Source organism: Thermobia domestica, chromosome 5 (assembly GCF_964235325.1).
Source record: "Thermobia domestica chromosome 5, izTheDome1.hap1.1, whole genome shotgun sequence".
NCBI lineage: Eukaryota > Metazoa > Arthropoda > Insecta > Zygentoma > Lepismatidae > Thermobia > Thermobia domestica.
The window spans coordinates 225523893-225980832 of NC_137458.1; the positions used below are offsets into that span (position 1 = coordinate 225523893).

The window sequence follows — 456940 nt, forward strand, 5'->3', positions numbered from 1 at the left end:
ATAAAAACCATAGAAGATTGCAGTAAATCTTAACATTATATCGCCTGTCATTTATGTTAACCCGCCCTGCTTCGCTGCGGTCACCCCGGAAGTTTTCGCTTTCAAGTGATATGATAAAAACCATAGTAGATTGCAGTAAATGTTAACATTATATCGCCTGTCATTTATGTTAACCCGCCGAGTGACACGGTCATGCGGGTTGCATATAAATACGTTTATTTTTACCTATGATGAATAACTAACAAAGGATTTGTACGATATGGACACTTGAATGGTCAATTATCTCAAGACACTGGTAATTAAAAATTAAAGTGATATGATAAAAACCATCTATTGTCCAAATCCTAATAACCCCCCAAAAATAAAAGAAATTGGTTCAGTCGTATTAGCGTGATGAGGGAACAAAGGATTTTGTACGTTCTCTTTTATATATAAGACTAGCAGCGTTCACCCCGCTTCGCTGCGGTCACCCCGGAACGCAATAAACTTTGTTACTTAGATAATTTTTACTTTTTCGCTTTCAAGTGATATGATAAAAACCATAGAAGATTGCAGTAAATGTTAACATTATATCGCCTGTCATTTATGTTAACCCGCCCCGCTTCGCTGCGGTCACCCCGGAAGTTTTCGCTTTCAAGTGATATGATAAAAACCATAGTAGATTGCAGTAAATGTTAACATTATATCGCCTGTCATTTATGTTAACCCGCCGAGTGACACGGTCATGCGGGTTGCATATAAATACGTTTATTTTTACCTATGATGAACTAACAAAGGATTTGTACGTTATGGACACTTGAATGGTCAATTATCTCAAGACACTGGTAATTAAAAATTAAAGTGATATGATAAAAACCATCTAGGGTCCAAATCCTAATAACCCCCCAAAAATAAAAGAAATTGGTTCAGCCGTATTAGCGTGATGAGGTAACAAAGGATTTGTGCGTTCTCTTTTATATATATAGATTACATTTCTGATATTTAGAACATTAATCTGCACTTTTCTTCTTGGAGGACGATATATCACTGAATGAAGTAGAACGGAATGTGGAACACCTTGTTGTTGGTGACTTCACAACATTCAATTTCGTATCTGATTGATCAAAAAAACTTCAACTGCTTCTCCGTATTTTCCATGGTTGTTGCCAAATCAGTCGCCGCTTTGAAGCAGTCTTACCTTCCGTATTAAAATCTGTCTGGATATTCAAAATGAAATGAAATAAAATCTTTCAGTTTTACGACCCACTGTTATGCCGGTTAGGCTAAAGGAGACGGTGATTATGAGAAATGAATGAAATGGTGGAATGAAGAAAGTGGGAGGAAACGGGAGAACCCCGAGACAACCCACGCACGCGGAGTTTGTCCACCACAAAGTTCACTTGGCGGGGGCTAGGATCGAACCCGGGACCTCAAGCACCAGAGGTAAACGCTCTACCACTGAGCCACCGCGGCCCCTGTCGCCACCACACCGAAGATGAATTGATCCCTCAGATTAAGGTCTAAGCAACACGAGTAATTTCAAAAGAATACCTGCATCATGAATATCCTTGTAAGGATTATGTTTGAATATATAAGAGTTCATAACTTATGGAACCATATTGTGTTTTATGCTGTTTGTATGTTGGTTCATTTATAAGTGCATTGAGATGTTGACACCATGAGCGGCGATTAGGGGGGGCAAGAGGGGGCAGTTGCCCAACACTTTTTTTGAAGTGATGCCCTAATTTATATAATTTCATTTGGAAATGTAATCAGGGTGTGCATACAATTTGGAAAAAAAAGATCTCTGACTTTTCCCTGACTTTCCATGACGAAAGTTCCAGATTTCCCTAACCCCTGAATAACTTAAAAATATAGAAAAAAGAAAGAAACCCCAGCCTCTACACTCCCCATAATTGGTCTTGTTCTCTTCTGCTTCTGTTTCTTCCTTTTTTCAATTTTCTTTCCAAAGGAATGTAAATTTACAAATATGTGCATTAGGCCGATATTGATTAGGCTTACATATTACACAAAATGTAAAGTTACAAACGAAAGTGTGTAGTATACAGAGTACTTAAGATATGAAAAAAATTATACATTATATGCTTACACATTATAATACCAATTACACAGCATTATAATATTGCCTATAGTAATAAACAGTTTTTACATGATTTTACTGATTATTAAACACACACACACACACACATTATGTAACACATACTTTTGCTGGTGTAGTTGTTAAATGCAACCCATTTAAAAATTTGTTTGCATACTTTCTCGCATAGTTTTCTTCTCATTAATCTGAATATTCTTCTTGTCTTCGCAGTTTAATTTTCTTCTCTTCTTCCTCCTGCACCTTTAGTTGTTGCTGAATCTTCCGTTTCTCTCTCGTCTTTTCGTTAGGGATGCGCACGAGACAAGATTTGAGACTGTCTCGTCGAAAATGTGCTGTAAAAGTGAGGTATCGACTCGAAAAATGAATATTTTTCTATTAAAAGAGCTGTGTCTCGACTCGTCTCGTGCGCATCCCTACTTCTCGTCTCCAGCATTTATTTCTCTTTACTTTTCCAAATACACCTGATATTGGGAGATATCAATAAAACGGAGAAGTTACTCATTACGCCCAATTTTGAAGTAGTTACTCGCATTGGTATCAATAAAAAGAGAACTGAGCACTAGTCGTCTCGGCTGACCTCGAAGAAGCCCCGCCCTTTTGAAGTAACCACACCTCTATTCTCGTGCCGAGTAACTACTCCGCGTTTGATATCAATAAAAATCAAAGACTCTTCTGTGATGCTAGTAACTTCTCCAAATTTGTGGAGCAAGCTAAATAGGTGACTCCGTGCGAAATATGGCAGAGTATATGATTGTTTTGCTATGTAGCAAAATTTATAAATTGCACAGAAATGTTGCAAATGGTGATTACAAAAAACATAGGTTCATGAAAGAAAATGTAGAGTAGTTAGCACAACATTTTTTAGGAGAATCAACGGAAATTTGGGGTGATGCACTACGTAATGATGAAAAGATGCGGGTTTTCTTGCTTTACGTGAGTGATCCGGGATTCCAGGTCTGAATGTCAGGGGATTCTGTTGTGGCTTAAAGTACTGTGTCTATGACTACTACAAGTGTAATGTATGCGATTATTGCGAAATATGAAAATTGATTGTTTCCGGAGGTGTGTAATATTCAAACAGCAAAGGCAGAGTGGCAAGAACAATATACATTTCCGGGTGCTATCGGAGCATTGACTATAAACACGTGGCAATAAAGAAACCTAGTATTTTGGAGACGAATACGCTAATAGGAAGAGCTCCTTCGTGGCTAAGCGGATAGCGTACATGCCTTTGGCATGAGAGACCCGCGTTCGATTCCCGGCGGGAGCTCATATGGTTCGGATTCCAAGTTAATCAGTGGGTCCCGTCTCATATAGCCTCGCTACTGAAAAGGACATTAAACTCAAAATCAATTCAACTCAACGCTGATAGGAAGGGTGTATACATGAGAATGTATTTTTTTATGCCAAGGTGAAAGGGGGCACGTATGGTGTGGAAAACGCAATCAGATGGACGTGCTTTACGACGTGACTGGCTGGACTATTTAAAAAAGGAAACAAAGGGACCAAGTGTCTGATTTCGTTCTTAAAGCCAAACAATCTACAAAGACCTTGGACAACACGTGATATGCACTTGTCGTGCTAATCTTCATATTGCTGGATTCCAATCAACATCCATCAGTTCCAAGAGGTTCGTTCCCGTGGTTTCAGTATTACTTTCTTGTTTCCCATTTTCTTTTTCAAATTATTATTATTTTTTTTTTTAATGCTCGGTCGGATATTAAAGATTCTCTTTTGGATTTGTGTCTCAGTCGTAGATGTATTTGATATTTCCTTGCATACTGTAATTGCCTTCAAAGCTTCGGCTTTCCTTTGTTTACTTTCTGGTAATTGTGACTTTCAAAGTACTACTGGAAACTCTTTTTTAATATCCACAAATGCACTTTGATTGAAACTGTCGTTGCTACTTGCCCGTGGTACTTGCCGAAATGACCGCGCGAGGGATGGGAGAAATGAGTAACTACTTCTTTTATTGATACGACTCAGTGCTACGTGCAGAGGAAGCGCGAGTAAACGTTCATAAATCTGGAGCAGACTAGACCTGAGTAGTGGCTTGTTTTATTGATACGAAATTGAGGGAAGAGATTACTTCAGGTGTAGTTACTCCGATTCTCGAGCAGGACTTCTCAGGAGTAGTTACTTATTTTTATTGATATCACCCATTGTCTCATTGAACTTCTCACTGAATTTATCATACCTCTGGTAATTATTAATCCTGATGATCCACTTATTCTTATCATAGAACCATATATGATCCGTTGAGCCACCAGAGATTCTTTTTGTAAGTTGTTAACAATGAGAACTTTATTTATTGAGAAACCAGTTTCAAAAAATGCGTTTCCATGAAAGAAGGAAAAACACAATTTCATAACTGACCATAAGTCAAAGAAGTTCTTCCCATTTCCCAAGACTAAGTAAAAAAAAACTCATCAAGTTCAATACCATCTCTATCATTGGCTATGAATTCATTCGAATGTTCCTCCGTGCTGGTGGGTCTTCTCAGGGTTCTCCCGTTTCCTTCTATTTTCTTCATTCCACTGTTTCATTCATTTCTCATCATCACCGACTCCTTTAGCCTAACCGGCATAAAGCGTGGGACGTAAAACTGACAAATTTCATTTCATTCGAGTGTTTCTTAAATTCTTCAGTCTGAGCTTTCACTGTGAGCTGGAGATAATATTTCTTCGCGTTCTCAGCCACTTGTGCATATATCCTATTGGCACCACGCAATTCTTCTAGAACAGCGTCTACCCTTTTGAGCAAATATTCCAGGATGCAGTTAGATGCGTTTTTCGCAGAAAATTAGTTTCAACAACTATATCACAGAACACTGACTCCCTCAATACCATCATTGAGAACACCATATTTTGCATCCAGTAATAGTAAAGAAATCAACCCTATTTCATAAATTCAGTAATTGTACAATGGACCTAAATCGATTTTTCCCTTTGACCAATCTTCCATTTCCCTGACTTCACCTGATACATTTTTATTTCTCTGACCTTTCCCTTACTTTTATTTATTTTCCAGAATGTGGACACCCTGGTAAAGGTTTTGTATGTATTACTCTTTCATAGAAAAAAATGGTACTTTGCCGTTGCGTGAGTACGTATTGGTTATTTGTCTTACCATGGAGTTAAGAAAGCTACAGAAATTGCGTTTTAATTGCAATTCAAAGCAATTAATATTGCAATTGCATATTTCTTTAAGTGTCATAGCATATGCTTGCAGTACTTACTGTATTTCATTTTCTAAGAGTAAAAACATTCATTTAATGCAATATGTGGAATAAAAAGTATAAGTTGTTCATTAATTCCCAGTTTCAATATAACTTCTGCAAAACAAGCGTCATTATTCATTACCATGATTAATATTATTCCTTCTATTTATTTGATTTGCAAATTTATTAAATAATCTGATCACACAATTTTCCGGACAGAATTTTAAGATGTTCATGAGCAAGAACTCAAATATCTTCTTCACTTTCGTTGTTTAAAAGTATAAAGGTCTAGTACCTACCTGTATTGCTCTTATAAATTTACTTAATAAAATACAAATACGATATACGGCATGCTAAGTGAAAAACTATAGTATCCTATTAGTTATACAACCTTTCATCAAACCGTGTTAGAAACTACCACGAAATCTAACATTGATTTACAATTGTTCAGATCATGACTCCCCCACTTCTAATGTCCAACCGCCGCCACTGGTTGACACTTTATCTTCTCTGCAATTTTGCTGCAATGCACAAATGTTGGAAACATTCTAAGGAAGATTGTATGTCATTACTAAGTGTAAGTAGTAAAAGACAAACAATTCCACAGGTACCGTTATGTTCTATAATTAATTTAGAAACTCCGTGTCCTCCTTTAATGGGTGTGTTGGGAGACGGTCAGTTAGGTCATTAGTGGTTAATGACATGTCGTGTCCTCTTTTTCCAGGTTCTATACTTTTTTTAGTTGTGATTACATGTGTGTATTGTTGGAAAGGTCGTGTCCTCTTTTTCGAGTCTATATACGTGTTTGTACAGACTCTATACTGGATATTTTTAAAATAATAATGGAAATTTAAGTTTGAATTTTAATTGGTTCGATTTGAATTAAATCTGTTGATATGATGAAACGCTATTCTGTATCACTTACTTCCAGATTAAATTAATAATAATATTGAATGTATTTACATTATTGACAATGAGATGAAGACCTAGTTCGAATCTTGTATTATACAAATGGGTTTGACTAATAGAAACTCACATTGAGAAATATATATAATTTGGAAAAATGAAATATTTGAGTTCCACCATTATGCCTGTTAGGCTAAAGGAGATGGTGATTATTTTATTTGTTCGTTTCTTATTTTATATTCTCCTAATAAATTAGTCGGAGCAACTTATTTTACGGATCGATTTCTATGAAATCTCATAAAGAGAAACTTGTTTCGAAAATATTTTAAAAATTGCGAACTTGCAAAATAAATCGTTTGCTGTGCAAACTCGTTGTTAAAAATAAGAAGCTCAGAACACTTACAGTGTGTAAAGGTTTATGTGGTACGTACTGAGAATGAACCTGGGACCCTTAGCACCAGGACTCCAAGCTCCGAAGGTGAACGCTGTATAATGGGAGGGAAATATTTATTCATGCGGGACTTTTTAATTTGACGGATCGTGTGCATAGCATACTCGGTGAGCGTGGTAAAAGCTCGTGTGCGGAATACGTATACTACGGTACGATACACTATGCTGGTACATATACAGAGCGTGGTTTCCGTACGTCGTTTGCTGGTGAACTTAAGACATGAACTGAACTTTTTGCGCTTTTTGGAAATCCGGTTGGGTAGGAGTGATGATGTGTGCTTGCAGGACGTTGTAAAACTTGAATTCCAATACAAAGGAAGACCGTTGACACGTTTGGTAAACATCACAGAATACCGCCAGACTAATAGAAATAACTTTGGTGCCGCGGTAGGTGAACAAAAGAAAGATTGCGGACGTGTAAGATAAACATCACAAATTGGGGACAGACTAATAGAAATAACTTTGGTGCCGCGGTAGATGAACAAAGGCATTGTCGGTGAAAAACACAAAAGAAAGAAAGAATGGGGACGTGGAAGATAAACATCACAGGTTGGAGACAAAAACTAATAGAAATAACTTTGGTTCCGCGGTAGGTGAACAAAAGAAAGATTGCGGACGCGGAAAATAAACATCACAAATTGGGGATAGACTAATAGAAATAACTTTGGCTAGGTGAACAAAAGACATTATCGGCGAAAACATAAAAGAAAGATTGGGGACGCGGAAGACAAACATTAGAGAATATTAATTTCTAATAAAAAACAAGTTTTATTATAGTTTGTTAACAATGAATACAAAGAAAGTTTTACATTACGAATGGTAGAACATATGAGGTCATTGAACGCGAATGCAAAAGAACATTCACCTATTGAATGATGATCGTGTTGAAACATGAAGGGATGTTAAATACGATTGCAATAGAAGATTGTTATATTAATGTAATAATGATTGAATGAATGCAAATACAACGATAGTTTGTGGCATGACTGATTCCGTTATTTTACATGGACGATATGTTGCTGTGTGTATGGTAGATGTCTTGTTTACATGAATAATAATACAAGTTGTAAATAACAGATTTTATTTTAAAAGCATGTAAACTATTTATTTACACGTGATTTATCTAGATCTATTCTCTGCACATAGATGATTAAATAGTACGCCTTATGAACAACGTTAATGAGGGAATACCGTTTTAAAATGGGGAATGATTTTACCAAAGTGAAAATACCAAATATTGATATTTTAAAATATTATATGAGAACATGTTTTGCTATTTCTATATTTATAAAAATTCTATAGAGAATTGGAAAAGTACATGCGAAAATATTTTAATTGACGTGGTAGGACTGTTTGAAAAATGTTTAAAGTATCACGTGATATGATGTTACCGGTAAAGTTTTCCTTATATATTGGGTATGAAGAGAAGACTGGTACAGTATCATCATGAAGTCGAATCAGAGTCAAGTACGGCGAGAAATTGACTTGTGCGAAGAATTAGATTGGGATTCTTCGTTTGAGTTTGTTGAATCTCTCAACAAAAAGTTCAAATCCAATAGAGAATCTCCGGACTTGTTTATCGATGAAGAAACTTGCTATTTTTCTCCGGATTCTCCAGATGTTATTATAGAGGAAGAAACGTGTTATTTTTCTCCGACTTCCCCAGATGTTATTATAGAGGAAGAAATCATTGATTTAAGAGAAGACCCAACAATAATTCCAACATCGCCTGTTGGATCAATAACAACTTCACCAGTACCAGTAGCAGGAACACCAGAGCAGAAGTTTCAAGTTCCATCGATAAAGTGGACACTTGTTGAAGAAGAAGAAGAAGAAGAAGAAACACCAATATCTCCCGATTTATTTAATGAGGAAGAGGAGGAAGAAATTTGTAAGTTATTGAGTGAGATAAAAGAGTGCAAACCCAACACACCATCACCAAGTGTTTCACCGTTGGACTTTCCATTTTCACCCCAAAAGGCCCCACTGGATTTGCGTGTGCAAAGTGTAGTAATGCCAGTGCAAGAAACAGTGCCAGTGCAAGTGTAGTAATGACTTTATAAGTGAAACATATGTTAAAGATAGTATTTTAAAGTGGGAACCAAATACAGTTTTACTTTGCCTGGGTTGCACCCTAAATTATTTCAATCAGTTTGGGCACCGGTGCCTTCTTGCGGATATATTAAATCTTGAAGCAGAAGCATGGAAGATTATGAGCAACAAAAGTGTGCGAGGCAAAGTGTATGAAAATTATGTGAAATCACATCCTGCTAACAAAAGAAATGAACATTTGTTTAATGAAAATTATGACAACGTATTAAAGAACTCAAATTATATTGAAGGACTAGTGAACATCTTATTAAAAAAGATAGAAACGCTGCAAAGTGATGTCTTTTTGTATATAATATAATCAGTATATATATTATTTTCATAGTTGTGTGTGTGTTATTGTATTTGTACATATGTATTATTTTCTATGCTTGTTTGTTTATATATATCCAAATAAATATATATGAATTTCATTTCTTGATTTTTATTTAATAAAAAAATCTTTCCTAAATAAAAGGTATCATTGACATTTTACAAGGTGAAACTCATTTATGCTTTCTATCGTTTACTTTTTGGAAACTCGTTTAAAATTAGTATTTGATTGTTTTATATTTTTTCTTGATTTTCACTAATACTTTGAAGTATTTAAAAGTTTGATGAGTATTTTACATTGAATTATTTACAAGTTTTCGATTTTTGAAAACATAGTTCCTCAAAGTTTCTGTAACAAACATACCTTGAATAAGAAGAGGTTATGTAACGAAAGAGCCACATAAATAAATAAGAACGAATTGTGCAACAATTATTTGATGAATCACACTCTATTTTTAACATCGAACTTTTTAATATTTTCACAATCTACAATTGTTCAGAGTATGTATAGCATACGATTCGTAAAAATAGCAAACGATCCAATACATAAGCAGAGTTTCTGCCAGAATTTTTATTATTATATTCACAATCATAGATTGTTCACTGTTCCACATGAAACTTTTTGATATATTCGCAATAAAAAATTAACACCGACTTTTGCAATGAGAAAAGGATTTTTTAAGTTCACACTTAAGTGTATGCTTAGTATTTTACATAGTAATAATTTAACAGTACATAACTATGTTGATGTAAGAGTATTACGGTAAGTAAAACGAAATAAAAAAATAAGATTGTTCATCGCATTCTTAATACGTTCACACAAAGTGTTCGAGTAAATAATTACGAGATATTAAATAATACAAGGGAATAAAATATTGACAACAACAACAAAAATAACACCGACTTTGCAATGGCAAAGGAGAATATATATAAAAAGACAGAAACTAATGTAATAATGAATTTAAAAACTCAGTAATATTATAGTATGATTTATATACTTAGAAAATGCAAAAAGTTTTCACATACATGTAATATAAAATGCAGAAACTGTTTATACAAACGCGAATCATAACATGCAAAAAGTTTTCACAGGCATGCAATATAACATGTAGAAAGTGTTTTACATACAAGTATCATAACATGCAGAAAGTGTTTTACATACAAGCATCATAACATGCAGAAAGTGTTTTACATACAAGCATCATAACATGCAGAAAGTTTTCAGAGGCATGCAATATAACATGCAGAAAGTGTTTTTACAAACGCGAATCATAACATGCAGAAAATCTTTTACATACATGTGATATAAATGTCGAAAAGTGTTTTCAAAAACAAATAATTAACACGGAACTTCTATTGAAGTGATTGAACAAAATTAATAGGGAAAATGCAACTTTCAAAACTAAGAAATGCAAGTTGTCAAATTAAAAATGCAAGTTGTCAAACGAAAAATTGCAAGTTGATAAAATAAAAATGTAACTTACGAAAATGAATATGTAATTTTCAAAATGAAAAATGCAACTTTCAAAATTAAGAAAATGCAAGTTGTCAAATTAAAAATGCAAGTTGTCAAACGAGGAAATGCAACTTGATAAAATAAAAATGTAACTTACGAAAATGAAAATGTAATTTTCAAAATCAAAATGCAAGTTGAAAATTAAAAATGCAACTTGTCAAACGAAAAGCTGCAAGTTACGAAAATGAAAATGTAATTTTCAAAATTAAGAAAATGCAAGTTGTATAATTAAAAATGTAACTTTTCAAAATTAAAAAATGCAAGTTACGAAAATATAATTTTCAAAATTAAAAATGCAAGTTGTCAAAATGAAAATGCAACTTGTCAAAATGCAGAACGTAAACTAAAAAAATGTGAAAAGTTTTTTCACATGCATGCAATATAAAATGTACAAACAAACAAATTTTATGCAGGGGAATCATAACATAAGGATTTTTTTGTTATATGCACATGTTAAAGTTTCATATGCACATGTTAGTTTCTTTAGTTGCATGAAAAAAAATTTTTAAAGAATCTTTTTTTCCCTACGTATAAATTGTAAAGCATATTTGAAACATAGTTTACCTTTACACTGTAAGTGTTTTGAAATTTTTCGCGGTGAAGTAAAATATATAAGATGTGTAAGTAAATAAATAAAACATGTAATATAAAATGAGAAAAAAAATTATTTACAAATTTCAATAATATATATATATATATATATATATATATATATATATATAGTTTACATACAGATACATTTGTGATTTTAACATTCCTTGATATATTATTTAATACAATCTATATTTATAGAATTATTATTATTATATGTACATTTACATATTGGCCAGTTTATTGCTGACAGTCTTTTATCACTTGTTTTTGTTAATTTATACATATTGTTTTTATTACTTTGTAATTGATTAACAGCAGAGTTTTTATTTTCCAATATTACTATTTCTTATACATATTATAATGTAAATCTTTTTGTAAGAATAACTCTGTAATTAACTGAATGTTATATTTGTTAAATGTTATATAATGTCCATGTAAATTCTCAATCAATTTCAGTATCACAATGCACTGTTGCAAATTCTTCATATAAGTCATCAAAAGTTTGTGCGCTTACCATTGTTCGCCATGTATTATAGCATAACATATTATAGTCCGAAGTAATACAATCGTTTTCTTCTATTTTGCTTATGTTTTGAAAACACCGGTAACACAAAAGTTCTCGCGGTGGTTTCCAACGGTTAATACACATAAATACACATTGTTCTTTTATAGAAAAAGAAGAACAGTGATATTCGCAATTGTCGTATGTATTTAGGAAACGACACTGGTACTCACAGTATGGATTGTTGATACACATTTTTATCGTGTTCAAGATATGCTTCTCTTAAATCAGAAATATGATAATCATTAAACGTGATTTCTTTATATGAATAATTAAATTTGTTTATAAGATGCGGAATAATGTTTACGTCTACATATTTCACATGAATCTTTAGATATTGTTTTAATATTTGATCACGTGTTGATTTCTTGATTAGGAAATTCCACACAATAGTATTTAATTCTTCATCACTTTCACTCACACATTTATGCTCAGTTTCTTTCTCACTACGATTCGCACAGCCTTCACAAAGTAGTGGTTCAGAAAGTTTATATTTTTCTAGTAACTGTTTTACACAAACTTCATTTACTTCATTAGGAGTACAACCACACTTCACAGCATTGAATATCAGAATATCATTAGAAATTGTATTTTGATTTACTACTACAACTTCCTCTTTAAAGGGTATTTCATTTGGGTATCTGAAATTTCGTCTATACACAGCATCGTCTATGGTAATTTCTTGTGTTGGATAAATTATCTTATATCTTTCAGCGTCTTCTTCACGAATGTCAGGATCATTTGGATGTACAAGAATAATTTTCTTTTGTTTTTCAAGTTGAAAACGTTTTTCACGTGGTGAAATGTATTTAGATTTTACACATTCACTTTGCAATAAAGAAAGATTGGTTTCATTTCACCTTTTCCTTTCTTATTATGAGGTGAAGAACCAGAATTTCTTTTTTGCTTTTTACCTGCGGAAACAGATTGCTTTTGACTGTACATTGTAACAGCGTATCACTCCCCTTTATATGATTTACTACAGCTATACGCATGCGTCCTTTTATATCATATTATGACATGCGCGAAAACCAAGTACAAGTATACACATACGCATCTGACATGCGCGAAGACCAAGTACAAGTATACACACGCATCTGACATGCGCGAAAAATCTAGTACGAATATGCGCACGCATAGAATTTATATTGTCATGTTTAAATACATCGTGAAAAGAAAAAGGTGTGATTATATAAAGTTTTTTTCATTGTATTATTATATCATTAGATCATTTATATGTAATAATAATAATAGACATGTACGTGATTTGTTAGGGATGAAATTAATATTAACAATTGTATACTTTGTAATTCATTTACTATCACTTAGTGTTTGCTAAAGCAATGTTGGAACAAACGATATATATTGAAAAATAAATAAATTGTGATATCAGAGAAAACAAGAGTTGATTTTAATTCATGTGCTTACAAACTTAGTAATTCGAAAAGTTTATTTCACAACTATGGGATTTTATTCCTTCAAATGTAGCACGAAACTTATGATTTTTCTTGCTTGGTGCAAAACTAAAGAAGACGAAAATAAATACATTAAGGAGTATCATGCCCATGAAGGCATACAGTTAAATGAACCCGAGTATGAGGTGTATTGCTAAAATATTCCTCAATTCATTTTATGGAAAAAATGACGAACAAAAAACGAACTTGTTGCAATCCGTAATTGTTGACACTCCGGAAAGACTTTTGACGTACTTGCTGTCAGCGCAGTACGAGGTACAAATTTTAACACCCACTGTTGATAAACATGATTTTCACATACATGGACATCAAGAAAAAATAAAGTGATAAGTTGGAAAGGAAATGGTAAAGACAACAATAATAAAGCTTTATATCCTATTGACAATACTAGGACTTTTGCAATATTAGAAGCAGAACAATGTATGCATATTTGTGCAAACATCATACTAATAATCGTGTTTTAGATAGTGGAAATACTAAAGTTCTAATATTTTATTATTATTATTATTTCATTAGAAGAATATATTATTTCTATTACAGATGACTTCTACAAGTGCAAACGAGCTAACTCAATTGTTAGTCACGGCAAAACGTTTTTAATATGAGGCATCAGAAGTTGTTTACTACACATGGAAAATGATAGTAGATAAATTTCATAGCAATGGGTGCATGTACGTAGTCTTGAGTAGAAACGATTTTTGGAAGCGTTTGGTGGATACCGTAGTTATCATTCTAAGGGTGTGCGTGTACACAATGAAAATATTATCAAATGTTAACAGAGTTATTAAAACATTTTAAAGAAAGGCAGGATGTTATTTTGGCAACCTGTGAAACCGCTGCTATTTCTGATTTATATCAGTAAGGATTTTTTTCGTGAGGATGGTATAAAAAATCAGGCTTGTGAAAAGTTCAACCAGCTGATATTAACAGGTAAAACAACTGACTTATTTGTTAAGGACAATGCTAAACTACTAGGTAAGCTTACCAGGACCAAGTTCTGCTAGTTCTGGGGAAGCTAAGAACTTAACTGAGTTTTCAAGAAGTACCTAAGACAATGGATGGTATGGGTGCATCAGAATTTGAAATAGTAAAGAGTATATCACGAACATATGTTTACTTTGGGTTCAACCATTAAGTGTATGGGTTCAAATGGAATCAATGATCCGGAAAAATATATACAAAATCTGTTTGATTTTGTAATGACCCATACATTAAAGGATGTTGACAAGAACACCTTTGTAGGAATAACTTTCGACAGCACTACCTCAAAGTTAAAACGATGTGCATAACATGGTGCAGAAAATCTGAATTGAGCCCTGAGGCTGTCTTTTTCCATAGTGGAAAATACCCTCAATAGTAATGAGAAAATTCTAATTGAAGCTGCATAGAGTGCATCTCCAAAAAGGGACGAGGTAACTCTTAAACATTGGATAACTTCTTTAAAAAAATTACTTCCTATGGAAAAGGATGTGTACTGCCTCCCAAAGAGTGTAATTCTGGGGATGGCAAGTGTATAAATTGAAAAAAAAACAATCCAAAACGCTTGTTGAAACAAGCCAAGGATTTGTGTGATGGTGGTGATGTTACCATTGAACATCAAAATGGATTTACTATTGATGATGTGAAAAATTTTAACAATACCCGGCACCCAAGTACCAGATCATTGTATATGAAAGAAATCAAATGACATGTGATATATCCGGGAATAAAGGGTCGTAAGCAAATATATTTGTTGTGCAAAGATAATCACTACGAAGTGGTAACTAGTGTCCGTAAACTTTTGGGAGCCGAAGGCTTTTGCGATTATTGTTTGCAAAAAGTACAAAGAAAATCTCCGATTTATTATTATTATTAGTAGTAGTATAAAGTCTTCATTTATTCAGCAATATGAAACATCTTTCATTAGTTTATATTGGTTTTTACACGATTTTTTTGAAATTTGTATTGTGGTAATTAGTTTTTTGTTTTGCTACATTTTCAACTCATTCACATAAATATCTGAAGAATGTTTAGTATGATAACACTGCACTGCACTGCACTACACAGTAACTATTTTTTCTTAGATATTTACTTGAGTAAGATTTAGTTGTAACTTTCACAAAAAAAATCATGGCAAAGCGAACCTTTTTTACAGTTTGTACATGTAATATAGCTACAAAAGAGTAACATTTTCATCCATACGTCTATTATTTCTTCATATTTTCAATCACAAACACTATCACTATCACTTTCGTTTTTATTCCAAATTAAGAATTTCTCAAAATCTTTCTGCAAGAATATTTCTGTCAGTTGATTAATAAATGTATCATTATAAATGGCATCATCATATATATGAAAAAACTGTTCTAATTTATTAAAAGTATTGTCGTGCATTTTTTGAAACGTATACCAAATTTCATCCATGTCCGTAACAACACTTAGTACTTTTGCTTTCAATATATTTTTATGTAACAGAATACAGTCATGGTTTATCGCGTGTTTTAATCCACGTGCACATCCACTGCAAAGAAGCATACTTCTTTTAGATTCCCACATTTGAAAAGCATTTATTAAGCACTGATTGGTTATGTGAATATTATCGCAGAAACAGACCCATACGTTTTCAGAATTAGACATTTTTCAGTTCGACAAAGTAAACGAATTATTTAATAGTTCAGAGCGTAGCTGCTTTTAGGAGTATGCTCTGGCATATAAACCAATAAAAAATAAGAAGCGATCCGTAAAATAAAAAACACTAGGCACAAATATCTTCATTGACCACCATACGAAGAAGAAGAAATCTTTTCATCGACTACAACCAGCACAAGATTATTCTTATGTACCTTTCTTAACCGCGGTATTTATACTTTTCGCCGTGTGATGTAATGGCATGTTTGAATTAACCAATGAAAACAGGTTTGGACAAGTTTAAGGTACAATTGAAACTCATAGTTTCCACCCCTATTAGTTTTAGGTACTTTTCTTTTATGATTATGAAGTGATTCTTATATCCAAATTAACTTGAATATTTCATCTTTGCAACAGTTTTTACAACCGACAAAGTCAACCATGCCGTTTACTACGCTTGCTTGAATTTCTATATACTGACACTGAAAGCAATAATTAGAAATCACGATACCTTAAACCTAATAACTCCTTTGTATTTGCTTGTTTCTAATTAGACTGTTGGATTCCAACGTATCGTGGCAATTTGACTTGATCGATAAATAATGCTTTTAAATCCTTTTAAATATACTTTTGGCTATTTTACATTTAAGACATGGTGGATTACTTACTTTTCTGACAACTTTTAGCAACGAGTGGGACTATTTTATCTACAGAATACTCCACGCTTGAAAAATTTATTACAGTTGTTATCATGACACAATAGTTATTGAACTTTCGCTAAAATATGTTTACAGATAAAGTATCGCGTACAATAGGCAGGAACAAATGCTATCGAAAACCACCAAGTGTTAAGGATCATATTATTCTTGTAGACAATCCATGTAGTAAGTTGTGAATATATGTTAAAACTGAAGCCTACATCATGTATTTGATCAGTGCTAGAAATTCCTGTGAATTTTCATTAGGTAGGCTATATGCTAAAAGCTTAGGAAAGAAAAAAACTAACACCGACTTTGCAATGGCAAACGAAAATATATATAAATAAACTGTTTCACAAACTTCTTTTTGTCTGAAGTTTCATGAAAGTAAAATTTATTTGTACAAGTATCCCTGATTTATTTCCTATTTATCTGTATTCCTTTTTTCATGTCTATATGACATATTCAAAGATCATTTACTTATTCAAACAGGTTTTTTATGTCGATACATTAGGATATACATCTCTATTGTATTGAATTAGATTCAATCTCCCACATGACCCTCCTCCTCCTCCTCTTTGCTAAGCGGATAGCGTACATGCTATCAGGGTGGCAGACCATGGTCCTGTAGATCATCATCTTATTTACACTTTTCTTCACGAACAATAACTTTGTGAGATTATATAAAATACCCCATCGCTGTTAAAAGGGGAGGTCAACTAAACTTAATCTACCACCTTTTCTATCCTTTCATTTAACCACTTGTTTTAAAAAGAAGACTTCTAGAAACAATTTTCAGTTCAAGTTCTTGAAAACAACCATCTCTTAGTACGTATTAATCTTACTTATTTCACCCACAGCTGTTCGTTAATTTTACTTATGTACTGTTCAAACAGAAAAGATTTGTTCAAAGTTTTTCAAAGATTTGACGATAAATCTATAAGTACGTTAGCCATAATTCACTATTGTTTTCTTATCGAGACCAATTTTTTATTCTTTCATAACAGGTCAGTAACATGATTCACATTCAATTTTAACACTTTTGAAATACAATTTCCTTGAGCATCCAATAAAATAAAATTATAAGGATTACTATGCTGACAAAGTTTCAATGTTTAGTTTTTTCGGTGCTAGTTGGTTCCTACAGTTAGACTTTTCTTCATTAGGTATTCATTTGTCATTATAGGATCATAATGGCTCAATGATAAAGCATTCATTTCCACTGCTTATGGTCCCTGGTTCGATTACCGCTTGCACCAATTATTTCATTTGTCATAGCGGGGCCATAAGAGCTCAGTGGTAAAGCGTTCCTGGTTCGATTACCGTTTGCATCAATTATTTCAACATTTTTATGACAAACATTAAGTTGGATTTATTTCTTATAAATTGTGCTGGACAAACACCGTGTGCGTGAGTTTTCTCGGAATTCTCCCGCTTCCTCTCACTTTCTTCATTCCACCATTTCATTCATTTCTCATCATTACTGTCTCCTTTAGCCTAGCCGGCATAAGCGTGGGACTCACAGATTTCATTTATTATTCAAAATAATTGCATAGTTAAACGTACACAGATACCATAGTAAGTAAGTAAGTAAGTAAGTAATTTTTATTTCTAAGAGACAATTTGCTATTTAATCTTTACATTATTCAGAATTTGATTTCTTGCTACACTAAGTAAAAATTCTGATGGCAGCATTAAGTATCTAAACTGAACTGAACTGAACTGAAGTTCTTCTTCTTCTTCTTCTTCTTCTTTGGGGATTGCTGTGGCTTAGTGGTAAAGCGCTCACCTTTGGTGCTTGGGGTTACTGATTCGATCCTAGGATACTCCAATTATTTGAACATTTTCATGACAAGTATCAAGTTTTGAATTATGTAATGGGTAAAAACTGTGTATCTGTGTTTCTCAGGGTCGCTTTTTATAAAGTTTCTAAGAGCTTTTATACAACAAATCATCGTAGCCTAATTGTAGAGGGACTCCATTTCATTTTTCTTTAATCCAAGTGGATAATGGTATGCCAATTAACATACATGTTATACTTTGTCATTCTACACTGAATCCCTTTATCCATATTTACCTTAGATAGCTGGATATTATCGTGTTTTTGCACAAATTTTTATATAAAATGCCGTGGCTCGCAAATCCACAGCTTCAAACCTAAAAGAAATACTTAGTTAATTATTCAAGGAATAAAAAAACTGATTTCAATGTATGTTCCCTGCTACCAAGTACCTTTTAGTGTTCACAGAAGAAAAAGTATTCAAATTCTCTAACTTGTTTGCATAAAATTTCTCAAAATTTGCCTGTTTTTTCCCACTCTCATCATATACTTTTTCAAGAGCTTTTATAAAACGAAACAACATAAATTAATTCACTCATTTTAAACGGAATTAATCAAAAAGTAAAATACAGACTTTTCTTTCAGTATACTATCATTTAATAGCAACAACTAATTAGTAAACGAAAATGTTGTTTTAATTCTTATTTATCAAATATGGACACCAGCAAATATCTCATTAAGCTTGTTTCACCCTACAACTATGTATATTGGTTAAAAATAAAAGGAAAACAAACTAATTATCCTGAAAACTCATGTACAATTTGATACTAGAGGGAAATCAAATTAGTTATGATAGACACGACAACATAATTAAAATCTTTTCAATTGAAACTGTTTACAAAATAGTGCAGCGTACTGAAAAACAAAGATTTTTTTCTGTTTTTTTAAAAACTCTTCAATGGTACCTGTTAACTGAATACTGCAGCGTACTGAAAAGCATAAAGATTTTTTTCATGCTTTTTAAAAATTCTAACAATTCTTATTCTGAAAATATCTTTTCTATGCTTCGAAACGTTACTGTTAATAAAAGTTATCTATATGTTTCATTATACAATATTCAGCAATATAAGTTCAATATGGCCCGGAAAAAAAGTTAGACATTTTATGACCTTTGTTAGGCAGGTTTAAAAATTGAAAGCAAAGGAAACTCAAAATTTACCCTTCACCCACAAAATCACATTTATTTTCACTTTTTTACATTTTTATTTTAAATATTTTTCTTTCAGTTTTTTATTTTTTCGAGTCTTTCATATTTAGTATATACATGTATTAAAATATCGTCCTCCCCATCATATAATACCAATAAGTCATCATCATTATCATCATTTCCACCCTCCCCTACTGGTGCCAGTACTGCTAGTTCCATTGGCGATGTTGCTACTGCCGGTTCCATTGGCGGTGTTGCTACTGCCGGTTTCATCGTTGATATTACTAGTACCGGCTCCATTGCTATTGCCTTTTCCATTAGCGGTGCTGCTACTACCGGTTCCATTGACGGTGCTGCTATCTGTTCCATTGGCGGTGCTGCTATCTGTTCCATTGGCGGTGCTGCTATCTGCCCTACTGGTATCACTTCTTCTACCACTATTACTTCTTTGTCCACTTGTTCTTCCACCACTGGGTTGTATCTTTTTTGCTTGGTTTACTTAGCTTATTTCTCCCCTCTTCCTCTCTTCTTCTTTTCCTGCCTTCGGCCAAATCCAATAATTCTTCCATCTTATTAAACCACTGTATGCGGCGGTATGAAGAGGAGGAGGGGGAGGCGCCGGAAGTACTTGGTTTTGGTTCCATTTTCTTCTGGAAAATAAAGAAAAGTATTATTAGTACAAATTATCTTTGTTTTCTTAAATATACCAAATCTAAGGGATGCTACTTTTATTCTATCTGAATTCTTTGTACTTGTATCAAATGAGAAAAAAAGATTTCTTCATATGTCTAAGCTATACGCTCATAAAGTTAAACTTTATGTAGGTACACGTCTCATATACCCATACTACTGAACGCCTTGGTTAACTGAAATTAAGCTACTATTAATAAATCTTACAGTATGTTCGTATATTTCAATAATCGGTGCTAACGAACCCGAGTTCAATTTCCGGTTATATGCTAAAGTTCCACGTTAAGGCTGGCGAATTTTGGTAAAAGTGAATCAATTTAATTTCCAATGGTTCGACATGTTCTAACCCCTAATGCTTCTGCATTTGGTGCAAACAAAACCATGGTACCACATAAAGTATTTACTAAAGCTATCATCTTTACTGCAAACATATTTGCCATCTCAACTACAAATGTTGCTACCTTTCGTGCTAAGGCGTACAATTTTAATTCCCGGGCGGGTCTACCCGCATAAACAAAGTCACCTTAACACCGGGATGCGAATTTAATTCCCGCGTGAACCTAACACTGTCGTGCAGATTCAAATCCCGGGCGAGCCTACGCGTATAAACAAAGTAACCTTAACACCGAAATGCGGATTTAATTCCCGCGTGAACCTAACACTGGTGTGCGGGTTCAAATCCCGGGATGCGCTTACGCGTATAAACAAACTCACCTTAACAGCGGCGTGCGGGTTCAAATCCCGGGTGCGCTTACGCGTATAAGCAAAGTTACCTTAACAGCGGCGTGCGTGTTCAAATCCCGGGTGCGCTTACGCGTATAAGCAAACCAACCTTAAATGCTCTACACCAACAACGCTGCAAAGGCTCGGAAATTAATTTTCAATGATAAGCATTATATTTAATCTCGGGTTTCATTCAATGTCAGTCCAATCCAGTTAGCTATAAAATATTTAAGTAAAAATTTTCGACACATTCAAATGTACTCTGTAATATTTGAATATATCTTTCACGCCATTTCCCAAAAAAGTATACTCAGTCCTCAAAATGTGACGGACTAAACAAATTAAGTTATTTTTTCAGTGTATATAAATCAAATTTCCACCCGGACAAACTCAAACAAAGTGATTTATTAAAAATAAAATATATGATTAAGTTCGCTTTATATGAGTAGTGTCTTTAGTTCAAACCTAGAATCGGTCATAAATGAACAAACGAAATGTATATCAGTTTTCTTATGCACCTCTATATCAATTTTAAACTTATAAATATTCTTTCAGCAATAAACAAAAATAAGATTGTGTATGTGTTTTCAATAACCAAATTACAACAGTAAAATTACATTTCTTCTATACTTATTTTTTTCTTTCTTTCTTCGAATAACCTCGTACTAATTATTATATAATTCTCTTCAATCATTTGTTTTCATTACTTTAATACAAAATCAACTATAATAGGAATTGTGTTTCTATGACATCTGTCGGAGAAATTTTAAATTAACCTTAGTTTAGTTTAGCCTGTGCGCCATGTTGACGTATTTCGTCGATGGTCTCGAATATATATCTATATTTTAAAGGTAAAGTATGATATATATTTCTTTTTTATCCGTTAAATAAGTACCATGAACCCTTCTCGTAATTTTGTTCTGTTAATAAAACAGTTTGTGAGGGCATAGCTGCTTCTATCAGTAAACCACCAAACGTTCATTATGTTACAAATCCCTAAGGGGACCCACCAACACATAGGGCCCTTCAGTTAAACATAATTATCATCATGTTATTACCTATTTAGAAAAACCCGCAATTATAGGGACTCTAACTAATGGGAAACACGCCCTCAGTTGGAAACTTTAACGCACGCCAACGTATATAGTAGAAATAGTCGTACATAATTTCCTTTTGCTATAATATAATACTGTTAAAATCTATGGGTGTCTATCTGGCAGGCAAAAGCTCCCGTCAGTTATAGGAGCATATTAGGAATAGCCATACATAATTTCAATTCGCTTCATTGTAATACAATACTGTTAAAATCTATGGGGGTCTATCTGACAGGCAAAAGCCACTAAGTTGGAGGGACATGCTACGCATAGGAATACATAATTTCATTTTTTTAATACTGCTAAAATCTACGGGTCTATCTAGTGGTCAAAAGCCGCACAATTGTAAAAACATGCTACGGATAACCGTACATAATTTCCTTTTGCTATAACATAACTGTTAAAATCTATGGGGGTGTATCTGGCAAGCAAGAGCCCCTCATTTGAGGGACATGGTACAAATAGGAGTACATAATTTCAATTCGCTTCATTGTAATACAATACTGTTAAAATCTAGGCAATCTATCTGGCATGCAAGAGACAGTTAATTGGAGAGACATGGTACAAATAGTAGTACATAATTCTCTTTTGCTTCGAGAATACACAACAAGTTTTGAAAATCAAAAGACAGTGTTCAATAACCAATGTATTTAGGGTCCCGTAAAATTTTCATCCTTTCTCTTTCTTAACATTAAAGCTAATGTTTGCGCTATGTGGCTACCACCCCCGCAAATAACTAACATTCAGTAATATTTACTATTAAAACACGAAAATTTAAAAAAAGGACTAGGCATCCACATATAACTTACAAAACTCTAGGCCAAAGCGCTACCTTCCCAAACTGAAACTTTTTTCTTTCTTTCTTTCTGCAAATACTAGTCCTAGTCCATATATAAATGTGTTCAAACATTTGCGATCCTAAAAGATTATCAGCTATGGTACCAAGGCGTACTTGTATGACATCTATAGGCAGAATTCTAAATTACATCCTACTTCAGTTCAACCCCCATCTGTACAGCGTACATATATATCAGGTATAAATGATTTTAAAGTGATCATGTTTCAGTACACAATCGGTGTAACAGTTAAAAATCGTAACAAATGAATCAACATATTGTAATAAATCATACTATAACTAAGCAAATAAAACTCTACAAGTAAATGGTTCGTCTTTAGCCCTTGGTAAAATCACAGTAGCGGTTCTTAAGGGAAAAATGCCCGTATATTCATTTTTACGTGTATGCTCTCCCTCCCCCAAAATATGTAGTCGTACAATAATAATAATAATAATAATAATAATAATAATAATAATAAATTTAATAATAATAATAATAATAATAAATTTAATAATGATAATAATAATAATAATAATAATAATAATAATAATAATAATAATAATAATAATAATAATAATAATAATAATAATAACTTTACTAATAGAAAATCGCAATTACATTTCAACTGTTCGCAGTCTGTCACAAATCTTATCCCTCTTGTCCTGATTACAAATGGTCGTAGGTTTATTTCCCGACAATGTAATTAGTCCCAAGTTCAATTTCTCAAAAGCAACTCGTGTAGTTTACCAATAATTTTTCTAAAAAACTTCCATTATAATTAAGTGAATAATACATGTAAGTTAACATTTTAAAAAATGTTAAATGATTCTCACCTTAAAAATCACACTTCCTTCTGTTAGAATCAACGACCAAAAACTTTTTTCAATATGCACTATTACAGTATGTAAATAACAATAATAATAAACTTTATTTCGTTAGTATTTATAAGGGGTTTCAATGTGTCCCTCCCCCAACCATCATCTTTTCATCAAGTTTTCAAAAACCGTTTTTTTCCTTAATTATAAATAAAGTCATCATGTCCGCTAACATCGTTCATCATGTTTAAAATTCGATAGCATCAAATTATTCATTGCTCCACCAGGAAATCTAAAAATTTCTGATTTCCAAGTTCATCAACCGCTGTAGGAATCTTAACAGTAAATTACCTTTCAAGGAAAAGCTGCCATTGTTTCCTCATTCCCGACAAGGTATCGACATTGGATCCTGTAGCGATGTACGGTTCTAAAATATATACGCACTTTCTCAATTAACTAAGGAAATGGTTACAAGTAAAACTTTCACATTACCAAAATCAGATATTGCCACAAAAATACATTTATGTGTTTGTCCATAACATCTTGTAAAAGGGAAGAAACATTAAATTTCTATCTGTCATCATCACTGCAGATAACTATCGCAGTGACAATCATAGTTAATGGAGGATATTTCAGTATGTCGCCACTCAGGCTTCTAATGGGTAAGGGGAAACCGTCTAAGGATATTTCAGTACATATTGACAAGCGGAAATAAAATTAAAAAGTACATTAACACTCTATGTGTGTCACCACTCAGACTTCTAACGGAAGCAAAGGAACCATCTATAGGTCACTGACCCGGAAGTTAAGCCATTTACAAAAATAAAACTACCTGTAAGTGTTCATTCTAAGATAGCCTTCTGTGAGAGACGGAAGAACAATTCAGTCTGCGTATTTCAAACTTACAAACATGGAGTTAACTATAAGCCATGAACAAATCAATAAAACGATGAATATTAACAAAATATATAAATAAACTATTCAAATCATACACATTCCCTATCTCAAACATGTTTTTTTTCTCCAATTTACAAGTGAGGACAATAATTCTCTCATACATCGTTCACCTCTGGTGCTAAGGGTTCCAGGTCCATTCTCAGTACCAACCACATAAACTTTTACACACTGTAAGTATTCTGAGCTTCTTATTTTTAACAACGAGTTTGCACAGCAAACGATTTATTTTGCAAGTTCGCAATTTTTAAAATATTTTCGAAACAAGTTTTTCTTTATGAGATTTCATAGAAATCGATCCGTAAAATAAGTTGCTCCGACTAATTTATTAGGAGAATATCTTTTATTCTCTCACATATTGTTCGAACATCTTATTTTTAACAACGAGTTTGCACAGCAAACAATTTATTTTGCAAGTTCGCAAATACAATTTGCTCCGACTAATTTATTAGGAGAATATAAAAATAAGAAACGAACAAATAAAATAATCACCATCTTCTTTAGCCTAACAGGCATAATGGTGGGACTCAAATATTTCCTTTTTTCAAATTATATATATTTCTCAATGTGAGTTTCTATTAGTCAAACCCATTTGTATAATACAAGATTCGAACTAGGTCTTCATCTCATTGTCAATAATGTAAATACATTCAATATTATTATTAATTTAATCTGGAAGTAAGTTATACAGAATAGCGTTTCATCATATCAACAGATTTAATTCAAATCGAACCAATTAAAATTCAAATTTAAATTTCCATTATTATTTTTAAAAATATCCAGTATACAGTCTGTACAGACACGTATACAGACTCGAAAAAAAGGACACGACCTTTCCAACAACACACACATGTAATCACAGCTAAAAAAAAGTATACAGCCTCGAAAAAGAGGACACGACATGTCATCAACCACTAATGACCTAACTGACCGTCTCCCAACACACCCATTAAAGGAGGACACGGAGTTTCTAAATTAATTATAGAACATAACGGTATCTGTGGAATTGTTTGTCTTTTACTACTAGTGTACACTCAATTAATGTTGTTCTATATACAGTTGCCAAACAACTTTTTTTAAAACAACTTTTTTTCCTCTTTAATGGACATGTCTTTTCCATGGAATACTTCAGTGTGGCATAATTTTTTATAAGTGGTTACTAGGAACGAAGCGTAGTCGGCGACAAAGAGACAAATGTACATACAAAAAACAATTACAAAACTTTTACTCACGTAAATGTCGGAAAATTCACCCGCTCACAAAACTATTTTCGTGAAAAATTACAGGAAATATAATACGATGTTCGTTACTTGGCATAAATGTCAAAAAAATATCGCATAAAGCTATGCTGAAAGCAAAAAAATAAAAACTAATTCTCAATGCCACTTACGAGATATTTATGTTATTCTTGGAAGTCATTGTGCATGTTTAAAATTATAGTATAGGTGTATTTATCTAATATACAGGATTTTCAGATGGCTTTGATACTTTTGTTAAACGATTGTTCTTATGAATAATACAGTAAAAATAACATTAGTATCTCACCGTTCTGCTGATCCCATTCCGATTTTCGTTATTCATTCACCTTTTTCTGTAACACCGCTGAGGTGTTATTCTTACACCCCACAGCAGTATCTGTGTTAACCACAACACCGGACCCTTTGTGTTGAAATAACACGCTAAAGTGGTAGTAACAATTTCTCTACGTTAATATTGAGATGCTTTAACATTATCAGTTTTTGCTCTGCAAGTACTACTCTTGTAAACCTTCCTTTTCATCCTAAAATCAGGAGTATCAGTGAAATTCCGTATATAAAGTTCGTATATAAATAAAAAATAATCTGATTTTTCCTTTTGTACATCATATAAGAGATGTAACTAATAAAAATGATAACAGTGATAGCAATTTTACATGCATTAATCATCCCGATTATTAGGGATTACAATACTGCTGTATTTCTCATGACAACAATAATGGAGATATTCTAATATTGTTTTTGTCGAGACATTTATCGAGCCGTATTATATGTCCGTGCTGTTACTACGTGTACCGTTATTGCATAAAACGCGAACTCGATGTTTGTTTGCGCCGACTCATTTAATTTAAAGGATTATGAAGTAATATCCGAAATTAAATGATCCGGGGACCAACAAACCGTCACAACAAATTAAAATTCACACCTTGTCGGCCAAGGTATCGAGCAGCAGGAATGCGAGTCCTCGTAACTCACTTAAAAACGCAGATAAACCACATGCAAGAAAAGTTAACAACTAATGGCATGCGACTATAAACTAAGTAGATGGTTCAAACAACTGAAATAAACCACAGTATTTATTAAGCTGAGGGCCCACTTATACAATTTTGTAAAGTATATTACAGTATAAAAATGGCTTGAGTAAATATTCGTCCACTGTTTTTACAAATAATGATACTTATGATTATCAAGCAGTGAAATACAATTTCCCCTCTTTCATCTGTGAGATCTCACTAGTTGCAGCTTGCGTCATTCTTCAGTGGGAACTCACTACTTGCTGCATCCAGCGCCGAGTTCAAAATGGACGAGTCTCTCTTGTTGCTCATGGAATATAGCCGCTTCATAGACTCGCCGAATGAATAGCAGCGTTCCCAGCCTGTAGGGTGACGACACCTTAGTGGTGTGCCGCGAATGGACCGCTGGTGTGCCGCGAGGAAATCGAAATAAAATTATTAATTTTATAGCAACGAAATTCCATGACATAGGGAAAAAAATATATTTTTGTATTTCACATTACTAAGAATTTCTAACATGGAAAAAATTACTGTAATTGCAATATATTATTCTACATCTATTACTGTATATCAGACAGTATTTCGGCTCATACACATTTCCACGGTTAGCTGCTATGTTACGCTTCAATTGAGAGTCATACTAACACCGAGAAATGGAAGCACTTGTACAGTACGCGTCAAGTGAACATTCGTAGAACACCCATTCACACGAGAATGACAGAACAACAATTTCTTCAACAGCTGTGTTTTGACTTCGACGCATCGCAAGCTGTGTGATTGCAATAATATGCACCCGTTTTGGTTAAAACAGCAAAGTTAAAAGTACAAGACATTTGTTTGTTCGTTCGTTATTTAGTGATCTTCGTTCACAGTTTTCGAAAAAAAAAACTTTTTAAAAATTTTGAGTCCTATATTTCATTGCAATTGTTTTCTATATTAAAATTAAAATAAAAAATAAGCATAATGAATTAGCATAGGGGAAAACCAGTGATCGAGCTTTCATCTCTGTTAGAAGATGATCAGTAATCACAGAGAAAAAATTACCATGGTATTTTATATTAGCAAATAATAATAATAATAACAATAATAATAATAATAATAATAATAATAATAATAAGTGTGCCGCGAGAATTCAAGATACACCCATAGTGTGCCGCAAGTTGAAAAAGGTTGGGAAACGCTGCCTTAGTGTCTCTCCACTCACCTGGAGAGTTCTGTGGGTGTTACTACCACAGTTTAATTTAAAAATATAATTTTTAATATGTTAGAACTCTTATTTGTTTCCTTTCGTGAATACTCTATTCCCAAATGCTTCGGGAAATTTTTCTGAAAACAATTTACTTTTAACGTTGTTTATCTGTATGAATGCTTGCTTTATTTGTTTAGTACAGGGCTGTAATGGTGTGTATATGGAAGTATATGGTGTATACCCACGTAATTGTATAATCCACAATATACTTCCCTTAAATTTACAAAAGAACGAGGATTTTGTATACGCTACGCTGTACGAAACGGTCGATATCTACTAATAATTTTAGCATTGCATTACTGGTTTGGTGTAAGATATGTTTTATCGACATTGATGTAATTTATTCGTAAACTTTTATGTACAATCCATGTATTGGTTTCTAGACCTTCATACAATTTATAATACTGAGATAAGAAAGTATCATGTTATGCAGCCGGACCAAGAAAGTTTTCTATGTATTACATTCCTTGTGTCAAGATTCATGTATTATTGTAAATAAAGTACTTTCAGGATATATTCTTGAATTTCATTACATAGTTAACTTGATATAGCATAGTTATGACCCCTTTGGCTTTTTATTTTTACATTTATTATATATGATTATCGCTATAACGGATAGTCATTTGTTGCGAAAACTGGAGTTGATCATAAACATTGTAAGTTACCGTTCTCGATGTCGTAAGTACAGTGAGGTAAGTGAAGCAAGTGAAAGAGAACATCTACCACACAACTGTGCTTGCATTGTGTACACTTCTATCCATCTGCTATCTGTCTATTCCACAAAGCTGAGTGGCTCGGGCGAACATAACGTTTTGTCACATTTTATTACTTTCAAATAAACTCGAAAGAAGGCTAAATCAATTTTCCAGAAAGTAGCGGTTATTGTTATGCTCATCCGAGTCGCATAGCTCTCGTAATTTTTATCCGATTTTATGAAACTCCGCGTATGTATGTTTGTGACATAGTAAATAAACGCATTTGGGATTGAAATTCGCGAATAATTAGGGTAAAAAAGAGAACAAAATCCACCTGAATTTAAAATTTTGTCCATATACGTAGTGGGATAATAAAGCACTACTCCAGTATAATTTTAGAAGGAATTACTGTTGATTTTAATGCAAAGACTGAAATCGGTCAAGAATTAAAAGGGTAAGTTCAATCTCAACTTGAAACACTGAAGCATAATGGGATACGTAAACATTTTTTTCTTGACAATGTTCGTAAAATATTACCTACTTTGATGTAATAATACGTAAGTTTTCTTCAGCATTTTCCAATCATCAGATTACTTGGAGTTGAAATCAATCAAAATTAAGGGGTTAATTTAAATCATCTTCAAATACATGTTCCACCACACATTTCGTGAACATTCTCCCCTTTAAAACCAAATAGCTGACGTTTAACTTAAAACAGACGTTATCACTATTGCTTGAAGCTGAAATTAGTCAGCAGTGTAAAGGAAATAGAAAACTTTTCAAGGTAGCTTACTTTTAAAAAGACTTACATCATGTTCTAACAAACGCTTTGTTACAATATTTCCTTTTAGGCTTTCATTCCTACCCTTTTTCTTTATTCCTTTTCTTTCCACTGAAATTGTATTACAAATTTTTAATCTAATGAAAACTTTGCGCTAAAGCCCCCTTTCCATATTTAGTCTTCTCATTCCGTATCTTTATTTTAATTATTAAATGTGGAAATTGTCACTGTAATAAAACTAAAGAAAATATCTCTTACAATATAGAAGAACAAGAAAATTAAATAATGAACAAAACGTTCTGCTGTGTTTAAAAAAAGCAGAGAAGTTTACCAATCACAGACGACAGGTGCATAAATCTCTAAATTTTTCTGGAATCTTCAGGTAGGAACACTTGGATAAATAAAATTTCAGTCAAGTGTTCCGAACTACGCTGTGATTGGTTATAGAAAAAGAAAAGCTTAGTGGAGTGACACGAAAAGAATCATACTTTATTTTGGACCAGCCAACAATATAGATGTACCACCTAAAATGTGAGTTTGGAAATTTCTTATTGCTGGATCTACAATGAATGAAAGTAAGTTAATACACTAAGCGGCGTGAGGCAATAATTAATTTGGTCTAAAACCTACAAGATTAAATGTAAAAAGATCCAGGATAAGGATGGCGAGACTTACATCTAGGCTCTTTGGCGTAAGCCATTTTGAATACATTTTTGAAGTAATATTGCAGTGCAAATGTCCACATCTCTCCTAATACAAATTGCCTGAATTATCACTATCTCATTTTTCTAAGAATTTTAAAATATGTCTTGTCTATTTCTTCATTGTGACATTCAAGTTAATATGATTAATTATTGGTAAATTTTGTGTAGTGGCCTACTCTAGCGGGATGGATGTGACACATTGGCGGATTGAACCAAACGTCTTGGAAAAGGCTCTTTGTTGTGGAGTGGGATATGTTCCCCGAAATTACCCCCACCCAAAAAAGAAAGGTAAAATGGATTCAGGAAAAGAGGATAAAAGATATGACTGCTACGGAATTTTCACTACAATTCCCCCTCTCCGAAAAGATATTCTGTCTACAGGCCTGGTCGTGGGTATGCTTTACTAAATGTTTCGCAGAAAAACTATCAGGTTAAACATTTGTTACAGCGCAAAACACGCTTTCGGCGAATACCACCCAAGGTGTATCTGTCGATATAATATTGTCGCGATCTACAACAATGTCCCTATGACATTCAAAAGTGCTCGTCCATTCAGCCGCTTTTCGCCGGAACGAGATCGCAACCAGTCGGCGCAATGTGGATTAAGATCGTTCTGCAATGGCCACGCTTGAATTCAGGGTTAAAAGTATGGTCAGCGGTTTTCGAATAGTCACGTGAAGATCTTCATCGCTGGTGGCCAAGGCCTCCAGCGCAGTCCGTAATAGAGTTCCACCTTCTTCTTTAATTCTCTTCCATTTAGAAGTGCAGATTGCAAATTCAGAACTAAGGAGGGAAAAAAGCATTTTTTATTCAGTTCCGATAGTTTTGTCAGTTGTGTGTGTTGGCAATAGAATGTTGAGTCCGTATACATTAAAAGCTTCCGGCGCAAGACGCGTTTTGAGGTTTTCTACAACCGACTCTATCAACGGAATCTAGACAGTCTTTCAGTAGTAATATGTCGTATCATCTGCCTTGAAGTTTGTACGATGTGTTTGTTTTTGGGTGAGATTAGTTCGAATCTGCAAGTCGACACTGGCAGCCATTCTGGATATTGCTTCGAAAATTGCCTTGAACTCTTCTGTTTGAAGGCTTCTTGTTTAATGTTGCGATAGTGTCCTGAATGGCATCTGACGCTGCGTACATGTCTAAATCTATCTTCTGCAAAAGTCGATTGAGAGGAGGGTTATCGTGAGAACATCCTCAAGACACGTAAAGTTACGATAAACTCGCTGTCGTGGATGGCAGAAGAAAGTGCCCATGCGTTTTCTGTTGTATCTAACTCGGACCACTTGGAACACACTGTAGAGCCTCACTAACTTCTTGAAATTTCATTTGAAATTGTAACAATCAATCCAAAGCCATGAAACATTCTTCGTCCGAAAAATGTTTTGCAATGCCTTTTATGGTATTCAATAGAGAATTATGTGTTCTACAAAATTTGTTTAGATCCTTTTACGCTGATACACTATTTGTTCTATTCAGGTCATTAAAATGGAGTGTCAAATCGACAAGAAAAAGCATTTTCGACACACTTCTATGTAAGTTCTATGAGGAGAGACTGACTCAGCTTATTTACAACGATCAGCGAGAAAGGATTAGGGAATTGGCAGCGTTAATTAAATGCTCCCACAGCACCATAGAGTGTCAACTTCACTCGGTGGGAAAGGCTCAAAAGTTGAGCGCATGGGTCTACCATCAGGAAGATGTATTGCACCGCCTCTAATATATGTGTTATCATTGGTGCCATAGTTACCAAGAGTGATTAAGTGATCTGTGCTGATGGAATTCTGCTTCAAAATGTCACTCTACCATCTGCAATAATAATGGCTGTGCCATTGTACGTAGCAACATACCAAAGATAACGCGAGTTGATACCTTCTTCCGAATCGTTGTTTTGAGTAGGTAACTGGTTGTTACAAACATCTTCGTTCTTACCAAAGGTTTGGATTCTGTGTATCCAAGCAGTTAGCTTTCCATTGTGCGTGTTTTCCCAGCAATTGGCTAATTTTGTGATCAACTTGGCCAATTGTCATTTTCCTTTCCGAAATCGGATCCGCTAAAATTATTCTCTCAACGACGTAAACTTCCAAATTCTTCTCATACATGCATTTGTCTACATTAGCAAGGAGAGATATCGAGAACTGTATTTTTTGCTGCAGTTTTAAAATTATTTACTTTTATGTGTAAGGTGGTCTTTTACCCATGTTCCGAACGAATGATTTTGAAAGTTTCTGAACTGTATCTTGATTATTTATAACTTTACTGATGATGACTCACTAATTGTTGGAATAAATGCCTTTTCTTAAACGTCTTTGATTTTAGAAGAAACTTCTTTCAACTATTGTTTTTCTTTGTCCATTAGGTTTGAGTCTCTCATTCTATAACCTCTCCACAGCAGCATGTGACAGAAGATTCGAACCGTTAATGTCAGCCGGAATGCAAAACATACAATTCCCTGTCTCTCTCTTACTTTGCATCTTTGAGCTCGTTATGTAATAGCATTCTTCCATTATTATTGATGCATGAACTTACCACTGTCACACAGAACAGCTAGAATATAGCGCAAGAGCCCTGTTGCATTTTGCATTTTGCAGTTGCTACTGCATAGCTGCTCGAGATAATACCGGAGGTGAGGTGGAGGGGAAAACAAGACCAGCTCAGAAGTTGGTTGTGATTTGAACATTTCCTGTCGGCATCGCAACATTTAAAATATAAGATCTATGCAAAGATTACGAAGTTCTATTTAAAAAATCTCCAAAATTGGAAAATTCCAAGGGCGTTGTCCAACATGAAGACACAGCCTATTTTATATAAGGTAACTAAGAAAATTCTGTAGCTTTTTCAGCCACCACCTTCAAACATCAATATGTCACCTAAGACGTACCTGGAAAATCAAAAATAATCCCCATCAGCATCGACAACCTTCTGCCAACATTTTGGAAGACCGCGGATTCTAACGAGGTAGAACTTGGTGGGCCGTGAAGCGAAGAAGATATTAAGTGCATTTTTGCATCTCTATTAGGGATATGAACTGGCGTCCTCTAAGGCGATTATCCAAGGAATGGAACAGGTTATAATCGGACGTTGCAACATCCAAGGAGTTGGCGGATGCAATAGTGTTTCTCATTCAAGGTGTAGAACAACTGGAGAAAAAAAATCAGAGTTTTGTATAAATTGGAACGTAATGTGGATCACATGGCCTTTCAGAGAAAACAAACTAGAGCAATGCCCTTTAATTATATATACAAATATCAACAAAAGCCAACATGCTGTCGTGCATGTGGCAGGCCACATGATTTGGATCAATGTCTGGCGAAAAGTGTCCAATATCATTTCTGTAAAAAGTATAATCACTTTGCCCACTATTTGAAGCTGCAGCCTAACCACATACGATCGTGCATGCACTGCGTAGATGGAGTGGTCTTACTTGACAATGCAACGAAAAAATCTTTATGAGTTTTACGTCCCACGGTTATGCCGGTTAGGCTAAAGGAGACGGTGATTATGAGATATGAGTGAAATGGAGGCATGAAGAAAGTGGGAGGAAACGGGAGAACCCCGGAAAAACCCACAAGCACGGTGTTTGACAATGCAACGAGTCGACTGCTAAGTCCTAAGAACTCACCTAATGAATTTGAACAGGCTCCAGCTAATTTAGCCTTATTGAATCTAGAGCAGGAGAACTCACCTAATAAATTTGAACAGGCTCCAGATAATTTAGCCTTACTGAATGTAGAGCAGCAATATATCCTATCAATGAGTTTCACATGAGTAGTGTGCTGGAAGTTGAATTAGATGAAAAATTGAGGAAGAAACAATTGATATCGGGGACTATCAGACTAGATTTAACAAAGAAGTCGAAGTTGAGGAAGTATTAGAAATAGTCACGCGTAATAATATTGAGTTATCTTTTTTTAACGGATGCGGGAGCGAATTACTCAGTGAATTCAACTTTAACTTACGATAAATATCTGAATAATTGTACCCTTGTACCAGTCGTGAAGACTGAAGATTGTTTCTTGTCTTTGTTTGATAAAACTACGGTCACATGTCCGTTAACGGAAAAGAATACCAGGTTGATATGCGAATTTATGAAGAGCACCTAGATTACAACATAATAGGTTACAATTGGTTGCAATTCTTTGGATCAAAAGAAATATTTCCAGAAATTTATCAGTCAATAGAAATTATAGAGTGTGACTACAAGTAATTGTAGACTTCAGTTGCAACGAGAAAAATTCAGTAGAAACTGCGAGCCATGACTATAGAGGAATGATAGAGAGGACAACAACTAAACAGAAGTCATTTGAAAAGAAAGTAGTAAAACAAACTCATACATGGAATGAATGGAGAGTGAAGTCGGTACTAGCAGATGAAGATGAAAGAAAACAAAAAGATACAGGACAGACCGTTGGTAAAAGAAGAAACAGTCACATAATTGAGATTAAGGAACTTCTGCCCAGAGTTGAACTTAGTGACATATTTGATGAATCTGAAGAAAAGAAAGCTAGAAATATACGGAAATAAAAAAGACTGAAAGTTCGCTATTAACTCAAGAATGGAATCGATACAAAGAGACAAGCTGAAGAGAAAGGAATTACAAAAGAAAATAAGGGGATGCTCCAAGAATCATAAGAATATATATTTCAAGAGGGGTGCCAGTTACATTTTGCGGAGAATTCTAGGTTGGACTATGAATCGTAACTTCTCAGGCATCGTAAAAGAGGCAAAACAAAGAAGATTATTAATACGAAAAAGAGAAGCGGTTAAGTTCTTTTAAAAAATAATAAGAAGTGGAAAATGTTGTAGTGATGAGGGTAGTAAGAATTTCAGGAAAAATGTATATACTGCACAGAACAAGAAAAAGAAATGTAGAATTGAAGTTACTTTTGTTGCTGTTTCCGTTGTTAATTAATGTATGTGAAGTTGTTTAAAAAGGAATTCAGGAATTTAATTAGACACTGACATAGGGTCAGATGAAAACTCTCGATATGGGGTGATTATATAGTAAGGAAGTGAAGTGAAAAGGAATACTATATAAAAATAAAAATAATTAAGATTACACTCAAATGTTGATGTTAGGTACCTGATTCACCGGTGTGGGCAGTTGAGCGGTAAAAAAAAAATAGGACGCAGTCGTAAGATTTTTAAGTTTAACACTACCTATGTGATTGCCCATCATCACAACAAGTTTCATCCGAAGTTCAGGAAACACTATATACTGCAAGCTCAGGAATGTTTAATTAAAACATTATCAACGTTTGTCACCTGTAGATTTGTAAGCCCCAGTGAGTAGGCGAATAGTAAAACCCGTTAAATCCAGATATTAAAATTTGTGACAAACCGAGAAAAACTGTTTAAACACTTCATAATTGTAAAATAAGATTAGAAACTATTTTGGAAAAGAAAGAATAATGTGAGTCTTGGTCTGTCAAAAGCTGTATAATTACACTAGTCTCTGAATTGAGTTGTTGAAGAAAATAGTTTGGATTTAACAAGTTTAGTGTATGTAAATGGAAATAACAGCTTTTGCATCTGGACGAGCGGCCATTTTTGTTGAGGCTCAAGATACAAAACCTGTTAAAAAGAAAGGGAATCAGAGTGAGAAATCAGTATTATGCCTACTAAAATATTGAGAAAAAATGTATTATCAATCATACATTGCACAGATTGCCACAAATGAATATTGATACATAAATGCTATATTAATTTTGTTCTGAATTGAAAATAACGGATAGAAATCAGCTTGAGTTTAATAAGCTCCTCTCCATCATCTTCTACTGAATAGAAATCCATATCGTCGTCGTCTTCGTCTGGTTGAGCGCCATTTTCTGAAAAAACCTCTTTGTAAAACGTAAGCTTTAAGCTGCATTCAAAGCTTACACCCTTCGTAACTATATACATCAGTAGTTCATTACGCCTATCCATATACATTTATAAACTGAATGACTATATTTTGAAAGAGTTTATTTAGTACCTTTAATAGACTAAATAAGAGTGAATATTAATTTGCCTACCTAGGTATTATCCCAATATATGAATTTGAAATATAGCAAAACACAATGTGCAAATCTTTAGTTTGAGCAAAACAGTGGCAGAAAGAGAATCAGAAATAGTAAATAAGTGGCAAAAGTTTTTAACATGTTGTACCAGATTCATGTTATAATTACGAATGCTAATTAACAAGAGCTTTTTTAAGGAGGTGGTTCTGCTCAAGGTGAAGAGACTGGTTAGAGAAGAACTTCATCCAACAATGTTCTGCTCAAAGTAAAGAGTTACCCTGAAAAGTAAAATAAAGACTTCAAACCATAGGATAGTCCACCCACCTTGTTTTTTGGGTATACTTCGTTTCCAGTTTTCCGTGTGTTGTGCTCGTTTTCTAAACATTTTCGGTGTTGTCTAAAGAACAAAATTATGATCATCGCTGTCTAGAGTATCGTTTTCTTCCGATTTTAAGTGTGTTTGTCTAGTAATTATAAAGAAAAGCCAATAATCACGAAACGTGTCACAAATAGTTAGGTTAAGACGTATAGTATCTCAATTTTCAGTCCAAAAGTAAAAAATAACGAAAACGCCAAATAAAATTTCGAATAATTTACCAAGAGTTGCAATAAATATTCAGGCTACTAAACTAATCCTATACACTACGAAAACTCAAATTTTTTTAAATGTGGAACTAACCGTGCTTGATTCTGCTTTTCTCATTAAGTTATTTGCAGGTTTGGAATTTAACACTTTATGAAACTGAACGGAAGATGGATTTAACTGATTTGGTATTTGTAGACATGATGGATTTAACAAGTTTTGGAAATTGGCAAATATTTCAATGTCAATTTTCAACTTTTTTCTACTGAATACTATTTGGAAGTAATAGCTTTCCAACTAAGGTTTCCAGAGCAACCACTATCTCATTTTTTTTTAAAAAAAAAGGTGGATTTAACGGGTTTTGCCATTGTCTTACTCAAGTGCACGAGCGAAAATCCAGATGTTCAAAATGACATATTTTTCCATCCTCGTATAGAGATAACCTATGTTTCTGTGAATTGAGTAGAGTACCTTACCCGTTATTTTCGAATATGATCATACTCTGATATGTTCCCCTTTTTATGTTTTAGGTAATTATCTACTGCATATTTCAGGAAATTTAGCAATTACGGATATAATTGTTTCATGCATTTAGAAGTTCCTTGTCATTATTGGGAAAGTTTTCTCCTTCCCCAAAGTTCACTGTCATTATTACTTTTGGCTTACATGTAGCGTGCTTTCTTCCGTACATTTCATATCCCATGTCGTATACGAGCACTACGGATTGCAGTACATTCCATGCACTCTTTAGTACGTGTGTCACCTACAGACAACTCTCTAGGTTCGCTGCGTAGTGTTTCGCACAGTTGTCATATTGGCCTGGAAGTTACCAGATTAACATACGGGATCATCAGATTGCAGGGCACTTTTTCTCTCAAAGTATTTTTTTCTAGCACATAGTGTGATATAATCTGAAAATTTCTTAAGCAATACACTATCTAATTAGTCATAGTTAAATAACTGTGACTTAGTAGATAGTACCACATATTGATAATTAAGTTAAACAATTACATATAAAGAGTATTAAATAACTACTTACCAGGTGACTTTGTGCATAATATTTTGGAAGTTTCCATAAATTAATATTTCACATAAAATTAGTTAAAAATTCATACGATGTTACTAACACCATTATGCTACTACACATCATAGTTAAGGAAGTTGTTTTTCAGAGCACAATTCTATATTATATCCGCTGAAATCAGAAATAGTTCTGCAGTCCAGTAGTTAGGCCTTAGACTGAAATTTTGATCTGCATCATAAATGATACATTGAAGTTGAAAAATACAAGAAAATTAATATCATTTCTCATTTCAGGTTTTTCCCTATATTCTCAGATTATTTATTTACAGTTATATTGGTTTGAACAATAAAAAAAATTATGAAATGAGTTTAAAATATTTTATTATATACTTTATGTTAAAATACACATATTGACTAAATTTAACATTACACAATAAAGTGTTGTTTATCCATATCATTTCACCTTGTTTAGACAATAATATTTTAATAAGTACTAGGTATTTACTTATTACAAGACATTGGAAATTCATTTTAAATAGATAAATATACAAAATTTCACCTTTGTACTATAAATACTTAAGAGAACATTAAAATATTTCTACAATTCTTATTGTCAAGTTCTTCTCATGAACATCGTTACTACCACACTTGGTAGGCAATATGTAGGCTTAGACCATATGATCAATAGATCGTTGACCGGGCTTTGGAAATTGCAAATTAAAGTTAGCAAATGCATTGACCCAAAGTAATTTAAAGTGCATAACAAGCATGCGCAATTTCGAAGTATATGAGCATTTTATGTTTTGATATGTAGTATCAATTAAAAAACTATTGAATACTAAGAAATCACATCTTGTTCACCAGATTTTATTGATCCATTCTAAGATGATAAATACATTCATGTATTGTGCTTTTAAGAAATTTAGTAATTTTGCCTTAACCTTTATTTGGCACTGTTGCTCTTAAGCAACATCGCATTCTATTGCGTTATCCGCACGAATTATAACTTCAGTGATTATTTCATTGGCATTATTGATATCATACAATATTCATATACATGATTTGCGTTTCACTTGTTTAGATATTTCTAATATTCGTCAACAGGAGACAGTCAAATTTAGTATTGTAGAAGCCCTATCTCCTACGTTCCGCGAAAGTTCTTTCTTATTTTTTTTTTTTTTATTTGTGGTTTCTTGCTCTGTAGGAAAATATTTCAACGAAACTGGTGCTAATTACTGAGAGTATTCTTATGATATTTGACCACAATAGGGCTCAGTAGCTACACATAAGACCTATTTTATAGCAATGTTGCTTTGAAATAAACATCCTGCATTTTGTAACAAAAGTACAAAAATACTTTAAAAATTACGAAAATAATGATCAGGAAGTCATGGTTCAATCATAAGAGCAAACTCAATATTTTAATGTTAATGCTATAAATGCTTGCCAATTAAAGGGTAAAAGTTCAGAATACAATTGTTCGCTATTTCTCAATTGTCTTCCCTAATTTCTCATCATTACCTTTTTGTTATTGGTTTTGCAAAAAGTTATGTTTTATGTATATGTATAATGTAGATAATAATGAATTTATTACTATATGAACACTTTGCCATTTTCTACCTCATACGTTTGTATTACTTAATAATTGAACATGACGTTTATCTTGTCATTCACATAATCTAACATAAAACAACGGATAACTACACAAGAAGAAATTATTTGTCAATAATAAGCTTCATACAATAAAAATTGAACACTAGAACACAAAAGATAATTTTAATGAGATAAACAGGACAAGCTTAATAAAAACAGTAGCTAGCCTATATGAGAGATCAAGTGAGAAATGAACAAATGACCATCTTCCTCACTATTCCCTTGTGACAGTCTCATAGAATTTTCAAATGTCATAACTGTAAATGGACCTACATGTAAGATCTACATTGTAAATCTAAGAACTCAAGCACCTCGCCGTACAACGATACAACGATATATTTTACTTATTTCGAAAAAAATAAGAAACACTTGTAGTATTTCAGGAGTACAATAGAACAGAGCAAAAAAAGGTGCAAGCACCGTGGCCAAGGGGGCCACTGAACGACCAACGAACGGCCTCCAGATAACACATAAGATAAACATTCCTTCATATGGTAGAATACCTATTATATATTATCAGTAATGACAAGTGTTTGCATAAACTTTTACAAATTTGAATTATTTCATTTTATTGGGTACTACGAAATTGGAGATGATGCAAAATTATACATACATGCCGTCTAATAATGGATAATGGTCGATTAACAATTTGCCGTCATTTATTCAATAGTTTCAACCTCGTACGTCCAACCGCAAGTTTACTTCTTTTGTGTGTGTTACATTGACTATTGAGTTCTTAACTAATGGTTGACAAAGCTGTCAATCACAACGTAGGGTCTGTGCTGATAGGTTAATTACATTGAGAAAAATAATTCCAGATTTACGTCAGGATGCTTTCTGATTGGAATACCATGAAAGAATGGCGTTTTGATATTCTCTACTTAATGATGTCGATCGTACTACCAGTGAAACACTCGTATTTAATATGAGGCACGTCAGCAGATGTAAGCAGCAGTTACTTGTCGATTGGAATATGCATCTTTCTTACTCTCTATTATGCAATAGTGCTAATTTTGATATGAATAAGGCTCTTTTATCGTACACTACTAAGATAAGATTCGCAGACGTTACTGTTACCCAGGAGAAGACCCTATTTCGTCTTTTATCCGAAAGAAAATTCCACATTATAATAATGGACCTATCAACACATTTTCACAATTCTGCAGTGTAAATACCCATCCTATATAAATCCGTTCGTCATTTGATTTTCAGTTTTTAAAAAAAGTAATCACGAAGGATACTACATATTGTTGCAATCGATGGAATCCAAACTGATCCGTCTGATCTTTACCAAACTTGGCTAGTGATAGAATTTAACACGTTTAGTATGCATATGAACTAATACGGTGTTAAAGCCATTGATTCTCGAGTTATGGGCCAAAAAGTTTGAGGTTTGGAATTAGTCAAACTTTTTCAATAACATTTCTAATTGCTGTTTAGAACAAAAAATACATTAATCAGACCTGTTGTTGAACATTAATTTGAGACACAGGAAAATAAATTATGAAACAGTTGGGTAGTGTTATTGTAAAAATGTAATGTCTACTTATAATAAGAAATTGGTAAAGTCAATGAAAACAGACTTTCTTCTGCAATAGGGAACTTACTAGTTCCATAGCATTTCCATTCAAGTGGAGGCAGCAGACACTCTCATTACAAATGAATATTTACTTAATTTATTAGAAGAATGAATTTACTGTTATCATTCAGAACTTGCCAGATACTTCGTACAAGATACTTATGTGAGAAATTGAGTATTTACTTATCTGCCAGACTGTTTCATTTTAATCGCATTCTTTTTTTCAATATTTAACTGTTTTTATCATTCTTTTTCCTACGCCAGCATAACGATATTACTAAAAGTTTAAAATTATCTAGCCACGGTTGGCAACACAAATTAAATAACTTTGCCACGCTAACATCAAAATTTTACTCAACTTTGATAATATTTCAATTTCTAGTATAACATCTATATATACAAAGTTTCCTTCTCAGAAGACTTCTGGGCATTTTCATGAAGACTACATGAAATTTCAAAATTGTGTATCGCTGTACAAAATAAAATTTAAGTGTCCGAGTCATTTTGATTCGATCTTGTGATCCGATGATTTGAAAAAATAATTCTAAGAAATAGAGTTCGTACTGAAACTCCACCCTGAGTACGTGAAAAAATCTGGTAAATTTACCAGGGGCATCATTTGGGGAAGACAAGGAGCAATTTCTCCTGAGTTTGAAAAATATATACGTATTTTTACTCAGTTGTATACTAATAAACAATTAGGAAACTTGGAACTTTTATTTAGGGGAAGAATCTCTCCCAGATAAAGTCAGTATATTGACGCTGCTGAAAATTAAACTAAGTCACAATTGAAACAATTATCAAACAACATTGTGTGGTTTATTCTGCAGCATTTACAGAATCCAAACAAATTACTTTCATTCTGTATTGACCATAAAACTATTAATTTGTAAAATATTTAAATTTCTTTTTCATACTCATTATACTCGAATGTGAAAGAAAACAATTTTAAATAACAATATAGATTTTCAATAGCGACCAGCGTGGCATATAGTGAAATTACTCGAAAACACTTCATAACTTAAACTATTTTGCGTAAAACTTTTATTTTTAATCTCAAGTTAAATCTATGCATTTCGTATATTCTTTAAGAAACATATAGTATATTATCATTGTTATTCATCTAGCCTGTGTTAAGGTTATGCTACACTGTGTTTTATTTAGGATATGTTAGATTAGATTAGCTTACGAAATATGTGGTTCTTTTTAGTATATTGTTTATTATATGCTGTATATTTATATTTATTATACAATAATATTTCAAAGACTATAAACTGAACAACAGTATAAATATTTGTCTATAATACAATTTATAATATTTCAAATAATACGTTTAACTTTTAACATAAAATACGAAAGATTAAGCTTGACTAAAATTATACGATACATGTTTGCTTTTCGTCTCTGTCAATCATATAGCTTAGAAATTACTTCCATGCAGAATTGTCCTGATTTAAACACCCTACAAATATAAATCTATCTGTACGGAATATAAGACATTGATTCTTTTTCCGTCATATTTGTACGATATTAACCCAAAAATAAGCTGCACCAATTTTTAATGAAATTCCAACACGGAAAAACTAATGCTCGATTTAAATTTATGACCTTACAAAACTTGGTTTTAAAGCCATTTTGTTACATTGTATGTTGTTAAAACGATGCTGATTTATCATTTTGTATCTTCTCCTTACGTTTACCGTTTAGATCTTGTAAGCCCCAGTTTACAATTGAAAATTAAAACATATTTGTAAGACATTTTAAAAGAAATGGTACATTTTTCTTGTCTCAGTTTTAATGAGCAAAAATTGATATTTTATTGGACTGAAAAGAAATACCTATTCAAAAGCTCCCATCCATTTCCAACATTTATTTTTCATGTAAGTAAAGAAAACATTTAAAATTACAACTACAAAACCAGTGTCCAAAGGATCCGAAAGTTCGATAAAAAATGCAGAATTGCTACAAAAAATATTTCCAGATAATCACACACTGCACAATAAATAAATAAATAAATAAATAAATAATAAAATAAGTCTCTAACTTGCATTTGTCAGTTATCTTTTTCTTATTTTTTATTTAAATTCTAAAGCTGTAGTTTATTTTCGAGTATGGTTTATTTTTGGACAAATCTGGTCTCTATTTTTCTTCTCGTATGGAAGTATGAAGTATTCGTGTGATATAAGTTGTCCGAAAGGTCTATAAGCATTGCACACACTTAAATATTTGAAATAATTTTCCTTTCTCATTTTGAAATATTTCTTCTTCATGTTTGTTCAGCGAACTTCGTAGAATTTATACATATGTCAGAAATCCCTTGCATAACTATTAATGATTCTAAAGTGAAACAATAAAATGAAATATATACAGAGTTTATTAGTGCGCATTACGTAATTCTGGTTTCTTGAAATCATTTTAATGTTGCATTAAAATGATTAAATATAGTTCACCAGGTAGGTCAACATGTGACATGGAAATATGCTTTTCTTTTGTTATGTGATAAGTACCACTCGAATGATTCTACATTAGTGCAGGCGAATGTGAAAGGTGAAGTTCAATCGCATTTTTATTCAAAAGTATTACTGACAATATTAGTGCTATCGAACAATGTTTTACCTCGTTTGTTTGAAATAGTGTTAGGTGAAAATTAAGCGTGTTTTATATTAGAACAATTGCGTCAATTGTTTTGTGTATAGAACTCGGTAATGTACCGTTTCGCATTTTAGTTTGGTAGAATCTTTTATATAATATGTGATGAAATATATAATCATGTGTATTCGGCTTAGAGTTATACTAACTCTAGCAGGAGCTAATCTCAACATTTGCGAAGTAGTATATGAGTGAACTAAGAAATTATCACAGGAGATATTGAAGTGTAATCCAGGAGGAAATAATGACAGAAATTCCAGGATGAAGTGAAATTTCCTCGCTAGTCCGGGAAGTAGTCCGTATGGTACCATTGAAGAGCAAAAAGGCTATCTTTACAGTACTTGTTAAGATAAGAAGACATTTAAAAAATAAAATCCATACATAAATATAATTTTTTTATTATAATAAAACCTAAAGTTGGAATTAAGATTTAATACATCTTTATTGGGTAAGATTGACAACACAAATAGTAAGTACACAAATATTACTACTTTTTCTTGCCTAAAGCCCTAATTTAAAAAGCAGACTAATAAATTAAAAATTAATTTACACGTTTTAGTAGTTATCAATAAACTTCAATGACAAGGAAATGCAAAGAAATATTGCTAATGTACGATTCTGGCTAGTATAAAAGGCGTTTCATGTCTATTTTAAAAATCTATTGGATCTATCACTTTTTATAACAAACATAGTTGACTGATAAAACTTTTTTTAGGGGTGTTGCGAAGTTTTCAACGAACTAAGCTTGACTGATTTCTCTTTGAAAGAAAAAGTTCCCACTTAGACGAAAGTATAGATTTGTTGAAATTACAGTCGCTTTCAGTGTATTGAAATTTTGTGCTCTTTTGATCGTATGTGGATAGATTTTGATTAAATATTGTACGTAACTTTATTTAAAAATATGCCTGTAAAGCACCCTACTGCATTGGAAATGTTGGAGTTTTCAGCATCATACAAAGGAAGTATTTCAACGTAATGGTATAATGCAAAAAAAAAAAAAAAAAGTGCAATCCCACTTCCTTCAAATCCTGAAACGAAGAGCCTGTTGAAACTACATATATTTTTAAATATAATGAAATATATTTTTGTTCCCGAAAACAATTTTTTTCCTTCGCGCTTTCACGTAGAGAAATATTTTCACTGAAAAATAAAATACGCCACAATTGCGGATATAAACCTAAGTATTCTAAAAACAATTTTCCTAGTTCACACAGATAAATTGATTGAACACAGATTAAACATAATGGCTCAATGCAATTTTTTCATCGTAAGTGCTTTAAATTGTAACAGAAATTTCGTACGTTTATATACTATTTATAATTATACACATACAGATCTATAGACAAATTCATATACAAGACGATATAATCAAATTTACAAAAAGAATTTGTACTTTTTTAAAAATATACAACGAAACTATTTTACTCTTCTGACTATTAATTCACAATAAATTGTACTACAAAATTTCACCTATTTCTACATAAAAATACAAGAATTTTATCAACCACAATCGTTAGTATCATGAAGAATTTTCCAGTCGTATATCATCTGAATGATGTAAGTCTTCAACTTTGTCTCTCACCCAGAAAGTCTGCATTTCTCCTTTTCCCTTAAAAAAGTAATGTAAATTATATCAATAAAATATAATATACTACGTATATCAGAATAATCTAAAAGTATGTAGGCTTTAAAAGGAAACTTTATTAGGAAACGGATTTATATTCAAATGTGCGTCTACATTTCAAGCTATATGCATTTTATATGTTTTATGTTTTCATCTATTATCATGTGTACTCTCAAAATATGCATAATCCTGGAAGGAAGCCCTGTAAGCTTAAGTTGATTAGCAGGTAATTTTAATTTGGAGGATGTGAGACCACTACATTGCAAGTATAACTATGGTTCGTTGTTTTGTTGCCCGTAGTTTAGTTCTTCCATCATTTAAATTACCTGCTAATTGTTCTTAAGACGAATTGGAAACGCAGTACTGCACTATCATTTAGTTCTTCACATTGATCATCACCTATTGTAAGTAGTGGCTAGATAATGTACTACTTGGCTTTGGAAATTTTACGAGGATAGGTAGATCAGTCCGGCTAGAATGTTAGCTCAAAATTGCATATACATCATAATTTACTGTTCTTTCTCATGTTATATTTTAAGCATTTTATTTAATTATTTTCACATATACAGGCATACCTCAATTATCGAAGTTTATAATATTGTTCCAAAATTCAAATCATTATGGTCCAAACTTGATTATCGCAGCCGAAAGATGTAGCCTATTATGTAATCAGAAACACATGTAATTTGATTACACATTTAGTATGAGCAGCAACACGAGTGAAATTATTGGAATTTCGTATATAGATAAAAATTAAAGAATAATTATGTTTTACCTGATACAAAAATGTAATTTATAAATATGATAAATCCTTGGTAATGATAACTCATTTTACAAGAATGATTTATCCCGATTATTGCAAATTTAATTGTTACAGTATTTTTCATTGCAACAATAACAGCAATGATGTTCTGATTCCCTTATTTCGAGACATTTGTCGATACGTTTTACATATTTGTACTGTTACTAGTACTACATACTGGTATTACCTAAAACGCAAAATTAGTTAATCTCGAGTACTTAGTTTAACATTAGAATTCCAATCAATGTTCAAATTCTTTATTTCATTTATTTTTCTGCCTGCTCTGTTTCCAAATGCTTTGGAAAATTATCCTCTAAACAATTTAGTTCTAGCGTTGTTTATCTATGTAACATATTGGACGCTTGTATTATTTGTTCACAGTAAAATCTGCACAAACTGGTAATATTTATCTATAACCAGTGAATTGATTTATAGATTTTAATCTAGTATATAATATTGAAATGAATAGGTGAAGCCAGACGAAGAGAAGTTTTTATGTATACCACAGGGAAGAAAGACCTTTTTTTCTGATAAAATTGAATTTTAAACTTTGAAAGCGTAGTCTGCTAAATATGAACCGGGAAAAAAGTTACTACAACAACGATAGAATGTTTATCTTCCATTTTACAGTAACGCATTGGATTCTCCTCCTCAAGGCGTACACACAGGTATTCGTAACTCAATTTCGACCAAAATATTATATTTTGCCTTTTTTCCCTGGGCTATTCATTTGTACTGAATAAAGATTGCAATTTATTATTGTAAATAAAGTATTTTCTGGAGATATTCTTGAATTTACCTAGGTAATTGTTGACTTTATGCACCACAGTTATGACCCTCAAGCCATTTAACCACGCATAGATTTCTCTGCATTACTATTCTCCGTACAATTGACACTCATTTTTTACGGACACTAAACTAGATAACATATACTGCACTTAGTATATGTTACTGAGCTAATAAGATTCCATGTTCCCCGTCTGCCATAAACACAGTCACCCAATTGAAGCAGGTGTAAACAAATTCTACCATTCGATTGAACACTCATTGTGTGTCCTTCGTTTGTCTATTTCACAATAACTTCGTATATTTTATTTAATGAAAAAGAGGACCAAATTCAGAAGGGTGAGATGAAATAAAGATAATAAAAATGTGTCCATAACCCTATACGTAGTACAATAGGTAAACACTCCACTATAACTTTAGAAAGAATTACTATTAATTTTAATGCAATGTAACATATTTTCTTTACGGTTTCCCAATAATAGGTCAATAATTCAAAGGATCTTGGCCACACGCGCTAGAATCAACTTGGGAGTATAATGTGATATATAAACAGATTTCCTTGATAACTTTCATATAAGCTATTTAGTCTCATAAGTCGTAATTTTCGTCGAAGTTTCACAATCATCCCATTTTTCGTAGTTGAAATCGATCAAGATTAAGGTGTGAACTTAGCTCATCGTATATGTTGCAGTAAAACTTACGTGAAAATTCCCTGTTTTTAAGTAAAATCATTTGTTTTGACAGAGGAATTGCTCCTATTACTTGATGCTGATATTAGTCAGGAATAACCGAAAATGAAAAATTTCTGGGTAACTCTCATTTGAAAATAGTCATATTTTTATATAACATGTACTTTATTTAAAAAAGCTTAGGAATGATTTCAAAAGTGGAATTTCTTATCTTATATTGATTTCAATTCAAGTAATAAGCCGCATTGAGAGTCTATGTTTTATGGATATTTGACTTTTTTTTTTTTTTTTTTTTTTAGGAAAATAATCGACAAACATGATTTCGCACTTTGTGTCCAAGTTTAGTCTTAAGTAACAGGAATAATTCTTAAAAACAAACTACTATGATGCATGGTAATTGGAAAGTTTTAACAAAACTTGTCATAAAACGTTTTTTTATAGCGGGCTAAATTCATCTTCACCGTTATTTCTGACTGGTTTTAATCCTAAACTTCTTAATCCTCAAGGAAAATACCTCATTTCTTAATCCAAGAAAATACCTGCAAGGTTTCTTTAAAATCGACAAATTTTACGAAAGTTATTAGTATCTTGGAAAAGACAGACGAACAGACAGAAAGACACACAAATACATGTTAAATCGAATTATAACAGCGAGATTAGTATATAAGCATAACAGACGATAACATAATCATATTGCCTTATGATAGTCAGAAGAAAAGACAGATTGTAAGCTTACCTTAACTTTTATTATTCCTCTTGATTCAGTCACATATTCTCCAGTTCCAAGCAACTTCATAGTTACGTCAGAAACATGAATTTGTCCAGGCTATTGAACATTAATAAAATTAGTAGTTATTTTATACTTAGTTAAATTTAAGACACACTTACTAAAATTAGTTATATCAATGTGGAAATTATATTTCTGAAACATTTTACAACCTAGATTCTTTCCACGATTTATAAATTTTCTCTTCGAACCCAGTAGTGGTAAATTTTCAGAGGAATACTAAGTTACTGTTGACTCAGAAGATATAAACTATAAGGATTATAGAATTCTTTGCATACATGTGTTCTGGCAGGGTTGGTAAGTTTTGTTGGTTCAATTAATAGCTTACATTTATATACCGAAGTGCTTTAATTACCATACGATTGAGTCTTAAAAAGAACTCTAACAGACGCTACAACTTTCTTTGAACCATCGTTTTGCTTTTCTGAAAAGTTCAGCCCTTGACTTGAGGTTTTTGAACCTAACAACTGTAAACTACAAAACTTTTATTTATTTTAAATGGATAAATGGCGCATATATATATATATATATATATATATATATATATATATATATATATATATATATATATATATATATATATATATATATATATATATATATATATATATATATATATATACAGAGTGAATCAAAAGTCTGGACACGGTGGAATAAATCGAGAACTTAACTTCGAATCGAAAAACCAAAAAACACGTGTTTAGTAATATTAAAAAAAACTATCTGATGAAACCAAACTCGACCCTCTAGACCCACCCCCTGGGAGCTGGGGTGGGGTCAACTTTGAAATTGAATGGAAACCCCAATTTTTGATTGCAGATTTGGATTCTACGGTCCAAACTATGTAAGGTTTCATCAACACTTTTCCGTCGATGCATTATATGGCGCCATAATCGGCGAAAGTAAGTTAACTGTTTGGGGTGAAAAAGAAAGACATTTTGCTGTTAGACCGAGAATCGTTACCAAAAGATCCGTCACCGTTAACGACCTGCCACTTATAAACGAATCGCTCAGGTGAACGTTGCTTTAACATGTGAATGAGCGAACGAGCAATGCCTTCCCAACGTTGCCATCCCATGTCACGTGCCACTAAACGTGTTATAATTCACACATCCATACGTTGCATGTGAGAAGAGAAAACAATAATGAAACGAATAACACACACACACACACACACACACAGGTATCACTTCTTGTACAAATGCTCCACTATAATGCCCAAATTACAGGTTACGCCTATAACCCACCCAACACAAGTACATACTGATCATGTGTAAAGAATGTTCCTCGAGGTACATTGGAATGTACATGATAGGTACGTGAATAGAGCAATCATGTGAAATACACATGTAAGGAATAAGGTTACTTCCGCCCAAAAGTACGTGCATGGCACATACCGAGGAATGTATCTATTATGTGTATATCACGTACCGTGTATGTACTTGACACATTTACTTGGCATTGGCATGTGCCAGGAATGTACTAGGCATGTCAGTAATGTTCCTTAGGGCAGTGCTATGCAACTGGGGGTGCGAGTACTTAAATACTAAAACCTTAACGCTTCATTTTTACGTTCGAATTTAGAAGCTTGTACTTTTAAAAAAAGCCAAGCAACTAACTCTGAAAATATATGCCGTCCTCCGGCATCTGTATGGCAATTTAACTATCTATTAAAATACTACAGTAACATTTACGAGCGACCGAGCTCTAACCTATAATCTTAGCATTCAAACCTTTGATTTACGGTTATTTGTGATTTCACGTTTATAACAAAGACAAATATTTTTAAAAGAGTGTAGTTTAAATAAATTACTGAAATAAATATTTTTCACAAAGTTTATCCTTTTAAATTATTGTTCAAAGGCCTTTGCCTTTAGTAAGCCTTCTCCGAAATACATGCAAGTGAATTGTGCTGCCATCTTTGGAGCTCTTTTAAAATACACATATATGTTTCTCGACAATGAGATCTCAGAAACTACAGGCTCTAGAAAGATGACGTTTTCACTGATCGATTGCAAATTTCATGTAGATTGTCCAGTTCTAATTGAATATTTAAAAAACATGGGCACTATTTCTTTAGTACATTTTTACGGGTACATTGGAAGTGTTGAACTTTCACAAAAATAAAATAAAACATCACATCCTAATCATTACACATTCCAACACCACACTGTTGTATATAGCGGTTGTATATGTCTCCGGCATTTGTTTCATAGCCAAATAATAATGGAAAAGGAAGGATAACCATTTCCTGAAGGATGTCTATATTATCAGGCTGAATTTCTTTAAGGCGTTAGTTTATACTTAAACTTACGTCTTCCCGAAAATTTTATTTAACGTCTAGTTTTAACGTACAGGTTTTGAACTAATTCTCTGCTGTGTAACGTCACAATATAACCATCAATGCTAATTTTATGAGGACAATTCTGCCAGTGGGGTTTAGAATGTTACAACCTAGAGAACGCATCAAACGTCAGAAAATTGCAAAATGACACACACAATATATTACAATGTGGCTAAACTCAGAAAGTGGCTATAGAAGTGAAAAGCATATGGCTAAAAAGCCACTATTGGCTCTTTGGAAATTATGTGACTAACGACGTTCTCAAAATGGCCAGATCTCGTCACAAAGTGGTTAAATTGGCAACCCTAGTCGCAATACGAAGCAACTTACGCACAACCATGCCATGGTACATGGGGTATGTGCCATTCACATTCCTCACATTCCAGTGAAGCATGTAAAAGTACCTTTCAAGTGTCAGAAATTCCTCGAAAGGCACGTACCTAGCGACACGTGCTATGCATATGAAATGTACATTTTTCAAGTACCAGGTACGTAAACGGTACATATGGAACTTAAATGGCACGTTCCTAGAATGTACCTGGTTGGGTGGGAACCTTCGTCATGTCTATCCCGAACGAAAGTTCGATCAACGTACTTAAGAGGACTCCATGCCACGAAAATGAAATGAAATTTTTGAAATGAAAATGAAATCTTTGAGTTTTACGTCCCACGTTTATGCCGGTTAGGCTAAAGAAGACGGTGATGATGACAGATGAGTGAAATGGTGGAATGAAGAAAGTGGGAGGAAACGGGAGAACCCCAAGAAAACCCACGAGTACGGTGTTTGTCCACCATAAAGTTCACTTGGCGGGGGCTGGGATCGAACCCGGGACCCCAAGCACCAGAGATGAACGCTCTACCACTGAGCCACCGTGGCCCCATCCATGCCACGAAATTAAGGTGGTACCGTACATATGTATTGAAATGTGCACTCTGTTCACACAATGGTCTTTACTGGTAACTCCTTTAGTTTTGAAATTATATTGGAACGACAGAATCTAATCTTGTCTAGGGTCCGATGTGATCAATTTATTGATGACACATTAATAATGTCGTTTTTACGATTTTGTTTCGGGAGGGGCTTTGCTAACTTTCGGGGGGACTTTTCCTGGAAATGTGAAAATTTTGCAAGATATTTCATTTACTTTACTATACTAAGTAAGATTTCGGGGGCCTTAAGCCCGGAAGCCACCCCCTAAATACGCCACTGCACATTATAGACATTTAAAAATTTAAGGGTGAAAGGATTAAAATTAAAAATAAAACATACTACTACAGACTACTACCCTTTACAGACTACTACTACTATCACTACTACTACTACTACTATAACTACTAGCAGATAATAATATAATATACTATAATAATAATAATAATAAGGAGAAGAAGAAGTAAAGAATTAATAAAAATTCACCCATCTAAAACTATGCGAGACTGCGAGCAGTCTCGTGAGTCGCAGTCCGACTATTCGCACAAATCAGACGAAATGATGGCGAAAATCATGATGCCGTCGCTTCGGGGGACGACGTCGTGCCACTGCTGGGCCAAGACAACTGTCTGTCTCATAGCTGCCGTTCCTGAACAGCGGCGGGGCCGTCACGATGTTCGCTGCCAAGCCGACAAATAGGCCTAGGCAGCCGCCTTTGAACCAGCACTAGCACACCCTTTTCGCTGCGAGCTCCCTCGTGGCTAAGCGGTTAGCGTACGCGCCTTTGGCGTGGGAGACCCGGGTTCGATTCCCGGCGGGAGCTCATGTGGTTCGGATTCCACGTTAATCAGTAGGTCCACGTCTCATATAGCCTCGCTGCTGAAAGGGACGCTAAACTAAAATCAACTCAACTCAACCCTTTTCGCTGCTGTCACCCAATAATCGACGACGGTCGGACAAACTTCGTCGGCAATTGTTCATGGGAAACGTCTCGGTTCCAAAACCTAATAGAGGTTCGGATCTCACTTTCAACTGTAGGTCCCGTCTCTCTCGTCCGACTGCGAAAAAGGAACGATAAACACCCTAACAAACCCAATAGTCACGCATTTTCTTTTGTTTTTTGATCACATGTATACTTCTTTCATCACGTCTACAGCATTGAAGCTAATTAAAGTTCATATAGGAAGTTCTCCTGATTTCGCCATTACAGCGCCACGTCACACAGCGACAACAATGTTTCGACTAAATCTTATACAGGTTTGTGCGCAGAATCCGACTCTGCAATAAGAAATAAAAGCTTCCATTTCAAATCTTTCAGCTAACCCCACCTAGAGGTAGGGTGCGGTATCGTGTTTAGTACCATTGAATAACTTTGTTGCTCCGACGCGTATTTCTCAAAATACTGCACCTTGTACAGACGGTCGGAGCTAATATCAAGCTCATGAAACGAAGAGGGGAGCATCTAATTTCGCCGATTACAGCATGATATCACACATCGACGAAAAAGTTTTGATTATACCTTACATTATTTGGGATGCAGTCTCCGAATCTTCAATAAAACATTGGAGTTCCCATTTGAAAAATCAATGCTTCCCCCACTCCTTTTCAAAAGGTGGGGGCGGAGTGTTGCGTTTGATATCATCGGATAGCTTCTTGAAACATATTAAATACGGTTTTTGCGCTTTTATGATCAGAAGTGTTTCTCTCCAGTTACTCTACCGTGGCCAAACTTTTGGTTCAACCGTTATTTCAAACATAAATTAGCTTGACAGTTACAGGCTATTTCTTATAATTTCACACCATTCTAACATTTGCACGTTATAAGGCCAATTCTACACTATCCTGATATATTTTAATCGTCAGATAAGATAACACTGGTAGCAGTGGTCATGTGTTATTTTCTGTAAGATGAGATCTACTACCGCGACAAGGTTGGATCATTCCGATAATTTATCTTTATCAGAGAATGGTACAATCGACCCTAATGAATGTCATATTTTAGCGATTAGAAAACAGTTATATCAATACATTTTCATCTTAGACACAGAAGTCAAAAAAAGAAAAAAAAACATAGTGCAATAAGCAGATACTTCAATAGCTATACTTTTCTTCAATTTTCCTTTTACTTTTAATTGTTTTATTTTTTGTCCTCTACTCGCCGCTTTTGAATTTTCTGGTTTGCAACACTGATACTGCCCGAAGCCCGAATGAAGAAGGTGTGCCTTTCTCTGTGTCTTCTTATTGTGTGTAGTGTGCTTTTATCTAGTGACGAGAAGGAACAGAGAAGTGAACCAGTGACACTGAACGAGAACAGAGGTCGGAAATACTACCAAGCTCATGAACGAAATGGGAGTATTTAGGGGCCATTTATTTTCCCCGATTACTGCGCCATGTTATGCATCGACGGAAAAGTGTTGATGAAACCTTACATAGTTTGGGCCGTAGAATCCAAATCTGCAATCAAAAATTGGGGTTTCCATTAGAAATTTCAAAATTGACCCCACTCCAACCCCCAGGGGGTGGGTCTAAAGGGTCAAGTTTGTTTTCATCAGATAGATTTTTTAATATTACTAAACACGTGTTTTTTGATTTTTCGATCCGAAGTTAAGTTCTCGATTTATTCCACCGTGTCCAGACTTTTGATTCACTCTGTATATATATATATATATATATATATATATATATATATATATATATATATATATATATGAATTATAGCTAAATACGCATAACAAACTATCAAATAACAAAATTTGAAAGGCAATAACTAGAAAACATTCATTCTCAATGTCAATAGAATGTTATGTTAGTTTGTAACTTACTTCAATTTCAGTGTCACAGAGATCAAGTAATTGCTATTGAGTTATAGAAACACATAGATGGAATGGCACCTTTAACTACGTTTACGAACTATGTATGAGAGAACGTCCCGGAAATATCCTACCTTGAGTCAAAAAGTTTGGTTTAATATTGAATATTTATTTTAATCCTATTCCTCAAGTTTTCTTACATTGGATTATCTTAAAGCAGCATTCTGCATTAAGAATAACAGTCATATCGACTTCAAAACAAACAAATAATTTTTCATAGGGCATCTGTGATGGAAGTGGCAACCATTTGCATTCAACAACACTGATTCTGGCCCATCAAGTTCTTGAACGTCATTGCCGGTACATCCGTTGTCACTTCCTGATATTTTTTGTTGTTGTTATGTTTTTTTCATAGCGAATATGTTTCGCGGGTTGTTTGCTTTAATTACAAATTTCCAATAATCCCATAAAAGATAATTAGTCAGCTTCATATCGGGTCACCACGATGGCTAAAGATTCTTTGAAATGATGTTTTCACCTAAAAGGGACTGATGTTCGGCCACGTTGGTGCATGATGTATGATATGTCGCTCTATTTTGCTGTAAATATTCAATCGAGACTTCCTCGCCGTTCAGCTGATTTACGAATATGTTAAAAGGTTGTATATGTGATGGCTATATCTCTAGAATTTTTCTTTCACGTATGCTAACATAAAACTACGCCTTGTCCGAGAACAAAGCGTAGTGTGCTACTTTTTTTCACTTGGTCAGGATTCTTTAATTCTTAAACTACAGAGATGTACTCTTGAAGTTTCACATTTCGCGCAGTATAATGTCATATAATCTGGATAATTCTGATCTGTGAAACTGAGTGTTGTGACTTCTTGGTAAGTTTGGATAGTTAGGGTACACTAGAGGCACGGTTCATTTTCCACACCACGAACGTACGCCTGTTCAAATATTGTTGACGTGTCTCTCTAGAATTAAAATTATTAATAAAATGTAGTATAGTTCCGAATCCGATTCATTAATATTATGGATCATCTTCCTGAAGATTGCTTTGTATTATTACCTGGATCAGTCGACAACGGCTGATATTATAGTTGACTGTTACTGTGCAATGGCGAACACGGGTTTTCCTTCAAAAGGTAACACATTTTGAACACCGAGCTGTAGTTAAATGTTTGGTGAAAAGAGGATTGAAGACAACAAAATTCAAAATGACGTGAAAAATACTCTGGAGGACCTATCTCTGTCATTTTCAAGTGTTGTTGCCATTTGGACAAAGTTTAACATGATCGTAAAATAATGGGAAATAACGTGCGAAGTGGATGACCAAACTATATCACTGCACCAGATTATAGAAAAGTGTATGATCATATTCTGAAATCCTCCGATTAAAGGCAGGTGATATTGCAGAAGCACCAGATATTTTACCTAAACAAGTATTTGACATTTTGAGTGAAGAATTGCTCATGAAGAAACTCTGAAATATGGATGCCGCGACTGCTGACACTTCACCAAAAACGAATCAGAATGCAAATCTTTAAGGACAATCTTGCCTGTTTTAGAAAAAATTGACTGATTTTATGCATAGATGCATAATCGTCAATGAAATGTGGTTATAACACTGAACTTCAGAAAATAGTAGGAGTGAAAGCAATGGAAATATCCTGAATCTCCATTTGAAAAGAAAGCCATATGTAAGAAGTCTGTCGGAAAGACCATAACTTCAGCTCTTTAAGATGTACACGGATCCTCCTTATTGACTATATTCCACCTAGTAAAACACTGCCACTTATTACTATGCAATGCTTTTGGGCTGACTAAAAGAAAATAATGAGAAAGACTGAGTTTATGAAAAAAACTCCACACACCACTACAGTGCTTTACCCATAAAGATGTCTTGCAATGGCCAAAACCAATGAGTTGGGAAGCGATATGCTGCCACATTCGGCTTATTCATTAGATTTGGATTCAGCGAAAAGAAGAAGTTTTACTAGACACTGGACTTTAAATTCTAACATACAGAACATTATCTTTTATATATCACCTTGAGGAAACCTGGAAGAAAATTGTTCATGACAGGGTAACTATACACACCATGCTTAGTACCTGCAAGATTATGTAAACCTTTTTAATACAGAGTAACACCTTTAAAGTCAATTACGTGATTATGTAAATATTTAAATAAAATGATTATTCATATATTGTATGATTGTTTAAATCTTTCATTAGTTTTAGGTAAATTAAAATTCGTCAGCTTAGATCTGAACATTAAGTTACAAGACTACTCATCAAAAAATAGTATAATTTTCAAATTTTTTTCACACACTCGTGTATTGTTTGTATTATACAAATAATGCTTACGTCTCTCTTAGAAAAACTTACCAAACTCGTAGTTTGCATTCGAGCTGCAGTATTTACTGTATCCCCGAAAAAGCAGTAATGAGGAACCTTCAATCCAACAACACCAGCCACTACTGGTCCTGAATGAATGCCTAGAAATAATGAAATTAGAACATCAATATTATACTGTACTAATAGAAATATATAGCAATATTATCTCAACACAAATTTTAAATTGTGAGTAATATATTCTATAACATTAGTAGATTGGCAGGAATTACAGAGTCCTCTCTTTTCAGGCTCTTACCTAAACTCGCTCACACATTTTTGAACTTTAGTTAATAACTTAAAGATAATGAAGATTATAAAAATGTAGGGAATGAGCCAAATATTAACTAAAAATATTACTAAGTGAACTAATAATGGTTCCCAAATCTTTTCTTATACACCAGAAATTTGATTGTGTGGTTCATGATGTCATAATTTTAGATACTCAAATTGAAATACTATATGGAGGGTCTTGCAAACAATTATTATTATGATTTCATATATCGTTTTGTAAATTAGTATCTGGCTCACTTTCTATATTGCAATGCTCTGTAGGTAGAGTCTAAATAATGACACGGGAATTTAATCCTTCACCTTTTTATTAAAAATGTATATTTCTTTTTAATTTTTGTTTCTTTAAGTGTTTCCAGTGTATAACAAGAGAGAAGCCGCTCGGAACACAATGTGGCCTCGGGAAATAAGGATATTTGTCTTATGTTAGCCCAGAGCGGCCTCATCCTCGGGAGACGGTCTTAAAGGATTTTACTCCGTAGCTATAGCAGCCTAGGGAGTAGTATTAAAGGAAATCTCCGTAGCCCATAGGGCCTTGGGAGAAGGTTTTAGGAAGTTAATGATCAGACCACAAATTTTAGAAGGTCTAGTACCACAGATTAGAATATACAGATCGTAAACTCCGCTAAAAACTGGAAATAAGGGGAACCGTAGCGCCGCTAACATGCGACGACGGAATTAACCAATCGATCGAACTAACCAACAGGTGTGCATTGCCACCGCGTGCTTTTAACATAATTTTTGATAAGGATGTACAAAAATGTCAACAAAGCAATCCAGGCACAATACAAGAAGATGCTTTTATAAAAGGTATCCAAAAAAATATGATAGTTAATTAGTGCGGATAATTGGTAATCTGATCTTCTTGCACTGCATCTCACGTTGACATGCAAAGCTGATTGAAAGAATGCGCTGGTTACAAGGACAATTCATGACGTAACGCTCGAAAACCGATGGCAGCACTAACTCACTTAGGACGAAACATCGTTCTCCACCAAACGTTGATTGGCTCTTTCGCCGTGCAGACGATACGAACTAATTTCAATAGCGCTTTTAGGGAGTCGACCGTCTGTTCATTCTAGTCTGTGACTGATAACTTCTTGGCTCCATCGCCCTCTTTTATAGCCATCCTCTTGGAGGGACGATGTGTGCAAGAGTTATCGGCTTTCTTCGTTGTTCTCTGAATCCTCTCCTTCTGTCCTCTGCCACGGTTTGTTTATAGTAGTAAAAACACATGTTTGTAGTGAAAACATGTGGTTTGCAATATATATGGGTATATAGATCCTTGCATATTCTTGATATTTTTCATTGTCTTTTAAGTTATTCACTCAAAAGTAAACAAAAAGAAGTGTGCTTAGCAAAGAACTTTAAGCATATGAAATAACAATCAATAATAATATTTTTGGAAACCGAGCTTTCAGTTCTTCGTATTTGCTGCTGATATGCGATGTCAAACAGGGCAGGCTCTATCATACGTGTAACACGTGCACTTGCACGGGGCCGCAAATTCTGTCATAATTAGGCTATGTTATTTAAAATAAATATTTCTTGTTGGAAACAGACTTCATTATGATGGTAGTGAAATTTACTAAGATGGCCTTCTATTTGAATCCTACATTCATAAATCATGTTTAGGTCGCATTAGTTTAAGGTCACATGGACAGTGCTAAAGGAAATTATCAAACAAATCTGAGCATGAATTGCTTGATTGTTGTCAAATACAACAACTCAATTCTCGAACAGTAGCGAAAACCTGTTGTTTGTAGTTAGTTATCACAGTTTTTTATATGAAAACTAGTCTTGTCTTTATCACAAACAAGTTCCTTATGATTGAGGGTGAAAACAAGTTTAATTTTTTTAAACAGAAGTAGAAGGAAAATCAAGAAACAAAGATAAAAGAGCCAGTTGCACTGGAATTGCAAACTGCAAATTGAGATATTGAATTGCATATTGAGACTGAAGTTTGATATTTAATTCTATAGAAAAGGATTACCCTCTACATGTGTGGTTGCTTTACCTTTCACTAACATAATATATTATTTAAAGAAAAAACAGATAATACGAGATTGTATTTGTAGTGTAGAGGCCTTTCTGAGTGCGAATGCTCTTTCCTCCCCTTAATTGTTCATGATGGGGTAGCACACTTAAAACCATGGATTTTAAGATTTGTTCTTTCTGAAGAAAGAGGGCGTCAATTTGGCTATGACCACAGCTGTTTATAAATACATTTTTTGTTATTGCACTTCGTATACTACACGTTTTCCTCAAGAATAATATTGATAAGCTTAGTAATGTAATGGGCCTGATTTTATATCGCACTTCTGGTGGTCGAGAAACCACCATGAGAATAATAATTAAGGAGTTCTATGTAGTAGGGGCCCATACCGCCATAAGCCCTTTTTAGGGAGACTGCATTTTTGAATTCTTTGGTATTTATACTATAAACCTGCAAAATTTCATTCCGAGATCGCAAGTCTTGATGTTGCTACAGTGAGTGAAGGATAGAGGTCTTCGTGAGACGAAAGCGAGTATCTGCTGGTGGAGTACTTGTTTGAACAGCGTTAAACATGTCGCAGTGTACTAGCACGAGTTGGAATATAGTTCAAAGAAACAGAAGAGAGAGTCAAAAGAGCGATCGTAATGCAAAGGAGAAGAAAAAGAACTCCGGTTAGATATAACAAGTAGTGGCAAAGATATTCCTGAAAAGCAATTTGCATTAGTAGACAGGTGCTGTAAAGGTAAATGCTGCAAGAACTTAAATGATAAGGAACAAGAAGAGCTCTTTGCTCAATTTTCCGGAATGGTTCAAAGGAACGACAAGATGCCCTGCTGTTAGGCCAACTACTGAATAGACGTATTCAGCCAAAGAACGAGATGTACGGAGTTTGCTCCGTTTTCTGGACCCAGATGCTGTTGCTTGGTACGAGGAACTGTTCCGTCAGGCCCAAACCACGGGGATGCAGATGATCCTCATGAGTATGTTTTACCAGCCCTACACAATGGATAGACTGTTTTCAGTGCCCAAGTCTGTTACAGGTCCAGTTTCTAGATAATGCATGGGTTAGTTTAATGTATTATTGTTACACATCTGTTTGGTTTATACTTTCTTGCTTACTTTGCAATTACCTTTCTTAATTCATTTTCACAAAGTGTATCACACGAATGCTGCGATACATATACGTGAGAATCCTACTAAATCGTTCTCTGTAAAAGGGCCTATGTAAGCTTTTCTTAAAAACATTCATATTTGTGTTATAGTGAAACAAACTGTTAGTTCCTTTGAATTTTATAGAAGAAAAAGAATAAATCCATGTTTCTCTTGTAAGGTTCACATGTACAAACGTTAAATAAAAAATATATTTATTTTTGAAATATTTACACGCAATTTTCTCAAAACATGGTTTCCCTTTATGGGCCCTTATTACATAGAACTCCTCAATTATGAACTAAATTTCTCCATAAGGTTTGTTTTTCCAAGGAAGTAGAAACATGAGCAGTATTAAAGAGCAATAAAATCAACTGGGAGTATTCGAAATATAACTTTAGAGAAGGATGGGAAAACATAATTGGATAAAGTACAATATCAATAAGGAAGTGTTTGCGAAGGTTGGAAAAAGAAAACAATTCTGAGAATATTGATTGAGATTAATAGTAAAGTGGTTAACATTTAATTTAGAGGTTGTTTTATTAAATATGTAATGAAAGGTATGGTAGAAGATAAAAGAGGGAAGGAAGAATATTATGATTGACGAAGTGTATTATAAAGGGTAATCCTATGAAAAAACGATTATATTAGCAGATCATGGTGATGAAAGCTCCTAATTTGCACTAACTAGCATTGAGCAAGCAACAAGTTGAGCTAATTTTCTCAGCTTCTTCGTTATTTATGTATATAAAATTTGAAAGGAATTTACTTGTAAATAACTTTTACCATCTACAATATGGTTGAGTCCTTATCCTCAGAACAGACAATGAATTTCACCTCTGTCAATTCTAATCAAGGATGCGGAAACCTTTAAAATAATTTAAGTTGCTAGTCAAAACCTGGACTAAGGAACGGTGGTTCAGGGTAAAGTGCTCCCCTCTGGCGCATGGGGTCTCTGGCGCGATCCCAGATTCCATCAAATGGTTTTTGTGGTGCACAAACACCTTGTGTACAGGTTGTCTCGTGATTCTCCCGTTTTCTCCCACTTTCATCATTTCACCATTATTATCCAGCTTATCATCACCGTCTCCATTATCCTCGGTACACACTCGTGGGACAAAGCTAGCCTAAGTAATGCGAAAAACATTAATATGTAAAAATATACTGTAAATATGTGGAATTTGGAACATTACATACAAATTTATACCGGTATAATTCACAACCAAGGGCGTAGATTGAAAATAGGCATAATGGTGTGTTAATAAAAGGGATAATAAAACGAACTTCCATTTTTTAAAATTTTCATTCATTTTTTTAAAAAATAACATTAATTTGTTATTCTACTATTGCTATTACATCATGTTGGCAATTGAAAGTGAAAGAAGAGTCAGTGATGAGGTCCTATAATTCAATTGTATTGGAGGTAAGAAAGTTTGGTGAGGAATGACCAATAGTATGAGGTTTTATCTTGTATGATGATTTATGCACCCGCCAATTGTAGCACATTGAAGCCACATTGGCGACTCGAAGCCTATGTTAATCGTAGGTTATCTCCTTCACACTTTCCGTGGTAGGATAAGGACACAAAACATAAAAAAGCTCAAGTCCAAAGTCAAAGGCCAGAAATATAGCAAATAAATGATGACTACAAATCTCTATCCTGAAGTTTACATTGAATAAAATAACATTTATTAAAGTCTTTATTAATGATTCTTGTTTTATTTCATTTTATTAGATTTTTCAAAAGATAAATCTCCTCAACCTTCCTAGGAATTGGTTGGTTGGTAAGAGTTAGCATTCTTTTAAGTGCCAGTGGTCGAAGTGAGTAAGGCCAGTGGTCGAAGCAGGCCCGTATCCAGGGGGGTCTAGGGGGCCGGGTCCCCCCTAAAATTTTGTTGTCCCTCTAAAATTTTTACGGTAGGCTTGCAAATGAAATATAATATGGTGATGAACTATAATATTGTTGGATCGGCTTACCCTAATTTCAGCCGGGTCCCCCCTAAATTTTTGGGCTGGCCACCGGCCTGGGTCGAAGTGAGACGGTATGCGGTGGTATGCCATTCCGCCTCTGATTTTTCAGTGATGAAGGCATACCGCCTCTGGATTTTTAGTGATCAAAACATACCGTCAGTGGAAAGTGAATGATACTATACCTTTAATAAATCGATTTTATACACATTAATTGATGAATAGCTTTGTCCAAAAAAGATTTCATAACCACTAGCGTGCGCAGGACATTGGGAATGTGAGTGTCAGATCTAAAGTGCCACCATATGGAATGTCGTCCTTCCCCCCTCCTTTCCCGTAAGAAAAGATAGCGTCATTGCACCCGACGCTGCGTTGGCGACGCATGACACACATGCAGACGGGAAATAATTTACACGTAATCTCTTCTCAGTTTGTAATAATTCTACATAAAAAAAAAGTTTATCTAATGGGGGTGCCAAGGCACCCATGGAACCCACGTTGCGCACGCCTATGTTCATAACTTACGTAGAAATAATTTCTAAGTTGACAGCACCGACATTTTTGCTATATTTTTCTTACCTTTTGTTTTCAAAATGAGGTGTCTTCAAAGAAGTTCACATAGTTTATATTTTGATGTGCCACATTGAATTCTTTCTCACGAATATATGCTGTCTTCTTGTCTTAATTCATATATAAATGTCGTGTTTTGAGTATGAGAGGATTTAGGGGTTACCTGCTGTGATGGCGATTCTTCCTGGAGTTTGGAATGCCTCAGTCGAGTGGGGGGCCCAGGAGCTTTCCCATAGAAAATTGTTAATACAAAAATTCAGTTTTTGAGCATTTTCATGTATAATTCTCTATATTTCATCATAAAGGGATATATTTTTTCAGAAAGTTTTTGGCGAGGGATCAAAGTCTCTCCATTTTTCCCCAATCCGTAACTAAAGAGAAGCTCTCCAGTGGTTTTCAGTCATTATGTAAATAGAAATGCAATATTTCAGGCAACACACCCTCACTGTATATCAGCATTTAGATAGCCGGGTTGTCGAGTTAAAATCATAATAAAACATACCACCTCTACCTTTTTTCCACTTCGAACACTGACCAAGGCTATATAGCTCGCTTGAATGCAAAGTAACCTAAGTTCAAAAAAAAAAAAAAAATGAAAGACATGGACTTCATTCACTTCTATACATAGGTAACTTTCTAAACAAGAATTTTGTAAATAATAAGCTATAAGACTGTAAACTGTATAGTTGTTTTTTGGTTGCAAGTATAACAGAAATACGAATTGTTCATAATATGTTCAGTTTTCAATTTTCGATTTAAACCGTTTGGCATCCAAACAGCCCATATAAGACCTACAGCTACAGTTTAAAGTGAAATCCAAACCACCGTAATCCGTTCAAATTTCAAGGCTCTCCAACCAAAAAGCTGTGCATCAAAGGTGTGAGCACTGGTCACTAAAACCAGCAGGAAGGAGACGTTTCTAGACCCTAGCGAACACTGAGACATTGTAATAGTAGTTAAAAGTGAGGAAACAGAAGCAAATACATCTATGGACATATTAGGAATTCAATTAGGTCTACAGATTGAATGAACAACTTACCAACTCGAATTTGAATCTTAATTCCGGATGGAAGTTCTAGTTGCTTTACTTGTCTCAACAAGCACAGCGCCACATCCGCAACGTTCTGCGCATGTCGAGGTGTGTACTCAGGAGCTCCACTTACAGCCATGTAAACATGTCCAACTGTTTCTACCTTTACAGAAAAAAAAAATATTTAATCTAAGAATTTTGAAAGTCTTGAAAGACTATGTTATCTCCAAACACTGCCAGCACATAACCCAGTCAATATTATTGTTTCATTGAGGTAATCAGATAATATATTTTATTTTATTCCAGGTTAACTGAATTTCCAATTAAAAAACTCCAAGACGTTTATAATAGAGTGACATTTATAGGTCTACATAAAAAGTATTTGTGTTAACATAGAGAACTTCTATTCAGAGCTGGATTAACCTATCTGGAGGCCTGGGGCTAGAAAAAATATGTGGCCCCTGCTGACTTTACTTCATACATTTCTGTGAAAGTACAGGAGAAAAGTTAATGGAATATGTTTCATATTTTTGGTCATATTTTATTTTATGTTAATGATTGTATCTTCATGATTCTTTTTAGATAGCCAGTTGAGATTTTGATCAGAGTGGAGGCAACTGTCTACTTGGAGGCTCGGGACTTACCTCACAAAAAGCCCCTCCTTTAATTCGGCCCTGTTCTATGTAATATTACTTTTAGAACAATCTACAAGCTACTTATATGTTATATTATTATATGTCGACATAATTATCGAAGTAGTAGTATTCTCAATAGTATTCTTTAAATTTAAAGCATAAAACTTCCAAAGTTTCTATAAAATATACTTTCTAACGTTAAATATTTCAAGTTTTGATATTGCAATGGTATACAAATACACTAGCCGTACATATCATATTATATACCTATATTGCTATGCAAGAATAAGTTAATCAGTTAGTTACAATTTTACGTAATTAAATCTTACTCTTTAATTGCAACAACTGATATGGTAGGAATACCTAAACATCATCTAGATATTTTGTATCTAAATTAATTATATTACTTCATCAAATTGTAACATTTATATTAGGGCACCATATACTTAAATTCAATTATGTATATTCGTAACATATTATTCTGAAATAAACGTATTCTTGTGTGGGAATGTTCGCACGAAATAGTGTCACATGAAAATGTTGTTACACTTAGATATTTCAGAAAAATACACCCAACATAGACTTTTGGTATATTGAACTATAATGATATTAACTTTCAGTGTCTATGAATTTGGGTTTAAATTCAATATTAAGCTTAAAGATTATCAAAATATTTAAATTCTCGAACCACTATTGCGCGGATACGATTAATCTTATAACTAAAATCGAATTCTGATAACGAATTTCATTGTATATGTTGAGCTTAAATAGTTTGGATAAACTTTATTGTGTGTTCCATATCCATATTTTTCTCCAATAGTTTGTGTTATTGCTAAATTAAAGTTGACATCGACAGCTTTTATCAACACGCTTTTATCCTCACTGTCAACACATACATATATTTATTTATAAAATAAAGTAACAGTATTGCTAGATACCCTTCCATTTTTAGAAAGCAGTGTTGGGCAAAATCAACTGAAATCAATTGCAATTGATCAATCAATTGAAAGTAATTGCTCTGAAAATTAATTGCAATTGATTTCAATTTGTAATTGACAATTAATTTCAATTGCAATTGAACTCAATCATAAAATTTGCAATTAAATTTTCGTCAATTGTTAATTGTTAATTGCTCACCAGACAATTGAAATTTTTAATTGTTAATTGTCAATTGCAAAGGGTGCAATTGAAACATTTAATTGTTAACTGCAATTGAAATCAGCAACTAAAACTGAAGATAACAAGATGTGTATATATTGTGTTGTCCACTTGTTACTGTTTTACATATTTCAAATAAGGTACTTATAAGAAATGCTGGATAACTACCATCCCTTCGCCCCCTGGGAAGAAAGCCGTGAAACTAAGTATTTTTTAAATATATTATGTTTATGGTTCTATCCCCCTCGAAAGAACTCTATATGCCCGTCATGCATGCAATAAGGATGGGCACGAGCGAGTTCGAGGGAGTTTTCTTTAAAACTCGACTCGACTCGAAGCAGACATCTTTGAGCTCGACTCGAGAACTCGGCTCAAAAAATTTCCCCCAATTCGACTCGAATTCGGATCGAGTTTCCAGTCGAGTCGAGCCAAAATGAGCCAATTCAAGTTAAATCTTTTGTGTAGTTCCAAGTACTACTCTCTTCAAGTATCCTACATAGACAATATAATTATCAATGATACTACTACTACTACTATAACTAATTATTATTATAACACCGTGTATAAACATGAAATATAGGCGGTTTGTATCTGAATACTAAAAATTAGTTGACTGTCGATCTCGCTCGTTATAAAATCTTCAGAAGGCAAGGACATTGGTCACGAGATTCTAGGTTTGAGTTCAGGAGGAGCAAGTATTCGGCTTGAGCCAAAAATTAAAAAAAAAATTATAGGACTCCAGCCAAACTTGTTCAAAACTACTCGACCCGGGTTTAGGGTTGTTAACGACTCAAGCGTTTCGCTCACAGCTCATTCACTTATCGAGCCGAACCGAGCCAACAGCTCAATCAACCGAGCCAGCTCGAGGCGATGGCTCACAGGAACCGAACCGAACCGAGCTGATTGATTACCCCAACCGAGCCGGTTCGAGCCATCGGTTCAGTTGACTCGAACCCAGCCTGTTGACTCGTTTCAACGGAGCTGGTTCGAGTCATTTGCTCCAATCGATGACTCTTCACTACCAAGCCGGCTCAAGCCATCGGCTCAATTGAGCCCAGTCGATGGGTCATCCCAACCAAGCCAGCTCAAGCTGTTCGCTCAGTTGAACCGAGCCAAGCCGGTTGACATCACTATCACGGTTGGGCTTCTACTTTGGCTAAAAAATTGGACCGTGCAGTTCTCAGCCTTGAAGGTAAGAAGTATAATACATACTTATATTGATGCTCACGGCGTCATTAACTTGTTCCGCCATCAACGAATTTCGAGGTACTTTGTTTTGCAAATTTTGTGCGTGTTTTGTGTCTCTTTATGCGTCTATTCCCACATTTTGTGCGTCACCAGAAGAGGGTCAAAATGGGCCTACAAATATGGCGGAACAAGTTATTGCTATTCTACCACCAATGAATTTTGAGGTCCTTCACATCGTTTTGTGCTGTTTTGTGCCGTTTTGTGCGACTACTTCCACAGTTTGTGCGTCATGGGAAGTGGGTTAAAATGAGTCCCTAAGGTGGGACGAAAATGAATCACTGTTCCGTCACCAAGAAATTTCGAGGTCGCTTCTTTCGCATCGTTTAGTGCCAGTCTCTTGCCGTTTTGAGCGCGTATTTTCACGTTTTGTGTGTCACCGGAAATGGGTCGAAATGTTCTTCCAAGATGGACGAAAATGACCAAGAGTTCCGCCACGAAGGGCGCCGATTTCTCTGTAACTTGGGGGGGCCCATTCGGATGCAAGAGGCATATATGAAGATTTTAAGACAAATTGAATTCCAATTATGCCAGATATTGTATATACACAAATAAAATGCGGAGGCCCACATGAGCTTTGGGGGGGGGCCCTCGGCTCCACAGAATCGGCGCCCTTGTCCGACACTATCGAATTTCGAGATGGTTAATTTAACACCGCGTACCCTTTTGTGCGTCACTGGAAGACGGTCAAAATGGGCCTCGAAGGTGGGACGAAAATGATCCACTGCTCCGCCACTACCGAATTTTGAGGTCCTTCCTTTCGCATCGACTAGTGAATGTTTAGTGCCGTTTCGTGCCCTATTTCCACGTTTTGTGCTTCACCAGAAGTGTGTCAAAATGGGCCTCCAAAGTGTGACGAAAATGACCCACTGTTCCGCCACTATAGAATTTCTAGGTCGTTTCTTTCGCATCGTTTAGTGCCTATTTTTTAAAAAGTTTTCTGTGCTTACTTCCTCGTCTTGTGCGTCACCCGAGGTGATTTAAACAGGCCTTTAAAGTGAGAGTTAAATCGCTCACTGTTCCGCCACTATCGAATTTCGGGGTCGTTTTTTCCGCATCGTTTAGTGCCTGTTTTGTACGTTTTGTGCGTAACCGGAAGTTGGTCAAAATGGGCCTACGAATATAACGAAACAAGGTTAATGCTGTTCTGCCACCAACGAATTTGGAGGACGTTTCCTTCACATCGTTTAGTGTATATTTTGTACCGTTCTGTTCGCCTACTTCCACGTTTTGAGCATCACCAGAAATGCGTGAGGAAAAAGAGCCATTGTTCCGCCACTATTGAATTTGGAGGTCGTTTCTTTCGCATCGTATAGTGCCTGTTTTGTACCGTTTTGTGCTCCTATTTCCGTTTTAGTGCGACAACGAAAATGGGTCAAAATGGCCTACAAGTATAGCGGAATAAGTTGTTCCGTCACCATCGAATGTCGAAGTCGTTTCCTTCACATTTTTTATGCATGATTTGTGTCGCTTTGTGCATCAGTCGAAATGGGTCAAAATGGGCCTTAAAAATAGGATGAATGTGTCTTTTTCTGCCATATTTGTAGGTCCTCTTTGACCCACTTTCGGTGGCGCACAAAACGTGAAAATATACGCAGAAACGGTACAAAACATGCACTAAACAATGCGAAAAAAGCGACCTCGAAATTCGATACTGGTGGAAGAATGAGTCATTTTTCTTCCCACATTAAATGCCCATTTTGACCCATTACCATTGATTCACAAAACGTGGATATACGCTTACAAAACGGTAGAAAACACATACAAGACGATGTGAAGGAAACGACCTCGAAATCGTTCCTGACGGAACTTGTTCCACCATATTTGTAGGATAACATTGACCCATTTCCGGTGACGCACAAAACGTGGAAACCAGGCGCACAAAAAGACACAAAATTGGAAATTTAGCTTAATTACATGATAATTTTAAGTTTGTACGATACGCTTAATTATATGGAAAATTTTATACATTTTTTCTTTACGTTGGTCTACTTTACGTTGATTTGGAACTTTCAAATTTTATTCTTTTTTGCACTGAAAAGTATCTATAATTCAACAAGGAAATAATTATCAATGATAATTATAATAATTATCTATATAATTGAATTCATTGTAATTTGGTCCATGACAAATACTTTACCATTTCGTACTAGCTGTTATGCCCGTTCTTCGCACGGCACAGATAAAATATCAATGTAAACCAACTGAACAAGGGAGAACAATTAAGAAACATTTCTAAAATTGGATATATTTTGTGTGAATATATCCAACCACCAGTATCCAACAACTTACATGTGTTTTCATTGGGAAGGCCGATGGGGGCCGAAATTGAACGTAAACACTATCGGGGATGTCACTATACATCTGAGCAACCCAAATAAATATGGATTCGACACAAATATTGGTCATTTTCTACTACTTTTACATGTCTCGGTGAACGCCTCCTCAGACCCCCTTGGTTCGAATTGTGAGAAAAATCTCTGGCCCCCAGCCGATACCGCGAAAACTATGAATGTGACATTAACATCTGCCATTTTCTACTGTTTTTTACATATCCCGGTAAAAGCCCCTATAATCCTCTGGTTCCAATTTTTGAAAAACAACGCCTCTGGTCCGCAGCCGATGGGGGCTCTATTTGGAAGTCAACGCCTATGGAAGTATCACCATTGATCTCAGCGACAGCGAAAACTATGGATTTGACACTAATATTGGTCATTTTCCAATATTTGTCTCGCAATTCCCCACCCCCGGTGACTCCCGGCCCGCATACAATGGTGGCTAAATTTGAAAATCATCGCTAATGAAAGTATCACCATTGATCTCAGCGACCGCGAAAACTACGGATTTGACACTAATATCGGTCATTTTGGATTATTTTTACATGTCTCGTGATCCTCTTTATAATGCCACCGTTCCTTAGCTGATGGGAGCTAAATATGAAAGTAAACGCGGTCTTGAGTTTCACCATTGAGCCCAGCGACCCCGAAAACTATGGATTTGACACTCATATCGGTCATTTCGGATTACTTTTACGTTTCGGTATCCCCCACCCTCGTTGACCCCCCGGCCCGCAGCCGAATAGGGTGAATTTGGAAGTTAATGCGATCGGAGTTTCACCATTGATCTCAGCGACCGCAAAAAATATGAAATCGACATTAATGTCGGTCATTTTCTACTGCTCTTACATGTCCCGGTAAACGCCCTGCTGAGACCCCCTGGTTCGAATTTTGTCAAAAACGCTTCGCCTTGGTCTGGGACCTGAACCAAGGTACCCGTGACCAAAATTTGGTTACTCTCGATCAACTTGTCTGGTCCCCACGGTAAACGTCAACCTGAGACCCCCCCTAGTTCGAAATTTGAAAAGAAAACTCTTCGTCTTGATCTGGGGCATAGACCAAGCTACCTGTGACCAAATTTTGAAAACTTTCGGTCCACTCGTCTGGTCCACAGGCCGCACAAAGATAGACAGACAGACAAAACCAAACTCTTTATTTTATTTGTATTAGAAAGGTCAGATCCGCCGTTATAGTAATATAGCGGTGCTTGAGCGATTGATCGTAGAAATTGAAACTCCGATGAGTGATAATTTCATCGGCTTGTTTTATTACAAGTTTAAACTCGTTAGTCAGTAGAGAAGAGGGCGTGAATCATTGGTCAGAGTTGATGACAATGGGTTTGGGTGGGTCTGTGGGTCATAGTGGGTGAGATTGGTTCATGGTGGGTCGTCGGTCACGATGGATGGTGAGTCAATTGGTCGTGGCTAAAGTTTTCATTGCCCCACGCCCTCTCTGAACTACAATGTTGAAAATTAATCAGTGAAAATCAATTGCAATTGATCAATCAATTGAAAGTAATTGCTGTGGAAATCAATTGCAATTGAATTAATTGCCAATTAATTTCAATTGCAATTGAACGGCTGAATTCAATTGCAATTACTTCCAATCAATTGATTAATTGCAATTGATTTTCCATTATTAATGGCCAATAGCAATTAACAATTAACCATTACTTACTTCAATTGTTAATTGCAATTAACAATTAAATTTACATATTAATTGTTAATTGTTAATTCAATTGAAATATGCCCAACACTGCTAGAAAGAGATACTTACTGTCTTTGACTTGATACCGTGAACTAGTAGTTGATAAATTTATACAATGTATTAAGGAATGATCGGTAAACGTAAGTAATGTTAAAAAATTATTCTATTATTAGACTTCCAAATTATGCTATGCATAAGTTTTGGAAGTCTTATAGAGCAGCCTTCTACGTCCATCGGTTTGGCGACAGGTATCAGACCATAACCAGCAAGCGATATCGAGATGTAGTTTTTTTTTTCTTTTTTTGCAATCGTTTCAACGTCCCAAGAAAAGATTCTATCTCCTCCATTGTCTCTATTCAAACCAGAAATGGTTCAAATTAGTCATTTCCGCTTTCAACGTGTATCGCTATTGAAAGAAAAAGGTAATAGAGAGCTAGAAATGATTTTCTGCAAACGATTCAGCGTCTCAAGACCACGTACCATGATTATCCTGAATACTTTACCAAAACCGGAAGTGGTCCAAATTTGCTACTACTTCCAGTTTTAATGCTGATTTTTATAAAACAAAAATGGTAAGAGGTTTTTCCATAACCAGCAAACAAGGAAGTCGTGTCGCAACCCCACAATGCATGGAAAAATTGAGAGGAAAGATGATCAGATTTCTTAGATTTTCGAAGGTGCCCAGTCTGACAAAGAAGATAAAAACGGCTGGTTTTCATGGCTAAAAAATTCGTCGAGATCAGAACCTTGCTGCTGATACCCGATATATAATTTTGAAAAGAGGCAAGCATCATTTCTTGCACTTTTCATCAGCAATTAAAATATCCTCTTGGTTGAAGTTTTTGTTTTAAACAACTTCACTTGATTGAGTTTAATTGGTTTCTCCATTTTGAGAAACAATGCCTTTATTATGCACATGACTTTATTATGCAAGTCGTGGCTGCTGTCTTCAAATGAATTTCCTAAATTTTCAATAGTGCTTTTCAAAGTCTTTAAAAGTCTTTGAAAACTGAAGGCTGGGATTTCGATGAGCATTCGTGGTGTTCCTTTGAGGCTGTGTTAGGCATTTTAAACCCTTCAAATTTTTCTATCAATCTTGCTACTTCAGGACCAGCTACCATCCATCGCCTCAAAGCATCTGGGTTTTCTGTTTATCCCATGCACCTTCATACCCCATAACATAAGCATTGCACTGTTCATGTACCTGGTCCAATGTCACTGCAGAAAATAATCTCCCACTAATGTTGGCAGTAAATTTCCCGACTAAAAACTCCTCATGAATTTTCGGGTGCACATCTAGCAGATTTTTCATATCACGCAAATGCACTGGAAGCCATCTGGCATAGTTTTGGTGGTTAAATGAAAAGAACAAAGAAGCCAATCTTGTCAGAGAGTTCACATAGGGCTCAAAGTTGGAGCTTCAGATTGATGTCAAAAATTCCATCTGCATCTGCCCATATTGAACAATATGTAAAGTTGAAAATTCGGGATGCACCACCTACTTTCTGATATCCATTGCTTGTAATTCATGTAAAACATATTACTCGCACTTTTTAAGGATTTTAGTGTTTTATATTCAACTCACAGTATCACTGTTGATCTACGATGAAATAGTTTTTAAATAAAAATTTCGAAAAATATTGCAAATGATCAGATTCCTTAACTTTTCGTAGGTGTTCACACTCTGACAAATTAAGTGGAAATGGGTGTTTTCGATGCTGCACGTTGTATGAATGTGTTCCACAAACACAACAGAGTGGGTTTCTCTGTCCCCTCGACAGTCGGATTAACGAATTTGGGTGACTAAAAAGGATTTTAAAAAAGAACGGTTTATATCTTCCGATTGCCCATGTGCTCTGAAGTTTGCCGAATTGGGAAAAATTCATATTTCTACGATACTTTTTATCTTACTTAACTTATCAATGTTTAAATATAATAGCTCTAGTCGAATCTTACTTGAATCGACGATAATGATCTAGAAAAAAGAATTGTTCAAATCGGTTGAGGTATACGCTCGCGCAACAGCTATCAATTCTAAGAAATTCAAGAATTCAAGCTTGATCCCAGAATTGACAGCTTACGTGAGTGAGATACCTTGTCCAATTTGAACAATCTCTTTTCTAAATCATTATTGGTTCAAGTAAGATTCGTCTAGATTTATTATATTTAAATATTGATAAGTTAAGTAAGATAAAAATATCCTAGATATATGAATTTTTAAGAATTCGACAAACTTTATAGCACATGCGTGACCACGATTTCATTTCATTCTTTTCTTTTCTTTTCTTTTCTTTCTTTCTTTCTTTTTTACTCCTTTTTGAGTCTTCTCAATTAGCAACTTTTTCGCGGTATTACGACTTAAAAAAACAATTTTGCATTTTTTTTCTCCCCACCCGAATATACATTGTAATCTTAAAAACACTGGACCGAAATTGCAGCACTACATTATCAAAGAAGATGCATTTCTAAACCTCATTTTTAAAATTGTTCAATGAATCTAGTAAGATATTAGAAGGCTTAGATCAGGGGAACATGTGAATATGCTTACCTGTTAGGAGTTAAGTATAGCTACGTTAGGTGAATGAGTTAGAATCTGCATAAGGAAAAAAAACATTTCAGACACAGAGATACAATTCTTACTTTTACATTTGCATAACTGCAGAAAGAATTTTGAAAATATGTGATTACATAAAGAAGACTGTTGATTTACCTTGTAAACATTGAATCTGTCCATGAGTGCATCGAAACAACTAAAAACGGCATTCATACATGTTACGGTGTCCATGGCATCTTGTAGCGTGGTTGAGTTAAATTCAACTAGTTCACAAAACATTACGGACACGGCATCAAACGCCTAAAATGAATAAAGGTAGAACTTACGTTTGTCAGTCATTGTGAACTTAAAAGTTATAAAAATCAGTTTAAATTTTGAAGTATTGAATAAACCTGCATTAAACAACTTTAAATTCGCTGAATATACGAGGTATGTTAAAAAAGTGTCGAACCTTTTGTTGACAAAAAAAAAAGCATTTGTTGATTTGGAAATCCAGAACACCAATACCCTTCAAAGTAGTCTCCTTGGTAATGTACTCACTTCTCCCAGCGCTTCCAACATTGTTGGAAACACGTCTGGAACGCAGTTTTTGGAACGGTTTGCCACCATGCCGTTGCATTCCGCGTGATGTGTTCTCTTGAATCAAATCGGGTCCCTTTTAAGTGACATTTTCAGCTTGGGGAATAACCAAAAGTCACACGGAGAAATGTGGGGTGAGTAGGGAGCATGACGACACACAGCAGTATTGTGTTTAACGATGAAAACTTGAATCAAATTTCGCGGACACTCTTCTCATGCCCAAATTCTCGTTCAAAATTGAATCTATCGATCCGATTGAATGGTTTCCGCTTCGATATCTTCAAGTTTGGGATAAATTTTGATGGAATATCGCTGCTGCAGTTTCCCTGTTATTTTTTAAACAACTGAAATCCGATGACAGCTCACTACACGTCTTCACTTGTTGACCGACTATCAGCGACTTTCTGCGGACGGGAAATATTCACGACTGCGTATGAGTGTCAGCTCCACATCTGCATTGAAGAAAGTTTCCTGCGCTTCATTGATTTACGCAGGAAAAAACGAGGTTCGATAGTTTTCGAACACATCTCGTACTACATTTTTTAAACTTACATTTGTCACATAAAAATATTATTCTCTACTTCTCTTGTCGTCTACTTTAAAAAGGTATTTGTTTATAAAGGTATTTTAACTAATAAACTGCATAGACGGAATTTTAATGTAATTTATCTACCTTAATTACTAAAACAATCAACACATTATTTTTTTTAAGAAAAGTGAAATCCCACTTGAATTTCTATAATACAAAATCGATTTTAAACATCAAAAATTCATACATGATAATAATTCCTTGATTTGAATTTTGTAAATCTACTTGTTTTACCTATTTCATATCTAGAAGTAACAATTTTAACTTTTAAATTATTTTAACTACAAAAAAACATGAAATGCTACTAACTGCTGACATAGTAACTAATAAGTAACAATATGAACATTTGATATAAAAAAAAATTACAGAATTTTATTCTTTCTAATTCAACAATATAGGAATATACTATAGTAGTATTACTCTCTTGTAAGCTTTAATCATACAGTATGCTTCAAACAGATGGTCACAATAAGAGTATTTTATATAGTACATTGATAGTCGTTCATTTGTAAGAATAAACATATGTATAGTGGTGATTGCTTTTTACTCTAATACTTAAAATAAAGGGAAATAATATAGTGAGAAAATAGTTTTGAGAAATACAGTAACACACATGAAACTAAAATTTCTAATCGTTTTACATCATAAATATACTTTTACTCTGATCGGACTGCTTACTGCAAGTGTATGTGGCAATATCTCATCACAGCGTTATTGGTCATCTGAATCCAGGCAGTGTTAAGTGAGACGTGCTTGCGTGGTGTGTTGTGTGATCCGTGTGTGATGAAACGTAAAATAGTGTACGCTATTAAAAGAAACGGCGGATCTGTGCTAAGTTTATTTAACTTGAAGAAACCTACTACAGAAATGTAGTAAATGCTGCAAGGAACATTCGGTGAAGCATTAATGACTTGTGCAACTACCGTTCAATAGTTAACACGTTTCCAAGCTGGAAGAATGTCTGTGAAGGATTATCCCTGTCCTGGTCGGCTGCCTGTGAGTCGGAATATGAGGAGAAAATTGCTCAAGTCATTTGTGTTTACGTCAAATGGGATCCCGAGCCCCGGAAGATCTTTTGCTCCCCTTCGTCTGTTATCGTCACTGGGGGGAAATGCCCAGTCGGAGGATATGTCCACCCCTATGGATCTCGCACACGACGTAAGACCTGGAAACGATGAAGCCTCCAAGTGAAGCGTCTGCAGTGTGAGAAACGATGTATACTGAGATAGTGGTTGCTGCCCGTATCGGAAGCCAATTATCGTGGATTATTTGTGGTAAGTTGACAAAATTTGCTTGAAACTTTTTTAGTAGTTTCAAAATATTGAAAAATGACAAATACAAGATAGGAATAAGAAGATATAATAATTTTATCCATAATGACAGAAGCCTGTAAAATGTATTTTGGCATGTGCAATTCCTCAAGGCATGTGCACAGGGATGGAAGTTTAACTTTTTTACACTTCAGAGACAAGTTGGGGGTAATAAGGCGATCATGTGAGGTGGTATTCTATGTATTATATGCCCATGGGCATTTCACCCCAGGATTTTTTTTGAAGACATCTTTCTTCTTTATGAGTTTCATATTGATATTCGTATTGATTTGTTGTGTGTCTGTACTCTGTACTATTAGTTCCAGTGAGTGTATGTTAAAATTGCATCTGAATTAAACATTTCCATTGGCCCATATCACCGTTCTTAAACGAATACCTAAGAATGCGGCAAATACCGGTGAAATTTGTGCTAAGATTTCTTTCTCAGGATCAGGGAGCTTGTGTCACGGTCAGCGGGAAAAATTGAAAGTGCTATCTTCTTTTTTTTTAACATGTTTTGGATCGTGCATCACGAACTTGTTCTACGTGACAAAACTGTCAATAAGTAGGTCTACAAAGCGGTGTTATAATGGTTTCATGGTTCCATTTGTCGTAAATGCCCGGACAATTAGACATTTGGGCAGTGTCGTTTCTACCATGACAATGCTTCGTGTTATACTTCAGAAATGTTGTTCAACTTCTTGACCATAAACAACATCCCCATCATACACCATTACCCCTAGTAATGTGACTTTTTCCTCTCCCTTACACTGAAATCGGCCTTAAAAAGGAAATGATTTCGCGCCTTCCACCACATTCAAGAGTAACATCATAAGTGAACTCTAGCGCATTTCGTAACAAGCGTTCGAAGACTACTTTCAACGATTGTGACAACTTATGAATCTGTTAGTAGAGATAGCGTGGAATTACTTTAAAGGAAAAAAGCACAAATATGTGGTAAGTCGTCGCTATGATTTATATAGCGTCTGTCCTGGAATTAAATGAACAGCCCTTGTGTGTGTGTGAGAGGTATATATTAAGTTCACTGACAACTTACCAATAATAATATATTACACTGCTAGTTTGTCCTCATACATATAACATAAATAGATATGATAGTTCTTAGTATGTATTATCAACTAATGTCCATAACATCAACAACCATGGACATAAAAGGGATGCTATTCTTGGATGTCCACGGATTATATTCTTTAGGCAAAGCAGATGGATGATAAATGAAAGTGGAATTGATTTTTCCATGCTCTATCGTCGAGAAGCGAACACAGGACACATGCTAGACACTAGGGCAGCCGAGAGAATTAATGTGTAAAAAAAATTCAAAATAGAAGCTATTAATTTAATTTATAAACAACAGATAGGATCAAACTGGCCGTTAATGAACAATTAACAAACCTGGCAGGTGCTAACTGGACTTTCGCCGTTCCTGAGTCGATCAGCTACAGATCTAGGAATCATGGAGTACAGGAGTTCATCTCCTCTCCGCTTCCAACAATCCAGCAGGGAATAGCTTTTTTCCAGTTCCAAAGCATGTTGCTCAGCCCTCTCAAACATCATTTCCAGTCTGAAATATCGCAATTACAAAATGCATAACTATTAAATTCAAAATCTAACGATATATTGTATTTTATTATGTATGCATCTTGTATCAATATTTCTTTTAGCAGACACTGCCTATGAGTCTTGCCCTGAGGTGATTGTATTCTTTCAATCTTCTATAATTGAAGCGCTTGGAGGATAAAGGTGCTATGTAACAAATTGAATATGATGGGAAAATTGGCTTTCACAACTTTGTGCGTTAACATACCACCTTCATCGTTTCTAAATATCTGCACTAGGACGAGGACTCACCAAATAATGTGTTAGGTAGCATGAGTAGCATATAACACGTGCATGAACAGCCAGAATGCAACATTTCGTAAAATGTAACATAATACCTTTATCCTCCAAGCGCTTCAATTAACAAATGAGGCGTTGGATGGAAAGTGACGTAACTTTTTTTTCTTTTCAAAAATGAAATTAAGTAATTTCCGTGAACTTAAAACCATAACCTGTTCAACGGCAAAGTTGCGTATCTCAAAGTTAAAAATAAGCCAAGAGATTATAGCACAAAGAACGTCGTAAATTCGAATTCACGATAACGCTGCACTACAAAGTGGCATAAGTCAGACAACATTAGACAAGAACCATTTTACAAAGGGCCTCGAGTCATCTACAAGCTAAGCAAGCTAAAGAAGAAGGACATTGACTTGGTGCCATTTATACCACATATCCATCATCACTACTTGTCTTTAAGGGACCGTGACCAGCATAGAGATGACGATCATGATAACGTGTACTGTGACAGTAATGATTATGCATAATGTTCTAGTATGTCTTCCTTATTCATGTTTCTGTTTATATTGATGTTGCCACTTTGTCTTCTATGACTTATTTTCAGGTTCATTTACTGCTGCGCATTGTCTTTGTCAACATACTGTTCTGTTACACAAGTGGCTGGTAAAGTGGCGTAGGTCAATATTACTCGTCATTTTAGATACTGATCTGTTTATTAGATTAGATACAGATAATTCTACAAACTTATGAACTTATACCTACATAACGAGTTCGTAGATAAAAACGTCTAGTTATATAGGAATGAAAGTCTATAATACTTGTAGAATTTCCTGTATTTATTTTAATATGTATTTCATATCTAGAAATGACCAGCACCATTTTCCTTCCGGCCCTTCAATTATGCGCTATTTCACTGAAAATACAAGAACTCTGTGTGTATATATTCTTAAACTCTGCACTTTCCGAGTTGGCGACATTTCTTAACAACATAAAGAATTCTCAACAGCATTTTGTACTTTTTGTCCGATTTTTCTATATCGATTCTAATAAAAGCATCAACATCTCAAAATGTGTCAAAAGTTACTTACGCCACTTTGCCATCCAACGCCTCAAATAAAATCTTAAAAAATAATAACATGCTTTCTTTTTGGAAAACATGTTAACATACAAAATAAAGCAAATTCTACTAAAAATTTTTAAAAAATACTGTTTTCAAAAAAGTTACTTTTAAAAATCAATCGATACATGACTTTAAAAAGTATTGGGAACGCCCCGAACATAAAATCACTTTATCTGACTTAATAGTATAATGTTACTATTATAATATAACGTTTTTTGTTTACTATTGGTACAAATTAAGATATACTTACATAAAATAGTACATGAGAATAATAAATTAATTGTACATGAAAGCTCTCTCCATGCATTTGTTTTTATCATGCATACATTGAATTTTTTTAAAAGTAAATTTTCTTGAAACCGAAATTATTTTTTTAAAAAAATATAAATACAATTTGTTTTGTTTTGTTTGTTACATTTTTAAAAAAGAAAGCGTGTTACTGAATTTTTATTTTATTTTATTAATTTTTAGTCATAATTAAATTTAATCTTAGAGCAGTTTTTTAAACCATTAATTTTATTATTTTTTAAGGTTGTTATTTTATACTTTTTTTGTAGTATGATGTTTTCAGGTACAATCAGTTCTTGAAGTCTGTTTTACTTTCACTAATCTGAAATGTAATTTACAAAGAGCTTCTGAATGTTATACTACACATGGCAACTCCATAACATCTTAGATTGCATATTGAAATTTAGTTAGCAGAGATCAATATTAATAATCAACAAAATTAAATAAATATCGAAATGTCAATGGAATATTACATTGTCGCCCGACTTATGTAGCTATATAATTTTTTAATCATTGTATGAGGTTGGGAAATGAGTAAGTAAAGCTTATAAGATTTGAAGGCATGATTGAACCATTGTAAGTTACAGGAAAGGATATGAATTACGTGGTTCTAGACGATGTCATATACACTTTCCTCTGGTTCTCTTATATTACATGAAGACATCATCATCATATCCGACTGAACACTAACAATCGACCGCTTTCATCACCATTTGCAATTCTTTTCAATAAACTGTCTCATGAGAAAGACAAGTCATGCTTCAATGTCCCCTATAATCATCTATATAAACTTAGATTGCAGTGAATTAAGATCATTCGAACTACATCAATATCTGTTTCTTTCCATCTAACAGAGGAATCGACATTTCACGAAAACCTAGGAAAGACCAAATAGCATAGTTGGAAAAAATAAAAATGAATTAATATCAAACATTATTCGAAAACGATTTATTGAGACTCTGATATGGAGCGTGGCGCTTTAAGGATTAGAGACGTGGACATTGAGAAAAGCTGAAATATCCAAGCTAGATGCATTTGAAATGTGGTGTTGGCGCAGAATGCTGCGTATATCATGGATCGAAAGAAAAAAGAATGAAGACATACTAAATGAAGCTAATGAAGGAAGACAGATCATGAAGGTAATAAGAAAAAGAAGAAACAGCATACTTGGCCATCTTATTCGGCACTCTGATGGGATCACCGTGCTGATAGAGGGAAAGGCAGAAGGAAAGCCAGGAAGAGGAAGACCAAAAATAGAATACCTAGATGCAGTTACGAAGAAAAGACCTTATCAAAATATAAAATAGCTCTCCCAAGGGAGAGAAAAGTTTTAAAATTTCCATGTTGCCCAACAACCTATAGTTGAGGTGAGAAAGAAGAAGATCAAACGTTAAACTTATGATAATATAATTGATTAAGTTAAGAATTAATTTCATGGAAAAATAATAGCTAATAGCAAAAATTAAAATTAACTTGAAAATTAATTGATTGCAGTTCAAATTTATAAAAATTACTATTCTCACTACTACACAACGAGAATTGTACTGGGTTCTGAAAGTTAACGTAAAATTTAATGTATAAAGTTAAGAGCATTGGAAAATTAGTCTACTATTATGAGAATTTACTGTTTTCTAACAAGACTGGTAATTAACAACAGTAAAATTAAATAATAGTAATATTCATTTCACATGTTTTTGAGAAAAGAAATTAACGGTTAATTTTTAATCGTTATGAATTCTCTAACGATTATCAATTAAAAATTAACTACTCCTTAACATTTAAATTCATTAAATTAAAAATTAATGAAATTTTTAACTAAATTTTAATTGTTAATATTTTAACAGACTAATTACAAACCTACCAACTAGCAGTATGTGTTCATGCTTAAATGTATCAATTATATAAGCATATGATCATACAGTGACCACTAAGCCACGGACCCTATACTCAATATTTTTGAAAAGACACAAGTGAATGTACTATTTTTACAAGTAAGTATTTTATCTAAAACGGGATATAGGGCTGACCTGACGGATCTAACTATACACCGTTGTCTTTCATGTACAAAAGCACTCATTGTGTTCACACAGTTATTTTTTCTTACTCCAGGTTTCATGTTCTCTAAAATGAATTGGTTCGCTCTTACTTCTGCACCTAGTTTTACTATTTGAACAAGTTATAAGTTGCTATTCTTTGGGTTTCTGACAACTAGGGATGTAATGGGGTGTGCACGGGGGTATGAAGGCTAGTATACGCCTTTTTTTAATGATCGAGCTATATCTAGCAAAAAATTACAGCATCACATCATTGATGACAATCTATTGGGATTTGGCTAATGTGGCACAGTTTGGCCTGTGTTTCATATTAGATACTTAGTCACTTTGAGTGATTTACACTCCTTTGTTATACTTGCTACGCTGTGGCATATTACAATATTTAGATACATTTTTTGTAACTGTTCTTAACAGTATTAAGTAAATAATATGTGCATGTCAAATATATTTTTCAATAACAAATGTATGTAGCTTTTCGTGTTTAGATAAAATATAAAATATGATAAGGTATTTATATATAATATTAAATATATAGCATCATTTTTTAAAAAAGAGAATTCTTGTAGTTTTGTCTATACTGTAGTTGGCGTAAACTTTTTGGTATAATAAAACATTTTAGTAAGTTTATAACTCAGCTGGACAGACTTGAAAAGTCAAATATTATGCTAGTATTGTACAATTCTAAACGGCGTAACAAACATCTTGGCATTTGAAGGCGCGCTCCAAGTTCCCTTTAAATGCTGCTAGCAAATGAGAGGCCAGCGGTATTGCCACGTTTATTTTGTACACATCCACGTCTATTCCCAGTCACCTGATCGCGCTGTAGTTTCTCTGCTTAGCCAAACCCCTTTAACCACTTGGCAAGGTCGCGCCAGAGCTTGCGTTTTATTTGTTTAGCTGAAATGCCATGAAGTTTGTCACAGGCTTTAAAATGCTTAAGAATTCAACATTTTACAATTTTCTAATTTTACCCTTTTTACTTGTTAGAAGATATGTGCATAGTTTTCACATACCTTGAACAATGCTGCCATCCAGCAAGCACCATTTCCCTGCTTAAACCATGAAGACTTAAGTCGTTCAAATAAAGTCCCATGTTTTGCATTTCATGAAGGTTGTTGATCCTAAAGTAACAGAGAATTAACTAGGATTTAATTTTAAAAAATCTTCCAACAATGTATTTTCCCTTTTAAGGGTCTTTACTACAGCGAAATTAAACTACCGCTAATTTTAGAGGTTTTTTCTGTAATGTCTTCAAAACAAATAAAAATATTCAAAAAACAGAAACGTAGTGAACTAGACAATACGATTTTGCATGTGATATCGTTATCACAACTCATCTATCTGCTTTCGATTTAGTAGATAATTTACTGTAGATAATTTACCATTTTTTGCGGGTTCCGTAAAAAGCTGCATACCAAAAGCAGATACGTAAATTGTGGTAAAGGTATCACATGCAAAATCGTATTGTCTAGTTGGCTACATTTCTGTTTTTCGATATTTTTATTTGTTTTGAATATATTACAGAAAAACTCTAAAATTAGCGATAGTTAAATTTCGCTGTAGTGAAGACCCTTAATTACATATGGATATAAATTACAAGAAACAGTAAAGTTCTCCATACAAATAATGAACTCTTTTTACCATCTTTCTAAAAAAAGTCACTATCATTATTAAGATTAGTACAGTACATATGTGCCTATAGCCCTATTAAAAAGAATAGCTAAATCTCTACGTATTAAAGTTACCCTTTTACCAGTGAAGCTCTACGATATTTCATCTTTTAATTTGTTTCCTGTTGCTAACAGTTTTCTTTCCTCATGAGTTAACATTTAGAGGATTTCAATCATAAGTTTTCCATACTACATCATTAAATTTTATTTTTTTAAAAATCTACAAACTGACTTCAGTGCTTATAAATAAAATGAAATATTAAATCTTCGGTCAAAATTATTTTGTAATAATGACTGAAAATAGTAAAGATTACAGTAATATTTTATGTTTACAGATTAGGTAATCAATACTTTATTTCCTTGCGTTTTTCGTAAAATCATGTACCTGTTGTATAATACACGTACACATATTGGGAACTATATAATATCGGTTACCCTAGTCTTACATTTGTTAACGTCGAGAATAAAATGAAATAACTCTCAAACAAACTGTTTGCATGTATGTTCCCAAAAGTAATTTGCATACTGATGAGGTTAGTAGTCACATAAAGGGCCACTGAGATTAGTCCGGCCACAAGCAATATTTCTTTTCCCTTTTGAAATCATTATTTAATATAGTTGACAGTTCTATTCATTGCAATTATTCCTTACAGTACATAAGCATGTGCTAAACTTGAGCTAATATATATATATAAAACTTAGCTATTATGAGCTAATATATAGCTTATTAATCTATTGCAACCAGTAATTATAAATGTACTAAATGTACTATAATTATAAATGTTTGAATGTTGAATACTCATACTTTGGAAGTCTTCCGCAGTTTTACACTGTGAAACGAAACTCAATTCTTTATCAATACTGGTATTTTTCAAAGTAATAGATGCAACAAAGTAATAAAATAAAGCTTGGGATTTAAATGAAATGAAATCTTTCAGTTTTACGGCCCGCATGTCGAAGGAGCCGGTGAGGATGAGGATCAATAAGACAGTAGAATAAAGAAAGTGGAAGGAAACGAAAGGATTCCGAAACAACTTACAGATACGGGGTTTCTCCAGCACAAAGTCACTTGGCAGGAACTAGAATCAACTTAGGAACCCGACACACCAGAGGTGAACTTTCTATCATTGCGCCACCGCGACTTTATATATATTATTCAGGATAATTCGCGATACATGCGCATGATATAATTCCCGATATAATTTACTAAGTATGAGTCTAAGTTAGTTGGTACGAGCAAGAGCTTCCTAAGTATTTATTATTGTTATTATTATTATTATTATTATTATTATTATTATTATTATTATTATTATTATTATTATTATTATTATTATTATTATTATTAGCTTCTTTAACTAACCTCATCTTCGACTCGGTAGCCCTTGCTAATTTATCACAGAAATTGGGGGAAGCCTTTGTGCGTCGCCTATGGGGTACAAGATTGTATAAAATATAAAAGAAGATTATTTTGTTGTTAGTTGGAATCAATTTTACTACTTTGTCCTCAGGATATTGATTTCAGACTGTTTGAGGCAGGGTCTTTTTGACTTGGAGTCAATTAGGAGCGGTTGGCCTCTTCTGAGGCTCGATATTTTTATGCGGTGTTCGCCTGAATGGAGCCTACACCGGGTTGTTTATCACAAGGCTCTTTTAAGTCGGGCCCTTTTTTACATAGATTTTTTTGGCCCTGGCCCTTTTCATTCGGAACCTTAAGACGTGGGACCTCTAGCGCAAATTTAATATTTAGATCTAAACATGTCCAAACATGTTTACGGTTTTTTGGGCCTCATTCCTTACCATCCTTCGCAAAGTTTGAGAGCCCCAACACAATGCAAAATATGACAAATGCAATAATACACTGTACAGTATAATTGCTGTACGTTGTTGTAAACTAAATTGAAATTTTGCATTGCGTTGACGCCTTTGACGCTTATTTAGGTTCTACAACAGGTATTTAAGCCGGCTTTTTCTATTAGTCAAGTCAAGGATAGACCATAGAAGACCACAGATGCGTTTTGGAACCGGGTGTTCAAATTTGCGGCGCCAAGTGGGACGGAGGGGCGTGGCTTTTTTTATTTTTTCCTAAGGCAAATTTCAAAACTTTTTCACGCCTTTAGTTTTCACGATATCAGATTGGAACTTACCATACAGATTGTGCGTACCATTGGGTTTTTCTAAAAAATTTTTGAGATCTCTACGTGAAACTGGGACCGGGGTCAAGGGGCGCAAGTGTTTCGAGAGGGTGATTTTTTCAGAAAAAAATCCGGTTTTTCCCAATTTTTCCAGTTTAGGTATATGATACGAACATACGAGTGGTGCCGTTGGAAAGGGCTTGTTATACTAAAGAAAATAACGTTTGAATCATGACTCTAGGCCAAATAGTATTGACGCAGTAAAATTTTATGATATATACAGGGTGCGGCAGAACCAACTAAGCAGTTTTAAGGAGTAATAAAAAGTAAATCAGGATATATTTTTTTAAATTAGTACAATATATCATTTTACATTCATTTAGTTTTGAAAATAATGTCCTCAAGATGGCGCCCGTTAGCATCAATACATTGTTGTAGACGATCCCTGAAGTTTCGAGCAGCTCTTGCACACATATCGCGGGGTGTGGCATTCACTTCGTCAATAATCCCTCTTTTAACTCTGGTAGGGTGTGAGGGCGGCTTTTGAAAACCTTTTCCTTCAGATGTCCCCAAAGAAAGTAGTCATAAATGCTCAAATCTGCTGACCGCGCAGGCCACCCGACAAAGAGACGAGGCGTCCCGGAAACATTTCTCTCGAAACATCAAGTAAAATTCGAGCTGTGTGAGCAGTAGCTCCATCCTGTTGGAACCACAAGCCCCCAGTCCATGTTCTTCAACAATCTCGTCCATTCTGGGTTGCAGAAAATGTTTCAACATTGAAACATAACGTGTGGAATTCACTGTCACGGACACTCCTTCCTCAAAAAAGCTCGTTATGTAGCGATCACAGATCTGTTGTTTTCATAATAAGCGCAAACGGCAAAACCACGATGTGCACCGGTCCAGACCATATTGGCTACTGAAATGGGGTCAACGACTGAACAAAGGCAGACCACGTGCAACTGCCTACCCCACCACAGCTCCTGCGATAATCGATAGAAACTGCTTAGTCGGTTCTGCCGCACCCTATATATACAGTATATATATTTTTGACGTAGTACATATATATAGTAATATCCCACGTGGTACTGTGTACAAACAATACTTTACGCTTATGTTTATAAACACCACCACATGGTTTTACGTGAAGATACTATGCACCACATGGAACCACTACAACCAGCAGACGACGAACTTCTGGCCCCTCCCACGAAGCAGACGACGACATCGGAGCAGCAGCGCCTCTGCCGATTGGGGATCTATAAATTCGGCAGCCGCCAGCGGACCAGTACCAGTTCTCTGGTGTCCCTCGTACTGTTTGCTTCGGAACATTAGGAGTAACCTAACCCCAAGCCTCTAGTCTGCTTCGGGACTCCTGGCTTTTCCTTTCTCCTAGCTTGGGCTGCTTCGGGGCTCTGTTGGGAATCCTATACCCAGTCGCTTAGCCTACTACGGGGCTCTGATATCACTAACCTCCTCACTGCTTGCCACGGAGCATTGGGGAACCCTTCGCCGCTCTGCCTAGCCTGCTACGGGGCTTTGTGGAGACCCTGTCTGCGATCTCTCGATCAAGAACTACCTGTCTCTAACCTCACAAGTATAGAGAAGAATAACTTTGTAGTATTTCTGTAAAATACTGCTATTTAGTGAAATTTCGCAATAAAAGCCGGTAGTGGAAGTCGATTCCGGACACTCATTTTATTACCTCGCTCAACCTACATCCTATATGGGACAGGTTTACAATATACATACTATATGAAAAAATGGGTCACCTTCATACTTTCAAAAATTTCTCCCGACCTCAATTTTCAAGATACAAGAATGAAATTTTGCACACGTATTATGTATATAACAACATACTATTTTTTAAAAAAAATATCAGATCCCTACGTAAACCCAGGCCCGGGCCAGAGGGGAACAAAAGTTTCGAAAAAAATCGAAAAATCTCCTGTTTTTATTCGATTTTCCCGTTTCTGGTGTATAATACGGACAAGCGAGTGGTGCCGTTGGAAAATATGATCTATTTTGAAAAGCACGAGGTATGAACCATGATCCTACGATAAATAGTAAGGAAGCAGTAGCTGTTTGAGTTAAAATCTAAAATTTACCTCAAAAAGTGGAAATCCTAAAACGGTTAAAATTCCGTTTTCGCCATTGTTACATGATCATATTGAAGCAATGCAGCTAAAGTTGCAATTAAATCGTTAGTACTGTATAGTGTGTAACAGTTTCATTAAATAGAAAAAAAAGGAAAAAATGATAGTCGGTTAAAATGGTAAACAGCGCCATTGAATTTATAACGGGAATAACGAGTACTAGAATCTGAAAGTTGTACGCGGGTATAGAGTAGGCTCATAATTACGACAACGATCGAGAACTGGACACAGTCAAATACTCGTAAATTCAAGTGCTATAGAAATGGAGCTTAGTGGAAAGTTCTTAAGATATATATGCAGTTTAGAGTGACAATGTGAAACAAAAAATATTCTTAAATTGATATAAGCTGTAACAAGTATATTCTGAAAGTTGAAAAGAAATAGTTTATCGATCGATAAGTTAAAGTGTTTGGTTCCCGGAATTAGAACAAAGATTATAAAGAAGAATATTTTGGCTACTTCATTCAAATTTATTTACGTTATGGGAACGACTACCTTTACTTTTACGAGTGTGTGTTACATTTTGTGAATGGCTTAATGATATTTGTCTCATTGAAGTTTCGAGTGGTAAAATTATACTCAAATTTTCACATTTATAGTGGATACGGTAAAGTTCAAGAAATTTAGTCCCATTCGAGTGTGTTTAGCAACCCAATTAATAGCCCTTGAAGTGGGTCTAGTGCTCCATAATTACTTTTTGGAATGATAACGTTAAATGCATTGTACAAGAATTAAAAGTCGCTATGGAAGTAATAATTTCTAGAGCCAGCAATTTTGGTAAGTGTTGAATTTCATGTTCAAAATACTTAGTCTCATGATTATTCCAGAAATTAGTCGTTTTGATGTAAAACCTAATATTTTGTTATTTTGTTCATTAAAAAATCAGTCAATTTAAATTCCTTGATTTTCATTACTAATTTTGAAATTACATTATTTCATATTTGGAGTATAGTGACTCAGATTTAAATGTTTTATTCATCATATTTAAAATCAATTATGTGTATGTACTCAAACAGTACATGTCCAATGGCGTTAGTCTTTGTGAGGAAAACTTAACTTCACTCAGACTACGTTACAAGTGATACAAATAATAATGCTCAAATCTAAATATAGGTACACCCTTGTCCTATTTTGAAATACTATAATTAAATTGAACCCATGTATCAGTTTTTAATCAATTAAATCACCATAATAGTTTAAAGTCTACAAATAGTATACACGTTAGCTCCATGTATTGACATCAGGCAAGCAGTGCACGTAACGGAGCATCGAGTATTAATTGTTAAGAATTCGCGTTACAAATTGAGACAATCTCATATCATAATGTTTATATTTTAAAAATGCATTTGGTATGTATGACTCGAAAGTAAATTTATCCTATATTTATTGTCGCATTTCGACGAAACTTGGCACATGTATAACTAAGAAATATAATGTTTTTCAAGATATCTTTCGTACATGTGCCTGAAGCTGATACCTCGATAGGGATGCCCAAATGTAAACAAAGAAAAACAAGTATATTTTCGAACAGTTTTTTTAAAAAATGTTTCCAGAATTTATAAACCCATGACATGTATATAGTATCAGTCGAAAGTGTGTTTTGTTTTAAGGACAGTCACGTACGAGCCATGTATATAAGGTAGTTAGGGTAGAAAAGCAAGAATTTCTTAAGTAATGTTTTCTTCCCTTCATATTCATGTACATGGTTCAAAAATACTGTTTATTCTCCAGACCAACAAACCGTACTTCACTGAAACTAGGCAAATATATATCATAAGACACGTACTATTTTTATGTGCCTTTTGTTCAGTTATTTGCCAAGTACTTCAGTAAGGGCGTCGATTTTTTTTTTTTAATACACTGAATCTTAGGATTTAAAAATAATACATTCTCCTGACTCGATCGATCATGACACATGCGAAAGATGTCATTTGAGATCCTGCTTCATTTTAAAGTTAATTTTAAGCTTAAGTCGAAGTCTACAATTTCCTTTAGAAAGAAAGAATAAAATGGAAAACGTGATTTTAAAAGAGTTTACGCTGAGAATCACCATACTTGCACTTAAGAAAATCCTGACTACATGTTTGCACAATTGTATATTGTTATAGCTACTTTATGGGGGAAATAATATGTCAATAAAAAATTCTCTCAGATAGGTAATCAAAAAAATGACTTATTATCTTCTTAAATTGGTAGCTCACAGTTTAAAGAGTGTATTTTCAAATAAGTGTCTAAAGATTTTTTTGACTCACATGGGACTGCAGAGGAATATAATAGCCTTAAGATCCTCGTTATATCTCATTTGTCCTTTCAGGAGGACGCTCCTGAGTCCCTGGCTTCCTCTTCTGTCTTGTTTCAACAATTTCTCCCGCGTTTCTTCATTCTCCAATGAACTCGTGTCTTTCTCCTGCTTTTCTAATGGCTTAAAAGTGTCTATCACCTCCAATTCAAATAGAACAGACTGTAAGTAATACACCTGCAATGCATAAATACAAGGATTAGTCACGGTCACGTTTAGAGGGCAGTAACCCAATTGTAAATGGGTGTAGTGGAAGATAAAAAGTATATCCCAACACGTAAACTTAACTTTCCTTTCATTTTCGTCCCTCTTCCTGTCAAAAGTATTCATGATATTCGATAATGAATATTTACACTTTCTCTCTCATTCTTCTATTTTAGGTGTTCTAGATTTCCATATTTACGAAACAATCAGGCAAACTTCGTTCTGGAAAGTACATTTACAAATTACACTAGCTAATGCCTTCGAGAGCTCCCTCACAACTAAACGATCAGCGTTCGCGACTTTGGTTTGGAAAATCCGTGTTTGATTCCCAACGGGAGCTCATTTGGTTCGAATCCAAATTAAGTTGTAAGTCAATGCCTCATATAATCTCGCTGCTGAAAGAGATGCTAATTCAAACTCAAATCAAATCAAAATCTAATTCTATCGAGATGTTAACAAACAATAAGGCCAAAGTTCTCAAAGATTAGCTTGTAAATTCTGGAGCTTCGTCCTTGAGCAATATTTTATTTTTATATCCCCCTCCCTTCTTCCTCTGGGATGATAGTTCATTGAATATTGGTACTTGATACATTTTGTGAATCTTTGTTCTGTTCTGTATTCTGCTTCTTGTTTCATGTGACTAGGCGAATGAAGGCCTGAGCTATGAACATTTGAAAGGGCATATATGAAATTTATATTGTTACAAAAAAAGCTACATTAATTTGCAGAATGGACTTGGTAACCAGAAGATTAAAGAAAATGTTTTCACAGGTCAAAGTTATGTATTGACTCAGGTATATTAATTATGATGGCCAGCTACACTCTTCCTGTTACGAAAGAAATTGAAAGAGGGAACCATTTATACATATTTTAATATTTATTGGCAGGCTGGATGAAAGGTATTTGAGCCAGTGAGCCGCCATTTGGCCATCACAAATGTAAACAACATGTTAGTTTCTAGAAATGGAAAAGAGTTCGTTTCTTAAGTGCTGCGTTTTGTATTAATGCAATTTTGATTCTAGAGTCTACTGAATCATTATTTACAGTTCACTATGGGGATATATCAACATACAAGCATTTATCAATGTGCTTATGATTTGCTTCATTACAGTGAGACACCAAGGATTCTGCTTTGGGGTGAAACAAGTAAAATTCCGTTCAAAAGTAACTGGAAAAATCTACTTTTCTAATACATAAAGTTTATTATAAATTGTATCATAATGGACTCGGGATCGTATTAAGAAACTGGTTTAACTACGAAATTCGTTTAGAAAACTGGAAATGATAGTTGAAACTTGATGAGTTTACTCCAGATCGATGAGTCATTCATTCATTACACATCCGGATACTTCTCTATAATGTCGCCTCTATCACCTCCTTCCACCTATTTCTTCCTCCTGCGATGACAACAAATTAATAATAAATGTATCTAAGTGTAAATCCCTTTCTTTTATGAGAAAAAGAAATCCCATCACCTTTGACTATACACTGAAAGAAACCAAGCTGTCTAGGCCAGTACTGTTAAATATTTAGGTGTTATTTTTGATCCTGAATTAAATTTCAATCAGCACAAAAAACATGATAACCAGGGCCCGGATTTTGTTGACCTAAAATTTTCTAAAAAGTGACCTATAAAATGACACTAAAATTATTGTAAAATGACCCTAAAATTCACAAAAGTTGACCTTAAAACTTGTAGTTTTTTAAATGTTTATTTCATTAAAACACTGACATTTTTTGAATATCTATTGGATTTTAATTACCGTTTGCACTCATTTTCAAAAGTTTTGTTTCAGTTAGTTGCAGTCAATTGATTATTTGTTTCTTTGGTTTAAAAAAAGCAATAACATTAAAACTAAACTTTGACCAATTTAGTAAATAGCTAAGCATTTCATATTTGAATTACAGATATATATAGGCCTATATCCAGTTAAACAACATATAAACATTTTATAAGCTGTGATACATACAACAAACTAACTCAGGAACTTTGCAATCGTCAGAAAATTTAGCTCATACTTTATTCAGCATTGCAGTAGATAACTGTAAACATTGTTACGATTTTATTGAATTAGCAGCCTTAATTATACACGGAGCAGCATCTGATACAAAAACAACATGGTCATGCTGGACACCTTCAGGCCAAAGTAGGGATATCGATTTATCGAAAAGTCTACATATTGTAAAATGATTGACAGATTCCAACACTACCAGTTAGCAAAAATATTTTGCTAGGTTCGTCGCCTTTCATTGCCCCGACAATAATATTGACTATATAGTTCCTTCACATCACTAGTCTGTCTATAGAAACAAAAATGTTCTGAGTCGAAAGTTCCTCTCTTATTTTTTTTATTGTGTCCTCGTTACACTTTGACATGTAATTTTTCCTAAGATTCGTTTCGTCTGGAATGGAACGACCTGTATGACGCTCCAGGAAATCCCACAATTTCCATTACTGAGTTTCCAAAGAGGAATATTTGAAGGAACAAAAACTTCACACAACTCTTTTGAAAACTGAGGATTTGCCTTTACTATTCGAAGCACTCTCCACAAGTAACAATTGTGAACACTTGGTTCTATATTTGTTTTCAACTGCGCGTAAATGTTTTTCCCTTCTGATATGCTTTAGCACAGTGTATCTTTTCTCTGCTGCCACTTTTACTTCACATACCTTGCAAAGTAATATTGTACTGTCAGTACTAAACACATCCTCACCAAATTCAGAAATAATCTGTCTTAAACGAGAAGTTGTAGATGGTTTAGGCCTCGGCATTCTACATACTGAAAGCATCAATTCACTCTCAAGTTAAAACTAGGAAGCACACTTAAAGAATAAAAGTTCGCGAGTGTAGATTGTATACACCAGGATAATAGATAAAAACCTTGTTTAAAATCTTTGTACGTCTTCTAATGTATTTTTAGTTATTCACGTAGTCATATCCTTTGTGGTAAATAACCTACAACCATTTGCTTTGGCCACTTACGAACCCCCAGCCTTCGTCAACCAGCTACATTAACTTGTTAGGAATGCAGTTTTTCCACCCCAATAATCAGGAAGCAGGAAAAAAGATCATTTAACTTCGTGTTTTTAAATCCGTAAACAGTTTTCATTTTAAGATTTCCTTATGTAGAAGAAAAAGAATAAAAAGACCATAAGTGACCTAAAAGTTACCTTAAAATATTAAAAATTGACCTGAAACTTCAAAACGGCAAAAAGTGACCAAAAGTTGACCCTAAAAAAATATATTTTTAAAACTAAGAGTTGATGGATAATGTTTTTATTTGAACTTGCCTTGTGCTATGCGTAACAGAAAAAAATTGACTTGTCAACAAGATCCGGGCCCTGATGATAACAAACAGCGCATACAGAAACTTACGTTTAATGTACAGAATAGGGCAAGACTTTTTCAGTGGTACAACGCTAGCAACACTTTATTTTACATATGTTAGATCAAAATTAGAATATTGTTCTACTATATGGACTCCCAATAATAAAAAATACTCTCAAGAAATAGAAAACATCCAAATGAAATTCTTGAAAATGTTTACATACAAAAAAAAACTAATTATTATCCCAAATATTTTTCCTACAATAACCTAGTAAAGAGCTATAATTTTCAAACTCTAGAAAAAAGAAGATGGATGTTAGACTTGTTATTCTTATACAAGTTATTAAATAATAAGATTGATTGTATGGAGTTGGTCTCGAAAATATAATTGTGGATTCCCACTTGCAAAACCAGAGTAGAGAATACAGGTACATTTTATTGTGCTAAAGCCAAAAGCAATATATTATTTAAATCCCCTATGTGGAGGCTGTGTACGTTATATAATGACATTGTAAATAAGCTTGATAAAGTGGATGTATTTAAAACAGGTTCCGATCATATGTAAAACAAGTAATTTTCTATAGAAATAATTAAGAATTTTATGCATGTAACATTTACTGTATGTACACAACACTATAATTGGGCACTAAGCCTGTTGTGTTATATATTAAATAAATAAATTGTGATACCCTTCTCCAGGAAATCCAGCATCACTGGTCCAAAAAAAAACTGTGAGCATGACCTTGCTCACTGAGGGTTGGACATGACATTCTTTGCACTTGGTGAGTAGGTATGCTTCCATTGCTTCGATTGGCCCTTACTTAATCTCTGGTACATAATGGTGGACCCACTTTTCATCACGAGTTATTAATATATCAAGAAAGTCCTCTTGGGCTTCGTGGTAAAGAATCAAATGTTCCTGGCAGAAAGTGAATGTTCTTGTATGTGAAAAGGGATCAGTAGCCGGAGACCATATTGGTCAGACACCTTGAGCATGCGCAAATCCTCATGAATCATTTTTCTTCAACAGATCTCACACTTATCTTGACATGTATCTAGTACAACTAGTTGGTGAATAATTATGCGGCGTCCATTCAAATGGCGGTTTTCACTTGCCCTATGGTGGCTTTTACTGGAGTCTCCATAGAATAGGGGCTGTTTCTATGGAAATCCTACTACCCTTGAACTGACGATCCCTGTGCTTCACAAAATCACAAGATGAGGTTTCCTCTCAATATATCTCTTTCAGATGTTTCCTTTGGTGTGTAACCTCTTAAGTACTAAAACTTGTTCACCGCTCGGGATTCAAATGGATCAATTTACACTTTCGTTCAGTTTAGTGCTTGTAATACGGCAAATATGAGGAGTTAAAATATTAATTTTACCTCTTAACTCATAATATGTATCAATACACATTTAAAATGTCAATATTCTACACCATGAGCATAAAGTTCTGCCTTGATTATAAAAATTTATTACGGAATAACCGTTGGACAGAATAATGTAAATTCTGGTCCGTTACATAGGTTAGTATTACAATTTTTTAAAGACCAATAGATGGCACTAGTGCTACCCAAGAGTGACGCAGTACGTTACTTGGCGCGCGCGGGTTAGTTGGCGAAATGGCATCGAAGCAGGAGAAAGCGCAATGCGTGCTGTGGTGTCACGCTCTCCCCACCACAGACACTACTCCACTAGACTTTTTTATGGGGTTATATCAAGGACAGAGTCTATGCCACATCTGTTGCTGACGTCGAGGAATTGAAGGGTACGATACAAGCAGTAGTGGGTACTATGACAGAAGACATGTTACAAAGCACCTGGCGGGAACTGGAATACCGCTTAGACATTCTCCGAGCTACCAACGGGACACACGTTGAAGTGGTCTTTAAAAAAAAAAAAAAAAAAAACTTGTAATACTAACCTATGTAACTGACCAGTATTTACATTATTATGTCAAACGGTTCTTCTGTAATAAATTTTTGCTATCAGGACGAGACTTTATGCTCACCCTGTACTATAAATACAACTAGGTTAGTGGAAATGTTTAATCAACGTCCCTCGTGTTTGTGTTTGATTATTATTGATTTCCTTATCTAAGTGGAAGAAGTTCCCTTCTCTTATCTACACATAGAAGACGATTATGTAGCTGCTTCAAATTGCAGAAACGTTTCTTATATTAACTGATTTCACAACACCTAATTCATATTTTGCTTACCTCCCTAATTTAACACAGAAAGTTCTAAAAGAAAGAAAAAGAAAGAAAGAAAACTTACGTTTTTCCATGTGAAAGCTACTTTCGGCCTCCTTAACCTAAAATGTTCTGAAACTAGATCTCCAACAATGACTCTGTCTTCCCACAACTCTTGTAGCTTAGCACCCACTGCAACAATTTTCATATCTCGTCCCAAAACAATGCAAAATGGAAATAACCGAAGTAGAAGTGAGCACGTGACTGGAGCCAAGGACAGATTTTCAAAATTTGACTTTTTCTGTGCCATCCGAGTCATGTAAGCTCTATTGTCGAAGTTCAGTCGAAATTTCACCATAAAATTCTGTGCGTCAGGCGCCGCTGTTACCTCCTCTAATACAATGATCTCAAGGTTGATGTTATAATGTTCTTTGGCAATCTGGTACAATTGACCTATTGAAGAAGAAAATAAAATTAAATGTCTGCGCAACAAACACTTGGTTTTACAGCATACTATGCAGATTCTTATTTATGATTTAGAGATATGGAGGAAAGTTCTTAAACAAAATTTGTTGTCAGTCCTCAAATTTCGAAAATGTGACATCTAGAATTAGACCTACATATCCAGGAACAGATTCGTGTTCTCCACAATTTGTTATTCATATTTGAAGGATTGAAATATTTGCAGGAGGACCATACTTTACGAATTAGAAACCTTACTGCACCATGTACATGGATTTGCGGTGGATAAGTAATGATATTATGTTGGTGTGAACGAAATGTCTGTTTTGTCATCTGCTGGAAAACTCACCTCAGCAACACAACACGAGTTGGATTAAGGTCACACACCTAACCTTCCTAATTTATTTTATTTATTTATTGAACAAATTCCCAGATATAGCATAACTTTGCCATTTTACACAGGGACATGCTAACAAAAGAAAAAACAACAACAACAACAACAACATAGAAAAAAAGAGTGTAAGAGTAAAACTATTCCGTCAAAGCTCGTTTAATTGCTCTTTCAAACACTGGGTAGCTCGAAAAAATGTCTACATCAGTTGTTACTTGATTATAACAGTTTGGTATTCTATAAAAAAAGAGACCTCTGTATAACAGCCAACCTAGGACGGGCAAGATGGAATAGGTGGGTATTCCGGGTGATGCGGGAAGGGACACGTAAGGATAGTTCCTGAAGTAATATTTCCGATCTTAAGCTTCCATTAACTATTTTATGTAGATATTTCAGGTCAGAGATAATTCTGCGTATTTCAGGAGTCTGAATATTAAGATGTCGCAAGAGCTCCTTCTTAGATAATATTCGAAGTGCAGGAACACGAAAACGGACTATAGCGATGAAGAAATTGAGAACAGAATCAAGTCTGGAGAGATGTGTAGGTGCTGCCATGGTCCATATGGGAGAGCAGTATTCGATCTTGGGCGCTATTAAAGTCTTATAAAAAGTTGCTAATGAAGAAACAGTGCGTAGTTCGGTGAATCGATAAAGAAGTCCCAACATGCGCATTGAATTCTTTAGTATTGAGGAGATGTGGTCAGAGAAGGTGAGTTTTGAATCAAAGATGACACCAAGATCGTTATGACTAGCAGAATGTGTGATAGGGGAATCGTTGATATGGTATGTGGAGGGAACAGGAGACTTTTTCAAAGTAATAGTAATACTGTCACATTTCTTACTGTTGAGTTTTAAGTGCCACATTTCACACCAACCTGTAAGGTAATTTATGTCTTCCTGTAGAGCAATTGTGTCATGGAGACACGATATTTCTCTGTATAACTTACAATCGTCAGCAAAAAGCAGAAGGCCACTAGGTTGAGCAGATAAGTGCGTGTAGAGATCATCCATATACAGGACAAACAGCAGAGGCCCAAGCACACTCCCCTGAGGCACCCCTGAGATCACGGGTTGGGGGTTAGAAGTCGCCCCTGAAAGAACAACTCTCTGTTTACGGTCCTTCAAGTAGCTTGTGATTAGAGAGAGAAATTTGCCATGTACATTAAATCTACTGGAGAGTTTATGAAGAAGATGAATGTGACTGACAGAATCAAAGGCCTTCGAGAGATCAAAGTAGATAACATCTAATTGAGTATTGTTATTCATACATTTGATTGCACAGGAAAGAAGAGTACTTAAGTTTGAGAGACTTGAGCTTTTCGGTAGAAAGCCGTGCTGAGAACTATGGATGTAAGGTGAGGTGAATTTAAGTAGCCTGTCTTTGATTATTTTTTCGCAGATAATTGATATTACAGAAAGAAGAGATATTGGCCTATAGGAGGATACATGATCTTTAAGTCCTGATTTATATATTGGGGTCACGTGAGCTAGTTTCCAACTGGTGGGATAATACCCTTCCTTGAAGCATCTATTGAATAAGATAGATAAAGGAACCGCAATAACTGAAGCAGTTTAGTTGAGAAAGAGAGGACTAATTTTATCAGGTCCAAGTGATCTATGTGGAAATAACGATAGCAAGAGAGATAGAACTTCGCCCGGGGTGGTAGAGAGAATGGATAAGGTGTCCGAACAGATGGGGTGGAGAGGGGGGAGATGGGTTGTAGAGGGAAGGGAAGTAAATGTTTGTAAATTTAATACACATCTACCAAACAGGCTGATGTATACAGATAATCAAGAGGCAGTAAGTTGTTGAACAGGTTCATATGAAATTGCACCATCGCGAGAACACGCAATCGCGAATGATTTTTTCTTTATGAAAAAATTAACACCACACCTGGGCCATGAATAGCAAATGAATGTACTCCCATGCGCAAAAAAAAATTGCGCGTATACTGTAACTCAAGATTTTTCGCATTTATTCCATTTTCCTTACGTTTATGGGTAAAATTCAGTTATTAGTATGTGGAGATAATAGAAAGCAATTCATCTAAGGAGATATTTCCAAAAAATATAATAAAATAATAAAAATATAAGCAAAAAACAAAATTATGCTCGGTTTTGTGTATACTGGCAACGATGATTTCTAGGGATTTTTTCAGTAGCAGATCACAATTGCGGAGGGAATTCAGTAGGGGAATCGAGAAGTTGGATCAAGAAATGGATAGTGGACTAAAATGTTGCATTTATTGGTTAAAACCTAGTGTGTAGATTGCCTGCCAAATATAAATTAGCTTCTGTAACTAAGATGTCGTACGAAAATATAGAATTAAACAGAAAAACTCTTATCTTAAGGTTCGAAGCGATACGGACCATGGTTATGAAGATTATTTCTTTAAAAAAAGGAACTAACACCATGTAGCCTCTGTGGTTCGGTGGGTAGAGTGGCGGACTCGTAGTTATTTTATAATTTTGACACCACATCGAATCCCATCCCATCCCATCCCATTTCTTTTTCTTTTCTTTCTTTTTTCTTTTCTTTTTTTTTTTTACAAAACATTATAATTTTTATGTTAATAAGAACCGAAGCAATATAATAAGGACAACTTACTGATATTTTGCTGTAATGACGTATTTATCGAGGATTAGAGAACTATTGTTAATAGCTATTGTTTTCTGTTCATGCTGTTGTATAGTTTCTCTCATCCTGGTTTCTTGGGGAAAAAACAATTTTGTCTCCAGCGAAGTGTGAAGGATATATATGGACAGAAAAAGACATCTGAGTACCAAACGTGATTTATCGTGATGAAGTGGACTAATTTGCCATTATTTAAAAAAAAAATGAAGTTGGCTTTTCTTTAGGATTTAGCTTAAAAAAAATATGTTTTTCTTTATAAGACTATACTTTATGAGGCAAGGTGTGTGATCATACCCACAAATTTAGCTAGGGAGTGAAAGATAATTGTTTATACAAACATTTTACAGGTTTAGGTGCGTGAAACACCAATACACCATGGTCTCGCTTATCCGACCATCCTTTGTTCCACATACCATATGATCCGATATATCATTGCAAATAGCACCAATCGGCAAGAAGATCTGCAAGTTGTGGTCTTAATCTATTTTTCCTGCTGTGGAGTCTATCGCCTAGCGCGCCCGTCTACACCTTGACTCATACGTCTATCATTCAGTGCAGACACGTATCCAGGTTTTCTATTCGGAGGGGACCCAACACGAATCCTCGTAAGCAAGTAATTCTAATGTTTTTAAATATCAATAATAATAATAATAATAATAATAATAATAATAATAATAATAATAATAATAATAATAATAATGCAACAGTTCTGTACCTCTCTTAAACTTTTTCCTACTTTTCATTTATAAACCGGTTTATTTTGGAAACTGCATTATAGCACAAACAAAATGAAACATATTTGCGAGAGAAATGTAACTAAAGAAAACTGTCTGCTACGTATATCACATAACAAAAATAGCAAGAAGACATGGAGTGTATCGTTCTAATATATTAAAGTTAAAAACAGAACGGAAACGAAATGTTAATCCTATTTAAAACTGTTCTTTAATTCCACCTGGTCAGTGGCGTATTTACGATTTTGTTTCGGGAGGTGCTTTGCTAACTTTCGGGGGGGGGCTTTGCCTGGAAATGTGAAAATTCTGCAAGATTTCATTTACTTTACTATACTAAGTAAGATTTCGTGGGGGGCTTAAGCCCGGAAGCCATCCCCCTAAATACGCCACTGCACCTGGTATAATGGCATTATGGTATGTTCTTAGAATTATAACAAGACAACAGTACATTGCCCAAAGTTTGGACACTGACTACTAGTAAACTGATATAAAAGAACCTCAAAAGGGTAAAGGCAAGTTTATTAAAAAGTGCTTGAGTTTCGGAGAGAGACAGCTGTTAGGCCCTCACGCTGGATACGTCCCTGATTCAGTGCAGTGCAGTTATTTGTTATAAAACATTATTATTAGATGCGTAATATGTAAAATTATATCATAAGTTTTACTTTTAATAGGTCTTTTCTTAACACATCCATATTATCCAGCGTTCTGCCTGCCTGTTTATGTCGGATAAGCGAAACTCTACTGTATTTCCAAAGCTAGCATATACATGAACTAGAATTGTATCGTCCTAGAACAGACAATAGTCTAAAATGCTTATATTAAAAGGCTGAATAAAAAAAAGCATAAGTACTGATTTGGAAGCGTGAGAACAAATTAAAAACAATTCAATATATTTCCTAGGTATCAGATTATCATCTTATTATGTCGATGTGTATTCTTTTTTAAACATAGTTTTAAAAGTTATACCATTCGCAATATTCCTGAGGAAATCGAAAGAAAAACTCCTTGTGCCTCTTATGGCAAAGAGGCTTAAGTGCATGGTCCGAAACCGATTCCCACGTTAAGGTATAGATAAAGTTCCCGTACTTCAAAAATGCAAATCCGGGACGCTACTAAATTACGAGAATCTTTGAAATGCTTAAAACTGAAAGAAGTGTTGAATACTAATTTACTTCTCCATTAGATAGAGTTGTTCAAGTATTACGTTATCACATTTTTATTCATTTCACTAGATCTTCCAAGGACGCCAATTTCTCTTTAAATTTGGAGGGGGGGGCATTCAAACTCAGAAGATATATATATGAGGATTTTAAGACAAATTGCACTCAAATAATACCAAATATTGTATATTCATAAATACAAAGGAGGCCTACATGAGCTTTGAGCGGGCTCGGCCCCGCAGGATCGGCGCCCTTGCCTTCTTCCTAGTTAAGCAAACGTAAGCAGATGATTTACTCCCTCCCCCTGGTAAGCAAAATTGTTTTTTTTTTTTTTTTCCTCAAGATCTGTTGTGTTTCGTGAAATAACAGCAGGAATTTCCTGATTACTTAACCATCTAAATGAATGTTTTCACTTAGAGCCATCCCGTCGATTCGCGTTGCCTAGGACTAAAATAAATTAAGGGTCAATAATGAAGATGAGACTTCCATATCAAACATGAAGAGACATGTGGATCGGAGATCTTTCTTTGCTCCAACTTTGATTTTTTTCAAATCCATGATGGGAAATTATATTATGAGTACAATTTTCGAAATTAATAGTATACAATCGTAAAAATATCTTACAAAACGATGGTTTATTGCAAAATACTTTGACTCAAAGAATAAATTACAAGTAATAAACTTGTTACTTTTCCTGAAGAGTCTAAGTCGTGAATGAGACGGAAGCTGTCGAGCGTAGTGCTTGGAACGATTGCCTCACTTGTTCTACCTTGTCGTGGCGCAGCCTTGATTCGACTTGATCCTAAACGAATTGTTCAGAAGTCGAAGTCGGAAGATGTTTCCCATTTTTCCAAAACACTCTTGGTCGATTACAATCTGCCTCACTCGTGAGGGGACAATCCCATGCCGATGAAAATTATACCACCACCGGCAGAGAAGCGACGGAACGCCAACGAACCACAAAATTATTCCCCTAAAATACGTTAAATCGCCTATATGCGTAATTTCTTTGCATCAAGATGAATCTAAAAACATTTTTTTAAAAAATAAAACGAAAGTGCCCTGAGCTGGGCGTGAACCATCAACCTTAGGGTTACTAATTGCGTGTTCTTCCGAATTCGTCACGGAGGCGATTATGAAGACACAGCTTGTAGAGTGATAAATCGTTGAAGTCTTTTTAATATTTCTAATCAGAGTGCTTCTTTAACCGTGTATATTTGAAGACAACTGTTCGGAATCAAATCAAATGCACTCGTCATGTAATTTTATAACAAAATGGCAAGCGTCTATTTACTTTTTTCATAGTTCTCCCATATTCACTTGCTAGTGATCGGCGATAGTTGCCAACTAAATTCATACAATTATACGCATCCACCTCAAGATTTTTCACTTCATGATGTAAAGGCAGGAGTTACTCTTGACCCCCGGAGCTCAAATATTGTCCTTACAATAACAATTCGTCAGGGAAAAATAATATATAATAATAACCGCATGCACATGACTGGCGATAGTTCATGTTGGTCCCTTTACGATTCTCCGTGACAAATCAAACGAGCGCGGACCAAAATGAAGTCCTCGTTCTTACGTTGTGGTAACTTCAATACCCCCGATTCTAGATATCTGCTTCGACTCGACGAATCCCTGCCACTAGTGGCACGTTAGCGGCAATCCTTCGACGCGTCGCTATATCGACGATCGCTATTTACCGGCAAGTGAGCCACTAGGAGTTGGCGACGTTTACGGCATGGGGAAGCTAATAAATAAACAAAATAATAATAATAATAATAATAATAATAATAATAATAATAATAATAATAATAATAATAATAATAATAATAATAATAAATCTAAAGCCTTATAAAAAAGTTTTCTGAAAAGTTACATCTAGCACAATCATTTGTTGGTATTCCAGAACTGTGAATTCACCTTTATTCATAATTTACTTCTATCGTAGTTTTGATATGAGAATGATATGTCTGAAACTAACACAGGTTACTAATACTTTTTTTTTTTTTTTTTTTTTTTTGCTTTACTCAGATTTAGCAGTTTTACTTAATAGTCAGTCAATTTGGATCTGTGATATCAGAGTTTTAGAGATTTCCTTAATTTTTTCATTTCTAAAAAAGTTTGCAACTAACAAACACCATTAACGTATCTCTTTCGATATTTCCATATGTAATGGCTTGGTCACTCCTAGTATATTTCAAACAATAAAATATTTACGGTGTCTTACTCCATTAATCCGAACTACATTTTATATCCAGCAACTCTGTGCATTTTCCCTTAAATCTGCAAACTTTCTACTAGGTTAAAACTCAGTATTTTCTATTTTCTTCCTTTCTTGCTAAAACGAAAGTGTTCTTTAGACAACCTGGAATGATGACTCTATACTACATTATGTTGCATAGGGCATTTTATGTAGCATATCATTTGACAGTTGGACACTTTCTTTTTATATTGAAAGCAACAGGGATTAAGTCCTTCTACACTTATATGATAAGTAAACACATTCTTTTTGATTCGTGGAATTGTGCCAATGCACTAAGTCCAGAGAGTTTTTAATTTAAGATGATGATGATAATAATAATAATAATAATAATAATAATAATAATAACTATTATTATTATTATTATTATTATTATTATTATTAATATTATTATTTTATTGACTTAGGTTTTCCTGAATATTAAGCAATATTTCACAAAAAGCTGGTATTTTTAAACAAATGTGTTCGATATCAAGTTTTCATAAAAGTAGTCACTCTCTCCTATAAATAATTTCAGAGGGGCCGCGGTGGCTCAGTGATAAAGCGTTCACCTTTGGTGCATGGGATCCTTGGTTCGACCCCAGCTCGCACCAAATGAATTTTGTGGTGGAGAAACACCATGTGCATGGGTTTTCTCGGGGTTCTTCCGTTTTCTCCCACTTTTTTCATTCCACCATTGCATTCATTTCTCATCATCACCGTGTCCTTTAGCCTAGCCGGTATAACCGTGGGTCGTAAAACTTAAAGATTTGATTTCAAATAATTCCAACCCAAACAGTTGCAGGAAGTATGTCATTTCGAATAAAACAAACCACTCTATAAAATTCTGAGTACTATTATTTTTATATATACAATTCTAGCGGACCTTATTTCTAAATCGAAGGGTAAGAAGACTAAATTCACTCTCTTATTATTATAAATCCATTTCAATTGAAGCAGTTAAAATAGTTGGGAAAAATTAGAAAGCCATACCCTATATTCCAGTGTGCCACAACCGGATAACGTGGCACACTGACGTGCCCAGCAAAATGAACAGTGTGACGCAAACTTTTACCTATTATTTACAAGAATATTTGTCAAGTTTATTTTATTTATTATTATGAACAATTTTTCCACGGATCAGCTCTCTGTATACAATTAAACAAACAAGTATCACATTGAGGGAATGAGTGTAATTATTTACTTTAATAGTAATAGAAATGTATATATATATTTTTTGTATTTTCTACCGGGAATAACTGCATCCGGTCTAGAAAGCTGGGACTAACAACAAAGGAACCCGATGTGCTAAACACACACCACCTACGCACTTCAATACACCAACGAAGGTGCAGACTATTCATGAATTAAAGTCTCTCACCCAATGTATTCTCCTAACATGTCTCCCAGCGATTACAACATTTTTTGGTATCTCAATCACTTCCTAGTAGGATAGGTTTACCTAGAGACCACTGATTAACCTGGTAGAAAAAATATTGGATGTTTCACTTTCTTACCTTTGGAGTTGACAGTCATCGGTTGGACAATCTCACACGCAAATATCTAATATTAACAACGTTTCTTCTATAATTTCGTAATATTGTATTATTTCTTTGTATTATTTATTAGGTTGGTTAGGCTTGCTTCAACACTTTTCTCTTTGCACCTACTTATTACCTATACCTTAACGTTGGATAAAAATACACTAGCCCTCACCGGGAATCAAATCCAAAAGCAATGGACTTGAACCATTTGGCAACTACAAGGCACATTTAAATAGAAGTTTCGATTTTGTTAGGAAAATTCTGATTAGGTGTAACATTTAAAAATATATTTAAGAATGGGTACGGATGAAACGCACTGAATTTTCTCGCTCGAATTTCTTAAACTGACTCGTGTTAGGCTGCAGCTATTACTGAAACATTTATTTGGGAAATGCGAATAAAATAATGTGTTTTGGAAAACTTTGTTCGAAGCAACTTATGTCCAAAAGTGAAGTACCCATTGGTCATATTTCTGTTAGAAATAACTTATGCCATATATTAGAATTATTAAGGAGATAATTGCATGTGAACTATGAGCAAAAGCGTCTGAGTACTTTCTGAGAAATCGTCAAAAAAGTCATCCCCAAGAATAAAATATCCCTTGTGTATCTTTTCAGGACAAACGAGTTATGCTATTTATGAAATACGAACAAAATTGCCTGAGTCGTTCTCCACAAAATCGTAGGGTAAATCTTACTCCGAAAAGTATTATACCACTTCTAGCTTTTTAGGATGATGGAATTATGCCGTATCGTTAGGTTATTTATGTGACATTTATTTATGAAATATGAACAAAATTGGGTCAGGCACTAATGGGAAAATCGTCGAAGAGTAGGCTAAACTACCCTTCTGAATGTTTACAGGACGAACGAGTTGTGTCATATTGTTAGGTTATTAATGATACATTTATTTATAAAATGTGATTGAGAAAATTGTTCGAAAAAACGCATCCCATACAGTAAATTACACCTTACGTATTTTTTTCAGAGCAATGATTCAAACTATATTTGTAAAAAAAAAAAAATAAGCAAAATCTTTACAGCTATTTTTGAAACAACTTAATTATTTTAAATTTTCATCCTTCAGGAAACTACCCTTATTTTTATGTGTCGGAGAATATAGAATTCGAAACGATAAAGTGTTATAAAAACTTCATGTCTAGACTTAGGTCCAGATACGTCGAACAGTATGGCCTCTATTTGAATGCATGTAAAAGCGTGACGAACCAACAAACGAACAGATGGACAGACATCAAAATAACTTTTTCGATATGTGGGGGCGTGAAACTTGAATTCATTGAAATCTCGAATTCGATTTTTATCACTATTACTACAATTTCTTCTTTCGTCGCTTGAACGTGAAAAAGAATAGGAATACAACGACACGTAAGGTGATAATTTGTAATTCCCAAAATTTAATGAGTTACGTTTAATGTGTTGCCATGCTAGAAAAAAAAAAGCTTATGCCTGTTTGTTATATTATTTTAATATCAGTTTTTCACGCTACTATATAATGTAGAAATATGGTATGATTATCGTTCATATTCATTCTATATTTAGAAATATTCGTGTTCCGTATACATAGATCTGTATAATTTAGTTACGTTTAACGAAAGCATTCTTGCACTTGTGGATATGAAAAAAAAAGAGACAGAGAGAAAGTCAATACTCTAAAAAGCAAAAAACAAGCACACACACACACACACACACATAAACGATCATTTAACATCAGGTCGATGTAACAAGGGGTAAGACGGCAGACTGTCAAGGTCGCGTATGTTCTTCCTGACACACAAACCCGAAGTGAGTTGTCTGCTGTTCAAGAACGGGAAGTAACATGCAAGACTATAAACTGAAAACAATAACTGTTTCCAATAGTACACGTATTCTAATACTGAATAAATACGTCGATTAAAGGATACTACCAATAAATTATTTCCTTATTATATTGTTTCGGTTCTTATTAACATCAAAATTAAACACTTTCTATAATGTTTTGTAAAAAAAAAGGGATGGGATGGGATTCGATGTGGTGTCAAAATTATAAAATAACTATGACTCCGCCACTCTATCCACCTAACCACGGAGGCTACGTTGTGTTGGCTCTTTTTTTAAAGAAATTATCTTCATAACCATGGTGCGTATTTCTTCGAACCTTAAGATAAGAGTTTTTCTGTTTAATTCTATATTTTCGTACGACATCTTAGTTACAGAAGCTAATTTATATTTGGCAGGCAATCTACACACTAGGTTTTAACCAATAAATGCAACATTTTAGTCCACTATCCATTTCTTGATCCAACTTCTCGATTCCCCTACTGAATTCCCTCCGCAATTGTGATCTGCTACTGAAAAAATCCCTAGAAATCATCGTTGCCAGTATACACAAAACCGAGCATAATTTTGTTTTTTGCTTATATTTTTATTATTTTATTATATTTTTTGGAAATATCTCCTTAGATGAATTGCTTTCTATTATCTCCACATACTAATAACTGAATTTTACCCATAAACGTAAGGAAAATGGAATAAATGCGAAAAATCTTGAGTTACAGTATACGCGCAATTTTTTTGCGCATGGGAGTACCATTCGATGTTGGTTTGTCAAATTTTGTTCCTGTGACACAGTATTGCAAACTGAGCCCCGTAAGTACCAATCAACTTCATATTGAAATTAGCTATAAGGAATACTGTTGAAGCGGACTATCTAAAATGAAAAAAATTTTTAAAAAAAGTGTCCATGAATTGAAGACAAGCTAGATATACACCATATCATTGTCGTTCGGCAGATTTATGCAATCGGTAAGTTTAAGAAATTGGGCTCATGTTGCATGAGTAGACACCATCCAACAAGAATCGAAGTTTGGAGATGTGCAGTTCACTGAATATAAGGTATAACGGGAAAGTTTCACGCACCGTATTGTCGCTTGAGATGCAAAATGAAACCGCTCTACAATTGTAAATGATCAGGACAGTATTTTGATCTTGACCAAAGTCCAGGACAATTTCCTGAAAATCCCTACAAGATATTGTTGCGTATGGCGTATATAATGAGGTTGATCCACTGTGACTTTCCAAGCCGAAATGAAATTATCGCCGCAAACTGTTACTGTGATCAAATGCATGAAATGCATCACTATTTTATCCACAAACATCCAGAAATATTCAAACGACATGATGTAATCATGTTGCAAGACAATGTATGTATAAATGGTGTTCAAAGGAATTTGAAGACCCTCCATGAGCTGCTGTTTGAAGCCTTTGGAAATGACAGATATATATTTCAATAAGACGAACATTTTATTCTCATAAATCTAGTAATATATAGTACAGTTTTTTTTGTTTGTTTTTTTTTTCGAAACTAACTCAATTAAGTTTCAGGTATTTTGCTTTAGATTTACCAATTACTTTTTCTTCAAAGTGTAGTAGATTTTCATAGGTTTTCTTATAATATTTAACAATCAGCTCTTCAACAAGAGAAAAAAAAACAAATTTTTAACATGAGCTTTAACTATTTGTATTTGCACCAACGGATCTTTTCCATAGAACATAACACTTGAAACATGAATATTAAACATTATTCATTTAGACGGTGATATCATTTATTCGTTACTTTACATTGTTCTCTTCAAATTTTTGAATTAAAATCTAATTATTAAGTTTCCAAATTGCGGAAAAAATCATCCCTTATTGATACTTTTTTTTTTCAAACCTTTATTAAAGATTCATTTTAATTCATTCATATTGAAACTGGTTACTTTTCATTAACTATTATCTTTCATTAACCAAATAATGGTTCCAACAGTGGAAGAATAAAGAACAGATGAGTTAAGTATTTATTTTCAAAAGTGTTTGAAGTTGAACCTAAAATACTTTCAGTATTTCATCTTTGATCAACTACAGATTTTATTTTCCTCTAAAATTTAAAACCAATATTAACCTATCACCGCATAGAATTCTAACCGATGAAAACCTCGTAAATATGTGTTACGATGTATAATGGTGTTTTGTAAAGAGTAGCGAATGACAAAAAAAAAATATAAACTTTTTCAAATACAAGAAATAGGTGATAGATGCCCGGATATCGAAAAATTAATAGTATATATTGGAAGATGAAAAGTATCTATATCATGGATATGGATAATGAATTGTATGCATATGATAGATATCGTACAAGAGACACAGGACAGCACACTTTGGGTAATGTTTGTGAGATGCATACATAAAGAAAAGCAGGTAAAAGGATACCCACACCGCTAGGAGGAAGCCGATGTAAACCACGCGCAGCGTAAAGTAATGTAATAATGGAATAGGATGGGGAACACACAGTCCAGACCATATGCGTTTTCTGTCGGCACTATCTTGCTGTCCAAGCTGATTTTCTAACCTATCTATAGCATATTCCTATATGACAATAAACGTTTTAGATTACAAGATGGTGTGAAGGTTGAACTTGTAAAGTGTGTGTGACTTTTTTAGTACTTTTATATGTTTTTTGATAATTTTTCTCTTCTAATTTTAACAGAAATAATCACATTAACGTTCAATGTTAAGATAATTAATTAAAACATTAACAATTATCTAGTACAGTCAAAACACAAGAAAGAGCTCCTTCGTGGCTACACGCCTTTGCCATGAGAGTCCCGGGTTCTATTCCCGGCGGGAGCTCATGTGGTTCGGATTCCACGTTAATCAGTAGATCCCGTCTCATATAGCCTCGATGCTGAAAAGGGGGTTAAACACAAACAACACAACTCAAAACACAAGAAAACTTATTACCAAGAAAAAAGAAACTTCCAGAAAACTAAGGAACCAACTTCAAAATGCTAAAACAATAACTATGAAAATAACATTATTCACTTATAACAATTATAACCTGAAAAAAATAATCATATTTCAACAGACGTATATTAATACTTTAATAACTTTAAGCATTGAATATGAAACCAAAAACATCTAGAAATATTATTCACAAATTGTGGCTCGAGACACATGTATTTTGTGACACTTTATGAAACATTGAACATTTTGTGTGAACTATGAAACATTAAGTTTTTGTGAAGAATAATATATTAAGAATCATATCTTTCGAAAAAATTAATATAATAACACTCTGACAGATGAATTGAAATTACTTCTGCGTATTAAAAAATGTTATTGTATTTGCGTAAAACGTAAAAACATTGGAAAATATTGTGTGCTACCCTGGTCTACTAATGTTTTGATTATCAAGTTGATAAATAAATATTATTTTCATTTCAAATGTATATTGTTCCCTCTTTTATACAACTTCATAACAACAAATCAAATAAACATATGTAACAGGTGTACATGTTAAAAGTGAACCAATCAAATTTGTTCTTTCAACTTCCAAGAAGATTATTTGCTTGAATAACGTGACAAAATCATAATAATCCGGTTTAATTTGCTAGATGATTAACACCAGTATTTGCGTACCTTGCGCGGTATAGAAAGTTTCCCCGCTATCTAAGATTTACCTTGATGTAATTCCCAACTTGGCACATGCAAGTGAAATCGTCAGCCATGATCTAGCTCCCTTCATCAGTCAAACTTCTCCAACTATTCATTTTACAGAAGGTGTGGAAAACTCAGAACAGCATTTTGGAAAGGGCACAGTAGAATGAGAGGATAAATTCCGTTCCTACTGGCAACTAATTAGAAGTCTTATCCTATAAGTCTTACCAACTACACTGTCGCGGTTCTTTAATAACGGACATTAGTTTTAGTCTCACGTGGTTGTTCCCTGGTGGTTAGCGGAGCTTGAGAAAAATGGCCCTCGTATTTGTTAACCACAATTATTCATCACACACTTACTTATTATCAATCGTTAGATATTCATTATCCGGAATTTATTTGCCATTCAAATATAAATTAACTCGACATATCCATTATACGATATGCATGTGTTATTCAGAAGGTATCCTTTTATCCAATATATAATTTCAGGATATTACCTGACGCATGACTTTTTTATCCATATTATTGGTCACTTCCTAACCTGATACGGGATAATTTGTAATTCATCATTCGGATATTTTAGTTATTTTAAATTATAGATACTTACCCATTAGGTACTGCGTAAATCCAGTGCGAGTACTTCTATAATTAAGAATCACTCCTTCAGTGTCTACGTGGGTAATGTACATGGACGGGCTCTTCATTTTAGGATACGTGAACCTCATTTGTAAATGAAGATTGTCCACGCACCGAATAAAATCACAAAAGCTTCGACCTGTGGCCTTGATCAGTCGATCGTAACCAAAGTGGCTGAAAAATCGAACAAAACATCGTCCAAAGAATCTCATAAACTGATCTTTGGAAGCTCTTTTGCCAGTGACTTCAGCACATGCAGCTGCTAAACTGGGAATTAGATGATCTGGGTAAATTTGATGAGTGTTAAACACTGCATATTTCAATCCAACACGCTCTAGAACTTGCAACCAGATCTCCTCGCCATACTCCAGCTGAAAAGAACAAAATAAATAAACTTATAAATATAGAGGCAATAACTTTTCGTCTTCAGCCAATGAACAAAATGCGCACTAAAATTATTTCTTAAACAACACAGAAATGCTTGAAAATGCTGCTATTCTGTGATCTAAGTTCTATAAAAAGGGGTAAGAATGACAAACATTAAAGTCAGAATCAGAGAGCATGTTTCAATAAATTAACATATTTCGACCTACATTTCAGCTTTTATTGCTATTAGAATCTGACTTTAGATTTTATCTATCATAACTTCCTCGCACGAATGTTAAGTTAATTTGTCATGATGGAATTAAAATGAACAAAGCTTTGGTCCTTACAACCTGCACCCTTTTTCTCCGCCACTTCTCTTGACTTCATACAAACTCCTCTAGTTTTTCGGACATTTTTATACTTGGTATGTATCATATCGTACCAGGTATAAAAATATTCTAAAGGTACGTATCGTATCTTGAGGATACGTTGTATTTAGAATTAACGAATATACATTAATCTGCTGGTAGAATTACCGAATGTATGGTAATCTGCTGATAGAATTACCAAATGTATAGTAATCTGCTGATAGAATTACCGAATATGTAGTAATCTGCTGATAGAATTACCGAATGTAGACTATAATCTGCTGAAACATCAGTTTTATTTCGAAATTGGATCAACACTGATTACAATATTAATAAGCTTAGTGGCACAATTTCTATACAGGATCCAGGAAGTACAGTCTTGTATCAAATAATAAGAGCCGTGATCTAAGATCACAGAATATTCAAATAATAATACGAAAACTGTTTCATGTAACTTCTAGATTTAAAAAATATTTATCCATCTGACTTCAATAAATAAATAAATATAATTAACTAAGAATAAATATGATCTCCATCTCATACAGTGACAACACATATGACAATAATATGTCATGTGATTCACACGGCTACATTTTTAATGTGTAGTGCATTCTATTATATGCAACGGAGGTGCTTCATTTTATTGGTTTTGCATTTACAAATTTCACTTAGAAGTTTTTACTAGTATGAGTGGTCCGAAGTTGAAAACGTATTCCATTCTCAAGGTTCATATTTAATAAATATGTTATATTATAACATGTCATCTACTTTCATGTTTTAGATTATGAATTATAAGTAATGCACATTAAATATGTTCTATGGGATGTTCAGAACACAAGAGAATCAAGTCCAATTTTCCAAAGATATCAGAAAAAAGAACATAATGTTTGACCGTGCGCATAGATACATGGAAAAGTTAACCATTTTTTGTCTTATTTATAAAGTCTGGACATGAATATTTTAAGATCTGAAAGAAGCCTTGAAAGAGATCTTAAAGACGTAATATGTAGGAAATGATCAATAGAGAATTGATTTCCTTATACACTGAAAGCGCCATGTGATGTTATTTTGAAAACAGTTCCAAAAGTAGCAGATTTTTTATATATATATAGAAAACTAGAGAAAGTTAAATCAGTTTACATTTAATTTTCAAACTGTACCACATAAAGCATGACAAATCAGGCCCTAACCACTTTAAACCAAAACAGAGCCATAATCATTGTTTTTTGTTAAAGGCCCGGGCAATAACACACAGCCATTTGGAATCAGAGTTAATTATCTAGCAATCATGTGTTGTTGCTTCTGCACAGTGGCGGAGCCAAGGGAGGGCCAGGGGGTCCAGGCCCCCTTGATCAAATTCTTGGCCCCCCCTACGCAGAGAGATATTGCTATAAGGGGACAAATGGTGAGTTGGTAGTGGCTACAAGTGAAACTACTACCGAAACATCTCTCGACAACAGAGTTACCAACTACAGAATACCGTATTTTGCAATAGTCTGCGTTCCAAGTCAAATAGCTCCAGGCTTATTTTTGTTTGTAGTATAGCAAGATCTTATTCATCGAAATCTGTAAGGTGCATGCATTGACCTCACTACTTGAATGTTCCTTTTAATCTCTGTCCCTTATCTGGTTATCTCCAGTGGCCATATGTAGCGCAGTCACTAACGCTCTCGTCTTCGGTGCGAGCGGTCCCGGGTTCGATTCCCAGGGGGGCACTCTAAATCCTAAATCCTGATTGTTTCCTTTGTCTCCGCCAAAGAACCAGAAAGAAAAAACTTCTCAACATTCTCATTCGCTTGAATGTTAAAAGCAAGGATGCAAATAAGCAACAAAATTTTACTCGCCCAAGAAGCAAGCTACTAGTCCACATCCCACAATAGAAATCATTTACTTACCTTCGGTATGATATTAAATACTCGCCCGCACCGATGAATCACTCGTTCCGGGCGAGTACTTATTTGTATCCCTGGTTAAAAGTCATACTAAAATATGAGATGCTTATTTACAAATAGCATACACTACAGTAAAACATTACACGTGCGTTGGACGAAAGAAGTCTTCGTACACTACTTATTATAATTCGTACACTAAGTAATTAATTTTCAATAATTATGGCGACATAGAAGAAATGCATAGCGTCCATTAAATAATTTGGTATTATTATTATTATTATTATTATTATTATTATTATTATTATTATTATTATTATTATTATTATTATTATTATTATTATTATTATTATCAAAGAATCTAAATATCGAGTAGTCTTGGTTTAATATACAGTAAAAGAAGAGAGCAAAAGTTTTTATTATTTTTGAAATAATCATTCTCTCTGTTATTCGTATCCCGATTGTTTACCAACATCTACTATTTGCTACTGATACTGGTTCTCCCTTTCGACTACCTTCTGGTCTTTTCTCTAGTTCGTTTAGTTTCCTAACGCTCTTGGGCGTTGCCAACTCTGTATAAAAACCTTTTGCTACGATGTTAACAAGTGATACTAGCGATCTCCAAGGAAAACGGAGTCAGCGTTTGGTGGACCTATACTACTAACTAAAGCCTGGAGAAATGAGGCTAACAAAAATCAGTGATTCTTTATAAATAAATCGTTCAGAAGTATTTTCTTTTAAATGATTTTTACTGCAGCTTAATCCCAAAAATGCTATTACGTAGAGAAATTCCGAAGTTTATCACAGAGCCAGTATTACGATCTCCTGGTAATCATCAGGTACGATACCAAGATAATACAACTTGGTAGCGCCAGTAATGTTATTTTGTGTAAAAAGTGGTAGTTATTACAGTGACCAGGCTGTGTCATCCCGTTGTCTGATGTTTAGTAATCAGAGTTTGTGGGACTGGACCACTGATATTTCATTCAGTGAGTTCAGTCAGTGAATACCCAGTTTTGTCGCAGATTTACATTTCTTTTCCGTCAGAATATGCATTTCTGAGAAAATTACGTTGTAGGAATTAAGCAGAACAGTAAATCAATGGTGACATGAATTTTCAACAAGATATAGGCCTACTTATTAATGTCCCTCCTTCAAATCTAATCTCAAAATTAACAATAGTAATTTAGCATCGACTACAGGATAGTAGCGTTAAGTTACTTCAACTACATTTGAATTTATTTTAAGACTGTAACATCCGAGTCTCAGAGGATAGAAATGAGGAAAATGAGTCGATTTGGCCATAAAAATTTCCTAGTATACAGAGGAAGAATCTTGGTGAACTTCTAACTCGAAATTTTTACCCACGAGGGATCGATCACACCATCTTCCGAATCTGAAGTCGATGTTCTACACCTGAGCTTTTGCCATTTGGCGTGGATGTGAAGATTTTGTGTATTTGAATTCACGTCAAATTCTAAAAACTGGAGAAGGTATCAAACGAAAGAAAGGAAGAAAAAGGCTATGTATACTTCTTGTGCTGTAAGGAGTCCCGATTGAAATGTCTATTCTAACACTGTTTCATATTAGGAAAAGAAAAACATATTTCCTGTCTTTGCTTCAAAGAGTGTTCACTTTATCATTTAATGAAGTAACGGCAAATTCATTATTCAGTTTTAGAGCTCAACGGTGAAAGTAACAAAAACTAATTGAACTACGGCCAATTTGAAACAAGAGAATGATCTGTACAGTGTAATATGTACAAGAGGAAATGTCTTCGGGTTGCTAAAATTTGAGATGACTGCTGCCATACTCTGCTTTCGATTTCGAGCCATTTTGAAAATCGGCATTTATTTTCGCGTTTCTAAACACCTGAAAACGGAAAATGGAATCTTTGAGTTTTACGTCCCACGGTTATGCCAGTTAGGCTAAAGGAGACGGTGATGATGAGTAATGAATGAAATGGTGGAATGAAGAAAGTGAGAGGAAACGGGAGAACCCCGAGAAAACCCACGCACTCGGTAATCGTCCACCACAAAGTTCACGTGGCGGGGGCTGGGATCGAACCCGGGACTCCATGCACCAGAGGTGAACGCTCTACCACTGAGCCACCGCGACCCACCTGAAAACGGAAAGCCACTAGGTGACTTGTGATAACGGTACCTCACGCAAAATAATATTGTCTAGGGCGCTCTTGTTCCATATTTCAATTATCTTTTATCTATTTGAAGATATCACATAATTACTGTAAAATTAGCGGTATTTTAATTTCGCCAGGATGAAGACTTAATGCATCCTAGTTGTTTAAGCTAGTAAATTTTCACAGTTTTTTAAAAGAGTGGATTATGAACAACAAAGATGAAAACATTCACACACACACACACACACACACATATATATATATATATATATATATATATATATATATATATATATATATATATATATATATATATTAGGGATGGCCAAAATTTTCCGGAATCCGGATTCCGGAAATTTTCTTTTCCGGAATCGGAAAATTTACTTTCCGGAATTCGGAAAAAATCCGGAATTCGGAAAAATTCCGGAATTCAGAAAAATTCCGGATTTCGGAAAAATTCCGGAATTCGGAAAAATTCCGGATTTCGGAAAAAATCCGACATTCGGAAAAAATCCGGAATTTAGAAAAATTCCGGAATTCGGAAAAATTCCGGATTTCGGAAAAATTCCGGATTCCGGAAAGTAAAAATTGTGGAATTGGCCATACTTAGCTAGTAGTTGTTAAAAGAGAAACACAATAATGAATAGGCTATATATATTGTATTAATTTCTTGTAGTTGGATATGTCTTTATCATTTACGTAGACAATTGCTACTGCAGTTATTTACTACTTTATGAGAAAGATCTTATTTTCACACACAAAAAAGTCGCCGGTATGTCTCAAATATTATCGCGTTCCCACCTGCAGCTGCTCCAAAGCACTGCAAACTACTTTTTAATCAGGCGAAAGGCAGTGAAGGAAAATAAATCTCAACAAATATTCTAATAACATTCGCTTATTGTCAACACACCTACAGTGAGCGCAGAAAGTGTTCGTACACTGCCTACTTTATATTGAAAACAGCTAGCATGAGAACGGGAGGTGGAAAATATATATATAACCAGAATTAAGACTACACATTCATACATTTTATTTCTATATACAAGAGAAAGGCCAAACAAACACAATCACTGCTTTGTTCAGAAGAAAAGAGAGAATTCCTTTTTTGTAAACGCAAAAAGTCACCGTACACTTATGCTTGAATTAATGCTTATAAAGTATATTACTTTATTTAATATTTTGTGGGATTACCCTGTGCGTTAATGATTGTCTGTAGTGTTCGTGGCATTGATTTCACCTGTAGTAGTTCGTAGTTCTGTAGCTTCGGGACTGATTATGTCCCATTCTTCTTGAATAGCTTTTCTTAGGCCTTCTTTAGTAGACAAGCTGTGCCTTCTGATTCTTGTCTCCAGAACAGATCATAGATGTTCTATGGGGTTCATGTCTGGGGATTGGGGAGGTGTGCGAAGCTGTTTCAAGGTATTATAGAGTCAGGGGCGGGTCCAGAGGGGGGCGATCGCCCCCCCCCCCCACAAGAGGAAACTCTTATTTTATATATAAATAAACCCATCCATAACAAGTTTGGAGCTCTTAAAAGTAGCAGTATTACCGACGACCGCCCGCCCCCCCCCCCAGAAGTCCGTCCTGGATCCGCCCCTGGCAAACCTTGCAGACAGGCCTTGTTCAACAGTACAAACAATAATTGCGATGTATAATGTTTCTATCACTGTGCGAAACCATAAAAAAAATAATAAAATAATAATAATAAAAAAAAAGAACTGGAAGACCAAGAATGTTGAGTGAACAAGTTAAACGTTACATTATTAGGGAAAGAAAAAAGGTTCCAAAAAGTAGTGCTGTGCAATTGGCAACGGATCTGGAAACACGCGGTGTTAAAGTATCAGCCAGTACAGTGCGGAATATTTGCAGGGTATCATGGTCGGATAGCCAGGAAAATGTTCTGGGTGAACAAGACAAATCGTATAAAGAGACTAAAGTTTGAAAAAGAGTATAAAGATAAGGGATCAGGCTTCTTTCTGGAATAGGGTCATATTTTCGGACGAAAATAAATTTAATTTTACCGAGTCCAATGGGAGGCGTATGGTATGGCGCAAGGTGAATACAGAGATGAATCCTCAAAATCTCGTCTCTAAAGTAAGACACGGAGGAGGGTCCGTGCTCGTCTGGGGTTGTATGAGTGCCTCAGGAGTGGGTCGTCTCCACCTTATCGATGGAGTGATGATCCACAAAGTGTATATTAACATATTAAAGGAATATCTCCATACTACTGCGCAGAAGATGGTTCTTGAAAACAATTTATTGTTCAGCAAGACAACGACTCCAAACATACAGCGGAAAATACTCGATTGTGGCTACTCTATACAGGGGCGGATCCAGGACGGACTTCTGGGGAAAGGGGCGGTCGGCAGTAATACTGCTACTTTTAAGAGCTCCAAACTTGTTATGGATGGGTTTATTTATATATAAAATAAGAAAGTTTCCTCATGTGGGGGGGGGGGCGATGGCCCCGATCGCCCCCCTCTGGATCTGCCCCTGAGGTTTGCTATCTTTCTCAAAGACTTACCCTTCTTATGCACTTTAATAATTACTTTTCTTGTCTCCTCATTTGTTTCTGTTCGGTTGCTTCCCATTTCGACAGCCCACCGTGCAGTTTTTTCACTCCTATTCACAACTAAACTCATTCTGTTACTCGTCATGCTATACAGAGGTGTATACTCAGGTGAATACTAGTGAACCCTAGTTGTGGTATCTTTGTTTCGTATTCGTACGTCAGGTGTACGATCACTTTTTGCGTCTACCCTATATATTTTCTACGGAATTTATTTACTTTCTGACCATTAAACTTGTCTTTGTGGTTCTTTATTGATATATTCATAAAGCTTAGTTTTCATTATTCATATTGTGTGTGTTATTACACTTCTTAAATTTTCTGTTTCTTTTTCGCAGGCATTCTCGTTTCAATAGCATAGGTGTACGAACACTTTCTGCGCTCACTGTATGTACAGTAAATACAAATTTATAATTTTTGACTTTACGAAGTATACAATGTAATTGTTCAATAATTAACATAAGCAGGCATTCATTAATTTATATTAATATAATAGTTAACAAAACTAATAAGCGGGTGATTGATGACTCAGTGGTAGAGTTTTCATCTATGGTATTCTAACCCAGGACATGTGGGTTTTCGATGGCTAATTTTGTGTTCGAAAATTTTTCCGGTGGTAGGCCTACTCTTGGTTCCCTTTCTTATATTTGTTCCATCATCACTCATTAACGAATTTAGTTTATCAAAACTCTATAGCCATATATTCATTCTGTCCGTCAGTGAAACAAACAGTCTCAAGAACTATCTGATGGATTACCAATCAATTTTGGCCATGATGTACAGAGTCAATAGTTAAGAATCGAGTTCCCTGATGAATGTAATATTCAAACCGGAAGCGGTACAAATCAACCATTTCCGGTTTTAACGTTAATCATTATATAGTAAATATGGTAATAGATAGCGAGAAGCGGTTTCCAGTAATCGACATATATAACATTCATGTAGATAGAATGTTACCCAGTTTGTGCATCTGCTGAAAATAATGAGCTTAGGTATTTAGAGAGCATTTTCCGCTTTAGAAAATGTGTGCTTGGTAAAGAATGTAGAGAATTAGCTGAGTCAGGCACGTAGCTAGAATATGGTAATAGGAAGGGGGGGGGATCTGTCACGAAATACTGTGGTTATTTACCAGGGGCTCAATCATTCTAAACTATTTTATTGGCAACATATATTGGTTCGTTTAGCCAAGATTTCTAATGGGAGCATGATATGAAATACTGTGGTTACACACCAGAGGCTCGATTAATCTAAATATTTTACTGATAACATACCCATATTGATTGGTTAGGACAATAAAATGAGGATATATTAGTAAGTATTTTAATAAGAAGCTATGAAGAAATCTCGAGTAAAAGAATATAAAAAAAGTATTGAAAAAGATATCGTCTTCCGAGGTCATTCGAACGGTGTCGAGAATTTTGCGTCTGGGAAATTTGCGACCTACTTCAAGAACAGGGAAAATTGCGCCTGCGATGTGCCTCCACCGGGAAGTTTGAGCCCTGCGAAATAAAAGAACCTATTGGAGCTTACGCATTTCCTCGGAGGGGCTGACATTACAGCATAAACAATCCTCCCCCCACAACCATGCCATTTGTGATTTATTTTCATTGTGGCTATATAAGGGGAGAATAAACTTCAATATAAGCCAAAAGAACACAACGGATCAACGCAATCACTGCTTCTTCCAGAGATGATTTTGGGGGAACACTGGCCTCCCCAGAGCTCTCAGAGTGCCCCCTCGGAGGAGACCAAAATAATACGTCTATAATATAATAATAAATGGAATAGTACCAGCAGTGACCCCCCTCCGGAATACTAAATGTGCCCCCCGGAACATTTTTCCTGAAAGAACGACTGAACGCAATTGTGTGTTTGAAGTGTAATTCCAGCAAGTAAACACACTGTACATAGTTTTCTTGATAATATTACTGCACTGATTTTACATTCACTTTACATTTTCTTTTCTATATTTTGTGTCCTGAAAAGCCAAACAACTCTCAAGGATTGTGAACAGAGATATCTGGGTAGAGCCAAACAGCCTTTTGTAGATTAAATTGTACTCTTTGATTATATTAATTTATAATTATATATCAGTCATTTATACGTTTATTGTAAATTTTGTAGTATAATGAAAAATTGTATTTGTATGGATTGCCCTTTAGTGAACTAAAATTGTATTTTTTTTTTCATTTGTTCGGAATATTATAACGGATAGAGTAACTCACTGAGACGATGAGAGGCAAGCCTAGGTCAAGTGCGAGTGGAAGTTACTTTACACAATACAATAATAAGTTGAATTGTAGGGCGCTGACATCCCAGTGCAAATATATAGCCGGCGCATTTTCCCCTCTTTTTGGGGTAGGGCGCAAACATTCCAGTGCAAATATATTGCGAGCGCATTTTTTCCTATTTTTGTGATAGGGCGCAAAATTCTCGCATTCAAGGAAAATATAATGTCAGTGAAGTTGACAAGCCACTTATGTCAGACTCCAATTTCGACTTTAAACGTCGCTAGTGCTACGTTAGTGTTCGATAGTGACGCAAATCGTTAGTACTCCAACTGCATGCCAACACGCCCACTTCTAAGAATCATCTCAAAAATGAGGTTAACCGTTAGAGCAAGTAAGTGCTCATTGGTGCCATTAACATTAACGTTAATGCCTCCATCGTACGGCCCTTTGAGTAATAATAACACCACGTTTTTTGCTAGTCTCAATGCGTCCCTATATTCTCGCGAACATTCTGACGTGCCCAAGTTAGTTACTTTTTTTTTTTTTTGGACTATTGTTTATCTGTTATTGTTTATTGTTTATTGCTAATCTGCAGAGTAGTCCTTACATTAATATGCCATTGTCCTTGATAATCATTGCGTATTTACAAGCAATTTGTTATTACTGTTAGAAGATAACAAAAAACAACAGATAAAATCTACTACTTAACGGTTCATATTTTTCTTTTACAGTACATAAACGATTAATAATAATAATAATAATAATAATAATAATAATAATAATAATAATAATAATAATAATAATAATAATAAGACTATTCCAGCATAAAAGTTATCAATTGCATCACACTGGCAACAAGCGACGCATATTTTAACTTCATAAAAAATCGTTTCTCACGATTTTCTGGAAAACTACGTATGATAACATCTTCATTATGTCAAGTTGTTTATCTCAGTGTGATATATGTCTTACCTCTGGACAATATCACAGTAAAACAAAAATTAAATATTAGGAGTACATCGTACTTTTGGACTACATCTCATTAACCATGGGAAGATTGAGTAGTGTATACTTTAGGATGTAAGTTTCAGCTTAACTTGCATCATACATTCTTAGGATTACATAAAGGAAATTTGTTCGTTTGCATTTGAACAAAATTCTTAGGATTACAAAAAGAAAAAATAATTTTTCCGAATTCCGGAATTTTTCCGAAATCCGGAATTTTTCCGAAATCCGGAATTTTCCGAATTCCGGAATTTTTCTGAATTCCGGATTTTTTCCGAAATCCGGAATTTTTTGAATTCCGGATTTTTTCCGAATTCCGGAATTTTTCTGAATTCCGGATTTTTTCCGAAATCCGGAATTTTTCCGAACTCCGGATTTTTTCTGAAATCCGGATTTTTCTGAATTCCGGATTTTTTCCGAAATCCGGAATTTTTTCGAATTGCGGAATTTTTCCGAATTCCGGAATTTTTCCGAAATCCGGAATTTTTCCGAATTCCGGAATTTTCCGATTTTACTTTCCGGATTCCGGAAAGTAAAAATTCCGGAATTGGCCATCCCTAATATATATATATATATATATATATATATATATATATATATATATATATATATATATATTGTGAGAAATTTTTTTCATTAATTGGACATGGCCCCCTCAAAATTTTCTTGGGCCCTTCATTGGTCCCCTGAAAAAATATTCTAGCTACGCTACTGCTTCTGCAGCTAGCTACATAACTTTTGACTTAAGGGAAATTATCTCCAATTAGTTCGAAAAACCAACAATTTGTGTATGTGTTCTCCTTTTTTGTACAATTAAATTATATCTATGAAGAAGTAAACAATGAAGTTACAGTTTTTCTTAACTTGTAAACTTAAATGTTTAGGCTACGTCAAACGTTAGTCTAAACAAGTGCATTGTTCAAAAATTATTTAGAGCTCTGTAGATTTCCATAAAATTGGGAGAACTAGGTTGAACGGACTTCTTGCGGACGAGCCTTTCAATGTAATGAAAACTATGTTTGTTTTACATGGAAAATGTGCAATATATTTTATTGGGTGTTTGAAAATATATTTTATGTTTTTTGTGAGTAGTATGTATGGTTATAAGATATACGGTCACGATTTCAACAGGATTTAAAGATGAAAGAACGAAAATACTTTTTTAAAAAGTACTTGAAAAATCTGTCATGAATAGCAACAGGGTCTAAACAACTTGAAGTCAAGCAATCGAGATGAGAATTAAGTTATAAATGTAACTGACAAGAACTACACAATAACATAGTCTTGTTTATATGCATATATTGTATGCTCTATACACATAGGCCAGAATCGTAGGCCCTCATCACACGATTGCACCCGACCCCTTCCGAATTAAAAGGTTTGAAGGTTGATTCCTGTTAAAATTCGCTTTGTCTGTAGAGATTGTTGATTCCGCACTTTCCCTTGTTTTGTCCCTTGACCTTGCTCTCTTATTCAACCACGTATCCATCCGTCAATTTAGCTATGCATAAAGTATCGTTTGTGCTATTTTCCCCCATGTGTTTTTGTGTGGTTGTTCGAAAATGAATAACTTAAAGTAAGGTGTTCAAAGAACCATTTTGAACGTTTTGCTTAAATGATAAACTCCAGCTGAAAGACCTAGGTCCTTATCGACCCAAAATTTCTATTACATAGCAAGGTGGAACAAAAGTTAGAAACTTTTAGTACAATTGGTATGCAACAGTGGCGGCTTTAGCGGGTTGCCACAGGCCTACCCAAAAATTTTGAAAAATATATAAACGCTAAAAGATACAATAAAGAGTAAATATATTTTCCACTATTTATATTAATGGTAGATAATTATTTAACAAATATTCTAAAAGTATCAACCACTATTCTAAAAGTATTTTCCTACTGTCATTAATGAACCAAATGTGTATATGTATCCTGGTATGAAATTTGTTGACGACCGCCAATGAAAAACGTAGAAGACTATTTTGTTTTTACTGTTTATTTTTTGGTGGGGAAATAGTGTGACCAAAAACGTGATTTTTTTTATTTGAAACCTATCAGAAAAATTAAGAAACACGAGTGTAGCGTTGTCCATATAAACAATTCTCCAGCCTTAAGCATAGAAGAGTGGAGCATATGTACAGATAATTAGGTGAGTAGCATTTATTACAGAAAATATTTTATGTTATGTCGTTGCTTTATGATTATACTTAATGTGTTAGTATGATAAGTTTTTCTGACTGCAATTTCGACTTTTTTAAGTAATTCATTCAATAGTCAAATAATAACAATAATAATATCTTAGTAGTAATAGTAGTAGTAGTAGTAGTAATAGTAACGATAAAGTATTTGTCTTGAGGCTTGACCCATCCTACCTTTTATTCCACGAGCCGCCACTGGTAAATTTAAAGAACGAATCAGCAAAATAACATCATTAAAATTCCAGTTCACTTCGAAGAAAATAGAAGAAATATTCCCCAGACACAGTAACTCAATGAACTAAGGAATAGATCTCAACACGGGTCAGCAACGGCCTATTCAGTGGCTTTTACAGGAAATGAAAGAAATTTACCTTAGATCTAGCATCCACATAACTTTTAAGAATAACGCTATCCATGAATTTCTTGAGAATTCAGAATGCATACAGTATCCATCGTCACTACTACCTATGTTCAGTGTCTTACTCCTCTCGAAAGACGAGGGGCGGAAAGCTGCTATTTTCGTGTCTTACCTTCAACTGGGGTGACAGCCCAGTGTTCATCTTAAAAGTTCTTTTATTATATAATTAAGCAAAATAAAATAATAAAAATATCATATCCAGGGAAAATGATTTATTATTTTCATATTATTTATATGATATCCTTTCTTAACAGTCGAAATGTGGGCGGACAAAGTTCTTTCAATTAGTTGTGATTGTACCAATCTCTGATTTTCAATGGGAACAAACACTAAACTTATTAGCTTGCAATGTATACCTACTATATAGAGAAATGAGCAAGTTGTTATTATTATTATTATTATTATTATTATTATTATTATTATTATTATTATTATTATTATTATTATTATTATTATTTGTGCAAATCTGAAAATAAATAAATAAATAAAACTTTCTTGAATCTTGGTAAAAAGCTTTGCTAATCATAAGATAAATTTTCTTACTAGATATACGATATGAACATGAAATTATAAATGAAAAATCAAACAAGTTCACTACATTACATAAACAAAACAGCACACAAAAGATAAATAAAATAAGTCGTGGGCTCATTTGAGTAAAATAATGTCTACTATTGGGTGTCCTAGAAATAATATTTATTTGTATAGCTTTGAGGCTTGTCAATATTGTCCCCTTAATTAAATTGTCATGTATGGAATGGAGCCAGGGGCGTACTAACGGCCCAGCAGACCTTGCGGTGCGGGAGTACCCTCAGGCTCCGGAGGGGCCATAAAGTGTAAGATAAAGATAGAAAGAGGGGGCCCAAGAATTAGAAAAACAACTTTTTAGGGGGCCCAAATACGCGTATTAATGATTGCCCCCCCCCCCCGAAAAAATCTAAGTATCTCTGTGTGATACTGATTGATAAAATTGGATTTGAAGATAGAATTGCATTCCTTTTCTATCAAGTAGTGTGTAAGAAAATTGAATGTTAGAAGGGTGTAGAATCTGAAGGGAATTATAAACAACTAAAATTACAAGGCTAGGCCTATCTGCTTATTAAAAGAAAAAAGAAAAGAAAAGGCGAATTTCAGCTTTCTAAGTTGGGTTGCTAGTGAAATACTCTTTTTTTTTTCTTGGTATAGTGTCATAATCAAAGTAATATGATAACAATCTCAATTGGCATTGAGGTCTAATACAAACCTAAAATCTTTTCATTCTGCTTTGCCGTTTGGCCATACAGAAAATTGTATTACACACACTATTAAGTTATTTAATTAAAGATACTGTTATATATATCTACATAAAGTGACTTGTGCCATTCACTTCCCACTTGTTCCACGAATAGAGGCAACCGTAACCTTGTTGTACGAGACTATATGCACATGTTTTTAATCTTTTCTGACAGAAAAGTGCACTTTTTGCTACTGGCTACACTGGTTTGACGCGTCTGACGTATTTCCGTTTTATATTCTTCATAAGGTGAAACAGTATAATCTAATTTAATATTACTATTCTTTTAATGGCTTACCAAGACGACGTGAATTTGACTACCATCAAATCAGTTTCACGAGTGTATATAAATGTATACACATACACACACACGCATACCAAATATCAACACTTCAAGACTATTTTACAAGTGGTAGACTGCGCTGTATCAAGCAGTGTTATCTTCAAACAAAACTTCTTCATTTTCCCATTAACGTCTCATATAGTCTCGCTGCTGAACGGGACGTTAAACTCAAAATCAACTCAACTTATTTTCCCATTTGCTGAGCTGAGCTGATTATGAGTTTAACATCCCATTCAGCAGCGAGGCTATACGAGACATGGACCTACTGACTAACCTGAAATCCGAACCACATGAGCTCCCGCCAGAAATCGAACCCGGGTCTCCTACACCAAAGGCTCTTACGCTAACCGCTTAACCACGAAGGAGCTCAATCATCTTCCCATTTGTCTGCATTATTTAATTCACTCACAGATTTGTCACATATATTTGCACTTATCATTGGTTTTAGCATTTTCGTGGAGGGTTCGACTAGTCAGAACCTGTAAGCTGAACACATTCAGAAACTAAAAGAATTACGTTCATTGTGACTGATAAAGAACTTCGTACTTGAAACAAGCGTTTCATTTTTCTCTGAACATCTTTCTTCAGCAAAAGAGTCGGTTCTCTGTATTGGAAAGAGGGAAGGGCGAATTTATATTTTATGCATGGATAACATTTTAAGAACTATATACAAAACATGCCGCTTCCGACATAGCCCTGAAGCATTTTTTTAACGGTGTATTACTGACTGTTCCCTGACGCTCATCCTCCTACCCTCTCAAGTTGTAAATTGAAAAGGGGCAGAAACATTCCAGATAACCACACATTCAGACTTCAGTTGACAGTAATAAAACTATAGCGCGAAATAGACGCACGCACTTGCATGACCAACATGTATGAAAGGTTTCTTTCATCATGCATCTTGAAAGAATTTTTTGCCCCCACCCGTACCAACATGCTGTCAAACTTACTAGATACTAGACGTAGTTTGAGAAATGTGGAGGACGGAGACCGTGAAGAGTCGAATGGTAAGACAATATGATTGCTACCAACTATAGAGCGTCCCACTCTTAGATTGCAGTACAGAGTAAATGGAGCGCGCTGTTGCCACATTTCTTCCGCCGTGTGTTTTCTTTCGAAAGAACAAGAAAGACAGAAAGAGTGATGAGTCTGTAAATAAATCCTTCTTAAATTCATATATTTTCAACTCTTTTGTCATTCCAATCGCGCAAATTCATTTAGAACGGCGAATTGGAGGGTACGAAATAACAGTCTAACAATTGTGTGTTAGAAGTTTTTTTTTTTTTTTAATGATAGTTTATAAATCGTTGCAATAAAATTTTGATGGAAGCAATACGAAATCGAGAGAACATATGAAACGAATAGAAAACATATGATTGAAATAAATGGCAGGCTAAACAGTTCCACACATAAATTTCCTGTACCGATTATGCGGCAAACTAAGGAATAGCAATGGGTAAGATACTGCTACTGAAGTTGGATAAGAGTGAAAACTGGAGTAAGGTGATAGTGATAAGTGACGAGAAAATGTGACGTACGAGGGCGCTCATTCGTCTGTGTACGCAAAATATCCGCTAATCCATTTCCGTTTGTCAAACAAGTTACATCATAAAGTATATTGTGAAGGCGGCTTCTTCCCACTTCCGATGTTTAAGACTGTATCATGAAGGACGTGCTAGAGTATATGGTGGCAGGAAAAAGAGGGAGGGGATGAAAAGAGACCACACTTACTGGACCATATCAAAATAGAAGAATCATACGTGAAGACGAAGAGGTAACTGAAGACTGTGGATCATGGAAGCTTCTGAGTTGCAGCAAGTGGCCTGTCAATAAAATATGATGATGATGATGATGATGATAAATGCAATGGTGAATAGAAACTGAACCTCCCTAGTTTCTATACTCACTTCTGACACCTCAGACATACAATATCAGTCTGGAAACAGAAGAAGAATGAAAAGAAACCCCATTATATCAGTTCTAAACAAACGCGCAAGTTGCGACTTTAAGTCTCGTATAGTGACAGCCAACAAGATACAGATCGTTGGGCGAGGAAACAAAACCAAACAGAATTATCAAACCCTGCTTCTTAAAGAAGCATGGGGGGGAGTATAAAGAGGCCATTCATTCTGCTTTGTGAGGTAATAAAGTTATTTGTTATTTACGCTTTTGTCATTTTCATCTGTGTATTCAAAGTAAATAAGAGAAGTGTAATTACAAACGAAACCAACTTTTATTGTCAAAATTGTCAGCATCTGAAACAGCATTAACTACTACATGCGAACTATAAATGAATCAATTACAAAACTAATAACTTTTTATCTTCAGGAATGAGGAGATTTATTATTAATAGATATTTGTCATATGATATATATATATATATATATATATATATATATATATATATATAATGTCTCTGTGTGTGTGTGTGCAACTCAAGGAAAACGAGTGAAGTAAGTAGTGGAACGTAAGATTGAGCGGAGTTGACGCAATGTTTATCGTAGGTGAGATCCAGGATTCGATTTTGCGAATATGCTTCCGTTAAGCAGTAGATTCGTGCTCGCTTAGCATCAACAGTAAACACTCATCGGTATAGCATACTCTACATCAGTAACTTTAAAACAAACATTATAAGGAAAATATCATCGGCTAGATTTATCACTGCTTTTCTTCTGGTCAGATGCGCGCGCTTTGGAAAGTTAATGCTTAACACTAAAAGTCATAAAACCTAAATAAAGAAAGATATTGACCTGCGAATTGTTTTAAAAATAATTTCAATCTTTTCCCAATATTTTTCTCGCTTTGCACCCCTGTCTAAGGTGAAAAATAAAAAAGTTTCTCCCTAGTCAACTTTTTAGATATTCCATTGCAATAGTATATGCACTTTCTCTTACATTTTATTTTTTATTTTAAAATTCAAGAAGTTTTTTTTGAATGCAAACTTTTTCAACATTGGCACCAAATATGATGTTAATAGCTGTATAAGTTTCAACGTTATATCTCTTAGAGTTCCGAACTTATTACGTGATATATTTAACGCGACGTTAGAATTTGCCATTAGCAAGATTTCACTCTTTCAATTTATTTCAATGCTTGAAAATTCTTCTTGATATGAGAAAAACAGATTATTTGATAGAGAATACAATGTTCTACAATAAATTATTCATACCTAGTAAAAGAAACTATTTCTAAAATTCAGGCTAAGTTTGGCAACAATGGGCATAAGGAAAAGCATTGCCATTTACTCCTGTACTGCAATCTAAGGGTGGGATGCTCTATAGTAGTAACCATCGAGGTTTCTTAATTCTACATGTCAGTACACAGGAATAAGTGTGAAAATAAAACTAGTTGCAATAATATTTTATTTTAATTACCTGTGGAGATGACTCATCAGGCTCTTCATCACTGCTGTGTTCATCTAGGTTGCTTTTGCTTACACGTGTTTCTTCCTGATCCAATAAATATTAAAGTTAATCGTAATACACAGGGGTGTAGCCATGGGGAGGAGGCCGTCGGGGCCAGTTTCCTCCAAATGGTTTCCTGGACCCCTAAACGACCAGCTTTTAAAACATGATCGTAACATTATATCGCTCCACTCATTTACATATAATAAAGTTCACATATAATTAATAACTTACGTTAAATTATTTACCGATTGAAAAATAATATGGTATCTCTTCTGTGTAAGGAATGACAAAATGCACAGGTTGCTACCACATCTGCTACAATTGATTGATCTAGTGCTCCTGTGCGGATCATTTCCAAATTGGTTGAGTTGATTTTGAGTTCAACGCCCCGTTCAGCAGCGAGGCTATATGAGACGTGGATCTACTGATTAACGTGGAATCCGAACCACATTAGTTCCCGCTGGGAATCTCGCACGCCAACATATCCAAATTGGATGGAAATGGTTTAGATAATGGAACTATATTATTCTACACCATCTATAATATTTTGTGTAATTTTTCTTTAGATTTGTGTCAATATAAACTCATAACAAACAAATGGACTTCGATATATATATATATATATATATATATATATATATATATATATATATATATATATATATATATATAGTAGTGGCCCCCGTTCGCCCGAATGACTCATCCTCACTCTCTTTTACGACCGGTATTTTTGAAATTCGTTCCCTTTTACGGCTAAGATGAGTGCTTTGGTACCTCGATTCTGATTGGCTGAGAGAGGTCACGTGACGTTAGGCCCCGCCCACGCGGGAAATTCAAATTTTCAGGTCACGTGGTATGACGTCATGAGTCACCCCGCGGTGAAATCCCTAATTCTCTTTTATGACCAAGATTTTTGAAATTTGTTCCCTTTTACGGGTAAGATGAGTACATTGATATCTCATTCTGATTGGTTGACAGCTGTCACGTGATCTTAGACCCTGGGATATTTGAAAATTCGTTCCCTTTTACGGGTAAGATGAATGCTTTGGTACCACGATGCTGATTGGTTGATAGAGGTCACGTGATCTTAAGCCCTGGGACTTTTGAAATTTGTTTCCTTTTTTACGGTTAAGATGAGTGATTTGGTACCTCGATTCTGATTGGTTGATAGAGGTCACGTGATCTTAGGCTCTGGGATTTTTAAAAATTCGTTCCCTTTTACGGATAAGATGAGTGCTTTGATACCTGAGGTCACATGATCTTAGACCCTGGAATTTTTGAAATTCAGGTATCCTCTTTGATGTATACTTTGGTACCTCGATTCTGATTGGCTGATAGAGGTCACATGATTTTAGACCTACCACACGGTGAACAGATTACATGGTATAACATGGGGAAATCCCTCACGCATTTGTTTCCGTTTACAGGTAAGATGTGTGCTTTGGTACCTCGATTTTGATTGATGAATAGAAGTTACATGATCTTAGCCCCCCCCCCCAGCCCATGAAGAAAATTCAATTTTTGTTTAGGTTACGTGATATGACGTCACGATATCAGTCGATCCATCCTAGACCGGGATTTTAGAATTTTGTTTCCTTTTTGGTACTTTAAAGTTCCCATGGAGGGTTCAACCCCCTCCTTAAATAACCCTTTTCTTTTTTTGGTATCATGATATTGTACTGAAGTTTACATTAAATATTATTGTTCTCTTTGACGTATAAGATGATTACCAGCTTTCTTACCTTGATGGAGAGACCTTGTATGTTTACGTATGGAGATCCTGTACTTGAATTAGTAGTCTATGTCTCTGAAAGGAACAATAGTGAAAGAGGGGTCCATCCTTGTCACTTGTAGATTTCTTATAATGCATTGTTGTGAGTTTAAGCGATTTTTTTTAAACGCTCAGCGTTTTATTGCTCAGTAAGCGCTTCATTAATGGAAACAATGTTGCCAGATTTTTCTTACCTAAACTGCTCCGATTCTTTTCGAAACCGTTCCGCAGAGTGCAAGAAATTTTAAACTAAATTTTTTTCGAACTAAAAATTTTCAAAACTAAAAATTTTTCGAACTAAAAAAAATTGTAACTAAAAATTTTTCGAACCAAAAAAAATTGAAACAAAAAGTTTCAAACAAAACATTTTCGAACTAAAAATTTTGAAACAAAAATTTCAAAAAAAATTTCGAACTAAAAAATTTAAACAAAAAAATTTCGAACAAAAAATTTTAAACTAAAAACTTTCGAACTAAATTTTCAAATCAAATTTTTCGAACTAAAAAATTGAAAAAAAAAATAAAATTTAAACAAAAATTTTTTGAACGAAAAAAATATTTTAAACTAAAAACTTTCGAACTAAATTTTCAAGGAGGCGTATTTAAAATTATTTCCTTAAATTTGATAAGTACTTTGTGATCCACTTTGTTCCGTTTCAGGGGTGAACATGGATACCTTGCAATCGTACCGAGTTCGATTCTTGGTGCTAGTTTAGGAAATGTTGAATTTAACGTCCCCAGCGAAAACGATGGTGATGAGAAATGATAGGACGAAACAGGAGAAAACATCTTCCCTTTTAGAGGTACAAAATTGCCAAAATATAAACGTAAGCAATACGTTGTACCACGTGTTTGGTCTTTTGGCCCAATTTATCCTCTTGGATGAGGCCCTATTACCTTATATAGTTATATGGACGTATACAGGGGTTCATTACCTTTCATAAGATATGGATATATTTGTGCACCCCTTTGAAATTTGGGTGGAGTACTTTGGCCCAACCCCTTCAATTTTGGAAATTGCCCAATTTAAACATTTGGTATAATAGTATAGGACCCTAATATATATTATTATATCCCTTTTAGGGCACAAAATTACCAAATTTTATTACAACCACGTATTTGGTATTTTGGCTCATTTTATCACCTTGGATGAGGTCCTATTACCTTATATAGTTATATGGACGTATACAGATGTCCATTTCCTATTATAAGACATAGGTACATTTGTGCAACCCTTTAAAATTTTGGGAGGAGTACCATGGCCAATCTTTTTAAATTTTGAAAATTTTCCAGCTTAAGCATATACTACTGGACTCTAATATGTATCATGATAAATTTGGGTGGTTCACTTCGTTCCCTTTTAGGGTACAAAATTGCCAAAATATAAGCATAAGCAATATGTTGTACCACGTGTTTGGTTTTTTTTATCCAATTTATCCTCTTGGATGAGGACCTATTACCTTATATGGTTATATGGTCATGTATAGGGGTCTATTCCCTATCATAAGACATAGGTACATTTGTGCACCCCTTGAAATTTTTGGGAATGGTACCTTGGCCCACCCCTTAAGTTTTAGAAATTACCCAATTTAAACATTTGGTATAATAGTACTGGACCCTAATATATATTACTATAAATTTGGGTGGTCCACCTCGTTCCCTTTTAGGGGTCATTTTGTTAACGTACATGTGGTGCAATCGTCCCGAGTTCGATTCTTGGTGCTAGTTTCAGGAAATGTTGAATTTATCGTCTCCGCAAAACGATGATGATAGGACGAAACATGAGAAAAACATGAACTTACTTGATTGAGGATTGAAGCAGGGACCTCACACATTAGTGACAAACGCGGCTGGGATGGTGTGATTTTGGACCTAATTAGTAACTCTCGTTTCCGTTCATGGATTAAATAAAAATATGACTCTTTGCTTAAATCTGATTAGTTCATTGTTCGAGCGATTTTTAAACGCCCAGCGTTTGTTGATCAGTAAGCGCTTCATTGATGGAAACAATGTTGCCAGATTTTGAAAATCTAAACTGCTCCGATTCTTTTTCGAAACGGTTCCGCTGAGTGCAAGAATTTTCAGAACTAAAAACTTTTCAAAAAAAATTTTCGAACTAAAAATTTTCAAATAAAAAATTTAAACAAAAATTGTCAAACAAAAATTTTCAAACTGAAAGATTTCAAATAAAATTTTGAAACAAATTTTGAAAATCTAAAATTTTTAAAACTTTCTGGAATGAATTTTTTTAAAACTTAAAATTTTCGAACTCGAACCGAATTTGAAAACTAAAAAACTTTTCGAACCAAATTTTCAAACAATTTTTTTTTCGAACTCAGAAAGTTTTAAACTTAAAACTTGCAAATCAAAATTTCAAACTAAAAAGTTTTCGATCTAAAATTTTGAACTAAAAAAAATTCGAACTCAAAGTTCTCACTAAAAATTTTCGAACTCAGAAAGTTTTAAAATCAAAATTTGAAACTCAAGTTTCGAATTAAAAATATTTTCGAACTACAATTATCAAACTCAAACTTTTCGAAAATCTTAACAGAGATTGAAAGTGATCACTCGTTTCGCGAGTCGTAAGCCGTAACTTTTAGTAATGTAACATAGTTTACAGTTTAAGATTTATATTGTCTTGAGAACGATTGAGTTCGTTTATGTAATGAACCCGTTGGCCAGCCATAGCCTGATTTCACATCGTAGCTCATGAAAGCAATCTGGTTGTAGTTGTGTAGCCGTGACCATTTTTTTTTTCTGGACACAGCCTGTACGATCACCAGGAATGAAATACTACTTAGTTTAGCGACCATTAAGACGTGAAATAAGATGAAATCTGAACCATCAAATGTTGACATCCTGTTATAGAACAAACGAAAATGTGTGTTTCCTTACCTGGAGTCGAACCCCTGATCGATTAGAACTTCAAGAAAAGGACATATTTCGTTTAGCACAGCGATTCATATCTTATGAGCTGGGAACTCGGACCTCAAAATCGACGTCTGCTTAGTTGTTAAAAGCAATGAACCAATTTTCCATTTACATTGCCAAACACTTTAAAATATTAAGTCAGCTTCTGTCATATTGAAATTGCATTGAAAAAAATCACATGCGAAGGCGAAGATGACGAAAGAGAGGAGCGGCTTCTTGCGCAAGTTTCGTAACGAAATGAATTTCATTACTTCAGTATCATAGTTTCTTTGTCATAGATGAAGAATGCAGAATTTGCAGTTTTTCTTTATAACATCATTCAGCTCTGTCATATTGCATTCTCTCTCTTTAAATTGTGTTACTGTTGCTTAGTTACTAAGATATCAGTCCTGTGTTTGTAACATTGAACTTGTCATTTACTGCAATAGTGATTACCGTGTTACCTAGTGATGCTATAATGTTGCATTGAATTCAATTTTTCTGGTGCAAGAGGTTTTCAGTTCGATTCCTTTAGAGTGCTTCCCGTCGTTCTTATAGGATTATCATGTTACTTATTTCATGAAAGATCGTGCCAGTAGTGAATGATGCTACATTGAATTCAATTTACTATGGTGGAAGAGCTTCCCTCATAAGATTGTAAATGAAGAAAGAAAAAAAACTGTTACGGCTTTCCTTGTGTAAAAGAAATGAACGATTTATCGTTTTGATCTCATATTGTTTTGTACCATGGTGCTGTAATACGAGTGATTTGTATTAAATAACATTCACAAGAAGATCGATTCCGGCTGGAAAACAATTTCATAAAAGTGAACAAGTGCATCTAATGCGAAAAGGATTCTAGTTTGATCCTGCTGACGTTCACTATTTTAAGTGAAGTTTTTATACGATAAAAGTACTGCACGAACAGTCTGTGCCTACTGCTAAAACTTAATTACATTTTCATTGAAATCAACATAAGTAATATATTTGTATTTAAAAATGTAATCAGTATGTACTGTAATAAACAACATTGTGTGTTTGTGTGTGTGTCCTGTGTGTGTGCGTGTGTGTGTGTGCGTGATGTTAGTCTAAACAACAGTCTTTTTCATGAATGGTTTTTAAATTATTGTTGTGGTATTTGCTCCTCGAGAAAAAGCTGAGGCCTGCAAAATGATCTTCCTTAACTCAGTGACCTTGCTTGTTTCATGTTAAGTGTATCATTATCTGTTTTACGTCGTGATGACTCAATGACAGAGGTGTGTAAGGTCGCTGGTTCGATCTTAGCTAACGTCAAGTTGCTTTGTAGTGAACAAAAAAAGCCGTGTGCGTGAGTTTTCTCAGGGGTCTCCCCACTATATTTAATCCATCATTACATTTATTTCTCATCATCATCGCCTTCTTTAGCCTAGTTAACATAACCGTAAGAGGTAAAAACTCAAAGATTTAATTTCATTTCTCTGAATTACCACGAGTGTTTTTTTGTTCTCTTGACAGTACCGAGGACGTAAATCTTGTGTTCCTAGACTGCATAAGACGTGAACGATAAAATCTGAACCACCGTAAATGATTTATGTTGACTTAACAATATCGAGGCTGTATAGGACGTGGACCTACAATTCAAAGTGAAATTCGAATCATCATAAATGTAGCTATAAACACCAAATATTTGTTTCTATTTTACTTATAAGATGGAAAGCGTTTATGACCTTAGGCTGTATAAGACTTGAACGTACTTCTGTGGGTTGTGTACCTAAACCCGTACTAATAACGCCAAAAATCGAACCTGGACTTAGCCACTGAAATCTCAAATGGACTTAAGGAAAGATTTTTTTTATTGTAATACATTCAACCTGGAAATGCTGATTAGCACCTTGACCTTCAAGTGAGAGGAGTGAGAGGTAAGGAAATACTTCCGTGCTTGACGTCACATGAATGAAATTCTGTCCATCTTAGCATTTTGTTCGTTCTGTGTTTTGATCAGTAAGCTGTTATTCGTTTCATACAAGTTCAAGTGTTAATGTGGCTAATATTTATTAAATCACGTCTTAATGGTCGCTAAACTAAGTAGTATTTCATTCCTGGTGATCGTACAGGCTGTGTCCAGAAAAAAAATGGTCACGGCTACACAACTACAACCAGATTGCTTTCATGAGCTACGATGTGAAATCAGGCTATGGCTGGCCAACGGGTTCATTAAATAAACGAACTCAATCGTTCTCAAGACAATATAAATCTTAAACTGTAAACTATGTTACATTACTAAAAGTTACGGCTTACGGCTCGCGAAACGAGTGATCACTTTCAATCTCTGTTAAGATTTTCGAAAAGTTTGAGTTTGATAATTGTAGTTCGAAAATATTTTTAATTCGAAACTTGAGTTTCAAATTTTGATTTTAAAACTTTCTGAGTTCGAAAATTTTTAGTGAGAACTTTGAGTTCGAATTTTTTTTAGTTCAAAATTTTAGATCGAAAACTTTTTAGTTTGAAATTTTGATTTGCAAGTTTTAAGTTTGAAACTTTCTGAGTTCGAAAAAAAATTGTTTGAAAATTTGGTTCGAAAAGTTTTTTAGTTTTCAAATTCGGTTCGAGTTCGAAAATTTTAAGTTTAAAAAAAATTCATTCCAGAAAGTTTGATTTTATTTTTTAGTTTTAAAAATTTTAGATTTTCAAAATTTGTTTCAAAATTTTATTTGAAATCTTTCAGTTTGAAAATTTTTGTTTGACAATTTTTGTTTAAATTTTTTATTTGAAATTTTTTAGTTCGAAAATTTTTTTTGAAAAGTTTTTAGTTCTGAAAATTCTTGCACTCAGCGGAACCGTTTCGAAAAAGAATCGGAGCAGTTTAGATTTTCAAAATCTGGCAACATTGTTTCCATCAATGAAGCGCTTACTGATCAACAAACGCTGGGCGTTTAAAAATCGCTCGAACAATGAACTAATCAGATTTAAGCAAAGAGTCATATTTTTATTTAATCCATGAACGGAAACGAGAGTTACTAATTAGGTCCAAAATCACACCATCCCAGCCGCGTTTGTCACTAATGTGTGAGGTCCCTGCTTCAATCCTCAATCAAGTAAGTTCATGTTTTTCTCATGTTTCGTCCTATCATCATCGTTTTGCGGAGACGATAAATTCAACATTTCCTGAAACTAGCACCAAGAATCGAACTCGGGACGATTGCACCACATGTACGGTATCCATGTTCACCCCTAAAGCAGAACAAAATGACCCCTAAAAGGGAACGAGGTGGACCACCCAAATTTATAGTAATATATATTAGGGTCCAGTACTATTATACCAAATGTTTAAATTGGGTAATTTCTAAAACTTAAGGGGTGGGCCAAGGTACCATTCCCAAAAATTTCAAGGGGTGCACAAATGTACCTATGTCTTATGATAGGGAATAGACCCCTATACATGACCATATAACCATATAAGGTAATAGGTCCTCATCCAAGAGGATAAATTGGATCAAAAAAACCAAACACGTGGTACAACATATTGCTTATGCTTATATTTTGGCAATTTTGTACCCTAAAAGGGAACGAAGTGAACCACCCAAATTTATCATGATACATATTAGAGTCCAGTAGTATATGCTTAAACTGGAAAATTTTCAAAATTTAAAAAGATTGGCCATGGTACTCCTCCCAAAATTTTAAAGGGTTGCACAAATGTACCTATGTCTTATAATAGGAAATGGACATCTGTATACGTCCATATAACTATATAAGGTAATAGGACCTCATCCAAGGTGATAAAATGAGCCAAAATACCAAATACGTGGTTGTAATAAAATTTGGTAATTTTGTGCCCTAAAAGGGATATAATAATATATATTAGGGTCCTATACTATTATACCAAATGTTTAAATTGGGCAATTTCCAAAATTGAAGGGTTGGGCCAAAGTACTCCACCCAAATTTCAAAGGGGTGCACAAATATATCCATATCTTATGAAAGGTAATGAACCCTGTATACGTCCATATAACTATATAAGGTAATAGGGCCTCATCCAAGAGGATAAATTGGGCCAAAAGACCAAACACGTGGTACAACGTATTGCTTACGTTTATATTTTGGCAATTTTGTACCTCTAAAAGGGAAGATGTTTTCTCCTGTTTCGTCCTATCATTTCTCATCACCATCGTTTTCGCTGGGGACGTTAAATTCAACATTTCCTAAACTAGCACCAAGAATCGAACTCGGTACGATTGCAAGGTATCCATGTTCACCCCTGAAACGGAACAAAGTGGATCACAAAGTACTTATCAAATTTAAGGAAATAATTTTAAATACGCCTCCTTGAAAATTTAGTTCGAAAGTTTTTAGTTTAAAATATTTTTTTCGTTCAAAAAATTTTTGTTTAAATTTTAATTTTTTTCAATTTTTTAGTTCGAAAAATTTGATTTGAAAATTTAGTTCGAAAGTTTTTAGTTTAAAATTTTTTGTTCGAAATTTTTTTGTTTAAATTTTTTAGTTCGAAATTTTTTTTGAAATTTTTGTTTCAAAATTTTTAGTTCGAAAATGTTTTGTTTGAAACTTTTTGTTTCAATTTTTTTTGGTTCGAAAAATTTTTAGTTACAATTTTTTTTAGTTCGAAAAATTTTTAGTTTTGAAAATTTTTAGTTCGAAAAAAAATTAGTTTAAAATTTCTTGCACTCTGCGGAACGGTTTCGAAAAGAATCGGAGCAGTTTAGGTAAGAAAAATCTGGCAACATTGTTTCCATTAATGAAGCGCTTACTGAGCAATAAAACGCTGAGCGTTTAAAAAAATCGCTTAAACTGACAACAATGCATTATAAGAAATCTACAAGTGACAAGGATGGACCCCTCTTTCACTATTGTTCCTTTCAGAGACATAGACTACTAATTCAAGTACAGGATCTCCATACGTAAACATACAAGGTCTCTCCATCAAGGTAAGAAAGCTGGTAATCATCTTATACGTCAAAGAGAACAATAATATTTAATGTAAACTTCAGTACAATATCATGATACCAAAAAAAGAAAAGGGTTATTTAAGGAGGGGGTTGAACCCTCCATGGGAACTTTAAGGTACCAAAAAAGGAAACAAAATTCTAAAATCCCGGTCTAGGATGGATCGACTGATATCGTGACGTCATATCACGTAACCTAAACAAAAATTGAATTTTCTTCATGGGCTGGGGGGGGGGGGCTAAGATCATGTAACTTCTATTCATCAATCAAAATCGAGGTACCAAAGCACACATCTTACCTGTAAACGGAAACAAATGCGTGAGGGATTTCCCCATGTTATACCATGTAATCTGTTCACCGTGTGGTAGGTCTAAAATCATGTGACCTCTATCAGCCAATCAGAATCGAGGTACCAAAGTATACATCAAAGAGGATACCTGAATTTCAAAAATTCCAGGGTCTAAGATCATGTGACCTCAGGTATCAAAGCACTCATCTTATCCGTAAAAGGGAACGAATTTTTAAAAATCCCAGAGCCTAAGATCACGTGACCTCTATCAACCAATCAGAATCGAGGTACCAAATCACTCATTTTAACCGTAAAAAAGGAAACAAATTTCAAAAGTCCCAGGGCTTAAGATCACGTGACCTCTATCAACCAATCAGCATCGTGGTACCAAAGCATTCATCTTACCCGTAAAAGGGAACGAATTTTCAAATATCCCAGGGTCTAAGATCACGTGACAGCTGTCAACCAATCAGAATGAGATATCAATGTACTCATCTTACCCGTAAAAGGGAACAAATTTCAAAAATCTTGGTCATAAAAGAGAATTAGGGATTTCACCGCGGGGTGACTCATGACGTCATACCACGTGACCTGAAAATTTGAATTTCCCGCGTGGGCGGGGCCTAACGTCACGTGACCTCTCTCAGCCAATCAGAATCGAGGTACCAAAGCACTCATCTTAGCCGTAAAAGGGAACGAATTTCAAAAATACCGGTCGTAAAAGAGAGTGAGGATGAGTCATTCGGGCGAACGGGGGCCACTACTACTTATATATATATATATATATATATATATATATATATATATATATATATATATATATATATATACTTATTTGTAACAGCAGATTACACAATTTACTGTGATTTTATATCAGAGGCGAATCCAGAGGGGGCGATAGCCCCCCAGAAGATGAAGATTTCTTATTTTATATATAAATAAAACCCATCCCAGAGTTTGGAACTCTTAAAGGTAGCTCTAAGTAGTAGTATTATAACCCACCAACCCCTAGAAGTCCGTCCTGGATCCGCCCCTGTTTTATATTTGACAGTTTGAAGACAAACGTTTCAACAAGGTACTATAAATACTGCTACAAAACTATCGCACTAAACTGAGTGTTTTAAAAAACACATTTTTTATCAGATGGAAAATATGGTGAAAAACAACGTTTTAATTCAGTTTTTCAGTTTGAATTTTATTCGCTTTTTTTCCACTTGTTGTAAAACAGGAAGTGATAGGCTATATAGCTGTTAAAAAATTAATTATAATGTTTTTTTAGTTACGAATAATAAATAAATATTTTTATCAGGAAATTTTAAAGAAATTAAATGATTTTTTTAAAAAAATCAGTCTTATGTAGATAGGTTGATGTGCTCTCTTCCGTAGTTGGAGCGCAACGTATTTATCCTCCTTTTAACACCCATCAAGTATTTAGTGAGGTTGGAATTCTCTCAGGTTTTCTAGTTTTTCATATGCAGAATTCTTTACGTCATTCCCCACACAGTAGTTTTTTTTTATTATTATTATTTTACCTTCCAAAAACATGGTAGTTCTTTGTATACCTGAATAAATTCATGCACAGAATCCCTTGTCATGTAACGCATCTCTCTCTCTCTCTCTCTCTCTCTCTCTCTGTTTTGATGCTCCAGGAATAACGAAGATCACCCATCTTCAACGACCTTCCCATGCGATGGAGGAGAGAGTCACGTGATTTCTTCCGCTGTCGTGATTGGCGGACCTAAATATAAAACAGCCACCTTGCATGAACGAGCCCATACACGGTAAACATGCATGCAGAACGGCAAAAACATCAAGCATGTTTTCAGAAGATTTTGGAAACTTTCAACATGAATGAACGAGGCCATACACGATCAACTTGCCTGTGGTTTTATCATTTTTCATGCAAGTCGGGCTGTTTCTTCAGGAATGTGTTTACGTGTATGGGCCCCATATGGGTAAGTAGTAAATTGTCTTTTGTAGAATCACGTTCTGCTTAGTTTTGAACATTTCTGTGAATTCAACAATACAACAGCGGAAATACTGACAAGTTTTATTGCTCCAATCATCGCTTCAACTACAAAGGATAATTCCCGACGGTCGTTCAACTATCTAAATTTTCGTTTGTTTTTCTTTTTTCTGTTCTCCAGAAGGAAGAATCAAGATGTTATTTTTAAAAATTATTTTTGTTGATTTTTATTTAGATCATTTTTTTATTCATTTAAACCAAATCTTTCTCCTCCTATACTACAAGTCGCGAACTGAAGAAAAAACATTAGGAATTAGTATTAAATGTTAATTATGCCATTTAAGTGAAAGTATTGGAGTTGAATTTTGAATTAATCCCCAATCGTTAACCTATTTCAATCCCAGACAATGTTTCTTAAGCATTATGGAAAAAGCATAGCAACGTTTATCAACATTGCATTTTTTTTCACAAAAGTTACTGATATCTGGGAACAAACAGACATGCACATAAAAGAATTTTCGTCTTAAATTCGAATAGTGATTTCCCCGTTGGAATAGTTTACGATTTACAAACACTATGTTACGAAGAGAAGAAAGCAGGGTTGCCTTGTTACCCGTTCAAAACGGGATTTTCCCTAATCATCCTCTGCATAACACTCGTTTTCATACTGTACTGTACATACTTCCATAATTGAAATTATTATCCTCCATAATTGAAATAACAGAACAGAAACGGGATTTTACTTATTTTCTCTTCAAATTAATCTATTTCGGAGTTTGATTTTAATAATCACTTCATTATTTAAAAAATCAAGTGATTTAAATCAGAATGATTTATCAGAATTAATCCAATGCTTCAGATATAGCACTTGACTAACTTCTTACTAAGTCCAATAAATTATTATAGACTACCAACTGCTTACTTAGACAATTTATGAAGTTCACTTTAACGCACCAGTTTTATACAAATTAGATATCTGGATAGATATTAAGTATTGTTAGCATATTTAAAGTACTATCAAATATCATGACATATAATTATTAGTTTTAATTAACTGAAATGAGAAGAAAATCAAAGCCCGCTGGCGAAACGTTAACTATTAATTTTAAAAATACCTGTACCTTTTCAAAGTAATAAATGCTGGTACCGTACGGTATTGGTTTCAAAGCAAATAGCTATTTCTGTGTGATTAGTTACTTCGAAATAATTTTTAAAAATAAGCAAAGATTTTCGAGACATTCGAGTCGAATCAAGATTTTTACGAGCAGTCTCGACTCGAATTCGAGACATGTCTCGACTCGTGCGCATCCCTACTTCTCGGTTCGGCTCCATAGTGAATGAGCTGTGAGCAGAGCCGCTCGAGCCGTTGACAACCCTAAACCCGGGCTGAGTAGTTTTGAACATGTTTGGCCGGCGCCCTATAACTTTTAACAAATTTTGGCTCGAGCCCGAATACTTGCTCCTCCGGAATTCAAATTCCAACCTCATGAACAACGTTATTACCTCCTAGACTTCACGACTTCCTAGGTCGCAGCCAACTAGTTCTTAGTATTCAGATACATATACAGCCTATCTTTCATGTTTGTACACGGTGTTATAATAATAATAATAATAATAATAATAATAATAATAATAATAATAATAATAATAATAATAATAATAATAATAATAATAATAATAATGATAATAATAATAATATTATTATTATTATTATAAATAATTTGTAGTAGAAGTAGTAACATTGATAATTATATTGTCTATGTGGAATAATTCAAGAGAGTACTTGAAACTACATACAGGATTTAGCTCGATTTGGCTCGTTTTGGCTAGACTCGACTCGAAACTCGAGCAAAATGCGAGTCGAGTTTCGAGTCGAGTTGAAGGAATTTTTTCGAGCCGAGTTCTCGAGTCGAGCTACCCGAGTCTCGAGTCTCGAGTTACGCGTCAGGGGTACGTGCTCCGCTTGCTTCTCCCTAGTTGTGGCCCTGCTGGAATAGATTAAGTTTGTATTCCAATGTACTGTACCACTGTATCTTTAACATTGTCCTTTCCTACATTCTCCTATAGTTCCTCATTAGTTTTTAGTTATACATTTTTCTCTACACCCTATTTTAAAATCCTTTTGTCGTTTCTCCTAGTGTTTGTGCAACGTCTATATTTCTTTCTTATAGACTCAACACAATACAAGCCCGTAGCCAGCCCAGAAATGTAGAGGGGGCCCGGTAGAAGTTAGGGGGGGCCGAGCCAACCATATTATAGTTCATCAAATAGTAACAATAGCAATTCATCATTTCTGCTATTGAATGTTTAAGTATTTTGCTTCTACTTAATTCTATTATCCCCCCTCTACACACATACACATTAACATTCTGTAATATACATAAAAAAAAGTGAATTTTATTAAATGGATATTACTAATTACATGAATTAGAATTAAAATACAAATGTTGTAATAGTCCCACATGCGTACTAGCATTAAGATCAAGAACGAGAGATGATCTACTGTGAAATAAGGAAATTCAACTTTACTTAGGCTCTTGTTTAGGGTTAACTTGCGAAGTTGCCCTTCCGTTTTTATCAAAATTTTGAAAATTTACCTAAAAGAAATTGATAATTTGATTGCTTGTGTGCTTGATAACATGTAAGTGAAGCGTAATTTATGTGTAATATCTTTTGATAAGCGGTTATAAAGACGGGACTAATTCGTAAGTAGAGGGAACTACTTATCTTTAGGTTCACGACGTTTGGATTGTGGATAATATTCGAGTAAACACGCCTGCAAGTGTACAGGGTCTTTGCAGTGGATGTGTATTGACAGTACTAACATTTGTAAAACATGATGTTGATAATGAAGTTAATCTTTTGAATATTCATGGCTTAATGAATGAAAGAACAGAGACCACCAACAATCGTTCACGAGTTTCTGCTTGAGATAGGAGAGCTCAACAAACCTAAGTACGTACTAAGGTAAGTGCGAATTAGACCTAACCTAACCTAAAACCTTGTAGTGCGTTATCCCACCTTACTTCGGCTTCTCGCTTCGCTCGGTCTTCCCTCTCAACTCCGCATTGCCCCATGAACTCTCCACAACCTTGCTCCGCGCGGCCCACCAGTCTCCCCTTTAGGTTAATAATGGATTTCCATATGTAATTGTGGTTCCTCCCCCGTACTCACACCCTCGAGATAACGTAACAGAGTATAAAATGAGTAAACTTTAAGTAGAAATTGATGATAGTAGCTTTTATTATGGTTTTCGTTGAAAATTAGGTGGACGGGGGGAAACTTTGAAGTAATTCCCTTGTTTACAATTACAGTTGTATTTTTTTTTATATTTATACTAAGTTCTTGTTTAAAATCTTAAATTAAATTCGTTTTATATAAATGAACCACCTGCACACTATACCAAGAAGACACATACCAAAACAGCTAAAAAAAAAAATACTAAAATGTTATTCAAAGATACACTGAGAAAAAAATGTATGCGGCATACATAATATCGTACATTACATTTGTAAATCCTGTAGTTTTTGGACTTAACGTACAGCAAGCGTATAACTGAAAACGCATGTTTTATAATACTTTCTATATAAGTGGTCCATCTATACATACTTTCCGTATGAAACAATATAGGCGATCAGGATCTCACATACAAATGGACGTATATAACATATAGCTGACGAACGTAACATACATATATGTATAATATAAGGAAGACTGTTAGACATAAGACATCCTGCAATGGCATGATGTAACACTTAAGGGCAGTGCCTATGTAACATACGGATAACGTATGTTCCGTTTTGCTTTTGTAGTAAGCAAAAGAATTCCTTATATTTGCACAATATACCACTGTCCGGAGAATGGATTTTTCTCAATGTAAGTAAAACGTTAAACCCATCTAGTATCGAGTTGAGCTGATTTTGAGTTTAACGTCCCGTTCAGCAGCAAGGCTATATGAGACGTGGACCTAGTGATTAACGTGGAATCCCAACCCCATGAGCTCCCGCCGGGCCATCTAGTATCGAGTAAAAGGACCACTGCTTCTTTCATGTTGAATTGCAACATTATTACGCGTACGCGACTAAGAAATAGTTCCAATTTACAACGTTTTTATATGAAAACCTGCTACCTCAACGGGATCCCCCACCCCAAGTACAATACAAAACATTTTGCTACTTAATTTCTCCTTAAATCTTGCAAATTTTTACTAGTCCTGGCTCCACAACCCGGAATTTAATCCTTAACTTTAATGTTAAATATGTTCACTTGCACAGTTACTCATCTAATTAAGGTAATTTAGCTTAACTTTATTCTTCTACGAGAACAAACATATGAAAGTTTTTGCAACCATTACTCTTTCGGTGAATGTTCCACCACAGTTCTTGTTTTACATATCACACCACAATAATTTGGACCCTACTAGAATCAATCGCCTTTAACGGAACTCGGAGCTCTTAATTCAATTCACAACTAATTGTTCCAACTAATTGTTCCACAGTTAATCTAAGGTTTGCTGTTGACGAGGATTTTGCAATGCATGTATGTACTACAACTACACAATAGAATAACAATAACAAACCGTCGTTACTGCAATCCACAAAAGATAAACGCTTTGTTCCTGTTTTTATGATTTGGCTTGCAACAAGCGCTTCACACTTCGTCTCCTACCTCCCAGATCGCTACAACTGTGGCATGAAGTATTATGAACGTATTCCTTCTTTTCGTAAAAACTTGCTTCAATATGTATTGTATCATTTCATATCTAACTTCGAGAAGACTGATAAACTTTAACTCCTTTAAAATATGTTTAGAAGTGTTCGTCAAATAGTTAAAATGGAAAAATTCTTGGAATAATCTCTTTTATATTGCATTTTATTCTTAATGTTTACACATATAATTAATCGAGACTATTTTGCAAGCCTTCCATGAAAATTTAAGGGGGGGCAAGAAAAATTAAGGGGGGCGGCCCCCTCTTCCCCCCCCCCGTGGATACGGGCCTGATACAATACTCCAGAGGACATTTCATCATTCTTTGTCCTACTTTCCAACAATGTTTCTTTCAGGAAAAATGTTCCGGGAGGGCACACTTAGTGTTCGGAGGGGCAATGTGGTACTATTCCATTTATTATTACTATATTATAGGCATATTATTTTGGTTTCCTTCGGGCGGCACTTTCAGAGCTCGGAGGGGGGCAGTAATCCCAAAAAAACATGCCTGGAAGAAACTCTGCTTTCCAAAAGGTTCTATCGCATATCTATTCTTACTTATATGTACTTATAGATTAATAACGTACAGTAAACAAAGCGCCTGTCCCGTCCTCTGTCTTCATCCCTCCTACTGTAGTGCTGTTCAAATTTTATTACATTTGGGCTTTCGGATTTTTTAAAAAATCGACTTTTCAAAATACCAAAAATATCATAAAAATCGAAACCGAAAGTCATTTTTTTAAAATTAACCTTTCCAAAAATTGATTTTCGTTTTACTGAAAATTCGATTTGGTCAGCACTAGTTAATACATGAAGTGCTTCTTTCAATTATTTTTGCCTTCGTCTTCACAACGCTTATTTAATTCCACGTTTTTTTTTTTTTTTTTTTTTTTTACAACTTTTCTTCAAGTTTGTAACATTCTGCTGATTTTTGGTTTCAATTCCACAAAAGAAGCCCTCTGTAGGCCTTTCTTTCAAATAAATACTAAATAACTTTGTTGAGACATCATCTTAACTCATCATTCAATTGCCCTTCCCTGTCCTTATTTACATATTAGTTCATATATAAGTTTCTTGTGAGATTTCCATCCTTCCATTCAACTTAAATTTCTTCAGAGTATCTAAATTAGATGTCAAAAGTAATAGGGCTTAAATTTAGATCAAAAAGTGTTTTTCTGTAAATGTAGAATTATTAGTAATTTTTAAAAAGTCAACAAAGAAACTTAAATTCATTCTTGCACTGGCTCTTGGTAACAGAACTAAAATTAATCCAAATTGTTTTATTGTCGTCATATCTTTGATGGTAGCGCCTGAAGAAAGGGAAAAATTAAACATCTAAAAGGTAAGATTCTACGATTCAACTAATAATTTTATAGTAAGATCTTTTTTTTTTCAAGACATTTGTTTTCAGCATCCAATCTGTGTAAAATTTTACTTAATATTCACACATGGCAAGTCATCATCATTTATCTGTATGTCTATCTACAGCTATCTATATAAGTTTCCTTGGGCTAATAATGCCATACTAAGCTTCCTTGATTTTTTTTAATTCTTTATAAAAGAACGTTTGACACTTGAAAAACTTGATACTTGAATAGAGTGTCTTTCCCTGCAACAGAAAAAATAATATTTCGTTATTTCAAATACGAGAGTCATTTCAAAAGTTTTGCACACTGATAGATATTATTTAACTAAATAATTTATTGTACAAAATACCTTTACAGTCCTTTAATATAATCTCCATTCTTGCTTATGACAGCTTCCCAACGTTTTGGTAAAAGATGTATTCCGGATAAGGCACCTTCATTGTTGAGCTTTCTGATCACTCGGGTCATCTCATTGGAAGTCCAATTGTATCGAATCGTTTTTCATGGAGTAGTTCCTTCAATTTGGGAAACAAATCAACGTCTGGTGCGTTCAAATCAGAACTATATGGTGGGTGTGGAAATACCTCCCATCCATAGTTGTCGAGTGTTTCCCTCACTAGTAGGGCAGTATGCGATCTTGAATTATCGTGCAAAATGACGATACTAGCTGCAAGCATATCAGGCTTTCTTTTACAAATTTTCTGACGCAAAACATTTTGCAGAGGCAGTTTGTAGTATGCGCCTCTTACAGACGTCCCCTGTGGCACTCTATATTTGTAGCTATCACTCCATATCATACGCGGAAATCATCATGAATTTAACCATTGATTATTGGCGGCAGAACTTCTTCGGGCGTGGAGAGCCAGAATTTTTCCATTGTGAAGACCGAGACTTCAGTTCTGGTTCAAAATCTCGTATCCATGTTTCATCAATTGCAACAATCCTTCGTAGAAACTGATCTTTTGTTCGGCAACGTTGAAGCAATTCTTCTGTGACATGCTTTCTGCTCTTCATTCAGATCATGCAGAACCCATCTAGCAGTGATTTTTCTCATCTCTAACTTTTTAGTAATGATTCTATAAACTGAAGTGACAGACATTCTGGCCTCATATGCAAATTCCTCCAGGCCTGGACTGGCCCAGGTGGCTACGCGGCAACCGCCGCCCAGACAGGGGCCAAATCGAAAGGGGGCCAATTGAAAATTTTAATAAAGAAAGAAGGTCAGGAGAAAGAGGAAAAATGTGGGAAAAGAATGTGATAACTAATATTCTTTCGAAGTCACGGCGTCAATCTGCATACAATAAGCTCTTCGAGCGTTTCATTAAAATTTTATTGCGACTCACATTCCCTTAAAGTAAGAATGGGCAATGCCAGCTTCAGAGTCACGTCGGTGCAAGAAAAAACAATAGTAAAAAAAATAGCCTCCTATCGCGGAATATAAAAGAGAGCTGAAAGTATAGTGGCCTGATAATACGATTATTGAAAGTTTAGTTTTTTGGCCAAGGAAAAATAACAATTTGAAATCCAGCAGAAAGAGATCTGACACGTGAGATTCGTTTCATGATTTATGATATGACGGCGTCTTGCAGTCACCTCTCTAACAAGATCCTGTAGTTTTGGCATTGTTGAGTCATTCATGATGGTTTGCTTTCATATTTCAGAAGTTGTCAATTTTTTTTTCAGCCAAGAAATCGAGCCGCGGTCAGATATTCAGAGTCATACTGTGAGGTAGTGTAATGTCCTTGTTGTGTCGTTTAGAAAATTACATTGGGAACAGAGATTACTGCTATTGTAACGAGTGGATTATAAATTCGGACTTCTTGAATCTATAGCATTCATAAGTGAAAAATTAGTAAATTCTTTGTACGTCGGTTTTTATTTTAAATAAAACTGTGGCTGCTGTTAAATCCGACTTCACGGTTGTCGTTGTGTATTCATATATTACAATTGCTATTACAATAAGAACTGATTAAAAAAAATACATTTGGCGTAACGGACCATTTTGTGAGCCTGTGGCGCTCCACGCCATCTATTAGCAACTATTGGAACTACGTCTAACCTCGCGACGAACGCGTGATCAGTGCGCCGCGTCTTCCTATCGCTAACCGGTATATCGGGAGCTTTCTAGACCTAATAGCCGTCACGTCTTTTATTCATGTAACTTCCCAGTTCGCCTCACGACGCTGGGTGGACACCGAAAATTGGGGAAGCGCCGGTCGGGAATCGAACGCGGGACCACATGGACATGAATCCAACACTCTAACTACTAAACTACAGTGTTGTAAGAACTGGATATACAGATAAATTTGAAATAAAATTACATAAATCGAAATTAATTTTCATTACATCAATTTCTGGTAGCAATATTAAGATTTACTATTGATATTTTTTTCCTGATCTTTTAACAAGTCGCAACTATAGTAGCTAATTTCATTACGACCACCCTGTAGGCAGGCCCGTGCTGGGTCACTAATGAGGGCGGTGGACAAGTCTACCAAAAGGGCGCCCATACAAACGTGAATATATATATATATATATATATATATATATATATATATATATATATATATATATATATATATGTTGTGTAACTTAATTAATATACTAAACATCGCTAGGTGATTCCTGACACCAAAGATAAAACGAAAAGTATAGACCAACCTGGGTGTAGAAATGCCTCTGAGCTATGATCACCCGAAAATTTTCGAGAAAATGCAACAGCGGCCATACTCGAGAACAAAATGTCGGATCGAAATCGTGCAAAAGGGAATGTCCATTATTTTTAGTCGTAGATTCCATTAGTGTACAATCGGATGTAGTACAGTGGCGGTGCTAGGGTGACTCCCAAAGAAACGAGTATTCCTTGGAGTATTTTATCAAACATATGTGTACACGAAACAGCTGTGAAGAATGACAGTTCACAGTCTGATATTGTCAACCGTTGACCGCATTTTAAAGATGACATTGACGAAGCAAATTTTTCCGCGTGCGGTCAAACACACCTGAAATTTCGGAGGTGAATGCCGCAGCTATGTTAACTCGAGCAACAAATTCTTCGGCTGTCGTAGCTAGTGCTGAATACAAAAGGCGTTTCATAACGCCCCAAATAAGAAATCAAGGGGCGTGAGGTAGGGTGAAAAAGGTGGTCATAACACAGGTCAATCTCTTCCAATCCAACTATCTGGGAATGTTTCATTTAAGTAGGTCTGCATATACATGTAAAAATGTGCTGGTGCACTGTCATGCTGGAATCACATCTACTGTCTTATGTTCAAGGGCACATGTTCTAACAATTTTAGGAGAACGTTACGTAAAAATAAATTATACGTAGTCCCACACAGGCAGGCCGGTAATAAATAAGGTCTTACCACAAAATTATCCACCATACTGCACCGCGCGCTCACTCTAAATCTCTCTGCTGATCGTTCACTAGAGTTGCATGTGGACTTTTATGCCCTGTACATGGCTACTGCTAGTTTCAGGATGATCTTTGATCATTTCCAGTACGCTGTGTTCAAATTCAACTGTCCACATGGTGCAATTTCTTCCTATTTCATGTAGGAGAAATTGAAGAGACCCTATCTCCCGAAGGCGAATATGGAGGCGTGGAAAAAATACAGGGAAAGTTACTCTCCTATGAGGGCAACGGTTACTATATAAACGCATTGCCTCTGGGATATTTCCCCTTATCTTTCCATAAATGAGGTGCAAATATCTGCCAGCCTGTGGACAGGGTAATCTGTCATTGCGCAGGGACAGACGGATTAACAAAATAATTCTACTTAAACACCAACGTCTACAGTTTTACACGACGTGAATACCTAGACACTACACTCTACTGTCATGCGCAACACTTCCTATCCTGTTATACAGCAATTCCACATGTAACATCAGAGCATCGGACACTGTATATCACTCATAAGTTGCGTCAGATGCCTACTATAACACAGCCACGCTAATTTATGCCATCCACATCAAAACTGCAATACAGCCTTCTGCGAGCCACTTTCAAGTGGCATACAAGGGACGATAATTCCATAAGTGCTGCTACGTCTAAGCAAAAGTGCCACATTCTCTTTCCTCCATGTTGGTATTTCATCCACCTCCAAAGTACATAGAGAACATCGAAAGAATATTTTCCAATATTTGTTGCATGTATTTTCTTCTAAAAACAATTTTCTTCTAAAAAATTGTTCCACCAGTGACAAAATCAAAATATAAGTGGGCTAAACTACGACACTATTTTGGTATATTCATAATAGGAATGTAGTTTTTCGTAGGTCATGATTAAGGGACGTTTTTCCAACTCCAAGAGAGGGGAAAAAGTCCTCGAAAGTATCCCTGGAAGAAGATTTACCTAACGGATAAATTAAGTATACTGTTCCTGGGCATTTCCTTGTATCATTATGCAACGTGTACATCTCGTGTTTCAACGATTTTTGCTGCTTCTGTGCACAGAAATACCATATTCCACGGAATTACATATTACGAGGAGGCAATTCTTTAATGTAGCTTACTTTCGCCCAATGTGTATCTGGAAAATCCCTTGTACACTCGTTGATCGCATATGATCTTTGCATTTTTGAATACTACATGTTATGGTTCTTTACATACCGCCTGACTATCCTATGCACGATCTTTTTGAAACTGATCTGGATCAAAGTTCTTTTCCCCATTTTCACACACTCGTAACTTGGACAGAAAGCCGTTCATTTATCATCCGTTATCAATAGCCTAGAAGATATAACTGTGATACGTTAAAGAATTCTTTTCGTTTATATTATTCTCCCGAGAGTTAATTCTGTGCTGAGACAAAATAGATCAATCACACTTGTGTATATCTCTTTCTTTCGAATTCTAAGTGTTCTAATTTGAAAGATGTACTATTAGATCTACTTTTGATTGTTGAAATCTTGTACTTGATTGTTGTTCATTGCCCTCATTCAACGTTTGATAAAATAGTTGACGGAATACTCCAGTTTCTTTGGAAGGCCACTTTGCGTCGCAACTGTACACTAATGGGATCTACGACTAAAAATAATGGACATTCTCTTTTACCCGACTTCGATCCGATGTTTTATTCTTGAGTTATGGCTGTTCTTACATTTTTCCGACAAATTTTCGTGTGATCAAGGCGCCAAAAGGAGGCATTTTTGTACCCAGGTTGGTGCATACTTTTCGTTTTATATCCGTGTCAGGAGTCACCTCCTGAAGTTTATGTTAATTAAGTTACACCCTGTATATATACGGGTGCCATTTTATGTATTAAAACCCAAAGTTTGTTTAATAACGTAAATAGCTAAACTATGAAAACTTCTTTACTGGAGAAACCTTTTTTATGTCTTGTAAGATTTTTTTATCAAACAAAATGAAGCAAAATATATACTAATAAATCAAAATAGCTATATTTTAGAAATACAATAGGCACTGATTATTCCGATACTGCTCTAAAACACACAGGAATAATCACATGACAAGGGCGCCTTACGTAAAGGGCGCACTGTACCCTTCACGGGTTCTTCTTGAACAGTACAGAATATATTGTACAGAATTGTGTCATACAGAAAAATAAAACCGTTTATCTTTGATGTGTTTTCGCAAGGGCGTCTTATGTAAAGATCGCACTGTACTTATCATGGATTCTTTACCAATAATAATCGTAAGAATTTATTATTAAAAATTTACCTTTATATATAATGTGATGTTTCGGAGGGCGCACCGGGACATGTCCCGGTGTCCCGGTGGGCCAGCACGGGCCTGCCTGTAGGTAACGTCACAAACTGTCGTATCTCAGTTTTCTCAGCTTTTCAGGAGAGCGATTTTTAGGTTTTCACACAACTTTGAACAGCCATAACTCAAAATCTATTTTACCGAAAGGACAGAAAATTTACCAAGTTATAACTTAAATCATAAGAAATCAGTGTAGAAAGTTTTATGGAATTTGCCTGTAAAACCTTGTGGAAAATTTTGGATAGTTAGCAGTTTGGATAGTCTTTGTTCACTTTCACTTCGCGCATTTCCGTCCAATTGATTGGATCTCCATTTTCGTCATGTCTAACTGACAGAATACAAAGACATTGGGACAGAGATCTAATCTCATACATCGCTTCTGTCAATACAATGAACGATATATGGGTTCTTTTTCTTGCTAGTTTAACAATCGGTTCAAGTTGCAAGGGTACAAAATTATTGCCACAGTGCTTAATAGATGCTTATAGCATTGTGGACTGAATTTTTCCTCATTTTGTCCATGCCTAGATTCAAAGAATCGGAGAGAAATTTCTCTGATGTTCTTACGTGTTTGCACCGCATCCCTATCATAGCAACCAACCTGAACTCCTACTAGGTCCATCCTGTCTTTCTCTAATTCATTCGTTACAGATTTTAACGCGCCTCCCTATAAAGAGTTCTAATATTCCATGTTCCAAATCTCATGTCCATTTTCTTTTGCTGGTGTCGTGCCAAGTTATCAGTCTTGGTGCGAGGCTTCTGTGATTGTTTCTGAAAAAGTGTCTTTTTTTTACTATTACAGGATGAGTTTGTTAGGCTCACCCAAACCCCCAAGCTGGAGGCCCACTCCTTGTCTGCCCGTGACTGCTTATTCAGTATCTTCGCAGCTAACCTCTATATCTAAAGGCCTTCTTCTCGATCCGCAACCTGGGGCCGCGGTGGCTCAGTGGTAGAGCGTTCACCTTTGGTTCATGGGGTCGCGGGTTCCAACCCTGCTCCCGCCAAGTGAATTTTGTGGTGAACAAACAGCGTGTGCGTGGGTTTCCTCGGGGCTCTTCCGTTTCCTCCCACTTTCTTCATTCCATCATTTCATTCATTTCTCATAATCACCGTCTCCTTTTAGCCTAACCGGCATAACCGTGGGACGTAAAACTCAAAAATGTTATGTCATGCCGATCCGCAACCTGAGGACGCCCCATGCCGTGTAAATATATATGTATATAGCCCCGCATCGATTAAGTATAACATTCTAGCTTATAAGTTTATTTGCTTCTTCTGTTCCGAGCTTAAGATATACAGTGAGTCCAGAAAGTATTCGTACACTTCGAAATTTTGTAAATATTGCGCCAATGCAGTGCTAATTCGCATGGAAACCATGAAGAAGATAACGCTTTTGCTGCAGTATGGCACAGGTCTTTTATCCAATGCAAAAAATCCACAACAAAAATAAAATTTCTGGTAGAAAAAATAACAAAACAAAAATAAATCAGTTTTAAGATCACAAACAAGTATTCGTACAGTCATAGTCATAGCTGTTGAAATACATAACTTTTGCCTAGTCCTAGTTTTGCAGCACTAGCATCCAAATTTTGTTTCAATATGTCTATATACATTATGTCTTCCATGATTCCATCAATCAAGTGTAGGTTTCCAACCCCAGCGGCACTCATGCACCCCCACACAAGCACCCTACCACCACCATACTTCACTGTTGGCAACAGATTGCGAGGTTCAAGTTCTGCATTTATTTTTGGCGCCACACTTTCTGGCTACGATCTGATCCAAAAATGTTAAATTTACTTTCATCCGAGAAGATAACGCGCTCCCACTGCTCCGGGGTGTCTGCCAAGTGTTCCTTCGCGAAAGCTAGGAATTTCTTCCGGTTCTTCTCGTTCACCCAAAACTTCCTACGGGGAGTCCGTCCATTGTATCCCGCGGCCCGTAGCTGTTTGCGGACTGTTTCGTTGCACACCTTAGTACCGAGTCGCTCTAGCTGTGCAGCAATTTTAGGGACACTAGTTCGGGGTTTTTTCTTGATCGCGCGGACTATGACACGCTTGTCTTGCTCACTGAGAGATGGGGGTTGTCCAGTTCTCCTCCTATTGCGCAGAGATTTTGTCACACAGAAACGGTCTATCACACTTTGTACCGTTGACCGTGGCCTATCGACTAGCTCCGATATCTCCCGCAGCGATTTGCACTTGTTGTGGAGGCATAGAATGAGCTTCCACTCCTCCAGTGACGTTTTCTTTCCTTTGCGGCCCATGTTAACAGAGTTGACTGTAGTACTTGCTCAGCAGTTCAGTGAATGCACCAAAACCGTTGTGGCCGAAGTGACGAGACATCTATCATCACTCACACCTACCCTTTCCTTCCCCACGTAGCCAGCGAACCGAGATTTGTCCAAAAACAAGCACACTTCCAAGGAAATGCTGGGTGTACGAATACTTGTTTGGGACCTTAAAATTGTTTATTGTTGTTTTATATTTTTTCCTTGCAAATGTTATACTTTTGTTGTGGATTTTTTGTATGGAATAAATTGCCTGGGCCATACTGCAGCAACAGTGTTATTTTCTTTAGGCATTCCATATGAAATAGCGCTTCACTGGCGCGATTTTTACAAAATTACGAGGTGTACGAATACTTTATGGACTCACTGTAAGTAAAAATACATTAGGAACAAATGATGAAGAAACTAAGTCTACCTGATGAATAACAATAAGAAATGATATAAAAAACAATGAGTTTATCAGTACGGGACTATATACCTACTTTTGGGCCACTTTGTATATATAAACAAATTGCTTTGAATATAGGCGTATCTGTCCAGTTGCGAAAGATCTGTTGCTCACAAACTGTCGTAACTCAAGATACGGCTGTTTGTAAAAATGGTTTATATGCTTCATCTTAAGATACGACACAGTGACGTCATCACCACCGTCAAAACAACGCACATTATAGGTGTGTCGTTTTGGGAAATTGAAGAAGTCAGTGTATGCAACTACATAGTACAATATCTCAATTTTCGATTTTCTTGAGATACGACACTTTGTGACGCTGTCGACGATATGTGCACACGACTTGAATAAATACACCTAATCTGGTTAGTGACAAAGTTCGTGGACCACAAGTGCTTACTGACATTCATGTCCCTACGAGAAGATTTTGTAATGCTTGTTCCGGAGTTTATATCCCCCGAAAAATATTTCGGGCTACGCACAGGGGGGTGGCTGTTTTTCAGCTTATCGTATTCTTTGTTCACAAATACTGAAACCGCCAGTGCTGGCATTAAATTAATTTATCCGTAGTTCTTTATCAACAAACTACAAATCTCAGCCATCCCAAGGGGAGATGAAAAAATAGATGCTAATGATTACCGTTTGTGTTGTTCTCATAAATATTGTTACATAACATATACCCTGATTCTATATTATGATCTTTATGGTATAATGTACGGTGTAATACGGTAAAGAAATGTGTGTTTTACCTAAGATAATAGTGTGCTTTTATCGTGGGAAAATAGTGGGCAATTGGAGTAGTGGTGGTTGGGAGAGATTGAGAATTTGGGGCCAACAGAATATATCAGCCTCCAGCACCAGCTAGTAGCCAGTCCGGCCCTGATTTACTCACATGTTTTTCGTCGATCCTCTCTCAAAATGCCAAAAAAGGGCCGCGATGGCTCAGAGGTAGAGCGTTCACCTCTGGTGTTTGGGGTAACTGGTTCAATCCCAGCTCACGCCAAGTCAACTTTGTGGTTGACTAACACCGACTAACACCGTGTACATGGGTTTTTTCGGGGTTCTCCCGTTTCCTCCCACTTTCTTCATTCGACCATTTCATTCATTATTTCATCATCCCCGTCTCCTTTAGCCTAGCCGGCATATCCGTGGGACGTAAAACTCAAAGATTTCATTTCTCTCAAAATGTCATTCACAGTGATCTCAGGGGGTGTACTCTGTTGCAATTGATGATCTTTCACTTGTTGGGCTATCTGCAATGTTTACACGATCTTCGCGGAAACGAACTGACCACGATGTTAACAGTGCTACGATCCACTACTTGTTTCCACAAACCTCTTGCAAAGCATTGTAAATTTCAGTTGGATTCTTTCCACGCAAAATTTCCATTTTGAAATAGGAACGCTGGTCACTATGTGTAATCCGACATGAGTCAGGTTTACCTTCCATTTTAACACTGAATTTCTCACAGCATAACCACGCGAACCAGCAAACACAGACACAACTGTGAAGATATATGAATTTGTGTACATTATAAGCGATCTTATTTCGAAAATTGGGACATTTTATTTTTAAATTAAACTCAATGAATATCATCATCGTCTGATCAATGTTAAAATTGCATTTCAATTTTTTTAAGTTCGAATACTCTACAAACAAGGAAGTTTTCTTGCTGTCTGTTGTCTTATTCTTTCATGTGTAATTCTTTAATCAGTAAAACAACAGATTGATTCCCTGTTCGCATTCCTATCATCACCTCACCATAGTTAATCTATGTAGTTTGTACTTTTCCACGTCATAGAGGAAACTGTTAATAAACTAGGAAATAACACAGAAGGGACGTTAAACAAAACGGTTGGGAGAATTTTGGAAGGGGTAGTTGAAGTTGGATTTCACGCCAGTTAAGATGTAACAGCGCGAGCAATAATTTCGAGTTTTACAAAAGTCATGCCTTTCACTGGCACATATGCACGTTCAAATTCTGTAGTTAACTACCTCTTGTTAATGAAGTACAAGTGTTTCCTCGGAGCGAAATATGTTTTGAGAAAATCTTAAGGGAATTCATATTTCATAACCTCCGCTACCTTTCGACAAACTGTCAGGCGCCAATAGTTGGCAATTGACATGGTTGGTTTTAACCTTAAGAATTTTTCGGAATTACTAAAGCTCCCCAAGCTGATATAGCTAATGGTTTTACTAAAACGGACAGGGTAAACAAATACGTAGAACCATTTCCTGAATTCCTGTATTTACGTGCTTTTTCTTATTCACATCTTCTTTCACCACCCCTTTATCAGGATAGTCTTCTGGCCATTGACCTCCAAGAGCAAATCGTGGGAATCCATGCTTCTTTGTGTCCAGTCACAAATACAGAACATCTGCATCTCATATGGGATACGAAAGAGTTAAGAAAAATAACAAAACGGTATTTTGCGTAGCCAAGATACGCAGGTAACTTTATCTTTATCATCATAGGGTAAACATTACTTGAATGTGGCCAACTTCCAAGATAGAATGGTGGTCAACATACAGAGTAATAAGAAACGAATGTCTTATGGGAAAATGCAGGTTCAAGAAGAAACCAAGCCAAGATAAGCAGGTGGCCAACTTAGAGAGGTGGCCAAGTTCACAGGTTTTACTGTATACTGATCGGTTTGTATCTAGGAAAATAGGCAAGCCATTCCACGAAAATTTCACATCATGCTTTATTTTATGAGTTATAGCTGCAGTGTTTCCAGGAGGCAAAATACTCAACCATTCACCTTTCATTCTTGCACCTTTGAATATTATCATTGGATGGAATGAAGTGTTCAAGCGCGTTTCCACAAGCCCAACCGATACTTTTTCACCATGTTCTTGCCCTACCGAACGTACAACTTTTGACACTATTCTTACACATACGTTTGGCTGTTTATGCGAACATAAACGGTACCATTGATATTATAAATTGATTCTGGATTATTCATTACATCCTTCTCAAGTTTCTGAAAATAATCCACGACAACACTAGAGAGCTCAATTTCAAAGCCCTTGCTGGATTTAACTTGTGGCATTTACGTCGTGCGATATCTGGATGGCAAGATAAGAACAGCTTCAACAAGCCATATCCGGCAGTTTTTCTTGACTGAACCTGTGTTTAACTTCGTTGTTCACAGAAAATATACACACAACTTCTAATCACTTTTAATGTCAATGGACAGCCAACATTACATAACCTTATTATTCTTTCACATAATGCATCCTCAAGTTCAGGAGATTAAATACACTTTCTTCCTTCTTTTTTGATGTCATATCCTTTCTCTTGTCTCTCTGACGTCGTTCAATATAATTTCTTAATATTCTTGGTGAATTGAAACGATTTGCTGCACCGCACCACTCACAAAGCTTTTGCTTTCACGTATGGATTTGATTGTTGCTTCAAGTATATCTTTGGACCATTGTGTACGTAGATTTCATTGATTGTAGTTATGGGATCTCAAACACAAATCGGAAGCAAAACAGTAGGTCTACGTGCCACTGTAGAAAATATCTTCTTTTTAATGAAAAGCAACACATAAAACTTGACATTGTTACTCGAAATTGAAGTAGGTACTATTACCTTTAATAACTACGCTTCTCTTTTGGAATGTTTCTTTCTTAAGTTCGAAACAAAGAGAAAACACAAAATGCCTAGTAAACTACATCTAACATACATAATAAACTTTAGCATACTAAAAACTTACTCCTTAAATTTAGTTCGGAACTTCTGTATAAACATTTTCAAGATTTACAGCACAATGACACAAACAAAAATAACACGTATCCAATGTGAATCCGTCACGTGGATTAGTTGCTAGTAATTGCAATATCCCCTTATGCGTGCTTCAGTACAAACACCAGCACGCACCAAACGGTTGCCGTCACTGATGGAACACGAAGAGATACGAAGAGGACCCATTCAACCCCTCCACATTTCCGCCTCCAAAGACGGATACCTCGCGGCAGAAGGTATCAGTTGTTAACTGATTATATCCTGCCTATCTCTCCAAGTTGCATCGGGCGAACGAGACTCCTCTACCCTATCCCTGAGCTGCAACGAGCAAGAGGTATACTCACCTATCTCCATGCTGCAAAGGGTAAGAGATATTACCCTACCTTTAAGCTGCAACGAGCAAGATGACACATATTCATCTCCGTGCCGCAACGGGTAGGAGATACTAACCCTACCTCTGAGTTGCTATGGGCAAGAGGTTCCTTTAGATCCAGCTGCAACGAGTAGGATCATTCTTAATCTTAGAACGTACAACGTCCTTCCGGCAGGACGTAACGTCCTAAAAGTCCTATTATGATTATCTATAAATTAGAGTACTTTCCATATGTCCGGCAAGACAGAAATTCTGCTAGTGGAAAGAGCATTAACTCCAGTTTTAGCACAAAAAAGAGTTATGTAGGTAATACTCTGGTTGGTTCAATAATGGCGAGATGTTTTCGAAAGGTTATTGTTTGTACGTTTACGCTCCTTTTTTTATTTTTTTATTTTTTTTATTTTTTATTTAATTATTTATTTTTTTTTGTTGTTGATCCACCAAACACCAATCATGTATAGAGTAGAGTGAATTTCGGTGATAACAGGGAAACACTAAACCTACTCTTATATTATTTATTGTATATTTTAAAATGCGTACTGCTGGAAGGTTTACATCTTTCCAGAAGTACAAACTCACATTGTTACTATGAGGAGATGCGTCCTGCCGGCAGAACGGTGCCTCGTGTACAGAAGTCCTTCCGGAAGAGCCTTCCAGTAGGACAGAGGCTTGTACTTTCTATCATTAACCAACGAACCTTAAACCTCCGAGCTGCTACGCGCAGGAGGTAAATTTATGGAGGAAAAAACTATTAGACAATTAATTATTTGTAATCTTGTATATAAACTGTGCAACGTTTTTATAATAAAACAAGTGAGGGGAAAACAGGTGTACTATTACTATACCGAATATTACAAAATGCATATAGGACATAGTTTTATGCCACCTACCAAATTCATTTGAAACTTTCTGACAAATTGCTAATTCGCGTTATTTCCTCGATTAGCGTCATTCTCCCAAATATGTTATAAGTGCTTTTATTATTTGTTTGTTAACTTCTGTACATTTGAGGATGTTGCGTTTACCGTTGGTGCACGTGGTATCGGGTTCAATTCCCGGTGGAAGAGCACTAAACAACATTGAACGCATTACGGTGATTCGGACTGTTCCCCACGATAAAAATAGTAGGCTTTCACTGGCCCTTTCGAAATAATAAACACTTCTGACCAGAGTATATACACTTGTTTATTAAAAACTAAATTACAGTGTAATGGTTTCGACAACTTAACGTTGTCTTCATCAGACACAGAGTGAGTTAGTGTCTGATGAAGACAACGTTAAGTTGTCGAAACCTTTACACTGTAATTTAGTTTTAATAAACAAGTGTATATACTCTGGTCAGAAATGTTTATTATTTCCTTAGTGAGTTCCAGAGTCGTGATGGATAGAGTTTCATGGTCCTATCGAAAGACATGTTTAATTGCCAGTACGTATGTTCCGATACATTGTCGGCTACACTGAAGTCAGTACTTGATAACAGTATATTATTTACAAACATGTACTGTATTTTTCTATGTATCTTTTTAAAATAAGGCCATTATTTGTATGAGCGTTCTCCAATGGAGTTTTCTGAAACTAAGAGAGGTCAACTCAGTTTGATATTTAATGGATATCGATTAAATAGAGGGAGAGGAAGCGTGGTGAAATTGCTTGGCGTCCGTGGCGAATAAAAATTTTAAAAATCCATCAACTAACCGTGCGGGTCCATGGCGTCCGTAGGTTACTTACTACCCCCTTTCGTATGTGGTGAGTGCGAAGCTTATACGACAGGCCCATCTCTGTCAGAAAGGTGCCAATAAAAGAGGGCACCCAGTCCGGCTAGTACTTACAATGGACCTTATCGCACTGTAAATATAACAAATGTGTGTGTGTGTGTGAGAGAGAGAGAGAGAGACTGAGAGAGAGAGAGAGTATGTAACTACTGGATGAAACGCTATTCGATCAGATGGCGGGCCAAACCTAAGCTTCGTATTCGTGAAATTGGGACGAAACGCTACTGATACGAAATGTTTGGGACGAAACGATACGACTCGTGGTGGGATTGGGACGAAACGCTACTTAAGACGAAACGACACGACATGTCCAAAAATAGATAAAAAGAAAAAAACTTCGTTCAAATAAAGATTAAAACATTTTTTTTTAAATATCAAACATAAAATTAAATGCGTACTCATAAATTTTTCTATAAGCACATTTACTAGATTCGTAAAGATCTACTACACTAAGTTCAGTCATTATTTGATAAAGGAGGTGGGCGGATAAGGGCCATTTTTCGCCCATCAGACAACGGAAAAATGAAGTGTCCGATTCCGACAAGTTTGCAATGTATTTGTATACTAGAAGATATGTTGCATATGTAAAAATAATAGATACGTGATAAAGAAAATAGTAAGTCATAGAAATGAGTGCCCAAAGAGAGTCCGTTTCAGCGTTTTGCGACATTTTGGTAATGTTTGCTGTCTTTGATGGAGGCTTATAGGAAGAAGGAGTCGATGAACCAAAATAAATCTGACTCGTCATAATATAACACTGTGTAACCTTTGATATGAGTACTAACTGATTTTGGTTCAGTGTGTCCTTCTACCTATTAGAGAACAAAATGTATTGCGCGAGAGTATAGAGCGATGAATACCGTTTATACGCTGTAATGTACGAGTTCAACTGGATACTCTAGCTCTGATGTAAGTTACTGATTGTGACTGAAAATACATGCTCAGCATGTCAATAAGATATATAAAGAAAATGTATTGTTTGCGCGGATATGTGTGTAGGGCAGCAAAAATAGAGACAGCACGTTATGGAGTATTGAGAAGGCGTGTCATTTCTGAAAGTGGTATGAGTAAAAGTGCGAGCAGGAAAACCAGTCGCAGAATGGCATGAAATTCTGCAATAGATATATATATATCGAAGAATCATACATACCACGCGTCAATGAAGTACCGGTGGGAAGTCATTAATACGTTATATTGCAATACTGAGGGAAAGATGAAAAACAACGACCAACAATCGTTACCTGATGTCTCCGATCCTTACACTCACGAGCACTTAAGTGACAAAGGTATGTACTCTCTGTACATACATCATGACGATGCTTCTGTTCTCCGAGTTCAGTGGTACTGTCAATGTAAAGTAGGCGCACGGGTCGTCGGATGTTGCTTCCGTACTATGGTTTCTGGATTACTAGCGCCACAATTCCACCGCAGTTAAGAAACCGAGTCTAGAATATACTCATACACTACAAGATGCCGCTGCAGGATAGTCCAGTGGCGATTCGGATGACAACAGAAAGCACGATGCCTAATCTGCAAACTAGCTACAAGTGTCTCCAGCTATCTGATTATTATCTATGCTTGATTATTTCCGATGTAATATATTGATCTCATAGTCGTAGTAGACTTCATTCTTCTTATTCTTGCCGTTAGTGTTCTATTTACTGTTGCTTTCTCGGATGCCAACTCATGACATTAGTGTTTACGTTCCTCATTAACACACGACTTACGTCTTTGTTTATTTTATTTTTTACCTCTCCCTTATAGCGCTTTCCATCAAAATATATTTGTTTTCTTATTTTTATGAGGTATACTATTGGAAACCATGCATTTCACATCTCGGGCCTGATGGGCGAAAAATGGCCCTTATCAGCCCATCTCCTTTAATTGATCGGGTTTAGTGAATTTTCTTGATTTTGCTGAGTTCAAATCGAAATGGGTTGGCAAATAACTCAAAAATTAAATATCTGCACACCATAATATGTCATGTACTTGACAACAGTGTTTCTTTCAGAAAAAAAAAATGTTCCGGGGAGCATACTTAGGATTCCGGGGGCACTGCTAATACTATTCTATTTATTATTATATTATGGACGTATTATTTTGGTCTCTTCCGGGGAGGCACTCTCAGAGCTTTGGGGTACAGTTTCCCCAGGCCTGTAGCCAGCCCAAAAATGTAGGGGAAGGGGGCCGCTGAAGTTAGGGGGACCCGATGCAACCATATTATAGTCCATCACTATATTATAGTTCATTTGCCAGTCTACCGTGAAAAGTTTAGGGGGGCCAGCCAAAATTTAGGGGAGCCTGGCCTCCCTAGACCCCCCTGGATACGTGTCTGGAGCCTGAGTGTCCCCCTAAATACATGTATGGAAGAAACACTGCTTGACAAGCTCCTCAAGGTTTATCTTCACTCCAAGGAATAAAGATCACTCAAGTAGGAAAAAAATGTCCACGCTTACATACAGTTTTATCAGCGTCCTTTTATACTAAGTTGCAAATTCTAAATCAAATTAAACTATTTTTAAATACAGCCGTCCATGAGATAAGGAGAAAAATGATCTCCAACTTAGAATCTTTGAAGTACTTATAGTGCAAATGACAAATGTATCCGCGCTTGAATACATCTTTGATTATGCTTTTTATACTAATTTGAGGTTGCTAAATGCAGTGGAACTACTTTATATATATATATATATGAATAGTTTTCAATACCTAGGTAGTATTATTAAAGAAGATACGAAATGTGAATGATAACTAGAAAGCAACGTTAGAAACGGTGAAAGATCTTTAAGATGATTGCGACGATAATGATAAGAAGCATACTCTATAAGTAGTATACTAAATGAAGAGGTACAAAAGTACTCAGATGAGTATTATAATGTACGGATCACAAATGTGGACTTTACGGAAAGACAATATGTATTTGAGTTCTCGGAATGTAAGGTTGAGGGAAATGGAGAACTTAGCTGATTTGAATGATAAGTCAATGACTGACACTGGAAATAATAAGGATACAATAACATCATTGTATAAAATTAAGAGGTTAGAACTTGTTCGGAAAGAAATTATGGTCCGAGTACTTAGTAAAAGGCAATTTCGTAGTTAACGGAGCCGAACTAGCTCAAGCCCTTTTCCCATTAGTACAATGATGTTGCAAATGGATTGTGCGTACACTCAGTACGTTCTCCATTTGTCATCCTCGATGTTACTAAGCTTTTATATACAGGGTGTCCATAAAGTCCTTTGTCACCCCTAAAACTCGGGAACGGTGAAATATATGTCAAAACGACAAAACACGTATTTCATCATTTCAAAAGTATCACGTATTGAGGGAAACAAAGTTGCCCCAGAGTCTCTCGGAGGGCCCAGACGGGTCCAACTCAAAATTTTCAAATGGCAAAGGGGGTCAAGTAGTACATCGTTTGAAAGCTATTTTCAAAAGAAAGACGAAGGGACAAGTTTCGATGCTCTATAGTAAATCTGGATAGAATGGTGGCAGGTCAAAATGTTAATACAGTTTGCATTGAAAAGTCTTTGGCCACCCCTAGAAATCTGAAATAGCTCAACGGATATCAAAACTGAAAAACACGTATTTCGTCATTTCAAAAGTATGACGTATTGAGGGGAACGAAGTTGCCCCATGGTCCCGCGGAGGGTCCCAGACGGGGTCCATCTCAAACTTTTTAAGTAGCAAGGGGGGGTCAAGTAGTATATCGTTTGAATGCTATTGTTAAAATAAGGAAGATGGAACCCTGTGTAAAATGGCGGGGGGGATAAAAATGTTCACACGGCCTTCATCGAAAAGTCCATGTCACTTCCAATGATCTGAAACGGTAGAACTTAAGATGTCAAAACGTTAAAAGAAGTGTTTCCTTATTTGTAAAGTACAGCATTTCGATGTGCAAATATTTGTCTTAGAATCCCTGCAAGTTACCAAGTGGGGTTCAACTTAAAATTTGCGAATAGGAAAACGGACAAGTACCATATTGTATGAAAGTTATTGGTAAAAGAATGAAGATGATACAAGTTTGGAACGGCTATGCAAACCGTGTCCGAAACAACAGGGAGGGGTGAATTGAGAGATACGTAAAGAGTCACATCTATTGAAAGGTTTAATTAACTGGGTGCCATGTCTGCATTGCTAATTGAGACGATACTATTTCAAGTAGAAGTGTGCCTACTTTTGACGCTATTACTAATATTCCTATTACAAGTAGTAGTACTATTATTAGTATTACTACAATTAGCTTTACAAGGCTGTGTTAACATTTTCAGTCCACAGCCATTTCACACAGTGTTAGTATACCTACCGCCATTTTCATCTTCCTTCTTTTAACAATTGCTTTCAAACGAACATTTACCGCTTTTGCGTTGAACCGCGTCTGGGACCCTATAAGGCACCCTAGAGCAACTTTGTTTCCTTCAATACGTGGTACTTTTCAAATGATGAAATACGTGTTTTTCAGTTTTGATATCTGTTGAGCCATTTCAAGTTTCTAGGGATGACCAAAGACTTTTCAATTCAAACTGTATTAACATTTTGATCTGCGGCAATTTTGTACAGGTTTACTATAGAGCATCGAAACTTATTCCTTCGTCTTTCTTTTGAAAATAGCTTTCAAACGATATACTACTTGACCCCCTTGCCATTTGAAAATTTTGAGTTTGACTCCGTCTGGGACCCTCAGAGGGACCCTGGGGCAACTTTGTTTCCTCAGTGCGTGATACTTTTGAAATGATGAAATACGTGTTTTGTCGTTTTGACATATATTTCACCGTTTCCGAGTTTTGGACAAATATATATATATAACAATGATCTCCTTGCATTTTATGCAGCATGTACAAACATAAAATGATGCTATTTTACCTTAAGATGGCGTACTGTGATCCTCTCCAGAGTAAATATTTCCCTCCTGTATTTTATTTACTTTTATAATCTATCCAAAAAGCAAATATTGTACAGTTATGTTAAAAATAACTTACTTTCCATAAACTTTAAGGTTACACAAGAGTCCAGCAAATTAGTTGTATACTGTACTGTTTATTTTTATGGACTCTCGTTATCATAAACACCAAAATTTAACAACTGCAAAAGCAAATGTAGAGAATTGAAAATGAAAATGGATTACAAAATATATTAAAATATATTACTGGGCTCTAACTTAAACGAATTGTTAGTGCGTTCGACCTTGATATGTGTAGTATTTGATTTTATTCCCGGTGGGAGAGTTAATTTTCCAATGTTGACCCAGCATCATCAGACAATAGAGGAACTATTTGAATTAAGAGGCATCGAACTCCGTTCCAGAAAGCCAGAAATAATGGCGCCTTGGAGACGATGCGATAATCAAAAATCATACAGTAGACGTACATTTGGTTTCAATACCTCTTCATAGACTGTAGCGCCAGGGAGTTAATTTTGTACTTCTGCCTGTTAGCTAATTTCATCAGTAAGCTACTTGAATACCGTGTAACTAAAGAAAACTAATCTGAATATAACTTCTTTATTATATATCTTTCCTGCAATTCACCTTACCTTTGTATACTGAAAAAAGAAAAAAAACTAAACCGTGGCAAAGTCCATGAAGCACTCTGGCCGGCCATATACTTCTCATTTCAACCGGTTACGCACGAACGCTACATTGGCTTCGAAAGGCATATTTCTAACATTGTCAAACCAGGATAGCTTTCCAATTAATATAATAAATGTTTATTTGTCTATAACATCTTGCTTGAAGGTTGTCTGGGTTTACCCCCTTCTTGAATAAGACATTATTATTCAAAAATAAAAATTTACTATCTATATATTAGGATGTGAATGAATTATATCGACAAACTGTAAGAGGTGATTCCTCACATCAAAATAAGAGAAAAAGTTCCTGTGAACCTATGGCGAAAAATGCATAGTTTCAAAGCTAGGGCTGTCAAAATCGCGTAAAACCCAAATTTCAAGAGGTCCTATTTCGAATTCCAGAAACTGTGGATGGTGGTCTTAGCAGTGTAAAGGAAGCCACACATACACAATCCAAAAGTGCATATTTCGTCAATTTTCAATAAGTGTACAGGGTATTCCCTACAGGGTGTAATTCTCACATATGCTCTCAATAGAGTTCTCAGGTATACCCTGATTTCAAGGAGGGTCCAAACTAGGCAGGAGGTAAGCCTTCACTACTATGGGAATCCAATGCTTCGGAGGGAAGTCGGAAGAGTTAGAGACCGGCAGTTTCATGTCTTTTTGTGTTCTGAATAACGTGTGATGCGAAGTATTTCGTGACGGTATATTTCACGTTTTCTTCACTTATAAGCGTGAAAGAAAACATTGCAGAATGCGTTCTCCTGAGTACGAGAAATCATGCTGCTGACGATCTTTAACACTTCCGAAATCGTGCTAAAGGATTTCATGTTCACTGCTATCAAGGCTTATCATTTACCTACTTCGGATCAATCATAAAGTTAGAGGTTATCTCAAAATTCGGTTGATGGCATGTCTGGGAATTTCACCCTAGATATGGAATACTCTGTACACTCATTGAACATTAATGAAATATACATTTTTGTATTGCGTATGCGTGACTTCCTTTACACTGATGAGGACCACCATCCACAGTTTCTAGAATTCGAAATAGAACCTCTTGAAATTTGGCTTTTTCGCGATTTTGGACAGCCCTAGCTCTGACACTATGCACTTTTCAGCACAGGTCAATATGAACTTTTTCTCTTATTTTGATGTAAGGAATCGCCTCTTACAGTTTGTCGCTATAGTTCATTAACTCATATATATATATATATATATATATATATATATATATATATATATATATATATATATATATATATATATATATATATATACAGGAGTTGTACAAAAAAAGTTAAAACGTTTGCAAAAGTGTGAAAATCGTATCTAGTATGGTGTGGGGCCTTCTTTTGCGTCCAAAACAGCTTCCATCCGACTTGGAATGGACGTATACAGCTCCTGAATAGTGGTGTGTGGAATTTTGTACCATTGTTCCTCCAAAACATGCTAAAGTTTCTTAAGGGATGCTGGTGGACCTCAGGTGGAACCATGATTTCACCGTTTTTGCAGTGTGACAGGGTGCCAAATCATCTTGGTAGATTCCATTACCATCAGGGAACAATATTTGGGCCATGGGTAGAACCTGTTTCCCGAAAATGGCCTCATACGCCTTAGCATTCATCATTCCATGCAGGGCTATGATAGGACCTGCAAAAAACGAGATATCACTGCCCATACTGTAGCAGAACCACCCCCATGCCTTACAGTTGGGAGCAGACAGTCTGTATCACAGGCCTGCGGCGGTGTTATCCATACGTAAACACGACCGGTTGTTGGAAACAAGGTGAAAGTCGAATCATCGGACCACATTACGTGTTTCCACTGCTCATGAGTCCACGCCTTGTGGTCCACGCATCACTGATACACCTCTTCGCATTTACTGCTGTGACCAGGGGTTTGGCGATAGCGGCCCTGCCATGAATTTTCATTTTATGAAGTTCCCGTAGCACTGTTTTCGAGGAAACCGGGTTCTGTAGGCCGGAATTGAATTCAGACGTAATTTTCATTGCAGTGGTCTTCTTTTTAGCTGCTACAATCCGTTTTAATGCCCTCCGGTCCCTATCTGACAGGATTGTCTTTCGACCACTGTTGTGCTTTGCAGACGTCGTTTGCCTATGAATTGTGTATGCCCTCGTGACATTGGATACAGTGCCTTTCGATACCCCCACAATGTTCGCCGCTGTTGCCACTGAAGCTCCAACAAGACGGGCACAAACGATCATGCCTCTTTGGAAGTCTGTCAGATCGCCCATTTTACCGCACCACTTTCACAGCACGACACTCACAGGTGAACTGGTTACTGCTGACGGAAGAGGAAGGTCCACATGACACATTGAAAACAAAAATACGATCGGCAACCGTAACACGTGTTGTACAGTGAAGGGCCAAACTTACGTGTCCTGTATTAAGTTTTAGATTTTTTGTCTATCCCTGTATATAATCATGCTTGTTCTGAAATGATATAAAAATGAGTGCTTGAACCCCCGTGATAAAATTGTATGTCACTGTCAATTTTAATACGCCAGAGAGCTCATATTTTGCACTAATATACATTTAATAATAATAATAATAATAATAATAATAATAATAATAATAATAATAATAATAATAATAATAATAATAAAGAATGTAGAATATCTCCATTCTATTTCTTTTACGAACAGCGAGCGCTTTGGGGATAACACTATATTCTTAACATAAAAAGCAAAAAGTATTGGACTATGGCGGATCAGTGAAAGAGCGTTCATCTCTGACGCGGGGGGTCCAGATCTCGCCAAGTGAACTTTGTGGTGGATAAACACATGTGCGTTGTTTTTTCGTAATTATCCCACTTCCTTCATTCCACCATTATCATTATCCATCTCATTTTCACCGTCTCTCTCAGCCTATTGCACAACGTGGGACATTACATATAGTACGTCATTTCAGATTTTGCCAGGGTATGGCAAGATGCTCCACTTACATAAGAAGTTCACTTTTTTTATTGCTATATTAGTATACAATCGATTAATATGTATGGGCTTTTCAAACTAAGGAGGCTTCTCACCTTCCTGCCCTCCCCAAATGAAGCTTCTGGTTATTATTTTTTTTTTAAGTAATAAAAAGTGCGGTATTGGCTGGTCAGGATATTGTGTCAACAATAGAAGTTCGTTTAAATAATATTTTTTAAATGTATTTTATTGTTGTAATAAATTTAAATATTTCATATTCCTATAGTTACATAGAGTAGAAGTTAGAAAGATGGAAGTATGGTGAGTTGATAATTTCATTTTTAATATTTTGGTTAAATCACTTGCAAAGTTTACTATAAACTGTTCAGAATTTGGATTCTTAAAGAAAGAAATATGCATGTTGAATTCTCGATAGAAATAGTTTTCGTAAACAATCATTCATGCAATAGGCCTAAGTAAGAACGAAAATTTATGTATATTGGCGTAGATATTTGATAAGATACTATATTATAAATATATATTGATGATTGTTTTCAAATTCACAACTACAATGCTTTAAAAGTACATAGGTTAGATAAAAAGTACTGGCAACCCTGCCGGCACGCGCCAGTCTAGTGACGGAGAACCGCGAGGTGGCAGCACCGGAGAAGACAATCTCAGTTGAGGAACTTAGGTGAGTGGGAACGCTGTTGAGTCAGTCAGTCAACGAGAGCAGTGGCGTCAAATTGGTATCGCGAGTGGAAGCGCTCTAAACACAATGTTCACTAAACATGAACAGCGTTCGTGGATCAAAATTGAAGTGGCACGTGGTCGTAGTGCACGAGAATGTTTTCAGGGACTGCGGGAAGCCTGTGGTGATGCAGCGTTGCCATATCGCACCGTAGCTCGATGGGTTAAAGTGTTTCGTGAAGGCAGACAGAACGTGGAAGACCGCCAACGTTCTGGACGACCTCCAGTGGACAACATGACAATTCAGCTCCTTGCATCCTTGCTGGACGTGGATAGACGGTGGACTGCGCGTGAGTTATCAGCAGAGGTTGGGGTGTGCCATAAAACTGTGCTTCACATTTTGAACGACATCCTGGGTTTTCGCAAAATTGCAGCACGTTGGGTTCTACATGTCATTACCGAGGTGCAGAAATGGTACCGATATGCACTGGCACAAGAATTGCTGAACCGCCACCAGAGGGAGGGTGACAATTTCTTGGGCAGGATCGTTACCATTGATGAAACCTAGGTTCGATCCTACGAACCGTGTTTGAAGCGCCAATCCAACGAATGGAAGCACCCCGGTTCCTCTCGGCCAAAGACTGTGCGCCCTAGTCAGGGAGGAGTGAAGGTGATGTTGATAGTGGCGTATGATGTCCAAGGGGTTATCCTGCACCATGCTGTACCAGCAGGGCAGACTGTGAATGCGCCATATTACTGCACGTTCTTGCAACACCATCTGCGTCCCGCACATCGGAGAAAGCGACCTGATCTTTTGGCACAGACCCCAATCATTTTGTACAACAATGCACGCTGTCACACAGCTACCACCGTGACGGACCTTTTACGTGCCTGGAACTGGGAGATTCTGGAACATCCACCATATTCGCCGGATATGAGTCCGTGCGATTATGACCTGTTTTCCAAGATGAAGCACCCACTTCACGGACAACGATACAACACCAGACAGGCCATCCTCAATGCCGTAGGGCGTTCGCTGCGAGACATAGCCAGAGAACAACGTGCTGACGGAGTACGGCGCCTTCCATACGTGTGGCAGAAGGTTGTGGACATGGAGGGTGATTAGATTGAAGGAAAGTAGAACGTATTTTCCCTTCTAATACAGTCATTTGTAAATTATAACAATTATGCCATTACTTTTTATCCATCCCTTGTATTTAGTAAAATACCCATTAATATAACCCTATATGTATATAACCCCATTTATTTCTCTGGATATTGAGAAAAATCGCGGTGATTCTCTGAAATTGAATACGGTTGTTCTAATCTAACAGCTGTCAATATGAACATAAATGCAGCTATGGTAGGATTAGAAATCTGGGCCAGGTATTTAGAAAAATTAGGAGTAAAATCTAGTATTTATTGAAAAATAACAAATTTCAGTGGCGTACGCAGAATTTCAAAAGGAAGCTTCAAGAACTCAATCTCATATCTCTTCAGGATAAGCGTGACTTTTGTATGTATATACCTTAATGTTTATTTTTCCTTGATATCTTTTTCAATGTGATACGCGCCTTTGGTGTGGGAGACCCGGGTTCGATTCCCGGCGGGAGCTCATGTGGTTCGGATTCCACGTTAATCAGTAGGTCCACGTCTCATATAGCCTTGCTGCTGAAAGGGACGCTAAACTAAAATCCACTCCACTCCACTTTTTCAATGTGGGATTTAAACCACAAAATCCCTCTTGCGTACGCCATTGACAGGTTTACAATATACTACTCAGGTTCGTCTTTCATGCCAGGCTCGTATCCAGGGGTGTCTATGGGGCCGGGCCCCCCTAAATTTTCGCTGGCCCCCTAAAATTTTCACGGTAGGCTTGCAAATGAACTATAATATGGTGACGAACTATCATATGGTTGAATTGGGCCCCCCTAACTTCAGCCGGGCCCCCTACATTTTTGGGCTGGCTACGGGCTTGCTTCATGCTGTGCATCGAAAAGTAGTCTTGTTTAGAGTATTTTGCGACGGATTGCGTTGGTGCAACTATCAGTTAGTTCTGTAACTGTCTGCGTTATGTCAAGGATATCAAGGTTGATGTTTCTCTCGACAGATGGTGCAACTGTCGGTTAGCTGTGTAACTCTGTAGCCAGTGATGCCAACTTGTCCATTGTTTTGTTTTATTCTTTCTTCAAATAACAAGGACATAAATTTCGTTTCTTGGTATATATATACTACTTGATTTTTAAGATTCACATATGATTAAGTCATTTCTGACTAGCATGACTTTTCCGATGACAAAGAAAAGTCTTCATACTAAAAGTTGACAACATTGACACATTTGTTGATGACTCATTCGTAGAGAATTTCTCTGGAATGGATTATACACATATAGCGAAAAATCCGATATATATTTCCAATTTCTACGAAAATTTCCTTTCTCCCATTCCGAACAATTAACGTCAAAAATCCCAGAAAATGGGATTTTCCACGGGCTGGCATCACTGTATGTAGTATGTCTTCATTCTGCCAAGTTTGATATAAATTTATATTATCGTCCCCGCAACAGACGGCGTTGATCCCAAGGTGAATCAATTTTCCCGATAGATGGTGTTAATGCTCCTGTCGTTAGCTGTGTAGCATGCTTTTGGTGTGTTTATGCTATTTGACAAAAATTTTCTTTGAAAATTAAATTGAGTATCCAACAAGATGTGCATTTTACAATTCTGTGGTATTTTGTTTAAGATGATAAGGGATTGACATAGTGTTATTAAGCATGAGCTTGGTTACGTCTCGGACGGTTGTTGATAGATTTTATAGAATACCATTATGGTTTGAGGAATTCGCGGTCACTCCCTTAAGTGTGTAATTTCTTTTGTGATTTCTATTTAATTCTTTGATACCATTTTATTGATGCGTTTATTTTCAATATACATTATGTTTAAAATACTGGAAAGTACTACCAAATTTCAGGTGCTGAGAAGAATACCGGCTACAGCGAGTTGTAGCTGAAGCAGACTTTTTTTAAAGTTGGCTATTCGTGTATAATATTATTGTAAGCGTATTTATGTAACCCACCGCCACTTAATATCCACTTTAGAAGATATTTTAATACCAATTGACTAAAAATATGCCTGCTCCAGCACTTTCGGCGCCCCAACCCTCAGTGTTACTCGCCTGCCTTCGTTCTCGTTAGTATAATTTCTACAGTTTATCGCGACCAAAATTGTCCTACTTGTTCTTGACACTTGTCACGCAATAAACTGAACATTATGTTGCTTGTCATTGCGGTAGTAATCGCAGTACTCATTTATTTTCTTTAAGTTATAATTATAACTTGTCGATTGGACAAATATAAATTGCAGTTACTCTAAATTTACTACAACAGTCAATCAAACATGATTAAAGATTAAAGATACTGAAATCGTTAAAGAATCGTTTAAGACCACTATAATTGGCTTTCTAGCTTTGTGAAAATATTCAGGAATGCCCATAGTGCGATGGTTATGCTCACCCAACATGAATCAATAGAATTTGAGAAAGTTGGGAGAAAATAAGTTGAAACTCGAGAGCAACTTTGAAAAATATATTTTAAAAAGTATAATTTATACAAAGAAAGCATCACCGCCAGAGGATGATCAATATAGTGCTCAGCTAGGAGAGCATGGACAAACGAAAAAGAAATAATAGACAAGTGTTGCTATGCCTTGTCTATGTCGGAGGGTTGATGCATTGATATATTCTTTGAACGAAGCCGAAGTCTTCTTACGGAAAAGCGGGCTCACATGCTGCGAAATTTGTGAATGTGCAAAGCATGTCCCCAAACCAGTGATGCGTCTGAAGAAACAGGAGATAATCATATCCATGGACGTTTGATAAGTCGTTCGCGAAATGTGATTATAACACTGGATAATATGTATATTGTTCACATGATTATGACAGCGAATATCGTTGTCCACAATACTAGCTAGACGCTGGAGTATAATGCGTGTGAAATTGTCTTAGTCGAAAGTTTGACAGAATCTGGTGAACATTGTGCTGGGCACGTGTGATTTTCACTGACTCAGATCCACAAACACGTTGATTACATCGTTGTAGAGATTGTTGCAGGCGTGCTCAGCGGCAGGAAAGTCGTACAGTGATGGTTGCATGACTAGTAGACACTGTCGTGGTGAGCGTAATCTGTTAGCATATTGTGACATCCAAAAGGCAGGGTGTTGGTGTGACGCGGCAGCATTGGGTGCAACATACAACCTCAGCTGCTACCCATTCAGAGTAACCTTACAGACCTACACATCAGGAAAGTTCCTTCACAGAACTTCGATGCAGTTTCAACAGGATAATGCCTGCTCACATATACGTATATATCCCTCATGCTACTTTCCTGACCTGCACATCGCCTGATATGTCACTGTGATATTGTTTGTTGTCATCTTGTTCATGCCAGACGTTCGACAACCAGTGTTGATGTCTTGTTGAGCCTACATTTTAAGCTATGTTTACTGGATTTTGCTAAGTGAATCCGGGAACTTCTCAATTTCAGTCACGGAACATAACCACTTTGTCTTAAAATGCTGTAACATTAGAAAAACAAGACGTCTGGTAACCTTAGATTTAGCAGCGTGGCAGGCGATTAGTGTAAATGCATAGTAAGTGTAAATGCATAGATTTGGAGGGTTGTTCAGTTCTGAAATGGACTGTGTAGTCGTGTAATGAATCTGTAGTATAAATTTTTGGTGTGCGATTTTTGGATATAGTGGTGCTTATGATATATGAAGTCTATCAGGAATGTTGTTTGCGAGTTCCCCTGCTCCGGGCTAGATCTACCTCTGCTTTATCATTGTCAGTTGTACAAGATATTAATACTATGAAACTAAATGATCAGTACATTCAATGTTCCTTTCGTCAAGAATATTTCTTCTCCAGGTAATTATGACGTCACGAAAGGAAAAATGCTTTAGTCATTAAGAATATCACGAGGGCAGTTCATTTAATTCATATGATAATAAGCTACGTATTAGCTACTTGTATTTAACATTGTTAACGACTTAACGAACTTTCTTAACATGAGTCCTTTTTCATTGAGGATAAGTGGTTGCTGAATGATAGTAAGCTCACTCCTATTGTGAAGCGTCTCTTTGTCGATCACAAGCCAAATGAGCTATAAAGTCTCAGGCCCGCCACACACATCAATGGTCACACTTCCATTAGCGATATTTTTCAAATTCATACACCACTGTATGCGGGCCGGTAGTCACCCGGGCTGGGGGGGGGGGATTCCAAGACATGTAAAAATAATCTAAAATGACCGATATTAACGTCAAACAGCTCAATGATGAAACTCAAAATCGCGTTTACTTTCAAATTTAGAACCCTATCAGCTAAGGAACGGGGGCCATAATAGAGGGCTCATCGAGACATGTAATAATAATCCAAAATAACCGATATTAGTGTCAAATCCATAGTTTTCGCTGTCGCTGAGATGAATGGTGATACTTCCACAGGCGTTGACTTCCAAATACGGTCCCCATCGGCTGGGGGCCAAAGAGGTTATTTTTTTTGAAAATTGAAACCAGAGAGCCATAGAAGGAGTTTACCGGGATATGTAAAAGTGGTAGAAAATTATAGATATTAGTGTCATCATAGTTTTCGCGGTATCGGATGGGGGCCAGAAGCGATTTTTTCACAATTCGAACCATGGGGGTCTCAGGGGGCATTTAGCAGGACATGTAAAAGTAGTAGAAAATGACCAATATTTGTGTCGAATCCATATTTATCGGGGTAGCTCAGATGTATAGTGCCACTTCCGATAGTGTTTACTTTGAAATTCAGCCCCCATCGACCATCCCAATGAAAACACATCTAGGTTGTTGCACATACACTCACACAAAATAGATCAAATTTTAGAAATGTTTCTTAATATTGTTCTTTCGTTGTTCAGTTTGTTTACATTGATATTTTAACTGATTCGTGCGAAGAACGGGCATAACAGCTAGTCTTACATAATATATTACCTGACCAGCGAAGGAGTGCGGGCGGCCGATTTTGGAACTAAAATGCAAGCAGCAGTGTTTCTAACCGGATTACTTGTAATCAATCTATCACAGTTCTTTTTGTCCTGTTCGTAATAAACAACTTCATGCATATGCTCAAGTTAGGGGCAGATCCAGGGGGCGGGATGATCGGGACGATTGCCACCCCCCAGGATAGGGTATTTTTTATTTTAAAAATAAAACCTAAGAATTTTCACCTTTGTATTATAAATGTAAAATAAAACATAAAATAGGTAGGCCTTACTTTTTTTTGTTTTACGTTGCAGAAGTCAAATAAAGCATTAGATTGCAAGAAATTACTTACATTGGCGTTCGTGCTATATATATATAAAAAAAAAAGTCCACCTTCGAAATCGCAGGTGGCCATTTCTGTTCTAGAAATTGCAGACAATAGCTACTTCTCCTTTTCCAAAGTTGTTTTACTTTTATTTTCATTACACTCTTACCTTGATTTGACTTCGAACGACCCCCCCCCCAAAACATTCAGTCTGGATCCTCCCCTGGCTCAAGTTAAGACAATCAGTTTCAAAAGTTATTGAAGTTACTTGCAGAACATCTTAAGTAACAAGCAAACAAACTACTACAACAAGAATACACCCTCCATATTAACTCGCGAACAAGCTAGCGAGCAGCGTTTTACAGGCTGCTCCAGTTTTATAATGGCATCGAATAAAACGTAATCAATTTTTATACAATCTGCTTAATACACGGTAGAAGCTCACTGAATTGTCAATTGTGCTATGTTGTTCTTAAATTGGTAATTTCCATTCATATATCACTATTCACAATACATCTGCATTACTGCAAGAATGGTTTACTACAACCACATAACTTACGGCGTTCTTTATAAAGCGAAAAGAGATTAAGCTATGCATAACATCCAAACTGCAACTTTTAAAAACCGTTGGATACACTGCAGAGTGAAACTCTCCGCTCCCCTGTCCCACCGCGCTTGCCAAGAAACTGATGTAAACACAACAGCAGCGCCATCCTTCCAAAACCGCACTGCTATCCTGGTCAGGATATACAACTTGCAAAGAATAACAAACAACCCAAAACGAAACCAATCCCTTTCCAATTGTTGGCAAAATCATTTCTTCATTGTTGACTTATCAACAAACACAGCAAACTAAGTACATTTTTTTTTACTTCCTTTCGCTATCCTCAGGTTCAGAAATCTGTTAGAACATACGTATTTGTTTGGAAGGACTGCTTCAATGATGTTTATGTTGCTTCTGAAAACATGACTTTATAATGAAGATGTCTGTTTCTTGCACCGAACCCTACGTATACTACGGAATTATTGTAACATTTAACTTATGTAGACATTAGCAAAAGTGGACCTACCTTTATTAATATAGGTGTGAACATTTTTTTTTTTCTTAATTCTTTGCCTTTCGAACTGACATCATTGTTTAATACTTCTTGCCAGCCAATTACCTTTAAACTTATCTGTTCTTTTGTTATTAATATCCGACCGAATGCAGTATGAATATCAATGCAATTTCTTTGACACACAAAAATCATTATTCTTCGTAAGTTGTCCGAAATGGATTCAATTGATTATGAAAAGCAGCCTCCCTTTTACCAGTACACGCATGCGTTTATGTTTTTCTTGTGTATGTACCGGTATTAACTGGGAGTTTAACGTTTAGTTTCAGCACAGATACTATATGGCGCACAAACAGTTTAATGGAGTTTCAAACTCTGTGAGCTTATACCTCGAAGCGAACCCGCGACTCCTTGAGATTGGAAACTTATTTCTTACCTGCAGAACGCCAATGAAAATTATTTGAGAATGGAGCATGAAAAATCGAGTTAAAGCAGATGAATATAAACACGTTTAAAAGAAAACATAAGGTTATACGTTGCGTAAACTACAGGTTGTCCGAAGTGACACTGACAATTTTTAAATGTGTGTTATTTTGGTATAGTAAAGAGCAGATAGAAACAACAGCTTACATTTCTAATATAAATTCACCAAGTTTTATTGCAAATAGTTCTACCTCAGTACAGCTGCACTGAGCTCCGTGTGTTACACGGAGGGTGTCCATCTTGAATTCAATCTCTCTCAACGTGTTCTGCAGCATCAGTGGAATTACAAAAACAATAAGTAATAGAATTCGAATACGGATCTTCAGTTCTGTAGATCATCTATCATTTCGCTAAAATAAATTGTGTCTTTGGTGTACTCCTAAAAAAAATTTCAGAGGGGTAACGTGTGTATTGGCTTCCATGGATTATGCGTGAAACATTCTCTTATCGACTTCACAGGTTCATCTCACACTCGAGGTTTACCACTACCGTGAAGCTTTACCTCATTCCCTGTCGATAAAAATGTTTCCTTCCATACCTTGATAGTACTACGTGACGAAGGATACTTGTGAAACACACGGCGAAAGTTCCATTGTATTTTCACAACCATTTTTGTCACTTCCTACTACCACACACATTGTGCCTTTTAAGGGGCCGTGGTGGCTCAGTGGTAGAGCGTTCACCTCTGGTCCTTGGGGTCCCGGGTTCGATCCCAGCCCCCGCCAAGTGAACTTTGTGGTAGACAAACACCGTGTGCGTGCGTTCTCCCGTTTTCTCCCACTTTCTTTATTCCACCAGTTCATTCATCACTCATCATCACCGTCTCCTTTAGCCTAACCGGTATAACCGTGGGATGTAAAACTCAAAGGTTTTCATTGTGCCTTTTAAGCTATATTAACACTGCCTGCACCAATTTCACAAATTAACTACCGCTTTTGCAACGCTTAGCTAACCAAAAGGTTTGTTTGTTGAAATGTGTAATAACTACGTATTTAAAAACTGTCCGTTGGAATTCGAGCACGCTGTACTATTCAGCGTTTTCAGAACAGTAATTAAATTGCTTTAATTGCATGACAGTAATATATTATTTATTTTACTTTCAGATTATGTTTCACTTAAACGTTTATGGAATGTAATTCCTTCAACTGGTGAAAGAATCTGTCTTGACCCGAGTGGGTTACGTGGGTTGCTTAGGCAGCTTTGGTAAGCTCCTTATCAAGTAGATATTATTAGATAAAATATATGAAAGGCATCTTGTCCACATTAGCATCCCACAGTAGAATTTAACTTAATCTCTATTTTCAGCATTGAGTTTGTATGAAACATGTACCGACAGTTTGGTGGGATTCAAATCAGTGTAGAGCTCCATGGCTCTATGGTTAGCGTACACGCTTTCGGTGTGGTGATTCCTTAAAACTGCGGAGGAGTTAAATATTTCCATCGGCTCCTTTTACCAAATCATATAAAAAAGACCTATGCGTGTATTAGCGAAATTCATGCCGAGGATTCTCACATAGGTAGTGATGAACGCAAGAGTTGGTCTGAATCTTGCATACAAGTCCAAGACCAAAACCTAAGGGAGGAAGACCAAGACCCAGACCATACTTTTAAGGCTCCCGCAAGACCAAGATCAAAGTGCAAGAGACTTACACACATACTACTTGAATATTTTTGTTGAATAAATTGTTTTGTTGAAGCAAATGCATGTACATTTATGGCAACAACCTTTGTCCAGAAAGTTCGGTGAATGTGTCTATATTTTGAATGTACTGTTGTCTTACATGAATCAGCTATTACTGTCCTTCGAAGTAATCCCCGTTGGTGGTAATGCACTTCTGAGAATGTCTGTACAAGTTCTGGAAACTCCAGGAGTACTCGTCTTTAGGGATAGCTTTCAACTGGCTCATAATATTACGTTGCATGTTAGAAATGTCTGAAAGCTTCTGGCCCATCAGATCTGATTTCAATTTGGGGAACAAGAAAAAGCCTAGAGGAGACAAGTCTGGGGAGTATGGTATGTAATTCAGTGACAGAGCTTTCCTGTTGGCCAGGAATTGCTGATCCTGAAAAGCATCGTGTTGCCTGGCATTGTTGTGGAATAGGGTCCAGTCGTCTTAGTTGACATATTGGAGGTGTACCCGTTTGATGCATTGTAGTTTCAATATTTTCACATACGTAGCGGTATTTAACATGATATCCTCAGGAAGGAAGTTTTATGGATAAGACCCGCAAAGTCGAAGAACACCATAAACATTATTTTGATGCAGAATATCTCACTTCGCACCTTCTTGCTTTTCGGCACCACGTCACTTCATACTTTGACGCTTTACGATGGTTTTCGCAAAATTTGGGTCTTGATCCACCATGCAAATGAAGTCTCCAAAGGTGTCAAGCCGAAGTTACATTCGTTCCGGCGTAAAAATGTGGGGCACGAGTCGGTAGCAAAACTTGCGTTTATCAAATCCAGGGTCACTATGAGGTGGGTCCTCTCACGACAAATTCCAACAATTCTTACTTCCTCCGCTATCATTCACAGTGTCACATGACAATCCTGGGCCAAACGTTCGTTCACTTTGTGTACGTTGTCTGGGATGCGTGCATTTGCAGGCCGGCAGTTTCGGCGAGCGTCTTCAATGGTGTCCCATCCTTCTCGGCAACGTTTAAACCGCTCATAAACATACTTCAAGGTGACAACACGTTCTCCGTAAACTGTTGTCAGCATTTCATGAGTCTCTTTCGCTGATTTTCCAAGTTCGAAACAAAACAGCACATTCATTCGCTGATCCATTTTGGTATCCATTTTGGATTTGGGCTTCTCGTATTATACCTTCACTCTACAATGTGCTGTTTGCACATGAGAAGCATACTCGCAGCGCCGCCGCTCGCGAACTTGTTCAGAGATGTCTTGACCTGTCCGACGCCGGATGCGGCGCTGTTGCGCACTGTTACGACAGTGAGCAGTTTGACATCATTCACAGAACTTTCTGAACAGAGATTGTATTAGCGGTTAGCATATAAAACATACATAATTCTATGTTTTGTATTCACTTCAGAAAGTTCATAAGAAGTACGAATTTTAGATTTATATACTGAATCAACCAAAGCTAATTATAAAATATACAATCTCATGCAATTGTACGTACCTGATTAATAGACAATATAATTTAAGAAATATCTAATATTTTGAGATGTGTAGGTTCTTTAAAGCGTTCTGTCTTTACAGGCAGATTCTCATTCGCCAGATCTACCAATCAAAGATCTTTGTTTGGATTCAAATATGATTGAAAAACTCTTAAGAAGTGAATGAAGGTGGATGAAAGAAGAAGTTTCATATGTTTTTAAGGAGTAATTGATCTAAACTTACTTTGTTACATTCTTCACATCAAGGAATTTAAAAAAAAAACTAATATTCTTTGTGCCACAATTGCATAACCTGCAGAAACAACTTGTGATTCAGAAGAGAAACTGTGTACATACAGTCCATAATCACGTCTTCAAGAAATGCTTCGGTTGGATGATTAAGGGATACACAACCTAACTTCAAATTATGGGAAGAATTTAGAAAGATACATTGAAAAATATAGTTTAATAAAACAGCTTCGACATGATCAATATAATGGACATATCTGTGAAGTAGATATAATAATTCCTCGCTTTTAGAGTACAGTGATCTATGTATACTTCTAATATCTTTTAATGATGTATTTTTTAAAATCTTGGTTCATATTAAGACGAGGTTCATGACTTCTATAGTTCGTTAATCAGAAGATTGCAATAGAGCTAAATCTCGAAAAAGAAATATTCGCAAAAGCAGTTGTTCTTATAATTGCAAAGGAATTTATCAGATTTTAAATATCAAAGACATTAAAGCAGTGCAAATTGATAGTATTTATCACAAATCAATACATAAGAGAATTTTTTGCAAAACCAAGCTTGCCAATGAGTGCAAAGTAAAAACAAACAAAAAAAGAAGTCAGTTTGCGTAACTGGCCAAAAGAGTGAAACGAAAATGATGTTGAAAGAATATACGATTGACATAACCTTTGTCAACACAATATTTTTCTTGGTTCTTCTATGGACATACGTTGTTGAAGGTGGAAAAATGGAAAAATGTATTCTCAGTTAATTATAAATTACGTAGACAGCAAGCTTTGATATGAGATGCAATCTTGGGAAAGTTCGTAACACACGTCAAGACGCAACATATTGTTCAAAATATTTTATCACTAGTTGAATGTGAAAATATACACAAAGACTCAGAAATTATTAAGATTTAAATTGAGAAGAAACAAAGAAGTTCAGTTTGAACTAGTAATCAAGTGTTCGTCCAAAGAAGAGTCTAAAGTTCAAGGTTTCTTACTCAATGTCTGCAGAGCCATCGAAGAACTCTCACCGATTACTTTAAGGAAGAAACTCTAATGTTTCAGCGCTTTTGATTGATTATTCAATGTTCTTCAACCACTTCAAGACTGTTACTTACTCTTTATGATGCATCTGAGATTCTTACAATTAATATTGCCGTGCAATATGCAGCAGATACTTCTTATACTATATCTTCAAAGAGCTGAAACATAAAGCATCTGCAAGAATTGTTGCTGCTACTGATTGTGGGATTTTGTACCCAGCTCCTACATTGGAAATGCTGTCCATGCCTGCTGAGTCCAGTGGATGTTAGTAAGTATAATGTTAGAGCTAAACTTTAATTTGCAGAAGTATCTTCCTCTTCCTTTTCAGATCAACAAACACTCTTTTCAAGAACTGAACATTATATATAATTATTTGACTTGTGCCTCAGGAAACTTGTTGAACAAATTCAAATTTATCACAGGTCCGAAATCTCATCACAATTCTTGGAAATGAGTTTTCAAGAAGTCAACAGTGTTAGATTGTTTTGTCTTACACGAAAAGTAATAGTTCACCCCATTTGATAAAAATTGTTAGGCAAGCAAAAGAAAAAAAAAGACGAAAGGATTCAAAACTATCAGTCAACTTATTAGACACCTTGCTTTCACCAGTAAAAGTTTCCTTAAAACCCGTCCAATAGCATAGGCCAACGCTCTAACCTGTCTCGTCTACAGATTTCTGTGTGATCATCACTGGACCTTGCTAGTACTTAGATGAGATAGATGGAGAAGCAGACGGTGTTAGCAGTGTTGCTTTTACGTTAAGTTTACCTTTCTCTTGCCTCTCCTCCGGTGGGCTGCCATGGTCCCAGTGTAGTTCTATACGATAGATGTCACCATACAATACTGGTGTTTCGTGTGAGAAAATTGCGAATAGGACATGTTGTTGCTAGTAAGCAGCATTGATCTTACTTTTGTTTCGATCTTCATTAGCAAAAACAAGTAACAATCGAGAAACCTTTCAAGAAACTTTGCAATGACGCACCAAATTAGATCGTTATTTTTCATGAACAACTCTGTAGGTGTTGGCCAACCTTTTCCACAGACCCTTAGGTAAATCTATGCTTCCTCCATTGTCAGTACAAACGTCCACCGGTAACAGCTAGATTTGGCTCGTACAGTTTTCTGCCCTTCTGTTTCTTTTCGTGATATTAACGCATACAACTGACCTTGCGAACAGTTTGCAGTTTCAATTTGTGATCGATTGCACGATTCATTATTGGTTGGGCCACGCGTAATCGTTTGGCCATAACACCCTTAGGCAATGGATTCTCACAAGCAGCAATGTTCTGTTTCTTCTTTTATCACAGACCTTGTGAGTTTCAATGACATCTTCTTTCGTACATTGGTGATGTGAGTTGTGGGCATCAATAATGTTTAATTAAATCATTGACAGTGGGCGGTCCCAACACAAAGTCATCGTTTCAACATTGTTTTATTACGAGGGAAATGTTAAAGTTTCCATAGGAAAAAGCCATAACGTACCCTTCTCAAAAGCGACTTTTCTCATCGGAATTTTGCCCACTACAAGACTTTTCCTCTGCTACACAACAAGTGAGAGGCTGATTCACATGTATGTTTACAATTTTGTTGCTCTGTAAAACCAAGTTTGACAGTTGTCAATATCTTCAATTTGTTCGGTTCGAAAAATGGCCAGCTTCTGTACTGAAGTGGAAGAGAAGGGAACGCGGGTCAAGGAAAGCAACAACAGCATCGATGGGATTCGCATATGCTGATTATACATCTCTTAACCCTCGAGAACTCGCAGCGCGATCTTTTCGACCGCACCTATAAATATTCTTTGATTTTGTTTAGTGACTTTGAGCAAACTTCCCTTCACCCCCCTCTAATCCTTCCCCAGACTGTATTGTTGCACACTACCGCAAGTATACAATTCATTTAAAATTATGTAATTCATTCCTTAACGTCAAATTTTACAGCGCGGTCGTTTCGACCGCGTGCGAGTTCTCGCGTGACGGTCTGTGCGCGAGTGCTGAAGGGTTAACTTGAAAGTAGACGGTTAGTCAGCTTAAATCCCTCAGGATGTCGTGCTAAAAAATTGAGTTTAGTTTTAAGCTACAGATATAATTGTATATGCACATACACTCTCCTTGACGTGTGTAGTGTATACAACCTCTGTCCAGAGAGTTCGGTGAATGTGTCTATATTTCGAATGGTTTGTTGTCTTTTACCTGAAGCAGTAGTCACTGTTCTCTGAAGTAATCGCCGTTGTTGATGGGAAGGGCTGTACAACCCCTGGAAACTCCTGGCGTCCTCGTCTTTAGGGATTGCCTTCAGCTGGGACTTGAATATATGTTGGATGTCCGAAAACTCCTGGCCTTTCAGAGCTGATTTCAACTTGAGGAACAAGAAAACGTCCGGGGGAGACAAGTCTTGGGAGTAGAGTGGGTGATTGAGTGACGCAACTCTCTTGGGTTACGAGGAAGAATGCTGTGCAGGTCAGGAACTGCTGATCCAGATAGTCAGTGTGTAGCCGGGCAGTGTCGTGGAGCTCGGGCCAGTCGCCTTGCTTTATGTACTGGGGTGTACCTGTTTGATCCGTTGCAGCAGACGTTTCAGTATTTCTACGTACATAGCGGCATTTAAAGAGATATCTTCAGGGGGTAATTCTTTATGGATGAGACCCTCAGACTCGAAGAACACCATTAGTATTGTCTTGAAGAGGGATATCTGACTTTGCAACATCTTGGTTTTCAACGACCCTGGAAACCGGCACTCCATGCTTTGACTCTTGCCTTCGGGGTCATACCTCAGGCACCAGGTCTCACCACTACCGCCGCCACCGCTTTCAGGAAATTTTAGTCTCGATCCGCCATGTCGATGAGGTCTGCAAAGGTGTCAAGTCGAATTTGCATTTGTTCCAGCATCAAAGTATGAGGCACGAATCGGTAGCAAAGCTTGCGTTTACTAAATGCTGGACCACTTCTCTCGACAAATTCCAACAATTCTCATTTCCTCTATCATTCACACTGCCACATATAAGTCTAAACTAACTACTCGCGTTGTTTCTTAATCTTCTAATTACTTTTACTTATATTAGTTATTTTTATTAATTATTCATTTATTGAATTTGTGACCCATGATTCTGACTAAGAACCTAAAAGTAGCATTTAAAAAATAATGAAATGAATGATGACAAACCCTAACAGTTGATTTCTAAAATGTTATATATTGAGTGGCCCCGCGTAGCCTAGTCGCTAATATTCTCGCTTTCGTTGCGAGCAGTCCCGGGTTCGATTCCTGGTGGGGGCACTCGGTCGGAAAAGTGTAAAAAGCTTTTTCAGGCCAGTATTCCTGAATGAAGTTTTCCTGGGTTTTCCTCATTCACACCAGGCAAACACCGAGGTGGTACTTAACTTATAGGTCTTAGGCCGCTTCCTTCCTTTCCCAATCCTTTCTTCCTTCCCTTTCCCCGGATTGTGTGCTCGCCGAGGGACGTCATGCCTCATGTACGTGACGGGCTACCATGACCATAGATACCGAAAGCCCAGAAATCTAGATCCTGAATCCTATATATTAGGTTCCAACTTAAATACTAATAATAAATAAATTAACTCTCACACATTAACGTAAAACAATTTAAATACGTCATTGAATAAAATGAACATAACTAAGATATTTTATTCTTTTCAGGTTTCAGAAATGTTCAGTGCCGAAAAACAAACCATGGTTAAATCATCTTTATCTTGGCAACTACCTTGAAATTCTAGATAAAGAAGATCAAGATGTATCTCTTCCCTCTCAAGAAGGTAAGCTTTCTCTTTATCTTTAATTGTAGGCACTTTTCTACTCCAATTAAACTAGAAACCTTGTAAATGGTTTCGATTCCAAGGGATTTAATTTTATGTGTTGCTAAAATGTTACAAATATTTTCAAGGATCTCAGTGCTGTATATTTACAGTATTTCTATTAATGGTTTGGTAATTTGTCATGCTCCCGTCTAACCAAAATGCAATGCTGCATGTCTTTCATGAAGTATGGTCTCAAGTTCGATTTCTGACGAATTCACGAATCATTCTGTACAGTGTATACAGAATGACACAATGACGGAGGACTGTGAAAGGCTGACCATATATCAACTAAAAACCCTCTAGTCGGCAGTAACACTTAGTGCGTTGAAATGCTACAAACAAAAGTTGTGATTATAACCCATTTAGCTATATTATCAATTGATTAGATTGAGGTTTAGCGTCGCTGCCAGCATCGAGGCTATATGAGATATGAACCTACAACTTAATGTAATATCTGAGCCGTATGAGCTTCCTCCGGGAATCGAACCTAAGTCCTCCGCACCGAAGACATGAATGCTAACTAACAAAGAACTTAGCCATTTACAGAGGTTGTTCAGTCTACATTTGGCCAATCTCACTTACATAAAAATTTAGAAGAATCCGTGGCGCCAGGTCCGTAAGTGCTCGATGTGTTTCACTTGGTTCCTAACAATAGCCCGACAGCATAATTTCCACTGTAATAGGCTTCTCTGAAGAACTGGGAGGGGAATCTTGTCCCATTCCCTTTGCACAGCTTTCCAAAGTCCTTCCACAGTTGTCACACGCCGTTTTCCCAAAACCCGCTTCAGCAATCCAAATCCACAATAGTCCATAGGACTTGCATCAGAAGATTTAATAGGTACCTCATTGAAAGGTATCACCTGTCTACCATTTGCTTCCTCCATCTCCCTGTAAAATGCGGGGGGCGATCGTGAGGTATGTGATGAGGCCTTGTCCATGTGAATGCGCACCAGATTGGCGTCATTTCCGTACATTGTTGGAATCTCATGCTCGTAGATCGGCCGCATGATCTGCTCCTGAAAATACTGTGAATTTATTTTGCAGTTCTTCGCCACCTTACGAATCTTCAGTTTACCTCGATAACAGTAGCAAGTAACGACCATGAACCCTTTTGGGAAGGATTCTTTACAGACACGGACCTACCTTCTGAAGTTCTTGATGCTTCTCTCGGTACATGATGACATCTGTGAGAAGATGGCCGCGAGCTTTCATGACTTTTTCCAGCTTGAGTTGCTGGTGTAACGTCCGGCTCACAGTCCCAAAGACACGTCAAGACGATTAGCCATACACCTTTATGTTGGCGGATTTTCTTGCATTGCCATTTTGCGAAGTTTCCTCTGCATGGTGGAGGTGGCCTTGGTGCATTTCCGCTTCCTAGGCAACTTCGTTGGTGATCCAAATGATGGAGTTTCGTTGCCCTTGTACTTTTTAATAACATTTTTTATTTCACTTAAACTAATGTTGCAACTATTCTTCTTGCACTGTTTTCTAATGACAGAAACACTAAAGTTGGCGTCATAAAGTGCAGCAACATAGTCTTCCCAAAACCGGCTTAGTTTGGGCGGCATTTTGGTCACAGAGCGGAAATCCGCACACTTGGAAACAAATTTAACACAACACTCACAACAATGGTCCTGTTTTGTGCGTTATTGTCGTCCGCGCGGAAAAAGCAACTCCGTTCCCAGGAAGCCACGACACTGCAGGACGGCACGAGCCAGGTCGCTTGAGTCCATTCTGCTCGGGAGGGGGAAGGAACGAAATCGGCCAAACGTAGGCTGAACAACATCTGTGCCATGAAAGACAGGAAATACTTTAAAAAAAGAATATATGAAACACAATAGTATTATGACTGGAAGGAAATTACTTCTGTAACGCAATTAATAGATAAGCTAAGATTACATGTACAGTAAAACCTATCAACTTGGCCACCTCTCTAATTTGGCCACCTGCTTATCTTGGCCTGGTTCGTCTTGAACGTGCATTTTTCCATAAGACATTCGTTACTTATTACTCTGTAAGTTGGCCACCTGTCTATCTTGGAAGTTGGACGCATTGAAGCAATGTTACCCTATGATGATAATGATAACTTTACCTGTGTATCTTGGCCACGCAAAATACAGTTTTACTATTTTTCTGAACTTTTTCGTATATCATGTGAGGGCCAGGTGTTCTGTGACTGAAGACAAAGAAGTATGGATTCCCACAATTTGTTCTTGGAGGTCAATGGCCAGAATACTACTCTGATGAAGGGGTGGTGAAGAAAGATGTGGATAAGAAAAAGCACGTACAGGAATTCAGGAAATGGTTGTACGTATTTGTTTACCCTGTCTGTTTGGGTAAACCATTAGCTATACCGTATCCTTTCATCAGTGGAGAGCTTTAGTAATTCCAGAAAATTCTCAAGGTTAAAGCTAACCATCTCAATTGTCAACTATTGGCACCTGACTGCTTGTCGAAAGGTAGCGGAGGTTTTAAGATATGAATTCCCTTAAGATTTTCTTGAAACATCTTTTACTCCGAGGGAAACATTTGTAGCTGATTACCAGAAGGTAGGTAACTACAAGATCAGAATGTGCATATGTGCAAAAAAGAATAAAAGAAATATGTCTAGAACGAACCAGAATGAATAAATTTGTTATTAATAACTGATTCGCTATTTTTCGAAAGGTATCTACAGAAAATATTTGTCACTGTTTAATCAGTTCAGATAAAAGCTTCTTGCTCTACAGACAGCAAAAGAACAATTTCTGACTTCGGTGTATGTGCGTGTATACGTGTGTATGTGTGTTCAGTGATCTCTGTATTCAGTGGAAGGGAACATGCTGAGTTCATGAATTCATAATGGATTCAAAACGTAGAAAGTTGAATGAATTGTGCGTAAAGAAGGAAAGGAGGTGTTACAATATCTGTACAATTTGGGGTATCAAAATCTACGGTAGGGAACGTAAATAAAAACAGGGACTCAATTATTAAGGCCTGGAAAAATAACTGCAATAGTGACAGGAAAAGAACTGTGTGTTGTAATGATTACTCTATAACATTATTTAAAAGTAGCTGTAGTGCTATTGCTTATTAAAATTTTACAATCAAGTATTACTAGAAATCCTATTCTAAAATTACTCCCATTCATACTTATTTTCTCTAAGTTGACCACCTGTCTAAGTTGACCACTTTTCAATGGAACTGATGGCGGCCAACATAGACAAGCTTCATTGTATAACATCACAAACTCAGTATATGTTCAGGAAACAAACTGGGGTGTCCAGTCAGTCAAGAGGAAGTGTGTTGTTGAACAGAGTTGTGTGAAAGTGCATAATGGAAAGGACACCGTCTTTACGAGTTTAAACTGAAATATTCTATACATCATCAACAGTGAATTTTCGTACTGGTGATTCAGCATTGAAAAATGAGCTAAGAGGTAACGGAACAACATAATGTTCTCCGTATCAATATCGGGGAAGTGGACCCTCGGGAAATTATTTGTGCTATTGCAGATGTATTGAATATACATTTAACCATGTCGTCCAGGAGCTTCCAGCAATCGGTAAACAGTAAAAGTTGGACTCATGGATGACACATGAGTTGACATTGTGCAACCAGGATCCTCATCTGAATGTGTGCGGTACTCTGAATGTCTCAATAACCGGGAAGGTTTCCTGCATTTTAGTGTTAATTTGATTTTAAATGGATCTGCTACGGCAATGGGCTAAACTATTTGGATCGTGGCAAGGTCCAAAGTCACTTCTCCGCCTGCAGTTTGTTGTTATTCCTGGGTGGGAGTGATCCATCATATCTTCCTCCATCGACACGAAACTTTCGCTGCGGAACGTTACAATGATAAACTCCATCAAATTCACCGAAACGTTTCCTGTAAGCATGGCAAATCCTCATATTTCACGAAAATGAACTTCCACATATCACTCAAAGAATGGTGGAGTGGAGACTCCGTGAGTTGTAATATGAAACCCTTCATCATCCACCATATTCTACTGACGTTTCTCCTACCGACTACCGCCTCTTCCGGGCATCTTGATCACTTCTTGGCGGAGAATGTCCCTGATCACCGGACAGTGCAACGTGCAGTTGAGAGCTTCCCATCGCAAACTGTAGACTTGTTGACTTGTTTCATCATGAAGCTCCAGAGAGTGTTGTTGTAGCTGAGGTCTACTCTAACAAGATATAATTTCTTCAGTCTTTGAAAATTACATGGCACTTAAATGTTTCAATCGCAGTAACCCAAATACAAATACATGTATGTGCATGTAAGTATGTGTATCTATGTAAGTATCTAATGGTATCTGTCAACATTTTAGTATTTATATGATAAAATTTCTTAGCATCATCTTCAAAACAGGTATATTGGTGTTGTTTCTATATTTGAATGGTTAAATATGATTTATAACAAAAATATTCCAATGAATAACTTCGTTTGGAATATTTTGTTAGTCATAAAACATATTCCTATGTCTTAACGGATTTAGCTTGGCAAAACAAAAGAAAGATTATGGATTTTATAGTTTTAGTGATAATAATTTTTTTATAAACTGATCACCAGTTAAATTAGAGACAGCAGGACAGTTGCAGAAACAGCCCTGCAGAGCTTCACCAGAGCATGTGAAGGAAACATATTGCGTGTGTACTGCTACCGTGTGCTTCCTCTCTCGATATCCATGTCAGTGCAGTGTGTGATGGGCGAGACGAAGAACCAGAATGCATTTGACCGTGGTCAAATCCTACGGGCCAGACGATTGGGTAGCTCGATTTCGGAAATGGTTCCGGCACTCGGATTTTCAAAGGCAACTACGAAGGGTATCGTGAGTACATTGTTTTCGGTAAAACCGCACCCGCACGCTCAAACTGCCAAGGTCAGAAACGTGTCAGAAACGACAGGGGTAGTAGCCCAGGAAATGAAGGGTTTTTGTCGGGAAAAATTCTAGACAAGCTGAATTTCTGCCAGTTGTTAGGGTTGAACTAGAGATACATTTTGCCAAAAGTCCACACCCCACCGCTTTGTGCTTTCCCCTCCATCCCCCTTTAGAACCCGATTTGCAAGGTTTCGGATTATCGCTCATATCTCCGTTATTATTAACCCGATCTTATTAATCTGATCTTCAAACTCTTTTTACAGTTTTCTTCCTTGAACCACGATCCAAAAAAGTTATTCTTAACAATTTTCGCTAGGTCTAATATTTTAAGAGATATTCGTAAAAAAATATGTAAAATTTTACAATTTTATATGTACTTTTTTCCTTTTTTGTATTTTCACTTTTGTGTATTCGATAACTTGTAGAAAAGCTTCAAATAAAAGTTGTAGAGCGCTTCTTTAGCTTTAAAACGATGTACTGTATATATTAATATACTTAGAGGTATGGGAATTTGTAAAAGGGCACTTTAAGAGAGTGAAGTGCAAACTTCGCAGGGTTGTCGCGCCCTCTCTCGCCTCGTATAACTTACTTCAAATACCGTAGCATAAGATCGCGTCAACTCCTACGCAATAACCAAAAATGGGCTCCTTTCTTTCTTTTTCTGGCTTTGTTAGTAACCTGAGCCGTGACACTCACGGTCTCTGCCTCAAGCCACACTCACTATCGTTCTTGATGAATGATGATCGTAAATTAAACAATCCGATTTGTGGAATATATTTCTCGTATTTTTTGGTGTCATTTTTGGTTCAGGGGGGCTTCTGCCTCTAACCCATATGATATAGGGTTGCTCCATTATTCAACACCTATGGACCCCTGTGTCCCGGACTGACAGCCGGAGCTGTGAATTAATTGACACAATTATCACAACCGGTAGCTGTAAATTAATTGATAATATTATCTATTAAAAATAATCATTGCCATTCACAGAATAACGGACCTCTTACCCACCGCTAGCTAATGTTACAATTTTTGTGTTTCTTAAACACGTTATGTTCATTATTCATTTCTTGACTTTTGTTTACATATCATCCTATCAATGATTTATGTAAGTTATAGAATTCCTGTTACATGCTATTACTATTACAATTACAATATATACATGCTATTATTCATAATCAATTGCCTTGATCTTCATACATGGTTCTTGCGTTGTGACATGAGAGACCATTACAATGTTCGCACATAGCTGAACAATTCATATCTGACAACACTTACAATAATTTTGTAAAAACACGACACTAAACACAATAAATCATCTGGTGCAAAAAGCTTCGAAGAGGTAACTGGTTTAAGTACTTTTCTCCCTCCTCCATTTCCTCTTACGGACTGTAGCTTCCATCCCCAGTCAGTAGCTGACAAATTGGCTCCTAACCATCTCTGTACTTGCAAATAAACAATTAGTAAGTGCTGTTGACATGCTTCTGTTGTTGGAGGCAGTTTGGCCGAATCGAAATTAGATCTCAAATTTGACTTTCTTGTGAGCATAGTGAATTTGAAGTATCGGGTTTCATTCAAGTTTGAGTATCTGTTCAGTCCTCCAATACAAAACGTTCTCCACTTCTTATCAATTCTTCTTTGCAAATATTGTCCTCGTAAAACACTAAAGCTGGCTTCTGAGCGTCAGACGAGGATTTCAACATTTCTACTGCTTTTACATTTCCTAAAACATAAAAGCAAGACGTAGTGTTGCAGCCAGTCACTGCATGGGTAAATAAGAGACTTCTTCTGACTTGTTTTGTTCAACCAACATTTGAATGTTATAAAATACGTTGGTTCGATCCTTACCGCCTATTTGTTTACAAAAATACATACTATTTTTCTTCTTTCTCAGGAGTAAGAGCCACTAAAAGAACCTATAAATCCGTATCGGAACCTAGAACAACGATCATGGAACACTGATTTAGTTTTTGTATGGTAGCTTCCACTATATGAACATCAGCATCTTCTTCTACCGTGTAGACTGATACACCCCTTTTTGTCCAGTTCTGATGCTACTGCCTGGAAGTTTTTTCTTATTTTCCCTATTTCCTAAAAAGTTCTCTTTGGCTATTAAACATTTTGTGTTATCCTCAAAGTTTATTTTGCATGAAGTTTTATTTGCAGCTCTTCTGTTTTGTTCCTCGTGTTTAATGATCGAATGCTCCGAATATCTATCAAAAATTATAGTAGCATTTCCTCCATAGTTACATATTACATAGTCACAATAATATTTAACTATTTCTCCATATGTGGAATTATTCGGCCATCTCACATAATTAATCAGAAACCCTCCATCGACTACAAATATCGCATCAATAACATCAATATCTTCTTGTAAACCACCTTGGAACATCTTCAGCAATGAGGATTTCGTGCCTTTACGGAGTGACACATCATCAAAAAGAGAGGGTGCTAGTTCATATGATAGATATTCTTTTAATTTCTTTGAATTTCTCACAAACACACAATATTCTGTTGGAAAGCTGCTGAGGATTGATTGTCACTTCCTTTGACCGTAATTTCACTTCTTTTGGTTTAGATTTACTTTTCACCATGTCCCTTCTATAAAGCTGTAAATCGCTAAAAAATTTTGTCTTTTATTTTTTCCATCGCTGCGATTCCCTTTCCATAATCCTCATCAGACACATATTCAGATGATAAAGAAAGGAGTTCTCCAGATAACTTAGTGAACGGTTTGTGTTCTGTAAGCCACGTAGTGAACTTTTCCAAATCTGAATGGTCTCTTTTTCTTGTTTCTCTAATCTCTACATGTTGTTCAGCAAATGTTATAGCAGTTCCCAAAAACTCTTCAATGGCTTTCTAAAGGAATTCAAAAACCGACAGTGAATTTCATCGTCAGTTTTTCAGTCCCCTTGAGACATCCCTCGCGCACGCCTTGCAAAAGTTTGAAACCTGCATTTTTAAACCTGCAGTTTAGATGTAAAAAACTAATTAGTACATTTACTTTTGTGAAATATACTATTTTGACCTTCATATATAGCTCTAACAACTTTCGTTTTTTCAAGAGCTGAGATTTGATATATATAAAGATGAAATTAAATAGACTTGGAACATTGAATAAATAAGAGGTGTTAACTTAAAAGTCACATTTAAGTTACCGAAAATTGTATTTCAGCAAAAATATTAATTAACCATGAATTGTCCTAAGGAGCACAAACGGGATCAAAATAACACAACACCACTACTTACGATGAAAACCATACGAAACACTCCACTATTGTGTTGACATATTAAAGTCAACTAAACAATTCGCAGTGAGCGGCTGTCCGGCACCAGCACGTGTGTGCTTCTAGTGAGCATGTACTGCGGTCTCTTAAGGTGCACTTTTTACACGTTCCCATACCTCTAAGTATATTAATATATACATCGTTTTAAAGCTTAAGAAGAGCTCTACAACGAAAAAATTACACATAAAAATGTAAAATTTTACACATTTCTACGAATATCTTTTAAAGTATTAGACCTAGCAAAAATTGATAAGAATGGCTTCTTCTAGACCGTGATTCAAGGAAGAAAACTGTAAAAAGAGTTTGAAGATCGGATTAATAATAACGGAGATATGAACGATAATCGAAAACCTTGCAAATCAGGTGTTAAAGGGGGTGGAGGGGAAAGCACAAGGGGGTGGGGTGGGGACTTTGGGGAAAATGTATCTCTAGATGGGTCCTAACAACTGGCAAAAATTCAGCTTGCCTCGAATTTTTCCCGGCAATCATGGAGTTTTTCCTTTCATTTCCTGGGGTATAGGTGCCGACTGGCTGACAGCTGATAGACGAGCCATAGTGCGTCAAATCACGGAGAACTTCAATGCAGGACAACAACGCCGCGTTAGCAGCCACACAGTTCACAACCACCTACTCGTTATAGGGTACAGAAGCCATCGACCCACGCGAGTACCCCTTCTAATCGCTCAATACACGAAACCCCAACTTATAGCTTGGGGACGCCATTGGACCGTGGAAATGTGGAAAAAGGTTGCCTGGACAGATGAGCCACGTTTCACATTGTCACATATCGATGGACGGATACGGGTGCGTCGCCAAGCAGTGGATTCATCATGCCAGCAGGGAATTGTGCATGGCGGTGGTGGTGGTATTCTTATCTGGGGCGCGTTTACGTGGACTGAAATGGGTCCCATAACACGTGTGACACGGTTACTCACAAATAAACGCTACCGCGATCTTCAGTATGACAATGTCCTGTCATTTGCTCGGCCGCAACATCCGGATAGTGACCTCATCAATGCGCCGGACCACCGCTCTAGGATGGCAGCAGACTGGTTTGATGAGCACTACTCTGATTTAGCAACACTTCCGTGGCCATCACGGTCACAGGACCTCAATTCCATCGAACACATCTGGGATGCCAAGGAACAACGTCGTCGGACTGTGGGCCCTCTTCCGACCAACCTGCGGGCTCTGTGGAAGATTTTGCAGCAGATATGGATTGAGATGCCACAACAACACTTCAGGCGCCTCGTGGAGTCCATGCCGCGGCGGGTAGCCGCCGTTATCAGAGAGAAAGGTAGTGCTACAGGGTATTATGTAGGTGTCTCTAATTCAACTGAAGATCAGTGTATATTTTTAGTTCTGCTTTTCTTTCACATAATTGTGAGGATAACTTCTTAGTGGTGTAATGCTCTATTCTGGCTGGAAGCGTCGCATTTTAATCTTGAGCCATGCGTGTGCAAGTTGATGACATTATTCACGCAGCTTCGCTCGTTTCCTTCCAATTTATCACTATATTTTTTAAAATCAAACTATTCACTCGCATCTATCAGCTAAAAATACAATACGAACAAAGATAGTTAGCAAGCGTATATTCTTATATCAATATTGCAATAAATATACAGTAAATATATTCCGTTTGCTGTTAAAGGTGGCTTTAGCTTCTTTCCACCTTATAACTTCTATCTGGTGTTATCCCACAACAAACATACTTAAAACTGAACACATTCTGTAACTTCTCTCCACCAATAAATTATCTTGCTTTTATTATTTTGTTCTTTCTTTCTGCCAACACTTTTGTCTAAGAGCGATTGATCTTCATATTGTACTTTTGCAGTCCTTGATCCATCATATTAAGCAATGCTTTCAGCTGTTCTTCATCTTTTGTTAACACAACTATATCATCAGCAAATCTACGGAAGTTTACCTTCTCAACATGTACCATCACTCTTTTATTATTTTTCATTTTCTCTCGCAATTCGTCTATACCATGTTGAATATGTATTCGCCACATCTTTTCACAACGGTTTCGTCTCTATTCAATCGTTGCATTACCCTCCTGTTTCTATAATTTACACAGCCTTTTTGGCATTCTAAACACTATTTTCTAATTAAGTCTGTGAAATTCCTTTTGCAGTTCAACAAAGACAAGTACCTTTATCTTTCGTATCCTCTTTCGAAGATTAAATCCAACCCCAATATTGCACCGCACTTTTCTCTTCTTCTGAATCCAAATTGTTCATCTGTCAGTATGTATTCCACCTTTCCTTCCATTCTCCGTAGAACGATTGCGATTAGTATTTTCGACACACGAGTTCAATATTGCTCACATTTAATGGCCGACGCTTTTTGGGTAAAGGTAAAGTAACACGTTTCTAAGTCATCCAGAAGTTGTGCTACCTCATACATCCTTTGCAAAAGGGGAAACAGTTGATTAAATGTTTGACAACCTGAGACCTTGATAAATTATGCAGAACGTTATCAATATTAGGAACATAATTTTCTGATATGTTGTTTGCATTGAATAAACTGTGTAGTACAGAGTACCTTCTGTGAACCACTTCAGTCAGAAATGATTTTTCTTTATATAATACATTCATTCAGTATTGAATTAGATATATTACAAAGAAGATGCAGGTTACCCTGAGGGACGCTCTTAAATTTATCTTTTATCCTCGTTTTTCTTTCAACGATTCTTAACTTTCCCCAGCACCCTTCAATTATGATCTGCATTAGTTCTTTGACCCTTCTGATGAGATTTTGTATTTGGAACAAAATTCTGTCCTTACTTTATAGTTATCAAAAATAATAGATGTTATAATTTATGATAGGAAAGCAAGCAATTGTTTACTTAGGTTCCTGTTATTTCTATTTCTTTCTTATTATAAATACAAATGTAAATATTCTAAGTATTTGGCGTACTAAATCTATTTATCAATTTTCAGATCACTCATGGTATGCAGCGTTGATTTTATGGTATGTTGCTTTGAATAAATGGGGTGGTTGGATCAATGGGTGGGTGGGGATAGTGCACCATCAATCTTCACAGACTTCAAAGGGTCAAAGGGTCAAAGGGTGAAGATTGATGGTGGCTGGATTGACAGACAGGGGAACAGGCAGTGGAAGGAGGGCGTTTGGGCCGCTGGGCAGACGGTCGGATGTAGTTACGTATTTTTTTTTTAAATCTGTGCTTTACATATTGATCTTTTTTTTTTCTTGGGTGGCGTCGGATTGGGTGCGTGGGATGTCTTACAGAGGCAATGCCACTAAAGTCTAGAGACATCCCAATTAAGAGGCAGATTGGTATTACTCTGACACACACACATTTATACGTAGACATATACACGTACGACACCACTTCCATGTACGCATACACATGTACATACGTATAAATATATTAAACTACACGTACCTCGTCTATACCAATAACCCCCCCACCCCCTAAATATATACATATATATTAGAGTAGTCCTTATTTTTAAACTTCTCAGTTTCTTTTAGTCTCACCCTCTAAACTGGTTCCATATCAGGCCAAAGTAACCCATGAGAAAACTTAACTCATTTGAATAATACAGAGCAAAAATGATGGTGTTTAACAGCTCAATTTGTTTGCCACTGTTAAAGTGTTATTTCAACATCAACACCTTCGCCTTCCTAATCTTTAAATATCTAAGAACTGACAATGAGAGTGTATATTAGTTATTATTTTTGCTATATGCAAAGCTTTACACGATATATTCGACATTTATAGCAATAAACGAACAACACATGATAATTCCTGATGATGTTCACAACGTGTGGTGTCAAAAAATTTACGTTAACTAGTGGAGGAAATATCATATGTTTTTCGTTTATTGCTATAAATGTCAAATATACTGCGTAAAACTTTGCATATAGCAAAAATAACAACTAATATACACTCTTATTGTCAGTTCTTAGATATGTGTGGGCTTATTCAGAGTCGTTCTGACGCGTGTTTAGTGCCATACTAAAGAGATCGACTAACATATGTTTCCGGCAGTAGTCAAGCGTTTAGAATGACGCTAATCATGTGTTAAAACGACTCAGCATAAGGCGGTTAAAGATTAGGAAGGCGATTGTGTTGGTGTTAAAATAACACCTTAACAGTGGCAAACAGATTGAGTCGTTTTAACACCATGATTGTCTGCAGTGCACTATATGGTGCCCCAAACGACCGCAAGTTTCGAATGCATTTATTATATACAATATGAAGGAAATGTACCTTGTAAGCTTAGAAAGACAATTGCAAGTTAATAAACAGATATTGCCATGCGTTCCTTTAGTGGACAACATAAACACATAAATTTCCTACATGTCTTTCCTGCCACCAAACCCTCTAGCACATCCCTCCTAACATTTGTAATACACTCTCATTCGCTTTCCGCTAGACCCAGCTAATTCTCTCAATTCTTCCTCATATCCACATTTCGAAAGAATCTTGTCGTTTTTCATCACTTTTGCGCAATGTCTATGTTTCTGACCCATCCAGTACAATACTCCACACGAAGCACTTTTTGAGTTATTTTCTCAATTCACACAGAGAAAAATCCGTTCTCCAGACAGCGGTATATTGTACAACTATACGGTATCCTCTTGCTTACTATACAAATCAGTACTGAGCATACGTTATCCGTATGTTACATGGACACTGCCCTTAGATGTTACATCATGTCGTTGCAGGATGTCTGACATCTAACAGTTTTCCGTATATCACATGCATTTACTTATGTTACATTCCTAAGCTATATGTTATATACGTCCATTTGTATGTGAGATCCTGAGCGCCTACATTGTTTCATACAGAAAGTACGTATAGATGGAACATTTATACAGAATGTATTATAAAACATACATTTTCGGTTATACGTCTGTTGTACGTTAAGTCCAAGAACTACAGGAATTACGCATGTTACCTATCTTTTTAAGTATGCCACCTACAATTTTTTTTCTCAGTGTAAGGTCTCACAAAATAGTATTTTCTTTCTCCTAAAGGAATTTTCCGTCATTCTTATCCTTGCTTTTATTTCACCTTCACACTTCGTACCACCACTAATAGTGCTACCTAGGTATCGAAAACTAGATGCATGTTCTATTTTCCCTCCTACTTCTATATTTGCCACCGACCGCTTCGTTCCAATCACCATGACTTTTGTCTTTCTCACATTTATTTTCATCCCATATTGTTCACAGCCCTTCCTTAAGTTTTCTAACATTTTATTGATTTCTTCAGAGTCCACCACATGTGCAATATCATCTGCAAACCCTATACACCTAATCATGATACCTTCTACTGAAATGCCTTCTTGATTATGTAGGCTTTTTTTCAGTATGTCTTCTAGATAGATATTAAATACTGTTGGCGAGAGACGGCATGTCTATTGGACTCCCCTTCTAATTGCACTCTTCTCTGTCATTTCCTCCCCTATTCTAACACTTACTTTTGGGTTTATATATACGTTTCTTGTAGGTTTTCGATCTTTCCATTCTAACTTTCTCCAGAACTTCCAAAAACAATTTCCAATTCACGCGACCGAAATTCTTTTCTAAATCAACAAATACCACATACACCTTTTTGTATAAACTGTCACCGATCGCCCTTAATAATCTAATTGCATCTCTTGTGCCCTTAACTCTCCTGAACCCGAACTATTCCTCCTCAACATTTTCATTTGATCTTCCATACAACCTTCTCTTCAGAGTTCGAAGTAAAATTTTTGATGCACGACATATGAAACTAAGAGTTCTATAATCCTCACATCTCTCTGGATTTGATTTCTTAACCATCGTTATCATGATCGTCTTCAGGAAGTCTATTGGCAACTCTCCTGTTTCACACACTTCATTGCATAGTCGGAACAAATTTTCTTACCCTTGTCTCCCGTATTTTTAATGAACTCGATTGGTATATTATCTATCCCGGTTGCCTTTCCATTCTTAATCTCAGATATAACCTGTTCAAACTCATCGCGGAGAATAATAAACCCTTTTATCATCTTATCTAAAACAAAAAAATTATTCAGCCAGTAGAATCTGTTTTAACTTTACTAATCTTAAACCAATAAGCTTGTACTGTAGAAATACATCTGGAAAAGTTGCCAAAACATGTATTAATAAATATGACAAAATGATAATTAACTTAATAAATTTTCTGTATCGGAGTAATGAGATGGTCCGTAACATCATTCTTAAAGTAAATAACTATTAAACGACTAGGGATAAATAACGTGACGTAAGTTTGTGGTGAAAAGCTATCCCAAAACGGTATGTCACACGATGTTCTTTCTATTAAAATATTTGGACCTGAATCCAAGATGGTGGACTTCAAGATGGCTGCCCTGATGGTACTATACAATAATGCATGCGGTTCTGTCTGTATTACCCTTGCTAATATAAGGTGTCATCTCTCTAACCGTCTCAAACTTACAAAGTGCGAGTACATTTATCTCATGTTTTATACTGTAAGTACATTCGAACCTTGAGGTCCCCTGGGGCACCATTTAACATTATTCCATTGAGTTTTTTTTTTGTGTGTGTGTGTGTGTGTGCGTGCGTGCGTGTGGATTCCTTTGGTCTGCTGTCATACCATTTTACGGGGTGAGACTAAAAGAAAATCGGAAGTCTAAAAATAGAGACTACCATAACTAACACACACAAATATACGCAGTGGCTCTGTGGTAGTGCTCTTACCTGTGGTGCGTGGTGTCCCTGGATCGATCCCACCCAAGTAAGTTAGTGTGGAAAACGTCATGTTCGTGGGTTTCCTCGGGGTATTCTCGTTTCCTGCCACTTTCTCATTCCACCAATTCTTCCATCATCATTCACTTATCTTAATCATCGTCTCCCTTAGCCTAAAACTCATAACGTGGGACGTTAACCTGAAATTTCTATGGTAAATCTACCCCTGTTAGACACTTATGGTTAGTAGAGTTTTTTTTTTAATACTTTTTTGTTTAATATCCCACTTTATGCATCGAGGCTAGGAGAGTTGATGATAATGAGATGGATGATAATGGTGAAATGACGACAGTGGAAGGAAACGGGAAAACTCTCAGAAAACCTACGCATACGGTATTTGTCCATCACAAAGCCCATTTGGCAGGATTTGAAATTGAATCAGGTACGCCATGCGCCAGAGATTAGCGTTCTACCATAGACACTGTGGCTTTTTTCTTGCATACATTTACACAAATATATTACACCATTTCCACCTACGCGCACTCTAGCTCTTGAGATCGTAAATAAGAGGGAATACCCAAGCTAATCAGAATTGCAACACAGCACGCACGCGTTTTATAGTTACGGAACGAACGCCACTAGCCAAGTGGCATCACCTGTGTGGAGTTGGAATTGTTTATCCTTGGTGCTGCTTTGTATGTTTTCCTGCTTATAGCGTCCAGTGATTGTAATGTATGGCCAAGAGGAGTGAATGGAGTGCCTGAAATGTTATCTTTGTTGGAGAAAACTGGAGTTGAGAGCGTTGTTATTCAGCAAATTATAATTCTTTGAATAAAGCATAAGTTTACAAGTGTTTTCCGGTTTGTAAATGGAAATTTCAATTAAAGACTTGCCACGACTTGATCAATTTCTGTGAGCTCACAAGGCCTCACTGTTAAATTGCTATACATCCATCTGAGCACTTTCATTTCGGCTACGCTTAGTTTCTTCTCTTGTGCCTTTTTGATTCCGCAAGTCTCTGCTCCGTACAGCATTGCAAATCTCACTACGGTTTTGTAGGTTGTTTATTTCACCTTACACTTATTCTTTTATCACAAAGGAACCTGAGATCTTCCATTCTCATTCACCGTGGAACTGTATTTACTTCTTTTATATGCTGAACTCTCATCAATACGGTTTCCTCTCCATCTCCTCCAAAGTTGATATATTCAGTTGTCTTCCTACAGAATTTTAATCCTCTGTCCTCCAGAATATTCTCCACTTTTCTAGTTTCTCTTCTAACTCCTCTATCTTAGTATTGCATACGACAATGTCATCTGCAAACACATACACCAAGGTAACGCATTTCTAATGCCTTCAGATAGGATAACCAAAGCTAAGTTCAATATTTATGGGCTCAATGAAGATTCTTGATGTAATCCGATTGATACGTATCCAGTCTGTGTATCCTACTCTGCTCTTGATCCTTATTCTAGCTTTTTCATATATATCTTGAGCGAGACAAACGTGCTTTTCTGAAACATCTCTACTTATCATGCATCTTCAGATGTATTGACGTGATACTCGGACCTAAAGCTTTCTCAAGGCCGACAAACACTGTATATATTTTTTTCTTAGTTTTTCCATCATTTGTCTAATTGCAAAAATCGTATCTATTGTTTGCCAGCCTAGTATCAATCCGCATTGTTCCTCCTCTATCGATGTCTCTTCGCGAGCCTGTCTCTCAATGATTTTTTCCCCCAAACCTTCATTGTATGGAACATTGAAAAGGGAAAAGCATTCTAAAGTTGTGATTTATATGAAGCATTTTTCTTAAGTGCTTATCGAGGCATAATTATGATCTCGGCTTAGTTTTTTTCCAATAAAAACAATTTCAGACATCTCCTTATTCCTTGTGGTCACACATAACAAAAATCACAGGATACTACGAGTAGGAAGACATACAACGCAGCACCAAAGAGGAACCACTTTACGGACTGACGCCACTTACAACATTGGCATGGGAACCCCAAGCTACAGTGTCTAGCGGCATGTTCCCTAACTACAAAACGTATACATATTGTGTTGTAATCCCGGTTATTTTTGTGTACCCTCTCCAATTGTTGATAGTGATATGAACAATTACACTGTCACACGACACCATACCTTACCTGGCTCTCCATATGTTATGTATGTTTCTTCATAGCTTATGGCATTTTCAGCAGCGCCCTAACACTTGGTCTGATGCCTACATTTTCATCTGACCCGATGTCCTATGGCCCAGACGTCTCTCATCTGTAAGTTTTCGGGCTCCTTTGTCTGTCTTCCCCCTATCTAGCCATTCTTTCAGCCACCCCATTGAAGCTGGTAGGAGAAAAGTCTTCAAGTTGGCCTGATCACTGAGGAACATAGTGAGTAGCTATTCAAGATGGAAAGTTCCCTTCTAACAAGAAGTTACGTTAGAAGATATTAAGGATTCGTAATTTAGAGACCACTGAATACTGCTGAAGGAAATAAGAAGCATCTCAACAAATGGTGACTGAAGGAGAGGGAAGAGTTCACTATCAGCGAAAGAAGAGTTGTATCGTCAAAGAACACAACACAAACGTTAATGTCGGATATATATTTTCCTGTCAAAAACACGAATTGTGCTTACACGAACTCTTGTGTTTTATAAATAAATGCAAATCTTTGCCTTCAATTTCACGGGTTCCTTTTAATTTCCTCAGTAGGTTTCTTAAATTTAGGCCTATGTTCTTTTTATCAGATATTCTTAAAGATGTTGAATACCTGCGCCATCTTTATTTTTAGTCTGTTGATTTATTTGGGGAATTATTATTATTTTCTTTGAAATGAACAGAAGTTTTAACAGTCTGACTTTATTGCTTCCTCTAATCTATTTGAATGTCTTTATATTTTGTAATTTATAATTTAAATGGTTAGTAATCAATTTAATGAATAATATTGTAACGCAAATTCGGTTTGGAAAAGCAAGGGACATTTAACTAAACGCGAAGGGGAAACAATCAAAACACATCGTTTAAAATTTCCGTTTATTTGAAATAAAATAGAAAATAATTCCCCGAATACGAATCCAGTAAATAAATGGGCTAAAGAAGAAGAATGGCGAAGGTGTTCAACATGGTTGACTACGGCCTATTCAGAGGCTTTTATAGGGGACGAAGAATGGAATTTAACTGAGATCGCGCTTTTACGTAACTTGAGCAACAAACGATATTCACGATTTTCTTAAAAACCCAGAAAACTTACAGATGCGTCATTACTCTACTATCTATGTTCAGTGTCTTACCTCTCCAAAGAGAAGTAGTGAAAAAGGAAGTGACAGTTACTTTTAAGTTTTAAATTACAATACAACCATTACCGTTAACAAGAGTGACCTTGTTCATCGTAATAAAAAGGTGTTATCGAGGGTAATATTTATAAAAATGATTTCATATTCCATAAATGAGGCCCTTTTTAAATAATTGAAACGTGGGCGAACGAAATAGTAGTAGTAGTAACACGAGATTGTACTCGTGTCCACCTTGTATTTTTCAACGTAAAGAAACATGAAATTTATTAGCTCGTAATGTGTGTTACCCATCTGACGCAGTGATACCAACCTAAAATGTTACAAAATCCCATCTCGTGAGGCAAAAATTCCCATTTTGTACCAAAAATTCCCGTGTTATACTAATTACAAAACTTGTATTTAAAATATAAAAATGTATCACTCACCTTTTTCTATGTAAATCTGAGTATTCCAAGAAGTTCTAATTCTTCCACATTTTACACAGAATTTGGGCAGTTTTGTTCACAGCCCCATCAGGAAATCGCGGTCGGAAAGAGGGATTGCCGCCGTCAACAGTGGCGGGCCGTCGGAGGCAGACGGCACCCGTCCGCGGCGGCACGGCGATCTACTTGTTTAAAGTTGCCGACGTTTTGCCGAAGCGGCAAGCGGTCAGTCGGCAAAACAGTCGGAAAGGCGTCTTTCCCACCCTCTGCCGACTCCTTATATCGGCCTCCTTCCGACGGCGGCACCAGCGCATTTAATGTTCATTTCCGGCTGGATGTCGACTGCTCGACAAGGCAATTATTCGTCGCTGTCAAAAATCGCGCGGAAAGACGTCGGTGTCCGGCGCCGGCAATGCAAGTGGCCCCGCGTAACGTAATCGTTAACGCTTTCGCCTTCGGTGCCAGCGGTCCCGGGTTCGATTCCCAGTGGGGCCACTCGGTCGAAAAAGTGTAAAAAGCTTTTTCAGGCCAGCCACCCTGAATTAGGTTTTTCCTGGGTTTTCCTCATTCACACCAGGACCAATAACTTATAGGTCCCATGCCGCTCCCTCCCTTCCCCAATCCTTTCTTCCTTTCCTTTCCCCGGATTAGTAGGGGAGCTTAAGGCAAAAAAATGGCCAAACCCTGCACTTTGTGTTAAAAAGGTGCCACTTGGATATGTTGTTCCCCTGATCCAACTAAGCAGGAATCGAAGTGGCCCCACTCCGACAGGTGGCCAGAATCCAATATGGCGGCTATCAAAGATGGCCGCCTCTGCGAATTCATAGTGTTGGTTTTAGAGGCCTATATCTCCTTAACTAATATTCCAATCTTCACGATTCAAAAACTAAACGACGTAGAAGATAAGAGGGTCTAACAAATTAGCAAAAGGTTTTACCTAACACTGAAATTAACACCTACAGAAATTATTTAATTTGGAACTTTACATTTCTTATGATGGAGTTTACTCATATTTTTTAAAATAACAAGTAAACGGCTGGGATTATCGAAAAAGATGTCGTATAACTTTTTAAAGAGTGTTAAATTATCTTTCGTTTGGTGTATATTTCATTCAGATTGGTTAATAAACAACGAAGTTGTGACAATTTAAAGATTCACGTTGAGTCGATTGATTTTCCCAAATTTTGAAGGAGAGTTCATTTACCGTAATAAAACATCACTGATGGATGCTGCATTGTACGAAACGGATCATTCTCTTGTGAGGTGTTCTTCATAAGTCCCATTTTCACCAGAGCACAAGACAGCCTGACCGAGCCCGATTATATGAATCCAATATGGCGGCCATTAATTATCATCCATAAAGATGTCTTTTTCGAAATATTTATTGCAGTATCTAGATTTATAAACAAGTACGACAAAGTAATAACAAACATTTTTCTCTCCCCCATCCTTCTGCTCCACAGAGTAAGTATGGGAAGGAATGAACTCCAAATCATGTTTCGAAATACGTCAAAAGAATCGGATAGAACTGAGTGGTTAAAAGACTTGGAGTAATAACAACTGCACTATTTTCGAAGTATTTCCATTGAAAGTAGCAGTGGTGTAAATCCCGTGTAATGTTTCGGCGGGAATAGTTCGAAATCACAGAAAAAGGCAAAGTTTGAGGCGGCTACGCAATTCTTGTGTTACCAAGAAGTCGTCGATTCAAAATGATCGATCTTCTTAAATTGTACAAAACACGGTTAAGGACGATTATGAAGAAGTCTGAATCAGAAGAAATAGAAGTTTATAGTACAAGATTTCGTGAAAGGATTTTTCGTCACAGGCCTGAGCTAACAGCTAATCTGTCTGGCAGAGAATATGTTTTACTTGCAGAATGATCTCACAGAAAGGCATTGATGAAGATGCTATGCCACTAAGTTGTGTTGTTAAGATGCTTCGAAAGGATATGGCAAACCACAAGAGTTATTTTGCAGGAAAATTTGAGAATCACTGCCACGAAGATTCTGTTCCTCCTTCACTAATAGCTGCTGTTAATATGTCACTTTATGGTTCATTTGTCACCCCTGATAGCAACGCAAGTCAAGCACTTCAGCTATTAGTCAACTTATATTTTATAACTTCCATCAGAAAGCAGGCGATATTGAAACAGAAGCAGCAAGGCATAAACGCAATCGCATGCCACCTCTTCCTCTTTATGTTGGGCTGAGCGTGTATGCTAAAACTCGTAAAAAAAAATCTCTCATAAATGAATTGCATTCACTAGGCAATTCGTCTACACGTGTGCAGGAAATATCTTAAGTCTTTCTCAGTGATTGATAAATCAAAGTGACGAAATGGGCGTGTCCTTCCACTCTTCGTCGAGGTATTTTAACCGTTGCAGCATTAGATAATATTGACTACAATTCTTCTAGCACAACATCAAAGAATTCTTTTCATGGTACGAGCATTTCTATTTTCCAGCATCCTTCTAAGGATAACCCTAGCATTCGACGTGATCATGTCTCACTGGATAAGTAAATATAAAAGTAAGAACTGCTCCTGCTCTCTCCGATAATTATGCTCTAGTACCTCTTGCTTATATTACCAATAAGGACCAGTTTTACTTCAACAGCACCCGCAGTTTGTAGAGAAAGCTCTTCCACGAAGTGGATTTTTCACAGAAGAAAAAAAACTAGGAGTGTTGGCTTGAAGCATGCTTAAAAAATGACACTACTTGCACTTGGTCTGTACACCATGCCTCGAAAACTGAAACTCTGCAAATGTCAAGTATATGCTGCCTGCTTTCGTTGTTTAAGGAAGACTCTAAATCTGTTGCTATGATACGACACGAAATGAATGTTGTACGGCACGAAATGAACTTACAAACTCAACAAAGGACAAGTCCCGGTTCTTGTAATGGATCAACATGCACTATTCGCCTTGGGGAAACGAATTCAATGGAATTGGCCAGAGTTATATGGCGAAGATAATCAAATTCTGATGCTGGGAGGATTACACATCGAACAAGCCTTCCTGCATCTTATAGGCAAATGGTTAGATGGAAGTGGTTGGGTAGAAATTTTATACAAGTCAGATGTAGCAACACCAGGAACCGCTGACTATATTGAAAGTAACTCACATTACAAAAGCTCGCTTTGCTCATCACATTACTTTGACAGTTTTACATCATTTGCCGTGTGATGCATATCAAAATTCTTCATCAGGGCATTTTTTCAATGACTGGTGCACTGAAAAGAAATCTTCGTGTCCAATGTTTAAGTTTTGGATAATATATTACCGTCTCGTGATTTTACTCTTAACTTACATCAGAGCCATACGTCAAGGAAATTTTAAGCTCTACGCTGAAACACAAAAACTAATGGCAGAATTGTTTTTCGCAATGGACCACCTTAGTTATGCTCGTTGGCTTCCCGTTCGGATTTTAGATTTGAAGAAATTGGAAGAAACATATCCTGAGATTATGAATGCTTTCGAAATGGGTTACTTTGTGATCAGAAAGACATCAAAACTTTCTTTGCAATAGTTATAGATCAAGCTCACGAACAGAATAACAAAATTATAAAAGGGAATGGCGGGGCGATTGGTCTCTTACGCGACGACAATGCTCTTGTCAAATGGATGACAGCGGGACCAGAAATTAGTAGACTAATTAATGAATTCAAAATGTCATATAATGAATATGATCCTGATAATAAGCACCATGAAGATTATTAGTCGATGCAAGAAAGATTTAAATCGTCTGTTGAAAAGATGAAAGAAGTTTTCGGTGAATTGGGGAATCCGTTTGAAGAAAATAATGGACTTGTTAATGTTGCTTCCAGAATCAGCTAGAGCAGTGATATAATTGAATCCCTATATTTAGCACAAGAAAAAGGTTCTAATATGTACAAGGAATTTGTGCAAGAAAGATTAGTAGAATGTACCAAGCCATTCTTTTCTCCCATGAAAAAATCTTCTCTAGTGCTTCATTCTTCCCTTTAAAAGAATAAAACAAACAGAAATGAGATAAAATTACTTAAGATGGACGTTGAGCTATTCTCTCGCTTACTACGCGTCAGTCAAACAAGACGACTTGACTTGGATGAATTCTTTCAGCACGAGAGTCAGCCAATTCCACCGTCTCTCTGCCATAATTCACAACCCTCAAAATAGTCCGACTTAGTTATGCTTCTTGAGAGTGAAGCCAACATCAAAGAAGAACACTTTCCTAATTCTTGTGATGTTTTATTATTTGATGGAACAGTTTTGGTTCACATTTTGCAACCAGCATCAGTAGAAATATTTTGTGATTATTTCCAGTGTAATTTCTTCGAATATGTTCAAAGAGAAGCAGACACATTCCATGCAAAGCGAGTGGATCTGATATGGGATAGATACTCTTCAAAGAGCATAAAATCTTCCACAAGAGAAAGTAGGGGTGTAAGAATAAGGACAAAAGTAACACCAACTACACCAATTCCTAGGAAGTGCAACGATTTCCTTCGTAATGACGAAAATAAAGAACTGTTCCTTTTTCTTGGAAAGTCTATGTGCGAAAATGAAGGAATTAGCTTTGAGGTAGCAACGTGCAATGGATATCACACAGAAACTTCAAGAAATCTTCCAACATTTTCAAACAAATCATCAGGAAATCATTTAGAAGAAGGTGATAGTAGGATCATGTTACATTGCTTTGATGCAGCATTAAATGGACACAAGAAGATAGTTATCCGCACAGTAGACACATATGTTGTAATACTTGCTGTATCGTTTTTCTATGACTTTGAGCGACACGGTTTAGAAGAATTATGGATATCTTTCGGCACCAAGAAACATCATTGATTTCTCCCAGTTCATCATATTTCAATAGCATTAGGAAAAGAAAAATCAACTGCGTTACGAGGCCCCATGCGTTTACAGGATGTGATACAGTGTCATACTTTCTCGGACATGGAGAATTATAAGCATGGAAAACATGACTTTTGTATCCAGAGGTGACCACAGCTTTTCTAACAATTTCACACCCTGTAATCAACATAGGCGAAGATTGTTTTAATTCACTGCAACGATATGTTGTCCTATTATATTGAAAAACAAATGAAAAATTTAAAGTTAATGAAGCCCGGCGAGAATTCTTTTTGGAAAAGGGCAGACCTCTTACTGCGCTTCGTCCAACTTGTGATGCCTTGCTTCTTCACACCAAGTGTGCAGCATACTAAGATGGACAAATCTGGGGCCAGGCAATAAAGAAGACAGCACATATTCCTTCATCAGTAAGCTGGGGATGGACTGACAATGGAAGTAAACTTTCTCTAACATGGACTTCCATTCCAGTTGTATACGAAGCATGTAGGAAACTCTTTTCGAAATGTGCCTGCAAGACATGTACCACAAGATATCGTTGTAGAAGTCAAGCGTTCCGTGCTGCTTTTTTGTTCTATGTGTTGGGGAACATGTGGAAAGGTGATGGAAACTGAAAACGAAGATCTAGACCAATAAAACTTTCATGTAAGTAGCACTCATTATTTTTGAAAATTCAGTTGATCCACAGTAAATTTACAGCACGTTGGAAACGTACCAATAAATAGATAAACTTAAATGTATGATTCTTTATAGAATAGCTTGTACACAAAGTAATATTAACTGTTCGTCGAAATCATAAAACTCTTTGTACACGTAAAAATCCAAAAGATATATTGTGAATTTCAAATTATCGAATCAAGTGTTTGTGTTGTGTTTCTGTTCTTACAATACGAAAGAAATTATTTACGTTCTAATTTATAACAATATATTGCTTTATGTAATTTCCTTATAATATTGTAAAGGATATAAAGCCAATGTCTATGGTTTAAAGACAGACCTTGCTTCTTAGTCTTCCTGTGCAGTTCCTCTTTCAATTCAGAAGAAACCATAAAACTTTTCTATCGTGACGCTACGCACGTATTTTCTTAAGATATTCTTAAACTTGATTCATGTGTAAAAGTGAATAGTAATAGAATAGGTGATATTACTTTGTCCGTATAAGTTTAAAAATCTAGATACTCAGGTCAATATTTCGAAAGAAACTAATTTTTATGAATCATGATTAATGGCCGCCATATTGGTTCATAACCGGGCTTGATCAGCAAGCCCGTAGCCAGTCCAAAAATGTAGGGGGGGGGGCGACTGAAGTTAGGGGGACCCGATCCAACCATATTATAGTTTATTTGCAAGCCTACCGTGAAAATTTTACGGGGTCAGCAAAAAATGAGGGGGAGGCGGCCCCCCTAGACCCCCCTGGATACGGGCCTGTTGGTCAGGCTACTTTGTGCTTCTGGTGAAAGTGGAACTTATAAGATTACATCACAAAAGAATGATTTGTTTCGTACAATGCAGCATCCATCAGTGATGTTTTATTACGGTAAATGAACTCTCGTTCGATATTTGGGAAAATCAATCGACTCAACGCGAATCTTTAAATTGTCATAACTTCGTTGTTTATCAACCAATCTGAATGAACTATACACCAAACAAAAGATAATTTAACACTCTTTAAAAAGTTATACGACGTCTTTTTCGATATTCCCAGCCGTTTACTTGTTATTTTAAAAAATATGAGTAAACTCCATCATAAGAAATGTAAAGTTCCAAATTAAATAATTTCTGTAGGCGTTAATTTCAGTGTTAGGTAAAACCTTTTGCTAATGTTTTAGACCCTCTTATCTTCTACGTCGTTTAGTTTTTGAATCGTGAAGATTGGAATATTAGTTAAGGAGATATAGGCCTCTGAAACCAACACTATGAATTCGCAGAGGCGGCCATCTTTGATAGCCGCCATATTGGATTCTGGCCACCTGTCGGAGTGGGGCCACTTCGATTCCTGCTTAGTTGGATCAGGGGAACAACATATCTGAGTATCACCTTTTTAACACAAAGTGCAGGATACTTCCCGTAAGCCCCCCTACTAGATTGTGTGCTCGCCAAGAGACGTCATCCCTCAAAAACGTGAAGTGCTTAGATGCCGAAAGCACAGAAATCTAAAATCCTATCCTATCCGGCAATACGACCGCGGCATATGGTCGGCATGGACAAATTGTCCGACTGTGGGCGGCAGGATCCTGATGGGGAGAGTTCACTACACACACATAATGTAGGTATATACAGTCCAGTGGCGTATTTTATGTGCAACCGAGGCTACCGGCGATAGCTCTGCAACATTAATAAAGTTAATATGACACGTATAAATTAATTTAAAATAATACGTTTACAGTTTATTATCTTCTTTTCATGGTACTAGTTTATCTATATTGTCGCAAACGTGAATACGTACTAAGGCAGCCGTTCACGCTTAGAACGCAATCCCTCTCGCTCTCGCAGACACTGAAGATTTGGCAACATCTGAGATACCTCTGTTCACTACTGTTAGCACGTAGGTTTTTCCGTAACAGTGTGCTAGCGACCCACGGCAGACAACTAAGCAGGGTTCCTCTCCGTGGAGCGGTTTCTGTAGATGGAGCGAGTACATGAAAGTTAAGAACAATAACATAGCAGCTATTTCGGATCTATCTGATAATTTCGGGGCATCATTTCGTAGCGCTTTGCGTCAACGTAATGCAAAATTTGTGCTTTATTTTGCCACTCTTGTTATTGTAGTTATAATTACTTATTGCGTTATTTGCATTGAGTTGGATCTGCTGATTTTACGCCAACCCTTACGAAACGAGCCCCGCAGACAGTATTGTAGATTGGAGAATGTGTTAACTTCTATTACTCTGGTGAGCATTGTGAGTAATATCTAGCGGGAAAATGAAATGCTACGAAGTAAATTATCAATTTTTATTTTTGTTACAAAGTAAATTGATTATAGAGCGTATTTTCTTGTAAGGCTAAAATCAATACACTAATGGATTTAAGACCAAATAAAAGGAGCGGCTTTAGGATTTTAATTTTGTGTAGGCCCGGTCCCTCGCTTATGGATACATATACACATTTGATTGACTAATGACACTAGGAAATTACTTTTACAATAATGGTTGATGCTATTTGTTAAATAATTATCTACCATTAACATAAAAACTGAAAAATATATTTGCTCTTTATTGTATTTTTTAGCGTTTATATATTTTTCAAAATTTTGGGGTAGGCTCATGTCTACCTGGTCTACCCGCTAAAGCCGCCACTTTCAAATAGCAAAATCAGTATACATATTTCGTGATACAAATTTATGAACAAAAAACTTTGTACGGGATAACCAGCACATTCTGTAACCGTTTGCGTTTACACAATGCAAAATTTGCGATTTAGGTAGCGATAATGGCCATAACAAGTATAATGACTGTCTGTATTTTTGCGTTACATTCCTATATTCAGAATTTTTAAGAAGACTGGTACAGAATGACAACCACCGTCAGTAACAGAGGCGATTCTTGAGGGAAGTGACATTGGTAAAAAAAATTAACATTTTACGAACGCAATCCACAAGAAGTTAACTGCGCAAATGTATGACGGAATTTCATTTACGGTGGAAAACAATGGTCTCAAAGTAAAAGTTCAAACAAAACACACCAACCACGTTTTGTTCATTGTTATGCATATTTTGTATATTATTATTATTATTATTATTATTATTATTATTATTATTATTATTTAATAATAATATACGAGATTAGTGGTAGCCCATGCCTTCAAACCAGTATATGCTACTGATACAACCCTATGTAAACACACACATACAAACGTACTTTTGTCTACTTACACGTGACATTTTATTTAAATTACTCTTTTATTCGTATACATTTGCTTCATTTGCTATGAAGTTTGAGGTGTTCTTTCCCAACTTGAAATGTACAGTCAACTCCATGCACCTGAAAAATACCTTATCAGGCACACTTCATTCAAGCCATCAGCCCCGATTTTGTTTATTTTCTTTGTTTCGACATGGAGAATATTCTTTCCGATTTTGCGTTAATGTGGGAGTGAAAGAACGTATTTTGCTTGTCTGCTGATATTTGGGAAACACAATAGTAGGGTTGGGAAACTTGAGCGTGTTTTTTTTCCTACTGCGCACGCGCAAACCCTTGACGCTGATTGGCTGGCGCAGGTCACGTGACCCCGCCCCCTTGGCCACGCCCCTTGACGCTGATTGGCTGGCCGCGTCCCCGGCCACGCCCCTTGACGCTGATTGGCGGGCGTCGGTCACGCCCCTTGACGCTGATTGGTCGGTGCAGGCCACGCCCCCGACCAAACCCCTTCACGCTGATTGGCTGGCCACGCCCCTTCACGCTGATTGGTCACGCTCTTTTACGACCTCCTATCTACTGCGCTGACTGGCTGCCACCGGACCCCCGCCGATTGGCCGGCACCGGACCCCGCCCCCTTGACGCTGATTGGCCGGCCACGCGCACCTCGGGATATGGGAGTTTGCCACATGCCACATAAGATTCGTTCCCTTTAATGAGCACTTTACGAACACATAGCAGAGCAGATATCACATTCTTCATCCACCTATTTAACATAGCACATATTACACAGAGACTCGTTCCCTTTTATGAGCACTTTACGAACATTCTCCAACCGCCTATTTAACATAGCACATATAACATAAGACTATATAACATAGCAGGGGTGCACTCGTTCCCTTTTATGAGCACATTTTTCAACTTAGCAGAGAATGGAGACCAATTTTTGACCTACTGCGCATATGCGCAAAACTGTTCCGATTCCGCCGGAGCACAATTGCCGTTCTCTTTATCAATGGTTCCAGAAAACACACACACACACACACACACACACACAGCAGACCGCAAAGCAGATTACGGCTATGCCCAGAAACATAAAATAAGACATAACACCCCCGTTCACTTTTACGAGCACTTTATAGCAACATAATAGAGCAGAGAATAAAAAAATAACAACACACACACACACACACACACAGCAGACCGCAGACTGTTCCAGTTCAGGAGCAGATTACGGCTATGCGCAGAAACATAAAATAAGACATAACACCCCCATTCTCTTTTACGAGCACTTTATAGCAACATAATAGAGCAGAGAATAAAAAAAAATAACAACACACACACTTGATTGCTTATGCGCAGTAAAATTAAATTTCCAATTAATTACACATTGCACGCATGCGCAGAAAAACTACACTAGACTACAGACTGTTCCAGTCGCAGTGCTGGTTCCGGTTCAATAGAGCAGACTACGTGCAACGAGCAGGTCATAAAAGACTATGACCTATTTTTCATCCCCTAAATAACATAGTATACACACACATACTTGGTTGCATATGCCAAATCCGATTTAGTACAAATAAGATGCATGCGCAGAAACATTTACATTTCCGATTTTTATGAAACTCGGTATATGGGGGTTTCCGACCATACTGATTACGAATACCATACTTACTTTTACCCGGGTCTTATAGTTTATGTGGGATACGTCGTTTGTGTGACACTTAAAACCTAATAACTCAAAAACGGAGCCACATATTGAGGTCGTGTTTCCACATTTAGTAATTGGTCATCAACTACTACAAGTTCCAAAATAATGACCATCGAGGTCAAATGTCAACATACTTAAAACCTAATGCCTCGTAAACGGATCCACATATTGAGATGGTGTTTCCAGATCTGGTAATTGGTCATCAGGTCAACATACTTAAAACCTAATAACTCGTAAACGGAGCTACATATTGAGACGCTGTTTCAAAATCTGGTAATTGGTCATCAGGTACTACAAGTTCCAAAATAATGACCATCGAGGTCAAAGGTCAGCATACTTAAAACCTAATAACTCGTAAACGGAGCCAAATATTTAGATGGTGTTTCCACATTTAGTAATTGGTCACCAGCAACTACATGTTCCAAAAATACTGACCATGGAGGTCAAAGGTCAACATACTTAAAACCTAATAACTCGAAAACGGACCCACATATTGAGATGGTGTCTCCAAATCTAGTAATCGGCCACCATCTACTACAAGTTCCAAAATAATGATCATCGAGGTCAAAGGTGAAAATACTTAAAACCTAATAGTTTGTAAACGGAGCCACATATTGAGATGGTGTTTCCACATTTAGTAATTGGTCATCAACCAGTGCAAGTTCCAAAATAATGATCATCGAGGTCAAAGGTCAAAATATTTAAACGCGAATAACTCTTAAACAGAGTAACGTATTGAGGTGCTGTTTCCAGATTTAGTAATACGTCATCAACTATTACATATTCCAAAAGTGCTGACTATCGAGGTCAATGGTCAAAATACTTAAAACCTAATAACTCAGAAGCGGAGCCACATATTGAGATGGTGTTTCCAAATCTAGTAGTTGGTCATCAGGCACTACAAGTTCCAAAATAATGACCATCGAGGTCAAAGGTCAACATACTTAAAACCTAATAACTCGAAAACGGAGACAAATATTTAGATGGTGTTTCCACATTTAGTAATTGGTCACCAGCAACTACATGTTCCAAAAATACTGACCATGGAGGTCAAAGGTCAACATACTTAAAACCTAATAACTCGAAAACGGACCCACATATTGAGATGGTGTTTCCAAATCTAGTAGTTGGTCATCAGGCACTACAAGTACCAAAATAATGACCATCGAGGTCAAAGGTCAACATACTTAAAACCTAATAACTCGAAAACGGAGCCAAATATTTAGATGGTGTTTCCACATTTAGTAATTGGTCACCAGCAACTACATGTTCCAAAAATACTGACCATGGAGGTCAAAGGTCAACATACTTAAAACCTAATAACTCGAAAACGGACCCACATATTGAGATGGTGTTTCCAAATCTAGTAGTTGGTCATCAGGCACTACATGTTCCAAAAATACTGACCATGGAGGTCAAAGGTCAACATACTTAAAACCTAATGCCTCGTAAACGGATCCACATATTGAGATGGTGTTTCCAGATCTGGTAATTGGTCATCAGGTCAACATACTTAAAACCTAATAACTCGTAAACGGACCCACATATTGAGATGGTGTTTCCAAATCTAGTAGTTGGTCATCAGGCACTACAAGTTCCAAAATAATGACCATCGAGGTCAAAGGTCAACATACTTAAAACCTAATAACTCGAAAACGGAGCCAAATATTTAGATGGTGTTTCCACATTTAGTAATTGGTCACCAGCAACTACATGTTCCAAAAATACTGACCATGGAGGTCAAAGGTCAACATACTTAAAACCTAATAACTCGAAAACGGACCCACGTATTGAGATGGTGTTTCCAAATCTAGTAATCGGCCACCAACTACTACAAGTTCCAAAATAATGATCATCGAGGTCAAAGGTGAAAATACTTAAAACCTAATAGTTTGTAAACGGAGCCACATATTGAGATGGTGTTTCCACATTTTGTAATTGGTCATCAACCAGTGCAAGTTCCAAAATAATGATCATCGAGGTCAAAGGTCAAAATATTTAAACGCGAATAACTCTTAAACAGAGTAACGTATTGAGGTGCTGTTTCCAGATTTAGTAATACGTCATCAAATATTACATATTCCAAAAGTGCTGACTATCGAGGTCAATGGTCAAAATACTTAAAACCTAATAACTCAGAAGCGGAGCCACATATTGAGATGCTCTTTCCACATTTAGTAATTGGTCATCAAATACTACAAGTTCCAAAAATAATGACCATCAGGGTCAAAGGTCAAAGTACTTAAAACCTAATAACTCCAAAATGGATTCACATATTGAGATGCTCTTTCCACATTTAGTAATTGGTCATCAGGTGCTACAAGTTCCAAAATAATGACCATCGAGGTCAAAGGTCAACATACTTAAAACCAATAACTCGAAAACGAAGCAACGTATTGAGGCGTTGTTTCCACATTTAGTAATTGGTCATCAGGTACTACATGTCCCAAAATTAGTGGTCATCAAGGTCAAAGGTCACAATACCTAAAACCTAATAACTCGAAAATGGATCCACATATTGAGGTGTTGTTTCCATATTTAGTAATTGGTCATCAGGTACTACAAGTTCCAAAATAGTGGTCATTAAGGTCAAAGGTCACAATACCTAAAACCTAATAACTCGGAAATGGATCCACATATTGAGGTGCTGTTTCCATATTTAGTAATTGGTCATCAGGTACTACAAGATCCAAAATAATGACCATCGAGGTCAAAGGTCAAAATACTTAAAACCTAATAACTTAAAAACGGAGCTAAATATTGAGATGCTGTTTCCATATTTAGTAATAGTTCACCAACTACCACAAGTTTCAAAAATAATGGTCATCATGGTTAAAGGTCAAATATTTAAACGCAAATAACCCTTAAACAGAGCAACGTACTGAGGTGCTGTTTCCAAATCTAGTAATACGTCATCAACTCTTACATGTTCCAAAAGTACTGACTATCGAGGTCAATGGTCAAATATTTAAGCCTTAATAACTTTAAACAAAGACTGTGTGATCTATTCAATTTTGTACAAAGCAGAAAAAAAAGTGAAGAAGGAATAAATTTGAGTGGCTCATTTACTTTCGTATTAATGAGAAAGAAATCAAAGGAACACAATTTTAATTAGCGCAGACTTTCTGTACCTTTTTAGGCTATTCAAATGGATTAACAAGAAAGCAAGCAAAGATATGCCATATTAACTAGCTGAGAATTATATGTCATCTTGTATTATTTAAGCAAAACGAAGGGCTAAATTTGAGAAAGCGAACATGGACCATTTTACTCAAATTTGGATGTAGTATTCATCTTTGTATGAACCAGAAAAAAAATGAAGAAGTTCCGTTTTAACTAGTTCAATATTTCTGTACAATTTTGTACTACTCAAATAAACGAAATTTTATTTTTCTATCAATCACAAGAAAATCAAAGAAGGGTCATTTTATACCTTTTTTGTGCTATTCAAATAATAGAGGGAACAAATTTCAGTGGTCTATTTTATTTTTTGTACCAATCAGAAGAAAAGCAAAGATATGCCATTTTAACTATTTAAACAAACGAAAGGATAAATTTGAGTGACCTATTCAATTTTGTACCAACGAGAAATACCATTTTGTACTACTCCAATAAACGAAGGAATACCAGTAAAAAAGAAGCGAAGATTAGGTGAATTATTTTCTTTTGTACCAACTGGAAAAGAGAAGAAGAGCTACTTTAACTAGCTCAGAATTTATATACATTTTCTACTAATCAAATATACGAAAGAATAAATTTAAGTGTCCTATTCAATTTTGTACCGATGAGAAAAGTCATTTAACTGGCTCAGAATTTGAGTGGTCTATTTAGTTTTGTACCAACCTAAGAAGAAGGGCAAAGAAGGACTATTTTATAATTTTACTACTCAAATAAACAATGGAGTATTTAGTTTTGTACCACCGAGAAAAACAAAGAAATTGCACCATTTTGGAGTATTCAAATAAACAAAGGACTTATAATTTGTGTCAACACAAAATCAATTAAACGAAGTAATGCATTTGAGTGAACTATTTAATTTGAAAAACCGAAGCAGGATCATCTTATACCATTTTGTATTATTTCAACAAACAAAGGAATAAATTTATATTAACCAGAAAAAAGCAAAAAAAGGACCATTTTAACTAGCTGCGAATTTTAACGAAGGTATAAATATGAGTGAGCTATTTAGCTTTGTACGAACCAGAAAAAAGTGAAGAAGGTTAATTTTATACCTTTTGGTGCTATTCAAATAATCGAGGGAATAAATTTGGGTGGTCTATTTTATTTTTGTACTCATTCGAAAAAAAGCGAAGAAGGACCATTTTATACATTTTTTTACCATTCCTATTTCCTTTTGTTCCAACGAGAACCATTTATAACAGGCTTAGATTTTTATGCCTTTTTTGTAATATTTCTACCAAACAGAAAAAAACAAAAGAATAAATTTGTAATAACCACAAAAAGCGAAGAAATGACATTTTTAACTAGCTCAGAATTTCTAGACCATGTTGTACTATTTAAACAAACAAAGGGATAAATTTGAGTGGTTATTCAATTTTGTAGCAAGAAGAAAAAAGGAAAGAACTAACATTTTGTACTAATCAAATAAATGAAGGAATATTTAGTTTTGTACCAAGCAAAATAAGAAAAAGCAGTGAAGAACAAATAAAATTTGGATGGACTATTTTCTTATGTACCAACAAAAAAGAGAAACCGAAGGAGGAATAAATTTGGGTGACCTATTCAGTTTTGTACTACTGAAATAAACGAAGGAAGAAAACGGAGAATGGCCATTTTATTTAATTTTGTAGTACTCAAATATACAAAGGTATAAATCTGTGTAACCCATTCAGTTTTGTACTAAGCAGAAAATTTGTTGGCTTTGTTTAGAAAGACCATTTTATCTTTTTGCGCTCTACAAATAGAGATCATTTTATGTGCCTTTTGTAACGAAGGAACAAATTTGAAGGAGGCTCATTTTAACTAATCCTGCTGCGAGTAGATCAATGTGGCATTATTGCGACTTTCATTTTCGAATACATACGGATTAAACCACTATGGCAAAAAATACTACTCTCTCCTTATGCTTATTTGGAGCAGACTTAAGAGGACCAAGCATTAGAAACCCGCTAGTAGGGCGTCGATTCAGTAAACTCTACATCTAGTAAAAGAAAATGAATAGATAATTTTGAGACAGTTCCCTACGGGTAAATACAGTATTAGTAGAAACGATAGTTTTTTAATTAAGTAGAGATAGAAAGAGAGTGTGTGAAAAATTGGAAAATTAAATTTGAAATCATTATTATTATTATTTTAGAGGTCAAAGGGAAGAATAAATGAATTTTAGTGGCATATGTACGAACAAGATATGCCATTTTATTATATTATCGTGTGCTGTTTAAACAAATGTATGGAAATGCACTACTCAAATAAACGAAGGAATTTAGTTTTGTACCAGGCAAAAAAGGAGTGAAGAATGAATAAAATTTGAATGGAATATTTTCTTTTGTACCAGCTGCTAAAAGTGAAGGAATTTAGTTTTGTTCCATTGTAACAAACTGAGTATTTTGTACTATTTAGTACCACCGAGGATAAAAATCTTTCAAATAAATGAAGGTATAGAATATTTAGTTTTGTACCAAGGCTTCTTTACTTTTGTATTAACGACTAAAAACTTTAACACATACTTGGTTGTGTGAGTTACTGTTTTTTCATTTCCCTGTGGTACAACGTAATGGTCTACAATTAGATATTTTCGGTTACATAATGGTATACAGCCATGTTTTGTTGAGCATAATGCACACTATAACGATGTGGTAGACAATTATTTGATGGATAGATATTATCGCTTCTTTCGGTGTGGGAGAACACAGGACACTTTGGATGAGCTACTACAGTTTTGGAATCATGGGTGCGAGTTCAGGCCAAGTATCCAGATTACAGATTTACTTGGTTGCTTTACACAATGTGGTAAAACTGGCCTTTTTGCGGTATCTCCTGATACCTATCTGTTGGACCTCGCAGTATTTGGAAACTTGGTGAAAAAGAATAACAAATGGTTTTTCTCACAATAAAGCTATACATACAGAATAATCCATTATGGCAAAAAATACTACTTTCTCCTTATGCTTAGTTGGAGTAGACTTCGATAACAAGAACGATACATTGTGTAAGAATTTCCAATTAATAACGGTATTGCACTGTACTTATAATAGTCTGTAATAGTGCAGTTTATTTTTCGAATGAGAGTAGGTTTTAAAGGTGTATTGTAGTCTACCAGCAATAATGATCTCTAAGAGAGTTATTAGGTAAAGATAACAATTTGCTAGTGGCGAACCAATTACACCGCCATTCTGCGAACACATTTATACGATCCAATTTCTCAGATTTAAGGCTAAATTAAATGGGCAAGAGATGTACAGTATTTGGGAGATATAACTAAGAAGTACTAGGATGTGCCAATAGAAAAATTTCAGAACTTCTATTTTAATTTTGGGGTGGAAAAACATGCCTATTAACACTATTTGTAATAACGATGATTCCGTGGGTGTAGATTGTCTTAGATAGAATACAGGTAATTCTTCCATTAAAATTTACAACTATCTAATTGATTTTGTTCATTGTTCAGACAAGCCTTTACAGAGTATTACGAGATGGGAAGCAATTATCTTTAACTACTATACTGATGAGTGGATCCACTTTTACACACCAAAGAATATTTTACGGATACGGATAAAGTTAACAGATGCTTATTGGGTCAATTTCCAAGTATCGAATATTAATCTTGCTGCTCTTGGTCTAAAATGCATGCCGAAGAAGACCGTAGAAGAAAGCATAACGGGCTTTTACTGAATCGACACCCTACTAGTGGGTTTCTAATTGTTGGTCCTCTTGTTTAATCCGTATGTATTCGAAAATGAAAGTCGCAATAATGCCACATTGATCTACTCGCAGCAGGATTAGTTAAAATGAGCCTCCTTCAAATTTGTTCCTTCGTTACAAAAGGCACATAAAATGATCTCTATTTGTAGAGCGCAAAAAGATAAAATGGTCTTTCTAAACAAAGCCAACAAATTTTCTGCTTAGTACAAAACTGAATGGGTTACACAGATTTATACCTTTGTATATTTGAGTACTACAAAATTAAATAAAATGGCCATTCTCCGTTTTCTTCCTTCGTTTATTTTAGTAGTACAAAAATGAATAGGTCACCCAAATTTATTCCTCCTTCGGTTTCTCTTTTTTGTTGGTACATAAGAAAATAGTCCATCCAAATTTTATTTGTTCTTCACTGCTTTTTCTTATTTTGCTTGGTACAAAACTAAATATTCCTTCATTTATTTGATTAGTACAAAATGTTAGTTCTTTCCTTTTTTCTTCTTGCTACAAAATTGAATAACCACTCAAATTTATCCCTTTGTTTGTTTAAATAGTACAACATGGTCTAGAAATTCTGAGCTAGTTAAAAATGTCATTTCTTCGCTTTTTGTAGTTATTACAAATTTATTCTTTTGTTTTTTTCTGTTTGGTAGAAATATTACAAAAAAGGCATAAAAATCTAAGCCTGTTATAAATGGTTCTCGTTGGAACAAAAGGAAATAGGAATGGTAAAAAAATGTATAAAATGGTCCTTCTTCGCTTTTTTTCGAATGAGTACAAAAATAAAATAGACCACCCAAATTTATTCCCTCGATTATTTGAATAGCACCAAAAGGTATAAAATTAACCTTCTTCACTTTTTTCTGGTTAGTACTAAGCTAAATAGCTCACTCATATTTATACCTTCGTTAAAATTCGCAGCTAGTTAAAATGGTCCTTTTTTTGCTTTTTTCTGGTTAATATAAATTTATTCCTTTGTTTGTTGAAATAATAGAAAATGGTATAAGATGATCCTGCTTCGGTTTTTCAAATTAAATAGGTCACTCAAATGCATTACTTCGTTTGATTGATTTTGTGTTGACACAAATTATAAGTCCTTTGTTTATTTGAATACTCCAAAATGGTGCAATTTCTTTGTTTTTCTCGGTGGTACAAAACTAAATACTCCATTGTTTATTTGAGTAGTAAAATTATAAAATAGTCCTTCTTTGCCCTTCTTCTTAGGTTGGTACAAAACTAAATAGACCACTCAAATTCTGAGCCAGTTAAATGACTTTTCTCATCGGTACAAAATTGAATAGGACACTTAAATTTATTCTTTCGTATATTTGATTAGTAGAAAATGTATATAAATTCTGAGCTAGTTAAAGTAGCTCTTCTTCTCTTTTCCAGTTGGTACAAAAGAAAATAATTCACCTAATCTTCGCTTCTTTTTTACTGGTATTCCTTCGTTTATTGGAGTAGTACAAAATGGTATTTCTCGTTGGTACAAAATTGAATAGGTCACTCAAATTTATCCTTTCGTTTGTTTAAATAGTTAAAATGGCATATCTTTGCTTTTCTTCTGATTGGTACAAAAAATAAAATAGACCACTGAAATTTGTTCCCTCTATTATTTGAATAGCACAAAAAAGGTATAAAATGACCCTTCTTTGATTTTCTTGTGATTGATAGAAAAATAAAATTTCGTTTATTTGAGTAGTACAAAATTGTACAGAAATATTGAACTAGTTAACCATTCGGCAGTCGCGCTGTTGTAAAAAGTACAACAGTGTTGTTGTTTTAGTTGTAAGTCACTAACTGACTGAACTGAGTGAATTGCAACTGACCGAATTTATTGCATGTGTCGTTTGTATTTTTATTTATTTTTACTATTTTGAATGTGACAATGGGATCACAATGAAAATATAAGTCAATAACATCTTTACTGTTAAGTGTTGTAAAAAGTACAACGCGCGACTACCCGTGTTACATAGACAGACGCGACTACCGAAAGGTTAAAACGGACCTTCTTCATTTTTTTTCTGGTTCATACAAAGATGAATACTACATCCAAATTTGAGTAAAATGGTCCATGTTCGCTTTCTCAAATTTAGCCCTTCGTTTTGCTTAAATAATACAAGATGACATATAATTCTCAGCTAGTTAATATGGCATATCTTTGCTTGCTTTCTTGTTAATCCATTTGAATAGCCTAAAAAGGTACAGAAAGTCTGCGCTACTTAAAATTGTGTTCATTTGATTTCTTTCTCATTAATACAAAAGTAAATAAGCCACTCAAATTTATTCCTTCTTCACTTTTTTTCTGCTTTGTACAAAATTGAATAGATCACACAGTCTTTGTTTAAAGTTATTAAGGTTTAAATATTTGACCATTGACCTCGATAGTCAGTACTTTTGGAACATGTAAGAGTTGATGACATATTACTAGATTTGGAAACAGCACCTCAATACGTTGCTCTGTTTAAGGGTTATTTGCGTTTAAATATTTGACCTTTAACCATGATGACCATTATTTTTGAAACTTGTGGTAGTTGGTGAACTATTACTAAATATGGAAACAGCATCTCAATATTTAGCTCCGTTTTTAAGTTATTAGGTTTTAAGTATTTTGACCTTTGACCTCGATGGTCATTATTTTGGATCTTGTAGTACCTGATGACCAATTACTAAATATTGAAACAGCACCTCAATATGTGGATCCATTTTCGAGTTATTAGGTTTTAGGTAGTGTGACCTTTGACCTTGATGACCACTATTTTGGAACTTGTAGTACCTGATGACCAATTACTAAATATGGAAACAGCACCTCAATATGTGGATCCATTTTCGAGTTATTAGGTTTTAGGTATTGTGACCTTTGACCTTGATGACCACTAATTTTGGGACATGTAGTACCTGATGACCAATTACTAAATGTGGAAACAACGCCTCAATACGTTGCTTCGTTTTCGAGTTATTGGTTTTAAGTATGTTGACCTTTGACCTCGATGGTCATTATTTTGGAACTTGTAGCACCTGATGACCAATTACTAAATGTGGAAAGAGCATCTCAATATGTGGATCCATTTTCGAGTTATTAGGTTTTAAGTACTTTGACCTTTGACCCCGATGGTCATTATTTTTGGAACTTGTAGTATTTGATGACCAATTACTAAAGGTGGAAAGAGCATCTCAATATGTGGCTCCGTTTCTGAGTTATTAGGTTTTAAGTATTTTGACCATTGACCTCGATAGTCAGCACTTTTGGAATATGTAATATTTGATGACGTATTACTAAATCTGGAAACAGCACCTCAATACGTTACTCTGTTTAAGAGTTATTCGCGTTTAAATATTTTGACCTTTGACCTCGATGATCATTATTTTGGAACTTGCACTGGTTGATGACCAATTACAAAATGTGGAAACACCATCTCAATATGTGGCTCCGTTTACAAACTATTAGGTTTTAAGTATTTTCACCTTTGACCTCGATGATCATTATTTTGGAACTTGTAGTAGTTGGTGGCCGATTACTAGATTTGGAAACACCATCTCAATATGTGGGTCCGTTTTCGAGTTATTAGGTTTTAAGTATGTTGACCTTTGACCTCCATGGTCAGTATTTTTGGAACATGTAGTTGCTGGTGACCAATTACTAAATGTGGAAACACCATCTAAATATTTGGCTCCGTTTTCGAGTTATTAGGTTTTAAGTATGTTGACCTTTGACCTCGATGGTCATTATTTTGGAACTTGTAGTACCTGATGACCAATTACTAGATTTGGAAACACCATCTCAATATGTAGCTCCGTTTACGAGTTATTAGGTTTTAAGTATGCTGACCTTTGACCTCGATGGTCATTATTTTGGAACTTGTAGTACCTGATGACCAATTACCAGATTTTGAAACAGCGTCTCAATATGTAGCTCCGTTTACGAGTTATTAGGTTTTAAGTATGTTGACCTGATGACCAATTACCAGATCTGGAAACACCATCTCAATATGTGGATCCGTTTACGAGGCATTAGGTTTTAAGTATGTTGACATTTGACCTCGATGGTCATTATTTTGGAACTTGTAGTAGTTGATGACCAATTACTAAATGTGGAAACAGGACCTCAATATGTGGCTCCGTTTTTGAGTTATTAGGTTTTAAGTGTCACACAAACGACGTATCCCACATAAACTATAAGACCCGGGTAAAAGTAAGTATGGTATTCGTAATCAGTATGGTCGGAAACCCCCATATACCGAGTTTCATAAAAATCGGAAATGTAAATGTTTCTGCGCATGCATCTTATTTGTACTAAATCGGATTTGGCATATGCAACCAAGTATGTGTGTGTATACTATGTTATTTAGGGGATGAAAAATAGGTCATAGTCTTTTATGACCTGCTCGTTGCACGTAGTCTGCTCTATTGAACCGGAACCAGCACTGCGACTGGAACAGTCTGTAGTCTAGTGTAATTTTTCTGCGCATGCGTGCAATGTGTAATTAATTGGAAATTTAATTTTACTGCGCATAAGCAATCAAGTGTGTGTGTTGTTATTTTTTTTTATTCTCTGCTCTATTATGTTGCTATAAAGTGCTCGTAAAAGAGAATGGGGGTGTTATGTCTTATTTTATGTTTCTGCGCATAGCCGTAATCTGCTCCTGAACTGGAACAGTCTGCGGTCTGCTGTGTGTGTGTGTGTGTGTGTGTGTGTGTGTGTTGTTATTTTTTTATTCTCTGCTCTATTATGTTGCTATAAAGTGCTCGTAAAAGTGAACGGGGGTGTTATGTCTTATTTTATGTTTCTGGGCATAGCCGTAATCTGCTTTGCGGTCTGCTGTGTGTGTGTGTGTGTGTGTGTGTGTTTTCTGGAACCATTGATAAAGAGAACGGCAATTGTGCTCCGGCGGAATCGGAACAGTTTTGCGCATATGCGCAGTAGGTCAAAAATTGGTCTCCATTCTCTGTTATGTTGAAAAATGTGCTCATAAAAGGGAACGAGTGCACCCCTGCTATGTTATATAGTCTTATGTTATATGTGCTATGTTAAATAGGCGGTTGGAGAATGTTCGTAAAGTGCTCATAAAAGGGAACGAGTCTCTGTGTAATATGTGCTATGTTAAATAGGTGGATGAAGAATGTGATATCTGCTCTGCTATGTGTTCGTAAAGTTCTCATAAAAGGGAACGAATCTTATGTGGCATGTGGCAAACTCCCATATCCCGAGGTGCGCGTGGCCGGCCAATCAGCGTCAATTGGGCGGGGACCGGTGCCGGCCAATCGGCGGGGGTCCGGTGGCAGCCAGTCAGCGCAGTAGATAGGAGGTCGTAAAAGAGCGTGACTAATCAGCGTGAAGGGGCGTGGCCAGCCAATCAGCGTGAAGGGGCGTGGTCGGGGGCGTGGCCTGCACCGACCAATCAGCGTCAGGGGCGTGACCGACGCCCGCCAATCAGCGTCAAGGGGCGTGGCCAAGGGGGCGGGGTCACGTGACCTGCGCCAGCCAATCAGCGTCAAGGGTTTGCGCATACGCAGTAGGAAAAAACAGCGCCAAGTGTCCCCACCCTACTCACAATGTCCATCGAAATCCTTAATTTTCGATACCTCGTTCCACATAACATCTACATCCATTGCAATCAGTTCATTTTTCTGAGACTTGAAACTGGAAGACTTCTCCATTCAACTCCTAATGCATTTAAATCAAAACAACCAAAATGAATAGCTAGCTTTGACAGATCTTTTACTTCAGTCCTTGCTTTCATTTCTAAAGCAATTGAAGGGTTGAAAATCGTCATCTGCTTAAATAAATCAGAGGTAACTGGGAACCGTTTCTTCATTTCTTCCGTTGCAGTAATGTAGAAATCTTGACATTTAAGTCTCACCTGATGCACATTACTTTCACATTCAGTCGGCAATGCTTGTAAAAAGTTCTCATATTCTGGGCCAAGATAAACTGACTCTGCATCCACAAACGCCCAAGACCAGTTTTATTCGTTAGCAACTGCCTTGAACAATACCGTGTTACATCGAAAATCTGAGAAGAAAACTGAACGAAATTCGTACAACAAGAGAACGGGTAGTGTGCCTGAAATGGAACAACGGGGGTTTGGCTAACTGAATGATATAGCCCATGTAACGTAGTGAAAAATAAAGTGGGTCACTGGTGGCACAAGGAGCGTTTGTGGGTTAACAAAATTCCCAGGATGAGAAACATTGATATTTTCTACTTCTGCAAGGGTAACAAACAGTTTTCACCAAAATTTCTTAATAATCATTTACAGTCATCAAATACTTCATGAATCAGTATCTGCCTTGACTGAAAAAAGAACATTGCAGCTGTTCAAGAAGACAAGTACATATTTTACAAGACAACAGGCAAAACTGCTTTGGCTACAAAATCCGAACGATTAAGTATGGACGACTCCAAAATTGAAAGTACCTGCAATTCTCTTTTCCTGCAATAGTAGGCAAAACAAAGAGCTCAGTCGTTAGGTTGGTTGAGAATTAGAAAGACGTTGGATCAAACCTCAATTTTGTTACAAATATATCAGTGTGGCAAACTGCAAAATAAGAGAATAAAATAAATTGTTAAGAATAGAAATAGAAAGACGAAAATAGAAAATTCGTTAAGTCACTTTCAAAACGAATACCAAACTTGGTGATTTAATTAAATACTGAATTTCCAGTGAAACTGAAAAGTTCTTCGACAAATCTAGGATCATGCCAGCAGCTTAACACACACCCTGTGTTTCCGCGTGGTTCGGTTGCAAATTCGGTAGTGTTAATTAAACGTACTGATCTGAAATACATTATAATAAATCGAGTAGGGAGCGTGGGTCATACTTTCCTTTCCAGACAAATAATATAGAAAAATGAATGAGTTATATTTTACTGCTAAATTTCTATCAGAAAGAGCCCATATTAAAAGTCTAAATTGCATCATAATGAAAAGTTACAAATGTTTAAAAGGAAAAAATGAAATGAAATCTTTGAGTTTTACGTCCCACGGTTATGCCGGTTAGGCTAAAGGAGACGGTGATTATGAGAAATGAATGAAATGGTGGAATGAAGAAAGTGGGTGGAAATGGGAGAACCCCGAGAAAACCCACGCATACGGTGTTTGTCCACCACAAAGTTCACTTGGCGGGAGCAGGGTTTGAACCCGGGATCCCATGCACCAGAGGTGAACGCTCTACCACTGAGCCACCGCGGCCCCAATGTTTAAAAGGAAAATTGGGTGTTGACTACTTAAGCATTTCATACGTGGATGAAACAAATTGAATTATAGGATGGAAACGAATTTTGTGTCAAATTAAGATAAATAAAATCTCTCTTAAAATGACCGAAAAGGGTGCAATTTTCTAGTCATTTCTGAACATTCGTCTGTTTCGAAAATCAACTCTCGATTTCACCTATTGTGGATATAACGTTGTAATTCGCAATGATAGTATGAACACGCGAGAGCTGAAACGGGTCACCGCAGTGACACGATAATTCGATTGAGACTCGGTGACCTAGAGGAAAAAAAGAGACTTTACTTATTTCCTTTACATAAAGTGTGTGTGTGTGTGAGAGAGAGAGAGAGAGAGAGAGAGAGAGAGAGAGAGAGAGAGAAGATTAAGATGCAATAACTGCTAAGGAAACATCAAGAAAGACGGGTAGAAAGTGAGAAAGAGAAGTGAATATAAATACGAAAACTACTTATCATTACTCTGTATGATGAAGACTGCATACACTGTTTATTCGGATTCTCTTATAACTTCTCCAAGCAACGTTGGTAGCAAATGTTTTATAGGGATTCGAACCGAGATTTTCTTTTGAAAGTCTAGGACCATACCAATACACCAACGGTTACTCTTCCAGAAACATATTTTATAAAAGCCATAGTGTTTGTTTCTAAGAGCAATAACTTGAAAAGTGGATACAACAGACCAATTAATGTTTCGAATCTCCTAGTATCCCATATAGTTATTATTTGCTCTTTCCCAACAAACATTTTTAAATCGTCTCTGTCATGATAAAAATATTTGCATCCACATTCTTACGGATTGCTCGTTTACTATGAGAAGTCACTCTTCGATTCTTCAAGACTACTTTGTGAAAAGAAACCTTTACCCTTACACCACCTTAACCTTTACCCAGCTGAAGCTATTACTCAAATCTTACTAAGTTCAGGTTTGCTTCTTTGAACTAACCGGCTTCTTTCTGTAATGTTATTTACCCTAAAGTGCACGCCGAAATTCATTTTTTCGACGACTTGGATACAAATTAATGCACACTAATAAACGAAATAACATACAACCCAGGAAAAAATACAGAAATAACAACATACTATGCAGAAATTACTCCGTGCAAGCTCAGAAGTACGCTAATAATAATAATAATAATAATAATAATAATAATAATAATAATAATAATAATAATAATAATAAATGTTCAGTTTTACTGTGTAGTTGTCATCTCAACGAATAATAATATCAATATGGGAAGTCAAGCTAAAAAAACATTCTCTAAAAATTAGTCAGTTGTTCCAGTTACTCTTCCGTTTCCAGAAAATTCACGCACGTGGCGTTTATCAACCATAAAGTCTGTATGACATGAGATGGGATCAATCCTATGTATATATAAAAGTCGAGACCGGTACTACACATGTTATTATCGAATAAATCAAACTTGTATGCAGCGTTACAAAAATATTTACTTACGTCCTGTGCGCTCAAGTGGTAGAGCGTTGGCTTCGCATTCAGGAGGTCGTGGGTTCGATTCCCGCTGCCGACCATCCTGACTGGGGTTTTCCAGGGTTTCAGAGTAGGCAAATGCCCGGATGGTACCTGCTAAATAGGCCGGACCAATACCTTCCCAAATCCTTTCAATTGTTGTTGTTAGATATCCAGTATAAAATGGCCTCTGAGCTGTTTCTGATTATTGTTAAATGCATGAATAAATAAATAAATTCAACTCGTTTAATTGCTGATATTATTCGATTGTGAACAAAGAAAAAACCTATTCCTAGTTGGGATTTTCATTTTATTTTTCGTAAAAGAACGTAATATCTGAGGCTGAGAAGTAAAGTATCATACAAGTAGTATAAGTCATAAAATATTAATTTCACAGGAGAAGCGAAAAAGCGTTTGCAACACAATATTTTATTGAATTGCGCCGATTGTTTATTGACGGAAAACTTTATTCACTTCCTGCGTAACAGTTGTTCACATCTCAAAGCTTTCTACTATGACCTAGTGTCCCTCATACTAATATAAGTAAGAAAAGAAATGACAACTCAACTTCGGCCAAAAAGTGACTTATCATAGTTTACCTCTTAGCCCCGGATATTTCCGAACTGCACCACTTCCTTTATTTCCCATCTAACTTCCTGAACTCCTGGCAGATCCATCTTATACCTCTTGCTCACTCGTTACGGATTTTAACCGTCTGCTCTATAAAGATTTCTTATGTTCTATGTTCCAAATCTCATATCAATTTTACTTTGCTGAAGATGTGGCAAGTTATCAGTCCTGGTTCGAGGCTTCTGTGAATATTTCTGAACAAGTGCCTTTTTTTTACAGGGCGAGTTTGTTAGTCTCACACCAAACCCCAAGCTAGAGGACCACCCCTTGTCCTCTGTCTGCGACTGCTTGTTCAATATATTCGTATCCAACCTGTTTATCTAAAGGCCATCTCCTCGATTCGCAACCTGGGGACACGCAATTCTGTGGTAACAGGAACCCACATTACACGATCTAATCTGATCTAATCTAGAAATGGCTGGGTGCAGAGAATAGCACGATCAACAAAAATAAACATATCCGTAATATCAATGAATTCTAAGTTAAGATTATCTGAGTTAAAAACTGACTTTATGTCAGAAATAATCTCCATACTGTTTTTAAATACACGTTTACATTTCGAAGTGTTATCAGTAATAATAAATGAAGGTAATCATTTCGCTAAAGTGTAGATTAGCGAATTTCGACCTGAAATAATGGGTCTTAAACTGAAACAATACGTTAATACAGATTTCCCAAAGCTGTATTAACCTTCCTTATGATATCATTTAATGGATGGTTGACTGTGGGGAATGTATCTGTTTTGGGGTTCAATTTGTTTCTGTAATTCTCCTTGTCAATGATTGTGAAGCGCTGCCTTTATCTGATCTAATGAATCAACAGCTGTTAGAAGACTGCCATTTTTTTTTAAATCCCTGTTGAGTCTTTACATATAAGAGCTTTTCTTGTAAGGTTTTCTATTCTGGATTTGGGAGATCAACACAAAAGAACAGTTTGTTAGGAGTTTTTCTTAGTCTGCTGGATCCTCAATACAGTTTGCTGCTTTCTATATAGAGAAAATAAATTTTGGAACATTTAATTGTCAATTGCACAAGTTGAATTTGGAATCTTAATTAAAGACTTTTTTCGAATTTTTGAGGCATACAACGTTCCGTGAGGTTGTGAAATAGTTTTTCTTCCTATAACACATTTCTTTTGGGATACAAAGTTAGTGCTTAATTTTAATTTAGAATATGTATCCTATAGTGTGCATTAGTAAGTTATTATTCGAACTTGAAATTTTGTCAAGTAAGTTATTGGCTGTACTTAAAATGTATTGAATACAAACAAAACGAGAACGTAAGAGTCGGTGTGCACTAGTTCTACCGAAACGGAGGAGGTGTGATATTTTGTGAATCCGTGTGTTCTTTGTATCAATGCGAAGAATATCATATCCAAGCTTTAAAAGAAAATGATCACATTTCTCTTTAAAAGATTGTATTCTGAGAGTCGTATATAGAATTATTATAGCGTTTGTATTTGAGATAAAGATAAGAGTACAAGTGTTTTTAAGGAAAAATGAATGACTAGGATATTTGAGCAAGATGGCATTTGTTAAGTATTCGAGGAATGATCGAAGAAAAGGTTACAAAACATATAATGTTTGTGTTATTCACTGTAACTTAACGAAAAATCATTGTAGATTAATACTAGATTTATATTCTTGCAGGTTTGAGGACTTCGAATTCTGACCATGTATACACGAGAAACGGAGATTTAAAATGGTGACTCGTCTGGAAAATTTCTCAAGAGTAGAAGTGAGCTGAGTGGTGCGGTTTCTGTGGGCCAAAAACACTACACCTGCTGGCATTCATAGGCAGATTGTTAAAGATTCAATTTCAAGACAATATGTAGTGAAATGATCTCGTGTCTTGAAAGGTCGGATCAACACTGTTAATGATAACCCAGGACACAGTGGTAGACTTAGCACCTCTTATATGAACCTGTCCTTGTATGGACGGAAGAACATTACACTCAATATCAACTGAGCTGGGTCTATCATATGGTGTTATGCAGGAAGTTGTGGTTAATGTCCTTCAGTATACACAAAATGGGTGCCACGAGCAGTATTCGTGAAACGTAAGACAGCCAGAGTGACAACGTCACTGAATATTCTACAGTTTTATGCAGCAAAAAGTGGACAATTTTCTTCAGCGGTTATTCACCAAACTATGTTGAGTGCCCTTTATCATCAGGTGTGATGGTCTTCCAGCTATGTCTCCACATAACCCATAATAGTCTTAGAACCTTTTTTTCCGCGATCATTGCTCGTATAAAATACATAAAAACCATTCAATTCTGTTAAAGCATTTTAAATTGTAAATATAATGCCTCGAACAGTGTATTAACAAAACACAATGGGCTTAGAGTTATAATAGGAATCAATTTTCATGTGAAAAGGAAATAATTAGAATCTAAACTTTAAATAATTAAGCTATCATCTAATGGATGTATCTTTCCTTCCATGAAAAAATCTAATTTTCTTTCAATGTGTTTTCTTGTATGTATGTTAGAACAGAGATGGGAGCTGAGAGCAGTGGCGAAGAGTCGTAAGGGGCCCTGAGGCCCGACTAGTGTTGTGAAGACCTAGAAAAAACCGGAAATTTTGGGTTAAAAAAATTAGTTTTTTACCGTTTTTTTCCGAGCTTGGAGAAAAACGGAAAATTTGGGAAAAATTGAAATTTTCGAATATTTTACTACATTATGCTTTTAAAATGAAAAATATTTTATATTTACTAGTTTACAGTTAAGATCATCGAGTGCTTATGTTTCTTGTATTAGAATAGGGAAAATTTGTGTCAACAAATATATGTGCACCACTCCTTTAAATTTAGCACCATGATAGAATGGAGTTATTGCTACAAAAGATACTAAAATATAATCATAGTTAGATTAATTAATATGGACACATTTAATTTATCTTAAGCGATCTTATGAAGTTCCCGCTTTATGGCAGGGAAGTGTTAAAATAACGGGGCCAGAATCATTTTAGTTAATACCGGTATGTTAAAATCAAATATATATTTTACGGAGATACGGATCTTACATGTGCTGTGTAAAATTTCTGGAAATTTTGAACCCATTAAAAGAATCTTTCGGAAATATCGACAAAAACCGGAAAGTATAATTTAAAAACTATTTTTCGCCTCATGTTAATCTTATTTGCTGTAACATGTCTACAGCGTATATAAAATGTATTTCGCTAGCAGCAAAAGTACTTAAAGCAACTGGTTTTAATTTTACTTTTTAGTTTTCTGATAAAAATCTGTTTTTATTATTTGTATATTTTTCGAACAACTTAGAAAGTTAGATGATCTTATTTACGCATACATATACACAATACAAGTGTAAAATTTGAGCAGCATAAATATATTTAAAAATTTAACATGTGAAACTTCCGTTCGTTATTATAAAAATACTAGCAAAATACCCGTTTCTCGCACCGGGAGAATAAGTTTCACTTTGGATATAAAGGGCACCAAAATTGTCACCAATGAACTGGGACCCCAAAAACTACGAATTCGACACTAATCAGTCATTTTCAATCACTTTTACATGTCATCCTCCCCCTTTTGGAGGATGGGCCTGAATTTGGATTTAAACGGCATCGGAAGTGTCACTGTTTATCTAAGTGTCCCGAAAACTATGGATTTGACACTAATATCAGCCATTTTCGAACATTTTTATGTATCCCTTCTCCCTCTCCAAGCTGCGGGGTTGAAATTGGGTTTAAACGGCATCGGAAGTGTTACTGTTCATCTCAGCGACTCCAAAAACAATGGATTCGACACTAATATCGGTCATTTTTGATCACTTTTTAAAATATATCAATCCTTCCCCCTCAATGAAGTTACGGCACTGAATTTGGATTTAACGGCATCGGGTGTGGCAATCTTCACCTCAGCAATGCCAAAAACTATGGATGCGACACTAATGTCTGTCATTTTCGATCATATAGACTATATATATATATATATTAAAACTAGATTAATAAAGGACCTTGAATCAAAAGAGAGAGAGACGTGTGAAATGCTGCGTGCAAAGTTACGAATTACACGCAAGAAAGATATTGAAAGGAAGAAAACTGTAGTAAGAGTAATCGAAATTGCAGGGATAAATAACATATGTCCGGAAGAATTTATTTTTCCTTTCCATTCTGTCTCTGTGGAGACTGGAGTGGGAAGAAGTAAGAACAACTAATTTACAGTAATTGACATCTAGGCAACTGTTATGGAGTAGAATATTTAAAACGGAGTTAACTTTACAACAATAAACAATAAACTGTACCAATATGAAATACAGTCAGTAAAACTTTAGAATTATTAAGTATCAAGTTTCATTAAGCTAATCATACACTGAAATATGCTTAAATCCGTAGCGTATTTGCTTAAACTCACCTCGTTAGTTTATGGGTGTAATGCAACCCATACACTGTGCATGAATTTACGTCCGTAAGCTAAGGAAAACACTCAAATTCAAGTCTTTCTATTGTTCGAGCTAGTGTTGTAAAAAAACGGTTTTTTTTCTGTGAAGTTTTTTTTCAATAAAAAACATCGTTCTTTTTCATGTTTTTTTTCAAAAGTCTGTTTTTTTTCTGACTGCTATTATTTATTGATTTATGTTGAAGATTATTGAAATAATCAATAGAGATTGAGTCGAAGCCCTCGTAACTTACAAATCGTTTGTTTCCTTATACCTATACGAGCAAAATCGTGTGATTATTCCTTTCGGACCCAGATCATTTTTGGCGTTTTCCTACTTTGTCAGTTAGTGACTTATTGCTCAAAAAACATTTACCCTATTGATATGGTTAAGACCTTGTGTTTTAGAAAAGGAATGTGGCTATTTTTTGGTATACGTTATATTGCAGTGTTGCGAGCGGGTGGGAAATTACTGAGGGAAATATAGGGGTGAAAATTTACAAAAAATCCCTAACCGAATTTCAAGAGTTTTTGTATCTAGCACCACTGTTGCCATATGGGTCTAAGTCACCTAAAAAATTATTTGGTGCGTTGACAAGGTACAGTGAAAACCTGAAGTCGCTGGCTTCCATTCAAAGAGAGAAAGAAAAAATTCTGTTTCCATACACATGAAATTTTGACACTTTTTACGCCTTAGAAGCAAAAATGAACAGATATGCCGGGATTACAGCTTCTCTAATTATCCTATTGAAACTTTTTATGGTGCGTTCTGTAGGCTAAAGAGAAGGCTTTCAAATAGTGGTACATTTGTTCCAACGTAGCGAGCAAGAGGGAAATAATAGAGGGGAAAGGGAAATTTGCCGAATTTTTCACTTAAAATCGGGAATTAATTGTTTTGGCTTTAAACACTGACATAAAATAGACGTAAACTATCTGAAAGTAAACCTTGGTACCCTAAGACTATATCCTACAAGTATCATGGCGATATCTAACAAAGTAAGCATGAATTGTTTTAAAAAAATCTTATTCTAACTCAGAAATGCACAATTTTCTTACCATTTACAGAACATGGTTTATTATAAGCCTCAACTGTACTTCCCCTAATTATTCTACCGAAACTTTTTATGGTGAACTGTGTAGGCTAAGGACGAGGCTTTCAGACAGTGGTACGCTTGTTCGAATGTAGCCAACAAGAGGGAAATTATAGAGACAAAAAGGGATTTTTCCTAAATTTCCTTCTAAAATCGGAAATTAAAATTTTCTGTAGCTGACAACATTGCTATCAGACACACACAAACTATCTTAAAAGAAGCTTTGGTATCCCTATAATATACCCTACAAGTATTGTGACGATATCTAATAAAGTAAGCAGGTCATTAACAATTTTTTTCAGTCTAACTAAAAAAATCACAGTTATCTTTCCACTTAGAGAACAAGGTCTACTGTAAACCTCAACTGTACTTCCCCTAACTATCCTATTGAAACTTTCTATAGTGCGTTGTGAAGGGCAAAGACAAGACTTTCAGATACTGGTACTTTTGTTCCTATGTAGCCAACAAGAGGGATATAATAGACAAAACGTAATTTTTCCCTAACATCTTGAATTAAAATTTTCCGTAGCTGGCAGCACTTAAAATAAACACTGGTACATTAATAATATATCCTACAAGTATCATGGCGATATTTAAGAAACAATGCTTTTAATTACCAAAAATATATTTCGATAAACAGAAAAGTAGGGGAAAATCAAGAGTTTGAACCTAAATCCGAATTTTTCGTGCGTCCCCTAATTACCCCACTGTAACGATATGTACCCGAGTTTGTTCAGTAAGGACAAATGTTCGACTGGTGTAAGTTGACTTGCATTCGGACGTATAGGTACGGTTTATAACAAAAATTTCGAATTTTTTGCCCAAATTTAAGGAGATTTTAATTTCCGTAGTTGGCAACACTACGCGCAAGCCCGTCCAATTGATGTCAACAATTAGGTATCCATCCGACGTATCTACCTGACAAGTCTTAAGGAGGTCTCTCTACAACGAATGAATCTACAGGGGAAAAGTAATAAAGAAAATTCGAAAATTCTCGAATTTTTGACTGGGGTAAAATTTGAGAAGGAAATTCGACACACAGAAGAAAAAGAAACTAAAATGATAAACTATGCACCAACCATATTTGGCAAAAAAATATATACCGATATCTTAATTAGTGACCATACCGGAGAGGATTATAAAAGTGACACACCCGTATGTGCCACTTTGGCCACCTGGGTTCGAAAGGGTTACGAGTGTCCATTTAATTACATTTTTTGACTACTAACTTGTGTTATTGTAGTAATTATAGTCTTGACTAATAATAATATCGTTGTTGTAAACAATCACAATCTCTCCTTTTTACATCTTAGTTTCAATACTGATGCTGAGAAATGCAGGGTGTTTCAAAATGAATATCGGGGAATTAAGTCTTCATAGTACTTATTACATTTTACGCATAATTATAAACAATACATCAAATAAAAGAACACCTCAAACAGTTTTTGCTTCAAGTGTTCGATGTGAGCTTCATTCGTCACATGGCACACATTGAGTCGATAGGTGAGAAAGGCCCATAAACTTTCCTCCATATGGCACAAAACATTCAATTCACACAGACGGTTGCACTGTAACTACAGATTCAGTCTTTGCAAAATTAAAATACACAAAGCTTTCTGGTCTCTAGTCTCCATCTTTGCTACTTGCTCTTTCTAACGGCAGACAGAGGAAACAATGCATGGCATGCGTGTGTACAAAACTGTTTGAGTTGTTCTTTCATTTGATAATACTTATAATTGCAAGTTAATTGTAATGGATACTACAAAGTTTCAAAACCCTAATATTCATTTTGAAACACCCTGCATTACTTCAAATCATGTCAACCTATATGCATGCATTGTATGTACACTCATGTCCAAAATTATTGTCGCATGTCTATAAATATGTTGTTGTAGGAATATAATTTGATAACGAAGCCGCCTGGTATTTCTTATAATGTTAGTACGTGTATAATCGGCAAAGACATGTACGTGGCAAATTTCATGTCAAAATAGCAGTAAATAAGAACAATAAAACGAAAATAAACTTTCTTGTCCATTTAGCAACATTTTCTTTTAGTCTTTCTCATTTTCGTATTTATAATTCTTTTCCTTTGAAATTTACCACAAACAGGGGTGGACTGGCTATGTAAAAAGGGCGCGGTCACATACTCTAGGAGGGCACCGTGTATCCGAGACTTTCGCTTGTATGAAATACCCCCTCCTATTAAAAGGAAGTGCCGGGGGGCTTCTCCCGGAAAATTAGTACACAAAAAACAACAAAAGATTAAGTAGCTATTGCAGTTAATCATGATAGAATTATACAAATTCAATATTTTCATAAACAAACAAAGATACTTTGAGTACTAAATATATTAGGCCTATATAAATCTGCACACTTTAACTGAGACTACAAAAATCACACCAGTTGTTTAAATTCTTCGGCTAAATTTGTTAACAGCCTAATTATAACTGAAGATTTGAGTTAAATTTGGGGCTTATGCTATTTTTCATACTTCTGTCCTTCTAAAGCTGTGTTCATCATAACATTAATTTATTTTTAATCTATTTTTAAAACCGTTGATAAAAAGTATACATGAAACATTCACTACAAATTAACAAAAGTAAATTTAGAATTATATACATACCTAGCGAAAAAAGAAATTCAAAAACAACACTGGGAAATGAAAGTAAAGTCACTGCTTTACGCTTGAAGGAGCCTTCGAATCTCCCTGCTTTTCTTACACATTTTGTCAATAATAAGATTGTTGTCTATTTTTGTTAGAATGTCTCTTTTGGAGTTCATCAAGAACAATGATTCCAGATGTTCATCTGTAAGTCTTGTTTTTATGTATCTGAGCTTTGAAAATGCTCGCTCACAGGACACTTGTGTTGTCGGTAATGTAAGGAGACACTTATAAACTTGGAATAATTCTGTGTAGAGTCTTGAGTACATATTGTACTGCAGAATCACATCGAAGGTGCACTTAAAGCAAGAAATGTACTTCACTCCATCACATTTTATAGACCTTAAATCCACGATATCGTCAGTCGGCCCCAAATATTCCTCCTCATCCTCCATGAAATCTTCAGAAAACTTGTCCTCTTCAATCAAATCTTCAATCATACGAACCTCAACAGCTTCTTGATCTTTTCTTGGTTCTCATAAGAGGATTTTGAAAACTCTTCCTACATTGATGAAAACGAAAGAAGCTCTTCTTTAAGTTTTCCCTCTTCAAATCAGGAATTAATTCAGTGATTCTTTACAGTGACAACGAAGCCAGACTTAAACTCTTGAACTTCTTAGGATCAAAACACTAAATCTAAGTATAAGCTTTGATTTTCAGCAAATCGTCCCTGCATGCTGTTAGAAATTTGGTCTAGAACACAGTTGAAAACGGTTACTTCAAATCTGTATTTACTGTCTTCAATTACTTCGAGTACTAAATATATTAGGCCTATATAAATCTGCACACTTTAACTGAGACTACAAAAATCACACCAGTTGTTTAAATTCTTCGGCTAAATTTGTTAACAGCCTAATTATAACTGAAGATTTGAGAAGCTGATTTCCCTGCCATTTTCTTTATTTTTCTACATCTTACCTCAGGCAATTCTGTTTCTATAATAACTTGTTCTAGACTAGGAACATCTGTAATGAGTCCTTCTATACTATTTGACATTTCTGTTGCAAAGTGTTCTGCTGCTTTGTAGACTTTGTCAAACTGGTCCCTAGCTTCTTTCAAGTTATTTTGAGTTGAGGATATCAGGCGCCATGCTTGGACATAGTCTAAGTTTTTTTTTTTTTTTTTTTTTTTTTTTTTTTTTTTTTTTTGCAAGTAGTCTGATAAAGGTGTGGTATGCTGAAAAATCAATAAAAACATCATAGCTACACTGATAGTCTCAAAAGAGCACAACTTTTCAATGAGAGACATTGCATCATGTCTGACTTTGGAATTGAATTCTTGCGAGTTGCCAATTACACTTAAAGCTGCTACGAGTTCCACATATACTGGTTTTGATTTTCTTGTTCTAGCATCCTTTGAGCCGGGCGCTCAGTAATGAAAGTGTCCAAATATTTTTACAGCAGCGTTGCTTTTACTTCTCCATCGAGTTATCCCAATAGCCTCAAGACGGACGCTTGGGTTTTGTTCCAAGTACACCTCAAGTCGTTTCTGGGATTCTTTCAAAAATATCTGAATTTCCTGGAGAAGCCCAAAGAACTCGGCCAGAGGGCAAGGCCGTAGGCCGAGTAAAAGAGTGGATCTGGGGGCGGAGCAGTGGGGGTGGGAGGGTTGATATATAAAAATCATCCAAAATGACCGATATTAGAGTCAAATCTATAAATTTCAGGGTCCCTAAGATCATTATAACGACATTCCTAAAGCCAAAAACAGAAAGAGCGAGGGCGCAGGCCGAGCAAATATTGGGATTTGGAGCGGAGCGTGGGGTTGGTAAGGGTAATATGTAAAAATCGTCCAAAATGACCGATATTAGAATAAAATCTATATATTTAGGGGTAAATCTAATATCATTAATAGCATTCATACGCCGAAAACAGAAAGAGCGAGGCCGCAGGCCGAGCAAATACCGGGGTCTGGGGTGGAGCCCTAGCTGGCCAAAAGCTAGCGAATTTATAAAATAATTATGTATATAGCTTTTTTTTAATGTGTTCAGCTTTAATGAGGAAACTGCGCCTTCGCGAGGCTAAGACAGGTCTTAACCCCTCCCGAGGAGGGCGTAAAGGCACTGATGTGAGGAGGGCGCAGCGGCCATCGGGCCGGTACTTGATTATGGCCAGTCCACCCCTGACCACAAATATACATTTTCCGATTATACACACAGCATCAGTAGGCCTATTAAAAGTACCGGTAGCCTCCAAAATCATTATCATATTATATTCTTACAAGAAGACATTTATAAGAAGACATGCGACAATAATTTTGGACATGAGTGTACATATCATCGGGTCAGCCCTAGGCAATTTGTAGCCCGCGCAATGACGTAATTTGCCGCCTCCCTCTTTCTCCAGAAAGAACAAATCTTAAAAGTCACGATTTTAAGTATGCTACTCCAGCATGAACAACGAAAGGCAGGGAAACTACACTCGCACTCAGAAAGTCTTAAATACTTACTACAAATACAATATTATTGTGTCTGCTTTTTTCTTTAAATATTAATCTATTATGTTAGTGAAAGATAAAGCAAATACATGGTAATCATTTTTATAGAATTCAATATCGAGTTTCAATCTCAACATATCAGTTTGCAATGATAGTGTAACTAGCTCTTTTACCTTTATTTCTTGATTTTCCTTCTACATCTGTATTTTTTTTTAAAAAAGTGTTTCCACCTTCAATGATAACGATCTTATTTGCGACAAAGACAAGAGAAGCTCTGATTACTAACCAAAGGGGACAGGCATTCGAGAATTGAGTTCCTGTATTTGACAACAATCAAGCAGTTTATTCTGGGATTTATTTTACCATTTGCTTTAGCAATGATCATGTGACTTAAACTAATGAGACCTAAACATAATTTATAAATGTAGTATTCAAATACAAAGTCAGCTTAGTAATTTTAGCTACCATGATCATGAAGTCTGTCTCTAGCAAGAAATATTTATTTTAAATAAAATACTTATGACAGATATTGCAGCCCCGTGCAAATGCACGTGTTGCACATATAGTAGAGCCAGCAATGCATATCATATATCTAGTCGACAAATTATTTATATATGATATTCAGAAAAATATTAGTAGGCAAATTAGTATTAGTTTTTACCTTTAGACAAGTTATTTGCATTTTATACTGTTCGTGATATTATTTTCGTACTTATTAAAGGTCTACTTTCACGAAAAAAACAAATGTTCGTTTATACTTTTATTTCTTCGTTGATATTGGTGAAGCAGTACAGAAACCCGGATTATTAGTAGGTACGCTACTCATATAAATTGTAAAATATTTGTACCGTATCAGTATCTAGTGTTTAATTTATGTTGCATTTTATGGTAATTACACCTACATAAAAATACTTCAGACTTAAATGACGTAAGATGCATTACAAATGACTATTTGAAAAAAAAACGAAATTTAGAAAAAAAACGAGAGGCAATTTTTTTCTAAAAAAACGTACATTTCTGAAAAAATACGAACGGTTTGTTTTCTATTTACAACACTAGTTCGAGCAAGAAGAGTCAATCGAAGGCCAACAAGTGTAGATGCTATAAATGTGTTGTTGAAAAGACGAAGAAAAGTCTCAAAAGAAATAGAAATCGATTTGACCAAGGATATGAAGTTTGGAGCAAGATACTGAAGATGCGTAGACCCCTACAGTTAACATCAATAAGAATAGCGAGTAAGTGACATAAATTTATACAAGACGTATCTATTTGCATAGGCGCAGGGCACTTAGGGGGGCAGGGCACTTTTGGCCTCCCAATATTTAAAGGTGGGGTCCTCGCCCCCCAATATAATCCAGTTGAGGGAGAATTACCAAAGAGGAGCAAGAATTTCTGTCGTAAATTACGTCGTGCCTTTAATTCAATATCAGGAACAGCCTTCTTATTCGATAAAAAGCACCGTTTTCAAATCGGCGTTTAACCTTTTTAGGATTTCCACTTTTTGAGGTAAATTTTAGACTTTCACTCAAACAGCTACTGCTTCCTTACTATTTATCGTAGGATCGTGGTTCATACTTCGTTTTTCTCAGGATAGATCATACTTTCAAACGGTTACGGTACCACTCTCTTGTCCGTATTACACACCAGAAATAAGAAAATTGAAAAAAGAAACATGAGATTTTTCGAAAAAAAAAATGAAATTTTTGTGCCCCTCTGACCCGGGCCTGGGTTCACGTGGGATCTGAATCTTTAGAAAAAATCTTGTTATATACATAATACGTGCGCAAAATTTCGTTCTTGTATCTTGAAAACTGAGGTCGGGAGAAATTTTTGAAAGTCTGAAGGTGACCAATCTTTTCATATATGTATATAAATAGAGGAAGTTCGGGGATTATGGAATAGTCGGATAATATGGAATACCTCATTAGCTCGCCTGTGATGTGCTGCTTCCAAGCGGAGAGGAAAGAAACTACTACCTCACGTCCCTTGATGCTCTACAGTCAGTCTCCATGTGATTGTGACATCGTTGTGTTGGTAGACGTGAAAATCTGATTTCTTATTCAGGAATACTTTTACAGTAAGTGGTTTACAACCTGTATTTTCCTATTGTAATGTAATAAAACAACAATTCTTTATTTACTATGACGTTGAATGTACAGAGTGGTAGTTTAATAAGCGCTATTATCCTATACGCCTTCGAATGCGTTTAACAGCTCTTTCGTTTCCAAGCTGGCGTGAAGGGCAATACGGAATACCCGCAAGAAAAGCATGGTATTCCGTATTCCGTATGGTATTCCGATTACAAAAATATCTATCGGTATTGGGCAATTAATCATACATTTATGATGACAACAATGCTAAGTGTATTTTTTTATTACAGCAAATTGTCTCATGATACAAGGGATGAGCTTGGGTCCAGCGTTCATCATGTTTAATGTGAGCACATAATGACTGTGCCGATTCTGAAGCAGAGCATTATATTTATGACTTTTGCAAGTAATCACAATCAGTTATGGCTTGGCATTCAGAATTTTCATATATTGTCACTATATTCATTGTATGTTCAACAGAAAACTTTTTTTCTTTTCTATATAGCATTTGTATTCCATATTACCCGTCTATTTCATATTACCCTCCAAAGTGGTTTCTTTACAAATTATAAATTTTACCCACCCCTGTAACGAAACTTCTTTATCAAGATATACATAAATAAAGCCAAATATGTAAGGCGTATACTTGTTTTCCTTTGTTTCAATGTGCAATTATTAACTGAGTTACAAGCGAAACAAAAGTGGTATTCCACAATACCCGAACTTCCTCTATATATACCTAGGTATAAAATATATTTTTAAAAAAATGTACTGCGTCATTCCTATTTAGCCTAGAGTCATGGTTCAAACGCCATTTTCTTCAGTATAATAAGCCCTTTCCAACAGTATCACTCACATGTCCGTATCATACACCTAAACCAGATAATTAGGGAAAAACTCGGAAGTATTTTTGCAAATCCAACCAAAACATTTTGCCCCTCTGGCCTAGGCCTGGGTTGACATAGGGATCTCATTTTTTTTTCTAAAAATACATTGTTGGTACATAATACATGTGCAAAATTCCAATCTTGTATCTTAAATACAAAGGGCAGAAAAATTGTTGAAAGTCTGAATTTAGACTCTCTCTTTATACACACACACATACGTATATACTTGTTATAAAAATTTACTGCGTCATTACTATTTAGGCTAGAGTCATGGCTTAAACGTTATTTTCTTTCGTATAACAAGCCCTTTCCAACGGTGACACACACATGGAATCCCTATCGTATTCCTGAATCGGAAAAATCGGGAAAACTGAATTTTTTCTGAAAAAAATCAGCCCCTCGGAACATTTGCGGCCCTCGTGCCCGGACTCGGCTTCACGTAGAGATCTAATTAGAATAAATTTCTAAATAAATAAATAAATTTCTTTCTAAGGAGCTCACAAGGAAATAATCCAACAAATTGATGATTTAATATAATTAATGAAGTTTGGTATATGGTTTTCTCTGGCCTTCCGAAATAAGCCTATTGCTTATAGCAGCAATAAAAGTAGGTAAAATTGGTCAATTCCCGCCAAAATAAGGACGGTAGCGAGACCTCGTCTCCACTCAAAATTTCGCGATGAGGTCAAAATCGAGACAAGACTGAGATCAAGACATACACTTCTAATTCGAAATGATACAGAGACGAGACTAACAAAAAAAAGTAAGCCCAGTCTCGAAAGTATCGGTCTCATCTTGAATATTGACTTTCAAAAATTAAATTTATGCGTTGTTAAGTTCGTACATGCACATAACATAATGGAACAATTGCGCTTAGATGGCCGCAGTCATAGATTTATATACGAGAGAAAGAGGGGCTAGTGCCATCTCTGGTCACATGGTATATCAGAAGTGCCTTAAGCAACACACAACATTTTGATGTTTGGATTCAACATGTTTTAACCCATAGATAGATAGATAGATAGATAGATAGATAGATAGATAGATAGATAGATAGATAGATAGATAGATAGATAGATAGATAGATAGATAGATAGATAGATAGATAGATAGATAGATAGATAGATAGATAGATAGATAGATAGATAGATAGATAGATAGATAGATTTTATAAAATGTAAGGGAAGTACATATTGCATAACCTTCCCAAAATCATTCATTCTTACTCATAACAGTCCGCACAACTACAGTGCAGTAACACTACTTCCTGGTAAAGTAACAAATTCCTTCCAAAATTTTGCAATTTTGTGTGGTCGTGTTCGACAATAGAACCGATTAAATCTAAAACTCAATGATACTCTTTTCATTGTCTTCCAACAATTGATAAAACAAAAATATTTACACCAACTGAGTTATTAATCTCATTTTCACTTACTAAGTCCAAGATTTGTACCCAAACACACACAGATTGTCTGCACTTCATTTGGAATTACCTGGTTTTGGCACTTTTTTGTTTCATTCGTGACTTCTGCATTTTCTACACCCTTGTTTCACGCCATTCCACCTACCACAATTAGTCGTTCCACTAGCTACATTTTATCTTTGATGTCATTGAGGAACTGCCATGGAATGTAAGTTAAATTTCCGATAAAGAGACATGTATTTCCTCTATCTATAACGTGTTATTATATTTCATCTCCTACATTCTTAAAGAAATTAAAATAAATTTAAAATAAAACATTTATTGCAAATATCTAAATTGTATTTTTTGTATTGACATGGCACATGCGTGGTCTGGGAGAGAAAGACCCCAACCCCACATAGTTACGGGCCTAGTTCAGAACAGAAACACGATGAAGAACTTTACTTCTATTGAGGTAGAAGGTGCAGGTACGCCCTCCATTTGGGTCAAATTGCGCTAGGGTAAAATAGAAGAATAAATCCCCGCCAAATAGAAGATCGAAACCAGGCTCTATTGTTAGCAGGTGGACACTTTACTGACTAATTTTAACAATCAGATAGATATAGTTTCAAAAGAAATATTGATGATACATAATTAATCTACTATGATTAATTGTTTCTTTTAACTAACCAGTTACCTGTTAATGCATGTTTAGTTCAGTATTTAAAATAATTTACTTCGATATAAGAAACAAATAAGGAAATCTTCAATATTAATTAATATGCAAATTATGAATTGTAAAGTTGATTGCTTTCCAATAAACTTTAAGGAAAGTCTTTATCAGTGTCAGCCTACAGATACTGAATTCCTTTTTAGAATACTGTGAATCTTAAGAAATGTGTCATTTTTGAAGAACTTTCGGTTACAATAGGATATGATCTACAATCAGGTTTTACTGTGAATCTCAAAAGATACCACACACAATGGTACGGAAATCGGAGATTTTTAAGAAAGTTTAATTTAATGATTTCATAAGATTTGGTGAATTCAGCATCTTCCTTCTTAGTGCAAATATTGAGGTATCAAAGTTAGATTTTGGACTTAGTCAAGATTTCGCAGGAAAATTCCCTAATTACTATTCAAACAAAAATAATGGAATTAACCCTGTTATTAAACATTAATTTGAAGCATAAGAATGATGAGATAGTTGATTAGCTATTTTGTAAATTGAGTGTGTACTTAGAATAAGGATTTGTTACAAAAAAAAAAAAAAAAAAAAAAAGTCAATGAAGGGTAATTTTCGTAATTAAAAATCTTACTAGTATTGCGATTATTAACACGTCGCAATCAAGTTTTGATTCTGTGAAGCTAACACTTTTGGTTTAAAGTTCAGTAAGTTACTTTTGAGTAATAAAATGAAATGCAATAAACGCAAACTAAGACTTTTATTTACTACCTTTAAAAATTTAAAATGTATTTAAATGTTAAATTTCAATTGTAAATCAATTCTAAGAATTGTTTCTCGTTCTTGGAAATAAATAATGCATTTTCGTCTCCGATCATTCAATTCTCCTGAAAAGTTACGTTTTTTTTTTTTTTTTTTTTTAATTCAGGAAGAAATGTCATGAAAAATGTTCACACAAAATCGAGAATTTTTAAAAGTGTTTCTTTCTTTAATTAGAGAGGGTTGGAAACGAAAGAAATTAAACTTGAATTCCATGGAATTGACAAGTAAATCTTATTATAACTTCAATCAGTCCTTTTCAAGAGAAGACACTTCTATTCAGCGTTGCCACAGTGTACGATAATTATCAAAACATACGATAATTTTGTGCTCTGGTTGATAGAAAATAATAATCATAAAACGTACGATAATTTTAGGATTGGGTAGAATATACATTTTCCACTGGTATTTTCTTTTTGCATAAGGAAGAACAACGGTTTGGGCGGAGATAAACAGGAACAAAAAAAAAAAACAGGGAATAAACAAGGATGCTACACACACACACACACACATATATATATATATATATATATATATATATATATATATATATATATATATATATATATATATATATATATATATAAGAAATACGATAATTTCTTCCGATATTCGATAATTTTTAGGTATTGTGACAATAAATTTGTTTCCATAGTCTGGCAACGCTGCTTCTATTATTGAATTACCTTTGCCTTCACTACACCACAAAAGATATTTTGTTTTATTCATTATTTTTCTTTCTTTGTATTCTTCACAACTTACTACGTTCTCTTGTGGCAATATGGTTAGTGTATACGTCCTTATTGTTTAAAGCCCAGGTTTGATTCCAGGCAAAGGTCATTTGCTCCAGATCTCACTCAAATGGGATGTTTTAAAGTACAAAGTGTATCAACATCACATACGCAACTTGGCCGAACTGCGGGAAACTATCACAGAAGAGTTCCACAGGATACCGGCACGGGCCTGTTAAGCTACTTGTGACAACGTTGCTCTTCGACCCCAAGCATGTCTCGATTTGGATGAAGCATTGATGGATCACGTCATGGAGAAAAGAAATTAAAATTCCTTAAGGAAAGATATGAAAATAATGTATTTATGTTTAAGTTATGTTGTTAGTTTCTTTACTGCAGGCTTTGAAACATAACATACATAATTATGGGCCACTCTGTACATATATATGACTCAAAAGTGAATCAAATATGATATTGGTGTTCTGCGGACATCCTTCCTTCATGTTCCGAATAGTAAACACAAGAATTCAAATCACAGACGAAAAAACTAAGAGATAGTTCTCAGACTACTTGGTAGATGGTAGAGCATGTCATGGAACCAGGTGTACTGGCGTTCTCTACTATCATACAACACAACGCTTCAAACTTCGGGAAAATGCAAGACTGAAATTTTGAACCCTGAGACTCAAGAATTTTCCATAAGCTTGTAATAATAATAATAATAATAATAATAATAATAATAATAATAATAATAATAATAATAATAATAATAATAATAATAATAATAATAATAATAATAATAATAATAAAAATTCGGAAATTTGAACATTATAGAAATTGGCCTCTTCCCTCCTTCGAGAATGAAATTTTCGAAAACGCTGAAGCAGTTATTCACTTATTTTTAATTAAGAGTTCAAATATTAAGTTTCACACCTCTGGCTTAAACGAATTCTCACATCAAACATAGGCCTAGTCAGATTAAAAATTCGGAAAGAACGGAATTTTCAAACACGCAGAATGAAACACTTTTTCAATTATTGTTTTTAGTGAGGAGTTCATATCTGGAGTTTCATCTCCCTAACGTCAGGCATGCGTGAGCTATTCTATTCTTGAAAAATAGATTGAGCCCCCTTTAACTCTTCTTAGGATAACTATGGGGTCTCTGGTTCGATCCCGGCTAATTAAGTTTGTGGTGGACAACGTCGTGCTCGTTTGTTTTCTTCCATTATCACTTTCTCATTCCACCAATTCTTCCATTATCACTCGCTTGCTGTAATCATCGTCTCCCTTAGCCTAACAGGCATAATCATGGGATGTTAAACTCAAAGATTTCATTTCACTTCTGTTTCCATTGCCGGAAAGTGTATCCTGAATTGTATTTTGTTGCACTCCTGCATCTTTTAGATAATTAAGGAGGCATTGAATTCATTATTTTCCATACTATTTACTCCTTAGACAACATTGATCTTGTATAAATACTAAGTATTAATAGAGAAGATTTTACACACACATACACACACACACACACAGACACACACACACACATATATATATATATATATATATATATATATATATATATATATATATATATATATATATATATATATATATATATACAGTGATTTGTTTGTGGATTTTGTAGAAGGGGGGAATACTTATGCAAGATTGTGTTCTGTATAAAAGAACAACTTTAAAGTGGGGTTGGGACAACGTTATTTTTAAACCTACCTACTTTGAAATTATGGTACTAGTTTGACAGGAGACCCCCAAGTTCATCATTTTTTTAAACTTTTTTAAAAAGAATTTTATGATGAATACGGATAGGTACGTTAGATAAGATTTGGTTCGATTGCATGCGTTAGTTACCTTACTACTTTTTGCCCTACTGCTGAGGACAAGTGTAGAGCATCCAGTAAAAGCCCTATAGTTGTATTGCAATCTCCACACCTTGTCATAACAAGTGTCATTTTCCTACGTAAAAGGGTTTTGCTATGACAAGTAATTCTTTAGTCTGTTCTAATTTGGTCCTTAAAGACCAAATTCCGCGCCCGAACAATAAATACAACAAAAGGTAAGAGTACTTTGTGCAGAACAGTGATAGGTGCACATATACTTCAGCCTAATTTTATTAAATAGAAGGGGAAAGACGCTACTAAATGTCATTCCTCATTACCATAAATAAGTTTTAGTGCCATTTTGCTCTTTGTACTTAATAAAATTAGATTCAGGGGTGTGTGCACTTATCATTGTTCTGCTGAAAGTAAACTTTTGGCCAACAAAATATGCTGGCATTAAAATGGATCTAGAATTGAACAAAGACAGGGTTAAGCTGAAGCATGATTTACGGCATTATCTAACACTGTCTTTAGAAATTAACAATATTTTCACACCGTACCTCACTTTAGAATAGTGTACCAATACGAGGTTGTTTTACATCGGATATCGTCTTTTTCCCAGTTGGTTTGTTGGTAGTAGCATGATGTCACGATGTCCATTTTTTGTCCAGCTGATGGCATACTTTTCTGCATTGAACGAGGTAATACCTGGTCCATTAACGTTTATGAAAAGAATAAATTCGAGAGTTTTTACAGATAAATGGTTTCTAGTATCAGTATGCTGGAAGTTTAAGCTGGAAAAGCCTCTCTCACACACTCTGTAGAAGAAACTGGAAGAACACTGATTTTCATGTTAAGATTTTGTAGATTTGGGCCAATATTAGGTTTCATCTTATGCGCTCGGAATTCCTGCAGAATTTTGGCTGAATCATTAGAGGAAAATTTTAACTCTTTTATTTTTTATTTTATTTTATTTTCGAAATTTGCACTACTTCTTTGTCCCCGTTTAACTTTCTTGCAGGCAATTCTTCTCGCCAATTGGATTGTAGCAAAACCTCGGCCCCACTGAATGTTTCGAGCGTATGTTATCTGCTAGACCCTTGCAATCTTATTTTCTGGTACTTCACAAGAGAATTGTCTAAGGGTTTTGCCAGTGAGACTCCACAAAACTGACCAGTTTCTTCAAACTGACGTAATTGTTCCATGGACATGCCGCCTTTTTCTTTCAACGCTTTCAGAACATTTCCAGTTTTTCAATTTTGCTTATTACCTGTACAAGGAATGCAGACCTTTCTTGTAGAAACAGGCTAAGGATATGTTGAGGTTCCAGCGCATCTCAGATCATGGACATTTCATAAACAAAATCCCACTTAGTAAGTTTTACGTACAGATCTGAAAATATTGCACGCTGCTGAAAGCTTCTCTGCAAATTTGTAAAGCTTCTCGAATGTGTTCCACTAGCGCAGAGTACGACTTCCGCAATGCTTCTACTGAACGGTATGAAGAGCCTAACCACCGTACATCAAAAACTTTAGTAATATTGTAGAACCGAATACTTAGTTCTCCTGATATTAATTCGATTTCTCTCCTGTTCTTCGGGGACATTGAGTAAAGAAACAACACCATTTAGTTCGCCTTGCATGTTATTTGCGCCATCAATACAAATTACTATAAGTCTTTCCCGTAATATCATTTTGGAAAGTTTCATACTTTCACATATTTTAACTATGGAATCACAAACCTCTCTGCCTGTTGTTACCTATAACTCAAATAAACCTAAAAATATATTGCTACACACCTGATTAACTACAGTACCAATATACACAATGAAAACAGATTTATGAGACACAGTGGAGGATTCATCCATCATTAGCGCGAAGGGTTCATCGGAATTCGCAAGATACTGGGTCATTTTTCATTCATTTCTCTAGCTACAAAGTCAATAATATTTGAACACGCAACATTAGAGTAGAGAACTTTATTTCTTACTATTTAATAAGATGCACGGTAAACGACAGACGATTTTGGGCAATAACATAGACAGTTCTAAATATCACAGTTGTCTTTTTAACACGAATTTCATTCACAATTAACACGAAAGCCTCTTAGTTTGTGTACCGGAATTACTTGCCTTTTAATCTCCGGGAGCTTTTCCTTTATTATAGTCTAATAGCCATTTCCTTATATTCTTTTCAAGGTGTTTGTCAACGAAGAAACTACCAATTCACAACTGCAGTGACTGCTCACTGATAACTGAAAATGTATTATTATTATTATTATTATTATTATTATTATTATTATCATTATTATTATTATTATTATTATTATTATTATTATTATTATTATTATTATTATTATTATTATTATTATTATTATTATTGTGCTACTCAGATGAAGTATGATAATCAGTGGTATCAGCTGCAAGATTTTTCTTCGAGAAACAATTCTATAAACAAGACCAGTAGCTATAGCTCGCGACAATAAATATACTAAAAAAGTAAAGAATTGTTACTAAAATATGGTTTTGAATTATGGTACTTTAAAACAGATTGTATAGCCTAAGAAAGGTGTAAAATATCTTCCCAGGCAGGGAAGATTGAATTAAACCTAGAGACAGGGAAACCAAAACTTAGGAGGGGGAAATTCCCATTCTTCCCTGGCTACAAATAAATCCCTGTGTGTGTATATATATATATACGGGGTCGGATCCAGGATTTCCTGAGGGTGAGCACCAAATAACAGCCAGTACATCTGAATTAAATTTGAGCTTTTTAAAAATGTTTTTAGGCATCTGTGGTGTGAAAGATGAATTGCTCTGGAAGCGCTCAGTGTAATCCTTTTCTTTCAACCTTCGGAAAATTGACTGAAACTATTGATTTTGCAAAACTCATTGCTAACTTTTCACTTTAGGTAGTATATATTTACAACGAAGGGGGAGAAGTGCACATGCACCTTTGCACCCCCCCTAACATCCGGCCCTATATACATTCTTAAATTTCCTTATCTCTCTCTGTCTCTCTCTAGAGGAGAGAAGAACATTTCGTCCTTCAAAAGATTTTGAGAGAAAAATCACCTCATTCTTGTAGGATACAGAAATATTAACGTACGAGAGTATATTTGAGGAGCAACTCTTGTTTAAAATAACCATGTATTAATTTACTGGGAATGAAATTCTTAATTTAACGTCCAAAGATTATATCCTTTAAACTAAAGGAGACGGTCGGCAATGATAATGATTGATTGGTGTAGTGAGAATCTGGGGGAGAAACGGAAGAACCTCGAAAAACACCTATAGAAACGATATGTTGTCCACCACAAACTCCCATGACGTAAAATCAAACTTGGGACTCTTTGCACCAGAGGTGAGTCTACCACTGAGCTACCATCGCTGCATCATAAACATTAACTTATTTTTTGTATATTATAAATATGAATGGAAGATTAATATCTATAATGATGAATTACTTAGGATGAAATATTTCTACGTATTCCACTTAAAAACAAAATAGATCTCCTCCACTTCCTCCCGCTCACACATAGGCTAAATATACATACACATACCGAAAGGAAGTTCTCTGTATCTGGTTTGTAATATTCATTGCCATCACATGTAAAAGAAAACTTTCGGTGATTTTTCTTTCAGAAATATTTCTAAGGGTATGACATGATATGTCTAGTTTTTACGTTTCCACGATGTTGCCCTGCAGGGAAAAAGAGATGAATGACTAATAAAAATGAATTATTACACAATAATTGGCGGAATGAGAATATAGGGCGAAACAGGAGAAAGCTCATGGACGTACATTGTCCATTAGAAACTAACTTGTTCTGGAATCATCAACGAGTATGTAACATACGTCTCCTTTAGCCCAACCGGCATAACCGTTGGACGTAAAATTAAAGAAAGAAAGAAAGAGTATGTAACATGTACCTAGGTATTGATATATATGTATGTATTATGCATGTAACGTGCATTGATTTCAGTGTACATAGGTAGAAACTTTCTATTCCAATATCGAAATGCATTGATTTGACATATTTCAGAATATTTATATCTCTTTGTAACGCTTATTAAGTACTAAACCTCTACAAGACAGATCTGAAATGTAACATTCAGAGCGAAACTCGAAAGCACGAGCTCAAGGGTCATTGGATTATTAAAAGTATTCAATCCAGGAAGTTAACAAGTTTTAAAGAGGAATTTAACCCGGGAATTAGACACTGGAGTTTGTGGGATTCCACTACATTTTTAATTCCTAGTGTGAATTAATTTTACCTGTCTGGCTTAATAAAGTTCAGTTCTTAGTTTCAGCTTTCAAGAACATTATTCATAATATCTATACGAGCTAATTTTTGTTTTGTCAAACATGTGCTGTAATATGTGAGAACTGTAGCAACTTATTATTCTGCACTGTGGAAAAGTGTGTAACTTGTTTGTGACAAAAATAAATCTAGTAGGGATGGTATAGAGACGAGACGGGACGAGACTTTGTACAGTCTCGGTTTAAAAATAGCTGTCTCGGTCTCGGTCTCGTCTCGAGTCAAAAATCGCCGTCTCGGTCTCGGTCACGTCTCGGTCAACAAATGCTTGTCTCGATCTCGGTCTCGGTCTCGAGGGCCAAATCTCGGTCTCGTCTCGGTCTCGTCTCGAAAGTCTCGAAATAAAAAGGTGAAATTGAAATTGTAAAAGTATTATTATTGTAAAGTCTGTCATTTCTGCTTCTTATTTTTGGCCTTATTTTTGACTTAGAATCATAGTATGGCGTACTTCTTCAGAGCTATTCTGCTAGCGCTGATGCCTTCCATGCGTGTGTTCCAGTTCCAATCATCAGTGGGTATATCATATCTGGGATAAAATTCTAATAGTAACCCATATTTCACTTTCAGCAAAAGACTTTCTCATATGGCCTCAATACTGCCTATACAATTAAACTCTATTAAATTAACTTCAGTACTATACAGTAGTTTATTTCCTTCCTTAGAATAAGAAATGTTCAATACATTCTAACGGATAACGCAGCACATAGCAGCATGAATGTATTTAATCGTAACGAAAAAGAAATTTTACAATTGAATGGGTGAGTTGAAAAAGGAACATATTCCAAAAACCTCAACTTTCAAACACTGGGTGGAAACATGTACACATTCCAGATATATCTTCGATTTTTCACACATACGTTCCCATAGACTTCAGTAAAGAGGACCTAAAATTAATGAATGCGTTCCTTGTTCCTCTCAAGCGGTGTAGGTACATATAAAATGAATATAACCATCCCAATTTAGCTTGCCTATTTTCTGGAATGTGTATCTTTTTCAACTCACTCGTTCAATTGCTCATTTATTATCCAGTACATTCTGTTTTCACTGTCATTTTAAAAACAATATAACGTTCATTATCTGAAAAAATAGGGTAAATTATTATTACAATATATTTTGTTTTAAACTGATCAAATGCTTTATTACCGTTTCACATCTACGTGTTTAATTGACACCTTATAACACGAAATTCCTGAACTTTGTGGTGGGAGCTACGGCACTCATCTTTGCTATGTGTGGCCTCGGGTTGCATCACGAAACAAGTTAGATTCAAAGTCAAATGTTTCGCATAGTTCGCGTCTAAATTTAAGTACATTCTGTTTCTTATACAAGTTCCTAAAGTTGTAATGCATTACATACGCATACGTATATCCACTGCCGTAACATAGATTAAGCATATTCCTGAGCTCTTAGCGGTGCATGTGATCTTTATTCGAGAAAACCAATCGTGCGTTCATTACGTTGAAATTTTATATTGATTGAAAATTACTTGCGAAACATGAACATACATATTATATAAGTATATAGGTAATTCGAGCTAGCTGTATCTATTTTCTCTCTCTCGCCAAAACAAGTGATTCTTAACTTTCTAGTTTTCTTTTGTATTCATTTTCGTAGTTTTGCAGCAACATGAAGTATTAAATAGTCAAAAATATATATATATATATATTTCGCTGTATGACTTTCGTTAAATCTTGGATCCAATTTTACCCTACCTTACCTAGTAAATTTATACTATATATATATAATCATAATCGATACAAAATCATCACCATCATCATAATCAAGCATTATCAATCCACTGCTGGATGAACTGTTCCCAAGTTTTCTCTACAACTATCTATCTTGGGTAATACTTTTCCAGGTTACTCCCCAGTGGTTTGTCACAATTTCTTGTATACGGACATTTCCTAGGCTGTTTTTGTCACGCGGTATCGACTCTAAAATTGTTTTCGTCTATTGATCATAATATCGTCGTGCAATATGTCCATCACATTTTCCGGTCTATTTTAAACATTATTTCATTAGCACCAGTCATTAGTTGCCAAATAATTAATTTCTATATATTTGGGCTACAAATAGTTCATATCCTCTACTTTTGGAGCACAGACACGCTACTCTTTGATCTTCGGATCTGGCAACACTGACTCAATTATTTAAATCAACACAATGTAAGAACCGCCATTTGCTGTAATGGCTAGTACGCTTGATTTTGGTTCGCATGGTCCCGAGTTCGATTCCCGGTGGCGGTAATGTTCAACGACCAAAGTTTTTCGGATTCCACTATGATCAGTAACTCCACGTCTCCTTTAGCCGTCCTAGCATAATCGTGAGACGTTAAACTAAAACTAAACAAACCAAAAATCAACACAATGTGTATTACTAACTGTAAGTCTTTGAATAATTGCATATAGCTATATGGTATGAATCGAGTTTGAAGTGGTCGGTGATCAAACTATAACAAATGAAATGCAGTTAGGGTGTAATTAAAATTTTAATAAAGCAGTGTTTTAATCTAAAAAAATACACCACCAGGCCTAAGGCTTAGGGAGAACAACTAGTGCTACTGAAAAGTTGTCAGTTACATTTAATTTAAGTTACAATTTGCTTTTACATGTATTGCTGGAACGAAAACTTTGACATTAACATTATAAGTAGCCAAAGACTATGAAAAACATCGTGTTTTGAAAACATTCTTGCACCATAAAACAAATTACGATTAATTTTAAAATATTTTGCAGTTTAGCTACGTTATTTGCACTATATTTATAATAATATTTAGCAATTTATTTACGTTAGCAACACTGTTTAAAATAATGTAACTGCGACTTGTTGTAATTAAAACTACTGAACACTAATGTTATTATGTTCCTGCCATTTGAGTTATTAGAGATCTACAAAATGTTGATGTTAGTGATATGTATTGTCCTTTATTACACTGAATAATATATGTGCTTTTGTGGTTTTATTTAATATCTAAATTAGAAATATGTAGAGCCTTTTCGTGGCTAAGCAGTTAGCCTATGGCGTGAGAGACCCGGGTTAGATTCCCGGCGGGAGCTCATGTGGTTTAGATTCAACGCTAATCAGTAGGTTCAGTCTCATATAACCTCGCTGCTGAAAGACCCGTTAAACTCAATTAAAAAATGAAATGAAATTTTTGAGTTTTACGTCCCACGGTTATGCCGGTTAGGCTAAAGGAGACTGTGGTGATGAGAGATGAATGAAATGGTGGAATGAAGAAAGTGGGAGGAAACGGGAGAACCCCGAGAAAACCCACGCACTAAACTAAATTAATTTAACAGAAATATGTAATATCAAACGTAGTGCAATTTGAGAAATTACAACTTTATGTTGCGTTGGCAACATTGCTTGTTTATCTAGTGGTATTGCAGGGTATCTAGAAGAATTTCCCCTTCCATATTTCACACAGTATGTTAAAAATAATTCAGCATTTTTAATATATATATATAACTAGATGAAATACCCATTTTTCGCATGGGACCAGTATTTGGAAGTCAAGGCCTGTGGGAGTATCACTATCTCAGCAACCGCGATAACTATGTATTTGACACTAATATCGGTCATTTTGGATTACTTTTACATGTCTCGGTATCCCTCCTGTGAACTCCGGCCCACAGCTGAATGGGGTGAATTTGGAGGTTAATGCGATCGGAGTTTCACCATTGATCTCAGAAAACGCGAAAACTATTTGACACTAATATCGGTCATTTTGTATTATTTTTACGTCTCGGTACTCCCCTCCCTCGCAAGTGAACTACGGTCTGGATGCACTGGTAGCTGACTTTGAAAGTCATCGCTAATGGAAGTATCATCATTGATCTCAGCGACTGCGAAAACTATGTATTCGACACTAATATCAGTCATTTTCTACTACTTTTACATGTCCCGGTAAACGCCCCTCCTGATTCATTTTTTTTAAAAAACGCTTCTTCTTGGTCTGAGACCTGTGACATGATACTTGTCACCCAAATTTCGTAACTCTTGGACTCTCGTCTGGTCCCCAGGCCGCACACAGGCAATCAGAAAGACAGGCACGCACACACACAGACAAACAAACTTTTCCTTTTACTTATATTAGATATGATATACAGGCGAGGATCCAAGGGAGTGTTAAAGGGGTTATATCTCCCCTTGACGCACAGCTATACACTGTATAAAATGGGCTTCAATCCTACTTCTTTCTTTACACTGGATACAATGTCAACTATGGTTTAGCCCCTCCGTCGATTATATTCTGGATCCGCTGGTATATATATATATATATATATATATATATATATATATATATATATATATATATATATATAGAGAGAGAGAGAGAGAGAGAGAGAGAGAGAGAGAGAGAGAGAGAGATGACTATACACATCAGAAGTGGATCTTGTTTCGAGAGAGGCTTGAGAACGAGTAAGAAATATTTGTGTTGTACGTGCAATGCGTAAAAATGATCATAAATCTATTTCGGGAGGGGCTTCAGTCCGATAGCCATCCCTAAATACGCCACTGAACATTAGTCAACTGTCCCCATATTACATAATACAGCAACGAAAGAAATTTTGAGTAAAGGTCAATCTTAATAGTTGTCTATATCAATATTCGAGACGAGACCGAGACTTTCGAGACTGACCTAAGTCTCGTCTCGGTCTCGTCTCGATTTATAGATCTCCGTCTCGGTCTCAGTCTCATCTCGGTAGATAAAAGGTCGTCTCGGTCTCGGTACCATCCCTAAAATCTAGGTAAGTAACATTTATTCAAAACGTTTCTTTTCATTGACATATTGAAAATTTTGGCACATTATTGTATCTTACTTTATAGAAAATCATCAGTATATTGTGATGTAACGAAACTTCGTTATGCTACATTTGGATTATCTAAAATAGAGTACTAATTATGTAAAATCGAGTACCAGTAATAAGTCCACTTTCTGATCTTCTCTAAGTCAGAAATTCACATAACTGTTAGGAAAAACTATCTACTTATCTTCCTACAAGAAAACATCTTTTGTTTTTCAGTGATGTTACATCCATCCAAAGGAAAGAGTCAGAACCCCCAAAGAAAATATTAGCTATATTGCATCAAAATAATAATAAAAAAAAGTAGTGGAAGGTCTTTCCTAAATAGAAGGAGAAGTAAATTCACCTTTTCATTGTTATCAGATTTTATTCTCAAGCTGTAGGGATCATTGCAATCCCTTTAAAGAAAACTGTACAATATGTTTTATTAAATTTGAATAATAATACTAGCCAACTGTGAAAAAGTTTATTTTATAATTACATGTGTACTTTATGCGTTTCAACATCCTGGATTCGAAAATGATAATAAAAACATCACCATCACCCACTGTTTTTTGACAAATGTCATAAATGTGTGCCCCCCTTCATGGCATATAAAACATATTAGCAATACTTGGCTTCAAACTTTTGTACACTTACGCTTCTAGTGACACAGACACACGTCGGTCCATCTCAAGAAAACATATGAAAATATTAATATAATTCTTATTTTCCTAAACATGAAAATCATTAATGAATCATGTGGGGTGATTTGAGAGTGTTTGGTTTCTTCCAAGGGCAGTAACTTGTATGCACGAAGTTTCTATGTTCTATGTGAGAATGGAAAACCTTGGGAACAAAACTAATGGTCACAATGGATAAAATATCAGAACAAGGAACAAGGAACAATGATATAAAATATCAGATCAATTAAGAAGATCTTGTGAAAGGAGATCAACTTATTCTGCCAGCGGTGCACATAAAAAGGCTATATTAAAACAACATATTTCTGCCATAGCTTCTTAAGTTTGCCACATACAAAGGTAAAAGAGGATATTTTAGTTGGTCGAGATGTCCAGAAACTGACAGAGGACGACAACTTCTAAAAAAATAAACAAGGCCTGGGCAGCCTTTAAATATGTGATTAACAATTTTCTGGACAACAACCTGGGCCGTAATTACGTTCACATACTTGAGAACATGCAGACAAATCACGGGATGCTCAATGAGTTTGTAACTATACACTTTAAATGCACCTCACCTGGACTTTCCCCCCTAAAAATCTTGGTGCTGTAAGCGAGAAGTAGATAGAGCGCTTCCACCAGGAGATATTAGAGGGATGGGACGTTCATATAATGAGTGATGCTCCTCCGCGAGACTTTGGGTAAGTCACATAAGAGAAAAAGCAAGATTCTCACTATTACAACAAAAGGACATAAATTATAAGATATACCGCAAACTGTAACCTTTTTGCATCCACATAAACTTAATTTATACAAACTAAACATATATATAATATTTGTTACACTGTAAAAAATCGTTGTGTTATTTCAACGACATGCCTATGTGCTAACACGATTGTGTTAAAATATAACACAAACAGGTGGTTAGAACAACTCATTCTCTATTTGGAGTTTGTGTCAAATGCTGGTAGTTGAAATGACACAGAGCCTGTGTGTTAAATTAACACAAGTGTAGAATCTTCGGTGTTGTTTTCTGTGTGATTGCCAAATGTGTTGGGGATCTAATTATAAAGGCTTATGAATTGAAGTTACAGACAACACAGTAGAAATAAATACTTAAACAAATCCAGTTATACGCAAAATTTCAACATGCAAACCGCGCGATGTGTTTTCAATTGTTTTACATAATGTTTCTGAAGAAATATGTCAACAGCGAGAAACAACATCGTATTACTGTGTCTACACTGCAGTAGAGCTTACCAGTCAACACCGGGGACTGTGCTTCAAAAATGGCGAAAAACAAGTAGAATCACGATTAAGAGGCAAACATATTATAGGTAAGAGTTTCCTATCATTCTTGAAAGTTGTGTTTCGCACCCCAAGAAATACTTTACAATAAATGATGGGTAGCACGACAAAAATTTTTATGAAGATTTTCTATATGAAGTGTTCTGTAGTTTACTACTCTTATTTTAAAATTAGAATCTTCGGTAAGCGTAAGTATGCATACCACATGGTTTTCTAACACAGAAAAATGGTTACATCAACACCACACACGGAGTTATTTCAACACCAAAATAGGTGTCGTAGTAACCCAAAAGTGCAGTCAAACTAACACCAAAAACGGGGTTAATCTGGTGGTTTGAGCTTAAATTTTAACACAGGAGTGTTGAATTAACACCAAAACAGTGTTACTTATACGGCTTTGACCTTGAATTATGACAGAGATTGTGTGTTGAAACAATAAGAAAATGATGTTGAAGTAACACTGGGACTGTGTTACAATGATACTTGACATGGTGTAATATTAACACAAAATAAATAACACATTACACACTGTGTTACTTTCTTTGTGCTGATGCCACACCGCCACAGGTTAGTGCAACACTGCGGTGTTAGTTCAACACAGACAAGGGGTGTGTTACGTCTTTAACACAACCAGTGTTGAGCGGTGTTAAATTCGGATCTGTGTTAGTATTTTCGGTGTTGATTCGACACTATGTCAGGGTCAGTGGTGTGGAGAAAAGTGTTGAGTGTTACTTGTGGCGGTGTTACACCAACACAAAGAAAGTAACACAGTGTGTAGTGTGTTAATTATTTGGTGTTAATATTACACCATGTCAAGTATCAATATAACACAGTCCCTGCGTTACTTCAACATGATTTTCTTATTATTTCAACACACAATCTATGTCATAATTCAAGGTCAAACCATCAGATTAAGACCGTTTTTGGTGTTAGATTCTAATTATAAAATAATAATAGCAAACTACAGAGCACTTCATATAGAAAATCTTCATAAAAATTTTTGTTGTCCTTCCAACATTTATTGTGAAGTATTTCTTGATGGTGCGAAACACAACCTTCACCAACATCTTGTTCAAGAATGATAGGAAACTCTTACCTATATCCTTATAATATGTTTGCCTCTTAATCGTGATTCTACTTGTTTTCCGCCATTTTTGAAGCACAATACCCGGTCTTGAGTGGTGAGCTCTAGTGCAGTATGGAAGTGACACAGTAATACGATGTTGTTTCTCGCTGTTGACATCATTGGCGTAACTAGGATATTTTTCTAGGGAGGGCATGGCCTTTAGTTCCGAAAATTGGAAGAATCTTTTAGGAGACCTTGTTATAATGATATATATATATAATTATTCTGAGTCCCCCTTTCCCCGCACTCATTTAAACTCTTCGAGTTATTTAGTTATCCTAACACGAGACTGTCCTGTAACAGTTCAGTGAAAATATATTACGTCATAAATTTGCTTAAAATTGTATATTTGCTATATTCAGTTGCTACTAAATAACTACCTAAAATCTATTCTAATTATGAAAACTCAATTTTTCTATTACTGTTTTACTCGTACAATTCTGAGCTAAAGTACATTATTCGTAAACGTTAACTATCATGTTCTCACAAGGAAGGGACATGAACCTGTCATCCGGACTTCCGAATCAAACCTAGTCCATTCAATAAACATAACGAAGATAGGTTCATGCACAAAAAATTAGGTGCCATGGACAACGAAGTAAGTCCCTGGGGCCCATTAACCCTGTTAGTATAAAGAAAATCGTAGACTCGCAGTGAAATAGCTATTGAATCAACAGTGTTCATTGGAAAGTCATGGTTTATAGTTCATTCTCTTCAGCATGAAACAAGCTTTCCAGAGGTGACATGTGTTGGGTCCATAACGTACTTGAACAGGGAAAATTGGAAGAATGTGGGGAAAATTCCCCCAGAAATCCCTCCCGTCAACTTTGAGCCACTCTGGAGTGGCCCCGGTTAAAAGCACTCAATCCAAATGTATCTCGAAAAATACTACAGGGAATAAGAAATGACTGTACCAAGCTTTATATTGATACACGGGATAGATATGAGGAAAAAGCTTGTATACCAATACACGCTTTACGTATAGGTATACAATTTTACGTACCAATACAAGTAAATTACAATACACTAAAAATGTACATGTCTTATATAAATAAAGTCAAAATTAATATTAGTTCTCTTAAAGATTCTAAGTGTGTGTTGCCTAGAAACTCAAAATATATATATAAAAAATAACTATATAAAATCTAAGCTACGCATTCATACACTGAAGTATCTTTAAATATTAATATAGCCTACGTGCTTAAATTGCAGTTAGCTACACATTTTTATGATTTTATAAACAACATATTTAATGGTTTGCAGCATATATAAGACAACTTTTGTATATTCCTGAATTACATATGAACATCTTAGCGTACTGTTGTAGTTCCATCGTTAGTATCGTTAGCATCGTTAGTAGTTAGATAGTTATAAACTAGGGGAAGTCGGAAAATATAGTTACAGCCAGGTTGTACCCACGGTGGGATCCACCAGATCCTCAAAAATATCTTTTTTTTAATGATTGTGTTTTGTATGTACCAGGGCGCACTTATGGAAAGTCCATCCGATCTGGACCGCACGCAATCTTAGTAACTTCACAGACATTTGTGCACTTTCTTAATAAAACTATACTTTCTTTAAAAGTGAAGGGAGCGCGGTGGCTCAGTGGTAGAGCGTTCACCTCCGGTGCTTGGGGTCCCTGGTTCGATCCCAGCTCGTGCCGTGTAGACTTTGTGGTGGACAAACATCGTGTTCGTGGCCCGTTTCCTCACACTTTCTTCACTTCGCTCATCTTTCATCATCACTGTCTACTTTAACCTAACCGGCATAAACGTGGGACGTAAAACTTAGAGATGCAAAAAAGCCGGCTTTTTTGAATCGATGGTTTTTTCACATAAAAAGCCGGCTTTTTGGGAAAAAAACTAGAATTTTGGAAATTTTGGCTTTTTTCATTTTCATGATTTTTCTATCTAAATAGCTTCCTTATAGTATATTCTATAGTTGGATAAGTATTCCATGACCTAAATGCCATATTTCGCTCTAAAATTGACCATCAAGATGGATGGAACACATGTTTTACGAATTAAAGCTAACATGAAGAATGTAGTACTTGAGGGCAATTTTAGAGGCTGTTTAACTTTATTTTAACTTTTGAGTTATCGACATTTTTTTCTTCTCGGGATCATTTCAGTTTGTCATCTGTGTTTCATTTCTAAGAGCATAGTACTCTAGCTTCTAGCGCAAAAGTTAAGCTTACGTTTTTCTATATATCCGTCAAAGCATACGTTTTTCAATATATCCGTCTAACCGTACTTCCACATTTCTGTTATACTGTAGCTGTGCAACGATTTAGCAATAAATTTCCGGATACAACCTTGAATACTAATTTATATAAATAATCAGTAGCGGATTTAGAAACGTACTTTGGGGTGGGTTTCTCTAATTGGTTCGTCTTTTAAAATGTCCTAATTTTATTTGGGAGGAGCTTGAAGTTTATGAGTACAGGCATAACTAATACTGTATTTCGTTTCGTTTATATATTTAGAGATAATCTTCCGGATACAACCTTGAAGATCATTTTATACTGAAAATCAGTGGCGGATTTAGAAAAGTATTTTGGGAGGTTTTTTTTCTTACTAATGTTTAGTTCCTCTAACCATTCGTAATTTTTATTTGACGGGAGCTTAAAGTTTATGAGTAAAGACATAACTAATAGATATTTCGTTTGTTTTAGACATTCCGTAATTTTGGGGAACAGGCTTCAGTCCGAAAGACCGTCCCCCTAACCTTCGCAAAACCGTCACTGCTGGTAATTAGTAATAATAACGATTTAAAAACAATAAGAAATGAAGTCGGCCAACTCACAGTACACGCACTATTTCTACTTCATGGAATGAAGAAAAGTTTTGTCAGAATGGTCGAATGCTGAGTTGAATCCCGGACTTCCCGATAGAAGCGCAAAAGCTTCACTCAGTCATTTTTGTTGTGCAGTTGTATTTATCTTAACTTAAATATATTCCATAGTCCTTTTTTTTTTTTTGTGGTGATGGGGTAGGGAGAGCTCCATAAAGATATGATGGGTGTAAGCCAAGAACATGGTAACTAACAAATTTTCAATTGCTGAGTTATGCAGCACCAGATAGACAGCAACGCAAACCGCTTCGTTTAATCCTTCATGTATAGTCTTATGTGAAAAATCAGCTTTACGAATTTCAAAATGGATTGTGCAGCAGAAAATTTCTAATTTCTTAAAATAGTAAAATTGTGGGTTACCATGTTCTTACCTCACACCCTTCATATGTTTAATCCCTCTTGTTAAAAATACAGAAAATTTGAAGACTGAGTAAACCGTGATGGTGCTTAAATAAAACTAGAATTTCAAGAATATACAAAATCAAAAGTTCTAGATGTGCAGCCTTTAAGTGTATCATATAAATCAAATATTTTTCTTATGTTTTATTTTAATTTTATTTTGTTCCAAAAAGAAGGTATGGAATATTTCGAAGTAAAAATACTACATACAATTTTGCTACTTATTTGAGTATTTTTTAAAGAAGTATTTACTTTTAGGGTTGGCTGGTTTACACCAGTTGTTTTTTTTTCTTTTTTTAAATAAACAACTGGTTTAAACCAAAAAATAAAAAAAATAAAAAGAACGAAAAATGCGAATCGTGTGAACTTGATGGTGACGTTTCCACACATCAAACCATCTGCATTAATTTTATTTCCTTTTCACCTTTTAATCAAGGTGTCCCATGTTCAATTCTCGGTCGAACCACAACCCTTCTTTCATGTGTAAATAAAGTAGCGGTTCGGATGTAACTTTAAGCGAAAGTCTTCTCCTTGATAACCTCGATATTACGTAAGGATCTTAAGCCTGAACATATGAAACGAAACTAAATTGTATATTTCCGCATGCCTGAAATCCTGTTGTTTTATAAAGAAGCCAAGGTTGCTTAAATATATTGATATAAATTGGCAAAATTTATCGGTTGCCTACGTAGCTTCCAGCATTAGCTAGGATTGTATTTTTAATGATATGTACGTACTAAATTTGTAATTTAATACCTCAGTTTTAGCGTACTGATTATGATACGTTGACCTTTAAATTTTACATGCAAAGCAATAACAGAATTTTTCCATTATTGTTTTACATTTAGAGTAATGACGGGATTTTCCCGATGACTAGGGCGGGAGTTTCTCAATTTAAGAAATTTACTGACCGAACTTCTTTAAGCTTATGTGACCTCTTCCAGCATAATCCCGTTGTTGCATAATAACACCAAGGCAAAACAAACTTATTTCTGTCAATATGTAATATAAATACGTAAAGCAAAATATCTATACCCAAAAAAACCTGGTTTAAACCAAAAAAGCCTAGCTTAAACTCCCCCCAAAAAACGGGTTTTTGGCATTTTCAAAAACAACCATGGTTCTTGCCAACCCTGCTTACTTTTGTGTGTAGGAGGTTAAAAAAAATCTTATTATATACATTGGTTAATCCTTTGGAATTCATAATGTAAATATGTTGAGAAGTAAAACTGTTTCAAATATCTTTTCAAAATTCATGGTTTATTTTCGAGGTTTTATATTATTATCGGCATCAACCAGTAGTTAAATGACTTTTTGTGTTATAGAGATGTGAAACAAAATCTGTTTTATCAATTTAAAGCAGATTTTTTTTAAAAAAAAAAAGCCCAAAATTTCCCAAGCAAAAAAGCGAAGCAGAAAAAACCGAGTTTTTTTTTCAAAAAAAGCCGGTTTTTTTCCGAGCCCTTGCATCTCTAGTAAAACTTAAAGATTTTATGTCATTTTTTTAAGTGAAATTATTAATGTGGACTGAAGATTTGAACTTACACTATACCTGTATTCTTTTCTTTCTTATAAAAAGAATCTATTTCTTTAATTTTTTCTGTGAATATAGGTAAAGTAGGGGAAGTCGTGTGTTCCAGGGACACAATGTACCAAGAGACATGGCACCTACAGCTCTTCTGAATTTCGTACCAATTTTGCCTTCCTATCACTGAATTCAGTTTTCTATACTTAATTTGGGTAGCATAAAGTAATTGCATATATAGAGAGAAACAAGTGAATTGGGAGGCAACATAAGTTTTTCGTATATCGAAGTATTTCTTCTTTTCTTGCTGATATTTGGAGAGTTTTCTTGTTAGCCCATAAGTGAAAGTAACAAGTAAATGCTCCAGCATATTTAAGATACCTATGTATTGCTTCTACATTCTCATCACTTTAATTTATTATGCACTCCTTTCGTTAAATTTACTTTAATTTACAAATAGGGCGATCCAAGTACCAAGGGACATGAATTTTCATGTACCAAGGGACAATATTTTACATATGATGATAGCTATTTGATGTAGCCCGAATAAACTTATGAATTTGTATTTTAAAAAAAGAAAACAATATGCCTAGGTAAATACTCATTGTATGCTATTTCAACAAACAATGTGATAAAACTGCAATATTATTTGTTTTATATAACATTATATTCCTTGTATTTAGAAAGTTACTTGACAATGCAAAAATTCCCATTCTATTGAGAATGTGGAAACAAGCTATGGTTTTTGTATTGTACTTACAATTGTTTAATTTAACATATGAGTTATAGATAACATGCCGTCGATGGAGGAACAGCCAACTCGAACTCCAGTTTAATTCAATTTCATTTTTATACAAATGTTCGGTTCAAGTTCTTTCGTAGTGTGATACAAATTTTTCCTGAGTGTTAACATTTCTGATGCTAATAATATTAATATTTACAATGTTCATAGCTGAATAACAAAACGCGGGTGATTTCGGGCAATGTCTATGCGCCATTTTGGTTTACAAACTATAGTGTATATCAATTTGCTTAATACAATTTTCTATTTTTAACAATTTATAGTGTAATAGCCGATATGGCTCATAGCTGCGGCATCTAATATATTCAACCATACTAGTGATTCTAGAACAAGAACACTTTAACAAATTTATGGTTGTCCCTAGGTATAATAATTTAAGTCCCTTGGTAGTGACCCCCCCCCGTACCAAGAGACGAGATGACTTGCTCGTTTAAAATTGCTTTGGCTCTTGTTATTGCTGCGATACCCATGTAACTTTTACAATATGAAGCTAAATTATCAGAAACATATTTTTTTCTTTAGCATAGCATATATTTCCCCTTTTCGAAAGTAAAATATAAAAACTCTTCCTCGGGTGCTACTTGGAAATTTTTATTATTTACTCGGGTGCAGAATAACGTCGTGTCTTTGTCTTGCAATATTGTACATTTTCCAACTTTCGACACCCTGCACAAAAATTTTTAGGTGTGCGTGTGGTTACAGTTTATACCTTAAGAAAGTAAGCACAAACTTCAGTTCACACTTCCTTTGAATGTTGTGAAAATTCTCAAACGTTCCATAAACATTACAATAACACTTTGTTTTTCTTTATACTTCTACGTTCGCTCTGTTAATGTAAGAATCTATTGTACAGTCACGAAAGATTCTTCAATTGACGAACTTTCTTTTCCTAATAACTCAATAGAAAATTAACCTATTAGAGAAACGGTTTTTGCAAGTTATCAGATTATAACTATTCCAAGAATAACAACAAAAAGATTCAAATTAATTAATTTGTTCCCGAGATATTGACAAAAGAAAATTTGTCAACTGTCAAATACTTTCTTTTCCATGTGAACAGACATACTATTGAAGATGTTGCAAAAAGTAGAAAAACAAAGGGAACCAATCACATTGTCTTTGAAGACCTGTATTAGGGTTGGATAATAATAATAATAATAATAATAATAATAATAATAATAATAATAATAATAATAATAATAATAATAATAATAATAATAATAAGGAAACGCAACAAACTATATTCAATAGAGACTTTTGAAGGGTTACAATCACTTGAGTTTAGCAGTTGAAGAATCCGGCTTCTTCTTTCTTTCCTTTCTGTTGTTTTTTAGTGTACCTTAATAATTTGCTCTGAGAATCTTAACTATTCAAACATTACTATCCTATATATAAAATAATAACAATAAAACTGATTTATCATAATATACATAAACAAGAAAACTTACTACGTCAATAATGTTAATTACTTGAAGCAATACAAAAATAATTTACATTAATGAAGCTATAAAATAAAAAAAAAATCGCATTCAGCGCAAGTCGAGAGGTCGCTATACTGCCCACTATCACATTGGTCCAGGGATGTTATTACATCCAGGCACCAAACCATGTATTTTTAAAAAAAATCGATGGGCGAACGAATACAGATACTATTTAATATGTCGAATGCAAGCATCACTAAAATTGCGTAAATTGAGGTAAATTAATAACATTATTTCCGTCCAGTAGAAAAATCCTGGACCCCCTCTAGTTCCGCCTATGGTTAACATATTTCTTCAGAAACATTATGTAAAACAACTGAAAACACATCGCGCGGTTTGCATGTTGAAATTTTGCGTATATCTGGATTTGTTTAAGTATTTCTTTCTACTGTGTCTGTAGTTTCAATCCATTAGCCTTTAGAATTAGATGCCAACATATTTGGCAATCACGCAGGAAACAACACCGAAGATTTTACATTTGTGTTAATTTAACACACAGGCTCTGTGTCATTTCAACTACCGGCATTTGACACACAACTCCAAATTGAGAATGTGTTGTTCTAACCACCTGTTTGTGTTATATTTTAACACAATCGTGCTAACACATAGGTATGTCGTTGAAATAACACAACGAAACAAGTTCTGTTTTCTAGGTGAAACTAAAAGATGCACATATAGGGGTCTACATGCTCGCTTAGAGTTCGCAAAGATACACATCGACAAGCCACAAGACTTCTGGAACCGTGTAATCGGGAGTGATATGAAAGTGTTTAGTTTATACGAAGGAGGAAACCTATTAAAACGTTCTACGATATGTTGTTTTACGAAGACACATGCTCCAAATGAATGGCTCTTAATTAAAAAATTCGCAAAATATCATCTCTCTATGGCATACGGTTCACGAGATGTGGCTCCTTAAATCTCCCGAAATCGGAACTGTAAGAGTGACGCGAAAAATGCCATCACGTTCTCAGGTAGTTTTTGCTGTTCTATGGAATGGATGTCTCAAATTTGAAAAATTCTCAAATAACACACACACACACACACAAAGAGTGAAAGAGAGAATTCAGTAACGAACTTTTATTTTAAGTTCGTTAATCACAGATCTTATCTATTGTTAATATTATCCTTCTTTTAAATAAATTCAATAAGGTATTTCATTGGGTAAAAAGATTTGTAAGTTTTTATTTACATAATGAATAAAAATGTTTCATACTTTATCTTGGTTGAAATTATGAATATTTCTTACATGTTAAAGGTGACTTATAAATATCATATTTCAATCAGGAACATGTACCGAATACTATGTAAATTGATCACTTTTAAGGAGCATGAAATAATAGTAACAAACACTATATTAAACCCATCAAAGGCACTATACAATGTTTTACAAATTAGAATGTAATGTAAAAAAAACAAGGGGAGTAATAATTTCAGCGAAGTACTTTAAAATAAGCGTAAGTTCTATTTCTTTTGACAAATGTTTTGAAGATCTAGGTCACCCTCCCGAAATAAAAGAAGCCTAGCTACGTCACTGGTCATCGTGGAACAGACAAACGGCCAGGCACACAGATGCCAATCGAGCCGAATGGTACAATCTTGAAGTTAAAGCAGTTATTTGTACCTCGAAAATAAATAAATGAATAAAAATAAACTAAATTTGAAAAAAGGACATTTTCCTATTTCCATCTTTTTTAGACCCGGAAAAGGGAACATGTCCAGGCAAAAGAGGATATTTATCTGCTAACCCCAATTGGAAGTTAAAATGAATCATGGTCTTATTCCAGGAAACATAGCTGAAATGGAGTACAATTAGCATTATGTGAGGTAAACATATGCTTGCGACTAATAAATAAAATATCTGTATCTATATTATAGGATATTTGTATAACAGTTTAATAATAACTAAGAGTTATTTATTCTGAAAGATATATACTTCACCGTAAAAAAAAAAAAAAAAAAAAAAAAAAAGAATTTTAGTTTGCAACTCAAAATACGCTGCTTCTAAAAGTCTTGAAATAGCTTCTTTATGACGCGCCATGTATTTCGACATGAACATTGGAACTTAACCTGCACACGTCTCTTCTTCTTGAGACATTTATGACGAGCTATTTGTCGATATGAAGCAAAAAATGATGATGAAAAGGAAACAGTCACCAACCGGAGTCTTTGGCAGTTTTCCTGGACAGTTAAGGCAGGCACGTATTAATGATGAAATCAGAATTCTATATTCATAACGGATCAAAGAAGTTTTCCCATTTTGTCACTGCGTCAGAAGTTTTCCCATTTATTTTACAGAAATATACAGAATTATCTTCTCTTAAAATTCTGATGTTCTCTTTCTGTTTAGACTAGCTATATTTAAAAAGTAAACTGCCAATATACTTTTCACCTACTTTTCTTAAGTGAAGACATAAAGGCGGTACATGACGATCTATTGTAGATTATTTATGGTTGAGTTCCCAACTCTTAAAGGGAGGGCATTTACAAATTTATATCACTCAACAAATCTCAATCAAATAAGAAGAACTTTAGGGCCCAGAACAGTGAACACGTTCGGGTAAAAAGAAAATGTTTAGTGACCATGGCTCCCTGAAAACTTGTTTTATTTCAAGTAGTACTAATATTTGAAGTACCTGTAGTAATAATCAAGCTTAACTAGCAAACCCGAGCAAACGTCCTGCTCAAGCGCAGGACACTATTGTTGTCTGAATGATTGAATATAATACAAAAGTAAAAATGTTGACTGTTCTAAAGCAAAAATGCAAACGAAATTAACAATGAAAAAGAATGTCACAAATTTTTAAAAAATTGTTATGGGGTCGCTCTATTCTAAAGGTCCTCTATTTTGGAGTTTCTATTTTTTAAATTTAAACAAGTTTCCATCTTATAACCGCAAATCTATTTTTTTTCCACAATATTCGATTTTATTTACAATGTATTTTCATTGGAAGAAGTTTAATTTTTTTTCAACATTACACTCCTGAAATTTCTGGAGTCGGTACCCCTCACCTGAGCTCAGTAGTGACCTACAAATTTTATATTCTGGTGCATGTAGCCCCTGAAGCCACAGACAGTCACTTTTATTTGTTCTATTTATTTATTATTTTTTATTTATTTATTTTTTTTTACATATATATCTCCCTTTCCAACCCCTACATTGTGCCGTCAAAGTAAAATGAAGAAAACATCCCAGGTCAGAACATTATCTATGTTGAAAGTTTGATCGAGATCGGTCGAGTGGTTCAAGAGTTATTAAGTGTTATACATTTTCATATATTTATCCTCCTCCACTTCCTTAGCCAACCATTTAACAAAATTTGATCGGAATTGGGTCAGATCGTTCCATCGTCGTTTGATCGCGTTTGATCGCCAACAATTATCGTTTGATCGCCAGGCATATTGACATATTACAAGTAATTATGTAGAACGGACTAAAAGGTTAACGTGTTAGCCCCCCATGTAACCAAATTTGATTGGAATTGGCTCAGATCGTTTCATCGTTGTTTAATCACGTTTGATCGCTAACAATTATTGTTTGATCACCACGCGTTAAGAGCGTAATACAAGTAATTATGTAGGGTGGCTAACAGATTAACCTGTTAATCCTCCATGGAACCAAATTTGAATGGAAGTGGGTCAGATAGTTTCATTGTCGTTTGATTTCGTTTGATCGCCAACAATTATCGTTTGATCGCCATGCGTATTAACGTAATAAAATAAATTACGTAGGGGGCTAAAATGTTAACATGTTGGTCCCCGACGTAACCAAATTTGATTGGAATTAACAGGAGTAGTAGTGGAGCCCGTATAAAACGAGCCGAGTCAGGAGAAACTTTAGTGAAGTGATAGGTCAAAGGTCAATGCTCTTGGCCCGTGATCAAAGACCTATGGGTACCTAGGATTGCCCGCTCTATATTTTAGCATATGTACCTTGGTCCACCCCCCTTAAATTTTGAAAATTGCCAAATCTAAAATTTGGCAATTTAGCATAGGACCATAGTATATATCTCTATAAGATTTGGGGGTCCATCTCGTTCCCTTTCATGGGTAAAACAATGCCAAAAGTTCGAATTTTGGAGCTTTTTGACACACTTTATCCCTTTTGATGAGGTCTTATTACCTTATATGGTTATATGGGGCTGTACAGGGAACCTTTTCGTTTCATAACACATGGATACATTGGTGCACCCCTTTGGAAATTTGGGAGGGACACCTTGACCCACTCCTTTAATTTTGGAAATTGTCGACTTTAAAAATCCGGTATAGTAGTATAGGACCCTAATAAACACCACTATAAATTTGGATAGTCCATTTCGTTTCCTTTCATGTTTTAAAAATTGCCAAGAAAACAAATTTCATAAGTTAGTGAGCCAATTTATTACATTTGATTATTACGTGGATGCTTCATTCTCTTTTATAAGATATGACTTTTATAAGTCTTTCATAAGACTGATCCAATTCCGATCAAATTTGGTTACATGGGGGGTAACACGTTAACCTTTTAATCCCATATGTAATTAATTTTGTTACGTTAATACGCATAGCACCGGTCAGTGGTAGAGCTCTTACCCAAGTACATGAGTGCCTGGTTCGATTCGATCCCTGGTCAAATAAGTTTGTGGCGAATATTATCGTGTCCATGGGTTTTCTCTGGATACTTTTGTTTGTTTCCACAGTTTCATTCCACCATCCACCAACACTTCATTTTCTTCTTCTGAAAAAGGGAGAGGCCCCTCTTGGATCCACCCCTGTTCCATAATTCGTGTAATTTTTTACAGCGCTGGAAGGAGATGAAGTTTTCCCACTGTTAATGTGAAATTTGGCATTCTTATTGAAAAATATCTAAATTTTTCACATTTCAAAAGTAAATAAGGGAAAATCACTCTTTAGCCAATCTTTTGGAAGCGTAAACAGAAAAGTTCATTTTCATTATGGGACATTCAATGTTAAATTTTGGAAACAATTTTCTCCAATAATTATTTCTAAGGATTTTGATCCAAATGAGTATTATTTGTTAAAAATGCAATAACACTCATCCGCAATGCTAGTGCAGTCATCTCAAACATAATTTTGGGTAAGGCTCTCCCGTTGGGGGCAAGGGGCGTAAAAAGGTGGTGAGTGGATTATTATCGAAATCCCAAATCTTGTTTTGGGAACGCCAGTACGCATCAGATTAATCACAAATGTCACACAATTTATATTTCGTGCTCCTTGCATGTGTCAGTGATTGATATGGGGTTACACCCCTCCTTCCAAAAATCACATTCAAAATTCACCATAATTATCCTTAGAAGTTACAGATGAGAAGAAACTATTTTCTTGTCAATTAATGTGAACTTTGTTGTTATTGTAGTAAAAAGGTATACGTTTTTGAAATCTAAAATGTTATTTGCTAAAACATCGCCCTTGAGGGAAAAAGGGTAGAGCATAAGCATTTGGATCATTATAAAAATTCCAAATATTACTCTGGAAATGTCAATGAGCATCAGATTAATCACAAATGTCACAGAATTAATATTCCGATGTTCCTTGCATGTGCCAGTGTCTGATATAGAGCTACTGGCCCCTTGCAAAAATCACATTAAAAATTCACCATAAATATCCTTAGCAGAGACATATGGGAAGACACTATTTTTTGTCAATTAATATGAAATTTGGCGTTATTGTAGTGAAGAGGTATGTGATTTTTTAACATGGAATATTATTTTGGTAACGCACCGTCTTAGGGGGACCCAGGGGGTGAAGCATAAGATGGTGGATCTTTATAAAAATTCCAAATTTTATTCTCATGTTAGTGACATGTACCAATTACATAGTTTTAAGGAATTTCTCTTATCTTTGACGGGTTCTTGAAGTGAGTAAGATATCAGTATAGCGAAAAATAATGAGGAGTGCAACAATTTAATCATGGCAGAAAGAACATTGAAAAGGTGGACCAAATTCCCGGAAACCATCAAGTGCTACCAGTAAGGAAAACATTGTTCTCGTAGTTGATACGCAAGATCGGCTGTTGTCAGCTCGTCAGGATGGCAAACAGAATAAACTCATCACAGAAACGAGCAAACCCTATTCTGAAAACAGAATTTGGTTTATTAAAAGTTTCAGCTCATTGAGTCCTACATTCCCTGACTCCTGAACAGAAGCACGCTTAGTACGCTGTGTTGAATTGTTATATATATAGAATCAGTCGAATCAGGTCCAAATATATAACACAAAAAAGATACACAATTGTAGTAAAACGTGTCTTCAAATGAGCCTTTATTAAATAGAAATTTGTCTTAAATGAAAGTATTTCACAATCTCATAAACCTAGGAGCAAAATATCCTTCACTAACACGTTCGCTCCCAGGTGGCACATATATGTGCCATCGATAAAAGTGCTATAACCGCTTTTAAAGATCAGAATAAAACGCACACACTTTACAAAGAAAAATCAGTTTTGGGTTCTGGTGAAGTTATGTATATGATGGCTGGTATACTGGAAGGATTTGCTGCTTAGCGTGGTCTATGAAGATAAACTATCTGGCACATCTATATGCCACCTGGGAGCGAACGTGTTTAACAGAAATTTATTACGCGGACAACGGAAATCAAAATAAGTCTCTAACGAAAATTTTCAAATTCCAGAAATATAGCGTTCAGTCTAGTTTTAGCCATCCTATGAGGGGGTTATATGTATACACAATACACTTCGTTGTCAGTAAAACAGACAGTGATGTGCAAACCGAAACATACATGACCGATATAGGCCTACAGTAGATGTTTTAATTGAGAATTATACGGAAAGTCTCATAGGAGAAGAGGAGCTGAAAGAAGAAACGAAATATGGCGTTGGGTTGGAAAAAGTGTAGACTAAACACTTAGTAAAATGCTGTCAAAAGTTTCTAGAAACTGCAACAACTTGCCTTACGTCGAAATGACATTGATGTGCATAGTGTAGTTTCTCAGATTAAAGTGTTTGTGGAAAGTCAAACAGACAAGCAGTAATGTGTACACAAAACCCTTGACTGTTGGTAAAAATAACATCATTACTGTTACTTACTGTTGTTCACTGTAAATTTTGCGTGTATAATTTGTAGTAGAAAGAACTAGGGGTCTACTGTAAAATGACTAAGGTATGTACAGTATCTTATTTTATCTGAGTATATATATATATATATATATATATATATATATATATATCATATGCATGCACTTTTTTCATAGTCTACCTTTGTTAAGCGGAAACTTATCTTTCACGGAAATTTGGGCGAGTCACATTCGATTCCGCTAAAGACAGATTTTACTGTATAAATTTATGAATAAAAATCACAAGAGAGGTTTCCGATTTCTTCCGATAACGAACTGAATGACAACGCGTATGAGTGGCCTTAGCCCAGACGAAACGTACGCACAAACACACACACGCGCGAAGAATGTGCTGAATGTTCCGATTAAAAACAAGTGTTCTTATTTCGGTGAAAAAATTGCTCAAAATTTTTCGTTCATATTCCAAGTTGCTCGAGTTTCAGTGCGTTCAGATTCCAGAGTCAAGTCTGCATTTTTCCTAGTTATTATATTCTCGCTTCATTGTTATGACCTGTGAATTAAGTATACTACAAACAGAGGCGGATAGGGCCACCGGACTACCGGGCGGCGCCCAGTGCGCCCCCTCAACGATTCGCCCCCAAGATGCAACATAGGCTATAAAAGAAAATTTCGGACTGAATAGATCAAGTTTTAAATCGTAAAGTCGATGCATCGTCCTGGAAAGAAGGTAAAGCTATTAGAAGTAGATGCAGGTGCCTGCAGAAAGATCACATACCTATTTATCCCATGGCGTAAGCGTTGCTGGACCACCGATGGTCAACGGGCGACATCTCGCCAAAAATTGGCGGCCCCGCAGCGACGATCCACGGTGGCCCCATTTCCGTTTTGAAAATTATACCATCATCGGCCCACCAGCAGCAGAGACGCGACGAAACGCCAATCAGCCACAAAATTATTCCCCCGACACACATTAAATCGCTTATGGCGACTAAGAGAACACGAGTCTTCCGAAGTACCGTACGTCAGACTAGCGTAGATGCTTACGTATTTAACAAAAGTGAATATAGTGTTAAGAAACTACTTCCCCATGGACAGATAAAACAATGACAGTATTAGGTTTAGAACAGACAGGTAAATGCATCGAGTTGTCGAAGTGCTGAAACTCATTGGTAAAAGAGGGCTCACTTACAAAGGAAAAGGAAATGAAGCAGCTTATAGACTAGAAGACACCTACAGATCATGGAAACTATTTTGGATATTATTCTTCTGTTAAACAAATTAGACAAAAGTCGAGTTACGAGTCGAGTCAAAGGTAATTTTCTCGAGTCGAGTTCCAATTCGAGTTACTGAATTTTGAGGTCGACTTTCGAGTCGAGTCGAGTTTGATAAATGATTCGATCATTTAGCTTGTTTTAACTAGTTTTGATATCATGGTCTGATTAGACTGGAAAGCGAAAACCACGAGAAATGAACGCAGTTATGTGGAATATTTTAGTGTAGCTCACGAGATGAGACGCTGCTCGCACATAATCTCGTCTCGTCTAGATAACGAGACGACAGTATATTTTTAGAACGAGACACCAAATGTCGTGAGCACCAATATAAGTACAGTATATACTGCAGTTCTTACCATCAAGAGCTGCACGGTCAAATACTTGAGCTCAAACAGAAGTCCAACCCGGGTAGTGATGTCAATCGGCTTAGCTCGGTTCAACTGAGCGAACAGCTCGAGCAGTCTCGGCTAGGATGAGCCATCGGCTCGGATCAATTGAATCAGCTCGTTTGAAATGAGCTATCGACTTGGCTCAATTGAGCCGATGGCTCGAGCTGGTTCGGTTGAGGTGAGCCTTACGCTTGGTTCGGTTCGGTTGGGGTGAGCCATCGTCTGAAGCCGGCTCGGTTGAGATGAGCCATCGGCTTAATTCGGCTCACCCGGGCCGACAACCTTAAACCCGGGCAGAGCAGTTTGAACATGTTTGGCCAGCGTTATATAACTTTTAACAATTTTTACTTACCGAACACTTGCTCCACCGGAACTCAAACCCAGAAGCTCGTGAACAATGTTCTTGCCTCCTAAACTTCACGACTGCCGAGGTCGACTGAACTAGTTTTTACTCACATATAAACTGCCTATCTTTCATGTTTATATTCGGTATAATAATAATAATAATAATAATAATAATAATAATAATAATAATAATAATAATAATAATAATAATAATAATAATAATAATAATAATAATAATAATAATAATAATAAGTAGTAGTAGTAGTAGTAGTAGTAGTAGTAGTAGTAGTAGTAGTATCATTGATAATAATTATATTGTCTATGTAGGATACTTGAAGAGAGTACTTGAAACTACACGCAGGATTTAAAGAAAACTCGCTGGAATTCGCTCGTGCCCAGTGGCAGACTTACCATTAGGCACGCTAGGCACATGCCTACGGGCGCAGCCTTTGAGGGGTGGCAGCTGGAAGAAGTTTTTTTTAACCTCTAAATTACAGAAACATTGCTACTTACAGTTGGTCAATGTGACCCTCAATTTAATTTTATTGGGAGAGCTTTTTTTATTTTTTTTAAAATTCATTAATGAAATATTCCGCGCCAGTCTTTAATATAATAGCCCATAGAATACCCTTCTATATAGTTCCTATAGTTCGACGAAGTGAATAAGTCAATGTCGCATTTTGTGATGTAGGTAGTCCTATTTTTTTACTGCCTAGTAGTTGAAGTCTGCTGTGAGTTTGCCGAAAGCACAATAAAGTTGTAATATTTATTTTGTGATTATTTTACGATTTTATTTCCTTGAAGCATATACATTCGGAAAATAATAGGGGCGTGAGGTGTAGGAAAATTACAATAAATTATTTTTTTAATTACAGGAGTAGGGTCAAAGTATGACCTTTGCATAGTAGAGTAGGACCAGAATTTTAAGCACAAAAACGTTTAGAGAATGCTAGTTTCTCTTTAACAATACGAAATCAAACATTCTTATGATGTCGCGATGATATTTTGTATCATTTTGTATTAATTTTAGCATTTAGGGAAGTACAACGGCCATATTGTTACAATACACCCTCCATCACTGACAGCACCTTAACTAATCTAATCTTCTAACATTCATCTAACAAGTCAGTACAAGAGCCTTATTATTCAGAAAATGTCGTAAAGTCGAATTTCGTGTTAGAAAAGAGAAATCAGCGACATTTCAATGTTTTCTTGGCAGAAAACTAAAATATAGTCCGTAATATAAACTAAGCAAATTTTAATCGAATTTTACCAAGAACGGTGTTGGGTCCAGCGATTATTCATATTCACTCTCGCCTAAATGGCAAAATATTTTTTTCTTCTCAAAACGTATTAATAAACATTCAAAACAATTTATTTCGCTACACCTTTCTTGGACAAAGATTTGAATAAAAGCGTGCCAATGACGGAAAATTAAAAATCACCTATTACATTGAGACGTTTCTTATATTCGCGAAATATAAAAAGGCGGCCGAATTGTGCCTAGGGGCGGAGCTATAGGTAAGTCCGCCACTGCTCGTGCCCATCCCTAAAGAGTAAAGTATGCTATCAACACACTTATCAGAGAAGATATTTCGAAAGAAGTCAATCAATCTGGAATATTTTCTGTTCTACTAGACACTACTCAATAGGCCAGTGCTCTGTTGTTTTACGGTATGTTGTTAAAGAAAGGGTTGTTGCCGTTGTAAAATGCGTATCTACCACACGCCAGTATTTTTGCGATTTACTGCTAGAAATTCTGCAGAAGTTGGATCTTTATGTTAAGAAGTATATTTGAAATTCAACCGATGGGGCAAGTAACATGCAAGGACAATATTCGGATTTTTCAAAACACCTATGATCAGTTACACGTGTCGTCTTACCCTCATATACTCAATCTTTTCATATGCGATCTGACAGAAAGTTGCATTGATTCTGTGTCATAATTTGTTCTGCTGAATGACTGTGTGGTATGTATGCGTTAGTATTATCTGAGGATGGACATTTGAAAGATCAAATGTCAACAAAGGCATCTTACACTTATTGCCGAAACAAGGTGGTCAAGAATACTCTGCTTTGTAGAAAAAGTTTGGTCATTTTTCGAACCTAGAAAGTGCTTTGTAAATAGAATTGACCATAACAATAAAGAAAATTGCTTCTACAGAAAATATCAAACCAAAAGCTAGGTGTAAAGCGAAAGGACATATAAAAGATCTGAAGTTCAAAAGAATTCTGACAGCACAAGTGTTCCTGAGAATATTTCAAGTGACGACCTCTCTGTCAAACTATCTCCAAACACGGGGTGCTGGCGTCTTGAAGTCGTGTCGAATAGTACAGACTACTGTCATAATTGAAAGAGCAAAGAGCTGATTGAGCAAAGAGCTGATTTTCAACCTGATAAGAATGCAGCGTTACTATTTGCAGAATAGGCCAATAATGAATTTGAAGAATTAGAACTTGATTTCTTTGTTTCTACTGACCTATCAACAACTCGCTTTCGGAAGTGGAAAATGATGTTCCCCTGTGAATGTGAAGATGATGCTACTTTTGATCGAATAACCAGGCACTGCATCGAAGCATTCAAACAATATTGAGACAGTAATTTCGAGTATTTCTTCAAGATTCACGAAGCATGATATTTTAAGGATTGTTTGGACCCTAGAAACTTAACCAAGTAAGAGAACTTTCCGGACATGGCATTCAATGAACTTACTTACCTTTTGAAAAAAGTCAGTAAAGAAGTTTTCCAAGGATTCTATAAAAGTATTCTCTTGGTCTTTTCAAGGAAGTGGGTATTCTAGAAAGTCAGTCTTGATGACAAGTACAACCGAAAAGAAACCGCTGATTGTGCTGATGGCGCAAGTGATTCAAAATAAGAAGAAAATACATTTGTTCACAAGGAAGGCGAGTGCAAAACGTGTTGCAAAAATTGTTCAATGTACTTTTCTAATTTTGCAGAGTTTTAATTTGTACAGTATTGCATATCCAGGTTTGGTACTAGCATACAAATTTGTATTGACTTTGCTTGTAACTCAGGTAACATGTGAAAGAAGTTTATCAAAATGAAATACATTAAAAATAGGTTAAGGAGTACTATGTCTCAGGAACATTTGGAAACATTTATGTTGATGTATACTGAAAAAGATTTATTAAGGAATGTTTCGAATGGAAAGGTGATAGATGTAGTAGCATCAAAAAGTAATACACTAAAACATCTGCTAATTTTGTAATATAGTATACGTATTCCTTGAACTTCACGTAATACTTTGAACAATTCAGAATAATATGCTAGTGAAAGGATATAAGGTTTTAATTGTTAATACTATTGAGTTACTGCGTAGCTTGTTCATAAAAGTGTGCAACTTCATTTGTGACATTGACATGCTAGTGACCCTTCTGGGGAAAGAGCGCCCGCGCCCTCTAATAATGCCTATCCGCCCCTGACTACAAACTGCATACAGAAGATCACAACATCAGTTCAATAGACATTTCCATGATGCTCTTATGCAATCAGAACATATCTGATTATACCCACTACTGATCTGGAAACACATCGTGAAGTTTAAACAGTAAGACAGTTTTAGGATTAGAGCGCTGGATACAAACAACGAAATACATAGCGAGAATTGAATAGCAAACATTATTTATCCACCTACATCTTAATTATTACGTACAATCTTGTCTCCGAACACCTGGACCTTCTATCTATCCTAATATTAGCCATTACAGGAGTTACCGAAACAAAGGCTGTTGCTCTCGACTAGAGAAACATTTCTCTGGAAACCCAATTATCTGCCACTTTGAAGGAATTCTTCTGCCAATGTCACGTAGGTGACCAATCACTCACAGGAGTAAATTAAATTTTCAGGGCGCTTCCTACCAGAACAATAGACGCTTGATGAACATGTCGCCGTGAAGAGAAGGAAGAGAAACTTTGTAAGGTGGAATCAAAATATATTTAGCTCAACAGAAGTGCTGGCAGATTGGATTGGTATATTACAAAAACTCTTCTAATGTACTGGTATATAATCATCATCATCACCATCGTATACAATATTATGTCATTGCTGATAAGTCACATGGCCTGCAAGTTGAGATGCTTTCATGAACTATGGTGCTCTGCTAATTTCTTCATCTTGACATTCTTGGTATCCATCAGTTAAAAATCATTTTCTTTCCCTTCCTCACTTTCCTTACACCATACATTCTAGCATTTTCCCAAGAATGCTAACTCTTCTCAAACAATGTTCTGCTATTGTTTTCTTTTTCAATTTAATTATCTCCAACATTGTACTTCCCCATTACTTTTTAAAGTTTTGCTTTACCAAAACTTCTTTGTATATTTACTCTGCATGTCCAGGAGACAAAAATCTCGAGATCTACCTGACAGATCAGCATCAATTTTGGCTAGGATGTTGTAACGTAATTTATATATATATATATATATATATATATATATATATATATATATATATATATATATATATATATATATATATATATATATATATAAAGTTGTTCTTTAATGTCATGAAATTGACTTAAAATCATTTTCAGTTGGACTTGAATAACTGTATATGAATGGCGGGTTTGTTTATCAAGTAGACACGATCTTTCATAAAGTGCTGTCACCTGTGTGAATCAACGATAATTATTTTAATATTTATGCTTGCATACTTCAACTCACGTAATGGATCAACATCTCGTATTTGTGTTTCTCATTTAGACTGTTACGTGAGTTGTAATATGCAAGCATAAGTATTAAAATAATAATTATCGTTAATTCACACAGGTGACAGCACTTTATGAAAGCGATGGCTCAGTGGTAGAGTGTTCGCATCCGTTGCTTGGGGTCCCTGGTTCGATCCCAGCTCGCGCCGTGTGGACTTTGTGGTGGACAAGCACTGTGCTCGTGGGTTTTCATGGGGTTCTCCCGTTTCCTTCCACTTTCTTCATTCCACCATTTCATTCATCTCTCATCATCACCGTCTCTTTTAGCCTAACCGGCATAACAGTGAGACGTAAAACTTAAAGATTTCATTTCATTTAAACTGTTGTAAAGAATATAGTTTTGAAGTTATAGCATATGAATTTGAGATTTGTATATTAGAACCCACTGGGCAATTAATTATCTGGGCGTCTGTAGTAACATTTAAAAGTATGTTAGTAAAGATTAAAAGTAGATATTTATTTATTTATTTATAGTAATTTCTTCCATTTGTCTTAGTTTTCAGTTCTATTTGAACAAAGGTATCCGGTGTTAATGCCCATCGGACTTTAATGATGGTTATAGTTTTGAATATTCATTAGTAATATAATTTTTCTTTTGACATTTCCGTCTTGAAATTACAAATTGTGTAAATTCCACATGAACATGAGATATTCATGCAACGAATTGAAACTGATTAACAGCGGGACATATAAATCACTAGTGCATTTCGAAATCTTATTTAACCTTCAAAAAATCATTATTCTTATTTGTATTACAAAGTTTTGTTGTCTAAATCTGGTATATTTTCGCAAAGTATTTATAATTACACAGACAGTTTATTCTAGCAATAAGCGTAACTACAATACATTCTAGCAATAAGCGTGACTATGATACACATATTAACCCGTTTGAGTATCCTCTGGTGCCTTATGCACCAAACGAGCGACCATTTATGTTTCAATGTAAATAGTCAAATATGAGAAACCGAGTTCATTGATAGAATATCACGCCATACAAACCAAACTCCTTCACGTGACACCGCTACTTGTTCTTCCTCACTTTAATTATCTTCAATATTGGTATTCCTTCTGCCACTTTTTACAGTACACTACAATCTCGTCTTATCCGGATTTTCTTGCACAGACGGTGCCGAATTAGCGAAGGTGTCACATTACTGACGTGAGAGTGCTAATTTTTTTTTTCATTTACATTATATTATATGTTGAATTCCACAGCAACGGCTTTCTCAGAAGATTCTCTTATTAACTGATCAAAGATCTCCAGTTTCTTGGACAAATCTAGCGTTACATGTCCCGTTTCGAATGGCGTGACTGGACTTACATATGTCGTTAATTATGCGGATATGTTTGGACTTTGAGACTAAAAATCTTCGTCTGTATAATTTTCCGAAATTAGCTGATTTGTCAGCATGTTTTAAAGTTCAAATGTATTGTGAATTCAGTATCAGACATTTCCCCTGTAAAGATATCCTTGGCTATTTGTATTCAAAGAAAAAATGTCAAAACACATAACATCATTGTGAAAAATGTGAATAGGCAAAATTAACATGCTACTGTGTAAGTACAGATGTTTAATTATTTTACATATATTTCAAAATAAACAAGGTTAAGCAACGAACGATATTGAATATAGTCACTTTTGCATCAATATATTTGTATATAAAAGTCCAACAATCGCTTGAGATTAGCACCGGAAGAATTTGGCTTTTTCTTTTCTGTTATTTTTAAACGTATAGCCCAGCGTTTCCCAACCTTTTTCAACTTGCGGCACACTACGGGTGTTACTTGGATTCTCGCGGCACACTTATAGATATTATTATTTGTAAATATAAAATACAATGGTATTTTTTCTGTGATTATTGATCTCCTTCTCACAGAGAAGAAAGCTCTTTCACTGGTTTTTGTGTGTGGTAAATCATTATGCTTATTTTTCATCCTAATTTAAAAATATAAAACAATTGCAATGAAAAGATGGACTCAGGTTTTTAAAAATACCTTTTTTTTAAAAAAACTGTATTCAACCTTTTACTAAAAAGGAAGATCACTAAATAACGAACGAACAAACAAATCTTTCTTACTTTTAAAACACAAACGTAGGTAATTGGTCGAAAGGATTGGATGATATTTTAAATTTTTAAGTTACGAAATAGTTTGCAACAATAAAGAAGCAATAATGTTCATAACAATGATAACCATTTTTTTCAACATTGGAAATGAACAGAACAATAACCCGGTATGAAACTTAAAGTTGTAGATTCACAGTAGCGGTTCATAGTAATGTGAAATACAAATATACATTTTTCCCTAGGTTTTGTAATTTGATTGCTATAAAATTAATAACTTTGTTTCGATTCCTCGCGGCACACCAGCGGCCCATTCACGGCACACCAGTGTGCCGCGGCACACCGGTTGGGAAACGCTGGTATAGCCTAACAATTTGCTCTGAGAACCTTAAGTATTTAAAAATTACTATGCTATAAATATACTCCTACTATTACTACTTCCTCCTCTGCTTCTTCTTCTATCGTGGAGGTCAGATCCACCGGTCTTGTAACTGAGCTGTGTTTGAGCGATTGACCGCAGAAATAACTCCGATTAGTAATAAATTTCACAGCCTTATTTTATTACAAGTGTAAACTCTTTATTCAGTTGAGAGGAGTGTGTGGATCATGGGTCAATGTTGATGACGGTGGGTTTTGGTGGTGATGGGTCATAGTGGGTCATGGTGGGTGGTAGGTCAGATTGGGTCACGGTGGTTCACGGGTCAAGTTTTCATTGACCCACGCCATCTTTGACTAATACTAATAATAATATAGATTCTGGAACTAGTCATTATTGCTCCTGGGAGGGACATTCCATCACTCCCTGCTGGTTTCTCCTATGCAATTAATTTAACAGCTTACACTGCATTGCTGTATTATCTTCTTGTTGCAAGAAACGCTAGTTCATAATTGTTAGAGTGTTATAGAAATAGTCCAAATTAATGGCTCATAAGTAGCTAATAAACTTTTTGTAGACTGTAGATCTTGCTGCATATGTTAGACCAAACTGCGGTACAAGTCGAATAATTGTTGTATACATTACACTCGTATAAGTAACTCTTTGCAATCTTAAAATTGGATCATTTTCTTCAAATGCATGGCATTACTATTAACCCCTCTTACTGTATCACATGCAGGAGCGGATTAAGGGAGGAGTGAATGGAGCCGACTAGGGGCCCAGTCCCTATTTACAAATAATTCCAGCATATATTTTCTTCCTACATTCCACATCCTCATAGGCTTTATCGCCGAAACACCGAGAAACTATGCTGAATATTTTAATGTGCTCAGTTTACAATAATTAGTTACTTACAGTTCATTATTACAGTTAAATGCCATATACTCTGTGTAACACACAAATGCCAAATGCAAGCCAAAGTTATTACTTAGAGGATACCTAGAAGGTTTCCAAATCTCTTTTACTCTATTAATGTTTTTACACGGGATGTTGACCATTTGGCTTGCATTTGGCATTTGTGTGTTACACAGCAGTATATGAGCATTTAACTGTTAATAATGAATGTAAGTAAACTAATTATTGTAAACTTGAGCACATTAAAATATTACAGCATAGTTCTCGGTGTTTCGATAAGCCTATGAGGCTGTGGAATGTAGGAAAGAAAATATATGCTGGAATTATTTGTAACATAGGATCCCCTAGTCGGCTGCAGGGACCCAAAAGCCTTAATCCGCGCCTGCTCACGTTTATTTTAGATGTTAGCTTATTATCTATGTATTATTATTATTATTATTATTATTATTATTATTATTATTATTATTATTATTATTATCGGTAGTAATAGTAGTAAACTGTTTTATAAGAGCAGACATTTTGTGATTCTTGGACTTACATTGTAGGAAAGAAGTACGAAAGTTAAGACAAATAATATTATTGGTTATTAACTGACACACTCTGACGAGCTGGAAAATGCTTTTGTCCAGATGTAGGTTATTTGAACTTTAATGACAGCTTCTTTCCTTTTCGCTTGCACTGATCGTGTGCAAATGTTTATATAACAAATAGAGGCTATTAAGTTCTGATTTTATTTTTCATTCCACTGCGTTGGAACAAATTACCAAAGGTTTATACGTTCTGCCAGAGAATAAAATTTTAAGGACATTCGTAATACATTTTTCTTAAAACAAACTGACAAAAGCAGAACGTATATTTCTTGCTGACGAGAAACAGCAGGTTAAGTTGCATAAGGAAGGAAAAAATGTACACTGAAAGAAGTTCATAAGCACTGTTGCCACACTTGGTACAATTGTACCAAATTCAGCCCTTTTTGTCATTCATCGGCCCGTTGGTACCACGCTGACATTTTCAGCCCCTTTTGTGATAAAGTTGGTACAATTCTACCCAATTCAGCACCATTTAAGAAATACTTCTCACATTTTCTAAAGTGTCAGTAAGATTTTTCCTGCATCTCACGTTACTTATACTGTGTGTTGGACTCTTAAAAAAATACTGTTGAACTTGCATCCTGTCGCGTTGCACCGCTTAACACTTAGGAACTTTGTGTGGAAAATTCATAATTCGAACTATACTGGGATACAAATGACGCTAGGTGGGCGCATGCGCGCCACGCATGAAGGGGACGAGAAGGGACCAGTGTGGTGGAAACATTATCCTCAAACCTTAAAAAGAAATAGAACCATACAAACACGTTGAATCAAATGTTTAATATTCTGAAGAAGACCAGCATGTACTCAAGTAAGTCTATAATTTATGTCATTGCTAAGATTCTACACCAGAAGATAATAGCACGAAAAATACATTGACATAATTGCTGGCTTAGAGGCCTAAGTTGTTTATTAGTGACGCCATATTGACGAATATAAAGATATCCGAACATTTCTGCGTTTTATAGATCTATATCGACACATTGATTTGTGATCTTGGAAGAGGGGGTTTGTTCTAGAACATTACCTCTTTAAATTTCGTGTTATAGAGCCGTGAATTACACTGGTATAAAATTCAGCCCTTTTTGCTTCAATTTGGTACTATTTTTCAGCCCACTTCAGAGCTAGGACTGTGGCAACCCTGTTCATAAGAGACATGAAAGGCTTTGAAATACATATAACAGCTACAAAGTCTTAAGTAATGGTCTTTTTTTTTTTATTTTCTTCCCTTAATAAACGTTTCATTTGATTACACATCGATATCGATGAAACCGTAACACTATTATTGTTTTAAATCTCGGTTCGATGTATTTTTGTCACGTTTAGTTGTTAACTTTTATCTGACATTCATTTTATCGCTACAAAGCTTTCTCGGAATGATTTTCTATAAAACATTGTTTAAAATTATTCCTTTTATGACTTTGTGATTTACATTGGTGCAATTGAAGTATACTTGTATGTCTAAAAAGCACTTGTTCCAATTTGTAGTTTATATAGATACATTTAAAACACAGCTTAATAAAGGTGTATGTTATATACAGTTCGATGGTGTATTATCGAGTTCAATTCATGAGTAAAAAGCTGATCTGTTGTACTTTATAGGATAAAATTATACAACAATATATGTATTCATCTATATATTTGGAAACAAGAGAGAGCTTACTGACTTACTTATTAGTATTATTTTACTTATTAGATTTTTCTGTTTTTCACTGATTTAGAACTTTTTTATGTTGGTATCATTTTATCAAGACTGTGTAGTGTCGTTTCGGTCTTTCCGTGACGGAGAAAAATAGCCTCGAAATTGAGATTTCCATTAGATCAACCAATGTAACAATCACTCAATTTTATATTTTAGGATTGGAATCGGCCAAATATAAGAGGATGAATTAACATTCTAATTATATATATATATATATATATATATATATATATATATATATATATATATATATATATATATATATATATATATATATATATATATATATATATATATTAATTAGCAGAAATTGCGTGAGTTTGGTGAAAGGGGGGTGGTTATACTTAATCTTTGTATAAGAAAGGCTGAAGCTCGAGTGTCGCCCGTGTTGAGAGTTTTCGATGTCGCCGCCTTTTCAGATTTTCTGCGAGTTGCGACCATCCCAGATTTTTTGGAAGAAGTAGGAAGATTAAAGAGGGCTAGAGTATCGGCACAAGTGAAATCCCATATTAAAGCCTTCCCTCGTTTCCATTTCACCAAAGACATTCCGTCAGGTCTCTTGCTGTCAGAACGACTACAGACCATTGGCTCTCTCACGGAAGACGTTCCAGAAGAGATGAGGGCTCTCATGATGAGGTCATTAATATCGGAGTGTCGAGAGTATCTGCCAGCACTGTGAAGACATGATAGGCCATGTATACCTTTCTTATCCATTAAACTTCCGCAAGCAAGACACCGGTGTTGTTCGCAGACATCTGCTCCCAAACGTAACGCACAAGCGATTCGAAAACTTTCGTCGGGAAGATGCAGTCCTAGGGATGGAGATGGAATAACCTGTACCCAGGCACCTGCTTCAGAGAATGAAGTAGCAAGAAAACGTGCCTTATCCTCACGATTGATGGAGGACTGAAGAAGAGAAGAAAATCTGGAGTTTATAAGAGTATCGTCCCATGAAGATTGTAAACTTCTCTTATCAAGATCAGGTAGAGCAAGTCCGTCGCACGATGTCCACTGGGAGATACAATCATTAATCTCAGCTTCAGAACCTTGATGAATATCCTGGCGAAGAGGAGAAGTGATCAATGACATAGAGCTATAAATGGAAGAAAAAAGATGGAATGGCCAAATCAAGGGCTCGACGAATACCTAGACCTCCGTGATCCACTGGGAGAGATGCCTGCAGCCATGAGCTATCCGTAAGAGAGCAGTTTAGAAGAGATTCTAGGCCAAGTTGGATGGAATTATCTTATTGTTCCAGAAGAACTGTCTCACGCCAGGATGGAGAACTACAAAGGAAACATAACAGTCTAAGTATTGCTAATGAGGCCCGTAAGAAATAGACAGCTGGGTGTGGAGAAATCTTAGATAGGCGAGTGAAAAAGAAATCTAATTTGGATATTTTGTCCAGTAACATGATGCGTCGAGTGCATACATATAATTATTTTCTAATATGAGCGTATGCACGCAGATACACAAACATTTTGTGAAGATCGTAACGAAGACTCTTATACATATACTATACCTATACACCCATATACTATCAGTTTAACTGAAGGAAAACTTGATCGTAACGTCAGAACTGAAGGAAAAACTGTGTGAACTGAAGGAATTCGTTCAGTTCAGTCACTCCCTCATGTGGTTGTTTGGACTGAAGAACGGTTATTTTGGACTGAACAAACGAACTGTCTCTTGCTACAATAACTGTGCTATTAACTGAAGGAAACACAATTGTCTCAGTTCAGGTCCTGTCATCATGGCAAATAGTAAAAGTGAGGTATTGTTGGCTTTTATTGAATCCTAATGTATTCATCCCGTGCCCACCGTGCACACGAACATGCAACATGTGCATTATGTGCATAGGTATAAAAGAGAGGAGGCGTATGATGTATTACTTACAAAATTAAAAGAGTTGGAACCTCAGGCGATACGCGATACTGTTATTTAAAAAAAAATAACAAAATATGGTCGGCATAGAATTGCACTCCACAGAACATCTGATGAAACTGAAGCAACTGAACTGAAGGACTCAACTCTATTAACTGACGGTACTTCACACAAACACTATATCAGTTCAGTACATCGTACGATCGGTTTCTAGCTCAGTTGGACTGATCAGTTAAAACTGATAGCGTAGGGATCCCTTTAGTCTTAATGCCTAAGATCCAATAAACTCACAATCAATCCAGTAAAGAAGTTAACGTGCTTCAAATTCAATATGCAATAAAAGATGTTAAGTTACTTATATCTATGTGTAAAAATCATTCATGAACTTGTGTTGTTTGCGTAAATCTACACACTCAGTTTCTTACAATGCTATATTCTTCTCATTCCCACCAAAGGTTGTGGACAACACAATATATTATCATTTTAGTGATAATGATTTTATTTTATTGTGTTAACAATTTTCTATTATCACAAAGATACATTGTTTTTGATACACCATGCTCGATTCTTTCAATTTTCCCTTCTCACATCATGGAGAATTAAGTAACCAATCGAGCTATTTCTTCCATTCTCTAGCGTCTCTAAAACACACTATTCTCTGTCCATCATGTGAGCAGCTATTTTTCCACAATACTACACCTCGAAATCCTGTTCACTCTCATCCTGCTGTTTCTGGAAATGTCACATGTATATTTCTAGTCCGTAGTTAATTTAAAGTTCTTGTTTTGATAGTAGTGTGGTGAACGATGTGTAACTAGTGAGGAAACCTGTGTATTTCGTATGCACGTGTAAAGATTTCAAGACTTAAAAATGTGACTTCTCCAATGGAAAGAGTTATCTGCTTTGAAAGTAATACACAAGTAATCTACAGTTCTTAACAGAACAAGAGAGTACGAAATATATGAAAATTAATTTTGATATTCTTGTATGTATCATCAAGGATTCCATCTCCCAAGTGCATGGTTGCATTCCCCAAATTTATAATTCTTCTTCAAGAACTTAAATTTACCATTCTTCAGTTTCACTGTACAGTTTTCAGTAAAACATTTGCCCTATCAAATATCCTCATGGGTGCAACCTGCCCTCTAAAACCCACCTCTGAACACACTAGGTTTCATATGCATATACATTTAATTTTAAAATAAGAATGTTGTTTCTCCTTTTGTCTCGATCCTTTGTCGTTTGTCTAGACACAACATAACTTGGAAGTATAGCGGGTCAATTTTAACAAAGTTAGTACTTTTTCTGCTCAGAGCTGTATCTGTGATTGGCTCGCACGAAGGGAAGAGAACAGAAAGGTTCGAGTCAAAATGGCCCTGTGTCGAAAGAACCCGGGTCAAAAGCCCTTTCTTTCATGTCTTTGCACTTTTGTTTGAGTCTCCCTGATGTGACATTTGTGGGCCTCAGTACTGACATTCAAAAGTATGATTTTTACAAAATCCAATACAAATAAGCAAATGTATTCCTTTGTGTGAGTAGCTATTCATTTCCTTTTCATTGTTACGGTAGTCCCGCAAACTCGACCTATTGTGGCCTGACAAGTAAGGGTTCATATAGTCCCGCAAATCCATTGCAAACATACAGCATCTGATTGAGAAAGAAAAAAAATAAGATCACCAAAATTTAAACTGCTATGGACTATAGGGAGCGGAGCTAGGAATGAAATAAGTTTAAATGTCGCTGAAATTAGGGAAAAGCAGTAGTGACGGCGAAACTGAATATCTTGTAAAGAGTAAAAGTAGACAAATCAAAATTAATCCACCAACCATAAAAAGGATAGACAATTCAATATGACTTGTATGCAACCAAAAGCAGTCCTAAACTGAAACAGTGTGTAGAACCTGAACAATGAGATTTCGTGGTAAATATTTTATTGCGTATATTATACATGACTGGAAGGAAGTACCTGAGTAGCTGGCGCGGAAGTGTAAACAAAACAGATTTACGTGTGTACTACAAAATAAAGAGAGATAACGTAATTTTCTATGCTTTGGATCACAGGGAGCAAAGTAGAGGGGGCATAGGCACATGTGCAGAGATTGTGGGATGTAAAAGTGAGAGACAGGATTAGTACTAGTAGTTGGGTCAATCCATCTGAAGTGGTCCAAAGAGGGTGAAAGTTGTTACTCAATCATCTCCGAAAACTTTAGAAATTAGAGTGTGATAAACCTTGTGTAAGAGAAGGTCAATAACATCATTCACATTGTCGCATGTACAAGTGTTCCTGAATGGCGTTACCTTTGTTGTCGGCGGAGTGACATTATATTCATTTGCAAGCATGTACGTAAACTACAGTTGTTCAGGACGTACGAATCAGATTAACACAAAACAAAAACGAACTTTTACAGAAAAGACTGAGGTACACAGAGTATATACTCTTGTTCCTAAATAAATATGCATGCTTGCAAATCAATACATGAAATAACCGAAAAAGTACAGAAAATCACACTTTTAAAGAGGCAGTATGTTGGCATGACATAAAGTGGGACATTCATAAGTTTGGTGCTGAATACTATTACATGTAAAGAGTCTGCAAAAATATACACAGTTATGATACTGCTGGTACCATAGATTTGTAGAGGTCCGAAGTTTGAAGTTTGTAATTTTGATGACATTTTTGTGGTGTAATATCTCAAGAGGATAAAGTGCTGAAAATTGCTGCTTAGGCCACAAAGTAATTCTGTATGTGAATAAACTATTGTAAAAAAAGTTAGGACTGATATTACATAGAGATAAAAGTGAAAACATTGTTTAAAAAAGCGAAAAAAGCACATGGTCCTAGCCCGGAAAAATTTAAATGTTTGGATATGTTTCATACTAGATCTCAAAAACTACACACGGTTCAGCAATTAAATTCCGCTTTCGTTTGTGTTCAATTGTGCGAAAGCTTGCGACATGGTTCATGGCCATTCCCACGTCTATATGGATGAGGGGGTTGGCTCCCCCTTGCACCCACGGCATCCATTGTCGAACTGAACCACGATATTAAGGCACTCAATGTATCACCAAAGTATCATTAAAATCCAATGCCACTTATGGAAGTTATTGTGTTCACAAGGTTGCGTTACATCTGTCTATGCTATATAACGCAACCTTTTGTAGTGATATAAACCTACGACTTATGTGTACGAAATGCGACAAGCTGTAGTTGTGAAATTGTTGGCGGATGTGTTCAGTATATCACAGGAAACTCCAACTCGAGAGGAATGTCTTGTTGCAGGACATATTAAAATGAAGCTGTGTGAGGAAGATGTTGTGGATGAGCTTAACATACTAATGATAGACGACGATGGCACAGATGATGAGCACATTGGATTTCGATGATGATCCAACGTTAGCAGGAGGTACGACGCTGCTGTCAAAACGAAGTTCACCAGTCGTTGTTTTTCATGCGCTTCATCACCTCTGAAGAAAATGTGCACAAAATTATCGAACAGTTATTTGATTGATGCATACAAAATCTGGTTCAAGCATCCATTGTTCTCCTGGATTACCGATTGGCATGTCACAGCATCCGAAAATCACTACTGTTACGGCACAAAGTATAAAATAAAAAATAAAAGAAGTCTTGCAAAAATCTGAAGACATTCACAACTCCTTATAGACACTCTTGAAAGACATTCACAACTCCTTGTAGACACAGCCATGAATTACAAACACGACTTAATGCTCTATGTAAGCATTTCACCGCAATAAGACATTTTGCAATTATTCAGCATATACAACATACTCAACAATACAATATAATACGTATCTCGGCAATGAATATTAAAAATTATCTTCCTTCACACAACACCTTATCGTTCACACTGACCAAATCATGGTTCAAACGTTTCAAACGAAAAACAAAAGTTTTGGGCAAAATTATACACAAAGCTAATAGGAGAGTAGGCGTTGATGCCGCAGCTGTTTAAACAAACGCCGCAGACTCTGTTAATGAAATCAGGCCTTTCATTACGGATCACCAGTTGACTCCATAGCGGATCATCGGATCAATCACCATCATGACGCACTCATATATGATTATGCAAGTGAAACCATATGAGTGAATTCTCTAATGTGAAACCATATGGAAGTAGATAAGCGAATATGACCAAACGCTATTTGCAAATGTTCCTGGAGCAAGTCTTGTTGACCGATTTGCTCAGTAAGAATCATCTTTTGCATTTGACTGACTCCTGGACACCAAATAAGGATAATGATCTTTACAACGCGATAGTTTGTGAGTTTCATAAGAGGCTGATTCCTGCTGAGTGTACAGGCCTTGTACAACCTGTTGATGTTTTCTTTCGTCCATTCAAAAAAATGGTTAAGTTCATCAGCGATACAATTGGTCTTATCACCGGACATTAAAGTGTAGAAAAGCGAAGCCTTCCTCCTGCTTCAGTCATTTGTTTATTACCAGTTTTCCACAAGGAAATTCGAAAATTTGATCCGCTTTGCGTCCTGCAAATGTGGTTTTCGAATCAACATCCCGGACTATTTCAAACACCTTCCGAATAATTATTGTTTCGAAACAAAACTTACAGAGGAATACTGCAGGCAGTTGTGTGACCAGCTTCCTTTGATCCACTGTGCTCAATGTTAGAAATATTTGTGTGTTGGCCACACATTCATTATCGATCTTCACGCCAACCGCAGCTAAACTAAACGGATAAGTACTATTCTCAATTCTTTTTCTCAATTGTTCTTCCCTCACGTCCAATATTCATACACGAATATCATTCACCGATTTAACGCATGTATAATCAGTCTTCCCTGTTGTCTTTCGTGTTACTTGTAAATTTCCCCGGTGTCCGAGTTGTTATTTTATTGTGCTATTTTTAACATATCAAAACATACCTGCTGGTGGCCCTGTTTATGGTCTTTCGTAGTCCTTTTTGTTCTTATTGTTGGTATGTTAATGTTGGTTTTCTTATTTCCACTCTTTACAAGATATTCAGTTTCGCTGTCATTACTGCCTATCTCTCATTTCGGTAATATTCAAAGTTCTCTCTTCCCTAGCTCCGCTCCCTATAGTCCATAGCATTTTAATTTTAGTGATGTCCATTCCTTTCCATGCTCAATCATGCACCGTATATTTTCATCGTATTTGGCTGAAAACTATATGAACCTTTACGTGTTAGAGGGTGATGAGTACCGAAAATGACCAATATTATGGAATAGGGGGTGGGTTATTTACAGCTCAAAATCTTTTACTGCATATCACTTAAATAAAAATTCTGGCACAATATAGGATGTAGGAAATTACAACATATACTAAAATAATTGTTAAAAGTTTTTTTAATACGTACAAAAAGTTAAAAATGACTAGATCTTTGATGAAATAATCTAGTGATGCTAAACTGTTGTCTCACACTCATTTTATCTTCATTTGCACCATATAGGTAATGTTAGAAAATTTAGCTATTAGTTCGTTACCTACTAGTCTCCAGTTGGCGATTTAGTTGTTTTCTTTTCAACCCGTAGCAGTTGAATGTACCTGTCCGACATTCGCAACATTTAAGACACATATTCATTATAGTTTGGTTGAATCTTCTAAAAGCTATTTCTTTGGCTTCTCTTACAAATTTCGATATAATTAAATGTATTAGGATTGTGAATTAACGTAAGAGGAATACTAAAGAACAATATACTTTAAAAAAATCAAACAATTAATGAGCTAATACACCGCCACATAATTTGAAAAGTAATGTTCACCTCGTCCAGCAGAATTCTTTTAGTAATTTAAAAGAAATGTAATTGTCGAGCTATGCGGAATGTCGAAATATCGGGAGTCGAATTAGCGGAATTCTACTGTAACAGAGTAACAAAACTACTATCATTGTAGAAACTGAAAATTGATTTTTGAATTTTATTTTACTCTCATTTTCTTCTATGCAGTGTCAAGGTAAAATATTATTCCTTCACGTTCTTTCTCAATAGGCAACCATTATCTCCATTACAATAACATGTTATAATTTAAATCTGTTTTGCTATTGTGACGAAAAATATAGATGTAAGTAGATAGTAGATGGCGAAAAGTATCAATTTCAACTCAATTTTAAAGCATAAAGTATCCGTGCATAATTAAAATACTTTCAAATGATGAACAGTCTTGATTAATAAATCTACTCTGGGGTCTATACTAGAAGAAATGCATAGTACCACCGCGTTAGAAACGCAGTGAACCACATTGTCTAATGAAAAGTCTCATGCAAGAAAATCTTGTGACTCGCACAATCCTTAATCAGGGATCGTTCTAATACACAGCGTTTTTAATTCCTATCTTTCGTAAGTATCAAGTAAGATCGTTCTGACGCGGGACTATTCTCGCTCGAACCTTTCTATCCTCAAACTTTTGTCTGGCAATTCTGATGTGATGCTTATTAAGGGCCTTGATACACTCTGAACACTTTATAGTCTCTTTTACGACAGTGGTTGCCGTACATTCTATTAAATTCTTTTTTTTTTTTTTTTTTTAATCCATACCTTCTTCGCTTATACAAAGTACAACATTTAACTTCATAAGCTTTTGTAACTTCTGAACTAATCCATAGGAAAGTCTGAAATTAGATAAGAAGGAAACATCATCAGGGATAAGTCGTTTCACATACACACCAATACCACCAGACTAGCAGTGTTACCAAACAAACAAAAAGTTGTATTTTTTTTCAGTTAACACTAAGTCAGATTATTAGCATGAAGATTATCACAGAAATCTACATTTTAAGCGAAAACTTACGATACCACTTTTATGACCGTTTGAGATGCCGGAATGGTTTGAGATACCAAATTGATGTAAGCGACATGATTTTTCATTAACAATTGTCGTTTGTATCAATTAGCGTTTTTTAGATGTTTCTCAAAAATTTGAATATTACTGATACTATAGCAACACTGAATAACAAATCCAATATTGTGAAATAAAATGAAATATTTCAGTTTAACGTCCCACGATTATGCCCTTTAGGCTAAGGGAGACAATGGTTAAAACAAATGAATAATGATAGAAGAATTGGTGGAATGAGAACGTGGGACGAAACCAGAGTATCCCGAGAAAACTCACGGACACGATGGTGTCCACCACAAGCTTACAAATCTAATATTGTTTTGAAACATATAATAATATAACGTAGTTCTATTTGAAAAAATACAACCGCATGTACAAAATTATCTTGAATTGGCAACACTGTTAACCTTGTGCTATTACGTATGTCAAAGAATTCCTCCTATTGATACTTTTTGATTTTAAAAATGCATTTTTTTTTAATCAATTAGTTCAGAGGTTGCAAGAGAGCTTCAAGTTAAAAGGTCCACTCTGTATACGTATGGAATCTTAATTAAAATACTAGCTGAACCTGCGCTCTCTACACAGCGCATCATTCGCATATGAGCATAAATCTCCTTATCATTCCTTACAACATCTGTACATGTCCCCTTACAGACACAAGTGAAAGACGTATTGATTAAAGAAAGCCAAGGGGTATCATAAAGGGGAGAATTTCGATTATTTTTCTCAATATCTCGCATCATTTGCAAGATTTGAGCCAGCTTCCGGTTGGAGTTTCTAATTCATGTATGACCAGTGTTTTATTTCTTCTTGCATGCAGTATGTAATAAGCAAATACATTACATACACAATTAATTATTTATGGTGTTCATTGGGCAAAACATTCCCCCCCAAAAAAGGTTCATCTTAGACTGGAGAAGAGTTTATCCTTCCTTTTCCATTATTATTTGACCATGAAACAAACGACTGAGGCATATACAACCCCTATATACAACAGTGTGGTGTTGGAATGTATAATGCTTAGGATTTGATGCTTTATTTTTTTAAAATTTCAACACTTCCAATGTACACGTAAAAATGTAATAAAGATATAGTGTCCATGTTTTTTAAATATTCAATTAGAACTGGACAATCTACATGAAATTTGCAATCGATCAGTCAAAACGTCATCTTTCTAGAGCCTGTAGTTTCCGAGATCTCATAGTCGAAAGGATTGGCCACATACATATACGCGTAATTTAAAAGAGCTCCAAAGATGGCAGCACAATTCGTTTGCAGTTATTTCGGAGGAGGCTTATTAAAGGCAAAGGCCTCCGAACAATAATTTAAAAGTATAAAAATTTTCTGAAAAATATTTCTTTAGGTAATTTATTTAAAATACACTCTTTTAAAAATATTTGTCTTTGTTATAAACGTGAAATCACAAATAACCGTAAATCAAAGGTTTGAAAGCTAAGGTTATAGGTTAGAGCTCGGTCGCTCTTAATTGGTACTGTAGTATTTTAATATGTAGATTGGATTTTTAATAAAATGTACATGGTAACGATTGAAATGTCCGTTCTTCACATGAGAAGAATAAACGTATCGAAAATACTTAAAATCGCTTCTCCTTTGAGATGCGCATTGAATGTATAATGGAAAAAATTCATAAGATACCCTACCGTTTGGCATACATTTTGAAGCACCCTACGGTCCTAGAATACTCTCTTTAATAAAAAGTGACTTAATAAAAAAAACAGCTTAATTTGGACACTACTAGGTTTCGAAAGTCATTTCCAACGGATCAGCCGTTTTCCCGACCCCAAAAACTATGGATTAGATGCTAATACCAATCATTCTTGACAATTTTTAACCCCTTCTCACCTTCTATGCAGATAGAGACTGAACTTGGATTTAAACGGATTGGGAGTGTCACTATTCATCTCAGTTAAGCCGAAAACTTTGGATTCGACAATACTATTTAATATTATTTTTATTATTTTTACACATCACGTTTTCCCATTTCCAACCTTGTTAAGGTTAAAGAGGATTTAGATCTTGTTTTACAAAGAATAAAATACCTCACATTAGGAGATGAAATTTGATATATGAACTTAAAATAACTAAACACGTGTTTCAGCACTTTTCGAAAATTCCGTTTTTAAATGGGGAAAAATGGGCAAATTTGTATAACCCTATTATAAATTTCTACTCTTTATTGTGAAACTTTCAAATGTCAGAATTCTCTCAAGTTACGGATGTGAAATTTCATATGCAACCTCTAATTTAAAGTAAACTAATGCAGGTTCCCACGTTATCGAAAATTTCGCTTCTAATAGGGAACAGGAAACAATTTTTATAGTATTCAAGTTTCGAAATACTAAAAGCCCCAATCTAAGTAGCTATTCACTTAAGTTGGAGGTGTGAAGTAGTGCTGTTAAAATTTGAATAATTCATTATTTAAATATTCGAATTATTCGAATAATAAATAATAATTTGAACAAGTATTTGAATAATGAATAATAATTCGGAAAGTTATTCGAATAACAAATAAATATTTGAATAATAGAAACGAATATTCGGATATTGAAATAACAGCAGAAAAAATATTTGAATGAATAATTTTAACAGTACAAGTATGAAGTTCAGAGTATAAATTCCTAATTGAAATTAGTGTAAAACGTGTTTCAGGCTTTTCAAAATTTCAGCTTCTAAAGAGAACAACTTGTAGTATTAAATTTTTCGATTCGTTGTTCAGAAAATGTTGAATGTGAGGATTCGCTTCAACATTTGTTGGGGTTGTTGGGGTTGTAAAATTCAATATATAAATTCATAACGAAAAATGAGTGAATATGTATTGCAATGTTTACAAAAATTCCGCTTCTAAAGAGGGAAAAGAGGTGCAGTTTTCACAATATTCACATTTCCGGTTGTATCTATATGTTAAAATGCTAGGTTTATATTTTTGTCTCCAAAGAAAAGTTTATATGTTTGTCTCCAATCCTTTCGAGAATGAGATCTTGAAAAACACTAGTGCTAAAAACGTGCCTTTTCTACTGGTCGATTCCAAATTTTCTGTAGATTGACCACTTCTAATTGAATATTAAAAAAAAAAAAAAACATGGCCGTTATTTAGGGATAGACTGGAAGTGTTGAAAACAAAGTACCATATCCTACAAGCTATACATTCCAACATCACATAGTTGTATACAGGGGTTTCATGTCTTTCAGGCGTTTGTTTCATGGCCAAATGATAATGTAAAGCGAAGGATAACCATTTCTCCAGTATATGAAGAATCTATTTTTTGGAACGTTTTGCCCAATAAATACCATATATTACTGGCATTATAATTAATTGTATATTTAGTGTATTTGCTTATTACATACTGCATACAAGAAGAGAGAAAACACTGATCATACATGAATTAGAAACCTTAACCGGAAGTAGGCTCAAATTTTGCAAACGGTGCGAGATATTGAAAAAACAATTGAAAAAATCTCCCCTTTATGATACCCATTGCCGATTTTTATCAAGACGTCATTTACTTGTGTCTGTAAAGAGACATGTACAGATGTTGTGAGGAATGACAAGGAGATTCATGCTCATATATGAATAATGCGCTGTGTAGAGAGTACAGATTCAGCTACTATTAATTGAAATTTTACTCTTTCGTGCGTAGAACTTACAGAGGAATGCTACGTAGCCTTGATACTTATCGAAGCCTTGATACTTACTTCTACTTATTTGTAATATGAACATTCTTCATTTGCTGCAGTAAACACGTTTAAATAACACTTAATAGACGAATCATTTTTTTTTTTTTTTAAGGAGAGATCAGGAAATCGTTTGGACGGCGGGCCCTCATTTGTTCCCTTGTAGTTACACACCTGATTTGTGTGTTTTATTAAATTTGTCGTGTATCTTTTGGAAATATTTAATTCATCTTGTAATAAACTTCTTGTCTTGTTTTGTTTTCCATCTCGATCCTAGTTCGCAGCTCAGAGGTTGGGAAACGTGAAAGACGATCAATTTTTGTCTGCTTTCCCAATTGTGAAGAAAAAAAGCCAAGCGTTCTATCAAATCCAGAATGTGGACAAATGGATTTAATTCGCAGCTGGCTACGCAGTGATAGAACGTTTTTCTTAAAGTAACAACAGCAGATATCCCTTGCCTCTTCCCCTTCACCCTTCGTTCATTAAATGATTGACATCCGAAGAGGGCAACGGCTGGGAAAGAACCAGAGAACAAGAAATTGCATCTCTAGTTTTAATCAGGTCACTTCGCCGCTGTCGCTTCTGTGGTTTTGAATGAAATCCCCGCTGACATTGTGGAACTTGGCAGCGCTCCCTCAGCGGAAATGTGAGGCAACTTCTATGGATTCTCTCGCCAATGATGTGTAATTAATGGTAATCCTTCATCTGCAACGCTGAAGATTTGCCTCTCTTTTCTGTTTCGCGTCACATTCAAGGAAATACAAATAAGAAATGTTGTTTTTTGTTTGTTTGTTTGTTTGTTTGTTTTCTTTTCTCTGTAAATTAAAAACACGTGGTATATTTAAAGAGAAAACTTTTCCCAATCTTTGAAGTTTCAGTTTTCAAAGTGTGTCGAAAACGTTTCTGTCTCACTGCTGGGCTTTATAGCTCTGCAAAGTCCAACTGCCTGTCAAGTTAGTGAATTTTTAAAAGATGTATATTAAGTAGCCAAAAAAAAAAAAGTTAAGAATATGAATCACATAGCAAGTAAATCTTTGAACGTTGTATTTTAAGATGAATACAAAAATTGGTACCAACAGTGCAGGGCAAGAGGGAGCAATGATTCTTTGGATTTTTGACAGGAATTCGGTACTTACATGTCAAAACCTATTAGCGTCGAAAATTCCTAAACAAATTTAAATTTGGGTAGCAATTTATAAATTTTGTATTGCCTTTTCGGCAGTGTAGATTATTATTATTATTATTATTATTATTATTATTATTATTATTATTATTATTATTATTATTATTATTATTATTATTATTATTATTATTATATTTTACTGTTGTATGTGCATAAGAAATAAGAAATGACTAGCATTTCTTTGTATATCAAAAACAATAATAATAATGAAAAGTAAAGCAAAGAAAAAGTAATATCGGTTGTATTTTGAGTTTTTTTTTTTTTTTTCAAAAGTGCTTACTTTATCCTATAGACTGTCTAAAATGGTAGCTTGTATGAATGCTCCCATATTGCGTTTTTTTTTTAATTAACTGTTGAACTCGTAACTCCATCTGTTACGAAACAGAGAACTGGAATTATAAAGTATACGAAATGAACATTCATTGTTACTGTAAAGACACAATAAGTTAATTTCCTACAAATGTTCATTTTCTAACTAATATTGTAGCCAAATACTACTCGGATCGTCTTCATTTTTCCACATTTCTAGAAGTTCTAAAACCATACATTTCATTCTTCATCTTTAATGGAAAGGATGAGGTTTTAGCGAAATGATTATTTCTGGACCAATGCTTTGTTGCAACTAGATGCATGACTTCCTTTCTAGAGCCTGAAACAAGTATAAAAAGATAGAAAGTCAGAAAAGAAGCTACTGCTAAATTCCATGCTTTTGCTATGATTTTGTTTCCAAAACGTAAATTGGGGTCTTGTATCTCGAACTCTCATGAATGTGCTTGATTTTCAGATGCAGTATAATGTCAAAGTACAAAGTGTCTTGTCGTAAATTCTATGGCCAGTCTCCAGTAATACCGTGTGTAGTCCGTTGTTGATTGGCTTGTATTATTTACAGGGATGTAGAGTCCATCAAGGCTATAAAGCTAAGCCTATCCAGATATTTACACGTGACACTCAAAATAATGCTTCTCATCCATGGGCGGCGATTCGGGGGGGGCAAAGGGGGGCAGTTGCCCCCCCACTTTTATTTGAAATTACCCATTAATGTATATAGTTCGATTTGGAAATATAAAGTTTTGTAGGTATTATGGGTTCATATAATAAAAATGGTGCCATAAAATATTTGTCGTTCTATGAGTACGTATTGGTTGTCTTCCCGTGGAATTAAGAAAGCTACAGGAATTGCGTTTGAACTGCCACTAAAAATGGCCCAAAAATTAACCTATTGGAGCGCCACAATTCGAGCGTACTTTCATTTCCTCTTGCAATTGATCGATATGTTAGCAGCCGCTCTGGAACTAATTGAGATAACATTTCGCAAGAAAAGAAGTCCTTCACAAGTTATTCTTTAATTGTACAAAAATCGACAGTTCCTAAGATGTATTTTCTTCTTTCTAATAATAATATTTTGATTTGATTTTTTTCAGTTTAACATCCTGTTCAGCAGCAAAGTTATATGAGACGTGGACTTAATGATCAACGTTGAGTCCGAACCATGTGAGCTCCCCCCGGGAATCGAGCCCGGGTCTCCCACGTCTAAGGCGCGTACGCTAACCGCTTAGCCACGAATGAGTTCAGTAAGGAATATTAATTTTGCAGTGTAATATACGAGTTTAGGGGTGTACATATACAGTTTTGTATTTACAATTAAATTTAGTGAATTCAGCATAATTCTAGGTTTTAGGATTATTTTGTATAACTGAAATGTGGAGTGACTTTAAGTATTGCTGAGTTTTGATATATTCCAAGAAAGTGAAAACTGTACTTAATGGCAGCGAACATGTTTCGGGAAGCTGCAAAAGTATTTCTTTAAATGTCGTAGCATATGCTTATAGGTCTAGTATTCACTGTCATTCTAAGAGTAATAACACAGATAATAGCATTCGTGGAATTAAAAATATAAGTTGTTCATTAATTTCCAGTTTCAATATAACTTTTGCAAAACAAGCCTCGTTATTCATTACTATGATTATTTGATTAATATTATCCTTTCTGTTTATTTGTTTTGCAAATTTGTTATTAAATAGGCCCCTAATCTGATCACACAATTTTCCAGACAGATATTCATGAGCAAGGAATCAAATCTCAGCTTACACCTTCGTTGTTTATGAGTGCAAAGGGCTAGTATCTACGTGCGTTGCTCTTGTCAATTTACTTAATAAAATATGAAACAAGATATACGGTATAACTGAAAAATACAATATCCTAATAGTTATACAACCTTTCGTCAAACAAAGTGTTACAAGCAACCAGGAAAACTAACATTGATATCAAATATTCAGATTATGTCTTGCCCCCCCACTTTTAACGTCCAACCGCCGCCACTGTTCTCATCATTAATAAGTTGTATTTTATTAACATACGATTTATTTTATAATGATTCGTGTAAACACAAGGAAAGCAATAGTAGTTTTTTTTTTCAAGTTGAATCCTTTTAAGAACAAGGTTATTCTTTCGTAGTCTATTTTTTATCGCATGAGAATGGGCGGAGACAGGATCACTTCGTCACCACTCACTGCAAAGGAAACAATGTTAAGTGCAATACGCAAATTTGATGAAAAGGGACGAGGGCAGATGAAGCTGTCACCACTCACTGTTCAATAACGAAAATGTAAATTGAACAAAATCAGCTAATTCTTATTGATTTTGTGGTGCTGATCACGAATTTGAAAGTTATTTTCGAATATTAGCTCTACTTTTCGTTTTACAGGCATGTCTAATAATAACGCTTTAAAAATAAATATATTCGCTTCGTTTGGGGTAAAATGTTACACTGATCCGGCAACACTGGAGAAACTACAGTATAACCTCGTTAACACGAACTCGCTTAAGCCGAACACTCGGTTAGGACGAACAAAATTTCGGTCCCGGCATCGCTGTACGTTATCTTATAGGAAGCTTTATCGGTTAACACGAATTTCGGTTAGCCCGAATTACGAACTAATTTTTAGTCCCTTGAGTCAGTAAATGTTTTCATTTAACACGAACTTTCAATCCTTAGTTGTTGTTTTTTTTCAGAGCATTTTTCTTATTTTAGATTTCACTCCAGATCAGTTTTTGTCATACAGTATTTATACAGACGAAAATTGCTTTGTAAATAAGAGAAAAACCAGAAACGGGTATCTTTCCTTTCTTATGAGGTGTTGATTCTGTCCGTCAAGCGCTGAACATGCAGGTGCTTGGCAGACGAGCGGGCGACAGCTCGAGACAAAACATCTTCTCTCCCCTGTAACTCCAAACTGGTGACAGCAGTCATAAATACCTTTCCGTTACTAGTGGTACCCAACCTGCTAGCGGAGTTGTCAATTTTATAACTTGACCTTGATTTTCTGCGTGGAAACTTTTTTTTTAATCTTCGAAGATAGGATAATAAGCTTACTGTAGTGTTTTCACATTTCAGAGGACGGTACCGAAACCGAAACTAGTCTCGATCTCGATCTTAACTCGAATTTGAGACCGAGCCGTGCTTTTCGAAATCAAGACGAGACCGAAACTCTCAGTCCCGTCTCGATACAATTCTGTGGATGGTATTAAGACGGAGAATAGTCTTGGTCTCGTCTCGAATTTGGAACCGAGACGAGACCGAGACTACTCAGTCTCGTCTTGATACCATCTCTAGTGTTTTCTATGACATACATAATATACTGTAGTGGTATGTATAGTCTGTATACTGTAGTGCGTATGTATGGAGAAAATGTATTCGAATAATAAAATTTGGGTCCCCGGTTAACACGAATTTTTTTAACACGAACTCCTGATTTTTCAGTCCCTTGGAATTCGTGTTAACGAGGGTTTACTGTATATGAACGCTTGGTTTCATTGTGTTCCTTATCTCAGTAGTGTTCTGCTATTGTTAGAAAAGACAGGTTTAGTGCAGTTATCAGCGTTTTGGGTGTGACGTTTGTGTAGTGCAGGACATAAAAATGCAACTACAAGTACGCAAAAATACTGGTATTTCGAATGTATATTTTTAAATAGTTGTCGGAACTATTTCAAGTGACATTTTGAGGATTTCAATAAACAAAAATGCCGCGAAATTGTGTAAACAGTGCGGATAGCTTCTGCTACGTGTGTGGGGAAGTGTAATTTTCCTCACAAAAGCAGACTATAACACCATTAATAAGAAAAGCCTATCAATATTACTTTGGTTGTAAAATTGGAGACCAACATAAATCTTAGGCACCCCACATTGTGTGTAACACTTGTTCCAGCAATCTAAGAAATTGGATTAATGGGAAAGGGCGCTCAATGCCTTTTGCAGTGCCCATGATTTGGAGGGAGCCAAGCGATCACGTCAGAGACTGTTATTTTTGTATGGTTCCTTCCGTCAAAAAGGGAATTTCCACGAAGAAGAAGCGGGCCTTGATCTATCCTAACATTCCTTCTGCAATGCGCCCTGTTCCACATGGAGAAGGACTACCTGTTCCTGACCCACCTAAAGAATACGATCTTTTTTCTGATGATGATCAAGTAGTTGAAGCTCCTGAATCAAGTACTTCGAAAGACCCTATGTTTGTTGTAGAAGAACCTCCATGTCAACCACATAGACTTACTCAAGAGGAACTAAGTGATCTAATCAGAGACTTGGACTTCTCGAAAAGCAAAGCCGAAATTTTAGCGTCACGCTTAAAGCAATGGAATTTATTGCAGGAAAAAGTAAACATTTCAGTGTATCGGAATAGGAAGAAGATGTTTACTTCATTTTTTACTATGGAAGACACACTTGTGGCATGTACAGATGTAAATGGTCTCATGAGGGCACTTAAAATTAATTACGAACCTACGGAGTGGAGGCTCTTTATAGATTCGTCCAAGGTGAGTTTAAAGGCAGTGGTTTTACATATTGGAAATGAACTTCCTTCAATTCCTGTAGGTTACGCAGTTCATATGGAGGAATCTTATGAAAACTTGAAACGTTTACTTCAAGGCATTAAATATTACGATTTTCAGTGGCTCATTTGTGGTGACCTTAAAGTAATAGCACTGTTGCTAGGTATGCAGTTAGGGTATACAAAGTATTGTTGCTTTATATGTGAATGGGACAGTAGAGATCGTGGATCTCATTACCGCAAAAGTGATTGGAGTACCAGAGAAACTCTTCAGCCGGGAGTGAAAAATGTGCAGCATGAACCACTGGTAGATCGTAACCGAATTTTGCTTCCCCCTCTACATATTAAATTAGGTCTTATGAAAAGTTTTGTTAAGAGCATGAACCAAGAGGATGAGGTCTATAAGTACCTAAGAGGACAATTCCCTCGATTAAGTGATGCCAAAGTTAAAGAGGGTGTTTTCATAGGGCCACAGATTAGGCAACTATTCAAAGATCACAAGTTCGACGAAATTCTCCAAGGTGAGGAGAAAGCTGCGTGGGAAAGCTTGAAGAGTGTTTGTTCACAGTTCTTGGGAAGACACCGAGCAAAAATTACAAACAACTGGTAGCAAAGTTGTTATTGTGCTACGAAAATCTTGGTTGCAATATGTCTCTGAAACTCCACTTTCTTCATTCACATCTAGACTTCTTTCCCTAAGATTGTGGAGCAGTAAGTGACGAACATGGTGAGCGTTTCCATCAAGATATTGCAGCCATGGAGAAGAGATATGAGGGAAAGTGGAGTTCTAACATATTAGCGGACTACTGTTGGACTATTGCAAGGGATGCTTTAGAAGTAACCTACAAAAGGCAAGCCAAGCGAAGACGCTCAAAATAAAATAAACATAATCCTGTACAAGGGATCACTTGAAACTTTTGTCTACATTGCAGTGTAGTTCTTGCACGAAAAGGTATTTGTACATATTTTTCATGTTTTGATGTTAATATTGATTTTTATTACGGAATTGTTAATGTTTAACTTGACCACGGTTACTTTATTTTCTGTATCGCTGTGAAACTGGTATTTGCGCAATTTTGAAAAAGGAAGTACAAGGGTATAGAAAGCTATAGGTTAGGGTACTTCTTAACTCCCCAGCTTATCACATTACAGTGAAATAGATAAAAAAAAAGTGAAATGTAGGTTTTTACAAGGATTTTGCTGAAATGTTCTATAAATATTAATACATGTGTATATATACAGCTACTGTTGTACAAGGGCGTTTTTTTCACAACCTGAGCTAAGGAAATTCTTCTATTATCATTTCCTTTCATATTATGCTTAAATGAATGCAAAAATCGCAATTTCAAAGAATTTACATACTTTCGATAAAAATTTGTTTATCGCTAGCCTTTCATGAAACTTTGGCAAACGTGAGTGTTTAGAAGAGGAAGTGTGAGATTTCGCATTATGCTCGTAGTTCGAAGCAGGGATATGAAATAAAAAAAATACCATCCACATTCAGTATTTTTTTAAATACTGACGGAAAAGGGACTGTAAATGAAATGTTATTATGGACACTGTTAATACACAAGTACAAAAGTGTCATAGTAGCTACTTCTGTCAAAGCATATCTACACATATTATATAAAAGAGTAAAAGTTCAATCTCATCAACACCCAGGCCGCACTAGAAACGTAAAATTTGAACAGAAAACTGCTTTTGTCTCTAAAGCAAGGGATAAAAAGGAGTTTTCTGAAATATGTACCCTAAAGAGGAAGTAAAGAACTTAACAACTTAAACAACTTAATACGTATCTCAGCGTTTTCGAAAATCTCCTATAATTACTATAATATCTAAATTTCCAACTCTGTTCATAAAATGCCCAATTTGAAATTTTGCTTAAATTAGAATTATATATATATATATATATATATATATATATATATATATATATATATATATATATATATATATATATATATTCACCTTTTCGATAATTCCGCTTCTAAAGAGAAACGATTCCCATGGATGCCCAAGTACAAAATATATATTCCATCCAACATTAAGGTGACCAAAATTTTAGCTTGCAGAAACAGGACACATATGAATCTTGGAGAGAAAAGGAGGGGGGCTGGCGGAAGAGTTGTAAAATTCCGAGATTGCATTTTGGGGACCAGCAGTCTTTTCAAGTTATAAAATATACAAGCAATTGTGATACCGGAGCGTTTAAGTAATACCCGACAATTGTTAGTTCCAAACACGACCTATAAATTATCAATAATATTGGTACTAAAATAGCTCTGTACACCATCATTTTAACGAAAGAGGGTAGAATTTGCTCTGATCATTTGTATTTTGAAGAACAATTACGGGATACATTGTTCATATTTGCTCAAAAACGGGATAATTAGGTATCCCCTTTGAGATTCAGAAAAAAGAACGAGATAATGGTTCCCAAAATGGACTGTCTCTGCTAAAATGGGACGTCTTGTAACGTTATCCAACATACACAATACCACTTGACATACTAGGCATTTACATCCTTAAATTTAGAACTTCCTGAATAGTTATAGGAACTTACAGAAATCTGGAACTAACAAGGGAAGTACTTGAAGCGGTACGCGGGGATATGCATGTGTTATATTTCGTTGGAAAGGTCATACCTAGTATACCTTACATGTAAAATATCTTGCTTCAATGGGCAATATAGGTGGCGTGGCGACCAATTGAAGATCAAAACAAGGTACGCTCCGAAATACCAGAAAACAGACAAAATAGGGAGCTATGATGTAATTGTTTTGAGACGTAGTATATATAGGTTTAAAAGGTAGCTGAATACGAATCTGACATCAAATGTTTGCAAATCAAAATGGCGGATTCAACATGACGGGCACAAATTACAAAAACAAGCTATGGATCTGAAATTGGGTATATAGATATTCGAAGTCGCTATGTATGAATCGAATATCAAAAGTGTATAATTCAAAATTTTTAGTCCAATATGGCGAACAACATGCAAAACACTGTTATGGAACAGAAAGCGGGTAGGTAGAGGTCTTCGTGGTCGTGGAGTATGTTAAAAGTGCAAATTGCAATATGACAGATCCAATGTGGCGGACAAAAAATGCCAAAGTACAGAATGGACATACCATACATAGAGAATGGCTAGTCTCAGTGCCGGAATCATCCCTACTCATGACAGTGGGCATTTGTCATACATATGGCCTAAAAGTGTACACGGTATAATGGAAACCGAAAAGATAGTTGTGGAAGCACAACGATGTTTTAAACTCTAACGCCCACTTTTCACTGTCATTTTTCGGATCTTCATATGGTATCTGAAAGTAATCGCAACGTACTTTACAGGTGCCATTCAAGCGAGATGTTACGGATGTAAAGTGTACTTGGTGAGAGCTTTTCAACTATATATAACACATGTCGATCCCTGCGTATATCTTCTGGAGCGGGGGAGGGAGTTAGTAGTAAAATAATTATTGTCTATGATTGCAATCTGTTCGGAAAATAAAACTTTCATATGCGCTACAAAACCTACCCTACATTCCGTGCCTAATTTTTGGCATGATTGTATAGCAAAACACACTGCCTGTTTATTTTAAAACATCACCTTCTCCTACTTGTCCCTTTATGTACTATAGATATTTTTCTACTACATGTGTATGAATCACATTATGTTCGTTCTGTACTTTTTTTCACTTTTTGTCCGAAATATTTGATCTGCCATATTGAACTGTACATTTTTGGTAACCGATTCATACATAGTAACATCGAATATTCACATCCATAGCTTGTTTTCTGTACTTTCTTCCCGACATGTTGGATCCGCCATTTTGATGTCAGATTCGAGTAAACATTTGATGTCAGATTCGTGTTCAGTTACCTTTCAAACCTATATATACAGCACGTCTCAAAACAATTGCTTCATAGCTTCCTATTTTGTTTAAGTTTTCTGGTGCTTCAGAGCGTGCCTTTTTCTGATCTTCAAATGGTCGCCACGCCCCCTACAGTACGCACTATGCACGAGGGATCCATAGCTTCGTACTGTTGGCACCACATATGCACAAGCCCGTCCGAAAGGAGTAATACAAACAGTAATTTAAGGTACAAACACATCCTTCTCCAGTCCTTCTTCTTTTTTTCACTTTTTGTCCGAAATATTTGATCTGCCATATTGAACTGTACATTTTTGGTAACCGATTCATACATAGTAACATCGAATATTCACATCCATAGCTTGTTTTCTGTACTTTCTTCCCGACATGTTGGATCCGCCATTTTGATGTCAGATTCGAGTAAACATTTGATGTCAGATTCGTGTTCAGTTACCTTTCAAACCTATATATACAGCACGTCTCAAAACAATTGCTTCATAGCTTCCTATTTTGTTTAAGTTTTCTGGTGCTTCAGAGCGTGCCTTTTTCTGATCTTCAAATGGTCGCCACGCCCCCTACAGATCCCATTCAAGAGAGATATTTCACATGTGAGGTGTACTCGGTGTGACCTTTCCAACGATATATAACGCATGCAGAATCCCGCGTACCACTTCAAGTACTTCCCTTATGAGTGCTCACGAATTGCGACTATCCTTCCACAGAAGAAAGTGTGGCCAGCCACCAAGCTGATTACATGGCCATTCTGATTGGTAGGATTCCAGAGAAAGAACACACTCCAGGCTAGATGTTGGCAGACAGCACACTCTTATGCTGGGGATTGGGCAGGATTTATTCGCATTCCAAAAGGGCATGATTGTGTGTTCCCGAGCAATAGGTGCGTCAATAACCCAGACAGCACTACTTCTCGAATGCACTAGTTCTAGTGAAGGTGTACAAGGAATGGGAAGAAACTGGGGTAATGGTCTCTAAGAGACGGAATTGCAGGGGCGTACGGAAGTTCAAAACGTGTTGCGAGCGTTGCGCCAAACGAACCATCAGTGTTCGGGAATTACGTGACCAATGCACAACACCTATTTCTCACGCAACTATACAACGTACACTGGCACGCATAAAGTTACACAGCAAACGCCCCACTCGTCACCCACTCTTTAGGACTCGTCACCATGGACTTCGGAGCGCTTGAGCATAGGAACACGCTAATTGGACCGTGGATGACTGGAGAAGGATGTGTTTGTACCTTAAATTACTGTTTGTATTACTCCTTTCGGACGGGCTTGTGCATATGTGGTGCCAACAGTACGAAGCTATGGATCCCTCGTGCATAGTGCGTACTGTACAGGCAGATAAGGGCGGCTGTGCAATTTGGGAATGCTTCTGTTGGTATAGACTGGGACCGTTGGTGTGCATGGACAACAGTCTGACATCCGTTGTGTATCTGCAGATGATAATGGATCAAATACACCCTACAATGCAAAACTTCTATCCACATGAAGATGACATTTTCCAGGATGACAATGCACAGTGCCACCAAGCCAGGACTGTACTTGCTTGGTTAAGCACGAAGCTGCAGTTTGTGAATTGGCCCTATAATCACCGGATCTTAATCCTATACATTTATGGGACGTTGTGGAACGAGTTCTTCGCACATTGACTCCTGCATCTACATCTGTGGACTCATTGTGGGACGCCATGAGGAATATATGGTGTCAGATCCCCGTGGAAACATATTAGCAGCTAAAAGAATCCATGCCACGCCCTGTCCAGGTCGTCATCTGAGCAAAAGATGGACAAAGTATTAGGTAGGTGGTCGCATACAGTGAGCACTCAGTGTATTTAGTGATTTTAGTCAATGAGTTAAGTTTTCGGCCGCGAGGCTACATGAGACGCGACCTACTGATTAACGTGGAATTCGCACCACATGAGCTTCCGCTGGGAATCGAACCCGGGTCTCCCACACCAAAGGCGCGTAAGCTATCCGCTTAGCCAGGAAGGAGCTCTTAGTCAATGTATCTTTTATAAATACAATTGAAATGCAATTCTTTAGAAATACGCACATACTAGTAGTTGTCATAAATGCAGAAAGACCACCATTTACAAGCTATGACAATTTAGTTTAACTTGAAAATAGAAGATGTTTCGTATGAAATTTGTCTCAGAAAAACTAGGAGCACTGCAAGAGATCAATCATAAACCTCGTAAGAATGTGTATTTTTATGTGAGAACACGAGAAGAACCAACAAATTTCTATTACTCTAAACATTGAATAAATTTACAACAATAGTGATGGAATAATTACACAAAAAAAATTCTTTTGAAGAGAGAGGAAAAATAAAAATACAACAATGTTCCTTTATAACCATAGCAGCATTTCATTCATTTATCTTCATTTTCCTCATTGCTTACACCAACACTTTCTTTCAAATTTCCTTACTTTCTCATCGTCGACAATCCTCTACACACACACATTAGCATTCTTCTACTTTATCATTCTCTTCCCCCTTTGTTCTGATAATAACAAATTCTTTGGTAGAGTATCGCAGCAAAATCTTTGGGATTGAAAGAATACCATGGGGTTTCCGTCGTGAAATACGAAGGTATTTGTTAGAATTCCCTCACCCTTCATCTCATCATCACTCACTAACAAGTTACTTGATAAAGTATCGCAGCAAAACCTTTGGCATTAAAGGAATTCCAAAGAGTTTGCTAAGTGAAATATCAAGGAATTTGATAGAATTTGGTTCTCCGACGTAAGATCGTATGGTGCATATGATCTTACGTCCCTCTCCAGTCAAAAGTAGGCCCTCATAGACGGCGGAGACCTTGACGAGGTTGTGGGGCTTTCAACCAACGTCTCCCTGCACCAACCTTCTAAATTTTTTTCGAACAATAAATAATACTTTGTCGTTTTCTTTTCAAGTCACAAGGTATCTAGAGATGTTTAAACCTCATCATTAGTTATGGACATTACAAAAGTTAAAGGTAACAAACTTGTATTCAAAATTGAAATTATATACTTACTCAAAAGTTATGAGATGAAATTAGTTATCATACATCACTTCCACATACATCTATTGGCAAACTTCGTTAGTTTTAGTACTGTAGTTATTCTCCCGTCCGTATGCACCATACTTGTAGTGCGGCTTAGTCATAAAAAATTGCATTTAGTGAAAGAATTATGAAGTTTGACACACTTGTAGAGTAAGGCATGGGAAACATTTTAAGAGATGGAGATATTCGAAATTCGTCCTTGTTTGGCCATCATCTTGGAAATCAATATGGCGTCCACACGAAGGCACAGACTTTTACTTAAATAATAATATCTCCTCACAGAACTAACCTAGAAACTCCCTTCTTGCGTCAAATTAAAGATAATGAAAGAGTTAAGAATTTAAACTTAGTACATGTTATTTGTACGGCAACCATATTTAAATATAGCGACTGTTATCAGTAAGTTTTAGTTGTCCCCGTTGCAAAATATTGCTATAATGGCAAATAACTATGAAACTATCAGATTTGTACAATAATATAGAAGTAAACATGATAGCGCATAATCTAGTCTTTCCAACGATGTCAGTATCTTTGCTCTATCTTCAAAATAAAGGGAGCTAGTCGATTTTGTGTATTACAGAGTGTTGTGCTTTGGGATCTTCAATTTCACACCAACGTGTAATTATGTTCTTAAGAAATTACGATACATACTTCTTTCTAGAACCAATTAAAGAAATTGAATTTCCCAAAAATATCAGATTAGAAGAATATTTTTGCTCGTTTAGTCGCACTGCTTGTCTACAGTTTTGCTACACTGATTTGTCTACAGTTACAATGAACGGTGTACAACCCTTATATTAGTAGAAAACTATTTTGAAATATTATTATTAGAAATTGTATTATAAAAGACTTTTTTGGAAAAGTGAATAACAGAAATTTCAAAGCGTCAAGTCACTTCAGCTCCTGCACAATTTTTACACATAAGCGTACACAATAGTTCTTAATTTGCACTTGCAAGCATTTTGCTGGCATCCTTTCTTGCAGCTGCACTTAATCAGTTCTCTTACTGCCTTACAAATTTTCGGTTCAGTTGACCATTTTGGTGTCTGTTTCTTATCTAGCAAAATCCATCCCCAATCTTGTAGTGGTGGAGTATTAATGATGTTCATTCTGGCTTGTCTCCATATGTGACCACTTTGGTAAAGTGCCAGGCCAAAATCAGGTACGGCCAAACGGATCATTGTCAAGGAAGTGGCAAAACTTCCTAAAAAATTCCGAAAATACATCTGAACTATTTCCGTTCCTAGGAGAAGAAATAGTAACTTCGGGGTCCTTTTCATACATTGAAGTAGTATTTACTCATGGTTCAGGAGTTGCAACAAATCGCTCTTGTCTTCGCGAAAGTTCTCTTGAAGTTTGCAACCACGAAGAAGCCGATACCCGCATTATTTTGCACGTTTAGCAGTCTGTACTTCATGGTAAACATGACATATGTATCAGAACAGTTGACACCGATGTTGTGGTTTTGGCAATATCGTACTATTTCGAGTTGAAACGTCTAGGTCTTAAACGGTTGTTCATAAAGTTTGGTAGTGGAATACATGCCAGATTCTTCTATGACCTTGTTATTGCTGAACAAGTTGGAGAACGAAAGTCAGTTGCACTTCCCGGTTTCCACGCTTTCAGTGGATGCGAGTGTTTCTTTTTTTTCTTTTTCTTTTTTTTTGGGGGGGGCGTGGAAAAGCAACCATGTGTAAGTGATGGAATTCATTTACTGAAGTATTGCAAGCATTTGAGTTTCTGTCGTTTCCTCTAGACAAAATCACAATGTATTTGAGCTACTCCAACGATATATCGTGCTCTGCTATGCTCAGACGAGTGACTTAATGACGGTAAACGATGTTGGAAAGCAACTATTTACTTCCTTCAACAGAACGATGTTCAACATTCCCCCAACAGCTGGTGCTTTGAAGCAGCATATTTTAAGGGCAATTTACCAAAGTTTTCACATATGGGAACAAGCCAGAATGAACATCATTAATACTCCACCACTACAAGATTGGGGGTGGATTTTGCTAGATAAGAAACAGACACCAAAATGGTCAACTGAACCGAAAATTTGTAAGGGAGTAAGAGAACTGATTAAGTGCAGCTGCAAGAAAGGATGCCAGCAAAATGCTTGCAAGTGCAAATTAAGAACTGTTGTGTACGCTTATGTGCAAAAATTGTGCAGGAGCTTACTCCTGAAGTGACTTGACGCTTTGAAATTTCTGTTATTCACTTTTCCAAAAAAGTCTTTTATAATACAATTTCTAATAATAATATTTCAAAGTAGTTTTCTACTAATATAAGGGTTGTACACCGTTCATTGTAACTGTAGACAAATCAGTGTAGCATGCGACTAAATGAGCAAAAATATTCTTCTAATCTGATATTTTTGGGAAATTCATTTTCTTTAATTGGTTCGAGAAAGAAGTATGTATCGTAATTTCTTAAGAACATAATTACACGTTGGTGTGAAATTGAAGATCCCAAAGCACAACACTCTGTAATACATAAAATCGACTAGCTCCCTTTATTTTGAAGATAGAGCAAAGATACTGACATCGTTGGAAAGACTAGATTATGCGCTATTAGTTTTACTTCTACATTAATGTACAAATCTGATAGTTTCATAGTTATTTGCCATTATAGCAATATTTTGTAACGAGGACAACTAAAACTTACTGATAACAGTCGCTATATTTAAATATGGTGGCTATACAAATAATTTGACGCAAGAGGAAGGTTTCTAGGGTAGTTCTGTGAGGAGATATTATTATTTAAGTAAAAGTCTGTGCCTTTGCGTGGACGCCATTTTGATTTCCAAGATGATGGCCAAACAAGGACGAATTTCGAATATCTCCATATCTTAAAATGTTTCCCATGCCTTACTCTACAAGCGTGCCAAGTTTCATAATTCTTTCACTAAATGCAGTTTTCCTTTGGTTTTCCGTGTTAAGTCGCCCTACTGTACACGCTTTCTCACCACTTTAGAAAGTTTATCCAGGAGTAGTACAAGTAAAGATTTCATATTTTCGTTACATGTTATTCCTTGCACATTATTAATTTAACAATATTCTTAATTAAGTTGTTCGAAGTAACAAGAAAACATAAATTTGGAATATCTCTTTTAAGATTACTGTTCAATTTATTTCACTAATTAGCATTTATTTGTTTATGTCCTAGAATAAGCTAATTTTATAAGTGAATGGTTTGGGTTTATAAACGTTAATTAGATTACTATTGGCCACAACACATTCACTAGATTCTTCTGTTTACTCTCTCATTTTCTCCATTTTTCATTCCTAGAATATTCTCACAAAAAGAACTCTTTAGAGTTTATTTCAGTGGTTTGTAGAGATTTTTTTTTTCGTGAAAATAGCCTGCACGTCTTCCGAGAATTCAATGAGATCACAGGATTGTATTTAAATTATCTTTCAATGTTACTTCTCAAAATTTGGAAATGAAAACAACTGGATAGCAAATACCTGCAGAACCACTGACAGAACTTTTTTACTGATCCTTCATTGAAGGCTAATAAAAATTAAAAAAAAAATCTTTTCAGCATTTGAGCAAATATCACTGATGAGTATGAACAACTCACAGTAAGTAGAATTGCCTGCATCAAATTGAGCGTTTAACAATCGGCCCTAAATCTCCCGTTAACCCTCGATTTAGATCGAAAATGGTAGAAATAAACCGTTTCCGGTTTTAATATTGATCACCATATAACAAAAACGGAAATAGATACTAACAAGCTTATTTCAGAAATCGATTCAGCGTTTTAAGGGAACATATCATCACTAGAGAACGGATGTTAGGCAAAATGCCTATTCTTTAATATTAAAGATACGATCAAAAATAACGTTTTAAAGTTTATATGGAGGGTTATACTTTAAGTCAATTTTATTTTACCTATTTTGCCTATTTCGCCCTTTCCTGCCTAAATAATTGCTTTAGTGCCTAATGTTGCCTATTCTATGCATTTTCCTGAGGAAAAATATATAATTTCAAAAAAGGATTCTGTCTCTTCCGAGAAATTTAAGTGTTGTTTGTAGTGTTGTTTGTAGTGCTATATGTACTGATAAAGTGCTGTAAAATTCTGGACTGTTTTATGTACTGATAAGTGTATAAAATGTAGGCTGTTATGTGTAATGATAAAGTACTGTAGAGAATGTATTTAACAAATATACATAGAATACATGTCAAGCTTCGTTTTTATATATGCAGTAAAAGAATATATTAATAATCAGGTTTCTATATTCTTTGAACATTATCTATGACCTGAATTTATTTTTTAATTGTATTGAGTATTTATCTCCTTTATTTTGAGTTACACTTTAGTGCCTATTTTACTGCCTATTTTTTAAAATTTTAAGTGCCTATTTGCCTGTCTATTTTCCAGATTTTTAATGCCTAAACATCCTGTGTTTAATCATCACAATACGCAACATTCTATCAAAACCTGGAAGTGGTACTTCTGGTTTCAATACTTACTTTCATACAGCAAAACTGATAAGGGACATGAAAAATTGTTTTTGAGACAGATCTAGCGCTCCAAGAACGAGATTTGTGTCAATTTTTATCTATCTCTTGAAACCTGAAGTGGTGAAAATCTACGTTTATTCGATTGTAACACTAATTCCATAATCGATAAGACGAAAATAGTGTCTGATGAAGCCAAAGTGGATAGTTGGAAAAACTGTTGTACAGGGGTGCCCACAAAGGGGGGCTATGACACAAACTGCGTCATTGAAATATTTGGGGGGGTAAAATATATATAAATGTGTTTGAGGAGGTGTAAAAATTAATCGAAAAGAAGATTTTTTCATGTAAGAACACCTAGGGACAGACAATTGGGGGGTGCGTCATGGACATAAGGGGGGGCACCACTATGTTATACATTAATATTTTTATAATAGACTTATTGTTTTGCTCAGCGAGTAGTTCAAATGAGATTTAGGAAACAGCTAGGGACAAGCAGATGTTCTTATGTATGGATTTAGTATCAAAAATATATTTTGTTTCTGATTTTATTTCTTTTATTGCAACCGGAAGTGATAAAGACATCAATTACCATTTTCGCTATTAACGATAATTCCCATAAAACAAAAACAGTAAAGGATAGTGGGTAATGATATGTTGTTTTGATATGGTTTCAGCTTCCGAGATACATAATATTCCTTTTGATTTTATTCCTCTATTGGAATCAGTTGTTATAGATGTACTACTTCTACTTCATTTTTTTAAATTCTTGATTTTAACGTCCCACGATTCTGTCCTGTAAACCAAGGGAGACCATGATTACAGCAAGTGAATGACGATGGAAGAGTTGGTGGAATGGGAAAGTTTGAGGAAAGAGGAGCACCCCGAGAAAACCTACGAGCATGATGTTGTCCACTACAAACTTAAGATGGGCGGGGATTGAACCAGGGACCCCACATACCAGAGGTAAGCGCTCTGCCACTTTGTTTGAAAAAGATTAACCCATCATACCTCAGTTTCCTGAGCACCCGACTTTCCTCATATATAAGGTTTCTTTAACCTTTACTTATTTCGACAGGGACACAAACACATACATTTCCAGGACAGTTAAAATTCCAAAGGTTCTTCCACCAGAAATCGAACCCGGGACCCTTTCACCAAAGGCGAACGTGCTAGCCACTAGACCAGAGATGGGCACCCTCACTCATTTTTGCCGTCAAGAGGGCCGCCCTCACCCTCACTAACCCTCATTTCGGTAGATGAGGGTGAGGATGTCTGAGGGTGAGGGTGAAAGAGTCTATTGAGGGTGAAAGAGTCTATTGAGGGTGAGGGTGGCTGAGGGTGAGGGTGAGTGAGGGTGAGGGTGGCTGAGGATGAGGGTGAAGGTGTCGATTGAGGGTGAGGGTGGCTGAGGGTGAGAGTGGAGGAGTCGACTGAGGGTGAGGGTGGCTAAGGGTGAGGGTGAAGGTGTCGATTGAGGGTGAGGTTGAGTAAGGGTGAGGGTGAAGGAGTCGACTGAGGGTGAGGGTAAGGGAGTCGACTGAGGGTGAGGGTGGCTGAGGGTGAGGGAGTCAATTGAGGGTGAGGGTGAGTGAGGGTTAGGAAAAATGCCCATCTCTGCACTAGACCAGCGGTGAGGGCTACCACTGAACCACCGTGCTCCCTTACTTTGTTTGAGTATAATACACAAAGTACCCGGGTAGTTTGTAACTCTCCCATAGTTTTACACTGCGAAATGATACTTACGTATTATTATTACTATTACTATTACTATTACTATTATTATTACTATTATTATTATTATTATTATTATTATTATTATTATTATTATTATTATTATTATTATTATTATTATTACTATGGATCATTAACTATTCTCCATCTTTAAGAACATCTGTCTATTCGTCCCAGTTACATTCATCTTTATTAACGTGATTTACTGTTCTTGTAAATATTGTTTGCATAATGAATAATACTTTGGGGAAGCCCAGGAAGAAAAAATCGAAAAAGAAACAATATCGTCTGACCGCCTCAGCCATTAGCAATGCAGCCATAAACTAGCTGCAGTTAGGAGAAAAATGCATCTTTTTCCTTTTTGAGAAGATTTATTCGATAGCAGTGGAGTTAGCTTGTTCAAAGACAAGTGAAACCAGAAGCGTTTCATTCAGACCCCAAGGGAGGAATACGTTTCGGTATAGGGCTTCAAGAAAAACAAAAGACGCACAAATCTTACTGACAGAACAACTCAAGTTCTTTCCAGAGTGTAGTGTTCTATCATAAAGTCCTGCTGTGACCCAAATATACAGTAATAAATACGCTCTTTAATGACTTACAATATAAATATTTAATATAGCAATCTACTGTCTGAAACTAGCTATATTTACGTTCATTATCCCCATATCAAACCTCCAAAAATCACACAGTTCAAGAGTTTGTTTTCTACTTTATAGAGCCGTTGGCAGAGAAGAAAATAGTATCTCGCCGTGGACAAAATCCAATTCGATATATTATTAGGATTATATGCTTCATGAGTTTTTCATTTGTAAAATGTGATTATTAATACATCTTTATGTCTGTTCTTTCGTTTGTCATCCATGTCTGCTAATCCGTTGAACGATTTGAAAGAAAAACTTTAACTTAAGAATACTATATGGGGGCCGCGGTTGCCCAACGGTAGAGCATTCACCTCTGGTGCATGAGGTCTTTGGTTCGATCCCAGCTCTCGCCAAGTGAACTTTGTGGTGGAGAAATACTGTGTGCGTAGGTTTTTCTGCGGGTTCTCCCGTTTCCTCCCACATTCTTCATTCCACCATTTTATTTATTTCTCATCATCACCGTCTCCTTTAGCCTAGCTGGCATAATCGTGACACGTAAAACTTAAAGACTTGATTTTTTAAAGAATGTTATGAAATTATCGACTTCCAATGAAATTTTTCTTACTTTCTACCTACTTCCGAGAGTAACGATAATCGAATAGTGAGAATTTGGAATTCACATTTTCTCGAAAACATTCTAACGATTCAGCTCTAATTTAGTAATGATCAAAAAAAATTAATTAATTTCCTTCGGAAGAATCCAGAAAGATTAACTTAGTGTTTGGGGTGAGTTTTCGTTCATTGTTCAAATGATTTTCTTGAAATTGTGTTTAGCCATTTTGATCAATTATTGTAAATAAATATTTCATGAATAGCTTTACGATATGGATTTTTGAAGATTTTTTTTTTTAAATATCATCAAATATTTCGTGCGGAGAAACATTTTGCTCTATGTTGCAAAAGTTTGAAAAATTTATGCAAAAGAATTTTCTTTTAGTTTCAAATTTTTTATCAAGAAATTTTGCCTGAGATAATCTAGAAGGAAAATATTGGAAATAAATTTAAGTTGCTAATTTTTTATGCACAAAATAGTTTGACACAAACAAACTATTTGCTGAGCAAAACAATATATTCAAATTTAAAAACTATATACATGTGACAGTTTCGCCAACTAACATTTTGGCTTCATCAGACACTATATCTACAGATAGATATCTATACTTCTAGATATAGTGTCTGATGAAGCCGAAGTGTTAGTTGGCGAAACTGTCAAATGTATATAGTTTTGCTCAGCAAATAGTTTGTTTGTGTTTAATTATATACCAAGCAAAGCTTCTACTTATGGAAAATATTACAGAAAATAATTTGAAAATTTTACACACATTTTTTCTAATTTCATAAGAACTTTACTTTTAAAATGTTAAACAAAATAAATATTTCAAAACTTCTAGACACAGTATTTGAAAATTTTACTCATTTTTTGGTTGAATTCTCTTGGGACAAAAGAAATTTTAGCCGGGTCCAAAAGATTGAAGTGTTCATTCGAAGTACGCTTATTTCCGAAACTGGTGTCACTTAGTGTGCGATTAGAGGTCCAAGTTTACAAGTAATGCGAGTGCGTAATGCGCGCAAGATGTACACTACGTTAGTATACTTGTGTACTTAAGATGCTGGTTTCTCGTAGTAGGAACAACGATACTGTTAAAATGACTTCTAAATAAAATTTTAAAATGCATGTTTTTAACATTTTGTTGATGTGAATATTTTTGAGCTGATGTTATAATAATATTTTTGATAAATATGCAAATAAGTGATTCTATAAGCGTAATATCAAAATACTACAAAAATAACTGAAATATATTTGTTATGTTCTCTGAGTATAAAATGGAATTTAAAATAGTGTAGGAAAAGTAGTAAAATATCTTGAATAATGCTAACGATATTTGTACTTAAAATATTACATGGTCTGTGAAGCTTAATTGTGATAAGTAGACTATCGGTACTGCAGTTATTTGCACGTAAATAACAAACTTTAATGGCATATGAATCAACATATAAAGCTATAGCATAGAATAACGACCTTTTTCATTACTTTATAGGCTACAGCCACAGCTCCGAATGTTAATTAATAGGTAGAAAGTAAAGCATTATTTCCGAGTTTTGATTCTAAAGAAACAAATTCCTTTCAAAACTGCGACATTTCCTTGCACGTGGTCTGTGTGAGGGCAATAAGCAAATTTTCATTTTTGAAATGTGACCAAAAAATTAAATACAGGTCAATTTTTTTCTATATCGAAGTTTTCACAAATTTCTCTTAATTCATATAATCACATTATTGTATCCACTATGGAACAACTATGAACAAATAATCCCTTCCACATAGTTCAACATAGAGGTATTACATAACTTAAATACTGCTTTTTTTTTTTACATAAAATCTGTCTTAATTTTCAAAAAATTCTTATCATATTAACAAATTTTATTTATGGTCATACTTGGACGAATGGATTTGTTTTATAAATGGGTAGCTATTTTGGGAGAGGAGGTTCAAGTATAACATAAATAAAACACACAAGAAGGACAGGGAAAGCAATGGTGCAGTTGAATTAAATTAGAACCAAAATTTACAGGAAGAAGCTATTATGTCTCTGAAATACCACTGTATAAGGATCACATACGTATACCCAAAATCAATAACTCTAATTAAAATAATATAATAAAAATAATAAAAAATGTGAGATTAATATCTTATAAACCTCTTTAAATGGAGTCCTGTATATTATATACATAATCCAATACTTGTATGCGCTTCATTATACTAGTGAAGTGCACAACTACGCTTTCGGCGCCAGAGAGTTATAATATATTGAGCGAAGGCTATGTAGAGCAAAAGCATTATCGTGAGCTTCACTTGCTGTGACTCAGTATATTATAGTGAAGTGCATGTAAGTATTGGAGTGTGTATATAATGTACAGGACTCCATTTAAGGAGGTTTATGAGATATTAATCTCACTTTTTGTTATTTTTATATTATTACTTTAATTAGGGTTATCAAGACTGCATATAGGACTATGTGATCCTTATACATCTGTATTTCATAGTGACCCAATAGCTTCTACTCGTAAATTTTGGTTCTCATATTGTTTAACTGCACCACTTCTTTCCTTGTTATCCTTGTACGTATGAACTTTTGATACAGATTAAGAATATGGAGACAGAGTTACAAAGAAAGAGTAACATTTAAGGAACTTAATTATTAGCGTAATATGGTAGAAAAAACGCAATTAATATGCCTGTAACTAAAGTAATACGATAGAAAATGCATAATTACGGTGTTACTGTTATGTAATTTACCGCACGGAAAACAATTATACACAATTAGAACTCTCTAAGGCATTATAAATTATATATTTCCCAAAATAGTTTTCTGTTACATTTATGGTAAATAACGCTCTCCTAAGTAATTTTGTTCTTCTAATGCTCTTGCTAGTTACCTGCCTTCCCTTGCAATGAATTTCCTAAATTACTTGTAGGGGACAAGAAGTTAAGTAACATTGTTTGTAAATAGCACCGGTAGCAACCTCATCTGTGCCCTAATCCCGAGATTTTCCGTAATCTGTATCTGAGTATTCTGGCTTTCATGTATCCAGCTGTTGAACAACTGATAATAAATTAGACGTATCTGGAAGTCCAACGGATGCAGTTCTTATACTACTTGCACCATCTATGCTTGGAACTTCAGATGTTTTGCAGCTCTATGATAAAATGACAAGATTTCCCTGCCTTTTGTGAAACCCGCCTCAGAAACTTCCTAGGGAATTTCTGCAATTTTTGACCAACATCTACAAGAAAGTCTTCCGTAAACCGCTGCTTGGCATACCTGCAACGTTTCCTGATTCGCAAAACCTTTTTATTAAATCATACGCTGTTTTTCCAGCTGAAGGATCGTTGGGAGTGAGACACCTTCTATGAAAGATCCTTACAGCATTCGTAAGCTTTAAATTCAAAGAACGATTCCATCACAATATTCCTCCACTCCCCTGTAGAGCTTATGGTGAACTGAATTCGTGGGCCCTTTTAGCTGAACACTTGGCTTTCATTCTTGCTGCTTACTGTGCATGCACCGTTGTTCATTGTCATCTAGTGTTCGTTTATATGCTCCAACAATAATCGCAAGCAATAGTTTCTAAAAACATTGCATTGTTGTTCAACAGTGATTTTTTAAAGTCAAGTGTTTGGGGACTTTAGAAACTCTCTGTACTTTTGTAATTTGTACTATGCGATCGCAACTTACCTTTTTCTTTCAATTAAGAAACTGCTAATGTACGAGGCACGTTAGGAAGTAACCTCCGATGGTCACTGTGCGTGAAATAATGGGGACAGCGCTACCATCTTTGTGCAGATGTGCTTGGTAGATCAATCTGCATCCAGCCGTGGTAGATTGAAGGTTGTCTGATCACTAGTTCCACTTTTGTAGTGCCTCAAAATGTGTGCTGCAATAGAAAACCCATCGAGTGCGAGGTGCGAGCTTTTATACGATTCATTACGGCAAAACAATCTCTGGCAGCAGCTATTCATTGGCAACTTTGTGCCATGCATACAGCGGTGCAGACGCAATACTAAGTTGAAGAGCTGCTGTATCTGGCTGGAGAAAAGTTGTAACACTGGACGAGGCATAAGTTTATCTTGATGACTGTCACAAGCCAATGCAATTTTTTATCGATTGTCAGGTCCGCAGGGACTTTCAAGGATGGTTCACTGAATGCAAGGGAAGTTTTAGCACAGGTTTCATGATCATTGCTGGATACTCGTACTGAGGCAAGCTGATCACATCGTGTAGCCAAAAATGCGAAGGTGAATTCGGAATATCATCAGACTAACGTCCTGACACCCGTTGATCGCCATGAGATTTCCCATCTTTACGGAAGGGACAAGAATAGTGTGTGGTACATCAAGACAAGGTGTCAAGTTACGCATCTCGCTCAACTCGCCTCGTCCTCTAACAAATGGTAGCAGAAACTGGAATTCTTGCCGTTCCATTCTCAGACATTCCAGTGAAGTCTTCTGATGCGTCACACATGGATTTTTGTGTTCCCTGAAACGAGCTTTGTCTCACAGGAGACCCCGCAAAGTTGAAGAGGTATGGAAAGCCTGTCAGGAGGAGTGCTTGTGGCTTGACTACAGTGCATTCCAGTCTCCTACAGTGGAAACTTCGCTATCGGGCAATTGCCCAGATGCAGTGCCACCAAATAGAACACTCTTGATTGTGGCGACATGGTTTCTCTTAAGGTAAGTGCAGTTTCAAAATTGTGACCATAGATCGGAAACAACCTCTGTAAAAATCGCCACCGGTGAGTAATGTTAGATGAACGATGTCTTCTATGATAGTTCTGATATCGGAATCAGATGTTCTTCAGATTTGAAATGAGGACATCATTAACATAATAGCAATGTCTTCTGATGTTAAGCGTCGCAACCTATAGTTACCACAGTTTCAGAAAATTCGAGATATAATTTGAAGCTGTAGTAAGTAACAAGGTGTAAATTTACCTCGATAACAAACTTCGGGGGAATTCCTAACAGCAAAATAAGAACAACGTAATCATTAATGATTTTTCGAGAAACGCACCTGTAAAGAGAAAGAGGTGACGAAATTGTGGGGAAACGCAAGTGGGATCCCTGATGTGGCAAAAATATCAGTCGCAGAAGTGAAGCATCATATGATTATAAAGGAAGTTTGTTAGCGAGCGTCCTGTATAGTATTATGTGTAGTAGATCAAACAATGTCCTAACTAGTTTTTGTGTTAGTGTTATCATAACTTTGTTGGAACTTTCTATGTAACTATTATTCTGAGCTCAATATTACAAGCCAAGCACAAATTCGCTTTTTTAAATTTACAACTTTGGCTGTAAAACATCTTTGTTTGCTTTATACAGGTATAATAGACCTAACAGGGAAAAGCGTAAAACCATGTTATAATTCACTACAGATTGCGTTTTATATTTTATTTACGACAAATGTTCTTGTTAATAAACTTTGTTTATCAGAATTGCAAGTGCTCTTGTATCAAGTGGGCTTACATGTATTGCCATTTGTCATACAAGGCAGAACATGGAAAGACTGTATGGGTGAGTTAAATCATTAGGCAGGGAGGGGGTATTTGGACGCAAATTTATGATTTTTAGGAGGGAGCTCTCAAACCACAAAGGGGGGATCTGCACTCCTGCTTGTATTGATAGTTGATAAGTGATAAGTGTGATAAGTGAAGGAGTTGTTCGTAGATAGGTTCGTTCATTTCAAAGTAGACAAACAAACATTCACGACAAGGAGAGGCCATCAGTGGTCACTGATCAATTCGTTCATAAAATTGATGGAAAAGTTCGTGAAAATCGATGGTTTACGAAATCTCGGAGCTTTCCTATAAACTTTCACAAATTTCTAGGACTGTGTTATATGACATAGTGACACAGAGGTTAGGCTACATGAAGTATTGTGGCTCAAGGCATAGGCAGGAGATTTTTATGCTAATGGAATTTCTAAGCTAGTGCAGAGATGTAATAAGTTCTTGAATGTTTATGGAAACTATATTGAAAAATAAAGCAAAGAAGTAGTTTTCAGATGTATATAATGAATTCTTCTTATTTATTTTGATATTTCTTTTTTTTTAACTAATCGAGAGGTTACTTTCCGAACGGCCCTCGTATTAATGAGATCGAAATATCTTGAGTAACTGCAAGAATTCGTTTCCGCTATTTAAAACCAAGAATATTTTTCATTCATTTTAATTACTTTCAATGGCATTCAAGCAATATTAACCACCACAAAACCTCTCTTGATTTATCATAACTAAGAAATTGCTCAGAAGACATTCTCGGGTCAGTGTAATATTGATCACTATGATTGACTATTTTCTCGGAAGAACATAAAATGAAATTGAATTGGTTTGTAACCATTTCGTTGAGAGCCATGTAAAAATCAATTTATCTTTCAAAATAACCGAAGAATGTGCGTTTTTATTGATATCTATGTAGTTTTAAAATTTATTGCAATCCATTATCTCATAGTTTAAATGTAATTCATTTTATTACTTCTATTTTCACCAGAGGAACCAAAATTGAGGGGCGGATCAAGGCATAATCTTCACCCGGGCAAAGTGACTTTTTGGCAGCCCCCTAGTTCTGGCCTATATTTTATATTTTATTACAGTGGTTTTAATATTTTAAACCCGTTTCTTTTTAACTAATACTCAAATACATGATATAGGTATATTTAATACTTAAAAATATACATATGGTATCAATTATATTGTGTTTTTTTTTATTATTATTATCAATATACTGATATGTATAAGAGAACAATATCGAACAGTTTTTATTGAATAATACTAATGTTGACATGATCACTGCTATGTTATAAACTGTTTTGTTATATCAATAACGTTAGGAGTCAAAACAACATCTCGACGGCAAAATTGGAAACCTCGTATCTCCACTTTTTATGGAATTTTAGAGTTTGCTTACATTCAATTCCCCACATCTGGATCTACGTGTGTGCAAAAGCTCGTAAATGAAAACCCAATAATAATAATAATAATAATAAAAGAGTAAAAAACCAACTTTTTAAAATCTCGTATCACATTTCTTGTGGTAAAAGCAGAACGGTTTTATTCCTCTCCTGAAAAGTTTGGTTTTGATGAGTTACGAGGTTTTGCACTTTAGCCGTCGATGTGCTGGTGGGAGGGAGGAATGAAGGGTGGGAAAAGTCGCTGAATGTTTATTTATTTTTTATTATTTTATTTTATTTTATTTTATTTTATTTTATTTATTTATTTATTTATTTATTTATTTATTTATTTTTTTGTAGCGCCGCTTCTAACCTCGTCCTATGTTATTGCAGGTATTTTCGATTTCATAAACACTGTCGAAATGAATGATTTAGCAAGAACTGTACATAACGAAACAATAATATCTCCTAGACACTACTTTCAACAAATGCCTACAGTGTGGCGCGGCGGTGTCGTTTCTAAGAAATCAAAAGGAAGTGTTGTATATACTGTTTCCCTCCATTACCACTTTAAAAGAGTAACATATATAAAATCCAATAACCTTCATTGCCTGGGGAAAGTTCACAAAGAACATGGCCCGCTAGAAACAATAACAACTCTTCCTCCACTCTTTCTTCTACATGCCATGTCTGCATTTGTAGGTGCATTATGAAACTCTTTTCTTCCATGGTGGAATGTAAACAGACTATGTATTTAATTCTACTTATAAAATTTACTATTTGAGGCTCGTTTTGGCGCCCTTCTGACTGGCACCCCGGGCAGCCGCTCGGGTTGCCCGGCCCTTGATCCGCCCCTGCCAAAATTAATTCTACCTTCTTCTACACAATGACAAACTATGTGTAACCCTGATCTTTGTAATTGTAGGTAGTGTAATAAAAAAATACCGTCATTGTATTTTCGATTTTAATATATTTTATTAATTTGTACATCTAAAAAAATACACACATGTGCTCTTTTATAAATGTTGAATACACATGCAGATAAGTCGAAGTCGCACTCTTCATGTTATCAAAGCAAGGAATGGAAAATAAAAGAGTGTGATGTGTGGTTTTGTGCACACAAATAAGAAATAGGATCATGATGTGACGAAAGGTGGATTAATGCAAAGGAATACATGCTACTACTGTATGTTAAACTCTTTACAGCCTCAATTAACATACTAAGATAAGAACTGATTGTCAGAGATGAACATTAGATGAGAATTTTGGCAAACTAAATCTTAAAGAAAGTGTTTCGTTAAAGAGGATACAAACAAGAGAACGAACAAAGATATATTTCGCGAAATTACATAATATGCATTCGTTATATGTCACACTGTATACAGTAAAAAAAAAAAAAAAGGTCTGTTAATTAATCCTAATGGCTTTGTTTCACTCTGTTGTTTTAAATTTTGACATATGCCTGGTGCTACTTCAACTCTAACATATTTTCAAGTAAGTTATTAAAATGGTAGTGGTTAAATAAAGTACTTGACATAATCTTTATAGTTTGAAATATACCGGGAATAAATGTAAGAATATCGAAAACAAATAGAAACACTCGTGTTAATATAGATTTTGTCATAAAATAGAGGAGCGTTTTTTTCAAAACTCGATAGAGCACAAATTTTGAGACACATTTATATATGGGATAGGTATGCTTTTTATGCTACCAATCGAGCTGTGAAATCGAATTGGTGAATCTCGATATGTGTCGTGTGTATAGCATACTAAATCATAAGCGTTTTGTCATAATTCGATAGAGCTTATGTATACACAGTAATAACAAAATTGCAATTCCTGTAAAAAGAATGTTTTGTGCTCTATCGAGTTTTGAAAAAACGCTCCTCAATTCATGCGCTCACTAAACTATTGATGTGAAAGATTCAGAAAGTATAATATTGATACTTGGTGTAAATGTCAAACATATCGCGTAAAGTTTTGCTCGTAGTTAGAAATAAAAACTATACGCAATATAAAATATCAATATCAGTTATTTAGATATTTATGACTTCTCTCCAAGGTAATGTACAACCAAAAATTACGGCATATCTCTACCCACCTGATAGGAAGGATTTTGAGGTGGCTGTGCTAACACCATGCAAACGAAAATATTATACCAACATAAGGTGTATATTGAAAGAACACCGTAGTACTGTTTCTATTCTCGTATTACTTCGTTGTTCTTTAACTCCAGCGCGCACTCAACACCAGTTCTTTGTCAAACCGGTAATTCCGGGCCTGTGTTAACCGCAATACGGGATCCTTGGTGTCAAAATAATATGTTAAAGTAGTAATCATGCTAGCACTACTGACCTGTGTTAAAATTGTGTTGTATATGTTAGGACCATCATTGTATGTATGTATGTATGTATGTATGTATATATGTATGTATGTATGTATGTATATATGTATGTATGTATGTGTATGTGTGTGTGTGTGTGTGTGTGTGTGTGTGTGTGTGTGATTTACTAAGAATATGAGCAGAAAACTCTGACGTCACAGAGCATCCAGTTAGAAGTTACTGCTCTACACTGTTTCAAAACGTGGCATATATTTTTTTTATTTGTGTACAATTTGAAAATGATTAACTCCTTGCATGTTCATTCGAATTTGTTGTCCTAGTTAAGTATGAAATACCGCAACATTCTCAAATTACAGCATTTTATACATCGCATACAACTCTTTGATTTATTTGTAATTATGCTCTTTTTCAGCAGCAGGGCCATGTAGGATGAGGCCTACAGTTTACAATTGGATCTGAACCACTATAGTGCTTTCGACACTTAGCACTCTGAAATCGAACCTTGGACCTCATGCACAGAATAGACATACACAAGCCATCAGGCGTCAGAGCTATCGCGTACAACTATTCATAAACATCTTATATGTATCATATATTGTACTGTAATGTTAAAAATATTTCCAATAAGACCAACACAGTACATTTACTGCTGAACATTTGATATAATGCATTCCACCAACGTAAACATGAATTTCAAATTTTTCTGAAGTGCAAAGATAAAGCTCGTAATAATTTTTAATATAAAGTTCTACTGCTGGAAGTGAAGAATTTTCAGGAATATATGACACAACAAAAGTAGTTTTCCACTGCATCTAAATCATTTTAATTTAATTTTCTTTTCTTTTTTCTTTCTTTCTTTCTTTTTTAATCCAATGGCTTCTCACTTTGATTAAATTTCTATAGAAGAGACTGGAATGCATTACGTATATAGAAAGACCGCAAGGTGAAAACAACGAATATAAGCGAAAAAATGACAAAAACACTATTCAATATTTAAAGAATGTTGTTTCTTCCCCTGCATTGCGAACTTACGTACTTTTATTTTAATCATAACAGCGGAGAAGTACGGATATTTACCACCAGATATAATGACTACAGTACAGAGTACAGAGTAATAAAACAGATATAATGACTATCTGTTTTATTACTCTGTACTCGGATCAATTAATGCCAATACACCGACATCGATACATCAAAATGTCGGTATACCAAAATAAGAAAATATACCAAAATGCCGAAAAATCTGTTACTATTTGACTTTCATACCGAAATATAGATATAGCTACTGTTTAATTTATCGATTACAACTACTAAGGTGCACGATGGCTCAGTGGGGGAGCGTTTACCTCTGGTACGTGGGATCCCTAGTTCTCTCCATGTCCAAGTAAGTTTGTGGTGGTCAACATCGTGTCCGTGGGTTTTCTCTGGGTACTCCTATTTGCTCCCGCATTTCTCATTCCACTAATTCTTTCATCATAACTTACTTGCCTTAATCATCGTCTCCCTTAGCTTAAAGAGCACAATCGTGGGACCTTATATTGAAACATTTCATTTTCAACATAAACTATTTGCTTAGCATATAATATATATATTCTATATAAGAATGAGTAAACATGAATTAGCAAGACCTGTACTTATACCAAGTTACTTTCTCAGTTATATACCAAGCAAAGCTTCTACTTATGGAAAATATTTCATTTTCATTTAATTTTACAAGCACTATTTCTTTCCTTTCCGAATACAGAAGTATAAGCGGATCAGTTTCTTTTTATGATACAGTAAAGTGCAAAAACACAATAAACTAGAGGTTTGCAAACTACGCGTCCAAGTGTACTGTCTACCTTAGTACAGGGTAGCGGAGCTACAAGGTGAAAATGTAAAAAGCTTACGATGAGAAGCACAACATGGAAGAGAGGTCTAGTCTAATGACTAGTGGACGATATAGGACGTTTGGTCTAACCTGAATCTCACTCACTTTAATTTATCAGAAAGCCAGATTGATGAATAAGAAGCCACAAGTTTATTGAAGTTGTACAGTTCACATCTTAAAAGAATTGCACAAATTACAAGAAACTACTTTTTAACAGGTTTCCATCATCAAAATTCCTTTTTTGTTTGTCCGTTTGTGTGTGTGTGTGTGTATGTGTGTGTCTGGAAGACAAACAATCTCAACAACTACTTGATGCATCGCCATGAATTCTTGCTACGATGTAGAAGGTCAAGAGTTAGGAATCGAAAAATGAAATGAAATCTTTAGTTTTACCTCCCACGGTTATGCCGGTGAGGCTAAAGGAGACGGTGATGATGAGAGATGAGTGAAACGGTGGAATGAAGAAAGTGGGAGGAAACGGGAGAACCCCGAGAAAACCCACGCACACGACGTTTGTCCACTACAAAGTTCACTTGGCGGAGGCTGGGATCGAACCCGGGACCCCTAGCACCAGAGGTGAACGCTCTATTACTGAGCCACCGCCTCTGACAGATTCCTGCACATGTTGTAAAGAAAACGAGAGGGAGGATTTTCCGTCAATCACAGCAGTATTCTTTCACGCTGTTGCTAGACAACGAAGGTCACTGACCGCGTTGTTGCCGGTAGTTGAGACAACTTGTTAAACGTCTTAAGTTTGTCGCCAGAGCTGCTGTGTCTGCTGCGGAGCCTCTGGCAACAGCGCCTCCAATACTTTACGTACTCTAGCCAACTGTCAGAAACCACCTTTCCTTGTGCACACTATAGAACTGGTACAAATCAACCGTTTTCGATTTTAACTTTGTTATAGACTAAAGCCGGTAATAGATAGCGAGAATTGGTTTCTGCAATCAATTAAGCGACCCCAAAATATATTCTATCAGCACTCTAATCTACGTACACTTATCTACTAAAACCGGAAGTGGTAAACGTTTACTACAACTTCTGGTCTCAGTTTTAATTTCGAAAATATTACACAATGAAACAAAATTAGTTCACGTGGTATACACGTGATATTACTAGTTTTCCTTTTTGTGAGAGTGTTCCCTTTACATCAGATCCCAAGTATTATTTTGGATATCTACTAATCTATCTCACGACTCTTTCTTTTTTTGTTCAGTTCTATAATGGTACGTTAATTTTGTATTGTTTACAATTAAAATAACATAAGTTACTAATGTAAATACATAATTTCTTTTAAACACATACTATCAAATCAAATTACCGAATTATTGGTGGCGATGCTGATATAGGAAAGTTGCACTCAAATGTAAGTTGTGAAACGCAGCTTGGTCTAGAGGAAAAGAGTTTGCGTACCTTTGGTAAAAAGAACAGAGAATAAACGGATTATTTGAGGAAAATGAGTTAGTAGACTTTGTATGAAGTCCGACATTAAGCTCACGCACTTTAATTGTCTACTGATGTTAAATTGATGACAGGTAAAAGTTTTTTTCCCCTTTTTTTCTTTTTTTCGGTTGATGTTGAATGAGGTCATAAAGGTTATTATAGGACAGAATGAGGTTGAGCTAAAGAGAAGAGAGTTAGAATTTTGTTAATAATTATTCGCAGTTAGTGGCGTTTTAGTGGTGTATGAGATTACGGGTTTTTTCTCCCTAGACAACATCTGATCATATTTAAACTATTAGTATCTATGTATACTCATGTCCAAAATTATTGTCGCATGTCTATAAATATGTTGTTGTAGGAACATAATTTGATAACGAATTCGCCCGGTATTTCTTATAATGTTACTATGTGTATAATCGACAAAGACATATATGTGGTAAATTTCAAGTCAAAAGAGCAGTAAATAAGAACAATAAAACGAAAATAAAACTTTCTTGTCCATTTAGCAACATTTTGTTTTACTCATTCTAATTTTCGTATTTATAAGGGAAGTTGAGGCACGTTACAACAGGGAATACGTTCCAACAGCGCTTTTTCTGCTTTAGCGTTGGCTCCACTGTATTGTATTGTGACGTGTTTGAACACGAAACGGAAAAGGTCTCTCGTGATCAGTTCAGCAACGCAGGTCGAAAGGTGCTGCAGACGTAGCGGGCGAAGGTTTGTTTTTTGCAGAGGCATTAAAAAAAAAAAAAAAAAAAAAAAAAAAAAAAAAAAAACTTTTGTCTTTCTTTACTACATCTTACACATATCCCACAACAGTAAGTAACATGTAGTACCCAAATAGTATCACATCTGAAGTATAATTACATTATATTTCTGTTCCCATGTAACTTGCTGTTTAGTGGCGAAGAAAGCATATGTCGATGGGGTAAATTGCAATATGTTGCAACATGCCCCATGGCATTGAAAAATATATTTTTGGTGGTTAAGCATTGCTATATGCACAATTGTTGTTGGTTATAAAACAAAGAGTATTATGATTGTTGTTATTATTGTCGTTATTATTATTATTATTATTATTATTATTATTATTATTATTATTATTATTATTATTATTATTACTATTATTATTATTATTATTGGACAACAGTGATGGCTTATTAGTTGCAGTGCCAAGTAGTAGTTGTTTCTCTCATCTTCTCAGTTAGAACTTCAGTGCAAGTCAAAGTGAGCTACATGGATCACCTGCAAATGAATCTAACAGGCTAGTGCAGAATCCCTCAGATGATCAAATACCAGGGCCAAGTGGTCTTCCAGGCAGACCTGGCTTCTCTTTTGAACATGTACGGTCCTATCCACAAGCTGGACTTCGAAAACTGATAGCTCGAAAAAGGAAGAAATGTGCTATTCTCACACTTCAGAAAAAAGTGCTATCGAAATAGAAAAGAAGTGTCTAAAAAAAAAAGGCGGAAATGTGAAATCAGTAGCTAAGAAGAATTTATTCTCAAGTCCTTTGACAGAAGATTGTATTTGTTTATTTTGTGAAGAACCGTATGAAGAAGAGGATGCAGAAGAAGACTGTATGTACGTTGTGAGAAGAGGTCTGATTGGTCGTGTGCCGATTGAAACTAGATTTGATAGCTAGATTGAAACAAGATTTGAACTAAGTTCGATTGTTGCAACTTACCCCAGATGGTGTTGCAATTTACCCCATGGGTAGGACAAGTGTCAACAGTCGGATTTAGTTCAAAACGTTGGTGCTATCAAATGTACCATTCGATATTTTGCGCTTTTTTGGTATGTAGCTAAGACATGCACCTTTTAATCTATTCAATATAGTTTTTGTATCTATAATAGTTTCCGAGTAAAGAAATCAGACCTGAAAAGTGTTGCAACTAGCCCCACCGTCCCCTAACTCTTTTTCTATGAAATTTACCACAAATATACATTTCCCGATCACACACATAGTATCAATATTAAAAGTACCCTGCAAAATCATTATCGAATTATATTCTTACAAGAAGACAGTTATAGATATGCGACACTCATTTTGGACATGAGTGTGCCTGTAGATAGTATTAGATAGATATACATAGATGGTAAATTTTGAAGTTGAAATCGGACTCCTACTCTCTGATACTCGTGATTAGTAATAACGTTGAGATTACTGGCAGATACAAAGTGAAATTGCTGCTGAATGAATTTGAGATGTCATCAGCATAGCCGCTCATGTAAGATATTCCTATGGGGCTTTCACCTATTGAACACGAAGATGCGTATTCACACTAGTCTAGATCGAAAATATTATTTACCTCCTTGGATTTTGCAACATAGATATTGTGGGACAGCAAATGTTAATGAGAATGAAGAATTACGACATCACGTAACGTTTTCTCAACCTTCGTCTTTGAACAAATAAAACAAATCCTTGTCAAAAAGACACAGGAAGTGGCATTATCAGTAACAGTAATAGATATATGGTTAATAACTCTGTTAGGGGACGCATAATTTTAGCATTGCAGCAAGATTAATATCAGGTTGTATAAAAAGTATTGAATTTTTGGTGGCCAAAATTAGAATACATTTATTGTGATTTGAAAGTAACATTATGAAATAATATGTAAATCATTTTATTCGATGACCTTCTGTCATTCTTAAGACAACACCATAATTCCGTCACGATAGAAGTCCTATGCCTTCTGGTCAAAAAAATTGTGATATGTTGTGACACAATTCTCTTCACAGAGTTCTGCAGAAACCGAAACAAATAATACTCTGACGGTGCAAGGTTCGAGGTATACAGTGGATGCAACAAAACCTCCCAGCCAAGTTAATTTCCGACTGGTTATTAAGGATGTATGGAGTCTGGTATAAGACTGCCATTCTGTTGTTCTATTTCTTTTGAATTGCTAGGTATACTCGCGCTAATTGTCGACAGTACATATCCGAGTCTACCGTTCTTCGCAGTGTCAGCCGCTCATGATGCACGATGATCTTTCAACCCCACCAAACGCACAGCATAACCTTCCTGGCATTAGTGTGGGCTTTGCCACAGACTGTGGTGCTTCCCTTCGCTTCGATCACGATATATTCACACACATTGTTATCGTAGATTATCCACTTGTGACCAACTGCTTCAGAAATGACTCAAGTTCGTCACGTTTCAGTAGATATTCGCAGATAGAAATTCGGTCAAGTAAATTAAATTCAGAGTCAGAGTTTGAGTCAAATCATGTGTCACTTAAACGTCGGACTTCTTTTTGTAGCCAACTTTCTCAAAATGGTTTAGCACTGTTAGGTGATGGCCTTTTAGATCATTGGCGATATCATGGAGGCTGGCAAGGCGATCTTTCTCCACTTTTATTAGAATATCACCCACTTTTGTTGTGTTGGTCGCCCACTGCGAGGAGCGTCTTGGACATCGAAATTTCAAGAATGAAAGCGACTAAACCATTTCTTATATGTTGATTTTGATAGCATACCTTGCCCATACATAGCACAAATTTCCTCACAGGTCTGCACCCATTTGCGATATTTATCGAACTAAAATTGTAAAATGTTTCCCAGCTTAGCGGAATGTTCACTCAACTTTACGGCGTAATATCTTAACTATGATTATAAGAATACCAAAACGTTTTGCATATCTACTAGCTTCAACTATGAACTGTCAAATAATCCTAGGCATACCCCACTGCGACTCATATTCTCTGAGATTTGGTATAATAATATCCCCTCTTGCGCAAAAGACTCAATACCTTTTAGGATACTTTATAGTAACTTATGTGTTGCTTTTCTAACATATAAAAACCTGCACCCCTACTACCTTTTCTTTCCTAAGTATAACGTTACGAAGAAAAAAGTCTACGCCTGTAAACTATTGGAGTCACTGAATTGTTGGATATTTATTTATTGCAAGACACAACAGATTGTAAAAGCCAATTACTGTTTCCGTAAAGAGTTTAAACAGTCTTTAAAGTGTTTCCATATAATGTTACATATATTCGTTCTAAATCTTCTTATGCTGTCAACAATGACGTCCGGTTGCACTGTGGCTTTAATTAGCCTGTTGTAAATTGTACTCACAATCAGTCTCCATATTGATGACTTTGTTATAGCACCTGTGCAGATTCTGACATAAAGAAAGATATTCGTTAAGGTCTGATTATATTTGTGGGACACTTATTTTGAATTAATTAAATAGGTACATGCGATCAATGTGATTGTGAAACAGTTTCTTTAAAAACATTTACTGTATTGTTTGCCTTTATCTTAGGAAACTGAAGTTCAAAAATATGCTTATTATATGTCATTCGATATAATTGTATTTCCCTGTGTTTATCTTTGAAATCTATTCTGAACTTTTCCTAAATTGGTTAGTTAATATAATCAATTTAGAAAATTTCAGATTAACTAACTAACTAACTAACTAACTCTATGGCCTATGGAACCCGGAGGTTCAGTGCCGCGTTCACAAAAGCTCTCCACTGACTTCTATCCTTAGCTAATTGGATCCAGTTTCTACTTTGTATTCCTATCTCTGCGAGATCCATCTTAATATTATCCTCGAAAATTTCAGATTAGATTTCAAAAATAACAAGGAAACAACTGTATCCAATGACATATAACAATCCTATCTTTAAATTTAATCTTAAGCTCATTAAGACAGAAGTGAATTTAGATTCCACATAATGTTTGTGAATTCCAGCTTGTTCAGAACGCACTTACACCTTTGATATTTGACTTTTTAATTATTTTAAATTAAAACATGGTGTTACAACTTCACGTAGAACCATAAACTTCTGACCAACCACAGAGATAGAGTTGCCTGTATCTTCTACAGAATCTTCAATTGACATTTAGAAATTGAAATGGGAATACGGTTTAAAGTCTCTATCCCTTTGTTTACACCTAGCTAAAAGGATATTGGGGCAATTCATTATAGTTACCTTCCTCTTTCTTTCTCTACCTTTCCTTCTACTTTATTGATTATATCCTCTCTAATTTCATTATCTACTTATTAAGATTTCCCTGTTGGCTTAGTTTTTATGTTCCCTGGCAATCTTAATTCTTTTACTTTATAGCTTCTCTCGTTCCCTGTCCGCTACCATTGGCGTCAAGGGTCGCGGAGGTGCATCCTCATTCTATGTTGAGGGAAAACACTGCCGTTGAATAGCCTTGCTTACAAAACAAAATCAAAATTGAAAGATATCTAAAATTAATAAATGCAAATCCATAATAAAACTTCATTAAAATTATGAAGTAAAATTTCTTTCTCCTCTTCCTCTTCAACTTGTTCTGGGGCTTACTCCTTACACACCACACTCAAGTATTTAAGAACAGTAGCAGAGATAAAAGTAAAATCGAGAGAGCCGGAAAAGTTGGAGGTCGCCTAAATAAAAGCTTGTGGTAAAGAGTTATAGACCAGCGCAAAACTTCTTCAAGTACAACACAATAAGAAAAAAATTAGCACTCTTTATATCATTGTATTATGTAACAATATTACAGTCGAAATTAGTGTACAAAAGAAGAAAAGTAGAATCTGTTGTCTCAATCATACGTTGTATGTGACACATATATTTAGTTGTATTTATAAGATTAACACAGGCATTTAACTCTATACTTAAAAGAAGTCCTGACTGGCTGATCAACGCGTAGGCCAAACTACTTAGGCTAGAAACTTAGAATTCGGACTGAACATAGGATTTGTGGCATAAGGTATAATTAAGAAAGAGTTTTTTGGAAATTTTGTGTGGAAGGTGTATCCATACCTCGGAATCTCTTAAGTTTTTAGAGACATAAATTTGGTATTTAAGCGTTCCATTTAAAGTAATTAAACATGTGTTTAAGTGGGTTTTTGGTTTGGCCTAAAATGGAGAAAAAAAGCGTGGGAGAGGTTTGCTGAGAAGCTTGTACGAGTCATTCAAATGTCATGGATGACTTCGAGTTCAGACCATGCGCACCGACTACGTGGGTGTTCCGGGGCTCTGGCCCCCACACAAATAATCCTGTAGGTGCAGCGCATCCACAAGATTTTTAGTTTGGACCCGGGTTTGAACCTGTTTGAACACGTGTAAGCCATCCGTGTTACCGACTGAGCTAGAGCAGCGCCAATTTATCCTTATAGCACCGATATATTTTACTTTATTACAGCACAGTCTTTTATGACTGTTCATAAAAAGATTTAAACTAAACATAAATCAATCAAATATCGAAACTTCCCTGAAAACATATAGGCTAACATGTCTTGCCATTGATATGTACCCACATAAATTTTGGAAAGTCGGCGCCGTTGGTTCAGACTAATTTTATATGATACACGCAGAAAGAAAACGCAAAATATTGCGCACAGTAACATATGGCGGCATTTGCTAGTAACAATGTAAAATGTACACATACTCATTCAGTTGTCACACTGTAACAGAGTAAAAAATAATGTTTTAAAAGCAGTTTATTATTCTTTGGTCTATGTTACATCAACATACCCAGCATCGTTTTTAAATGTAATACTAATACATACTTCGTTCCGAATTATATCTACAGCATCTACATATATACCTTGGTATATATAAACAATTGCTTCTTTTAACATAATTTAATTTTCATGAAAAGCATGCAGTTAGTGGACCATAGCTCATAATATTAGTGATACTTAAGTGAATTAAAAATAAATGCATGGAACAGGCGTTTCAACTTCCCTAGACATCGGAGTTTTATGCAAATGCATATTTTGTTTTGTTATATGCATCTTCGTTAAACTTGGTAGGGCTTTCTAACAACAATAATACAGCTCTAATTTGAAATTTTATAGTGCATATAAATGCATATTTCGAACGTTAAAGCATATATTAGCGCTTAAGAGCATATTTAGCATATTCTATAGTTTTTATTTCAGATGTATCCTTATAGCGTGGAATAAATCCAGTTTTAGTTTATATTTTCAATGCATTTACTTGCCTATGCAACAGAATGTATTTTGGCATGGGATAAATGGAAGAGTGCCTTGTTTATGGAGGACCAATAATGTTAGCAACCGATTAGCAGGACAAAGAGGCTTACAACTGCAAAGATGTTAAGAGATTCTGATAATGAAAAAGACATTGTAATAGTGTATCGTGTCGACATTAATTCAGAAATAAGAGGACCCGAGGGGGGAATGCTTATCTCCAGTTGATGATGTTCATCACGAGTTCCCACATACCCCTTCCAGTCAGTTCCTGGTAAATTCAGGTGTTCTGTGGAAAAGAAATTGACGGATGTTATTACCAAAAACTCCGACTCAAAAATTGAAGCCATAGAAAAATACCTTCAAGGGTTAAATTTCAATTTCAGAAAATATAGATACTAAACTTCCTCCTAAGATTAGGATTAGGAATTAGATTTCTGGTCTCTATAAATATTGTCCAATAACATCTATTGATGTTAACAGGTAATTTTCAGACTACAAACGTCTCAAACTAACACCAAACAATGAAGAGAAGAATATCGTGATAAACTGTAAGGCTAATTACGGGAAAGAATAAATCCTTAAAAACGATTTTTTTTTTTTTTTTGTACAGTGGAAACGTGTAGGAAAATTAGGCTTGTATTATTTCGTGTAAAGTAAATTTACTTTACTATACAAATGTGAAGAAGCATTAGAGATCGTGTTCTCATATTACTGTGTTTATTTTAATCTCATAATTTGTGTGTGTTTTAAAAATTAGGAGTATATAAACTGTAACTATGATAAAAATAAGTTCTAAAGAGAAGATTCTGAAAGTAAAGTACACTTTCGATGTTATATTTCACCTACAAAACTTTGTCACGATTATACTGCATGTTTGAAAATGCTCTCTTTTACTGAATTGCTAGTGCATATTTTAACATATTTAACAGCATAGTTTCTTGCATATTTCATGAATTTTAAGTGCATAAAAATCCGATGTCTACTTATCACTAATGCTCCGTGACGAAATCAAACTTGAAATAAGTGTTTCATGCCCATTAAAACGTTGCTTTTCACATTCGCCTTGACCAGAGACAAAATTAAGGTACGGTAGCTTTTCCGTTTCCTATATTAACCGACTTCAGAAAAAGATGGACTTCCTGAATTCGATTACTTTATATTTATATATGTTGTGTCTACGTTCATGCATAACTTCGACATAGGTGCACCGATTTTGATTATTTTTTTCTTTGAAAGAGTATTCTTTTCTTATGATCTCATAAATAACTAACTAGTTTTTAGAGTTAGACCATTAAATTTCTCAATGGCTGACAGTCTTCATGCCATAATTGGGTGTATGATCACGCTTAAATTCGACATGGGTGAATATTTTGCTGCCTCTTTCTTTTGTTTGAAAGAGTATTATTTCCTCGTGGCTCCATTTAAACTTTATAACGACCTAACAATAATCATCAGGGCTAGAATACTAAGCTCTTTAACACATAATAATGCCTGTGTGATGTTTTGTGTTGTCATTCTCCAGAAATGGAGCATTTCATGATACTGTTATATTATGATTTTCTATGAACTATGCAATTTAGAATTTCAATATTAAAGATTATTGTTATATTTATATAATTACTGTATATATAAAATGTCAGCTGCATGGCCCGTAATTGGTGACATTTTCAAATACATTGGTACAGCATGCAGTGTTTTCATATTGCTGATTTTGAATGTTATAAAAACATAATCATAATCTACATACTATAAAGAAGTATCTACACTATCATGTCATTCAAAAATAAATTTATTTTCAAAATAAATTTACTGAATTTTTTTGTTATTAACTTCCATGGCAACTCCATAGAAAAAAATGAAATCCACGTGGAACTCCCAGACAAAGAAATATGAAAGGATTGCATTCCGCAGTTTTATATAAAAAGACCACCAACTTTTACTTGACACAACACTTCAAGTCTATATTTCAGTTCTAGACTTGCCATTCGCCTTAGGAATTACAGAGGAGGCGGAGTCTTCGAGGTTTCCTACAACTACCTCAAGGATCACAATACAAGTCGCTTTTCATATTACCTTATCTAATAGTTTCAGATTCCCTGATTCGTATCTCAAGCACAGCCTTTATTCTCATTATAAGAACGAGTAATGAAATTAAAACCTATTCTCTTTAATCCATGTTTGTCTGTATCTCTCGCAATATTTTGTGAGAAATCAACTTAAGATTTAGATAGACGAAGAAACTATAGTCAAGGGTTTGATTCTCAGTTTACGCCCCAATATTAAGTATTCTTCACAGAATGACAATATATATATATTTTACTAATTGGCAATACTAAGTATTAGTAGTCGAGTTTTTCGGAAAGAAGAATCCATATTACTGTGCGTTGTGAGTGAATGACTATGGATATGTCGTGGTTACAGTTTCTGCCGGATATTGAACGTAACATATCAGGTATGTCACACTTTACACTCATCAGCTCCAAGGTACATTTTATAAAGTAGGTGTTGTAGATGTTCTTTATCAATAGAAATGTTAACTGGCAGAGAACATCAACTAAATATCATGTACACTAGCTCATTGTTCTTCCTTTACAAATAAAATGATTATTGATTATTGGTTATTGATCATCTCCTCAGTTTCATCTCAGCTCCATGTCAGCTACCTGTATTGTTGACACCCATAGAGCAGATAGTATGTCATAGAGTGGGTAATCATTATTTTGATTACCTGAAGATACTTTATATTGAATTATTTGGTCTAGGAATTAATTCGTGCGGGTGGACAAGAGATGGAGCAACGAACGGAGCGTCCCACAGTTCCGTGTATCCACACATGTGTTGCAAACCCCTGTCATCGCGTATCGTTCGTAGTATAGGGCAGGGGATTAAAGCGTCAACAACACCAGTTTGTAGTTAAGTGAACATGGCGCAATTTGTGCCTGATAAAGTGTTTTTGCGGGGTGTCCTGCTGCATTACTTTAACATGCAGAAAAGTGCGACTGAAAGTCATCGTATTTTGGTGGAAGTGTATGGTGACCATGCTCTAGCTGAGCGAACTGTCAGAAGTGGTTTGCACGGTTTAGAAGTGGTGATTTCGGCTTGGCAGACCAAGAGCGAGCTGGACAGCCAAAAAAAAATTCAAGGCGAAGAATTGACAGCATTGCTCGAGCAGGATTCGTGTCAAACGCAGGAACAACTTGCAGCAGCATTAGGCGTTGATCAAACAACAGTCTCCAAACGCTTGAAAGCCATGGGAATGATTCAAAAGATGTCACATTGGGTTCCACATGAATTGAAAGACAGAGACGTTGAAAGACGAAAAACCATTTGCGAATTGCTGCTTCAACGACAGAGCAGAAAGGGGTTTCTGCATCGAATTATTACGGGTGATGAGAAGTGGATCCATTACGAGAACTCTAAACGAAAAAAGGCCTGGGTGAAACCAGGTGAACCAGGTCCATCACAACCAAAACGAGATATTCACTGTGCAAAGGTTATGCTGTGCATATGGTGGGATATGAAAGGTGTGGTGTACTATGAGCTGCTGCAACCGGGTGAAACTATGAATGGAGAACGTTATCGACGACAATTAATGCGTTTGAAGCAAGCTCTGGCCAGAACACGACCAGAATGGGAGAACAGACATGATAAACTTATTGTTCAACATGATAACGCTCGCCCACCGGTCAAAACCTATTTAGAAAATGTCGGATGGGAAGTTTTACCCCACCCGCCATATTCACCAGACGTTGCTCCTTCGGACTACTACTTGTTCGATTGCATGAACAACGATTTGATTGGACAGCGGTTTACTTCTTCAGAAGATATCGAAACATGGGTCTCTGACTGGATCGCTTCCAAGGATGAGGACTTCTTTCGCCACGGAATCCGTACATTGCCTGACAGATGGGCGAAAGTGGTGGCTAGCGATGGACAATATTTTTCTTAAGGTATTTATGTATTTTGTGTTTGTACTACAGCTTCAATGTGTGCGTACCAACCGCACGAATTAATTCCTAGACCAAATAATTAATGTGTGTGGGGAACTTTCTTCACTTAACAGAACTCGTTTGAACGAATATGACAATGTTTCCAGACACGATAAGCAAAATTACACACACCTTCCGTCCAAATTGCACAATTTTACACACAAGCTGGAAGACAGTGCACACAACATTACACAATACATAACTACCTATCTACATGTATATTATGTCTAGTCCAAAATGATTGTCGCATATCTATAACAGGCTTGTTGTGCGATATTTGGATAATGATATCGCAGGGTACATTTAACACTCTTACCTTGTGTATAATCGGCAGAGAAATGTATGTGGTAAATTTCATGTCAAAAGATCTGTAAATAAGAACAATATAACGAAAAAAACTTTTCTTGTCCATTTAGCAACATTTTGATGTACTCATTCTAATTTTCGTATTTATATTTTTTTTCTATGAAATTTAGCACAAATATACATTTCCCGATTATACACATACTAACAGTATTAGAAGTACCTTGCGAGTTCATTATCCAATTATATTCGCACAACACGACCGTTATAGATATGCGACAATCATTTTGGATATGAATGTACATTGACCAGCAATTGTTCAGGGATTCAGCGCTTGATTTATTATTATTATTATTATTATTATTATTATTATTATTATTATTATTATTATTATTATTATTATTATTATTATTATTATTATTATTATTATTATTATTGTAAAACCGTAACCTTCCCGCCCATTGTCACTTTCATTTTCCTTTCAACCACGCGCGCCGACTACGTGGGTGCTCCAGGGCTCCGGCACCCGCATAAATAATCTTGTGGGTGCGGCGCACTCACAAGATTTTTAGCTTGAACCCGGGTTTGAACGAGTTTCTCTTGCGTTTAAATCAGTCGTGTTACCGACTGAGCTAGGGCAGCCCCAATTTATCCTTATAGTACCGATATATTTTAGTTTCTCACAGCACAGGCCTGTATGACAATGTTCATAAAATATTTTAACTTAAAGTTCATCGAGACTTCCCTGAAAACATATAGGCTAATATGGCCCGCCATTGATATGCACCCACGTATATCTTGGAAAGTCTGCGCCATTGCTTTCAACCTACTTAATGTTTTTAATTGGACATCTTCTACTCTGTCGCTCATCTGTTTGCAAAATGGCATTTTCTTCACAAGTGATGAGAAGACAAGACTTCTTACCACCTCCGCCTCATGTTTTGGCCAACATTGATGGTCAACATTTATTCACATTGCTTGCTTGAACAAAGCATCTTTGCTTGGGGATTTCATGACACCCGCCTCTGAAAAACAAGAAGTGAGGTACGAAGGAAGCAAGATACGTTTTATCATACTGTAGAGAAAATAACAAGAGATTAAAAATAATAGTAAATAACTTGTTATGGTCTATGTGGTTTTATTGCGCTGGCCTGAAGTCAGGCGTTGGAGCTCGTAGTTTTTAGAAGGCAATTTTCAGAAAAAAGGTGGAAATAATGAATATTTGAATGAAAGGAACTTCGTAAAAGTCATCGATGATCAAAAGTTTTAATTGTGCCAAATTACACACAAAATGCACACAGATTGGCATTACACACAAAATGCACAAAGAGGCCAAAATTGCACACATTTTGTGCAATTACACACACATTGGCAACGCTGGAATATGAACTATCACTCTATGACTTTTACGTTTTACGTTATATGTTGGGAAAAGATTACTTTTGTTGGTAAATTTAAAGCGACTGATATGAAGCATGTTATTCACTTTGGCATTAGAGGCAGTGTTGCCAGATTAGGCTACAAGTAGCGGATTGGGCGATTTTTTAAGTGCCTTCGCAACAAAAATTTCGAATTGGCCGACACGCTACTTTTTGGGCTACTTGTAATCGTCTGTGGGCTATAAATATTCAAAATACGCTACTTTTTTATTTTCATATGTAACATGAAGAATCATGTTTGTTTTTAATCTTATCATTGATGAATCAACCGATATTTCTTGTGAAGCATTTATACTTATGTAGGCCTATTAGATATTGTAACTCAAAAGGATAATTCAATAGTATCTCACTTCCTATCATAGTTACTACCGTACTACAGAGATACTGCATGATGCTGTTAATTTTTTTCCTCTCGTATTGATATCAATATTCAACAAAGTTTTGGTATTGCACCTGATGGTGCATCTAACCTGTGCGGTAATAATAATTCTCTTTACATACGCACGAAGAAGGATAACTGACACATAATATTGATAAAGTACATTTGACATTCTCGTCATTTATCCTATTCACATGCATCAAAGGAATTGTCTGGAAATGTAAATTATTTGCTCACTGTCGGAGAAACATTTAACTGGTTTCATAGATCTGCTATGCATAGTGATTCTTAAATGGAGCTATGTAAGTTGATAAACGGTGGCGAGGAACTACTAAATCGTATTTCCTGAAATAAGGGGATTCTACTGAAGATTAGTAGCTTTTCTCCTCAAATCTGTTTGTCTCACACACGCCCACCATTTTCCGCTCTACCATTAGAATTATTATCTAAGAGATCTCAGGTTGGTGAGGTACAAAATCAATGGCGTTCTCTGCTAACAATGGGCTGGGAAAATATTTTTTCTGATGGCATACCGACAAATGTAGCAGATTTCTGGTGCAAAGTAATAATCATTAAAAATTCTGCTGGTGATTTCATTCTGAAAGAATTGTCTCAATTTGCACTGATTGTGTACCCCTTACCAGTTAGCAATGCAACTTGTCAAAGAGTGTTTTCGAGAGTAACTATAACAAAAACAAAACTCCGAAACAAAATGGGGCTAGAACTTCTTCCTTCAACTCTCCGTATTAAAGTGATGTTTGAAGACCGAAATATAGCCTGTTATAACTTCACATCATAGCAAAACTGCTCAGATTTAATTCGACAATCTATCACAGAGAACCAGCCGAAAACGAAGATAAGGAGACTACATACATTTTTGCCATACAATTTTGAATAGAAAATGAGTAATAAATAATTTTCTACTTATTATATTATTAATTGATCTTACGATTTATAAAATATGGCTGAGTTAGACAAAAATGAATATAAATTAAGCCTATTACACTGTTCATCAACAAAAGTGTAAATTGAACAAAATCAGCTAATTCTTATTGATTTTGTGGTTCTGATCACGAATTTGAAAGTTATTTTCGAATATTAGCTCTACTTTTCGTTTTACAGGCATGTCTAATAATAACGCTTTGAAAATAAATATATTCGCTTCGTTTGAGGTAAAATGTTACACTGATGCGGCAACACTGGAGAAACTATATGAACGCTTGGTTTCATTGTGTTCCTTATCTCAGTAGAGTTCTGCTATTGTTAGAAAAGACAGGTTTAGTGCAGTTATCAGCGTTTTGGGTGTGACGTTTGTGTAGTGAAGGACATAAAAATACAACTACAAGTACGCAAAAATACTGGTATTTCGAATGTATATTTTTAAATAGTTGTCGGAACTATTTCAAGTGATATTTTGAGGATTTCAATAAATAAAAATGCCCCGAAATTGTGTAAACAGTGCGGATAACTTCTGCTACGTGTGTGGGGAAGTGACATTTTCCTCACAAAAGCAGACTATAACACCACTAATAAGAAAAGCCTATCAATATTACTTTGGTTGTAAAATTGGAGACCAAGATAAATCTTGGGCACCCCACATTGTGTGTAACACTTGTGCCAGCAACCTAAGAAATTGGATTAATGGGAAGGGGCGCTCAATGTCTTTTGAATGCCCATGATTTGGAGGGAGCCAAGCGACCACGTCAGAGACTGTTATTTTTGTATGGTTCCTTCCGTCAGGAAGGGAATTTCCACGAAGGAGAAGCGGGCCTTGATCTATCCTAACATTCCTTCTGCAATGCGCCCTGTTCCACATGGAGAAGGACTACCTGTTCCTGACCCACCTAAAGAATACGGTCTTTTTTCTGATGATGATCAAGAAGTTGAAGCTCCTGAATCAAGTACTACGAAGGACCCTACGTTTGTTGTAGAAGAACCTCCATGTGAACCACATAGACTTACTCAAGAGGAACTAAGTGATCTAATCAGAGACTTGGACCTCTCGAAAAGCAAAGCCGAAATTTTAGCGTCACGCTTAAAGCAATGGAATTTATTGCAGGAAAAAGTAAATATTTCAGTGTATCGGAATAGGAAGAAGATGTTCACTTCATTTTTTACTATGGAAGACACACTTGTGGCATGTACAGATGTAAATGGTCTCATGAGGGCACTTAAAATTAATTACGAACCTACCGAGTAGAGGCTCTTTATAGATTCGTCCAAGGTGAGTTTAAAGGCAGTGCTTTTACATATTGGAAATGAGCTTCCTTCAATTCCTGTAGGTTACGCAGTTCATATGAAGGAATCTTATGAAAACTTAAAACGTTTACTTCAAGCCATTAAATATTACGATTTTCAGTGGCTCATTTGTGGTGACCTTAAAGTAATAGCACTATTGCTAGATATGCAGTTAGGGTATACAAAGTATTGTTGTTTTATATGTGAATGGGACAGTAGAGATCGTGGATCTCATTACCGCAAAAGTGATTGGAGTACCAGAGAAGCTCTTCAGCCGGGAGTGAAAAATGTGCAGCATGAACCACTGGTAGATCGTAACCGAATTTTGCTTCCCCCTCTACATATTAAATTAGGTCTTATGAAAAGTTTTGTTAAGAGCATGAACCAAGGGGATGAGGCCTATAAGTACCTAAGAGGACAATTCCCTCGATTAAGTCATGCCAAAGTTAAAGAGGGTGTTTTCATAGGGCCACAGATTAGGCAACTATTCAAAGATCACAAGTTCGACGAAATTCTCCAAGGTGAGGAGAAAGCTGCGTGGGAAAGCTTGAAGAATGTTTGTTCACAGTTCTTGGGAAGACACCGAGCAACAAATTACAAACAACTGGTAGCAAAGTTGTTATTGTGCTACGAAAATCTTGGTTGCAATATGTCTCTGAAACTCCACTTCCTTCATTCACATCTAGACTTCTTTCCCGAAGATTGTGGAGTAGTAAGTGACGAACATGGTGAGCGTTTCCATCAAGATATTGCAGCCATGGAGAAGATATATGAGGGAAAGTGGAGTTCTAACATATTGGCCGAGTACTGTTGGACTATTGCAAGGGATGCTCCAGATGTAACCTACAAAAGGCAAGCCAAGCGAAGACGCTCAAAATAAAATAAACATAATCCTGTACAAGGGATCACTTGAAACTTTTGTCTACATTGCAGTGTAGTTCTTGCACGAAAAGGTATTTGTACATATTTTTCATGTTTTGATGTTAATATTGATTTTTATTACGGAATTGTTAATGTTTAACTTGACCACGGTTACTTTATTTTCTGTATCGCTGTGAAACTGGTATTTGCGCAATTTTGAAAAAGGAAGTACAAGGGTATAGAAAGCTATAGGTTAGGGTACTTCTTAACTCACCAGCTTATCACATCACAGTGAAATAGATAAAAAAAAAGTGAAATGTAGGTTTTTACAAGGATTTTGCTTAAATGTTCTATAAATATTAATACATTTGTATATATACAGCTACTGTTGTACAAGGGCGTTTTTTTTTTTCACAACCTGAGCTAAGAAAATTCTTCTCATCATTTCCTTTCATATTATGTTTAAATGAATGTAAAAATCGCAATTTCAAAGAATTTACATACTATCAATCAAAATTTGTTGAACAGTGTTACTTGGAACTCATCAGCACATGACTTTTATTCGAGTGAGCTGATTGTGGGTTCATTGAATTTATATTTTATACCTATTGATCAAGAATTGTGCATAAATTATACATATCCTATCCCAACCTAACTTAACCTTAAAGCCAACTTACCCTACCTAGTCTAACCTGATTTAACCATACAAAATGTAATCTAACCTAACCTAAATATAAATGTATATAAATTTACGTAAAATAAGCTGAAGTTCAAAAATAATGAGTCGGCCCACCAAAAAATGATTCATTTCTTCACACACACACACACACACACATATATATATATATATATATATATATATATATATATATATATATATATATATATAATAAGTAAAACTACATAGCTGCAAAGAATTTATTTTTATATTTGGGCTACAAGTAGTTCAAATCCGCTACTTTTGAAGCACGACCACGCTACTTTTTAATCTTCATATCTGGGAACACTGATTAGAGGCACAAGTTCGATTTCCTCTCACTACATGTGAGTTCATCATTCTTGATCTCGTTGTTGGGAATGTGAGTTAAACTGGTCCCATTCTTATTATCTTCGACCTCATTTAGAACGTTACTATAAAATCAAATGCAATCCATCATCCGCTTTGCAGTAATTACAAAAAAGTTGGGCCATATTTCATGCAAGAATTACACCAACCTTCTACAAATTTAGATTTTCGTTGCTTACTTGTGGGCGATGATAATTTAAAATTAACCTCACTATATGTAATATTCGCACTTTCTCATTGTAATTAAACGATAGAGTACAGAGATGTTCACATATCGTATAAAAAATGTTAATTCACACATGGACATATCACCCTCCATATAAATTCTTCCTTTTCATTTCAGAATGACTAAAACATCCAATATCAAGAAGAAGAAATTAGAGTCCAGTCGTCGGAAAAAAGGAAATAATATGGGAAGCAGAGAATAGAGTGAATAAGGAATGATTCTCAACTATTTGAAGAAGCTAATCGGAGGGGACGTGATATATATCATCGCCGCAAAAATACAGAGAAGATAAAACCAATCAGTGAATTAACTTCTGAACGAGAAAAGATGAAGCAGAGAATGAAATGGCGTGAGTATGGTCGTATGTACCGTAATCAAAAGAGAAGATGTAGTAGCATTGGCATTGACAATTCTCAATCAAGTCCTGATCTTAATATAAACGAAGTTCCATCTGGATCCATATCTAAACCTAAAATTTCTAAATCTGGACCTAATCTACGCTCTCATGATGCCAGTAAAATTGATAATTCAAAGAGTAAAAAATATCTTTCTTCTGATAGATCGAAAAGAAAACCCATATTTGAAGTTGGAGATAAAGTGAAAACATGGAAGAAATATTCAGAAAACCTGTGTAGAAGCAACAAGCAATCAGAGGAATTAGAAAACATTGAGGAAGTACAAGAAGAGGCAAGAGGAGATTTCATATTCAGATTCGACTACGAGAAAGCATTTCAAGATCTAAAATATGGAAAAGCTCCAAGTGTCTACGGACAGACAGTGAGAAAAAATGTGAGAAAAGTCTAAACGGTGTGTAACAGCTACTTAGCAGCAAATTCAACATGAAGGTTAACAAGAGCAAAATAAAAGTTATAAGATGCATTAGAAAACAAACAACAATAAAAACAAAAATCACAATAACAGCTCTCCTGGTGGAAGAAGTGGAGAAACTTGTTACTTAGGGACTAAAATGCCGAGCGATAAGAAAGGCTAACAAGATGTAAAATACAGAATAGCTCAGGCGAAGAAGGAATTTGAAGAAAAACTGAAGTTTCTGACCGAAAGCATCAGCATAGGACTGAAGAATAGGCTGATGAAAGCATATGTGTGGAGTGTGGCATTGTATGGATGTGAGACATAGACACTAGAGGAAGAAGAAACCGGAAAATGAAGCCTTTGAAATGTGGTGCTATAGAAGAATGGTGAAAATTAGGTAGATGAACAAGGTATCAAATGATAGAATAATATTGGAACAGGTAAGGGGGGAAAGGAGCATATTTAAGAATATTTGGAAGAAACGAGTTAGGATGATTGAACACATTATGAGATATGGGGGAATCACGTAAGTAGCTATGGAGGGAATTGCAGAAGGAAAAAATTTCTAAAGGAAGGCAGCAATTGAAATAAACGGATCAAATAATACAAGATATAGGAAGGAAAGGTACAAAGAAAATGAAATATTTCAGTTCCCACAATTATGCGCTTCGGGCTAAGAGAGACGGATGATCAAGGCAAGTGAATGATGACGGAAGAATTGATGGAATAAGAATGTGGAAGGAAATAGCAGTACTCGGAGAAAATCGACAGACACAATGTTGTCCACCACAAACTTACTTGGTCGAAGATTGAACCAGGGATCCCACAAACCAATGATATGTTATCTGCCACTAAGCTACTGTGCCCCCCAAACACTACAAAGAAATGAAAAGTAAGGCCCTGGATAGGAAAGGGTGGAAATCTCTCATTGGGTGCGTCAAACTAATAGAGAGATTGCCGACCTGAGATGATGATGATAGAAGATTAACTCCATGCCACTAGTGCCTACCCCATACCCCGTGCCAAGTATAGTCAGCTCCGTGAAATGTACAAAATAATAAAACTTTTTAGTATTTTTTTTTTAAAAAAAAGTTTTGATCTCTGCTGACCACCAAAATATGCTTATATGTCAACATGCTTCAAAATTTAAAAAAAAAATAATTTCTGAAACTTCTTTTTTAGAAATTCTCTATTTCGTGAGATTGCCCCGTACTAACTAAACTACTAGGTTAAAGAAAAAATGAAAAAGTTAATAAGCTTGGAAGAAAAGTAACTGAACTCAAAAACGCACTAAATACCAGAAAATAAAATCTCTCTTCAAAAAACATAATATTAGCCAAATTTAACAAAACGATAAAAAGTAGAAAATAATAAAAGCACTAAAGGCAGAAAATAATAAAGCGCTTAAAAGCAGAATATGTTTCAGTATTATTATCTACAAAAAAAAATTACATTCTATGTCAAGCCAAAGAAATTAATACCTCATTGAATTATCATTGATACTAATTTTATATTAGATATTAATTTGTTTGGCTTAACACAGACTGCATTTTTTTTTTTTTTTTTGTAGATAAGAATAATGAATTATTTCCTGCTTTTAAGTGCTTTATTATTGTTATTATTTTCTGCTTTTTGGTGCTTTTGTTGAAATCGGTTAATAATGTTTTCTTTTTAGAAAAAGATTTTATTTATTTCTTTAAGCAAAAGGTTAAACCAACGCACATAATATTAAAACTTTTAAGTCACACACACACACACACACACAAATATATATATATATATATTCAAAAATATCACGAGTTCTCTGTCATACTAGTTATAAAAGGGAAACATCTCAGCAGTTATCCTGGACTATTCCTGAGTATCATGACAAGGGGAACAATGATCATTCCTTACGGCAAATGTCTCATTGCGCCACGTAATTCCTAACAGTAAACAGCCACACTAATAGATGTCGCTACGTGCGCTATTAATTGTCTAACTAACATTAATAGATGTCGCTATTAGTGGGATCATTGTGTGTAACGAAATCCTTGAAAATTACAAAGAAATATGACAAGGAGGCTAGAGAAGTTGATGCTTAAACTCATACCATAAATAAATAAGTTAGATATAAACAATTTGGACTTTTATTAAATATGGTATAAACTGTAGTGTATAGTGTATATTTTAACTTATAGTGTACAGCATGTTGAAGGCTTGGGCACACTACTAGTTTTCAGTAAAGTAGATTTGTAAAGTTGAATAATAATAATTATTTAAATAAAAGCGGAATTACATTTTCTAAACAATGGGATATTCTAAAATTAAACTCCTTCGCTTTCTGTCAAAACATTGATTTTTGTTTTCAAATTTCAGCTTAATCTTTGCCCATACTAATACTTACTTCTTTCTAGCTTATCATAATAATAATAACTAAATTTCAATGCACTACCACCTTGTATTTCAAATTTATTAAGCCATATCTCAACATCGCAAACCACTCGTATCTGCAAATCACTCCTTCGCAGGTGGATATATTTATAGCTGGTCATTCATTTCAGTAGTCATTTACCTTTCGGTATCCTTTTGCCGGACGCCGAGGCCAATCATCGATAATCCTAGCACGTTCGTTTTTAATGGTGACACGTATCATACAGCCTTCACACATACAACATACGAGGATTAGGATTCAAACATATATTAAAAGGCTCACCTACATATACGGTTCCATAGCCAAAGAAATGGAGTATATAGTATTCATAAGATTATGACAATAACCATACGTGGGGTAATAAATAAAAATGATAATGATATATATTGTTCTTAGTTTTTTTTTAAAAAAAATAATCAATCACTATAATCAGAAATTAATGATGTCAGTATCTTGATGCACGATACGATCTCGTTCACTGATGGTATTAAACTGAGCAAGGTTGTTAGAGACTATTATGAGGTAGAGAGTTTCCAACGTTGTAAACTGGGCTAACATAGATAAAATATCTATTAATATAAATAAGACAAGAACAATGGCATAAATTAGAACAAATTATGTAGTAATTATATGATGTATAATTGGGGAAACCTCAGAATTAAAAAACCTTTTATAAAGACTTAAAAGTGGACCTAACGTAAGTAAAATTTGACGCTAAACTATTGTTTGATAAAGGTAATAACGGTAATAATAAGCAATTGAACGAAACTTTTAGGTTTTGTATTAGACTCAGTGCAAGAATGTTAATAAAGTCTAATATTGACGCGTATATTTCATTCTACAAGATTTTAGTAAGATTAAAATTAGATTATGTATGTCCAGTATGAAACTGTATAACTAAAGTTTATATTTAAAAACTACAGTAAGTAGGAAAGAGGTTCATTAAATACTTATATTTTAAAACGAGGTACGATTTTACCGCTTAGATAGCTAGGACAATACCGTATTTTTATAAACTTCACTTAGACCTGTTGAAAAATACGCACGTGTCAGAAACTTATACGAAACTTTGAAAATCATAAATTGTCCATCATTTACTTAGTTCAAAGTCTTTTATTGAAAGTTTCTAATGTTAGGAGAAGACAATGTGTAGCATATATACCATAATTACGTATAGAAGATAGGGTGCTTATATATATATATATATATATATATATATATATATATATATATATATAATTGGTGAAAACTTGAAAAACGTTACAAGAACAACACCAAAAATGTTACTATAACTGTATTCTTAGGCATTTAAATAAAATAATGTAAATGTGATTTAATATGAGAGGCCAAGCTGTACTTGAAGATTTATTTAAAGCTGTAGATCAAGCTGTAAATTTAGGATTGATTCAAAGTTTTAGGTCAAGTTTTAATTTAATATTAATTCTAAGACGTATTAAGTATCCGACATAGTTACTCATTTATCTATTTTTAACACTTATCCTCGGAATATACTAATTTCTGAATTTGACGAAGTGCTATATTTGATTGATTGCTGTTTTTAGCACTGAAAACAAACCATTATTATTATTATTATTATTATATTAATGATAATAACAGTAATATTGCCGAAACAAAGTACTTTGTTCTCGTGGCTTTGACATGCAGAATTTTGTACTGGATTCTAGATATTGGAACGATAATTTAAAGCTACTATTTAAAAATGCATCACTTTGATTCGTAGTCTTTTTTCTTTTTCTTTTCTTTTTTTTTTTCAGCATTATGAGGGTATCGATTCCGACAACAAGGACAAGAACCAACCATTTAGTCGTTCAGAAGGCAGGTATGCGTCCTTTCTTATTTTATACCATTTATTTCAATTTTATATATTTTATATTTATTTCCTGTTTTCACTTTAATTATTAAAACTTAATGCTATGGTTAGCCTACTCGTAAATTTAGATCCAGTGGAACTGAGTAGCGTAATCGTTAACACTCTCGCCTTTGGTACGAGCAATCTCTGGTGCGATTCCCAGTGGGGACACTCAATCGGAAAAGGTAAGAGCTTTCTCAGACCAACGATCCTGAGTCAAGTTTTCCTGAAAGATTCGTCATTCACACCAGGCAAATGCCGGTATAGTTCTTAATATATAGGCTCCAGGCCGCTTCCTTCCTTTTTCAGTCTTTTCTTTCTTCCTTTCCATGGGTAATGTGATCGCCTAGGGACGTCTTCCCTCATATGTGAAGGCCTAACATGACATAGATGCTGAAAACCCAGAAATCGAATTCTAATTCCTAATTTAGATCCATCCAATCAACCCAATCCAAACGAGTTTCATCCTTTAGCTCATTTGATTTGATTTGATTTGACTTTGAATTTAACGTCCGTTTTAGCACCGAGGCTATATGAGACGTGGACCTACAGCTTAACATAGAATCCCGCCGGGAATCGAACGCATTTCCCATGAAGGCGCGTACGCTAACCACTTAGCCACGAGGAAGGTCCCTTCAGCTCATCAAAATTACAGCGAAACATAAGAGAGATTGAACGCAAGTCGTACTTACTTGCCTTCAACCACGTTTACATTCAGTAATTCTTGTGTTGAACAACGATTCCCTCCAGTTACCCAGTTGACCAAAGTAAGCGAAATCATAATTATGTAGTGAGTGTTAGTAACGTATTTATAGTCTTTCAGCTACTACAGGCGGCACCACTGAATACAACCCCTCCGATGGTAGCATGTTCTCGCTGTCAGTGTTAGATAAACAGAAGCGGATACAAAGTGAAGAAAAAAAACAAGAAAGAAACCAGGAAAAGTGAGAAAAGCGTAAACCTTGTGGAAGAAGAAGCACCATTGAAAGAGAGAATGATAAATGAGATGTATTCCTTTGAGATGACTTTTTATTGTCTATTTTTGTTCTCACTGTATGAGCTCGTCAAACGCTCATCTCTTCCATATCAAAGATGACGGTTTGGTTGCTGCATTGGATGAGCTGAATCTCTTTCGGACGTGTGATTTATTCGGCTGAGACAAAAGAAGAAGAGAAATGTCGCTGTCTCCTGTAATGTGAAATATCGTTCTATTGTGCTCTGCTGGAAATTGTTCCTTTTGTTTCTTCACGCCCTCTTGTTTCTTCATCTCACAAGCGCCGTTAAGAAGGAGATAAATGGTGTCAACTTACATAGTTTAGCTTTTTGTAACATTGCTTAATTTTCCGTATAAGCGCACGCTTTTCTCTTAACTAGAATTTAGTAATAGCCTCACTTCATTATTTTGAGTGCACTCCTTTTTAGCTGGAAAATGTTAGTGAGCTTTCAAGAAAAGTACTATTATATGGCGTTGTAAGATTTTGAAATAACCATGATTAGGTCATTGAAAGCTAATTGGCTGTCCATTTAACAACTAAAATGTATGGGGTATTTACGTACAAGAGCCATAAATTACCCACGCAAATTCTACATTCAAAATAAAAGAACGCAAAAGCAAGTATATAGTTGGCACAGAAACTAAATCACTTTTATTTTCCTTTGAAGTTCAAGATCTATGGATGATAGTCTTCAAGTAACGCTCATTTTAATCTTTTTGTGACTCCTAGTGACTAGTGTTGCCAGTGGCGTATTTACGATTTTGTTTCGGGAGGGGCTTTGCTAACTTTCGGGGGGGGTGGGCTTTGCCTGGAAATGTGAAAATTCTGCAAGATATTTCATTTACTTTACTATATAAGTAAGATTTCGGGGGGGCTTAAGCCCGGAAGCCACCCCCTAAATACGCCACTGAGTGTTGCCCACGAGACTAAAGGAAGCCAAAAACAGGTATTTTCTAGTCTCGTCAAGTAATTGTTCGTCAAATCACCGTCTCATCTCGATTCTCGGAAAGCTTTTCTTATTTTGACTCGAAATTTTCTCGTCTCGTTTTGTAAATTTGTGTACAAAGTTAATGTCGTGATCTTCTTAATTTCATCTAGAAGTTATCAGAATAAGACCGTGTCACGAGAAGTATATGAAGGTGTGATAAAACAACATTCAAATCGTATTTATCGTTGGAATATGCTGTATCACACAATTATTGAGTACCTTTAAAGGTTTGATTTTTTATTTGATTTGAGTTTAAAATCCCGTTCAGCAGCGAGGCTATATGAGACGGGACCTACTAATTAACGTGGAATTCGAACCACATGAACTTCCGCTGAGAATCAAACCCGGGTCCCTCACGCCAAAGGCGCGTACGCTAACCACTTAGCTACGAAAGAGCTCTATACCTTTAGAGGCTAATAGATGCTTTTCATAGTGTTCGTGTAATCACTTTATCAATTTATAGTTTAACTATAAATCATGCAACATTGAAACAGTGGTTGAGATAAAAGAGTTGGATGAACTAGTGTTACCCACGAAACTCAAGAATTTTCTCGTCTCTTTTTCGCGACGAAAATTAAATGTTCCTAATCTCGTCTCGAATTTGAAAATGCACTTCTCACCTCGTTTTTGATACGACACGACGTGGACAACACTACTGTAATAGTGGTAAGTGGTTAACCCTTTATAGAGCGATGGGGAAAAATCATTCATTAACATTTTGTACGTGGCTCTAACGCCCTTTTAACAGTTTAACTCCTGGCAAAAGAAGAAGTTTCTTTAATTTGTAATTCTTCTATAACTAAACTACGTACAGTATATTATAGTTTTACAGAACATAATCTTGTATTGTCTCAACCAGAGACATGTCCAAACTCGCGTGCTTCAATCAGACTTGAGCTCAATGAATAAGCAGAAACCAGAGTAAACATATGTCCTGAAAGTGAATAGTGAGCCATATTCTTTGTCCAAGCGAGCACGAGACAAGTCAATGACCATGAGTCAGGGGCGGATCCAGGATGGACCTGCTGTCAGTTTGAGATCGCCCTCTGGATCCGCCCCTGCCGTGAATGCGAACGTCATAGAGCATACCGAGTGAGCGCGATCCCTATTAAAGGTAATGGGCTTGAGCCAGGGTGTGAAATTATAACAATCGAAATGGAGTGACGAGTAAGACAGAAGTTAAAAAAAAAAAAAATCGCACTAGAATTTTTCGACATGAAGAGTTCACATGTTTGGATATTTATAATTGCTAAACTATGTAAGATTAGGGATTCCGTTAACCACAAGTTCACTATTAATTAGGCCTACATGTGAAATATATGTTCATTAGCCCTATATATGAATTACTGCAATTAATTTGCAAGCTTCCGACAAAGTATCATGTTATTCACTTCCCGGTCAGTTTTAGTGAGGGGGAATTTTCTTCTAAAATATTAAATGAAGGAATTCCCCTTCTTCTTCTCCTCAGATTTTGCACCCTAGCCTAAGACCGCTCAAGCCCAATTGCAAAACAACCATCTTTTGTTTCAACAGGCATCATTGATAAATGACAGAACAATGCACATCAGGGTTCCAAAGGTTAAAAAAAAAATGTTTGAAACCTGAAAAAGATGTAAAAAAAATGTTTTAAACATTTTGAATAGTTCGAAACATGATTTTAAATATATATCATATTTCAAACTCGTGTAAGAACTTGTTTGCTAAGACTTTTTGCTCTTTACTTGCAGCCGGCCTTTTCATTTATTTTATCCTGGTTAAGACTACAGTATGTTGGATACAGACTATTTCAGTATAGTTCAGTAATTCTCAACTTATTTCATATCACGACCCCGTTTTATTACACCCTCTTGCCAGTGACTCTCATAAGTATGTTCTTGGTTGTTATAAGCTTTAGATTTCATACAACCTATCAATATACATGGTGAAACAAAGTCCTCGCTATTCTTGGGTGTTAAGGCGGGTTGAGGGAGAATGATGAAACTTGGAAGTGATCTGACACATCAGATGGTGCTATCAAGCATCATGGCGGCCATCTTTGATTAATATTCGAAAATTCAAATGCAAAGGAAGTCATGTTACATGTTTTAAGGCTAGAATTTTACCACAAATACACTTGTGCGGTTATTTTAGCCCTAAACAAGTCATTTCGGAGTTATTGCTTCTGAGAGTTTCCTAATTATGCTCTTAGGGGCTAAGCTCGCATTTCGTGGTGCCGGGTGAGATTTTAGTTACAAAATTTGATTACTATTTCAGAACACGATGCTAGTCAATTATTTTAAAATAATAAATTTCGAAAAGTAATGTTTGAATTGAAGCACACTTCATGTTGTGCTAACTTTAGAATATTTTCTGCAAGCCTATGTAATTGGTTGCTTTTTAAGTCAATAATTTATTGAAGAAAAGTAATGTTTGAAGTGTTCAGAGCACAATGGATCCATTTTCAATAAAGTTCAGTTTTGTTCAGCAAATGAATTCTAACCTACACAGTCAAGAGTCCGAAATAAATGTAACTATAACCACGTGAAAGGGCGTGGGATAGTTTCATATGACAGCCGCTAGACAGCGGCGTCTGTGGGGCAGGAGAGCAGCCGCCCCACCCTCATCCTGAATTTCAGATTTTGGAGGCAGTTTTAGTGATAAGCAAAGTCCATCAGAACAAGCTTGAGATCCTTACACCGAATAAATACAAAGGATGTGCATACGGTGAAAACTGGAAAGTTGCTTAGGCCCAATTTCCAGAATTTTAAGCAGGCCCGAAACTCGAAAGTAGAGCCACCTTTGGAATCCTTGGGCCAAAAAATATATACCTTACGGCCAATAGAAATGAATAATAACTTATGAAAACCCGTATTTATTCGGTGTAAGGACTTCAAATGTTTTTCTGTTGGGCTTTGCTCAGAAAATGGTTACTAAATCTGCATTCTGTATACTGTCCACAAAATCTGAAATTCAGGGTAGGGACAGATGACCTCTAAATGGATGCACGCCCCTCTCTAGCGGCAATTATATAAAACTTTAGATTGCACCTTGTCACGTAATTTTTCTTTCTTTAATTTCCAATTCGTGGTTTTCCGTCGCCCAGATATCACGTTTTCCGTCGGTGTATTCTTTATGACACACCCTGCATTATTTTAACGTAATTAAGCATCATTAATAATGGCATTGAATTCTTGACTTCTTAATCATTCCCACGCTGTTTCCACGCGGTTTTTGTTCCATTTATTTCGGACACTTGGCTACGAAGATACTAGTTTGCTAAACAAAAGTGAACCTTTCTGAAAATGGACTTGAATCCGTTGTGCACAGAACACCTCATATCTAAAAATATTAAAAAAAAAAAAAAAAAAAAAACTAAGTTGGAGCGAAATTTATCCTTCAACCCAAGTTTGTTCTAAACTTTTAAAATTAGTTTGTTTAGTTTGATTGATTAGAGTTTTGCGTCACCAGCAAGGATGATATGAGACAGGACTATTGCTTAAGTGGGATCCGAACCATTAATTTTGAAATTTTACGTCGGGTCGCAGTCAAAATCTATACTGCAAATTACGGACGTGCCTCTACCCTCAAAATTTAATGTTAAAAAACCTAAAATTGCGCTCTGTAGCGTGGTGCATACATATATAGAAACAGACGAACAAATGTAGACCAAGTCGTCCCAGGAGCTTCACTGGCGTTTGGCAATGATGTGACAGTATCAAGCTTTAATGGTTAGTTAAGAGGGTGACTTCCATACCTTGCGCTTTCTTGCGTGGTCCCTTCATACAAGCTAGAAATATGCTAGGGTGTAGGGCAAGTTTTTAAGAAAATGTATAAGAGAGGGAGAGAGAGAGACGAAATAAAAATAATATAATGAAAAAGATATTGGTGATGGAAAATTAATTATTATCTGAAGTTTCCAATTCCATCTCAACCATATCACTGACGCTCGAATCATCAGAAGCAATTTTCGGATCAACATTTCTACCATCTGTTTGGCTTTCCAGTTTTTTCACAGAATTGCATGTTTCATAATGATTGTTCATTCTTTGAACTAAACTAACCATTTCTTTCTTACACGGTTTGCAACGAGTTCGTATGATCATTTTCTTATCTGATGGAGTTTGGGTCACTTTAATAAATGTGTTCCAAATGATGTTCTTTTTTCTTCCCGTAAAATTCATGTTAAACGATTCCAAGTTGTAAGGAGACTGAAAACCAATATGTACTGTATCAACGAATGTCGTTTATATAGTATTTTAATTTCAGAATCGCATTTTAGCAAAAAACCTTTTGTTTGTTTTCTGAATACAACACAAAAACTAGTTTCCATGATAATTATTTTATTCATTTTTAATATCAGTTCTACAAGTAGTCCAACCTTCGACTAGCCTATGACATTTTCTTTCAAGTTAACTGATAAGCATTTAAACAATGCAATGAATGTTAAAAACAAGGGAAAAAAGAGAAAAAAATTGTAAATCACTACATTCACCAGCTGTAGCCACGACAAATAAGAGTATTCACATGGGAAGAAAATAGTATTCTGAATGGGAAGCACTTTTTGATAATTTTCTTTGTCAGATTTTTACAAAAATAAAATAAAATAAAAATAAACATATGTTTAAAACAAATCTTTAAAAAATATACGTGTTTAAAACAAAATGTTTAAAAATTAGATAAAATTTGTTTTAAACAAAATCAATTCTTTAAAACAAGTTTTACTCATATGTTTTAAACATTTTGTTTTAAACAAAACAACACTGAATGATAGTGATCTTGCAGTAAACACTGTTAGGAAGTGGGTGCGTGGGTTCAAAGAAGGGCAAACGAGTGTGAAACATGAGCAGAGGTCTGGATGTCCAAAGATAGCATTAACTGACGCTAACATTGTACGTATTGAAAACTTCATCATGGAAGATAGTCACAAACTAAATACAACTTTCTTACAAGGCTGTCTATAATCTTTATTATAAATTAACTAGAAATGTTACAGTTTCGGAAGTATATCACTTCCTTCTTCAGACTACTACTCCAACTGAAATCATAAATAACATTACATCATTTGTTATCTCTAACACTCTGAAGTAGTAGTAGTCTGAAGAAGGAAGTGATATACTTCCGAAACTGTAACATTTCTAGTTAATTTATAATAAAGATTATAGACAGCCTTGTAAGAAAGTTGTATTTAGTTTGTGTTTAAGATGGACACAAGGCCTTTTTATCATAATATACAGGAAGATAGGCGTGTCACCATGCAGGAAATTAGTGATACACTGAGCCTAACAATTGAAACGGTAGAACGAATAATTACAAACAAACTGGGCGTAAGAAAATTTTCTTTTCGCTATGTTTCACGAATCTTAATGACGATCAAAAATAGGCAAGGGTTCGATCAAACGTTGCAAATTTGACACGCTCCAGAAGAAAGGAACGCAATTTCTTGGAAAGTGTTGTAATAATGGATGAATCACAGATTCCATTATTCAACCAAGAAGCATAAAGGCAGTCAATGCAATGGAAATACACAGGTTTACCACACAAGAAAATCGTCAGATATACAGTAACAATGAGAAGATAGTGTATGCTATCGTCTGAAATCAGGGAGTGATATTATCCACCCTGTTTCTAAAAGTCATACAATTACGGGCGAGTATTTTCGTACAATTTTGGATACATATTTTTTACCAGTTTTTTATTGACTGAGGAATTCAAATGGCAATTTCATCCTTCACATAAACAATGCTGTGCTGTGCTAATATTGTGACCTGATTCTTGACTGACTGCAGTATTGACTTCTGCCAAACTCACGCTCCTCACCAGATTTAGCTCCGAGTGACTTCTGGTTCTTTCCAAACCTCAAGGATTCTCTTCATGGACGCCATTTTGCCAGTAAATCATCTCTGGAAAGTGCTACTTTACAGTATCGGAATAATAGCCTCAAAGATGACAATGCAACACGCTACACAAAATGGTCAGAGCGATGGCAGCTGTGTATAAATATATATGTACTATGTGATCAAAAGTATCCGGACACCTGGCTCTGAAAATGACTTACAAGTTCGTGGCGCCCTCCATCGGTACTGCTGGAATTCAATATAGTGTTGGCCCACTCTTAGCTTCCACTTTCTCAGACATACTTTCAATCAGGTGCTGGAAGGTTTCTTGGGGAATTGCAGCCCATTCTTCACAGAGTGCTGAACTGAGAAGAGGTATCGATGTAGGTCGGTGAGGCCTGGCACGAAGTCGGCGTTCCAAAACATCCCAAAAGTATTCTATAGGATTCAAGTCAGGACTCTGTGCATGCCAGCCCCTTACAGGGATGTTATGGTCGTGTAACCACTCCACCACAGACCGTGCAGTATGAACAGGTTCTCGATCGTGTTGAAAGATGCAATCGCCATCCCCAAATTGCTCTTCGACAGTGGGAAGCAAGAAGGTACTTAAAACATCAATGTAGGCCTGCGCTGTGAGAGTGCCACGCAAAACAACAAGGGATGCAAGCCCCCCTCCACAAAAAACACGACCACACCATAACACCACCACCTCCGAATTTTACTGTTGACATTCACCGGGCATTCGCCATACCCACACCCTGTCATCGGATCGCCACATTGTGTACCGTGATTCGTCACTCCACACAACATTTTTCCACTGTTCAATCGTCCAATCTGTATGCTCCTTACACCAATCGAGGCATCTTTTGGTATTTACCTGCGTGATGTGAGGCTTATGAGCAGCCGCTCGACCATGAAATCCAAGGTTTCTCACCTCACACCTAACTGTCATAGTACTTGGAGTGGATCCTGATGCAGTTTGGAATTCCTGTGTGATTGTCTGGATAGGTGTCTGCCTATTACACTTTACGACCCTCTTCAACTGTCGGCGGTCTCTTTCAGTCAACAGACGAGGTCGGCCTGTACGCTTTTGTGCTGTACGTATCCCTTCACGATTCCACTTCACTATCACATCAGACACAGTGGACCTCGCGTACAGACTTCTGACACAAATGACACTCAATCACCTGACCACGTTCGAAGTCCTTGAAGTCAGCGGAGCGCCCCATTCTGCTTTCTCAAGATGTCTAATGACTACTGAGGTCGCTAATAATGAGTACCTGGCAGTAGGTGGCAGCACAATGCACCTAATATGAAAAACGTATGTTTTTGGGGGTGTCCGGATATTTTTGATCACATACTGTATATATATATATATATATATATATATATATATATATATATATATCCCTCTTCATTTATAGCCCTCGACATATATATATATATATATATATATATATATATATATATATAGCCCTAAATAGACACAGGATAGTTAACTGCATTTCCTTGTTCTTGGAAATTAGAACCATAAGGCGTGAAATTTTGGTATGCACGTCACGTATACAGCGTTGCATCATATGATCCATCGATCACGGTAAATTTGGCTATGGAAAATTCTAATGGTGCCTTCTTCCCTTGATATCCTAAGCACGTGCTTATTTTGCTATAATATAAAATGTAGATATTTACTATGATATAAAACATTTCTTTTCAATAGCTGAAACAAAACCACAAAATTTGATATATCGAAGCTTTCTATCATTTAAAAAGATAAAAAAAAAAATGATAGGGCTATTCAACAGTGCTTTTTTTCTTCTCACTATCTACTTGCTAATTCGCTTGCACTGTTCTTCTAATTCCACGACTTAATGTCCTCTTTACGTATTCCCGTAGAGTGGCGTTTTATGAGAGACACTTTATTGCGTCCATTAGTTTTAAGATATCAATTCTATTATAAAAAGAAAAGAAAAGGTAAGATATTATTTCGTGCTTCACCCCTGTAGATTATAGCATTTTGTAAGTAATAAAAAGTTACTAAATGTATAAAATGTTAGTATCTTTAATTAGCAGTAGTAAATTCGTCAATGTTAAGAGTATGTGTCCTGTTAGAAGCATTTGCGTCATTAGTCGGAGTACGGGTGTAACTTTTAGAATTATGCGTGTCATTGTAAGGACTATGTGTGTCATTATAAGTATTATATGTCTCACTGTTAGGACTATTGCTAGAACTACACTGATGTTTATGAAAACTGTAATATCTTGAAAGACGAATGTAAGAACAATGAAATTTATTCCAGAGATTCGATACATGACAAGTCACAAATGATTAGAATTACAGTAGCAAGCCAGGGAAGTAGCGCTACCTGGCGTTCTGCGAAGAAACCTTGTACATTCCTTGCTACATGTGACTTGGCATTGTCCTGGTGACATACGGCGTCTAGGGCGTCACCCCGGGCTCTAAAACCTCACCAATATATCGGTTGCTATTCAGATTGCCCTTCATACGGAGGAGTTGCGATCGAATATGTAACCAAAGGCACTCCATGCCATCACACTTGACGTTTGTCCGCTATAACGCTCAGCAATGCAAGCTGGCAGATTGCGCTCACCACGGTAGCGTCGCGTGCATATAGCATATGCAGCCATCACTGTATGATAGATTCAAACAGGACTCGTCCGAAAACACCACATTTTGCCGTTCAGCACGCCAGTGACGGTATTCGCATGCCCATATCAGTCTGTTAGTCTGTTGCGTTTATGGTTTCTGGTCAAAGGAGGCCGTTGCAAGGGGCCACCGAACCAGCCTTTAGCAAACTACTGCGAACAGTCGACGTAGGCATGACAACACCCGTGATAGCCAGCATTGAGCCAACATTGTGGATGCCACTACCCGGTCCGTTATGAGCAACCTGACGAAGTGTCTGTCATCCTGTGCTGTGGTCACATTGCGTAGTCCATTTTCTGCTTGTCGCTTTGTACGACCCCCTTGTGTCCACTGCTTCCCCACACGCATCACTGTCGTCACAGCATGTCCTGTATGAGAAGCAATTTTGCAGTACGACAAACACGTTTCCCGATGATCGATCATTCTGCTTCGTTCGAACTAACTCAACTGCGTCGACGAGGCATACTGGCACTTGCCTATGTGTTTCAACTTTGATTGACCAGTATCCATTGTTTCCCTGCGACATGTTTTGAGCTTCTTTGGTACCACCTCGATCACAGCCGGCTATACGTGGACGCCATCAGTCTGGAATTTTAATAACTTCCTCCTACAACATCCTTACACATACTCTCAGGGTTTGAATTCATTCGGGTCATTCGTTTTGTGTGTGGTAATTTTCATAAGCAGAAGTGTATACAGGGTGTTTCAAAACAACATCGACAACGTTTGGGAGATGATTCCTGACACTAAGGTAAGACGAAAAGTACAGATCAACCTGAGTGCACAACTATTTCCTTTCGGAATTGTAGGCTGCCGAAAACATGATGAAATGAACTTTAAATATCCATAGCTCCAAAACTATGGGATCTACCGCAGTCGGGTCATTTAGGAACTAGTATATTCCCTAAGCAAATATCTAAGTTTCAGAATCCTGTGGTACTTCCGCAACAATTTTTATAGAAATAGTTGGTGAGTACTTCCAATTATATGTCTGTAGCCAAACTTCCTTTATAAAAATTGTTCCGTGAGTACCTTAGAGCACATATAAATTCCTAAGTGAAGTCTTGACCCGATTACGGTAGGTCCCATAGTTTTGGAGCTATGGACATTTAAAGTTCATTTTTTCATGTTTTCGGCAGCCTATAACTCCGAAAGGAAGCATTTGTGCACCCAGGTTGGTCTATACTTTTAGCGTTATCTTGGTGTCAGGAATCACCTCCCAAACGTTGTCGATGTTATTTTGAAACACCATGCATATGATACTGCTAGCAGTGCTGTGTCATCGTTAGGGGAAGATAAAACAACAACAGATACAATATGTTCTTAGCATTCTATTTCTTTACATATTTAATAAATAAATAAATCATGTGCTGGAGCAGAATAAAAGTTATTAGTTACTATTGAATTACATAGGACGAATGAGATAGGTAGCTTATTTGTTAACACAATAAAATTTTCTTTTTGTTTATTTTCTCCCAAACTACTCATCAGAACTTACCTTCAGCCATGTAATTTTGTTTGATTCGATCTGATGTTTCAATTGATAGTGTGTTATATCTAGACAATATGACACTTAAACATAAGTAAAAGTTCAGGAGTTAATCATAATTTTGAGCTATATTTCATTAACTATACTGTACAAGTCTATTATCATTCTACTACTATCATAATGAAATGCTTTGTTACTGTATGCTTCAACGTCAGTTTCATGTTAATATGTCTTCCTCATAGTACAGCATCAAATTTTAGGTTCACAATAATAATAATAATAATAATAATAATAATAATAATAATAATAAAACGTTCTTCCAGATTTTCTAGAAAACTAAGCTTGAAGATTTACTATTTTTCACCTCAATGGAGTTTATATGAGTAGGGTGGGGACACTTGGGGGAGTTTTTTTTCCTACTGCGCATGCGCAAACCCTCGACGCTGATTGGCTGGCGCAGGTCACGTGACCCCGCCACGCCCTTGACGCTGATTGGTTGGCCACGCCCCCGGCCACGCCCCTTGACGCTGATTGGCTGGCGTCGGCCACGCCCCCGGCCACGCCCCTTGACGCTGATTGGCCGGCGCAGTTACACCCCCTGACGTTGATTGGCCACGCTCTTTTACGACCTCCTATCTACTGCGCTGACTGGCTGGCAGCGGACCCCGCCCCGTTCACGCCGATTGGTCACGCTCTTTTATGACCGCCATTTTAGGAGTACCGCGCTGATTGGTCGGCGCCGGGCCCCGCCCACTGGACTCACGTACGGCGCACATGCCACATTGCAGTGGAGAATACGAACACATAGCATACACATATTACATAAGATTCGTTCCCTTTTACGACCACTTTACGAACACATAGCAGAGCAGATATCACATTCTTCATTCACCTATTTAACGCAGCACATATTACATAAGACTCGTTCCCTTTTATGAGCACTCTTTTAAACAGCAAAGACTCATTCCCTTTTATGAGCACTCTTTTTAAACATAGCAGAGAATAATGGGGGAGTATTCGCCCTCCATTTTGAGACCAATTTTTGACCTACTGCGCATATGCGCAAAACTGTTCCGATTCCGCCGGAGCAGAACTGTCGTTCTATTTATCAATGGTACCAGAACACACACATACACACAGCAGACCGCAGACTGTTCCAGTTCAGGAGCAGATTACGGCTATGCGCAGAAACATAAAATAAGACATAACACCCCCGTTCTCTTTTACGAGCACTTTATAGCAACATAATAGAGCAGACCGCAGATTGTTCCAGTTCAGGAGCAGACTACGGCTATGCGCAGAAACATAAAATAGGACATAACACCCCCGTTCTCTTTTACGAGCACTTTATAGCAACATAATGGAGCAGACCGCAGATTGTTCCAGTTCAGGAGCAGACTACGGCTATGTGCAGAAACATAAAATAAGACATAACACCCCCCTTCTCTTTTACGAGCACTTTATAGCAACATAATAGAGCAGACCGCAGACTGTTCCAGTTTAGGAGCAGACTACGGCTATGCGCAGAAACATAAAATAAGACATAACACCCCCGTTTTCTTTTACGAGCACTTTATAGCAATATAATAGAGCAGAGAATAAAAAAATAACAACACACAAACACACACACACACACTTGATTGCTTATGCGCAGTAAAATTAAATTTCCAATTAATTACACATTGCACGCATGCGCAGAAAAATTACACTAGACTACAGACTGTTCCAGTTGCAGTGCTGGTTCCGGTTCAATAGAGCAGACTACGTGCAACAAGCAGGTCATAAAAGACTATGACCTATTTTTCATCCCCTAAATAACATAGTATACATCCACACTTGCTTGCGTATGCCAAATCCGATTTAGTACAAATAACACGCATGCGCAGAAACATTTACATTTCCGATTCGACCATGCTGGTAAAGAATACCACACTTATTTCTACCAGGGTCTTATAGTTTATGTGGGATACGCCCTTTCTATGACAATTTTAACCGATTTGGATGAAACTCGGTATATGAGGGTTTTCGAACATGTTGATTACGAATATCATACTTATTTTTACCTGGGTCTTATGGTTCATGTGGGATACGCCCTTTCTATGATAATTTTAACCGATTTGGATGAAACTCGGCATATGGGGGTTTTCGACCATGCTGAGTACGAATATCATACTTATTTTTACTTGGGTCTTATAGTTTATGTGGGATACGCCCTTTCTATGACAATTTTATCCAATTTGGATGAAACTCGGCATATGGGGTTTTCGGACATGCTGATTACCAATACCACACCTACTTTTACCTGGGTCTTATAGTTTATGAGAGATACGTCGATTGTATGACACTTAAAACCTAATAACTCAAAAACGGATCCACATGTTGAGGTCGTGTTTCCACATTTAGTAACGGGTCACCAGCAACCACAAGTTCCAAAATAATGACCATCGAGGTCAAAGGTCAACATACTTAAAACCTAATAACTCGAAAACGGGTCCATATATTGAGATGGTGTTTCCAAGTCTGGTAATTGGTCATCAGGTACTACAAATTCCAAAACATTGACCATCGAGGTCAAAGGTCAACCTACTTAAAACCTAATAACTCGAAAACGGATCCACATATTGAGATGCTGTTTCCAAATCTAGTAATACATCATCAGCTACTACAAGTTCCAAAATAGTGGCCATCAAGGTCAAAGGTCAACATACTTAAAACCTAATAACTCTTAAATGGATCCACATATTGAGGTGCTGTTTCCAAATCTAGTAACTAGTCATCAACTACTACAAGTTCCAAAATCGTGACCATCGAGGTCAAAGGTCAACATACTTAAAACCTAATAACTCTTAAATGGATCCACATATTGAGGTGCTGTTTCCAAATCTAGTAACTAGTCATCAACTACTACAAGTTCCAAAATCATGACCATCGAGGTCAAAGGTCAACATACTTAAAACCTAATAACTCGAAAACTGAGCCACATATTGAGATGCCGTTTCCACATTGAGTAATATTTCATCAACTACTACAAGTTTCAAAATAATGATCATCGAGGTCAAAGGTCAACATACTTAAAACCTAATAACACGAAAACTGAGCCACATATTGAAATGCTGTTTCCACATTTAGTAATTGGTCATCAGGTACTACAAGTTCCAAAATCATGACCATCGAGGTCAAAGGTCAACATACTTAAAACCTAATAACACGAAAACTGAGCCAAATATCGCAGTGGTGTTTCCACATCTAGTAATTGGTCATCAGGTACTACATGTTCCAAAATAATGACCATCGAGGTCAAAGGTCAACCTACTTAAAACCTAGTAACTCGTAAACGGAGCCAAATATCGAAGTGGTGTTTCCCCATTTACTAATTGGTCATCAGGTACTACACGTTCCAAAATATAGACCATCGAGGTCAAAGGTCAACATACTTAAAACCTAATAACACGAAAACTGCGCCAAATATCGAAGTGGTGTTTCCACATCTAGTAATTGGCCATCAGGTACTACATGTTCCAAAATAATGATCATCGAGGTCAAAGGTCAACCTACTTAAAACCTAATAACTCGTAAACGGAGCCACATATTGAGATGGTCTTTCCACATTTAGTAATTGGTCACCAGTAACTACATGTTCCAAAAATACTGACCATCGAGGTCAAAGGTCAAACTCGAAAACGAAGCAACATATTGAGGGGCGGTTTCCACATTTTAGTGACAGGTCATCAACTACTACATGTCCTAAAGGTACTTACCACGGAGGTCAAAATTCAGACTAGTAAACGAAGCAACATATTGAGTTGCTGTTTCCACATTTAGTAATTGGTCACCAGCAACTACATGCCGCAAAAAGGTCAAATATTTAAACCAGAATAACTCGTAGATTGAGCGTCGGAAAATTTTTGTACCAAGGAGAAAAAGTGAAGGAGGAATAAATTTGAGTGCCCTATTGAATTTTGTACCAACGAAAAATCTCATTTGCAACTAGGTTAGAATTTCTGTACCTGTTTGGGTTATTCAAAATTTGGATAGACTAAGAAAGCAAAGATATGCCATTTTAGCTAGCTGAGAATTTAAAGAAACAAAGGGAACCTACTCAATTTTCTATCAACGAGAAATGCCATTTCATCTACCTCAGAATTTATGTGCCTTTTTGTGCTAAGGTCTGTTTTAACTCTTCTTGACTAATTAAATAAACGAAGGAATATTGTACCAATGAGAAATGCCATTTTTCTAGACCATGTTCTAATATTTAAACAAACGAAAGAGTGAATTTGATTGACCTATTCAATTTTGCACCAATGAGAAATAACGTCGTATTTTAAATAAACAAACAATCGGATAAATTTAACCGGCTCAGAAGTGTACTATTTAAACAAACGAAGGTCTCTTGAGTGAGATTTCCAATTTTGTATCAAGAAGGACTATTTTCTAACTAACTCAGAATTTCATTTCATATTGTAATACTCAAATTTGGATGGAGTGTTTAGTTTTGTTCGAACCAGAAAATTTGATTGGATTATTTCCTTATGTACCAACCGGAAAAAAGTGAAGGAATAAATTTGGGTAGAATATCTAGTTTTGTACCTAACAAAATAAGAAAAAGAAGTGAAGAACGAATAAAATTTGGATGGACTATTTTCTTATGTACCAACAAAAAAAATGGAGCACCAGCGACAAAAAAGAAACCGAAGGAGGAATAAATTTGGGTGACCTAATCAGTTTTGTACTAAGCAGAAAATTTGTTGGCTTTTTTAGAAAGACCATTTTATCTTTTTATACTCTACAAATAAACGGAGGAAAAGCAAAGAGAGACCATTTTATGTGCCTTTTGTAACGAAGAAACAAATTTGAAGGAGGTTCATTTTAACTAATCCTGCTGCGAGTAGATCAATTAGTACATAGTAAAAAAATAAAACAATGTGGTATTATTGCGACTTTCATTTTCGAATACATACGGATTAAGCCACTATGGCAAAAAATTCTACTCTCTCCTTATGCTTTAGAAACCCGCTAGTAGGGCGTCGATTCAGTAATCCATATTGGAGTATACCTTTTATACAACAAACAAGCTTCTTAGCCCCACTCCAGAAATTAGAAAACAAATTCTTTCTTCTACTGTCTTCGGCATGCATTTTAGACCAAGGGCAGCAAGACACTATATTAAATAACACTTCTGCTGGATAGAAATTCGATTCTCTCGATCTTCTGCTTTACTTGGAAATTATCCACATCTTAGAATTTATCAGGTTACATCTAGTAAAAGAAAACGAATAGATAATTTTGAGACAGTTCCATATGGGTAAATACAGTATTAGTAGAAACGATAGTTTTTAATTAAGTAGAGATAAGGAGAGAGTGAAAAAATGGAAAATAAAATTTTAAATCATTATTATTATTATTTTAGAGGTCAAAAGGAAGAATAAATGAATTTGAGTGGCATATGTACGGAATTTAGTTTTGTACCGGGTAAAAAAAAAATTTGAATGGAATATTTTATTTTGTACCAGCTGGGAATTTAGTGTTGTACCATTGTATCAATTTAAGTATTTTTGTACTATTTAGTACCACCGAGGTGTAGAATATTTAGTTTTGTTGGCTTCTTTATTTTGTATTAACGACTAAAACCTTTAACACATACTTGGTTGTGTGCATTACAATGGCCGAAGTTTTTCATTTCCCTGTGGTACAACGTAATGGTCGCCCCGCTTATTCTAGGTCTACAGTTAGATATTTTCGATTGCATAATGGTATACAGCCACGTTTTGTTGAGCACAATGCCCACTATAACGATGTGGTAGACAATTATTTGATGGATAGATATTTGTTTAATAGTCGATATAACAAATGGTATATGATAGAATTTGTTAAGCATTTATCGCAGGTAGATATTAAGATAGACTCTTTGTCGTTGGTTACTCGTTTAACCTCACTCAGTTCTCTTTTCCAATCAGCTACCTTTTTTTGCCATGAAAACTAAGGGTAATAGTTATACCGTGACAGCTTTCTTTCGCTATGGGGGAACGCAGGACACTTTGGATGAGTTATTAAAGTTTTGGAATCATGTGTGCGAGTTTAGGCCAAGTATCCAGATTGCGGATTTACTTGGTTGCTTTACACGATGTGGTAAAACTGGCCTTTTTGTGGTATCTCCTGATACCTATCTGTTGGACCTCGCGGTATTTGGAAACTTGGTGAAAAAGAATAACAAATGGTTTTTCTCACAATAAAGCTATACATACAGAATTATCCATTATGGCAAAAAAATACTACTTTCTCCTTATGCTTAGTTGGAGTAGACTTCGATAACAAGAACGATACATTGTGTAAGAATTTCCAATTAATAGCGGTATTGCACTGTACTTATAATAGTCTGTAATAGTGCAGTTTATTGTAGTCTACTAGCAATAATGATCTCTAAGAGAGTTATTAGGTAAAGATAACAATTACACCGTCATTCTGCGAACACATTTATACGATCCAATTTCTCAGATTTAAACAAAGAAAGACCATATTCTGCTACTCAAACAAACGAAGGAATAAGCTCAGAATTTCTATACTTTTTGTGCTATTCAAATAAACGAAGGAATAAACCTATTCACTTTTAGTTTTGTACCATCCACAAAAAAGGGAAGAAGGACCATTATAACAAGCTCACTATTTTTATAACATTTTGTATTATTCTATTTCATTTTTGTAACAACCAGAAGAAAAGTGAAGATGATACATTTTATATATGTTTGGGTCATCCAGAGAACAATGTTTGTTTGTAATATTTGTAATGTTTGTAATATTACAATACTACAGATTGATCCATTTAACAGTTCAAGTTCTTCTATTTTTACACAATCAAATGCATATGCTACAGTGAGCTCAGTGTTCATTTACAGAATTAAATAATTGTTTATCTTTTTCTAAAAACATTTCTACTATTTTGTTGATATAATAATCACACTCTGTAATGTATTCATATACCAGATTAAATTTTTTCTCCAAAGTATAAGTGTTCTTAATATTGCAACCTTTAAAATGCTTCTTTAAATAGAGTTTATAGATTTTCTCTCTCATTTCACGTTTAATTAAGATTGTCCACACCTTTTGCAATAATTCGTAATCATACTGCAGCAAACAGTTGTGATCTTTTTCATTCTCATTATGTTTAGAACATGCCTCACATAATAACACCGAATTTGGTGTATACTCATTAAATAATTGTATAACACATGTATGACTAATACTTTCACTAGTACACTCGCACTCATTAGCTTCCAGTTCAAAACAGGTAATATTTGAAACACTGTCATCATCACTTTCCGGGAGTATTTCATCATTATATCTATTATAGCGTCTAAAATAATACACTTCTTCTATTTCTTGTGTTGGATATATGATTCCCACTTTATCACATAATTCATCTGGCAAATCGGGGTCAGACGGCTGGATTAACAGTATAGGTTTCTCGTTTTCACGCTGAATTTCTTTTTCTCTAGGTGAAACATAAACAATCTCCATGCTAGTCATTTTTCTGTTCTTCAGCAAAAAACAAATCAAATAAATAATTTTATATATCTACAATACAAGCATTCTATGCATTCTCCATGTTTAATAATATGTTTCAAGCAATATAAAGCATCATAATGTATGTTCTATTATTTCCAAATATACCCCATAAATTTATATTCCATTATAATAAAATACATAAATGCAAAAATATATATTTGTCTTTTTTGACTTAGACGACGAAGGAAAGCCTATAAATAATTGAATCGTTGAACAATAGGCAGTACCTTAGCAATACAAATGTTAGGTAACGCGTTCGTAACGTTGTTTAAATATCTGCAGCAACATGGAACTTTTAAAACTTTTCTTACTTTGATATGATCTCTTCTTCTGCTGTGATCAAAAATGGCCATGCATGATGTTTCTTCTCTTTTTCTTTAGTACGCAAATAACTATGGAGTCTGTTCTACACAATTATGACGCAATTCAGGTTTGTTAAATCTTACGTTGAAATATTTTATAAGCCTTACTTAGTGACGGGGGAGGCAATTTAAATTGTTCTCTGGATGACACAAAAATAATACAAAATGTAGCATCACAAAGGTATAGAAATTCTGAGCTTATTCCTTCGTTTGTTTGAGTAGCAGAATATGGTCTTTCTTTGTTTAAATCTGAGAAATTGGATCGTATAAATGTGTTCGCAGAATGGCGGTGTAATTGCTATCTTTACCTAATAACTCTCTTAGAGATCATTATTGCTAGTAGACTACAATAAACTGCACTATTACAGACTATTATAAGTACAGTGCAATAACGCTATTATTTGGAAATTCTTACACAATGTATCGTTCTTGTTATCGAAGTCTACTCCAACTAAGCATAAGGAGAATGTAGTATTTTTTTGCCATAATGGATTATTCTGTATGTATAGCTTTATTGTGAGAAAAACCATTTGTTATTCTTTTTCACCAAGTTTCCAAATACCGCGAGGTCCAACAGATAGGTATCAGGAGATACCGCAAAAAGGCCAGTTTTACCACATCGTGTAAAGCAACCAAGTAAATCTGCAATCTGGATACTTGGCCTGAACTCGCACACATGATTTCAAAACTTTAATAACTCATCCAAAGTGTCCTGCGTTAGCCCATAGCGAAAGAAAGCTGTCACAGTATAACTATTACCCTTAGTATTCATGGCAAAAAAGGTAGCTGATTGGAAAAGAGAACTGTGTGCAGTTAAACGAGTAACCAACGACAAAGAGTCTATCTTAATATCTACCTGCGATAAATGCTTAACAAATTCTATCATATACCATTTGTTATATCGACTATTAAACAAATATCTATCCATCAAATAATTGTCTACCACATCGTTATAGTGGGCATTGTGCTCAACAAAACATGGCTGTATACCATTATCCACTCGAAAATATCTAACTGTAGACCTAGAATAAGCGGGGCGACCATTACGTTGTACCACAGGGAAATGAAAAACTTCGGCCATTGTAATGCACACAACCAAGTATGTGTTAAAGGTTTTAGTCGTTAATACAAAATAAAGAAGCCAACAAATTTCTGCTTGGTACAAAACTAAATATTCTACACCTTCTCGGTGGTACTAAATAGTACAAAATACTTAAATTGATACAATGGTACAACACTAAATTCCCAGCTGGTACAAAATAAAATATTCCATTCAAATTTTTTTTGCTCGGTACAGAACTAAATTCCGTACATGTGCCACTCAAATTCATTTATTCTTCCTTTTGACCTCTAAAATAATAATAATAATGATTTAAAATTTTATTTTCCGTTTTTTCACTCTCTCCTTATCTCTACTTAATTAAAAACTATCGTTTCTACTAATACTGTATTTACCCATATGGAACTGTCTCAAAATTATCTATTCGTTTTCTTTTACTAGATGTGGATAATTTCCAAGTAAAGCAGAAGATCGAGAGAATCGAATTTCTATCCAGCAGAAGTGTTATTTAATATAGTGTCTTGCTGCCCTTGGTCTAAAATGCGTGCCGAAGACCGTAGAAGAAAGAATTTGTTTTCTAATTTCTGGAGTGGGGCTAAGAAGCTTGTTTGTTGTATAAAAGGTATACTCCAATATGGATTACTGAATCGACGCCCTACTAGCGGGTTTCTAATGCTTGGTCCTCTTAAGTCTGCTCCAAATAAGCACAAGGAGAGAGTAGTATTTTTTGCCATAGTGGCTTAATCCGTATGTATTCGAAAATGAAAGTCGCAATAATGCCATATTGTTTTATTTTTTTACTATGTACTAATTCAACTACTCGCAGCAGGATTAGTTAAAACGAACCTCCTTCAAATTTGTTTCTTCGTTACAAAAGGCACATAAAATGGTCTCTCTTTGGTTTTCCTCCGTTTGTTTGTAGAGCACAAAAAGTAGCCGGAAAATCTGAATACAAAAGATAAAATGGTCTTTCTAAAAAAGCCAACAAATTTTCTGCTTAGTACAAAACTGAATGGGTCACACAAATTTATATCTTTGTATATTTTGAGTACCACAAAATTAAATAAAATGGCCCTTCCCCGTTTTCTTGGGGCATGTAGTTGCTGGTGACCAATTACTAAATGTGGAAACACCACCTCAATATGTGGGGCTGTTTACCAGTTATTAGGTTTTAAGTATGTTGACCTCTGACCTCGATGGTCATTATTTTGGAACTTGTAGTACCTGATGACCAATTACCAGATTTGGAAACACCATCTCAATATGTGGGTCTGTTTTCGAGTGATTAGGATTTAAGTATGTTGACCTTTGACTTCGATGGTCATTATTTTGGAACTTGTAGTACCTGATGACAATTACTAAATGTGGAAACACGACCTCAATATTTGGCTCCGTTTTCGAGTTATTAGGTTTTAAGTATTTTGACCTTTGACCTCGATGGTCTATATTTTGGAACGTGTAGTTGCTGGTGACCCATTACTAAATGTGGAAACACCACCTCAATATGTTGCTTCGTTTTTGAGTTATTAGGTTTTAAGAATCATAGAAAGGGCGTATCCCACATAAACTATAAGACCCAGGTAGAAATAAGTGTGGTATTCTTTACCAGCATGGTCGAATCGGAAATGTAAATGTTTTTGCGCATGCGTGTTATTTGTACTAAATTGGATTTGGCATACGCAACCAAGTGTGGGTGTATACTATGTTATTTAGGGGATGAAAAATAGGTCATAGTCTTTTACGGGTTACTTGTTGCACGTAGTCTGCTCTATTGAACCGGAATCAGCACTGCAACTGGAACAGTCTGTGGTCTAGTGTAATTTTTCTGCGCATGCGTGCAATGTGTAATTAATTGGAAATTTAATTTTGCTGCGCATAAGCAATCAAGTGTGTGTGTGTGTGTGTGTGTGTTGTTATTTTTTTATTCTCTGCTCTATTATATTGCTATAAAGTGCTCGTAAAAGAAAACGGGGGTGTTATGTCTTATTTTATGTTTCTGCGCATAGCCGTAGTCTGCTCCTAAACTGGAACAGTCTGCGGTCTGCTCTATTATGTTGCTATAAAGTGCTCGTAAAAGAGAACGGGGGTGTTATGTCGTATTTTATGTTTCTGCGCATATGCGCAGTAGGTCAAAAATTGGTCTCAAAATGGAGGGCGAATACACCCCCATTATTCTCTGCTATGTTTAAAAAGAGTGCTCATAAAAGGGAACGAATCTTTGCTATGTTATGTTAAATAAGCCATAGTCTTTTATTAGCTCTGCTAGTCTTATTTAATTTCTGCTATGTGTTCGTAGTCTCTGTGTAATATCTGCTTTAGCTCTGCTGTGTTATTGATCTGCTATGTGTTCGTAAAGTGCTCATAAAAGGGAACGAATCTTATGTGACATGTGCGTGGACGGGGATCCGGCGCCGGCCGATCAGCGCGGCACTCCTAAAAGACCGTGCGCGTGGTCCGCCAATCGGCGTTAAGGGGGCGGGGTTCGGTGCCAGCCAATCGGCGTGGTCCTGCGCCGACCAATCGGCGTAAACGGAGCGGGTGTCCGCTGCCAGCCAGTCAGCGCAGTAGATAGGAGGTCGTATAAGAGCGTGACCAATCCGTGTGAAGGGGCGTGGCCGGCACCGACCAATCAGCGTGAAGGGGCGTGGCCGGGGGCGTGGCCAACCAATCAGCGTCAAGGGGCGTGGCGGGGTCACGTGACCTGCGCCAGCCAACCAGCGTCAAGGGGCGTGGCCGGGGCGTGGCCTGCACCGACCAATCAGCGCCAAGGGGCGTGGCCGGGGCGTGGCCTGCACCGACCAATCAGCGTCAAGGGGCGTGGCCGGGGGCGTGGCCAACCAATCAGCGTCAAGGGACGTGGCGGGGTCACGTGACCTGCGACAGCCAATCAGCGTCGAGGGTTTGCGCATGCGCAGTAGGAAAAAAAACTCCCCCAAGTGTCCCCACCCTACTATATGTATTGGCATTGGTATATATCTCATGATTAGATTTTTTGGTTAAATGCTAACAATAATATAAAATTTGAAAAATTTTGAAAAAATGTGAAGAGATGTGCTACAGAAAATTAACAGTTGACGGCCAAGGGTATACCTACCAAGTTTTTCTTGGAGAGGCCCAAGACTTATTTAAAAGGGCACAAATTTTACATACTAAAAGCCAACCGAAGCCCTATTTTGAAATATGAAAGAATTAGTAACTTATCATCCATAGACTACATATTAATAAAGGCATATCTTGCACACAATATTATTATTATTATTATTATTATTATTAGTAGTAGTAGTAGTAGTAGTAGTAGTATTGGCAGTTCAAACAACATTATCACTGCAAAATTAGAATCACAGGTTGTCGGAAATGTACCGATAAACTATTCATAGTAAAAGAAAAATAATTTTAGGAAGTCCATTTGTTTGACTGCGTCTTTAATGTGCGTAAATAAAAGATACGGAAAACCACACTGAGCTTTTTCGCTCTAATGTTTTAAACTAAACAGTGTTATGCTGCAGTCATTATTTATGAAATACGAACAAAATAATGTTTTCGGAAAATTTTATTCCAAGAACAATCAGCGTCGAAAGTAAACCACCGTTTGTGGACTTTTTACTACCAAGTGATTATCATGTATTAGGGCTATTTGTGAAACATTTGTTCTAGCATGAGCCGTATTTGAGGAAACGGTTAATAATAATAATAATAATAATAATAATAATAATAATAATAATAATAATAATAATTATTATTATTATTATTATTATTATTATTATTATTATTATTATTATTATTATTATTATTATTATTATTATTATTAAGGACTACCCATGTAAATATTTTCGTGATTGCGTAACATTATAAAGATATTGAAATATGAATACAAAATCGTGAGTCGTTTTTGAGAATAACTCACCTTTATGAATGTTTTCACGGCAGATGAGTTATACCATATTGTTAGGTTATTAATAAAACATCTAGTAGTGAACGATAAACCGAATCGCCTGTATCGTTTTTGAGAAAATCGTCCAGCAAAATTGACCAACAACAAAAACCTATCCCTTATTGAATTCCCCCCCCCCCACTTTCAAATTTCGATTCGAAATCAAATTCAATCGTTTGTTTTTGATTGTTTTGAAGAAAAAATCGTTTGTTTGGAAAAACGTACGGATATATATATATATATATGTGTGTGTGTGTGTGTGTGTGTGTGCAAAATAAAGTTGGAGAGTCAACTTCACTTGACTCCCCACTTTCAAATTTCGACTCGAAAAGGAAGCCAATCATTTGTTTTTCGTTTGTTGATTGTTTTGAAGAAAAAAACATTCGTTTCGAAAATCGTACGGAGATATTTCCAAACTAAAGTTGGGGACCCAACTTTACACTGTCTCTCCACTTTCAAATTTCAACTCGAAACTGAAGCAAACCTTTTGTTACTGATTGCTTTGAAGAACAAATCATTTGTTTCGAAAAACATAAGGAGATATTTATAAAATAAAGTTGGGGTGTGGCTAAATTACCCTGGTCCCTCCTTTTACAAATTTCAATTGGAAACCAGGGGCCGCGGTGGCTCCGTGGTAGAGCGTTCACCTCCGGTGCTTGGGGTCCCGGGTTCGATCCGAGCCTCCATCAGGTGAACTTTGTGGTGGACAAACACCGTGTGCGTGGGTTTCCTCGTGGTTCCCCCGTTACCTCCCATTTTCTTCATTCCACCATTTCATTCGTTACTTATCATCACCGTCTCCTTTAACCTAACCGTTGATTATTTTGAAGAAAGAATCGTTTGTTTCGAAAAACATAGTGTTTACAAAAGAAATTGGTGATGCAATTTCACACTGGTCCTACTTTCAAATTTCAATTCAAAACTGAAGCTAATCGTTTGTTATTGATTGTTTTGAAGAGAAAATCATTTGTTTCGTAAAATAGAATGCGGCCAAGTTAATCCTGGTTCCTTTACTCACAAATTTCAGTTTAAGGTCAAAACCAATCGTTTGATAAGGGTTTATTGTTGATTATTTTAAAGAAAAGTAATTTGATTCCAAAAATAAGGATATATTTACGTAATAAAGTTGATGAAGGCGGTTTGTTTCGCGTTTGATTGTTTTGAAGGAAAAACAGCACTTGTTTTGAAATACAAAAAGATATATTTATAGGATACATTTGGTGGTGAACTTCACACTGCTCCTTTTACTTTTGAGTTTCGATTCAAAACTCAAGCCAATCATTTGTTTTCCTTTCTTAGTGATTGGTTTGAAGAGAAATAAGTTTGTTACGAGAAATATTAAGTCATTTACAAAATAAAGTTGGGTAGACCATTTCAAACTGGTCTTTCAAATTTCAAATTTCGATCTAAAATGAAACTCAACCTTTTATTTTTCGTTCGTTATTGATTGTTTTGAAGAACAATCAAAAAAATATTAAAGAAATTTTGATAATAGAGTTGATGACCACCTTCAAGCTTATCCTGCACTTTCAAATTTCATTCAAAGCAGGAAACAATTAAAAACCAAGAAGAGAAACAAAATCAGTAATGTGCGCATAAGTCTGTCAAGGGAATTTCAAGCTGCCAAATTCACATAATTTCAACTGTTATATTAATATGATAAATGCGTAATAATACCTTGCTCAAAGGGATTTCAAGCCCCTTAATCCCTGAAATATTCACTAAAACCGGAAATGGTAGTAATACACTACGATTCTAGGTCTCGATATTGCTTTACATACAGCAAAAACGATCAAAAATGCGGTTACAACTTTGATCTTCATACAATGAAAACGGTTTTTGCAGTTTTCGACTACATAGCACGAAATGTTTTCTGCAATCAATTAAGCATCCTAAAATATATTCCATCTCCACTCTACTATCTCTGCTAAAACCAGAAGTGATATAAATCTACTACCACATATGATTTCAATAATAATTCATAAAATATTATCTCTCAAAAACCTAACTTCATCACATGGTGTACCTATGACACTGTTACTTGCATAATGGAGGATAAAGGACTATTTTTGCATTCAATTTCTGTTCGTTTCAAATAATATTACTCTCTTTCTACTCAATTTGTAATAACAACACTATCCATTGCTTTGGATTGGATATTATAACAAAAGAAACACTGACCAAAGATTAAACACGCACTGCATTTTAGACTATAATGTGTAACGGTTTCGGATATCTAACATTTCCTTCATCAGACACTATAGCTATGATGAAGGATATATTAGATACCCGAAACCGTTACACATTATAGTTTAAAATACAGTGTGTGTTTAAGCTTTGGTCAGTGTTTCTTTTGTTTCAATTTGTAATGTACAAAAAATTATAAAGCATTGCGTTATTATCCAATTTGTATTCGTTGTAGAGCATCAATTACTATATTTCAAGGTTTAAAATAAAATAATGAAATATGGTTTATTATCAAATCTGTATTCGTCTCAGGTATTATTACTACTATTACTGGTATTTTCCTTTTTCAATTTTAAAGCAATAAAATGTATTGCACTATCATAAAATATTTGCTTCTTTCAAATAATATTATTCTGTTCATATGTACAAGCATTTGAAAGTTAAAAGCAGTATGAAGTTGAGCCCCCAACTTTGGTTTGGAAATATCTCCGTACGATCTTCAAAACAAATGGTTTTTACTTCAAAACAATCAATAACAAACAAAAAACGAACGATTGACTTCGGTTTCGAGTTGAAATTTGTATTTAGGGGGCCAGTGTGAAGTGCCCCCAAATTTATTTTGTGAATATCTCCGTACATTTTTGAAACAAACTACCTTTTCCTCAAAACAATAACAAACGAAAAACATACGATTGGCGTCGGTTTCGAGTCGAAATTTGTAAGTAGGGGGCCAGTGAGAAGTTTCCTCCCAACTTTATTTTATGAATATATCCGTATGTTTTTCGAAACAAATTATTTATTTCTTCAATACAGTCAACAACAAACGGAAAACAAACGATTGGTATCGGTTTTGAGTCAAATTGGAAAGTGGAGGGCAGCGTGAAGTTGCCCCCAAAATTTATTTTGTGAATATGTCCGTACGTATTTCGAAAGAAGCAGTTTTTCCCTTCAAAACAATCAATAACAAACGAAAAACATACGATTGACTTAGGTTTCGAGTCCAAATTTCTAAGTAGGTGGCTAGTGTGATGTTGCCCCCAACTTTATTTTGTGAATATCTCCGTATGGTTTTCGAAACAAACGATTTTTTCTTTAAAACAATCAATAACAAACGATTGACTTTGGTTTTGAGTCTAAATTTGAAAGTGGAGGCCAGAGTGAAATTGGCCTCCCCAACTCTATTTTATGAATATCTTCGTTCGTTTTTGGAAACAAACAACTTATTCTTCAAAACTATCAATAACAAACGAAAAACATACGTTTGACTTCGGTTTCGAATCGAAATTTGTAAGTAGGGGCCACTGTGAAGTTCTAAATACCCCCAACTTTATTTTGTGAATATCTCCGTATGTTTTTCGTAACAAACGATTTTTCTTCAAAACAATCAATAACAAACGAATTTATTCAGTTTAACGCAAGTAATATTTTGTATAGGGCTAACATTAAAAACTACTTATGTTTTTAACCTCTAAAACTTATATCTGTAAATATGAACCTGAGCATATTTAATGGCAAAAACAATTATTTGGTTTTATGAAACAAAAAAGTTGGACTACCGTACGTGATTTTGACTAATTTTTCCAGTGAATATAAGCTAGTAAGTTAATATAAAAGTATTTGAAAAAATAAGTGACTTTTTGAGATTCTAAATATATCATAACACCACTTTTCATAATGAAAACATTATTTTTTAAAAAAAGTAATATTGCTAAAATACATTACTCGTGCATTATTAATAGTTCTCATATATTTCTGTAAATACCATGGTTACAGAAGTTAACAACAATACGAAAAACAAAAGAAAAACAGATGTGGCACACAAGTATACGCGACGCTCACAAGTATACCAACAGTGTGACATCAGAGACATATACTAATCCAGGGTTAATGAAATGTCTATTTATGAAATGTGAACAAAATCGGCTTGTTGTTTTTGAGGAAATGATATAGAAAACTCACATCCAAGAATAAACTATACCTTCTGGATTTTTCCTGGAAAATTAACTTGTATGCCGTATTATGGTTTTGTTAATAGAACAAAGATTTAGGAAATATGAACAAAATCGTTAAAGGCGTTTTTGAGAAAATACCAAATTCTAATTTTTACTCTTCAGTAAACTAACCTATTTTTAGAGGTAGCAAAAAGAATGTTATAAAAACTTTAAGTTTTAACTTTGGTTTCAATATTTTGAACGGTATGGTCTCCACTTACATACGGACGAATAGATAGACAGACATCCAAAAATATGTCTTTCGTCATGTAGAAGCCATGGAATGTGTAAATCCACTAAAATCTCGAATTTGATGTTTTTCAAGATCACCATACTTTCCTCTCCTATCGTGGCTACGAAGTATAAATGGTAAAAGTAGAAAAATAGAAATAAAAATAAGATCACTCTCAGACAGTTATGAGAACACCCGCTTGGTCTAGTGGCTAGCACTTCGGTTCGCGTGGTCCCGGGTTCGATTATCGGTAGGGGTAAGGGTTCGAATTTCACTACAATCAGTAGGTTCACGTCTCCTTTAACCTAGCAGCCATAACCATAGGAGTTAAAGTAAATGTCAGACAGTTATGCAATAATACGATAGGTTAATAAAATAGCAACTATTTGCATCCACTTAGGTAAGTGAAAATCAAGACAAAGTTAATGACTAATCAGTATCGATGGCGTAGGCAGGGCTGTGATACGGCTAAAGACTTCAGTACAGTAATGCCGAAATGGATTGTGCTTCCATGTAGTGTGTTTCATTTGTGATTCTTTTATATAGACATCTTACGACTCCTTTATATAGATAATTTGTCGTGAAAAACAAGCTTTATATAGTTATGTTTAAAGAAACATTGATTTCTCCTAAGTTCTATCCTTAACCATACACAAGACTTCAGCAGATTAGTTTTATGCTGTATTCTTTATTTTTCACAACTCTTTTTCTTTATTATAGACATCAAAATTTGCCATCTGCGGGTGCGAATACGGAGCATTAAAAAAGAAAGTACATGTTAAAGTTTTATTATTATTATTTAGCTCCGGTTTAGCCGCATTGTTAGCATGCTCGACCTCTGTGTACATGGTTTCTGGCTCTATTCTAGCTGAAGCACTAAAATTTACTGGTATCGACCTAGGATCGTTACGTAATTGAGGAGTTACTTGAATTAACAAGTAGCGAACTCCAACTCGGAAAGCCAGAAATAATGGCACCTGGAAACTGATGCGCTGGCGACTCATCACTCGGTTAAACGTGAGTGATTTGACTGGCTGTAACGTCAGGAAGTTTAATTTAATACTTCTTAGCAAATTTCATCGGTATTTCAATAACTAAAGAAAAAACTAAAAAGAACGTAACTCTTTTCTTATCTGTCTCACCTGCCTCACCTCTGTATACTGAAATAAAATGCTAAACTTCGTGTCACAAGAGCCCATGAAGTAGTTTGGCCGATCATATGGCCCACGTTTCATCCGGTGACGCCACATAATACTTCGTCTATGAGTATGTTTATGTGTAAGTGCATTTCTTTGCTATAGCAACTATTAGTACGTCCATGATCTGCTACTGGCTGTATCACTGACCAGTACTATTGCACTAATTATTGCGTTTGGGAAGTTCATAATTGAATCGTTGAGTTCGAAAACCGGTCATCTCCAACGAAGCTAATTTGAGAGGAGTGGCAAACAAAACTAATTTAATCAATATGTCAATATATTAATCAATTAATCATATAGGGTTATTTTCATTTTTGAAAAGCAGAAAAATATCAGTTCTACGGTAAGAAAATGAGTTGAGTTGAGTTGATATTGAATTCAACGTCCCGTTCAACAGCTAGGCTACATGAGACGTGGACCTACTGATTAACGTAGAATCCGAACCACATGAGCTCCAGCTGGGAATCGAACCCGGGTCTCCCACGCCAAGGTAAGAAACTGAAAACAGCCTTATATGTCAGATGCATATTGACCAATTTAGTTTTGTTTGTCACTTCTCTCAAATTAGCTTCGATGGAGATGACCGGTTTTCGAACTCAAGGATTCAATTATTTTAATGTGTTGACGTAGTTTTGATTTTTTCTTTCATGTCTATACTATTATATGTGTAAAAGAGTAAAAAACTCACATATCAACATAAATAACATACTACTATAGCTAGAAACATAAAATTTGAACAGGAAACTCCCTGGCCATGGAAACAATCAGTAAGAAAGCAATTTTTCAAATTGCGTATCATAAGGTAGAGTAAAGGGGGTTCAAATCTATTTTCCAGAAATGAAGGTAAAGCTTGATAACATTATGACGGTAAAATTTTATATAATTATGAGCTTCCCATTAAAAATAACGAACATGTGTTCCAGCATTTTTTTAAAATTCCACTCCTAAATAAGGAAAAGGGATAAGGATAATAATTGATCATCGTATTTGCAGTTTGGACTCAGTACAATTTTAGTTTAAAAAAAAAAAAAAAAAAATTACTTCCTATTTAAAACAAGAATTAAGGGGGAAAATGTATGGAACAAACTTGTTAAATGTTAATTTAAAGAAAATGAAATGAAACTTCTAGTTTACGCCCGACATTTATGCCCTGCACAATAAAGCACACAGATGATCAATGAAAAAATTATTATTTTTTAAAAAAATGGTATGTAGAATGAGAGTATGAAACGAAACGGGAGAACGTCGAGAAAACCCATGGACACAATGCTGTCCACCACAAGTTCGAATCGCCTGGGATCGAACCAGTACCCATCATATCAAAGGTATGTGCCCTAGTACTGGTAGTGTTCACCATGCTATCAGAAATACATTTTTAAATTCGAGATGAGGCGAAATACGTGAAACTCTTGGCCTCTTTTTTTTTTTTTTTTTTTTTTCGAGACGAGACGTGGTTGAATTTCTTCAGTCACGTGGGCAATACTAGTCTTACATCTCGAAGTGGTTGTACGAATACAATGAAGATCATTTATCAACATATAAAAGATATTTAAGTCATTACACACTTTAACTCCAATAATGAATATGATTTAAATATTATTTTATATTACAGCTTTCGAGAACCTCTCGTGACGTGGAAGAGTCAAGAGTTGTGATAACTTTTCGATAAAATTAAAAGAAGAAAATCGGCATAAATTTTGTATATAAATTAACAAAAGGAGACGAGAAAATTTTCAAGACGAGACGAAACGAGAAAGAATTCTTCAATAATCGAGACGAAACTTCTACAAAATTTACTTGAAGAGACAAGAAAACCTTATTTCTCCTCTCATCTCATGGGCAGCACTAACATTGAACCACCATTCTGTTAATCTGAGATTAAATCAATGAAAGATAGCATTTCTGTAATCGGAAAACGTACTCTTTCTGTAATAAATTAAGTCTTCCTTTAGATATATTTTACCGTATAATCAAATTTTGCAAAGCACCACCATTTAAGCGTAGTGAAGTATACGTCATATATATATATACTAACGTCTGCGCAGGAAAAGTTGCAAATAAAATAAACTGAATATGTTCTGACGTTCTAGAATCCTTATTAGGTCAACAAAGAAAACGAAACAAGTTGTTCCTCAATGTACGTATAGTTGAGGAAGTTCTATCAATGTTCCATCTCGTCATATAAATCTCAACTACTCATAAACGTCAAAAACGTTTTCATCAGGAAATCAATTATGGATGATAGCATCTGTGCACAAAATGCTCCAGGTTGCTAACTCAATGTATTCTTAAATCAACTTCTTACTTCAGTTTTCATTTTAAGAACACATGATTTTTTTTAAATATGTTTCGTTATTAATTGAAGATATTATGAGAAGTTTTCTATCGTTCGTCTCAACGTAACTTTGAATGTCTGTCAAACTGTCAGTATGCCTATACTAAAATCAATTTGGATGATATTAAATATTGGTGTGCTTTCTTTGAAGTTCAGGAAAGAAATCTATTGCTTGCAGCAGCGTTTCTCAACTTTTTTTTTTTCCTTTTGTGCACACCAAAGTAGCTACTTTTCAAACTTTTGCTACACCTCCGCGTGTGATTTTTTCCCCCCAATATGCGAAAAAGGAAACATAAAAATACACACATGAGATACAAATCTCAGAATCAAATTACATAAGGCTGTTGAATAGAAACAAATATTAACATAAAAGAAAATTATAACCCTTAAGCAGGAATATAAGAAAAAAATATTACCATCAGAAATATAAGAAGACATCAAACTTAAAACTAGTAAGATATTTGTTCCTGGTGATTTTTGCAAAGCATATTTATGTGTGGATGAACTTACGATATGACAGACCCGGGTTTGAATCCCGGCGGGAGCTCATGTGGTTCGAATTCCACGTTAATCAATAGGTCCACGTCTCATATAGCTTCGACAATAAACTCAAAATCCAACTCAAGAACTCTAGACAGACACACTCTCATGTCCAGTGTTCCTTTACAAAGAAAAATGAACAGCTTTAGAAGCCAACTTTCCAGCTTTAAACTTGGAAGACAAGTGTGAAATCAAGTCGATTGCCGATATTTTTTTTTTATTTTCTTCTAAAGATAATTTCTTTGCGGAAGATCTTAGAAGACAAAAAATCTCGCGCTACATCTGACATGTATTCGCGACACAGAGGTTGAGAAACGCCAGCTTGGAGAATAAGAGGTTAAAAAAGAAAAAAGATAAATCCAACCCACTTAAAAGTGTGTAATAGTGCTGTTAAAATTATTCCAATAGTTAGTTGATAAATTTATCCGTTATTCGAATATTTTTCTTCTGTTATTTAAATATCTAAATGTTTTTCAATATTGGAACAATTATGCGATATTCGAACATTTTTAAATAATTAATTATCCAATATTTGTTCAAATAATTATTCGAATAACGAATTTTGTTCGAATATTCAAATAACGACTTTTGCTCGAATATTCAAATAACGAATTTTGTTCGAATATTCGAACAAAGAATTTTGTTCGAAGATTCGAATAAAGAATTTTGTTCGAATATTCAAATAACGAATTTTGTTCAAATATTCGAATAACGAATTTTATTCAAATATTCAAATAACGAATATGCGAAGAATCCATTATTCAAATAATTAAATAATGAATTATTCGAACTTCAAACAGCATTAGTTTTTTACATATTCGTGATCACAAAACAATTTTCCACAATAACTTCCATAAAAAATATGATTTTGTTATACAATATGCCGTATATTTTCTTTAAAACTTTCCTCTTTATTTGGGATTGAAGTTAATCAATGGTAATAGTGTAACGGGAACATATTAAACCATAACTTGGAAGAGATTTCTAATATGCATTATCTGATAACGAAACATTTTCGATAGTAACTTTCAAATCCATTATTCGATTATTAGATTTTGTTGCAATATTGGGTATATATAACAATCAACCCCGCTGCTTAGAAAAAAATGATCCATTTATCCTAAAAATAATTAAAGCTTCCTTGTTTACCTGGCAATATTTTCGTTTCCTCCCACTTTATTATCACCAGTTACCCATTTCATCACTAACTAGCCACCCATAACGTTATTTCTAGCATGACTATTTTACTTTTTCTATTTACTTATTAATATTGTTCTATATACAGTTGACAATACATTTTAAATTGGGAACAATTAACAATTATGCGTGTGGGCGAATTTTTGCAAAGAAGTCAAGAAGCATATTTAAATGTACTATTGCGCTATTCATTTGGTGGTACTCAGAAGACAACTTTAGTTGCTAAAAATAGTCTGCGACATCTCGTATGGGTCAGTGCAAAGCATTTTTACTTTGCAAATGAGACGAATAAGTGCAAAATTTGTTCTCAAACTTTTGAGTGATGAACAGAAGGAGAATAATGTATCAGTTTGCACGGAGTTGAAGGATCGTCTTTATTCAGATCCAGACTTCATGTCCAAAATTGCAACTGCAGATGAAGGTTGGATCTATGGGTATGACCCTAAGACGAAAATTCAGAGTTTCCAATGGAAAACCAGTGAATCTCCTCGCCCTAAAAAGGAACGTCAGTCAAAGTTGAATATCAAACTTATGCTCACTGTGTTTTTCAACAGTGAGGACATATTACGATCAAAGTTCGTTCCAAAGGTAACAACTGTAACCGCCGAATTTTGCAAGGGCGTACTGAAACGCTTGCAAAATGATGTACGAAGAAAGAGACCAAAAAATGTGCCGATGACTTTCTTCCTTCTTCATGACGACAACGCATCATGTCACATATCGCTTTTGATTCACGAGTTTTTTGCCGGTAAAACTTTTCCTGTCTGTCCACATCCGAATTACTCATCAGATTTAGCACCATGCTACTTCTGGCTCTTCCCAAAAATTGAAACTATGCTTGAAGAAAACGTTTTGACACTATTCCAGACAGAGCAGCTGAACGTCCTTCCAGAAATACTTCCAATCATGAATTCAACGTTGGGATTAAGTGCATTGTTAGCCAAGGACAGTACTAGGGGCCGCAGTGGCTCAGTGGTAGAGCGTTCACCTTTGGTGCTTGGAGTCCCGGGTTCGATCCCAGCCTCCGCCAAGTAAACTTTGTGGTGGACAAACACCGTGTGCGTGGGGGTTCTCCCGTTTACTCCCACTTTCTTCATTCCACCATTTCATTCATTACTCATCATCACCGTCTCCTTTAGCCTTACCGACATAATCGTGGGACGTAAAACTCAAAGATTTCATTTCATTTTCCATGGACAGTACTTTGAAGGAGATTAAATCAAATTCCATATAAGATTATTACTTTGTTTCTAATAAAGTGTGTCATTTTTTTTTATTATTCATTGATCATGATCAAATTTGGCATAGTGGTAGACCTTGATCTGTTTATTGTCTTGGACAAGAAAAATTAAAAATCTAATGAAATATATATATATATATATATATATATATATATATATATATATATATATATATATATATATATATATTTACGAGTATGCGTATTTCACTTGTAACATTGTAATAAAAGATGCAGAAAATAATACGTAAATGTTAGTATATTCACAGTAGTGGCTGAGTGTCAGTTGTCTGTCCAGTTAATTCTAATATCTCATCGTACGTAGCACTCGCCTCTGAAGATATGCTCGGCCTAGTACATTCTTAGTTACTAGTCTTCGTTCATAAGATTCGTAGTGATTGACAGCAGATAATGTAAGAATGAGTTATTCATTTTTGCTGTCTGCTGTATCAGTTGTAACGGTAGGACAATTTTTTGCACTGAAGGGAAAGTAAACACTTCTGAGAGCTAACAAAGGAAAATAAGAGAAGTTAGAAAAAATCAACTCTGACTTTTAGATGAGTACATGCGGATAGATTTCTTTTTCCTGCGTATATGTCTACTGTGTTTGACGAATATTAGGATAAGTTTTAGATTATATGTCTAAACCTGAAGTCGAAACTCCCTTTCCTAGGTTAATAGAGGAACATAATTGCACCTGAATATTTTACGGCACTTAGTTGAACACTTTACACATATGTTCAAATTTCGCAAACTGTTTGCTGCGCTTGTATTGGTTTGTTTCTATTGTCTTTACGTCCAACTCACATTCTCACGCACTTTGCCAATGACGCAAGTAATTTTATTAATTTTCTATTGTTTCTCCTACGCGTATTGCCTGTCGATGTAATGATCATTTTAACTTGTAAGCAGGGATGTGTTAATTAATTCATTGCTCTGTTCGGGAATTACCTGATGGAAACAAGGAGCGAACAATAGTTGTGACTATTGCACAGGGGCGCACCTAAAGGGGGCGTCCACCGAATCCTCCCCCCCCTCCCCAAACATACATTTGTACATTTTTTTTTTTTCAGTAAAGCTATACTTGTTTAATAGGGAGATTTTTGATGGTGAATGAAAATTTGATCTTACACTTCAACTGTACTCTTTCTCTTATAAAAACAATTTAGTTCTATATTTTTTTCTGAAAATGTATTTGGAAGTATTCTAAAATTACTTATCGTCCTTTCGGGTGCAGAATAACACCTGTTTAATACTACATAGACGTAGTGGCTTGTAATATTGGACCCCTCCCAACAAGAATTTCTGGATGCGCATCTGCTATTGCACTACTACGAAGCCATCAATAATTCTGCCATACTGGAATCCATTCAGCTATGATTTGCGTCGATGTAATGCAAAATCCGCGTTCTAGTTTGCGATAATAGGCATGGCAGTTATAATTCTTTTTTTTTTTTTTTTTTTTTTTATGTTAATGCACTCTGCATTTCTTCCGAAGGCTGATGCGGAATGACATCCTGAGTAACTGAATTTCTAGTCACAAATTGAGAAACCTATGTGGACTGCAGTCAACTCACCTCTCCGATTTTTAGCCACATTCCGTAGCATTTTTCGTCAACGTAACGCAAAATTTTCCTTTTCCTCTGCGATAAACGACATAGTAGTTATAATTGATTTTTGCATAGTTTGCGTTTCATTACATTTAGCAATTTTTTTGCTTATCCTGATACGGAATAAGGCCTTCGTTCTCGTTAATATTTCAAATTGTCTATAAAGTATTGACTCTTTGAAATGAAAATTAAGAATATGTTTATTGTGATTGGAAAATAACATTATGAAATCGCATATATATTATTTTGTTCGATTACTTTCTCTCATTTTTCTGGCAGTATCGTAGTCCCGTCGCAATACAACGTTTGTGATTTCTGGGGAAAAATCGTATTACGTGATTTTTACAGGATTCTTTTGAAAACTTAACATAGGTCAGGAAATTCTTCAAAGACCGTGATAAACGTTAGTTTGACGATACCAGTCCGGGCTATATGGTGCACTAAAACCTGCCAGCTAAGTTTCCACAAATTCTGAGAGGTTAAAAATGTATGTAGTCGGGCGCTGTCAGCATGGTATATGACAATCTTTCTGTTAGCCAGTTCTTGCCGTTTCTTTTCAATTACTGGGTACACTCGTGGTAATTGTCGACAGTATGTCTCTGAGTCTAATATTCTGTCCGGCAATATTAGTTCGTGATATACGATGGATAGATAACCTTCCTGGATGTCGTTGTGAGCTTGTCGCAAACCGTGAAGCTTCTCTTTTTTTTCAATTACGATTTCTTTTGTACGTTGTTGCCATAGTTATCCACTTTTCATCACTTATGATCAACTCCTTCACAAATGATTCGAGTTAGTTACATTTCAGTAGAGATACGTATATAGCAGTTGGATCGAGTAAATACTTTGGAGTCATATCATGTAGTACCAAACCGATGAGCTTATTTTTGTAGCCATCTTTCTCCAAAGGGTTTAACAATGTTTGTTAATAGATGTCTGGGTGATTGGTAATTTCATGGCTGCTTAAATGCTGGTCTTACTCGACTTTCGCGGGAATATTATCCACTTTTTCTGTGACTGGTCGACAACTGCGAGAACCATCTTGGAGGCCAAAATTTTCAGAACGAAAGTGAATGGTCCACCTTTTTGCTATTGCTTTTGATAACGTTTCATGTCGATGAACAGATTACATTTCACGAGTTTGTGCAACATTAACACCTTTCTTGAAGTAAAATTGCAAAATATAGCACAGTTTTGGGGAAAGTTCACTCATGTTCACGGCATAATACCTTTCACCTGACTATAAGTATTCTAAAAAGATTTCCCACACCTTGTAGTTTCAACTGTAGTTGTTAAATGATGTTAGGCCTGACATGTTGCAGCTTATATATCCGGAAATTTGGTACAGTAACACCATATCACGCGGAATACTTTTAAGACGACTTTATGTTTATTACATTGAACTACCGATCTGGATAAAATTTGGCATTGTTGCATGCCTTGACCTAGTATGTAAGCATCTGAAATTAGGCTGTGTTGGGGTTTGCTTCCCAAGTTATAGACAGTCATTTTAATGCTTACAATTGTCTAATTCTGATTTGGAAGTCAAATATAGTGGACTGTGTGAATGAATAAAACAGAACCAAATGCTTCAAAGCTGAAACATGAAGTAAAGTAAAAGTATGTGCTTTGAAGCAAAAGGTCGAACGTATGAGCATTTGCTTCAATCTGTATTAATAAGCTATGTCCTTTACTTCCTGCTTATACTTGTCGTGATCAAAGTGAATGCTTCAATCTGTGTCTGACTACATACTACAAAGCCCTCTCTTTGTACTAGAGACACAAGGGCTCGGGATAAAAAAAAAAAAAAAAAAAAAAAAAAAGTTTGCTCTACGACCTTTTGTCTGGGAAATTTTGACTTTTTAAAACATTTTAATTTCAGTGAAGAGATAACAGAACGTTCCAGCTTGCTTCCTCCATTATAACACAAAAGACTTAATTACTGCATTCTGAAGAGAAAATTCTAAAAATAAATAGATAAATAACTAAATAAATAAATAAATAAATAATCAAAGGAAGTCATTATGAAAGAAAAAGTGCAAATCGGTGGACGGTTTGGATTTTCTACTTCCATCGAATTGTTTATAGAGCTATTAAAATAATGTTCAACGATTAAAAAAAAATATTTAGTAAAGAATTTATTAGCATTAACAATAACTATTCAAAAAATGTAGTAAATTTCGTAGAACAAAATTATTATTTAAAATTCATGAATAGACTAAAGTTTCATTATAACTATATATAACATTTGTTAAGGGCGCTAAAATCCGAAGGAGAGAACGTTTAAATTGTTATTCACAAGTTTCTTATTCCAAAAATTGTGACACGATACAACAGCACACAAAGAAAAAATTATGAATAGCGATATAAAATTAATATTCTACTCAAAATTATCCGTTTATGGCTTTAATTTTGAAAATTGAACTCTGTGAAGATCATAATAAAATGTTTCCCGGACTGAAAATGAGATGTAAGCAAGCTTCTATACGAAAACATAAATTGTTAACTATTTCTTTCTTGATTTATGGTACTATTTTCTTGCCTGCTATAGATTGAATTTAAGCAACCAGAAAAACACACATATATCAATATTTATAACTCCCAGGTACTTGGAAAGACAGTTAGGCGCCTAAAATGACACTAGGAATATGATGGATTATATAACTCACATTTGCTGGCAATAACTGTAATACCAATTTGAAAACCAATCAAGACAGTGAGCCTCGGACTGAACCTAGAACTCACAAGTACTAGATGATGGAACCATATATTTGTATCTTCGGATTAAGTGGGTGGATCCCCTCCGTCAACGACCTCGATTCCTACTTTTAGCCCCCTACATCGTGGCCAAAATGTACGTTACTCGATCAAATAATTCTTGAGATTTTTTGTCTCTAGGGCGGACGGACAAGCGGACATATAAGATAAGCATATAAGGGAGTTTCGGTGATCACCTTAAAACATTAGCTTTACTTCAAAATGTTCCATTATGTGACATGCAACAATTTAAGGTTAGATATGGTAAAACACTGGATTAAAGAGACTAAATTAATTGATTAATAACAGAGACCTATCTAGAAGAATTGTCCGCATTATCCAGCAAAATCTTGTATTTGAAAACGGCCAAGTTCCGTTGCTTGCCAGTTACAAGATATGTTACTGTTTTAAATCATTTGTTTGTTGAATAACAACCTAGAAACGAAATTGTGTAAGTAGACACAACTGCATAACAGTATCGTCACAGCAGGTGATCCCTGTACATCGAGTAATATATTTCATGAGAAACTATCTTGCAAATCTAACACAGAGAAACCTATCTGTACAGATGATATACAGTGCGTGTCTTCATGACATAGAAGCAATGGACAAAGTATATTTTTGAGTGATACAACACAAGAAAATTTTTGGTGGTATAGCTATTTTGCATTGTAAACTATGAACAAGTGAAGTATCTCGTATCTCTTTTATTTTTCTTTCTTTCTGCATGCACAAGAAACATTCATGCTGACATAGGCGGAGATATGGGGAGCATTGCCCCCCAACTTTTTGACTAAAAATAAAAATGCCACCTATAAGATCCTTCAATTCTCATTTGTATTTACCGTGCTCCCCAGCAGACAAAAGGTCTGCCTTCCCAAGAGACAATTCCTAACTCCGCTCATGCATGCAGAGGCGACTCGCGATTTCGAAAACTATTAGAGTTAAAACCCAATTCCTATCTAGAAAAAGTGCAAAGGTAAATACTTAGGAGTGGAGGTAACAAAGCAGAACAAAATCGACAAGGGGATAGACAAAAAAAAATCTAAAAACACTTCATACAGGACACGTAAGTTTGGCCCTCCACTGTACAACACGTGTTGTGGTTGCCGATCGCTTTTTGTTTTCAATGTGTCATGTGGACCTTCCTCTTCCGTCAGCAGTAACCAGTTTACCTGTGAGTGTCGTGGTGTGAAAGTAGTGTGGTAAAATGGGCGACCTAACAGATTTCCAAAGAAGCATGATCGTTGGTGCCCGTTTGGTTGGAGCTTCAGTAGCAACAGTGGTGAACATTGTGGGGGTATCGAAAGGCACTGTGTAAAATGTCCTGTACACAATTCATGTCCTGTCGAAAGGCACTGTACACAATTCATGGGCAAACGACGTCTGCAAAGCACAACAGTGGTCGAAAGACAATCCTGTCAGATAGGGACCGGGGGGCATTAAAACGGATTGTAGCAGCTAAAAAGAAGACCACTGCAATGAAAAGTACGTCTGAACTCAATTCCGGCCTACAGAACCCGGTTTCATCGAAAACAGTGCGACGGAAACTTCATAAAATGAAAATTCATGGCAGGGCCGCTATCGCCAAACCAATTGTCACAGCATTAAATGCGAAGAGGCGTATCCAGTGGTGCAAGGACCACAAGGCGTGGACTCATGAGCAGTGGAAACACGTAATGTGGTCCGATGAATCGACCTTCACATTTTTCCAACAACCACACAGTGGGGCGAAAACGCAAAAAGCTGGCCAAAAGTAAAAAAAAAAAAAAAAAAAAAAAAAAAAAACGAAAGTTAGTAATATAGGAATTTTTTTTATGTAGTTGGCTAGAGTGATGTTAGAAGGGCCCAAATCCATAAATAGAATAGAGTTTTTACTTTATTCCGACTACCTGAGCCACTCTTAAGTAGACCCTTCAGCAGGTAAATGCGTAGAGAACAATAGAAGAATTGTGACGCGTCCGTTGAAACGGTTGTAACTTTCAAACGCGTTCATAGTTTTTAAATCTGTAAAGTTTTCCTATATCGTACTGTTAAGTAGAATAAGTGTGTGAAGTGAAAAATTAATAATAATGATGTAATAATTTATAATTTGAATCGCAAGTCAGGCAAAATTTTCACATTGTTTATATATTTTATTAACTTAAAGCGTTGAAAACATTATGTGCACCCTCGTGCACCACGTTCATATTTTGTAGAATGGTAGTCTGAATATTAATTAATGCTATCGACAAAAATGTAGCTGTCAAAACGTGCCAATTACGAAGCGTGTTGATGTTAATTATTGTTCATTTAATGTTACAGTGACAAGCCGTTGCAGTTATCATAACCGAATCAAATACCAATAATTTGTGTCATTTAAATAATAATACATTTCTAATAAATATGAACGTAAGTAACAAGTAATTGTTCATCAAAATATGTGAAAACAGTGAATGTTGTTAAAGATACATTGTGAAAATTACGAAGTATGTTGACATTCTTTTTATTCCGCCATTTTGGATCCACCATTTTGCTTTTTTTCAACTTTAGTTGCAGAATCGTAATCAGCAACCTCAACAACCCTTTTATCGCCACTTTTTTCGACTTTTGCAAATTTTATTCCGCCATTTTGTTTTTTAACTTTAGTTGCAGAATAGTAATCAGCAACCTCAATAACCCCTTAATACTAAATTTCATTCAATTTAAATATAGTTATCATATTTTGGCCAGCTTTTTGCGTTTTCAAAATCAAAATATTAATATACTGACTAAATGCAGTCATTCCATTTTCAATCTAGTTACATCTATAGAAATTAACCAGTCTAGGGAATAACAAATTAAACCAATTAACTTGGATTTTACATAAAAGAAAATTCCAGAATTAACGCTGCATAGTAATCCTTTTATTATCTAAAATTCTCATACTAATTAATAAATGTTGTAGTAAGTTTGGCTTCTCTACAGTGTTTCTAAGTTTCTATGCTTAAAAAATTTCTTAACTTTATTTTTTAACTTATTTTTTAAGGATACGATTAAGGTAAATTTAGTGCGTTAGGCCCCATAATATCTTTGCAACATTCAAGCCCTGTCTTTGTCTACTATCACCATATTCACTTTAAACATTATTACCTTGACTGAAGATTTATCCCGCTCATCAACCCTATAAAACTGCTTCCTTCATTATGAGAAATTTGGTATAAAAATTAATAATTTATCTAAAATAAGTTTAAAGAAATTCAGATTTGGAAGGTAATTAGCTCCCATTCGAGGTATCCCTCCCTTTACTCCAGAGCCGCCTTTTAAATACTATCAAAGCAAAACATCTATATCTCTTCATTCAGAGAAACTCGTACTCTATTTACTCAAACAGGAAGAACGAGGAAGAGAACTGACTCCGTTTACTACATCTTTGCTACCTTTGGTTCGATACTCGTCCACCACTCTGGACATGAATCAAGCATTCAAAATTGAATTTAAAAAATATCCAGCATTCATGCTATCCTGTACCTTCTCTCCGGGCCTCAATTTTACTCTACTTGCAATATTACAAGTATTTCTGCACTCAGGTCAAAAAACTACAAAGTTATTTCCACCCACCACTAAGGCTGAAAAATTACATTAAGAATTTTTTCTAAGAGGGCAGTTAGAGGGTATAATGGTTCATCTCTCAGAATCACGGGAGTACCGATCAGCCTTGTAAAGTTCGAGAAACTGATCTTGAATAGCTAGTCAGTCGCCTTTTAAAATTGTTCTGTGAGCTCATTAAATATATATATATATATATATATATATATATATATATATATATATATATATATATATATATATATATATATATATATATATATATATATATATATATATATATATATATATATATATATATATATATATATATATATATATATATATATATATATATATATATATATATAGAACGTATATCGGCTTTGAAATGGTGAATGGTGACCTTTGGAACTACTATTGTGCTGCCAAAATGTCTTGAGCCGTGGCAAAAATGCGAACTAAAGCTCACACCCATGCGTTGTGCCAATAAGGGTTCAGCTGTTGCTAATCGAGAGAAAGCGAGTGGAATTCCTTCAGCTGATAGCAGCGCTTGCAACGGAAGACTAGGGATCAAGTCAATGTGGTATATCTTTAGTGGCACGGTACGTACTTGGCTAGAATCAGTCAATCACGTCAGAGCTGTTACTGACGTTGAAAAATAAACTTATTCATAAATCTTTGTAAAAAAAAAAAAAAATCCCTCAGACACTAAATAACCCTCGTCTAGTGAGTGTAGGCAAAACGGAATAGGCCAAACGAGAATACCCATTTGGCCTACATCTAAGATGAGATTGAGATAACGATATATCTTGCTGGAAGGTCCGTAGGCAAAACGGAAATGAACCATATTATAGATTGTATATGAGATATGAAAAGCCACTGTTAGTCCCGAACTCAACCGACATATTCACTTTAGCTGTCTATTGAAAAATAAATAAAATAAAATAAAATAAACATTGACTTTCGTTTGAATTATATGGAATAAGGAATGGAAGTACTAACAGCATAATCTTATTTACGTCCCACTGCGTGACAATAGAAAATCTGTTACTCCTGGAAAGTTTATTTACTAGTAGACAGTTAAATGTTTTTGAGATTTTCTGAGAAAATTTCGTAATTGCCTTCAATGCATCATTGCGTAGACCTATTGTTTGCCTAAACATTATGCACAGAAACCAATACATTTTCTTTGTGTTCTCGCAGTTGGTCTACTGGCTAGCACGTGCACCTGTGATTCCGAATTCGATTCCCAGTGGGAGACCACAAAAATTTAATTTTATGATCATTCACTTTCATTAATAATCATTTCCTTTGGCCTAAAGTGCATAATCTAAGGGACGTTAAACTAAAAAATAAAATAAAATAAAATAAAATATATAAAATAACTTTTTTGAATAGCGTCCGTTAGCAACTGAATTCTAAGTACAACATCTTTATAAATTGGACTAGACTTGAAGATGAAAAGAAATTTGTAAATGTTGCATTCAACTTACTATTGATACCTTTAAACGATTTTTTTTTTCTATTTTATTTTTCTGTAGAAATTTTGCTGGAAAACCTACCAATCTATGTATATAGCAAACAACGTATGACACCGATTAAAGATATGTGTGTATTAGTAACTATTTAGCTTCCTGTCAAACCAGATTGATGCGATTACAAAGATCCCAGAGCCAACGGAAAACCGCTATCGTTACTAACAGAACCAACTATATTAATAGAATACAACAGAAAGCGCGCCGACTGTAGTACACGTTTGACAAAGTTGTCAAATCACATGAACTAAAAATGTTGTACTGCAGAAATTATAACCTAATTTCAAGAATGATCACGTATTTATACTACTTTTGGTCAGATTAGGATGTGAAAATTACACTGCATTAGATAATGAGTAATTTCAACATTAATTTAGGTGGTTGGATGATTTGGGCTTTAGCATTCCAGTCAGCACTGAGGTTATATGGCATGTGGACCTACAGCTTAGTGTCATATCCAAGCCACGTGAGCTCCTACCAACAATCGAATCCGGGTCTCCCGTGCCCAAGGTGCGTACACTAACCGTACAGCAACGAGTACGTTCTCAGCATTAATTTGTTCATCTCTTTAGCAACACTATCCAACTTTGCTAAAAAATACAATATATTTAAAATTGAGCCTGCTAATGGGGTACTTTATTGCCGTAGTTCTCCGAGAAATTATCCGGCTGTCCCTCTCTAGTTGCGGGTACTGCTTACCTTCTCTGGTTTGACCAAATTTTAGAGTCTGTTTTACAAATCACCGATCCGAATTTCTTTATATGTTGCAAGTTGACCAAAGCATTATACGGTAGTCACATCACATTAAAAAAAAAATGAATATAACTAAAAACTCCCATATGCTTGATTTCAAATAGTTCTTACCTCCAACAACTGTAGCTTCAAGACTGTGCATGCGACTAGCAAACGACGCTCTGTCCTTTGATTCCAAAGTTCTTTGTTGTTGTTGTTTAACGTCCAACGGGTTATGCACCAAAGACTAAGTGAGACGGAAGATGATGATGAAGAAAGTGGTACGGGTAGGAAACAGGAGAACCCCGAGAAAACTCATGCAGCGTCGGATTTCACGTGAGGAGCGACAGAAAACCGATAAACACCTTGAAATAAAGCCGGATATCTTTCATGAACACGGAAATATATCGCTATCGTGTCAAAAGATTACAGTTGCAACCAATAAATAGAATGTTGTACAGATGGGAACGGAATGGTCACCGCGATACGGAGATCCCTAAATACATATGGAGAATTCACACACGTATTCCCCATCTGTGGGAATCCTCGTTACGCATTCCTATCTGTACGTCATTGCATTTGTCAGATGCGACATTGTGTGTTATCTTTTGACTCAACAGCGATATCTTTGCCTTCCAAAGTTGTCCAACGCCTCTCATGTGGAAAGGATATCACTTTTAAGCCATGTTTATTACACACTTTTTTTCTTTTTGCATAATTTTATGTATACTGTCACATTCTCCAATATGTCGATGTATTATCTTACACTCTGTATACGATTTTGATCACACGGAAATAAAATTCTATGGCTACTGTTAAAGCTAGCAACATATTAAAATGCAGGTTATATGTCTAGATCATATACGGTACCTCATAACTTAGAACACTGAAGAGATAGAACCTTACTTCGTAAATTTAAACATATCAATTTGAGAATCTTGTATAAAAGAGATTTTTTCAACCATCATGATTAATCATGCCCTTCTTGTCTAAATGATGATCATCGTCGGTTTTGATGCAAGAAATACAAGGTTCGATTTCTGGGGGAGAGCTGTACTTACAGAGATTCCAGCTAACCTGTAGAGCGCATTTAAAGTTGATGCTGCAAAACGGTACCAAAATCCGAAATGACTAAACAACCACGATAGAAACGCCATTGTAGTGTGATCTACTCAGGGAAAGATTGGGGATGAATTATTCCGGAAGAAACAGATTCACCCTAATTTTTTAAGTGTGTCATACCAAGAATATCTATGGGGAGAAAAGTACACTTTTCCTTTTCTTCCTCTCGAAGTATTTCTATTTACTTAGTGTAACTAAATAATTGATGCGCATTGTAAAACTTCTGTACAGATTAACAGAAATATGGAACCTCTCTTTCTTAGCAACATTCTACAATGCAATAATTTCTCCTTAAAAGTTATATTGTTCACCTATCTGGACAATGGTAGCTCTTACAAACCTATTCCGGATAAACTCAGTTCTATACTTCTTTCTTGCAATAGCGCGTTTCAGAGTACCTCGCAAACGTGCGATGACAGAACACGAACTGTAACGAACACTACATATTCTACTACCTGACACTCGTCATAAAATCAGTGATCTCAAATATCTGTATAAACTCACATATGGCTAACTCAAGTCCGAAACGCTACTTTCAGAATTGTATTTAGAGTTCCATTCAAACAAACACTTAACACATATCTTTTTCATATAGTTCGACCTAGACTTTCAATAGTTCAACGTTCTCCATTCTACAGGCTTCCTAAACAACACAACGAAATGTCACATACATCCATAGATTTATTTATTCTGAAGTTGCATATGACTCTGCACTAGTATATTTTATTTTAGTGGATAAATTCTTATTGGCTATTGTCAACGTTTCTTCTTCTTCTTCTTCTTCTTCTTCTTCTTCTTCTTCTTATTATTATTATTATTATTATTATTATTATTATTATTATTATTATTATTATTATTATTATTATTATTATTATTATTATTATTATAGCATTATATCAATATCTTTTAGATTTGTTAGATATTTCAGTGTAAACTGGCGTTCAGTTGTATCTGGAATTATGCTGGTAAATAAATAAATAAATTTCCTTCGGGTAAAAATGCCTCAATACTTCACTGACAGTACGCGAAAAAAAAAAAAAAAAAAAGCTTCAAATGTCTGAAATTTGACTACTGAAATCTACTAGAAAAAAATAGTTTCACCTACCTGTACAAAGTACTGAACACTTTCTAGAAGCATTCCATACATCTTGAATCTTTATTAAGTGAAAAAATACTCCAATCTCACAATGGAAATTTGCACAAAGTGTTCAGAAAAAGATTGTCCACACGTTTAAATTTGTCGTCTTATACATTGATTGATACAACAAAATATTTTCAAGTAACAACATTAGGATTTCTTTCCGTTCACATATATTTATGACGATTCAATTTCCACCAATATTGCTTCGCAAATTAAACGCTGTATATGCGCTATGAGACAGTCACTTGTCCAGATGCTGTAGCTATGGCAACCAACACAGGACCTTCGAGTGTCTATTTCAGCGACGCTTGACTGAAGACAGCCCACTCGATGCTATCCACTGTCCTTTTTATTTTGTTCTGTCGCTGTGGTCCCTATGTCTCTTGCGAACTGTGTCTCGCGCATACTCCGTGTCACCAACTCTTAAAGTTTACGCAACAGATTGATTGGGCAAGGAATGAGAGAATAACAAAGGCAGAAATAGGAAAAGAATTTTCAGCCAATTTGTTCTCTTCATCAACTGTTAACAACTTTTAAATCAAGATCTTTCTCTGTTCAAAGAAAAGATCCATCGCCTATTATAATGGTAGAATGGCGAAATAAATTGCAAGTGTTCTTTCAAAGTATTACAATAACAACAATTGTTACTACTACTATTACTACTAGAGACTATGATGGCTCAGTGGTCCAGATATTACTTCTGGTGTGACGGGTCCCTCTTTCGATCCAAGTTCATGATTTTGTGGTGGACAATACCATGCTTGTTACTTTTCTTAGGGTTCTCTCGTTCTTCCCACTTTCTCATTTCACAATCTTTTTCATAATTGCTCACTCACAACTAACCGGTCCCTTTAGCATAAAGGTCACAAGTGCAAGACATACAACTAGAAATCTCATTTCGTTTCATTTACTACGGCTACTACTATCACCACCACTAATAATATAAGGAACTATAGTGAATCAGTGGTATTGCTCTCCCTTCTGGTGCGTGGGATCCCTAATTTGACCTCAGCCTGTGCTAAGTGGGCTGTGTTCATGGGTTTTCTCAGGATTTACTCAATTTCTTCTACTTTCTTCATTCCATCATTATAATCCACACCATCATCACCATCTCCCTTAGTCTCAGTGCAGAAACATGGAACATGCTATTAAGTAATAATAATATCAGATGGAATTGGTGAGTGGTGTAAAGTGTTAAATTAGCTCTTGCAAAACCTGTCTGTAGTGAAATAAGAAAAACCTATCAAGGTGTGGGTGTTACGTTTATTATCATCATTCAGCTGTCATATAATCTTTGGTCTAAAAGGCAAAATCATAGGACATAAAACTCAAAAGAATAATACTAATTATATATTTTTCTCAAAAGCAGTGCCATCATAAGCCCCTGGGCAAATCAGTCTGCTGGGCCTCTTATGAAGATCATCCAGATGAATAAAACATAATGGGACTACAAGCATGTGAAATGTGAAAATGGCAGTGATTACAATACTAACTCAGGGATACTAAATCAAACAAATCACAATGTCTATTTGTAACACAAAAACATTACAGTAAATATTAATTTATATATTAAGTATAGTCTAGACCAGTGGTTCCCAACCTGGGGTGCTCTTCCTCCTGAGGGCGTGAACAGCGAGCTACTGACAAAAATAAACCACATTCGTAACGTAATATATAAAAGTAACTAGCTGAACCTGCGCTCTCTACACTGCACATTATTCGCATATGGCATGAATCTCCATGTTATTCTTCACAACATCTGTACATATCCTTTTACAGACATAAGGGAAAAACGTCTTGATTAAAAAAAAAATGACAAGGGTACCATACAGGTGAAATGTTTCGATTATTTTTTCAATATCTCGCAAACTTTGCAAGATTTAAGCCTACGTCCGGTTGAAGTTCCTAATTCATGTATGGTCAGTGCTTTCTTTCTTCTTGTATGCAGTATGTAATAAGCAAATACATTACACACACAATTAATTATAATGTCAGTGACATATGGTGTTCATTGGGCAAAACATTCGAAACAATTAAGATGCATCTTGGATTGGATCCTTCGTTTTTCATTATCATTTGGCCATGAATCAAACGCCTGTGAGATATACAGCCCCTGTATACAAATATGTGGTTGGAGTGTATAACTCGTAGGATATTATGTTTTTCTTTTGTTTTAAAATTTCAACATTTCCAGTGTACCACTGAAAACGTAATAAAGAAATAACGGACACGTTTTTTTTTTTTTAAATATTCAATTACTACTGGACAATCTACACAAACTTTGGAATCGACCAGCGAAAACGGCACGTTTCCAGCATTGTGGCTTTCGAGATCTCATTGTCGAAAGGATTGGAAACAAGCATATTAACTTTTCTTGACCAGAAACATATAAACCTAGCATTTTAATATATAGGAAGTGATGTTTGTGATTGAATCTCGGGAAAATGGCTGAATCGATTATCTAGAATTCGGCTTGTATCATTCTACCTTGACTAAAAGGTAGAAGGAAGCAGGAGTCATATTTTATGCGAAACCTGAGTATCTAATGAACCCGTCAAATTATTAATATGAAACTCCGTATGTGAAATCCTCATTAAAAGTAAACTTATATGTGTTCAAACGTTCTTGAAAATTTTCATGTTAGGAGGGGGGGAAGAGGGAAATTTTATAAACACCTTTTGCCAAGAATTTAAGAAAGGCTATCAACCTCGTGCTTATATATTAAAGAAATCTGACGGTACAGTTCTCACTGACACGGATAGCATCTTAAGTAGATGGAAAGATTTCTTTGACGATTTGTTTAACACGCAATCAAAAACTAGTGTTCGTGGAGAAAAGGAGATACACACCGCAGAACCGTATATTCCAGAGCCCAACCGAATAGAAGTAGAAACCGCTATAAAGAAATTAAAGAAACACAAATCTCCGGGTGTAGATGAAATTCCAGCTGAGTTAATTTTAGCTGGAGGCGAAAAATTGTGGAACAAGATACACAAACTCATTCTCCTTATCTGGAACAAGGAAGAATTACCTCAAGAGTGAAAAGAATCAATCATTGTTCCAATTCACAAGAAAGGTGACAAAACTGACTGTAATAATTATCGAGGCATTTCTCTTCTGTCAACATCTTATAAAATTCTTTCAAATATTCTGTTAGCAAGACTGACCCCATACGCAGATGAAATTATTGGAGATTATCAGTGTGAATTTAGACGAAATCGATCAACTATCGACCAAATATTTACCATTCGCCAAATACTCGAAAAAAAGTGGGAATACAATACCCCGGTACATCAACTATTTATTGATTTTAGAAAGGCGTACGACTCGGTTAGGAGAGAAACATTATACAACGTTCTTGCAGAACTTGGAATACCGAGAAAGCTAATTAGATTAATTAAGATATGTTTAAATGAATCCCAAAGTAAAGTCCGGGTAGGAAAATTTTTGTCCACGAGCTTTCACGTCGAAAATGGCCTGAAACAAGGAGATGCGTTGTCGCCGTTATTATTTAACTTCGTTTTGGAACACGCTATAAGGAAAATCAAAGATAGCAACCAGGGCTTACAGTTGAACGGTATTCACCAGGTTATGGCATATGCTGATGATGTAAATTTAATAGGAGATGATAGGAGAACAATAGAAAGAAATGCAGAGATCTTATTAAACGCTTGCAGGGACATGGGTTTAGAAGTAAATGCAGAAAAAACTAAATACATGGAAGTGCGTCGGGACCGGAATACAGCAAATTATGGATGCGTTAAAATACTAAATAATACTTTTGATAAAGTGAATACTTTCAAATATCTAGGATCAATATTAACAGAGGAAAATCATATTCACGGAGAAATTAAATGTCGACTAAAAGCAAGGAATTCGTGTTACTATTCGGTTCAAAATCTCTTGTCGTCGCGAATTCTGTCGAGGAATTTGAAACTTAAAATATACAAAACGATAATCATGCCTGTAGTTCTGTATGGCTGCGAAACATGGTCACTTACTCTGAGGGACGAACATAGACTGAAAGTATTTGAAAACAAGATCCTGAGACGAATATTCGGACCCAAGAGGAACGGGAATGGGGAATGGCGGAAACTTCATAACGAGGAACTACATAATTTATATGGTTTACCCAACATTGTTAGGGTCGTCAAGTCTAGGAGGCTTAGATAGGCGGGTCATGTAGCTAGAATGGAAGAAAGTAGAAACGCTTTCAAAGTCTTGACTGGAAGACCAATCGGAAAACGACCATTAGGAAGACCTAGGCGCAGATGGGAGGACAATATTAAGATGGATCTCGCAGAGATTGGAATACATAGTAGAAACTGGATGCAGTTAGCTAAGAATAGAAGTCAGTGGAGAGCTTTTGTGAACGCGGCATTGAGCCTCCGGGTTCCATAGGCCATAGAGTTAGTTAGTTAGTTAGAGTTTAGAAAGCGATATTGTAAATTGTTTGTGATTGCATGACGCAATAACGGCGGAATAGTTAGATATGAATTTTGTAACTCAGTTAGTACCTACCTCGAACTAAATTTTTGTCATGTCATTTTGCTTCATGGTTCCTAAAAGGGTGCGGAGTTGAATTTTACTTAGAAATAAAGTATCTCAAGCGCCCTTTTTCAATTTTATACCTCTTCATTTATAACAATCACTTTGGTAATATTACACTAAATTTTGTACCAGGAGAATGCTACTTATTGCTTCCAAGTTTCGAGAAATACTTCTGTATGCAACAATTGAATCGCTTTCTGTTAAAAGGGCGTATGTGCAATAAACACATTTTTTTCGGAAAATACCAAAAAACTGTTTTCTTATACGAGACGGTTTATGAAAAAAGAAAAATGCTTTATATTTTTTTACATGTTTTAAGAAACACATGTCCTTTAAACACAAATTGTTACATCTAACTGTAAAATATTCATTTCTTTAAAAAAGTTAAAATTGTGAAAAATATTACATACACTCTTTTAACAGAAACCGATTCAATTGTGATGCTATTGCTAATCGCGTAGATTTTTTTTTTTTTTTTAACGATATTAATTCTCTTCCCTCTTCTCCTAAATTGTAGAACTCTCCATAACCCTTTACTGTTGGCTGTGTTACTGAATATTTCTAAATTTTCTCTAGGTCCTATACACGCTCACTATCAACGTCGTGTTCTTGATGTGCCTAGGCGTGAACGCTCAACTAGCACGTTCTCGTTCGTTGAAAAAGTTCGTAGTCCATACAATGGTATAGCTATTGCCCCAATCAGCCGGCGTTAACACTGCGCTTTTAGCGTCCATATAGTTCTAGCCTTAGTGGTCCTCTTTTCGTGTACATACATAACATACATATAACCTATAGAGAGGTATGTGACTGCACTGGCGCAAATCCCGGGGGGATGAGGGGGACATGTCCCCTCCAATCTAGAAACTGGAGGGACTGTCCCCCCCAATAATCCAATTTGAAATGTGTTTTTCGGGGAGAAATGTGATGTTGAAGACAACTCTACTCCCCTGATCCTCCACAGCATTGGTTTTCAATCTCTTAAATATTTTGAACATCGCAAAAAAAAAAAAAAAAAAAAAAAAAAAAAATTATGGGAACCCGTCACCCCCAATGCTGAAGATAGATTTGCGCCGCTGTGTGACTGACCAGGAGAAAGAAGTACGTTTGTAACTGGAGGTTATGAGTCAAGAAATGAAAAATGAAATGAAATCTTTCAGTTTTACGTCCCACGGTTATGCCGGTTAGGCTAAAGGAGATGGTGTTGATGAGAAATGAATGAAATGGTGGAATGAACCAAGTGGGAGGAAACGGAAGAACCCCGAGGAAACCCACGTACACGGCGTTTGTCCACCACAAAGATAACTTGGCGGGAACAGGGTTTGAACCTGGAATCCAAGCACCAAAGGTGAACGCTCTACCACTAAGCCAGCGCGGGCCCCTTCCCACGTTTTCAGTTTAAGGTTTAGGCTAAGGAAGACGCTGATTAAGGCAAGTGAATAATGATGGAAGAATTGGTGGAATGAAAAATGGGAGGAAACGGGAATATCCCGAGAAAGCCCGTTGTCTACAAAATTACTTGGCTCGGGATGAGTGACATTCAAGTAGGTTTTCAATTCTTTCACACTATTGGATTGAGTTACAGCGGAAATTTCCATGTATTTACTGGAAACTAAACCCATGACCAAGTGCAACATAGGTATGCAAGCTCACCATAGAACTATATTGCTATAAACAGGGACGTACGGAAGGGGGGGGACACAGGGGTCCGGACCCCCCCCGAAATTTCGACTTTTTAAAAATTTAGCCTAATTTTAGGGGCAATTTTAGCAATTTTAATATAAAATAGCTTCATATTTAGTTTGAACCCCCCCGAAATAAATTCCTGGGTACGCTACTGGCTATAAACACTTACTGCATGTCATAACTACTCAGATCTTCTAATCTGCAAGGTGGAATATAAGACATTTATAACTTTTTAAACATTTATTTAAATTTCTGTTGAGAAGTTTGCTATTAAAATGTCAATCAACGTAAACATAAATCAACTGTTTCTTTTCTTCTGTTATATGAAATTCTAATAAATCCAGACATTATTCATGCAGTGCAAATAATATTTTACAAATAATATCAGAACGGGTTAGGAAATCTTGGAATTTATATTTAGAATTTGATATACTATGTAGCAGGAATGTCCATAGGATTTTTTCCCAAGCATGGGAGGAAGAGAGGAGCAAAAGACGGTTACACTCACTATTAGATGCACACGTCGTGCACATAACGCATCATGTAAAACAAAATTTACGTAAATATTGTAATAACTGCATTAAATAAACTGAAGTACTATGGTATTCAATACAAATATACAGGGTGTTTCAAAACAACACCGGCAACGTTTGAAAGGTGATTTCTAACACCAAGATAAGACAAAAAGTATAGACCAATCTGGGTGCACAAATGCTTCCTTTCGGAGTTATAGGCAGTAGCGGTTTCTGACGTAGGGCTACCGGGCTACAGCACGCTTCCTATGTTTGTGTATTTGTGTTAGACTAATTTTAGTTCAAAAAATTTTCATCTATTCATATGTCTAAACTGTTCGTTAATTAACAAAATACAGAACTTTCCCATGACGATCTTTTTCCTGCGTGGAGCGCCATTATCAGCGCCTTCAGCAGTGTGAAAGTTCTATTAACGAACCGAGCGGGCTGTACTGAATGTAGCCCGCTTGAACTATACAAGCCTACTCAACAACTATATCTCTAGCATGGAGCAAAGATCTCAATATGCCTTGTCCACTTTCTTTTTTTTTACACCCAGAATAGCTTCCACCGTGCTGAGTTAGGTTGAGCCCGACGAAATTCTGCGCAAGCGCCAAGTACTCCTTTTTCTCGCTTTCTTCTTCTGCTTACTGGGGGCGCTCGCCGCTCGGTTCTCTCTTTTCTCCTCTTTTTTATTTTCTTTAATCCTAAAAGTCCGGGAGCCCAGAATTGTCGGGAGTGTATATTAAATGAATTGAACATTTTTGACATAGATTCAGATCGTAGCTAAATTATAGCACATACATTTAATGGGGCATCGATAATAAGGGATCAATTAATGGCGTACAATCTAAAATTAAAGAACACTTTCCTTTGGCACACTACGTCCATTGTTAACCAATTAAATTTGGTAAAGGAAAGAACTGCATCTCAAAATCAATGGACAAGTTTTTTTTTTTTTCCTGTAGTCTTTCAGGATTTTCCACATTTTCCCTCCTGCTCCCCACAGCGTGTATCTGTGTTGGCTGTACAACGTATGCCGAGTGGGTTAGCTACTCGATGAAATTTCAAGTCACGAACCGTCAATTCCGTTTATGAAAATTAAAATGTTTCGAAAGAGTGCTTTTCAGAACTAGAGAAATCCAACACAGGGAATCCATGTTTTGGTTAGAATTCTTTCACAAAATAATGCGGCATTTGAATATTTTCTATAATCAAATTCAGTGCAGGCCTACCATTAAAGTACAAACAGCACTTAAATATTTCATTGAAGCCATTGAGAAAATTCGGAATGGCACAGACAATATTAGGACAAGCGATATAATTTTCTTCCAACAGTTGGTGAAAACAAATGTGGGTATCATATCTTGCATAGTACCCAATACCAAAGAAATATACGATCGCATTTCCGCAGAAGCGCGAAATCGATTTCAGAAAACAAGCCATTTGGATGCCGCCAAACTTCTGGATTTTGCTAATTTTACTGGTATTTCCGGAACATATTCTGGACACTGCGGTTTAAAGCTACCCAATGTTAGGTAAGCGGTGACTTCGCACTGAGCTTTTGGTTCTGTCAGCTTATCTTTAAAAACAATTTACAGGAAAATTTTAGCGAAATAACAACAACTTTTGCAAATAATAGTGACCATACCAATGTCCACAACAGAGCCTGACAAGTAAACCTTACGTTTGGGTGAATCGAGTTGCTGACTGGGACACATATGAGAAAGTAGTACTAAATGTGGTCAGTATTTCAGTGAAGTTATAGGTGCGAAGCTCCAGGGGTTTAGGAGATACAGCTACCAGAACATCACATGGAAGTACAGAATAGTCTTTATACAGTTGGAGGTAAAAGCTCTGTAAGACCTCTTGGAACGACAAAAGGTGAATAACAAATATATGGGTACATATTAGGGTTAGGGGGAAGTCATATAGTGAGGGTATACCTGACGGCTGCCATCTTGAAATCCGTCATTTTGATTTAAGGTTAAGTTTTTAAAATAGGAATAGGGTCATGTGATACATGATTTAAGGCGCAAATTTAATCAGAAGAACAATGGTATTTACGCGCAATTGGTAAAAAGTTACAGGGAAATTAAATATTGTTGCAGCGTATGTATTAGTCCTTTGCCCCATCTTGTAAATTTTGTGTTAATGATAATAATTAAATAAAAAGCAGGTGGATAAATATTAGGTCTATGGTAAGAGTTGCCTTGATGGCGGCCATGTTCAAATCAGCAATTTGAATCAGACAAAAGTTTTAAACAAAACGCATAACATTGACACCTTATTAATAGCAAATTTTACCATAAATCCAACGGCATAACCATTTTTGCTTTATCATTAACCAGCATTTGTTATCGCATAAGCAAGTTGCTAATTTAAGGAAAAATGACCAAAGTGGAATTGAGTCATAATTAAGTTGGGACTTCCAGAAAAGTTCTCAATTAGTACAATCAATATGTAGTTCAGAAAAGAGTGCATGACTTGCACAAATGCTCTGCTCACAGTGAGCACACCTGACAAAGCCAATCGAGTTACACTTGACACATTTGTCGTTAACAATTCCGTCAAAGCACTAGTCGTAAGGAGCGATCCATTTAATTTTGTGCTGGTTAATGATAAAGCAAAAATGGTTATACCGTTGGAGTTATGGTAAAATTTGCTATTAATAAGGTGTCACTGTTATGCGTTTTGTTTAAAGCTTTTGTCTGATACAAAATGGCGGATTTGAACATGGCCGCCATCAAGGCAACTCTTACCATAGACCTAATATTTATCCACCTACTTTTTATTTAATTATTATCATTAACACAAAATTTATAAGGTGGCGCAAAGGAATAATACATATGCTGCAACAATATTTAATTTCCCTGTAACTTTTTACCAATTGCGCGTAAATCAAAATTAACGTCACCATTGTTCTTCTGATTAAATTTGCGCCTTAAATCATGTATCACATGACCCTATTCCTATTTTAAAAACTTAACCTTAAATCAAAATGGCGGATTTCAAGATGGCAGCCGTCAGGTATACCCTTACTATATGACTTCCCCCTAATCTAATATGTACCCATATATTTGTTATTCACCTTTTGTCGTTCCAAGAGGTCTTACAGAGCTTTTACCTCCAACTGTATAAAGACTATTCTGTACTTCCATGTGATGTTCTGGTAGCTGTATCTCCTAAACCCCTGGAGCTTCGCACCTACAACTTCACTGAAACACTGACCACATTTAGTACTACTTTCTCATATGTGTCTCAGTCAGCAACTCGATTCACCCAAACGTAAGGTTTACTTGTGAGAGATGCTTTTCGTCTCTAAAGAGAATTAAGACATTCCTGAGGAATTTCCGTAGGTCAGGAAGGTTAACTGCCCCTGCCATGCTCTTGATAGAAAAAAGTTTGATCAACAACATGCTAAATTTCAACTCCAGGGTGATAGAGAAGTTTGCCAGCATTAAGAATCGAAGGATGGATATCAACTTCCGCCTTCAGTGGGTAAATACACGTATATATATATATAATATTGTAGCACCCTTTGTTAATGACAGTACGAGCCGCCACTGGTTATAGGCAGCCGAAAACATGAACATATGAATTTTAAAGGTCCATAGCTCCAAAACTATGGGACCTACAGAGGTTGGCTCAAGACTTCACTTAGAAACTAGTATGTTTCCTATCCAAATATCCATGTTTTAGAATTCTAAGGAACTCACGCAACAATTTTTATAGAGGCAGTTTGATTACGGGCACATAATGTGAAATACTCACCAACTACCTCCATGAAAATTGTTGCGGAAGTACCGCAGGATTCTGAAACGTGAATTTTCGGATAGGGCACATACTAGTTCCTAAGTGAAGTCTAAACTCGACTACGGTTGGTCCCATATTTTTGGAGCTATGAACCCTCAAAGTTCATTTTTTTTTTCATGTTTTCGGTAGCCTATATCTCTGAAAGGAAGCATTTGTGCACCCAGGTTGGTCTATACTTTTTGTCTTCTCTTGGTGTCAGGAATCACCTCCCAAACGTTGTCGGTGTTGTTTTGAAACACCCTGTATATTAAGCACTATAGTATGTAAGAAAATCTGTATGTATTGACATATACTTTCACGAATTGAACATAGGTAGATCTTTGTTTGTTTACAATATTCATAATCGTAAAAACAGAAACAAAAACAAAAAAAAAAAAAAAAGTAATCTTGGAAAAGGAACAGGAAGTGATAAGTTCTTTGTTTTATCAAAAATAATATCGCTACTGATAGCTCTTAAATTGGTCAACAAAATATAATTTTGACAGGAAGACAGTGAATACGTCTAACATATTTTCTATATAATCGTACATTAAAATCAAGAATGTTAAGTTTCAGTTACTCTATTGCAATGGCCATAATTAACTTAAATTACATTTTTCTCTTATTGGCAATACAATAGTTTCCGATAGTAGTAGACATGTTACTCGCCGATTTTTTGTCTCAGGAAAAGCCGTCTAGCCTAAGACATAATAGCTCAGTAGTAGAAAGATCATCTTTTGTGCCAGGGAATCTGCGATTCGATCTCACCGGTCAGATCATGTATGTGTAGACCCTATAGGGCGTATCCGGTTTGCCATAAGAACCAGGCTGTGTCACGTGATTAGATCAAAAGTCACGTTGTGTGCTAAATCGAGTCTGAAGATTCCAAATCCAGATGTGAGATATTTCAAACACGTAACCTCCGCGTGGACGCTCTGGGTAATTCGAAGATGCATATACTTTATCATTATTATTGATTTTACTCAAGCAACTTGACTTTTGACGTGCTATACATCGTTTTAAAGCTCTTCATTATGTCTTTACAATAAGCTTTCAATTAGCTATCTCCTTAGTATAGTTTTCGAGATATGCAGACAACTTTTTCATTGATTTTCCATTGACTTTAATGTTCATGTTTCGTGATTTTTTTGCTATGTTCCATCCATTTTAGGACAATTTGCTTTTGGAATATCAAATCTACATAGTCTCTTCTACATTTGAGCTGAATTGCAGTCATCTCCCCCAAAGTCTGTTCACATCATTGCAACCGGATAAACCCTTTGTGGTATACAACATTGTGTAAGCAGGAGCGTCATTTCAGATTTTGCTTGGGAGGAGGGGGGCAAGACCCCTTGATATAAGTAAAATTTTGCATTTTCACTGATTTACTACTATTCTATTGATAAAATCTATCTCAAACTCAGGAGGCAAATGCCCCTCCCTGCTCCTCCTAAATGACGACCCTGTGGGTAAGTGGTTTTATGAGCTGACTCCGTTTCTTCTGACATTCTCATTCCACCAATTCCTTACTAAGCAATCATATTCATAAATAACCCATCCCTTTAAGCCTACATGGCATAAATATGGGACGTAAAACTGAAATATTAAATTTAGTTTCCATCAGCATTGACAGAGCAACAATATATTATTCTTAACTCGAAGATGCTTGCTTAAAAAGATTTTTGAAATGTTAACCCAAAATTGATTAAACTGAAGTAAACTCGTAAGTTAGTTGAAATGAAATAAACATTAACTCCTAAGAAGCCTGAAATGAAATAAGCTTTAAGAAAAGGTAGGGCTACTATCAAGTGATGACGACTTTAATTTCTTCGGGGTAAGGACAAACATGATGAGGAGAGCTAAAACCAATCCATCGGTTCCGGCCCCTCTATAAAATGATTCTAGCGTCATTTGTGGTCATGAAGAAAATTTCTGTTCAAGTATTGCGGCTATTGATTATCTATAAAAACACCTATAGACGTGTTTTCTGCAGTCATGTAAGACTGTTATATTCAATTCGATTCATTATGAATTCACTTGAGTTGAAGTATATTTTTTCTGTGATAGGAATTAAAAGATAACTTTATAAAGAGTATTAAACTATCGAATTTGAATAACTGCTTATTTTTTTCTCGATATACAAAATACAATGTATAATGATTTACTGCTTAACGATAAAAGCTACTTCGTAAATCGCCTACTACAGTGTTCATTTTAACAATAATTTTGCAGTAAAAACAATTTAGTAAGTTGTATACCACAGTACAGTCAGCATCTATACTACACTTTGAATTTAGATTTTCCTTTCAAATGTTACTTTACGTATTGGCGTAAAACAGGCAAAATAAACAAATCTATATATATAAAAGAGAACGTACAATTCTTTGTCCGCTCATCACGCTAATACGGCTGAACCAATTTCTTTCATTTTTGGGGGGTTATTAGGATTTGGACCCTAGATGGTTTTTATCATATCACTTTAATTTTTAATTACCAGTGTCTTGAGATAATTGACCATTCAAGTGTCCATAACGTACAAATCCTTTGTTATTAGTTCATCATAGGTAAAAATAAACGTATTTATATGCAACCCGCATGACCGTGTCACTCGGCGGGTTAACATAAATGACAGGCGATATACAGCGGAAAATAGCTTGAATCTTCTGTTTAAAATTTTTTAATTGATTTGCTTATTTTTACAGACACTTTTACAATATGCCAGCACCGGGATGACCGCAGCGAAGCGGGGCGGGTTAACATAAATGACAGGCAATATAATGTTAAGATTTACTGCAATCTTCTATGGTTTTTATCATATCACTTGAAAGCGAAAAAGTAAAAATTATCTAAGTAACAAAGTTTATTGCGTTCCGGGGTGACCGCAGCGAAGCGGGGTGAACGCTGCTAGTAAATAAATAAATGTCGAGGTCGTTTCCTTCACATCGTTTTGTACGCCTATTTCCACGTTTTGTACACCACCGGAAATGAGTAAAAATGGGCCTCCAAATATGTCAGAACAAGTTAATGCTGTTCCGCCACCAACGAATTTCGAGGTCATTTCATTCACATCGTTTTGTGTGTGATTTGTGCTGTTTTGTGTGCCTATTTCTTCGTTTTGTGCGTCACCCGAAGTGGGTCAAAATGGGCCTCCAAGATGGGACAAAAATGACCCAATGTTCCGTCACGATCGAATTTCGAGGTTGTTTGTTTAGTACCATACCTCTTTTGTGCCGTTTTGTACACCTTTTTCCACTTTTTGTGCGTCAAGGGGGGCGCGGTGGCTCAGTGGTAGAGCGTTCACCTCTGGTGCTTGGGGTCCCGGGTTCGATACCAGCCCCCGCCAAGTGAACTTTGTGGTGGACAAACACCGTGCTCGTGGGTTTTCTCGGGGTTCTCCCGTTTCCTCCCACTTTCTTCATTCCACCGTTTCACTCATCTCTCATCATCACCGTCTCCTTTAGCCTAACCGGCATAACCGTGGGACGTAAAACTCAAAGATTTCATTTCATTTTTTTTGTGCGTCAACGGAAGTGGGTCAAACTGGACCTCAAAGGTGGAAAGAAAATGACCCATTATTCCGGTACATTCGAATTTCGAGATCGTTTCTTTCGCATCATTTAGTGCCTGTATTCTACGCTTATTTCCACGTTTTTTGCGTCACCGGAAGTGGGTCAATATGGGTCTCCAATGTAGGACGAAAATGACGAACTGTTCCGCAAGTACCGAATTTCGAGGTAGTTTCTTTCGCATCGTTAATACCTGTCTTGTGCCGTTTTGCGCGCCTATTTCCACGTTTTGTGCGTCACCGAAAGTGGGTCAAAATGGGCCTCCAAGATGGGACAAAAAGGATCGACTGTTCCTCCACGATCAATTTTCGAGATCGTTTCTTTCGCATCGTTTAATGTATGCTTTGTGCGTCTATTTCCACACTTTATGTGTCACTGAAAGTGGACCAAAATGGGTCTTCAAAGTGAGCGGAAAAAGACCCTTGTTCCACCACTTCGAATTTCGAGGTCGTTTCTTTCGCATCGCTCAGTGCATGTCTTGCACCGTTTTGTGCGCCTATTTCCAAGTTTCGTGCGTCATTGTAAGTGGGTCAAAATGAACCTTCAATGTGTGACAAAAATGATCTAATGTTCCGCTACAATCGATTTTCGAGTTCGTTTTCTTCACATCGTTTTGTGCGTGTTTTGTACGAATTTCTGTCAATTTTATTCCATCCAAGAAAAAATTTGTAACATTCAAATAAACGAGGGAGAGTGAATTCAAAGTTTGGCCATTTCGATCACCTGTAGTGCGACATCTTCACATTTGAATTTTAACTAGCACAGAATTTTATCCAGTTTTTGTCCATTTTTGTCCACCCAAGGAGAAATGTTGTACTATTCAAATAAAGGAGGGAGGGTCAATTTAATATTTGGGACACTTCAATCACCTGTATTGTTACATCTTCACCCCAAATTCGAATTTTAACTAACTCAGAATTTTGTCTATTTTTTTCATTTTTAACCACCCAAGATTTTTTTTTACGATTGAAATTAACAATGTATGGCTATTTCAAAATTTGACCACTTCGATCACCTATAGTACTAATCTTCAAATTTGAACTTTAATTATTCTGAATTATTTCCAGCTTTTGTACAGTTTTGTACCATCAGGAAAAAATTGTACCATTCAAATTTAAGAAACGAAACACTTTAAAATTTTCAGCACTTCGATCACCTGTAGTGTGACATCTTCATATACGAATTTTAACTAGTTCAGAACTTCGAACATTTTTTTAACCAAAAAACTTTGTACCAGTTAATTAAACCAGGGACGGTCACTTCAAAATTTGGCCACTTGGATCCCTATAGTGCGACTTCTTCAAATGCGAATTTTAACTAGCTTAGACTTTTGTCCATTTTTTGTCTACTTTTGTACCAAAAAAATTATGTATCATTTAAATATACGATGGAGAGCCATTTGAAATTTTAGCCACATCGAACATCTTTGGTGCTCTATCTTCAAATTGGAACTTTAACAAGCTTACAAGGGAAGTATGAATGAGCTCATATCGAAACCTACCGTAAAATTTCACTCAGAGGAAGGAAGTCCCACAGAAAGACCACAGAAAAAAAGCAGCTGCGTTTTCTAAGTGGAATTAACCAAAATGGCAGATTGAAATGTCGCGTATCCATGTCGATAATTGCACAATACGTTCAAGACCACCCCTTGTAAACTTCCTGTTAATAATAAAAAGTCAAAAATAACAATGTGGGTACATACTATACCTAAGGGGAAGTCATACGGTAAGGTGAACCTTGACAGCAGCCATTTTGAAATCCGCCATCTTGAATTCAGGTCAAGTTTTGTAAATAGGAATAGGGCAATATGATACATGATTTTGGGGTAGAATTTAAGCAGAAAAACAATGGTAGCAATAGTATTGAGACACGTGCATTTGGTAAAAAGTGACAGACATATTTATTGTGTATGTTCCCATGTGAACAACTCCCGAATGAAGCAGCTGTCCAACAATTTGTAAAATACAAAAATATAGGAAACACCCTCTATATTTTCCCAATTTGTTCCAAATGTTGTTTAGCAAAGCTACACAATTGTAAGAGATTAGTCTGCAAATTTGGTCTAAATTGGTTTAATAGGGGCGGAGATAGACCAGATAATACGAAAATTTAGAAAAAAAATCGCTGATAACAAAATCGTTATATTATCTGCTTTTCTTTCGTCCCTCATTGAAATGTATTGCGAAACTATCAAGTACGAGTTACATTTCAACAGCAACAACTTATTTTTGGACAGCTGCTTCATTCGGGAATTGTGCACATGAAAACATACACAATAAATATGCCTGTAACTTTTTACCAAATGCACGTATCTGAAAACTATTGCTACCATTGTTTTTCTGCTTAAATTCTACCCCAGAATCATGTATCATGGTAAAAAGTGACAGACATATTTATTGTGTATGTTCCCATGTGAACAACTCCCGAATGAAGCAGCTGTCCAACAATTTGTAAAATACAAAAATATAGGAAACACCCTCTATATTTTCCCAATTTGTTCCAAATGTTGTTTAGCAAAGCTACACAATTGTAAGAGATTAGTCTGCAAATTTGGTCTAAATTGGTTTAATAGGGGCGGAGATAGACCAGATAATACGAAAATTTAGAAAAAAAAATCGCTGATAACAAAATCGTTATATTATCTGCTTTTCTTTCGTCCCTCATTGAAATGTATTGCGAAACTATCAAGTACGAGTTACATTTCAACAGCAACAACTTATTTTTGGACAGCTGCTTCATTCGGGAATTGTGCACATGAAAACATACACAATAAATATGCCTGTAACTTTTTACCAAATGCACGTATCTGAAAACTATTGCTACCATTGTTTTTCTGCTTAAATTCTACCCCAGAATCATGTATCATATTGCCCTATTCCTATTTACAAAACTTGACCTGAATTCAAGACGGCGGATTTCAAAATGGCTGCTGTCAAGGTTCACCTTACCGTACGACTTCCCCTTAGGTATAGTATGTACCCACACTGAGAAAAAAAATTGTAGGTGGCATACTTAAAAACGTAGGTTACATTCGTAATTCCTGTAGTTTCTGGACTTAACGTACAACCGTATATAACATCCTGCAGCAAACGTATAGCTGAAAAAGTATGTATTATACGTACTGTCTGCATAAGTGCAATGACGTCATTCGTGTGACGTCATCTGCAGTAACAAGTATATACGGAGGTGATATCTAGCTTTGTGACGTCAGGGTCGTATGTAGCATGTGGGTTAATAATGACGACATACACTGACTATCAGGACGGAGCATGATTTCAAGAAGTATGCAATATACGTTCTGTACGTATGTTTCTTGCGTTCAACCCCGAGACAGCATCTATATTGTACTTGTGCCCCATACGTACGACTAGATACAGTATACGTATTGTACGTATGTATTATACAAATTTTCCTTATGTCGCACACAGCTTGTCCAGATACAGCATACAGAATATCCGTATGCACCATACAGAGTGTATATATGTAGCTTACAGACTGTCTGCATGCAGCATATAGATTATACGTATGTCGCGTACAGGTTGGCCATATGTAATGTATAGATTGGATGTATATAGCTAATAGGTTGTCCATATGAAATATACAGATTTTACCTGTATCGAATACGTATTGCCTTCTTGTAATGTATGGATCGGACATATGCAGGATCTAGAGTGTACGTATAGTGCACCATTATTAAAGTGCTGCAACATACTGCAAAGTGCATGATACATTCTTACTGTAATGTTGTCAAATATTGTTTTACTCTGTATGAAAACAAAAATAGCTTAAAATATGGTTGATCTCCTTTGTGCCAATAATAATAAAATTAACAATACTACACTTTTCAAATCTTAGTTTGGAGCAGTGAAACTGTCCAAAGAAATGTATTTACCTGCAGGGTGTCCTATAAGTTTGGGCTTCCTGCTAATTCGTTGGAAAGCTACTGCAAAGTCAAGTGTTGAAAAGTGACAAACGTTAATTTTAAAATTATGGGCACAAAGCAGGGGCGGATCCAGGACGGACTTCTGGGGGGGGCGGTCGGCGGTAATACTGCTACTTTTAAGAGCTCCAAACTTGTTATGGATGGGTTTATTTATATATAAAATAAGAAAGTTTCCTCTTGTGGGGGGGGGGGCGATCGCCCCGATCGCCCCCCTCTGGATCCGCCCCTGGCACAAAGGAGGTTAACCATATATTAAACTATTTTCGTTTCCATACAGAGTAAATCAATATGTGATATATTACTGTAAGAATTTATCATATGGTTTGCAGTTAGTTAGTTGCAGCACCTCAATAATAATGCAAAATGCACAGCCTTATACAATCCTATATTCAAACTCAAACAAGATTTACGTACAATCATTTATTAAGCTGTTATCATCCATTGCTTGTACGATATAAAGATTATTTTACCTCATTCTTTTCCTTAATAGTATCTTCTACTAAAGTGCAGTTGTTACCACAAGAGGCCTGAATAGAATTTTCCAGAAATAACTTCTCTGTACATTTTAATTAACAGGTATTTTTTTTTAAATGTCGCAATAATTAAAAGTGTGGTGTCAGCCGGAAACGCATTCGCTTACAATATTATTCCTACTCAGTACTCGCCATTAAAAATGAAACACCAAGAAGGAGACTGGGTAGATGCGCCAAAGTTCCCAGGCCGATACCTAATAGTAAGTGCAGAATACTCTTAAACGTTCGCTGTATTCGCTGTGTGACAACGTGGTGACAGCGGAGGCGTTGTGCAGCCATCGACTAAACATATTTATTCTTCCCTGCTATAGACATTCTGCAAATTTGGACTTTCCTGGATGCATCCTTCTTAGTGCAACATTTTAAGGAAAGAGCAATTTAACAGTCTCATACATTGCTTAAAGAAAGAGCAATGATTCTCAGAATTACTCGGAAGATATATATACACAATAATTTAAAACGGTTATTTCAAACTTTGCAATTCAAAGCACGAAAAGAACTATAGATAAAGGAACACTGATTTTAGCCAAATAGTAATTAGTAAACTCAATCACACTCAGTACCATTAGTTGCTTGGTGTTATCCGTAAGTCAGAGATCACGGTATCTCATTTCGTGTAGATTTTTGCATTTGTTTAACGCTAAAAATGTATTTTATCGCTAATTGAACCCAGTACCATATATATACCGACAGGACGTACCTTAGTCACAAGGTGACATGAGTGAAACACTAAACTATTCGATTGACACCTGCGGCCTTGTCAACACTAGAGAAAGTTACAAAGTGATTAAGTAAATACGGAACATAGTTCATACAAAGTATAGCGATGTATGAAGTCTCCGTTTCATACGACTTGGATAAAGGATACATCTGAAATAGCAACAAAGAAATATATAATGATTTCTCTGGATAATTTGGATTAGTCCAGAATTCGAACACACACACGCTGGTAAGTCCAACATTTTTTTTTTTTTTTTTTTTTAACTTCGTTCTTCGGATTCCCAATAAAGTTGACTACTGAAAAGCTGAGTTATAGATTCTGTATTAAAACAACACCTTCGCTAGACATGTTCAGTATACACATTGTCTTACATACAGAACAATACATTAGTTATTAATGCATGTCTGAAATAATAGTGCTTCGTATAGAATTTTACTTCATCCAATCGCAATAGCACAAAGATAAAAAATATTGCTAGGGATAATGTTCTTATTACAGAGAAAAATAATTAAAATGACTTAACATTAACAAATCATTTTCTTTAAACAGAGATAATATTTTATTATAATTTATGGAAGAAAGAAATAATTTGTAGTACAGTATCTTTATTAGGGTTATATATTCGTACAAAATAATGTAAGTACAACTGAGTCTGTCTTCAGAAAGGGCGTACTTTTAGCCACAACCTACACTGCTTCTTTTGACTGTCTTTCAAGCAGAATTCTGGTTTGATGCACGAAATACCTGCAACAAAAATCAGAAAATATTTAAAATGTTATATTCAGTGTGCTTAATTTGGTTGTACTTAACAATACAAAGTATCTTAACATTTTTGAGATTAAATGGACAAAATATGTTCGGTCAGGTATGGACTTTTGGGTTGCACGTAGAAAAACTATGAAGTGTTTATTGATGCTGAACAACAACTCAAAATGTATTACCATTCAAAAGTAAGTGGGTACCTCAATGGTGTTCGGGCTATCATGGGGTACCTAATGTCTGTATTTTTTAGATATATGAAAATATATGTCTCTAAAATGTAAGGAACTGACATCTGTTTACCGAAAACCTCAACTCGGTAAGCCTTATGGATATCGAGATATGGGAAAATAAAGAGCGACACTACAGAACTGTGGAGTTTGCGTACTAGATGGTGCAGTTTCGGAAACGTAATTACGAGGGCTTACAACAACCTCAAAAGTAGTTTCAATTAAATACACTACACACACGCCCTGATGGGGGTTTTCGGGTACCATGATATTCCCAGAACTCTCATTTCTAAATATTCTAAAATATGTCTTAATAACGTTTTAAAGAACGTTAGAGGTGTGTGTTTACCGAAACCGCAAGTCGGTACGCCTAACAGTTACCGAAATATGGTGAAATAAAAAGCGACACCATAGGTACGTGGAGCTTGCATATTAGACAGTACAATTTAGAAAATTAATTAAAATATGACTATCAAGATATTGTCAAATAAAGGGAGGATCCATATAGTTATGGGGTTTTCGTGTTAGGTGGTAAAATTTCCGAAACCGGTCATGTAAAGTTAATAAGCATCAGTAGCAATTTCATCTTAAAATAATTAGATATTTCCATGGAGTTTAAGAACATCATGGGGTCTACCAAGATTAAATTTTAAAAGTTTTGTAAAATATATTTTGACATTTGTAAAGAGTATTAGAAATATGTATTTACCTAAAAGTTCCAGCTAGTACATCTAGCAGCTAGAGAGACACCATACAATAAAAGCGTATTAGATCTTGAAATTTCAGAAAACAATTATTGATCCTAACAAAAGTTAAATAAGATGGTACTTATATGGGTTAAGTGAGAACCTCAGACTCGTCAGTACAATTTCGATCGAAAGATTAATTCAGCTCTAAATTTTCTTTGGACAATTCCAAGCGTTCATCGGGCTCTGAAATAAAGTGAACATTTTTTGTCAATATCTAATATAGCAAGCGAGATATAAGGAATTATGTATTTTATGACGTCGTAAAAATAGAGACCCACATGGATTTGTACTTTTGAGTATTTGCTGTAAGAAGAAGAAATTTCAGAAAACAACCGTATATACCTTAATAGACAATTAAATGGGCGGGGGCACAGTGGCTTAGTGGTAGAGTGCTTACCTCTGGTGTATTGGGTTCTTGGTTCGATCCACGGCCAAGTCAGTTTGTAGTGGACATCGTATTCGTGGGTTTTCTCGGGGTACTCTCCTCCCACCTTTGCATTCCATCAATTCTGTCAACAACATTCACTTGCTTTAATCATAATCTCCCTGAGACTAAAATGCATAATCGTGGGTCGCTACACTGAAATATTTCCTTTTATTTAATTTTAAAATTAAATAGGGAGTTAAGTATGATCGTATCTCTACGGGTTAAGTGAATACTCCAATAGTTTCTGCAAAAAAAAAGATTAGTTAAACACCCTACCACTAAGCTACTGTGTCCCCGCCCATTGAATTGTCTATTAAGGTATATACAGTAGTTTTCTGATTTTTTTTTTCTTATAGGAAAGACCCAAAAGTACAAATATATAAAGATCTCTATTTTTACGCCATAAAATATATAATTCCTTTTATCTTGGTTACTATCTTAGATATTGACAGCGAATTTTCATTCTTTTGTACAGCTCGATGAACCATTGGAATTGCCTGAAGAAAACCTAGGACTGAACTAATCTTTCGATCGAAATTGTACTGAGGTACTGATTTAACCCATAGAAGTACCATCTTATTTAATTTTGTTGCGACCAATAATTGTTTCCGAAATTTCAAGCTTTTATTTCACAGTGTTTCTCCAGATGTTAGATGTACTAGCTGGAAGTTTTGGGTAAATACATATTTCAAATACTGTTTACAAATGTCAGATTATATTTTCAAAAGCTTTTAAAATTTAATTTTGGTAGACTCCATGATGTTCTAACACCCCATGAAGATATCTAATTACTTTAAGATGAAATTGCTACTGGTGTTTATTAACTTTCCATGACCGATTTCGGAAATTTTAGCATCTAACACGAAAACCCCTTAACTGTGTTGGTCCTCCCTTTATTTGACAACATCTTGATAGCCGTTAGTCATATTTTAATTCAATTTCCGAATTGTAGCGTCAAGTATGCAAGCCCCACATACCTATAGTTTATTCCCCCCCCTAAAAAAAATCAGTTCTTTACATTTTAGAGACATGTATTTCCATATATCTAAAATGCAGAAATTAGGTACCGCATTGGAACCCCATTGGAGTACTCACTTACTTTTACATAGCAAGGTAAAAACGCCAGTGGTTCTCACTTTAAGTTTGAAAACATACTATTTTGTCTCTTCTCTGAGCATCGTGACTCTGTCGGAGCTGTACCATAGTTGGAAAGACTCACTGATCCTTCCTATAGTGACCATGTAGTCAGAATTCAAAAAGGAGTAGCCCTTGAAGGAAAAACAATATTTTAAAATCCTTGCACCAGTAGTCGTCACCTTAAAATCAAAATGTTCCAGTAGTAGTCAGGATTTTCTACCAGTGTTCATCACTCAAATAACTTGACAATTTATTCAAAAACGCACTGTGTATCAGTTTAGGGTTGAGAATACAATATAAAGTAGTAAGCTTAATAACTTTGCATCACTTTTAGCACTCAAGAAAGAAAATAAAAACGTTTTTACATACTTTTTAAAGCAATTTCAGAAAGAAAAATGTTTACTGAATTCAAAAGTTAACTGTATATCACTTCCACGTTAAGAGTACAATATTAAATACTATGTTTAATAACTATACGTCACTTTAAACTCTCGAGAATGAACATAAACAATTGTACATACATTTTAAAAACAATCTGAGAAACAAAATAAGTTAACTGAATTCAAACTTTAATTATACATCACCTTAAGCTTAAGAATACACTATAAAATGCTGAGATTAATAAAAAATGAAATCTTTAAGTTTAACGTCCCACGGTTATGCCGGTTAGGATAAGGAGACGGTGATAATGAGAAATGAGTGAAATGGTGGAATGAACAAAGTGGGAGGAAACGGGAGAACCCCGAGAAAACCCACGAGCAAGGTGTTTGTCCACCACAAAGTCCACACGGCGCGAGTTGGGATCGAACCAGGGACCCCAAGCACCGGAGGTGAACGCTCTACCACTGAGCCACCGCCCCCCTGAGATTAATAACAATGCATTACTGAAGAATGAAAACAAAAATGTTTTAGCTACCTATATTGTATTTACATGTTATTTCTCATTAACATTTTTTTTTTTTTTTGATAACTCATGATCAAGTCTAGGGATGCGCAAGAGAAAAGATTTGAGGTTGTCTCCTCTCGAAAAGGTGCCGCGAAAGTTGTCTCGTCTCGAAAACTGGATCCGTTTCTATTGGAAAAGCTCTATCTTGCCTCGAATTTCGTAACAAAAATTGTCTCGTCTTGTCTCGTGCGCATCCCTAATCAGGTCCATAGCCAAAAACTTCATTTCGGAGGGTGCTCGATAGGGCTTTGGGATATCCGAATTTAGATATAGATAATCGATGTCGACAAACTATCGAAACTTGTTCGAAATATCGAAAAATACAGCAATATCGAAATGTAAACAATATCAAAAATCGAAAATATAGAAATATGAAAGAGATCAAAAATATGGATATATCGAACAAAAATGGATATATGATCTTGGAATACGATTTGGTGGAATAATGAGGGAGAAAAATAATCATTGATTAAATATTAAATTGAAAAGAAATAAGAGCCTGACGCTCAAATACTTATCTATCCGGCACCCATCTTGATCCCCATAAAATATCATGAAGTGCTTCATTGATTCTAAACCCAATAATAGTAATTTAACAATAAACACAATATATAATTTACTACGCACCTTGAAATGTAGAAATTAATGATTGTAATCCCCAGCTTTCCAATAGACCTTTGATTTCTCCAAATGAAGATTCGGATATCTTGTTTCTTCTCAAGCAATAATGGGTTACAATAATCAGTTGCAGTCCAAAGCCAAGTCACTAAGTTAAGCATAAAAATAAAAGAATTCATTAGTTAGATGCATACAAAATCCTACGCATGTAAATCCGAATCTACTTGTATTAAATTGTAAATTTAAACAAACTAAATTATACTACAGTTATAGTGACATCAAACATACATTAAATAAGGTATACAGGGTGTCTCAAAAGTCCCCTGACATAGGGTAACTCTGTTATTATCAGAGTTACAACAGAATGTAGGAGGGAAAAGCATATCCAATTATGATGTTTTCAATCTAAAGTGAAGGAATTTTTAAAATCGGATGACCCGTTTGCGCTGTACACTCTCTATGCGCCCAATGTGAAATGAAAATGCAACGTTGCCATTTACCTGGACCCACAACAGAAGTGAGTGAAGTTACTGTCTTTTACGCTAACATGTCGATGGCCAGCCCCCGTTTCAAACAGTAACTTCATTCACTTATGTCGTGGGTCCAGGTAAATGACAACGTTGCATTTTCATTTAAAATTGGGTGCATAAAGAGTATACAGCACATTCATCTTGTCCGATTTTTTAAAAAAGTGTTCACTTTAGATTGAAAACGTCATATTTCGAGATGTTTTTCCTCTTACATTTTGTCGTAACTCTGATAATAACAGAGTTACCCTATGTCAGGGAACGTTTGAGACATCCTGTATACATCATAAGAGGTTCCTTTCTTAATTCTACACGGATGTGGTTTCATTGAATGTGAGGTGGGTGATACACATTAGGCCTTTTGGGAGTACGTCACACGGACGACCGTAATTTTGTGTTCAAAATTTTTATGAACTGGTGGGATATGTGATACATATGGCCACGGGCTAGAATTTTCTCAGTATGTCAAATATGCAATCAGATTTCATGCAGCTTAATTTGGTGAAAAGCTATTGCCAATTGAACGTTACATTTACCTCTTTCTTGCAGATGTTGAACCATGCCGTTAGCACGTGAGGAATGGATCGAAATAATCAAACTGTGGGGCGGGAGGAGTATATGTGCAGTGGTTGCCGATTGCAGAGTCATCCACAATGTGACTCTGTGTCACATGTTTCAGTGTCACAGTAATTAACTAAATTTGAGAAGACGGGCACATTCGTAAACATACATCGTAGCGGTTCAAACTCGCGGGACCTTGTTCCTTCCCCATTTTGAACCGGTACATGAAAATGCCATTTACTCCATGTTTGCCTGCGCCGATTTTGAAAATTCCTTCACTAATCGATTTCTCCCGTTGAGTACTACAAGAACCAGTTAAAATCTCGCGGGCCCTTTATTCTTCCCCATTTTGAACCGGTACATGAAAGTCGATTTTTTTTCATGCTTGCCTGCGCCGATTTTGAAAATTCCTTCACTAGTCGATTTCTCTCGACGAGTACTACAAGAATCAGTTAAAATCTCGCGGTCCTTTTTTCTTCCCATTTTGAACCGGTACCTGAAAATGCGATTTTCTTCATGTTTGCCTGTGCCGATTTTGAAAATTCTTTCAGTAATCTATTTCTGTCTTCGAGTACTACAAGAATCAGTTAAAATCTCGCGGGCCCTTTTTTCTTCCCCATTTTGAACCGGTACATGAAAATGCGATTTTCTTCATGCTTGCCTGCGCCGATTTTGAACATTCCTTCACTAATCGATTTCTCTCGTCGAGTACTACAAGAATCAGTTAAAATCTCGCGGTCCTTTTTTCTTCCCATTTTGAACCGGTACATGAAAATGCAATTTTCTTCATGCTTGCCTGCGCCGATTTTGAAAATTCCTTCACTAGTCGATTTCTCTCGACGAGTACTACAAGAATCAGTTAAAATCTCGCGGGCCCTTTTTTCTTCCCATTTTGAACCGGTACCTGAAAATGCGATTTTCTTCATGTTTGCCTGTGCCGATTTTGAAAATTCTTTCAGTAATCTATTTCTGTCGTCGAGTACTACAAGAATCAGTTAAAATCTCGCGGGCCCTTTTTTCTTCCCCATTTTGAACCGGTACATGAAAGTGCGATTTTTTTTCATGCTTGCCTGCGCCGATTTTGAACATTCCTTCACTAATCGATTTCTCTCGTCGAGTACTACAAGAATCAGTTAAAATCTCGCGGTCCTTTTTTCTTCTCATTTTGAACCGGTACCTGAAAATGCGATTTTCTTCATGTTTGCCTGTGCCGATTTTGAAAATTCTTTCAGTAATCTATTTCTGTCGTCGAGTACTACAAGAATCAGTTAAAATCTCGCGGGCCCTTTTTTCTTCCCCAAGCCAATATTTTTTTGTATATTTTGAATGTATTCAAGTATGGAACAAAAGTATTATATAATTCCCTTAGTAGGCTTCTCAACTTAATATTTTTCAACTTAAATTTTATTTATTTTAATTATTTATTTTCTTGTGACTCAATATTTAATTGCAATCGTTCATTGGGGAGAAGGGTGGCCATTCTCAAATATATAAATATAGTATTCTTAAAATTTATGTGTTGTCGTACTATTAGTTTCTTCCACTAGACCTGGAAATTGCAAAATTAATACCTGGAAAACCTGCAAAATTCAGGGAAATTGAGTTCCATATTTATGTATGAACACTGCTATTTACAATTTTTTTTTTTTTTTTTCGAATAGGGAGAACTGTACGAAAGGGTGGTTTGAGAATAGTATAACAGTAGGTTTCTGGGAGTGTTGTTCGAAATGAAATCTTTAAGTTTTACGTCCCACTATTATGCTGGCTAGGCTCAAGATGACGGGGTGTTGTTCGGTGGGGGTCAATGTTGCCAATTTTGGGTAAAGTCGCTAAATAAGGGGAATTCGACCTCAACGATAGCGCAGGGTGACCATAAAATTTTCAGTTAAAAACGGGACAGGTTCTTGCAACACTAGACTTTTAGATCTACCTTTGTTCTTATCAGTGCCTTGATATCAGAGTTCCCCCTCTCTCTCTTCGTTACAGAGCGGGTACTTATGAAAAAGGAAAGACACGTTGAAGTTTGTTTAACACACAACCAACTGCTAAAACCTCTGCTGCCTTTCGAGCAGTACTGCGAACTATAGAGTATTTTTAATATAGGGATTTTCAGTTCAATTTTTGCCGCTTTGTTATTATTAATACTTTTAAAAGGAGTAAAGGTACTGGGTTTGTTATTTACTTCTTTCATTTACATAAAACGGGACGAATACTACTTTTTTCCATCTACTGACGGGACGGCCGCGACACGCCCCTAAAACGGGACTGTCCCGGTCAAAACGGGACGTATGGTCGCCCTACGATAACGACAAAAAAAAAAAAAAAAAATTCCGATTGGAGACTTTTTTGGGTGATTTTTAAATAACGATTTACCTACTTACACATTTAGCGACTTTTTGCTGCAAACAAAATGTTCATCTGTAGAGAAGCATTATTAGTTCAAAACAGTTTTTACGTTATTTTTTTCTGTTTGTTTGTTTTAATCAGCGCAAGTGATGAAGAGTTTGGAAATACAGCGTACTCACTACTCCACAATCCTGCATTGTTATGTTACCCTTGCCCTCTAACGAAGAATAACTACAAACTTGATGTCCTTTAGTTCGCAGAGTTTCCGTTGAGAGACACACGTAATACATCATTACCGATAGCAACAAGATTAGCTATAGATGCGTGAAAAAAGGCGAAGAAGGTGTTTGTTATATTTGTCCTCTGGGGTCTTTTAATTATTCTGCATTTTTTCTTTTACAAAAAATTGCTTAACGTAAGTACTGTAGTGTTAATTATTTCGGAACTATTTTGACCACAACATGAACAAAAGTACCCGAAACAACCTGAAATGATCCCTGAATTAAAGGATTGGTTGCTCCCTGTTTACAAAGATGTGAATAGAACCAGCGGCGCAAATCTGTCTTCAACATTGGGGGGGGGGGAGGGTAAGACCGTTACCATACTTTTTTTGGCGATGTCCAAAATACTTATGAAGTTGAAAAACAATGTTGTGGAGGATCAGAGTTGTCTTTAGCGTTAGGAGGCTGCAGATTTGAAGCTTATTCTGGGGGACATCTCACGTTCCTTTGCAGCAATCGGACAAAAATCATCAAATTTCTCCCAAAAAACACATTTCAAATCGGATTATTTGGGAGAAGTCCCCCTCAGTTCCAAGATTGGAGGGGACATGTATCCGTCATCCCCCCCCCCCCCCGGGATTTGCGCCAGTGAGTAGAACATATTGTTTAGTTTACATCTACAACTTTTACAATGCTTATAGACAATGAATTTCTCGATTATTTCTTATAGCGACTTTTCACCCAAAATTGGAGTCGTCACCTCTCGTTTCGCAAACTTATTGCCAACATTTTAGAAACTGGTTGCGGGGAGAGCTACAATGGATGATTCAAGTTATTTCGTCGCTTCCGCTGTGAACCTAAGTACAAGATTCCAAAAGTCACATTTTTTTGGTTCCAAACAATATGTCTGCTGGGTGAAAGCATAGACTGGAATGTGTTGCCTTTCCTACCTTAACTTTAATCCCATAGTAGCTCCTTTCCCAAAGTTAAAAAAATGCAATTCTTCCTTTCTTAATAGTACTTATGACCATGGGCGGCGATTAGGGGTGGCAAAGGGGGGCAGTTGCCCCCCCACTTTTCTCAAATGACCTATTAATGTATATAGTTTCAACCAGGGAAGTTTGTATATTAACATTGATATACAAATATTCAGATCATGTCTTGCCCCCCCACTTTTAACGTCCAATCGCCGCCACTGCTTATGACCCAAAGTATTACGTAAGCATTGTATGTTACTTATGTAGCTCACAGAGCCGCAGCTATGGGCAAGCAAGCAAAGCACGTGTCCCGGGCGCGTGGTTGGAGGGGCGCCTAAAAGAGAGGTTATATATTAGTACTTTTCCTGGCGGTATTTAATACTTTTCATCAGAGTGCGAAATCATGAAATCAAAGTGAGAGGAAAAAATGAAATGAAATCTTTGAGTTTTACGTCCCACGGTTATGCCGGTTAGGCTAAAGGAGACGGTGATTATGAGAAATGAATGAAATGGTGGAATGAAGTAAGTGGGAGGAAATGGGAGAACCCCGAGAAAACCCACGCACACGGTGTTTGTCCACCACAAGGTTCACTTGGCGGGGCTAGGATCGAATCCGTGACCCCAAGCACCAGAGGTGAACGCTCTACCACTGAGCCACCGCGGCCCTAAAAGTGAGAGGAGACTGGAGGAGTGAAGAGAGAGAGAGAGACAGAGAGAGAGAGAGAGAGAAGAAAACGCTCGCACTTTTACACTTCAAAGTAAATTAAGTCATTTATTTTTTCTGTCCCCCTCCCCTAAGTTCTACTGTCAAAGTAAATAGCTAAAAACACTCCCAGGCCAGAAGCGCATCTACGTTGGAAATTTGATCGAGATCGGTCGGTCGGTGCAAGAGATTAAGAAAAAATGAAATGAAACCTTTGAGTTTTACGTCCCACAGTTATGCCAGTTAGGCTAAGGGAGACGCTGATGATGAGCAATGAATTAAATGGTGGAATGAAGTAAGTGGGAGGAAATGGGAGAACCCCGAGAAAACCCACGCACACGGTGTTTGTCCACCACAAGGTTCACTTGGCGGGGCTAGGATCGAATCCGGGACCCCAAGCACCAGAGGTGAACGCTCTACCACTGAGCCACCGCGGCCCCCGGCCGGGAATCGAACCCGGGTGTCCCACGCCAAAGGCGTGTTCATTAACCACTTAGCCACGAAAGAGCTCATCTGTGAGGCAGTGTAAACCCCCCAAAAAAGAAAGAAAATAAACGCACACTGGATGTTTGCGCAACTGAGGATCAAAACATTCTCAATGGAGTATGAGAAATAGTAAACGTCAATCAATGTGTTCTTTTGCTTATTCATTACTTCGTTAATACTTAATTCCTTCTAGAAATAGTGAAACAATACTATGAAGAAACACTAATTAAACTAATAACAATTACGTTGTATTTCTTACCATACCGTTTTTACCACCCATAGAATTTCAATCTAGCACTATACTGCATTATCACGCCGTAACGAAAGCTGAAATTCAAAGACATGGCACTCGTTAACTGTTGAAGCTGTGTTGTAGCTACCTGTATATCACGCGGCCTTCGTTGGTACTCCTCAACATAAATACGTCACAGCCCAAAGCCAGGAAACATCACAAACAGAAGACAGGGGCACAAGCAGTGCCTGACACTTCACGAACTCAAACCCACCAAGACTCAACTCAACATGACCTTCAATTACGTTCTAGAAACCAAACCAGTGCTAAGGCACAAACTCACCAACTTCCTATATGAAAACACAAGAAAAAAATCTAACGTTTTGGTTCCAAAGTGATGACAACAATAATACTAAAAAGGTTTTAATTTTCAGTAACCCAAACATTAATTAACTAGGGAACATAACAAAGCAAAAATATATAAATAAAAATAAATTAAATTAAAAAATAAAAACCTGACAAGTAAGCTCTCCCTGACTACTTTTTTTTTTAAATTTCATTGAGGCTGTAAAATATGTCAATATCTTCGTTATATATATATATATATATATATATATATATATATATATATATATATATATATATATATATATATCATTGTAAACAAGTTCTTTAAACAAAAGAAAGCTCTGAGAGCGCTTACCTCTGACGCGGTAGGTCCCTGGTTCGATTCCTGCTCCCGACAAATAGGCTTTTGGTGAACACTGTAGTTGTGGTTATTCTTAAGACTTTCCAGTTTCCTTACATTTTCTTGATTCCACCATTATCATGTATCTCATCGTCACCTTCTCTCTTACATTGATGTACAATCATGGGGCGTTAAACTAAAAGAAAAAAAAATCTTGCAAATATCCTAGTAAAAATGAGTTTTCTAAACTACACTAGTGGCCCCGCGTAGCGTATTCGCTAACGCTCTCGCCTTCGGTGCGAACGGTCCCGGGTTCGATCCCGGTGGGGGAACTCGGTCGAAAAAGTATCAAAAGATTTTAAGTCCAGCCATCCTGAATGAGGTTTCCTTCGCTTTTCCTCATTCACAGCAGGCAAATGCCGGAGTGGTACCTAACATATAGGTCCCAAGCCGTTTTCTCCCTTCCGAAATCCAAAAATGAAAATGAAATCTTTGAGTTTTACGTCCCACGGTTATGCTAAAGGAGACGGTGATGATGAGTAATGTATGAAATGGTGGAATGAAGAAAGTGGGAGGAAACGGGAGAACCCCGAGAAAACCCACGCACACGGTGTTTGTCCACCACAAAGTTCACTTGGCGGGAGCTGGGATCGAACCCGGGACCCCAAGCACCAGAGGTAAACGCTCTACCACTGAGCCACCGCGGCCCCATTTTTCCCCAATCCATTCTTCCCTTCCTTTCCCCGGATAGTGTGATCACCGAGGGAAGTCATCCCTCATATGCGACGGGCTACAAGGCCATTGATGCCGAAAGCCCAGAAATCTAAATCCTAAATCTTCACTACACAAGGGAATTTTCGCGCTGAAAACGGTTTATTAGCAATTATGTTAAGCAGCCCTGTAGTAAATCTGCACCAAGTAATAAATCGTCACATATAAAACGGAATGAATAAACACATAACATTCATTTTGCTACCTTGAAATGTAAAATGTTTCAAAACATTAATATTCAAAGATTTCTCAAAATTCAGATTCACCCATTCCATTGTCCTCAATCATTAACGAGTTTTACAATAGTAAGAATTGTATTCGTAAACTACATTACTTACTTAGTACTATATTAAAGCAAGTTACACTAAAAGAATATATAATTAATGGAATATTTAACTAAAGTAATAGTTAACTAGTGTACTTACCCAAGCATTTTTCTCTTCTTTTCCGTTTGTAAACAACCTCGTTTCGCAAGCAAAAGACGGTAGTTCAATGACGTCAGCCATGGCAAAAGAAAGAGGTGTCTATAGGCGGCCTGGATCTCACACACAGATGGACGTATATAACATATAGCTGAAGTATTTAACATACGTATATGTATGTAAAATACAGAAGATTGTTAGAAGTCAGACATCCTGCAGCGACATGATGTAATATCTAAGCGGGTAAAAGGCAGTACCTGTGTAGCATATGGATAAAGTACGCTCCGTACAGATTTCCTTAGTAAACATAACGAATCCTTGTATTTGTACAATATACCGCTGTCCGGATAATGGATTTTTCTCAGTGCACATTGTTGTTATTGACTTTTTGTTATTAACAGGCCGTTTACAAAGGGTGGTACTGAACGTATTGTGCAATTATCGACATGGATACGCGACATTTCAATCTGCCATTTTGGTTAATTCCACTTCGAAAACGCAGCTGTTTTTTTGTGTATGGTCTTTTTGTGGGACTTCCTTCCTCTGAGTGAAATTTTACGGTAGGTTTCGATATGAGCTCATTCATACTGCTCTTGTCAGAATTTAGTCCAATTATTGCACATTCTGATACCAGCAACAAAACGTTTTGTACCATTCAAATAAGCAACAAGGGGTCATTTCAAAATTTGGTCACTTCGATCATCTGTAGTGCGACATCTTCAAGTTCGAATTTTAATTAGCTAAAACTTTGTCCAATTCTTGTACATTTTGTACCACTAAGTAAAAATTTTGTACAATTCAATTAAACCAGGGACGGTCATTTTAAAATTTGGCAAATTCGATCATCTTTAGTGAGACATCTTCAAATTCGAATTGTAACTAGCTTGGGGGGTAGAAAAATATTTAAAAAAATGGACAAAATTCTAAGCTAGTTAAAATTCGAATTTGAAGCTGTTACACTACTGTAGATCAAAGTGGCTAAAAGTTTGAAATGACCCTCCCTCGTTTACTTAAATGGTAAAAAAAAATTCTCCGTTTGACAAAAAAGTACAAAAGTTGGCCAAAAACTAAGCTTGATAAAATTCGAATTTGAAGATGTGGTACTAGAGATGATCGATGTGGCTAAAATTTCAAATGCCCTCCCTCGTTTATTTATATGATACAATATTTCTCTTGGTGGTACACAAATGTACAAGAATCGGACAAAATTATGACTTAGTTAAAATTTAAATTTCAAGATTGCCGCATTACAGGTGATCGAATTGCCCAAATTTTAAAATGACATTCACTCATTTATTTAAATGGCACATTTTTTTCTTGGTAGTAAAAAAAACGTCCGAAGATCTGAGCTAGTGAAAATTTGAAGCCTTCCTCTGTTAATTTGAATGATACAAATTTTTTCTCGCTGGTACAAGAATGTACAAAAATTGTCCAAAATTTTGAGCTAGTTAAAATTCGAATTTTAAGTTTCGTATTTAAGGTGATTGAAGTTATCAAATGTTCAAATGGCCCTCCCCCGTTTACTTGAATGGTACAAATTTCTTTCTTCGTGGGACAAAAATGGAAAAAAATGGACAAAATTCTAAGCTAATTAATTCTAATATGAAGATGTCGCACTACAGATGATCGAAGGGGTCCAAATTTTGAATTGGCACTCCCTAGTTTATTTGAATGGTACAATATTTTTCTTCAGTGGACAAAAATGGACGAAAATTGGACAAAATTCTGAGGTAGTAAAATTTCGAATATGAAGATGTCACATTACAGGTGATAGAAGTTGCCAAATTTTGAAACGGTTATACCTCGATAACTTGAATGGTACAAAAATTTTTCTTGGGTGGACAAAAATTGACAAAAAATGGTACAAAACACGAACACAACGATGTGAAGAAAACGAACTCGAAACTCGATAGTGGCGGAGCAGTGGGTCAGTTTCGTCACGCCTTGAATGCCCATTTTGACCCACTTGCGGTGACGCACAAAACGGTACAAAATAGGCACTAAACGATGTGAAAGAAACTACCTCGAAATTCGATAGTGGCGGAACAGTGGCCCATTTTTGATCCACTTTGAAGGGTCATTTTGACCCATTTTCGGTGACGCACAAAACGTCGAAATAGACGCCAAAAAAGGCACTAAACGACATGAAATTAACGACCTCGAAATTCGATAGTGAGGGAACAGTGAATCATTTTCGCCCCAGTTTGGAGGCCCATTGTGACCCACTTCTGTTGACGCACAAAACGTGGAAATAGGAGCACAAAACGCCACAAAACAGGCACTAAACGATGCGAAAGAAACGACTTCGAAATTCGATAGTGGCGGAACAGTGGGTCATTGTAGTCCCACTTGGAGTCCCATTTTCACCCACTTCCGGTGACGCGCAAAACCTGAAAATAGGCGCACAAAATGGCACAAAACATGTACTAAATGATGCGAAAGAAATGATCTCGAAATTCGATAATGGCGGAACAGTGGGTCATTTTCGTCCCACCTTGGAGGTCCATTTTGATCCACCCAGTGACGCAAAAAAAAAAAAAGAAAACAACATGGAAATAGGCGCACAAAACGGCAAAAGACACGCACAAAACGATGTGAAGGAAACGACCTCGAAATTTGTTAGTAGTGGAGCAACATTAACTTGTTCCGCCATATTTGGAGCCAATTATGACCCACTTCCGGTGACGAACAAAACGTGGAAATAGGCGCACAAAACGGCACAAAACAGACACTAAACAATGCGAAAGAAACAACATCGAAATTCGATACTGGAGGAACAGCGGGTCATTTTCGTCCCACTGTTGAAGCTCATTTTGATCCACTTCCAGTGACGCACAAAACGTGGAAATAGGCACAAAACACACACAAAACGATGTGAACGAAACAACCTCGAAATTCGTTGTTGGTTGTGAAACAAGTTAATGACACCTTAAGTATTATACAGCAGCTTACCTTCAGTTTTCATTCCATTTGTTTCACAACCATTCATTAGAAAAATAGAATAAATCTATTTTCATTTGTAGGGGAGGTCAGGGAGGAGGCGTTTGCATTTTGTGCAAAAGTGCGTGAGTTGAGATCCGACCTTACTCTGGCTAAATAGACAAACTATTGTAATCTGCATAAATATTAATCATAGATTTGAGAATTCAAATATGTCAGATATAGAGTAAAAGTCTGCTGTCAACATCATTCAAGTTGATTTGTCTTACTCTCATGCTATCTTCGTCAATTTTTCGTCCAGGTATAATTTCCGGGAGCCGAGCCTCCCAATGATGATTGGCCGCTTTTCTTCTGCTTCCTGAGAAAATATAAATTAAACTGCGATTACATGCTACTCTTGTGGCGAGCACGTCGTTGTGTTGCGTCATCAATCGGCAAAATATTTATCATTGTATTTTCCGTTGTCCATTTTGAGGATAGAAAGTGTTCTTGGTTTGATGATAATCTTATTATTAATTTATATCTTATTATTATTTTATAGGTCTGACTAAGGAAGGTTGCGGGGTGTTACTCTGACTTCATATTGATATTATGCACAATCGACTCTTTTTTTTACATATAGAACAGTTTCCCAAACGGATAAATTCTATTTCGGAAGTGTGTTTAAATTACGAGCTTTAAAAGTTAAAAATTGAAGACATATTGCAGAAAGTTTGAAGTAAACATTTCTTGAGATAGACGCTTGATTTTTGTATTGAGGTGTTTCCGTGGGTGCACAGCACAGTGGTGAGACCAAACCATATACAGTTTGCAGGATAAGGGCACTTATTGGGGAGGGAGTGAAGAGTAATGGCGTCTTACAACTTACAAATTTCTTTCTGTATGGCACCAGGACTATAAGCTAATAAATTTATTTGCTACTCCTATTCGACTGTACTGTCATTCAAATGTCACTTTCCTGTGTGACCATCTTCAACTTGAATAACGACATTTGTCTCCGAAACGCTTTACTAGGCGTGCGAAATTCAATGAAGAACGTCGTGTTATGCATAATTAATCTTGCGATAATCTATATTGTGATATTCTTGCCTTCTGTAGGTAGGAGTGAGATATTTTCTCAAAAGGCTTTGTCACCAATGTGTTGTTTTGCCCTGATCAGCTGTTCAGCAAAAAATTTGCAATTTGCGTACTACAATAGAGTATCATATGTGGAAAACAAAAATCAGCTTATTGTTAAAATAAAATTAAACCAAATAAATTATTCACTATAGGCTGGCACTGACAGTGAATACGAATATCAGTTTACACTAACGTCATTTCATTTGTAGTTAATTGTGCGGAACAGATTGGGCAGCGCCAGAGCGGCCGACCGCGGAACTATCCTGAGCGGTACTCCAAATCTTGTCACCTATGCTTATGCATTGCTAAAGAAGGTGTTTCAATACATCATCGCTTGCCATTTTTTCAACGAATTCAAATGCCAGTTATGGGAAAATGTTGGTCAAACTCCAGAGAATATTTGAAGATATTCGGCGACAAAATAGACGGAAAAATTAAACAAGTGATTAGCGGTAATGTGTCCTCAAAACTGTGAACAAAGTGGCTCTAATTTTGGAGAAACCTGTGTTTGCATACAACGTCGCTAGCCGATTGTTTGTTTTTTGGCCACGTTTATCTTCGAACATCTTAAAATATTCCCTGAAGTTTGGCCACTATTTTCCGACAATTGCCATTAAAATCCGCTGGAAAAACTTTTTAAAAAGTGCTAGCGATGAAATATTGAAACATCGTCTTCCACAATGCATAAGCAGAGGCTGACTGGTTTCGAAGTCCCATTGAAGTTAGTTCCGATTAGGAGACAAATGTCATTGTTCAATTTGAAGGTGGCCTCACAGGAAAGTGACATTTGAATGACAATGCAGTCGAATAGGGATGGCAAATACATTTTATCAGTCTATCGACCCGGTGTGCCAAACAGAAGGCAATTAATAGAAGAAGGGTAATAGCAGATTCTAAGATGCTATTAAACTTCACCTCCTTCCTAATAGGTGTCCTTATTTTGCAAAATGCCCACATTTTGACCTTACCACTGTACTTGGCATTCAAGAAAACCCCCCAATACCAAAAATGAAGCATCTATGTCAAAAAATAGTTACTTCAAGGTTTTTGCAAAATTTGTCCAATTTTGAAATTTTAACGCTCTTAATTCAAACACGCTTGTGATCGAGGATTTATTCGTTTGCGTAATTGTTATATATGTAAAAAAACGAGTTGATTGAGCATAGTATCGGTATGAAGTCAGAGTAACATCCCGCGACCTTTCCTAGTTAGATTATTATTTACATAAGTCTAGATTAATGTTTTTCTTTAAGAATGCTCTCAAATTATTTAATTCCGATTCTTTTAGTTTTTTTTTACTGGTATTTTCTAGTCTTTCTTGTTTGAGTTGGGCATGCCACGTTGCTTGGTATAGTTTTCGTGCTTTCTATTTTTTTAGTTTTTAAATTTATGTAATTTCCTATTCCAAAATATTTTATTTTCATATATCTGGCATATTGTATTTTTACTTTTTTTAATCTTTTGGTGGCATTTAGTATTTTGTTTTCTATTTTTACTAACAGTTCATTCAGTTTGTTATCGTTTGTATTTGGCAAATTTATGGTTTTCTATTTTTTTTTTATTTTATTCTTTTGGTATTGTAGATTAATTTATTATCTTATGCATTTATTCTTTCATTCGTATTTATGTAATAAGAATATATACAATATATTTTGTTATGCAGGATGACCACAAAGTCCCTTCACCCCTTGATAAATGCAAATGTAAGGTTTTCCATTGTTCCAGATTGTGTGAACGATGGCTGATACTTCCAGTCACAGTATTGAAGAACGTGTTATTGGAAGTTGTTGGGTACATGATAATGTACCTGTGATAATGCGCTATGTGAGTTCGTATCGTTGCAGAAAACCGTTACGATGCCACTGCCGAAGTGACAGAAGCTGTGAAACAAGCTTTCATTCAAGTTACACCTGCAAAACTTCGCAAAATGTCGCACAGACCCTGGCGACGTAATATAATTGGTCATGAGAATGACAGTCGACAGACTGATCCTTTGGACACTTAATGTTTCCTATCTCAATAAAACTTCTCCAAAGCATCGCTGTTCATGTCATTCAGTTCTTTCCGCTTCGATATTTAGAGGTTTACTTAACTTATTTTCAGGGGTAACGAGACTTTGTGCCCACTCTGGGTTGTAGAGTATGAAGCTTATGAGATACATGTAAACCTTGTATAAATATTTCCATGGTGACGAATATTATTAATATTAATATTATTCATATTCTTCCTCCCTCAATATCTTCACCTTGCCGCGGTGGGGAGCTTGCGTACTCTAATGATCTTAAGAGATATGCCGGAGATAGCTTCGCTATCAAAGGGCTTCTCATGCCGGACAGGTCTTTAGGGGTAGGAGTCAGACGAAGAGAGATATTATGGTAGTGGGCAGCAGCTCTACCATTACCACACTGAGACTGAAGATGATTGACATCGGCAAGGCTTAATGTGGCCAAAAACAGGCAGGGACAGGATGTCCTCTATGACTGTTTCACTGCGAGATAGAAGGACCTGGGACACCACCAGTGGCTCGTGGGTCAAGTTTTCATTGACTCACGCCAACTCTGCAAGGGGGAGCTAACCCCTTACCATATAGAGGTGACAATGATCATGGAGCTAGAAAGACGGAACAAACGCCACTCGCAAGCTTTTCCATAACTGAATACAAACAAAAGCGGGAATAATTGAGGCGGTATATGGAAAAAGGGCATATATTGCTATATGCCCTTTTTCCGGAGATCATTTTATCGAATTCTCCAGTCTTTCAAGAATATGTGGTGAAATTTTCATCAAGATATTTAAAAAATTGAGGTTGGTACTCCTGTTTTTGTGTCGTGTGCAGAGCTGTATTTTGGCGGTAATAGATTCGTACTGCAGTTCATTGTGTTTCGTGGTGAATATATCTTGAACCTAAACATGAACGCCAGTAACAGCAATGATTCCAGTATTGCGGAAAGCAAAAAGAAGGGTAAGAAAATATATATTCAGCGAAGAAACAAGAAGAAAGAATATATTAAGCGTAAGCATCTTCGAGGCAAAGAGTATGTCAATGCTGGAGGGAAACTTATCAGCAGCAAAAATTTCAGGTACTGTTCTAACTGTTGTCTTAAATTATGTTGGGAACAGTTTTCTGTGGATACACAAAACGAAATATTTGCAGGATTTTACAATCAACAGGATAAATCATGCCAGGACTCATTTTTAGCTAACTGTATGGAACGAAGGAAAACGTCGTCTGGAAAGAGGACTGTGAATCCCAAGAAGGAACGTTTGCACACTTGGTCGTATTCGTTGTGTGTTAACGGAAGAAAAATGCCGGTATGTCAGCAGTTCACACTAAAATTGTTACTAGTGTCCGTGAAGCGGCTGCGTGTTATTCAAAGTAAACTACTGGCAAATGCAGACTTCAGGGAAGTAAGGGGGTCTCACGCGAATAGGCCTCACAAACTTCAAAACAATGTGTTGGAGCTAATGGCAGAACATTTAAATACTATACCCAGTGACTGCAGTCATTATTGCTCGCATAAGACTAATCTAAAATACTTTGAGAATCCTAATTTATCGATAAAGAAATTTCATGAGCTTTTCCGCGGGTATTACAAAGAGAAAACTTGCACTAATCTGCGTATGAATTACAAAACATATTTCCGCTACTTTTCCACTGAATTTTCATATGCCTTTGTTAGACTCAAAACCGACACTTGTGATTACTGTGCTGCATGTGAACTGAGGTTGAAAGACAATCCCCGTGCTGAATGTGCATTATCATATGCACTTCATAAACGCAAGGCAGCAAGACGAAAAGAAATAAGGAATCATTATGTGCAGAAGGCAAAACAGGATATGTCTTATTTAGTGATGGAATTTGATTATGCTCAAAATTTTCCTGTTCCACGCCTAAACGTAAACAAAGTTTTACAAACGACTACTGTGGCTTTATTGTTTCAATGTCCATGTTTTCAATGATGATACATCGTACTGTTATTGTTTCATGGAAACTGATGGTAAGAAGAATGCTAATTCAGTGGCTTCTTTTTTGTATGACTGTTTAGTGAAGAAACTTCAAGAATACTCCAATGTCAAGACGATTGTATTGTTTTGTGATGCAGCTGGAGGTCAAAATCGGAACCTCACCATTCTCAAATTCTTAGCGTGGTTTGCCAAGACCAATGATCTTGAAATAATACAAATATTTCCAGTACGTGGACACTCATTTTCACAATGCGATCGCAATTTTGGACTTATTAGGAAGCACATCAGCAAAAAGGAAGTCATAGGAACAGCGAAACCATATCTTACTGCGATGGTGTGCTGCAGACGCAACCCCAGTCCGTTTCAAATTCTAATGGATAGAGATCTATTGAAAGAATGGGAGAACGGATTAAGCCATTTGTTCCTATCCAAACCTGTCTCCAACCGCCACACATTTACGATTATGAAATATGTCATGATAAAGGTGAACCAATCTGGCTTTCTGCTTTGTTCCGAAAATTACCTCCCTGTGTATAAGCCATTCATTTTTTAGAATCAGAGGGCACCGCAAGACCGTATACATCTTGACCTTGAAAGCATACCATATCCAGAGCTCAACAGCCTAAAACTCAAAGATGTAAGAGTTTTATACAGATTTCTGAAGGACGAAGACAAAGAGTGGCTGGAAAAATTATTTGATCGTTAGACTTCACCTTCTGGAAGCATTTGCAATTCGACGTCATGTTTATTGTATGCAAATTTGGTAATAAACATTGTATAATATATGTAATTTGGTTATTACATTTGTATCTATGGAAAAAGGGCATATAAGGTATATTTTAGATTACATCATTCTGAAATATTTTTTCAACACAGCAAGTATAAATGTCTATAATTCCATACATTAAATTCCAAAGTTTATTTCTATCATAGGTATCCAGTGAAATAAGCACCATGCATTTATGTATTCAACAATGAAAACTTTGATAGCGATTTTCTCGAAATGGTATTTTTGCGTATATGCCATTTTTCCATATACCGCCTCAATTGCTGAACCATGCATAGTTTTTGAGATCTAATAGCATGAAACATATCAAAACATTTATTTTTTCCGGGTTATGACCATTGTCATGCGCGAGCTTTCTTCCCGTTTTTATCATGTCCTCACTTTTTACTTCATGTAATATCAGTCATGATTTTTTTTACAATAGTTTATTCACATACAGAATTACTTTGTGTCCTAAGCAGCATTTTTTAGCACTTTGCCCTCCTGAGATATCACGCCCCAAACATGGCGTCAAAATCACAAACTTCAACTTTCGGAGCCCCATAAATCTACGGTGCCAGTAGTATCATATGTGTAGACATTTCTGCAGACTGTTCACATACAATAGTATTCAGCACAAAACTTATGAACTCTCCACTTTATGTCATTCCAAAATACAGCTCCTTTAAAAGTTTAATTTTCTGTAGTTTTTCTAGTGATTTCACGTATTGGTTTTCAACCCTGCATATTCATTTAGAAGCAAGAATATGTTCTCCGTGTACCTCAGTCTCTCCCCTAAACATTCGTTTTTGTTTGGTGTTCGACTGATTTGTACGTCCTGAGCAACTGTAGTTTGTGTAAACGCTTGCAAATGCAAAAATTGGCACTCCACTGACAACAAAGATGGCCGCCGTTCAAGAACACTTGTACATCGACAACGTGAATGATGTTATTGACCTTCTCATACACAAGGTTCATCACAAGCCAATTTCTATAATTTTTGGATATGGTCGAGCAACCATTTTCGCTATTTTTGGACAACTTCTGATAGATTGACCCACTAGTAGAACCAATAGTAACAACCTATTCTATTGGTTACGTTCTAGTATCAAGGTAACATCCCTTTTTGGGTTCAGATTATCTCAGTAGTTTTAAACGAGATCTAGTGGTACTTCAGTTGAATTAAGTTTCTAGAAAGAGAGCCAAAGGCTTTCAGACAGTAGATCAAAGTCCGGACTTGGTATAAGGTACAAGTCTATTCTAAACCTTAGTCTGTGGCCATGTATCAAGGTAATAAGAGAAGGTATCCAAAAGTAGAGAAGTTATATAGATATTTACATGAAACTTTTTGAGCATAATCAGTGTCATTTCTATACATACTTGTGCAAATATCAAATATGTTGTCTAAAGTATTTTTCTTTCCATAGCCTGTAGGAGACATCAACCTGCATGATTAACAAAATTGAAGAACGAAGTGTCATAAAATTCCTCCATTTGAAGGGCAACAACGCACGCCAAATTCAGGACGAAATGAAAGCTGTCTATGGGGATGAAAGCCTATCATATGACACGGTTGTGAGATGGAAGCGTAAGTTTCAAAGTGGCCACATGTCCCTTACAGACGAGCGACGAGCAGGGAGACCCTCAATCAAGGATGAATTTGCCATGATGAAGAAAGTGGAGGGCGTTATCCTCGAAGACAGAAGATCGACCACGAAAATAGTGATGGCGGATACTAGTGATGGACTAAGTTACTGTACCCTTAAAATGTTCGTGCTCAGAAATGAGAAAGATGCACGTTCAAAATAAAATAAGTTATTATTACTCATATTTTAGGAAAAATGTCTGATTATTTTCAAACTTGTTTTCATTTGTAAGCTCAAGGCAAATTTTAAGGTTCCTGTTTATGAGATTATCTCATTTCTTAAAAATGAGAATGGAATAGTGCGTGATTTGCAATATCATAGATGATTAAAAAGTAACGGTAACGATCTTACCGAAATAATATTACTATGTTTTACTAGGGTGTAATATTACCTCTAGGTTTAATTATTATTCAGAAAACGAGATAAGAGATTTCAGTTGTAGCAGAGTGTGAATGAATATGAGTACGCAGTACGGTGATGTGGCTGAACTGGCATATGGATACACATATGGATACACATCATGCGACAGCGGTGAGGAGCAGCATATATATCAGATTTCGAACGTAAGTTTGGGTGAATTGTAAAGTTACTACCATAGACTAAAAGCTACTGTAATACATTCGTTAGGGTGTAGAACGCTGAACCCCGTCACCTAGGTTATATAGGCTATAGTAGATAGGTTGGCTCCTTTATATACCAAAGCTCAATACTCAATTCACATAATAACAAGTGAAGGCGAGTTAGAGTCCCGTAGGTCACGCTGTTTTCTATATTACAATAGCATGGGTAGGTATGTCAATGTTTTACACCCTTTGCCATTCGTTATGAGGTGCAAAATAGTTTATGTACGGAAACAAAGAACACATAAGTCATCTGTGTAGTTAGAAACAGCGATTGATCACCTAGCATAGATTGGCGCTTCCTTTTTTCATCACTATTAGGGCACTATTACATTAGTCCACTGGTTTCGCCACAGGTTGTGTAACTGGTTGCGACATCATACTCTCGTGTATCATCAACCAGTGGCACGACCAAAACAAGACGAATATTTTCATGAGAAAATGTCTTCAGTGAGTGAAAGCTAATTTCCTTTGCCCTTTCGATTTAAAAAAAAAGGAGGCAAACAAAGAACAAAGTGTACGTACACCCAATATTGATGTCAAGGAAAGATAAAGGACTATATTACACAGTATTCGATTATCTTTGTGAGGACAACACTAAGTTTTTAAAAATTACTTTCGAATCTCAAAGTCATCATTTTTTGAACTATTGGGCAGCGGAGTTCCAATCCCTTGTCCTTGTGATGAATTTGTTCCTTCACTGCATTTCCGCCACCACCTCTATTATCCCTTGCCATTTTTTCGCGAATCAAAAAAAAAAAAAAAAACACTAAGTGACAATATATTGTTGTCTGATAAGTCACAGAGAGAGCGCCGATGATCAAACAACTCTTAACCCTTTCAGGATTTCCAATTTTTGAGGTAAATTCTAGACTTTCACTCAAAAAGCTACTGCTTCCTTACTATTTATCGTAGGATCATGGTTCATAAGTCGTTTTCTATTTTCAGAAAGAGCATCCATTCCAACGGTACCACTCGCTTGTCCGTATTATATACAAGAAACTGGAAAATCGGGAGACTTTTTCCCCCAAAAAATTTCAAGACTTTTTGCGCCCCTCTGGCCCGGGGTCTGGGTTCACATAGGGATCTGAATTCGCTTTCAATCATGTAGTTATGTACACATACATGTGCAAAATTTCAATCTTGTATCTTGAAAACTAAGAGCGGAAAAACATTTTGGAAGTCTGAATTTGATCCATTTATTATAAAAATTTACTGTATTATTACTATTTGTCCTAGAGTCATGGTTCAAACGCTATTTCCTTCAGTATAACGAGCCCTTCTCAACAGTACCACTCATATATCCGTATCATACATCTGAACCGGAAAAAAAATAAAAACATTTTTTCCGGAAAAATCACCCCTTCGAAATGGTTGCGCCGCTCGGGCTCGGGTTCGGGTTCACGTAGGATCTAAAAAAAAAATAGAAATACTCAAAGGTGCACACAATCTGTATGCTAAGTTTTAATCTGATATCTTGAAAACTAAAGCCGTGAAAAATTTTGGAAATTTGCCTTAAGAAAAAAGTCAGGTCCCTCCGCCCCCCTTAGCGACTTTAAGTTGTCCATCCGGTTCCAAAACCATCTGGGGTGTTCTTTGGTCTATCCTTGACTTGACCAATAAAAAAACGGCTTAAATACCTGTTATAGAACCTAAATAAGCGGTCAAAGATAATACTACGCCATGTTAACTATATTTATCATAAATCCTAAAAGAGTTAAATCTGATACTGGTTGCGTCACCAGTGACCTAGTATAACATGCTACATTAAGAACAATGACCCAAGTGTATCCCGCGCCACCAATGGTTGCCAAGCTGTTGCCGAGCAGTTGCTGTCATCTACCAGCCGTCCATCGATTTCTTGGTTGAGCCACAGTTGCCCTAGTGTAATAGGCTCTATATACTTCAATGCCCCTCCAACTCTTTCGTTCAGTGGTTGCCCCACCGGTGGAGCAAGAAGTGGCCTAATGTAATAGGGGCCTTAATCATTTTAACGATACAAGTTTGCAACTTATTTGTGGCATAGTACTGTACGCATTTGTTCTTAATTTAAAGTAGAGGTTGCGGTAGCTCAATGGTAGAGCGTTCATCTCTGGTGCGTGAGACCCTTTGTTCGATCCGAGCTCACAGCAAGTGAGTTTTCGATAAACTCAGTGTGCGGGGTTCTCCCGTTTTTTCCCACTTTCTTCATTCCACTATCTCTTCCATTCTCATCATCATCCTCTCCTTTAGCCTGCCCTACACAATAGTAGGACATAAAACAAAAATATTTCATTTCACTTTCTTTTCGTTTAAGGTCCCAAGATTGTGCTCCAAGGCTAAGGAAAACAGTAATAGAGATGGATAATAATGGTATAATTAAAATGTGGACGTAAGTTTCTTGGCAGTTTTTGCATGAATACGAATTTGTGTCCTTGTTTCCAATCCGAATTGTGTCAGTGCTCAGTGGTAGAGCGGTGGGTCAGTGGTAGAGCGTTTACCTCTAGTGCTTGGGGTCCCGGGTTCAAACCCTGCTCCCGCAATGTGAACTTTGTGGTGGACAAATACCGTGTGCGTAGGTTTTCTTGGCGTTCTCCCGTCTCCTCCCACTTTCTTCATTCCACCATTTCATTTTTTTCTTACAATCACTGTCTCCTTTGGCCTAACCGGCATAACCGTGGGTCGTAAAACTCAAAGATTTCATTTCATTTCAAGTTAAGCTCTGAACTTTCCCCCCATCCACCTTATTCGCCTGATCTTGCTCCTTTCTCTTTCACGAAATGAAGAAATCACTAAGTGGTCGGCGATTTGTCGACAGCAAGGATGTCATTTTCGAACGAGCAAATCGGAGGACTTCTAACAAGAGGGCTTGGAAAAGGTGAAGAATCGCTGGGGAAAATGTGTGACTCTGCAGAGAGACTACGTGAAGAACTAACTTTTACCAATTACAGTGAGTATTGTATTTTTTTTCTTTCTTGGTTTAAAACTTTTGGATACCCCCTCGTAAGCTTTCTTTTTTGGCTGAATGACCAAGTATAAGATAAGACCCTAATTAGAGTCTGATTCACTCCTTCAAGTTGCCTAACAAGTTACTCTCATTTATTATCATATCATCAAGAACTCTTTCGTCTGCAGAAACATAAGTTGTCTTTTTATTACATACATATATCAGAGACTTATTCTTACAGTTCATACTCCCTTTTCGTGGAACCTGTATTGTTATGACGGCTAACAAATGCGATCACTCTGCAAGGAATAGTCTATAGATTCTTCAATTTGCTGCCTAGTGAAAGATAGATCCTGGATCGGTGGCTATCAAGTCTTTTAACAGAATAGTGACTTCCAAGTGTCCGGAGTTAAGTCATAATCAAGGGCAACACTATCCTGTAAAGCTAAGGTCTTCTAGATTGGGTAGCAGCTAGGTTTCTGTTCTTGGCTGTGAGTTTACCATCGGCTCACAATTAAGGATTTGGAGATTTTTTTTCCTAATCAGTTTTAAAAAGAATTTTAGTTCGTTACTAAACTTGTAAGTGAGTGTCGGTTTAAATAAGAACCATACCACCATGCCGGCCCGCCACACGAGAGAAATTCTTACGATATTCGAGACGAGACAAAGCTTTTCCAATAGAAATGCATACATTTTTTGAGGTTAGACAGTCTCATCATTGTTCTGATTTCATTCCTATTGGTATTTTGGTGACTTCAATATAGTTTCGTATTTTTGTATAATAGTACTATATTTAAAAGTATCAATACCAATTTCTATACGTAGGCGTTTTTGACAGTTCTAGAACTTGCAAACTTCTATATCTCTCGATGTAAAAGTTTAATGTTTTTTGTTTCAGAGGCGCTAGAAATATGTCAATTCCTGACTCAAATTTAACATGAATTTGAGTGGTGAGTGGCACCTGTGAGTGGTTCAATAACTTTGGCTGGAGTCTTGTTGAAGTTAGGAGGCTACGGATTACTAGATAGTCAGTTTAGCACTAATCAGGATTGTTTTTGGAATTCCACGTAGATCAATTGAAGTTTGGCGTCTCTTTTGAGCACTGAGGCCATATGATCCGAACAACTACTCGGGCTTTTATCAGAGGGAAGGACATGTACCCCATGTTTGACCTGAAGAAATCTGTAACAGTTTCAAAAGCTCGGCAAAGTAAAAATTTGAGGAACTTCTTAGGCCGGCTGCACATTTACCAGAGGGAGAACAGCCAAGAAAATTAGAAGAAGGCAGGATAGAATGCAGAAAGAGAGCCCTGAGTGCATTAACCGTGTGTCCCAATCACAAACTTTGAAGAGGCCTAGCACGTGCACGACTGAAAATGCCGTAAGGAACATTGTTGCATTGTTCGGGTTGGCTACTCTGTCTTTTAGTCAATGTGTGAACGCCCTTAATTCCAATCAACAGCAGAGGCTTCCTTTTGGAATTGTGTTATTTTCCACAGCACTTAGGGAAGTGACAAACAAGCTATACAGTGAAACCTCTGAATAACGGACACCAATGGGGCATGAATTTTCGTCCGCTACTGAGAGGTGTCCGTTACAGGGAGGTTACAGAAATTTAATTTCTCACAAACAGTAATTGTATGCAGTTATTGTGTATGAGCGTAAATATGTAAAATTCAATATGAAAATATTCTATTTAGTACATAGGGTCTATTTGAATTACTGGGAGGGTTGAAAGAGAAATTCATTTTTGTTAAATAATGTTATTGCTGGGGGATATGTTAATATATTCGTATACTACAAAAGATAATGTATGTATGGCAATTTTCTTAACTACATATCATCACCCTGTAAAAAATCCATTAATTCATATAGACCCTACCGCGTATATCGCATATCAACTGATGAAGAATAATATACCAAAGATATGTATTATAATGGGGAAAGCGGGAGAGAAAATGATTTTCATTTAAATCAAATAATAAAATTTCAAGTCCAGCTTCAAGCTGTTCTGTTTGGTGGTTCACCACGTCTAGACTAATGATATACACTTGTGGGGAAAAGACTTTTCTGTCTAATGTAATATATCGCAGAACTGAGAATGATTTCTGTTCGTTATGAAGAGGTTATTGAAACGTTTAGGGAAGAAAAGGAATGTCCGTGTCCGTATCTGAGAGTGTCCGTAAAAGTTCGTAACAGTGGCTAGCCCTAGGTCCGTCCTAAGGGTGGCGAGGTGAGACGAGGTAGGTGCTAGAAAACGTCATCCACTCGGTTTTTGGCACAGTATTGTTTCTAAAAAACAGCACCAACGTGCGACTTGAGTACAAAAGAAATGTTCTCGTCTGCACGGCGCTAGGTCTGAGAGTAGCCAACCCGTCTCTCATCCACTAGTCATGGACATACAATAATAGTTCACTACACAAGCTATATCTGAATAGTCCAATCTCTGGGCTTGAATATTGTAGTTAGCTGGAAACAGTTGTACTCTCTCTCAGGGTGCGAAATCATTTGAAAATGGGGGGGGGGGAAGTTCAGCGATCCACACTAATGCTTCGTGGAGCCTCCAAAAAATTGAAATATTAATGGATTATTATTATTATTATTATTATTATTATTATTATTATTATTATTATTATTATTATTATTATTATTACTACTACTACTACTACTACTACTACTAATAATAATAATAATAATAATAATAATAATAATAATAATAATAATAATAATAATAATAATAAATGTTCAAACTAGTCGTCATTGTTATTTAAAAATACTTTAATGTTATTTATTCATTTAACCAAAATTGGTATCTTATCTACTGCATTTAATATACACTTCGGTGCGTATGGTCCAGGGTTAGACTCTCATGGGAGCACAGTACCCTTGTGTTTACCATCATATTGAAGACTACATTTATGAAAATAGCGGTAGAGATCTATAAGTCAGAAATAATAGTCCCTGAGAACCGATGTCCTAACCAAGCATTAGAACTACTAACTTGAAGCGCTCCACCTGGCCAGCCATAGATCCTCATGAGCTGTAGAGTCAGAGTATATTTTATTATTTTTTATGAAATTCGCGTTTCTTCGCCACGTACGTAGTGTTTCAGTTTGGTCGTTCAGATATACGGTCACCTTTGTAAGTCTAAATAATACTATGTATCTATATTGTATTATTAGCAACAATATATTATTATAAATAACAGATATGATTTCAATACAAATAGATAGACAACAAAATGCCGTGTTGCCTCAGTGGTAGAGCACTCTACTCAGGTGCGTGGGATCAATGGTTGGATCCTAGCTCGCGCCAAATTCTGCTTGTGGTATACAAACAATTGTGTGGGGGTTTTCTCGGGGTCCTCCCGCTTCCTTCCACTATCTTAATCCACCCTTATAATTCATCTCATCATGACCGTCTTTCTTAGCCTTACTGAATATTCGTAGGACGTTAAACTTTAGAAAAGAAAAGCACAAACACTATAATACGATTGATTTGTTGATTTAAGTTTAATGACCCTTTTCAGCAATGAGGCTATGAGATGTGGACTTACAGTTTAAGGTGGAATCCGAACCACGGTAATCGTTCAAATTTTTGTAAGGCGCTCCCACCGGCAATCGAACCCAGGATCCCGTGCACCGAAGATGGTGCGCGCGTGGTAACCACTAGACCACCGAAGAGAGCCACAATAATACAAGTATTGAATGATTGTGTTACTGTATTTATAGACCTAAAATATAGTTTGCAATAACGTATCTTACATTAGAGAAAATTTTTAAGATTAAACTTCACTTTCTTTCCGTGTGTAACGAGAGTCGAACATGTGATGACCAGAAGAAACTCACGTATGAGCAGCAGTAATAGCATTCCACAATTTTAAAGGAAATCCACTGATTTTAATTATCAATAAAGATTGCAAGGTACTTGCCAACATACGGTTTCTTTCGGAACTTTTAATATGAACAACACTGAATCCACGTTCACAGGCAGCAGTTGACAATGGCACAGAACGAACTTTCCGTGTTAAGGCTTTAAGAACTTGAAAATCATTTACCGACTTAGAACTTGACTTGTACTCTCTCCATTCTGACACTGTAGAAGCCCCACTTGGTCTATTGGCTAGCACGCTTGACTTCGGTTAGTGTGGTCCCTGGTTCCACGGTGAGGTACAGTTGAACGACCAAAGTGATTCGGATTCCATTATAATCAGTAGGTCCACTTCTCCTTTAGCCTAGCAGGCATAATCGTGGGACGTTAAACTAAATCGAATCAAATCATTCTGACACTGCAGTATGAAGATTCAATCCAAACAATTAAGCTGCTTTATATACGTCTACGTTACCGTATAAACCACTCAGGCTATTACGATCTTTATTTTCAAACATTGTAAAGCACTTTAGCACATCATTGAAAGGAAACCTTCTTTCCACTTCGTCTATTAAACCCTGGATTATCTGCCCCCTTATTTGATCAAACTCACTATCATCACTCCCTGTATCAGATGCTTGTCTGCAATGCACTAAATACTTATCTTTACAAAGACTTTGGTAGACATTATCTTTCATACGCATTTCTCTCAGAACTTGGATTGTAGGGTCAATTTTTTCTCTATTTCATTGTACGAAACTGCTTCCTTTTGCATCGTTTTACTAATATTAGACAGAATGGACGCAATATCCAGAAGAAAACCGAGCAATAGAATGTTCTTTTTCCCCAACATTTTTTTTTTTTTTTTTTTTTTTTTTTTTGTAAATACCGCTTAGTTTAAAACTGTCTCTGTTGAAATGGTCAGTGTTTTCATACTCCAAAAGTAGGAATTGCATTATACAAGAAAAGTATGTAAAGACTGCCAATAATGCATCCTTCTCATTTGAAATCCAACATATGTGAAACAATCTTTTGATTTTCAGCAGTCCTGAGGCATCTGTGACTGTCGCGATACTTTTAAGTGTTGCAGATGTAGATGACTTACTGAACACCTTGTAAAGTTCGCCTAACAAACATTCAAAGTTGTGAACAGCATTCACAATACCAAAAACTCTTTCAGAAACAAGATCAATTCGATGTGCCATGCCGTGTACGCTAATTAGGCACGGGTTGACATTTCTTCTAATTTGAGCAGCAACATCTTCGTTTCTCCCAGTAAACACTGCATCCCCATCCGAACTAAATCCAACAAGTTTTTCTTTAAGATTAAAAATATCTATGCTATCTTCGGAAAATGCTTGAATAATTTTCTCTTCAAGGGTTTTGCATCGGCATTTTCTACAGGCACTAATTTATAAAAACGATAACAAGGTTTATTTTCTTCGTCCACATATGTTCATATAAAAGCAAGTGCTTATCCGCAAACCTGTTTG

General features: G+C 35.8%; 1 protein-coding gene and 1 long non-coding RNA gene across 2 annotated transcripts; both read right to left on the reverse strand.

Moving 5' to 3' along the window:
• Positions 1-38275: 38275 nt before the first annotated feature.
• On the reverse strand, positions 38276-405837 carry LOC145686419 (soluble guanylate cyclase 89Db-like). Its single transcript, XM_081759712.1, has 11 exons — positions 405456-405837; positions 110669-111068; positions 95499-95866; positions 89643-89866; positions 82446-82553; positions 77530-77698; positions 73795-73938; positions 64013-64166; positions 56994-57103; positions 48471-48560; positions 38276-45442 (listed from the first exon to the last, which is right to left on the reverse strand). The coding sequence occupies exons 1-11, from the start codon at positions 405495-405497 to the stop codon at positions 45353-45355; spliced, it is 1899 nt and encodes a 632-aa protein (XP_081615838.1). The 5' UTR covers positions 405498-405837; the 3' UTR covers positions 38276-45352.
• Positions 405838-425392: 19555 nt separating this feature from the next.
• LOC145684780 (uncharacterized) lies at positions 425393-436075 on the reverse strand. The gene is made up of 3 exons (XR_014131394.1): positions 435863-436075; positions 429671-429809; positions 425393-425539 (listed from the first exon to the last, which is right to left on the reverse strand). It is a non-coding gene; the product is annotated as an uncharacterized LOC145684780 (long non-coding RNA).
• Between the last annotated feature and the right edge of the window lie 20865 nt (positions 436076-456940).

Excerpts from the sequence above, each read along its gene's own strand:
- LOC145686419 (XM_081759712.1), bottom strand. The coding sequence starts at position 405,497 with ATGTATGGAATGCTTCTAGAAAGTGTTCAGTACTTTGTACAG. Across the intron at positions 111,069-405,455 it reads GTGTTCAGTACTTTGTACAG|CTGGAGTATGGCGAGGAGAT; the intron begins GTAGGTGAAACT and ends TGTTCTTTTCAG. Across the intron at positions 95,867-110,668 it reads ATTTACGCAGTACCTAATGG|GTCAATTGTACCAGATTGCC; the intron begins GTAAGTATCTAT and ends CTTCTTCAATAG.